The 576,716-nt window shown below is 41.8% G+C and overlaps 7 protein-coding genes and 1 non-coding gene across 18 annotated transcripts; 3 read left to right on the top strand and 5 right to left on the bottom strand.

Annotated features, from left to right (window-relative positions):
• Nucleotides 1-13,815: 13,815 nt before the first annotated feature.
• KCNK3 (potassium two pore domain channel subfamily K member 3) lies at nt 13,816-77,358 on the bottom strand. The gene is made up of 2 exons (XM_043988203.1): nt 76,962-77,358; nt 13,816-18,550 (listed from the first exon to the last, which is right to left on the bottom strand). The coding sequence occupies exons 1-2, from the start codon at nt 77,242-77,244 to the stop codon at nt 17,673-17,675; spliced, it is 1,161 nt and encodes a 386-aa protein (XP_043844138.1). The 5' UTR covers nt 77,245-77,358; the 3' UTR covers nt 13,816-17,672.
• Nucleotides 77,359-128,707: 51,349 nt separating this feature from the next.
• Nucleotides 128,708-221,905, top strand: CIB4 (calcium and integrin binding family member 4). Its single transcript, XM_043980992.1, has 8 exons — nt 128,708-128,712; nt 129,376-129,424; nt 131,481-131,515; nt 142,066-142,162; nt 209,533-209,674; nt 212,856-212,968; nt 213,989-214,077; nt 221,573-221,905. The coding sequence occupies exons 1-8, from the start codon at nt 128,708-128,710 to the stop codon at nt 221,601-221,603; spliced, it is 561 nt and encodes a 186-aa protein (XP_043836927.1). The 3' UTR covers nt 221,604-221,905.
• A 12,945-nt stretch (nt 221,906-234,850) lies between these two features.
• On the bottom strand, nt 234,851-257,911 carry FAM166C (family with sequence similarity 166 member C). 3 transcript variants are annotated; one of them, XM_043987978.1, is made up of 5 exons: nt 257,675-257,911; nt 244,379-244,652; nt 241,224-241,336; nt 237,569-237,630; nt 234,902-235,034 (listed from the first exon to the last, which is right to left on the bottom strand). In XM_043987978.1, exons 1-4 carry the CDS (start codon nt 257,746-257,748, stop codon nt 237,588-237,590), a joined length of 504 nt encoding a protein of 167 aa, XP_043843913.1. In that variant the 5' UTR covers nt 257,749-257,911; the 3' UTR covers nt 234,902-235,034; nt 237,569-237,587. The 3 variants fall into 3 exon arrangements, with proteins under 3 accessions (XP_043843910.1, XP_043843911.1, XP_043843913.1); XM_043987975.1 differs by lacking the exon at nt 237,569-237,630 and having other exon boundaries at nt 234,851-235,034; XM_043987976.1 differs by lacking the exon at nt 241,224-241,336 and having other exon boundaries at nt 234,851-235,034.
• Nucleotides 257,912-275,628: 17,717 nt separating this feature from the next.
• Nucleotides 275,629-460,643, top strand: OTOF (otoferlin). Of its 6 annotated transcripts, none has more exons than XM_043987815.1 (47): nt 275,629-275,891; nt 309,403-309,461; nt 330,483-330,571; nt 341,428-341,527; nt 345,984-346,165; nt 372,758-372,831; nt 385,761-385,887; nt 386,385-386,439; nt 394,683-394,814; nt 401,590-401,652; nt 401,998-402,082; nt 415,456-415,615; nt 416,220-416,406; nt 417,486-417,672; nt 419,275-419,498; nt 420,173-420,281; nt 420,882-421,059; nt 421,373-421,493; nt 422,135-422,235; nt 422,506-422,596; nt 423,033-423,149; nt 426,253-426,405; nt 427,382-427,571; nt 427,975-428,099; nt 428,565-428,699; nt 429,736-429,897; nt 431,167-431,286; nt 432,872-433,033; nt 433,375-433,537; nt 434,059-434,189; nt 437,976-438,005; nt 438,570-438,701; nt 442,284-442,350; nt 443,602-443,738; nt 443,966-444,100; nt 444,263-444,400; nt 445,056-445,183; nt 445,412-445,582; nt 447,051-447,211; nt 449,740-449,882; nt 450,512-450,600; nt 453,867-453,965; nt 454,262-454,503; nt 454,793-454,971; nt 456,504-456,604; nt 457,873-458,078; nt 459,363-459,500. In XM_043987815.1, the coding sequence occupies exons 1-46, from the start codon at nt 275,813-275,815 to the stop codon at nt 458,051-458,053; spliced, it is 5,994 nt and encodes a 1,997-aa protein (XP_043843750.1). In that variant the 5' UTR covers nt 275,629-275,812; the 3' UTR covers nt 458,054-458,078; nt 459,363-459,500. The 6 variants fall into 6 exon arrangements, with proteins under 6 accessions (XP_043843750.1, XP_043843748.1, XP_043843751.1 ...); XM_043987813.1 differs by having other exon boundaries at nt 443,599-443,738; XM_043987816.1 differs by lacking the exon at nt 457,873-458,078 and having other exon boundaries at nt 459,363-460,643.
• A 1,711-nt stretch (nt 460,644-462,354) lies between these two features.
• On the bottom strand, nt 462,355-514,966 carry DRC1 (dynein regulatory complex subunit 1). 4 transcript variants are annotated; one of them, XR_006354919.1, is made up of 17 exons: nt 514,748-514,966; nt 508,067-508,154; nt 502,300-502,412; nt 500,372-500,555; nt 493,476-493,613; nt 492,326-492,412; nt 491,116-491,238; nt 487,858-487,997; nt 478,765-478,899; nt 478,031-478,263; nt 475,339-475,460; nt 470,122-470,211; nt 468,522-468,608; nt 466,837-467,009; nt 465,519-465,668; nt 464,482-464,588; nt 462,355-462,573 (listed from the first exon to the last, which is right to left on the bottom strand). XR_006354919.1 is itself a non-coding variant. In XM_043986705.1 (17 exons), the coding sequence occupies exons 1-17, from the start codon at nt 514,885-514,887 to the stop codon at nt 462,517-462,519; spliced, it is 2,163 nt and encodes a 720-aa protein (XP_043842640.1). In that variant the 5' UTR covers nt 514,888-514,966; the 3' UTR covers nt 462,355-462,516. The 4 variants fall into 4 exon arrangements, 3 of the variants coding, with proteins under 3 accessions (XP_043842640.1, XP_043842643.1, XP_043842641.1); XM_043986705.1 differs by having other exon boundaries at nt 464,482-464,584; XM_043986708.1 differs by lacking the exon at nt 464,482-464,588.
• LOC122745003 lies at nt 499,626-499,731 on the bottom strand. Its single transcript, XR_006355316.1, has one exon. It is a non-coding gene; the product is annotated as a U6 spliceosomal RNA (small nuclear RNA).
• Nucleotides 514,967-522,916: 7,950 nt separating the features above from the next.
• Nucleotides 522,917-574,199, bottom strand: SELENOI (selenoprotein I). Its single transcript, XM_043982419.1, has 10 exons — nt 573,993-574,199; nt 550,583-550,651; nt 548,461-548,569; nt 546,638-546,712; nt 544,936-545,198; nt 543,453-543,561; nt 538,776-538,824; nt 533,805-533,985; nt 530,248-530,430; nt 522,917-527,446 (listed from the first exon to the last, which is right to left on the bottom strand). The coding sequence occupies exons 1-10, from the start codon at nt 574,050-574,052 to the stop codon at nt 527,381-527,383; spliced, it is 1,164 nt and encodes a 387-aa protein (XP_043838354.1). The 5' UTR covers nt 574,053-574,199; the 3' UTR covers nt 522,917-527,380.
• On the top strand, nt 554,428-554,781 carry LOC122740340 (60S ribosomal protein L34-like). The gene has a single exon (XM_043982420.1). It carries the CDS (start codon nt 554,428-554,430, stop codon nt 554,779-554,781), a length of 354 nt encoding a protein of 117 aa, XP_043838355.1.
• Nucleotides 574,200-576,716: the final 2,517 nt, after the last annotated feature.

Raw genomic sequence — 576,716 nt, 5'->3', positions numbered from 1 at the left:
GATGACAAAAGAAGAAAATGACAAATGTTGAAGGGGTTGTGGGAAAAAAGGCAAACTAGTGTACTGTTGGCTGAGTTATGAATTGGGTCATTCTGAGAAGCTATTTGGAGATATTCACAAAAAACTACTAAGCTGTGTATACTCCTTGACTCAGCTATACCATTATGAGGCCTGTACCCCCAAAGAGATAAAAAAGAAGACAAGGTCCTCAATGTACAAAACATTTATAGAAATCCTTTTCATAGTACCTCCAAATTGGAAACCAAGAGTCTGTCTCCCTGTTGGTGAATGGCTAGACAATGTAATTGTGATGGAATATTATTGTGCCACAAGAAATATCAAAATAGTTTCAGAGGAAGCTGAGAAGACTTTTATGAACTGAACTTCATGAACTCTGCAGCGAAGGGAGCAGAACTAGGAGAAAAATTTGCACAATGACAACAGCATTATAGAGAAAAAGAACTTTGAAAGGTTTTAGAATTATATCAATTCAATGATACAACATGAGTTCAGAAGACTGAGGACAGAGCATAATATTCACCCTCTTCCATAGAGATAATGAACTTAAAATGCAAAGAGAGACTTCAGGGATGACCATGTGAGGATTTGTTTTGATGGGCTAGGAATGTTTATGATTTTATTTTTCTTGTTTTGTTTGTTTGTTAGTTATTCAAAAGGAGTGACAGTTTATTAATGCATGTGAAAATAACTAATAAAAAAGAAATTAAGTTACCCAAAAGACAGCAAGCAATACCCTAATAAATCAGAAATTCGTTTTTAAAAAAATATAAATTTGGGGCAGCTAGGTGGCGCAGTGGATAGAGCACCGGCCCTGGAGTCAGGAGTACCTGAGTTCAAATCCAGCCTCAGACACTTACTAGCTGTGTGACCCTGGGCAAGTCATTTAACCCCAATTGCCACACTAAAAAAAAAAAGAATATAAATTCATTGTAAGCAGGTATTATTTCATCCTTTGTGCTTGTAAAGGAAGCTAGGTGGTGCAATGGATTGAAGGCTGGGCCTGGAGTCAGGAGAGACCCAAGTTCAAATCTGACCTCAGACTCATACTAGCAGTGTGATCCTAGATAAATCACTTACCTTTTCTGCCTCAGTTTCCACAATTGTAATATCTCTTACCTCCCAGGGTTGTTGTGAAGATCAAATGAGATATTACTCAATATGGTTACTGGCGCATAGTAGGTGCTTAATAAATGTGTTTTCTTATATTCCTTGTGCTTAGCACAGTGATGCCTAGCACATAGTAGGTGCTTGATACTATTGTTGATTCACTGAACCAAATTGATGAAAAATCACAACTCACCACAGTCACTGTTCAAATGTTCTCAGAGCCTTTGGCTCTTGGAGAAAAGAGGATGAGGGAGGTGGGTGGCTGCTAGGAAGTATAGTATATTTGTAAAAGTGCTGTTATGGGCCATTCAAGACAAGCAGAAACCTCTTTCTGTCACTCGTCCTCACTAAATTTAATTCAGTATTTGGGGTGAGAAAGTCATGATTTGAAAATCAATTTACTGAAGCTATATTCTGGGAAGCTGAGACAGTGAAGGATGGAGCTAGAAGCAGCAATGGGAGAGACCTGGGCTTGCTGTGCTGGCAAAAGATCAATAATTCAGGGCTGGGCCCTGGCCTGTCTTGTCATTTAAATCTTTTGTTACTCTATGTGCTTTTGTCAATGTGCCCGTGCTGAGAGTGGGAAATATGCCTATTCCAAGCAACCCCAGTGGGGTAAGGATCAGCTTCCAAGATTCCTGTTTCCCCTCCCTCAGCTGATAATTGGGGACCTTCTCTAAGGGCAGAGATTGGTCTGAGCCAGGTAAGAGTGAATGAATGAATGAATGAACAAATAGATGAATGAATGAAAAAAAAACCGTTCATTGTATGCCAGCACTTACTATATTCCAGATACAGAAAGAGCAACTCACATTTATATAGAGTGTAAGATAGGTGGGTTCACATCATGGTTGTCATGGATAGAAATGATCTGAGGCCTGACCAGCCTCTACAGAGGGAAGGAGAGCCAAGGACAATGATGGCTGCTGCTAGTACAGTAGGTGTAGGGGAAAGGCAGGCCACAAATGTACTTCCAGACTGGGGGAGTAGTATCAAGCTAGAATGATATCTACCTGTTACATCTCAAATATCTGTCTGGTGTAGGAGTGTGAGAAAGAAAGCCATTTTCCTGGTTACTCTTTTTTTTGGGGGGGGGGGAGGCAGTTGGGGTTAAGTGAGTTGCCCAGGGTCACACAGTTAGTAAGTGTTAAGTGTCTGAGGACGGATTTGAACTCAAGTCCTCCTGACTCCAGGGCCTGTGCTCTATCCACTGTGCCACTTAGCTGCTCCCTTTCCTGGTCACTCTTAAGTAGGGAGAGGAGTCCTTCACTTACCTCACCAGTTTAGTGTTTTCTAACCAAACACTAGTTACATAAAATATCATCACAAGTAGTAAATATTGAGTAAGTCCATTTATCTAGTCAAACAGATCATATCTCAAAGAATACACAAGTGTAAATGAGTTCTTTAGCTGAGAAGGTGTTAAGAGCTCAGTTCAAACCAGGGGAAAAAGAGCAATCTCACTGAGAAGAGGTCCACTCAGGCATCTCTAGAATTTCAAGGAAGTCCAGAGACATGATGAGGCTGGCTTCCTATGCATGCCTGCCATTCCAAAGTCTTTTTCTTTCCTCTCTGAAGCGTCTACCATCCACTTGTCTCTCTGAAGAAGCTTGGGAATTCATTCCGTAAGTCCCTTCTACAGGTAGGCAATAATGAACTCAAGCATTCCCTTTGCCAATCAGGAATCTTGTTTCTCTCCATACTCATCATCATCAACTGCTCCTCCCCTGCCTCACTTGGGTGGGAACCAAGTTACAAGTGCTTTACTGTTTGCAAAGCACTTTACATACATTACCTCAACGAAGGAGGTGCTATTGATTATCCTCATTTTGCAGATGAGAGATGTAAGTGACTTGCCCAGGGTCCCATAGCTAATACATGTCTGAGGAGGGATTTGAGCCTAGGTCTTCCTGACTCAAGTCCAGCATTCTATCCAATATGCTGTACCCCATCCTGATGCTCAATATCTTTCTTACTCTGATGATTGAGGGAACTTATTTCTGTGATCACTCTAAGAGCAAAGAGGATATGGGTTAGTGACAGATTTCATGGTTAGCAACTTCACTAGTGGGGGCAGAAATAAAATAGAAGAAGCAGGAGACCTTATTCTTGGAACAAGTTTCCCTCTGTGATTGTATCATATGGTTAAACCTCTGTTAGGTAGAGACTGAGAGAGAGGTACTGGGAATAAGCTGGGTACTTGATCCCAGGGCAGAAGAAGCACTAGGTGGGGTAAGTACCAGCTTGGCCGGGTTAACCTTGAATCAAGTCCCTTCAGCATATGATCATTTGCTTAGAGCAGTATTTCTCCCAGTGGTTCTCAAACTGTGGTCTGTTGACCCTTGGGGGTCCTTGAAATACTTTCAGAGGATTCTCAAGGTCAAAACTACTTTCTTAATCATTATTTTCCTAAATCGTAATTTGCCTATTAAAATAAATTTCCAACTCTGTGAGGCTGGCTTTTCTTCATATTTTTCAACCAAAATAACATATCACAACAGATTGAATGCAGAGGCAGATATGAAAATCCAGCAATCCTATTAATCTAGACATTAAAGAGATTTGCAAAAAAATAGGTAAAATAATGCCACTGCTCTCACTATTTTTTTCTGTTTTAGACAAGATAGCTTTTCACAAAAATATCATGTTAACATGTAATAGGTTTATTATTGTTATTTTAAATAAATGAATAAAGATTTTAATGGTTTATCGGTTTTAAGGTCAAATAGGGTAAATATTGATAGATATAACCAGAGGTATTCTGGTAAATGTTTAACAATCAGCTCTCAAAAAGTGACAATTTTCAGTTTAATTTATAATGTTAATATTTTCTCCATCACTTTCTTAAATCTGGAGATTGACCAAAAAAACAAAAACAAAAACAAAACTCCCCACGCCCTGGGTTTACCAATTTCCAAGATACAGATGCTCACACTGAAAATTTAACAATTGATCTGGCTTCAACACACACACCTGGATATAACCCAAAGACAAAAGTTCTTTGGAGTCCTAATAATTAGTAAGAATGTAAAGGGGTCCTGAGACCAAAAAGTTTGAGAACTGCTGGACTAGAGGCCCCCATTCAAGTCATATCACACCCTGGCCCATACCTTGAACATACATCCAGAATAATTTATAGCAAAACTTTTGGTTCTGGCTATCCCTTCCCCGGGTTATAAGACTGATTGGGTTGTGAATATGCTGGAAAGCATATGAAAATGGCTGTGATGAAGTAAGGACATCTGGAGAATGCTAACTTCTATCTTCATGTATCCTTCAACAAAAATCTTTGCCATAAGCCCACTAAGAATATGTTCCCCTGTACCAGAGCCCAAGAATCCTTTGATATAAGTGCTAATACACTCTCCCTGCTATAACTACATTCCCTCATGCACATCCCTCTAAGGGAGGAAGATGTTCTTTGTCCTCCTCCTTGTTGTCAGGTAATATCCTATGAGGATTTCATGAAGCAAGAGGAACAAAGGGCAGATTGGATGCTTTCTTGAATCCATTGTACCACAATTAGAACCTATTGTCCACTTATTGGCAAGAATGGATAGAGAGTGGGCATGGAGACACAGTCTCTCATATATGGACAAGATGAAGAGATGTGGGTTATATGATAGCAGCTGGGTAGTTTTGGAATGGGTTGAATGAATAAATCATTAACAGATCAATGTCAGCTTGGAGGGAAAGGCTTAGGGATCTGTTCTTGGCTCTGTGTAGTTTAATATTTTAATCAATAACTTCAATAAAAACTACGTTTCTGGCTTATCATATTAGCATATGACAAAGCTGGGAGGAATAACTAACACACTAGATGACAAGAGTCAGTATCTAAAAAGATCTCAGTAAGCTAAAATGTTGGCATGAATTGAATAAGAGGAAATTTAATATGGATAAATCACATAATCTGAGTTGGAAGAGACCTAAGAGGCCATCTAGTCTAACTGATGGCTGAACTTGAATTCTCTTTAACAACCTAGCTGATGAATTTGTGACCAGCTTTTGGAGACAATGCTTGGTGAAGGGAAGGGGAGGAGGAAATGGGATTGTGGAGATTTGGAGTGTTTTACATTGTAAAGATGGTCAAGGATGGAAATCTGGGGACCTGAAATTGGGTGGGAGGGACTAGAGGAGAAGAATATTTAGAAGCTGCCTGAACACTTACAATCATGGGAGGGAGAAGTAGAGGTACAGGGGAAGAAGAAAAGGTGAAGGAGAGGGAGTGAAAGAGATGCCGAGGCAGAGAAGAGGAGGAAGAGAAGAAAGAGAAAGGAGAGGAGGAGAAAAATAGAGGGAGACTGAGAAGGAAGGAAAGGAAAGGAGAGAGAGAGAGAGAGAGAGAGAGAGAGAGAGAGAGAGAGAGAGAGGAATAAGAATAAAAGAATGAAAACAAGATAGAGCAGAGGTGGTTGGGAGGGGGCCGACTCTCAAAAGAAGAACCAAAAGATGAGTCAGGAAAGGAGCAAGAGCCAAGTGAAGAAAAAGCCAGCCTTGCTCCATTTGCATTTCAATGAAGACCTGAGTTGGCTATTACTAATAGGCTTTTTAAAAAGAGTTCCTATAACCTTGTACCATCCTCCTGCTTGTTATTTTTAACTCTGGCCTGTTTCCCTGTATTTCCTGGCAGTAAAAAGCTGGAGAAAACTTGTAGAGGGGGATCAGTGCTCAGAAAAGACCAATGCACCGTGGTGCATCTGAACAAACCTGGGCTCTGCAATCCTGGCTTTGCTATTTACTTCTTGTGTGACTTTAGGGGAGTGTCCTTACTTCTCTGGATTTCAATTTCCTCACCTGCAAAATGGGAACATTAGACTGAATGACATTTAAAGTCCTTTTCTGACTTTAAACCCTAAACTAAAGCCTTATTGATTGTGTCATCTTCACATTCAAAGTACCAAGCCTTCTGACCTAGGCAGCTAGATGGAGCAGTGAATAGAGTTCAAATCTGGCCTTAGATACTTACTTACCAGTTGTGTGAGCCCAGGCAAATCACTCTTCACCTCAGTTTCCTTATCTGTAAAAAGGGGATAATAATAGCATCTACTTCTCAGGGTCATTGTGAGGATCAAACAAGATGATAATTGTAAAGAGCTTAGGACAGTCCCTGGCATATAGTAAGCACTATATAAATGTTAGCTATTATTGTTGTTGTTCTTGGACCCTTGTATTTTCCTCTAATCCTGGGTAACTGACTAACTTTCCTTATTCTGTCACTCTCCCTATATAGGAGAGGCAGAATGATTCAGTTGAATCAGTGTTGAATGGGAAGATATAGGAACTATTCAAATCACTGTGACAGTGGGCAAGTCACTTTATTCTTGGGGCCTCCGGTTCCTCATATGTAAAATGGAATTGAACTGGATGACCACTGAGATCCCTTACACCTTTAAATCCATTATCTTGGAACTCTTTTTTTGTGCCCCTATCTTTACCCCTTCTTGCCCATGCCATCACATGCTACAGACTATAAGAGTGCTTTCTCTAGAGTTTATTCATTCACAAATGAAAAGAAGAGGAAGCCCAAGTATTTGGGCATCAGGGAGTGAGAAGCACACATAAAGTGACTACCCAATACAAACCAGATAGTAAAAACTTTGATAAGTTTTTTCTAGCTAAGGTTCTGTAGTCAACGTTGGGCCCTTTGCGGAGAGCTTAGGACTGGAAAGTCTGTGTGAAGGACATGTGGTATCTATTGCTAGTGTTTTATTTCTGACCACAATGACAATATATTTGCTTTGTATCTATTTATTTTTGCATATATTGTCTCCCCCAGTAGAATGTAAGTTCCTTGAGGTCATGTACTGTTGTTTTTGTCTTTGTGTTCCTAGCACCTAGGACAGGGCCTGATATATTCATAAATGTAGGACTGAATTGAGTTAAACTGGCATTTGCCTGTGGGTTGATTTCTATGAAGTGATTGGGAATTTTTTCTTTAAATGGACCACCCATAGGCCTACTTTTCCATCTCTAAAAAATTTGGAAGGCAGCATGGTATTATGTGGAAATAGCAGTGAACTTGGCATTGAGGGAATTTCAGTCCAAATTCCGTCTTTGTTCCTTAATGTCTGTGTGATCTTGGGAACATCACTTCATCTCTGTCCTCAGTTTCCTCACATGTAAAATGGGGGACTTGGACTAGCTGGTCCATTCCAGCTCTAGAACTATGATCCCACTTAATTATTTGTATTCCTTTGTGGGTTTGAGTAGGTTATATAACACCTGACCAAAGATGATTTATGTGGAAGATAGAGCATAAAAGCAAACATCGACTTATATAATGGGAAAAGGAAGTGAGCACATCACGGAATGCAAGTGAAGAATAAAAATGAACAGCTCAAGTACTGCACTGCTGCCCATAGAATACTAAAATGCCAAGAAGAAAGGCATCCAGAATTTTGGAAGAATCCTCGATAGAAAGACCCAGGACAAAAAGGATGTATTATAATCTGTACTAGGAGAAAGAAGACCCACATCAATATAAAAATGTCTTAAGCATTTTTTTTGTGCATCTCTTGGTAGAGGGAGGTGACATGAGATACCTATTTAGCTAAGTCTTATGGTTTTGGTACTATAATACCAGGAGCCCACCATGCCCTAAAGCAGGGTTTCTTAGCTTGGGACCCATGAACTTGGGGTCCCAAGTGGTTCATGAACTTGAGATGGAAAAATGCATTTTTATTTCAGCATAATTGGCTTCCTCTGTAATCCTGTTTATTTTATTTTGTGCACTTAAAAACATTATTCTGCTAAGAGGTCTATACACTTCACAAGAATATGCCAAAGAGGACCATAACATTAAGAAAAGGGTTAAGAACCTTCCTCTAAGAAAACTTTATGATAAGCTGAGAATGAACCTGGGAGTGAATGAACCAGTCACCTTGGTCCAGAGTGCCCATGTATGTAAGTCTCACTTTCAATGTCAGTGAGTTCTGAAGATGCATTTCTTGGTTTGTGCCATGAGGCAAGCAGGTAGGATGCTAGGTATTCCCAGCTCAGAGGAGATCAGGCTGGCTAAGGTAGGCCTGGCTGGCAGAGGATTCAAATGCAGAATAGTTTAGGATATCTGGTTTAGAACTAATGCTATGATTGCTATGGTTGGGGTTTTTTTTGTTTGTTTTTGGTGAGTGTCTAATTCAAGTTCTGCAACCCATCTCCTGATTTAAGGTGTCACTGGTAGCATCATGAATTTCTGCCCATAGAATTAAATTTAAGTGATGACCCAAGCCCCCGAATGGGATTGAATACTTTTATTGCTTATTGAATTTTGAAATTGCTCACCAGATGAAACATTTGTATTGTGTAATATGTTGTACTAATTCCTACTTGCAATGAGACATTAGTAGTTTTCTTTGAAGTATATCATAACTACTTTTAATCTCTCAACCTGTCCATTAAAAGTTCAATTTTATTTTCTCTCTTTTGTAATTTTTGTGAGAAGTTTTACTGTGGAGCATTTGTCTTCTATTCTAAGATAACAATAGCTTTTTTCCGGGGCAATGACTTGCCCAGGGTCACACAGCTAGTATATGTCAAGTGTCTGAGGTTGGATTTAACTCAGGTCCTCCTGAATTCAGGACCAGTGCTTTATCCACTGCACCACCTAGCTGCCCTGATAACAATAGCTTATTCTAGAACCTTCTCAACAATTATGAGATCCTGAGCTGGACAGTTATGAAATCATAATGACCTTCCAAGGTGGTTGAGTGTGTGCCAAACCTGAGCTGCCCAGAAGGCCAATCAAGAATTCAGAAAGATTCTTTGTGAGCTCATTCATCTCTACCCTGGCCAAGAAGCACACTCAGAACATTTAAAACCAGATTAACTTGAGACTTTGCTGATAATCTCACTTTATATAAGAAAGAATAATCCAGTCTCAAATGGTACCATTGCTGAAAATTCACTACTGCCTGATCTTCCCAAATGTAGGAACTCAATGCTCTTATAGAGAAATGAATCACAAGCCTGAGAGGAACATTGGAGGCATTATGGCATCCTTCTACATCATCTCGGAACCTAGACAACTGTACTCTATCCTCCTATAGCCTTCAATAAACCACAAATGGAGATGTTAGTTATATATTGGTCTCTACTTTTACTGGCATGGTAAAAAAAAAAAAACTAAGTATATGACCATATATTTAGAGAGCATTTGCTACTAAATGTAGAGCAATGGTAGGGGAGGCTGATCATCCTTCTGAACTGTGAATTGTCCTTGAATCTATGATGACTAAGTAGACTTCTCTTTTAAAAATACTGATTACACTAATCTGTTGCTTTGTTTATGAACTTTTATATTTTCCTTTCCATAGTTAATAGATCCTAGGAAAAGGTACCCAAGGGTGATGGGTGGCAAAAAGTACCCAAGAATGATAGTGGCAGAGAAAAGGGGGAAAGTAATTAATCTCTGAACTCAAAAAGTCAACTTTGTTTAGGGCCAGGAAGATCCAGGTGGCTCATTTGGATTTCAGGAATCAGTTCTTCATCTAGAGCTATTTGCTTTGGATACCACTATTGCCCATTGAAGAAAGAAAAGAAGGAAATAAACATTTATTAAATGCCCACTATGTGCCAGGCACTGTGCTAAGCACTTGATAAATATTATCTCATTTGATCCTCACAACCTGTGAGGTGTTATTCTTATCCTCATTTTTACAGTTGAGGAAACAGAGGCAGATAGAGGTTAAATCACTTTCCTAGGGTCATACAGCTAGATTTGAACTTGAGTCTTTTTTATTCCAGTTTAGTTCTGAAGTCAATAACCTTGGCTATTGACTTTGACATCTGCTGTCAAGACCACTTCTGTAGGATCATAGATTTAGAGATTGAAAGGGGTCATCTAATCCAAACTCTCATTTTACAAGTAAGGAAACTGAGGGCTTGGGGGAGGAAATGATGTCCCAAGGTCACATGGATAGTAATTAGAAGAGCTGGGCTTTGGATCCAAGTCCACTGACTCCAAACCTTCTGCCGACTACACCGCTGTTTCTATGTGAAGACTCCTTTTGGATTTCAGCTACAGATATCTTCCCCACTTTTGGCTCCAATAGCAAGAGCAGTTTCTCCCTTCCCTGCTTTATACGTGGGGTCACAAAAGTCAGGATGGGACTCTCACATTTGTTGCAGTAGCAAGATAGGGAGGAAAAGGAAGCCAGGGAGAGGATTTTCTGGCAGAGTTGTATTTTGGCATGGAAATATTGTTCATAAGGTGATTAAAAAAACCAGTCAAGCTTTCCTTGATTAAATATTTTGTTACATTTCAGTAAAAAACAAACAAAAAACTAGGCAGGGGGAGAGAGGGACAGAGAGAGAGACAGAGAAACAGAGACAGACAGAGACAGAGAGACAGCCACAGAGAGAGAGAGACAGAGAGACAGCCACAGAGACAGACAGACAGAGAGACAGAGACAGAGAGACTGAGAGAGACCGACAGAGACAAAGAGACAGAGACAATCAGAGAGAGACAGACACAGAGGGAGAGGTCATTCTTGAAGACATCCTCAGACTATGTGGGCCTGGTGGGGAGAGGGAGGCCCCCTGAGGGATCTGAGGGGGTGGGGAAAAGGGCCCTTCAAAGGACCAATAGACCATATCCCATGCTCCAGGGCTTCACAATTGGTCCCTTTAAACAGGTCTTTCCAGAAGACTCTCCAAACCCAATCTTGTGTATTCCCTCTCTCCCAGGCCCATTACCTGAAGGTAGAAGGTCAGGGAGTCTTCTGCTTTCTACTGACTAGAGACCACACATGCAGCAGGCCACCTACCTTCCAGGATTGTCATGAGGACCAAATGAAATAATAATTGTAAAACACTGAGCACAGTGCCTGGCACATAGTAGGTGCTATAAATGTCAGCTATTATTATTATCAGGAATTTAGGCAAAATGAGAGGAAACAAAGGTTAGATTCCCCAGCTTCCCTAAAGCTTAACTAGGCCAGACCATCTTGTGGGAACACACACAGAACATACATAGTCTTTGGGTTCAGAAAGACACTTCAGATGGTACGGTGGAAAGAATGAGAAAACCTGGGTTCAGGTCACATCGGCCATTTCTCTGCCACTGGCTAATTTGGTGACAGTGGATAAATCATTTTCTCTCCTTGGGACTTAGTTTTATCACCCGTTTAAGTGGGGAGAATTATCCTTATACAATCTCTGTAAAGGGATGGGAATGTACCTATGATTTCATTGGTTCAGGGAATTACCGATGAGGAAACTCCCTCTGCCAGGGCCAATCAGCCAATCAGCACCTCTCTAACTTGTGTAGGCTACTAAGAAGTTAAATGACTTTCTGAGAGTCATAGAGCTATTGTGTATCAGAGACAGGACACAAACCAAAGTCTGCTTGGTTCCCACACTGGGCTCTCTAACGATTCTCCCACACTCTCTTTTCAATCTATGTTATGGGGTATGTAAAGGGATTTACCATGACAAAGGAACAGAGATAGGGATAGAAATTGGAGCTCTGATTTTTAGGGTAGAAGGAACTCCCAGGGATGAAATTCCTTCCTTCTATAGATACAATCTAGAGTCTTAGGGGTTGCTGAGAGCATTGAAATGTTGCTTTAAGTTACTATTAGAAATGCTACACAAACATGACTCATTCTTCTGGTCACGATTGTACCATCCAATGCTAGTACAGCTAGTCTTCTCCAACAGCAAGGGGGCCTGGCCGAATTACTTTACTCTAGAGTCAGTGTGCTGCAGTGAGTTGAGAACAGGAGTGGGAGTCAGGAAGACCTGGGTCCTAATCCTGACTCAGATACTTAATAGTTGTGAGACCCTGGGCAAGTCACTTAACCTCTACCTGCCTTATTTTCCTCCTCTATAAAATGGGAATAATAATAGTGCCTACCTCCCAGGGTTCTTGTGAGGATAAGATGAGACAGTATATATAAAGTGCTTTGCAAACCCTAAAGCCCTATGCTAGTTATTGTGGTTGTTATCTTATAAGGAAAAAGCTAATGGAGAGAAAAGAAAGGAATAAGGATAGAGCAGCTCATATATGGTCTTTGGCAGGGCATTAGGGGATTAATTAGCAGAATATCAGCATTACCTTTCCGGCTGAGTCCCTTAGTCACTTCCCCTAAAGCAGGGCATTGGAGCACTTCAGTGCAAGGAGAAGAGGTCCCTTGGTGGGTCACAGTGTCTTTACATTCCACAGCCCCCCTCTTGCCCTTTGGCAGTTTGTGACCAATTTGTGGCATGGAAGCTGGAGGGACTGAGTGACCTCAGTGTGGAGAGGATGGTTGGCAGTCAGACATGTGTCATCTATGTTTGGGGGCAGGGGATAGGGAGATGGATGAGGGTCATAATGTCGTGGGCTGTAATAGGCTGGGAAATTGCCCTCAGAACATTGTCATCTGGAAGAATATTTAGACCTATCCCTATCCATTCCCTTTATGTTTATTCTGGATATAGTCAGTGTCTCCCCCGATAGAATGTCAATTCCTTGAGAGTGCGGGTGTCTCTTTTCTTTTTATTTGTATCTCACAGGAGGCACTTAATAACTGTTTGCTGATTGATTGACTCCAGAAGGCAGAGCCAGGATGACGGGGGTGGAAGGTACGGGGAGGCAGACTGGCTCAGTGTAATTAGGAAATGTCTAAGTAGCGATATCTGTCAAAATACAGACCAGGCTGCTTTGTGAAGTAGTGAATTACTCATTGCTGGAAGTCTTCAGGTTGAGGTCGGCTGACCACTTACCTACCTAGAAGGCGTAGAGAGGATTCCTGTATTAGGTAAAAAGTCAATTGGCTTCTGAGGTCCTTTCTAACTATGAAATTCAATGATTTTAGTTGAGAGGCAGTGTGGTGGAAAGATCACTGATTCAAATCTCACCTCTGCTGCTTACTACTTGTAAACCTTAGGCAAGTCACATGAGCCTTGGTTTCCCCATCTGTTATGATGAGGGAGGCTGGGTTAGATGACCTATAAGATGCCTTTCGTTTCTCAGTCTTATTTATTGTCCCAGGCCACTGCCTTGTCTACCTGTTTCCTTGTCTATTAGTGGAGAGGAAGATTGTATGGTAACCATTCCAGGCATACTTATGAGGGACATTGGCATGTGGCAGAAAGAGTCAGTTGTCCTTTCTGTCAGAAGACCTGAGGTTGTGCGGTATTCTTTATGACCTATATGACTTTGGGCAAGCTAATTAACCTCTCTGGGCTTTGGCTTCCTTTATCTGTTATGGGGAAAGTACTTGTGAACCTAAAAGGTGCTATAGTAATGTGAAAGTTGACAACATCTGAGTTTCTTCTTGAGAGCTAAGCTCCTCCAGGAGGCATCATGAGGCCTGTCTGGTCTTTCTTCACAGCCTACCTGGAGGTAGTAAGACCACCTTGGGGGAGGGGGGATACCTGGAAGTCAGCAGAGGTCTACACTTGGAGTAGTTTCCCAGTTGGGTGTGGAATGAGGAGCGGGTTGAAGACCATAAGAACTGCCAAACAATTGATCGATTCCAGGTGACTAATGATGAAACAGGACATCCCCTTCCTGACACGATGCAGAATGAGACATCCACTTTTGGACATGTTAATGCAGGAATGTGTTCTGTTTGATTATGTATATTTTTGACAACGGTTCCCCCCACCCAACCCCCAATGGGAAGGAGAGGAAATTAATGCTTATTAAATGAAAGTTAAATTAAATTGAAAAAAATAGTTAGGAATAGCCTTGGGGTTTAGGAGTTGTCAGTGAAACAAGCCAGCAGCTTGATCCCTAGATCATTGTGCCTCATCCTGGCATAAAAGCAAATGGGGACAGCTGAGGAAACATGCCATCTTCCCATCTCTCCTCTATAGAGAACCTTCCTTGTTTCCCTGGTCACCCTGCTATGACTGTTTTAAATGAGGTTGGTTGCCAGACAGCTCACCTCTGCCATGAGAGTCTAGACCAGAGAGAAGAGTGGAAGATTCCAGATGGCAGGGACCTTGTCGGGTAACTCACGTGCAGGGAAGGCTGCTCAGTCAGGAGTATGCCAGTGGGTGAAACAAGCCATGAGAACACCTGGGAATCCTGAGTCCTCAGAACAAACAGACTGTCTTCCTGTGTTGGGTTAGACTTGCCCTCCCTGGTCCCATATGTTGCTTTTGTCAATGGGCCCAAGGTAGCCAGCAAGAGAGCACTGGGCCATGGGATAAGCATGGGGTCGACCCTTCCCTCTGCCAAACCTGACTGGAGGTCTAGCCTCCAGGGCAAAGGGGACAGAAGTAGCCAGAGGCTGTCCCTGGTCTGAATGTACAGAATTTATTAGTTGCCATTCTTAGTGTGAAGACGGATAGGTAGGGAGAGTTGAGAGGATGCCTCTGAGTCTCCAGCCCTCTGGAGGACAATGGTTTCAGAGGCTGAGGTGAGGGAACTAAAGGTGAGGGGTGGGGTTCCCACATGTATTGCATATTTAATTGGCAGTGTGCCCAGGGATAAGGCATCAGGGAAGCAGAGAGGCTACCTGCAAAAAGAGAGGAGTTTGAGTAGGGGTAAGCAGAAGGGACAAGGGGACAGGAGAGTGACACCATCACTTATCCATGTCTCTTTCATTCCTGGTTAAGGACCCTTGACATTCCGCAGTTGCTCCCCTTCCCCTCTTTGTCTTCTTTCCCCCATCATTTCCCTGAATTTGCCGATCCCATGTATCTGGTGCTCCCTGATGGAAAAGTGGGGTGCCCCCATGTCTGTTGTGCTTCAGGGGAGTAGGGGCAGCTTTCAAGGACTTGTGGGATAGGGCATCTCACAGGATGGACCTGTGGATTATGCACAGGATGGACGCATCCAGTCCTACAGATATACAGACGAGACAAAAGGAGAGGAAGGGGTACTTGGGAGGGAAGGGCATCTCCCCATGTAGCCCTGGGACACCCAATCCTTTCCTCACCATTTTTTTATTGCTTCTTCTGCAGGCATGTGGATAGCCAGTCTAACAGTCATGCACACAGAGACTGACCCTCTGCTCTGTGGGATGGGACAAAAGCTTTATCCTTCCCTTGGGGGCAGACTTCCTTCTACTCCTTGACTAACGTTTTCTTCCTGCCTCCCTACACACCGGGAGGCACCTGTGGGTACTGGATTGTCTGGGTTGAGGCAGGAGGTTGGGTCTCACTTTTGCCTCTTTTTCTTTCCCTGGGGCTGCAGTGCAGGCTCTGGTAGCAAGCCGACTAAAAGCCTCCTCTAACATATTTAGTCAATAACTTGAAATAAATCAATCCTCAGCCTCCAACCATGGCCACCCCTCCTGGATGTGCAACCTGGTGCAAATCCCACCTAATGTTTCCACAGCGGTGAATGCTGGTGACAGCGCATACCCAGGCCAGAGGCCTTGATCACTGGAGCCAAGAGCTGAAACATTAGGAGTGGTGGTGAGGAGACAGGTGATCCTGTTACTAAAAGGGAGGAGAAGACAAAGAAGGGGAGCACACAGCCTGCCTGAGGGTTGTCTGCAGAAGATAGGGGAGAACAAAGCCTCACTTCCAGGCAGGCCCCCAGACTTATCCCTACTGCCCTGGGGAGAGGGGAAGGTCAGCAGCTGGCAAGTGGTTACAGTCTGCGTGGATATGAGTGCCTTGGGTCATTGCTGGCACCAGCAGACTGCTCCATCTCTGTCTCCTCCTACCTGCTGGTACCCTGAGTCACCACACAGCTCTGTTGTCATTTGTTGAGATTTGTTCTATTCTAAGGGTAAGGTACTGATTGGGACAGCTCTGTCCAAAAAAGCCTGCAGTACTTGGAGGCGGCAGGGAGGCCAGCCATGCTGGGGAGGTGCGTGCCCCCTTCCTGTTTGGCAGCTCTTCTCCCTGTTTGGAGCTTGAACAATTTTTCCTACCCTGTCACTGGACAGACGGGCATCTATTGCCCATCTGAAGGGAGCAGATGTGCCTACCTAGGCAAAGGCAGAGCCGAACTTTGCCTGCCAGACAAAGGCTACATCAACAGAATGATGAATCTGCCTCCTTTTCAGGCTTCCACTGCTAGCCCTCCTGTAGTCCCAGGTCTTTGATTTCCCGAACCAGGAAATCTGGCTTGGTATCATGGCCCTGCTCAAAAGCAGCCGTGGCTACATTGATTTGGTCAGGAATTGGGGTGGCAAGTAGTGAGGAAAGGCTGAAGGACTCGGTTCCAGGAAAGAGGGCCAAGGTGGACTCCACTCTCGTTTTTCTGTTGTTACCTGCTTTCCCCTTTCCCCTGTTTCCTTGATTGTGGGTTTGGGGTTTCAGAAGTTCTGCCTCAAAAATAGTTGAAAGACACTAAGGTCCCCTCACTGAGGGCTCCCCCATCTACAGGCAGCTTCAGATGTGGAGGTCCTAAGGGTCCCATGCCTACACAAGTGCTGTTCTGATCTGGGAAAAGGCCTTGCTGACTAGCCAATAAGCTGCCTGCTCTTTGAAGGGTAGCAGTTGTAAGGCCCCAGGGCCCTGGAGCTGGATGACATCTTTGGACTTTTGCTCCAAAATTGCCTTGGTGACATGGAGATGTAGGAGGTATGCATTTGGGGCAGGAAGGCAGGCAAAGAGTTTCAGGAGAAATGGTTGGCTGAGTCAGCAAGGGCCAGGCATTGAAATGGGGATCACTACCCATCCCCACCTCCAAGGAAACACACTAAGCCCTTCCACTATGAGAATTGTGGCTGAGTTTTTCACTCAAAAACCCCAGCTTGGGTCTCAGACACAAGCACTGGAAGACACTCCCTTTGTTTTTTCTCTCTCTCTTTTTTGCCTCTGCTCCATGTTCCTTCTTTGCAAAGCCATGCAAAAACAATATAAAACAAGGACTGGGGTGGGGAGATTGTGAGGTGTAGCTTAGAGCAAGAGAGAGGAGATGGGGAGGAGATAACGGGGTTCTGGGTAAACTGGCCGGGGTGGTGGGGGGGAAGGCAGCCAAAAGTCACTGGCCCCAGACAAAGAGGGGAGGGAGAACTTCACAGATAGGACAACTGGAGGACACCAATGCTGAGAGGTATAAATAGAGATGCAAACGAACACTTAACACAGAGAAGTCCCATTCCAGGGGGGTGGTGGTAAGGGAGGGGTGGGTGGATGGGGCTTTGAGAACAGCTGAGCCTCAAGGGCCAGGCCTGTAGCTCCTCAAATTTCCAAGGCTATCAAAGGTTTTCCCTTTAGACCCCTTCTGGTCCCCATCCCCCACCAAGTTTCACATTTCTTGGAATTTTTCAGAGCATGGAGAGAGTATAGAAAGGTCTCAGGATGCAAGAAGCCCCTAGGCATAGGCCCTAGGCCCTGGGCAGGCTGGTGGGGCAGGCACAGTTGGAGGTCTTGGGAGAAGCCTCGATGCCCCCCCACTTCTACACCAACTAATGGTGGGTGAGCAAACCTCTACGTCGACACCTGCAGATCCACCCAGACTGTGGGTGCATAGAACCCCACGGCCTCTCTGCCCACATAGAGACACGGAGCTTATTTCTTTAATTGACGATTTGAAGCAAACCTTTGTGGGGTCCATCTTTCCTACTGCTCCCTTGCCCCCTCCTCCCTCCCAGGCCTGTGTGAGTGGGTCGGCTTTTTAGCCTGACCCACAACCAGCCCCCCGGTCACACTGAGCTGCGGCGTTTCATGAGGCCACGGAACGTGGACAGGCTGTGCAGACCAGTGGAGACAGAACTGATGGCGGAGCGCTGGGCCGTGCAGAGGCAACGGTGAGAAGGAGTGTCGACGTAGCGGCCACCGCCGGGGGATGACTGGCTCTGCTCCACGCAGGTGTCAGAGGTGGACAGGTCCCGGGGGATGATCATAGGGATGGAATATTGTAGCTTCTCTCGACTCTTGTACCACAGGCAGGAGCACATGGACTGGAAATGAAGCACCTCAGCATAGACGTTGCGGAAGCCCCCGCTCCCCGCGATGGTGGAGGACGCCGTGTCTGTGGTGTGGATGCTGCCTCCCGCCTGCCCGTTGCGGGTCAGTAGGGCCCGGTGCTCGGCGTCCCGCTTCTCGTCCTCCGCGTTCATCGTCATGAAACGCAGGACCACAAGGTTGAGGAAGGCGCCGATGACCGTCAGCCCCGTAAGGATGTACACGAAACTGAAGGCCACGTACTGGGGCTGAGTCTGCAGAGCCTGGTCCTTCTGCAGGGCCACATAGTCCCCAAAACCAATGGTGGTTAGGGTGATGAAGCAGTAATAATAGGCCTGGAAGAAAGTCCAGTGCTCGTAGTAGGAGAAGGCGGCCGCTCCGATACACAGGGTGCTGATGCAGGAGAAGAAGCCGATGATGACCATGTTGGCCATGGAGACGTCCGACCGCCGCATCCCCAGCCCCTTCTTGGCCCTGTGCAGCAGGTACTTCACAAAGGTGTTGATGCGCTCCCCCAGGCTCTGGAACATAACCAGCGTGAGGGGGATGCCCAACAGGGCGTAGAACATACAGAACACCTTCCCGCCATCTGTGCTGGGGGCCGCGTGACCGTAGCCTGTGGGGAAAGAGAGGACAGACTGTGGTTCCTTCCCTGCTTCTCCCAGTCTTCCTCTGCCCACCCACCTCTGAGATTCCTGCTCCCCACCAGCACAAGGGAGGGAAATGGCTTATGGATGAAAGGAAGGACCAGAGAAAGGAAAGGGTCAGTTTTATCCTATTTAGTGCTTTTTGTGGATGTGGTCTATTGCCATAAAAAAGGGAAACTGAGGCATGGAGAAACTCCTGCAGGATCTTTCTTTCTTTCTTTCTTGTGAGGCAATTGGGGTTAAATGACTTGCCCAGGGTCACACAGCAAGTAAGTGTCAAGTGTCTGAGTCTAGATTTGAACTCAGGTCCTTCTGAATCCAGGGCCGGTGCTTTATCCACTGCGCCACCTAGCTGCCCCTCAATCTAGCCCCTCATTTTATAGAGGAGATAACTGAGGCACAGAGAGTGACTGGTGGTTTGACCAAGGTCACACAGGAAGGTGGGTGAAAGAGGAAGACTTTGAACCAGTCAGTGGTCTTTCTGTTAGTGTACCACACTGCCACAACTTTCTCTTCTCATGGCTAAACGTGGCCAGACCCTCATCTGGCATGATCTCTAGTTCTTCTTACTGCGCTCGTCGTCTCCTCTGAACATGCTCCCCTGGATTTCTGGTCTACCTAAAGTGAGGCCCCCTCACCACAGCAGCCTCTCGACTTGGGGTGAGCCCAATTTCTCTGGATCTAGGATCCTTGGACAGCCTCCGGAATCTTAAACACTAAAGGGAGGTCAAGAGCAGTCACACCTATGTGGGGGGAGGCCCAAGGCAGTTGTGGGGAGGAGCCTGCTGCAGCCATCCTGCATGCCCTGTGGAACAGGTGGTTGCTGGAGCCTCCATTCTCCAGGTCTAGGCAAGCCCAGGAAAGCTCAGCACCTCAGCTCTCCTTGTCTGGCTCACCTACAGCAGGGGAGAGTGAGAACATATTGTGCCTACCAGCCCTGGGCCCTATCAGCCAAACAACAATTCACCTTGACAGCTGGGCTGCGCAAGACAGAAGCTAAATGGCTTGTTCCTGCCCTTGGCTCCGGCCTTCCCCCTTGTTCTGGGCACTAGCACAGGGAAGGTTACACATTCTCTAAGAGCTGGCAGCTAGCAATTTAGGTGTCTGAGGAAAATTCAACTGGAGGGAGAAAGGAGAACCCAGATCTCAAGAAACAAGGCTCTGGTGGGGGAAAGACCCTAGGACATCATTCAGTGATGGAAATATAGAGAACAACATCCTTGGGAGGTAGTGGCTATTATTATTCCCATTTTATACTTGAGGAAACTGAGGCAGGAAGAAGTTAAGTGACTTGCACAGAGTCACACAGCTCAAAAGTACCAAAGACCAGGGGCGGCTAGGCAGCACAGTGGATAAAGCACCAACTCTGGATTCAGGAGGACCTGAGTTCAAATCAGGCCTCAGCCACTTGACACTTACTAGCTGTGTGACCCTGGGCAAGTCACTTAACCCTCATTGCCCTGAAAAAAAAAAAAGTACTGAAGACCAGATTTGAATCCAGATTTTCCTGACTCCACACTGTTATCCACTGAAGTACCTAACTACCTCTATGCAGAAGGAACATCTTCACCAGAGGTTCCTAACTCAATAAAGTTGCAGGTCTAAGAAATTCTTGCTAAGTACAAAGCTCACTTGCTTCTGTCTGCTAAGGGAGTGTCCCTGTCATCATCTTTTTCTAATTTCATAACTCCTTGATGGGACAAAGCCTTAGTTATCCCTCCATAATTCTGGCTCTGCATTCTCACCGTTTTTGTGAAGAACCTATCTTCTTTTTTGTTTTTTTTTTTTTGTTTTTTTTTTGTTTGTTTTTTTGCAGGGCAATGGGGCTTAAGTGACTTGCCCAAGGTCACACAGCTAGTAAGTGTCAAGTGTCTGAGGCCGGATTTGAACTCAGGAACTCCTGAATCCAGGGCCAGTGCTTTATCCACTGCGCCACCTAGCCGTCCCACCTATCTTCTTTTTATTTAAAAACCCTTGTTCTATTTAAATGTGTTTTAAAAAGCTAAAATCTGGTATTGGTTTAATTCCTATAGCACTTCTGAGCCTTAGCTGATGTGACTTTGTATTGTTAGTCATCTACTTATGTGGATTTGGGCTCTTCAACTAGATGACTCCTGGGCAATCCCAAACTGCCTTAAGGCTTACAGGCCAATGGAAGCTGAACAATAACCAGAACCAGTAGTTATGCTAGCAGGCTAGCTTACAATATTCTATATACATTTGATTCTCACAACATCCAACCAAGGTGGGTAGTGCAAATATTATTATTCCTGTTTTATAGATGAGGCTGAGGCTGAGCAGTCAACTGAATAGTCTGAAGTTAATTAGTGGCAGGGCTGGACTGGAATTCAGGTCTAGTGGTCTTTCCACTAGAACAGACTGTTCCTCAATATTTTTTATGATGGAGGAAGTGCCCCCCCCCCAGCATTCCACAAGGGAACCTCCTTTATTTTTGTTGTAAAGCCATTTCAGTCATGTTTGACTTTTTCATGAGCCCATTTTTTGGTTTTTTTTTTTGAGGGGCAGTGAGGGTTAAGTGACTTGCCCAGGATCACACAGCTAGTAAGTGTCAAGTGTCTGAGGCCAGATTTGAACTCAGGTCCTCTTGACTCCAGGACTGGTGCTATATCCACTGAGCTAACTAGCTGCCTCTAGGAAACCTCCTTTTTGCCCCTTAGACGTATTCCCCATGACTTGGTTCAATGTATATGAGGGGGTGAAGAAGAAATACATTCAAGATATGTCAGGTGCTTAGAGAACAAGACCCACCAAACATTTTCCCAGAAGAGACAAGTAGAGTGAGAATAAAAGAGAAAGAGATATAATGGCCATCTTTAGACTCACTTGAGAAATTCAACTCTACCACTGAGACCTGGAGATAGGTGAGCTAAAGCTAAACCTATGGGAATGGGCCAAGCCTAGAACCAGACTGTCTCCTGGGAGCTTGCTGAGAGGCAGAGAGGGGAGACCCCCACACAGAACAAGGCCCAGGCATTGGCTGACCTGCCAGACCTGACGCCCCTGGTACAGATGTGCCAGCTACTGGGCCTTGTTGGCCCCTACAGCCTACCTGTGGTGTAGTGTCACTGTCTGTGATGCTTTGGGCTGCTTTCCTCCAGAAAGGGAATCAAAGAATTGTTCCCTTGGTCAGCAAGTCTGCAACCATCTAACAGAGATTGGCATGGGTGAGGGTAAGGGGTATAGGGGAAGAGATTCCTAGAGAAGAATTTCTGAAGGACTAGGTTTAAATTCTCTCTCTCTCTCTCTAATTCTAGCTGTTTTATTCATAAAGTCTCTTTGGCTTACCACTTACAAGGTATGTTTTTTTAAAAGATAATATTCTATATTCTCTTTTGAGAAACCAGAGGAAAATCCCCTGAAGAGAAGAGATCATAGCTTTATAAGGGCCCATTCATAAGAAGCAAGTCAATGTTTTGTTACCTTATGGATGTTAACCCAAATCTTTGTCCCTTGTGTAGGAAGTCTAAGCGGGAAATGGAGGCCTCTTCTGTAAGTTCCTGGCCATTCATTCAGCATGGATAGAGCACCGGCCCTGGAGTCAGGAGTACCTGAGTTCAAATCCGGCCTCAGACACTTAACACTTACTAGCTGTGTGACCCTGGGCAATTCACTTAATCCTAATTGCCTCGCTAAAAAAAACTAAAAAAACAAACAAACAAACAAAAGATCCTATTGTATATGGAGTATTTTCTAGGTGCTGGGAGAGATACAAGGTTTTAATAAAACGGGATCCTTGCTCTCATGACGCTTACAATCCAGTGTGTGTGTGAGAGAGACAGAGAGACAGAGAGACAGAGACAGAGACAGAGACAGAGACAGAAACAGACAGAGACAGACAGACAGACAGACACACACACACACACGGAGAGAGAGAGAGAGAGAGAGAGAGAGAGAGAGAGAGAGAGAGAGAGAGAGAAAGGTTGGGGGAGAAGTCAGACATATATACAAGATTCCAAGAGAAGTGCATTAGAAAATTGCTTCTCAGGGGCAGCTAGGTGGCACAGTGGATAGAGCACCAGCCCTGGATTCAGAAGGACCTGAGTTCAAATCTGGCTTCAGACACTTGACACTTACTAGCTGTGTGACCCTAGGCAAGTCACTTAACCCCAATTACCTCACCAAAAAAAAAACACCCCAAAACAAAACAAAAAAAGAGAAAATTGCTTCTCAGAGAACACTGGATATTGTGGGTCATCATGAGGGTTTTAACAAGTGCCTCTACCACACAATTTTTCTCTTCATTTCTGGTTGATTATGGAAAGGAAAAGATAAATAATCAATGCCTTGAATGCTTTGCTCTGTATTGCCTTGTTAATCTTTTATCAACTATAATAATCAGGATAAGAAGTAGTTGTGTGATTTATAGTAAGAACCTAGTCCTGGGTAAAACCCCCCCCCCAAAACCCTGTGTGTAACCAAACTATTTTGTAGTCCCAGGGAAATTCCTGTGCTAGTTAATCTTAGTAGTGTAACTAAATCATTATAAAGCATGCACCTTAAGCATGTGACCATAATTATCATACCTATATATTAATCTTTTTTTTTATGGGGCAATGGGGTTAAGTGACTTGCCCAGGGTCACACAGCCAGTAAGTGTCAAGTGTCTGAGGCCGGATTTGAACTCAGGAACTCCTGAATCCAGGGCCGGTGCTTTATCCACTGCGCCACCTAGCCGCCCCTCTTTTCTTTTTTTGTGGGGCAATGAGGGTTAAGTGACTTGCCCAGGGTCACACAGCTAGTAAGTGTCAAGTGTCTGAAGTCAGATTTGAACTCAAGTCCTCCTGAATCCAGGGCCAGTGCTTTATCCACTGTTCCACCTACCTGCCCCCTATATATTAATCTTTATATTAAAATGATAAAGTAAGAAAGCCCTTCGAAGAGCTAATTGAGACATCATGGAAAGAACAAAGTTAGGACATAATGACCTGCAAAATGCAATCTTGCATGAATCAGCTTCTAGAGGACTTTGTTACAACATACACGAATCAAGAGACCTATAAATAACTGTGAATTCTGGATCTGGGGTCTCAGAGCATGCTGGGTGGACTGCAGACCCCACCTTTGTTTCTCTTAATAAAGCTTGGTTTCTTTGCTCAGAAAGGCTTCACAGTTTCTTTTTTTTTTTTTACAGTCATAAGAAGAGAGCAAAACTCTTGAAAGGGCAGAGAGTGTCCTACCCAAAATATGAATTATGATAAGCTGTGAGCAGGTTAATAAAGTTTTCTCCTGCTACAGAGAAATTGAAGACTGGCCGGAACTTGCTTGCAAGAGTTCTTCAATGAAAACCTGTTTGGAAGCATATTAGAGCTCTGACCAAGACTGAAGAAGATTTATTTCTGAGTAAGGAGAGAAAAGGGGACTTAGGGCAACTCAAATCTGTGGAAAAGCAGCAGATACTGCCTGTTGAATATTCAAGAGAAAGAGACCTAACTGTGCCAAGCTCATTGGTTTTTCTTTAAGAATTTAAAATTGTGAATGTTGTTTTTCAAATAACTTTGTCTAATATCTATATTACTGTGCTTCGTAGAACCTCCTAGAAAAGATCTATAATCACTCAAAAGAGTTTGGTTGAAACATCTACAAGGGTGGGGGAAGGGTAAAAAGAAAGGAAAGGGAGTAAACATTTATTAAGTGCCTATTATGTACCAGGCACTGTGCTGAGTGTTTTACGAATGTTATCTCATTTGATCCTCACAATAACCCTAAGATACAGTTGCTATTATTATTTCCATTTTATAGATGAGGAAACTAAGGCAGACAGAGATTAAGTCACATGCTCAAGGTCACACAGTAAGTGTTTAAGGCTGGATTTGAACCGACTCCTGTGCTCTATCCATGATTATCCAAAACTCAAGTGCATAAAAATTTTCTACTGTCCAGATTCTGCCATGAAGTCAGAGAAACAATCTATAGAGTCCATCCATCAATATCTCCATCTAGGACAGACAATGCAAAGAGATGATGAGTTGGAACCAGAACAAGAAAGGAGGAAGGGAATGGTTTGGTTTGCCTTCAGGAAATGGCCTAACTCCTTTCACTTTCCCAAACTTCTCCCATAAATAAAGGTCCATGCTTTTAATACCAATATTCTGCTGGCATTGTTTTTGGCTGAAAGTCAAAAATTCTCTAAAGAATGAACAAAGTGTATCATAGAGGACAAAGGAAAGGTGAATGGTGTGGTGGGTCTGAGCAGTCTGCCATACATAACCAATAAAGACCTTCAAAGAGGAAGGATCAGAAATTAAAGGATATCATCACAGAAATAGATGATAGAAAAAAAAGATGGGATTGAGGGATATCAGGTAGGCAGCCCATGTGCTCCACTGATGTTCTAGAGCTGTCAGGAGAAACCAAGGAATGCCCACCCAACACATTGGGTGAGCCTCATGTGTCTAACTTATGGGACACACAGACAAGGGTCAAACAGGATGGGCAGGCATGGGTGGATTGCAATCTGTATCATTGAAGGGAATACCTAAATCAAGGAGATCATAGCTTTATAAGGGCCCTTTGACTACTACTGTCCTTTAGTAGTCATGCTGTGTCGATTCAGTATTTTCTATTAGAAAAAAGCATCATGGAGTATAATAGGACATTGTCTCTGTCTCAGTTAACCATAGCTTTGATGTTTGAACCTATTTGCTGTTGTTGTTCAGTTGTTTTCTAGTTGCGTCCAACTCTTTGTGACCCCATTTAGCGTTTTCTTGGTAAAGATATTAGAGTGGTTTGTTGGTTGTTTTTTTCTGCAGCTCATTTTACAGATGAGGAAACTGAGGTAAATGGGGTTGAGTGACTTGTTTAGAGTCACACAGCTAGTAAGGCCACATTTAAACTCAGGAAGATGAGTCTTCCTGACTCCAGGTCCAGTGCTCTATACTCTGCATCACCTAACTGCCCCACTATTATGGAGAAACTAATGTCCCAATGGTGGTAGCTTACCCAAATTTCAGGGGCAGTACCTAAGCTTCAATAAATTCCTATGGCTACTGGCTTTGCAAAGCCTGATTTAGTAAAGTGACAATAAAGACCTACCTATAAGGCCTTTTCTAATTTTTTCCAGGGTTAACCCAGCTCTAAAAAACTGGTCGTGTGCCTCATGGACTTTGTCTTTCCAGCTATTTCCCCCTTATGGATAGACATATTACTTCCTTGCTCCTGGACTGGGTAAACTTTAAGGCTCTTTTCAGCTCTAAGACCATGATTCAGAGACTCCAGTTCATTTCAGCAAGAACACTGAGTGGCATGGAGAAGCTATGAGATGTGTGCCCAAGATTGAACAGGCATAATGGCAGAGAGCTGGGATCTGAGCCCAGGGCCTCAGTACATTTCCAGTACAAATCCAGTACATTTCCCACTATATCACCCTACGGTCTTGCAGCTGGCTCTGGGTCCTAAGACCCCTAACCCCAGCATCAGTCAGGAAGAAGGGCAGAGGTCCTAGGGTGAGGTTTATTAACTAATGTCCTTTTAGATTCTCATCTTGTCTACTTTTCAACGTCGTGTCTCAGGCTGGTCAGAAATTGGCAAGATGGATGAAATAAACAGGAAGTGCTCAGCAGTAAAGCTAGATAGTCTATTAGCAGAGGGAGGAGGTTTGTTGCCCTTGTCCTTGGATGTCAGATAATCAAAGTGTGCCCTTAAACATCCAGTGCTGGCACCCAAGGACAACAAAAAGACATGTTTTCCTTTCTGTTTACTTCACCCTGGCTCAATAGTCCTTCCTTTTACCAGAATGATCTCTCCTCCTCTAACCCCAGCACAAATTTCTGCTGCCTTTATCCCTGCTTCCCATTCTCCTCTTGCTGCTTGTTTCCCTACATGCCATATTGATCCTTTTGACCTGCTATTGCCATTCTTAGTCCTATTTCCCTTTACCACCATCATCATCATGCAATTCCTTCAACAAACAGTTATTAAGTACTTCCTATGTACCAGCCCCTGTGCTAGGTACTTCTAATAGAGACAAAAATAATAATAGTCTCTAGGGAGATAACAAGATTAGTTAATGCACAGTCATTTCAAGGAAAAAATATTAATAAGTGGGTAGGATCAAGGAAGTCTTTTTGTAGGAGGAGGCCGCTGCATTGAGGATCTTCAGCTTCAAAGGAAGTTAGGCACTCTAAGAGGAGGAGGCAAGTGAGGAAGGAGCAGATTTCAGGCCGTAGAGGTGGGGGATAGAATAGTAAATTCAGGGGACAGCTAGTATGTCAATTTAGTTGAAATGTTGTATGTGAAGGGGAGTAATGTTTAAGAAGTTTGGAAAGGTAGATCAGAGTTATACTGGAGAATGTCTTAAATGCAAGAGTTGAAGATTTTGTACTTTATTTTAGAGGCAAGAGGGAGCCTCTAAAGACTTTTGAGCAGGGGAGTGATAGGATGCGTTATTAAGAGTATTTTGGGGGGACAGCTAGGTAGCTCAGTGGATAAAGCACTGGCCCTGGATTCAGGAGGACCTGAGTACAAATCCGGCCTCAGACACTTGACACTTAGTAGCTGTGTGACCTGAGCAAGTCACTTAACCCTCATTCCCTTGCCAAAAAAAAGTATCTTGGCAGTCATGCGGAGTATGGATTAGAGAGGGGGGAGAAAGGAAACAAGGAAAGCAATTAGGAGACACTTGAAGTAATCTAGGTGAGAGGGGATGAAGGCCTGAACTAGGGAAGTGGCTGTGAAAATAGAGAAAAGGGGGTAAAAATGCAAGAGATGCTGTGAAGGCAGAGTCTACAACAACTGGCAACTGATTGAATACAGGATGGGAAGGAGAGGGGGAGGAACCCAGGGTGACTGAGTTTGCAAATCCTGGTGATTAAAAAGATGATAGTGCTCACTTTCATTCTATAAGGAAGTTTGCAGGAGGGGCAGGTTTAGGGGGAGAAGATAATGAGAGCTATTTTGGACATTTGAATTTGAGATGACTAAGGGACATCCAGGGGAATCTGTCCATCAGGTTGATGATGACAGATAACAGGGCTGGAGTTCAGGAGATATATTAGTACAGAGGTCTATATTTACATATAGCTAGATAAATTTGTCATCTCTATAGAATCATCCATATAGAGATGATAATTAAACCCATGGGAGCTAATGAGATCACCCAGAGAGCATGGAACCCAGCATAGAATCTAGGATAGAAGTGTGGGGAACATTCATGTTTAGGGGGAAGGAAATGAATGATGATTCAACAAAGGGTGAACACAGAAAGGTCAGGTAGGTAGGAGGAAAATTGGGAGAGGACAGGGTTATGGAAATCAGGAAGGATAGAATACTTCTGAAGAGGAGGTGGTTAACAGAATCAAAAGCTAAGGTCAAGAAAGATCAAGAATGAGAAAAAGACCATTGGATTTATCAGCTAAGAGATCACTGGTAATCTAGAGAGTGGTTTCAGGAGAGAAGGAACATCAGAAACCAGTCTGAAGATAATAGAGAAATGAGTGGGTGGTCAGAAAATAGTAGGCAGTGAGGGCAGACAGCTTTCTGGAATTTGGCAATGAAAGGGAGGAAAGGTATTGGATAGTAGCTAGAACGGATGGTAGAAGGGCAGATGCATATTTTTCTCAACTAATGGACATTTATTATTTCCCCTCTTCCCTCCATCCAACCCTCACATTAAAAAATGACCAGGTGTGTTTGTGAACAGCAGGAAGGAACAAATAGAGACAGAGAGATTGAAAATAGGGGAAATAAAGAATGGATAAGATAAACTCCTGAAGGTGTTAGATGGGATCATGGACACAGGTAGAGAGGCTAGCCTTGGCAAAGAAACTGGAGGAAAGGAGGAGAGACTAGGACAGGGTATTACAGGATTTTGAGGTGTACAAAGGAGAGAAGAGGAATGCATGGCATTTGTTTTCTTAGGAGATGAGGGAAGCAGAGAGAAGATGGGGTGGGAAATTTAAGGAGAGAGGATAAGCCTTGGGGATTTCTAATACTAGGAGTATGATAGAGTTAATCTGGGTGAAGTAAAAGTAGTAGGACCCAAGGGAGATTAGACAATTTGTAGTGGACCCATTTAGATTAGTTGCATGGTTTCCTCTAGCAGTGTTAAGCAACATTGAGTAGGACTGGAAAAAGGTGGATGGTGGCAACCCAGGGCTCAGGTTTGGCAAGATATGAGCTGCAACAGGACAAAGGGGCAAGGGATTTAAGGGTAAAGGACAGAGTAGTTGAAAAGGTCAACCAAAGGGCTGAGGTTATGAAGGGAAGAAAGTGGAGTCCAAGAAGAGGTGATGGGCTAGAAGAGGAGAAAGGGTGGTGGGACTGGAGATCATGGTAAGCATAAAGAAGAGGTTGAAAAGCAATGAAAAAGGTGAAGAGATGGAAGGACAAGAATTTATTATCAGTGTGGGGATTCTTAGACTTCTGGATCACAGAGATAGAACATGTATGGTTGATAGTGAGATATAAATTGTAGTGAGTCCTGTGGGTAACTGAGGCAAAACAAAAGTATAGATCAGCAGAGTTGAGGAAGTTGATGAACTAGGCTGCCAGAGAGTTTTCAGGGGACAAACTAACCTTCATCCTAGACCCGGGCCCCCTTCCTAGAAATTACTTCTCAAATGTTTTGTATTTACTTCTACGTGAATATGTTGTTCTTTCCCAATAGGATCCAAGGTCCTTGAAGGGAAGGGTGTTTCATTTTTGTCTTTTTGTCTTCAGCTCCTAGCATACTACCTGGCACACAGCAGATGCTTAATAAATGCTTGTTGAATTGAAGTATGTGTTGAAATCTCTGAATATGAAGGCAAGAGTTATGATGGAAAGGAAGACTGAACCAGGTGCTGAACTCTTTGAGCATGCATGGAAGAAGAGCGACCTGGAAGTCAGGAGGCAACTCTACCACATTTTGATCTTGGCAGACACCAAGAGCTGAGGGGTAGAGCAAAGAACTCCTTTCAGAGCCTTCATTTAAAAAAGCTTCCCATACCAGCCATCTCTTCATTTCCCACCCACCTTAACTCCTTTGGACTGCACTCCATCACAGTGACAGGTACCTCTTTCCCTTCTTCTCAGCATCTTTTTGTGTGTGGTCTTCCTCATTAGATTGTAAGATCCTTAAGGGAAGGTACTGGCTTTTTTTTTTTTTTTTTTTGCACGTGTATCCCAAGCACTTAGCACAGTGCCTGGAACATAGTAGGCACTTAATAAATGTTTAATGAAATGACTAATTCCATCATAGCTCTCACCTTTTTATTGTGATCTGGATGGGTGACATACCGGGTTGAAGTGGATCTCAAAGGAAGAGACATTACTAAATGAAGTTCTCAGAGGAGGGGTCTGGAAATGGCAGTTTGTTGTCTGAGAGAAGTGCCTGATGTGGTACAGTGTGATCAGGGGAGCTGGGTTTGAATGAATATAATAAGGTGGAAAGAGTATGAGAAGAGATTGAGGATGAGGAGAAGTTTCTTAATAATAAAAGAGGGATTTCAGAGAGTACAGTGGATGAATATAGGGACAGGGCTATGGGTACAGTTAAAGTGGAGGGGGATGAAACATAAGAGACGGTAGCAGTAAAGGGAAGATAGTTATTTTGTGTGTGTGTGTGTGTGAGGCAGTTGGGGCAGTTGTGTGTGTGTGTGTGTGTGTGAGGCAGTTAAGTGACTTGCCCAGGGTCACCCAGCTAGTAATTGTTAAGTGTCTGAGGTTGGATTTGAACTCAGGTTCTCCTGAATCCAGGACTGGTACTCTATCCACTGCGCCACCTAGCCGCCCCGGAAGATCGTTATTGTTTTGGTGGAAACCATTGTGCTTTCAATTATTTATCAGTGTAGGATTACAAAACACTTTACATACATGACTCCATTTAATCTTCACTACAGCCCTGTGGGGCAGCTTGGTGGCACAGTGGCTAGAACACTAGGCTTAGGAAGATTCATCTTCATGAGTTCAAATCTGGCCTCAGACACTTACTAGCTGTGTGACACTGGGTAGGTCATTTAATCCTGTTTGCCTCAGTCTCCTCATCTGTTAAATGAGCTGGAGAAGGAAATGGCAAATCACTTTGGTATCTTTGAAGACAAAACCCCAAATGGGTCACAAAGAGTCATACATGACTGAAAAATAACAACAGTCCTGTGAGGTGGTTAGTGTAACCCCACTTTGCAGATGTGGACACTGAGTCTCAGAGAGATCAAATGAATTACCCAAGGTTACCCATTGATAAGTGGGGGTGCTGGACCTCAAACACACTTCTTGGGACTCCCTGTCCAATGCTTTTCCCCCTTCATCATGACACCTCCAAAGACTTTCTGTCTGCTCCTCTTATGCTACCCATGGTACCTCCCATACCTGTGCCTCACCCATTCGGTAATGAACTCCCTCTTTGGTCCACCACTTGCCCTTGCTCACTTTACCCATCCTTCTCTCCTCTTGGCAAGGCTTCTCCCAGTGTGCTGAGCACAGACCTTGGCCTTGAGCCACTCTCCAGAGAAAATAACAGCTCTGCTGTCAATGCCTCTGGGATGGCAAAGGGGAAAAAACAAAAACATCTGCCGACTCCGGGGTACCTAATCTCTCCGAAGTGAACAGATGTAGGGTTTGGGGGTACCCCAAGTAGATACAGTGGGAGTTGTAGAGTTCATACTTGTTAGCTAGCACTGCTGCAGACTTCCCAGCTTTTTGCTGAGGAGGCCTTAGTAAAGACCTCAGTTTCCCTCCAAGTGTAATTGGGAAGTTGTACCACCTAGGTTGGCTGTATGTATAGGGCAAGAGAGCTATGCAGCATTGATAACCAGTAATCATCCCTGATATTTGTACATGCTTCCACAAACTCTTCTTTCTTCTGATTGTCACAACAGCCTTGTAAGCCAGGAAAGTACTATTATCCTAGTTTTATAGCCAAGGAAAAAAGTTCAGAGGTGAATTCATTCACCCAAAGACACACAGCTGGCCAGTAACAGTAATCTAGGGCCCAGATCCTCTTCTGACCCTTAGACCAGTGCTCTTTCCATTGCATCATGCTTCATGCTGCAAGGAGAAGTCCCTCTGATCCACTCCCAGACCTTTTATCAAATGCCATGACACTTGGTTGCTAAACATTCCAAGAATCAAGTTTTCAAATGCAAGAATCCCCAGACAAGAAACTGAATCCTCAAAGTGGTTCATTCTTTCCACTCACTATCACAAATTGTGGCAGTGGCTGGGCATGAATCACAGGCTCTTTCCTTTCAGCTACCTAACTACCCACTCAGAGACCACTGTCTTTCTCTTCCCTTAAGCAGGATAGAAAGAAGTGGTGGTGACTGGATACAAAGCCCCCCCCACCCCCCCGGACATTCCACCAGCTGCCTGGGCTGGGATCTGGGTCAGGGTGAGTGTTCTACATTCCCTCCTCCTGGGCCCCTGCATGCCACTTGGGGAGAGTCCGAAGGAGGGCCTCGAGCAGTTGCTGACGTCCATTTGCTGCCTAGAATGACTCCAGCCTGGACTGAGTGGCTCCCATAGGGACTTAGGAACTTCTGGGAAGTCACTGGGAATGCGACAAATCCCACTCCACTGCCAGCAGGCCAGACGCCTCCCTGGTCTCCTGACACAGAGAACTGGGATTTATGAGCTCAAGTCAAGTGAAGAGTGTCCATGGTCTTTGCTCCTAGGACATTCCACCAGATGCTTGGGTCAGGGATCCCTCAGGGATTAGTGACTATTCCCAAGCCCCTAGTCCTTCCTTCCTGTTCCAACATTCCACTGGGTGAAAGCCCACTGGGAACCTAGCAAATCTGCCACAAGGGCTGGTTTCTGGAGCAGCTCCTCTACAGATTTCATGATCCTGTCCAAGTTCCAGGAAATGATTCTCTGCCGCCTGGTTTGTCTACCCTTCTGCCTCCTGACCTTGGTACTCATTCTTGCTTCTGATGTTTACAGTGATTTTGGTAGGTGGCACAAACATTTTTGTCCCTGATTTATAGATGAAGAAATGGAGGCTCAGAAAAATAATGTGACTATCTATCTTCACCTATTAAGTGGTGGAATGGGGATTGAACCAACATCTCCTTGACTCTAGGTCAAATATTTTTCTTCTCTTCCACTCCAGACGTATTAGTGATATACTTATTTCTATAGCGATGACAACCTTGTGAGGCCAGTGCTATTAACTCATTTTACAAAGGAGGAAATTGAGGTTCGAAAAAAGTTAAGTGATTTTTTTCTGGGCCCATTAGGAGGGCTATTAATCTATGTTCAAAGTTTTTTCCAATTGTTTCACTCTAAGTCATAGATCTTGAGCTCGAAGGGACCTCAGAGGACAAACAGTTCAACCCTTCTACCTTTTACAAATGACTTGATTCAAGGTCATACAGGTAAGGAAGTATTTGGAGTGGATTTGAACCCACAGTACCTGCTGGAAACTATGTCTATCTACAGTTGGGTCTCTGGACTGTCATCACTAGTGATGCCCACTGGTCTGCTTCAAAAATGAAGGAACAGCAGCTAACAACAACTCTAGGATTCAAAGATTTGGTTATCTGGTCCTGATTACCATTTACTACCTTGAACAAGTCTTCAATCTCTCTGGGATTCAGTTTCACATGTATGTAAATAGCTCTTTACCTTCAAGGGTTTGTGATGACTAAATGTGAACTTTAAATGCTATGAGAATATAAGATATTAGACAGCAAAAATGGGCAGGTTGTTTTATGCTTTCTGAGCCTCATTTTCTTCATCTGCAAACAGAGGCAATATTAAAGTGAAGTGGCAACATGGTACACTGGAAAGAGTTCTATAATTGGGGTCCAAAGTCCTGGGTTCAAATCCCTGGTTCTGTTACTTACTACCAGTCTGACCTTGGTCATTTTAGCCTGTGGATATCAGTGACTATATTAGGTACAAGACTTAACTTCTCAGGCCCAAAGTGTCCCCAAATGTTTTTTTTTGGATCCCAAATCTTTTTTAAAAAGGAAAGAATTGGTAATCTCTAAGGTCCTTTTCATTTCTAAATCTATGATCCTAAGCTGACTATAACCCCATCCCATCACAAGTATTCAGTGCAGAGAAAGCTACTATCTATTACTAGCTGCTATGGGATAAAAGTATGGATGGGGGAGACTTAGAAGATGGCTGGAGACAGGAAGGAAAACGTAGCACTAGACTAGGTTTGAAAGGAGTTGGCTCCTAGAGGGCAGAACTAGGAAGTTGGAGAAGGCAGATTTCAACTCAGTGAAAACAAAAACTTCCTAACAGAGTAGTCCCAAATGGGAATGGAATGCCTCAAGAAGATAAAGATTGTAAGCTCCTTGAAGGCAGGGCCTGTCTTTTGCCTCTTTTTGTATCCCCCTATGCTTAGCAAAGCTTCTGGCACTTAGTAGATGATTAATAAATGTTGATTGATTGATTGATTAATAGTGGGTCCCAACTCTGTCCCCCTCATTGGAGGTCAAGCAGAGACTGGATGATTGAGCATCCTGGTTGAAACAAGTAACTCCAGGATAATCATAGCTGACATCTACCTATCATTTTAAGGCTGACACCATCCAGAGGTTGACCACATAGTGAAGGGATTCCTCTTCAGATGAAGGTTGCACTAGGTAGTCTCTGAAATTCCTAACTCTGAAATTCTTCAATGTTGCCTGAAGGACCCCAATTCCAGCCAGCAGAGATTGAACTGGGTGACCCCTTGCCAAATTACTTTCTCTCTCTGCATCAGACACGTATATATGTATATGGGTAGCTAGGTGGTGTCATGATCAGTGTTGGACCCTGAAATCAGAAAGATCTGAATTCGAATTCCCTCTGGATCCCAGATACTTACTATGACTAGACAAGTCATTTAACCTCTCTCAGCCTCAGTTTCCTGATCTGTAAAATAGGGTTAATAATAGCACCCACCTCCTAGGGGTATTGTGAAGATAAAATGAGATGTTTGTAAAGTGTTTTGCAAACTGAAAAGTGCAATATAAGCACTAGCTGTTGTTACTTCGTATTGTGACCCCTTAACTTGTAAGACAAATTTATAAAATGTAAATGTGCACTTTAGATATGCTAATTTTTTTGTTCAAATCTGTTCAATAAACGGTTGTTAAAAAGTGGAGAGGGATTAGCAGCTACCTGAAAGTCCAGAAGCTAGCGGGCTTTTGTGGACTGGGGTGTGGAGTGTGAGACTAGATTGAGTGAAAATGGAACCTGATTAGAGTAAGTTAGGAAAGGGTGGAAGTGGGAGCAGAGATGAGGCTTAATTGTTCTAGCTTTTGAGTCTGCAGGGACAGCTGAGAAGAGGGTATCAACTGACCAGAGGTGAGAAAAGACTTGTCCCAGAGGGAAATGTATAATAATAATAATTAGCAATTATGCAGTGCCTTAAGGTTTGTCGTTGAGTTGTTTTTCATTTGTGTCCAACTCTTTGTGACCCCATTTGGAGTTTTCTTGACAGATACTGGACTGCTTTGCCATTTCCTTCTCCAGCTCATTTTACAGATGAGGAAACTGAGGCAAACAGGGTTAAATGATTTGCCCAGGGTCATATAGCTACTATGTGGCAAGAGCTGTATTTGAACTCAGGTCCTCCTGACTCTGGTTCCAGTGGTTTAATCCACTGCTAGCTGCCTAAATTCAGACTAAAATCTGAAATTTATTCCAGGAGATAGGAAGTTCTCAGGAAAGAAAGAAGCTGGTTGTGGGAGACAATAGTGTAGTTGGATGAGAAGTAGATTTGAAATCAGAACACCAGGTTTGAGTCCTTATTCTGCCACTAATGGTGAGTCATTGAATTTCCTAAGTCTCAATTTTCTTATCTATACAATGAGGATAACTGTATTTGTCACTGAAATGAAAATATTAGGGTAACTTCCATTTGTACAGCTGTGGAAGCACAGGTGAAGGTAAGAAATGAAGCTCCAGGTGATTATAAATGCCCCATCAGGGCATTCTGCCAGGACTGAGGGGACCGACATGCCCCCTCTTCCTGCCAGGTCTCATAAGGCAGCAAAATAGCTCTGCACCTTAGCTGGCCAACTGGCTCCATCTTGTCCAGGTAGACCTCCATGAATGGCATTGTGGTGTAGGGCACAGACCACTCAACTTGGCTTCCATGTTATTGTTGTTCAGTTGTGTCTGACTCCTTGTGACCCCATTTGGGGTTTTCTCAGCAAAGATATGAGAGTGGTTTGCCATTTCCTTCTCTAGCTCATTTAACAGATGAGGAAACTGAGGCAAACAAGGTTAAGTGGACTTGCCCAGGGTCACACAACTAGTAGGTGTCTGAGGCCTGATCTGACTCAGGAAGATGAGTCTTCCAGTCTCCAGCTTTCCAGCGCTCTATGCACTGGGCTCTAGCTGTTTCTATCCACTAGCTGACCCAGGTTCTAATTCCCTATTTTTCACCCTTAATATCTGTGTAGCCAAGGAAAAGGCAAGCACTGACCTTTGAAAGTTGCCTCCGAAAAATAGGGAAGATAATACCTACAGTACCTACTTGACAAGAGTTGCTGTGAGGCTCAGATGAGATTGCACGCCTCAAATCACTGTGAAACCACCAGTTGTTATCTAGCAATGAGGCAGCAGGGGCTAGAAACCTTATCATCTCACTTATGCTGAGTACTAGATTGTGAGATCCTGAGCACGTTCCCCTTGTGTCACCCCCACCCCCACCCCCACCCCCTAAGGCCATAAATTGCAGAGGATATCACCATCCTGTGCTGTTGAAGAGAACCCTGATACTGGGAGTTCCATTCACAAGTGAAATCATAGATCTGGACCCAAAAACCCCATTATATGAAACAGGACCCTTTTGAGAAGTAAAGGAGGAAAGAATTCCAAGAAGTTCTTTCCAAAGGAAGCCTTCCAAGGACATAGAATCTTTGGAAGAATTCCTTGAGCCCTGTGCTGGTTGGTAGTTATGGTGTTCCCTCATGATGAATGGGTCATCAATCAGCAAATATGCACTAAGTCCCTACTGTGTGCATCCTAGGTACCAGGGATATAAAGGCCAAATGGAAACTGAGCAGCTCTTTTTTGTTTGGGAGGTGCCACAGGACCATTCTGTCATTCTTTGTGCTCCCGAGCTAGGCCCACACACCAGTGCCTTAGCTCAACCTCCCGACGTTCTACTACTGCCTACATTCCTTCCCTGTAACCCCACCCCCTTGGCTTTTGACCCCTTCCCTCCATGCCCTGGGAAACCTTGTGCTAGTGATTGTTCTGGCTAGGAGAAAGGCCCAAGAGAACAGCCTGATATTTCTTCCCCACCCCAGCCCTCTGGGATCCCACTGTTCAAAACCAGAAACCTTCCCCTCCTCCTCCCCTTTCCCACTTAACACACGTACCCCTTGCTATGGCCTCTCTTTCGTCTTTACAATCTCATCTTTTTATCGTCCTCAGCTCCACTCCTGTCATGTTGCCCAATTTCCCCCTCCCTTCTTCCCTTGCCCCCCTTTCATTATATGATCTCTCTGGTGTCTACAGGTGTCCTGAGTCCAGGCTTCCAGGGCCTTAGGGTTTAGGCTAGCCCTTCCCCCCATCATCACCACCCTCACTGAGCCCATGTGGGGCTGCGGAGGGAGGGTGAGGGGATGGTGCTGGTGTCATGGAAAATCCGTCCAGCAGCCAAGGTCAGTGTTTGCAGACATAGCCTGGCCCTGGGCCAGGCCCAGCCTCTCTCCACCCAGCTCCTTCCAAGCCCTTTCTTTCTGCTGAGCTCAGAAAACCTCCCACTGGTCTGGGATTCACAATTTGCACTTGAGTCCTCAGGGCAATTCACAAGGCCAGCCTGCTTTGCCCAGGGAATTATGGGAAGGGATCTGAGAGTATGAAAGTCAGACTGGATAAGACCCTAGAGATAGGCTTAGCCCACTTCATGTTACAGGGAGAGAAACTGAGGCCTAGAAAAGTATTGCTCGAGGTCACCCAGGACGAGCTGAGACAAGAACTCGGCCCAGCTTTCTTTCCATTAGACCAGCCCTGCCATCTGCCTTTCCTGGTTTCAAGTAAGATTCCAGTCTCCTAACTGGCTTCTCCAGCAAATCATGCAGGCCCAGACTCTTGACAGATGAGCCCAGCTGAGTACTGTCATCTACAATTCTATTAGCCTCCTGTAGAGGCTGTCAAAGCAGGGGCAGCTGCCCCCTATTCTCTAGGACTTTTGTGCCCATCAGTACTGATAGACCATTAGGGGATACCCCTGAAGCTCAGGGGATTCCTTCACTGTCTCTGGTTTGTGGGCTGAGGCTTTCTTTGCATAATATTTTGGGGAGTCAAACACTAAAAACTATGGGACAGTTAGGTGACGGAGTGGATAGGGTGCTGGGACAGGAGTCAGAAGCCTGGGTTCAAATCTGGCCTCAGACACTTACTAGCTGTGTGATCTAGGCAAATCACTTCACTTTGCTTGCTCGGTTTCTTCATCTGTAAAATGAGCTAGAAAAGGAAATGACAAACCAGTCCAATATCTTTGCCAAGAAAACTCCCCAATGGGGTCATGAAGAGTCAGGAATTTGCCAGGGTTGACTGCAGCAAAGGTTGCATCCCAGGGCCTTCGGGTATTGAGTTAGCCTTCAGTGACTATTACTTTCAGCCTCTTATCTAAAGTCTCCTTCATACTAGCTCTTCAGCACCTGGCTCCTTCCACCTTTCAGTCTTCTTACACCTTTTCTCCCTCTGGGTATTTAGGAGCCAACTACAATGGGCTTATTGCTGTTCCTCAACACAAACCTCCACATCCAGTTGCTATACCTTTGTCCTTTAGTGTCCCCTCACCTGGAGTGCTCTCCCTCCTCTGCCTCAGAACATCCCTGGCTTTCCTTCAAGATTCAGCTCCTGGGGGCAGCTAGGTGGCGCAGTGGAGAAAGCATCGGCTCTGGATTCAGGAGGACCTGAGTTCAAATCCGCCTCAGACACTTGACACTTACTAGCTGTCTGACTCTGCGCAAGCCACTTAACCCTCATTGCCCCGCAAAAAGAAAAAAAAAAGATTCAGCACCCTTCAGCAAAAAGCCTTCCCCTTTGAGATTATCTCTTATCTCGCTCTCTCTATCTTCTACATTGCTAGTTACTATCTAGTCTCTGGCATTAGTATGTATGTTCCTTGGGGGAAGAGAGACTAGTCTTTTGCCTTTCTTTGTAGGCCCCAGCTCTTAGCACAGTACTTATACCCCCCATATAGTTTCTATATAGTGTGTGTGTGTGTGTATATATATATATATATATATGTATATATATATATAGTATGTGCATAGATAGTATATATATACTATATAAATATAGTCGTAATATATATAATATGTGTGTGTGTGTGTGTATGTGTATCCTTTAATATAAATGATTGTTTATAGACAGGATCAAGGCTGATCTGCACGATGGGAGGGAGGGGGACTAGTAAAATAGGGAAAGGAGCATAGAGAATTTGGAGGGGAGACTGGGGATGAAAGATGCCCAGGGAAAGGTGGTAAGTGATTCTGAGGTGCTAGCAGGAGGGGTGACCTGTGATGGGCCAAGAGCCCAGAAAAATAGAAAGGGATTCAGAGGCTATAAGGAAGGCCCTAGAATGGGGGGCAGCATCTCAGAGAAAGAGGGTGAACAGAGATGGGTAGAGGTGATGAAGAGGGACCTAGGATCCAAGGAGGATAGTATAGAATCCCAGAGAACTGAAAAAGGACTCAAAGGATTGGGAGGAGGCCCCAGAGAGGTAGGAAGATTAAAGAGAGTAGGAGGTGATGAAGAGAAACAAGGGGAGAAGGGGGGAACCTGACCCATAGAGGGTATGGGACAGATTTGGGAGGAGGGGTGCAATGAGCATATAAGGTTTGCTCATCTCCAGCTACCAAGCATTTGTTTGTAGTGGCACTGGTATTAAAGTAGGTTTGTGGGCATCATGGTAAGTAGATTCTGTAAATGCCCTCATGTCTGAGCAAGCTCTCTCCCTGCCACCCAACACAGATGAAATGGGACAGGCAGCTCCAGCTCATAAGGGATTCCTTCCTTCCAGCTTCTCCATCTCCAGGACTGCTTGTCCTGGGCACAGAAAATACCATCTAGGTCCCAGACTGCAATAAAAAACAGTGGGGCAGGGTGAATCCTGCTCTCCAGGGAGCTCTGCTTGGTCACTCAGTGGAAATTCACAGTCCCAGCTGCCTAGGAGGATGAGGAGCTGCTACAGCTGTCTAGAATTGAAATATTCTTCTGGACAGAAGGCGGGGCTGGGCGTCCTGAAGGCAGAAACCCTGTTCTTCAGGAGGGTCAATCAGCCCCCCGACCCCGACCAAGAGCCAGCCTCTTTGTGAGGTCACAATCCAGAACAAGGCAGGGGAGGGCTGACAGCAACCCTTCTGTCCAGGCAGGGCAGGAGCCAAGGTTAGTGTAGCTCTGTTTAATATCCCTGCATGCTATCTGGAAGTCGGCAGCATGCTAACCAACACTTCAGAGGGATGCTCACTACTAAATTGTCTCCTGTTGAAAACAGTGAGACCAAAGAGGAAGCTGACTTTAGAACAGAAAAGTGGAAGGTTAGCACAGCGCTTAGCATATTACCTGGCACATAGTGATTGCTTAATAAATGCTTTTTGATTGATCGAGGAAGATGGGTCTGGGCATCTTTGATCTGAAGATGCCCATGTGGCTGGCTTCTAGGGCCAGCTGGGGTTTCAGAGCAGCCTTAGCTATCCAGTTTGGGCCCATCCAGAGATCACCACATAGCACAGAAGACCCAGCCCCTGGGCACAGCATGACTTCTCTGAATGCTTTGGTTCAGAGCTAACCTCTCTATCCTCTCCCATTGGTCCTCATTTTCCCCAAAGAGGGGTGGATAGGCCAAGTGCTTCCCCAGTTTCTTCTTCTATAAAATGAAGGGGTAGATTATAGCTTTGGATTTTGAGGGAGTGGAGCTGCTTCAAGTTCTGACCCTGCTTGAGTGACCTTGGAGAGGTGAAGAGGAGAGGTGAAGGAGAGATGGATTTAGATGGACACTGAAGCCATTTAGATTTCTAAATCTTTAATCTTGTGACCCCAACACCTTTTTTTAGGCCTGTTTTTAAAATGGCTCCTCAATAGTATTTTTAAAAAAAGTTTCATTGATACCTTTTGTTTTTTAAACCCATTGTTGTTTTTCAAATTCACTTACCTCTCCCCATACCATCTCCTGCCCTACTAAACTTTACCCTGGGACAAAACAGTTCAGCAAAACCAACAGACACAATAGCCTTTCTTGTTCTGATACAGGACATTGATTAAGGTCTCTCTGACTGCTGTGAGCTTGCAGATCCCACACCCAATCTCTCTCCTTGGCCCCCCCCCCACTGGATTTGGGGAGCATGGATAGATTGTGCCAAGTCAGGCCCAGGATGGGAGAGAGGTCTTCTCCAGTTACCAGTTGCCCAGTGAGGTGGAGGGAGAGTGTCATGGGAATTACTTGTCTTTCAATGTATAGTGATAGATACCTTAATGAATAAAGATCTTTTTAACCAAGTGAATGTGGGAGAGGTCTGTTTTTTGGGGGGGCAGTCAGTGTCCAACATTCCCAACACTCCATATTCTCAACAGTCCTGTGGAGATTGGCAATGGCACCTGGAGGAGGGGCAGTGGTCTCATTTACAGGCCTCTTGTGGAGGCTGAGGCCAAGGCTTTTCAGCAGAGAAGGCTACATTTTTGGGGGGCCTGGAAGGTTGGTTAACCTGGGAGCAGGTTGTTCTCTGGGGGAGTCGAACTCTGCTTCCTGGAAATGGGGAATGAAGGGCCTGAGAGAAACTGTGTTGTAGCCCCACCTGTGGAGGGAAATGGAGAGATGTGTTTGGGTAAGCCTTGGGGCTGGAACCTTCTCTTTATGTTATATTAGCTCCCAAAAGGAGCACGGTGTGGGAGCAGGAGTATAGGAAGAGGGAACCTCAGCCATGAAAAAGGTCACTTTAGTTCCCTGCTCCTCATGCTTTTCCTTTCTTTGTTCTCTCATCCTCGTTGCCCTTCCCCCCATCTCCTTACCTCTTTTTTTTTTAAAGTGAGGCAATTGGGGTTAAGTGACTTGCCCAGGGTCACACAGCTAGTAAGTGTTAAGTGTCTGAGGCCGGATTTGAACTCAGGTACTCCTGACTCCAGCGCCGATGTTCTATCCACTGTGCCACCTAGCCACCCCCATCTCCTTACCTCTTCATTCCTTCATCCTCTCTCCATTGCTGCATTCTCTTTATCCTCTCATCAGTAGACACATTGCCACAATCACTCATTCCCACACCCCTTATCTTCTTTGTCCCTCCTTCCTTCATACTTCGATGCCCTCCTCCCCTCCATTCCCGCCACCCCATTTCTGTCTTTTCATCCCTGAATTACCTCAGCCCCTTACTCTCTCCTCCCCTCTTCCTGTTAGTAACATCAGGCTCCCTAGTACTGGTGAAGTTCCTTTGCTTGCTATTCTCCTCTGGCTCTCCCTTTTGGTCATGGGCAGTGGCCCAGACAGCCCTGTGTTGGCAAGGATCTGGGGAGCAGATGCCAGGAGATGTGAATGGAGGCTTTTCTTGTGATCAGTGCCCTCCCCAGGGTCCAGGAGCTCAGATGGTGTTGCCTGGCACTGTGCCTAGGATGAAAGGGACTCCGGGCAACAGGGATTCAAGCCCAGAGGCATCTGCCAGGACCTTCTCTCCCTCTGTGCCAGTAAGAAAGGTCTGATCCTCTTGTTCCTAACACACTCGAGTGCACACATACACACACAACACACACTTGTGCATATGCGCACACATTCACACACACACACACACACACACACTCACACACCCACACCCACATTTGGCACAGCCACTTAGTTCTAGGGCAGGGAGTACATGGAGACCAGATAGATGAGGGATCACCCTCAGGTTAGACTGCTGCTTTCTGGACATCTCAAACTATATGTCCTGTAGGTATTTCAATCTCAGCATGTCCCAAACAACTGGCTCTCTTTTCTCCAAAACTCTTCCCTCTTTTATTACTGTCAAGGGTCCCACCATCATTCTTGTCATCTAGGCTGGAAATCTAAGTCATCCTCAACTCCACACTCTCACTCAACCCACACCTCCAATTTGTTGCCAAATTTTGTTCTTTCTACCTTTCCTTAATCTTTCACATGCCTCTTTCTCTCCCCATTTACACAGCTACCATCTTACTTTAGGCCCTAATCATCTCTTGACTGAATTGTTGTATCAGCCTTCTAAATGGTCTCCCTGCCTCGATTCTCTCCCTAGTCTAATCCATCCTCCACTTAGCTGCCAAATTGACTTTTCTAAATTAAAGGTCTGAACATGTCATACTGCCTTTCTCCTCCCTCAATAAACTCCGGTGGCTCCCTATTACCCCCAGGATCAAATATAAAATCCTCTGCCATGTAAAGCTCTTCACAAACTGGTTCCTTCCTACCTTTCCAGGCATTTGACCCGAGTCTCCTCCATTTGTTCTTTGATCCAACTCCATTGCCTACTCTCTCTCCCTCTACCACAAGACCTGAGTATTCTATCTCCCATCTCCACATGTTTGCATTGTTTGTGCCTCATTCCTGGAATGCTCTGTCCCCTCACCTAATTCCTCTTTCCTTTTGTGGCTTCCTTCAAGATTCAGGTTAAATTCTACCCTCTGCTTGTGGCCTTTCCATGTCCTCTCATGCTATAAATGCCTTTTCTTTTGAGATTACTTTCCATTTACCCTGTATAGGTCTTGCAAGGAGACAGTTATTTACCTATCTCCCCTCAGTAGAATGTGAGCTCTTTGGAAACAGGGACAGGTTTTTGTTTTTGTTTTTGATATTTTGCTGTTCTTTGTGTCTCCAACACTTAGCACAGTGCCTGGCACATAGTAATTACTTGATAATGCTTTTGGACTGACTGATACACCAAAGGATCTGGAAAACCCTGAAGAGAAACTGCTTCCTATTCCCTACCCCACAGCTCCCCCAAGACACAGTGCCCTTTACATGGCTCAGAGGCTGGAGACTATGGGTTCACCAAGTTAACCCAAGGTCATGGTGTTCTGGAATCCAAATCACAGGAACACTGAATGGAACCTTGAAGAGTCATCTAATAACTCTTCCCCACCAGCTGCCTGGAATGTGAGACTATGACTAAATTATAGCAGTCGGAAGAGAATTTGGATTTTGAAGAATTTATACTATAGTATGGTGGAAGGAACTGAATTTGGTACTTAAGATCTAGGTGACCTTGGGTAAATTGCTAAATTTCTTTGGCCTTTGTTTCTCTATGATCTTCATCTATGAAATGAGTTCAACTCAGTGTCCTCTGGGGTTCCTTTCCCCTCTAACTCTCTCTTTTTTTTTTTTGCGGGGCAATGAGGTTTAAGTGACTTGCCCAGGGTCACACAGCTAGTAAATGTCAAGTGTCTCAGGCTGTATTTGAACTCAGGTTCTCCTGAATCCAGAGCTTGTGCTTTATCCACTGCATCACTCAGCTGCCTCCTAACTCTATACTCTTATAAGAACTCTCAGAGAGCAAAGATTTCTATAAACCTGTCTTGGCACATAGTAGGTACTTAATAAATGTTTATTGACTGACTAACTGAAACTCACTATCAGAAAACTCTTTCTCTGATGTAAATTAAAATCCCTTTGGCTTAAATCCTTCCTGTTCTGTCCTCAGTTGGGGTGGGAATTGGTTTGTCAGCAGCCTTTGTAGAACATCTCAACCCTCACAAATGGAAAGGCAAATACTTTTGACTCCTGTCAGATCCTATAGAATAATGAAAAAGAGTTAGGTGACGTGGGATTCAAATCTTCTTCCAGGCACTTGCTAGCTGTGGGATCTTACACAAATTTAATGTCTCAGAGCCTCGGTTTCCTCATTTGGGGAATGGAGATGGTAATATATACACTACCTGCTTCACAAAATTGTTGTGAAGAAAGTTCTCAGAATTGTAGGACCCGAGTTAAAAATCCACCTCTGTGGTTTACCACCGGTATGACCTTGAACAAGTCCCTTGATATCTAGGCCTCAGTTTGCTCATCTTTAATAAGGAGGTTGGACCAGATGTCCTCTAAGGTCCCTTCCAGACTTTTATCTGGTTCATGGAAAAAAAATCAGCTGCTTATTATATAAGCTTAGGTCTTAATTTCTAGCCTTTTGTGACCCTGAACTATCCATCCAAGTTCTTTGCACCACTATTGGGAGCTCAGAATTGGACTCTGGATTCACCCACCACTGGATATATTGGGAGAATGACTTCATGATTCCTATATTTATTCTACATAGCACTCCTTAACCTTGTGCTGTGCTGACTTTTTATATAATCAAGCTACTTGGGTAATACCACTGCCAACTCTTGGACTGATTTCAATCAGTCAATCGAGCATTTATTAATATGTTCAGCACCTAGTACATTTCTTGGCACATAGTAGGTACTTAATAGAGATGCTTGCTAATTGCCTGATTAACAGTCTTTCCCTTGTTGGGAATTGTGATGGATACTGGACATACAAAGAAAAATGGTCTTTACTCTCAAAGACCTTACACTCTTCTTGAGGGGAAACAATATGGATATATAAATAAATACATGATATTTCAAAGTGACTACAATTAAAAGGGGGCACTAGCCTTTGAGGGAATTAGGAAAGTTCTCTCACAGTAATTACATAGTATATGACCTGAGGTTTGAAGGAAACTAGGGATTCAAAGAGGCAGAGGTGAGGAAGGAGTGCATTCTAGGCCTGGTCACAACCAAAGGGGCAGAGATTGAAGATAGAATGTTATTTATGAGGCCCTGGCTGGAGCTTACAAGGTGTGAATGGGAGTAATGTATAAGAAGCCTGGAGAGGTAGGCTGAGGCCAAATTGTTTAGAATGGCCTAGTCAGGACATGGCATAGCTGAAGATGGGAAGAAGAAATGTGAGTAGTGGATACCATGATAATGGTGATAGCTAACATGTAATAATTTAAAGTTTACAAAGCTCTTTACATATATTATCTCATTTGGGCCTCACAACAATGCTCTGAGGTAGTTGCTATCATTAATCTCATTTTACAGATGATGAAACTGAGGTTGAGAGTGATTATATGGCTTGCTGTGGGGGGTGGGGCGGGGTCACACAGCTGGCATGTGTGAGTCAGGGACAAAGGCCTGATGGGCTGCAGTATCAACCTAAATGAAATGTCTTTTGTCATACTACATATAGTTGGAACATGTGGAAAGGAACTACTTAATTCATCGATGAGAAACAGTGGGATACCTAAATTATATTATCCCCATCCATGGAGAGGGACAATTTAACTTGTCACCGATGAGAAACGACAGGATACTTAAATTATATATTTTCTCTCCATAGTCTATTTAATAGATTTTTAATAATGGAAAAGACATCTGGGATGGGTCATAACTGAAGAATTCCTACTCTAATCCCCATACTAAATATCTTTAAAATGCAAATTACATGTTACTAATTTCTTAAATCAACATAATTAGTTTTCACAAAGAAATATCAGCTTTTGGGGGAGAAATCTGGACTTGTGATTTCATTGCTATAGGGAAAGATTGCTAATGAAATTCCTTCGACTCATGCAGAGCGATACCTGCTCTGCAACCTATAGTATGGACACTGGCTCTAAGGTGCTAAGAGGTTGTGTGACCTGGCCAGATTCACCCTACCAAGATTTGTCTGGAACTCACATTTTCTAGTGTTCAAGACTCTCTAAACCACACTGCCTCTTTTACAGCTAGCTAAAGCTGATAAAAGCTAAATGAAGGGTTGTTAAGACAAGTAATGCTATGGATGAAATGTATCTTGTTCTTAGCTAAGAATCTCAATCAATTCCAAGAGAACATTTATTAAACACATGCTAGCCATTGAGGATACAAAGAAAAGCAAACCTACCTACCCTAAAGGAGCTTCCGTTCTACTAGGGTCTTTACAGAGAAGTAAATGCAAAATAATTCACAGCTCTTTGGAGCATTAGCAATTTGGGGAATTAGAGAAGGAGAAGGCGGCACCTGATCTTCAGTTCAGGATAAACCACTGCCACCACCACCACCACACCACCACCACCACACCATCACCACCACACCATCACCACCACCACCACAGCAACCACTGCATGCTTACTAGACCTGGCTAGTTCCTATTCCTGAGCCCTGCTTCTGACTGGATTTGACCACTGGGTCTCAGATGCTGTATCAACCCTGTAGCTCTCTTCTCCTATTGGTGAGTTCCTTCCAGGGTCTCCCCTTTTAGGAGGGATCCAGGTCAGACTTCTTTCATTCCCCTCTCACTCTACTTCTGATTCTCAGGACTTTGAGAATCCCTTTCCTCCACTCCTTCCCCATCCCCTCCTCACTCCATCTATTTCAGGAACTTACAAACAAATTCTCTCTCAGGTTCAGTCAGTCCTATCTGTGAACTCTTTCATTGATGCGTAAATATGGGCTCAGATCTCTCCCATCTTTTTAAAAGTTCATTTCACCCAACTATTCAAGTCATAGCCCCATCTTTCTCTTCCTTTCACTTCTACCTCCCAGAAAGACAACATTTCTTTTTTTTTCCCCTTTTTTTGGCGGGTCTATGGGGGTTAAGTGACTTGCCCAGGGTCACACAGCTAGTAAGTGTCAAGTGGCTGAGGCTGGATTTGAACTCAGGTCCTCCTGAATCTAGGGCCGGTGCTTTATTCACTGTGCCACCTAGCTGCCCCAAGACAACATTTCTTAAGCACCTATTTGCATCTCACCCCCATGTAATGTGGCTTTTCACTCCATTATCAGATTGAAACTCTTTTTACTAAGCTTGTCATCTACCATAGCCCTTAAAATGTTTTTTTTTTAAAGGTGTAACTATGAATAGCCAATGTATCCCAAATTTACATTGGGAAAATTTGGTTTCATGGTACTGAACCTTCTTAAATTTATTGAATGTCTCTATAGCCTCTATTATGTCTCCCTCTCCCCCCCCCCCAGCTAGAAATTTCTCTGTGTTTTTGCCCCAATTTCTTTTTGAAATTAACCTCTCCTCTCCTATCTTATTCCTTTCCCATGTCTTCTGGAATCTTAGTCCATCTTCTTTATCTCTTGAATATTCCATCTCTCTCCCTTTGCTGGATCCATTCACTCTGCTTAGATCCTATTGCCCCTTGAGTTGCCAATCCTATTTTTTCCCTTCTTCAGGGGTATGACTTCAGCATCCGATATGATGGATCATTAATAGACCAAGGCTTCAAACAAACGGTCCTTTTAGGTAGAAGTATTTCTCAAGATAGTTATAAGAAGTCTAAGAAGAAAAGCAAACAAATAACAGTCATTGGCAAGGGGATTAAAAGCAGTAGGTCATGAGGTTCCCTGAGGTATCTGAAGTTTCTTGACCAAATTTCTAAAAACTGCCTTTATAACCCTCCTTGCCCAAAGGATCCATAGTGGGGTCCCAGATCAATGCACCTGGGGAAAGAGGTAATACAAACTACCGCAGGTTTTCAGCACAAGTCCTTTGCATTAAACAGTCCCAGTCAGTGTCGTGGAAGTGTATGTGTTGGAGGTTTGGGAGTGCGTTGATTCATATCTCCTCCATTATGTCAATATCTTCATCCACCATACCTTCCTTTCCCTGCCAAGCTTCTGTCCCATAAACTTGGCCTCTTATTCCCCATCATATGAGTAAGAGTTAGGTGTCTTGAAAGCATGAACTGTCTCACATTTGTATTTACAGAGCATGGGTGGGGATTGGCCCATGTGTCTGATCCTTGAAACATGCATGGTTATTTTCTACCTGATTCCAGTGAGGCAGGATTCTTCTGAGCTGGCCACTAGAACTGAGTAGGGATGGGTGGTGAGCCTGTTTCCCACACTTCCATGGCAGTTGTGAGTTCAGGGCCACCACTCTCTTTGTGTTCATTCTCTCTTCAGCTCAGGTGAAGGAATGTCTTGAGATGGAAGTGCACAGGCAACCTTGGGAGTTCTGGAGATCCAGAGGTCCCCTCAGAAGTGCCATTGGTAGGCAGACATGAATACTGATAGTAACCATAGCCACTGGAGCAGTAAATTAAATACTTGGTATTCATTTGTATTTTTTAGCTTTATATTTATGCTGTATATGTTTTTATTTTTACTTGTCTCTCATTATGGGGGAAGGGAATAAGCATGTATATAGTGCCTACTATGTTCCAGGAAATGGGTAAGCACATTTTACAAATATTATCTCATTTGATCCTCACAAGGAATCTTGTGAAAACAGTGGTATTACTACCCCCATTTAGCAACTGAAGAAGCTGAGGCAAACAGAAGTTTAATGACTTGTTTAGGGTCACACAGCTATCAGTCAGTAAACATTTACAAAATGCCTACTATGTGCCAGGCAATGTGCTTATTTCTATAAAAAAGAGGCAAAACACAGTCCCTACCCTCAAGGAACTTACAGTCAAATAGAGGAGGCTACAATCTATGTGTCTGAGGCTGGATTTGAACTCGGTACTTCCCAGGTTCAGGAACTCAGGACTCTTGGCCTAGCACTCTAGTCAGTGTACCACCAGCAGCTGCCATTCATTAGAACGTTAGTTCTTTGGGGCAGGTAGGGATTGTTTTATTCTTTGTACTCATATGTCCAGTACCTTCCTAGAGCAGTGCCTGGCACATAGTAGGAGTTTGATAAATACTTGCTTATAATTAATTGATCACCCTACTCATGTTTTTGCATTTTGCAATCTGGCTTACATTTTTACCACTTTACTAAATCTGTCTCTCCAGGGGCACCAATGACCTCTTTATCCCTGAATTAAGTGCTATTTTTGAAAAAAATTTTAATCTTCCTTGATCTTTCTGTAGCATTTAAGGCTATTAACCCAATCTTCATTTTTTTTTTTTTGCAGGGCAATGAGGGTTAAGTGACTTGCCCAGGGTCACACAGCTAGTAAGTGTCAAGTGTCTGAGGCCGGATTTGAACTTAGGTCTTCTTGAATCCAGGGCCGGTGCTTTATCCACTGCACCACTTAGCTGCCCCTGCCCCCATTCTTCACTCTTAAAAGCACTCCTCCTTTGATTTGTCTCCACTCTTCTAGCTCACCTACCTCTTTAGCCACTTGCTTTTTCCTTTACTTGTTCACTTTCCTTCATCTTCTCTCTCAATGTGGGCATACTCCATGGAACATTTCTTGGCTCTGTTCTCTTCTTAACTGACACTCTCTCCCTGGAAATCTCATCCATTTTCACAGCTTCTTCATTATTACCTTCATGCAGATGACATCCCAGTCTACACCTCCAACCTAAATGCCTCCTGAGCTGCAGTCTGCATCTCCAGCTGCCTGCTAGACATCTCTACTTGGATGTCCCACCCTCTCTTCACATACAGCATGCTTAAGTTAGTTATTATTCCCTTATAATGGGGGCAATGATGGGGGCATAAGGGAGGTGTTCCTGATTATTTCCATTACAACTTCACAATCAACCATTTTGTCCACGTCCCAGGCTCACTGGTTGGAGTGGGCAAGGTTACATTACCACTACTTCCCTCCCTTGGCCCCTACCATGAGATTTCATTGCTGTCCCAAAAGTCCCCTAGCTGAAGGAGGACTATCTAGTCCTCAATTAGGTTTAAAAGTCACATGTGCCACAAGGTCTTTGAATTTGACAAATTAAGCCCAGGCCCATTGCCTTGCTCAACATTTCATATATCTTCTGGAACAAAACTCATAAATCCTGAAACATGTACCTTGACCCCTGTTAGAGTCCTTCTTAGTCCTTGTTTTAAATTCCTAGCCTTGACCTTGCTTCCATTTTCAGCACCACCTCCCACCTCTGGCTTTTTCCAGTTTGTTTTTTGTTTACTTGGCTCCTGGCATGAACTTATATTTATTTTTTAAAGTCACTTTTATTGATGTATTTTGTTTTTATGTCTCAATCACTTTTGGATATGGCCCTCTCTTCTCATCTGATGTTCCTTCCCTTACAACAAAGAAAAAAGTTAAGCAAAACCAATCAAGTGAGTGTGACCATGACCATACCTGGCAGCATATTCAATATTCTGAATTCATGGTGCCCCACCTCTTAAAAAAAAAGAGAGAGAGAGAGAGAGATGCACTCCTTCACCACTTCTCCAGGGCCAAGATTGGTCATTAAACTTCTGGCATTGACTTCTTGCACCATATTCACGACCTCATCTGTGTTGGAAAATCTTTAATAACCTTCCTTCTCTTTTCCTGGAGGGGAGAGTACTATTTATATAATAATTCCTAACTTCTAGCTATTAGAGTTATCCAAATGGTATGTACTGCCTCTGGAGGGGATGGGTTCCTCACTGGAGGTTTTTAATCCTGGACTGAATAGGTATTTGTTGGGTAATTATAGTGGGGAGGTATCCTGGCATAAGAATAGGTCAGATGAGATGCTTCGGAGGTCCTTCCCAGACTTAGATCCATGATTCTATGATTCCATTATCTTTCATTATCTTTTCCCTTCCACTTCCACAGCTACCACCCTAATTCAGCTCTATCACCTAGAGTGATACCACCTAGAATACAGCAATTCTCTTCTAAATGGTCTCCCTGCCTCTCATCTCTCCTACTCTAATTTATCTTTTAACCAACCTAGGTAGCCCCCAATAAACACAAACTCAGCTAATAAATGTTTCCCCAAATTCCTTAGGCCTCCAGTCTTACTCCATAAATTTATAATACTTGATCAGCAGGCAGATTTCAACAGAGGGAGCTGGGGTGGGCAGAGGAGAAGAACATTATAGGAAACCTGCAGGCTATTTGTTTACCTGCTTTCCCTACCCCCCTACATGTAAGAATTCATTCAATAATTCCTGCACCCTCATCCCCTGTAGCCTGGCATTTAGCCTTTCCTTGAACAGGTCCAGTGATAAGGACCTCAATTACAAGGAAGCTAATGTTGTTGTTGTTCAGTTGTTTCAGTTATGTCTGATGCCTCATGACCCCATTTGGGGTTTTCTTGGCAAAGACACTGGGTAGCTTTAATTGCTAGAATGGTCTTCCTTAAACTGACACAAAATTTGTCTCTGTAACTCCCACCCATTGGTCCTAATTTTGGCTCTAGAAAAAGTCTAATCCTTCTTCCCCATGACAACCCTTCATATATTTAAAGACACCCACCATATCACCCCCAAAACATTCTCTTCCTCAGGCTAATCTTCTTTAGTTCCTTCAACTCCTCCTCCTTTGACTTAGTTTCCAGACTCATCTCCATCCCAGTTGCACTCTTCTCAAAACATTCCACCTTTGTAATGTCCTTAAAAGTGAAGTGTACAGGACAAGACAGGACTCAAGGTGTAGCCTGACCAGCATAGAACCCATGCGGACAATTCCTTTCCTTCTTTTCCATTCTGTGCTTCTATTGGTGTAGCCCAAGACTCTGTTAACTCCTGGGCAGGCAGGATGGTGGACTGAAAAGAGCCAGATTGGAATTTTTCCAATTCCAGCTCTCTTACTATCTCTGTAATTTTGGGCTTGATCACTTCTCTCCAGTTCTTAATTTTCTCATCTTCAAAGTGAAGGAGTTAGAAAAGACCATCTTTAAGGTCCCTTTCAGCTCTAAATCTACCACTCAATGAATCTGAGAGACCTATTGTTTCATATCAAATTAAACACCCATAACATAGTCCCAGCTCTGACACTAACTTAACATGTGATCTTTGAGCACTGGGCTTAGGGTTAAGAGACCTGGGTTCTAGTTCTTGTTCTGATACTTCCTGAGTATGTGACTATGAGCATGTTACTTAATCCCTCTAAACCATTTGTAAAAGGAAAGTGGGATGAGGAGGCAGGGTATATTAATAATTATGCTACCTACCTCATGGAATCATTATGGGGGGAAAGCATTTTATAAACTCTCTATATTCATTATTATTACTTTATATATACATTATTATAGTATTATATACATGTACTTTATTATTTGGGACAAACCATTTTCTCCTTCTGGGCCTCAGTTTCCAAATCTGTAAAGTGAGGGTGACTGGAACAAAATGGCTAATCTCCAACTCTTTTAACTCTAAAGTTAGGATCCTGTGACTCACTAGATTGTTTGGAGGGAGGGAGGTTGAAGCTAAGGTAGAACAGTGTGTGAATGGAGCAAATTCTAGGGATGGAGCAGCATTTTATATTGAGAAGATGCCAATGTAGCAAAACCCAGGAGCAAGAGGAGGAAAGCATGGTGGGAGAGCATTTGGATGAAATCTAATAGAGGCAGAACTGGAATTATAGTGTTCTAATATGCTACAGACCACCTGGACGGAAAGAAGAAATAGATGAGGAATGAAAGAAAGATTCTAACAAGTCTGGTCCTGAGATGTGATTGAGTAGTGATGGAAACTCCAATGTTCTGGACACCAATGAGGGGAACTGCTGTTCTGAACCTGATTCTGAGTAATAACAAGAAACTGGTTCTTGATATTGAAACAAGGAGAACATTGGGTCAGGAGAAGGGGGAGGGAAGAGATCATTTCACTTTAGAGAAAGAGAAAAACCAGTCATAGTCTGACAAACAGTCTATTTATCGTTGGATTGCATCAAAAGGAGGGTAGCCAGTGAGGTGAAGGTTCTTGAGATCATGCCATATGAGGAAAAGTAAAAGAACTGGGGGTGTTTAGCTTGGAGAACAGAAGCGGAGCAAGGGGATGATATTTGTCCTCAAGTGTTTGAAAGGCTGTCGGTCAGAAGAGGGATCATGCTTGTTTTCCTTGGCCCCAAAGGGCAGATCTAGGAGTGATGGATGGGAGGAAGCTGCAAAAAGGTATTAAGACTGATGAAAGGAAAACTTCCTAACAATGAGAGCTATCCCAAAGTGGAAGAGGCTGCTTCAGAAGGAAGGGAAGTTTTCTCTTGCTAAAAGGTCTCCAAACCAAGGCGGGATGACCACTTGTTGGAGATGTTTGCAGAGAATTCTTGTCCTGATATGGATTGGATAGGAACCGCAGGGTCACTTCCAACTCTGAGATAGTCATTGCACCCCTCTGTCCTTCAGAAACAATTGACTGGAAAGAGTACTGACTCAGGACTCAGATAACCTGGGTTCAAATCTTGCCTCTGTTACCCATGTGGTCATGGAAATATCACTTAATTTGCTGAGGGAGTAAAATGGGGTGGGTGGGCTGGACTAGATGAGCTCTGAGATCTCTTACAGTTGTAAATATGATCCTAATTCCAAGATGTGGCCAACATTTAGCCTGGATATCTGTAGATATAGAAAGCAGGAGTCCCTTCTGAAAAGGAGATATTGTAAGCCAAGGGTAGGACTCCAGTCCCAGGCATTCTCTTCTAGTGTCTCAGAGTGAAGGAGAGGACTAGAGGTGAGCACCCCAGGAAAAGCTCTCTTTTACTGCTGTCATTTTCTCTGTGCCTTTTGCTAAGATGCCAACTTTGGCAATTTCCCAGGCTATTGGCCTGATGCTACCAAGTAAGCTACAGATGGGTCAAACTGAAAGAAGATGGAAAATGAGGAACATAAAGCCACCTTGGAGGGTTGAAGGTGAAAGAAGGATAACTGGGAAGATGCTGAGTGTGGTACAGTGGAGAGAATATTAGCTTTGGAATTAAAGGACCTGGCTTTGAATCGTGGCTCTGCCATTCACTACCTGTGCCAACCTGACCAAGTCACAAACTCTGTGGACCACAGTTCCTCATTTGTAAAATGGGTGGGGTGGTGGCAGCAGTGACTAGCCTTCTAAGCTTCGTTTTGGTTTTAAATCTATGATCCTATGATCTTTAATTTAGAGCAGAGGACCTCCTTAGATGCTGAGCTTGGGGATATGTACACGGGGATTCCACAAGATTGGTCAGAGCGTGATGGATATGGATGTCCCCCATCGGTCCCTAATTCCTTCACTAGTCTTCTATGGGCTTGTCCCAAGATGTTGGGGGCAAGAGCATGGCGGGGGGTAGAAGAGCAGACCCTAGAAAAGGGGATCCCTTGAACTTACACATTTAAAAACAATTAGTCCAAATTGGATCTAGCACCTGTAAAGGGCAACCACTTGGCGAGTTCCTTTAAAAATAAACCAAAGGAATAGGAGGCAGCTTAAAAATAAAGCAGCGGCTGAAGGGGTTGGGGGTGGGTATGTGTGAGGAGTTAATTACTATTGCAAACCCTTTGTCAGCATCCTGGGGGCGGGGAAGGTTAGACTCTCTCTAGTTTCCCAGTGATATGGCGCCTCCTCTCATTCAGCTACCAGGTGACCCAGGTAACGAGAGTGAGGGAGCAGTAGAGCTGCTCTGCCGAGCCTCAGGGAAAATGAGAGGTAGAGATGACACTAGGTGTGTGGGCAGGGGAGGAAGTCCCAGGTGAAAGGTCACCTCCAAATGACACAGGAACTGTGAAGGGTTGGGCCAAGGAAGGACAGGCTGGTGTCATAAACCTTAACATGAATCAGAAGAACTGAGTTGGATGGATATTGCTCATCCCTATGAATAGTCTTTGATACTGATTCCTCTTTCCCTTGTAGTAAAGCTTAGCCTGGCACCAAATTGACTGTGTTGGGTTGTGTGCACAAAGGGTGTGTGTGTGTGTGTGTGTGTGTGTGTGTGTGTGTGTGTGTGAGTGTGTGGTGTGGTGAATAGGTTTCCAGCAGATAAGCCAGGAAGAGGAAGGTTGAGAAATACAAGAATACACCCCTCGAAGGGGAAAAATCCCCTTCTTTGTAATGACCTCACGGAAGGCAGCACCTTATGGTTTCAAACCACTTTTCTTGAAGCAACCTTTGATGAGGTAGGTAGTGTATGTGTCCCCATTTCACAGGTGAGAAAACTGAACCCCTACCCCCCTCACCAGAGGTTAAATAAGTGACTTGTTCGAAATCCAACACGGTAGCAAGTAGCAGAGTGAGCATTTGAATCAGGTCTCGGCACCAATTCAACACTTTTTATTTACACTGTACTGCCTCTTATTTATAATTATCAAGTTAGAATTACCTAATATGAGACAGTGAAGTGGGTAGAGAGGTGCTCATCCTGGAGAGTCAGGAAGACCTGAGTTTCAGATCCTGCCTTAGATAATTTACTAGCTGTATGACTCTGGTCAATCACTTAATCTTTCTAATTTCTGTTTCTTCATCTGTAAAATGGGGTTAATTCCAGGATTATTGTGAGGATCAAATGAAATAATAAGTCTTTTGCAGATCATGTAAATACTAGATAGTTATTCAATCAGGCATTGGTCAGCTACTTTAGGGAGTGTCCTGAGTAATGTTTATGCCCTGATAATTATATCTATCTTTTTTTTAATCTCTTCAAATCTCATGTCGGGTAGAAAAACAGTTAGAAGGGGGAACCTTCGAGAAGGAAAGAAGGAAGAAAAGAAGGGAGGGAGAAAGGAAGGAAGAGAGTGTAATGAAGGTGTGGATAGTGGACTTAGAGGCATCTGGATAATGATGTGGATTTGGGGTACATTAAATATAGACTAGTTCAGGCTTTTAGCCAGGAAGAGTGGCTGGACCCTGTGCTTCCCTGGAATTGGGTCAGGCTGGGGGATCCAGCATTCATCACAAGGAAAATCACAGGCTCACAGAATTTCAAAGGTGGAAGGGCTATTCAGTTCAATTGGTACATGAACAAGAATACACAAGTGGTCATTCAACCCTTATTTGGAGGCGGCTAGGTGCTACAATGAATAGAGGGCTAGACCTGGAGTCCAAAAGACACGAGTTCAAATCCTGCCTTGGACATTTATTTACTAGTTGTGTGATTCTAGACAAGTTATTTAACTGCTGTCTGTCTCAGGTTCCTCAATTATAAAATGGAGATAATAATAGCTACCTCCAAAATTGTTGTGAGGATCAAATAGGATAATATTTGTGAAGCACTTAGCACATAAATGCTTGCTTCCTTTTTTCCTAATTTCATTTCTTCCAGCTCTTACCCATTGTTCTTGTTGTTTCTTATAAAGGACCAAGACAGGATCTGAGCTCTAGGGCCATGCATGGAAAAGAGGCAGAGCTGCTGAGACAATACAGTGTTGGGCCTGGAGTCAGGAAGTCCTGGGTTCAAATATGTCTCAGACACTAGCTATCTATGTTACTTCATGCAAAACACTTCACCTTTTTGGGTCTCAGTTTCCCCCTCTGTAAGACGAAGGGCAAGGGGGAGGATTGGACTTTGTGGCCGATAAGATCCCTCCTTATTCTACATTTGTGATCCTGTAAGCCTCAAGTCTCTTTGGAAGGACAGCTTTTCAAATACTGGAAGCCAGGGGAACAGTTTGGGGATAGCAAGAGATGGGGTTGGGGATGGAGTTGCCAAAAGCAGTTATAGATCTCTTAATCTTTTAGCTAAAAATCTATGGCAAGTGTCCTTCATTAGCAATGCAAAAGGGCTTCTGGACCAGGTTGAGAAGAGGGTTAAAAACTGCAAAGTTGTCCTAGAGGGTGGAGAGGGCAGAGGTTAGGACTATTGGTAAAATTGGTAAGATCAAAAGATAGTTCAAAGGGAACTGAGAGCCGGGGAGGTGAGGAGAAAATGGGAGAAGAAATGAAGGGGGAAAAGGGAGAGTAGAGCTGAGGAAATAAAGAAAAGAGGAAGGGGCAGCTAGGTGGCACAGTGGATAGGCACTGGCCCTGGATTCAGGAGGACCTTAGTTCAATCCAGCCTCAGACCACTTGATACTTACTAGCTGTGTGACCTTGAGCAAGTCACTTAACCCTCATTGCCTTGCAAAAAAAAAAAAGAAAGAGAAAAGAGGAGGGCAAGGGAGATGAAAGAGAAGTACCAAAGATTTAGAGCTGGAAAGGACTTTAGAAGTCATGGAATCCCCAAGCCCCATTTTGCAGATAGGAAACTGAGGTACAGTAGGTCACATAATTAATATATGTCTGGGCAGGAGTGACCCTAGATCCTTTAATCTCTAATTCCCTAAGGAAAGAGGAAGGAAAGGAGGAGAAAGAGGAGAGAGGAGAAAGGGGCAGGAGGAGAGGAAATAAAGGGAGAGGGAGAAGGAGGCAGGGAAGGGGGAAGACAGTGAGATGGGAGAGAGAGGAAAAATTGAGGTGGTAAATGGAGGCAGAAGAATAAAGACAGAAGGTATATCAATTTTAGAAGTAGAGAACCGAAGAGTTACTTAAGAAAATGATTCCAGGAGACCTAGAAGAAAAAAGTTTTCCACTTCTTGTCTCCAGTTGCACGCTGAAAGACCGACAGGCCAGCTGGGATGCAGTGACCCAGGCCTCATAGTTATAGTTCTCTTGGGTTTCCTGGACCCCTAGCTCTTGCAAGGTTCAGGCCCAGGGGCTGCTCAGGAATGAAGATTTCCATTCTTATTTTCTCGCTGTTCTGCTAAATTAGGGTGTCAACAGAACATTGAATTCTCATCATTTAAGTGGCACAGTGGGGCTGAGAGAGGCCTGGGTTAGGGGCTGCGAGGCCCCAGGGTTTGGGTCCTAGCTCTGCCATTTTAAGACCATGGGTGGGTCATGTCATTTTCTTGGGCCTTGGTTTCTTCAAACGGAGGGGCTTGGGATGAGATGATTCCCAAGGACCTTATTGATTTCCACATTCGATGATTTACATATTTTTATTCAGCTCTTCAAACTCCAGGGTTCCAGAAAGCAACAGTCTGTGAAATCCTAGGGACAGGAGCCCAGGATGGATTCAAGATTCCTGGGTCTGCTTTTGATACACTGTGTCCTGTCCTGAATCAGTCAACTGGGGAAAAGAGCTTGGCCTCCAGCCTATTTCCGGGGAAGTTCGACAGTTAACAGATGGCCCTGGGGTCACTTGGCTCTCACTACCCTCCCCCACCCCAGCTTCTGCTTTCCCTTTCTGGAATTACCATAGGAGCCCCTCTCAGAGAGATCAGCCTTCCCGCAGGAGATCTGCTGTTGCAGAGTGGGGGACTAGAATCCCAGCTGTCCCTAGGAGGATGAGAGAGGGAGGAGTAGTTCTGCTAATTTAGTGGGACCTTGGTCATGGTTAGAAACGACTTTTTTTTTAAACAGAGGGATGACTTCTTGCAGAAGGAGGCTGAACGCTATTCTTAAGTCTGGATGCTTGGGTGGTGGTGGGGAGAGGGGGACACAAGGGAAAGTATAATAAATTTAGAGCGATGAGGGATTAATATGCAAACTCTGCTACTGTACTAGGAAGATAGCTAGCGTTCTTATAGGATTTTAAGGTTTGCAAAGCACTTTATAGGCTATCTCATTTGATAAGTCACTTAATCTCCCTGGGCCTTGGTTTCCCCAGTTGTAAAGTGAGGATGTTAAGACTGGATAGCCTCAAGTTCCCTTCAATCTTTAAATCTACGATCATATGACCTAGTTCAATCCCTTCCTTTTACGGATGAGGAAACTGAGGTGTTAAGATTTGTCCAAGGTTACACAGGCAGTAATTTGAATTCTATGCTTGGATGCAAACTGAAACCAGCACCTTTTCCACTTGTAGGGGAGATGGTGGTGGGTAGGGATGCTTTCTACTCCTGTAGGGCCTAAGTGTAGAGTTAAGGATTGAGAGAGGTGTTGGGCCTGGCCTGAGAGGGTAATAGGAATGAAGAAAGTTTCCTTAAGGGTAAATCAGAGAATTGAGTAGTTCTGGCTGGACTTGCAAAGGTTTAGAGCCCAAATCTTATTTCTGTCTTCATAACATCTCTGACATAAGTGCCCTTCTTTTCACTCACACCACCACTTATCCATGTTCAGGCTCTCATCACCTCCCACCTAAACTATTGCAACAGCCTTCTGATTGGTTTCCTTGTTTCAACTCTCTCCCTAATCCATGCTCAGGGGCAGCTAAATGGTACAGTGGATGGAGTGCTGGGCCTGGCTTCAGACACTTACTAACAGTGTGAACCTGGGCAAGTCATTTAACCCTATTTGCCTCAGTTTCCTCATATGTAGAATGAGCAGGAGAAGTAAATGGCAAATCACTCCAGCATCTTTGCCAAGAAAATCCCCCAAAATGGGGTCACAGAGAGTTGGACACAACTGAAAAAAAAAATGACCAAACAACAAAATCCTTCCTGAGGCGCCTGAGTGATTCTCCTAAAGTTTGACCATGTCATCCATCTCCCCTTCCTTCTCCAGTGGTTCCCTCTTACTTCAGGATCGAATATAACATATGCTGCCTTGTATTTAAAACTCTTTATAGCCCGACCCTTTCCTACCACAATAGCTTTCTCACATTTTCCTCTCCTCTGTGCACTCTGCGATCCAGCTACAGTGAGCAAATGACCTACTTGCAGTGTCTCGAACACAGTACCCCCATAGCCCATCTCTCTGTGCTTCTGACTGCTTGTCCTTCATCCGTGGAATGCTTTCCTTCCTCACTTCCTTAGTTTTCCTGGCTTCCTTCCAAGACCCACCTCCAGCACCACCTTCTGCAGGAGGCCTTTCCCTGTCTCCCCATCCCATCCCCATCTGCTAGTGACTTTCCCTTTGAGACTTGCTTCCATCTATTTGGTATATGTCTTGTTTGGGGGCAAGGGTTATTTTTGGCTTTCTTTGTATCCTCAGAGTTTACCTCAGTCACTGGTACATAGAAATCATTAAAAAAAAAATGTTTGCTGCCTGACTGATTGACTGGAGGGAGGGGCAGTAAGAACAGAAGGCATGCAACTCAGCTTAGACTTGTGTAGCCCAGACCTGCCCCACTCCACCCAGCCCAGCCCTGCCCAACCATAGGACCTGGCCTTGGAGAATCTGCTAGGAGAGAAAGGTATACACAGAACACCCAACATGTTAAATGTGCTCATTTTCTATATTTAAAAAAATGGAAATTTGGGCATGGACCTTGATAGATAAAAGATGAGAGGACAGGAGTAGGTGCTCAAGAGGACAGGGGGGATGCTTGGTAGTCCTCTCTAGGCCCTCTTGGGGGCACTCAGATAGGAGGCAGGTAATCAAAGCAGACTTCAAAGACCAAGCCTGAGATCGGAGGGGAACATGTAGGGCTAAAATTCTGTTGGAGGTAGGCACAACAGAGTCTAGACACATTCCACCCAAGCCTAGGTTCTCTGTGGCCCTTTCTAGGGTAGAAGTGAGGGTGGGAGGTAGGAGAAATGTTGATCAGGGCCCAACCCTTGCTTTATTACAGAGTCCTTGGAAGATCTGCTCAGGACCCTTCTTGTTTGCCCTTTATAACGGAAAATCTATGAATCAGAGCCATGGGGTGAGTGGGTCACATTGGACGCTGCCTTGCCAAGTTTCTTTCCATTTGTTATGTTCTGAGTGAACAAGTCTCATGTCTCACATTAGGGGCCAAACAGAACTTCACCCTGCCTCTCTCCTGCTTTCCTTACTCCCTTTCCCAAGCAGAAGACATAAAAGGGAGACAGGAAATACATGGAGAACTAACAAAAGAGGCATTAAGGCAGGGCTACTAGTCACTAAGAGACCTGGGATTCCAAACTAGGTCTCCTAACTCCAGATTTGATAGGCCCATAGCTCTAGAGCTGGAAGAGACCCCAGAGGCTGTGTAGGTGGTACAGTGTATAGAGTACTGGCCCAGAAGTTGGGAGGATCTGAGTTCAAATCTCACCTCAGATACTTACTAGCAGTGTGACCCTGGGCAAGTCACTTAATCCCAATTGCCTTAAAATATTTGGAGCCAACTCCAGGCATCCCGATATATATTTTGCCACTACTTACATCCAATTCACTGCAAGTCATGGCATCACCCTGATGTTATGGTCCTCTTAGAGAAGGGACAAACAACAACAACAACAATGCACCCTCCCACCCACGGGGAGATTAAGTGACTTCTTCAGGATCACTCAGCTGGTAAGCATCAGAGGCAGTATTTGAACTCAGATCCTTAGACCCTGGAGCCAGCTCTTTTCATTGTGCCACACTAACTCCAGCCTGGTCCCCTTTCCAATAAGCAGGGAAGGGAAGGGAAGGAACTTAGCTATCAACTCCCAGCTTCCTCTCTCTGAAGGGGTGAGATAAGAGCCATCTGGAAGGCTGGTTGGCATGTGCCCCTCACTTTGAGTACTGCCAGGCTCTAGGATAACAAGAGCCCAAGTGCCAGTCCTCTAAGTAGCATGTCAATTTCCCATGGGCATCCAAGAAGGGTCTCCCCAGCTCCAGGGTGCCAAGGAGCATTGTGGCAAGGGCACCAGAGAATCCTTCAGAGGTTTCCAATGTGGGAAGGGCAGCTATGGCCTGGCAACCTCTTTCCCCCGGGAGTTTAGGAGATTATATTTACATAGCTCTTTGTACTTTGCAAAGTCCTTCCCTTGATAGCAACCCTGTGAGACTGTTGTGAGGAAGTGAACAGCTAAGGAAACTGAAAATCCTGTGTCCTGTGCTTGGGCTGGGGGTGGGTGGGGGAAAGCTGCACCCTGTTCAGATCATCCTGTCACTAGAGCTAATGCAGAGATCTGACCACATCACTCCCCATGCTCAAGAAACTCCAGTGGCTCCCTGTTGCCTATAGGATCCAATGCAGACCTCTCTGTTTGTCTTGTATAACCCTTCAGTCTGGCTCCAGCCTATCTCTCTAAACAACCTCCTATTTCCTGTCTTTGTGACTTTGCCCAGCATGGGAGACAACTCCTCTCCTCACCTTCACCTTTCAGAATCTCTTTCTTCAAAGAGCTACTTCCTGCACAAAGCCTTCCCTGATCCCCACAGTTATTGGGGGTCCTTCCTCTCCCACATTATTCTATGTATGTATTTTGTATAGGTTTTATATTTATCTGTGAATGTAAGTCCCTCAAGGGCAAGGACTGTCTTTGTATACACCAACACTTAGCACACAGCACTTGGCACATGTGTAGTTGTTCAGTTGTTTTTCCCACTCTTCATGACCCCCCCCCCCCCGCCTTGGAGCTTTCTTGGCAAAGATACTGGAATGGTTTGCCATCTCCTTCTCCAGCTAATTTTACAGATGAGGAAACTGAGGCAAACAGGGTTAAGTGACTTGGCCAGGGTCACAGATTGTAAGTGTCTGAGGCTAGATTTGGACTCAGAAAGATGAGTCTTCCTGATTCTAAGCCCAGTGCTTTATCGACTGCACCACCTAGCTACCCTACTTGGAACATAGTAATTGCTTAATAAATGCTTATTGAATTCAAGGCTAAAAGTTTTGATACCTGAAACCAATAGATTCAGAAGTACCTGAATCACTCTGTTGTGTTACTAGGGAAACATTTTGGAACACCAGCTCTGTAGTTAGAGAATGTGGATTCAAATCCTATCTGCAATGCCTACAACCTGACTGACTGTGAGTAAATAACAACTTCCAAGGACCACAATTTCCTTACCTCTAAAACGAGGGGGTTAGATTAGCTGGCCTCTGAGATCCTACCAGTTCTTTTTTTTTTTTTTTAGTGAGGCAATTGGGGTTAAGTGACTTGCCCAGAGTCACACAGCTAGTAAGTGTTAAGTGTCTGAGGCCGGATTTGAACTCAGGTACTCCTGACTCCAGGGCCGGTGCTCTATCCACTGCGCCACCTAGCTGCCCCGATCCTACCAGTTCTAAGTCCATGATTCTTTTTTCTTTCTTTCTTTCTTTTTTTCTTGCAGGACAATGAGGGTTCAGTGACTTGCTCAGGGTCACACAGCTTGCAGGTCCATGATTCTATAATTTAGCGTCCTATTTTGGGGATATGGAGGGGTCATTAGTGTCCAGCAGCCATCCCTGGCTTAACTCCAACTCTGGCATTCTCAACCTTTTTCCTATGGAGTAGGTGTTCACTGTTCTTCCCTTAATAAATAGCTGTGGGTTTGAATTTGGTGTTTGTGTATGTCTGGGAGCTGCCCACCCACTCTACTACTTCACAGAAGAGACAGAATCAGTGCTTTCCTTCAAGCTGAAGCATGTCCTGTCTCCAGAAGACGGGAAGTTTAGAGACTGTAACCATTCGGCTGAGGGAAGAATCTCTTCCTCATTTTCTTTGGTTGGGCAGCTGTCTCCAGGCCTCTCCCATCTTCCAGGGGGGCAGCTGGAGCCCAGAAGCCAAATCCAGGGTGTGGGGGTGTGAAGGGAGCCCTGGAGGGACAGTCACCTAGCAGGTCACAGCCAGAATGATTTTTCCTTAACATGTCTAATCTGATTCTTTCTGAATGAGAGTTGTGATCAGGTAACAAGTACATTCCTGGGCAGGGACACTGTGTCCACAGCCAAGCCAGAGGGTTTAGAGCAGAGGTGCTCCCAAGATACTTGAGTACTCAAAATAGGGACTGGGGGACAGATAGGCCTGAGGGCAGGCAGGGGTAGAGGTGTGTCCATGGAAAAAACACATATAAATAATACTCAGAGTCTAGCCCCGTACTGTGCCTGAGCAAGGCATGCACGGCACAGACACTTACTTACTATTAAGATACATTTTTTCTGGATCTTGTTTTGGCTCCACATGGTGACCTTCCACCCCAAAGAGGAAATGCCAAGAGGCAGGGGTGGGTCAGCATGGGGAGAGGAAAGGTTTGGGGCTAGGCTGGGGAGCGAATAGGTCTTTGCTTAAGCTTGCTTCAATTCTGCTCCACATCTCTAGGATGGCCAGAAGCAGCATATGAAGAGTATGGCAGTTAGGTAGCACAGTGAATAGAATACTAGACCTGGAATGGAAGGCTTAAGTTGAAATTCTGCCTCAAATATTCCCTTACCATTGTGACTCTGAACATGTCATTAAACCTCTATCTATCTCGGTTTCCTCATCTGTAATATGGGGACAAATAACAGGGTTTTTCGATAGCTGGTGCACTTTTAAACTAATAAAGTTGAAAATTGTATTAAGACTTTTGAGATGCCCTGTAATCACATCTACCGCCATAGGATTATTATGAGGATTAAATGCAATAACACGAGAAAGCATTTTGCAAACCTCAAATTGGTATACAAATGCTTTCTGTTATTTCTATTGGCATTATAGATTTAGAGTTGGTAGGGACCTCAGAGGCCACCACATTGTGTCCAACTCTCTCAGTTTAATGATGAAGTGCCTCAAAGAGATGGGTGATGAGTCACACAACTAGTAAGTAGTGGCAGTATTTGAAGCCAAGTCTTCCTTTTTCCAAATCTAGCACTTAATTAAAAAAATTTTTTTTCATGGGGTCAATGGGAGTTAAGTGACTTGCCCAGGGTCATACAGCTAGTAAATGTCAAGTGTCTGAGGTTGGATATGAACTCAGGTCCTCTTGACTCCAGGGTCAGTGCTCTATCCACTGTACCACCTAGCTGCCTCAAATCAAGCGCTTTAACCACCTTTACTTACCCTATGCTGTCTCTCCAAGCATTGGGTCTTTTTAAAAAACCCATCTGAGGCTAGACTGTGTCTGGCTTCACTCCAAATGAAAAGTATGGGTTGATTTCAGGCAGCAGTGTGCTTGGAGTGTTTAGACTAGACCCAAGTCACGTTCAGGTCCAAGGAATAAACTGGACCCTGGAACCAAAATCAGAACCATCCTGGTGTCCCTGAGGATCCTTGGATAGGGGAACTCCGTGGAGCTTCCACAGATTAGGAGAGACAGGCTGGGGCTTTCTCTCAGGGCTAGGTTGGACTCCAGGTCTGAGTATCTAATGGTTCTCAAACGTCATAGTATCAGGACCCCAAAGAGTTTTTGTTTATGTAGGTTATAACTATTTATGTTTACCATATTAGAAATTAAAATGTCTTAGTATTATTAGGAAAATAATTTTTTACCTCTTAGACAACTTGAAAGGGTCTTGGGGACCCCCAGGAACTCCCATTGAGAAACAGTTTAAAGAAGAAAAAGGGCATGTTTCCTTCAGAGGGATATAGTAGAGAGAGCACTGATTTCTTAGTGAATATATATCACTAGATCATAGACTTAGAGCAGCAAGAGATCTCACAGCCCACCTAGGCCAACACCCCCTCATTTTATAGATTAGGAACCGAGCTACATGAGGTACAGAAAAGTTAAGGTACTCACACAGGCAGTAAGTAGCAGAGCTGAGATCTGAATCCAGGTCCTTTGACTCCAAATCCAGCCAGGGATCTGGGTTCTAATCCTGGTTCTGCCATCTTTTTTGTGAAATGGGGACCATAATATTTGTGCTACCTTCACTTCACAGGGTAGTTATAAAGATAATGCTAAGTAAACCTTAAAGAGATCTCATGAAGCTTCTCTCTCCTTAGTCAAGAAGTTAATGAAATCCCAAACCCATGATTCTAGAGGAGAAGAGGCAGAAAGCATTTCTTCTCCCCATATCTTATACCTATTTAACAGGGAGGTGACATTAATCAAAACCCAGTGATTCAGGGGCAAGAAGAATGGCCAGGGAGTCAGAAGCCCCGGATGGGGCTTCTGACTCTGCTGCTGACTCACTCTGTGACCTTGTCCTTGTCAAGTTATTTCAGTTTTCTGTACAAAGTAAAGGGATCTGATGTTCCTTTAGCTTCTTTTCATCTCTAATATTCTTCGACTCTATAGTCAGTACTGGGATATTTTCTCTTCCCTCTTTCTAGTTGGGTAACTGAGGAAAATAAAACGTGTTTGCTCTTAGCATGGTGCTTGACACACAATCTGTGTTTAATAAATGCTTACTGATTGTGCCCGAGAAAGTGGAGAATTGGATCACCATGTTATAGAATTATGAACAACAGCCAGAAGATGAACGGGGCGAGGAGAATAAGGAGAGAAAGGAGGGAGGAGACAGACAGACAGACAGACAGAGACACAGAGACAGAGACTGCCAAGAGCAGTAGCACTAAGCAGGTTGGGGAGTCCACATACTAGGCTCTGTGGCTCAGAAAATTTAGTCATATCTTCGTTTGGGATGAGGTCTCTTCCAGCTCTATATCTGTCATCCTATGAATGCTGATTTTATCTCCTTCCTTTTAATAAAAATGTTGACTTTAATATTGTGAATGTTGATAGAATATAAACTCCTTGAGGGCAAGTACTGTTTCATTTTTTTTGTCATTGTATGACCAGAGCCTAGTATGGTTCTTTTTTTTGGGGGGGGGGCAATTGGGGTTAAGTGACTTGCCCAGGGTCACACAGCTAGTAAGTGTTAAGTGTCTGAGGCTGGATTTGAACTCAGGTCCTCCTGAATCCAGGGCCGGTGCTCTATCCACTGCGCCACCTAGCTGCCCCCCTAGTATGGTTCTTGATACATAGTAGGCACTTAACAAACGATTGATTGATTTTAGTTTACAAGTAGGGAGTTAGTTTCATTATTCTGGGGGTACTTTATACATTGTCCCAGATTTCCTGGGTGGGGGCTACGAGTCAAGAGAATGAAAAAATTTCCCAGAGTATACCATGGACACTTCATGTCATGAGAGTATCTGATACAAGGATGACATTTCTGTGACCCAACCCCCCTCCCCAGCATATGCATGCACTTATTCCATACCCTCCTTCTCCTTGTTCCTTCTTCCATCCTCCCTCTCCTCCTGTGGTGTGGCCAAGCCTTCCAGATTCCCTTGAGTGACCAGATGAAGCCCCTGAAATATGGATGACTCCCCTCCTCTCCCAGCCCCACCCTTCCACTCCAGCTCCAGCTCTGGGCTCATTCTAGTTGGAGCAGCAAATCCCTAGCCAGGATGCTCTGGCTTGAGTATCAACTGGGAACCTGGCGTTTCCTCACTCTCCCGCTCCTGGCATTTTAGAACTCGCACTGTGCCTCCCCAGCCTCAGAACAACTGCTGCAGCCTCATGAAAGCAGAGCTGGCATCACAGATAGACTCTCAGCCACCCTGTCTGCTTCAGCTCTAGGAGGGTGTGAGGGGTGCCAGAGTGGGGTGGAGGCAGCAGAATGTGGTGAAAAATAACACTGACTCTGGAATCAGCAGGCATTGGTTTGAATCTTGATTTGGCTACCTCTGTGACTGTGGGAAAGTCACTTAATTTCTCTGGTTGATCTATATTTCCTCCTCCAGTTTCCTGTTTCCTCAGTTGTAAAAAGAGGGGACTGGATTTTTATGATCTCTAAGGTTCTTTCTAGCGCTAAGTCTTATGATCATATGATAGCTGGCCAGGGGTAGGTGCAGAACGGAGCCCTGGGAACAAGAGCAGCTGTGGTGGGGATGGCCATGAAACGCAAACCAGATGTCTGTGGACCCAGCACCACTGGTGACAATTAGGGGGAACTCCTTCTTTGGCTTACTCTGTTTCCCAGTAGCTCAGAGCCAGACCACTTCTCTTGCTCTGGTTTCTTAGAAACTCACACAATTCTCACTAAGGGTGCCTTCAGACGGGGGGCTGAGGGCCTAAATTCTCTCTTTATGTGTCTCCTCCCCCTGTACTGGAAGAAAGCAAGGGGTCAGCTGCAGTATGCCCCTAAATGGGAAAGGGAAAAGAAAGACCTTAGTTCAGCCAGAAAGTCTTTAGTAAAACGGGAGCAACACCAGATGGGGAAGGGGGAAGAAAGATGGGAAGGGGGGCCTGGCAGAGCTAAAGCTGCCTCTTCTGGGCACCAGAGGCAGATGCTGCATCTGGAAACAGTGAAGGATGCAGTCAGGTGGGTCCCTCCATGGGGAGATGGTGATATTGGCTAGAAAACCTGGAACAATCTCAGTGAGAGGGTGGTATCAGGTATCAACAAGACCAATTCCAATGCAGAGCTTGGCCCTCCTAGTTGGGAGGTCACAGACAGAATGGGAGACAATGGCATCAAGAAAGGCCAGAAAGGGTGGTGGGAGTTGGGGGGTAGGGGTGGAAATTAGCTCAGGAAAATGGCTGCTTCTGGTCTCTTCCTTCTCTAATGGCAGTGTAGTAGAGTGGAACTTGGGGCCAGGAGATCTGGGTTCATGCCTCAGCTCTACCTCTAACATTCTGTAAGAATTTGGACATGGACTAGAGAGTCTGTTCTATCCCTCATATTCTGTGACTGTTCTATTCCAGGGCTCTCGTTCCATAGTGTCATTGAAGCCAGGAGCCCAGCAGGCAAGAGCCACAACTGAGCCTGGGGATGGGGGTGTACATCATCTTGCTCACTGTAGCAATCATAGCACCCCAGAAGTTCCTGGTCTGGTCCCTGTTAGGGATTGACCTGGGGGTGGGTCAGAGACAGAGCTTTGGAGTTTGGGGGAATTTTTTTTTTGCTTTAAAATAAATCAACACCCAGATCTTCCATTTGAGCTGCCAGCTGAGCACCATTTTTAGTGGCAATTTACTCTATATTCATCTGCACTTGTTTATGTTTCCCTTGTGAGCATTTTAATGTCTCTGTCTGGTGTTTTGCCTGTCTCCCTTTTGGGCTGGGGGCTGCATCTACTCTGACCATGTAGTTCCTTTGTGAGTAGCAGATTGGTCTGCATATATTTGGAGTCCAAGAACCTAGACTCAAATCCCATCTCTGCCACTGACTCTCTGGGTGAACATGATCAATCCTTCCTTCACCTCTGTAGTTCCTTCATCTGTAAAATGAAGGGATGGCACTTGTTAAGTTATTTCACTTATGTCTGACTCTCCATGACCCCATTTGGGGTTTTCTTGGCAGAGATACTAGAGTGGTTTGCTATTTTCTTCTCTAGCTCATTTTTTACAGATGAGGAAACTGAAGGAAAGAGGGTTTAAGTGACTTGTCCAAGGTCACACTGCTAGTAAGTAAGTGTCTGAGGCCAGACTTGAACTCAGGTCTTTCTGAATCCAGGCCCAGTGCTCTATCTACTGTGCCACCTTGTTGTCCATAGGGATTGCACTAAATGATCCATCTCACAATCTATTAGCCTTTTTTTTTTTTTTAGTGAGGCAATTGGGGTTAAGTGACTTGCCCAGGGTCACATAGCTAGTAAGTGTTAAGTGTCTGAGGCCGGACTTGAACTCAAGTACTCCTGACTCCAGGGCCAGTGCTCTATCCACTGCACCACCTAGCTGCCCCAATCTATTTGCCTTTTAATTGGCTTCCCTGCCAAGGTTCTCTTCTTTTCAGTCCATCCTCCTCAGCTATTTGAGTGAATTTCCTAAAGCATACATCCAATCACGTCATTTTCCCAATCAATAAACTCCAGTGGCTTCTTGTTCCCTGTGGGATCAAATACAATCTCTATTTGGAAAATTCCTCAAGCCTGGCTCTAACTCATTTTCCCAGCCTCATTACACATTACTACTGCTTGTGCCCTTCCCACGAAATGGCCTTGTGTCTATTTTGTATTATTTATACACCTCTATATGTACATGTTGTATGTGAGAGAATGCAAGTTCCTTGAGGGAAGTGCTGGCTTCATTTTTGTCTTTGTCTCTCCAGCACCAAACACCACGCCTGGTACATAGTAAGTGCCTAACAGATGCTTATTCATTGGTCAATTGATCCTTTGATTCTCATACCACTCCACATGTGGACAGATTGTCTTGTTTTTCTTCTGAAAGTGACAAGTGGTGATTCTATGTACTCATCCAGAAAAAGGTCTGAACAAGGGACAATGTGATATTGGGTCAATAGTCAGGGGTCCTGGATTCAAATCCCAAATTTGCTATTTAATCACTTCATCCAGACTTCTCTGATTTTCCAATTTCCTTTTCCAACCTGAGGAGTGGCTAACACAGATCTTGCTGTCCATCAATCACACAGCAGCCCATAAAACTTCCCAGTCTGTGAAATGGGGATAATCATAAGGCTCCTTGTAGGAGCCACCTCACAGGAATGGGGATGGTGGGACTCAAATGAAATCATGGAGCACTTTGTAAAACCTAAAAGCATGCCAGCTATCTTATGATGTTGATCCCTAAGGTTCTTGCCAGCTTTAAACCCTATGATCTCATCCATGATCCATTATCCCCCAGGGCCCTCCCAGCTCAACATTGTTCTATGGTCCTGAAGGGGAGGAAATGTAAGGATAGAAACTGCACTCCAGAACCATCAATCTAGAGCTGGAAGGAAGGTTCACAGATCATCTAATCCTATACCTTTATTGTATAGAAGCAAAAGCTGAGGCCCAGAGAAATCCTATGACTTACCCAAGGGCACAGAGCTTGCACTGGGACCCAGGTCTCCTGACTCACTGCCTGGCTACATTGTCTCAGCTGCTGATCCTGGCAGGGTGGTTGTAAGGCAGGAACTTTGTAGACCTTCATGTGCTAGAGAAACGGAAGCTGTTATCTGTTGGGTGACAGACTCAGACTGGAGGATCTCTGAGATTCCTCCTTCATCTAAAACTGCTGTAACTCCGAGTAACAGATTAGCCAAATGCCCTCCTTCCCTCAGAAAAAGCACATACAAGGGGCAGCTAAGTGGAGCAGTGGATAGAGCACCGGCCCTGGAGTCAGGAGGACCTGAGTTCAAATCCGACCTCAGACACTTAACACTTACTGGCTGTGTGGCCCTGGGCAAGTCACTTAACCCCAATTGCTTCACCAAAAAACCCCGAAAAACCCAAAAATAACCACATACAAAGAAGAAATCCCCCACCCCATAACATGCCAATCCCAAGGAGTCTCTGATCTTTCCTAATGCACACATCTGACCCATATTATTCTCCTTGGTCTCCCCCACCCCGCAAGTGTCAGTGGCTCCCCAATGCCTTTAGGATAAAATAATAGTGATAGCTAACATTTTCATAACACTCTAAGATTTGCCAAGCTCTTTACATATATGTTCTCATTCAATTCTCACGACAAACCCATGAGGTATATGCTATTATTGTTATCTCCATTTTACAAATGAGGACAGTGAGGCCGAGAAAAGTTAAATGACTTGCCCAGAATTACACAGCTAATAAGCTGTCTGAAGTGGGATTTGAACTCAGGTCTTCCTGACTCCAGGTCAGGCATCCGATACACTATATCACCTCCTTTTGGTATTTAGCATACTTTAAAATCTACGACTAGATTAGTAGTGTAGTGGAAAGACATTGGGATCCCAGTTTTAGCCCCAGTTCTAGCCAGGCTGAGCTCTAAAACTTTGGTCAATCAATTTACCAGCATTTGTTAAGGGCCTATTATATGTCAGAGGATACAGAGACAAAATTGTAGTGGGTTTTGTCTTTAGCCTATCAACTTCCCCTCTCTGGGCCTCAGTTTCTTCATCTACAAAATTAGGCGGTTGGGGCATAGGATATTTCTTTTTTCTTTTCTTTTTCTTTTTCTTTTTTTTACAGAAAATCAAGAGTTTTGAGCTAATGGTTTCCACATTCTAGTTGTTGGTATATAGAGGCTACTGTCAGGGAGTTTACTAATTCAAAAGTAATACAGTTAAGGTTCCCTGAGGTAAATAATGCCCATTCCCAGTAATAAACATAGGTAACGTCAAAGGAAAAGTTTTTCCTCAGAGGTTTCTTTCTATATTAAGATGCCGTGAACAACTCAAAGAATAGCTAACCCAGATCCAGTCATCTCCACAGGTCACAAGGCAGTCCATAAACAGTTTCATCTCACAATGCATGGGCCCAGGCTCTATCTGGGTGTGGTAGCATATGGAGAAGGCTGCTGGGGCCATCCAAGGGACACTCAGAAGGGAAAAGGGAAGGATCGTTTTACATAGATCTGACTCCTGCTGTTTTAGAAAATGGCCCACCCAGGCTGTCAAAGGGACCATGAAGCAGAAGCAGCTGCTGCCTCTAAGTTTTCTATCAGTCCAAAATTGAGCTCCTGGTTAGAAATGCCTTCGTCCCACCTCCAACCCTCCCCCAAAGTGGTTAGAGGCACTTGCAGGTACTCTGTGAGAGTCTGATACAACACGGAAGCTCCTAATCAGACCCAAGATGGCAGGTGCAGTGGGCCTTGGCAACCAGAAAGGGAAAGGGGAGGAATAAGGAAGGGGCTAAAGCTGAGAACTGAAGACTGGGAGGGGGAACATGGGATAGCCATGGAGTTGGCACACTGCCCTAATGCTATTTCTTCTCTTACCCAAGGCATCATAAATTAATAATCACCAGAACCACATATTGTCTGTCTCCCTCTGGCTGCTTTTAGTCTTTTACTTCCTGGAGTACAAGGTTCTTTTTGGAAAGTAATAAGGGGGTCTGGTTTCAGGGTATGTGTGAATGCCCATTGTTGTCTCCGCCCTTCCTCCTCGTTATTATAATGTTAACCTCTTTTTTTGTCTTGAGATTACTTTTTATTTTTTAATATATGTTTTGTGTTTTTCTGAGTATATCTCTGCCCGCCCTCCCCATCCATCATGTGAGCTTCTTGAGGGCAAGGACTTTTTTTATTTTCATCTTTCTATTGCTATTGCTTAACACAGTGCCTTGTACTTAGTAGGCTATTAATAAATGCTTGCTGGATTCAATTGGAAAGTACTATATGAAAAGGCATAGGATTATAGGTTTAGAGCTAGACGGGACTTTTGCAGTCATCTAATCCAACCCTCTCATTTAATTTTATTTTTTAAAGTTTCCCTGATATCTTTTTTTGTATTATTTTTCCCCCAAAATATACTCATACCCAGTGAACTTTCCCTTAGAACAAAGATTTCTCAACAAAACTGACATATTAACCTTGGCCGTTAGCATCTGCCATATACCACACCCATGGTCAGCCACTTCTCCAGTGATAGGAAGGGGGTACATTTTCTCATTCCTGGGACAAAATATTAACTCTTTTATTTTAAAAATGAAAAAACCAGTGGTTCGAAGAATTAAAGCTACTCGTGCATGGTAACATAGGGAATAAACTGCAGGACACAATTCAAAGCTCAGGTCTTCTGTCTCTAAATCTAGCATTCTTCCCACTATACCACATAGATGACTAGGATTTGAGTGTGCTAAGAGACATGAATCTGTTTTCAAGGAACTTCTAATATGGTTGAATGAATACAACATATAAATAACAATGCCGAGTAGCATAATCTAAGGGTCAAATGTCAATACCAGCTCTGCCATCTTTTACTTGACCAGATTCCCTACCTCAGAGTCATCCTTGACAATTTCTCTTAAGTGACCAGCTTTTGTCAATTTTTCTTTCTACAAAATATCCCCTATCCATCCCATTCTCTCCATTCAGAGTCTCTACCACAGTTAGACTATTTTAATAACCTTCTAATTGCTTTTCCTACCTTCATTCCCTTTCCTTTCCAATCCTCTCCACAACCAGCTAAATGATTACTCCTAAAATACAGACCTGAACATGTTACCCCCACCAATCTTCAGTGACCCTCTACTGTCTCTAGGATAAAATACAAGGTCCTCAGCCTGGAATTTAAAGCCCTCCCCTAATATGTCTTCCACCTGTCTTTCCATTCTTGTTACATGTGATTCCCCTCCATGTACGCTCCATTCCAGGCACACTAACCTTCTAGGTGTTAGTTGTTTATCACATTCTATGTCTCACTTCCATGCCTTTGCCAAGTAGTCTCCTATGTCTGCAATGTACACCCTCTTTACCTCTCCTCCTCAAATCCCTCGCTTCCTTAAATGTCTAGCCCTGGTTCCAACCTCCTACACTCACCCTTTCTTGAATCCTTCCATTTAGTACTTTCTCTTCAAGTGAATTGGGACAGATCTTGTGATTTCATTGGCTTAAGGAAGTCACAGGGAACACCTTCTGTATCAAAACCCAGTATTTTCTCTGTACTTTATAGTAATAGAGAGTTTTCTAGGATACTGAGAGGTTAAGTGACTTGCCTAAGATCACATAACCAGCTTGTGCCAAAGGCAGGGCTTGAACCAAGATCTTCTTGAGTCAGAGGCAAGCTATATCTATAACAACAGGCTGCCTCTCCTTCCTCTTGAAATTGTTTTATACAGGGCTTCCCCAAAGTCTTAGTGATTATTTAAGCTATTAAGGCTTAAAGCTGTACCAACACTTTTGGTACATCCAGTATATACTTGGTATTGACTTACTTGCGTGAACATTGTATCTCCCTAGTAAAATGTAAGCTACTTGAGGCAAGTGTGTGTGTGTGTGTGTGTGTGTGTGTTTGACTTTCTACCCCCAGCACAGCGTCTTGTACATAGTAATTACTTAATAAATATTTGTTGAATGGAACTGAAACAATGGTTTATCTGGTACAGGCTGTAGCAGTCTGGAAGAAGAGGTGACCCCAGTGAGTTGGAGAGGAGGGTAAGAAGGCTTCCTAGAAGAAGAGTTAAAATTTGATCTGGGCCTTCAAAGTAGAATAAGAGATATGGGGAGAGGAACGAAGAGTTGGCATAGGAATCAATATGAGCTGAGAGCAGTAGACTGGGAATTTGCATGGCCAGTTGGGCAAGCATTAAGTAGACTAGAATGGAGATTTTCTGAAGCAAAGTAGGAGAAAATAACTCCACAGGATTGGCCTGGGTCAGATAGCAGAAGATCTTGAGTGCCAGGATAAGGAGTTAAAACTTTATCATCAATAGACAGTGGGAAGCTGCTGAAGGATTCTGAACAGGGGAGTGGTGCTTTAGGAAGATTAATCTGGCAGCCATATGCAGGATGGATTGGAAGGCAGAGGGAGGGATACTGGAGCCAGGGAGATCTGCTAAGAAACTACTGCTGCAGGATAGATGTAAGGGAATTTAAGGCTAGACTAGGGTGGGAATAGTGGTAATAAAAAATAGGGGGTTGAAAGGAATATGAGAGACATTTCAAAGGAAGAATGGATAGAATGTGGTAACTGATTAGATCTGGAAGTGATTCAAAGACCTTTAACTGGATCCCTATGACCATCTGGCCAGTTGGTCTCCATATGTAGGTGGGGGAAGGAGGAAAAGAATAAAAAGATGGGAGCTGAGACCAACCTGGTCACATCAGTTCTGATGGAGGTGGCCTTCTCCCCAAATAACCCCTGGTTCAGTTATCCTAACCTATCTCACAGTATTCAGCTAGAATTGTGGAATAAGATTCATTTACCATATGATTATATTGGCTCCTGATGACATACCCCTAGTCTTCAGAAAGAAACAAAATTAGGAATCTCCCCCCAAAAATCAGGACTACTGGTCTCCATTATGCAAGGGGTAAATACTGGGGCACCAGGACTTGCCCATGGTTTCTCGGTAGGCTCAGCTGAGAACAGAAAAGAGACTAGTGATCAGTCACCGGGCCCTGGTAATTACCCAGCACATTACACTACCCTTTCCCTTTAATTCCAAAGAAAATACCTCAGACCCTATCCCCCGGCCAAACCTAATGGGAAATGGGACATGGGAGTTGGTGGGAGATCAACATCTGTCAGGGGAAAAGATCTATAAGAAAAGATGAGAAAGGAGGCAATGGAAGGAGAATCAGCTTCCACAGAGCTTCGTAGCTTCTGGGCAGGAACTGGAGGATTTATGAGAAAGAAGAGGGACAGGGTTTATTTTCTCTAGCCTGGATCCCCCTGGATGTTACACCCTAGCATAAACTCTTCCTCTAAGATGTGAAGAAGGGAGCTGAAAGGCCAGCAAAAGGCAAGGCAAGCAGTGGGAAGGTGTGTGTTCCTCAGAGAGCCTCCCTGCCACAGAGAAAACTCCCTTCTCTTCCTCCACAGTCCCCTGCACTATCCTGCAGGCTTGGCCCTGTTGAAGAACATTTTCCTGGAACCAGCCTCCCCGGAGGGAACGACTGTGGGTGTGGGTCTGTCAGTTCGAACTAGCTGAGAAGGGGAGAATTCTAATTATTCCTACAAGGTGATTCTCTTCTGGGACAGTAGGAAGGAAAGGAGAGTAGAGCTGGCTTGGGAATTCCAGCTCCAGGCTGTCAGTCCCAAGAGAGATTAAAAAACATTTTTTTTACACACCCTTTTCCCCTTCACACACTGATACATGCACAGCCACACACCCTTTAGCACATAGAGTCCCACGCAGTCCCTTATTCTTCCAGATGCGCTGGGTGCCATGTCTACGATTTTAAAAGCCTTACAGGAAAACCTGTCACTTCTTTTTTAGTTACAGCTCCGACATTCACACACCTTCCGTAGCAATAAATAAATGAAACCCACTTCCACCCCCAGCGCCCAATACACACACACACACACACACACACACACACACACACACACACACACACAGTGACATATAGAGAAATAACCACACAGTCACACTCTGACACGCTCACTTTCACTCACACCCCCTAACGGTGGTACATACACTGGGATAGTGTCTTTCTCAAACACAGAGACAGTTCTCTTTCTGCAACCCCAATTTCGGGCCTCATGAACTCCCTTGCTGGGCCTGAGCCAAGTTCAGGGAGGTCGAAAAGTGAGGCTCGTGAAGTCCTCCAGCAGAGCTCAGAACCCAAGAGCAGGAGGATAGAGTCTTGCCCAGCTCCCCCCAGACAAGAGGGAGTCGTAGCTGTTTTGCTTTTTGCTCCCCCAGCAGGCAGGGCTCCCTGAGGGCAGACTGGTAAACTACGAGTGCGCTAAAGGGGAAGGGTCTTGGGCTATGCAGAGGCAGCTGTTAAAGGAGGGACTCTCAGCTCCCCTGCCTGGGACTGGAGGCTTCCTGCGTCCAGAAAGAATTGAACTACCACAGTGGCCCGGCTTTTCTGCTTCTCTCACCTCGGCACTCAGTGCCTATAGATCCTCTTGCCTTCGGCGCCACCTCTCCCCGTTCCTTATTTCTCTGTCCCTTAGCACCTATGACCCCAAGGTCCTCAGCCTAGCTCACCCTTCACGTCCTCAGGGCCCTCTCTCCTTTCCTCCCTCCACTCCCCAGAGGCTAGCTCTCGGGTCCCTCCTCCCTCCCTTCTGTGTCCCTGGCCGACCGCTCCCCTGGGGCCCCGTCCCATTCCGCCCCGTCCCCTCCCGGCTGGGTTACCGATGGTGGTGATGACGGTGATGGCGAAGTAGAAGGAGCCCGCAAAGCGCCACTGCACGCCGGCCTTGTGAGGCTTGAGCAGCAGGACCACGCGTTCCAGCTCCTCGTACCCGCCCTGGCTGAGGTTGTAGCGCGCCCGGAGCTCCCGCTGCTTTAGCTCCAGCCGCTGCCGGTCGGTGGTTTCTGGCTCCGATTCGAGCGCGTCGAACACAGCGGCGCCCACCAGCAGGTAGGTGAAGGTGCAGACTATCAGCGCCAGCGTGCGCACGTTCTGCCGCTTCATCGTCCCGCCCGAGCAGCGGACCTGGAGCCCTGGCCTCGCCGGGCTCCCCCGGCTCCAGCCACCGCCGCTGCCGCCGCCGCCACCACCGCTGCCGCTGCCGCTGCTGCTGCTGCTGCCGCTGCCCCGTAGGCGGCCTGGGGCATGGCTGCGCTAGGCTTCTCCAGCGCTGAGGGGACCAGTGGCTCCTCTGCTGCTGGGCTCGGCGATCTGTCTGTGGCTGCCGCTGCGGCCGCGTCGGAGCTGTCCCTTCAGCACCACCCACCCTCCCTGCTCGGCCCTGCCCCCCTAGCTCCCTGGCGGCCTGGCTCCCGCCAGCCCTCCCGTCCAGCCAAATAAGGACTGGGGAGACGCACAGAGGTAGGCGAGGGGGAGGGGGAAAGCAGAAGGGAGAGAGAGAGAGAGAGCGGGATAAAAGGAGAGAGAGAGAGAGAGAGAGAGAGAGAGAGAGAGAGAGAGAGAGAGAGAGAGAGAGAGAGAGAGAGAGATTGACTTCCCTTCACACACACATGCATTTATGAAAACACACATACTGGCATACATGGATGGCCCTGTGCACACAGAAGCCAGCACCCAAAGAAAACCCTGTTCCTATAAAATTATGCTTCTCCCAGAGTCAGTAAATAACCTGAAACCCATTAGTCTGACAAGCAACCCTACAAAAGAACAAGCCTTTAGACACATTCCCAGCAAATCATGCTTCTTTTTTCTACTTCAGGTCTCTTGGGCCTTTCTTGGTGAGAAGAGTACATGTTCTGGTTACCAGAATGACTGGTACAGATGGGTCTGTGGAAGATAGGACTGGTCTGGCTTCTGAGCAGAGTTAGGTTTTGAAACTGGGATAGGCTCCAAGTTAACTTTGAACAGCAGGCTTGGCAACAGGCAGGAGAAACTCATGGGCCAAGACTGTTCATCCTGCAAATGCCCCTGAAGAGTTTCATGCCCTTCTCCTTCCCCTCCCTGTGTCTCGATTTCTTCATCTGTCAGAGGGTGGTGGTGATAAAGTATGTGTTCACAAGGGGGGAGTTAGGAGAAGGGTATATAACACTATGCTCTCCCCTTTTTCATTTCCTGGGATTGTGTATTATGAGAATGACTGAGATACACAATGATGTTATGAAAAGACTCCTGGACATGCCAGTTTTAAACTTATCATATGACCTTTAGCAAACTATTCTTTGAACTCCAATTTCCTCATCTGTAAAATGGGGATATTTTGCAGATATGAAAGGGAGATGACCTGGTACAGCTGATAAAGAACTGGTTTGGAAGTCAGGAAGCTCTGGGTTTGAGTTATCCCTAGGAGGGATGCTGTCTGCTAAGTACTTTTAAAGGTAGTGGCTTATGGTGGACATTTGAAATCAAAAGGACTGATTAGGTTTGACTCATGGTTCTACTAATTTGTGTGACCATGGCTGATTTATTTTGCCCATCCCATGCCTCAGTTTCCTCATTTGTAAAACGAGGGGTCTGGAATAAGTGGTCTTTAAGAGTTTTTTTAGTTCTGAACTTTTACTACTTGGCAAGGGGAGGGGTTTGCCTACTAATTCCAGTGACTTGGGGGTGTGGTGAAACGTCTCCTTCATCAGCAATGCATCCTGTTCCTGGCTGTATCCTTTAACTGAAATTCTCAACATTTCCTTTGATACAACAAAGTGAACTTCTGTTTATAACTGTCTTCTGGGAAGAATAACAAAAAAAAATCTATCATTAACACCTTAATGTGAATTTATTTATCAGAATACTCTCACCTAGGAGGATTCTGAAGTCATGGTTAACCAAAGGAGCTAAAAAGGCATGGAAACAAAAACTTATTATCTTCACAATTTCTCCCATGTCAGCTGTGGATCTGAAAGTTTGGGGAAATTTCCTGGGAAGCTTACAGGGTAGAGGTACAGAGAGGAACTCATCTGTAACTAACTCCAAGTAGCCATGCAGGGGAAGGAAGTATTAGAGGGGAGGGGAGAAAAAGGAATAAACATTTACTTTTCAACCCTTTGAATTAGTACTCTAATTATCCTCATTTTGCAGTTGAGGAAACTGAAGCAACTGGAGCTTAAGTGACTTGCCCAAAGTCACTCAGCTAGTAAGAATCTGTGATTATAGAATATCATATCAATTATGAATTATAAACTGTTAGGCCTAGAGACCTTAGACATCATCCAGTCCACTTAGCGGGTAGGACCCTGGACTTGGAAGCAGGAGGATCTGGATTCAAATTCAGCTTCAGACACTTATGAAGCCATCTGGTCCAACCACCTAACTTTACAGATGGGCAAAATGAGGACCAGAGAGATGAAGTGACTTGCCCCAAGCCATACAACTAAATAAGTGCCAGAGCTGGCACTAGAACCTAGGCCCAACACTCACAGGACTATACTCTTGTCTCTGTACTTAACTAACCTTAACTCAGTAGAGCACAGAGACAAATGCAGGAAAGAACATCAAAGTTCTAGTTCCCTGACTGTGACCCAGTGAGATAAAGGGGAGATAAGCTTGATATCCCTTGCACAAATCTCATTACCAGGGGACATAGAAGGGAATGGCCCAGATGGAAGATTGAGAATTGAGGTCATGTGGCATGGTGGCAAAATTGGGAATCAAAAGATCTGGGTTTATATTACAAGTCTTATTGCAATCAAGGTGATCTAGGGTTAAGTTAATTCTCTCTGGAACTTGGTTCCTCATCTGTAAAAATAAGGGGTCCAACTAGATGAGATCTAGTTCTGATTGATACACAATGTTTCTGTTACTTAGGGACATTCCCATAAATGTAGGAATATCTCAGACTTTGATTTATTTGGGCTTCTGGCTCTTGCCAATAACTCAGACAGGGGACATTTTCCAACCCTCCAATATGGAGACAATGCTTGTCATCTCCCAGTGGCCAAGGCCTCTGGCCATTTCCTTCCAGGATATGAGAAGGCATGATCCTACCAAGGAGTCATAGATGTGTGCCAAACTGCACATGGAATTTTTTTGTACTCTTTCATAAAATTGGTTTCCTTACTGCAGCACTCTCCAGAGGCCAGGCTTACCTGAAACTTGCAAAGGGTAAGAAATTGGTTTATAAGAAATGGTGCAGTGTAAAAAGGCCATGAACCCATAGTTTCCATGTCATTTATGATGCACAGGGTTGCTGGGAGGAGAAAATGAGACATTATATGTAAAAGCACTTTGGCAGAGGAAAAAGCAGTATGCAAATGAAAGTGTATTATTAACTTTTATGGTAATTACATGAAGTATTAGGATAATGGCCAGGGATGGCAGCTTCAAATGCAGCTGAAGTTCTACTAGAGACCAGTGAGTGACCAACTAACTGTCCGGAATGGTCAGGGATGGTGCCCTCATTAGATGCTTAGTATTCCCCACAGTCATCCTGGAAACATAGTCTGAATCTGGACTCAGAGAGAAATTTCTTTCAGTAAACCTCTGCTCCTCTTTGGTTTTATTACCCTCAGCTCAATGTGGAACAAACAAACACCTCTAGGTTCACACCCCCACCCCATCCCATTCATTCCAATCCTCTTGGGTCCTTTTCCTCCAAAGGTAATGCAGTGGTAAAGGAAAAAGTACTCCATTGGGAGTCAGTAGAGGTGGATTACATGCTTAGTTCTGCTATCAATTAGTTGTGTGACCTAGGTCAAGTCATTTCATCTGGGATTTAGTTTATTTGGCTGTAAAGTAAGGGAACAAAACCAGATGATCTATAAGGTGTCTTCTAGCTGTAAACATTGAGAAATTTTTCTTTTTGATTGTGGCACAGGAACTGATATGGCTTCTACTGCAGACTGGTCTATATATGGCTTTTAAGATCTTTTACAATTCCAAGATTCTAGGATTTTGAAGTCTTTACTATTGTTTGCTTCCAGTGTGGACCTGAGTTTGTACATGAGAGGATCAGACCTTCCAACTCAGGCCTTGTACAGTAAAATAGACTCACTGTTTCTTCCCTTCTCAGATTATCACCTTAACCCTGCCCTTGATGGTTCAGGGCTCTCCCTTCTATTCTTTTATTGTTTTTGTTTTTGTTTTTTTTGTTTGTTTGTTTTAGTGAGGCAATTGGGGTTAAGTGTCTTGCCCAGGGTCACACAGCTAGTAAGTGTTAAGTGTCTGAGGCCGGATTTGAATTCAGGTACTCCTGACTCTAGGGTCGGTGCTCTATCCACTGTGCCATCTAGCTGCCCCCCCCTCTATTCTTTTACAATCCAAAGCCAACTCCTTTTCTTCTAAGTATCATAGGATTAGGATAGACTTGGACTTGGATTCAGAAAGACCTGAGTTCAAACCCTACCTCAGTCACTTTCTAACTGTGAGATCCTGGGCAAATTACTTAACCTTTTTCTACCTCAGGTTCCTCATTCAACAAAATAGAGATAATGAAAGCACCTACCTCTCAGGGCTACTGTGAATATAAAATATGATAATATTTGCAAAGCACTTTGCAAACCTTAAAGCACTTTATAAGTGGTAGTTATTGTTATTATCATCATAATTATTGTTATGTTACCATCACCACCACCACCACCACCATCATCATCTTACACAGAAACCACTGGGAGAAGACATTCATTTTAACTGAAGCCTCTTTCAGACCATACTCTGACCTCTGTTTCAAACTGATCCATGATTATAACTGTAATGGTGAGAGTTTCATGCTGGTGGGAAAAAATTGGGGGGAAGAAAGGACTTTCCAGACAACTGATAGTCTCTAGACCCTGTACATGAGTGTGAATGAATGAATTAAAAAGCATTGAATGAACACTGACTTTGCACCAGACCTTATGTTAAAGGCCAGGGATATAAAAAACAATACATAGCCTGCCCTCAAGGAGACTACATTTTAGCAGGGGGAGACAACACATGTAGCAGAGGGACAGCCTGCACTGCTTCCTGAACATCTCCAAAAGGAGTCTTGAAGTTCGGAAGGCACTCTTACTCCTCCTCTGCAAGAAAACACCACCATTCCAGGAAATAGCATGAGAATCCATTTCCCTATGACTCCAGTCATCATTCCTTTGACTTTCCTGACAAAACAACCTCTGTTTTGGTTGGACTCCATTTCCTTTGAATTTGACACCACTGACAGGATCATCATTGTAGTCACCACCACCACCACCTGAAACTCTTGTTTCAGAGGTGCCCTTTTAACATGAAGGGTACAGGTACACTCAAGGACTTCCAAATCCAGAGTCAAGAGACATCTCATTTAGGTGGACCACCCTCCCCAAACCTGTAGAATCCTAGTTACTTCTGTGAATGGGGCTACAGTCAGGGGGAAGGTGCTTGGCTGCTATGTGGTGTTGATTTGATTACTGTTCCCAGAACTAGAGATGAAAATGTACATGGGGGTGAGATAAAGGTGGAGGCAGGTTACATCTACCCACAATATAGCATGAAATGGCCAGGGATCCTCTCCCTTTTGGAGTATGTCCCAAATCCAATGTCTAATAAGGAACATCAAAGAGATTATCTCATGTTACCCAACCCATGGAGACAAGAAAAGTTTGATTAGAAAGCCCACCAATTTTCTATGCTTCCTAGAGAGACAGAGGTCATTTTGTGGCAGTCACTATCCCAGCTCTGTTTTTTCACCTTCCTTTCCCTCTATCCCTAAGTCTGGGGATCAATTCTAATTCCCTCAAGGCAGGGAAAAAAGGTTTTGATAGTTTGAAGATCTGGGATCTTAGGAAGAAGACATGATTAGCAAAATACATGATTTTTTTTGGTTTGTTTTGTTTTTTTGTTTTTTGCGGGGCAATGAGGGTTAAGTGACTTGCCCAGGATCACACAGCTAGTAAGTGTCAAGTGTTTGAGGCTGGATTTGAACTCAGGTCCTCCTGAATCCAGGGCCAGTGCTCTATCCACTGCACCACCTAGCTGCCCCAGCAAAATACATGATTCAGGTTAATATGATAAAAGTAATAAATTTTACATTATGCCCATTGTCTATAGGGTCAGGTTGGGTCAGTGGATAGAAAGTGAGCCTTGAAGTCCAGAAGACCTGGGTTCAAGCTCACCTCTGCCACATCCTAACTGGCATTTAATATTGCAATGCTTCTAGGCAATTCTCCAAGATTGTTATTTGTGTAAGAATTGTCCATTTGAGTTCTCGGTAGGAATTTTCTCACCAGGAATTTTCTACACCAATTAAATCATAGTTTCCCTCAAAAAAAGGTCAACTTCAAAAGACCCATGATTTCATTAGTGAGTGATAGATCAAAAGCCCTTTGCATCTTAATAGATGAATGTTTTTTATAAGTTGCAGTGGCCCGGGTCTTTTATCTCTTGGTAAATGACTTTCTGGTACAAAGCCTCCCCAGTCTTACCAAGGTTGCTTGTCAGACCACAAATGTACAACCCATTCCTCAGCCTGTACTTGAAACTTTTCCATCTTCATAGTATCTGCCATGCTTGAGCCCTGCCAGCAATAACAACAACAAGAGATAACATTTATAGAGTGCTTTAAAGTTTGCAAAGTGCTTTACATGTTATCTCATTCACTCCTCACCGTGACTCTGTTAGGTACTTGCCATTATCATTCCCACTTACAGATGAAGATATAGGGACTGAGAAAGGTAAGTGACTTACTAGTTATGAAGCTGGTAAATGTTTGAGGCAGGATTAGAACCTAGTTCTTCCTGATTACATTGGGCAGCTAGGTGGCACAGTGGATAGACTGCTGTGCCTGTAGTCAAGAAGACTCTCTGAGTTCAAATCTGGCCTCAGATACTTATTAGCTGTGTGACCCTGGGTAAGTCACTAAACTGTTTGCCTCAGTTCCCTCATCTGTAAAATGATATGGTAAATGAGATGGCAAACCATTTTGAGTATCTTGGCCAAGAAAAACCTCACATGGGGTCACAAAGAGTTGGACAGGAATGAAATGACTGAATGGCTTCCGGACTAGAACTTTGCCATTTAACTGCCTCAAGAACATAGGTCACTATTTGTTTCTTGAAATGACATTGGAGGGGGCAACTAGGTGGTGCAGTGGATAAAGCACTGACCCTGGATTCAGGAGAACCTGAGTTCAAATTTGGCCTCAGACATTTGACACTTACTAGCTGTGTGACCCCAGGCAAGTCACTTAACCCTCATTGCCCCACAAAAAAAGAGAAACACATACACACACACACAAAGAAATGACATCGGAGAGTAGGACTTTGTGGCATTTTATGATTATTAATTATAACAATGTTATTCACAACATTATTAATCATCATTATGTTATCATAAACACATTCTTTAAGAATATAATTAATAACAATCATTATTATCATCAATACTAATAATGAAAGTAACTGTCATTTATGCAGTGTTTAAATCTACCAAGTACTTTCCATACATTATCTCATTTGAGCCTCACAACAACTCTTTGATGGAGGTAATAAGGGCTATAAAATCTCCCTTTTCCTTAGCACAAGACAGCTATCCTGTGAGGACCTAGTTAGAGATCTTGTGGGATGCAGCCCAGGACAATCTGCATGGTCCCATAGCTGCTCTGGAAGAAGATGGAGGTGGAGCAGAAAAAGCAAGTGGAGGAGTAAGAGTGCCTTCCAAACTTCAAGACTCCTTTTGGAGATGTTCAGGAAGTAGTGCAGGTGCTACAGAAGTTAGGAGGTAAATGATTAGGGAATCACAAGTCAATGTGGAGGGGTTAACAGAGGCCCATTTGAACCAGACAGTAAAAAAGTGATCCTGCTGTACACCAAAGGAAACCATTTGTGTAAAGGGCGGGACCATGCGAAGTAGTGCAAAAGTAGCTTTAAAAAGGCCAGAGACAATTTATTCCCAGAGATGGAAAAAACCAGTTGGGACTCCATTATAATCTTTCCATGGTCTAGTTGCTTGAGAAGTGGCACAGTCTACTAGAGCAGGGCTTCTTAAATTTCTTCCACTCTCAACCCCTTTTCATACCCATACACCCAGGATATATAGGTATACAAAATTGGTATGCAAATCAATTATTTACTGTCAAATTTTTTCCAATCCCCACATTCAGTTATATGGCCCCATATGGGTCATGATCCACAGTTTAAGAAACTTTGTGTTAGAGGACCACCAAACACTGGGGAACAATGATCAGAGAGGAAGGACTGGATAAAGAAAACACACATAGCAGCCAAGTACCCTCCCCCTGACTTCACAGAAGTAACTAGGATTCTACAGGTTTGGGGAGGGTGGTCCACCTAAATGAGATGTCTCTTGACTGTGGATTTGGAAGTCCTTGAGTGTACCTGTACCCTTCATGTTAAAAGGGCACCTCTGAAACAAGAGTTTCAGGTGGTGGTGGTGGTGACTACAATGATGATCCTGTCAGTGGTGTCAAATTCAAAGGAAATGGAGTCCAACCAAAACTTAAATAAGGATCTCCATAGGCCATATATTGACTTAGAAAAAACACATATTCACATTATCTATGTTATATTGTATTTTTGTTTATTTTGTTAAATATTTTCCAATTACATTTTAATCTGGTTCAGGCTACACTTGGGAGTGTTGTGGTTCATATGCATCTTGCACCTAAATGTTTGAGAGCTCTGCTCTGATATTAAGGCATTAAGAATAAACTTATGATATCCCAAAGTAATATGGACTCACTCTCCTAAGAGAATAGCATGATAGCCTTCGGGAAGAGGTGGAAGAACTTTGAAATCACCTGTTACTGGTGCATATAGGCAACCTAGAGATGGGGTCAGATGCCAAAATGGCTCCGCTTTCAGTAGTATCATATTTCCAAAGATCTAAGCCATGGTTGGTTGGGAGAAGATAGGCACAATGTAGATGGTCACAATCCAGAGAACTGGCATTACTAATTAGTTTCAGTTGGTAATATCATAACCTGGTAGAGGTCAAACTAGGTCAAAGTCACCTTCTCCTCCTGGTCTGAGCCAGGAGTCTTCATTTGGTGAGGCTTGAATTGAATCTAGCTCAGGATTTCCTGGAATCCTGCTATAGGATTTGCAGCCCTTCTGGACCAGAGGACATTTATCTTTTTGTATCATGGTCTTCTTTGGCTGTCTGGTGAAGCCTATGGATACCTTTTCAGAATAACATTTTAATTACATAAAATAAACTACATTGGATTGCAAGAGAAACCAATTATATTAAAACACAGTTACCAAAACATTTTTAAAAACTAAGTTCCCTGGGGGGAAGCTAGATGGCACAGTAGATAAAGCACTGACCCTAGATTCAGGAGGACCTGAGTTCAAATCCAGCCTCAGACTCTTGACACTTACTAGCTGTGTGACCCTGGGCAGGTCACTTAGCCCTCATTGCCTGCAAACAAACAAACAACAAAACAAAACAAAAACAAAAACAACCCCCCCCCCCCAAAAAAATAAGTTCCTGGATCCAAGGTTAAGGATCCTTGATTTAGGCCAACTCCATTATTTGTTGTTCCTGAATTTTTTTTCTTTTCAGTTATATCTGACTCTTTGTGACCCCATTTGAGGATTCTTTTGGCAAAGATACTGGATTGGTTTGCCATTTCCTTCTCCAGCTCATTTTACTGATGAGGAATTGATGCAGAGTTAAGTGATTTGTCCAGGGTCACACAGCTAGGAAGTTATCTGAGGCCAGATTTGAACTCACAAAGATGAGTCTTCCTGACCCCAGGCCTGGCACTCTATCCTCTACTCCCCCCTAGCTGCCTTCCTTTCATTATAGATGAGGCTTATACAGGTGAAATAATTTTTCCCAGTGCCAGACAGATAATAAATGGCACTTCTGGGGTTTGAACCTATGTCATCTGACCCCAAATTTAGTGATCTTTCTACTACACCACATTAATTTCACCATGCATGGACTGGATTGTAAAGTTCTTGAGAGAGAAGAGACTATGCTTCTGCATCTTTGTATGTGCCATAGATTCCTGCAGAATGAATGCCTTTGTGATTTCATTTGTGTATGACTAGGCACAACTCTTGTCCCTTGGCCTCCAGGGTCGTGTAATCTGATGCTGGCTGCAGATCCCAAAGGATCAATTGCTCTCTTTTGGCTTATAATACAAATTAGGTATTAATTTGGAGCTTATGTATTGCTCTGGTTCCCCAATTGTGAATACCATGGGCCCCAGCCCCTGGACAAACACTTCACAGAGAATGTAGAAAATGAAAAGGATTAATACAATCCCATAAACAAATACTGAAAACATATCGCTCAAAAAAATCACAGGACCCCCTAAGCAGATATGGAAAACACATCTTACAAAAACTTATAATAGTTTCCATTGGGAGTAATTGATATTTTAATGAATCTCTTTCTGCCACAGAGTTCCATGTGGTTTCTAGAAAATTTGTAGTGTCCTTTTCTGGTTTAGATCCTTCTTAGGAGGCAAACACACTTTGGAACTGTTAGATAGTCAATTCCTTTCCCATAATGTCTTCAATCTCCAGACAGCTCAGTGTAAAGGTAAAGTTTCCAAAAGTTATGTGTCCCCCTTCACAACTCCTTCAGTGGTGGTGGGGTGATCCTCTTCTTTCAAGAAGCTTACTGTTCTGAAAATTTCCTACTCTCTCAAGAAAACCAGGTCTCTGAATTCTTGATTTTTGGATTGCCCTGAGGCAATCCCTCAGTCTGGTGCTATCCTGGACCAGAGGACATTTATCTTTTTGTATCATGGTCTTCTTTGGCTGTCTGGATTCTGGAATCATGCTGACTAAGAAATTGAAATCTTCCCCATTTTCTGCAGTAGGCTGGGATTCAGAAACATTTTTCAGGAATTCTATTTTTGATTCAACTGGACAAACACATGCCTGTTTCTGATATATTTGCAGGAATTCTATCATTGATTGCTCCAATTATTGCTATCTCCGGGGTTGGCAGAACCCATTCTTGGGGACTCTTCTCTTAGAACAAGCACATGTGTTTATATACACATGCTTACATCCACCATGTTTTTTTATTATTATTATAATTATAATAATAATAATATTATTATTTTGGTGAGGCAATTGGGGTTAAGTGACTTGCCCAGAGTCACACAGCTAGTAAGTGTTAAGTGTCTGAGGCCAGATTTGAACTCAGGTCCTCCTGAATCCAGGGCTGGTGCTCTATCCACTGTGCCACCTAGCTGCCCCCGCCATATGTTTTTGTTTCTCCAAAAGGATGGGAGATGATCATGGGTTGAGCATGAATGTCTGGGAGCCCAGTGGTAGCTGGAGTGAGAAGCATCTCTAAGTGGATGAGAGAAGAAATGCTTTTGACATGTAGGTAGAACAGAGCATGACTTTTTGCTGGGTAGTTGATTCTTGCTTGTAATCCAAGCTCCTTTGCCTTCTGAAATATCATATTCCAAGCCTCGTGATCCTTTAATGTTGAAGCTGCCAGTTCCTGGGCAATCCTGACTGTGGCTCCATGATATTTAAATTGTTTCTTTATGGCTGCTTGCAGTATTTTCTGCTTTCACATGATGATTCTGGAATTTGGCTACAATATTCCTTGGAGTTTTAATTTGTGATCTTTTTCAAGAGGTGAATTCAAACCATTGTATCCTCTGATTCTGCAATATCAGGGCAGTTCTCCTTGATAATTTCCTGGAATATGGTGTCTAAACTCTTTTTCTGATCATGGCTTTCAGGTAGTACAATAATTCTCAAATTATCTCTCCTGGATCTATTTTCCAGGACAGTTGTCTTTCTGATGAAGTATTTCACATTTTCTTCTATTTTTTCATTCTTTTGATTCTGTTTCATTTATTCCTGGTGTATCATGGAATCATTAGCTTCCATCTGCCCAATTCTAGTTTTTAAGGCATTGTTTTCTTCAGTGAGCTTTTACACCTCCTTTTCCATTTGACCAATTGTTTTCCCCATTTGGCCAATTGTATTTTTTAAATTATTTATTAATTTTATTTATTTATTTTTTTGTCCAATTGTATTTTTTAAGGAATTATTTTCTTCGGTCAATTTTTCTGCTTCCTTTTCCAAGCTGTTGATTCTTTTTAAATAATTTTCTTGTGTAGCTTTCATTTCTCTCATTTCTTTTCCCATTTTTCTTCTACCTCTCTCAATGATAAGGGCTCTTTTCTGTTTCTTACTCATATTGTGGCTTATATTTTTTTACCTTTAAAGTTGAGGTCTGCTCCTGGGACACAGGGGCCACTGTTGCAAGCTTCTTGTGCTAGGGGATAGGGACCCAGTCACTGGCCTTCTGCTCTGAGGCCTCTGTGGCTTGTGGATTCCTCACAGTCCTAGACCTGCTCCCTATGCTGGGATAGCTTGGCCAAGGTGCGCCTGTCCTGTGGGTAGTTCTCCAGCTGGCAATTTGGCCTCTCAGCTGGTGCTGGTAGGTCTGACAACTAGTCTGCTGCGCCATAAGCCTGTTGAGCCAGGACCAAGAGGCCTCAGCTTCTGTGCTGTGGCTAAGAACCTCTCGTTGACTTGCCCAGGCCCCCTCTGCACTGTGCTGAACTGAGCTGCACTGCCCTCCCCTTTTGCCCAAGTGAGACCGACCTTTCCTGAAGTTTTCTAAATTATCTCAAGTTGGAAGATTGTGTCTCTCTGTCTTTTTGTAGGTTCTGTTATTTCAGAATTCATTCAGAGGCTTTATTTAATAGGTTTTTTTGGTTTGGTTTGGTTTTGAAAGAAACTCTAGAGAGCTCAGGCAACTTCCTGGCTTCTCTTCGCCATCTTGACTCCACTGCCTCCTCTATTCCAGAGCACGACTTTTGACCCTGTGAGTGTCCAAGGGTCAAAAGACTGGAAGTGATAATTACAGAAACTTGGACCTTGAGTCAGGCTAGTCCGGGAAGAACTGCAGGTATTTTGTGGGTGATTGAGGTTTTACTTGACAAATCTCCTTAGGGATAAAATTAGTAGATTGGTATGGGTTCATAAAAGATAACTGTTGCTGCCTTTGAGAGTAGACATCAATTAATATCAATTAAATCAAACATAAAAGGTACAGATTATAAGAAAGGGGAATCTTTGCCCTAGAATTCCCAACACCATTCTGGAAACTAGGAGACCTAGTACACCCTCAGTTACCTAATATTGAGAAAAGGGAATTATCAGGACTTTTTGGCTTCCTTGTGGTTGAGGCTGACAGCCTGGCTTCAGCCACACAATTTGGCCACAAAATGTGTGGCTCAGACAAACAGTGTGGCAGATGTCCCAAGTTAGAGATAGGACCCTGAAGGGCTAGGAATCAATATCACTGTAGCCCCACACTCTCCAGTTGGAGGGGCTGAGGCAAAATGAGGCAAGGCTCTTTGCTGTAGCTAAGAATTCTGTCACCTGCCCTTCATTCTCTTCCCATCCTCCTCCAGATTTCTATTGGTTCCTTCCTCTTCCTTTTTGTGTGGTTGGAGGAGATTGTTAATGATGGGAAGGGAGCAGGAGGTGGAGTAGCTCAGTCAATATGACTGCCTTGGTTACTTCAAAGGCTTCTTGGTGGTGACCATGTGTGATAAGAGAAGCAGAGATAGGAAAGGACTGTATCCAGTAATGGAAAATATCATAAGAAGGACCAGGTTGGCTAGCTAACAAAAGCCCCAGATTTCTACCTCTCCACCTCCTCTCCTTTGCCATATTTACCTTCCAGATTTTTTCCTAACAGTGTTGTGTAATAAAAAGAACACTGGACTTGCTGGATTTGGAGTTAAAAGATTTGAGTTCAAGTCCTGCCTCTTATTAGAATGTGATCTTCTTGAGAGTAAGGTCTGTTTCATTCTTTGTATTCCCAGCAACCATCATGGTGCCTGGTGCTTTATAAATTCTTATTGATTGCTATTTACTATAAATTAAAATCCTTAATTGATTTATAAATTCTTATTGATTAATACTTATTTTATTATTGGGGGCTAGTCTCTCATCCTCTCTGAGCCTCAGTTTTTTTTTGTTTTTTTTTTTAGTGAGGCAATTGGGGTTAAGTGACTTGCCCAGGGTCACACAGCTAGTAAGTGTTAAGTGTCTGAGGCCAGATTTGAACTCAGGTACTCCTGACTCCAGGGCCGGTGCTCTATCCACTGTGTCACCTGCCTGCCCCTGAGCCTCAGTTTTACAATGCTGCCTCGAAAGGTTATTCTGAAGAAAGTACTTTGTAAAACTGCAAAGTGCTGAGCTGTTATTTTTATTACTTCTTTTCTTGCCTCACCACCAAATCCTACCCATTCCTTTCAAGAGGTGATATAATTATAATTTCAATAGTGTGAAAGCATATGACATGGCAGGAGAATGAACTGGAAAAACGGAGAAAGCACTACGCTGGAAACTGAAAGACCTAGGTTCTAGATCTAGCTGTGTCACAAAATAGCTCTGTGGACTTGGGCCATAATTACTAAATTTTCTTTTTATAATGGACAATTGTTAATATCATTTATTGTTTTAATATAACCTAGATTTTCTCCTATATCCTTCCCCCTTTCAGAAATTAATCTCTTATAATACAGAATTTCTTAAAAAGTAAAATTAAGAGAAATTTGGTGAAATTGATCACTACATCTAAAAATATGACATAATATGCACTCTTCCACACTCATGGGTCTTCTTCCCTCTTTTGCCCCTATCTCTGCAAAGGAGCAGGGGAGAGCATCTTCTTGTGTCTTTTTTTGGGGGGGGGCATCATGCTTATTTTTTGTTTTGTTTTTGGCAGGGCAATGAGGGAGGGATAAGTGACTTGCCCAGAGTCACACAGCTAGTAAGTGTCAAGTGTCTGAGGCCGGATTTGAACTCAGGTCCTCCTGAATCCAGGACCAGTGCTTTATCCACAGTGCCACCTGGCTACCCCCCCCATGCTTATTCTTTGTAATTTTACAACATTGATTTTCAGTTGTTGTGTGTTTTTTATTCTTTCTGTGTACACTGTTGTGGTCATTTCATATATCATTTTCTTGGCTCTGCTTATTTGAGTCTATATCAGTTCATACACGAAAAGATGTAACCTTGAAAAAGCCCCACCTAGGAGTTCCCCCATGCCCACATGGGACTGGCCAAATTATAATGGGGACAGCCCAGGGGGTATGTTGAACCAATTGGAGACAGCACGGCTAAGAACCTCCCTTACGCTGAGGGAGGCAGGAAGGAAAGGAGAGAGAGAGAGGAGGAGGAGAGAGAGAAGCGGGAGTGTGGTTAATTTTTGGACTGAGCCAGGAGACACTGTACAGTTTATTCTCCTTTGAACTACAGATTCCAGGTGGCAGTGAGTTTGTGTTGTTGAAGCAAGGCTAGCTCTTTAGGCTAGCTGAGGTGGAGGCAAGTTTAGGGTTTGAGTCGGTTTTTGTTTGAGCCAGGATGTTCTGGGTGGATGAGGAAGCAGAGCTTGTTTGGGGTACCTGGGGCCTTTTTACTCTAGAGATTTAGATTCTAATCATCTGGGAAGTGGGTCATATATTTCCCTTTCTCTATCCCCTTTCTCATTGTCCCTAGCTTTATTAACTTTACCTGTGTTGTAAGATTTGTTCCCATTAATAAAACCTGATTTGTTTGTGGAAAAGAGGCTGTTAATTTTCTTTCTTATCAGTCTTAGTGAAATAACTAAAAAAAGGCAGTTTGGAAGGGAGGAAACTCTGGACCCTGAGGTCTCTTCATTATTTTCTGAACCCCAATATTATGGTGAGCCGCCCAATTAACTCTCTTCTGCATTTGTCATGCTCATCATCTCCTGTAGCACAGTGATTATTCCATTATATTTACCACAATATGTTTACCCATTTGCCAATAGATAGACATTTATTCTTATTCCCATTCTTTGCTACCACAAAAAGTACTGTGATAAATATTGTGGTACATATGGAACCTTTCTTTTCATCAGTAACTTCCTTGGGGTATATGCCTAACAGGTAAATGTCTGGATCAAAGGATATGTACATTTGAGTCATTTTATTTGTATGATTACAAAATGCCTTCTAGAATGGTTATAATAATTTACAGCTCCACCCACAATATATCAGCATGTCTATCTTTTCACAACCCCTTCTAATATCAACTCAGTCTATCTTTTATCATCTTTGCCAACTTTATCAGGGGAAACCTCAGGGTTGTTTTTTTGAAAAAAAATTATTTCTCTTATTATTAGTGATTTGGAACATTCTTTCATGTGGTCATTAATAGTTCCAATTCTTTTTAGAACTGTTTGTTCATATCCTTTAACTAGTTTGCTCTTAGATCATGGCTTTTGCAGAGCTTTATTTAGCATGGAAATTTGCAAAGTGCTTAACATGTATTATCAGAATTGAGCACCACAACAGCCCAAGAACATAGATACCAAAGGAATTATGACCTCTGTTTCACAGATGAGGGATATGAGACTCCTTAAGACTAATTGATTTACCTATGGCCATACAGCTAGTAAAGGGTGGAGGTAAGATTTGAACTCAGCTTCAAGGGGATCTTTCAAGGGCATTAAGGAAGATGGTTTCATGTCCTTTCCAGCTCCAATATTATATGATATAAAATTAAAATGGGTGAAAATTATATCATGTTTTAAGGTCGGCAAAGTATTTTATGTGCCTTGTCTTATCTTAGTCTCAAAACAATTTTGTGAGGTAGGTATTACAGGTATTATCACCCCCATTTTACAGATGAGAAAACAAACAGAGATTAAATGACTTACTCATGGTCACACAGCTAGCACATGTCTAACATGGGGTTTGAGTCCAACTCTCTCCAGACTCTGAGGTGAATATTCCTTTCATGAGAACACACTTTTTCACTTTAAGTTTTCTGAGTTCTTTTGTACTTTAAAGGGAAAGAAAAGGACTGCTGATTTTATTGATGTAAGGAACTCCCAAGGAGGAAAATACTTTTTATTAATGCAGATCACCATCTGCTCTGCTGTTTATATATTTTTAGAGAAAGCACTGAAAAATTAGTAATGCATCCCATCTCACACAGCCAGTATGTGTCACCTGTAGGATTTGAACCTGGGTCTCTTGACTCAGAGGCTAGCTATCATTAAACTATGTTGCTTCTCAGGTTTTCTGACCCCTCTACCAGATAGTGAACCTGTTTTCTGCACATGGGGGAAAATGCCATATGCCATATATTACTCAACAGAATTTGGGGGCCCAGTCTGTCAACTGACTATCAATACACATTTATTAGGCACCTACTATGTGCTAGGCACTGTGCTAAGTGATAAGGATACAAAAAAGCAAAAAATAATCCCTGTTCTCAAGAGCTCACAGTCTAATGGGGGAGATAAGATGCTAACAACTACATACAAACCAAATCTGTACAGGATAAATTAGGGGCAGTATCAGAGAAAAGGAACTAAAATGAAGGTAGACTGAGACAGGTAGGGATGCTCTGGTAAATGTTAAAAACAGGGCTCTCTGGGGGGGGGTGTGGAAAGTATGTGCAGGACTACACTTTTAAGTTTAATATGCACTATTATTTGCTCTTCCTTAATATGCACTATTATTTACCCTTCCTCTTTCTTACCAAAAAATAGCTCAAGCTCTCATTTGAAGGGATTTCTGATTTCCAAGGAGTAAATGCTCACTCTGAAAAGAGGCTTCAGTAGGCCAGACCCTGGAACCTCCTCACCTGCTTCTGCTTTTACCCTAGCACTTGGTCACCCACCCATTTGTGTGTTCTCCATATATACCCATGCAGAGACTTGGGCACACCCATCCAAGGAAGCAACACGGAGCCCTGCCTCACCATAGGAAAACGGATCCATCTCAGGCTAATTACTGAGCACTGATTCTATTAAGCAGGTAGCTCACTCCAGACAAAGCAATTATATCCATCAACTCCATGCAGTAGTTAGAAGGGACAGACAATGCATTGTGATATATGAGGCATCTAACCAAGTGGGAGCATCAATGAGCTCTATTGGGAGTCAGCTCCCTGTCCTTAAGATTTGAGGGAGCAGAGAGAAAGTGTCTCTTTGGCTCTTATTTCTGCTTTTCTAGTGGCCACATCATCCTAGATCAAAGTGGAGAGCTGGGAGGCAATAAGTTTGGGTCCTTTCCCAAGGGGCCGCCAGGGGTTTGCTTCTGTTATACTCCCAGCCAAATACCTGCCCACTTTCCCCATCCCTCTTCCCTCACCATCCAAACGCTTTGGAACAAATACTTTTGAGTAAGATAAGGGATGCCTGACTTTTTAAAAACCTTGGCATAAGATGTGTTTGTTAGGCTGATACTTCACTTGTATCTATTTCTTTTCTTTTCTTTTTTAAAAGCTTGTAAAACATGCTTTAAAAAGCAACCATTAACATTTCTGGCCATGTCTGTTCTTAACCTCAGTGTCTCTTGGGAAAGGGTAGGCTGCAGACCAGATCACCAGCCAAATACCAACAGAGAACAAAGAACTAGACTGAACATTGGGACCGGATGCAAGATGGCTGATACTATTAACTAAGAATTATAAAGTGCTGCAAGCTTGCAAAGCATGAACAAAACAACTCTGTGAGATAGGTGCTATTATTATCCCCATTTTACAAATCAGCATACTGAACTGGTGAGTAACTAGGGGAGAATTTGAACTCTCAAATCTCTCACTCTCTTCACTAGGGCAGGTGTTGGTCAACTATGGGCAGTCTTCCTGTTTTTGTACTATATGAGACTGAAGAATGGTTTTTAACATTTTAAATAAAACTAGACTTTATTTTAAAATTAAAAAAACCTCTCAAAAACTTGCTAACTGAACAAAAATAGACAATTTAGCCTGCCAGTATATTTTACCGACCCCTTCCTTAGACACACATACACACACACTCCCCTATATTGTTTGTGTGGGCAACTAGGTGGTACAGTGGATAGAATACTAGGACTGGAATCAGGAAGACTCAACTTTATGAGTTCAAATCTGGCCTCAGACACTTATTAGCTGTGGGACCCTGGGCAAGTCACTTAACCTTGTTTGACTCATTTTCCTCATCTGTAAAATGATCTGGAGAAGGAGATGGCAAACCATTCTGAGTATCTTGGCCAAGAAAACCCCAAAATGGGGTTACAAAGAGTTGGAAACAATCAAAAGGACTCAAAGGCAATATTGTTTGTACATAGTTATTTTCATGTTGTCTTCCCTATTAGATTGTGAGAAAAGGCTTGTGGTTTGCTTTCCCTTGGTTTTCAAGGTACTTAGCACAGGGCCTAGCACATACTAGGTGGTTACTAAATGTTTACTGACTGAAGATTGGTGGATAGGAAAGTTGCCTCTTCATTTTCAGAAACACTTGGTTTCCTTGTAATCCTATGCTATTTATCTTTTTTTTTTTTTTTTGCAGGGCAATGGGGGTTAAATGACTTGCCCAGGGTCACACAGCTAGTAAGTGTCAAGTGTCTGAGGCCGGATTTGAACTCAGGTACTCCTGAATCCAGGGCCAGTGCTTTATCCACTGCGCCACCTAGCCGCCCCCTATGCTATTTATCTTAATGCATTTAAAAGCATGATTTAGAGAAGGCTTCACCAGATGAGCACAGGGTTCTGACACAAATGAAGTTAAGAATCCTTGTCCTTGGGTCCATTTTACAGAAGAGACTGAAATTAAATTCAGAGAAATGAAGTAATTTGTTCAGGGTCATACAACTAGTAAGAACCAGTAGCCAGATTTTGACCCCAAACTTCAGGACTCTCCAGGAGTCTATCATTCTATTCATTATCCCCTAGTGACCCACCTAGTGACTCTTATTTTACAGATAAGGAAATTGAGGTCCAGGAAGATGAAGTGATTAGCTCACAGCCCCATAGATAGTTACAGAACTAAAACAAAAAACTGATTTTCTTTGACTCAAATGACATTGCTGTTTCCATGATTCCACAATTGGTTCTAGTCCTGGAACTGCCACAGCTTTGTGACTGTGGGTAAGTCTCTCTCCCTCTCAGCCTCAGCTTCTTTATGGGAAAAATGAAGGGGTTGGATTGGCTCTCCAAGGCCCCTTTCTATTAAGAATCTAGGATTCTAAGTACCTTGCCTATTACTGACAAGGGGGAAGGTGTGTGGGTGTGTTCTATAAAAGGCCTAATTTGGTTTGGTCTTAAACTGCAGAAAGAGGGCTAAGATTTGCCACAATCATCTTTCTCTCCAAAGGAAGATCTCCTTAATGATAAGTCTATCAGACAGATACTGTTGGGGACCACAGGCCCCCAAGAAAGTGGGGATTCCAAGAATAAGTGAAAGTCATTTCTCCTGCTTCTAATTTTTATGATTTGAGAATCTATCAGCAAAGGTCTAGTTTAAATTCTGCCCCACTGTTTATAGCTCATGTCCATGTCTAAGTCTCAAAAAAAAAATCACACAAAGCTCCCCAACCTTGGCATTTCTTTTTTGTTTTAAACTTTCTGTTAACAAGATGAAATTATCTTCCACAGGACAAGCCACCCTTCCCTTTATTCTCTCCCTACAATTCAGAAACTGCTTGAGCAAGATTCTCAGAACCATTGGAACTCAGAATTGGAGGGACTGGGGCAGCTAGGTGGCACAGTGGATAAAGCACCAGGCCTGGATTCAGGAGGACCTGAGTTCAAATCCAGCCTCAGACACTTGACACTTACCAGCTGTGTGACCCTGGGCAAGTCACTTAACCCTCATTGCCCTGCAAAAAGACAAAAAAAAAAAAAAGAATTGGGCGGCAGCTAGGTGGTGCAGTGGATAAAGCACTGGCCCTGGATTCAGGAGTACCTGAGTTCAAATCCGACCTCAGACACTTGACACTAGCTGTGTGACCCTGGGCAAGTCACTTAAACTCCATTACCCTGCCAAAAAAAAAAATTGGAGGGACCTTAGAGGTCATTTAATCTAACACATAACTGAATAAGATCCCCCTGGACATCATACCTATCAATACCCATCCCCTTTCCATCATCCCCAAGGGGACAAGCTCGGGTAAGGGAGAACCTCTCATCTCCCTAAGTAGCCCCTTACACCTTAGGCTAGCTCTAATTGTTAGGAACTTTTTCTTAACCTTGAGTTTAAATTTGCTTTTTTCAACTTTCACCCATTTCTCTTAGTTTTGACCTCTGGGGCCAAGGGGAAGAAATCTAATCTGTTTTCTGCATGCCAGCCCTTCAAATATTTGTATGTCCTTGCAGGGGCAATTTAGAGGATCCAGATTTGGGAAGATGAAGTAGGGAGAATGTTCATCAGCTGACCACAGAGGGACTGCACCAAAAGGGTGAAGCCATCCTGCTTCCTCTCCCCACGCCTGAGGCAAAAAGGAACTATAGCTTCCCTTTGATCATGGCTTTTGGGAGCCTTGATTCCCTAGGAGGTCTACACCTCCCTCGGTTCCTTTGGGAAGATGAATATATGAACTCACCCATTAACACAGTAGCTACAGCTAGACTCCCAGAGGGGCTGATCCTGTTACCCTAGCAGTGTGATCAGTCATTTGAAAGTCTCAATATTATGTTCTGTTTCCTTTCTCTTTGGGCAATAAATGGACCAAAACTATCTTCATCAGAGTCTTTTTCCTTTTAGTCACTCAAAGCTGGTATGGAGATGAAAATCTTAATGGGGAAATGAGTTTGACAATGCACATTTATAGACTTCCTGCGAATTCCAGGATGGGGACAAAGTATTGCAATAGATTTATGAAATATTACATGCAAAAAAAATGCTAGGTTGAGCCAGACGAACCAGAGCAGGAGTAAAGGGGAGGGGGGAGTAGGAGTGGGAGCAGCTGCAGTTTGGAAAACTTCGTATCTTACTAGATGGGCGGGGCAGACTCTTTACTTCCCCTACCTATCTTTAATGATGGGAAGAGATCCTTTCTCTCAATAGGATCTATCCCCATCCCTCTATGTGGGATGGTCCTTATTACTTCTAGCAGTAAGATGGTCATAGGATACCCATCTCGTATCTCTTTTTGTCTGAATAATTGTTCTGCTTGTGGCTGGCAGTCTACCTTGTAGTCACCTAAGATAAATGTGGCTGGCTCTTTGTTCTCTGAATGTGCTGAATGGAACTGGTTTAAATACATAACATTATAATGGACATAGACTCAAACCAGCATGGCTCAGTGAGAAGATCTTTGGATGTGGAGTCAAATGGACCTGGGTTCAAATCTCAACTCTGCTACTTATTGCCTAGGTTGCCTTGAGCAAATCAATTTTCCTCTATGAACCTCAATTTCCTCATCTAGTAGGAAGGAGGAAAAACATTTATTAAACACGTACTATGTGTCAGGTGCTGTATTAAATTCTTTGCAAACATGATCGCATTTGGTCCTGGCTACAATCCTAGGAGGTAGGTCTAGTATTATTCCCATTTTATAAATGAGGAAACTGAGACAGACAGAGGTTAAGTGACTTGCCTAGGGGTACACAGCTACTAAGGATCTGAGGCAGGATTTAAATTCAGTTCAGTGCCCACCACCCTACGGACTAAACCACTTAGATGTAAAATGAGGAAATTTGATTTAGGTGATCTCTAAAGTCCTTTCCAACTGTAAAGGATTAGGTTCTAAATCCTATGATCCGAAGATTTACCTGGCAGCCTTCTGAAAGGTGGATTGGACAAGAAGAGCTGGGGGGCAGGGAGGGGAGGCCACAATGAAAAGGACAGTTTTGGAGGCTAGATCGAAAGCCCCCAAAACCTCAGATATAAAGACATGTAGACTTTCACAAGCTGTAAGGTAATAATAAAAACAGCAGCATTTATATAGTGATTTAAGGTTTGCAAAGCACTTTACAAATATAACCTAATTTTATTTTCACAACAACCCTGGGATGATCCTCATTTTACAAATAAAGAAACTGGGGCAGATGTAAAATGACTTGTTTGGGGTCACACAGCTAGTAACTGTCTGAGGCTGGATTTGAATTCAGGTCTTCCTCATTCCAGGTTCAGCATTCTATCCACCATGCCACCTACATGCTTACAGTGAAAATAGCAATTTAAAAAAAAAAGAGAGAGAAAAGGGGATAGACTGGAACAGAATAAAACAAGAAATCTTGGCAATGGGTGGGAGTGGGGGGCGGGGAGGAGACGAAGGTGGGAAAAGAACCTAAGCTCTTTCTATGTAAGTCACTAAACAATAGCAATAGTGAAAAACAATGCAGTTTGCGTCTTCACAATCTTCCCTTCTCATTTCCTTCTGCCCTGTGGCTACAGCGTGGTGTAGACACAGCTTGGCTCTGGGGTTGGGGCCCTAGGGTCTTGGGAGAAATAATCACTGTGGGCAAGCTGCAAACGGCAGGGAATGGAAAAGTGAGCTGATCACACTTGAGGCAATTAACATAAAAAAGGAAAGTAACCATGACAAAGATGGGAAAAGTGATGTCCCAGAGCAACCATGTAGGGCAGTGGAATGTGCTGTAAGGTGAAGAGTCTGAGAGAACAAAAGGAAAATTCACTGTAAGACCCTGAGGGCTATCTTCCCCCTCCCTATCTCTTGACAGGGTGCTTCATTGGGCACCTGGTTGGACCATTCCTGTGGAGGGGGTGGCAAATTATGACGTGGGCAAGATTACCTGGCTTAGGGACCCTTGGCCAGTTCACTTGATGTTCACTTTCACCTCCATAAAAAGGATATTGATTAGACTTGATAATGGGGAGGGTCCTTCCCAGCTCTGATATTCTGCAGTTGGACAACGATGCTCTTGAAACCTCTTGAAATCTACCTCTCCTTTCCTCCTACGTACACACAATTCCTTAACTTACTGTTGGATGCAGCGCTAGACTCAATGAGTCAATGAGAGTAGCTTTGTGACTGACCCTGGGCAAGTCTCTGTGCCTCAGTGTTTTTCATCTTTAAAAAGCGGATCATAACCTCACATGATATGATACATGAGATAACATATGTAAAGATAAAATGTTAGCTATAACAAGATACTTGTTGAACTGAACTGAGTCTGGAGACCACTCTTGGCACGGCATGGAACGACAAGTTTGGCATCAGGAGACCTGGTTGCCAGGGTTTCAGTTTTGGCTCTGCTGTGCCATTTTGAGCAAACGATTTAGCCTGCTAATTTCTAAAATGGGCATAATAGGGGGCAGCTAGGTGGTGCAGTGGATAAAGCACCAGGCCTGGATTCAGGAGGATCTGAGTTCAAATCCAGCCTCAGACACTTGACACTTACTAGCTGTGTGACCCTGGACAAGTCACTTAACCCTCATTGCCCCGCAAAAAAAAAAAAAGAAAAAGAAAAAGAATAAAATGGGCATAATAGCTGCCTGACCTACCTCATAGGGTTATGGTAGAAATTGAATGCAGGGATAGAAATAGAGACCTTTATAAATTATAAAGCGATAATAAATTGTTGTTGTTCAGTCATGCTTGACTCTCCATGAGCCCATTTGTGGTTTTCTTGGCAAAGATACTGGAGGGGTTTCTTTTCTAGCTCATTTGACAGATGAGGAAACTGAGGCAAGCAGGGTTAAATGACTTGCCCAGGGTCATATAGCTAGTAAGTGTCTGAAGCTGGATTTGAACTTCCCTACTCTAGACCTGACACCACCTAGACACCCTTCCTGCATACTACTGGAAAATAATTCTTCACAAAGCATATCTGATTATACTCCTGCTTGAAAACTTTCAATGACTTCTGATTGTCCACCAAAAGCAGTCTAAATTCATCAGTCTGGCATTTAAGGCCTTCTATAATCTGACTCCAGGCTAACTGCATGCTCTCACTACTCATCCCAACATGCTCTCTGTTATAGCCGATCTACACTACTCCCCAAGCTCAGAACATGTCCTCAGCTTTCCTGTCCCTGAGTCTTTGCATACCTGAAACATTCTCCTCTTCCAACCATCTCTGATTTTTGATGTTTTACTTGTCATTCGATGCCCAGCTCAAATGCTACTTTCTCCATGAAACTTGCCCTGAACACTACCCCATGCTGCTTAAACCCAGAGCATTTTGTTCATACTTACAGTAATGAAGTGGATAGAGTTCCGGGCCTGGAGTCAGGAAGACTCATTTTCCCGAGTTCAAATCTGGCTTCAGACACTTACTAGCTGTATGACCCTGGGTACATCATTTAACCCTCTTTGCCTCAGTTATCTCATCCGGTCAAATGAGCTGGAGAAGGAAATGGCAAAAACACTCCAGTATCTTTGCCAAGAAAACCCCCAATGGGGTCACAGAGAGTCAGACACGACTGAGCAACAACAATAATATTGACCTCAAGGAAAGACGTGGATGAACTGGAGCATATCCAGAGAGTGATCACCAGACTGGGGAAGGGCCTTGGGTCCTTATCCTATGGGGAATCAGTTGAAAGAGTTGGGTATATTTAGCCTGGAGAAGACGAATAGTGAATAGAATACTGAAGACTGCCTTCAGTCATTGGAAGGGCTTCGTATGGAGGAGAGATTAGGCCTGTTCTGTTTGGCCCCAAGGGAGAGAACCAGGAGCATTTGGTAGAAGCTGCAGAGATGGAAAGTTAGGCTTGAGGGAAAGGGGAAGTGGGGTGGGAGAGGAGAACAACCATTTATTAAGCACCTACTATGTGCCAGACACTGTGCTAAGTTCTTTTTTTTTTTTTTCGGGGCAATGGGGGTTAAGTGACTTGCCCAGGGTCACACAGCTAGTAAGTGTCAAGTGTCTGAGGCCGGATTTGAACTCAGGTATTCCTGAATCCAGGGCACGTGCTTTATCCACTGCGCCACCTAGCTACCCCTTAAGTTCTTTATAAACATCCCATTTAATTCTAACAATGATCCTGTGACATTAAGTTTTGTTTTGGGTGGACCCCCGCCCCCACTCCCTCTTTTTTAAGTCCAAATCTATTACACTGACAATGCCTAGTGAGGAAACCCCTCCCTCAAATACAGAACAGCAATTGATCTGTATCTCTGAGTCCTAGAGTGTTTCCTGGCTGGGATAGGTTAAAAAATTAACAGCTAGTGTCAGGGATTGGGCTTGAGTCCAGGTCTTCCTGACTCAGGCACTGGATCTCTGTCTATTACACCAGACTATCTCTTGAGGTAAGCACCTACTTATTTTTATTCCCATTTGACAGGTGGGGAAAATAGAGGTTCAAGGAAGTTATAAATGACTTGCTTGGGGTTACACAGCTAGTAAATGTCTGAGGCAGGATTCAAACCTAGGTCTATCTGACTTTTACTTGACCCAATGAGTTAGTGGCACTTTCTGTTTGAAATAAAATACCATAATATCAAACCCTTTTGATAACAAGCAAAAAATCTCTGCCTTACAACACAGCTGCCTCTCTTTGGTCTCCCGCTTACTTGTTTCTAGCAGTAGGAGTTATAAGAAGAGTATCTGGGCCGTTTTGTGGAATGGGTTGTAAGCTATGGAAGGCTGGCCAGGTACGGCGGAATGTATGAATCAGCTCGACTGTTCCTGTGAAATCTGCTAAACCACAGGGAGATCCAGCATTCACATTTGGAGCTGAATTCTAATCACCAGATCCTGGAGCAGAGATGACCCTCCCAAAGCAAAAGGTAGGAGGTAGCTCGGTGCCACAGTGGATAGGGAACTGGATTTGGCATCAGAAAAGCCTGAGCACGAATCTTGCTGAAGATAATTTAACCCCCTCGGCCTCAGCTTTCTCATCTAGAAAATGAAGATAATAACACACGTTAAGTGCTTCACAAACCTTACTGTGCTGTGTAAAATCTTGCTGTTTGATTATTTTTAAAGGGTCCTCCCCACTCTCATCTCCTTTGGTCGTCATCCTCAAAATCACCCTTCTGAGGATTGTCATTGTCCTTTTCAACCTTCTCTTCTCCAGGTAAAATCATTTTAGCTCCTTAAATTGCAAATTGTATTTTTAAATTATTATTTTGATACGAGACACTGAGAATATATTCACCACCTTGGCAAGCAACCTCACCACCACCCAAATCAGGCAGTAAGTAGGGAGGAGGAGAGAGGTTATATGGGAAGAAGCCTAGAAAACTGTTTGGAGATATCACTGCCCAGAAGGGGAAATTGAGGCTTGAAACTAGCCAGTGACTGAGCCGAGGCCAGACTCTAGATATCTCATCTCCAAGTCCCCTATAAGGGACTGAGAAGGGCCTGGATCTATAGGGGTAGACAACAGAGGGGAAAATATTCGATCTCCTCAGATTCTCAGCTGGGATTGAGAATGCCAAATCCTCTTTGAATGAAACAGAAAAGGGATTAAAAAAAGAGAGAAAGAGATCAAGATATTAACCTGCTGAAACAGGACACTTCCACATAGAGATTAAATTCTTTCCTAAGCATTTTTTCATTTTCATAAACATCTTAAAAACCCATCCTTACATCATAGACTTCCTGGATTATGAATGGATGGCCGGGTGGCCTTATTTCAGAGACATGCATGTGCACATGCGCGTGCACACACACACACACACACACACACACACACATACACACAGACTTGATAAGAGGAAGGCAGGTCTCTTGGGTGGAGGGGCTACTAAAGACAGAGAGGCCTAGAAAATCACTGATGTTTTTAGAACTGAAGGAAACATTAGAGATCATCTAGTTTCTCCCTCCCACCCCCTCCCCTTTTGTTTACAGGAAATCATCCTGGGAGACTATTTGCTGGGTATGTTACAATGGAGATTCCTTTCATATATGTGTTAGACTAGATAGAAGCTAAGGTCTCTTCCACTTCTGGGATTCTGTGAAATTGAAAAGGGGGTTGACTTTTTTGAAATCAAACAGATGTTTGCAGAGCTAGGATTACAACCCAGGGCTCCTGACTCCAGACCCAATCTTCTTTTTTTTTTTTTTTTGGTGAGGCAATTGGGGTTAAGTGACTTGCCCAGGGTCACACAGCCAGTAAGTGTTAAGTGTCTGAGGCCGGATTTGAACTCAGGTCCTCCTGAATCCAGGGCCGGTGCTTTATCCACTGCGCCACCTAGCTGCCCCTCCAATCTTCTTTTAACTGTCTCGTGCTCCAACATTCATTCATTCATCCATCCATCCATCCATCCATCCATCCATCCATCCATCCATCCATCCATCCATCCATCCATCCATCCATCCATCTATCTATCCATCCATCCAACCATCCGTTCCAATTATCACTTTCAAGCATTTGTAAAGTACTGAGCATCATGCTAGGTGTCAGAGGAGATAGAAAGATGATCAAGACTTGGTCCCAGCAATCTAGTTGTCAAGTGTCTGAGGCCCAATTTGAACTCAGATATTCCTGAATCCAAAGCTGGTGCTTTATCTACTGTACCACCTAGCTGCCCCATCATTGGCTTTCTTTAGCTCCATCCCTCCCAAGCCCTGGTCTGATGGGAAGAGTCCCTGTACCTCACTCAGGACAAGCCCTGGTGTTAACGCTGGCTGCACTGCAGTCTGACCAAGCACTCAGAACTGTTTCTCCCAACCAGAGTCACAAATCAGAGTCTGGAGCTCATTCACTTGAATTTGGAGGGCAAGATAGGGTGTCTTAAGGAATCACTCTTGGGTGCGATTAAAATAGATTGAGAAAGAGGCCATGGAAGTTGAAAGGTTGAGGCACTAGGAGGTTAGGGTGTTCTAAGATGGCAAGGATTGGGGCAGAGACCACCATGAACTAGTCATTGAACTTATTGGGGCAGGAGGGCAAATGATTTGGGCAATCTTGGATGATAGAAATGAGGATCTCTCTATCTGGAGGGGATGGAGCGACCTTGAGAGAAAGGGACTTGGTTGTGGAATGATGTAGCAGAAAGAGAATCTGGCAGGAGTGAGGAGCAAGGAGTATGCCAGCCCCTGCCTCCCCTTCTTTGTGTCCAGGGTGTGAAGGGAGCAGCCAGACCTGGAGAGTGATGAGGTGTCTTCAGGGAGAAAGCTTGGCTTTAGTGAGTACCAGAGGATGAAAGAAATGCATGAGGAAGAGCTTCAGTATCAAAGAATGAAAGTTCCCCCCGGGAAGGGAACTTGGAGATCAAATAGTCCTGCCTCCTCTTTTTACAGATAACTGAGGACCAGACAAGTGAAATGACTTGTCCAAGGCCACACAGGCAATAAGTGGCAAATGGGAATTTGAACTCAGGTCCTCTGGACTCCAATTCCAGTCACCTTATCAGTGCACTACAATAAAGCTTCCACTGGGTATAGTGGGAGGGAAAGACATAGGAGAGAGTGACTGAGGAAGGGCTAGGGCTGAATCTACTGTGAGGGAAGGGAGAAGAGGACGGTAGGTGGTCACAGAGGTCAGCACTGAGTTACATTTGCATCCTCCCAGCTGAACCCTGTCTCCTCATGTGGTGTGTGTTCCTAGACCAGGGGTGGAGGAGAGATTGTGATGGTCATAGGAACCTGGAGTCAGAAGAGAAGTGCATTTGTGTGTGTGTGTGTGTGTGTGTGTGTGTGTGTGTGTGTGTGTGTGTGTGAGTATACTGGTACTGGGTGGGGAGGGGGGGAAGGCAAAGGAGGGAAGCAGCAGTGGAGGAGGAAAGGGATAGAGTACAGGATGTCCCAATCTGGAGCCTTGTCCCAGTAGCCCATGCGAGTTCTGGCCATGTTCTCACCTCTCTGATTACTGTAGAAGAAAAGTTCATTTGCTACTATGCATTAAGGTAGAAGGCTACCATCCCATCATGGAACCCAGACCTTGAAGAGACAACAATACAGTGGAGAGAGTGCTGGTTTTGTAGTCACAGGATGATTGTGATGGCTTGGGGACTCAGGGTCAGAAAGGGTGTGGGCTAAAGGGATTGGGGTGAGTAACCTTGTACTGGGGGGGGGGCAGGGCAAAGGAGGAAAAGAGAAGGAAGGAGGACATTAGTGGGTAGAGTCACAGGAGCTGGGCTCGAACCCCAGCCCATTTTCTTCTTGTACGGAGTTGGGGTAAGTCATTTTAATCTCTCTGGGTCTCAATTTCCTCATCTATAAAATTAGAGGGTAGGATTAGCTGACCCCCTGAGTTCCCCTCTAACTCTAAATCTGTGATGCCTATGATTTGAGATGCAAATGGATTCTGACAAATTCCCAAGTAGAGGATGGTGAGTCCTTCAGGTACTCTGAAAAAAAGAAGAGTTTATTGATATTCCAGCTTGGACAACGCCCCTCACCCCCACCCCCCAGTTTCCTTGTGGAGAGTAAACAAGGTTTAGACAGTGTTCTGGCGGGCCAGGAAAGCACTGTCTAAACACACAGTGGGGCCTGCTGGTCTGGTTCTGGTTTGCTGGTTGTCACTACTTGGCCAGGTGAACCCATTGACACAGAACAGGAATTTTCCATTTGCGCAGACCCCGGAGGCTTCACACTTTACTTTCTGTCTCTGATTCAGATCCAAGGCATTTTCAGCTCTTCTTGTAAATTCTAGTTGCTAGTCTCCTCCCCCATGCTCACTCCTCCAACAGCATCACTGCTCCATCCCTACCGCTCGACTTTGCTTCAATCCAGCAAGTACTTCTCAGCTCCAACCAAGTGCAGGGCACTGGCCTAGGCACGGAAGGAGCTAGGAAGTTAAATGAGCCTTAGTACCAACTACACACAATGGATGGTCTTAAAAAACCCCCAAACAACTCCTGTATGAATCTTAGCCCTGCTACTTTATCTTCATCATCTTGGAAGAAGAAAGGGCCCACAAAAGACTAATTCATTACCAAGTGGGAGGGACCAACCTCTTCCTGTTTAGCTCAGCTAATTCTAAATAAGCAGATGCAATCTGTTGGTGCGACCATACTGGAAACCTCTCCAGCTTCATAGGACCTTCCAGAGCTTGTGCCATGCTGGTGTAGCCTTTGAGAATGTTGGGAGAGTGAGTAGAGTTCTGGGCTTGTAATCAGGAAGACCTGGGTTCAAATCCCACCTCAGATACACACTAGCTATGTGACCCTAGGCAAGTCCCTTAACCTCTCTGGGCTTAAATCTCCTCATCTGTAAATGAAGGAGTTGGACTCAATAACTTCTAAGGTCCCTTTTAACTTTAAATCTGTGATCCTATGAATCCAGAGTCAGTTCTATTCCATGATGTCAGCTTGGATAACCAATGCATAGCCTAGGTATTCCATTAGTATCTTTGCTATATTAAAAGAAATCAGGGAAGGCCTTCTAAGAAGGAGCTGAGAGTGACATCATGTTACCCTTGGACAGAAAGATTTATCTCTATACCCAGACCCAAGGGGATGTATTTACAGGAGCTCTCACATGAGAATGGACCAGAAGGGAGGGTCATTGATGGGCTGCCATCTGTGTCATTGGAGCATCTTCATCATTGACCTCATAGGTCTATTGGAATATTTGACCCCAGAGTGTCCAGTGAGAAGGAAGAACTTACAATATGAGACCTTGTGTGAGCTGTTTCACAGCTTGCAGGTGTTGTTGTTTATTCTTTGTTTCCAAAGAGGACCGGTGATATCATGGGGTGATGTCTTGACTTGTGAGTGAATTAGATTTAAGTGAGGCAGGGCTGTGCAAAGTCATCAGCCTTATTCTCTCCTCCAGACAGGGTCAATGATGAAGACCAGTGGCAGGACAAAAGTTGGGATGGCTGGTGATGTTCTGGGATGCAGCGGGTGACATCTTTGATTTCTGTCCAAACTCTAAGCACTTCATAGTCGGCTTCAGCCATCTTCATTGCCATTGGAACAACTTGTTTGCATCTGCCCATTCTACCTCAAAAAGTTTTCACATGCTTGGAGTAGCCACATTCCTAATTCACCAATGGGTTTGAGGCCCATTGGTCACCCTCAACCTGGCTTAGCTGGTCTGCTGAGACTGTTTGACTAGGGTGTGGTCACTGAGAAAGCTATAGCTTCTTGGAGCCACAGGGGAGAGCTGGGTGAAGGTAGACACCAAATGTCAATGAGCAGCCCTGAAAAGATCTTGGCAAGCCCTCACACCAGAGGGGCTAGTCCTCCCTGAACACCTTCTATATCCCCAGCTTATCTCCAGCTTCCAGGTAGATTTCCGGGGGTTCCCACTGTCCCCCTTACCCAGGAACTTGCCCTGTAAGGTCATCCTGGCCCCAGCTCCCATTGTTTTTCTTTTTTAAAAATTTTTTGGTGAGGCAATTGGGATTAAGTGACTTGCCCAGGGTCACACAGCTAGTAAGTGTTAAGTGTCTGAGGCCGGATTTGAACTCAGGTCCTCCTGACTCCAGGGCTGGTGCTCTATCCACTATGCCACCTAGCTGCCCAAAATTTTTTTCATTTTTTTTTTTTGGTGGGGCTGTAGGGGTTAAGTGACTTGCCCAGGGTCACACAGCTAGTAAGTGTCAAGTGTCTGAGGCCAGATTTGAACTCAGGTCCTCCTGAATCCAGGGTTGGTGCTTTATCCACTGTACCACCTCGCTGCCCCCTCCCATTGTTTTTCATGGAAGTCCTGGGCAGCAGTGGGGAGAATAGGCTCCCCAAGCAATTTAATCTTATATGTTGGCTCATTTCCTTTCATTTGTAGTACAGCAGTCCACATTAGCTTTTTACTGTGTGAATGGATACAGCAGGTAAGAAGGGGGGAAATCCTTCAGCTTAAGGAAAAATATTTCCCAGGTGGCACATTTACCTTAGTACTTTCATGGTCCAGGTATAAGTCTCTTGGAATGCATCTGGCTTTGCCATAAGCATTTGGAACTTGGTACAACAATGTTGCAGGCATTGGAAGCCCACAGAACAGTCTTGCCTATCAGACTACAAACATTATGAGGACAGGAACCAGGCTGGATTTATTTCAGAAGTCTTCACAGCTCCTGCAGGGCACAGTGCCAAGAACACACTAGAAATTTCATAACTATTTGTTGAATGAAACCCAGCTGACAATTACAAAGTGCTTTAACCTTTATAAAGCACTTGACATAGAAGTATGGTCTCACCTGAGTCTCATAAAGGAGGTAGGAACCATGAATAATATTATCCTATTTTACTAATTAGGAAATTGAGACTCAAGGAGGTTGAGTTGTCCGTGGTCACACAGCCAGTAAGTGTCTGAGGCAGATTTTGGACCTAGGTCTTCCTGACTTTAACCACTATGTTATGCTGTTCCTTTTTCAATTCCACACACCCAAAATGGAACTTGGAATATTTTTCTCTATACTTGTTCAGTCATTTTTCAGTTGTGTCCAACTCTTCATGACCCCATGCTGGGTTTTCCTCAGCAAAGATTTTGGAGTGGTTGCCATTTCCTTCTCCAGCTCATTTTACATATGAGGAAACTGAGGCAAAAAGGGTTAAGTGATGTGTCTAGGGTCTCATAGCTAGTAGTATTTGAAGCCAGTATTTGAACTCAAAAAGATGAATCTTACTGATTCCCAGCCTGGTGCTCTATCCGCTGTGTCACCTAGCTGCCCTACTCTACAGATAATCCTTCCTCAAATTTTCCCTAAATCTAATTCACTCCCAAATCAAGATATCACCCTCATGATGTCATTGGTCCTCTTTGAGAACAAAGGATGAAGAACAACAATGATAATTCTATCAAAGGCCTTACCATCCTCCCAGTCCCCCGGGTTCACACCCTCAGAATCATCTTAACTCTTTTCTTTCCCTCATTCACAGAGCCTGGCCTAGAATCAGGACAACCTGAGTTCAGATTTGGCCTCAGATACTAGCTGTGTTACTCTGGGCAAGTCATTTAATCTCTGATTGCCTCAGTTTGCTCATCTGTAAAATGGGGGAAATAACAGGATTGTTGTGAGGATCAAATAAGTTAATATTTGTAAAGTGCTTAACATAGTACCTGGCACATAGTAAGCACTGTATAAATGTTAGCAGTAATAATTATTATTATTATTAAATTGACAAATTCTATTGCTTCTATCTCGTCAACAACCCTCCCTCTCTTCTCACTCATACAGCCACTACCCTAGAACAGAACTTTATTTTCTTTTACCCAAACTATTCCAATAGCCTCTTACGTGGTCTCCCTCCCTCCAGTCTCTCCCTACTCTAGCTCCTCTTCTACAAAGCCCCCCAAATCGTCTTCAGTCACAGGTCTGACCATGGCACCTTCCTACTCAAAACCTCACCTTTGTAGGGGCTCCCTCATTGCCTCTGGAATAAACTTCAAGCTCCTCAGTCTGTTCTAAGTACTTCTACAATATGACTACCGTCTACCCATCTAGCCTTATTCCCTATTATTCATTCCCCTTCATGTATCCTATGATGCAACCAAACTGGACAGACTACTTGCTATTCCCTCAACATGCCACCTCCTGTCTCCAGACATTCGCACACACCTAAATGCTTAAATGACTCCCTTTCCTCATCTCTACTTTTCAGAATCATCATTTCCTTTTATGACTCAGCCCAGGTGTCACCCACTCATGGAAAGCTTCTCTGATCCCCTCCCCACCTCTCTCATTAGCATCTTCTTCCTCCTAAAATATTCTCAGGGCACTTGGATTGATTTTTCCTTTGTCCCTATAACTCCCCAGTCCTGTCAGAGTTATCAACATTCAGGTTGTATCAGCCCTGCAGAATGTAAGCTCTTTGAGGGCAAGGGTTGTTTTGTTTTGCTTTCTGTATTCTCAGTGTCTCTGGGATACAAGAGTTAAGTCTGAGACAGTAATGCTCACAGTCAGTACTTTATCAGTACTTATCGAATCCGAGACTTATTTCACATGGCTTCCTTTTGAAGACAATTCTAGTCATTCTAGGTTGTTAGCTAGTCCTGGGATGTGCCCTTCTAGCTTTGCACCTGTGCCTTTACACAATGATTCCTTGTGTCTGGATCACCGTCTGTACTAATCTGCCCTGCAGAGAATCTCTAGCTTCATTCTATGTGGTGCTTTCCTACTTCCCCTGGTTATCAGTACTCTCTAACCCTTTGCAAACTTTAAGGTTCTGTATAAAAGTGAGCTATTGTTATCCTTATCACTATTATAACTTACTGTGTATTTTGTGTTTACTTGTCTACCTTCCCTATGCCTCCCATTAGAATGTAAGCTCACTGAACTTGGGGACTGTTTTGTTTTTGTCTTTAATATCTTCAGGCCCTCACACAGTGGTTTAAGCCCTACTGTTATAGCATCTAGAGTGCTGGACTTAATGTCAGGAAGACCTGAATTCACTCCTACCTCAGATACTAACCACTTCTGTGTCATTTAAGGTTAAATCATTTAACCTCTCTGGACCTCTGTTTCCTGATCTGCAGAATGATATGTAGGATTAAGTGACTTCCACAACTACTTCCTATCAGTTCTTCTTACTAGTCCCCTTCCCCCACCCAAGAAAAAAGCAATTCTTTTGATTCCATGAACCTCCCCATTGACTGAGAGAAATTATTATTAATAATCAATGATTTGGGGGCAGCTAGGTGGTGCAGTGGATAAAGCACTGGCCCTGGATTCAGGAGGACCTGAATTCAAATCTAACCTCAGACACTTGACACTTACTAGGTGTGTGACCCTGGGCAAGTCACTTAACCCTCATTGCCCTGAAAAAAAAATTATTTTGGGAAATTCAGAGTTCCCCCTTTTTATAAAGTCCCCATTTTTAAAAGTTCAGTCTCTTGAAAAACATTGCTGATAATGAGATTGGACTAACTTTCTTGTTCAATACCCCACCATTGAGTTCTCCTCAGACTTGGGTGGGGCATACATTCTTTGGATAGATTGCTCCAAGGCTGGGGGTAGTCTGGGTATAGAAATAAATCTTTCTGTCCAGGGGTGACATGATGTCACTCTCAGCCCTTCTTAGAAGGGCATATAAACAGTGAGCCTACTGCCACAATTGTGTTTGGTTTAAGAGAGAGATGTCCAAATGTCCATCCTTTTATTAATAAACATGCTGGCATGACTAATAAAATGATTAAATTACCCAGAAACTATGTCTCTCCAACCTTTTTCATCTTTGCATTGGCCCTTTCTTTAGTAAAGTCTCAGGAAAGTGATTTCTGCTTTTCTGTGGGCCACATGTCCTCCCTCATGCACCATTGCCTCTTTGGAAGCTCTAGTTCCCTTCAAGAACTAAGGGCCCTTCCCGGATTCTCCCAGGTGTTAATGGCGTCTTCCTACTGGGATTACTTTTGTTTTTGGACTGAACTTGTAATTTCATTTGCATGGGGAACTCCTGATGAAGAAACTCTCTGTGTAAATGTAGATCATCATTTAGATCGATATCACTCCCCTCAGCGATTTATAGTCTTAAAGAGTTGTCTGGGCCCCTGAAAAATTGATTAAATTGACTTGTTACTGAGTCAGTGTTCTTCAGAGGCAGAACTTGAAATCAGGTCTTCCTGACTCCGAAGACGCTGTTCTAACCAGTGTGCATCACTACCTCTCACTTTATATTTACTTTGCATTGATTTTGCATTGACTTATTTGTGTACCTATTGAATTTCCCCATAGGATGTAAGCTTCTTGGGAGGGGGGAGAGGGAGGGGCTATTTAATTTTTTCTTTTGTATCTCTAGCATCTAGAATGATATCTTATGCACCGTGGGCACTTAGGATGGTAGGATCCTGGATTTAAAGCAGAAAGGGAACTTTGGGGTCATTTAGACCAGACCACTCATTTTATGGATGGGGAAACAGACTCAGAAAGGGTAAGTAACTTGTACGAGGATAAATGTAAAGAATGTATAAGGAGGGGCAGCTAGGTGGCACAGTGAATAAAACACTGGCCTTGGATTCAAGAGGACCTGAGTTCAAATCCAGCCTCAGACACTTGACACTTACTAGCTGTGTGACCCTGGGCAAGTCACTTAACCCTCATCGCCCTGAAAAAAAAAGAATGTATGAGGAGAAATGCTTGCTTTGCCTTTACCTTCTGCCAGTGTTTTCATCACAGTGAAAAAACTGATCATATCTTTAATCTTTCAGTGAAGAAACCTGAGAATATGGTTCACTCTGAGACTGTCTCCCCACTAGGAAAATGAGGGGCTTGGATTAAATCACAGGATGATAAGTTCCTATCAGGAAGGGATCTCAGAAATCACTTTGGGCCCTCATTTTCCCAGGGCGCTAGCTGTAGCCAGGAAAAGGGGAGTGATTTGCCCAAGGTTTCACAGGTCCTAAGTGTCAGAGCCAGCTCCCAGATCCTCCTAAAGATCTCTGAGGTCCCTTCCAGTCCTGGCCTTTTATCTGATTTTCTCATTCTCTAGCAGGGTGACTAAACCACGTGACAGCTTGCTATCACCATCAGTGGAGCTGTTACTGGAGGGTTCTAGCACAAACCCTGATTTCTGAACAGAAATAAAATTTGGCTTGTTTCTATTCATGTCCCATCGTTAGTACTGCACCTGCAGCTGGTTACCAAATCCTGCTGCTTCACGGATCCCTTCTCACTCTAAATCTTTGATCCTTTGATCTTGTGGCTTTTCCGGTGTCTACCCCTTCCTTTCTGTCCTTAGCCTTGGTTCTAGGCATCTCTCACCTGCACCCCAGTCGGCTTCTCCTTACCAATCCTTCTCCCCCATCCCACTTCTGTTAAAAAGATTTCTCCTTTGGTTTTGTCTCCATATGCTTCAAAACCTTTTTTATTTTTTATTTTTTTTACCAGCCCCCATCCTTGGCCAGCTTTTATTAGCTCCCAGTTGTTTTTTGCTATCACGTGGTTTATTCACCCTACTTAGAATGATGGAATCAGAGAAATTCTAGGGCTAGAACGGCTCTTAGAGATCATCTAGTCCAACCCCATTAGTTTCCTGGCGAGGAAACTGGGGTAGAAAGAAGTGAAATGATTTATGTATGGAAGGTCACACAGATTAGTGGCAAAGAGGGGACTAAAAGGAAGGAAGGAAGGAAAGAAGGAAGGAAAGAAAAGGAAGAAAGGAAGGAAAAGTAGAAAGGGGGAAGGGAAAGAGGCATTTATTAAGTACCTATTATGTGCCAGTCACTGTGCTAAGTGCTTTATAAGTATTATCTGATTTTATCCTCACAACAACCCAAGAAGGTAGGTGCTACTATTAACCCCATTTTACAGTTGAGGAAACTGAGGCAGATAAAGTCACTTGCCTAGGGTCACACAGCTTATAAGTGTCTGAGACTACATTTGACCTCAGGTTTCCTGATTACAATACCAGTGCTCTTTACACTGTCTTGAATAATGCTCAGCACAGCCCTCTGAATAATTCGATGGATGGTATTCCTTATGTGAGACATTTCATCTCTCCTCACCATGCCTTTGCAAAGGCTATCCCTCATTCCTAGAATACACTATCTCTTTTTCTCTTCCTCTTAGAAATCTCTACCTTCCTTCAAAGTTCAGCTTAAACACCATCTCCTATACATATTGGACTTTGCCTGATCTTCTCAATTGCTGGAACCTCTGTCCCCAAATTACCGTGTACACATTTTTTATGCATATATCTATGTACATGTTGCTTCTCCAAATAGAATGTAAGCTCCTTGAAGGCAGGGACTTTTTTTGTCTTTGTCTTCCCAATACCTAGCATAGTGCCTAACACATAGTAGGTGCTTAATAAATGGAAGAATAGATAATAGTTGATAGACTTAATGAAGTATTATGTAGTGGAAAGAATGTTAGATTTGGAGTCAAGAAGACCTGGGTTTGGACATTAGCTCTGTTACTCCATGCATGAACTTGGGTAAATCACAATGTCTCTGGGCCTCAGGTTCCACACCTGTGCAATGGGAGGTTAGAACTAGCTGACCTATAATGTCCCAACCTCTATGCTTCTATGACCCTTTGAAGAGGATGATGGTTGTGGTGGCTGGGGGGGTTGACTTGTTCCTGAGGATAATATCTCATCATTGTTAATAATAACCATGAATTTCCATGGCCCCCAAATTTATAACTTTGGGTGATGACCCAGGGTCACCTTTGTGCCATGATAAGGAGTAGGACTTTTGTCCAGAGGAAAGACTCCAGTCTGCTAGATACCAATTATGGACATTTTAATAATGTTTTGGGCAGCTATGGGGGGGTGCAGTGGATAGAGTACTGGGCTTGGAATCAGGAAGACTCATCATCCTGAGTTCAAATCTGGCTGCAGACACTTACTAGCTATGTGACCCTGGGCAAGTCACTTAACCCTGTTTGCCTCAGTTCCCCATCTGTAAAATGAGCTGGAGAAGGAAATGGCAAACCTCTCTAGTATCTTTGCTAAGAAAACCTCAAATCAGTTCATGAAGAGTCAGACATGACTGAAAAATGACTGAACAAGAGTAGTAATCACAATGAAGATGTTAAAGATCTCATAAACTAACAAAACTTAGACAGCAATCTTTTAATCTCTTTGTCAGATGGATAGAATTATCAGCCAAGGGAAATGATAGTATAGAATAAAAACTCATTTGTAAAACTCTGAAGAATGATGGCAGAATATCACAGTGAAAAGCAGTAAAAGTAAAAATAAGCCTTGAGAAAGCTTGGCATGAGACATGCCCCCACCCCCATCACATAATCCCAAGAGTTTTCAAAGAAGGAACTGGCAGGAGGACAATAAAAAGATGGGAAATCAAACTGATGTGTCAGCATTTCTATAATGATCTATTTTCATCATAAATGACAAGAGAACCACCATATTTAGATCTTAACACCTCAGTTCTCAATGTATAAGGAAATCAAAACATCATTTAAGAAGATGAAATCAGAAAGAGTAACTGGACTAAAACAAGCACACCCTATGAAAATCTATGCAGAAGGTGATGTAAGTCTTAAAACACTGAGGATTTGTTTTAGAAGATATCTCACAGTGTGGAGGAGGGTACCAAAATAATGGAAGAATTATAGATTTTAGTAGCCAAAAACAGTGATTGAAAGAGTATCAAAAACTGCTGACTCCTGGGGCAGCTAGGTGATGCAGTGGATAGAGCACCGGCCCTGGATTCAGGAGGACCTGAGTTCAAATCTGGCCTCAGACACTAAACACTTACTAGCTGTGTGACCCTGGGCAAGTCACTTAACCCCAATTGCCTCACCCCCCCCAAAAAAAAACCTGCTGACTCCTACGCCTGCTTTTTCATCTTTGTGAAACATGAAAATGGTCTATATGCATGTGGAGGGTATCCTTGATAAAGATAAGAGAAGGGAACGGGTAAGCTTTGGCAAACCATTTCCTGTAGCAGACTACATGTTCATATAATTGTCAGAAAGGTTCATGGAATGCAAGATTCCTTGTATTTATTTATTGTTTGTTGATCACAAAAAAAATGCATTTGGGATAGTGACAAGTTCAATTCAGGAAGAGTAGCATTATAGAGGACAAGTAATTCACAAGACAGAGTATCCAAGGAGAGAGCTGGAAATAAAATTGGTGGCCTAAGATGTCTATATATAAATATACAAATTATGGATAATAAGCAAGAGATTCTAATGCAAGGAAGCAAATTTAACCACATAGTTATTGCTGAGACTCATCATGACTAACAGAAAGCTGTGAAAGGGTATGCCTCTGTAGAAGGAGTGTGGTTAAGATCTACTTTTACCTCCCTCTCCCTTGGCTGCCTAGCTGGTGACTGAATGTTTCAGGTAAGCCTCAACCACAAAGCTTTGCCTGAAAGAGCCAGAGTGTGTGAGTGGCTGGGGACTAGGAGACAGGAGGGGAGAGATGACCAAGCTAGGGTTGTGGGATTTTTGAAAAGGAAAAAAAATCACAGGCAAGTAAAGAAAAGATAAGAGAATGCTAGGCACAAGAAGAGTCTTTTCTCATGCCCACTCCTATCCTTGAACCCAGCCTATAACACCACTAATGATAAGCAAGCATCAAGGAATGACTGGGGTTCCAAACAGGCTGGCTGATGAGCAAAATATACCAGAAAGCAACACTCAGAGGGTAAGTTGTTTCCAGTGATATAATCATGAGTGATAAAAGGTGGATGAGAGACAGCCTGGGTCCTTAAAGGATATTTGGCTGAGAGTGGAACAGCTTTGAGGGAAGCCTGCTTGACATCAATTACTGGCAAAATTCTATTATTGAGGAACCTGTGATCATTTAGATAGGGAAACAGAGATTATTAAGAGCCAGCATGGTTTTCTCAAATGCAGGACATGCCAGATTAATTTTTTGATATGGTTACTAGACTGTTAGGTCATTGGAATGTTATAGACACAGCATACCTGGATTTCGGCAGAGAATCTCACAGTTTTTCATGTTAAGTTTTTTGTGGACAAGATAAAAGGAGTTGGATTAGGTGATAGTATTGTTAGGTGGTTTTAGAACTGGTTAAATGACTGGACCCAAAGGGTCATTCATTGACTAATATCAAGTTAGAGGGAGGTTCTGGTACGGTGCTATAGGGATCTGTCCTTGACTCTATGCTGTTTGATAATCTTATCAGTGATTGGGACAAAAGCCTCAATGACATTCTCATCAAATATGCAGATAAGAAAGCATTTAGGAAAAGCTAATACACCACATGACTGTGAGAACCAAAAAAATTCTGAAAAGGATAAAATGATGGGTCAAATCTAATAAAATGAAACAATAAATATAAGGTGTTTCACTTGGGTTCAAAAGTCAACTTTACAAGTATGAGATGTAGAGGTATAGCTAAGCTAAACAAAAATACATGTGAAAAAGATCTAGGGGGTTTGGGGTGGACTATGGGTTCAATATGAGTCGACATGGAAGCCCCAAAGGAAAATGCAGGCTAATCTGAGGCATAGGGTCTATAACAAGGGAGTTGTACTTTTTCCTGGTCAGACCACATATGGAGTATTACACTCAATTCTTGGGACTGGGGACAATTGGAAGGATATGAATTGGCAGAAAGAATACTGACGAGACAAAACAATGTTTTGACATTGAATTACCTGGGCAATGAGGAGAATGGAAACCTGACTATATAGAACTGGCTGAAGATACTAGAAATGGTAGCCTGGAGAAGGGAAGACTTAAGGGGTAAATGACTGCTGTCTTCAAGTATCTGAAGGGATGTCATGTGTATAAGGGCTCCTAGCCTACTTGGCCCTAGAGGGCAGAATCAGGATCATTGGGTGGTAGTTGTAGGGGGATTAGTAAAAGAGGTAAGGATAAACCATCCTAACAACTTGTTCCATCATTTTTCAGTAATGTATGACTTTTTTTATGACCCCATCTGGGGGTTTCTTGGCAAAAACACTAGAGTTGACTTTCCATTTCCTTCTCCAGCTCTTCTCACCAACAAGGAAACTAAGGAAAACAGGGTTAAGTGACTTGTCCAGGATCATACAGCTAGTAAGTGTCTGAAGCTCAATTTTCACTGGGCTTCTCCTGACTCCAAGGCTAGCACTCCATCTATTAGACCACCTGGCTGCCCCATTCTAATAATTAGGACTCTTCTAAGGTGGAATGTGCTTCCTCAAGAAGGAGAGAGAGAGCAAATGGGTTCCCTCTCACGAGGTTCTTCAAGCCAAGGTTTGTCAGTGTTGCAGTAGGAATTCATGTTCACATAAGGGTTAGACAAGACAATCTCTGAGGTCACTTCCAATACTGCAGTTCTGCATATTTTCTTTCTTGCTCAACTCCCTGCTTGACTTAGGGGAAAAAGGTTTTGTCTTTCTTGCTGTTATTGACATTTTTTTATTCAAAATATCTTCTAATTCCTCCTTTCACAGGGCTGGTGGCTGCTAAGGAGAGAAAACATCACACAAAAAGCAGGCAAAGAAGCTTCTGGGATTTGCCCAATAGTCTAGGCTTACAATATGGAGGACACCAAAGCGTGGTACTTAACAATTTGGTTGGGGTGGCCTATGGACCCATGAGAGAAGGATGCAATGATTAGTGTAATGTCCATGGATTGAGTTCAATAGGAGGCCAAAGAAGGCAGAGATCAGTGTGGACTAGAGTAGTCAGGGAAGTGCCTTTAGAGGAGATGGGACTTAGACAGTGTATCCAGGGGTTGGTTGTTTGACTCTTCCTGCTATAGATTCATGTTCTCATGGAATCTCAGAGTTGGAAGGGATATCATTTTGGTCCAACCCACCACCTCCACAATAATCTTCCCAATAGCATCTGATTTCTACTTACATGTTTTCATTTTAACTCTGGTGAAGCTTTTACACTTCCTTCAGGATATGAGCCTCCTGTGCTTCAATGTCCTAGAAGGAGCACTGGACTTGTTCTGCCTTCTCCCTAATTAGCTGGATGACTTTGGGCAAATCCATTAACATCTCTCGGTCTCATCTCACCCATTCATACCAGGAAGCAGTTAGATGGTCTCTGGCTGGCTTTACAAGGGCCTAAACTGACTCTAGAAGATCTTTAGTAAGAAAACCCCAAGATGATTTCAGAGAAACTTGGAAAGACTTTTACCAACTGATACAGAGTGAAGTGAACAGAACCAGAAGAAAAATTTCTCCACTAATAACATCATAAAGACAAACAACTTTGAAAGACTTATGATGATGCAGGTTACCCATCTCCTGGCAAAAAGGTGAGGTATGCAAGGTGCAGAATGAGAGATACATTTTTGGACATGGCCAGTGTGGCAATTTGTTCACTTGCCTGTGCATTTTTGTTACCAAGGTTTTGCTTTTCTGTTTCTTTTGAGAGAGAGAGAGAGAGAGAGAGAGAGAGATTGGAGAAAAAGAAAAGTAAAAGGTATGAATGGGAGGGGAAAGTGATATGAGATAAAAGTTATTTAAAAAATTTAGAGCTGGAGGGCACCAGGACTAGTGAGAAGTTCCTGGGGGTTCTATTTCACCTCAAAAATTAGGAGGAACTTTATAACAAATACAACTGTCCAAAAATGGAGCAAGCTGCCTCACAGCATAATGAGCTCTGTATCACTAAAAGTGTTCTGACAGAGTCAGCATCACTAATCATCCAGGATGTTGTAGAAGGTATTCACGCTCTGGGTGGGAGGTTGAACTTGACAGCCACTAATTAAGCTCCCTTCTAACACAAAGATTGTGTTCTATCCTCATTTCCTTCTTGTTCTCCATCTTCTGATATTTCATCCCACGGAGGGGAAAGCTGGTATGGAGAAGCACTCAGAGAGATAGACAGTTTCAGGATCTCTCCATGCTTTTCTGGGTGTTAATGTCTCCTCCCCAACTAGACCAGGGATGAGGGTCACAAGGTGGTGTGGATTCCACACTTGATATGCTAAGTACCCCCTTTAAAGCACATTAGGAGAGGGAAGGACCTAACAAACCAAACAAGTTTTCTCATTGGTTATATCCAAAAAACGGACGTCTCATTTTGTGTGTTAGGAGCTGGGTAGTATGCTTCCTCATGGTACCCCGGAATCACAATTGGCTGTTGAGTTGATCAGCATTCTTAAATCTTTCCCAAATGGGAAGACCTGATTTTCTTTGTCTAGTCTTGTTCTTACTAACAGGTTGTTTGTTCCCCAGCCACATCCCTTCCTCCTGCCAGGTACTCCTTGTTTCTGGCCTGCCCCCTTTGTGTAATCTTCCATGTCTGTATCTTCTCTGCTGCCTGGAAACTTCCAGGGAAGAAGTTTCCCATTCCCTGCTGATTGGTGCCTCCCTGCCTATGACATGAGCCAGTCAGACCTGCCTGAGAAGGATCCCTTCTCTTCCTATTAAACATCTGAGTAGCCATGATCCACATGCGGCCACAAGCCTCTTCTTACATCTTACTCCTAGACACGTCCTCTTCGTTATGGTGCCACTGGCCTCCTGGCTCTTCCACAAATAAGACCCTCCACCTCTTGGCTCTGGGCATTTTCTATGGCTGTCCCTCATGCCTTCCTCCTCTGCTCTGACTGTTGACCTCCCTGGTTTCCTTTAAGTCCTCACTAAAGTGTCACCTTCAATAGAAAGCCTTCCCCAGCCCCTCTACTAGTGCCTTCTCTCTGTTAATTACTTTCCATTTATCCTGCATATAGCTTATTTTGTATATATGTTTGCATATTGTGTCCCTCATTAGATTGTGTGCTCCTTCAAGTATTTTTTTTTGTTTAGTTTAGTTGTGTGCTTCTTTTTGTATCCCCAGTACTTGGTACAGTGCCTGGCACATAGTAGGTGCTTAACGAATGTTTTTTTAATTGATTGTTAATCTCCAAGGTGAGTCAGCCACAACCCTGGAACTGCTTGACCTGCCTAGAATCTTAGGATCCCCAGGTAGAGAGATTATCATGCTTGAGACTCCTTGGTGACATTCTAGGTTATATGGCTTCCCTGGCCTTTCCGAGACCCACTGACGGATTAGTCTCCATGCCAGTGTAGGTCCTGGGCCCAGGGTGAGTGGGTCTCTCATGGAGCTGTCCTAGTGGTACCTTTTCCTTATTGTTCCTGCCTCCCATTCTCTTGGGTGTCTCTAATTAAGCCATGTGGCCTTCCTTTTCATGCCTTTTCTTTTACTCTCCAAATAAAAGGGCTTTCATCCCTTGACTGGCTTATCTGATTTTTCTGCAATGCCCTTTTTATTCCTAGCAACGGCTTCTGATATCAAGGGACATTAAGTAGTCCCTATTAGCCCCAAGAAGTCTATGTTCTTAGGAGAATTTAAACTAGTATAAAGTACAAAGAAGGCTGTCTCTACCATCTGAATAAAATTCATATAGCTTTAACTAATCTTAGTTTATAATTGGAGAGGGGTGGGGGAAAGAGACATACACAGAGAGACAGAGTCAGACAGAGACAGAGACAGAATGACAGAGAAGGAAGGAGGGAGAGAAGAGAGAGGGAGGGAAGGAAGGAGGGAAAGAGAGACAGAGACATAGAGTATGAGGCAGACATTTACCAGGTGGCCTCACCAGTCACTCAACCTTTCTGAGCCTCAGTTTTCTAATCTGTAAAATGAGAGCAATAATATTTGTATCACTCACCTCCCAGGGTTGTGGCTGTGGACTGGAGGACAAGAGAGAGACAGAAAAAGAGACACAAAATTAATAGTAATAGCTAACATTTGTAAAGCACTTACTATGTTCCAGGTACTTTAAAAATATTATACAATTTGATCCTCACAATAATCCTGGGAGGTAGGTGCTCTTAATATACTAATTTTCAGATGCGGAAACTAAAGCAAACAGAGATTGAAACTAGCCAAGAGTCATACAGTTAGTAAATGTCTGAATCCAGATTTGAACTCAGGTCTTTGACTCTACGCTCAGTGCTCTATCCACTGTGCCACCTAATCTCCCCAGAAAAAGAAGAAAATTAGAATGGATCACAATCTTACAGTTAGCAAGGAGCTTAATTAGAGGCTGTCAAGTTCAACCTCCCACCCAGTGCATGAATGTCGTCTACAACATCCTGGATGATTAGTGATCCTGCTTCTGTTGGAACACTTTTAGAGATGGGGATCTCATTATGCTGTGAGGCAGCTTGCTCCATTTTTGGACAGTTGTATTTGTTAAAGTTCTTCCTTATTTTTGAGGGGAAATAGAACTCCCAGTAATAGAGTTAGAGAGACAGAGACAAACAAGAACACAAGGGTAGAGACAGGGACAGTGATAGAAAGCAATAGACAGAGACAGGGATGGGGACGGAGAAAGACAAAGAGTGGAGGATAGAGACAGACAGGGACAGGGAAGGAGAGAAAGACACAGAGAGATAGAGAAGGGTGAGGAGGAAGAAGAGAAAGAGAGAGAGAGAGAGAGAGAGAGAGAGAGAGAGAGAGAACAAACACATAGTATTTTCACTTACTGCTGGAGGCATCCCAGGGCTGCCCTGGAATATAAATGAAACCACTCCATCATCTTAACCTGCCTCTAATGACTCCATCTATAATTAAAGAGGGACTTTGTAGATGGCCAGCAGGAGGGAAAGAAGGAAATACTTTGATTAGATGAGTCTTCTTCATTGAGAAGAAACAGCACAGAGGAAAGAGGACTAAATCCTGGAATCAGGAAACCTTGGTTCCAATCCTGGCTCCAACACATCCTAACTAGGTGGCCCCACCAGTCACTCAAACTTTCTGAGCCTCTAATCTGTAAAATGAGAGCAATAATATTTGTATCACCCACCTCCCAGGGTTGTGGCTGTGGACTGGAGGACTAGAGAGAGCAAACAAAAGGAAGAGAGAAAGAGAAGGGAAGGAATGAGGTGCCCATCATTACTTTCTTTTACCATAGGAATGGGACCAGACATCCTACATTAGGTCCACCTGTTCTGAATTTATACTTCTTATTTCTTCTGACAACAGCTCTCCCCAGATGCCCCACAGTGACACACATTGTTCCTCACCGTTGCCTCCTTTCCTCCTCCTTCCCATTCTTTTCTTGCTCAATGAGAGTAATATTTATAGGTTAAACTGCAGCCTTAATGTTAGTCACATTTCCATTCCTAGGATAATTTCCCAGCTGTCTTGTCTGCCTACTTTATACAGGCCCACCTTTTTTCAGGTGTCACTTCATGCCCAAGAAATGTATTTAACAACTTGGGTCCTGAACACTTGGGATGCACGGCCCAAGGCCATCCTGGCTCTGGCAGAGCTTGGTGTCTGACCCCAGGAGGAAGCCCTAATGAAGCTCAGCCCCACTTAGTTGACTAGAACCCTTTAATGTGGGGACAGACTCCCAGGGTGACACTGCATGGAAAGCCCCTGAGCCTGCTTTATAAAGGGAATTCTATTTATGCATAATATTCCCTTTCTAAGGAGAATTATTTATAAAGGGCACAACTCACCCTCCTGGAAGAGATCTCAGTTGTTGAGATCTCTAAGAACTAGGGGATAAAGAACATTCTCCTGTTAAGAGGTGGCCCAAAGGCTAAACCTCTGAAGAAGCAAAGAATCCCAAGAATCAGAGTAAGAAAGAATATTTCAGGCATTGGGCTTGGCCTTTGCAAAGACACAGGGGGGCGCAGCCAAGTGGTGCAGTTGTGAGATTTAAAATTGGATATTAGATCATAAATCTCCCCTCTTTAACCTTTCCCTTAATTTATCTCCCAGACTAGTAAATGGAAGAAGCTTCTGATTTTCTAGTTAGAGCTTTTATTGTATGGTAGTCACAAAGTGATGTTGATTAGAAGGATAGGAAAGTAGAAATACAATACAAATCGTCTTAAGTCTAAGCTTAGTCTATATTCTGTATAAAACTCACCAAAACCCGAAGGCCACCTTTGGGGAGAGAGAGAGAGACCGTGTCAAGCACGTGCTGCTGCTAACCGCAAGCTGGGCCCAGTCGAACTCTCGTCAGCATCAGCCTGTGCAGCACAGTCAGGAGACCAGCAGAGCAGGAAAAAAAACAACAAAAACAAAACAAAACTGTTCATTTAAAGTCTCTGAAAGTCTTTTCTCAGATGTCCTCTAGGTGTAGTCATGGAATGGAAGTCTTTTCAGGGTTTGATGTGGGGATGCTGGTAATCAGCCAGGAAAATTTCCTACAAAATTGAGCTTAACACAACTTTAAAATAGCTTTGTCAATAATCAAATCAAACAATGAAAGTTCTCAAAAACATGTCTAAGGGAATTCAAAATCTTGGTTGTTACACATGAAACATATAATAAAACAAAAATTGAAACATTCTTTAAAATTATAATATTACTATAGTCCCCCTTTATGGAGAGTAATTGAGAAGACAATTGCTGCGATATTAATTTTTAAAAATAATTTTTATCTTTGTTTCATCACTTTTTGTATCATCTGCCTAATTATCCTCATGCCATTATGAGAAATTAAAAAATCTAATATAATTGGTAACAGGTGTCAAGGCCAAATTCAACACTGTATTTATCATGACACCTGAGATAATTATGGGGGTTACCATAAAAGAACAGAGAAATGATGGGATATGAGCATCCCCACACTTGAGCAATATGTACTGCCCATGCAGTATGCCAGGCTTAAAATAGGTGGATGGAATATATGTCCATGCCACCGAATATATTGGAGGAAACTGAGTCAGACTTAATCAGATGCATGGGATTCAGATGTCCATGGCATCAGGCATATAGGAGGGGGCATAGAAGCCAGGTGTAGAATGAGATGGGTGGGATGAATACTTCCAGCCATCTGTACAATATTGTGGGGAAAAGAGAATAAAATATTAAACCAAGAGAATCCAACTTTAACATTTGTCAAAAGCCGTTCTCTCAGCCATACCTTGACTTCATGCATGTCTCCCCTCATGTGACAGTTCAATGTCTGCTCTTACATGTATTCCTCTTGTGATTGGATAGCATCTTGGCCAACTGGCATCTGATAACTCAGAATAAAGGCAATTAATGTCTTAAATGATAAGTCCCCATAATCCAAGTCTCATATGTATTTAAAAATTGAGGATAATAAATGATCGCAAAAAATTTGAAAACATCTTGACTCAGAATATAATATATAATTATGCAACAATTTCAAATAATACCTTTTTTTTACTTAGTATACCATTACTTTTGTGAAAAATCTGAACATATTTAAATACAAGTTAAAGCACAACACAATCTAAATTGCTTTACAATTATTATCTCATTTGATCCCTACAACAATCCTAGGAGGCAGGTGCTATTATTATCCCCATTTTACAGATGAGGAAACTGAGGCAGAAAGTGGCTGAGTGACTTGCCCCAGGTCACAGAGCAAGTAAATGTCTGAGGCTGGATTTGAACTCAGGACTTGAAACTCAGGATTTGAACTTCCTGACTCTAGGTTCAGGGCTCTATCCACTGTGCCACCAAATTGCCTACAAATATTTATGAATATAGAACACCATCCACTGAAGACCATAGGTCACAAGGTTCCACTATATTTTTAGACCAGTCACATCCAGAAGCTGTCAAAATATCAGAGCAAAAGATACCTAATTAAACAACAAGACAAATAACAAGATTCCACCCCTCCCCCTTCCACCCAGGGAATAATAATAATAATAATAATGGGCATTAATATAGTGCTTTAAGGTTTGTGAAGCACTTCTCACAGATCATCTCATTTGATCCTCGTAAGAAACTTGCAAAGATGGTATATAGGTATCATTATCTCCACTTTCCTCATGAGAAATCTAAGGGTCAGAGAGGGTAATTGACTTGCTTCTGGTCCCATTGTAAATGTTTGAGGTGGGATTCAAATCCAGGTCCCTTCTCATTCCAAGTCTAGCAGTCTTCTAAGCTGTGCTGCTTAAAAGGAAGTCTCCAACACTACTATAAGTAGGGTGCCCCCAAAGGAATCCCTTTAGGTACACCCTTTAAGTAGGAAGGAGATACAAGGGATGGGAGGGACAGATGATAACTGAGCTCAGGAGCAGATGAAAACACCAGGAAAGAATGCTTGGAGAGAAAAGAGAAGAGGACTCAAGGCAGATCCCTAGAGGACGTCCATGCTTCTACTTGTTGGAAATGTTCTGCATGGGATTCCCCTTTCAGGAACAAGTTAAACTGGGTAGCTTTATGGAGTAGCTTTCAACTGTGAATTACTTCATGTTCCAGGTAAAGAACCTCAGGCCCAAAAAGGGAAAGTGAATTGCCTCTTCATATAGGTAGAGCTTAAACTAGAATCCAGGTCTCCTGATTCCTAAGCCAGTTCTCATGAAACCAGAGCTATAACTAACATGTTTGATAACTGGGGCAATTAATTTGGGATGCGGGATGAGAGAGATGCCTGGACTCCAAAAGGCTATTGACATGGTGGTAGGGGCAGTAGAGGTAGGGGTTGGCATGGTGGTAGGGATACTAAATATGCATGTGAGGGGTGGAGTATGAACTGGTACAAGCCATGAAACTTACTAGTGATGCAGTCATGGTGCCAGAGGAAGGAGATTTTGTGTTTGGTAGCTTCCTAATTTAGGAAATTATTCTTGCTAAGCAGATTTGAACCTCTGCTGATGCTATGTTGCATCACGAGTGCTTGTGCTGTCAATACTATCCAAATTTTGGTGCACTAGATAAAGCATAGTTTTCCCTGGCCCAGTTAGAGTTCTCCTTTACACTCTCCATCATTGTCATCATCGTCATCAATCATCAGTCATCACCATCTTCTTTTCCTCCTCCTCCTCCTCCAATAACTTACAGTTCTGGGACTCACTTATCAAAGTGTCAATAGAAAGAAGCTGCCCAAAAGCAATGTTTCATACTAAAGAGGACATATTTGTGTGTGACAGCAAATGAAAAAAAAACACTCTATGATAAAACTGTGGATCCTGCAGGACTGCAAAATAATTTAACAAAGAATGAAGCTGCGTCTGAATGTTTAAATTCTACCAACACTTGAAGGTTACACTCAAATGCCACTTCTTCCATGAAGCTTTCCCTGAATACTCCCATCAAAATTCTTTCTTGTGCCTTAGAAATCTTTATCCCAGTACTTTCTTTTTTTATCTTTCATTTAATACTTTTTACATAATGTTTTGTATTGCACTTATGCACAGAGAGCCATAGACTATTAGATCTGGAAGAGACCTTAAAGATTGCCCAGTCCATATTATTTTAAGGATCATAAACTGATCAAATTATTTTTTGATCTGGACCTATGATATCATTTATGTACTAAGTTTCACCTTCACAGATCCCGATGGAACTGTAGTCTTAGAATGTTTCATGGGGTTTTTTTGTTGTTTAGTTATTTTTCAGTCATGTAAACTCTTCATGAACCCATTTGGGGTTTTCTTGGCAATGATACCAGAGACATTTGCCATTTCCCTCTTCAGCTCATTTTACAGATGAAGAAACTGAGGCAAACAGGGTGAAGTGATTTGCCTAGGATCATACAACTATAACTTGCCTAAGGCTGGATTCAAACTCAGGTCTCCTTGACTCCAGGCCAGGCGCTCTATCCAACTGCGCCACCTAGCTGCCCCCTTCATGGGGGCATTGAGAAGTGACTTTTCTGTAGCCACATAACTAGCATATCAGATGCAAGACTTGAAGCCATGCTTTCCTGACACCAAGGAGCACTATTCACTATGTCATGCTAACTCTTACTTCATAGATGAGATGAGGTGAGTTATTGACAGTTCAGGTATTGACAAAAACACAGGTGCCTTGCTTCTCCATGGAGGCTGTTGTAGAACTTTTCTTCTCTTCAGATTCTTGGAGTCCCTACCCTTTCTTAGCAGAGGACCAATGTGCTTACTTTGCTGAGAAAATCAAGGCCAAGTTTACTCCTTCTGTCTCCGTCCGTTCACATCATCTGCATCCCATGACTAAAATGCATTCCTTCCTCACCTTTAATGTTCAGAATCCTCTTGTTTTACAACTCTGCTCATCTTCCTATCCCACCCCTGTCTTCTAGTTTCAAGGGTTTTATTCTTCTTCAAATTACCTGGCATTATAATTATTATTGTATTTATCTGTGCCTACATCATATACTCCTCAGTAGAATGTAAGCTTTGAGAGGGTGATTACAATTACATTGAGTCTTCTTTGGCATATCCCTAGCACCTAGCACAATGCCTTGTACATATACAAAGTATCTGTTATTTTGTTACTTTAGGGAACTTCTGGTGTGGGAATTCCCTCTGCAAAAACATGTTGCATCTGTCTCTGACTTAGGAAGCCGGTTCAAAGGTGTTGCTTGAGGCACATTAAGGTTAAATCACTTGCCACAAATAGTCACACAAATAGTAAAGTGGGATTTAAAATCAGTTCTTTTTTACTCCTAGCCCATTGTTTTATCATCGGTTCCAGACAGCCTCTACTGCCTACTATCTGGTAGGAATTTAATGTTTGTTAAATTGAATGATAATATCTGCTAAGTGCTATATATTTCACCTCTCCCCCACTATACTATACATCCCTTGAAGACAGGGATGGAGTTTTGTTCATCTTACTCATTGCAGCTGTCCCATTTCTCTGGGCTTTGAACTGTGGAGTGCTGAATGAAATTGGGGTGGGGAGGCTGGAGTGATAAGGGTCTGGATTTGGGAAAATTATCAGCCCATTTAGATTTGTACCAAACATTAATATTTCTTTATATGCACTGACAGCTTATATGAGAAGGGAGTATAGTTTACAAAACCTTTGAACTTTCATTTTCAGTTCTAAGGGAAAAAAGGTACAAGTCTTTCTCTCAGTGCCTAGTGGTATGCTCTGTACCTCGTAGGAGCTCAAGAAATGAATGGATATGGTATTCTGGAACTTTTCCCAGAATGCAAAGGGGATGCCAGCACACATGAGAAGTATATCCCCAAAGAGATAATATGGGGATACTGAGATGGTTTATCAAGGAAGGGTGTGGAACACACTTTCTCATAAAGCTGTAAGTATATTGCTAATATCCAGTTGACTGAGATGGGTTGGGTTCAATTCAGCCTAGAGGCAGGGAAATGTACCAGATGACCCCTGGAAAGCTCTTTTAACCTCAGGAGTCTATAGCCCTAAGCTTCAAACAGGTGGCTCCATTCAGAATCTAGGGAAGGCCCACCAGCACCAATACTGCTGTGCGAGAAGGCCTGATAAACTTGGGAACCAAAAAAAATCTGGTCCTCTTCACCCTCGGTCCCTTTGTTCTTCACCCCAGATAGAATAGGCAGGAAGTGGAATGTAGTGTCACCATGGTAACCAGGCCAATCAGTGACCATACACTGGAGAGAGAAGATTCCCACTTAGGGTGTGGGGTGCTACAGTACTGACTTCAGGAGGAGAGAAAAGCCACAAGAGATAGCATGGGTCAGTGTATAAGGCACCCCATGACCTGGGAGGAATTGGAGGAATATCAGGTGGGTAGGGACCACCTCCAGTCCATATACCCAAAGTTCTAAAGAAATGCCAGTGAAGGAAAGACTAGCCTTGCCCATGCTTCTCAGAAGCTCCATCAGTGGTTTTCAGATCAGTGCTTCTTAAAGTATGGTCTGGGGACTTCCAGTCGTGCCTGAGACCCTTTTAGGGGGCCTGCAAAGACAAAACTATTTTTATAATAATACTAAGACATTTTAATTTCTAATACAGTAAATATCATTAGATATGTCTCACATAAACAAAAGCTCTTTGGAAGGTCCTCAATAATTTTTAAAAGTTTAAAAGTGAAGGGGCAGCTAGGTGGCACAGTAGATAGAGCACCAGCCCTGGAGTCAGGAGGACCTGAGTTCAAATCTGACCTCAGACACTTGACACTTACTAACTGTGTGTCCCTGGTCAAGTCACTTTAACCCTGATTGCCTCACCAAAAAGAAAGAAAGAAAGAAAGAAAGAAAGAAAGAAAGAAAGAAAGAAAGAAAGAAAGAAAGAAAGAAAGAAAGAAAGAAAGAAAGAAAGAAAGAAAGAAAGAAAGAAAGAAAGAAAGGAGGGAGGGAGGGAGGGAGGGAGGGAGGGAGGGAGGGAGGGAAGGAAGGAAGGAAGGAAGGAAGGAAGGAAGGAAGGAAGGAAAAGAAAAAAGAAAAAAGTGTAAAAGGATTTTAGTACCAAAAAGTTTTAGAACCAATCATCTAGAACAGATTAGTCTCTTCAGTCCTGCCCTTTCCCTTTCCCATCCTCTTCACCTGGTGTTTGGCCTGATCCTTGCATCCAGCCCTTGGTTCTATCTCATGTCATAGTTCACTCCCTGGACTCTCTTTTAAAAAGGGCCTGTCCCATTTCCAAGAGTCTCCTAAATGATTACGTGAGAAAAGAAGCTGATGATTGCAACTCCATTTCCTGCCCAGGGCATCATGTGCCTCAGACTCAAATGATGTTTCTGTTCTGCCCTTTTTAAAAGAGGAACCTGGTCCTCCCCTCCATGATTCTTGGCACCCCATGACTCTGAGGTTGATGGCTCTATGGTTAATTGCAGGCGCTGACCTTTCTGACCAGGAATGAGATCTTATGGTAAGTGGATTCCTTATCCATTCTCACAGTGGATGCTCAGTTTGGGAGGATGCTCCCAGCACTTAGTCCTGCTTGGCATGACTTGGGTCAATTGTCCCCATCTCCACCTTCTCTCTACTCATGTTATTGATTGAGGTCAGAGAGAATCAATAAACATTCATTAAGCACTGACTATGTGCCAGGCACTGTGCTAAGTGCTAGGGATACAGCAAAAGGCAAAAGACAGTCCCTGCCCTCAAGGAGCTCACAGTCTAATGAGGGAAAGGCAGCACATAAAAAGAAGCTGAAAAGTGGTGGGAGAAGGGGGTAGTAACCTGGTGAGGGGACATGATGAAGACTTGCATGTCAGATGGGAAATAACCCGAGGAGGCATGAGTTACAGAGCTGATTTCATCTTGTAGAATAATTCGTTTCTGGAGAACATGAAATACAAGATAGTCTGTCTAGTCTCCTGACTAACTCCCTCTCAGGTTGCCTACTTGGGTGCTGACCCTCTTGTTCCACCTGCCAACCTGGTTCCTGCGGCTTTCCTGCCTTTGACCCTCTATGTGGTTTGCCCATTGCCAGACACTTTACCCTGTTATCTGCTTGTGCCAGGGCCTTAGCCTATCCTCCTGGCTCTAGATCCCCAAAGTTCACCTTGATCCCCTGCTTCTTTCCTGGATCTGATACACACTTTCCTCTTCCAGTGTACTCCCAGGCTGGCTGTAGTATTTTTTTCATATAAATATTTTGTTATTTTCCAGTTACATGTAGAGATAGTTTTCAACATTTGTTTTTATAAGATTTCTAGTTTCAAAATTTTCTCCCTCCAGGTTTATCTGAAATCCACCTGCTCATCATTTCTTACAGCACAATAGTATTCCGTTATATTCATATACCACAACTTGTTCAGCCATTCCCCAATTGATGGACAACCCCTCAATTTCCAATTCCTTGCCACCACAAAAAGAGCAGCTATTAAATATTTTTATACATGTGGGTCCTTTTCCCTTTTTTATGATCTCTTTGGGGAAAAGACCTAATAGTGGTATGCTGGGTCAAAGGGTATGCATAGCTGTATAGCCCTTTGGCCATAGTTCCAAATTGCTCTACAGAATGGTTGGATCAGTTCACAGCTCCACCAACAATGCATTAGTGTTCCAATTTTTCCACAGCTTCTCCAACATTTATTATTTTCCTTTTTTGTCATATTAACCAATCTGATAGATGTGAGGTGGTACCTCAGAGTTGTTTTAATTTGCATTTCTCTAATCAATAGTGATTTAGGGCATTTTTTCATATGACAATAGATAGCTTTGATTTCTTTATCAGAAAACTGCCTGTTCATATCCTTTGACCATTTCTCAATTCGGAAATGACTTCGATTCTTACAAATTTTATTTAGTTCCTGATATATTTTAGAAATGAGGCCTTTATCAGAAGTACTGGCTATAAAAATTGTTTCCCAGCTTTCTGTCTCCCTTCTAATTTTGGATCTGGCTGTAGTCTTGATTCTGTAACTAGCATAGACCACCCCATATGCTAACTGCCTCTCAGTTTCCATGAGCTGAACCAAATTGTCCTTCATTATGTCTGGCCCAGCTGGTCCATGGCTTCCACTGAGGTCTACACTAGGGGTATCAAACTCAAACAGAAACAGAACCACTAAACCATACACAAGGATCCATGCTGGGTGTGTATTGACTTAGAAAACCACATAGTAACATTATCTATGTTCTATTGTACTTTTATTTGTTTTGTTAAATATTTCCTAATTACTTTTGTGCGTGTGTGTAGGGGGCAATGGGTGTTAAATGACTTGCCCAGGGTCACACAGGTAGTAAGTGTCAAGTGTCTGAGGCTGGATTTGAATTCAGGTCTTCCTGAATCCAGGGCCAGTGCTTAATCTACTGCACTACCTAGCTGCTCTTCTAATTACTTTTTAATCTGGTTCTGCTGCCCTTGCTGCCTGGTCATATGTTTGACCCTTCTGGTCTATACAATTTCTAGGTTGCTAGTCTAGGTTAAGAGGTACTAAGACATCCATTCATGATGACAACAGGTTGGGTTAGTTAATGAGCAGCCAGATAGAAGAGAAAAAATGTTGAAGTAATATTAAATTTTGTGTTTTGAGATTTCATAGAGCTAGGTGGCACAGTGGATAATGTGCCATACCTGGAGTCTAGGACCTGAGTTCAAATCTGACCTGGCACATTTAGTAGCTGTGTGATCCTGGGCACACAGGGTTAACCCTGTTAACCCCATTTGCCTCAGTTTCCTTATCTGTAAAATGAGCTGGAGAAAGAAATGACAAACCACTCCAGTATCTTTGCCAAGAAAACACCAAGTGGGGTCATGGACATGACTGAAAAAGGACAGAACAATTAAAGATAAAAGGGATCTTGGAAGTAATCTTGTTCAACCATCTCACAGTGGAGAAAAATCAGGGCCAGATAAGATAAGTGACTTTTCTAAGATCACAGAGCAAGTTAGTGTCAGAGCTGGGCTCAAATCCAGGTCTCCTAACTCCCTGTTTCTGTGTTCTTTCCATCATACCATGAGACAATGTGTATCAGCAGTTCCACGGTCTGGGGTCGGGGGGTCAATGCAACAAAGGTCCCAGAAACATCCATGGCTGAAGTCACCCTGACAGCTTCCCCAGGTATCTGCTACCCTCTAAGCTAAAGCATCTTGGGCTTCCCCGATCAGCATTGTCTATGGATCTATAGGGTTCTTGCCATCCATGTGCTTCAGAAAGGACAACGCCAAGTAGAGAGGCTGGAGGGAATCTGAACACCCTGGAGTCCTGGTACTTGGGCCTCCAGGTTCTTCCTCTTCACTGTCATTATCATCTAAAGCATGGCCTTAGAGTGTGATAGTATAGAGAGTGCTAGACTTGGAACCAGGAAGACCTGAGTTCAAAACCCATCCCTGCTACTGACTAGCTGTTGAGAGCCTGGGATATCACTTGAGCTACAATTTCCTCATTTGTAAAATGGATTAGGTAGTCTCCAAGATCCCTTCTGGCTTCAAATCTATGATCCTGAGGTCAGAGAGACACCCAGGTCCCTCAGCCTTCCTGGATTCAGTTCAAATAAATTCAATTCAACACAAGTATCTCTTAAACATACTATGCACCAGCTGCTAGGCTAAAGCTGGGAAAACAACTGAAAAAAAAGTTCTTGCTCTCAGGGAGTTTATATTGTTTGTATGCCGATTCTGTTCCCCTAGCCCAGAAGATTTTTCATTTTATCTCCATGCATTTATCCAGGAGCAGCCTTTCTGCCTTTTAGAATCCTTTTCTTCCTTCAAGGCCCAACTTAGGTATTTCCTATTCTTTGGAGTCTTCCTTGATGTCCTCTGCTGAAAGCTGTCTCTTTCTTTGCAATTTTTTTCCAGAGTACTTTGCAACTTTTCTTTGTTTCCATCTCTCCTTTCCTTGTGGTATACATACATACATACACACACCTATCTATCTATCTATCTATCTATCTATCTATCTATCTATCTATCTATCTAAGCATAAATCACATCTCCCCACACACACACACACACACACACACACACACACACGCACACATATCCTTCCCCCACCTCTATCCCATCCCGGTAACTAATAGCTGGCATTGTAAAGCACTTTGGCTATATCATTTCATTTTCTCCTGTAGCCAACACCATATAACCATATCTAACACCTAGAGTACTGCCTTACACTTAGTGGGTACTTAATAAAAACAAAATTCAGGGAATTGTCCTGTCCCTGTTTTTAAAGGTATTCCAGTGACTTGCCCATGGCATGTGACACTCAGTTAGGATTTGAACCCAGGTCTTCCCGACTCTAACAATAGCCTCTTTATACATTTTGCTATGCATGCTTCTGTAACTATATTTATTACCAGAGCAGAAAAAGATCAGAGAACACTTATACAATGTCGAAAGGGCTCTTTGTTGCAGGGAGCTGGTCCTGGGCTTAGAGCCGGAAGCTAATGGCATGTTTAGGGCTTGAGCATACCAGAGGAGATGGTGGGTAGTGAGGCTGCTGGAAGAAGTTTAGGTACTCTTGGTTATGGCCTGTTTCCCACTGTCTGAGAGCAAGATGTGGAGGAAAGCTGCCGTCTGTGGCTGCTTGATTGATAATCAGCCCGGCTGGGTGAGCTTTTAAATCGTTGGGACTTTGGAGTCCATTAGCAATGACTACAGACCTCCATTTAGAAGCCATTGATCCATATTTGGACATACGGAAGAATGTCTTATGGCAGGGAGAGATGCATGCATCGTTCCTGAGAGGCATTTCACTATCAATCCTCAAATGCAAGGGCCTTCTCAACCATCTGGCAAATCACATTGTTTGTGTCATTGTCCCATGACGTAGTAGGGTTCAGGAGACCTTGGCTAAAAGAGAACACCATGCTGCAGAAAGAACCCTGGATTTTGGATGAAAGGACCTGTGTTCTTATTTGGGCTTTGATATTTGCTTAGCTGAATGACTTTAGACAAGTCACTTAATCCCTCTAGGCCTGTTTTCTTCATCTATAAAATGAGGACGCTGGATTAGATAAATGCTAAGGTACTTGGGAGATTTATTTTTCTTCATCATTTTTTTTATTCTTAACATTCATTAAAATATTTTTTTAGTTCCAAATTTTCTTCCTCACCTACCCATTGAGAAAGTAAGCAATATGATACCTATTAAACACACAAGGCCATGCAAAGCATATTTCTATGTCCAAAAAAAAGCAAGAAAATCTGCACTCAGAATGATCAATTTTCTCTTTGGAGGTAGATAGCATTTTTCATCATGATTCCTTTGGGATTGTCTTGGATAATTATTTTGATTAGAGTAAGTTATTCACAGCTGATTATTGTTACAATATTGTTGTTACTAGGTACAATGGTCTCCTGGTTCTGCTCACTTCACTTTGTATCAGTCGATATAAGTCATTCGAGGATTTTTGGAAACCCTGCCCCTCCATCATTTCTTATAGCACAATAGTATTTCATCACTAAGATATACCAAAACAAGTTCAGCCAATTGATGGGCATTCCCTCAATTTTTAATGTTTTGCCATACTTGGCAGATCTAAAACTATGATCTCTAAGGACAGGATACCAAGGATCCCTGCTGAGATTATAACAGTCATCACCACCCAAACACTTTGGTATTCTTTATGCCCAAGATCTCAGGCAGTTTTCAGTATAGGCCAATGCATGAGACATCTCTAGTAACAAACAGGGGAACACAAATGAAAACATAGAAGCAACCCAGGAAGCACAGACCCTTTGGAACTAGCAACTTGGTCTGCTCTAAGGAGATGACAAATATGGCTCTCCTGCTCTCTCCTTCTAATGCCATTAGCTCAGAAGTCACAGAATAAAGCTGACTTTAGAAATTTCAGACTGAAGGTTTGTGGCCTCCCTGATTTGGGCCTCAGAGAGGCCCTACGGCCTTGATGGGTCTATTGGTAGCAGTGTTGTCTTCTTGCTCCCACAATTCAACTCTTCTGCCTGCTTGATCATATGGTTGCTTCAGTAAGGGCTGGAGGGGGCTTCAGGGTAGGTTTTAAAAGACCCAATAACCATGAACCTGGCTCCAGGCTAGGAGGAAAGGAAACTTGCTTGAAAAAGTGGTTGCTGATGTTTTACATCCCTTCCCTTAAATGACTTGCACAAGAAGCCCAAACTAGTAAGTGGAAAAGCTGGAACTCAGATCCAGGTTTCTTAATGCCTAGGTCATTGCCCCACCAGATGAATTGGTTTTAGGTTTGTTGAGGAGAGGTGGTGGTAGGGTAGCCACTTTGGAGAAGTCCTGTGGGGTGGGGTGGGGTGGGGTCTGGATTGTGCCAGACATAGTGCTAAGCACTTTACAATTATAATTTGATTTGATCCTCACAAGCCTAGGAGGTAGGTGCTATTATTATCTCCATTTTACAGATGAAGATACTGAGGTAGGCAGTAGTTAAGTAACTTATCCAGGGTCATATAGCTAGTAAATGCTTGAGGCTGGATTTGAATTCATATCTTCCTAGCTCCAGGACCAGCATTCTAACCATTTCATTACCTAGCTGACTCCTAGGTCCAGGAACTAGAAATATAAAATTGAAGTTTGGGAAAGAAATATGTAATAAAGTAGAAAAAGTATGGGACTTTAGAGACTTGGTTTCTAGCCCCTAGCTCTTCTGCTGTGTGACCTTGGACCTATCCCTTAAGTTCAATGAATTTATTTGTCTTCAAAGCAAGAATGCTATTTCATAGAGTTTTTATGAGGAAATCATGTTATGAGCTGGATAAATTCTATTTAAATTATCATTTATTATACATCTCATTCTTCTCCTCTTTTTCAATGGAGTTCATATAGGAAACATACTATGGGATATTTCTTTCCTGCTATTCATTTCTTTATATATAATGTCTGTTACACTACCAATGATTGGTAAGGTTAGTGAGAGTGGGATTCTAACCATCTTCCCAGTCTCTGATTGGTTGATCATACACCAATCAGTTCATAACCCGCCCTGAACTAAAATTGTTCTCCTTCACTTCGGAAACCACTGGTCTGCATAGTCACAAGAAGTCTAACACAACAAAAATTGCAAGTTGGATCAAATGTGAAACAGAAAATTTATATACCATTAATATAATAAATGATAAACAGTTATATCAAGGGAGTTGACAGAAACTCTAGCTTTTCTATGAAACTGGAAAGGAGGAGCAGATAAGATCTATAATTATTGGCTCGATAACTATTGGTTTCATAGTACCATACAAATTACTAGCAAAATATTTTAACAGCTTTTCTTAATAGACCTGACATATTTACAACTAAAAGATAAGAATTCCAGTGATCTAACTCTGAGCCAATTATTTGCTTATATACTTTATACAAAGGATTCACAACCCATGTCACTAAAAAAATCTATAAATACTTAGAAGAAAACAATATATTGACTGAAGATCAGGAAGGATGTCTCAAAAATCCTAGGGTTTCAAAAAGCAGCTTATCAGTTTGGCATATTGAATAAGCCTCAATGCATTGTCACATTTATATGGTCTTTGTTAATTATTGCAAAGCTTTTGGTTTGGTTTAGTGCTCATGGATTATCTATTCTTATTTGTTGTTGTTCAGTCATTCAGGCATATCCAACTTTTTTGCCATCACAAAGAGAGCTGCTATAAATATTTTTGTACGTGTGGGTCCTTTCCCCTTTTTTATGATCTCTTTGGGATACAGACCCAGTAGTGGTATTACTGGATCAAAGGGTATGCACAGCCCCATACTGCTTTGGCTATGTTCCAAATTGCTCTCCAGAATGGTTGGGTCAGTTCACAACTCCACCAACAATGCATTAGCATTCCAATTTTTCCACATCTTCTCCAACATTTATTCTTTTCCTTTTCTGTCATATTAACCAATCTGATAGGTGTGAGGTGGTACCTCAGAGTTATTTTAATGTGCAATTTAGAGCATTTTTTCATATGACAATAGATGGCTTTGATTTCTTCATCTGAAAACTGCCTGTTCATATACTTTGGCCAATTCTCAATGAAGAATGACTTGAATTCTTATAAATTTGATTTAGCTCTCTATATATTTTAGAAGTGAGGAAAGCATAACATTCTTAATGAATGCCAAGAAAGTTAAAGAACAAAGGTTTTGAGCTTGAATCCAGAAGTCAAATCAAATCAATGGACAAAGGTGCTATTTACTCATACTTTGTTCTCCTACAATCAAGGAACATTGAACATAAAGCTATTGAGGAGAAAATGGTGGCTATATATGTCAAGAGATACAGTTAAGGCAATGAATATTTATAGCACTATCACTCAGCATTCTCTTTTGGAACCCTAAAGTGTCCCATAACAGTTTTGGACAATGTCCTAACCAAAACCTGTATAATATTAATGTAATCACAGGGTTCATCACCCTAAGACAGCTATAGAAAGATTAATCCAGATCAATAGCTCTTCTCTGAACTATGATGAATGGGTTTTAAAAGTTCAGAAATATTTTTGGAACAGAATAATAGCAAAAGCTGACAATAGTTCTGTGTCAATGGATTTTTTTGAAAACCAAAAGTAGTTAATTATTGTTGTTGTTATTGTTATGGTTGTTTTTATTATCATAACCGCGTCATCCTCACCCTTTTTTTATAGAGTTCAGACAGAAACAGTCCCAGAACAAGTTACTTTCTTTTTATTATTTTATGTTTAATATTCTAGAGGCTATTATATAAATAGATAAAGTAACTGCTTTTTGTAACTGAGTAAGAATATTAAGATGTCAAGAAATAGTTATACACCTGCTATGAGCTAAGTTACCATGCTAAGCACAGGGGATACAAAGAAAGGGAAAAAACCAAACTTGACCCAGCCCTCAAGGAACTCATATTCTAGTGAGAGAGACAATATACAAATAATTCTACACAAATAAGATATATATAATCTATAGGCTCACCAAAGGCATCTTTATGACAATTCTAGTAGCAGATGGGGTGTCAGGGATCACATGTATGTAATTTTATTCCTGTGTGATTTTGATTTATTTTGCTCAGTCACTATATTTTAAAGACTTTTCATTTTATGGAGTTTGGAAATTGTGACTATTTGGTATGATTCTAATAGATCGTGATATCTATTGGAAACATTGTTATTTTTATCAATCTGTGTTATTTCTAGATGATTGTAAGCAACAGTTCTATCTATGAAAATGGTTCATTTCCTATATAGGTTATTTTTTTGAATTCTCAAGAATATTTTGAGGGATGTATGAGGTTTGTAGCATGGAGAATAAATTCTGGTTGGTTGGTTGGTTGGTCATCCATTAGTTTATGAAAAATAGTGAGCTTTTGATACATCATTCTAGTCATGAACTCATGTTTTGTTAGGCATTTGATAGATGCTAAATTTTCTTCCTCTAGGTCTCTCTATTTTGGAAGCTTTTCATTCAATGTAATTTGGAGAGTATAAGTATTTGGTATGACAACATCTATTAAAACATAATTTACTACATTATTAATATGCATTGTTATTATTGAAACATTGTGATTAGCTATAGCTTTGATGAGTCTCAGTTTCCTCATCTGAAAAATGGAAATAATAATCCCTTCTCTGTCTACTTCACAGGGTGAGTGTGAGGTTTCTAATGGGATTTGAAAGTACTTTGTAAATTCAACAAATGTAAGGAATTGTTATATGGAAACTAGGTGGTGCAGTAGATAGAGAGTAGGGCCTGTAGTCAGGAAGACCTGAGTTCAAATCCGGCCTCAGATACTAGCTGTGTAACCATGGGCAAGTCATCTAACCCTATTTGCCTCAGTTTCCCCATCTGTAAAATGAGCTGGAGAAGGAAATGGCAAACCACTCCAGTATCTTTACTAAGAAAACCCTAGATTGGATCATGAAGAGTTGGACATGACTGAAAAACGACTGAACAACAAAAAGAAATTGTTACTTACAAAGCTATCCTTCTTAGAATTCTTCCCCGATCCTAACATGGTGATGAATATACAGGAGACATTTGGAAAACAACCTGCTGATCAATTAACTGATCTTAGTTTGGGGGGTATAAATCTTCCCCAAGGAGTCTCTAAATTACACCGAATGTAATTTTTCTGTTCAACAGCCTTTAGTGATGTTTCATTGCTTACAAGATAAAATCGTACTCCTTACTCTCAAACTTGCAGGCCTGAACAAGTGTCCTATATATTTTTCCAGCCCTACTTCATATTCATCTCTTCTTTCATGAACTTTGCATTCCAGTCAAATGGCCTACTGGTCCCCAAACTCAGCTCTCCATCATCTTCCTTGTACCTCTGCACAAGCTGTCCCCCAGGCCTGGAATGCTCCCCTTCCTCCTTGCTACCTCTTAGAATACTTGTCTTCCTTCAAGATGCAACTGAGGTGCCACATCTTCTATGAAGGCTTCCCTGATTTCCAAAGTCATCAGTATTGTCTCCTGCCTCAATTTTTTTCTACTACACGTATCTGTATACATGTGACATATCTCTCTCTTTCCTACACTTTCTTTGTTTGTTTTTTGTTTTTGTTTTTGGTGGGGCAATGAGGGTTATGTAACTTGCCCAGAGCCACACAGCTAGTAAGTTGTCAAGTGTCTTTGGTCGGATTTGAACTCAGGTCCTCCTGAATCCAGGGCTGGTGCTTTATCCACTGCGCCACCTAGCTGCCCCCCTCCACTCTTTTTGCCCAGGTCCCACAGTGGAATGTGAGCTCCTTGAGGGCAAGATATGGTTCATTTTTCTCTCTTTCTCTGTCTTTTTCTATCTCTCACTGTCTCTTCAAAGTTAAGACCAGGGCCTTGCACTTAGCAGGGATTTATTAAATGTTTGTTGAATTAAATTTGTTGGTGGTGTTTGGACATAAATAAGCTTCTAAGGGCCTGGAAACTTGAGAGAAATCCTCCTATCCCCAATGGAAGATAGGCTGAACTTGCAGTTGAGTGATGAAGAGATAGAGGTTTTTTGGGACCTGGCTTGAAATTCCAGATTTTAAGCTTATAGCACTGCTGGTGAGGTAGGGCCTCCAGTAACTCCCCCCTTCTATTTTTTTTTCAGCATTCATGACACCTTCTGCAAGCTGTGTCCCAGAGGCAAGTACTACAAGGATGCCACCCTAACCATGGATCAAATCAGCTCCTTGCCAGCCTTGCGGGTGAGTCAGGGGACCCTTGGTCAGGTGCCTCTGACCTGCTTGGAGAAAGGCAGAGTCCCAAACAGCTCTGGAGATGATAAAACTCTCTCGGGGCAGACAAGTGTCTGCATTTACAGGGTCAGATTTTGCACAGTTAAAAGAACAAAGCCCTCTGTGTTCTCCTTAGTATGCCGCTTCTCACCTCTAAATTCAGGGGCAATTTGTTCTTTTGATAAACATTTATTGAGGTGCTTATTATGGGCAGAGCATTATCCTAAGAACAGGAGATGCAAATATAGGTTCAAGTCAGACCGTACTCTCAAGGAACTTAACTATGTTTCATTTTGGTCCAGAGAGACCTGTGATTTCAAAGTTTAGGGGACATATAGTGCAAACTTCCTCACCAATGCAGATTGGCAACTCATCTGAAATATATAATTTTAGTGATTTGTCTGTGGGCATTGAAAGGTTAAGTGCCTTGCCCTTGGGTCACACACCTTCTATATATTAGTGATAGGATTTGAACACCAGATTGCACTTTTAAATATTAAGATACCAGTTAAGCAGCAGTGTAGTGAAATAGATGGAGCACTGAGTTTGGAGTTGTAGGACCTGAATTTGAATTCCGACTCTATCACTTAAGACTTGTGTGGCCTTGGGTAAGTCATCTCCCCTCTCTGTGCCTCAGTTTCCTTATCTGTAAAATGAAGGGATTGAACTAGATGGCTCCCAAATTTCCTTCCAGCTCTAGGTTTGTGATCCTAGATTGAAATAATAAACTAAGTTTCTTGGGGGTAGGAGCCATTTCATTTTTGTCTTTGTATCCCAGGTACCTGGGGAGCTGGGTGGCACCATAGTGCACAGAGCACCTGGTCTGGAGTCAGGAAAACTCATCTTCCTAAGTTCAAATCTGGACTCAGACTATGAGGAAACTGAGGAAAACAGAGGTTAATTGACTTGTCTAGGATCACACAGCTAGTAAATATCCGAGGCTTGATTTGAATCTAACGCCAGGTCCAGATTATTGACTATTCTATTGACTAGGCCACCTAGCTGCCTCTTCATAAATGTTAGTGTAGGTTAGTGAAGGGTTGCTATGTGTGACTCTTAGGCAGGCATCTCTAACATCTTCTCTTCCAACCCTGCTCCAAGGGAGACTTTAATTCCTGCAAGGAGGGAAAGAAGGAGGTTGGGGCCAGAAGCTAGTCAGCCTCTGCTCTCCTCAGAGAGAAGGGTTACCAGGCTAAAATTACATCTATCTGTTCCCTTAAATTTTATGAGTTTAGGGCATATGAGCTTTAGGTTTAAGCTAAACTCCTGATCACCATTTAGATAAGGGGAAAGGAAGACCTCACGCTTTATATCTAAGGCTTAACTTTCTTCTCACCAAATACCAGTTCCACAGTGAACACACAAAGTAAATAGCAAAGAAACACATTTATCCAAATAGATAACAAAATAGAAATCAGAGGAAGTATACATATAACACTATATGGAAGCCAGTAGAGAGTGAAGGAGCTCTCCCATTAGGAGCAAAGTAACTCAGTTCAACCAAGAAAGAGAATCCCAAATCTCACCCAAAGGGAAATGCCCAGAAGTCTCTAGTATAGTAAATTGGAAATAGGGACATGATGGAGACTGCCAACTCCTCTCATGTCAGCTTTTTCTTACAATCTTTTTCTCCCTTCAGCAACTTGAAGAGAGAGTGACACTGAACATCTTCTCTCTCCAAGCTAGAAGCCAAATACAGTTGAAGAGACTCAAAAGCCCAAACAGACTGAAGAGACCAGATCTCTCTTCTCCCCAACTCTTGCTGACTCTACCTCACTCCTTATGCAGGAGAGAGTATTGATCTCCACTGGTGAGGAGAAAGTCCCATACCAGTGGGATTTGAGGCTTGGGTTACATTCAGATATTACACAGAGAGAGAGAGAGAGAGAGAGAGAGAGAGAGAGAGAGAGAGAGAGAGAGAGAGAGAGAGAGAGAGCTGATGGAATCAGAGTACAGATTAAAGTATATTTTCTTTTCTGCCATTTTTTTAAACATGCTTATTCATATTTGTAATAATTTTTGTTTTTCTTGACTTCTCAATGGGCAGGAAAGGATGAAGTGGTGGGAAGTTGACATTTTAAAATAAATATTAGGTTATTTTTAATGTAAAACCCTCAATCCTAATTGACACTGATAACTAACAACCCTAATTGATACAGATGACTAACAACCTTCTTTGTACCCTGATAGTGTTATCAAATGGGAACATCTTTCTGATGCATTTAATGCTCAACAAATCAAAGGAGTAAATTAAATGTAGACAAATCCTTAATCAGTTTGAGATAAGTGTTTTTGAGCTATTAGATGAAATAAAGAAATAAAGCCATAAAGGAATTTTATTGGGATTGGTTAAAAGAATTAGGGCCTGCATATATCAGAGAAAGGATTCAGGTTGGAATTTAGTCAAATTTTCGGAAACCTTTGAGAAGGCAATCTGTGTATATCTCTACCAGAGAGCAAGATTTGGACTCCCCATAAGAGGTAGTAGTGGTGTCCCAGAAAAGCAGCGAACACAAGGGCCACCTAGACACACCAAAGAAAGACAACTTAAGGGAGTGTAACCTCTTCAGGTTTGAGAGAAGTGCAACTATGAACTCTATAAAGTTACTAACATTTGGAGTCTTTCAGAGAAAGAGACCATAGAGAAACTTCATGAGGACTTCATGAAGAGAGATAGATAGGGGCAGCTAGATGGCGCAGTGGATAGAGCACCGGCCCTTGAGTCAGGAGTACCTGAGTTCAAATCCGGCCTCAGACACTTAATACTTAACTAGCTGTGTGACCCTGGGTAAGTCGCTTAACCCCAATTGCCTCACTTAAAAAAAAAAAAGAGAGAGATAGATAAATGATAGATAGATAGATAGATTAAAAAAACCATTTATTAGGTTCCAGGAACTATGCTAAGCCCTAGAGTTAAAAATACAAGCAAGCAAAAAACTCCATTCCCTCAAAGAGCTATTGTTGATCAGTTGTTTTTTTACAATGCATATAGAAGGGCTGGAATTGGCAGGGGGAAGGTATGAAGGTTATGGTATGGCCTGGAAGTGGTCTGTAGGTTTGGTTAAAGGTGAAATAAGGAAAAAAGGAAAAAAGTATTACCTAGCATAGTTGAGTATAAGGTTGCTGTGGGGAGGGGAGATGATGATGATGGCTGGAGTGCAGCTAGCATGGTGAGAAGATGACTGGGAAATCAGGAGAGAAAAAAGGACATCTCTCCAAACAGGAGATATAAGTTCCTTTTTTGTCACTAAACTTAGGTTCCCCTAGACTCTATACATATTTTGGAGAGAGTGTATCCCAGACCTTTAGGGTAAGGTTTTTGTACCAACTCTTCTTACTATACCAACATTTTTTGGTTTTGGTTTTGGTTTTTTTGTGGGGGCAATGAGGGCTGAGTGACTTGCCCAGGGTCACACAGCTAGTAAGTGTCAAGTGTCTGAGGTCAGATTTAAACTCAGGTCCTCCTGAATCCAGGGCCAGTTCTTTATCTACTGTGCCACCTAGCTGCCCTTTATACCAACATTTTAAGACCACTTTCACTAAGTTAATTATTTGGCTAGCTGATAATCAATGGCCAACACATTAGATGCGGACTCATAACCTACTACAAGAAAAACATTTCTAATCTCTCAGGGTTACCCCTAGAACCCTGAGGAGAGAAGTAATGAGTCATTTTGGGGGACTCACCTACCAGTAATAGTAGGAATTAGGGAAATAAGAGAGAGGGGTGGGGTGCTCTAAGACAGGCACTATCCCCTATGGATCTCTAGAATCTTCTTGAGTAGTTGTGATTATAGCACCATCGTGAAGCAGGAAAGGGAAGGAATATAGCAGAGTTTTGTATGTGACAAGTCCTTCAGGTATGTATTGTACCCCTGTCTCCCAAGGTGATAACTTCTGGAGCTTCTCATGCCTGGAAAGTTTTAATGGACTTGCTGGCTCTCAGTATGAGTCAGCAGTATGATGTGGACTGCCAAAAAAGCTAATGTGCTCTCAGGCTTATAATGGAAATATAATACCCAGAATGAGGGAGGCAATAGTCCTGTTGTATTTTGTCCTACTTAGACCACATCTGGGATGTTGTGTTCCATTTGAGGAAACTGACAAGTTAGAATATAGCTTGGGGGCAAACAGTATTTGGGGGGGGGGTTCTTAAAAACCATGTCACAAGAAAGATACATTGAAGACATTAGGGAATTTTAGCTTGGAGAGCCTAGAGGAAGGGAAGAGCTTGAATCATCAGAACTCTATCGTTAGTCATGGCAGAAGAATATAGTAGGTACAAAAATTCATTGCATGCATTCCCTCAACAGCTAGAAATCTCTATTGCAGGGGTCAGCAAAGCTTTTCTGTAAAGGGCCAGACAAGAAATGTTTTGGACTTTGCAGACCAAGAAGCAAAATCAAGGCTATAATGGAGGTAGTTATATAACAAGAGGAAAAACCAGATTTCCACAACATTTTTATTGATGAAATTCAAAATAGGATAATAATAATAACCATAACAACAATAATCAAGCACAACTTTTTACAACTGAGGACCGAGAAGAATGGAATTCTTTTATTTTAGAATAACATTTTGCTTAATGGAGTTAATAGTCAGTATTTCCTATGATCAAAATTGACTAAGATTGTTTATCTGTTAATGCCGATAGGTAATGAGATTTTTACGTATTTTGTTTTTGAAATTGTCTCTTTACATAGATGGGTACTGCCAGATACTGATATCAATCCATAAGCATATGATTTAACTGAGTATATTTATCCCTTGGAAGGTATTTATAGAATTCCATAATTCTATCATTCTTCTCTTGCTGTTTCCCTTTTAGCATGTCATTATATTGCAGATTAATCACTTTGAATTGATGGTTAGGTGGAAGCTGTTTATCACACAGTTAAATGGATTTTGAAATGTGGACATTTCTTTTGCACTTTTATTGAGATCTGGGAAAACTGCTGGAACTGTAGTTTGAGCTTAAAAAATATATCCACTGCAAATTTGTATGGGAATGAAGGTTTTGCTTCTTTTTTTAACTTTTGACAGCATGAGAGGTGTATAAAGCAGCTTGGCATAACCTGTATCTGACACAGTAGATATATACTGTCAGTAAAAATAAATAAAATGTTGCAGTTCAGGGATATGTGTAGCACTCAATATGCTGCTGAGTTATAATTGCATCACTGTGATTTGTAATGCACTGAGCAACACCACATATGGTCTCTTTTGCAACTACTCAGCTCTGCCATTGCAAGATGAAAGCAACACATAGACAATACATAAATGAATGCATGTGGCTGTGTTCCAATAAAACTTTATTTATGGATACAAACTAGAATTTCATGTAATTTTCATTTGTGAAATAATACTTTTCTTCTGAATTTTTTTCAACCATTTAAATATGTAAAAATCGTTCTTAGCTTGTAAGCTATACAAAAACAGGCCATGGGCTAGATTTGATCCATGGGTCATAGTTTGCCAACCTTTGTTCTATAGTAACTAGTCTCCCTCCTAAGCAACTGAATTTTTCTTTATTACTTATCATATTGAGAGGTAACTGGACATGGTAGACAGCTTGATACCCCTTGAAGTCAGGAAGACCTAGATTCAAGTCTTTTCTCTAAGGCATACTGGATATGATCCTAGGGAAATCACAATGCTTCAGCGCTCTCAATAACTCTCTGCGGCTACATCTTGTAGAGAAGGTGCTAACCTACATTAGTAAAGGAAATGTTCTCACCAGGGAACTCCCTGTACCAAGGAAATCATAGATCCAGTTCCTATTCCTGTTCCAACTTATTTTATTTTATATTTTTAAAGTAATAAACATTTTTATTTATAGTTTGGGGTTCCAATTTTTATCCCTCCTTCCCTTCCTCCTCCTCCCCTCCCCGAGGCAGCAGGCAATCATATATGGGTTATACATGTATGATTATATAAAAAATTACCATATTAGTCATTTTATACAAGAAAACTTGAATAAAAGAAAAAAATGAAAGAAAGTGAAAAATAGCATGCTTAAGTCTGTTCTATCAATATCAGTTCTTTCTTTGGAGGTGGATAGTATGTTTCATCAATAGTCCTTTGGGATTGTCTTGGATCATTGTATTGTTGAGAATAGTCAAGTCATTTACATTTCTTCATCAAACAATGTTGCTGTCTCTGTGCACAAAGTTCTCTTGGTTCTGCTCACTTCACTATACATCAGTTCATACAAGTCTTTCCAGTTCTTTCTAAAATCAGCCTGCTTGTCATTTCTTATAGCACAATAATATTCCATTACCATCATATACCACAGTTTGTTTAGTCATTCCCCAATTGATGGGCTTTCCTTTGATTTTCAATTCTTAAACACCACAAAAAAGAGCTGCTATAAATATTTTTGTACAAATAGATCTTTTTCTCTTTTTGGGGATGTCTTTGGGATAGAAACCTAGCAGTAATATTGCTGGTTCAAAGGGTATGCACAGTAATATAGCCCTTTGGGCACAGTTCCAAATTGCTCTCCAGAATGGTTGGATCTTTCCACAACTCTGCCAACAGTGGATTAGCATCCCAGATTTCCCACATCCCCTCCAACATCCAATATTTTCCATTTTTGTTATATTTGCCACTCTGATAGGTGTGAGGTGATACCTCAGAGTTGTTTTAATTTGCATTTCTCTGATCACCGACTTATTATCTCCACATAATGATTCACAATATCGATTTGATGGTCTTCCTTTTATGCAGCTTGCACCCAGGTATAGTTCATGATACTTGCCTTGGATACCAGATTCGCTAGTTACCATTCAAAGCATGATTACTATCTTCAAATATTTTAAGGTCTATCATTCAGAAGAGGTATGTGGCTTGTTTTGCTTAAATCTGAGTGGGTTGTAGGGAGAGGTATAAAGGTAGTAAATGGGTAAAAGTTACAAGGAGGAGGATTTATGCTCAACATAAGGAAAGCTCTCCTAATAGGGCTGTCCAAAAATGGAATAAACTACCTCAGTGAGTGATCAGTCCTCTGGATTACTGGAAATCTCCAACCAGAGGCTAAATGAGCAACTGGGGAATACTGTTGATGGGGTTCATCTCTTCCAATACTGTCTATGAGCCTATGACTTCTACTGACACTAAAGTCTACTTCACAGCAGCCAGCTTCATTTATTGGACTTTTTCTCCTATCCATCCTTCAACAGTCGCTCTGTCATCTCCACTACCTCACTAATCATCAGTTTCTCCCTGGCTGCTAGTTGCTTCCTGGCTGCCTAAAACAAGCCTATGTGTCTTCTATTCTTCAAAACCCCTCACTTGCTCCAACCACTCCTGCTACGTGTGGTCCTATATCTCCCTTCCTTTTCATGACTAAACTCCTTAAGAACAACATCTATAATAGGTGTCTCTACTTCCTTTCCTCTCACTTTCACCTTAACACTCGACAATCTGATTTCTGACTTCATCATTCAACTGTAATTGCTCTTGCCAAAGTTACTTCCCAAATCTGATTGCCTTTTCTCAGTCCCCATCATTTTTGACTTCTCTGCAGGCTTTGACATTATTGATCCACTTCTTAACCTTGATATGCTCTTCTTTCTAGGTTTTCATGACACTATTCTCTCCCAGTTCCTCTCCTACCTGTCTGACCACTCCTACTCAGTCTACTTTGTGGAATCTTCAAGTCATGCTTACTAATTGTAGATGTCACTCAAAGCTCTGTCCTTGGTTTCTTATCTTCTTTTACAATACTATTTCACTTGATGACCTCAATAGCTCCCATGGATTCAATTATCATCTCCATGTTAATGATCTCCAGATCTATTTATCCAGTACTAATCTCTTTCCACACCTCCAGTCTTGAACCTCCAACCTCCTATTACCCATCTCAAACTAGGTGTCCAGTGGACTCAGTATGTCTAAAATGAAACTCATTATCTTTTTCCTCCAAGTCTTTCCCTCCTCCAAATTTCCCTATTGTCATTGAGAGTACTACCATCCTCCTGGTCACCCAAGTTCAATAGGTGTTATCCTCAACTCCTCATTCTCATCTTCCACATCTAATCTTTTTCCAGGTTATGTCAATTCTACCTTCATAAGACTTCATAAGACTTCTTGTATATGCCCCTTTCTTTCCTCTGACACTACCACCACCTTAGGCCAGGGCTTGATCACCTCATGTCTGAACTATTTCAATAGCCTGATAGTCTCCCTGCCTCAAGTTTCTTCCCACTCCAGTTCATCCTACATTTAGCTGTCAAAGTGATCTTCCTAAAAAGCAGGTCTGAACATGCCACCCCATACTCAATCAACTCCACTGGTTTACCTACCACTTCCTTGATCAAATATAAAATACACTTCTAGACATGCAAAGTCCATTATAATCTGGTTCCTTGTCTTTCTTCTTCAGTCTTCTCATTCCTTACACCTCCTACGCACTCTGCAAACAGTGGCACTGGCCTCCTTGCTCTTCCTTGAGCAAGACATCTCATCTAATTCTAGCTATTTCCGCTGGCTGTCCCTCATGCCTGGTATTCTGTTCCCCCTCATCTTCATCTCCTGCCCTCCCCGGCTTCCTTCAAGTTGTAGCTAAAATCCTGCCTTCTACAAAAAAGTTTTTCCTGGTCCCCTATATCAATAGCACTTTTCCCTCCATCAATTATCTCTAATTTATCCTGTATCTAGCTTGTTTATATGTAGTTTTTTTGCACTTTGTCTCTCACTGGACTGTGAGCTCCTTGAGAGCAGGAGCTGTTTGTGCCTTTCTTTGTATTCCCAGCATTGAATGTTAAGACGCAGTGCCTAACAAATAGTAGGCGCTTAATAACTACTCATTGACTGACATACTTCATAAAGCTTTCCTGGATTCCCTCAAGCTGAAGTAATATCTCTTTTCTCAGGACTCTTATTGCCCTTTCTTTGCACCTCCCTTAAGCACTCATTTTATTTACTTTTACATTGTAATTAGGTGTGGGCTCTGGACTGAAACAAATATGTTCTTTATCTTTGCATCCCTCAGAACACCTAGCATGATGCCTAAGAGCTTGATAAAATTGAATGAAGAAAGTTGAGTCGAAATCTGCCTTTCTGTAACTGCTATCCATCGGTCCTTTCCATACCCTCTGGAGCTACGTAGAATAAGTATAATCCCTCTTACACTTGACAGGCCTTCAAATATTAGATTCAACTCATCTTTCCCTGCTGTTGAAATCTTCCTGAATCCTGATTTTATCAATAAATATATTAGCTGTCCTTCCCAGCTTGGTGACATATGAAAATTTGATAAGCATGCCATCTGCATTTTTATTCAAGTTACGAGTGAAAATGTTGACTGAAACAGGCCTTAGGACAGAAGCAAAAGACTCAAGACCTCCCGGTAACTCAGAAAGGGAAAGGATCAATGCTTTTGTCAGCAATGGCCTCCACCAAGTGAGGCCCAACTATAGTCTCTGACTTAGGCAGTAAGTTCTAGGGAGTTTCCTGAAGCAAAGAGATTAGGTGACACCCTCAGTCACACTGGTAGTAAATAGCATGCTCATCTCTTCTTACTCTGAACCTGGTGTGCCTTCCGCATCATCATCCTACTCATTCCACTAATTAAAATGCAGCTTGCTGGGGCAGTTAGGTGGCACAGTGGATAGAGCACCGGCCCTGGATTCAGGAGGACCTGAGTTCAAATCAGACACTTGATACTTACTAGCTGTGTGACCCTGAGCAAGTCACTTAACCCTCATTGCCCTACCAAAAACAAAAACAAAACCAGAAAGAAAGAAAATGAAGCTTGCTGCATTACCATCTCACCAACATTCATCTGTCTTCTCCATAAGGGTACCATGGAAGTCCAAGGATACCCAGATCCACCAGTCAAACACTATCAGGAAAAGAAACAACTGTCACGACTTGTTTGGAGTGAATCCATGCTGGCTCCGAGTGATCCCCACTTCATTTGCTTTTATGTTACCCATTTACTAGCAGCAGGAATGACATGGTAGAAAGAGTACTGGATTTGGATTCAGAGGATATAGGTGAAACCTTAGTCCTGCCATTTACTACTTATGTGACCTTTCATGAGTCACTAAGTCTCCCTGAGCCTTAAGTTCCTCATCTGTAAAATTCTGTTGTTGGAGCAAATGATCTCTAATGTCCCTTCTAGCTTCAACATTCTATAATTGTAGAATTCATCTCAGCTAGACCCTTGGCTGTCATTAGGTGAAATCTGACTATCTTCCTGGGTTTTTTAGGCTTGAATCCTTCTTACTGGTGGTTTTTTGTTTTTGTTTTTGTTTTTTTAGTGAGACAATTGGGGTTAAGTGACTTGCCCAGGGTCACACAGCTAGTAAGTGTTAAGTGTCTGAGGCCGGATTTGAACTCAGGTACTCCTGACTCCAGGGTCGGTGCTCTATCCACTGTGCCACCTAGCTGCCCCCGTACTGGTGTTTTTACTACTTAGTTCTTTCCAAGGTTCATTGTCCATAAACAAGAAGAGAGAAACCAATTAAGAGCCAAATAGCTCAGCTTCCTCTCTGTCTATTCTTCTGTTGACACAACACCATCCACTCTCTTTTGAGCTAATGTTGTATTGACATTGTATCTGCATCTATGTGGGTCCTCAATTTAAATTAGGATCTCTGGGGCAATCTTGGAAGCATTTAAAAATTTGAGTTGCTTAGACTTTTTATCTGGGGTTATCCTATCTTTTTCTTGTTCTTCATGTTACATTAACAGTCATACCTTGGATTTCACAGCGTTCCCTTCTGGATTCCAGAGGCCAGATAGACATGTGTCCTTCCTTTCTATACCTGACAGATGGGAGATAATTTTAGATTCTATGTGATTTAACACTTACAGAAAATGCAAGAGGTGAGAGGTTCCATATTTTCAAGGATCTGCATGTCTGAGTCTCTCCAGTGCTACTATAGGACTGGATAAGCTTTGGAGAATTTCTCCTTTCTCTGTCTCATCGCCCCCACTCAGACAATCGGGATAACTTCATTATGTGACACCACCAAACATGTTTTGTCACCAACTCTTCCAGCAAGCACATGGCCCCAAGCACTCAGAAAACAAATCAGTTTATTTACAGGCCAAGAGAAACAAATATAACTCACACAGAACTTGACAAAGAATGACACCTGACCATGAGTAGCCCTCCCCCCCACCCCCCAAGCCTGTAGAACTTCAGTTACTCTCAATATCACCTTGAGTCGGGCTCAGGTGCTTCCTCTTGCAATCTAATTGTCTTCACTTCTCAATCTGAGTCTCCTACTGAGGCTCACTCATCACAGTGTTCCCCTTCTCTGTTCTGTTGGAATGCTGAAGATACCCCATCACTCTGCCTGCAGTTCCCTCTGTCGCTTCCAGCAGACTGAGGCAGATGTTCTCCATATCACTGCTTCCTTTCTTCCCTCCTTCTCCATAGCATCACTTTGTCAGCAGAACTATAGCAAATGTGGTCGGTCATTCATTGTTCCCCCCGGCATCACTGTCTTTTAACCATCTCAGTAGTGAAATCTCTTCTCGGAGCCATGTCTGCTTGCTTCAGAGGAAGGGCCCCATAGCTCCTTTGTTTCTCTCCAAGACATTTGTCATCCTTGCATCCAGTTCTAACACAATGCCAAACAAAGGACTCTGGATTTCTCTCTTGTGCTATGGTTTTGTGGATTTCTTGCCTTATAGAAGTTTGCCCAACAACCAGGACCACATAGCTTCTCCCATCTTCCAAATGGGATTCCATCTCCAAGATCAGGGTAAATTTTAGTCCTATGTCTTCTTTCTCCTAGCACCCAGCCAGTGTGCTTCCCACTTATGCCAGTAGTATTTTAGGGAGCTTAAGAGCTCCCTGATACCTTCCACATTCCCCCACTAGTCCCAACTATCTTTCTGGGGTTAGCTGAAAAGGGTTATTCAGATTGCTTGGAGCTGTTTCAAGAGATGTCCAGGTAGGGGATAAGTTAAGTACCCTTCTCCTTCCCCTTCCTCTTCCCCTTCATCCCCCCATTCCCCCTCGGGGGCATGAGGAGAAAAATGTAGTCCCCATATGGCCATTCTGGCTCTGTCTGCTTGCTGAGATGAGTTTTGGGGAGTGAATATTTACATGGACTGAGAAATTACAAAAACAGTTATGGCCAGGAGTCATACCCATATAAAGTGGATAGATGTCTGGTTTAACAGGGAAGTCATGGATTGTGACTTCCTGTCTTTTAGGATCATGCAGTTTTCAAGCTGGAGGGAATTCAGAGGTCATTGAATCCAACTCATCTTTTTGTTGGTGAAGAAAATGAGGAATGAAGAAGTAAAATGGGTTTGGCCAAGTTTGTTCATATAGCTAGAGAAATATGTGGCAGAGAAAGGATCAGAGCCCCTGCCTTATAACTCCTGTACCATTATTCTTTCCACCATACCAAGTTGCCTTCCTTCTGATGCATCTCCTTCAATTTTCCTTTAGTCCCTCAATGGTCCTTACCCTCTTCGTTTTCAGGGTTAGTGTGAACAACTCTCTTGATAAGAATCATCTATGTCCATGTCCACTCCTTCTCTGGCTGCTTCCTCTTTTCCTATGCTGAATTTTATAGTCCAAACATGTCTGATACTAAGGGTGAGCACCTGGGACAACCACACACACACACACACACACACACACACACACACTTTTTGCTGTTGGTTCTACAGTTTTGGCCCCTGTGATCTGTACAGGCATTTCTGAAATCTTGTCACTTCTGGGTTAGGCCCTGAGAAGCTTCCTAGCCTGGCTCAGGGCAGTGGAAGAATTAGTGTACCAATATTTTGGTCTCTGCCATTTCTGGAAAGAGGCATAGCCCTTCCCCCAGTGCAGCCTGGAAGAGCTATGCATGACTCACTCTTTAAAATGATTGCAAGATTGCTCCTAGGATTTTAATTAAAAGTTGGGAAGTGCACAGATAAAGACACGATACCAGGTTAGCCAATCACGACACTGAAGGGCTTTCCTATTTTTCATTCCGGTCCATGCAGGAGAATGGAATTAGAGTCCTCTCCATTTCTGCCTATAGCATATGCCCTATGGGTGACACCATGGGCCCACACAAGAAGCACAGACAAGGACTGAAAGAGAATGAAGAGAGAAGTAGGCTGAGAACAGAAAGAGGCTGGGAACCAACAGCAGGAAGGGGAAGAAGTGATAACAATAGTTAACATTTATACAGCACTTTGAACACTGTGTTGTTTGGGGGGATAGAAGGTAGTATCTCCTTATTCTTCTGTTCAGTGTGAGAAGATTTGGAGCTGAGAAGGGCCTTAGAGGTCATTTAGTCCAGCTTCATTTACAGATTTTAAAAAAACAAAACAAAACAACCGAGGCTCGGAGACAGAAAGTGCCTTTTTTGTTGTTGTTTAGTCATGTCCAACTCCTGGTGACCACATTAGGGATTTTCTTGGCAGAGATACTGGAATGGTTTGCCATTTCCTTCTCTAGTTCATTTTACAAATGAGGAAACTGAGGCAAACAGGGTTAAGGGACTTGCCCAGGGTCACACAGCTAGTTAGTGTCTAAGGCTGGATTTGAACTTCCTGACTCCAGGACTGGCATTCTATCCACTGTGCCACCTAGCTGCCCAGCAAAAGTGACTTAGAATTCTAGATTTAGAGCTGGAAGGAACTTCAGAGGCCAACTAGAATAACTGCCTCATTTTTCAGATGAGGAAACTGATGCCCAAAGAGGTTATGACCTGTCCAAGGTCACACAGATAGTAAATAGTTGAGTTGGTATTCAAACCCAGGTTTGAATGGACACCATCCTAGAGAAATATAAGCTCCTTAAGGTAAGAGATGATCTCATTTTTCTTTTTGTATCCCCAGCACCTATCACAGTGCTTGTCATTCAGTAGGTGCTTAATAAATGCTTGTTGAATTGAATCTGAGCAAAAAAAATTCTGAATCCTCTAAGAGTATTTCCTCTTTTTTCATGGGATCAGAAATTTAGATTTAGAAGGGACCTTGGAGCAGCTAGTAAAAATGTTTCATTTTACAGAGGAAGAAACTGAAACCCCAAGAAGATGTATAATTAGGAGTTCAGAGGAACTCAAATTCATCAGTTTAGAAGTCATCAGGTTCAACTCTTTCATTATAGAGATGAGGAAACTGAGGACCTTGAGGTTAGGTGACTTGACCAAGATCACACAGATTGTTAAGTGACAGAGTCAGGATCCACCATGCCTCATTATCAGTCTCCTTCTAAATAGGGGCTTCTTAACTCCTTTTGTGGCATGCACCCCTTTGGCAATCTGGTGATATTTTTAAATGTATAAAATAAAATATATAAGATTGCAAGGGAAACCAATTATATTGATAGACCAATATCTATATATGTCTATATCTCTATTTCTATCTCTATATCTATCTGTCTAACTACTACTACCTATCTATTATCTATCTATCTATCTAATCATTTATATTTGTTTGTTTTGGGTTTTTTGGTGGTTTTTTTGCAGGGAAATTAGGGTTAAGTGACTTGCCCAGGGTCACACAGCTAGTAAGTGTGTCAAGTGTCTAAGGCTGGATTTGAACTCAGGTCCTCCTGAATCCAGGGCCGGTGCTTTATCCACTGTGCCACCTAACTGCCCCCTATCATTTATATATATATATATATATATATATATATATATATATATATTTTTGGTGAGGCAATGAGGGTTAAGTGACTTGCCCAGGGTCACACAGCTAGTAAGTGTCAAGTGTCTGAGTCTGGATTTGAACTCAGGTCCTCCTGAATCCAAGGCCAGTGCTTTATCCACTGTGCCACCTAGCTGCCCCCTCATTTATATTTTAAAAAACAAGTTGACAGAACCCAGACTACAAGAATCCATGAAGTGCATCATCCAATGCTCCTTCCACCTCCGAGTATGTTGTCTCCCACATGGAAAATATTTATTAGTCTCTGTTCAGTGCTATTTGGGGTGGGGAGTGGAAGGGCAGAGAGACAGCTTAGTCCATGCTCTGGGGGAGCTCAGTGTACTTATTGTGCTATAACTCGCATCATAAAATCCAACAGGATGAAGAATGTCTATTGCCCAGACTGCAAATATACAGGTAGACAGACGACCTACAGGGTTCATTTATCAGTACATATATCTTGGTCAGACTCTACAAACCAATGATGAGTTTGCCCCAGAACTGAACCCAGAGGGAGAGTTAGACTGTATTGCCCTTGAGAAACTGAGAATTCTTTTCTCCCTAAAACAAAGGTCCATCTTTTAAAGTATTTTGTATTCTCCTGGTAATGCAGTATGGCTATGAGTCATGGAACACCAATGTCACCAAAGAATCAATGTTGAGGATGACATAAGGGCAATGGAATGAGCACATAGTGGGCATGAGCAGGCTACAGTTCATTACAAATGAGGAATTACCAAGGAAATCTGGTACAAAGGATGTCACCATAGAAGGTATGTGAATGAAAGAAAAGAGACTGATATTGCAAGTTTTAACCTAGGGACAGCCCCAATAGACATCCTCACATTGTCAAGAGAATGCTTGAAGGAACCCAGCCAGGTATGTTGTTGCTGTTGTTGTTCTTTGTCCTTCATTTTCAAAGAGGACACAGGATGATGTCTTGACTTGCATGTGGATTGAATTTAAGTGAAGTAGAGTTTCACAAAGTTGTTAGCCTTAGTCTCTCTTTCAGAGTCATCAAAGTCCAGTGGCAGGACAAAAGTCAGAATGACTGGTGATGGCCCAGGATGCAGTGGGTGACCTTGGCATCTTTGATGTCTGACCAAGCTCTAAGCAATCCACAGCATCTGCTTCAGCAGCTTTCATGTGCATTCCATGGGGGGAGGTCTTCACATGCTTGGGTAGACATCCCCCTAACTCACCAATGAGTTTGAGACCTCAGTCTTCTTTAGCCCATCTGAAAAGATGGTTTTACTAGGGTATGGCTGCTGTACATGATACAACTTCTTGGAGCCATAGGCAAGAATTGGGTAAAAGGTAGATTCCCTGATAGCAAACATATGGAAAGACACAAATAAGCACATAGAACAGATACTCTTAGATGGGTTGTTGGATAGATCTGCATTGTTGGATGGAATACTAACATGAATGAAAAAGGAATAAGTGCTTACATTATCACAAGGACCTGTGCTAATCACCATGGCTATTGCAATTTGGGAGACAACACATACAGGGGAGTGATGGCCAGTAAAGAGAGTTTTAGTCTTAGTCCAGGGGATGGCAAATTGATCCATAGGAATATCTTTTGAAATACCTTTTCCTGAAGCAAAGTAGTATTGATCAGATTACTGTGCCCAAGAAGTAGAAAGTGGAGGGAGAAACGGATGACTAGATAGATGTAAAGCATGGGAAGCTGGTCTTGGAATTGCTGGATATAGTGGGCTAGGCGAGTTTGTCCTCATTCACTCAATCATCAACCAAACTACTCAGTCCCAGGGCAAGAGCTCCACAGCTGAGTGGATTAATATACCCAGGGACTGGGGACACAGCTTCTAGAGGACCTGTCTAGAGGCTGGAGTTCCAGGTTAGGAAAAGCACCACTTCTCCTATTCCTCATTTGTAATGCACTGAAGCCTGCTTATGCCCACTATGTGCCCACTCCATTGTCCTTGTGTGATCCTCAACATTGATTCTTTGGTGACATTGGTGTTCCATGACTCACAGCCACACTCCATTGCCAGAAGAATACAAAATAGTTTAAAAATGGGTCTTTGTTTTAGGGAAAAGTTTAGGGTCATTAAAAGAATTTTCAATTTCCCAAGTGCATCTGCAGCATGATGGCCTGGAGTGGATGGATATTTGTGATGTGACCACAGGTCTATTGGAAAATGGTTATATCATCATAATTCACATTCTCTCAGTTTGGGGAACTCCTTGTGTGTTGTTGTTCTTAAGTAATTTCTGACTCTTTGTGACCCCATTTGGGGTTTTCTTGGCAAAGATGCTGGAGTGGTTTGACATTTCCTTCTCTAGTTCATTTTACAAATGAGGAAACCGAGGCAAACAGGGTTAAGTGACTTGCCCAGGGTCACATAGCTAGGAAGTGTCTGAGACTGGATTTGAACTTCCTGACTCCAGGCCTGGCACTCTATCCAATGCCTTTAGATGCAAAATTCTCCACCTTAGAAAAAATGAAGGGCAGCTAGGTGGCATAGTAGATAGAACACTGGGCTTGGAATCAAGAAGATTAATTTTCTTTTCTTTTCTTTTTTTTTTTTTTGGTGAGGCAATTGGGGTTAAGTGACTTTCCCAGGGTCACACAGCTAGTAAGTGTCAAGTGTCTGAGGCTGGATTTGAACTCAGGTACTCCTGAATCCAGGGTCAGTGCTCTATCCACTGCACCACCTAGCTGCCCAAGAAGATTCATTTTCATGAGTTGTTGTTCATCCTTTGTTTTTGAAGAGGACCGGTGACATCACAGGGTGAAGATTTCATGAGTTCAAATCCAGTCTTAGATACTTATTAGCTATGTGACCCTGGACAAGTTGCTTAACCCTGTTTACCTAAGTTCCTCATTTGTAAAATGACCTGGAGAAGGAAATGGCAAACCACTCCTGTATCTTTGCCAAGAAAACCCTAAATGGGGTCACAGAGAGTCAGACAAGATAGAAAAATGACTGAAACAACAAGAACAAGAAAAAAATGGATTCTTAAATATCTTAATTGAATACAAAGAGGCCAGAAAGACAATGAATATACCTCTATGCCATAGACTGGATAAAGGCATCCAGGGATATGGCCATTCATTAGTATTCACACCTTGTCCTTAGCCAGTCTGCATAATATTCCCAAAGGAGTATGGGAGCTGAAAAATACTGATCTACCTAAGGGACATGGAATTGTTTCTGGAGAGAAGAGGCTTTTGAGTAGGAAGAATTCATTGGAAGAATTGGTACAAATCTTTACCATCTCCTACTAGGATGAGATTAATAACTCCAGTACTGAGCATCTCAGGGAATCAGAGAGAAGAATTATCTTCCCATCCTAAATGAAGGGTCATTTCTCTGCCTGAAAGAGCTTTTGCAGTATTCCAGCTGTTAAAAAAGCATAGTTCTCCTTAGCTCCATCATCATCCCATGCATTTCCTATGCATGTTTTAGTACTATTATACTTTGGCTTCCCTTATGGAATAACTTGGTCCTGGCGTTGGCTAAAATTACTTGTAATTATTAGTCTTGCTTTGCCATTTGAGTAAATGGGGACTCAACCAGCCAGTGGCAATGCAAGTTGGGTGAAAGAGTCCTGAGGGGCTACATTACATAAGTATGCAATGTGCAAATATATCTAAAATAAATATGTCATTATCAAAATCCACATATATGTGGGCTGTACAAATTTAGTTATGTAATTAATTATATTGAACTCCAATTAAAATAACTAATTGATCCAAGTTGGGGAACAAGACACCTGGTGGCAGTTAGTTTCACAGTGGGCAAGAGGCTAAAAAGCCCACCAGCCTACTAGGTCACATGTGTTAGTTCATTAGGTAAAACATTCTTTTGCTTCAATTCTCAGGGAGGCAACATAGATATTAGATGTCTGGGTCCTTGGTGACGTGATAAGTGTGTTGTGAAAGCAGAGAGGAGGAGGGAACAACTCCCAAAAGCCTCTACTTCCTCTGGAAAGTCTTACTGGTACTTATGATAGCTAATAATAGCTAACATTTATATAGTACTTACTGTGCTAAGAGATTTACAGTTATTATCTCATTTGATCTTGACAACAACCCTGGGAAGTAGGTGCTATTATTATCCCCATTTTACAGATAAGGAAACTGAGGCAAACAAGTGACTGGCCTAGGATCACTCAGCTAGTAAATATTTGAGACTGGATTTGAACTCAGGTCTTCCTGACTCCAGGGACAGTGCCATATCCACTGCACCAACTAGCAGACAGGGGCCATACCTTAGTTATCTTTGTAATGTCTCTAACTCTCTACTGTTGCACATGACTGGTAGTGATTACACACTTGTTGACTTTGTTAAACTGAGCAAGTTCTGAAAGCCTCTTCTCCATCTTTGTCTATACCCTGAATTCTCTTGTTTCTTTTTTTTATCTTTCTGCCTGCTCCCTCTTCCTTCTCTCACTCCCTGAGGCGCTATAATCTTCCTTCTGTTCTTTTAATCAATCAACAAGCATTTATTAAGTATGCACTTATGGGCTATGACACTATGTAAGACAATGGGTATACTAAGAAAGAAAAGAGATCACCACCTCCCTTTGAAAATCCTACCTCTAATAGGAAAGAATACACATATATAGTTATGTATGTATTAGGGGAAATTGTTGTCCTCCTCTTCCTCAGTGGAGATAATAACAGAAGGTAAGGACTGATATAAGGAGGTATTAATATGTTAACAAAGGACAAAGATGTGCCTTACTATTCAGGGTGTGCTGGTAAATGTTTAACAACTGGCTCTCTGAAAAAAAAGTACATACATACAACTTTTAAGTTTAATTTGCATTATGAACTTTTTCTCCAACACTTTCTTAAGTCTAGACAATCAACAAAAGAATATATGAAGCCCTACTATGCAGCAATTGCTGATTTCTAAAGTATAAATGGTCACCCTAAAAATTTAACAATTAGTTTTCAAGAACCTACTGGAGTTGGCTCTAGCACATGCCTGTTGCTATCCAATCCAAAGTGTGAGAAAGTTTTTCTAATTGAATTAAAAGAGGAGCTTGGCATTGACTGACCAAAGATTGGTCACATCTTTTCATGTCGTTAAAAAGATAAGCTGGCCAAGTCCTTAAGACAGTTGCAAAATAGTGAAACAGCATTTGTGTCAGGGAACAACTTTGTGAAGTATGGCCCCTACCAAAAGGTGTGGGGATAAGATTTACCCATACACACACACACACACACACACACACACACACACACACACACACACACACACACATACACACCATACTCAGTGTAAAATGACCTATTATGAATCGAGTCTGGAGCACACAGAGCAAGTGCAGGAAACATTTCTAAGGAGTGTGACCCACTGGCAGCATAGAAGAGAGTCAATCATAGATTAAGGGAGAATTAGCCTTGGCAATTGGGAGCTGGCTAAGGATAAGACCCAGGGAGATGAGGTGAGTGACCTGTCTAACAGAGACACTTAACCCATGGGGGAACAGCATGAGGACACCACAGAAAGACAAAAAAGTGGGAACTTCCAATGAAATCTACTGGAGGCTTGGCCACATGTGTTTCCTACATGTGTGCCTCATTACCAATGTATTGGTATTGTGTAGCCACTCCTCCCACTTATGTACTATGTACTTGTGGGAGTATGTGTCCTAGGTGTGTTTTTTTTTTTGTTAATATTGTATAATTACTGTTCCTACTATACCATCTTAGTAAATACCTTTGCTCTGAGTTAATTATGTGTACTGGCTGACTACTAAAGATGAGCTTACTGCTTGGAGTTGATGAACTATAATAGTTTTAAAAGTTTGGACCCTATAGAGCACCGGCCCTGGAGTCAGGAGTACCTGAGTTCAAATCCGGCCTCAGACACTTAACACTTACTAGCTGTGTGACCCTGGGCAAGTCACTTAACCCCAATTGCCTTACTAAAAAAAAAAAAGTTTGGACCCACAGAATAATCTTTAGATTGTGTTCACTACCTGGAAAACCAAATTATAAGCCTATGAGTACCAGGTTGGAAAAGTAATCCAGAGAGGGTATTTTATATGTAAGATTCATGCAAAATAGTTGGAAGATAACATAAGAGGGGAAGGTACTAGCAGCTGAAGAGACCAAGAAAAGCTTCCTACAGAAGATAAAGCTGGATCTGAGACTTTAAGAAAACCAGGAATCCCAAGAGGTTTTGAATGGTTCCAAATCTTAGTTTCTAGCCCCAATCTCTCCTGAGCTCCAGGCTATATTCCTGATCACTTGCTGGCTACTTCCACTCTTCCCTCCCTTATCTTCCAACTCTATATGCCAAAAAGTAGTCTATCTGTCTATCTACGTGGATATAGATATATAATAATGCAGTCATAATATATAATGCACAATATGTGTGTATACACATGTATATAACATGTACACATGTGTATATGCATAAACAAATACATATATACATGTATGTATATGTATACACACACAAACATACATACATATTTGTTGTTGTTTGTCCTTTGGTCTGGAAGAGGACCATGACATCAAGAAGTGATGTCATGACTAGCAGTGAATTGGATTTAAGTGAGGGAGGGCTGTGCAAAGTCACCAGTCTCTCTCCTCCAGAGCTATCTGGGTCTAGTGGCAAGATATATATCATGATGACTGGAGATGACCCTGGATGTTTAAGGAAATTGGAGTTAAGTGACTTGCCTAGGGTCATACAGCTAATAATCGTCTGAGGTGAGATTTGAACTCAGGTCCTCCCAACTTCAGGGCCGGTGCTCTATCCACTGCACCACCTAGCTACCATATACCATATACTTATATGCATGTGTGTGCACATATATGTGTGTATACCTATATACACAAAATACATATATGTACAGATACACTTGTGTATACATATATGTATAAGGCAGCTAGGTGGCACAATGGACAGAGCACTGGCCCTGAAGTTGGGAAGACCTGAGTTCAAATCTTACTTCAGACACATAGTAGCTGTGTGACCCTGGGCAAGTCACTTAATCCCAATTGCCTTAAACATCCAGAGCCATCTCCAGCCATCCTGATATATATCTTCCCACTGGACCTAGATGGCTCTAGAGGAGACAGTGAGGTTGGTGACCTTGCATAGCCCTCCCTCACTTAAATCCATTTTACTGCAAGTCATGACATCACCTCAATGTCATGGTCATCTTTGAGAATGAAGGACAAACAACAACAACAAGCTCATCTTTAAGAGCCCCCAGAATGCCTTTGCTTAGTTGGGTCTCCCCCCCCCAACTACTCTTTAAGCTTGTTGTAGATGCAAATGTACATACACATGCACATATATACGTACACACAAATGTACATACATATATAGGTAAATATATATGTATGTGTGTATATATGTATATGGGTATGTGTGTGTGTGTATATATATATCTTTCTCTCTAAAACAAATGAATCAATGAACTAATCAGGCTCCTCTTCTCTCTGTCTTTGAGGAACAACACTTCCCAAAGCAGGAGCTAAATCAGAACAGAGTTCATTAGTTAGTCTATCTTGACTAACATTGTCAGTTTCTAGCCAAGAGAGGCAGGCCTAAGGTTCTTTTGTCCTCACAAGTTCCTTCCTAAGAACTGGGGCTCTATAGGAGATAGTGACTCACAGTACCCATAACACGACTTTGGAAAATGCTTAGAAAATAGGACTCTGGGGAGGTCTGGGCAGTGATGTCACTTAGCTCTTAGTGACCTGTTGGTCTGGGAAGAAAGTTCCCTTTTCTTAAATTGGGTTCACTTATAAAGAAATGTCTTTATTTAACATTTAAACACTGGGAAGCTGTTTGCCTGTCAGCCTGTCAGAAGAAACTGGAGTCACAAGGACCAAAGCTATGGAGAACCTTGTGGTTTGGAATGGTCAATGAAGTGACATGATCTTCTCTCAGTACTGAGATTTGTTTTCTTTTGGATCCTTTTTCTATTTGGTCTTGTGAGGTTTTTTAATGTTTAAAAGTTAATTCACTTGTTTCTGGGTTGTTGTAAATAGTTAGCTTTATTTATATACACACTGGTGAGAAGGGAGTGTTATGGCCCTGGGGTGCCTTAAGTTTCCATGGTCAAATCTTTCCAAGCCTAGATTTGTCTGCTTGGTATGCTGATAAAAATGGGGGGGGGGGTACCACTATTCATTTGTGTCAAGGACTAGAGCAGACTGCATAATCTGGAGGAGATATACCTTATTTTGTCAGATAGTGATGGGCATCATTCTTAGATTCATGGACTAGCAGAGGTAACTGGCACCTTAGAGATCACCTAATCCACTTACCTCATTTCACAGATGAGGAAACTGAAGATGACAGAGGTGAGGTCATCAGACCAAGGTCACATAGCTTTGGGATTACTACTGTTGGGATGAGAACTCAGATCTCCAGATTCCTCCTGGTTCAGAGGGTCTTTCTACCATACTAGTTTTCTTTCCTTTCCTTTACAGGCCTGATCCCTTCTCCTTACTTTCCCACCCTCCTGACCCCGACCCATTCCCTTTCTTTTTTTTTTAACAGAATCTAAGAGTTGGAAAGGACCTCAAAGACTATCCAGTTCAACCCATTCCTCAACAAATCCCTTCCACAAAATGCCATACAAATGGCGATCTAGTCTGTGATTAAAGTTCTCCAGGCATGGGAAATTAGTTACTTTCTGAGGCAGTCTATTCATTCCACTTTGGGATAGCTCTGATCAGCAGGAATTCATTACCTCTATTTCCACAGCCCTCACTCACTTCTCAGACCTTTTCAGTGTGGTTTCTGACCCCACCACTCAACGGAAATTGTTCTCTCCAAGGTCATCAACTTCTACATCCAATGACATTATCTTGACCCTCATCTTTCTTGGCATTGCTACTTATTTCAGTCAATTGTATAATTGTAAAGATGTGGTCTACAGTTAGTGAACATCTACTTCTACTCTTCTAATCCCCTCCTCAAAGATGCTCTGGAATAAAGATTTCACATAGATGGCATGTGGGACATTAGTTATTGATATTATTTTGATTAGTTTTGTCTAATGAAAAGGGCCAAAATTTTTTCTACACTTTTTTCAGACACCTTGAGAAGGGATTCCTCAATGCCCTCAAAAGTGTTCACTCCAGCATGACCCTACTCGGTCTAGTCTCCTGCGTTTCCCATGTTTTCTTCAGTGCCATTTCTACTACATCTAGCAGCATACCTGAGACATATTAAGAGTTGAACTGCTATTGATCCATTGACCTTGATGGTTAAAAGAGTTAACTGTAAAAATCTTTACAAATCTTTTCCATTTTTCAATTGTTTATTGTTCATCCTTAGGGGCAGCTAAGTGGTGAAATGGATAGAGCAGTGGTCCTGAAGTTGGGAAGACCTGAGTTCAAATCCCATCTCAGACACTTACTAGCTGTGTGACCTTGGGCAAGTCACTTAATCCCAATTGCCTTAAACATCCAGGGCCATCTCCAGTCATCCTGATGTATATCTTGCCACTGGACCCAGATGGCTCTGGAGGAGACAGTGAGGTTGGTGACCTTGCACAGCCCTTCCTCATTTAAATCCAATTTACTACAAGTCATGACATCACCTCAATGTCAAGGTCCTCTTTGAGAATGAAGGACAAACAACAACAAGAAGAAGTTCATCTTTAAGAGCCCCCAGGTTTCCTTTGCTTAGTTGGATCTCCCACCCACTATTCTTTTTTTTGGTGTGGGGCAATGGGAGGTTAAGTGACTTGCCCAAGGTCACACAGCTAGTAAGTGTCAAGTGTCTGAGGCTGGATTTGAATTCAGGTACTCCTGAATCCAGGGCTGGTGCTTTATCCACTGCGCCACCTAGCTGCCCCATACCCACTATTCTTTAAGCTTGTTTTTTCCCCTTTGCTACTTCTCATTGAGGCTATACACTCTTAATCTTTCACCATCCTTCTTTGTAGCACTTTCCAAATGATTTTATCTCCTAGACTTCAAACCCAGATCAGACAAGATTCCTGAAACCACCCCTCCACTCCCACCCCAGCAGTGTTCTTCTCTCAATGGTAACACTTCTATCCCATGGCCTCTTCCTCTTATTGAGGAGTTCCTCCATGCACCTGTATAATTGCCTGTACCAGGTACATTCTCTTCAAATCCAGACAAGTCCATGACTCCCCCAACCATCTCTCCAGTTTACAAATGAGGAAATATAATCAGAGAAACTAGAGTGACAGGGTCACATAGTTTTAAGGGTCAGAAAAAATTGGAACCCAGGTCCCTCCTGACTACACTATACTCTTTCCATAGCCCTTAGAGAATACCTTGACCCATTATCAGCCTAGTGTCTGGGAGTTCTGGTCACCATATTCAATCCTTCCCTGGACAATCCCTATCCCATGCATCTTTTTAGGTACCACAGTCCTATGGAAGAGATAGCAAATCCCTTGAGGGAAGCAATTGTCTTCTTTTTTTGTTTTTAATTTCGTCTTTATGTATCTTAGGACTTACCACAGTCCCAGGATAGAAAGTTCTTAATAAATGCTTTTTAATTGAATTAAACAGAATGCATGAGCTCTGTAGGATGAGAACTTCCTTCCCTTTGTAATTTGGGCATCTGTGGCCCTGGGACCCCAGTGCAGTAGGTCACACAACATTTAGGACTCATCTCTAGGGATTCTTACCACCTGCCCAAACCCCAGCCTACAAGCTCATTTCATGGGAACAGCTTCTTCCTTCCTTCCTTTCTTTTTTTTTTCATCTCACCCTTTGCAACTCGAATGTCAAATGGGAAGGACACCTCATTGAGCACGCTAAAGGGACCAAGGGATCAGTGAGTGACTGCCCGGCCTCATCTCTGAAGTTCAGCCAAATCAGAGACTCCCACCCGGACACCCCAGGCCCATCCTTCACCTCCTGCTCTCCCTAAAGGCTAGAGTAAATAGCTTAGCCTTTTATTATGACCTTCAGGTCAGGGCCATTGCATCCATATCTAAGTGTGTTTGTAGTAAAGAGCTTGTGCAGGGGGGTTATTTATTAAAAGCACCATTCCTCTCCCAAATGGATAGAATGTTCAAAGCCATGAGATTCTAACTTCATATACAGACTGTTCTGTGGGGCTTAAGACAGCTGAGTTCCCAATGGATAGATACCCACCCTGCTCTAGGGCCCATTCCCCAAACCCAGAGCTCCCCTCAGAAAATGGCCAGAATGGAGGGGTGGGGGTGGGGGTGGGGCAGGCAATGTGGGAAGGAGGTGGTGGGGGAGGGGGTGTACTGTTTCCTAGCACACACAGTCCTAGAGGGTGGGGATTTAGTCAGCTGGCCCACACTCAGCATTTGTATGCCTCATTAGATCTATCCTTGACAACTTCATCTATTAGGAGGACCCAAAATATTTCAAAGATCCTTATTTAGAAATTCAGTCAAGGGTTAAGAGGCAGGAGATTTCAGTAAAGCCTGATGGTAGGGAACAGGTATTCAAAGGCTCTGGCTGAATTCTACACTGGCCCTGGGTGGCTCTGGACCTTCAGGAATTAGCAACAGGGCCCGATAGGACCTGGGCCTGAGGAGCCCAGTCAAAGGAATCTTAAGGATGTTTGTTTGTTTTTAACCCTTTGCACCAGGAAAAAATGGTGAGGGACAAGATCTGTTTAGTTAGAAGCAAAAGGGGTTGAGGAAAGGTGATGTCACTCATTATCCACAGAAATGTTAGAGAACTGAGTAGGGGCTTGGCAGAACAGTCCCTGGGAGGATGAAGGACCAAGGTGGACCCAGAGACACTGAGGCCAGATATCAGAAATGCTTCTGGCTTAAAATTAGCATCCCATAGACAGATGGAACCAACTTTGGAGTTAAGTAATCCCTTCAAGAAAACAAAGTATAAATTTTTCTATTACTGACAGGTACAATATCTCAAATAAGACTGACTCTCCTCCAATCTCAGCTCTGACCTTGCCTGAAATTCTTCACTGGGTCACAGATGTTTCCCCAAATAGAGGTTCACTTGAGTTAACAAAAACTCCTTTAAAACACATATCCTTGAGTTGCTAAAGGGGGAAGCTATCAGTCATTAATACTTTAGTGTGAAATCCCCTGAAGGAATGGAAGTTTTAGATGGTGAGGGTTGGGGAATGGAGAGAGGGAAATGCAGATAGAAAAAAACTGGGGACTTGAGCACTTTGGGATGCTAGAGAGAACCTCATAATGGAGAGACTTTGGCTAATCAGAGGACAACATGAGGGTAGTAGGTGAGTGTGGGTAAGAGTAAAGAAGGGAAGAGAGGACAAAGAAAGGGGAAGGTGAGAGGTCCCCAAAGATGAACTGATTTCTTCCATAGTTTTAGCTTTTGATGCCTCCCTCCAAGAGAGCAAATGTGAAGAATCCACACTCTTGGAGTCTTCAGAGAACTCTGGAGCAGTGTCAACCACCAAGACTTTTCTGGCCAAAGACCTTATGAGAAGGGGAACCCCAAACTCATTCCCTGTAGAGTTTGGTGTAGCCAGTGAAGTGAAGGGAGAGGTGAACACAGAAGCTGACTCCAAATAGGAACCTTGTTGGAGTTGGGGCTAAAAAGCTATGGATGGAAATATTTTACCCAGTTTGATCTAAAGTTCTGGAGACATATTCTGGGCTGAATCAGCTGCTTTAGATAGGAGAAGATAGAGTTCCTTGAACTTTCCTGGTCTGGAACCAAATTGGACTCCAGATGGGGCAGCTAGGTGGCATGGTGGATAAAGCACTGGCCCTGGATTCAGGAGGACCTGAGTTCAAATCCGACCTCAGACACTTGATGTGTACTAGCTGTGTGACCTTGGGCAAATCACTTAACCCTCATTGCCCTGCAAAAAAATGCAAATTGGACTCCAGGGGAGGCAAACTAGAACCTCAAACCAGTGGCTATTCACATCAGTACACCTTACTTTCCTCTGTCTTTAACCTAGGTGCCTGAGAAACAGCCAGCCTGGTGGTTTTCTTATTAGATGTTTTTAAGTCCTGGCTAAAACAGTCATTGCATTGCGTCATTTCTGTGAGATTTTAGGAGTCAAAGCCAGAGATGTGTTGTTAAATGTTAACAACTGGCTCTCTGAAGGAAAAAATAAATGCATCCGTGATCCACTTTTATATTTGATCCGAATGACTAACATGTTCTCCATCATTTTCTTAAAATCAACAAAACAATAAATCAAGGCCAAAATTGTAGTCTTTGCAGATTTCCAAGGAGTAACACTGAACATTTTACAATTGGCTCTCATCAGCCAATTTGAGCTGGCTCCAGCAGACTGCAGAAGCCAACCCTCTGCAAAGACAAGTGCTGACTTTCCCTGTGGTTTGTGCTCCTTTGTTAAATGATAAAGAAGGGTGCTGCCAGTTGGGGCTGGGGTGGGGGGGAGGTTATTGCTTTAAACCTCCCCTCCCCATTCCCAAATGTAACTTTAAGGCCAGTATGAGATTTGGGGAGAGGAAGGGTAGGGGGGACCTGTGTGTCTGGTACTTGAGTCAACAGGCTTTGCCTCTGGGCAGTCAACCCTTCCAAGCCTGGTGCCTGGAGGGTCAATTCCAATCATGTCTTTTCTGATCACTTCATTCATGCCCCCAGAGATCTGGATTTTAAAATAGAAAAATAAACACTGTTAAGAGAGCTCCCTGCACTCCTCACTACCCCCCTCCCCCAGACCTGCCCACAAGAAGCCTCAGTTTTCTTTTTCCAAGAGTTCTCTCAGACCTCCCTATGAAATCTGGGGCCCACTGCTGGTTCCCCAAAGGCAGTCTTTTGCAGAGAAAGGTGTTTTTCCTTTGAAATCTCTTTCGGATTGTCAGTGGTAGGATCCACAGATCCAGAGCTGGAAGGCTCTTCCAAGGCCCTCTGGCTTGACCTTGTTCATTTTTCAGAGGAAGCAAGTTCGACCTAAGAAGTTTCTGTGATTTGCCAAGTCACACCAGTACTGAGCCTCAGAGGCAGGTTTCCAATCCAGGTTCGTCATTCACGCTCCCATTCATTTCGGTGGAGCAAGCACTTATAGTTGATCCTACTATGCACAAAGCCCTGTGCCAGTACAGGCCTGGAGGGTACAAAGATGAAACTATATAATTCAGTTCAATTCAACAAGCTTTTGTTAAGTGCCTACTCCCCCCCCCCCAGGCACAGCGCTAGCTAGGCACTGGAAAATAAAGTTTAAAAAATAGCTACTGCTATTTTTATAGCACCTTTCAAAGTTTGTAAAGCACATGACAGAAACTGATTTGATCATTCATATGGTCCTTAGAGGTAATCAACCAGCCCAACAAGAGAGGCATTTGTTAAATGCCTTCTATGTGTCAGGCACTGTTTGAAGACAAAAATGAAGATGCACAAGTGTATACAGAATACTCACAGCCTAAGTCCTAGAGTTTCCATTTCACAGATGGGCAGTCAGAGCCTTGGAGATCCACAGCTGGCATGTCACCTCTTCCAACTCCCTCCTTTTCAGATGAGGAAGTGAAGCCCAGAGCAGTTAAGTGGGTTTCCCAATGTCACATATAGACAGTGGTAGAACTAAGGTTTGGGGGGCAGCTAGGTGGCACAGTGGATAGAGCACCAGCCCTGGAGTCAGGAGGACCTGAGTTCAAATCCAGCCTCAGACACTTAACACTTACTAGCTGTGTGACCCTGGGCAAGTCACTTAACCCCAGTTGCCTCACTAAAAAAAAAAAAAAGAACTAAGGTTTGGACCCAGGTTCTTTGACACCAGAACCAAAGTTCTTTCTATTGTATGATGTGACAAAATTCTCTGGGAGTCTGTAATAATGCAGAGATGGGGGGGTGGGTTGGGAACTGTAGCTTATTAGGCTGAGAGTTCACTGAACCCTCTCCAATTAGTCAGCAAGCCCCAGAATCAGTTTTATTGTTGTTTTCAGACAGTTTTAACTCTTTGTGACCCCTTTGGGGGTGGGCTTTCTTGGCAAAGATAATGGAGTAGTTTGCCATTTCCTTCTCCAGATAATTTTACAGATTAAGAAACTGAGGCAAACGGTGCTAAGTAACTTGCCCAGGGTCACAAAGCCAGTAAGTATCTAAGACCCGATTTGAACTCAGGTCTTCCTGGCTTCAGACCCAGCACTCTATCCACTGTGCCACCTAGTTGACCTTATCACAGAGTAGGTACCTAATGGTTGTTGATTGATGGAGAAAGGTTGTAGGACTTGTCTGGGCTCTCATAGCCAATAAGTGTTCAAGGTGGCCTCTGAATCCAACTCTTCCTGAACCCAAGTCCATCTTTCTATCCAATGTGCCATAGAACCTTTCTAATGGCAACTCATATTTATAGGGATGCACATTGGACCCTTCATTTCATTGGCATAAGCAACTCCCAGTGAGACAACTCTCCCTACCAATGAAGCCCCTGGACAATTTATAATCTCAGCATTGACTAGAGAATTTACAGGGGTCAATTGTCTTTCTCAGGAGCATAGAGAGAGCTTGCATCAGAGGCATCCATTCAAGGTTTTCCTGCCTCTCAGGACAGCTCCCTATCCATTCTTCCATGATGCTTCTGAACTCACACTTAGTTTAAAGATTTATGAAGGTTTTCCTAACCACACTCCTGTGATGTAGGCATTGCAAGTAGTTTTGTCCCCATTGGACAGTTGGGGAAACTGACCCTCAGACAGTTTAAGTGATTTTTCCAGGATCCCACAGATAATAAATATTATGGCACAGTGGATAGAGTGCTGAGCCTGAAGTCAGGAAGACTGAGTTCAAATCTGGTCTCTGACACTCACTAGTTGTGTAACCCAGGTCAGATCACTTACCCCTTTTTTGCCTCAGTTTCCTCATCTTAAAATGAGCTGGTGAAAGAAATGGCAAACCATTCCAGTATCTTTTCCAAGAAAACCCCAAATGGGGTCACAAAGAGTCATATACAACTAAAAAGACTGAACAGCAACAACAAAAATGGCCATGATTCAAACCCAGGTTTCTGACTCTAACACCAGTGCTCTTCCAACTTCATTATGCTCTGGCTGCCATCAAGAAGTTTAATAGGGGAGGTCCGATGACGGTTGATCTGGAGAGTACCCAGTTAATCAGTTTGAGAATCAAACAGTGAGATTCCAGGGTGTGAGCCTTCATGAGGAGGTTTCAGAGGGGTCAGCTCCTCATGGAGTATGGACATGCCCAGTGGCCCTTTTCTCATTGGCTTTCAGACACTGGGTGAGCCTGCCTCCAAGATGATTGGCTGGCTGAGAATCAGGAATCTAAGGCATTTTCATTAGGGTATACACCCATAGGATTTTATTATCATTACTTTTCAAGATAAATATTTATTAAATGCTCAACCATAATGAATTCTTTTTTCACCAAACCAAGGAAAAGAAAACTTAACTAAACATATTTTTAAATGAACATTTTACTTTACCTTAGTGTCATCCTGGATTCTTCTCTGGCACCCATTCCCCCTGGCTAATTTCTTCACTGATGGATTTTAAAAATACAAATTTGAAGAAGAGAGACAAAATATTCATTTTTTGCTGTGGTGTTAACCAGGCATATACAAAGATACAGCCAACTCTAGGACCATAGATTTAGAACTGGAGGGAACCTTAGAGGTCATTGAATCCAGTCACTCCATTTTATAGTTGAAGAAACCGTGACCCAGGAGGTGTAATAATTTGTCTAGGGTCACACATTGAGTAAGTAACTGAAGTAGGATCAGATCTTATATCTTCCTGATCTTATATCCCCTAAGCCTCCAAGCTGTCTCTCATTACATAATTGTAATTAACTGACACAGTCAATTCTTTTTTTTTTCACTTAATAGTATTTCATTTTTTCCCAATTACATGTAAAGATAGTTTTCAACATTCATTTTTGTAGGATTTTGAGTTCCAAATTTTTCTCTTTCCCTCTCCCCTCCCCAAGACAGCAAACAATCTGATATAGGTTATAGAGTACAATCATGTTAAACATATTTCCACATTAGTCATGTTGTGAGAGAAGAATCAGAACAAAAGGGAAAAACCACAAGAAAGAAGAAACAAAAAACAAAGCAAAAAAAAAATGGAAATAGTAAGCTTTGATCTGTATTCAGACTCCATAGTTCTTTCTCTGCATGTGGAGAGCATTTTCCATCATGAGTCTTTTGGAATTGACACACTCAATTCTTTTTCATTGAGTGATCATGAGTGTGTTGAGACATTTTGGAGACATTTAGTTTCTTTTGGTTTGACAAGGGTGACTCACATGAACAGTTTGTAACAGGAAAGGAAATAAGCATTTATATAGCACTTACAGTGTTCTAGTCACTAAGCTCTTTACAAATATTATCTCATTTGATCCTTACAACAACACTGTGAGATTGGTGCTGTTATTATCTCCATTTCACAGTTAAGGAGACTGAGGTAAACAGAGCTTAAGCCACTTACTCATTACGCAAGTTTTTTGTTTTGTTTTGGTTTTTGGTTTTTTGAGGGGCAATGAGGGTTAAGTGACTTGCCCAGGGTCACACAGCTAGTAACTGTCAAGTGTCTGAGGTTGGATTTGAACTCAGGTCCTCCTGAATCTAGGACCAGTGCTTTAATCCACTTTGCCACCTAGCTGCCCCCCTCAGGGTTGCAAGTTAATAAATATCAGTTCAAATTTGAACTCAGGGCTTCCTTCCAGGCCCCGTGTTCTACTCACTGTACCACCTAGCTGTTAGTAGCAGTTATAAGACTACACAGTATTAAATAGTATTATAAAAGACCTGGAAAATGGAAGACCAACCTAACTCCTTTTGCCAATTAAGCTGCTCACTGGTGGTGTAGGTTGTGTTATCTTTAGGAATGGTATAGCTAACCTTGAGTCAATTGAGCTTCAGATTCCAGGGCAGTATCAATTTGTTGGCAGTGATCCTCATATCATTCTTGCCAATATCTAAGTTCAGCATTTCCCTAGCTGAAGCAACAATTTCACAGGTCTCCTATTTAAATTGTTGGTCAATGCCGGTCCAGAAGCAGATAAAATGAAATGAGTCTCTTCTGTTTTTCTTTAAAACAAGGGGGTGCTGGGACTCAAATGTATCATCATCACTGAGTGACCTTTTTTTTCTTCTTAACTGGAGAAATTGACATATCTTTCTCTATACACATTTTGACACTGTCATTTAAAAGAGATTGAAAATATTATTCTAGGGTAGCTTCTCTCTGCAGCCAAAAAGTGACACAAGATTTTCTGCCACTGTCATTGAAGCAGCTAAGTTGAGATCTGGCCGTTGGAGAGTCCTATTCCCTTTTGCCACCATCTGGAGAACAGGATGCATCATGTGAAGAACAAACATGACCTTTAATGAGTTTAGTTCCTGGCTACGGCTCCTGGATTTTATTTTAGGGTCAGCAAGGAAAATTGTTTCCTGAATCTCTTGTAAAGCTTGTAAAATGATGGAATAGTTTTGTTTTACAGCAAGTTACTGTTTCTCTTCTGAATGCTCACCTTGTGTTTGACAGCGACTTTCAATTCTTCATCTGGGATCCTGCTTCATATGATATTTCCATTATTCTGTGTCATTCAGAGCTCTGCTCCACAAAGGCATAGTTTGAATGATAACCAAATAAATTAATGGATGCATGAATAAACAAACAAAAAATAAATAAAAGGAATTTCTGATTTGTTTACTTGAAGTGTGTATACTCGGACAAGGTTTAAATAATGTCTATAGCAGTGCACTTTGTTGTTGTTTGTCCTTCATTTTCAAAGAGGACCAATGACAACATGGGCTGATGTCTTGACTTGTGAGTGAAGTGGATTTAAGCAAGGCAGAGTTGCACAAAGTCATCAGTCTCACTCTCTTTTCTAGAGTCATCAAAATCCTAAGACAAAAGTCAAAGATAACTGGTGATGACCCAGGATTCAGGGGATGACCTTGGTGTCTTTGATGTGTGACCAAGTTCTGAGGGCTCCACAGTACCTGCTTCTGCTGCCTTCATGGCTGTTGGAACAAATTGTTCCTATCTGCCCACTTCACCAGGGAAATTCTTCACATGCTTGAGGTAGACACCCCATTAACTCATCAATGGGTTTGAGGCCTGTTGGTTACCCACAACCTGGTTTAGCCTGTCTACTGAGACAGTTTTATCAGAGTGTGGCCACTATTCATATTTCTTAAAGCTATAGCTGGGAGTTGGGTGACAGGTAGACACCAAAGTTGAATGGGTAGTCCTGACAAGGGCTCAACAAACCTTTACACCAGAGGTTCTAGTCCTTTCTGAACACCCCATATGCCCTTTCTTTACATATAATTTGAACTTTTGCAGTACTTTCAGATATAATAGGTTCGCCATCAATGTAGGCAGTTACCATTGATGATCAGTCCATTTTAAGAATACCCTGGACATCATTTAAATGATCAAAAATCAACCCAGTATCAATCGTCAATAGTATATGAGTTTACAAATTAACAAACAGACATCATTATAGAAATATGGCACCCCAATGGACAATGGTGTCTCCAGTCAGTAGTGTCAGAAGTTATTGAGAGCCTCTTTCCATTCAGGAAAGACACTATCATATGAGGCATAACATTTTGTAAGTGCAATTAAATCACTTTGAAGGTTATTGTTCAGGTAGCACCAAGAAGAGTTTGATGGACCTATTTAGTCATTATGGGATGATATTTTTGAAGCACCTTGTCAAGATTTAGACATAAACCTTTCTGGTTTGCACAAGTTCATTAGATTAAAATGTTAGTCTCTATTATGTAGAGGTCCTTATCATCTTACACTGAAAGAAAACTGTCATCTTAGATTTAGATAGATAAATATCAGCTTTTTTTTAACCATGGAAAAATGTCAATGGCTTCCTCCATTTGGTCATAGTAACATTCTTACTGTTCTTTAGACAGGTATTCCAGTTTGCCTTCATGTAATGATATAGCAACAGTTTTCCTTCATTAAAACTTGACCAAGAATAACATCAACCCATGAGAATTTGACAGTTGCTGGTTTTTAAAATGTTCATTAGCCCTATTCTAGTTTCTGAATCCCTTACCAAAATGCCAACTCAGTGTGACCATTGTTTGCAGCATCATTAGAAGAGAAGAAACATGAATAAAGCAAAATCCCAAATCCTTTCATGGGCTATACACTTGAAATTAAATGTTGCCTGGGGGCAGCTAGGTGGCACAGTGGATAAAGCACTAGCCCTGGATTCAGAAGGACCTGAGTTCAAATCCGTCCTCAGACACTTGATACTTACTAGCTGTGTGACCCTGGGCAAGTCACTTAACCCTCACTGCCCTGCAAAAAAAAAAAAAAGAAAAGAAAGAAAATTAAAAAAAATAATAAATGTTGCCTCAAACACTAAGCTGTATGATCCTGGGCAAGACACTTTCTGCTAGCCTCAGTTTCCTCATTTGTAAAATGGGGATAATAATAGCACATACCTCATTGGGTTATAGTGAGGACTAAATGATATAACATATGTAAAGGGTTATTACTTACTGAAGTACTATACAAATTCTAGTTATTATTTTTATTATTCTAACTACCTATTCTTTTCATATGAAACAAAGTTTATTTTTGTTAATTTCCTATTTTACTTATAGGAAACATGTGGGGGCAGATAGGTGGCACAGTGGATAAAGCATTGGTCCTGGATTCATGAGGACCTGAGTTCAAATCCGGCCTCAGACACTTGAAACTTACTAGCTGTGTGACCCTGGTCAAGTCACTTAATCCTCATTGCCCTGCCCCCCAAAAATAGTTTAAAAAAATAGTGACTTATAGGAAATATGCTCAATCTGAGGTGATTAAGATTTCTAGATAATAGAGAAAGGCATTCTAACTGATTTTTTAAAGAATGTCACAGGCTAGATCATCAGAGGGCTTTTAACAGCTAGATGGCAAAGTAGAAAGAACACTGGGAATAGAGTCAGGAAGACTCAAGTTCAAATCTAGCCTCAGACACTTATTGTCTGTGTGACTCTGGGCAAGTCACTTTAACCCTTGTCTGCTTAATTTTCTTCAACTATAAAATAGGGATAATACTAGCATCTACGGCTTTCCGGGAAGGCCCTGAGGATCAAATGAGATAATAATTTTAAAGTGCTTGGCACATAGTTAGGCACTTAATAAATGTTTGTTTCCTTCCTTCCTTTTAACAGGAACTACAGGGACTTGAATGGAGACAGAATTTGTTGTTGTTGTTGTTGTTGGTTGGTAGTTTATCACATACATTGGAACTGGCAGCATCGTTATCTTCATGTAAATTCTTTTTTTTTTGTTTGTTTGGGTTTTTTTTGGTTTTTTTAGTGAGGCAATTGGGGTCAAGTGACTTGCCCAGGGTCACACAGCTAGTAAGTGTTAAGTGTCTGATGACGGATTTGAACCCAGGTACTCCTGACTCCAGGGCCGGTGCTCTATCCACTGTGCCACCTAGCTGCCCCTCCCATGTAAATTCTTAATCAAGGGAGTCCAAAGTATTCACACTACTGCCAGCACATTCATTATAATTCAGTTTATCTGTTACTTTTCTTATCTTAACAAAAATGATCCACATTTAAAATTAATAGTTGATATCACAGAATTGAGATAAAATGTAATGCCATGGACTTATTATGCTATTTCAGTAAAGTACAAGGCACAAAGATTGTAAATGCTCCTCTCTGCTAGGTATTGCTGGACTTGGCCACTTTTACAGGCAAAAGAATTCTCTAGAATGGTAGTAAGAGAAGGTGGTGACAGATAATAGAGGGCTTTGAATGTCAGGCAAAGAATTTTAAATTTTATTTGTTATAGGGAGTTAGTAAAGATGTTTCAGCAAAGGCGTGGCATGCCTAGACTTATGCATGAAAAAGATGCATTGTGGTATGAATGCTGGATTTGATTGAGGAGAAAGAGGAATCAAGAAGATTTTCTAGGAAGCTAATATAGTAATCGAAGACCCCATGTTTGCTTGATTATCCCTTCTGGGACCCACAGCTCTCTGGGGTGAAGATGAGAGGTGTAATGTGTAACAAAACTAATTGATTCAAATACCTTGTAGGTACTAGAACCATTCTTTGGGTTGACTGTCTCTCAGTTTAATACTTTGGAATAGTTGAAATAGCACTGACTTTGGAATTAAGGAAACTGGGTTCAAATCTTGGCTCAATCACTTACGACCTTGTGATTTAGATAAGTCAATTCACCTCTTTGGGCCTCGATTTCCTCATCTGTAAAATTGGAGTGGTAGCAGAGAGATTCAAAGAGGTGATCTTGAAGGTCTCTTCCAGTCCTCAGTATATGATCCCATGATCTCTGAAGCTCTCACCTCTCTCTGAAGCTCCCTCACTCCTTAAGCAATAGATCGAATAATTATTGTGTTAGGGACTGAGTTGGAGAGTTGGAGGATGTCTCTTTCTTATTTTGGTTTCTGCTATCAAAAATAAAAAGAAACCTCACCTTCCAGTTCCTGAAATATTGATTAGGAGTGGGAAGGGAGAGAGAAAGAAAGGAGAAAGGTAGAAAGAAAGGGAGACAGAGAGAAAGAGTAAGGGTGGGAGAGAGGAAGAGGGAGGGAGGGAGGGAGGGAGAGAGAGAGAGAGAGAGAGAGAGAGAGAGAGAGAGAGAGAGAGAGAGAGAGAGAAGAAGAAGAAGAAGAAGAAGAAGAAGAAGAAGAAGAAGAAGAAGAAGAAGAAGAAGAAGAAGGAGGAGGAGGAGGAGGAGGAGAAGGAGGAGGAGGAGGAGGAGGAGGAGGAAGAGGAAGAGGAGGAGGAGGAGGAAGAGGAGGAGGAGGAGAAAAAGAGAAGAAAAGAAGAAGAGGAAGAGGAAGAGGAGGAAGAAGAAGTAGTAGCAGCAGGAAGAGGAGGAGGAGGAGAAGGAGGAGGAGAGATGGTCAGAGGGAGAGTAAAATAAGTAGCGTACTACCCAAGTGGTGTTAAGCTACAAAGATATACTTATGGTGTAACAAGTGTAGCATCCATGTGGTGTTAAGAAGCTATTAGCATCTCAAAGGTGGGCTTATAGTAAAAACAAGTGTACTGCCCATGCAGTGTTGAAAGGCTATTAGTACTGCAAAAATGGGCTTATGGTAAAACAAATATACCAACCATATGGTGCTGAGAAACAGTAGGCACTGCAAAGATGGGCTACAGAAGAACAAGAAGTGCACATATGTGGTGTTGGAAGGATACTACTCTTATAAGGGGGGTGCTCTTGAGCTCAGGCACAAGATGGTATCTCTTTAGGCTTGTCCTTTCCTGAGAAGAGGTGGCACAGTACAGCCCCAAAGTGATAAGCTCTAAATGTTAAGTGTTGAATATGCCCCAGACCTAGATTTTTGACCACCCGATTTGGAGAATTGAATGCAGTCTCATTTTCCCTCAACTTTCCCACAGCTCTGCCCATATTGCCCATGTGTCCCACCAGCTTCTTCATGTGTAAGAAGAAAGGGTGGGCCTGGATGATCTCTAAAATCCCTCTCAGCTCTAACATTCCATGATTTATCCTGATCCTGTGAACTCCTCTTGGGTTTGCTTGGAAGGCTGCTGTTGCCCAGCAATGAACTGTCAATCAAACTTCACTTGACGGCTTTACTGACCCAGGGTCACTTTTGTTCAACAAGCCTTTGGGGAGAGCTCCTGCCCCATTCTTTGGAGCCATTCCAAGCATTTGGCATACTGTGGCTCCTTCCCACTGGGAGAGAGCAGAGATCATCTTCTATTTTTTTTTTAAACAAGATGGCAAATGAGGCCCAGAGAAGGGGTTTGCTCAGGCTTCCAAGAGCCAGCTCTAATGCTGGAAATGAAATCTGAGGGATCTCAGTTCCCATTCCCTCTGGGTGGAACAGCTGCTCTGGGCATCTCGGGAGAGGAGTATAGAGTATACTTTTTCCCTACCCTCAGGCCCTAAGGACAATAAGAGTAACATTCCTGTCATGTCCAGTGAGATTCAGTTGGAAAGTTCTCACACAAAGGAATGGAAAAGAAACCAGCAGACGCTACTGGTCAGTAAGCAACAAAAAATCAAAGAAACAGAGAAGCATAGAATCAACGAGTGTAATATTTATTAAATTCCTACTGTGGGACAGGAGATGTAAGAATAAAAAACAAAAATAAAACAATCCCTGCTCTCAAAAAGGTTACAGTCTAGCCAAGAAAGACATTGTATGTACGTATATACACGTATGTGTATATATATGTGTGTGTGTGCGCATATGTATGTGTGTGTGTGTGTGTATATATATATATATATGTTGTGTATGTATGTATATGTGTGTATGAGGGAAGCTAAGTGGTGCAGTAAATAGAGCAATGAGGCTGGAATCAGGTAGACCTGAGTTCAAATCCAGCTTCAGACACTTACTAGCTGTGTGACCCTGGGTAAATCACTTAATTCTATTTGTCTCAGTTCCTCATCTGTAAAATGAGCTGAGGAAGGAAATGGCAAACTGCTGTAGTATCTTTGCCAGGAAAATCCCAAATGGGGTCACGAAAAATCAGATATTACTGAAATGACTGAACAACAACAACATATATGTGTGTGTGTGTATGTATATTTATAGATATATAAAATACATACAAAATAGATGCTAAGTAATTTTGAGGAGAAGTCACTAGCAAGTGAGAAGGATCTTATAGCTCAAAGGAATCTCATGAGGTCATCTAGTCCAACCCTCTGCCTTCAACCAAGGAAAGTACAATGGTCTTCCTGTGAAAATAAAAAGGGCATTGGCTCTGGACTGTCTCATTGTCTTATAAACCATCAGACCTCTCTCCACCCAGGCCTGCCCTTTCTTGTATCCCTGATGTTATTATTTGTCCTGTATGCCCTCCCCCTAATTACTTACCAGTTCCCCACCCTGTAACCTTGTACCTACATGATGTCATCCCCAAAGCAGATCAACTGGGAAGCAGTGGATTCGTAATCTGGGTTACACACAAAATATAGAATGCAGAATATGGAGCTACAGGGCCAGAGTTCAAATCCTAGTTCGGCCCTCTTACTACCTGTTCAACCTTGGGGAAGTCACCTAATCTTTCTGGACCCTTTTTCCTTATAAAGTGAATGTGTTGGACTATTTGTGGTAGCAGAGAATTGGATACAAAAGAGTTACCTATTGAGTGGGGGAATGGCTTAACGAATGATGGTATGCAAATGTAATAGCATATACTGCCCTGTGAGAAATGATGACCATGACAGATTCAGAGAAGAATATAGGAAGACATATATGAGATGATGCAGAATGGAGTAAACAGAAGCAGGAAAAACATACACACAACAATTACGACACTATAATGGGAAAGAACAACAAAATAAACTGAATATGATGTAATGATAATGACTAAGCTTGGCCCAAGAGAAGCAATAGGAAAAAACCTAAGCTCTTCCTTTCCTTGAAGAAGAGGGACATTAGGAATGTGAAATGTTGCAGATATTGTCAGTTTCAGTTGATGTGTTGGTGAATTTTGCTGGGCTGCTTTTTCCCCCTCTTAAAAAAAAATTCTTTATTCATAGGGTCATAATAGAAGCTGTTTGGGAGCATAGGTGAAGGGTTGGTGAGATGGAGCTACAGTTATTCCCTCTTGATTGCCCCCTGCCCTCTTGGGGGTCTCGTATTCCCATCTCCTCCCTTCAGGCTTTCTCTCTAGTCACCATGCTCCAATCCACTCCTTTGAGGAAGAAGTTCCCTTTAAATCTGCTGGGGAGGAACAACAGGAAGGAAGATACCTGAGGTAGCTAGCATTCGAGGAGCTAGCCCTTCCCCCACAGGGACTGTTACAGGCTCAGTTATGTCTGAGCTTCTTTTGGTTTAGATGCTGGTCTTTCTGCTTGAGGGAAGTTATAAAATATGAATGAATAATATCTCTTTTCTATCTAGCCCTCACACTGAAAATGTCCCCAGTTATGAAAATCTCTCTGTCTCTCTTTCTATCTAAACATACACACACACATACATGCATACATGCATACACGCACACTCCATATTCATCATCTTCATCATCATCACTAATGTTCCCCCTTCTCAGGGCATTCTTATACCCTCCCAGGGCATACAAACACAACAGTATTGTCACTAACAACCACAGTCTTAGAGAAACCCATTTCTTTTCAAGCAAGTGCCAAAAGAGAAAGCAAACAGATTATTAATGAACAAAGACTGAAAAAAGCAGATTCAACCCTCCCTGGAGAGAGAATTAGAAGGTGTGGGGAAAACTCAGAGGATGAGAGTGTAGCATTCACTGGCTTTGTCTCTGAAACACAATTAGATTGATTCTGCATCATTCTGTCTGGCCGATCATGCTGTCTCATTATCAGAATGCATACCTTTCCCTCCATCTCTGTCTCTTGCCTAAAGGTACTTGGGCACAGAAGCTGAGGCTAGGGCAGATGCCAGCCTTTGTCTCCCCATACCATGTAGTTCTCTCTCTCTCTCTCTCTCTCTCTCTCTCTCTCTCTCTCTCTCTCTCTCTCTCTCTCTCTCTCTCTCTCTCTCTCCATTGTGGTAGCCCTGACATTTCTCCTGAGGTACTGAAGCCCTCCCCTCATAGGGCTTTTTCACTTCTCAACTCTCAAGAGATTTCTAAACTCTCTCTTCTCCTTTGGGATAAAAGGAGGACAAGTTGTCTCTTCAGATACAATTACAACCCCTTGGTTCCTTGAGTCAAAGTTCATTGGGGATTTTTGTCCTGACCCACAGCCATCCACAAACCCAGTGTCTATTCCAATCCCTTGGTCATGGGGGCCCACTGTAATAGGATCATAGATTCAGAGATGTAAAGGACATTAGAGACCATATAATAAAACACCCTTATTTTTTCAGAAAAAGAAACAAGAAACCTAGAGGCTATGACTTGCCCAAGGTCACAAGGTAGTGACAGATCCCTGACTCCATAGCCAATGTTCTTTAAAAGAGCATGTTGTACCATATTACTTCTATAAGGGATAGATGTTTCAAGGGATGGATTAATTGGTTGGGAATAGAGAGGGATATAACCTCCTGCCCCCAATCAATAAAATTGGGGGAAAGTAAACGAAATGACCTCTAAATTCTCTTCTAGCTTAGATCCATGATCCTATCCCAGATATCTAATGGTATTTTTAAAAAATTAATAAACATTTTTATTTAAAGTTTGGGGTTCCAAATTCTATCTCTCCCTCCCTTTCTTCCTTCCTTTCCCCCTCCCTGAGGCAGTAAGCAATCAGATATAGGTTACACATGTGCAATTATGTAAAACATCATCATATTAGTCATTTTATATAAGAAGACTAGAATAAAAGAAAAAATGAAAGAAATAAAGTGGAAAATAGCATGTTTCAGTCTGTGTTCAATCAAAAGCATTTCGTTCTCTGGAGGTGGATAGTATGCTTCATTAGTCCTTTGGGATTGTCTTGGATCATTGTATTGCTGAGAATAGTTAAGTCATTCACAGTTCTTCATCAAATAATATTGCTGTCTCTGTGCACAACGTTCTCTTGGTTCTGCTCACTTCACTATACATCAGTTTACACATGTCTTTCCAAGCCTTTCTAAAAGCATCCTGCTTGTCATTTCTTATAACACAATAATATTCCATCACAATCATATACCACAGCTTGTTTAGCCATTTCCCAATTGATGGGCATCCCTTTGATTTCCAGTTCTTAGCCACCACAAAAAGAGCTGCTAGAAATCTTTTTGTACAAATAGGTCCTTTTCCCTTTTTTCGTATATCTTTTGGATATAACCCTAGCAGTAGTGTGCTAGATCAAAGGCTATGCACAGTGTTAGAGCCCTCCTAAAGGTATTTTTAAATTGACCACACTTTTTCACTTGCCCAGACCCCCAAAGATTCAACACAGCTATTGTCAACATAGTCTCCTTGCAGAGTAGCTCTGCCTAGCCGTGGAGATTAGGGCACTAGTGCCTAACTTTTCACCTCAGGGCAGGGAATATAAGAACAAGCTGATAGATCAGTCCCACTTATTGTTGTTCATCACTTCTGGATATCTGAGTGCCTCAGTCCAGGGATGGTTCCCAGTTAACAGACCCTGACTATACTATAGACTGAGCTTGAAGTGTGATTGTCTGGCAGGTTCCTTGGACTGTGATGACATACCCTCTCTGTGACTATGACCTGTTGTTTCTTCCCTCACTGTATGAGTTTCAAGTACTTTGTTTTGGATCAAAGGGCTTCATTCAGGGCTGGTTTGTAATCCATATTTCCTGGAGCTTGGGGTCCTATTGTAGGCCCCTACCAGTTTACATGTGCTGCTGGGGATCGGTGGTCCTCTGAGGATAGTTAATAGAGCCACTGGTGGTGCATGATGTCATATGGCTAATAGACATCTTGAAACTCCTGTTTGTTGTTGTGAAGGACAATGATTATAATTCAAAAGACTCAGGGCTGGAAACTTCTCTTTTGTGGCCAATCTAGTCCTAAATCTTTCTTTTGTGGATAGGAGTCTGAAGCCTAAGGAAACCAAATAACTTGCCTGAGGTAGCAGGCACCTGTGATGGGGTTTGAACCCAGAGTTTTTAAATTCAGAGCTATTGCTATTTTTAATGGACCATGCTGCCTCTACTTAATGGTAAGACTAGGCTTGTGTTAGAAAGTATTTAGACAATGGCATGGAAATGAAGGGTAGGGAGAGATTATGGAAGACCTTAAAATTCAAAGAGAGAATTTTAGGTATGATAAGTAACTAGAGAGAGTATGGCATAATGGATAAGGACAGTTTCTGGCTCAATAATATCTAAAGGATGAAACTACTTTAACAATTCTACAAAGTCCTAGAGAGAAGACAAGGCTAACAGGATAGACCCAGGGCCCCGAAGATGAAAGCTCTCAGGTTTACTTTGTACACTGCCCAGATAATTTACTTTGGATACTTCCCAGAGACATTTCCAAGGTTCTGGTGGGCCTTTGTCTGAAGCTGGGATGGGAGGGTGGGGGGACATGGTAGAAGCCTTTGACTCGGTGTCCTGATCCCCCCAAGCACCCTGAGAACATCAAGGCCCCTGTCCACATCCCTCAACAACCTGAAATAAAGCCATTAGATGTTGGCAGACCTGTGATCTGGCCTCCATTACTTTTAAAGGCTCCACTTTAGTACAGTATGTTGATGATTTACTTTTAGCCTCTCCTGATACTGAAACATGTCAGGAAGACAGCTGCCATCTATTATTAGAACTACACAAGAGAGGCCACAAGGTCTCTAAGTCAGAGGTGCAGTGGTGCTTACCTCAGGTAGAATATTTAGGCTTCACTCTGGCTGCTGGAACTTGCTCTATCTCTCCTAGCTGGTTCATCAAGCTGTAAGGGCCAAATATAGTACAGGAAGAGTTAATTGGGCAGCTCACCTTAATATTGGGTAAAAAAAGAAACAGCCTCTTTCAAAAACAAAACAGATTTGGGGGCAGCTAGGTGGTGCAGTGGATAAAGCACTGGCCCTGGATTCAGGAGTTCAAATCTGGCCTCAGACACTTGACACTTGCTAGCTGTGTGACCTTGGGCAAGTCACTTAACCCTCATTAACACCCCCCCACCTCCCCCACCCCCGCCAAAAAAATCAAACAGGTTTATTAATGGGAACAAGTTTAAAACACTATCTGAATCACACAGGTGAGATTAATAGAACTAGAAACAATGTATAAATCTCTGGGGTAAAAAGGCCCCAGGCACCTGAACCTACCTTCAGCCCTTGCCTCAAAAACACTCAAAACCACAAACTCACCAACACCTGAAGTCTGTAGCTCTAAGGAAAATTAGTTGTGTAGTCTCTTCTGTTTTTGTCTGAAGGTCAAACACCAGTAGCTCCTCTAATTGTCTGTCTTCCTTCCCCATTTCCCTCAGAACACTCTCTAACTAACTTCCTTTTTGCTGAATCTCTAACCCTTCTAATTTAAACTAACTGTATCTCCGACTTTTCTACAGGAAGGGGAGGGGGGCAATTCTTTGCCATGCTGAGTTTCTGATTGGCTCAGCACACCCACATGGGCTGTCCCCATTATAATCTAGCCAGACCCACGTGGGCGTGAGAAAGGCTAAAAGAGGAGGCATAGTTACTTAGTTTCAATAAATGTTCCCTGTGGTCAGAGTTCCTCTTGTTTGTTCAATTATCTCCCAAAGTACACATCCATCCTCTTTTAGGCTTAAGCTTACATTTTTTCAGTCTGACCATAATAAAGCAAAGATAGCATTATGAAAACCCCAAATCACAATTAATTCCTTACACTATCTTTTGCCTTTCTGGATTTTCCCCTCTAGTCTTTGAACCATTCTCAAAACCAGCCCCTTGACCTGATCCTAAATCTAAAAAATCTGATTTTTACTAACCCCTGTACTGGTTGCCTACCCTGACTCAAGCATTACCAAGGCTTTGGCTTACCTTGCTTGCCCACCTGCTCTGGTTGTGCCCTGGATCAGCAGGCTGGTTCTCTAGTTGGGTTTCCAACAAGGAGTAACATGATGAAATCAGTGTTTAAGTAAGATTACTGTGGCAGCAGGGGGATTAAAGGAAGGAGCATCTGGAGTCAGAGAAACCTGCTAGGAAGCTATTCCAATAATCCAGGTTTTAGGTGATGAGGAAATAAACTAGAATGCTGGTAGTAAGAATGTAAATTAATGGACATATATGGGACTCATGCACTTATTTATTCATTCCTTTAACAAGTGTGTGTTGAACTCCTACTATATCAATGCACTCTGCTGGGTGCTATAGAGGTTATAAGAGAGGGCTCACAGTCTAGCAGACTCATTTTATATATTTCTGTGCTAAGATATTTGCTGTTGCTTATTAGATTTTTGGGTTTGCAAAGCTAGCTCTGTAGAAACTGGTTCTTTTCTCCAAAGGGCTATGACTGCAATTTGAGTTACCACTACCAAGTGGTTCCTATCTAACCAGGTATGGATAATGAAGAAGAGTAAGAACATAGGTCAAAACCCAGGAAATTGTGTTGCTGTTTTCTCTTCATAAAAATGTAGCTCTCCATTAAATAATACAACATCAGCTAAACACTAATTGCTAACAAGATAAACCCCTAGGTATAATTGGGCAGCTCCTTAACTTTCAACTGTTATTTACCACTGATCTCTTAACAGCTAAATCTAATGGTCTTTTCTCAGTTCTAATCCTTCTTGGCTTATTTGTTGTACTTGACCTCTCCTCATGGATTCTCTCTCCTCTCTGGGTTTTTGTGATATTGCTCTTTCCTGATTCACTTCCTACCTCTCTGACCATTCCTTGTCAGTCAGTCTCCTTTGCTGGCTCATCATCTGCATCAAGCTAACTGTGGGTATTCCCAGCGGTTATGTCCTGGATCCCCTTCCCTTCCCTTTCAGAAAGGAACTGAAGATGTCCTGCCAATAATATCAGTATTTCATAGATTTAGAGCTCAAAGGACCTCAGAGGTCATCTACTCCAGTTCCTCCATCTTAGAGATGAGGAAACTGAGGTCCTGGGAGATGAGCTGACCTGCCTATGTCACTGGGGCAGGATTCAAATTCAAATCCCCTGACTCCAAATCTGGCCCTCTTACCACAGCCCACTACAACTAGCAAATGTAAATGGCTTAGCAAAACAGCCTGGTGGTTGGGTTCACTGTACCGGTGTTGCAATTGGCTATTTTGAGCAGAGCCTGGTAAACTTGGGGTTGATACCAGGAATTCAGAGCTAAGATATGAGGACAGGCAAGGACAGGTTTAGGGGCCAGGACAGGATATAGCTGGGGAAAAAAGCAGGGAGTGTCTCTTGAAAAAGGCAAATAGGATCCGACTGAGAGAAGTTGTAGGCGGAAATCAATATGGGGCAGATGGTGAAGCAAATAGAGGAGATTAAGTCAATAGGCTGGGTTAGGATCCTGAAGAAGTGATCCTGTTTCTATTAGAAAAGTCTCTTTAGTTTATCAGCTTCAGTGTCCTATGAGTGTGACAAAGGAAAGAGTATTATATCCTTGAGAAAGCCTCTGTTGGGGCCTCTGTTGGGTGCAAGTCTTTGGGATTTGGACGTGATCTGATTCATCTCTTGGGATTAAGATGAGACACCCAGTAACAGGGTGTTTTCTGAGAGTCCTAACTTGTCCAATATAAAAATCTACAACATTCAAACCAAACAGTCATCCAGCCTGTCTGAATACTTCCAATGTCAGGAAGTTCATTGTCCTATAAGGCAGCCCATTTTATTTTGAGGCAGTTTGGTGTAGTGGATACTGTGTCAAACTTGGAGTCAGGAAGACTTGGGTTCAAATCTTGCCTCTCACACTTAAGAGCTGTGTGACTTTGGACAAGTCACTAAAGCTCTCTGAATCCAAGTTTCTTCAGCTATAAAATAGAAGTAGTAATGTCTAAAGGTTGTTCTATAACCCAAATGACATCATATATGCAAAGCACTATATGAATGTAAGCTGTTAGTATGTTGAGTTGAAATCTGCTTTCCTGTAACTCTACCCATCACAATTAGTTCTACCCTCTGAGGCCAAGCTGAACAAATCTAATACCTCTCATTTACCTTCCCAGCCCTTCAAATATTTGAACACAGGAAAGGAGCCTGTGCTGGAGCCAATTTTCAGTGTGAATATTTACACCTTGGAAATTGTAAAAGCTAGAAATCAGGGCTTGACTTCATGTTTTGTTATTGTCTAGACTTAAGGAAGTGACGGAAAAATTTTTAATGATACAGATTCAACTTCAAAGTATGTGGTGTGTACATTTTTTTTGAAAAGCCAGTTGTTAAATATTTACCAGCACACTCTGGAAATAAAGGTCACCTTCCCCATCCACCCCACCCCCATTCACCAGTCTTCTCTACTTCTGGCCTAATATTTAGGAACCAATAAGATATGTGGGGTAAGGCAGGTTGAGGAGTTACAGATGACACCAGGTTTTAACTCTGTGTAACTGGAAGGATAGAGGTGCCCTTGACAGAAACAGGGAAATTCAAAAGAGAGGTGGGTTTGGGAGGGAGAGATAATGTAATAAGAAATCTGCAATGCAGATCACAGCCCATACATGCCTTGTCATCTGGTGTGACTCACTCTGTCTTATTGAAAATGGCAAAGGAGAGGTGGAGGTGGGGCTCAACACAGACCACTGCTCCCACAGAGTCCACCCAGCCAAGCCTGAGAGATGCCTGTTATAGCCCTGACAGGATCTGGTGAGCATGGTGTGTATTTTCTGAGGGTGAAAGGATGGTTAAAAACACTCTGAGGGACCTATTCCAACTAGAGAAGGAGAAAAGTCCAGAGATTGCACAGCTATGCGGTGGTGGGAACAGAAGCAGAAGGGGCCAGGGTGAGGAAATGTTGGGGGATGTGAGTTAATGGGGTGGTATATGACTCTATTGGCAACAAGCTGAGATTTGTTATTGTGGGGAGTGTGGAATGGAATCTATATTGCCAGTCTTTGATTATTGGTTAATCATGCTCCCTTTGGGCCCCCACTGCTTTAAGATGTATTATCTTCTTTAGAATTCAGTGATTAAAAAATAACATAGGGGATAGCTAGGTGGTGCAGTGGATAAAGTACCGGCTCTGGATTCAGGAGGACCTGAGTTCAAATCTGACCTCAGACACTTGACACTTACTAGCTGTGTGACCCTGGGCAAGTCACTTAACCCCCATTGCCCTGAAAAAAATAAATTAATTTAATTTTAAAAGTATTCAGTGATTTATATTGAATAATTTTTTTGTGGTAATGAAAGCAAACAACAACAACAACTTGGAAACAAAAGTCGTTGTCCATTGATTTGAGAACCTCTGAACAAAGTGCAGCACACAAATTTAATGTGATATTACATTATTAGAAACAACAAATATGGGGAATTCAAAGAAGCATGGGAAGAACTGTATGAGTTAACACAGAGTGAAATAAGTAGAAGCTGGAGGACAATTTACACAATGACTATGATAATATATAAACACTGAAAGGCAGTGAGAGAATAGATGGGAAAGTAGTTTTCCTTCTCTGTAGAAAAGTGGGGGGTTACAGATGTATAATATTATATGACTGGGTAGCTAGGTGGTGAAGTGGATAGAGTGCTGGGACTGGAGTCAGGAAGACTCATTTTTCTGAATTCCAATCTAGCCTCAGACACTTACTAGCTTTGTGACCCTGGGTAAGTCACTCAACCCTGTTTGCCTTAATGTTTTCATCTGTAAAATGAGCTGGAGAAGGAAATGGCAAACTACTGCATTATCTTTGCCAAGAAAACTCCAAATAGGGTCATGAGGAGTCAGACATGACTGAAACAACTGAACAACAATGACAACAACATGTTATATTCACTGTCAGACTTAGTTGCTGTGTTGGTTGGTTTTGTTTAACTGGTTTTTCTGTGGTTCAAAGCAAGATCCAATGGAGACATGGATGGATATGGTTAGAATATCTAGAAATGGCTAGGGAATAAATCAAAAGGCATCAATAAAATCTTCTTAAAAACTAAGTGTTTAAATTGAAGTACCCTGCTATTTGGCAGATGCCTGAATAAGCCTTCTCCATTATATCTCAATTGCTCAGTGTATGTACTCTAAACCAGACACCTAGCAGCCTGGAGTAAAGCCAGATCTTGGAAATATCTCATTTGCTCAACAACAGGAAAAGAAAATATTAGAATCAGGAAAGGAGTTAGATTAAGAATTTGCTGGGCAGAGATTAGAATTAGTCCCCAGTCAGTCAGCAGTCATTTATTATGTTCAGGTACCATGTTGTGTTGGAGATACCAAAAAAAAAAAAAAAAAAAAAGACAAAAAACAGCCCCTGCCCTCAGGGAGCTCATGTTCCAAGACAGAGTGCAGATAGATCATGTCTCCAGCTACCAGGCTTGGGCAAGTCACTTAGGAATCTCTTGGCTTCAGTTCCCCAATCTATAAAATGAGGGAGCTAGAATAGATTATTTATTTCTAAGGTCTCTTCCTGAATGCTCTGATCCTCAAAACTGTTAGACTTCCATCTGGCCCGGAAGGTAACCTTTCCTGGGACACTCACAGCTTCTGGCTTTGATGTTGGCTTGTTAAGTACACCAAGTCCCCAGCCAGAGTGTTCCAGAGTGTTTGTAAGTCAGTTGTTTGGTCTTCAGAACACATTTTTTCCATAGAAGCAATGTTCAAAGGATGGTGAAGCTCCCCAGGCTGCTTAGAAGCCACTTCATCCATAATGTAGCTGAGAAAGTGTACATTTACAAGGAAGAACTGGAGAAAATAGTATTATGGCAATACTAGTAACTGAATAGAATAGAAAAACAATCTCGAATATGAAGTTCATATTCGCTGATGGTACTTGAAAAAATACAGGCTTAATAGGGGGAGAATGGATTAAGCGATAAGGTGGAGATGCTAAAATTACCTTCCTTTTCTTTTTTGTTATTTTGTTCAATTCGATATACATTAAAAACAATAAATAATTCAGAGTTTATGGTCATATGTACTGTATTAGCTTATCTGATGCTTTTGTTGATGGTTTTACTAAGTTCAGAAATTTTTAAAAATTAATATGTCCCTATACCTCCCCTCCTCCACTGAGTATATAAAAAGAACAAGCCCCCGAAATAGATCCCTGTATTTATATAGCTGCTTACTAGGCCTCTTTCTGCACATCACCTCTCTGTCAGGAGGTAAGTGGAGTATTTCATCATCATTCTTTTGGACTTATGCTTTATTAGAATTCTAAAGTCTCCACAGCTGTTTTTCTCTATAACGTTATCAATGTATACCAAGGGTGTCAAACTTAAATAGAAAGGGTAGGGACAGGGCATTGAACACTACAAAAGGATCCCTATAGATGACATATTGACAATTTAAAAAATGTTCTTGTTCAGTCATTTTCAGTCATATCCAACTCTTTGACCCCATTTGGGATTTTCTTGGCAAAGATGTTGGAGTGGTTTACCATTTCCTTCTCCAGCTCATTTTCCAGAGGAGGAAACTGAGGCAAACAGGGTTAAGTGACTTGCCCAGGGTCACACAACTGGTAAAGTGTCTGAGGCTGGATTTGAGCTCAGGAATCTGAGTCTTCCTGACTCCAGTATCGATGCTTTAATGACTGCACCACCTAATTGCCCTTTAAAAGTAATGTTAACTATGTTTTGCAGAATTTTTATTTATTTTGTTAAATATTTGCCAGTTACATTTTAATCTAGTCCTGCACTTGAGAGTGTTCAAGGGGGCATGTGCCCTCAGGGACTATGTTGACACCTCCTGTGTATACAATATATTGCTCTCTTCCTTCTGCATAAGTTCATAGTAATTCTCCCAGACTCCATGTCTATCAGGAGAGTTCGGTGCAATGCTTGAGGACAATAGAGAAACTCAATGAAAATGGCATATTTCTGGATACTTAAATACTTCAGGGAACTATAATTTTGCTAGCATGACATTCCTTCCAGCAATACAGAGGGCGACCCCTCTGAGCTTTAAGAGACTGTTTTCCAGAGTTGCCCTAGATGGAAAATTCATTACCTTGTGGCCAGCCTGGTGACAAGCCTCTACATGCTCCACCAGTTTGGTTGTCAGACAGCTGACATACAGCATGATGCGGCTCCTGCTCCTGCGTGTAACCAATTTCATTTATATATTTAGGGTTTTCTTTTAATTCTAGTGCTTTCCTTCTTCTGATTATTTCCAATTTATCCCATTCATAGTTGTTTGTATATTGTCTCTCCTTTTAGATCACAAGCTCTTTGAGAGCCACGACTGTCTTTTGCCTTTCTTTGCCTTTTCAGTGCTTAGCACCATGTCTGGCATATAGTAGGCGCTTAACAAGTGTTTATTGACTTACTGGTTGATTTTAACGCTGCTGTATTGTTGCTAGAACTGCTTTTCAGTTATTAGTCATGGTTAAAATAATGCTTTCCTTAAAAATCACAAATGAAGGGGCAGTGGATTGAGCACTGGCCTTGGAGTCAAAAGGACATGAGTTCAAATTTCACCTCAGATACTTACTAGCTGTGTGACCCTGGGCAAGTCACTTAACCCCAATTGCCTTAAAAATAAAAAATAACAAAAATTTTAAAATCACAAATGAAATGAAGATTGGGTTAGAGAGAATGGGGAGTGGGAAGAGAGATTTGTTTTTCCCTGAGGGAAAATGTAGGTGTTAGAAAAGAAAGGGGAAAGAAGGAAGTGAGAATGTATAAACATATGAGAAAGGTGGCTTGAGATAGGACAAACTAAGTAGGGTAAATAGTTAAGGGAACAATATATACATAGTTCCTCTAAGAAGGAAAAAGGAAGATGCTGACTTTGAGTTAGACAGTAACCCAAATCAGCCACCAAGAGGCAAAATTGGTTTAGGACCCTCTCCTCTTCCCCCCTTCCCCCATCCATCTCACTCCATTTCATTTGTGATTTTTTTTTTTTTTGCTGGGCAATTGGGGTTAAGTGACTTGCCCATGGTCACACAGCTAGTAAGTGTCAAGTGTCTGACGCCGGATTTGAACTCAGGTACTCCTGAATCCAGGGCTGGTGCTTTATCCACTGCGCCACCTAGCTGCCCCCATTTGTGATTTTTAAGGAAAAAAATTATTCTAACAATGACTGATAATTGAAAAGTAGTTCTAGCCATGATAAACAGTATCGAAGTCAACTGGTCAGTCAATAAATATGTATTAAGCACCTACTATGTGTCAGACATGGTGCTAAGCACTGAAAATGCAAAGAAAGCAAAAGACAGTGGTGGCTCTCAAAGAGTTGGTGATCTAACAGGAGAGGCTAACATGCAAACAACTATGGATGGGATAAATTGGAAATGATCAGCAGAAGGAAAGTGCTAGAATTAAAAGGAAACCCTAAATTTATAAATGAAATTGGTTACACGCAGGAGCAGTAGCAGCATCATGCTGTATGTCAGCTGTCTGACAACCAAACTGGTGGAGCATGTAGAGGCTTGTCACCAGGCTGGCCACAAAGGTGGTTTGGTCATGGTACATAATAAGCTGGTGAGGAGTAGGAAGAAGGGTGCATGCAAATGGCTGGACATATGTGTAAGATGCCCATTGGTTGGCTATTTATAATTTTGAAGTGTTTATCCTATGCTTTCTTATTGTTAAAATGAAATAATAGACCCACTGGAAACCAATTTCTTTAATTCATAGTTGATTTTAGGGGCCTACTATAGAATTAGAAATAATGTGGGGGGGGCAGCTAGGTGGCGCAGTGGATAAGGTCCTGGCCCTGGATTCAGTAGTACCTGAGTTCAAATCCAGCCTCAGACACTTGACACTTACTAGCTGTGTGACCCTGAGCAAGTCACTTAACCCTCATTGTCCCCCCCCAAAAAAAAAGAAAGAAAAAGAAAGAATGTGGTCCCCAGAACAATCAATAAACATTAATTAAGCACTAACTATATGCTAGGCACTGTCCTAAGTGCTAAAGATACAAAGAAAGGGGGAGCTAGATGGCTCAATGGATAAAGCACTGGCCCTGGATTCAGGAGGACCTGAGTTCAAATCCAACCTCAGACACCTGATACTTACTAGCTGTGTGACTCTGGGCAAGTCACTTAACCCCTATTGCCCCCCCCTCACACACACACACACACACACACACACACACACACAAAAGGATACAAAGAAAAACCAAAAGTAGCCCCTGTGCTCAAAGACCTTACATTCTAAGGGAGCAATAGCAAATACACAGGTAGGTATGTACAAGGTTCATATAGAGTGTATAGAAGGTAACTTCATGGGGGAAGACATGAGTAGTTGAGGTGAGGGTGAAGAGGAGGATGGGAAAGATCTGCAGAAAGGGATATTTGAGTTGAGTTTTGCAGAAGTAATTTATTCTAAGAATTGGAAATGAGAAGAAAGCATCGAGGTCTCATCTCTATTAGGAAATAGCAAAGACTGGTACTAACAGACTTTCAGATTCCTAGAGCTCAAAGGAATCTTAGAAAACATTTTTTCCAATCTTCTCCTTTTATTTCTATCTTGAAGCATCAGGCCAGCTGTGCTAAGCTGCTGGTGCGATAGACAGAGCTATTAACACTCACCATATGTCTTCAAAGAGGCAAGGCAGGGTGAGGAGCCCAGCTCCATGTCGGTTATGAGCAACATTTTGACATGGGAGTTTCAAACTTCTAGTTTCACCAGTGCCTTGGAAAGCTGGAGGAGAGGGAGGAAAAGGGAGGAATACCAGATTTCTGTCGACAGGAAAAGCCTCCTAACCTGAGATCCCAAGCTCTTCACTTTATTCATCTTTGACAGTTACCTCTCCCTTGATTCCCTCAACCCCTCTCCAGTTTCCAATTCTTGTTGAAGACTCTCAATTATCCACTCTCCCCCCACCCAATTTCACCCTTGTTTATATTCTCCTTAACTTTCAACTGGAGAGAATAGACTCCTAACAGTTTTGCCTTTCTCTAGTGCCTCATCCCTTCCATACTAACCTGCACCGTACCACAAGATTTATCTTCCTAATATACACATCTGAACATGGCATTTACTTGCTTGGAAAATTTCAGTGGCTTCCTCGTCTATCAGAGGAAGTCCAAACTTCTTAGCCCAACCCCTACCAATGAACAAGCATTCAGTGAGGACCTACTATGTTCCAAGCACTATTCTAGGCACTGGAGATACAAAAGCTTTAAAAACAAAGCAGTCCCTGTTCCCAAGGAGCCCACATTCTGTCCGAAGAGACAATATGTGTACACACACACACACACACACACACACACAAACACATATAGTTGTTCAGGAGGAGAACCAATGACATCATGAAGGTGATGTCTTGCACTTGAATTGGATTTAAATGAAGCAGAGTTGCACTCAGTTGTCAACTTCACTTTGCCTCCAAAGTCATTAAGTCCACTTGCAAGATATGTCAAGATGACTGGTGATAGCCCAGGATGCAGAGGGTGACCTTGGCCTTTTGAAATGAAGGTCTTTCCCAGGTCCCAGTTTGTCTGAAGAAATGCCCACTCGATGACTAAGGCCAAAAGAGACAAAAGATGGCCTAACATACACACAAAATATAAACAAAATAAGGGTCAGTCATTTTATTGGGGGAGGCGAATGGACCTCCAGTCTCTGCTGGATCTCCAGGAAGGAGGAACCCCAAACCTTTAGAGGCAATCCATCCCACTTGGGGACAGCTCTAATTGTTAGGAAGCTTTTTCTTGAAATTAAGTCTAATTCTGACCCTCTGGACTCCTACTTGCTGCTCCTAGTTCTGTCTTCTGGGGCCAATCAGAACAAGTGTGATCTCACTTCCATGAAATGTCATGGATGAACCCCATGTGCCCTAGGAATAAGTGGCTGCCATGATGGTACAGAGGAAAGGACCTTCACAGATCAGCAGTCAGAGCTTATAAACCAGCCAACGTGAGTTCCAAGTGCCGACGCTTCTTGAATCTTTTTGAGGCATCATGGATTTTAAGTCAGAGTCTCAGGGCTCAGGTCCCAGCACTGCTACTCCGAGTACCTGGGGCAAGTCACTCAATCTCTCTGGGCCTCAGTTTCCTTATCTGTAAAATTAAGACGTTGGAATAAATGACCCCACGAGCCCCTTCTACCTCTAAATCCTATGAATGTTCCATAGCAAAATATCAGGGCTTCTGAGAAGTTGGTTTTCTTTAAGCTCAGAGTCTGGAAGAGATGCTTTTCTAAGCCAGGCTCTGGGCCCCATTATTCCTTGGCTGTTTAATAATATTTAGCATTTTTACTGCTTTCCTCCACTCTTTGTTCCATTAGTGACGCCTCGGAAGGACTCCAGGCAGGACACATCCTTAGATGGTCCCCGCCAGCCCATCTGTCACATAGGAGACAGTTCCAGTGTAGCCTTTCTGTTTTTAGACTCCAGGAAGGTTGAACATTTAAAATACATAGTCTGTCTATTTTTTATAAACAGTTGGCAGGAAGGACTCCTCTGGGGGCTTAGCCAACAGAGATAGTGCATTAACTTAAACGGATTTGATTTCTTTTGATTAAAATTTCAGGGCCCTCTCTGCCCTGGGAAGGACGTAGGAAGGCTTGCATAGAAGCTTTCCTAGGGGATTTAAAATCATAAACGAATGGAATGCTGGAGATGGAAGGGGCCTCAGAGATCATCGAGGCTGATGTCCTCAATTCTCAAGGCTCCAAGGAGCTGAGTTGAAGAGAAAGCAGGTGACTCAGGTAGGGAGGTAGTAGCAGGCCTGGAACTAGAACCCAGCTTTCTTTTTTTTTTTTGGTAGGGCAATGAGGGTTAAGTGACTTGTCCAGGGTCACACAGCTAGTACGTGTCAAGTGTCTGAGGCTGGATTTGAACTCAGGTCCCCCTGAATCTAGGCCAGTGTTTCTTCCACTGCGCCATCTAGCTGCCTCTAGAACCCAGGTTTCTTCACTCCCAGACAGATGTTCTTTCTTAGGCCATCCTAGGAGTTTCAGGGCCTACATCGAGATCAAGCCATAAGCTGCCTTTCTAACCTCCATTTTCTTTCCCGTCATCACTCCCTCATCCCATCACATTTTTATATAGGGAAAGCCAGATTAAAATGAGAACAGAAGGACTGGACCTTGGAGGGGAGGAATTGTCACAAAAGGGAGGTGGACACAGGAAGGAGAGGAATAGTCCTGCTTCTTTTGTCACCTTCTTTGCTTGGTGACCACCTGGGTGATGTTATAGGTTGTTTGCATATACCCTTGGGTTTTTTACAGCACCAACTCCAGGGCCTAGAGCTGGAATGGACCTTAAAAGTCCTCTAGTTTGGGGGTTCTTCACTTTTTTGTATTGTGGACCCTTCAGACAGTCTGATGAAGCCTATGGATGCCTTCTCAGAATCATGTTTTTAAATGCATAGGAATATGCATAAATTTATAGGATTGCAAAGGAAATCAATTAAGTTGAAATATAAAGATGCAATTTCCTCCCTATCCAGATCCAGGATTGAGTACCCCTGCTCTAGTTCAGCCCATTCATTTCACAAACAAGAAAAGCATCAGGATGAAGTAAAAGCATGCCACAGTGGAGAGAACAAAGGGAACTGGATTTGGAGGGAGGAGAGGCCTGGGTTTGAATCCCTCTCCTACTCCAGCAGTGATTCTGGACAAGTCACTCAGCTGTGCTTCAGCATCCAATAAGGGATATTCAGCATTGTAAGGAATGGAATGACGCCACCTGCTGGAGATTTACTGTAGAAAAGCTATGCCATGAGGTGAAGGTCTCTGAGGGCAAGACCATGTGTCTTTCCTTTGGCGTCAGGAAGTGACGTTTGCTTGTGGGAAGAAGAAGGGGGAGCCTGGGGCTCTGACTCGCTCTCTTTCCTGTGGACTCTGGCGGAGAGTGGAGCTGGGAATGCTCTCTCCCTTTAATAGATAGAGGAATCTAGGCCTTCCTCTCTCTCTTTACAAAATTCTTATTCTCCTTAATAAATGCTTAAAAGTCTAACTCTTGCTAAAGCTTATAATTTATTGGCGACCACTCATTAGATATTTTAGACAGACTAGCTAGAATTTTAGCCCCTTACAGCATGACATAATTTTTTTGAATTATCCACGTCCATGGTGTCCAATTCAAATAGAAACAGGGGCTACTATACCACATACAAGGATCCCTGTGGGTACATATTGCTTAGAAAACCACATCTCAACATTATCTATGCTTTTGTGTATTTTTATTTAAATATTTTCCCACTACATTTTTAAAAAATATTAAATTTTATTATTATTATTTTTATTTTTTGCAGGGCAACAAGGGTTAAGTGACTTGCTCAGGGTCACACAGCTACTAAGTGTCAAGTGTCTGAGGTTGGATTTGAACTCAGGTCCTCCTGAATCCAAGGCCGGTGCTTTATCCACTGTGCCACCTAGCTGCCCCTCCCCACTACATTTTAATCTGATTCTGGACTCACTGAGGAGTGTTGTGAGTCAAGTATTATGTCACCTAAGGTCTGAGCCAAGATTCAAATCCAGGGTTCTTTCTAGTGCACCAATTAATTCATCCCAAGTGTGGCTGTCACTTAGCATCAGCATAGTATACAGCCAAGGACAGAAATTTTCAGTACCCCAAGACCATATAGAGCCCAGTTTATTTTTTAATTCTGTATTAAATCTTGTTTCTGAAGAGGAACTGTCGTTGGTGATTTCAGTCCTCCACTGCCACCTTCTGGCAGAGCGGACCTATGCTCAAACTCTCTTGGCTTTGTTGGCTCAGAGGGTGGAAGGATTTCTCTTTCTTTGTCTGTAAAGCTGGGATTGGCTCTGTTCTGGGACTTGATCCCTTCTTTGGGAGAGGTTGCTGTTATGCCTGAGAAAAGCTTTGCCATGACTTCTGAAACCACAGTAGGATATTTGGATGGCTCATCTATATATTGCCTAGGGAGGCAGTGTGGTTGTGGACAAATCACTGGCTCTAGAGTCAAATGTTTTGTTGCTGTTGTTCAGTTGTTTTTCAGTCATGTCCAACTCTATGTGACCCCCTCCCTTTTGGGGTTTTCTTGACAGATCCTGGAGTTGTTTGCCATTTCCTTCTCCAGCTCATTTTACAGGTGAGGAAACTGAGGCAAGCAGGGTTAAGTGACCTGCCCAGGGTCACATTGCTAGTAAGTGTCTGAGGCTGGATTTGAACTCAGGTCCTCCTGACTCCAGTCATGGAACTCTATCCATTGTGTCACCTAGATGCCCTAGAGTCAGATGATATGGGTTCAAATTCTGCATCTGACACAACTGGCATTATAATTTTAAGGAAGTCATTGATCTCCCTGGGTTTCAGTTTCTTCATCTGTAAAATGAAGAGATTGGATTCTCTGAGCACTTCTAGGTTTAGTTCATTATCTCCACCTACATGGATTTCCTTCTCCAGTTCATTTTACAGATGAGAAAATTGAGGCAAACAGGGTTAACACCTGCCAAAGGTCACACAGCTAGTTAGTGTCTGAGCACAGATTTGAACTCAGCGAGATGAGTCCAGGCCCAGCACTCTATCCACTGCACCACCCATCTACCCCCCCCCAAATGTTATATTAATCCCCATTAAGTCCCATCTTGTTAGATTTGGTTCAACATTCTAACTTGTCAAGATCTTTTTGGATCCAGTCATCCAATGTGTTAGCTAGACCTTCCAGCTTTGTGTCATCTGCAAACTTGACAGCATGTCATCTATTCCTGTGTCCATGTCCCTGATCAAATGTTAACTAGAACGGGTTAGGCACAGATCTGTGGGATGCTGCGCTACAGACTTCTGCCCAAGCTGACATAGAACTGTTAACAACAGCTCTTCAGGCTTGTCCACTTAACCAGTCCAAATCCAAGTAACTGTCCTATAATATATTCCTTATGTCCCCATCATTTCCAAAGAATAGCATAAGAGATTTTAAAAGACTTGGCTCCAATCTAGTTAAACTATACAGCACTCCTTGGATTTACCAGTCTAGTGACCTTGTGAAGAAAGGAATTGAGATTTCATTATTTAACAAAAACTGATGGGGGGCAGCTAGGTGGCGCAGTGGATAAAGCACTGACCCTGGATTCAGGAGTACCTGAGTTCAAATCCAGCCTCAGACACTTGACATTTACTAGCTGTGTGACCCTGGGCAAGTCACTTAACCTTCATTGCCCCCCAAAAAACCCAAAACAAACAAACAAAAAAACAAAAACCACCACTTAAGGGGGCAGCTAGGTGGCACAGTGGATAAAGCACCAGCCCTGGATTCAGGAGTACCTGAGTTCAAATCCGGCCTCAGACACAACACTTACTAGCTGTGTGACCCTGGGCAAGTCACTTAACCCCAATTGCCCTGCCCCCCCAAAAAAAACTGCTGAGCAAAGTAGAAAACAGTATGGCAGAAATTAATTATATATCAACATCTCACACCATATATTAAAATAAGGTCAAAATGGGTACATGATTTACAAATAAAGGATGATACCATAAAAAAATTAAAGGAGTATGGAATTGTCTATCTGTCAGATTTATGAACAGGGGAAGAATTTAGGACCAAAGAAGATATAGAGAATAAAATTAAATGTAAACTAGGTCATTTTGATTATATAAAATTTAAAAGCTTTTGCAAAAACTAATTGTAACCAAGATTACAAGGCAAGTAGAAAACTGGGAAAGAATTTTTGAAACAAATACCTCTGATAAAGGCCTAATTTCTCAAATATATAAAGAACTGCATCAAATTTTAAAAAATATAAGTCATTCCCCAATTGATAGTCAAAGGATATGAACAGGCAGTTTTCAAACAAAGAAATCAATAATCATATGAAAAAATGCTCTAGATCATTATTGATCAGAGAAATGCAAATTAAAACAACTCTGAGATATCACCTAACACCTATTAGAATGGCAAATATAACAAGAACAGAAAATATTGGTTGTTGGAGGGATAAGTGGGAAAACTGGGATGTGAATCCACTGTTGGTGGAGTTGTGAAAAGTTTCAACCATTCTGGAGAACAATTTGGAACTATGCTCAAAGGGCTATAGAATTGTGCATAGCCTTTGATCCAGCAATACCACTACTTGGTTTATATCCCAAAGACATCCCCAAAAAGAGAAAAAGACCTATTTGTATAAAAATATTTATAGCATGAGGCAGCTAGGTGGTGCAGTAGATAAAGCACCAGGCCTGGATTCAGGAGGATCTGAGTTCAAATATGACCTCAGACACGTGACACTTTCTAGCTGTGTGACCCTAGGCAAGTCACTTAACCCTCATTGCCCTGCAAAACAACAACAACAACAAATACAAATATTTATAGCAGCTCTTTTTATGGTGGCTAAAAATTGGAAATCAAAGGAATGCCTATCAATTGGGGAATGGCTAAACAAACTGTGGTATATGATGGTAATGGAATAATACTGTGCAGTAAGAAATGACAAACAGGATGACTTACAAAAAGCTTGGAAAGACATGTATGAAATTATGTATTGGGAAGTGAACAGAACCAAGAGAACACTACACAGAGACAGCAATATTGTTTGACAAGGAACTGTGAATGACTTGACTATTCTCAACAATACAATAATCCAAGACAATCCCAAAAGAATATTGCTTAGTCTGGCTCTCCTTGATGAAGCCAGACTGGCTCTCTGTGACCACCTAGTACTTCCTTTTCTAAATGTTCATTGCCGCACTTTAATATTTTGTCCTTGATTTTTTCTAGATACTAGTCTATAGCCTTATTTTTCTTTTTGTCTCACTTAATTGAACTCACCTGTGGCCTAGCACAATCACTGGCTGTCTTGGAACCATAAGATATGGTATGATAACCTTTCCATAACATTTTCAGGTGTCATGAACACATACTAAATTTGGCTTTGATCCAGACACATGGTGGTAAAAAGTGTTATTGATTGCATAACTACCTCAACCCTCTATTAGAAGTCTAAGGATATAAAGGAGGGAATGTAATGGAATTTATTAATTTGATCATTGACAATGCTATGCTAAGGTTTAGTAAAAATGCAGCAATTCAAACAGTTAAAGAAGAGAATCCAGCATTCCAGACCAGAATCCGGTTTCCTCCTGATGACATCTTACCACTTCAAGAAGACAAGAGAACTCAGAGACTTTATATGAACTGTTTTGTTTTGTTAGTTTTTACTATTTCCTTTCTGTTATAATATACACCATCTGTAACATGTTATTACTGCAGAGGCCCTCCCTTTGCAAGACTAATGTCAAAGCGTCGGTTCATGAGGACAAAAAATCGCCCCTCTGGACAAAACTTTCCTCTCTTCCTTTTCTATATTGTTGTTAACATATTATTAGTTAGCAATAGTTATTATATTCTGTTATTTTTTACTGCTCCATCAAGGAAACGTTCCGTTTCTTGAGGAAGCAAAGGGGGGAATGTGGTAAAAAGTACACCAGTTTTTGAAGGACCACCCTCTAGGGGAGGAGACCGTGACGAAAGGCCGTGCATCTGCTAAGTTTTCCAGTCCATCTGCTAAGCACTCCACTTCCGGGGTGCGAGCTTAAAAGGCAAAGAGAGAACGGAAGTGAAGTCTTTTTTTCCGCTCTCCTCGTCCGCTGGTTGCGCTGCACACACAGACGTTGACTCAGGTTCGACTCGGCCCGGTTCTCCGTAACAGCACATGCTTGATGTGGTTCTCAACCTCAGAGGTGGCCTTGGGTTTTTAGTGAGTCCTATACGGGTTTTGGTGAGTTCTATACGGAATATAGACTAAGCTTAGATCTAAGACTACTTATTTCTATTTCTACTTTCCTATGTCTCTAATCAACATCATCTTGTAATTTCCAAACAATAAAAGCTCTAACTAGAGATCAGAGGCTTTTTCCACTTACTGGTCTGGGAGATAAGTAAGGGAAAGGTTAAAAGGGAGTTTAATGCTCTTGTATCCAATTTTAAATCTCACAATCTGGCTCTCCTTGATGAAGCCAGACTGGCTCTCCGTGACCACCTAGTACTTCCTTTTCTAAATGTTCATTGCCGGACTTTATTTTGTCCTTGATTTTGTTTTAGATACTAGTCTATAGCCTGTTGTTTTCAGACTCCATTCTCTTCCCTCTTTCAATAAATGGCATATGGCATTTGTCCTTCTCTAGTCCCGTGGTACCACTATCATTTTCCACATGGCTCAGCACTTCTATCCCCCAGTTCTTTAAGGACCCAAGGATGTAGCTCAGTCCTGAGGATTTGAACTTGTCAAGGACAGCCTGGTATTCTCTTATTATCTCCTTATTTGTCTTATAAACATCAACTTCCTATTACTCTCTTTTGTTCTATCTTTTCCAGCCCAAAGATAATTTTTCTTGGCATAGAATATAGAAGCAGAACAAGGGTGGTGCCGCTCAGCCTTCTCCGCATGGTGCATTGATTCCCTTCTTTGATTCTTATTTCCCCCTTCACAAAATGGCTTTTTAAAATTCCCCTTTTGTTGTTTTTCTCCCCTTTCTGTGCCAATCTCAGCTCCTTCTGTGTTTCAGTGCTTCTAACGCTGCTCTTAAATGATAGTGTCACACCAAACATTTGTGTTCATTTTCTGTTACCTGTCCTTGGTTGGTTAGTTCTTTGTGCAGCCAAATTGGTCTTTTTAAACAGTTGCCCCTTTCTTTCTCATCAGAATTGTTTCTATTTGTGCCTTCAGAATGTAATTTCTGGGAGCTTCCATACTTCCTGGGCTGATTTCCCCTAGAATATTTTCATCAGTGGGACTACCCATCCTTTCTCTGAAACCTTTGAAATCTGCTCTCCCAAAGTCTAGCCTGTGTGTCAGACCATGGTTATCTTCCCTTTCCTTATTTATCATAAATCTGGAGATGGAACAGTTGCTTCTACTCTAGCAGTTAGTTCTCTGTTTGTCCAGGGAGAGTTTGGTGTTGGTCAAAATGTCTGCTAGATATACATAATAAAGACAGAAACATAAAGCAAAGGCAGAGATCAATTGTCCTGTTAGCTTCTCCTAGCCCATGAGAATCACATTCGTAGTAGACATTCTCTTCATTGGTTCCTCCAAATTTTTAAGTTGACATTATTATTAATAAATCAGGAAATTTTAGCTGTTCTGAACTGGTCAGAGAAAGGGCTCTTGCAAATGCTAAGGTAATTGAAGTCCTCTATCACCATTACAAGAGGCAGTTTTGTATAGAGGATAGGTACCAATCTTGGAGCCAAGAAGACCTGGATTCATGTTTCACCTCTGACAGGCTAAGACATCCTGTCTGCATGACTCTAGGTGAATCATTTAGTTGATCTGCACTCTAGGCAATTCGCAAAAAAGGTGCTGATCTGCGATGGTAGAAATAATTTTCTTATCCGGGAGAGCCTTATACCAGTGAAATCCCAGGTCTGGCTTCTCTCTCTATCCTTAGTATGACAAGTTCCCAGGCCAGAATGATGATGTTTCCCAAATTCTTCATCTCTTTCCTTTTTCTGTGCAGATGGTCTACAATGCACTCTGATAACAAGATTGTTTTTCTTTCTGCCTCTGTTGACCCTTACCCCAATGCTCTTTATCATGCTTCCTCCTTCTGGTTTCTGGATTTCCTCATTTGAATATTTCCTTAATCTAACCCCTCTAATTCCCCTTAAATATCCTGTTCCTTTTTAATATGTTATACTCTTCCACAGTTGTGATCCAGTCTTCACATCTCAGGAATACTTGTGAGATAGCTTTGTGTTAGGATCTACAAGTCCACTAACCCACTTGTCCTCCTAACTTCCCATCTTCAGGTTTGCAATGTCAGAGTCATCCTCCATTTTTCACTCTACTTTGCTTCCACCATATCCAATCCATTGCCAAGTTTTGGGTATCCTATTGCTACCATACCTCTCATAGCCCTCTCCTCTCACCTCTTTCCACAATAATTCTTTCATAAAGGGAGGATTATAGGTATTTCTTTAAACTTTTAACACATTAACACCTTTTTTACCTTCTCATTGTCCAAGGTCATCAATTGGACTCTTTGTATCCTAATTGAATTGATTCTGTTTGTTCAAAAGTCTTTTAATTTGGGGTAGCTGGGTGGTGCAGTGGATAGAGCACCAGCCCTGGAGTCAGGAGGACCTGAGTTCAAATCCGACCTTAGACACTTAACACTTACTGGCTGTGTGACCCTGGGCAAGTCACTTAACCCCAATTGCCTCACCAAAAAAAAAAAAAGTCTTTTAATTTTATGGAATCACAACATGCTATGATTACCTCTATGCCTTGTTTGAAAAATCTCCCTTTAGCCGTAGCTGCAAAAGATTCTTCCTTCCATTCTCCACTAATAGTTTTTGTGCCATGTTCTTTTATATTTAAGTTGTATAACCCCTTACTAAGTTGCATCCATTTAGAGATTATTATGATATGTATATAGTGTAAGTAAGATGTTGATCTAAACTTAATTCTACCAAACTGGTTTCCAAGTATCCTAGAAATTCTTGTTGAAAAGGGAGTCCTTGTGCTAATCGGTTGTTTTCTTGGTCTAATCAAACACTAAACTACAGTGTTTGACAGTAGGGGGTGTCCTGACTAGCTCCTTGAGCTGCCTCTCTTCTACCATGTCTATTTCTAAACATTTGTGAGTATCTTGCATTTTTTCCCTTTCTCTAATAGAACATAATTGCTTATAGAACAGGGACAACCTCTCTTATGTCACTGTATCCCCAGTACTAGTACAGAGACTAGCACATAGGAAAGATGCTTAATACATGTTTATTTGTTGATTAAGTTATAGAATTAATGCCATATCAATCAAACCATGATAAAATTACTTTGTAGAAATAGAAAAAGCAATAAACTTCATTATAATGAAAAGAAAGATAAAGATTCTCAATGGGTATAAAGAAAAATGTAGAAATAAAGGGCATCTTTTATTACTATATTTTAAATTATAGCATAAAGCAGAAATCATCAAAATTACTTGCTACTGGTTAAAAAATAGAAATGCTGTTCAGTGGAGCAGACTAGGAAAGCAAAATTCACAAGCAATCAAACATAATAGTCTAGTCCTCAATAAGCCCAAGAACATAAACTGCTAGGACAAAGACATTCTTTTCAACAGAAATACTGGGGAAATTGGAAACCAGTTTGGCAGAAATACAATAATCTACAATACTACAATAATCTCTTAATGGATATGCAATTTGAATATAAAAGGACATGTCATCAAAACAATTAAAGAAGAATGAAAGAACATACTTTTCATAACTATGGCTAAGGGGAAATTTCTCAAAAAAGTTAAAGAGGTGATCTAAAACATAAAATTGAATGTTTTGATCACATACAATTAAGACTTTTGCATAAACAAAATAAATGCAGCTAGCATAGGAAGAGAAGCTATTGATTGAAAAAGGAAAGTCTTCACAACAAATATATATGACAAGTCTGATATCCAAAGTACAAATATATGATAGCAAGAGCCATACCTCAATAGACAAATTGCCAAACAATACAAACAGGCAGTTTCCTAAAGAAGAAATGCAACCTATCAATGATTCTATAAAAACTGTTCCAAATCACTAATAATAAGAGATACAAATTTAAGCAACTGAGATTTTACTTCACATCCATCATCTGATGATGAACAGACTAGGAAAGCAAAATTCACAAGCAGTCAAACATAATAGTCTAGTCCTCAATAAGCCCAAGAACATAAACTGCTAGGACAAGGACATTCTTTTCAACAGAAATACTGGGGAAATTGGAAACCAGTTTGGCAGAAATACAATAATCTACAATACTACAATAATCTCTTAATGGATATTCAATTTAAATATAAAAGGACATGTCATCAAAACAATTAAGGAAGAATTAAAGAACATACTTGTCATAACTACGGCTAAGGGTAAATTTCTCAGTGAACAAAAAACAACAACAAAAACCCCCAGTTGTTCAAGGGACTGTGGAAAGGAAAAAACACTAATACATTATTAGTGAAACTGTGGTTTGTTTCAAACATTCTGGAGCAGATAGATGGCACAATGGATAGAGCACTGGCTCTGAAGTTGGGAGGACCTAAATTCAAATCTGACCTTAGACACTTACTAGCTGTGTGACTCTGGGCAAGTCACTTAACCCCAATTACCTTAAACATCTGGGGCTATCTCCAGTCATCCTGATATTTATCTTGCCACTGGACCCAGATGGCTCTAAAAGAGAGTGAGATTGGTGACTTTGCACAGTGCTACATCTCTTAAATCCAATTCACTGCAAGTCATGACATCACCCAGATGTCATGATCTTCTTCGAGAATGAAGGACAAACAACAACCATTCTGAAATATAATTTGGAATTATCCTAGACAAGTACTAAATGGTTCATAACTTTTGACACAATGATATCACTACTGAGCATATGCCTCAGGGAGGTCAAGAACAGAGGGAAAAGTAACATAAATACAAAAATATTTATAGCTGCCACTGACAAGGTTGGTGCCTGATACTTAGAGAATTACTGAATAAGTTATATGATATTTGTAATTATATTATATATAACATCATATAAATTAATATATACAATTTAATTATATGTTATATAGAATTATATATAATATAATTCTATGTTATAGAGAATACATTAAAGCTATGTTGTATATTCTTTATGTAATTTAGAATACAAATATATTGTATTATTCTATCATGTTATTATGTCTATTCTATATATAAAATAGAATTATATGTATAGAGAGAATATAATTACGTATAATATAGAATTATAGAATATATAATATAATTACATATAATATAGAATTGTATATTACCTAGATAATTTTATTGTAATATAGAATTATAGAGACTGATAAGCATTCATTAAGTTCCTGCTACATGCTAAGCACTTTACAAATAGTATCCCATCTGATCCTTACAATTTTTTAAGGTAGGTGCTATTATTATCCCCAACTGTTATTATATAAAATATTGTGCATAAGAAATGATGAATATGAAGATTTCTTAGGAAGATGGGGGAATTTACATAAATTGATGCAGAATGAAGTAAGCAGGACCAGGTGAACAAACTGACAATAGGGAAAATGAAAGTACAGTAACAAGAAGGCAATTCTGAGTGGTTCTTTTCTTTTCCTTTTTTTTGGGGGGGGGCAGGGCAATGAGGGTTAAGTGACTTACCCAGGGTCACACCGCTAGTAAGTGTCAAGTGTCTGAGGCTGGATTTGAACTCAGGTCCTCCTGAATCCAGGGCTGGTGCTTTATTCACTCACTGCACCACCTAGCTGCCCCCTCTGAATGGTTCTTAGGACCAATCCTGATCTTGGAGAACAGATAATGAAATATATGGATAATCTGGAAATGGCTATGATACAAAAACAGTACCTGTTCTTAAGGAGCTAATGATCTAGTGTGGAAAACAACATGCAAACAGTTATGTACAAACAGATGTAATGGCTATCAAATTTATTTTTCAGGGAGCTCAAATCATGAACACAGCCAGTGAACATGAGAGTGTGTACAGTGCACATAACCTTCTTCCTCCTTGCTCAGCAGGTTAACCCCTTCAGAGACAGAATCTGCAGAGTGTTCTCCCACGATGATGTCTTCTCATTTGAAGATGTCTTGGGAATGGCTTCTGTATTTAGTGCGCAGGCCTGCCCCAGCCTGAAGATTGAGTATGCCTTCCGCATCTATGGTAAGCTATGTTGAGGACCACAGTACTCAGGGAATAAAAATGGGAGTTGGAGGGATGATCATATGCTTCTCTCCTCTTGCTTCTCTATACTTCCTCCCCTGGCAATCTCACTCCCACAGTTTTGGCTAGGAGTGTGCTAGAGCTAGTTTGAACTGGCTCCTTGATAAAGGTTATTGTTAAATTTTCATGAGCACTTATACTTTGGAAATTGGCAGATACTACAAGTCAGGGCTTGATTTGTTTTGTTGATTATCTAGACTTAAGGAAGTGATGGGGGGCAGCTAGGTGGCACAGTGGGTAAAGCACTGACCCTGGATTCAGGAGGACCTGAGTTCAAATCCGGCCTCAGAATATGATACTTACAAGCTGTGTGACCCTGGACAAGTCACATAACCCTCATTGCCCCACAAAAAAAAGTGATGGAGAAAATTATAATAATGCATATTAAACTTAAAAGTGTATGACACATACTTTTTTTGGAAAGCCAGATGTTAAACATCCCTGGCCATAAGGGAACAGATGGACACATCCTATCCAGAAAAAAAGACAGAGATGATATGATTTGTGACCAGTTCATGGTTCCAAAATTGTAGAAGAGGTAGTGATAAGGAAAGGTCACATGGTCTCTAGTGGGGGTGACCAATCATTTGTGGAGGAGGTAGCTGGAGGTAGGGAAGGAATAGGGCACTTTACTGTTTCCTTAAGATGCTGAAAAGGGACCCAAATCTGAACTTGTAGGAAAAGAGGTTAAATAAGAAAGGAGGGGCAGCTAGGTGGTGCAGTGGATAGAGCACCAGCCCTGGAGTCAGGAGTACCTGACTTCAAATCCGGCCTCAGACACTTAACACTTAGTAGCTGTGTGACCCTGGGCAAGTCACTTAATCCCAATTGCCTCACTAAAAAATAAAAAACAAAAAAAAAATAAGAAAGGAGATTCACCAAAGAAGGGTGGAAGGGCAACCTAGCAGGAGGAATGAGGTCTGGAATTCATTGCCTGAATCCAAGAAAGGGAGAAACTGACTATGGTGCTTTTTGAACAAAATAAGGCAAGAGAAACCCAACAAATTCCAAGAGGAAATATATTTCCCAGGGGGTAATTTTTTCTTTTGATAATAATCCCTTATGATTATCTAAGCATAATGACACCACATGAAATCTTTTCCTTGCAAATAAAAAGAAAAACGGAGACTGATTAGGAAACTTACACCTTATGATTTGGGGAACAGGGGTGGAGCAGGGGGAGGATCTGTGCCTGTATTACCGATGCAGATCTCTGTCTCTTCTATAAATTATAAGAGCCTAAGACAGTAAGTAGCCTGGGGCATTTATTAAGCACCTATGGTATGTCAGGCTCTGTGCTAAGTAAGGGATAATAAGAAAGGGAAAAAACAGTCCCTGCTCTCAAGGAACTCAGTCTAATGGGGAAACAACATACAAACAACCATGTACAAGCAAGACGTAAGCAGGATAAATTGGCAATAATCTTAGAAGGGAGTCATGGGGGCAGCTAGGTGGCACAGTGGATAGAACACTGGCCCTGGAGTCAGGAGTACCTGAGTTCGAATCTAGCCTCGGACACTTAACACTTACTAGCTGTGTGACCCTGGGCACTTAACCCCAATTGCCTCCCTTAAAAAAAAAAAAAAGAAGAAGGGAGGCACGATGCCTAAGAAGCCTTCTTGCAGAAGGTGGGGTTTTAGTTGGAATTTGAAAGAAGCCAGGAGATAAAGATGAGGAGAGAGAGAATTTCAGGCATGGCAGGACAGCCAGTGGAAACCCTTAAAAGTGGGTTATGATGTGTCTTGTATAAGGAACAGCAAGGAGGAAGAGATTAAGTGACTTGCTCAGAATCACTCAACCAGTAGGGGTCGGAGGAAGAACTTAAATCCAAGGTCTCGCTAACTTTGAGGTCAGCTTTCTATCTTCAAGGCCAACCCTCCATCTAATGCAGAAGAAAAGAGCTATAACTTTTTCTGGGAGCTGTGAAGCAAGTCTAGAAGGAGGAAACTGACCACTCCCTGGTAGGTGAAGTGAAGGAAAAAAGCTTCCTCCCAGTGGTGGTTGGATGTTCCAGGGTGAGGAAGCCCCCAGTATTGAGGGAAGTTCCAGATGAGACAGCATGTTTTGGAAGTCTGGAAGTGAGGAACAGGGCTGGAAAGTGAAGGGGGTGGGCATTATTGCTGGAAGGAGGAGATGCTGCCATTTCATTCTGGTTCCTATGGCTGGGGAAAGCTAGTTCTAGAGCTGGTCTTCACCATTCTGTGTGTGTCTGGGAGATTGCTGAGGATCCTTTGGGAAGGGATCAAGAAATAGTCTTCAGCCTTTTGTAGACCTTGTACCAAGTCAGTCCAAGTTCAAAACCCATCAAGTTGAATATTGTACTTCTCCTGGAACTCCTGGGTTGTTCTTTGATCCTGGATTGCCCCGGACTCTCAATTTCCCAGAACTGTGATATCCTCCTTCTATTTTTCTTCATAGTGTGGTCTCAACAGAAATAGAAAACATCTGGTTGGAGTTCAAATCCGGCCTCGGACACTTAACACTTACTAGCTGTGTGACCCTGGGCAAGTCACTTAACCCCAGCTGCCTCACTTTAAAAAAAAAAAAAGAAAAAAAAGAAAACATCTGGTTGGTGTTCATCATATGAATGAACCTCTCATGAATGTCCTTGATTCTCTTCTCTCCCTTCTTCTGCAGCATAGTAAAGTGGAAAAAGTGCTGAGGACCTGGGTTCAAATTCAAGCCTTGAAAATTACAGCCATGTGACCCTGAGTATATCACTTCGTTTGGCTGGGCCACCATTTCCTCATCTCTACAGTGGGGATAATAATACTTATATTACGTACAAGAGAGGCAGCTTGGTATCATGGTTAGAGAACTAACCTGGGAATCAAGAAGTAGAGATGGGGTTGGTGAGGGGAGGTAGGATTCAAGCACCACATCTAACACCTGTGAAGTGACTTACCCAGGGTCACACAGCTACTAAGTGTCTGAGGCTAGATTTGAACTCAGGGAGGTAAGTCTTCCTGACTCCAGGTCTGGCACTCTGTGCACTATGTGCCACCTAGCTGCCTAGGCTGGTGTAACTGCCCTGTGATGGTCTGAGGTAAAGAGGAAGATCTTCCCCTGGCCCCTATTCCTCTCAACCTCTTCATTATATTCAGGAATTGACTCTTCTCAGCAGATATTAATGAGAATGGTTTCATTGATGAAGATGACCTCCAGTGCATCATCCAGCGATTGCTAAACACTACTGATGTGGGTGACGACTTGCTAAAGAATCTGACTAAACATGTATGTACCTGATGGGAGGGGGTCAAGGGAGGAAGGGTAAAATCTGACCTTCCTTTCCCCACTGGTGGGCCCACAGGACCTAAGAGAGATGTGGCAAGTGCAACCTTTACTGATCTGGTCCCTCAAGTAAGTAGCTAGGAAGGTAGTAGAGAGAGGGATCATTTCATCATCCAAACTCTCTCTCATGGCAGCCAAGGGTATACCCCTATTTGACCATACTCTAAATGAACTTTTCTCCCTTATTTCTTTTCTCCCTCCTTGGAAAAATCTTGGGGTCTCTGCTGCTGTTCCCTTTCCCCCCATCCAACTCCCTAGAATTAAAGTTACATTTTGTATTTATTATTCTGTGTATAGAAATTGCTAGTTACAACTCTACAGCTGTCATATCATGCCCTTCCTCCGCCCACCAATGGCAGAATCTGTTCCATGGCAGGAAATGTGTGCCTCTGTGTGTTGGGGGCATGAAGGGTAGTTAATGTAGGGAAACACACATGGGGAAAGAGTACAGGTATACCCTGACCCCGAGCTGTCTCCATGAAGCTATCTGGGTGCTTTCCCAGCCAAAGAAAGAGGGTCTAACTGGAATAACAAAAACCAGACGACATCAGATCCTTGTGTGGTATAGGAATAGAGAGCTCACTACTTGGTAGAAATGCTTACTTTGGAAAAAACCCAATAAAAAAACAACCAACAATAATCAAATCCTACCAACCTCTCCCATTTCCAAATGGCACTGCACCTTCTAGGAACAATTAGTATAAGGCTCCCTGGGGCCTCCAGCCCAGGTTGGCTGTTGGAATAGTATCGGGTTGCCAAAGGTCACACTCAAGGTGAGCAGGCAAGGGCCAGGGCTTCCCAGCAGATGTTTCCTCTAAAATAGGTTATACTGGATGACCCTGGGGAATTCCTGAGCAAAGGGCCTAAGCCATGAGGTACCTCAGTGCCTTTTCCCCTGCCCCTTCTCTGTCTGACTGACTGTTCTGTCTCTTAAATTCCTCATTTCTTCTTTCTCCATTGCAGATATTGGGAGAATCAGACCTGGACAATGATCACATGCTGTCTTTTGCAGAGTTTGAACATGCCATGTCCAAGTCCCCAGATTTCATGAAGTAAGGAACTTTCCCCAGCAGCAACTATAAAAGCGGGGAAGAGGAGAGGGAACCAGAAAGTTGGGGACCTTTAGTCTCTCCTTGGCCAAGAGAAAGAGCTATCTAAGTCTCTTGAAAACAGTACTTAGTCTAGATTGTTGAGTAGATTCTGTCAGTGTCACAAAGACCGGTCCTTTCCTGGAATTAGAAAAATATTGAATTATTGAATCTTATAAAGGTATAGAAAGAGAGGACAAGAAAATAGTGCATCCCTGATTGGAAGAGAATGGAAACTGGACCCCTCAAGATGAACTCCACTTTGTTCCATCAATGGAACATATATCATCCAAGCAGAGATCATGAAACACAGTTAATGCATCTGTCCAGCCTCTCATCTGGCTCTTGTCTCACTAGGTCTTTCCCCTTCATTGTTATCCCTTACCACCATCCAATGAGATCAGTTCATCCACCTCCATCCAATAGGAAAGGGACCTAAGGTTCAGAGAAAGTCACTTGGTCTATCAATAAGCGCTTACTATGTGCTAGGACCTGTGCTAAGGGACACAGTTTGGGGGATACAAAGAAAGGTAATTACCTACTTTCTGCCCTCAAGGAGTTCACATTCTAATGGAGGAAACACTAGGCAAAAACATCATCCATACAAGATATGTATGGTGTAAATGGAAAGCAGTCACAGAGGGAACGCACTAGCAGTAAGAGGAGGTAGGAAAGGCCTCCTGAAGTGAGTGAAATTTGAGTTAGACCCTAAAGGAAGCCTGGGAAGGTAGGAGTTGGAGGTAAGGAGGGACAACATTCCAAGCAAAGGAGCAGTCAGAGAAAGGCCCAGAGTCAGAATATGGACTGTTATGTTCAAGGAACAGCAAGAAGTCCAATGTGGCTGCATCATGAAGTACGTAGAGGCAGGTAAAAATGTTAGATCATTGGAAAGGCAGGAAGGAAGTTGGTTTTAAAGGGCTTTAAAAGCCAAACAGGGGTTTATATTTTATCCTGCAGGTCCTAGGGAATTATTGACTGGAGGGAGCAGTGACAGTCAGATCTGAGCTGTAGGAAAATCACTTTGCCAGTTAAATGGAGAATGGAATGGAATGAGGACAGACTTGGGGCATGGATATGACCTGGAAGGCTATGACAATAGTAAGGCATGAGATGATGAGGGCCTGCGTCAGAGTGGAGTGGAGTTGTCCAGGCCTCATACTGGATTATAGAGACAGAAGTTATATTATAGAGACAGGGGAGAATTTAGAAGTTGTAGGATCATAGAGTCAGAGATATCTAATTCGACCTCCTTTACAAAGGGGCAAATTGAGGCCCTGATTGCTTAAATGACTTGCCTAGGGTCACACAGGCAGTATGTGGAAGAACAATAATTTAGCCCCTGATCCTCTGATTGCATATCTAGTTCTCTTTCAACTATGCCATGTTGACTTCCAACTGGGCCTAGAAAGATGTGACACAGTGAAGAAAACAGCTTTCTAGCCATGTGGCCTGGAGCAAATCACATAACTTTGCTGGGCCTTACTTTCCTTATCTGTAAAATAGGAAAGGTTGGACTTTTTCTGAAAAGTCTCTCTCTGCCCAAACATCCTAGGATCCAGGTGTATACTTGTCCCACCAGCAGCCTGGTATAGTAGAAAGGACCCTGGATGGAGAGTCTAAGGACCTGAGTTTGGATCCTAGCCCTGCTATTAACCATGCTACTCTCTACAGCAGTTGTTCCAAACCTTGTCTTTCCTCAAGCTTCCCACAGCACTCGCTTTCCTGACCATCTCAGGTGAGGACCTTGATACTTCACAGAAAAAAAAAACCACACCAACAAACTGGAGCCATTTGATGAAAGTTCCCTCTTCCCCCCTCTTTCTCATCTCACATCCCTCAGGCATCTTTACCCACTATCTATTCCTTCACTCCTGTCTCAGGTGAAGAGGTAAACTTTCTCCTTGAGAAGAACAGTGCCTTCCCCCTCCCCTGTGCCACATAAACCTTCATCCCATCTCCCTCATCTGCTCTCACTATCATGCCCACTATATCTCCTATCTTTTTTGGGGGGTGAGGTAATTGGGGTTAAGTGACTTGCCCAGGGTCACACAGCTAGTAAGTGTTAAGTGTCTGAGGCCGGATTTGAACTCAGATCCTCCTGACTCCAGGGTCGGTGCTCTATCTACTGTGCCACCTAGCTGCCCCAGATATCCAATCTTTAATATCTCCCTGTCTACTGACTCTTCCTGTTACCTATAAACACACTCATGTCTCCTTCATTCTTTAAAAAAAAATCCTCACTTGATCATAATCTCTCTGGTAGCTCTTGTCCTATAATTCTTCTCCCCTTCTCAGCTAAACTCCTTGAGAAAACCATCCACACAAGGTGCCTCCATTACTTTATTCCAAACTCTGTGCAATATGACTTCTGATTTCCTCATTCAACTGAAGCTGCCCTTTCCAAAGCTACCAGTGATCCCTTAATTACCAAATGGAATGATCCTTTCTCAGTTTTGATCATTCTTTGTTGGTCCCTCTACAGTATTTGACATTGTTGATGACCTTCCCCTAGATGCTCTCTCCTAAGTTTTTTCTTTTTTTTTTTGTGGTTCCCCCTTAACAATCTAAATGCTCCTTTTCAATATCTTTCAATTGTTCTTCATCCATGTCACACTCACTAACTGCAGCAGCCAGATGGCACAGTGGATAGAGCACTGGCCCTGAAGTTGGAAGGACAAGAAGTTGAAGTTCAAGTCTCACCTCAGACACTAACCAGCTGTGTGATCCTGGGCAAGTTCCTTAACCCCAATTGCCTTAAACATCTGGGGCTATCTCCAGTTGTCCTGATGTATATCTTGTCCCTGGACCCAGATGACTCTGGAGGAGAGAGTGAGGCTGGTGACCTTGCACAGCCTTCCCTCACTTAAATCTAATTCAATGCAAATCATAACATCACCCCAATATCATGATTCTCTTCAAGAATGAAGGACAGAAGATGGTGGAGGAAAGACATAAAATGCACAGAGCTCCTGATACAATTACCCCCCAAAACAGCAAGAAAAGAACCCCTGGAGCAGAAAAACTCACAAAAATACAGGCTGAGGTTATTTTCCAGCCATAGACAGATTGAAGGGAGCCGTACTGAGCTACCGGTAAAGTCCAATCCCACAATCACGCTGACAGAGACCCCAGGCATACTGCACCCCCAAATCAGCTGCAACACCAGCATCTTCCAGAAATGAGTTTGCAGTTGAGTGAAAGGGCTGAACAGATGACCAGGGGGGAAAGTGCAGGGGTGTCAGTGGGACCTAGGGAGGAATTCGGGTGTCCTTCCCCAGAGGGGAACCAGGAAGAAATCCTGAGCAGTGGGAGGCCCAGGTGGGAGAGGGATGCAGGCTTGTCAAAGCTAAGAACCACACCACAGAAAGATTTGCTTAGTAAGTAGGCTTGAGGTTATCTTCAGACCAGAGAACAGGACAGGTGAGAGAAAAACCTACCTTCCCTCAAACCAAAACACCTGGGACCCTCTGAAGCTGGGGACAGTAGTGTAGCCTAGAAGCAGGGCCCCCTAGTAAAAAGTAAAAAGTCAAGTAAAAGACAGCAAGATGAGCAAGCAAAGAAAGTTCAGAATTATAGAAAGTTTCTTCAGTGACAAGGAAGATCAAGGTGCACCCTCAGAAGAGGACAACAAAGTCAGGGCCCCTACATCCAAAGCTTCCAAGAAAAATATGAACTGGTCTCAGACCATGGAAGCTCTCAAAAGGGACTTTGAAGAGAAAGTAAGAGAGATAGAAGGAAGATTTAGAGAGAGAGAGAGAGAGAGAGGAAAGAATGGAAAGAGAAATGAGAGCGATGCAGGAAAGTCATGAGAAAAAAGTCAACAGCTTGAAAAGTCAAATGCAAAAGGAGATAAAAAAAAAGCTGTCTAAAGAAAATAATTGCCTAAGAATTAGGATTGAACAAATGGAAGCTAGTGACCTTATGAGAAATCAAGACACAGTAAAGCAAATCCAACTGAATGGAAAAATAGAGGGCAATGTGAAATATCTCCTTGGAAAAACAGCTGACCTGGAAAATAAATCCAGGAGAGATAATTTGAAAATCAATGGACTACCTGAAAACCAGGACCAAAATAAGAGCCTAGTCATCATCTTCCAAGAAATTGTAAGGGAAAATTGCCCTGATATTCTAGAAGCAGAAGGTAAAATAGAAATTGAAAGAATTCACTGATCACCTCCTGAAAGAGATCCCAAAAGAAAAACCTCCAGGAATATTATAGTCAAATTCCAGAGCTCCCAGGCCAAGGAGAAAATATTGCAAGCAGCTAGAAAAAAGGAAGTAAAATACTATGGAGCTCCAATAAGGATAAAACAAGATCTAGTAGCATCTACGTTAAAGGACCGGAGAGCATGGAATATGATATTCCAGAGGGCAAAGGAACTGAGACTATAGCCAAGAATCACGTACCCAGCAAAACTGAGTATAATCTTTCAGAGGAAAAAATGGGATTTCAATGAAAAAGAGTATTTTTCAGGCATTTATGATGAAAAGACATGAACTGAATAGAAAATTTGACTTTGAAATACAAGACCCTGGAGAAGCATAAAAAGGTAAACAGGAAAAAAACCATGAGGGACATTAAAAGGTTAAACTATGTACATTCTTACATGAGAAGATAAAACTTCCAACTCATAAGAAATTTCTCAGTAAAAAATACACAGAGGACACAGGTCTGAACTGAATATGAAGGGATGATATCTGTAAAGCATCCATTTTTTGTTTATCCTTGTTCTTTGTGGGGCAAACAGGGTGGGGTGTCTTATGTTTAGGGCTTGATTTGGGTTCTGGGCCTCCTGGGTCCAGGGCTGATGCTTTGTCCACTGAGCCACCTAGCTAACCCATGATGAAATCTTTAAAATAGGGTTGAGGGGAAGGAGGAATAGACTGGGGGAGGGGAAAGGGGAGAGGTGGAATAGGGAGAGGTAGCTTACATGAAGGAAACAAGAAAAAAGGCTTATGGAGGGGAAGAGGGGGAAGGAATAGGACAGTGATTGAACCTTACTATCATCAGAATTGGCTCAAAGAGGGAATAACATGCACACTCAAGTGGGTATGGTAATAGATTTTGCCCTGTGGCAAAGAGAGGGAGAAGAGGGGAAGGAGGAAGGGAAGTTTGGGGGAGGGTGCTGTAAAAAGCAAAACACTTTTGAGGAAGGTGAAGATGTTCTGCATAACAGCACATGTATAACATATATTGAATTGCTTGATTTCATAGGGAGAGTTGAGGAGGGAGGGAAGAAGAAAAATTTAAGAAAACAGAATTAGCTCAAAGACCTTAACCTCATCAGAATGGGCTCAAGGAGGGAATAACATACACAACCAATTGGGAGGAGTAATCTATTTAACCCTACAGGAAAGTAGGAGGGGAAGAGGATAAGAAGGGAAGGGTGAATGAAGGGAGGGTAGAACGGGGGAGGGGACAGTTAGTAGCAAAACACTTTTGAGGAGGAATAGGGCAAATAAGACAGAAAATGGAGTAAATATAATTGGAAGGGTACAGGATGGAGGAAAATAGTTATGATGATTGAGTACAATGACAAAATGTATGGTACCTACTCTGCTGGGCTATTGTGAAGAAAATTCTTTATCAAGTTTAAGGTACTATATAAAAGTAATGATGAACAGGATGCTATCAGAAAAACCTGGAAAGACCCACATGAACTGAGGCAGAGAGAAATGTACTGTATTCAAAATAACAGCAATAGTGTAAAGATGATCTGCCTGAAAGCACGTGGTTATTTTCAGCAAGGCAATGATCCAATATAACTCTGAAGAACTTATGAAAATTGCAATACACCTACAGAGAAAGAACTGATGGTATCTGAAAACAGACTGAAACACATTTTTTTTTGACAAATCCTTAATCTGAAGTCTTGTTTTTAATCTGTTTTCCCTTACAACCTAGCTAATGTAGAGATGTTTTCCATGACTACTCATGTATAACTTACATTGAATTGCTTGAGTTCTTGGGGTGGGGGTGGGAAGGGAGGGAGGAAGAGAAGTTGGAACACAAAGTTTTAAAAAAATTGATGTAAAAATTTGCTTTTACATGTAATTTGGAAAATAAAATTCTTAATGGGAAAAAAAAAGGATGAAGTACAAACACAGAGACAACCCACAAGGTTCTATCCTGGGTATCTTTTTTTCCTCTATATTATCTCATTTGGTGATCTCATCATGTCCCATGGATTTTATTATCACCTTTATGCAGATGACTCACAGATTTTTATAGCCAGCCCTAATCACTCTCCTGAGCTCCAGTCTCACATTGCCTATTGCCCTATGAACATCTTGAGCTATCTGTCCCATTAACATTTCAAATTCAATTGTCCAAGCGCAAATGTCCAAAAAAGAACTCATTATATTGTCCTAAAACCCTTTCCTCTCTTCTGAACCTTTCTTTACTGTTGAGGGTCAACACCATCCTTTCAAATAGCCCAGGCTTGAAACCTTGGTGTCATCCTTAACTCCCCTTACTCTCCCCCTACACCCAATCCATTAGCAAATCTTGTCATTTCTACTTTCAAATGATCTCTCATATACATCCCCTTCTGTCAACCTCACACATCCACCACACTAGTTTACGTTCCCATCACCTTTCACCTGGAATATTGCAGTAGCTTTCTAATTGGTCTCCCCACCTCAATGAGTCTCTCTCCACACTGATCCATTCTTTACTCAGCTGCCACAATTATTTTCCCAAAGCATGGGTCTGACCATATTACTCCCCTCTCTCACTCAATAAACTTCAGCTACTCCCTATTATTTCTAAGATCAATGATCCTAATCAAAGTTTTCTGTGATTTAAAGGTCTTCATAACGCAACCCCTTCCTACCTTTCTAATCCCCTTATACAGTACTTCCCTCTTCTCTCTTTGATTCAGCTATCATGGCCTAATAGATGTTCCTCAAACATAACACTCCATCTCTCATTTCTCTGCCTTCGTATGGGCTACCATCTATGCTCGGGACAATCCTTCTCCTCAATTCTGCTTCTCAGTATTCAAGACTTACCTTAAATCCCACCTTCAGCAGGCCTTTCTGGGTTCCCCCAGCTGCCAACATCTTTCCCTCTGAGAGGACCTTCCATATATCCTGGAAACAGTTTGTATATACCTTGAGGGCAAGGATTGTTTTTGCCTTTCTTTGCATCCCTGGTGCTTAGCACAGGGCTTCATAAATGCTCATTGACTGACTGACTGACTACTAATTAGCTTGTGACTGAAAAAATAACCTCATCTTTCTGGGCCTCATTTTCCTCATCTGTAAAATGAGGGGAAGGATTATCCATATCAGTGATGACTATGCTCCTATAAAAGGGAGTTGGGGCTTCCAGAGGCAAATATCATGATCAGAGAGAATTCAAAGCTACAGATTCTATAGTACTCCAACCCCACTGGAACAAGCAGACTTTCTTGTAGCATCCAGGCACCTCCTGAATATTCCATTTTTCTTTCAGCTCGTTCCGGATTCATTCCTGGGGCCTCTGATGGTGAAGCTGCCCTGCTGAGAACATACTAATGAAAAGGTCTTTTGACTGCCATGTGGGAGATCTCTACCATCCTGTCCACTTCCCTCTCATCTCTGGAGGTTAAGGGAGGGATATGGTTACAAGTGTATCTCTGTTTCTTTTAAGAGAATAAAGCCACAGATGGCATTTTCCTTACCCTTCTGGTTCAGTATTCCTTAAACCCAAGCAGTGTACCATGTTGGGATATAAAAAAGGGTTGAACAAAATGAGTGGACACAGTAAAGTTTTATGTAGCATCCCTCTTGTCTATATCATCCATCAAGTTTGCAGACTGAACTAAGGTTGCCAATGCTTGGGAGAACATTTTACAAAATGATATTCAAGTAGTGGTCATGATCTAGTGAAATGTTCAATAAGAAGAAATGCTAAGCTGTATGTAGCATCCCTCTTATGTATAGTCAGGTCCAATAGGCTGTTTCAGAACCTATTCCTTTAAGTCACAGATGAGTTTTTGCTAATGTGGAGACATATAAATCCAATAAAAAAGTATTTATTTAAAACATGAAAAAACATTCTCTACAAATGTTATTATCTGATTCTCCTTCAGTCTCTTTAAATTCTGAACATGGTGGAAGGACAAAGTCAGTTTGTGCTGATAGGTCGAGGTGGGTACTTCCATGTACTAGTTCTGTTTCTTCAAGTCTTTCCTATAGGGTTGACCAAAGAAGAGCTAGAAGCTTGCTTTTATGGTCCAGATGGATATGTAGGGATGCCAGTAGGCAAGCCAACTACCTTTTACCCCAACCCTACATTATTCTTTGAGACTCTTATTGCTTTTCACAGATTCTTCTGCTTTTCTTTGAGGCAATTGGGGTTAAGTGACCTGCCCAGGGTCACACAGCTAGGAAGTATTAAGTGTCTGAGGTCGGATTTGAACTCAGGTACTCCTGAATCCAGGGCCGGTGCTCTATCCATTGCGCCATCTAGCTGCCTCCTTCTTCTGCTTTTCAACCTACAAAACTCTCTCTCTAAAGGCTCCCAAGGGTCTTCACGATAGTTTCCATGGGTAGAGGCAGGAGGAGCAGGAGGTCTTTGTGTCTATCTTGTGTTTGGTGCTTATAAGTAGGGAATGTTTGGCCCTAAAAAGCCCAGGGTTGCAAGGCACCTCAGATGGAAAGGGTGAAGATCTAAGTGGGCAAAATGTGAGCTTAAAGATTGGATATCTGGGGCAGCTAGGTGGCACAATGGATAGAGCACCGGCCCTGGAGTCAGGAGGACCTGAGTTCAAATCCGGCCTCAGACACTTAACACTTACTAGCTGTGTGACCCTGGGCAAGTCACTTAACCCCAATTGCCTCACAAAAAGAAACAAACCAAAAAAATATTGGATATCTGAAAAACATAAGGCAAAAACATATAAGGTATAACTGCATTGGTTCGAAAAAGCTTGCCTTGGGAGGAAAAAAAGACTACAGAAGTAGAGAGGAGAGAGGGAAATAGAGAGAAAGAGGAGGAAAGCAGAGAGAGAGGTGGTATATTAGTATAGCCATTTCATTGCTCTAAACTAGGAAAAAAAAGTGCCATGATCCAGAGAAAATACTGTAGGGATGTGGGGATGGGGAATGATTCCTTCCCTTCACGGGGTCTGCACTCTCTCCTCTTGAAAATGAGGAAGTCAGGAAACTGAACTCTGTATAATTATAAAACAACCAAGCTTGTCGTTAAATGATAAATGGTCCTCTTTTCCTTCTTTGCAAAGCTGGAGAACTATAAGAAAAATAAACTAAGAAAAAGTGGAGCACTGTCAATACTGTCAGATTAAGTTGATGTGTTGGTTAGTTTTCTAAATTGCCTTTTTCCTCTTAATTTTTGTTGTTGTTAGAAGACATAGCTCTCTGAATGGGGGAGGGAAGAGGAAAATTTAGAAATGAGTATTAATGCACTGTTGGTAGAGTTCTGAATTGGTCCAGCCATCATGGGAGGCAATTTTGGAATTATGGCCCCAAAATAACTAAACTGTGCATGTCATTTGACCAAGTGATGCCAATACTAGGCCTATATCCTAAAGAGAAGAAAAAGAGGAAAAAGACCCAAATGTACAAAAATACTTAGAGCAGCTATTTTTGTAGTAGCAAAGAAATGAAAACTAAGAGGGGTATGCCAATCAATTTGGGAATGACTGAAAAAATTATGATATAATAATGTGATAAATTATTATTTCTCCAAAATAAATGACAAAAGGGACTGTTTCAGTGAAATCTTGGGAAGACTTGTATGAACTGATACAGAATGAAGTCAGCAGAATCAGAAACACAGTTTACATAGTAACAGCTTCATTGTATAGTATTTGGGGCTACTTTTCCAATCCCTGCTTGCACTGACAAGGCAGGTACTCAGAGGGAAGATACTATATCCCCTTAGGGCTTTCTAGGATTAGCACCAAAAGGTTGGGGGTTGTCTTTTCTAGTAAACAACTCACAAGTCCCAAAGTAGTATCCTTCTCACAATGATTGTCAAGTGATTATTAATTATTCTGCAAGGCAGTTCCTTTTTAGAAAAAGAGTATAAGGTGTTATAGTTGTTCAGTTGATATAAACACTGCCCCCCAAACACCTTTCCATCAATGTGTGTGTGTGTGTGTGTGAGAGAGAGAGAGAGAGAGAGAGAGAGAGAGAGAGAGAGACTGAGTGAAAATAGGCTATTGCTTAGAGCAGTATAGCAAAAAGGGTGACAGTTCTTAGAAGTCCTTTACTGCTATCTTCAAGTTGTTCTTAGGTATGGGGTGACTTTTCTGCTGTAGTCTTGGTAGAATCTTTAATCTGCATCCAGTCTATCCTTTGCTTCCAATTGTGAGAAAATAATGGGATTTGGCAGATACTCAAAGGCTCACCTGGGTTTTAATCTAAACTGATTGAATCAAGTGAGAGTGATTGACTTTGTTGATTAGCCTACTTCAAGTTAATTAGATTGTAACCACACCTGGCTGGCCCTCAAGAAGGTATTGTTCTCAGAAGCGAAGGACTTTGAACTCAACATGAGACCACCTTCAAGTCCAGAGAGCCAATGGATTTGGATGACACTAACCAATCAGGTTGAAGCAGTATGTAAGGACTGCCTCTTCTCCAGACCTATGAAAAGCTTCCACACTCAGTTTACTGGGGCAGTTCATGGTTGAAGCAGTCTCATGGTGGAGGATTTGAGGAAGAACCCGACCATGCTGGAACTCTAGGCTACATAGGCCTTTTCTTAACTTTCTGAATTCCGTGTGAATTCCTGGTATGCTTTAATAAATGCCTAATGCCCAAAGACAGGTGCTAAAGCTTCTAATTTAAGGCAACCACATTTAGAAGCCCCTGCCATCCACTGAAATGGGGGTGCTGGATGCTCATGGAAAGGTGGGAATTCCTCATGAGCTTCAAACTTTATATGAACTTACTCTGGTAGGGAGTTTGGGGTGGGGAGGGAGACTGAGGCTAAAGCTTGCGAATTTTCCTCCCTTCCTGTAATTTATTCCTTTTTGAAGGTTTAGCTGTAATAACCTTTCCTTTCCAATTTCTCCATTCTCTCAGTCCAGAAATGGCTCAGTATTTTACAGATGACTCAGAGTATAACCATATTTCCTCAGTCAATTCAATCATACTTCCGATGCAACTTTACTCTTAGATGATAAAGGACTTTTCCTTAGTCAAAAACTATGAATGATTAATTTCTTTTTTAAAAAAACTTGTAATAGAAACTTTTATTATTTTCTTTTATTTTTTCTATTTAATATTTTATTTTCCCCAATTACATGTAAAAACAATTTTTTACATTTTTTAAAAATTTGAGTTCCAAATTCTCTCTCTCCCTCCTCACCTGCTTCATTGAGAAGGCAAATGATTTGATATAGGTTATACATGTAGAGTCATGCAAAACATATTTCCATATTAGTCATGTTGTAAAAGAAAAGACAAACAAAAAAAACAGGAAAAATAAGGGGGAAAGAGTGTGCTTCAATTTGTACTTGGAGTCCATCAGTTCTTTCTCTGGAGATAGATAAAATTTTTCATCATAAGTCCTTCAGAATTGTCTTGGATCATTGTATTGCTAAGAATAGCTAAGTCATTCACAGTTGATCATTGTGTAATATTGCTGTTAATGCAAATAATAATCTCCTGTTTCTGCTCACTTCACTCTATATCAGTTCATGTAAATCTTTCCAGATTTTCTGAGTATCTTGCTCATCGTTTCTTAAAGTAAAATAATAATCCATCACAATCATATGCCACAAGTTATTTAACCAGTTCCCCAATGATGAGCATCCTCCTAATTTCCAATTCTTCACCACCATAAAAAAAAAGTTTTTATATTTTTGTAGAGGGTGGACCCAAAAGTCAAGAAGGGGGTCTGATGTTTTTGAAAATTATTTTCAATTAATTTATGCCATTTACAAGATTTGATTTTTCAGACACAATGTAAATTCATTTCCTATATATACAGTATATGATGGTATGGTATTGTTAATAAAAAATAAAGGAAGTATTAAATATTGAAATCCCTTCATGACTTTTGGCCCACCCTGTACATATAGGTTCTTTTCCTTTTTGTTTTTTATCTCTTTGGGATACAGATCTAGTAGTGGTATTTCTGGGTCAAAGCGTATGCATGGCTTTATAGTGCTGGGCATATATCCAAATTGTTCTAAGGTTGAATCAGTTCCCAACTCCTCTTACAATGCATTAGTGTCTCAATTTTCCCATATCTCCTCCAACATTTCTCATTTTCCTTTTCTGTCATATTAACCAATCTGATAGGTGTAGGGTGGTACCTCAAAGTCGCTTTAATTTGCATTTTTCTAATCAATAGTGATTTAGACTATTTTAAAAATATGATTATAGAGGGGCAGCTAGGTGGTGCAGTGGATAGAGTACTGGCCCTGGATTCAGGAGGACCTGAGTTCAAATCCAGCCTCAGACACTTGATACTTACTAGCTGTGTGACCCTGGGCAAGTCACTTAACCCCAATTGCCTCACCAATATGTGTGTGTGTGTGTGTGTGTGTGTGTGTGTGTGTGTGTATACACACACACATATATATGATAGCTTTGATTACTTTATCTCAAAACTGTCTGTTCTTATCCTTTAACCATTTCTCAATTGAGGAATGACTTGTATTCTTAAAGATTTTACTTGGTTCTCTACATATTTGAGAAATGAGGCCTTTATCAGAGAAATTTGCTGTGATTTTTTCAGTTATGATTACTGCGCATTTCCCTTCATCCTATTTTTGTCTGTCCTATTCTCTCTCTCCTTTCACCCTGTCTATCCTCAAAAGTGTTTTGGTTCTGACTAGAAGTCCCCCAATCCACTGTCCCTTCTATTAGCCACCCTCCTTCTTCTTCCCTACCCCTCCTACTTACTTCTAGGGTAAGATAGATTTCCATTCCCAACTCACTGTGTATGTTCCTTTCCTCACCTCCTCCATCTTTCCCTCCACTGTAAAAGCTCTTTTGTGCTTCTTTTATGTGAGATAATTTACCCTATTCTACCTCTTCCTTCCCCCTTTTCCCAGTGCATTTCTGTTTCTCACCCTTTATTTTTTTAGAAATCATCCATTATATTTAACTCACACCTGTGCTTTCTGTCTATATATACTCCTTCTAACTTCCCTAAATAATGATAAAGTTCTTAAGAGTTACAAGTATCATCTTGCCATGTAAGAATGCAAACAGTTTCATCTTATTGAATCCCTTATGATTTCTCTTTCTTGTTTACCTTTTGATGAGGGACAACTAGGTGGCAGAGTAGATAGAGTGCTGGCTCTGAAGTTGGGAGAACCCGAGTTAAATTCTCACCTCAGACACTTACTAGCTGTGTGACCCTGGGCAAGTCACTTAACCCCAATTGCCTTGAAACATCCAGGACCACCTCCAGTTGTTCTGATGTATATCTTGCCACTGGACCCAGGTGGCTCTGGAGGAGAGAGTGAGGCTAGTGACTTTACACAGCCCTCCCTTACTTAAATCCAATTCACTGCAAGTCATGACATTACTCCTGATGTCAATGATCTTCAAAAATGAAAGACAAAGGCAGCTAAGTGGTACAGTAAAGTTCTGGCCCTGGAATCAGGAGGACCTGAGTTCAAATATGACCTCAGACACTTGACACTTACTAGTTGTGTGACCTTGGGCAAGTCACTTAATCCTCATTGCCCCACCAAGAAAAAAAAAAAGAATGAAGGACAATGACCTTCTTATGTGTTTCTTGAATCTTGTATTTGAAAGACAAATTTTCTATTGTGAGAAATTATTTTTTGTAATTAATATCTTGAAGATATAATCCCGACTTTCCCCCATTCCAAAGACCTTCTTGATAAAATAAAATCAATTCTCCTTGGTCCTGGTCAGGCTATAAAACTATAAGATAAGATACTCTCCTTGGCCCTAATCATGGCTATAAACTTTTAGGAATCTTGATAAGAATGACCCTTCTAAATTCTTGTTAGGACAATAAACATTTGGTCTGGGATGAAGATTAATAGTTAACCCTAGGTTGGGTGAGGGGATTCTGCTATCAGCCTTCCTATAATATAATATAATATAATATAACACAATACAATATAATACAATATAATATAGCCTACCTCCAAACTGAGTTGACCAATCAGAAGTGATTAGGCATCCCTCAGGAATACTGCACCCCTGCCTTCAAAAGGCAAATAACCTGTTACCCTACTTCCATTAGTAATCTTTGGTCTGAGAGAGACAGCCAATAGATTGTCCTTTTATTAATAATCTTCTGACCTATTAATAAAATGATTAAATTATCTGGAAACTATGCCTCTCATATTTTTAATTGTCACACTATTCAGCTCTGGTCTATTCCTCAGGAATGCTTGAAAGTCCTCTAATTCATTGAATACCCATTTTTCCCCCCTGAAGACTCTTACTTGGTTTTTCTGGGTAGGTGATTCTTGGTAATAATCCTAGCTCCTCCTAGCTTCTGGAATATCACACTTGTAACGATTGGAATGATGCCACTTGCTGGGGAGTTACTGTAGGAAAGCTTGGCCATGAGGAGAAGGTGTCTGAGGGCAAGCCATGTGGTCAGGTTCTTGGCATCAGGAAGTTACATTTGCTCACGGGTGCTGTCTATCAAAGCTGCCAGCCAATTAGTTTGGAGCTATGTGTGTGCCTGTTTGGGGATGTTCCTAGCTTCACAGGAGGCATTGGGTCCTTTTTGTTCCTGACCTCACCATGGCAGGTCAGATGCTGGGGTCTCTTAGAAATAGTTAGATTTTAACCTTTCTCTCTGATCATTAGATCCTAATGCTCTTTAATAAACATTTAAATACTCTTGCTAAAGCTTATAAGTTATTGGCAACCACTCATTAGATTTTAAATAGTATAGCTAAAATTTTAGCCCTTATGCACTGTAAGCTTTTTAATTCTTTAATGTAGAAGCTGCTAAATGTTATATAGTGCTGACTGTGGCACTGTGGTATTTTAATTGTTTCTTTCTGGCTGCTTGCAATATTTTCTCCTTAACCTGGGAGCTCTGGAATTTGGCTACTTTCCTAGGAGTTTTCATTTTGAGATCTCTTTCAGGAGGGGATTGGTAAATTCTTTAAATTTCTATTTTACCCTCTGGTTCTAGAATATCATGGCAGCTTTTAAATTCTTTTCAAAGAGAAGGATTCTTACTGGATAAATTTTAAAAGGGCTTAGCATCTCATCCAGAAAGGATTATAGACAAGTTTGACAGTTTTGAAAGTTAGATGTTTAATATTTTATATTCTTAACTAGAAAAGCAGGATATATATAATAAGAAATTCACAGTCCCCCTTTTCTGTTCTAATTTGCATTTGGAAATGCTCTTCTTATTTTTTTTAGAATAAAAATTCTTTTAGACAAAAGAGATAACCAACTACATGAAACTAAAAAGCTTCTGCACAGAAAAATTTAATGCACCTAGAGTGAAAAGGGAAGTGGTCAAATAGGGAAAAAAAAATTTTGTATCAAATTTCTTTGATAAGGGTGTGGTATCCAAGATATCTAAATAATTAGCATGTATATTATATGTATATATATATATACACACATACATACACATATACACACATATGTATGTGTGTATGACTAAAGCTATTCCCCAATGAATAAGTGGTCAAAGAGTTCTCAAAAGAATTACAAACTATTAATAGCCATATGAAAGAATGCTCCAAATCACTAATAGTAAGATAAATGCAAATAAAAACAACCCTCAAGTCTCAGTTCATACACTACAAGTTGGCAAAGATACCAAAAGCTGAGAATAGTCAAGTATTGAAGGGATTATGGGAAGATGGACACACTTGTACATTGCCATAAAGGGGATCAATGAAGCATTTTTTTTTCTTTCAAGTAAAGAGAACAAACAGAAATCCAGAAGGAAAACTGTGAATTAGTACAACCACTTTGGAAAATAATTTCAAATTATACAAATAAAGTAATTAAAATGCACATACCCTTTGATCCAGAGGTTCCACTACTAGGTTTATACCAAGGAGGCTATTGACAAAAAGAAAGTTCCCGTATGCACCATTTTTTGTGATAGCAGAATTAGAAACAAAGTAGATTCCTACTGAATGGAGAATGGCCAAACAAATGGTGGTACAAGAATTTATTGGAATATTACTATGCTATAAGAAATTTTGAATATGATGAATATAGAGAAGCATGGAAAAATCTGTATGAACTGATGGTAAGTAAAGTAAGCAGAGCCAAGGGAACAATACACACAGTGACAACAATGTAAGCAGATAGAATAACCAAACCAAAAAAAAATTTTTTTTAGGAATGTTGCAAAATTATAAAGAATGAGCACAGCTCAAAAGAGGATATAAGAAGACATCCCCACCCCTTCACAGAGGTGGGAGTTCCACAAGTCTTGTACATTGCACATATTTTCAGACTTTTTTCAATGCATTACTCAGTTATGCTGATTTTTTTTCCTTTTTTATCTTAACAAAATGCCATATATTATTTGAGAAAGCAGGGAAGGGGGGTGCTGGGGGAAATTATGGTTATGTAAAATATCAATACAATTTTATTTCCAAAATGAAATTAATGTGATATAAAAGAAAGATATCTTTTTTAAAAAAAAAGAAGAAAATGCTACTATGACTTAGGGGGAAATGCATATGTGGATGGTGGAGGAAGGAAGATAGCAGAATGATTCCTCCATAAAATGACATGTTAGGCTAGACCAGGGATTCTTAAACTTTTTCCACTCGTGACCCCTTTTCACCCAAGAAATTTTTATGCCATCCTGGGTATATAGGTATATAAAACAGGTATACATAACCTTTTACTGTTGCCAAATTTTTTGCAACCCCAGCATTCAGTTATGTGACCCCACATAGGATCATGACCCACAGTTTAAGACACTAGGGGCTAGACAACCTTTAAGATGGATGACTTGTCAATTTCTATCTTTCTTTGAGTATATTTAAGATGGCTCTTGAACAAAACACTGGGGCCACATCAGGAACAATTTAGAGTCAATCTTTCCTATCCCTTCAGCAAAAACTGTCTTTGGCTCACTCATAGTTGTTAGGTAATAGAAGAAAAGCTTTCAGGTTAAATTAATTCATGCAGTTTGTGTGAATGACTGACAGTCCCTTAACCTTCCCAGAGGCAGGCTTCAAGAGCCAGGACAAAGGCCAGGGAGGGCAACTGGAACTTCACCACTAGATGACAAGTTATGAGGGGTTTCCCCAGGGCAGTCCTTCATTTGATAGTCCCATACAGCAACTCAAAGTCCCCATGATCAATGCTTCTTGCCACCCTGGCTGCATCTCTGAAAGGGAATTGGGTCAGGGTGTGAAAATCATTGAGCAGCGTTGCATATCTAACTGAATGTGGGGGTCCTGAAAAATTTGGCATATATATATATATATATATATATATATATATATATATATATATATATATATATATATATATATATATATATAGTAGGCCTCCACCAGTCGCAGACGACCACGGATCAGCACCTTGAAGAGCCACAGGCCACAGTGTGGCTGTGCAGACGGATACGGGAGCCGCAGCTCCTGAGTGACTTATAACCGGTAACTGCCGCATCCCGTGTTGTATCTGCCCCATGAGGAGTAGCTGGAGTGTCCTCTCCAGGGCACTGGCCTGGGTGGATCAATATGGAAAACAAGCTGTTGCCCATGCAGCAGGTTTTCCCTCTCCGTGACATTGGTAGATCCAAAGGAGAGGCAGAGCCAATACAGTTTGGCACCAGTGCTGCCGCAGGAGTTGCCAGGGGGATGTGATGTCCAAGGGACTCCGACTCCTGATTTTTCCTTGGGATTAACTCCTGAAGCCTTTCCCATATATAGGTATAGCCGCAAGGCAGCAGAGTGTGTATATATATATTTGTTGTATGACCTTGGGTAAATCACATAATATCTTTAAAGTTCAGTTTCCTGATCAGTAAAATGGAAATAATTGCACCTACTAACAGTACCTACTGCACAGGATTTCAGTGAGAATCAAATGAGATGACATAAGTAAAGCATTTTGCAAACCTTAAAGCTCTGTGTAAATAGTAAAGCATCATTAAAACCCAAGCTGTTTAGAGATTCTATAGTTCTAGTCTTGCAGGTCCAAAAATCCAGTGTTACCTCTATCCCAGAGACATATATGCCCTAGTATGATGGATTCATAATAAATAAATTCATAAGAGACTAGTAAAGCAGGGCACCAGTTTATTTATGTATTAGGGAAAACACACTCAGTCTGATAAGTAACAACAGCTTTTTCTTCCCTAGTTTTTCTTTTCCCATTTACAGTCATGCCTAGCATGGAACTGGTATCTCTTTTTCTATTGTGAGATTAAAATTGGATATTAGATCATAAATCTCCCCCACTTAACCTTTCCCTTAATTTATCTCCCAGACTAGTAAATGGAAGAAGCTTCTGGTTTTCTAGTTAGAGCTTTTATTGTATGGTAGTCACAAGGTGATGTTGATTAGAAGGATAGGAAAGTAGAAATACAATACAAATCATCTTAAGTCTAGGCTTAGTCTATATTCCGTATAAAACTCACCAAAACCCAAGGCCACCTTTGGGGAGAGAGACCGAGTCAAGCGCGTGCTGTTAACCGAGAGCCGGGCCGAGTCAAACTCCAGTCAGCGTCTGTCTGTGCAGTGCAGCCAGGAGACCAGAGGAGCAGGAAAAAAGGCCCCACTTCCGTTCTCTCCTTGCCTTTTAAGCTCACACCCCGCAAGTTGAGTGCTCAGCAGGCAATCTGGCGTGTGTCTCAGGTGGACTGGTGTGCATAGCTCATGCTGTTGGTCTCCTCCCCAAAAGGGTGGTCCTAAAAAAAACTGGCATCTCTCCATTATCTAACCGACTGTTAAAACTTTTTACCACACTATACAAGGTGGAAAATCAGCAGTTCATGGGAAGGTTTTGTTCACCAGGTTGTTGGGGTGCTCTTAAGTAGGCATTTCCAAGCTCTAAACTACCAAGGGCATCCTGGGGATAAGATGGGTCCCTAACCAAGATGGCCCCAGACCTCTCTTGGGAGGTAAACACTGATCCCAGGAAGAGTTCCAAGGAAAAAGCATTCTTCAGTATGCAAATAGGTTCTAGGATATTTAGAACTGTAACAATTTTGCCCCAATGTCCCCATCATACACCCTAACCCCTGAAGCAAGTAGCATGAAAGGCACCAGGATGCACAATACAAGATGTCTCTCATGGTCAGCATTGTAATTCATCGTTTGTAAATTACACAAGAAACAATTAAAACTAAGTTGAGTGGGAGGGTTGAGTTACTAATGTCCTTTAATTGCAGAAGACCCACATGTGTTGGTTTTGAACCCTATAAATTTTGGCACCCAGGGTCAAAACACCATTCACCCCACAGTGGTTCTGGTTCTGGGGAAGTATATGTCTTTTCCCTGCCCATTGTGATTGATTTAGACAAGGTCTTACATACTAGATGCCTGATGGACTATATAATGACAGGCTGGTTAAATACAGATTCTTCTTTCAATTCTTCACACTTTCCATCTCCCTTTCCACTCCACACACACTTATCTCTAGGCAATGACTTAGTCCTTTCATTTGCCCTGGGAAACTATGAACATTTCCCTAATTTTATCATCTTGTTGTTCTATATTTAACATATAAATAATGGCTAAGAAAGCTTCCCTACTAGTCTCCTTCCACTCTTCAATTCACTTATCTAATTCTAGAGTATCTGTTTGATCTGAAGCAAATGGAAGGGCTCTTTTGGGTGTGAGCCATCTGTCAATAGAAGTTTAGAATCCTAGCCCTCCCAGGGATTCTGCTCTGCCCCACACAAGCTGAATGGAGAAAGCCCAGGGAATCAGGAGAAGATCCATTGCATTTCTTTATTTGTACTGTAACTTCCTAGAACATTAAAGACAGAAGGGACCTCAGAACCTATCTAGTCCTAGTCTCACCCCTCCTTTCTTCCTATAGATGAGGAAACTGAGGTCTAAAGCAGTTAAGTGACTTGCCCAAGGTCAAACAATAGTCAGAGGCAGGATTTGAACCCAGGTCATCCAATGCCAGAGCCAGTGTTCTTTTCACTGCAGCCACTGCCTTGATTCTCTATCTCGTGTGTTTTCTGCCATACCATGCTTTGTTAACAGTAAAACAGAAATGAGACCATAAAAGTCAGTGCAGAAATTCCATTCTATGAAATCCCTGTCAATTAGTCATATAGCCTTTGTGTAAATAATTCCAGTGATGTGGAATTCACTATCCAATAAGGCAGCTCATTTCATTCCTGCTCTGCTCTCAGCATTAGAATGGCCTTCCTAATCTAACTTTCACCAGTTGGTCCCATTTCTGCCTTTTGGAACCACATAGAATAAGTCTAATCTCTCTTCTGCAAGACAACCCTTGATATAGATGAAGGTGGGGAGCATGTGTGTCTCTCCAACACTCATAGTCTCTTCTTCTTCAAGCTAAAAAACCCCCAGTTCCTTCAACTGATCGTCATATGACCCAGCTTCCAGACCCTTCAGCATCCTAATCACTATTGTCTAGACTTGCTTGCCCCTGTCCCCAACCAAATATAACACTCCAGATAGGATGTGATGAGGGCATCCTTGAACTCTGCTACAAGCAGTTCAGGTCATACCCAGATTGTGCATGGCTAAGAGCCCCGTGCTGATCCTGACAAGAAATTCCCTCCCATTGAAGAAAGGAAGGAGAAACTTAGAATTAAACATTTTATTAAGAACCAGAATATCCGGGTCCCTGGCACCAAGATCCTGCTGGCTTCAATGATCTGGCTTTAAGCTCTGTACTCAAAGTAACAATCTCTCACATATCTCTCCTGTGTGGAGACCCTTTTCCCAGATGGGAATGTTTGGTGTGTCTTCAGGTTCTCAGGGGCCATTCTAAACAGGTGCCACTTTTTTTTCGGGGACAACGGTGGTCTGTGGAAAAAAGGAGAAGAAGGGAAATGAGGACAGGTCTGGGCAGTATGTTAAGTGAAAAGCCATTCATCAAAATGGGGGAAGGTAAGAGGAGGGGGGAGAAGGAGAGGAGAGAGAAAAGAGAAGAGAAGAGAGGAGGGAGGGAGAGAGGGAGGGAGAGAGAGAGAGAGAGAGAGAGAGAGAGAGAGAGAGAGAGAGAGAGAGAGAGAGAGAGACTTTGCCATGAAACTACCAAGTGAGAAGGACCCATTCTTCAGATAGTGTGGATGCCAGACTCATGGTTACACTATCTTTTTAGATGAATCTGAGTCTGACCAATTAGACCCAGGATCTGATGCACTAACACTCTAAATTGACATGACACTTTGTACTTAAAATCACAGTATTTTAGAGCTGGAAGGGACCTCAGAAAGCTAAACCAAGCCTTCACTTAACAGATGAGTGAACTGGGGTAAGGTGATTTGTCCAAGGTCACACAACTAGTTATTGACAGAACAAGGACTAGAGAAGTTACAGCTCCTGAATGTGAGGTGCCTCTCCTCTGCCCCTCCATGCCCCTGTTCCTTGTAGTTCTGGCAGGCAGGGGGTGTATCCAGGAGCTGTGAGACTCCCTTCTGGTGGAAAAAGCAGGTTGAGTGAAGGTCCAATGCTCCTCATTCCATTGGAGGACTCCTGTCTGGTGATCTGGACTTCATTTGGGAGCTGATTTCAGAGTGATTTCTTGCAAACCCTCGAGGAGACCCCACAGTTTTCCAAATGTACACTCATTCACACTCACTGCTCCACAGAGTCTCTTCCAAAACACACACAGTCAGAAAAAGAAATAAACAACAAAAGAGGCTGACAACAGCACACTGAGTGCAATGAGCTAGGAATGGAGTAGGCTGGTAGATACTTAACAACCAACTCTCCAGGAGGGAAAAATGTATAAAACCCTTTTAAGTTTTATCAAAATAATTAACATTTTCTCCATCACTTTCTTAAATCTTGACAATCAAAAAAACAAAAAACAAGAAAATAAGCTCTGATTTGTAGCATTTGCCAATTTCTGAAGTGTCAGTGCTTACATTGAAATTTTAACAATCAGCTTTCAGGAGCTAGTAAAAGTTCTCTCCAGCACCCCACTGGCTAGGGTTGAGGAGACCTGGATCATTGTCAAGGTTCCTGGATCACTTCTTTACTGTGTGATCTTGGGTAACTCATTTTGTTTTCCTAATCTGATTTTATTTACTCATCAGTAAAATGGTAATAATTATAATAATATGTATACTATCTACCTCACAAAGTTGTAAGAATCAAATGAGACAGCACCTGTATTGGGCTTTGAAAACTAAAGACCCAAACAAATGGAAGGTGGTATCATGTAGGCAGCTAGTGGCTCAGTGGATAGAGCACTGGACCTGGAGTCAGGAAGACCTGAGTTCAGATTTGGTTTCACATACTTATTAGCTGTGTGTCCCTGGGCAAATCATTTAGCAGCCATTTGCCTCACTTTCCTCAATTGTGAAATGGGGATAATAGTATCTACCTTATAGGATTGTTGTAAGAATCACATAATAGGTACTATATAAATAAATGCTCATGATCTTCTCCTCCCCTCCCCCGCCCCCCCCCCAGGCTTTATTGTCATATGCTCTTTAATCATTATCCTCAAAACCACAGGTCCCTGGGAGGCAAGATATTTTCAATGTGGCCAGCAGGAGACAGCTCTGTGGATTGCTTCTCATCCTCCCATGCCTGCCTACCAGTCAGAGTCCATTGGGCACAAACTTCCTACAATTGAGTGTTTTGAATAAATATACATATCTGCATTATACACATACATATGTGTATATATATATATGTATATGTATGTATGCATATGTTTGCTTAATGAAGCAAAAACTCTCCATGAGTAATAAGTTACAATAGATCCCACTTCCCAGCACTCAGCACTACCTTCCTGTGTGTCTTATTCTTTCTTTAATCTTGTTAATTAATTGTTTCCGGTCCTCTTTCTTATAAAAGATTTTTGGCTATACCAAGTGTCTAGCTGACTATCACCACTAGGGGGCACCCAGTATATGAAAATTCAGCGGTTTTCTGAGGTTGAGTGGAATAAAGTGTCATCTCCCCCACCCCACCCCACCCCCCACCTGCATTATCCCCATTCTCTCCTGGAGGGGAGCAGCATTGACCTAAAGCTCAAACTTCCAGAAGGGGAGGGACAAGGGAGTAAACACAATGGGACTTTTTCCATTGGGATGTTCTAAGCAATGTTACCTCCCACTTCCCTGTCCCTTCCCTCTACCCACCCATCCACCCATTATCCCACCCAAATCCTCCCTCACCTGGAAAAGTGGGGAAGATGTGACACACAACAGGAGAGGGAATTTAGGGTATGTTGGCCACGGCCGCACCTTCTACGGGAGCAGATGACATTGCTCAGCCTTCAGGAATGATCCCTATAGGCCTCTGGCTCAGTGGACCCTTTGGGGGATGATTGAGGAGTACTGTTCTGGGTAGTTGGTTTATTTAGGTAAGGACCAACAAACCTCTTTAAGGCCTTGGAGATTAGTTTAAATTCTGCACCATTTCCGGGTTCTGAGTGCTGCTCCTAAAATCCAGAAAAGTAGATACAGTTGTCAGCAGATCAAGGACAAAAGCTGGGGGCAACCCCACCTGAGGTGAGCATGGTGCATATACAGAGACATACTGTGCCCAGGGTCCGTAGGGACTGAGCCTAGGAGGATGGACAATGATTCAGGGAAAGCAGCATGGGGTGGGGGTGGGGAAGTAGGCAGCAGGGAGGAGAAAGGAATGTGCCAGAAGCTTCTAGAAATAGACATTCAGCCCATAAATCCCTGCGCCGTTACCCAGCTACAGTCAGGATAGTAATTCTGTTTGGCCACCCTTTCAAGACTCCTTTATTTCCTGTTTCTGTCTCTTAAGATTCCCAGCTTTATTCAAGACCCCGCTCAAGAATGAGACTTTTCCTGATTCCCACAACTGTCAGTGCTTCCTGACCCCTGAAATTAGTTTGTATCTGCTTTATGTATGTTTTGTGCTTAATAATTCGTGCATGTGTTGTCTTATCCTAGTAGAGTGTAAGTTCCTTGAGGGCAGGGACTTTCATTTTTCTATTTGAGTCCCTTTTATCTAGCTCAATACCTTTTGCAGAATAGGTATTTACATAAATATTGAATGGAACAGGAATGAGGATGGATTAGAATTCCTCAAGGCCCTTAATAATCACTCTATTCTGATTTCATCCCATTACTCATGTTGGGGGAGATTTGTTAGGCTGTGAGGGAGTCATCAAGAGTAGGGCATGACAAAGGACTGACCTAACAACAAGACCACAGCCTAATGGAAAGGTCCCTGCATTTGGAGTCAGAAGATCTGGATTCAAATGATGAATAATCTTAATCAATCATTCTCTCTCTCTAGGCCTCATCCCCTCACCTGTAAAATTGGAAATGGAACAGGGCAAGGGTCGAACTAGCTATAAACATTGTTTGTTTCTTTTTTAACCTGGGGCAGCCTCACCCTATTCACATCTCACCATCTTGGCCTTAAGAGAAACAAAGAGGAGAAACATTAAAAAAAAAAAAACCCTGTTCCTAGGACAGGACTTAGACCATTGGATGAGGTGATTTCATCTCCTTGGCCTGTGTATCTGACCACTGCCATTGCCTGATTCCTTGGGAGTGGGGGAGGGAAGTTGGGGATGGGAGAATTCTGTGGGAGAATTAGAGAGCCATGGGCTCATTGTTTTCCAGCTGGGAAGGATCTTAAAGGAAGTTGAGGCCCAATGAGGGAAAGTAATTTGTCCAATGTCACAGAGTTGATGGAAGAGCTCATGCAGACCCAACTGTTTTGACTCCAAGAACAGGGCTCCTTCCCCTATATATGTCAAGAAAGTCCAAGAGAGTGCAATGCTGTGGAAAGAGACAGGGTCCCAGGTTAAAAACCCTGGATCCTGACCACAACCCATCTTGACCCAGGTTAACTAAACTATTCCCAGACCTCAGTGGAGTACTCAGACCAGGGAGACACGTCTTCATTCACTTTCACTCGAAATCAATCTCCTTCTCTCTTAAATTCCAACCTATCCTTTCTAGCCCAACTCTATTAAGCCTTCACTGACTCTCATTTCCACCATCACCTTCCTGCCTCCCCAGCCAAGGACTCGCCCCAACTAAGCAGAAATGTGGATATCTTTTGGGCCTCATCGAATCTCATTTTGTATTGTCATTACCCATCTGGGTATCATGGTCAATCAAGCATTAGTTTGGCACCCTTAGTCGCTACATGGCTCTTCCCAGTTGAGTTGAACTTGACAGGGGGACAAAGGAGACACCTCCCAGCCATAGAGCAAGGCATAGAAAGAGAGTCCTTGGAAGGCTATGGATTGGGAAAGTGGAGATAGGAGAGAAGCTCCATGAAGAAGGAGGTGTTCTGAAGACAAAATAGAGAAGCCAGACCAACCCAGGCCAGAAGACAGGCAAAGGCTTCCCTCCCCATAGTCCAAAGCTCAGGATCAGTTTGTCTCAGTTGTCTCCAAAGGCAAGTAAAAGCAGAATCAGAAATAGTAGGAGGTATGAGAAAGAGAGGTAACCCAGGACAGTGGGTAGGCAAGACCTTCCCCTGACACAGCATCAGAGGCTTGGACACTATACTCTGACTGGCTGTCCCTGGGCTTGTTACTCAAACCTTTAGGGCCCCCAGGCAACTCGCTAAAACTGTAAACTATCTGGAAGGTGTCATCTGCATTGGTAGAGGGAATTTCTTGCAGGAGAACTCACCATAAGTATGAAATTATAGGTCTGAATCATTGGGTCTGCAGAGGAAGCTTTGCTTTACAGCAAAGCTCTCAACACATTCCTCAGGGGTCTAAGAGCAGTAGGGCAATTGGGATACTGTATTCATTAGAGTATAAACTTGGTGAGGTCAGGGATCTGTTTCATGTAAATGCTACATCTCCCCCAGCACCTCAGTACAATGCAAACTGCAGGTGTTTAATAAATGTTTTTGGCTATGAAGCTTGCCTCCATCCCCTAAACAGCAGAGAAGTGGCTGCTTGTAGGTAAGAAATGAGGCAGATGCTGTCAGATATAGCCAGTTTGTTCATTATGAGAGTGTTCCATAGGGGTGTGTCTATATGTGTTTCTGTGTGTGTGTGTGTGTGTGTGTGTGTGTGTAGACATTCAGAAGTGGCAAGGATGTTTTTAAAAGCATCAAAAAGTATATGTGTTTGTGTGTGTGTGTGTGTGTGTGTGTGTATACACACACACACAAATACTGTGAGAAAATAATGGGATTTGGCAGATACTCAAAGGCCCACCTGGAGATTAATCTAAACTGATTGAATTAAGTGAGAGTGATTGACTTTGCTGATTAACCTACTTAAAGTTAATTATACTGTAACCACATCTGGCTGGCCCTTAAGATGGCATTGTTCTCAGGAGCTAAGGACTTTGAACTCAATTGGAGACCACCTTCAAGTCCAGTGAACCAATGGATTTGGATGACACTAACCAATCAGCTTGAAGCAGTGTGTAAAGACCGCCTCTGCTCCAGACCTATAAAAAGCTTCCAAGCTCAGTTTAAGGGGAGTTCCTGGTTGAAGCAGGCTCATGGCGGAGGACTTGAGGAAAAACCCCACCAGACTGGAACTCTAGGCTAGATAGGCCTTTTCTTAACTCCATGTGTTCTCTTTTTTCTAATACCTAGTATGCTTTAATAAATGCTTAATGCCCAAAGACTGGTGCTAAAGCTCCTAATTTAAGGCGACCACACATTAGATTTTTTAGACATCACAGTTAGATTTTACATGTCACATATACACATTTTTATATTTTTTTAAAGAGGAGAAAAATGCTGGACACTACCCTGTGTGCAGACTTCCTCTGGATGCTGCCCTCCACCAGCACTAGTTGGTAAGATCTCTGACCTAGAATACTTTTAGAGGGACAGAAACATAGACTCCTTGCCCCATGACATCAGGGAAACTCAGGAAGCCTGAACTCTTCTCTTGGTGTTATAGCCTCTTAGCTTGAAGGAATAAAACCTCCTGCCTTTATCCTGAACCTCCTCCATTCCTCAGCTTCATTTCCTCTTCCTAAGAATTGTGGGATAGAGTATTCCTGAGAAGCATCCCAGATGCAATGACTAAGGTGGGGTAGACCAGAGAGGAGTGGTACTCACAGATCAGTAGGCAGAGGGTAACGATCCTTCTCCTTCACAGGCAGCACAAAGTAAGGAACCCGGTTGATGGTGCCCGTCTTGTCTCGGTAATGTTCTCGGTGCATCTGTACCAGCTATAGCTCAAACCAAGGAAGGCGGTGGCAGAGGGGTCAGTCAGAGGGCAGGCATGGCCTACAGGCACTCAATCTCTGTGCCCCTGTGCCTGGGGGAACCTCACCCAGAGGTACCACCAAACATACTCCTTGATGTCCCCAGGTGGCATGTGTCCAGGGAGAGGGTCACAGAATTCTGCCCATATGAACAGAGAATAGTAGGGTACCAGCATCTTTCTCAACTTGGGTCTTTCCCAATCATCTGAACCTGAGGCTGGGGAGAAGCAAGGTCTTTTCCAAGGGAGCTTCCTTTCTGGTCACCCTCATCCTATTTCAGGTCCATTCTGTTTTGGGAAATTTCTGATAGTAATGGCCTCATTTGACAATTACACCCAATTAATTCAGGTGGACATCCAATCCCCTTGAACTCAGAAAATACTATTCTCCAGGGAATAGGGGAGATACAAATGTATACATTATTGTCACCTTGCATTATGGGTTGAGAGGGCTAGTCTATGGGGAGGGAAGAAAGGACAGGAGTTTCTGAAGTCCTTCCCCTAGGGTAGCACTAGCTCTCTCCCTGAGAGAGTATGCTAGCTATATTTCTCCCAACTAGGGCCTTTTTTAAATAAGAGTATTTTATTATTTTCTAGTTACATGCAAAGATAGTTTTCAACATTTGTTTTCATAGGATTTTTAGTTCCAAATTTTTCTCCCACCTTCCCTCCCTCCTCCCCACAACAGAAAGCAATCTGATATAGGTTATATATGGACAATCACATTAAACAAATTTCTGCATCAGTCATATTGTGAAAAAAGAATCAGAGCACAAAGGAAAAACCTCAAAAAAGAAGGAAAAAACCCCAGCCCAGGGCCTTCTTGTTTACAGTGATGGACTGATTGGTCCTTCCCACAGGATCCACATTAACAATGATATGGGGGCAGCTAGGTGGTGCAGTGGAGAGAGCACTGGCCCTGGAGTCAGGAAGACCTGAGTTCAAATCTGACCTCAGACACTTAACACTTACTAGCTGTGTGACCCCGGACAAGTCACTTAACCCAAATTGCCTCAAAAAAAAAAAAAAAGATATGTAGTGGGGGCAGCTAGGTGGCACAGTGGATAAAGCACCAGCCCTGGATTCAGGGCCTCAGACACTAGACACTTACTAGCTGCGTGACCCTGGGCAAGTCACTTAACCCTCATTGCCCCGCAAAAAAAAGAAAGAAAGAAAGAAGGAAAACAATGATATGTGGGGGCAAGGAGACATATTGGAGGCCCTTAACCAATGGGAACTTAGGGTAAGGACTTAAGAACAAGGAAAGTAACAAAGAAGAGGAAGAAAATGTGTAGGTTGTCATAGCTGAATTCCAGAGTTCAGCCATCCCTAATTTAGAGGGTCTCAGATAGATCAGGATGGTACCTGAAGGGAACTCAGGGGTCTTGGTTCATATCTGAGCCCTAAATCCCATCTATATGAGTATGAACTTCCAAATGCTATTCTGGAACTAGGTGAGCTTATTGGGTGAGAATGCAGATGATGAACACCCTCAGTGTGGTTCCCATGGAAAACAATTCAATTCTAGTCTACTCCACTCTGGGGCCTTGGTCAGGCCAGACCCAGGAAACCTTATCCAGATAGTCCTCAGGAAATCCAGACTGTCCTTAGGCCTTCCAAGTATGCAAGAAGGTCAAGTTAGTTCCATGGTCATGCTGGGAGTTCAGGCCTATTTAATGGTAGATCTAGGGTTCTGGTTTGGACCAGGATTCTAGAGGTCACTTCAATATGTAGTCTGTTATCAAGGATTCTCTAAATTAGAGATAATGGAGGGTAGGGATCCACTTCCCAGGCCATATGTGGGATTGGATCAGAATTAAACTAGAGTTTGAGTAAGGCAGAATTCACCTGGATATCTTTAAGTTGAATTTCTACTTGTAAGAATGCTGGGGGGCAGCTAGGTGGCACAGTGGATAGAGCACCAGCCCTGGAGTCAGGAGTACCTGAGTTCAAATCCAGCCTCAGAAACTTAACACTTACTAGCTGTGTGACCCTGGGCAAGTCACTTAACCCCAGTTGCCTTACTAAAAAAATAAAAGAATACTGGGAATTTGAGTCTTCTTGGCATAACACTGAACATAAGGCCTGAGGAATGCAGAGGGTTTGTGGAAGCAGGTCCAGGCCACTTAATCGAGGCCTGCATGAACTGCCCAGCCCTTGGAATATGCCAAGTATATGACTCCAGTAGAGAAAATAACTCTGTAGGGTGAATTCCACCTGGGCAGAGCTGAAGTCAAGACACTTCACATGTGATCCTTTGCCACTTCCCACCCACCTGACGGGATGGGCTCTTCTACTATAAGAGGAGCCCTGATTTGATTATGGCAAGTATTATGTTCTTTAAGGTCAAGACATACCTGAAGCCAAGGGGGTTAGTTCTGATTGCTTAGGTCCAGATATTGACTTAAATAGCTTTCTCTGTCTCCATGAATCCTTCAATAAAGCCTGTCAGCAAACTCACCAAGAGTTGGTCCTATTTTGTCCAGTTTGGAGACAAGATGATAGGTAAAAAGTATGGACACTCAGGGGTTGTTTCCTGATTCCAGAATGGCCCCATCCATACCTTATCATGGCATCAGAGGGAATATAACATTCAACAGGCCACTATAGAGACCTGAGGCCCCCAAGAAAGTTCCCTCGGACTTTGGGAAACTATTGAATGAGACTATGAAGGAAGATAGAGAAGATAAATTCTTCAACCCTCTTCCCATTGGTCCCTCTCATCCTGCCAGGTTTATGGATCTAGCCTGGGCCTGCAGACTCAGAAACATCTGGAACCCCAAAAGATAACTCTGAGGAAATGAGTTCCTTCTCCCAACCACCACAATGTGCAGCAGAATTCACTGCGGCCAGAGTAGAAGTACATAGGGTCATAAACTGAGAGCTGGAAGGGACCTTGAATGAAGTCACACTCAGAGCCAGGATTCAAACCTAAGTCTTCTATCTCCAAACCCAGCGCTCTTTTGGAGTGGCCACACCTTTCTCCCAAAGTGAATTCCCAGCTCACCTGATAGAATTGCTTGAGCTCTGTAGATCTGTTGCAGTCAAGGTTATAGCGCGTATAGGTAGGTGTATGTAGCCAGCGGTCCCAGGCATGGGAGCGGTAACCCAATACTAGGTTGGGATTTGGAGAGCAAAGCGTTGGGAACTGGCCCCCTTTGCTGTAGGGACTATAGCTTGTATCCAGGGCTGAATTTCTGCAATCTTGGAAGTACTTATAGGTGGCATTGCCGTAGGTATCCCCAAAGGAGAAGGCCACATTTGGAACATGACCCTGATACCTAAAGAAGACATGAAGGCAATGAGGTAATTCATGGGGCAACAGAGGCAGTGCAGTGTTGTGGAAAGAATTCTGGATTTAAAGTAAAAGGATCTGAGTTTCAGTCCTGGTTCTACTACTTTAATAACTGCAATTAACAACTTAACTTTTAGTTTGCTCGTCTGTATGGGGCTGGGAGATTAGACTAGATGACCTCTAAAGTCTCCTTCATATCTAGATCTATGAGTCAATGAGAAGGAAGGATCCTGTGACTTCTGGATGGAGGTAGACCGGAGGTCTGAACCAGATTAAAATGTAATTGAGGGGGCAGCTAGATGATGCAGTGGATAAAGCACTGGCCCTGGATTTAGGAGGACCTAAGTTCAAATCCAGCCTCAGACACTTGACACTTACTAGCTGTGTGACCCTGGGCAAGTCGCTTAACCCTTATTGCCCCACCAAAAAAAAATGTAATTAAGAAATATTTATCAAAAAGAAATAAAAATATAAATAATGTTAATATGTGGTTTTCTATGTCAATCTGTAGCATGTAGGGATCCTTGTATACAACTTAGTGACTCTCATTACTATTTGAGTTTGATACCAGTGATGTAGACAACTGGCTAGGTCAGCTTAGGGAGTACTTTAGAGGCTTTCTAGGGTGGCCTAAACAGCTGTTCTTTTAGGTAGGAGGGAAAGCAGAAGGAACCTTGGAGTTTATTCTTAGCAGGAGGTCTTACCTCTACTCCTCCAGGGAAATACTCCAGAAACCCTACATTGATCCATTAATTGATCAAAAAGCATTAAGTAAGCACCTATTGTAGCATGTGCCAAACACTATAGGAGGCACTGAGAATATCTAGAGTCAAAAATCAAACAGTCTTTGGTCTTGAGGAGTTTTTTCCCTATAAAGAGAGCTAACACGTACAAATATCTAAAACATGTGCAGAGCAAACACAAGATAGGTAGAGTGAGGAAGCACCAGCCATAAGGGGAATCAGAAAGGGTCTCATGTGGGGGGTGGTACTTGAGCTGAGCTTCAAAAGAAACTAGGCATTCTAAGAGATGGAGATGGGGAGGGGGTGCATTTTAGGCATAGGGGACAGCTAGAACAAAGGCATGGAGACAAGAGATAAAGTGTCACATATGGGAAACAGCAAGAAAGTCAATATGGCAGAACAGATGAGTATGTGAAGTGGAGTAATGTTTAAGGTAGGTTACAGCTGGATCAACAAGGACTTTAAAATTCAAAGGAGTGTATACTTGATCCTAGTGCTAATAATATGGAGCCACCAGAGTTTATTGATCAGGGGAGTGACACGGTCAAACCTGTGCTTTAGGAATACCATTTTGGCAGTTTTGTGGAGGATGGATTGGAAAGAGGACCAAAGAAGAGGCCATTGCACTAATCCAGGCAAAAGGTGAAGAATCCCTGAGCCAGAGTAGTGGTTTTCTGAATAAAGAGAAGGAAACAGATACAAGAAATATAGAGGTAGAATCAACAAGACTTGGCAAATGATTAGACATATAGGGTGAGGCACAGTAAGCAATGGAGGATCACTCCATAACTGTGTACTTGGGTGACTGGAAGCATGGTGGTGCCTTCATTGGAAATGGTTAAGTTTGGAAGAATGGTAGGTTTGGGGGGGAAGGAGCAAAGGAGGGAATAAACATTTATATAGTACCTACTATGTGCCAAGCACTTTACAAATGTTTTCTCACTTGATCATGACAATAACCCTGTAAGGTAAGTGTTATTCTTATCCTCATTTTACAATGGAAGAAACTGAACAAACAGATGTGAAGTGACTTGCCCAGGGTCACATAACTAGTAAGTGTCTGAGAGGCTGGATTTGAACTCAGATCTTCCTGACTTTAGACCCATCACTTTATCCATTGTATCCACCTTGCTGCTTCCCTAAAAGATAATGAATTTTGTTTCAGGTTTGAGATGTCTATAGGATATATGATTCAGAATGTCCAACAGGCAGTTGGATATATGGGAATGGAACACAGGACAGAGAATAATATGCATGAAAATAATCATAGAATCCATGGAAGATGAAGGAGGTCACCAGGTAATAAAGTATAGGAAAACTGACAAATTGCATAATTTCTCTGAATCTCAGTTTTTTAATCTATAAAATGTAATGATAGCAGCACATCAAATGAGAAAATGTGTATAAAGTACTTTACTATAGCACAATATAAATGTGAGCTAGTATTATTTACTATCTTGGAAGCCAATCCAAAATTGTTATAGGTACTAGTAGATTTTCCCTATAAAGCTTTATATAATGTCATTCAGTCTTCACATTCCCATCCAATACCTTCTGTAGTAAATCCTGCTCAAGTCTACTGCATAACATGGTTTATACACTTTAGACTTTTCAATTGCTTCTTGTCCTAGTTCATCCCAGATAAGCCCATTTTCCTTTCTGTAATTCAGTATCGTATCACTCCTACATTTGTGAGTGCCTAATAAGGTGAAAGCCAGGCTTTATCAGCAGTACTTACTGGAGTCATTTTTGTACAAAGTACAAATCTCTGAGAGATCTTCTGAGGTCAGGTGGCATTTCCTAAGAGTTTTATTTCATTTCTTTGACTCCTTTTAGAGGTCAGAATTCTGGTGTGGAAAACCATTTACCTCAACCCACAGAAAGTTACAGGAGCAGAAACTCCTGACTCCCTGCCTCCTACATCTCCTGACTTCCTTAAAATCTGAGCTAAAATCCCATGTTCTACAGGAAGCCCTTCTTGATCCCCCTTCATTCTAGTGCCTTCCCTCTTTTAGTTCTTTCTAATTTATCCCATCTATAGCTTGTTTGTACATGGCTGTCTGCATTTTGTCTCTCCCATTAGACTGTGAGTTCCTTGAGAGCAGGGATTGTCTTTTGCTTTTCTTAGTTTCCCCAGAGTTTGGCACAGTGCCTGACTATACTAGGTGCTTAATAAATCTTCATTCAGTGAATTTGTTTTATAAGTACTTATTAAGTAATTGTATTAAACAATTTCCAAACATAAAAATAATAAATTGTTAAAATATGGATTTCATTTATTAAAGTATAATCTTATTTTAAGGAAAAATAGAGCATAGTGAGAAGGTAGAGAAGAGGATCTAGGACGGAGCCTCAGGACCTACCCCAGTTAAGATCTTCCTCTTCCTCCCTTTTATTAATGTGAAGAATAAGTAATAATGATGTTATCTAACATTTACATAGTGCTTTTAGGCTTGAAAGTACTTCAAAAATATTATCTTATTTTATCCTCACAAAAATTTGGGAAGTAGATAACTATTATTATCCCCATTTTATAGGTGAAGAGATTGAGGCAAACAGGTTAAATGACTTGCCCATAGTCATATACCTAGTAAAGTGTCTGAGGCTGAACTTGAATGTAGATCCTCCTGATTCCAGGTCCAATGCTCTATCTACTGCACTACCCAGTGGTAGACACCTGGTAGTGTATGGCCATACCACCTACAATGTACCTATTCTTGTCTGATCTCAGAAGCTAAGTAGCGTTGGAACTCCTTAGTTCAGTATGGCATAAGAGAAAGAGTACTGAACTTGGAGTAAGGACATCTGGATTTATATCCTACCCTTGACGCTCACTATCCATAACACCATAAGGAAGTCATTTCATCTCTCTGAGCCCTCAGTTTCCTCATCTGTAAAATGGGAGAAATAATAGCACCTATTTCACAAGGCTGTTTTGAGGATCAAATGAGATAACATCCAGAAAGTGCTTTACAAACCTCAAAGTGCTATTTATTATTTTTATATAAATGCTATAGGAGATAGGGACTAGAGCTGTGATTTCTTGGCATTTTATACTTAATAAGGAACTTCTGAGTGAAGAAACTTCCTTTATCAGCACAGATTGACATCTTTTCTACTGAGACAGTTGCTTAGAGCACTGAGGAATTAAGTGACTTGCCCAGGATCACACGGGCAGTATTTGTCAAAGGGGAGACTGGAACCTAGATCTTCTTGGCTTTCTATTCATTATACATGCTGCCTCTTGCATAAATATAACTTGGAGTTATAGTCAATGGTTTCCATTTAATGGCTTGAGAACACATGGGGGGTTGAGGAAGAAAAGTCCAAAGGGTTCTGTGATGTTTAAAATCTAAATGTGTGGTCGCCTTAAATTAGAAGCTTTATCACCAGTCTTTGGGCATTAAGCATTTACTAGAGCATACTAGGTATTAGTAAAAGGAGAACACGTGGAGTTCAGAAAGTTAAGAAAAGGCCTATCTAGCCTAGAGTTCCAGCCTGGTCGGGTTCTTCCTCAAGTGCTCTACTGTGAGCCTGCTTCAACCATGAACTCCCCTCAAACTGAGTATGGAAGCTTTTTATAGGTCTGGAGCAGAGGCGGTCCTTACACACTGCTTCAAGCTGATTGGTAGGCATCATCCAAATCCATTGGTTCACTGGATTTGAAGGTGGTCTCCAGTTGAGTTCAAAGTCCTTAGCTTCTGAGAACAATACCTCCTTAAGGGCCAGCCAGGTGTGGTTACAGTATAATTAACTTTAAGTAGGTTAATCAGCAAAGTCAATCACTCTCACTTAATTCAATCAGTTTAGATTACTCTCCAGGTGGGCCTTTGAGTATCTGCCAAAACCCATTATTTTCTCACAGTTCACAGTAAATAATTCTTTAATGGCATCCTCAATTACCCAATTACATTATAAACATATATTTTTTCTCTGACAAACAAGCATGTGCACATTCAAAGCATTGTAGATTTGTTTCTGCAGCAAAATCATCATGACCATATACACAATGAATTTGAGATTTTGGTATTTGTGTAGTGATTCATTTTAGACTAAGCTAAAAGTGTATGCGTTCTAGCAGTTTCTCAACCTGTCATCAAATTATTTCCAAATTGTCACAGGCATTTGACTTTCTACTGCAAACCAATTCCCAAAAGATGCTTATTTACTTTTATAATATCATTTCTATTATGTACACTAAACCAGAGTAGTTCCTTTGTTCCCCACTGGTAGCCAGTAATCATACTTCATCAGCTTTATAATCACATAATCAAGATGTTAATAATGTTTGCATTCTTGTAGCACAAAGACAGACTCTTTGAAAATGATGATTACTGGACATATACATTATAAGCCATCCTAAAACCATCATAGACCATTCCATTCTGCAGAAACAGACATTATATTGCTTCTCATTACAGTATTGTCTGTTTTCTGATTTAAACTTATTCTTCCCTTATGCTACTATTCTTCTATCTGGCAGATTTTTCAATTGAACTGGTTGGCAACATTGGTCAGTTGTTAGTAGAGTTTCTATGAGAGTGTAGCTGGCGTGCTGGTGATGGAAGAGAAGAAAGGTGTGAATAAAAAGAGTCTTTTTTCTTTTTCTTTTTTTCTTTCTTTCTTTTTTTTTTTTTTTGCAGGGCAATGAGGGTTAAGTGACTTGCCCAGGGTCACACAGTTAGTAAGTGTCAGGTATCTGAGGTTGGATTTGAACTCAGGTCCTTCTGAATCCAGAGCCAGTTGCTTTATCCACTGCACCACCTAGCTGCCCCCATAGAGTCTTTCTTTACAAATATTATCTTCTATGTCAACATTGTTTAAAATGAAGCAATATGTGCAACTGAACCTTAAGTATCCAGTTCTAGGTTCCACATCTTAGCAAGTATAACCCTGCTTTTAGGGCAGCTCAGTAGCACAGTAGATAGTGTGCCAGGTCTGAAATCAGGATGACTTATCTTCCAGAGTTCAAATCTGGTTTCATACACTTACAAGCTATGTGACCCTAAGCAAGCCATTTGACCTATTTACATCAATTTCTTCATCTGTAAAATGAACTGGAGAAGGAAATGGCAAACCACTCTAATATCTTTGTCAAGAAAACCACAAATGAAATCATGAAGAGTCAGATATGACTGAAAAAGGAGTGAACAACAACTTTGTTTTTGAGCATGCATAGTTTGCCTTAACACTCAGTATGTCTTTAAAACTGGTTTTAGAGAGAAGAGTTATCTGGAGGCATGGAGAGATTAAATGACTTGCCCAGTGCCACACAGATACAGCTAAAATAAGAAGAGAAGCAGGTAAATGGGAAGAAATATTTACAGAAAGGGGGTTTTTTTTGACATCTCATTTCTAAGATATCTAGGAAACGGATTAAAATTTATAAGAATAAGAGCTATTCTCCCATTGATAGCTCCTGAAGCAGCCCACTTACACTTTGGGACAGATCTGATTGCTAGGAAGTTTTTCTTATACTGAGCTGAAATCTTCCTCTTGGCAGCTTTCATCCTTTGCTACTAAACTCTATCCTCAGAGGCCAAACAGACCAAGTCTAATCCTTCTTCCCAGTGACAGCCCTCTCAAATACCAGAAGATAGCTATCATGTCTCTTCTCCATGTCTTCATCAGGCTAAACAATCTCCTCTTTAAACTAACTGATCCTCAAATATCACAAGGTCCTAATCCAAAGGCCCTTTTCTCATTTTCTCTTGTCTCCCTGATGCTTTTGACCACTGTTGACCTGGCTGTTTTAAGCCTCCACTTTTTCCTCAAATATCCCCTTCCCTTTTCCTCGCTCCTGGCAGATGATTTCATTTCCTATTTTGAAGAAAATGATTGAAGTTATCCAGCATGAACTATTGATTCACCCTCTTGTCTACCTCAGTAAATCCTTATGTCTATACACTAACCTTCATCCTTCCCTCCAGTGGCTAGTGTTTGGCTCTCATCCCTTCTAATCTTTGAACACGTTCCTTCCCCACTCCCCCATGGAAAATGTTCATTTCCCAATTATCTCAATTTCTCTATTTCCACTGGCTCCAGTGTATCCATCTACAGACACACAGAAATTCTGTCTTGACAAACAAAACCCACCCTCTAGAGTCCTTTCTAGCTACCAACCTATTTTCTCCTTTCCTGGCCAAATATCTTCATTAAATAGTCAAAACCCACTGCCTCTGTTTCCTCCAAACTTCAGAATTTCCTGGAAACTTTTACTGCCTCTATAATTACAAAAACACTCTTTCTTGAATGTCATCATATATTTCCTCACTGCCAGGTTTCAATGTCTCTCCTCATTCTTTAATCTTTTTGACTTTACAAGATCACACCTTCCTTTTCATAAACTAGTTAGAGGCTTGATTTAAACACGGGTTTTCATTTCTCACACTCTCATTATTATGAAACAAAAGGCAGACCATGGAAGTTGACCAGGCTAAGAAGGCTAGATTCCAGGGTATTAGGAGGGCTGAGGGATTGGGGTGCTGGTGATGACTATGAGCCATTATTGGATTTATTAAAAGAGGCAGGAGAGTGGCCTGGGTATCCATAGATGACATCAACAAAGATCTGGAAAGTGGAAAGGGCAAGTAAAAAAGGACAAGACCTGGGAGGGACCATAGCTGAGAGAAACTTCGTAAGAGTATGGTGAGAGACGTAAGGGGAAAAGCACTTTCAAGGCAGAAAGAATACAGACAAGCAGGCCCTAGGTGAGACAGACTACCCATAGATTCAGTCATGGGGGGAACAGGGGTGACCCATCTTATCTCCCTTCTCCCCTGGCCTTTTCTTTTTTTATGATTCTTTAAAGCTTAAATACATGTAAATACATTATTTTATTTGAACCTCATAACTGTCCTATAAGATCAGTACTACAGGTATTTTTACCCCAATTTGTAGATAAGGAAGCTGAGTTCCCTGACCTTTTCTGACAGCGACCTCCATCCATTTCCAAGGGCCTGCTTTCCCCACCTACCCCAACCCCAGTTAGTTAGGAGTATGGCTGGCAGAAGACGAGAAGACAAGAAGCATAAGAACAACAGTCTCTGGACCACAAAAGGAAGTGGGACACCTTACTCTTCAATGTCAACACCTGGGTTTAAGCCCTGACTTCCCCATCCTGGGTACTTTTCTGCCGGGAACTCTCCCTATGTCTGCCCCAGACTGTAGGCGAGGCCTGAATTCTCTTCTGCTTCTGATTAGGTTAATGCTACCACAAAGGGCTAGAGAACCAGAAATAGACATTTAATCTAAAGAACCAATTCTTTCTCTGCCTCCACAAGGGAGTGGGGTGATGTCAGTTGGGGGTTTCGGGGGTGAACAACGTCAGCAGAAACGTAGGAAGACCAGCCAGAAGTTATCTCACTCGTCCTAGGTCTTCTATGAGTGGTGAGTTTTTCCTCATTTATCCCAAAGCTCCTCTGGTAATTCATCATTGTCCCCAGAGAAAGGTGCAATAGAAATTGGAGGTGCTCTTGTTATTCTTCCTGTAACCACCCCCAAACTCTCGGTTCTGTTCCTCCTCTGCACATTGCTTTCCCACACATCGAATGGCAGAACATTTGCATCCAAATTGAAGCCTTCTCTCCTCCACACTCCTCCCAGGATGCTCTCTGGCTTCCCTCCTGGGGTTGCTGGGAGAGCATCTCTATAGCTCCTCACACATGCCAGTGTGCTCCCTTAGAGAAGTGTGCTTGAGCCCCTGCTGCTTGCTCAGCCTAGAGGGGATGTAGAACCTTCCAGGAAGCTATTCCCCAATGTGCACCTGAGGATGGTTTGACCCTTCTGAAGACAAATTTTGGCTAGGCTTGTTGATTGATTGCTAATTTTACCGAGTAGAGATGCAGCTCCTGGGATTATAGATGTGTCAGAGGTCATTGGTCCCAACCCACTCATTTTACAAATGAGGAAACTATGGCTCAGAGAGGGGAAGTGATTGACCCAAAATGATGTAGTTAGTGACAGAGTAGATTTGAACCCAAGTCCTCTGACCCCCCAATATAGCACCCTTTCCATTCTACTGCAATGGAGTATGATGCCTCATAGAGCAGGACCGAAAACGTTCTATAGGCATTTGTATGCAGCTCTCAGTTACACCCTCCTCCCTACCCGCCATGGCAAGGCACCAGAGAGGAATAATCTTTTTGCTGGTGGTGGTTCCGCAGACTAGGACTGGGTTGTTGCAACCCCGCCCCCCTTCCTTCTTAATAGCGCCAGCTCCTCGCTGAGCTAACATCTAACGTTAATTACTGTGACCACGAGCCATCGGGGACACTGGTTGTAGCTTTATTAACTAATTAACTTGTTCATCTTCAGCAGTTCCCTCCCCTCCTCCCCTCCTCAACAGCCCACCCTTCTCGTTCCTATACTTACTGCTGAGAGCAAATGGAAAAGTAATTTTTCGGCAGTCTTTAAGATAAAATGGCGAGGTTGGAATGGGCACCGGCACCGGGGGCGGGGGCGGGGGGGGGGGGAGAATGGAGGAACTGAGCCTGAGAATCTTCGAGTTGGAAGGCATCTGAGCACTCCCATCAAGTGTGCCCTTCCAGTCATTCCATTCCATTCCTTTAAACCCCTAGAGAGCTGGTGCCGGGATCAGGAATATCTAGAGTCAAGTCATGCCTCTGACTCATGCTGCCTGGGAGGCCCTCAGCACGTCCCTTCACCCATCGGTGCGATAGAAGACAATTCCCTAAGACTATATACATGCCAGAGAAAGCACCAACCTGCATAGGGAGAGGAGGGTGCAGTTCCTTATATCAGTGCAATGTTAAACCAAATCCCTATTCTAGAACAGGATACTGTTCTAGGTACTGGGATACAAAGACAAAAACCAAAGGAATCCCTATCTTCAAAAAACGTACTTTCTACTGGAGGAAAACAATATGTACGTGGGCAAGTTTGGGCAAAAAAATACATATTTTTTTGGATTAGACCTCTGATTTCAGCAGGAGGCAGTGTTGCACAATGCAAAGAATGCTGTCTCTAGAATGGGAGAATCTGGGTTCAAATACAAAATCCATAGAAAATAAAATCCAAAGTAACTTTGGGGGAGGGAGAGGCTCTGACAACTGGGGGACTCCTTGGATGTCAGAGCACTTGAGTTAAACCTTAAAAGGAGCTCTGTATGGATTCAAAGCATCAGAGGGAAGGAGGGAGCATGACAGGTTTGAGTCGCAGTCTCTGCAAAGACACGAAGATGGGAATGAATAAATGAAAAGCATTTGTTAAGCATTTACTAGGTGCCAGACATTTTGCTGGCACATAGGTATGGAAGATGGGATATGGGAGATGGAAGGTTGTGTATGGGGATAAGCGAATGGTCAGTATGACAGGAGCAGAAATGCATAAGCAGCTTGGGAAGATGGTCTGCAGCCAGGCATCAAAAGGCTTTAACTGCCAAACAGAAAAGTGTATATTTGATCCTAAAGGTAATGGGGAATTACTGAAGTTTCTTTAGCAGAGGAAGAGGATGGACAGAACTGGGCTTTGGAAATAGCAGTATGCCAGCTGTTTGGAGGATGGATGACAAAGGAGAGGAAATGGAAGTGGGGAAGCCAATCAGAAAGCTATTGCAATAGTCTACGAGAGAGGTAATGAGGGCTTAAAGCACAGAAGGGACTATATTCACACCTAGTATAGCAGTATCCTGCACAATCCATGCAATTCCTCCAGAAGATACTGGAGGATGTGCATTTTTGTCTTGGCATCTCCATTGCCTGGGTAGCATGGTATCTGGCACACTGATGGACTAGATTCAAGTGGAGTTGCTCCCCAAGTCCAGAATGCAGTTAAGAGGTGCTGTCAATTACACAAATTGTCTAAGGCTAGTGATAGGGCAGTGGTGAAAGTGACTTGAGAAATGCACAAAGGCCTCTTAAGGTGAGTTTGAGAACTGCACTATCCCACTATCTTTTTAGAAGAAATAGGAGAGGAAAAAGCACTCTTTATGCTGCCCCCCATAATTCTAGCCTGCTTTGATCTTTAAGCCTGGAAGTCAGCACTCCTGAAAAGACCAAAAGCCAGTGTGTGTCTGTGTGAGTTAAGAGGTGGTTGCTGGGCACCCAACAATGGGTAAAATTGCAAAAAGCAATGACTTTGGGCAAGTCACTTGACCTGCCTTAAACTAGATCAAACCATTAGTTATAGCTTCATGGCTAGACCATTTCAAAAACCTCCTACTAATACCTCTATGTGCTTTCCCTTCCAATCTATCCTTCATATTTAGAGTAGATTGATATTTTCCTAAAACAATATTTTTATCATGTCACTCCTTGTTCAAAAACCTACAATGGCTCCCCATCACACACAAGTTCAAGTCCAAACTCCAAAAGAGTATAGTGAATTTGGAGCCAGAAGACCTGGTTCAAATCCTTGATTCTGCCACCTACTGCCTTTGTGACCTTGGGCAAATCATTCACCTCTCTGTGAGTTTCAGTCTCTTCACTGTAAAATGTAGGGTTGGGCTAGATGGTCTCTGAGGACCCTTAGATTTTAAGTTTATGATATTAGGAGACTCTAAATGGACATTCATTGGACTGTGGATTTAGAGCTGGGAGGGACCTTAGAGGTTATTTCAAATCTCTTTACAGAGGAGGAGACTCTGACTCAGAGATTTCCCCAAGATTACAGCTAGTAAGAGTCAGAGTAAGGACCTGAACCCGGTCCTCTGATTCCAAACCCTGCATTCTTTCTTTCTTTCTCTCTTTTTTTTAGTGAGGCAATTGGGGTTAAGTGACTTGCCCAGGGTCACACAGCTAGTAAGTGTTAAGTGTCTGAGGCCGGATTTGAACTCAAGTACTCCTGAATCCAGGGCTGGTGCTCTATCCACTGCGCCACTTAGCTGCCTCATCTGCATTCTTTCTTTAAGTCTACTCTCCCCCCTTTTAATAAAATCAGATTTTAATCTAATTGCTAGTGTGCCAGGCCTACATCGGGCTGGAGATCACAATGATGCCCTTGGACAAGGCCTCACAAAGAGGTCCCTGGATCTCTGTCACTGGCTGCACATACAGGCTGGTGATATGAAGTGCTGAGCTAAAGGAATAGGAGGGGACAGCAGTGGGGACCCTGGGTAGAACAGGAGGAGTACATGGAAGCAAGTAGGAGGAAGGTGGGAGGAGAATCGGGCAAGTGTTTGAACTGAAGCCCTGCCTGGGTGAAAATGGAAAAGAGAGAAAAGATAGGTAGATCCTTTAAAAAAAAATTCTAATACATAAACAGAATTCTGGCTGCTTGTCTCTAAAAAGGCCTATAAAGTCTTGTAAGACTCTTAGGGAAGACTGAGTCCAATTCTGTAAAGGGGTTCAGACTAAGGTAAAGGTACCCAAAGACCGCATACTTCTCACTCTGCACCCTACCACAGTGTCTACTTGTTTACTCCCAGGGCCTCAGTTTCCTCATATGTAAAATATGTGATTTTGGATGAGGCAGCTTCTGAGGCAGCTTCTAACACGCTCTCCCCACGGCTTTAACATTTTGGGCTTTTCTATGATTCTTTCTTTCCAGGATGTAAATGTGACCAGGTTTGTTATGTCAGGGCCCCTCCTCTCCTAGGAGATCTCAAGGGTCCATGTATAACTGTAACAAACCAAAATTTTAAAGTATGGGAAAGCCGGGACTGGAGGAAAGAATGATCTGTCCTCTGAAGAATGGATCTAGTTAGCTCCTTTTCCATCTGCGGACAAGGAAGCGTTTTTTGTTTTTGTTTTTGTTTTTGTCTATTTCCATGCATTTCACCGCTTTTTGGTTGAAACTGATTTCTCGCAATCGCGCTCCCCCGCCCCCAGGCGTTAGCTAATGCCAGTCGCAGGAACCCTATTTGTTTTCTACCTCCTGGCTCCAGCTCTTGGAGCAGCCTGGGAGAATCAGTCCGCTCTGTGACCTGAGTAGTAAATATGAACAACCACTGACGTTAATAGGGTACTTAGCAAAGAGTACATAGTACAACATCTCAGTAGAATCTCACAACAACTCCGAGAGGTAGGTACTGGGGCAGGTGTAACTATCTCCGTTTTACAGCTGAAGAAACTGAAGCTCAGAGATGTTAAAGGCCTGCCCTTGGTTGCACAGCAAGCACCAGGGGCAGGATTTGAACTCTGGTATCCCTGGCATGCAGCATTCTGTCGGGTATCACCCCGAGACTTCTGATGTTCTGCGTACACCTGTTCCTTTCACTCTGGCCCTAGACCCATCCTCGGTCCCGCCCCAGGATTTCGCTACGGGGAGGTATGCGTCTGGAGAAGCGCAGACCCCCTAGGCTTACCCAGGCATTAAGCAGGGCGGCACGTAGGCCGTATTGTTGCCAGTAAGCAGGGTGCCCGCGCCGCGGGAGGCCATGGCCTAGAGGAGAAGGCGAAGGTCGTTCGCAGGGACGGCTGGCAAGCAGAGGGCTGCTAGGTAGAGGAAAGGCCACTAGGAGACCTGGCGGGCTCGCGCTCCAGGTTCCTGCGCGAGGCTGAGACTCGGAGGAAGCAGCGTCCCTTGCTCCCTCCCGGTCTCCTGCCCCAGCGATCTAAGCGACCAAGTAAACAGCGCACCCGTCACCGGGCAACGGCGCTCGGGACCCTAGCAACCCAAGCCAGCAACAGGCGTCTAGCCCTAAGGCGACCAGCAAATTGCATGCCTCCCCGGGGAGGAGGTGGTCTTGTACCCCAGCTCCTGCTGCCTCCCGGGCTCGTCCTAGCCTTGATGTGCTTTGCGCTCGAAGGTCCAGAACCATCTTTCGTGGGAAAAGTGTTGCATTTTGGAATGAGAACCTGGGTTCTAAATCTGAGTTTCTGTATAGATGGCACGCTCATCAGATCTGCAAATGCTTCAAAGCTGGCCAGAATACCTAACATACTGTATGACCAAATCAGGATCTGAAAGCATCTCGACCCACTAGCAAATTGTGTTGAATCTAATAAGATGAAATACACTGACGAGAAATGTAAACGTGTTTTCTGCATCACAAATATAAGATGAGGGAGCCATGGGTAGATGGCGGTTCTGAAAATGGTCTTAGAGTTTTAGTGGATTCCAAGTTCAGTGTGAATCATTAGTGTAACGTGAGAACAGAAAAAAGGTAAAGGGAACTTGGGTGGCATTAAGCGAAGTGTAGTTTCCAGGAATAGACAGGTGATAGTCCCATTGAACCCTGTCTTAATAAGACTGCGTTAGCATATTGTGCTCACTTCTGGCATCAAGGGTTTAAGAAAAGCATTGATGAGCTGAAGAAATCTTACAAACTGGTCCAGTGTCTTTAGTGCGTGATAAACGAGAATTGCTTGAAAGAACTGGGAGGTTTTTGTTTTTGTTTTGCGGGGCAATGAGGATTAAGTGACTTGCCCAAGGTCACACAGGTAGTAAGGGTCAAGTGTCTGAGACCGGAGTCGAACTCAGGTGTTCCTGAATCCAGGGCCGGTGCTTTATCCACTGTACTACCTAGCTGCCCCCTCAGAGGTTTTAAGAGAAAAGACTGGGGAGGTAAAAGTACTTGAGCTCGTCATAGGCGGGGCAGACTCACTTGTTCTGTTTGGCCCCTGAGGGCAGAACCCAAAGTGAGGTGTAAAAGTTATTAAGAAGGAAATTTAGATTTGTTGTCGGGGAAAGTTCCCCTAACAATCGGAGTGTCCCCAAAGTGGCATGGGCTGCCTTGAGCGACAGCTGGTGGGGTCCCCCTTCTTAGAGGCCTTCAAGAAGAGACTAGACAGCCACTTGTAGGGCATGTTATAGTGGGGATTCCTTTGGGGTATGTTTGGATTAGATAGCTACTGAGGTAGATCCCTTTCAGTTCAAATGCTGTGATTCTGTGATACTTCAGGATGGTTTTGAGGAAAGCACTATGTATAAAATTTAAAGCAATGGGAAGATGTGAATGATTATTGTAATTACAATAGTCCCAATAAATGCTTAGGAGGGCGGGGCTTCATCTATTCCTTTCTCAGAATGTACTCAGTAAGAGAAACTGGGCCAGTATTTCTCCAGTCCAGTGTCCATGTACAATATGGCTGAGTTGGAAATCATGAGTTGGCCTGGAGAGAACATCTAGTCTAAGCCCTTCTCTTAGACAAGACAACATTTAACTGAGGAAGACAGATATGCCTCCCAAGCCTGAATATTTACAATTAAAATATAGGATCTTAGCTAAACTTTAAAAGGATCCTACATGCCATCTAGCCCATCAGTTCTCAAAGTGTGGTCTGCGGACCCCTGGGGGTCTCTTAGACCCTTTGGGAGTCTGTGAGGTCAAAACTATGTTCATAATAATACTAGGGTGTTTAAATTTCTAATAGGATAAATATCCATAAACAAAAATTCTTTGGCAAGCTCCTTTTTGTTTGTTTGTTTGTTTTTGTTTTTTGGGGTTTTTTTGCAGGGCAATGGGGGTTAAGTGACTTGCCCAGGGTCACACAGCTAGTAAGTGTCAAGTGTCTGAGGCCGCATTTGAACTCAGGTACTCCTGAATCCAGGGCCGGTGCTTTATCCATTGCGCCACCTAGCCGCCCCCTGGCAAGGTCCTTAATAATATTTAAGAAATTAAAGGGGTACTGAGACCAAAAAGGTTGAGACTTCTAATCTAGGCAAACCCCTTCTTTTATAGCTGAGGGAACTGAAGCCTAGAGTGGTTGAGTGACTAGCCCAAAGTCACATAGACAGTCAAAGGGCTGGGATTTGAACCCAGGGTCTCTGACTCCAAATCCAGGTGTCCTTCCTTTTGTTAGTGGGAGGAGAGGTTATATTGTGTCCTTAATAAATCCGTTAAGGATGATGCACTTAACTTTTTCTCTTCCTCTCCAATCAAGCATCCTTCTGTTCTCTAGATCGTCTATCTTTCCCCTTCTTCTCTTTCCCTCTTCCTTTTCACCTGTGCTGTAACTACTTAGCAATGTCTTGGAGTCTTGCTTCCTGTAGGGATTCTTGATGGTTGTGTTCAAGTATTTGGAGGGCTGTCATGTGAAAGAGACTTTTAGTTTTGCTCTCTTAGTTTGGCCCTAGAGGACAGAACCAGGAGTGATGGGTAGCAATAGCAAAGAAACAAATTAGGCTTAATGTCTGGAAAAGCTCGTGAATTATTTGAGCCATACCAAAGAAGAACACAGCTTAGTGGTGCATTGAGCACTGAGCCTGAAAGCAGGTAAGACTCATCTTCCTGAGTTTAAATCCAACCTCAGACACTAGCTGGGTGACACTGGGTAAGTCACTTAATTCTGTTTACCTCCACTTCCCCATGTATTAAGATGAGCTGTAGAAGGAAATGGCAAACCACTCCAGTATCTTTGCCAAGAAAACCCCAAATAGGCTCAGGAAGAGTCAGTCATGACTGAAATTACTAAACAGCAACAATAAAAAGAAGAACACAGTGTGGCACATTGAAAGAATAAAGACTTCAGAGTCAAAGGATCTGGGTTCAGATCCCACTTTTGACACTTACTAGACATGTGTAAGTTACTTAATCCATTTAGGCTTCAATTCCCTCATCTGTAAAATGAAGGGGTTGGCCTAAGTGGCCTCTGGGGTCCCTTTAACTCTTGATCTATGATCCAGGGAATGTGCTCCCTTGAGAAGTTGTGGGTTTCCAATATTTGAAGGTTTTTAAGCACAGGATAGATGCTATATTGGGGTATATTTTAGGGGGGATTACTCTTTAGGTAGAGTTTGGACTTAGATGGCCATAGCATTTTGGCTACGAGATTCTACATCTCTGTGACTTCGATTTCCAACCTGACATGTTCCATCCACTGCCAGTTATCAACATTTTTTGTTGCTCCTATGCTGAAGCTAGCGATTCTGATGACTTTAGTAGACAAGATAATATGTACCTTAGGACAAGCTTCACCAAAGCCACCTAGAAATCAACTTTTTAAGATGAATTTAGTTGAAATTGGAGGAAGACCTCAGGGAAAGTCCTCAGAACACATGGTCCTTTGGGAAGAGAGATAGCAACCCCATGGGGGCTTATGCTCCTGAAGCTGTTCAGCAAAAGGAAGCAAGGTAGGGTGAAATTGAAGAGCTATCTATTCACCTTCAGGTGGGTGAGGGGTGAGGAGGGGCTAACCCTTTTAAACTACATATTCTTGCTTTATATAGTAAGCTCAGTTGTTTCTACTTTCAGAGTAGTATAAGTACTGTTAGAATCCTCTAAGTTTCAGCAACATGGGGGCAAACCCCCTGCTATTCCATCTTAGTTTTAACTCCTATGTGGCCCATGGTTATGCCTTGGGTTCCATTAATACAAAAGTTCCTGCAGAAGGCCCCAATTTTCATTCTCTCAGGTGCAATAATTTCACTATTCTCTCCACTATTTATCTCCAATAACCTCCTTCTCCTGTCTCCCAGACCTTCAACTTCTATACAAAAGGGAGTGGAGAGTGGAGGGTGGGGTTTGGGGCAGAAGCCTTTGTAAACCAAGGCAAACTCTCTCTTGATAGAATTTAGATATCTCTTTCCCCAAAGGGGAAGACTGGAGAACACTAAGGCCAGTTCTAGAGATTTAAATCCCCTTCTTCCTAAAAAGGAAGGAAACCAGAGAAAGATAATACTTTAAGCATGAGAAGAAAAGAAAAATTTAACATGCTTCTTGGGTACTATCCCACCTATGCTGAATAGGACACCAGGTAATAGATTGTAGGGGTTTATATACATTTTAAACAAAGGCAGGTAACATGTGCAGAAAAGGCCAAGTTTGTCCCCAGATTCATCTTATGACAGGTAAACCCTCAAAACACACCTCCACAGAAAAAGTTACCCACCTTGGGGGTTGGCCTAGGACCCCAGGAACTCCAAATTAGGATAAGCCCTCCCCTGTACCTCCCTAAGGTAGAGATTATTATAATGAAACTGATAATCAATTTACCCATACTGTAAATATAACTGTCTTTCCTTTTCCTATTGGACAGACACCTTCATGGTGGTCTCCCTGTGTTCACTCACAGTATTTCAATAAAACTTGGGAAACTGAGTCACTGAGTCTTGTAATTCTTTTGGGACAACTCATGATCAATCTGATCAATTAACCCCACCCAACATCATGATGTTCTGCTCACAGTGGGTGCCACTAAATATGAGTTGCTAACAGTGGTGATTATAATGAAGAAAAGTTTGTTTTTGCATAGAGAACTATCCAGCAAATATTTCTTAGGCATGACAACCATGAAATTGGGAAACTGGGAACAATCAGAGAATGGTTTCTGAATGAAACAGAAAAGCAAAAAAGGAATACAGACACATAATGTGGTGTAAAGGAAGGTGTGCCTTCAAATTCCACCCCAATCACTTCCTAACTGCATATATAATCCAAAGCAATCATTTACCCTCTCTGTAAATAAGTTTGCTTATCTATAAAATGAAAGAATTGAACCCAATATTGTCTAAGGTCCCTTCCATCTGTGATCCATCCTTGTTCTTAGGAAATTTTCCCAGACATCAAGCCTAAATTTGTCCCCTTTTTCCTAATCCATCTTGATTCTAACACTTCTCCTCTTTTGGTTATTTCTTGTTTATCTTGTATATAGTTGCTTGTACATAGTTGTTTACATTCTTTCTCCTCTGTTAGATTGTGAGCTCCCAAAGAACAGGGTCTGTCTTTTGCCGTTTATTTTTTGTTTTGTTTTGTTTTGTGTATCCCCATCACTAAACATGGTGCCTGGAACATAGTAAGTGCTTAATAAATGTTTATTAAGCAATTGACTTTGCAACTTTCCACCCCTTAATGGTTTCTGGTCCAGTCCTATCAGACCAAAGAAAACACATCTAAACCCTCTTCCATGAGAAAACCCTTCAAATACTTGAACAGAACAATCAGGAATGGTTAAATGAGGCAATGCTCTTATTTGTTAACTGAGTGGTTAGCAAAAGTGGGAGGAGAAAGGGGAGAAGGGACAAGGTAAGGTTGATGTGGGATGGAATTTGGGGTCAAATTGATTGTGAGTTGTCCCAAAAGAATTACAAGACTCAGTGACTTCGTTTCCCAAGTTTTATTGCAATACTGTGAGTGACCACAGGGAGAGACCAGAATAGTGGAAAGGTATCTCTCAAATAGTGAAAGAAAAGAGTTATATTTATAGTATAGATAAATTGATTATCAGTCTCATTATAATAATCTCCACCTTGGGGAGGTACAGGGGAGGGCTTATCCTAATTTGGAGTTCCTGGGGTCCTAAGCCAACCCCTGAGGCAGGTACCTTTTTCAGTGGAGGTTGTTTTGGGGGTTTAAAAGTCATAAGATGAATCTGGGGACAAATTTGGCCTTTTTTGCGCATGTCTTTCTGATTCCCATGGCTAGTTTCAAAATATCTCCATTTTTCATGAGAATTTCTATAGCTCTGTTTTATGTTTTATTGTTATTTGACCTGACCCTTTATGGATACTGATTTCCGTAGGTATGATAGCCTAGCATAAGTTATCCATTAACTGGGGTCTCACTCCTTTTTGGAGCTTATATTTGAATTAAAGCTTGGGTCTTAGGTTTTTCTGTTAACCCCTTTTTGCCTCCTACATCAAGGTGAGCTAGAGAACTGAGAGAGGAAAAGTTAAATGCATGATCCATGATGTGGTTAAGTGTAAGCCTTTGATATTAGAGTCAGTGGACCTGGGTTCCAATCCTACCTCAGCTCTTTCCTGTTTGTGTGACTTTGGGGAAGTCATTAAACTTCCCCGGGGCCTCCTTGGGTTTCCTTGTCTAGAAGTTAATGTGGGTACTTTAAAGAGACATAATAGGCCCAGATATCTCAGTTGAATCAATCAATCAATAAAGCATTTACTATGTACAAAGCACTGTGAGAAGTGCTACAGATACATATAGAAAAGCAAAACAGTTCTTATCTCAAAGAGTTCACATTCTAATGGTAGAGACAACACATAAAAAAGGCTTCAGCTTCAGATGGAAAACTCCCATAATCCTTAGGGTTCAGTGACAAAGCAGACATGAATGCTTCTTTATTTCATATTCCCTGATAAAGTGATAGCAGTTTCTGTTAGTGAGACGTTGACTGTGCCAAGAACTTGGGTAACAAGAACTGTATCTTCAGTAGATGTGGCTGTAGCAAATGCAGGGACAGTTGTCAGACTACATCTCCATGTCTACAGTATAAACTAGGTAGAAATTCCTTAATCAGTTTTGGAGGAATAAAGTTCTTTGATCATTAGATGACTCCACACAGGAAATATCTCATGATTTATTGAAAGAATCAGACACACTTCTGAGTCTGTGGATAACAACAGTCCAGTTGTAAAGTTCACATTCCAGTAGAAATGAGTCAAGTGGGTGGTTGAAAACCCATGTGCAGATAGGAAGTGATTGGGGTGGAATTTGAAGCCACACCTTCCTTTACACTACATTATGTGTGAGAGAGAATTGCCTTTGGTTGGGGTTGGGTGGGGGAGGATTGGATTTCTTTCCTTTCCCCCTTCTCTCACTCCCACCATTGACAAGGTAATAACCTTGAGAACTTTGAAAAGTTGGAAACTCTGGAGTTACCATGAGCAGGTTCCATTACAGTGATGCCTGGAGCAGCAGTAACCAAAGTGAATATATTGGGAAATCAGAATCATACTAAGGACAAAGAAGACACAGTGAGGAAAAGTAGCTTCAGACTTATACAAAAACAACAACCCTTAGAGCACAGCAGAGGGCTACACCTAAGGGATACTTCATAAGGACTCCTCAAAGGGAGAAATAGATTTTCAGTAAACACACTGCGAATTTCACCTTTGGTGGCATATGTGCTCTGTAAGTTTGAGCCCACTGTTTTCAGGGACCCAATTGTGCAAGGGGAAAGTATAACCCCCATGTGAGGGGAATTTTCTGTGATCACTATTCTTGCTGTTTTTTCTTAATAAATAAATACCCTTTCTAAAAGCTATGTAGTTGAACATCAGTGCAGAAAAAACACTGATTAAGGCTTATGACTAACCACATTAGAAACATTCTCAACCTCTTAGAGTTACTTCCTAAGACCTTGAGGGGTGTAAGTAACAGTAAGTAAGTAAGTAAGTAAGAGTAAGTAAGTAACAGTTACTCCTCTGGGGTAATCTTCCACATTGAATGGAACCTGGGGGAGTAGTTAGAAGGTGCATTACACTTATGCAGAGTTAAAATCTGTACTTTTAATTCATTTCTCCTAATCCTACCCCCTCTTAATTTGTCCTTGATAGAGAAAATGTTTTTTAAAAGTAAGTTAAAAAGTTGAATAAATTTCCCTTTTCTCTGTTGTCATTATTATTGTCCCATGAACCCCAGTCAGGGGTCTTATATGTTCACTAATCTTCTAATTAACCCAACTTCATTTTTAAAAGTCTTTTACATCATATTTTAAAAAAACATACTTTAATTGGTTTTGTTAAATAGTTCCAAATTACATGTAAAAAATTTTAACTTTCATTTTAAAAAATTTTGAGTTTCAAATTCTCTTTCTGTTGTTCTTCCCTCACCCCTTGAGAAGGCAAGCAATATGATACCAATTATACATGTGAAATTATGCAAATCATTTTCCATATTAGCCATGTTGTAAAAGAAAACACAGAGCAGCTAGTGGGTATAGTAGATAGAACTCTGAGACTGGAGTCAAAAAGACTCATCTTTGTGAATTTAAATCTGGCCTCTGACATTTATTAGCTGTGTGACCCTGGACAAGTCATTTAACCTCATTTGCCTCAGTGTTGTTTTGTTTTGTTGTTTTGTTTTCATTTGTAAAATAAGGTAGAGAAAGAAATGGCAAGCCACTCCAGTATCTTCGTCATGAAGAGTCAGGCACAACTGAAATGATTGAATAACAACAAAAAGAAAATATAAACACAAAAACAAGAAAAATAAAGTACGAAAAGTATGCTTCAATTTGCACTCAGAGTTCACCAGCTCTCTCTCTGGAGGTCACAGCATTTTTCATTATGGGACCTTTGGAATTATTTTGGATCACAGTCTTCATCAGAATGAATAAGCTTTTCACAGTTGATCATCCCTAATTTTAACCAGAAAATAAATCACAAGTCCATGAGACTTGCATTGCAACTAGATTTGTTACAAGAGAAATGAACATGCGTGTAGAACTCCAGGTCCAATGAGTTCAGTGGTGTGGGGAAAGCCTTTTCTATTTAAGGTACAGGGGAAAGGGGAAATCATAGGGGAGAGGAAAAACTCTCATCCCCTACTAAAGGGGAGAAGGAAGGTGACAGCAAAAGCAGCATCCTTTTCCTTTGGGAATTGCTGGATCATAAAGATAGGATGGCCTGCTTATCTACAAGGGTCCTAGCTGCACAAAGAGTTTCTCAGTCTTATGCAGACTGACTGACTCCTGTCTTGACTCCCAAGGACACACAGAGAGTTGAGCTGGGGGTGCAAACAGCAAATTATGTCATCTCAGGGGGATCTTTGTCCTTGATATGTTCAGGGCCCCCTGCATACTCCAGGTCTAGTGTTTCTGGAAAATATGGCAACTCAAGAAGACAAATTCAGGGGGCCCCTTAACACTTCCTCACCACCCCCCACCCTGCATTGGTCAAAAGTGCACTTGGTAAAACATCCCATTAGATACTACCCAGAAAGGGTCTCTGAAGGCTAAGTGAAGGAAACACTTCACAAGGATAAAGGTCAACAGACAGAAAGCTAACAAGGGACCTTGTGCACTTTACATCTCAGGAGTGATACAGGATAGTTCCAATTTCAAAGTGAGATCAGAACCATTAACCAAGCACGGTACAGGCCATAGTAAGAATGTTCAAAATCAGGGACTAATCCAAAGGGGAAAATCATACAATGTCAAGGTAACTGAAAGAACTTAGTATACAGATACAGAAAATAAAAGCAAAAAGGATATATAAGGTACATCAATATTAACATTAAGCCTCCTTGCATGTTAGTAATCCTTCCCAATGTCCATTCAATCACCACATTTCATCTTGGATCTCAGATGTCCCATGTAGTCATCCAGTTCCTGGCACATCTTTTCTTGGGACAGTCTAGAAAATATTATGTCCTCAGGGGCACCACTTCAGTGGATTTTCTTTCTGGTTCCAACTTACTTGCTGCTAAAATCTCTTACAAAGCAGATCTCAATACAAGATTCAAATACTAATTACAAAGTTTACTTCTGTAACAAGTAGTTGAGGTGGTGAAAACCAGTTGAAACCTTATGGTTCTGATCTAATCAATGACAGAGCTCTAAGGGGAACATCTCTGACCTGAAAGGTCAGAGAATTTAGCTTATAAATACCCATGCTGTTTCTATCTTTATCTAAACTCTGTACCTGACATAACAAGCTAAAGAGTTAATGTTACATTGATATATGTAAGACATTAAAATAAGAACTAAATATTTTAAATATCACAGAAGGCAGAACTCTTAAAACCTTCCACAATTTTGCTATTACTGTGTACAATGTTCTATTGGTTCTGCTCACTTCACTTTGAATCAGTTCATACAAGTCTTCCCAGGTTTTTCTGAAACCATCCTGCTTGTCATTTCTTAGAGCACAATAGTATTCCATTACAATCATATAACACAACTTATTCAGCTATTCCCTAATTGACAGGTATACTCCCAATTTCCAATTCTTTGCCACCACAAAAAGAGCAGCTATAAATATTTTTGTACAAGCAGGTGCTTTTTCTCTTTTCTTTGATCTATTTAGGATATAGACCTAGTAGAGGTATTGTTGCATCAAAAGGATATGCACAGTTTTTCTGTCCTTTCGGTGTAGTTCAAAATTATTCTCCAGAATCTTTGGACCAGTTCACAACTCTGTGACAGTGCATTAGTATCTCAATTTTTCCATAACCCCTACAGCATTTGTCATTTTCCTTTTCTGTCATATTAGCCAAACCACTAAGTGTGAAATGGTATCTGAGAGTTGCTTTAATCTGTATTTCTCTAATTAACAGTGATTTAGAACATTTTTTCATGTAAATATTGATAGTTTTGATTTCTCCTTCTGAAAACTGCCTGTTCATGCCCTTTCAACATATGTCAATTAAGGAAATTCTTGTATTTATTCTTTTTAGAAATTTGGCCCAGTCCCTGTATGTTTGAGAAATGAAAGCTTTGTCAGAAAAATGCTGTAAAATTTCCCCCCATTTCCTGATTTCCTTCTAATTTTGGCTGTATTTATTTTGTTTGTGCAAAAAAAAAAATTAATGTCATATAATCCGAATTATCCATTTACCTCCTGTGTTTCCTCTCTATTTTTTGTTTGGTCATACACTCTACCCTATCCATAGATCTGACAGGCAAATTTTTCCATACTCCCCTAACTTACTCATGATATCACCCCTTTTGTCTAAATCATTTATCCATTCTGACTTCATCTTGGTATACAGTATGAGATGCTAGTCTATGCCTAGTTTCTGACAAACTGCTTTCTAGTTTTCCCAGCAATTTTTGTCAAACAGTGAGTTCCTTCTTTACCTATTTTTGGAATAGTTTATATATTATTGGGATTAATTGTTCCCTAAGTGTTTGGTAGAATTCAATCATAAATCCATCTTACCCCAAAAGCTTGGATCTTTGGGTTTATCAAGCACTAAATTATTCTGGTCATTTACTACTGTGTAGTATATAACTAATCTAGTTCACCAATCCACCACTCTATTTCTTAGCCAGTACAAGATTGTTTTCATGATTAGTGCTTTGTAATATAGTTTGAAATCTGGTGCTACTAGCCTGCCTTCCTTCACAGTTGTTTCACTGATTCCCTTGATATTCTTGACCTTTGGTTCTTCCAGATCAATTTTGTTATTTTTTTCTAGCTTGATAAAATAAATCTTTAATAGTTTGATTGGTATGGCACTGAATTAGCTTAGGTAGAATTGTCATTTTTATTATATTATATTGTAAGGTTCTCTAAGTATACCATCATACCATCTGCAAAGAATGATAGTTTTGTTTCCTCATTACCTTTTTTTCTTCCTTCAATTTCTTTTTCTTCTCTTATTGCTATAGTTATCATTTCTAGTACAATATTGAATAATAGTTAATGAACATCCTTGTTTCACCCCTGACCTTACTGGGAAGGCTTCAAGTTCATCTTCCATTTGTCCCTATGCTTTCTAATGTTTGAGTAGGAATGGGCATTACATTTTATCAAGAGCTTTTTCTACATCTTTTGCTATAATCATATGATTATTGTTTTTGTTATTGATGTGGTCAATTTTGCTTATAGTTTTCCTAATATTGAACCAGACCTGAATTCCTGAAATAAATCCTACCTGGACATAGCATATGATCTTTGTGATATATTGCTTTAATCTATTTCTAGTAATTTACTTTAAATGTTTGCATTGATATTAATTAGGAAAATTGGCACTTAATTTTCTTTTTTCTGTTTTTGCTCTCCCAGGTTTGGGGAGAGCATATGTGTGCCAACAAAGGAATCTGGTAGAAATTCTTCTTTACCTCTTTTTCAAATAGTGTATATAGTATTAGGATTAATTGTTCCTTAAATGTTTAGTAGAATTCAATTGTAAACCCATGTGGTCATTGGGATTTTTTTCTTGGACAGCTTATTTAGGGCTTGTTCAATTTTTTTTTCCTAAGATAGGGTTGTTTAAATCTGGATAATTTATATTTTTATAAATATCCATCCATTTCACTTAGATTGTCAGTTTTACTGGCATATGAGTATTTTATGTCATCATTAATATTTATGTCCAACCTCTGCTCACTCTGAGCTTCAGCACTTCTGACAGGATTGTGGCCCCTCTTTTGTATTCTTCTTCAGTTAACTGCCCTTGCAGGCATATCTCTATACACATCTTTTAAAAATAAAAGATGGTCGATGAGTACCCTATTCATTCACCCAGTCTCCTTAGACAGTTTCCCCCTTTCTTCCTCTATAGAATTGTCTGTATTTCTATTGTCAGAATTGCATTGCTGAAGGCATCCCACTGAACTCCCCTATATGATTTTAGACCATGGGATCCTACCTTCCTTTGAATTCTAAAATCTATCCTCCCAAAATTGAATAAAACCTCCATCTCCTCTCTCAACATCCCCTGTGCCTTTCAGATTATGCCCAACTTTTCACCTCTATCAATCATGAACCCTAAGACAGAGTGGGCTCTTTCTCCCAAGGTTCTTTACTTTGGGAATTAATTTCTACTTTTTGGTTAGAATCAGTCTATAATAGCAGTCCCTTTAATCACCTTTTGGTTAGGGATATTTCCTAAGGAGGTGTAATAAGAATAAAATATCCCCCTAAAAGTCTGTGGCATACTCTCCCACAAATATATATAAAAGCCAGGGGAAAGTGGGTTCAGCTATTGAGCACATGTAGCACCTGGAAGTCACTTTTCTGGATATCTCAAAATGTTCTCCTTGGGTATACTATAATTTTCTGCTGGTCTTCTTATAGAGTCCTGAAGCTGCCTTTCATCAGTGTAATTTTTCCTCAGTTCCTAATGTAGACATTGCCATCAACTGAGAAGCAAGACTTATCAGCATAAAACAGATTAAAAGGGAATCCAGGATGGCTGAGGACAAAGCCACAGTAAATCTAGTTTGGAGCTGTGGGAATGAATCACTGCCAAAATGAATTGTCCAGTAATAAGATATGCAGGCTATTTTTTTTACAAGGAATGCTGATGGTCAATCAATCAATAGGCATTAGTTATGCACCTACTCTGTGCTGGACACTATGTTAAGTGCTTGGAATACAAGTCTAAGGAGTAAAACAATCACTATTGAAGGGAGACTGCATTCTAATGGATGACAAGTGTGTATGTATATATACATATACATATATATGCATGTATATATGTGTGCATGTATGTATATAACATAAGTATAAAGTGATTAAGTACAAATATTTACAAAATAACAATATGATATGCTTATACCTCATCAGTACCCTCTGCCCTTCTGATTGTCCATTTAGGGAGGGAGTCCAGACTATCCATCTCTTTATTTTCCAATGAGCTATACTCCTTTGACTTCTTCATCATACCCTGAACTAGGTACCTTCTCTTCTCTGCTCTGTTCACTTTCTTTTTGCATTGTCTTCCCTCAGTAAATTGTAAGCTCCTTGAAGGCAGGGACTATCTTCTTTTTGTGTTTGAGGCAATTGGAGTTAAGTGACTTGCCCAGGATCACACAGCTAGTAAGTATCAAGTGTCTGAGGCTGAATTTGAACTCGGGTCTTCCTGAATCCAGGGCCAGTGCTCTATCCACTGCACCACCTAGCTGCCCCGGATGATTTTTTTTTTAATGTGCTCTAGCATCTGGCACATAGTAAACACTTAATAAATCTTTGTTGAAATATCCACTGAAGGTAGTGAGAGGCAGCTGGGTGACACAAGGAGTAAGAGCTCTAGACTTAGATTCAGATAGATCTGAGTTCAAATCCTGCCTAAGACACTTACTAGCAGTGTGATCCCAGAGCCATCACTTAACTTCTCTCAGTCTTAGTTCACTCATATATAAAATAGCACCCACATCACAGGTTTTTGTGAGATTCCACTGAGATAGCATATGTTCACTGCTAAAGATATAAATTATAATATATTATATGATGTTATATAGATACATACTACCAATTGTCGTGAAGGTAGTTTGGGAGCAAGGACACTAGCAGTTGAAGAAGGATCAGGAAAGTTTTCATGCAGAAGTTGGTGTTTGAGCTTCTTGAAAAAGTCTAAAGAACCCACAACTCTTCAAACCTGGATTCTGTCTCCACCAAGATCAAATCAGATATTTCCTGTTAGACTGAAAAACATAAAGCATCAGCTAAAGAAAGATTGCCATTATCATTATTCCCCTTACGTAATTGGCTATATAAGGGAAGATACTTGTGGAATCCACAAGAGGCTTCCCTGAAACAATTCTATTCAATTCAGCAAATGGTTATTAAGTATCTTCAATGTACAAGGCAGCCTCTTAAGGAGATACAAAGATAGAGAAGACAGGATAAGATAAGTCAAGTATACAGATCACTATAGAAAAATGAGAACAAGTCTGAGCACCACTTCAGGAAAGGCCAAAGAATAAGATCATGTCCCATTGAAGCAGGGGGGATCAGGGAAGGAATCTTGGAGGGTAAGTGGGCATGAGTCGAATAATCAATTAAAAATAATTTGTTGGGGCAGCTAGGTGGCACAGTGGATAGAGCACTGGCCCTGGATTCAGGAGGACCTGAGTTCAAATCCAGCCTCAGACACTTGATACTTACTAGCTGTGTGACCCTGGGCAAGTCACTTAACCCCAATTGCCTCACCAAAAAAAAAAAAGAAAGAATTTGTTAATTAACAACTGTGTGCCAGTGTCCATGCCAAAGTCTGTGCTAGGTCCTAGGGACAGAGAAAGCAAAAAACTCAACCTTCAAGGAGCCTACACTGGATCAGGAGAAACAATGTATGCAAATATAATTAAATACAAAATATATACAATGTAAATATGAAGTGTATCCCCTCTCCCCACCTCCCTCCCACACCAAAGAATGAACAAAGGTGAAGGAGGTGAGTGGGTGAGAAGATTAAGATCCATATGGAGGGGGGTTAACACTCCAGCCCATGATCCAATAAGTTCCTATTTTAACTAATTATTCTTGTTAACCAGACACTTAGATCTGTGCTTCCATACATAGAAAGGAAGGGAAGAAGAAATGGAGGGAAGAGGAAAGGGATACCCTCTGAATTTGGCACCTTGAGACAAAGCCCCAGTCACTCTGCTCCTCCACAGTTACCAACACCTGGTTATAATATATCTTTTGCTTGTGTTCTTCACATTGTATGGGAAAGAAGCCCCCAACATTTCTGGGAGAAAGTCTTTCTCACTTTGACCCTAACCTACCTTGCCAGCCTTCTCTCTCTCTCTTCTCTCTCTCTCTCTCTCTCTCTCTCTCTCTCTCTCTCTCTCTCTCTCTCTCTTCTCTCTCTCTCTCTCTCTCTCTCTCTCTCTCTCTCTCTCTCTCCCTCCCTCCCTCTCTCTCTCTCTCTCTCTCTCTCTCTCTTCTCTCTCTCTCTCTCTCTCTCTCTCTCTCTCTCTCTCTCTCCCTCCCTCCCTCTCTCTCTCTCTCTCTCTCTCTCTCTCTCTCTCTCTCTCTCTCTCTCTCTCTTCTCTCTCTCTCTCTCTCTCTCTCTCTCTCTCTCTCTCTCCCTCTCTCTCTCTCTCTCTCTCTCTCTCTCTCTCTCTCTCTCTCTCTCTCTCTTCTCTCTCTCTCTCTCTCTCTCTCTCTCTCTCTCTCTCTCTCTCTCTCTCTCTCTCTCTCTCTCTCTCTCTCTCTCTCTCCCTTCCCCCAGAGAAACTGGACCATCCTGTGTTCACTGAATATAGCCCAATCTTCCCCACCCCTGTACCTGGACTCCTGCTGCTGTTCTTTCCTATCTGTCAAATTGAAGATTATCCTTCAAGGCTCATCTTTTTGTTGTTTAATCATTTCAGTTGTGTCTGACTCTTTGTGACCCCATTGAGCGTTTTCTTGGCAAAGATACAGGAGTAGTTTGCCATTTCCTTCTCCAACTCATTGTACAGGTAAGGAAACTGAAGCAAACAGTGTTAAGTGATTTACCCAGGGTCAGATAGCTAGTAAGTGTCTGAGGCTGGATTTGAATTCAGGTCTTCCTGCCTCCAGGCCAGCACTCAATGTACCACACCACCTAGCCCCCCCACCCCAAGACTCATCTTAAATGCTACCTTACCCATTAAGCCTTCCCTGGACTCCCTCAGTTTTGACCTCTACATTCCTATCCTTTGTGCCTCTATTATTGCTCTAATACATTCCTTCTACTAAATTGTAAAGGTCCATGAGGGCAAGACAAGACTGTCTTATTTTTCTTGGCATGCTCCACAGTATCTAGCATAATGCATTCTATGTGGAAGGATGGGAGGGAAGGAGAGAGGGAGGGAGGAAAGGCAGGAGGGAAGGAGGAAGAAAGGAAAGAAGGAAGAAGGGAAGGAGGGAGGGAAGGAAGGAAGGAAGAAAGGAAAGGAAGGAGGGAGGGAGGGAGGTGGGAAGGAGGGGTATTTGTTGTGAATGTATCTGGGAAGAGGTAATTAAGGAGAGAGAGAGAGAGAGAGAGAGAGAGAGAGAGAGAGAGAGAGAGAGAGATCTAACAGAACAGTAAGGTATTTTGCTAAATATCTGTATCTAGCTGGGGTTCAAGGATATAAAAAATATATTTAGAATTACAGATCCTGTAATACAACTTTCCTGAGAAGAGAAGCATTATGCTGGGAAACCCATTTAAGTAATGAGTCAGTAGTAGAGAGATGGAGGGACAAATAGGAATAGTCCAAACAACACTTCTCACCACACTGCTGTTATTAAGTGTTGAATATATACATATCAATGGATTGATTGTTCACTTCCATGTAATGTAGTAGTATTTCCAGGATAGGAATGTATGTCCCTACATTCACAAGCCATTTGAGTCTGTGCAGAGCAGAACTGACTAGTTCCTGGCTAGACATGGGTCACAGCATATCCATCCTTCATTCTCGATGAGGACCAATGACATCATGGGGGTAAATTCTTCCCTTGCTTGTGAATTGGATTTAAGAGAGGCATTAATCCTGCCTCTCAAAGCCTTCACCGAAGGGTAAGAAGCAGAGCATCGAGATCATCTGCTTGATCCTTAGTTATTTGTTGGGGATCCTTGGAATGGAGGGAAGTATTCTAGAGTAGGTGAAGAATCTTCCTGACTAAAGTCTGACACACCCTGGTACCATCTGTTAAGGCCCGGTGGGCCTCATATTAGCACCAGGAATGGGTGTGAGATACCAGTATGTGTCCTGAACACCGCTGAGCACAGATGTGATGAGAATTACTTTGAAAACACAATTCTGACAGCTTAGCCCTATGTAAACCTACATGCCTGCTTTTCACAGAGCAAGAGAACTGGATTCAGCTCAGTTCTCCTTTTCATTGGTGTTAGCAACTTGCTCTTTGGGCACAGAATGATTTGTGCTGTCTTCTTCCAGCCCCACCTTTTTAATTTCACCCCTTGCTCCTGACTGATACCTCTCCTGACAGATAAGAAGAAGAAGGCTTCCTTAAAAGCAGTGGAAGGGTCAGCAGCTGCAGGATCCACAAGATTCTGAGAGAAGACACCTGAAGCTGAGCAGCGCTTTATCTGGGAGAAGGCAGCTCGTGAAAAATTCATTCACAGACTCTGTGCTAGCTGCACAATCCTCCCATGCATGCAGGCACACATGTACACTTGCATGAGCACACACACACACACACACAGAGCCCACTCTAGGAACAGTGGCTCTGGATTGACAACTCAGAGCTGGAGAGGGGGAGGAGGCTTCTCTGCTGATGAGTAGCAGCGAAGAACAGCAGTCTGTGTTTCCTGGGTCTCTGTGGGCAACATCTAGGGTGAAGGAGGAGGAGGCAGAGGGAAGAAGCAGAGTGTGAGAGGTAGGCTGCTGAAGCGCATCAGTGGCACCGGCCTATTGCCTGCCCACCCTAGACCTGACCCTGATTGTCCAGAATGGCTCTCTTAGTTCATCTGAAGACCATCACAGAACTGAAAGGCAAGGGTGACCGCATCGCCAAAGTGACTTTCCGAGGTATGGACCAGTTCTACTTGCTTTCTGTGAGATGGGTTTGTAGAGGATCCCTCCCTCACTTTGAAAGAGTAGCCAAGCCAAAGGATGTCTGTATGGGCACCTGCAGGACTCAGAAGGGTGATTGAGGATGGGGGTGGTGAGAAGAGAAAAAGTTCTCTGCAGAGCCCTAGGAGATGGGGCTTTGAAATTGTAAGACCCTTGACCCTAGCTAGGCTGGTCCTTTGGATTTCTTGGGCAATGAGGGTTCTCCCTTTTTCTATGTCTCTTTGTCTGGGTTGTTTTTACCCCGTTATGTTTCTGCCCCCCCCCTTTTGTCTACCTCTTCTTATATTTGTGATTCTGCATGTGCTCATTCCAGAGTTGGTTGAGAATTCATCTGGTTGCAGGGGGCTTCTGGGGAAGGCAGCAGTTGGGAGGAGGGTAGAATAGTCTTCCAGCAGACCAATACTGAATAGAGCTGGCCACAGGGAGCCCCTCCTTGGGAGATTCCAGCCCCTGAGGTCCAGAGTCTAGTTTTAGTACCAGCTGCTTCTCCCTCCCCCACTTCCCCTTTACTCACACACAGGTTTGAGGATCTGATCCCAAACAGGCACAGACCAAGTCGTACCCAAGACCATGCCCAGACAGAAGAACCTCAAGGAGGCCAGGGGTGAACCTGTGCTCAGGCTCAGTGTTCAGACACAGAGCATCTTGACCAGCCTTCAGATCTGCTATGGTACCTGGTGCATATGTCTATGTGTTTCCTTTAGCCCTGTTCATGAGTCTCACCCTTGCTCCCTCTCCACATCTCCCTTTGGATACTGCTTTCCTTCTGACCCCCCCCCCCCTTCTAACCATGTTCATCTCAGCTTCTCTTGTCCCTGCCCACTGCCGATCCTTTTACCTCAGGACACACCATGGTGCCATTTGTCCAAAGCCCAGATGCCATATCTGTTAACTAAGTGGATAGGGTGTTGGACTTAGAATCAGTAAACCCTGAATTCCAATCCTGTCTTAAATATTTACTTAGCTGTGTGACCCTGGGAAAGCCACTTAACCTTTGTTTTCCTCCATTTTCTTATCTGTGAAATGGGGATAATAATAGCACCCACCTCACAGGGTTGTTGTGAGGATCAAAGGAGATAACACTTGTAAAACATTTTGAAAACCTTTAAGTGCTATAGAAATGCTAGCTGTTGTTGTTGTTGTTAGGTTGTTGATGGAAAACCACCTATACTAAGTGGGGATTGGAGCAGATGTATGTGAAGAAATGTAGGGAGAAAACATTTACCCTACTCTGATTCCAGACAGAAGAATCTTATATGACAGAAATATTTTGTAATCCAAAAATGTTTCCAAAACCTGTTTTCTGCACCTGTCCTGTATCAAGGAAGGAGGGAGGAGCTGAGTTTCCTTGCTCCTCCTTTGTAACACATCAGTAGGAACCCCATGAGCTACTTGTAGGAATAGAGATTGTAACAGAGTGCTTTGCCTCAGGCTTTTAATACTAAATATTAGAGACAGATATTCACTCTCCCCACCCCCTCCCAAAGGTCTAGAACTCTTATGGCTCACCAGCTCCTGGTCACAGCTCTGCACATTGTTTTTATTTCTACTGCCACTGCCACTGCCACTGCCACTGCCACTGCCACTGCCGCTGCTGCTGCTGCTGCTGCTGCTGCTGCTGCTGGTGGGGTGTGTGTGTGTGTGTGTGTGTGTGTGTGTGTGTGTGTGTGTGTGTGTGTGTGGTCCCTGCATGCCTGTAGTTTGTCTCTCCCACCTCTTTCTAGGAGTTGGGGGACAAGGGTCATCAACTGCACCAAGAGTACAAGCACTGTCTCTGGAGGACAGTCTCTTTCTTGGCACAACTGCACTAGATTCCCCCCCCCCCCCAATGGTTCAAACTAAAGTTAGCTATGGTACCATGAAAATGAAGTCAGGTCAAGTGCTAGAAGTAACCTTCTGAGTCCTTCCCTCACTGCAGGTAAGCCCCACCCCGAACTGGCCTCTCTCTGCTCCATCCCCTGGTGGCCTCCCCAGGAATGACTTTTTGGCCTTCCCCATGAGGTCTCCTCCCCTATCCTTCCCCACATTTGCAATAGGATTCCTAGGTATGTCTGATCAGCAGCTGAGTCATTAGCAAAATGATGATTAGCAAGAAGAGTCCAGGCTAGTAGAATAAGAGACACCAGATGGGTATATTGTTGGCCTTTTTGGAACAGTCCAGGGTGTACCTTTCCCCTGCAGCATTCTCTCCATGCAGAAACTGACAAAAAAAAAAAAAAACAACCAAATTTTCCTATCTTTATCAAACTGAATTCTGTGCTAACAAATATCACAGTATTTGGATGCTGTAGCACTTTTAGCCAAAATAATAAAAAAATATTCACATTTCTTCTTATAGTTCAGATATAAAGTTCATAAAACTCTTTATTCAAAATGACCTTTAAAAGATGATGATGCAAGTATTTTTACTCTCATTTTACAGACAATGAAACTGAAGTTGAAAGGTAGGGTAGTGGTGTGTGTCAGAGGTGTTGTTAGACACACAGCCTTCAAGCCTCATGCTGCCCACAACAGTCCCAAGTGAGATCTGAAACAGACTAAAATATAATTGGAAAATAAATAACAAAATAAATAAAAATGCAACAAAACATAGATAGTATTAATGTGTGCTTTTCTAAGTCAATATGTGGCCCTTGGGCATCCTTTATGTATAATTTAGTGGCCCCATTTCTATTTGAATCGACACCACTGGTGTGTTCATCTCATCCAGAATCATGTATTTCATACTGTCAAAGGCAGGATTCCAACTCAGACCTCTCCTGATTACAAAAGTCCACTGTGTCACACAGCCTTTAATTGGGGGGGGGGGGGTGCTTAGATGACATCATGGAGACTACATAAATCAATTCCATTTTGCAGGCCAGATAGTTTAAGGCAAAGTGAGAAAATGACTATTTGGGTTGACCCTGAATAAACTGGATAAAAGGAATGTAAACCCTTTGAGAGCAAGGACTGCTTCCTATTTGTTGTTGTATCATTAGGCCTAGGACAATGCCTAACTGTTTAATAAAGGTCTGTTGAATTGAATTAATGAAAGGAGGAGAATTGATCCTTGAATCCAGTCCCCTCTCTGTGAGCGAGTTCTAGCCATTTTCCTTCCACATGATGTATTGGGTCTTGGTTTTCCCCACATGCCCCACCTCCTTGATACCTTTTCTTTAGTCTGAGACTCAAAACTCTATAAGAACAGATGAGGGAGGGGCAGCTAGGTGGCGCAGTGAATAAAGCACTGGCCCTGGATTCAGGAGTACCTGAGTTCAAATCCGGCCTCAGACACTTGACACTTAGTAGCTGTGTGACCCTGGGCAAATCACTTAACCCCCGTTGCCCTGCAAAAAAAAAAAAAAAAAAGAACAGATGAGGGAAGGGGTAGCTAGGTGGCTCAGTGGATAAAGCACTGGCCCTGGATTCAGGAGGACCTGAGTTCAAATCTAGCCTCAGACACTTGACACTTACTAGCCGTGTGACCCTGGGCAAGTCATTTAACTCTCATTGCCCTGAAAAAACAAACAAACAAAAAAACAGTTGAGGCAGACAGCTAGAGCTGGTTGCAGAGTGAGCAACCAGTTAAATAACAACAACAGTTAATATTGATATATCACTTTAAGGTTTACAAAGCATTTACAACTACTTCATTTTTATCCTTATAATTACTCTGGGAGGTAGGAGGCTTATATTCTATAACCTCTTTTTATAGATGATGAAATTGAGGGAGTTAGGTTCACACAGCTAAGTAAATGTCTGAAGCTGGATTTGAACTCAGATCTAGTGGTTTATCCACTGCTGCTGCCTCTAGCCCAGCCATGGTGGATAGAAAACAAATGTCAGCATCAAAACCCCAGAAAGACTGAGGTGTATTTGATCAGAGGTCCTGGGAGTAAAAGAGAGCTAACTCTTTCCTTTGGGTCACTCACTACACGTGCTCATATTACAGCAGAAGGGAAAAGACAGGAGTGACAAATCCATTGCCAGATGTTTGTTTGGCTTCACCCAGACCCTTGGAGGCCAGACTAATCCCAGGTCGGTTTAGGGGTCTCCTGGCCAATTTCTCCCTTTGCAGCAGTGGTTCTCATCCAATCCAAACCTGGATTGGGACCACTGTTTGATGTGTGACATTAGACCAGATTCTGTGAAGATTCTTCTGCTCCATTGTGGGTGGGAAGGTGGGTGGATCTTCCCTCTGTCACCAGATGTCCTGTGATCCAGTGACTGGCTTCAGCCTGACTTACTTCTTCCTTCAGCCAGAAGAGTGAAGGGTAAGGACTTCTTGTAGCTTTGAGAAACCACACTGGGAGCCACTCAAAGCAATAAAGTTGGCACATTTTTTGCCTGCTAATAATGGATCACGTTTTTATAGCTCATTGTTTCCTGTGTTTTCCTACCTCTGGGTCTTTCTTCACTCTGCTCCCAGTTCCTGAACTTCCCATCCCCTCTTTGCTGAATTCCTGCCCATCCTCTAAAACCCAAGTCAAATGCTACTTCTTTGTGGAAGCCTTCCCTTACATTCCCTGCTTTGATAATCATATTCTCCTTTCAGACATCCCATAGTATTTTCTATGTGTTCCTGTAATGCAGATATCATGGAATGAATGAATAAAATGAATTTAAGGAGGCAGCTAGGTAGCACAATGGATAAAGTGCCAGGTCTGGAGTCAAGAAGACTCCTCTTTGGGAGTTCAAATCCAACCTCAGATATTTACTAGCTGTGTGACCCTGGGCAAGTCATTTAATCCTGTTTTTGCCTCAGTTTTCCTCATCTGTAAAATGAGGTGGAGAAGGAAATGGCAAACCACTCCAATATCTTTGCCAAGAAAATCTGAAATGAGGTCACAAAGAATTGGACTCAACTGAAATCACTGAACAATAAAAACAAAAATTAAATAAAAGCTAGGGAGGGAGTGCATTAGAGTGGAAGGCATCAGGAATAGCTTCACATAGAAGGTGGTGTGTCTTGAAGGAATTAAGGGATTCTATGAGGCAGAGATGAGGAGGGATGAGATTCCAGGCATAAGAGATAGCCAATGTCAAAGCCGAAAAGATGAGACATGGACACCATGTGTAAGGAATAGAGAAAAGACCAGTTTTTCTGGACAGTAGGGTAAAGGAAGAGGAGGTCTATATAATGAGGTTGTAAAGATAGGCTGGAGTCAAGTTGTGAAGGGTATTAAAAGACAAATAGAGGGGCAGCTAGGTGGCGCAGTGGATAGAGCACCAGCCCTGGAGTCAGGAGGACCTGAGTTCAAATCCGGCCTCAGACACTTGACACTTACTAGCTGTGTGACCCTGGGCAAGTCACTTAACCCCAACTGCCTCACCAAAAAAAAAAAAAAAAAGACAAATAGAATAGTTACCATTTTATCATGACCTGCCTACAGGCAATAAGGCTAGTGGCTAAGAAGAAGTTGAGGCTCAGAGAGGATAAAGTGACTTTGCCCAATATTACCCAGCTAGTGAATATCAGACCATGGACTTGAACCTGTGTCTCTGAACTCTAAGAACATTTCCACTATGTTGTGCTGCAAGGTCTAGGAAATTGTACTATGAAACAGATCAGTAACGTTGCCATAAGACAAATGGATAAACCTACTTGGATACTTGGATGAATCTCTGATCTCATTGGTAGTAGTGTTCCCTCCACTGGTACAGACTGAAGCCCACTCCCCCACCCTCTCTTCTCCTGCTGCTCAAACAGCAGCACGAAGACAGAACTATAGCAAAAATACCAGCTCAACCTATGTACCATTTTCTTTCCCATAATCCCCCAGATGGCCAATGCATCATGTTCACCCTGTGATATCTTTGTTCTCTCATATTTCACTCTGCACTGCCTTTTGTTCTTCCCCATTCTTCCCTAACCCACCAACCAGAACTGTGACTAGGAATTCTGTCTCCTTGGAGGAAAAATAATTGGGGGGGGGGGGAAGGAGACATTTACATTGGGAAGGACTGTGAGGTGAATCAGGATTTTGAGGTACAGGGATGGCTGCTGCCCCAGGAAGGAAGCACACTTTCCCTAGATGTTAGTGCCCTGGAACAAAGCTCCATTAGCCCTATGAGAGTTAGTATACTGTCTCCATTTTTCTTGATGCCCATTAAGATTCTATGTCCCCTTTTGACTTCTTCAGTTATCTCCAGCATCAGTCTCTGGATACATTTGTAGTTTAGGGAGAAAATATTCAAATGTCTGAAGCTAACAAAAATCTCCTTCTCTACTTCACTTTTCCATTCTAGCCCTGTGGAGTACCAGGAAGATAAAGGAAAATCTTATATGCTCAAGCCAACTAGGCTTTAGAAAGCAATAATAATAACAACAACAACAACAACAACAACATACACGTTGGCTTAAAATGCATGAAGTACATTATATGCATTATGTCATTTTAGCCTTACCACAACCCTGTGAGGTAGGTAAGGTTAATTCCCATTTTACAGATGAGGAAAGGAAAGACCTCAAAGACATCAAGGCACTTGCCCATGTGAATAGAGTACTGGATTCAAAAGTCAGGAAGAGCTGAGTTCAAGTACTACCTCACATGTTCACTAGCTGTGTGACCCTGAGCAAGACACTCAATCTCTCTGGGCCTCAGTGTTCTCATCTGTAAAATGAGGTGGCTGATTATGATAACCTCTAGGGTCCCTCCTAGCTTTAAACCCATGATCCTAGTGTCAGAGGCAAGATTTGAAGTCTTCTTGATCCAGCTGCTAGTACCCTACCCATTCATTCTGCTATGTTTCTATAAAGGTAGACCATGACATACCAAAGCCTCTTAATACAAGTTGAAATAATTCTGCATAATTCAACATGCATTACTAAGCCCTTTCTTAAGAACTAGAAGGGACAGCTAGGGGATGCAGTGTATAAAGCACCGGCCCTGGATTCAGGAGGACCTGAGTTCAAATTTGCTTCAGACACTTGACACTTACTAGCTGTGTGACCCTAAACAAGTCACTTAACCTTCATTGCCCCGCAAGAAAAAAAATAGTAATAGCAAGCATTTATATAGTGATTTAAAGCTGTCAGAGTGTTTTATATATGCCAACTGATTTGATCTTTATGATAACCCTGTAAGGAAGATATAAGGCTTATTACCCCCATTTTAATTTTTTTTTAATTTTTAATTTTGTTGAATTTTGTTGAGGCAATTGGGGTTAAGTGACTTGCCCAGGGTCACACAGCTAGTAAGTATTAAGTGTCTGAGGCTGGATTTGAACTCAGGTCCTCCTGAATCCAGGGCCGGTGCTCTATCCACTGCGCCACCTAGCTGCCCCCCTTATACCCCATTTTACAGGCAAGGAAACCGAGGATAAAATCAGTTAAGTGGAATATTTAATAAGGGAGATAATACTGGTTGAATAAGATGACCCTTAAGGTCCTTCCAACTCCAAGTCTGTGGCTCTATGACCTTCCTTGCTATGAGGACCCTACATTAGCTGCTATAGCCTGAAGATTTGAAAGGAGCCCCACCATACCGGGCAGTCAACTAAGATGCCCAATGTCTTTTTCACATAAACTATCATGTCTCATCATCTGAGTCCTTTACTTGTGCAGTTGACTTTTTAAACCTAAGTGCTCTTGCTACACTATCACTCTAAGACAGCCAGCACCTGAACCATAGAAAGCCATACTTGAACATGGCCTCAACTAGATATCAGAACTACTGGCAGAGTGGAAAGAGAGCTAGACTCTCTTTCAGTTGTGTTGCAGTTCTGGTTCCAACACTTCCTAGTTGTGTAGCTGTGGGGAAGTTGCTTCATAGGTGCCAAACCTCAATTTCTTCATCTGTAAAATTGGAATAACACCTTAAAAGGTGTCTGGGAAGAAAGCATTTTGGAAACCTCAAAGGACAATTAAATTTTCAGTTGTCAGTACTTGTATCCGTGATTCCTATCACAAGGTGGAACATGTGTCCTCAGTTTCCTCCCATATACCTATTTTTGATGTGGTAGGAACTTTCAGAGGATTAGGAGTACCTGCAGGCCTAAGAGCTTCAGCAGGGATTAGAATCATGGATTTTCTGCCCTGGGAGACAACTTGGAGATCATCTAATCTAATCCCCTCATTTTACAAGTGAGGCTTGGAGGCATTAAGTGATTTAGGGTTGATCACTGGATCAAATTGGAAGCTGGAATGGGCCTTCTACGTCAAAGAATTCTAGATTCAGAGTCAGTAGAGAACTAAACTCAACGCTTGCTTCTGTTACTTGCTTTATGGCCATAGCCAAATTGCTTAACTGTTGAAAATCCCAGCATCCCTCAACATGAGAGTTGAAAGGGACATCTAGTCCAGCAGCTCTGTGATCTCACTGAAGTAGGGAGCATCCATTGAAGGTGCCCTACCTCTACTAATAATCACAATGAAAACAACAATAATAACATTTCTATAACACTTCAAGGTTTGCAAAACAATACAATAATGATAACTATAGTGCCGTAAGGTTTGCAAAGTGCTTTACAAATATTATATCAATCTATCCTTATAACAAGTCTGAGAGAAGGTGCTAGTATTATCCTCATTTTACATATGAGGAAACTGAGGATAATAAAGGTTAAGTGACTTGTCTAGGGTCACACATCTAGTAAGTATCTGAGGCAGGATTCAAACTCAGGTCTTTCCTACTTGAAGTCCAGCACTCTATCTACTGTTTTACTTAGCTCTCTCTCCATACATATATACATATATGCATACGTATGTACATACATATATGTACACAATACACATATATGTATATAGAGAGAGAGAGAGAGAGAGAGAGAGATAGATAAGAATACCAGGGTTGTGTCAACATTACTCTGGGTTCCAGAAAGGCTGAGTTCACTTTCTTTGCTAACATGACAGAGGAGAAGCCCCCCACTGTTGCAGCCTGGCAGGGTCCAGACAGGCTATCTAGATCTCTCTAGATCTCTCTAGATCTCTAACCCAGCCAGAGTTAGCCCCTCTCCCCGCTGGTTTCTGCTGGCAGACGAGGAGAGAAAAGGCGGTGCTCTTGCCCAGCAGGGCCAAGGGAGAAGCAGCAGTTAATGTTGCATTGATTAAAAGAGTCTCTGATGAGGTCTCGCTCCCCTGCGGAGCTGGTTTGCCCCACTGTTGGCTGCCAGCCCGTTCATCCTCTGTGTAGCAATTGGAGCATCGACAAGTAACCGTACTTTCCTCCTCCTTTGTGCCCCCAATCAGAAACTCCCCCACTCAGGGACCACTTCCAGCCCCAAAGCTCGCCTTCCTTTTCAGCTTCCACATTCTTCTATGTCTCCATCCACACCCCCAACCCCAGAACTCACAGGCTCTCTCTCTCTCTCTCTCTCTCTCTCTCTCTCTCTCTCTCTCTCTCTCTCACACACACACACACACACACACACACACACACACACACACCAAGGATGCATACAAATCCTTCTCTATACCAGCAGTCAGGGAGACTCAGGGGTGTGTTCAGCCTGGAACAAACCAAGGGGAACAAAGCATGGAGGGAAGACAGAGCACTGACAATCCCCTAAGATCCCGCTTTGACGAAGGCCAATTATAAGGATGTGAGAATGGCTCTTAAATGCACCCTAGACTACACATGCTCTCAGAGCAAAGTAATTGCTGGAAGAGCACTAAATACAGCTATGTAAATAATCTCCAAACGTCAAAACCCAGGGCACATTTCCCAATAACGCAAATACTGTTTTGGAAAGTGCTTGGCTCTGCTATGGGTTCTGTAACCTATTGTTAAGGACAGCTTAGTGCAGTGGAAAGATGTCTGACTCTAGGCCAGGGGTCCTTAACTTGGGGTCCACAGTCCCAGATCAATTTCAGTGGGTCTGTGAATTTGGATGTGGAAAAAGAAATTACATCATTAATTTCACTAACCTTTGGTTTCCTTGGTAATCCTGTGTATTTGGTTTTATGCTTTTAAAAACATTTGGAGAAGGCATCCATAGGCTTTGCAAATAGCCAAAGGGGTGCTTCACACACACACACACACACACACACACACACACACACACACACAGAAGTTAAGGAAACCCTGAAATTTAATCAGAAGACTTGGGTTCAAATCTCACTTCTGACACTACCTGTGAAACCTTAGGCAAATATCTTAACCTTCCTGGGTTTCAGTTTCCTCAACTGTAAAATGAAGATTGGACCAACTGCCTCTGAGTCCCCTTCCTGAGCTATGAGCCTTGAACTAAAAGTCAGAGGTCTTAGGTCCAATTTAATTCAACAAGCATTTATTAAGTGCCTACTACACTAGCATTACATGCTGGGGAAATGAAGACAAAAAACAAAAGAGTCCCAAAAAAGAAAAGAAAAAAAAAGAGCTCCTGCCCTCAAGAAGCTTATATTCTAGTGTGTGTGTTGGGCGAGGAGTAAGTGTGCAGATACAACATGTGCATAGATAAGTATATGTATATAACAGCCTACCTGAGAGGGTGGTTACATTCACAACATGTACCACAAATTTTAAAAGGAAAAGGATGCTAAAATTGTGGGGGAAGGAGGGTCCTTTTGCAGGAGGTGGCACCTGAGCTGTGCTTTGGAGGAAACAGGATTCTAAGACTTAGAAGGTAAATTGGAAAATCATATAAATTGGGGAGGGGAGAATCAACAAAGGGGGACTGGGAAAGATTTCTTATAGAAAGTGGGATTTTAGCTAGGTCTTAAAAGTAGCCTCCTGGGAAACCAGGACACCATGAGGAGGAGGGAGAACATTCTGGCATGGTGTGCAGAGAATATGCCCACAGCCAAGAGATTGAGTGTTTGTTGAACAGCAAGGTGGCTACAATCACTGCATCAGTGAATACCTTGGAGTGGTGGGGTGGGAGGTATAAGGTGTAAAAAGACAAGAAAGATGGCGGTGTTAGTTTATGAAGGTCTTTGAACACCAAACAGTGGATTTTGTATTTAATCCTAGAGGTGATAGGGAGCCACTGAAGTTTATTAAGTAGAGGGTATGACATGGGAAAACTTGTGCTTTAAGTAAATTTCTTTGGTTCCTGAATGGAAAATGGATTGGAGTGGGGAGAGACTTAGGGCAGGCAGATCAACCTGCAAGCGATTAAGATGGTCCAACTGTGCAGTGATCAGGCTTATACCAAGGCATATTCAAGAGATGTTGCAAAAGTGAAATAGACTGGTTTTTGCAACAGATTGGATCGAGGGGAGTGAGAGATAGAGAGGAGTACAGGTTGACACCTAGGATGACACCTGGAGGGATGGTACCATAGGGACTAATAGTAATATTTGGAAGTGGGGACTATTGGGGAGAAAGATAAACATGTTGGGTTTAAGATTTCTACTGTACATCCAGTTTGAGATATCTGAAAGATTGTGAGATTGGAGGTCAGCAGAGAGGTTAGGGCAGGATATATAGATATGAGAATCATCAGAATGGTGGTGATGAGAGCTGATGAAGGGAGCTGATGATCACTAAATAAGGCAGCATAGTGGGAGAAGAGAAGACACAGTTAGGGGTCATGACTTGGATGAGCATTCAGCAAAGGAAACTGAGGAATGTGAGACAGGAGGAGAATGAGAGAGTGGTGTCCTAAAAACCTAGAAAGAAGGGAGTATCAAGGAGGCTATAGGGAAGTCAAGAAGAATGGGGGGGGGGAATCATTAGATTTGGCCATTAGGAGATCATTAGTAACGTTGAAGAGAGTTTCAGTTGAATAATGAAGTAGTAAGTAAGATCATAGGGAGTAAAGAAGAAAAAGAGAGGAGAGGAAATAGCCTGTCGTAGCTGTCTCAATGAGTTTAGCCACAAAGGCAGAAGAAATATAGGACAATAGTGGGGATGGAAGGATCAGGTGAGGGTTTTTGAGGATAGGGGAGACATGGGAATGTTTGTAGGCATTAGGGAAGGTGCCAGTAGATAAAGAGAAGTAGAAGATCTGTGTGTGTGTGTGTGTGTGTGTGTGTGTGTGTGTGTGTGTGTGTGTGAGAGAGAGAGAGAGAGAGAGAGAGAGAGAGAGAGAGAGAGAGAGGATGAAAGAGGAAGCAATCTGTTGGAAAAGATGGGATGTGGATCTGAAGGAAACATGTATTATAGAGGAAATATGAGTTATCTTTTGAATATGTTGGGTTCTCAAACTAAATGCCCAGCAGGCATTTGGTATAGACCTATAGGTCAAAAATAAAACTGGCAAGATAAATAGATCTGAGAATCATCTATATAGAGATAATAACAACCCATGGGAGCTGATGAGATCACCAAATGAGAGAATGTAAGGTATGTACTATCCATGAAAGATATCTAGGTCCATACAGTTTGTCTAGATGTGACTTTCAGGAGGCATTGATAGATATCTCTAGAATCTTGCTTATTCCTCTCCAGGGCCTCCTGGCTCCAGGGTTGGTGCTCTATCCACTGGACTGTCTCACTATAGGTGACTCCTTTTTTTTTTTTTAGTGAGGCAATTGGGGAATTGGGGTTAAGTGACTTGCCCAGTGTCACACAGCTAGTAAGTGTTAAGTGTCTGAGGCAGGATTTGAACTCAGGTACTCCTGACTCCAGGGCCGGTGCTCTATCCACTGCGCCACCTAGCTGCCCCATATAGGTGACTCTTGAAGAAGAGTAAATGTCTCTTTTTTTCCCCTCAAGAGCTCACACCAGTTCGAACTCTCATTCAGAAATGGAGCACCAATTCAACCACCTCTCCACAAATCCAGAGTCACATCCAAACATACAAAATGGCCCAGTCTTAGTTAGAGATCTAGTACCAGGACAGAACCTTGGGGGACACCCACAGTTAATGGGCAAGGGGAGGAAGATCCAAGAAAGAAGACTAAAAAGGAGTGATCAGACAAGCAGAAGGAGCATAGGATCCTAGATCTTGAGCCTAAAGGGACCTGAGAGACCCTCTAGTCCAACCTTCCCATATTACAGATGAGGGAATTGAAGCCCTGGGAAATAACTTGCCTAAGAAGCAAGAAAGGGCAGTTTCACAAGAAGCCAAGCGAGGAGAGAGTGTCTTCAAGCTTACCAACAAACTCTCAATGATAGCATTTTCTCACCTCTCATGTTTTCTGATCTCTTTGTGGCTTTTGGCACCATGACCACCTAGACACCCTCTTCTTTCTTTTCGTGTTTGAGATTCTCATTCATTTTTTCCTGGTGGGGAGTTGATTTATATTCCATTCAATTTAACAAACATTGATTAAATGACTATCACAGGTAGGGCACCATGTCAGGTATTTGAGGATACAGAAACAAAAGGAAACATAACCTGCCCTCAAGGAGCTTATGTTCCTGAAAGGCTATAAAATGCATATATAAGTAAATAAAAAATATATTAAAACACCAGGAGGTGGCAACAACTACTCACAGGAGAGCTAGCTCCATGGTCACTGGTGATTTGCACATGCCCTACTAGGGCAGAACTGCTGAGTGAGTGGAATGTTCTCTATTGTCACAAAAAAAGTGTTGGGGGCAGCTAGGTGGTACAATGGATAAAGCACTGGGCCTGGATTCAGGAGTATCTGAGTTCAAATCCGGCCTCGTACACTTGACACTGGCTGTGTGACCCTGGGCAAGTCACTTAACCCCCATTGCCCTGCAAAAAAACATAATGAAAAAGTATAATGAATGTGTGAATTTATGCTCCAGATCTTCAACTACCAACTAACCCACCTCCATTTACAGGTATTATATTTCAGTGAGCACTAGTCATGTGACCTTGATAAAATGAAGCTGGTTCCCCAAGGAGGGGAACCCATGGAAGAATGCTGCATGCACTGGTTTTATGATTAATGTAGAATCAATAAGTTGGCAGTATTTCATAACAAGGAGGCAATTCATAATAATAAGCATTAAACATGTGCCAAAGAACTGCAAAACTGTTGCTCTCCTAAACCCTGGAAATCCCCCAGGTATAGGATTGACACAGACCCATGAGTTTTAGAACTTGGACAGCTTAAGTCTTTCCTTGAGCTGACAAAGGTATGCACGGTACAACTCTCATAGGATGTTATATTTAGACGTTCCTCAGTACTGGTAAAGATGCAGAAAATGCTGGAGTCACAACCTTGGCTCACACATGAGCATGAGACATTGGATCCAGGGCAAAGGGGACTGCTAGAGGGTCACTGCTTCCCAGTTATCTGACCAAGCCCTTTGATCAATTGCAATTAACCCATTATAGAATCCCAGAATTTCAGAGCTGAGGGTGACCTCTGGAACCATCTCATCCAACCCATACATGAAAGGACTCACCACTATAACACACTTTAAAAGGTAATCATTCATCCTCTCCTTGAAGACTTCTAAGGGGTGAGAACCCATTGCCTCTCAGGGAAGCCAAGTCAATGAATAGGGGAGGTGGAATGGGGCCTCCATCACATATCCCCATAATTCTTTCCTTTGACCATGTCTGCCACTCTTTGTTGTTACAGTGCCACATATTTCCTCTCTTATTCACCCATCCCACCGCTCTTGATGCTCCTTTGGGAGGGGGAATGAGGGAGGAACAGCTACAGAATGAGAGAGTAATTACACACACACACACACACACACACACACACACACACACCATACTAAGCACATTCACAAGTCAGAGAGCACTAACTACAAGAAGTATTTATTAAGCACATATTATGTGCCATTCACTAAGGAAAGAAGGGAACAATCACTGCTTGCAATGAGTTTACATTCTAGGATCAGAAAAGTCCTTATGCACAAGGCATGCACTTGAAGAAAGTCAGGCATTCGTTCTAAGGAGCAAGGGTGAGGAGAGATTGTATCAACAAGTTGGATAACCTATGCATGGAAACTCTTATGACAAATATGCATATTCAAGAAAAACAAATTCCTTCATTGACCCTGTCCCAAAATGCTGTTTATGTTGCATTCTACACTTTGAGTCCATCACTTCATTGTTCAGGAGGTGAGAAGCATGCTTCAGATAAAAACATTTCCAATAGAATGCCATGACAAATAATAAAAAGGGTGCTGGAATTGGAATGAGATGACATGGGTGGGGAGATATGTCATCTATGGGAAACAGCCAGGAATATGTGGTAAAATGTTTACAAAAAGGCTCTCTGAAGAAGAAGAAACACCCTTTTAAAGTTTAATCTATATTATTAGCCTTCTTCATTGCTTTCTTAAGTCTAGACAACCAAGAAAACAATAGATCAAGTCCTGAATTACAGTGTTTTCTGTGGCTCCCAGCATACCCCTAGAAACAGCTAGAGAGCTGGTATGATTCAAATGGAGAATCCATAAAGGGGAATCATGTGGAAGCTAAATTATGTATGACTTTAACCGCCAGGTTGAGAATTGTGTTTTTTATCCTCTAGGAAATAGTAAACCTCTGAAGATTTTCCGAGTATAGGAGTGTCATGGCCAGATCTATGTTTTAGGAGTATCACATTGGGAGCTGCGTGGAGGATGGGCTAGGCATGAGAGAGATTGGAAGCAGAGAGACCAATTCAAAGGGTATTGCAAAAAACAACAACAAACAAAAACAAAAAATGGAGGCAGCTAGGCGGCACAGTGGATAAAGCACCAGCCCTGGATTCAAGAGTACCTGAGTTCAAATCTGGCCTCAGATACTTGACACTTACTAGCTGTGTGACCCTGGGCAAGTCACTTAACCTCCATTGCCCTGCACCAAAAAAAAAAAAAAAAAAGGTTTGGAAAGGATATCTCCAGATGAGAGGTGATAAGATTCTGCATTAGGGTGATACCTATGTGAATGAAGAGACAGAGCCAGATGTTGTAAAGGAGAAAAGACCTGACCACTACTCAGCTACAGGGGATGCAGGAGGGGGAAAGTGGGGGGTGACTGAGAACTTAGGTCACTGGAAAAATAGTGGAAAATGTGCTGGATATGGAGTCTGCAAACCTGGGTTCAAACCCAGGCTATGAAATTAGATTAATTTATTAGTTGCCTTATCTGTAAAATGGCAAAAATAATATTTATGCTACTTACCTCACAGGGCTGTGGTGGGGAAAGTGCTTTGTGAATTATTAAACACTAGATATGTATGAGTTATTGTTCTAACCCAACATGCTGGAAGCCTTCTCTTGCTCTCAGGATCTGAGGGCACCAAATTCCACAAGACAGAGAACTGGATGAGATCCAGTCAAGGATAACTAAAGTCAACCAGATTAATTTGAAGACAGTTTAACAACCAGATGAAACGCAGTTTGGATTCAGTCCCTGAGGAAAATCGAACCAGCTATTTAGCTAAAACCCGTAGTTTCTCTCTCTCCTTCCAACAGTTAGATCATGACCTCTCAGAGCAGAAAAATTGATTCCAACAGTTTTTTCACCTCTTTTCTGTCTCCAGCCTGGATGAGTCCACCCTTAAAAGATGTTTAAACTCTTTCTGTTTTGATTGGGTTGGTGGGTTTTTGTTTTTTTTTAAGCAGAAAGGCTCCCTTGCTCTGTTTTAGGTTTTAAGAAACCATTTTTCCTACCTTTGACTTTTAAAAGGTAAAGTTTTCAAGAAGACAAAAAAATTCTAAATTCAGGCACATAGTAAGTGCTTAATAAATACTTGTTACCTTAAATGATTACAGACTTCTTGAGAAGATAAATGAGGTTATTTGCAAAGCCATGGTTCATTGCAGCCACAAAACTCTGAAGCTATGCCTCATTTTAGGAAATAGATGTGTTCCTTTTTTAAAAAACATGTATTTTCTTTCCCCTCTTGCTTCCTTCCCTCCCCAAATTGTCAATGAAAAAGAAAAGAAGAATAAAACTCTTTTGAGAAACATGCACATTCAGGAAAAACAGGTTCCTTTATTGGCCTTGCCCAAAAATGTTATGTTGAATTCTATAGCTTTGAGTCCATCACTTCATTGTTAGGAGATGAGAAGCAAGCTTCAGATTTATGCATGTCCAATGGAATGCCACAATGGATGGGGAAAAGTGTGCTGGAATTAGAATGAAATGACATGAGTTCAAATCTTGCCTCTCTTATTTACGATCTGCATGACTTTGGGTAAGCCACTTTCCTTCTCTGGGTCTGTTTATTCATCTGCTAAATGAGAAGGCTAAACTCAAAAACCACTAGGGTCCCTTCCAGCTCAAAATCATGATCTCATGATCCTTAAAAGCCGGGATCACTTTGTTATGTTCTTTATATTTTCTTTTCTTTTTTTTTTATATTTTCTAGAATCTAACATATTACTTGCATATAGCCAGTGATTAATAAATGCTTAGTAAATTGAATAAGATTTCCTTTAAAGTTGCCTTTAAAATAAGTTTTTGTATTATAAACCCTACTTTGCCATTAACTTTCACTGTAAGATTCAAGTAGGGTTCCTTTGAGGGAAGACATTTAGCCTAAGATATAATCAAATCACACTTAAGAATGTGAAAGACATTTTAAACAGGTGTAAAAGAAAATTATAATTTTCCAATCAACTACTAAAAATAATGCTCAAGGTAAATTTACAGAATGTGAATGCAAAGTAGCTTGGTCGTGTCTACCAAGGAAGAACAATGACTGTCACTGAACAGAGCTTAGAAAACTAAAAAGTCCCTCAGCTTCTAGCAACCCAAATGCTAATGCTGGAAAAAAAATGGGACAGCTCCCAACTCCTGATTGTTGCTTAGGTGCTGCCATTTCCTAGGGCTTTGTGGGGGCTGTTGGCTTTCAGACATGAACAATGTGATCTGGGTTGGAGGAGACACAATGATATAGCAGAGACTGCTATTCCAAAAGGCAGAGGCATTTGAACAAGTAACCATGGAACAGAGTGATCTTGGGAAAATCTCAACTTCAGGTCACCCAGAAACAAAGGGAAAGCCACAGTATGTATAAACAGGCTGCAGGATGTTACCAAAGATAATGCATTCGATGATTGGTATAAAAGACACCTTAAAGGACATGTCTAACCAAAAAAAAAAAAAAAAAGATGGGCCAGTCAGTCAATCAATAAGTATTTACTAAGCACCTACTATTTGCCTGGGCTAAGTTTGGGAGATATAGAAAAAAGCAAAAAAAACAGTCCTGCCCTCAAGGAGCTTACAATCTAATGGGGGAGACTATAGGTAAACAGTGTGCAAAAAAACAACAACCCATACACAGGAAGATAGCCAAATGTAAGCTCTTTGAAAACAAGGTCAGTTTTTAAAGTTTTTGTCTTTATATGCCTGGCACCCAGCACAATGCTTGGTACCTACTAGGGCTAGTAAACAGACAATCCAAATGCTGCTCTGGCACCCTTAAGACAAAAAAAAAACCCATTCCCTCTCTCTATTCTCTGACATTGCAGTCTGAAGAACTAGGAGCATTAGGGTCATAGACTAAGGGACTCAGAAAAAAAAAATCATTTTTTTAAACCAGGAGGGTTCCTCCCCCTCCCTCACCTTAGGAAATTAAGATGTTATTCTCCAAAAGGCTGTTAATGTTGTCAGCCACACAGATGTTATTTTTTTCATATAAATATTTTATTATTTTCCAGTTACATTTAGAGATAGTTTTCAACATTTGTTTTTATAAGATTTCTAGTTTCAAATTTTTCTCCCTCCCCCCTCCCCAAGACAGCAAGTAATCTGATATAGGTTATATATGTACAATCACATTAAACATACTTCTGCATTAGTCATGTTATGAGAGAATAATCAGAGCAAAAAGGAAAAACCTCAATCAAAAAAGAAAAACAACAACAACAAAAGCAATAGAAATAGTATGGTTCAATCTGCATTCGGATTCAACAGTTCTTTTTTTCTGGATTTGGAGAGCATTTACCATCATGAGTCCTTTGGAACTATCTTGGACCATTGTATTGCTGAGAAGAGTCAAGTCTATCACAGTTGATCAACACCTAATGTTGTTGATATGGTGTACAATGTTCTCCTGGTTCTGCTCCTCTCACTCATCATCAGTTCATGCAAGTCCTTCCAGGTTTCTCTGAAATCTGTCTGCTCATCATTTCTTACAGCACAATAGAATTCCATTATATTCCTATACCACAACTTGTTCAGCCATTCCCCAATTGATGGGCAACCCCTCAATTTCCAATTCCTTGCCACCACAAAAAGAGCAGCTATAAATATTTTTGTACATGTGGGTCCTTTTCCCCTTTTTATGATCTCTTTGGGGAAAAGACCTAATAGTGGTATTGCTGGGACAGATGTTACTTTAATTATTTAACTATTTGCATTCTTTAACCTCTTGCTTGTGTAGGTGGATATTTTCATGTATAATTTTGAAAATGTATTACAAATATTCTATGACTTTCCAGTAACATTTGGTTAGAGACTCCTAACTGAAGGTTTAAAGGGATTTCCGATCAACTCAAAACCAGAAAATGCCTGGGAACCCATAGTACTTCCATCACTCAAAGAACCTGTCCAGTCCCTTCATTGTGTTAATTAGAAGACTTGACTGTAATTTTAATGTTAAAGTTTTACATGCACAAAAAGCAGGATATAAAGTAGCCACAGTGCACAATATTAATTCTGATGACCTAATTAGCATGAGATCCTTCAGGCTCTTGATAGCAAATAGAGTAATCCTGCTTTTCTCCAGCCAATTAGTTCTCAGAAAAACAATGCCTTTCTCCCAATTAGCACAGCACCCAGCAAAATAGCCACAAAGCCTGTCTGACAGATTTGAACAACTCCCATCAACTTCTGTAGTCTGTCTTCTTTCATCAACTCCTTTCATTACCACCTGTTGCTTCTTTTCCCAACCCCTCCTGTTCTCAGCTTTCTCTCCATCTTCAACCAATCATCTCCTACCCATCCATCCCATGCCTCAAATCAAGTGAAACCATCATAGACAATTCTTCACCTCTAATTTACAATAATAAGAAACTCAAAAAATCCATCTTTTTTGTTGAAGTCACCTAGGACCCCAACATTCTTTTTTATAATCTTCCCATAGTCCCCAGGCCATTATTTGATTTATAGTTTATCAGTTATATCCTTCAAAATTTTGAAGACAGTAATACGTAAATGAGCTGATGGACCACAATGCATTGTAGCCATCTTCAATTCAGTATTCTTTCTTCAGGCAGGTTCCCTCAGTCTATTTATCTGAGAGACAGTTTGCTTTCTGGTCCTCAAAACAGTCTGTGGCTCTCCACAAAAGTTTTATCTGAGAGACTGTATTTTTTTCTTAAGCTGATTTTATCAATGTTCCTAATACAACTTTTTTTTCTTCTCTATCAGGAACTAATATTACAAAAGGGGCAGTACCTTACACACCCATTATTTCATCACATCTTCATCTACCCTCTGAGGTAGAAGCTACAGATATTTTTATTCATATTTTATAGGTGAAGAACTGGGAAAAAAAGAGAGTTATCAAGTCACTTGGCCAGGGTCACACAAGTAGTAAGGTTCTGAGGTGTGATATGAACCCAAACTTTTCTGACCCCAGGACCAGCACTCTCTCCACTATATCCTGCTGTCTCTGTCATCAGTGCAGTAATAGATCTAGCCAGGTATCTAAGCATGTGAACTAATGAGAAGCATGTTTTCTTGAACAAACAAAACAATCGATGGAGATACTTTGCTGAAATACAAGACTTATGGGTCATAGATCACAGGATTTAGAGCTGGAAGGGCACTTAGAGAAGTTTTAGTCATAGAATTCCAGAATGTCAGAGTTGGGAGGGACCTCAGTACTTAGCCAGGCAAACTAGCACCTCACTAGAAGTCTCTCATATACCAGCCCTGGCATGTGGTCATCCCTTTGCCACTTATAGACTTCTAAAAATGGGACATCTACAATAACCAACTTGTCTATCTCCAGAATTGCTTGCCCCTTCCTGGGCTTGGATTCAAGAGACCCAGGTTCAAATCCTGCCTAGGATGTTTATTATGGAGTGACACTGGGAAAGTCACAGCCACTCTCTGAGCCTCAATTTCCTCCCCTATAATGAGGGATAATATTTGCACTATACACTTCACAGAGATATCATGAGGGAAGTGCTTTGTAAACCCCAAATTATTATGTGGGTTCTTTTTATTGGGCATTCAAATACCTTCTTCAAGGATTCCAACCCCTCATTTTACAGATGAGGAAACTGAGGCTCAGAGAGAGAAAGTGACTTACCCCAAACCAAGACCTGAAGCCAAGTCTTCTGACTCTAAATACTAAATACTCTGGAAGGAGTATTTAAGCCATACTAATTTAAAGTAAATCAAGGGGAAAGTAAGTACCAACTAATGAAAAGTTCAAATTACATACTTTAAAAGTAAAGGCGGTACCAAACCTGGAGCTTTACTATAAAGCAGCAGTCATCAAAACTATCTGGTACTGGCTAAGAAATAGAGTGGAGGATCAATGGAATAGGCTAGGCACAGGAAACACGGTAGTAAATGACACTAGTAATGTAGTGTTTGATAAATCCAAAGACCCCAGCTACTGGAATAGGAACTCAGTATTTGACAAAAACTGCTGGGAAAACTGGAAGATAGTATGGCAGAAATTAGGCATAGACCAACATTTTATACCTTATACTAAAATAAGGTCAAAATGGATACATGATTTAGACATCAGAGGTGATACCATAGGAAAATTAGGAGAGAAAAGAATAGTCTACCTTTCAGATCTTTGGAAAGGAAAACAGTTTATGACCAAACAAGAGATAGAGAATACTATAAAATGAAAAATGGATGATCTTGATTACATTAAATTAAAAAGTTTTTGCAAACAGAAGCAATACATCCAAAATTAGAAGGGAGGCAGAAAGATGGGAAACAATTTTTATGGCCAGTACTTCTTCTTTTTTTAATTTTTAGTGAGGCAATTGGGTTTAAGTGACTTGCCCAGGGTCACACAGCTAGTAAGTGTTAAGTGTCTGAGGCCGGATTTGAACTCAGGTACTCCTGAATCCAGGGTCAGTGCTCTATCCACTGCACCACCTAGCTGCCCCCTGGCCAGTACTTCTGATAAAGGCCTCATTTCTAAAATATATAGGGAACTAAATCAAATTTATAAGAATCCAAGTCATTCCCCAATTGAGAAATGGTCAAAGGATATGAACAGGCAGTTTTCTGATGAAGAAATCAAAGCTATCTATTCCCATATGAAAAAATGCTCTAAATCACTAATGATTAGAGAGATGCAAATTAAAACAACTTTGAGGTACCACCTGACACCTATTAGATTGGCTAAAATGACAAAAAAGGAAAATAATAAATGTTGGAGAAGCTGAGGAAAAATTGGAACACTAAAGCATTGTTGGTGGAGCTGTGAACTGATCCAACATTCTGGAGAGCAATTTGGAATTATGCCCAAAGGGCTGTGAAGCTGTGCATACCCTTTGACCCAGCAATACCACTTTTGGGTCTTTTTCCCAAAGAGATCATGGAAAGGGAAGAAGGACCCACATGTACAAAGATATTTATAGCTGCTCTTTATGTTGCAGCAAGGAATTGGAAGTTGAGGAGATGCCCATCAATTGGGAAATGGCTGGACAAGCTGTGGTATATGAATGTAATGGAATACTATTGTGCTGTAAGAAACAATGAACAGGAGGAGTTCAGAGAAACTTGGAGGGTCTTGCGAGGACTGATGATGAGTGAGATGAGCAGAACCAGAAGAACATTGTACACAGTATCATCAACATTGTGTGTTGACCTACTGTGATGGACTATATTCTACTCACCAATGCAAGGATACAGAAGGGATCCAGGGAACTCATGATGGAGGAGGATCTCCAAATCCAGGGGGAAAAAAAGATCTGTGGAGGATAGATGCTCAATGAACCTTACTATTTCTTTTGTTTTTGGTGCTGTTGTTTTTCTATTTTGAGGTTTTTCCTCATTGCTCTGATTTTTCTCTTATAACATGACTAATGCAGAAATATGTTTAATGTTTTATATATATATATATATATATATATATATATATATATATATATATATATATCAGATTACCTGCTGTCTAGGGGAGGGAGGAGGAAGGGGAGGGAGGGAGAAAAATCTGAAATTGGAAAGCTTGTATAAACAAAAGTTGAGAACTATCTTTACATGTAATGGAAAAACTAAAAAAATAAAATAAATAAATAAATGAATAAATTAAAAAGTAAAGGCAGTTTTCATCATTTATTTTATAGAGGCAGGCAGATAGATGCATGCATGCATGAATGCATGGGTGGATAGAGATAGATAAATAGATGATAGATAATAATGAGAAAGCAATTATTAAGCATTTAATATGTCCCAGGATTGGGTCAATGGAGGTTTTGCATTATCCTTTTTAAATGTTTTCCTCAGTCCCTTGTACTAACAAGTATCAGGAAAGGTTAATGTGGCACAGTTCATCAAATCCAGTAATTAACAGTCTTCCCTCTCTAGGAAATGGTAACTCTTGTGGGACAAAACAAAACTGTCCTCCAGTTCTGATCCAGAGATATAGCTTCTTCTTTTCCCAAGTTGGGAAAAATATAATTTCCAGGGTCTTCAGTAACTTGGGCCCCCACTTGAAAGGCAGCCAGTTCAAGTCTTGCTGGAATTAATATAGCATTCAGAATATTACATTCATTGTTAATATGCAGAATGATAGTTAACACTTTGGGCAGCTAGTCAAGGAGACAGATTCCTGGAAGAAATTGTGAAGCAAGAAGCAAGTGCCTTCAGTGAGCCCTTCTCTCTCTCTCTCTCTCTCTCTCTCTCTCTCTCTCTCTCTCTCTCTCTCTCTCTCTCTCTCTCTCTCTCTCTCAATCTCTCTCTCTCTCTCTCTCTCTCTCTCAATCTCTCAATCTCTCTCTCTCTCTCAATCTCTCTCTCTCTTCTCCTTTGGAAGGAAGAAAGCAAGTATCTACTATGTTCCAGGCATTGCACTAAGTACTGGGAATACAGAGAGAGGTAAAAGGCAGTCCCTGTTCACCACACCATTTTCATTCCCTTTGAGTACAAAGGGCTGTGTGGCATACTTCAAGTCATCATGTGCGGGGAATGCTGGATTTGGACTTAGAACACCTGGGCCCAAGCCCTGGTTCCCTCACCTACTAACCAAAAACAAGTCACTCAGTCTCTCTGGGCTTCTGTTTACTCAGTCATAAAATGCGAATAATATTTTTGCTACTTTCCTCAGAGTATTGTGAGAAAAGTGCTTTGTAAGGGAGGTAGCATAGGATTGTGGGAAAAGGATTAGAATCAGAGTTACCTGAGCTGGAATCCAGACTTGACGAAGTAAGGGAGAGAGGGAGGGAGGAGGTAAAGAGGGAGGGAGGGAAGGAGATAGGGAGGAAGGAAGGAAAGAAGGAGAAGGAAGGAGGGAGGGAGGAAGGAACAAAGGAGGGAAGGAGGGAGGGAAGAGAGAGGGAAGAAAGGAGAGAAAGAAGGAGGGGGAAGGGAGGGAAGGAGGGAGGGAGGAAACAAGGATTTAAGCACCTATTATGTACTAGGCACTGTTAGGCACTTTACAAATATTATCTCATTGGACCCTCACAATAACCCTGGTAGAGATAGATAAATAGGTAGGTAAGTATTATCATTATCCCCATTTTCAAATTGAGGAAGCTGAGGCAGAGGGATGTTAAGTGACTGATCTTTGCCCATTCCAAAATAAGACAGTGAAGCATTTCTACATGAATTCCCTCTATCTGTTTTTCTGTCTGTCTCTGGCTGCAAATTGACATCAAGGCACCAGCCAGCATGTCCTCCCAAATCAGTGCTTTTCTTCCCTCTTTTTTTGTGTGTGTGGAAGAAGGGATAAACTGCTTTTTGTTGTTGTTGTTTTTTGTTTTTGGTTTGGTTTTGGTTTTGTTGGGGGGGGGGGGTTGGGGGGTTTTGTTTTTTTGTTTTTTGCGGGGCAATGGGGGTTAAGTGACTTGCCCAGGGTCACACAGCTAGTGTCAAGTGTCTGAGGCCGGAATTGAACTCAGGTACTGCTGAATCCAGGGCCGGTGCTTTATCCACTGTGCCACCTAGCCGCCCCTAAACTGCTTTTTATTCAGCTAGACATGCCTGGGCAGGGGAGCAAATAGCTTCCTGAGCCCTTTAGAACCCTTAGAGTCAGAGCATGTTCAAGCTGCAAGGGACAGTAGAAATCATCTAGTCCAACACTCTTTTTTAACAAATAAGGAAACTGAGGCCCAGAGGGGGGAATTAACTCACACAAGGTCATGTAGCAAGTGAAATATTCAAGAGAAATCTTCATACACACTTTAAGATGCCACAGAAATAGGTCTCTTGTTTATACTGTCATAAATCTGCCAGACTCTTCAGGAAAAAGCCCTGGAGTTAGAATCTGAGAACCTGAGTTTGAATCTCAGCTCTGCCAAGTCATTTCACCTCTATGTACCTTAGTTTCCCCATCTGTAAAATTAAATTTAAAAGTATGCCCTGTTTACATCTTTTTTTGGAGTGCCAGTTGTTACACATTTACCAGCTTTACCAGCACATCACTGCCTCTAAGGTACTCAGTACTCTGTCCTGGTTAGACCAAATCTTCAACAATGTGCTCAGTTCTTGAAGTCAGAGTCTAGGAAGGAAATAGTCAAGCTGGAGAGCATCCAGAGGAAAGTAACCAGGATGTCATAAGCCTTGAGTCTATCTCATATCAAGATTGGTTGATGGACTTGGCAATGGTTAACATGGAGAAGATGGGGGAAAGTGAGGGGAGGAGACAGGGACACCATGGCTATCTTCAGGTACTTAAAGGGCTGGCATATGGAAGATAAATTCAATTTGTTCTCTTTGGCTCCAGAGGGTAGAACCATCCATTGTTCGATGGATGACAGTTGTTGTTCTTCAGTCGTTTCAGTTGTGTCAACTCTTTATGACCCCATTTGGGGTTTTCTTGGTAAAGATACTGAAGTAGTTTGCCATTTCCTTCTCCAGCTCATTTTACTGATGAAAAAACTGAAATAAACAGGATTAAGTGACTTGTCCAGGGTCACACAGTATCTGAGGCCAGATTTGAACTTGGGTCTTCCTGACTCTATCCACTGTGCCATCTAGCTACCTAGAAGACAGTTACAAAGAAGGGAATTTAGGCTTAATGTCAGGAAAACCTTCCTAACAAAAGTAGAATGGGTCACATTGGGAGGTCATGAGACCTCCAGTAGAAGCTGGACCAAAACTTGTCCAGTATTTTATAGCTGGGGCTCCTGAGATGTAGGGCTAGGTGGGTGCTGAGGTCCCTTCTAAGTCTCCAATCCTGGATTCTAGTTATCTTTTCCTAAGTCTATGAAATAAAAAGAGGGCCCAGGTCCTTGCAGTCCTCAAAAAAGAACGATTATAGGAAAGGACTCAACCCTAGAGCCTACTCCACCTTCTCCACCCTGCCCTTTATTCTCATAGGACCAAACTAGTATGGGGTGGGGGAATGACTAGGACTCTGGGAAGATGTAGAAGGGAATTGAGAGATTTTGTATATTATAGCAGGCTCAAGTCTACACGAGGAAAGGAAGGAAGTCAAATATTTGCTCTTGATGGGCCGGGCCCCAAAGCTCTCAAATAATCTGCAACAGGTTATTCAAATGATGATTATTTAGCCTTGTGACCATGAGCAAATGACTTTAACCTTTCTGAGTTTCAGTTTTTTCATCTGTAAAATGGGAATAATGGCTATTATGCTCACCTCACAGAGCTGTTGTGAAGCTCAAATAAAATAATATACTATATGTAACATACTTTACAAACCTTAAGGGGCCACATGAATGTCATCATAATCATCATTAACAGCACAGAGCTGGTGATTTCTGTGTGAAAATGTTGTAAAGACAGGGAAGAAAGGAGTCAGGGAAATAGGTACCTTACACTGTACAGAGACCTTCTTCACCTAGCAAGAGTGGAGCCAGATTTGTCAAGACTCACCTCACCAAGACATGGAAACCCTATCAGGGAGGGAGAGATGCTACCTCTAATGAGACTGGAAGAGAAAAGGTTGAGGGTACAAACCAGCTAGACTTGAAGCCCGTCCTTCACCCCCACCCCACCCCACCTCATCCACCCAGAAGGGTGTTCTTTAACCTTCTGCCTGGGAATGAACAAGATTTACCAAGTGACCAGGGGGAAGCTGGGTAGTACAGTGCATAAAGCCTTGGATTCAGGAGGACCTGAGTACAAATCCAACTTCAGGCACTTGACACTTAATAGCTGTGTGACCCTGGGCAAGTCACTTAATGCTCATTGCCCCATCCAAAAAAAAAAAAAAAAAGATTTACCAAGTGACTAACCTTAGAGGAAGAATGTAAATTCCATTTAATTCAATACTTATTAATCACCAGCTGCATACAAGATGCTATATGAGGCTCTGGGGAACCAGAGACAAATAATGAAGAGTCCCTACCTTCAAGGAGTTTATAGGGGAAATAATATGTAGTCCAGTAAATAGAAGCAAAATAATTTTAAGAGGGAAAGAATGTTAGTCAGTGGAGGGAATAAGAAAGGCCTCATTTAAGAGGAAGCTTCTGAGGTGTGCTTGGAAAGAATCTAGGCATTATTTGAAGCAGAAGAAAGGAGAGAATGCATGCCAGAATTGGGGGACAGCCTGTGCTTGAAGATGGGAATGGTATTTATGGGGAATAGCTAAAAGGTCAGTCCAACTAGAATAGAGAGTGCATGGAGGGAAATAAGGGGAAATAAGAGAGGGAGGGGAGGGGGTAATCTGTGAAGAGCTGCAAAAATTAAACAGAGGAGTTTGTATTTTATAGTAGAGGCAATAAGATGCTACTAAAGGGTTAGGAGGGAAGGTAAGGAGGAAAAGCATTTATATAGTACCTCCTATTATGTGACAGGTACTGTATTTGTGCTAAGGTTTTAAGGTTTCTTGTTTGTTTTGTTTGCTTGGGGTTTTTCTGTTTTTTTGTTTTGAAGGACAATGAGGATTAAGTGACCTACCCAGGGTCACACAGCTAGTAAGTGTCAGGTGTCTGAGGCTGGATTTGAACTCAGGTACTCCCGAATCCTGGACCGGTGCTTTATCCACTGTGCCACCTAGCTGCCCACTTGTTTGCTTGTTTTACAAATTTCTCATTTGATCCTCATAACAATGCTCTTATCCCCATTTTATAGTTGAGGAAAATGAGGCAAGCAAAGGATAAGTGACTTGCCAGTGTCACACAGCTAATAAAGGTCTGAGATGGCATTTGAACTCAGGTCTTCCTGAATCCAGGCCCAACACTCTATCCACTGCACCACTCAGCCACTAGGAGGAAGAGAAGTGACAAGGTCAAACCTGTCTTTTAAGTATATCAGTTCAGCAGCTGTATGGAGACTAGGTTACACAGGAAAGAGACTGGAGGCAGACAAAACGATTAGGGCACAACTTCAATCATACAGTGGAAAGGTGGTAAGGTCTTGAATTAGGGTGGAAAGCTACGTGAGTGAAGAGAAAGGGACCTATGGAAGTCACCATTGGGAGAGTATCAAGAATTCAGAACTGATTAGATATGAGTGTTATGGGAGGCAGAAAGTCCAGAATGACCCCAAGTCAAAGATGAACCTGGGGGATGGAAGGGTGGTGATGCCATTAAAAGAAATGTAGACGTTTGGAGGGATGGTTTTGCCAACCCAGTTCTCTTTACTCCCTCTAACAAAGACCTGTTATCCTTCTAATGCTCATACCCAACCTTTCCTGCCCACTGCAGTCTCCTCCTCTCATCTGGGCCCAATGTCACAGATTCTGACTCTAATTCATTTTGTAACCTTATATGAGTCATTTTGTATGAAGGGATTGAATTTGTACAATTGCTAACGTCTCTTATAGCTTTAAAGCCTTACCTTTCTACCTTCATCACTAAAATCTTAACTTAAAAAACATTGATCATCATCACTAAAAGCATTCATGAAGTATCTTGTGCATTTGGCATAGGTCAATCATAAATAGGTGCTTAGTAGGTGCTAAGCAAAGAGAATTTCTCATACCTTTCAGGAGTTTCTGATTCCCATATGATTTTAGGAGTTTATAATCCAAGATCATTAAACTAACATAATATAGAAAGTATAAGTGGCAGGTTGAAAACACAAACCTTAGACCATAATATTATACCATTTGGATGTTTTCATCATCTACAATCCAGAGGGAAGAGTGAGCTCTAACATTCTGTAGCCTATGATGCTATGACTTTTTGTTGTTGATATCCCTTCATTTGTAAAAGGAAGTTTAGCACCTCCATGTTTGACACATAGTAGGTATTTAATTGTATAAAATGGAATTGATCAGAAAGAAAAGCTTGAGGAGCTCCATGACCAATAGGCAGTATGAAAGGATAGTCAGTCACCTATTATTCTGTGGTCAGTGGAGGAAGACATCATGAATGTGGTGGGATTTTAAGAGCTGTTTGATGATGCTTCAAGAGAGGTTGCTTGGTAGGCTAGAATATGGAAAGAAGTGAAAGGTGATCTAGAATATGGTGTTGACTTGGAGACCCCAAGGCGGGAGCAAGCTGAGGGAGTGAAGGGGAACTAAAGACGATATGCAGCCACTGGAAGTTTTTTTGAACATAGAAGTTACACATCATGGGAATATACTACAGACCACCTGGACAGAAGAGAGAGTTTGATAAGGAGTTCTGAAAACAGGTAAAAAATCTGGCATGAAAGCACAGATTGCAATGATGGATTGCATCAACTTTACAAACATCTGCTAAAGTTCTCTCTGCCAAAAGCAAAACAAAAGAGAAGTTGGGTGAAGACATACACAGGTTTGGGATGTGGAGAAGAGGAAATGAGGACACTTAAGACACATGACCTCAGTTTTCTTAGTAAACTAGGAGCAAAAATCATATGCTGAGAGTTTGGGGAGGGGGGCCAAAGTTATTGTCTTGACAATAGAGGACAAGGTTTGGAATAGCTGTTGTAGGAAGTAGGATAGAGAGTCCATCGGGGCCTAATAAAGAGGATTACAAATAGCAGTGTGGAGATAGGTGAAGTTGCTCAGATCTCAGAGTTGGAAGGGACCCCATAACTCTTTAGACTAGTTTGTATCTGAATAGGAATCCTTTTTACAATATCACAGCAGCTAGGTGGCAAAATGGATAGAAAGCTGGGCCTGGAGTCAAGAAGACTCCTCTTCCTGAGTTCAAATCTAACCTCAAACCCTTAGTAGCTGTGTGATCCTGGGCAGGTCACTTAATCCTGTTTGCCAATGCTTTAAATCACTAGTGATTAAAGAAACGCAAATTAAAACAATTCTGAGGTGCCACCTCATACCTATCAGATTGGCTAATATGACAAAAAAGGAAAATAATAAATGTTGGAGAAGCTGTGGAAAAATTGGAACACTAGTGCATTGTTGGTGGAGGTGTGAACTGATCCAATCATTCTGGATAGCAATTTGAACTATGCTCAAAGGGCTATGGGGCTGTGCATACGCTTTGACCTAGCAATGCTACTACTAGGTCTGTATCCCAAGGAGATCATAAAAAAGGGAAAAGGACCCACATGTACAAAAATATTTATAGCAGCCCTCTTTGTGGTGGCAAAGAATTGGAGATCAAGGGGATGCCCATCAATTTGGGAATGGCTGAGCAAGTTGTGGTATATGAATGTCAGAGATTACTATTGTACTATAAGAAATGATGAGCAGGCAGATTTCAGAAAAACCTGTAAAGACTTATGTGGACTGATGTTGAGTGAAGTGAGTAGAACCAGGAGAACATTGTACACAGTAACAGCAACATTGTGTGATGATCAACTGTGATAGACTTAGCTCTTCTCAGCAATGCAATGGTCCAAGACAACGCCAAAGGACTCATGATGGAAAATGCTTCCCACATCCAAAAAAAAGAAATGTGGAGTCTGAATGCATATTAACCAATACTTTTTCTACATTTTTTTGAGATTTTTCCCTTTTGTTCTGATTCTTCTTTCGCAATATGACTAATGCAGAAATATGCTTAATGTGATTGTACATATATAAACTATATCAGATTGCTTTCTGTCTTGGGGAGGGGGGAGGGAAGAGAGGGAGGGAGAAAAATTTGGAACCCAAAATCTTATAAAAACAAATTTTGAAAACTATCTTTACATGTAACTGGAAAATAATAAAATACTTTTATGATTTAAAAAAAGAAAAGAAAAAAAGAAAATTACTTGTTCAGTGCTTAACGTGATTGTACATGTATAATGTATATCAAATTGCTTGATGTCTTGGGGAGGCAGGAGGGGAGGGACGGAGGGAGACAAATTTGGAACTCAAAATCTTATAAAAATGAATGATGAAAACTATATTTACATGTAATTGAAAAAAGGAAAATACTTTTAAGGGGGGAAAAGGAAAAAAAAAACTTGTTTGCTTCAGTTTTCTCATCTGTAAAATGGGCTAGAAAAGGAAATGGCAAACCACTCTAGTATCTCTGCCAAGAAAACCCCAAAAGGGATCTTGAAGAATCGGGCATGACTGAAAAATGACTAAAACCAAATAGAGTATTCCTGACAAGTGGTCACTGAGCCACCTTTTGAATACCTCTAGGGAGAATGAACAACACCAATAGCTAGCATTTATAAAGCACTTCAAGATTTGCAAAGCTCTTTACAAATAGCATCTCATTTGATCCTCATAAAAACCCTGGGAGGTAAATGCTTTTATTTCCCCATTTTACAGATGAGGAAATAGAGGCAGACAGCAGCTAAGATACTTGTCTAAGGTCACACAGTAAGTATCTGAGGCTCAATTTGAACTCAGGTCTTCTTCACTCCAGGCCCAGTGTTCTATCCACTTCAAAATCCAGCAGCTTCATGAGATGCCCAAAGCAGCCTATCCTGCCTTTGGCTAGTTTTCATTGTTGGGAAGTCTTGTTTTTTTCTTACATTGAACCTAAATCTGTATTTCTACAATGTCTGTCCATGTTTTGCTCTTTATTACCAAGGAGAACAAATCTAATCCCCCTCCCATGTGACAGCCCTCCAGATATGTGAAGGAAGCTCTCATAGTCCCTCTCTCTTCTCCAGGTTGAACATTCCCAGTTCTTTCCATTGATCGCCACATCCCATGATCTCTTCTCCCTTTTCCATTCTTATTGTTCTCCTCTATATATACTCTGCTTTGTTGATGTCATCCCTAAAATGGGATGCCCAGAACTGAACACAATCTTCCAGATGTGGTCCAATGAAGACAGAGTACCATGCCTCTCTTAATGCAGCCCAAGGTCACATTAGTTTTTTTCACTGACAAGTCCTACTAGTGAAACTTCTGAGAGAGATTATGGGGTACAGTAGTTAAGGGGCAGAGCTTGAAGGTAAAAAAGACCCAAGTTCCAATCTTACTTTCAACACTTAATACTTGATAATGGACAAGTCACATAGCATCCCTGAGTTATGTTCTTCATCTGTAAAATGAAGATGAAAATACTTATAGTGATGACCTCGGTTTGAGATCTTACTGTAGGGCTCAAATGAGATAAAGTATTGAAAGCATTCTGCAAGCTTTCAAAATGGTAGACAGTTTAATTATTATTTACCCATACTAAGTTTGCAGTCCACTAAACCCTGCCCCCACTTTTCATCTGAACCATGGTCTAGCCAAATGTCTCTGTTGCTCTTAATTCTGTAGCTGATTTTTTTTTTTTGGAAAAAATGGATTTGTTGCGGACTCAGTCCAAATGAGGTTGTAATTTCCTCTGTTCTTTAATGGCGTGGGAGTGGATACATAGAAAGCAGATGGACCCTGGGAAAGATCAAAGGTTATCAGAGTATGGACAGCACAAAAACAAGGAGACAAGGAATTCAAGGGTAATGGAAAGTGACTTTTTGAGTGGATTAACGATGGGATCAAGACTTTGGAGAAAACTTGACCACTTCAAAGTCAGAAAAAATGGTGCTAGTTTAGAAGAACAGAGAGGGGGTTAAAGGACCAGAGGCCACAATGTCAATGAAGAGAATCAGAAGTAAGGTTATTGGGAAAAGGGGAAGGACAGGAGATTGTTACCAGAGAGGAGAACTACAACATTTTTTAAAATGTTTCAATTCATAAATTGAGTGTAGTGACATTACATGATCATATCACAGTCTATTTTACAAATGTATCAAGACATATGAAACAATAAAAACAAAACATCGCAATGGAAAATGAACTCTAAATCCGGGGGTCAATAAAGAAGTGAAGTTGATGGGGACTGAGGAGGGCAGGGGAGGGAGGATGATATTTACAAAGGGCTTCCTGGTCAGTGTCATTCAACTGTATTTACAATGAGACAGGGGTCCCAGAGCCTCTCCTTGCCCTGTTCTGGGGTTGGGGAGTTTGGGCTGGTCAGAGAAGGCTGCTCAGCTGGCTGTCTGCATAGAGCTGGTCACCCGGTGGAGACAGGTATTTTTTGCCAGAGGATGTTAGAGGTGGTGGTGCTAATAAAAGGGGGTGTGGAGGAAAGTAAAAGAGCTCTCTTCCCCCCACCCCAGAAAAACAAAACCCAAATCCTGGAAATACATACACATCCTTCACAGTGATCCTGGATCTCAGGACTTTGGAATATATGCCAAACATATTATAAACATTTTGTACTTGTACATTTTAAATGTCAGTGATAACTAATGGCCCTTGTTCAAATGATAGGGAGCTCACACATCTGCCTAGATGTAAAGTGGTTCTGACTCTCATGCCTCCTCTTTTTCTCCCCCTCAGGACACCCCTTCTACTCAAGGGTACTGGAGAACTGTGAGGATGAAGCTGAATTTGATGAGGTAAAACACCCCTCTCCTGACTCCCTGACTGGTTGATGCCTCAGTCCTCAAAGAGGTCCCTTTTTGGTGGTTCAACAGGAAAATACCATCTGGCTAGCATGAATACATTGACTCCGAGCTCCTTTATGCCTGATTTTAGAAACACTGAGCACACAGGGTGTAAAATCAAGTTTCTCTGGGAGGCAGCCATAGAGGGAAGGCAGAGAACTCCAGAGTTCTACACCCCCTCCACCCCACCCCCCCACCTCCCACCTCCACAGGAGACAGCCTGCAGTTTCTAAGTTATTTTTCTCTTCCACCTGATGCATAGAGCAACATGGTGTCCTTTTCAGGAGACAGGACAGAAAGATCAGAGCTTTTTTCTCTCCTCCTACCAAAACTCCACAAACCTTGGCCCAAGTAACAGCCACGGCCAGCCCAGGCCAGTACAGAATGTCCAATGAAAATGATATGACTCATGCCAACATAGTTAATTTCCAGCCTTCTCTTGGTCTCAGTTTACCTGCTCACAAAAGTGGAATCACAGAGAAGTGTCTGTAAGTGGTCACTCAGCATACAACAATCCCCTCCTCATCCCTACTCTCTAAAAACACTATTTTTATTACCTCATTATAAATTCAACAGTATCTATTTTCTAGTAATAAGTAGGAAGAAATTACTTTCCACTAGTTTTCCTTCTCTTTAAAAAAAATGTTTTATCAAGCATAGAATGATAAATTTAGAGCTAGGAGGGACCATAGAAGCCATCAACTCCAACCCCCTCATTCTACAGATAAGGAAACTGAGGCACAAAGCGAGTAAGTGACTTGCCCAAGTTCACACAGGTGGTAAATGCTTAAGGCACAATTCAAACTCAGATCTTCCTGTGTCCAAGTCCAATATTCTATCCCCTATCCTACCTAGCTGCTTTTTTTCTTTTTATAACACTCTCATTTCCCAATGACTTTCTTCAATCCCCACAAAAGAACTCTTCCCCTATTTCAAATAAGAAAAGTCAAAACAAACCAATATATAGACTAAATCTGAAAAATGTATGCCTCATTCCACACCGATAGCCTATTGCCTTTCTGCTGACAAGTGAGAGGTCCGCATCACCATCAATCCTCCGAAATAATGACTGGCCATGGAATTGATCCGCATTATGAAGTCTTTGGATGTGGTTTTCCTTTACATTAATTTGACCAGTGCATAAATTATTCTACTGGTACAGTTGATTCCATTGCCAACCCCCATTTTCTAGTGTCCCTACGCCCACCTCATCAAGGATGACCTGGCCATCTTGCATGGTATTTCCAATTAAATCAAACATCTCATGAGAACCTAGTCCTTCTCATCTTTGAGTTGGGCAAATGTCCACTTATACCTCAGATAAAGAACATGGGACATGACGGAGTTCTGAGTTCAGTTCTGAATGGTTCACTTTAGGAAATGAGCAGGGTCTTCTGTATCCAAAAGACAGTAATCAGCAAGGTGAGACTAGACACCGTGTTATGTGAAGACCAGTTAAGGAAAATGTGGATGTACAAGCTGAAGAAGAAAAGACTTAAAGAGAACATATAGACCTTCTTCAAGTATCCGAAAGGCTATCTTGTAGAAGGGGTTTTTCCCAATCAGTAAGTGCCTACTATGTGCCAGGCTCCCTACTACTCTACACAATTGTCAACCTGGAATTTAAAGCATTTATTAAGCACCTACTGTGTGCTAGGCAAAAGAAAAGAGAGAGACAAAAGATAGTCCCTGCCCTCAAGGAGCTCTAAGTGTACATAGATATACTTTAAAAATAAGTAATATTCACATGTTGAAAGTACGTGCTCAATTTTTAAAAATTGATAGCAGTACAAAATCTAAAGTTTTAGACCACTGGTCTAATGGATAAAGAGGTTGCTTTCGATTAAAGAAAACCTGAGTTCAAGTCCCACCCCTGATGCATACTGGTTATGTGACCCTGGGCAAGTCAGCTCTCAATGCCCAGACAACTAGGCAATCTGCCCCCCAAAAAAAAAAGAAAGAAAAAAAGAAAAAGCTGTTCAGTTTGAACTGTCTAAAAGTTGAACTACTTGTCAGGAATGTTGCAGAGGAATTCTCTCTCCCCAAGTATAGGTTAGGTTAGAGAAGTAGTTGGTCTCTGAAGTCTTTTTTTAGCTCAGACTCTTTGCTTCTGGGAATGGAGGCTATACCGCCCCCATCTCCAAGTGTCCCTTTGTTCTAGTAAGGGAAAATGGTAAAGAAACTCATGGAGTTATGTGATTTTGGGAGAGGAAGTTTTTTGGTTTGGGGTTTTGGTTTTTTTGAGGGGGGTGGTTTTTACAGGGGAAAGATCTTTAGTTCTGGGGGTAGCTAGGTGGTGCAGTGGATAAAGCACCAACTCTGGAGGACCTGAGTTCAAATCCGACCTCAGACATTTGACACTTACTAGCTGTGTGACCCTGGGCAAGTCACTTAACCCTTATTGCCCCACCAAAAATATATATATATATATATATATATATATATATATATATATATATATATATATATATATATATATATATATAGTGCTAGAGACAGAGCATCAAGGTTCAAATCCTGCCTCAGACTTATTATCTTTAAGACTTTGGGCAATTTGCTTAACTTCTCTGGGACTTAATTTCCTTATCTGTAAAAAGACAGAGTTGGGGGGCAGCTAGGTGGTACAGTGGATAGAGCACCAGCCCTGGATTCAGGAGGACCTGAGTTCAAATCCAGCCTCAGACCCTTAACACTTATAAGCTGTGTGACCCCAATTGCCTCACACACAAAAAAGACAGGGTTGGACTAAATGGCTTCTATGGTCTCTTCTAGCTTTAAATCTATGGTCCTAGGTTCACCTCTCTGGGCCTTGGTTTCCCAATCTGTAAAATGTAAAGGTTACAGATGATCTGTGAGGGTCTCTTTCAGTATGAACAAATCTATTCAATTTAACTGCCTGTCACCGCATTCAGAGCTCAACTGAGAATTGCCAGGGGTTTCTGGGGGGGTTCAGAGCCAATTGAATCAAGTTACATAAAAATGTATGTATAGGAAGCAATAAGTAGGATTCAAATGATGTAAATGCTAAGCATCATTTCTCCTCTCCCCAATTCTGAGGCTGTGTATGCATCACTGCTCTGCTCTGTCTGGGTCCAGAGCTAGGGAATGACAGCAAAATGAAAGAACAGACTGCAGTCCATGCTTTTGACATATAGGACCTATCTTCATCCTTCTCCTGACTCTCTCTGGTGTAGCCCCACTTCCTGTCACTAAGAGTTCTGCCCTGGGAGCCATCTGTCCTAGGCAGGTAAAGTGAAAAGCATACCCCTCACATCCTCAGGCTGCCCTGGTCCTCTAGTGCATTGTGACAGAGAGATCTCAGGCATGGAGGGATAAGTGCCCACAGTTGCATAGCTAAGAAGGGTCAGAGCTGGGATTCAAACTCGGGTGTAGTTATTTCTATTCTGCCATGTAGTCTTCTTCTTTTTTTGTTTTGTTTTGTTTTATGTAATTTTTTTTGTTTTGGGGGTTTGTTTGTTCGTTTGTTTGTTTTTTCAGGGCAAGGAGGGTTAAGTGACTTGCCCAGGGTCACACAACTAGTAAGTGTCAAGTGTCTGAGGCTGAATTTTAACTCAGGTCCTTCCGAATCCAGGGCCAGTGCTTTATCCACTGTGCCACCTAGCTACCCCCTACCATCCAGTCTTCCTAAGGAGTGCACATCATGAATGAGATGGAATCAGATCTGGGATTTTGTCCAACTTTGAACCAAGAATTGGCTTTGCTAGTCTATATACAACTAGGTGGAATGGTATATAGAGTGTTGGACTTGGAGTAAGGAAGACCCAAGTTCAAATCTGGCCTCAGGTACTTATTAGCTTTTTGACCCTGGTCAAGTCATTTAACCTCTGTCTGCTTCACTTTCCTCTTCTGTAACAATAGCACCTACCTTATGGGGTTGTTGTGAAGATCAAATGAGATAGCATGCAAATCTTGGGGTTTTATTATTTTTATTTATTTTGTTAAATAGTTCCCAAATACACATAAAATTTTTTAACAATCATTTTTTTAAAATGTTGAGTTCCAAATTCTCTCCCTCCCTTCTGTCCCTCCTTCCTCCTTGAGAAGGCAAGCAGTTTGATATCAATTATATATGAGGACATGCAAAACAGATCTGCACATTAACCAGGTCGGAAAAGAAAACACAAACAAAATAAAACAATAAAGATAAAGAGAGAAAATAGTCTGCTTCAGTTTGCACTCTGAGTTCATCAGTTCTCTCTCTGGAGGTGGAAGGCATTTTTATTCTTTGGATCTTGGATCAGAGTAGCTAAGTCTTTCACAGTTGATCATCCTTAAAATATGTCATAACATGTAAATCTTAAGGTCCCGTATAAATCCTAGCTAGTTATACATTACTACTTTTCTTCTTTCATTCCTTCATTCAAAAAGCACTTATTTAGTACCTACTGTATGTCTGGCACTGTGCTAGATATTGGACATACAGTGACAAAAACTTATCCTTCATTAATGTGAATACAGTCCCTTCCAGAGGAACAGATCCCAATTCATCCATGCCTTCTCATCCTTTACATCTCTTGTCTATGTCTTCTCATATGTCCTCCATAGAGAGTTCACTCAATTACCAGGAGGCCTTCCTCTTTGTCATTTGGTATTATGTCAGTACTGGTGATATTCTTGGACTGATTGTCCATTATCCTCACTTTCATTACAACTGACCCATATCATTTTCTTATGATATATCCCCTAGATAATATATTCTTATTTCACTTTTTCCATCCAAGTCATCATTGGCATTACACTGTAGTCTATTTACACATCACCATCCATCTCTCCATTGCCCCTTGGGTCAGCTACAATTTCCATTCTTCAGAGAATGTGGTATTCCATGATTCATAGTCATATAGGCATTGCCCCAAAAAATAATATTTAAAGGATTGATTTTTGTTTCCAGGAGTACCTTGGGATTACTGAAAACACTCTGCAATTTACCAAATGCAGTCTAGTCCTCTTCCTGTTGAATTCTGGGTGCAGCTCATTATCTGAAGTATCTGTCCAAGATATGTAGGCTTACCACCTAACTCAATGGACTACCCATTCCATTGCCTATCACAGTCTGGACAAAAGGTGATTTTTAAAATCCACCTAATTTTTCCAGTGTGGGTTGTTAGTACAAACTCTTTTCAGTGATCATGGACCTCAGTTAGTAGTTTTTGTAGTACTCCAGGGTTTGGTGCAAATAGTACAAGTCTGTCCACCAATAGGAGCAATTGAAAGACTCCAGTATATTTGTACTCTGTACTGGCTATCATCCATAATGGTAGCAGACACCTTTAGCAAGTGTCCTTTTTCCATGCCTTGATGAGTATTGATAATAATAGGATTGAACAAAGTCAACTCTATAGTTGCATCTATCAAGGAATCTTACATGATCTTAACACATTTATGGGGACTACTTTGTTGAGGGGAATCTTTTAAGAAAGCCTTTTGTTCTGCTGAATCGGATGCTGTTAAATTTTTTCTTTTATTTATTTTCATTTTTTATTGAATTATCTGTGCCTTTCATTTAATTATGTGACTGTGAAAGTGTGATCTTCTGTGGAAATTGTTTTTTGTGTAAAAACCTGCCTGTTCTCCTATTTTCATCAAGCATACCACCAACAGATGTGTACATTCTCCTGAAGATTTTATAGGGCTGAGTTATTAAGTTATTAATATTCTCATGATCACTTTTTTCACTATATAAACTTGGTCTAGTCCAGCTGCTTTTCCCATCTTCCTTGGCTTTTGTGCCACTTTCTCTTCATCATTTGGCACACCAGGGGATGAGATTATGAGAGTCCAGATGTGCTGTTTCTTCTGTCATTGATAAAGAAAATAATCTGTTACAGAAATGCTGACAGAGCTATTGCATTTCTTATCTGTGTATTTTCTTCCTTCCTTTTCATCCTTAGATGCTCTTGGGATGGTTTAATTTAATTGGGTCTCACATAAAGGTTTTTGCAAACTTGTTTTTCCCTCCAACACTCCTCACTGTTTTATGAGAAAATAATGCTTATAAATTATACATCATCTGTCTCTGTAAAGTTTTACAGATTAGTTTATATTCTGAGTTAGAATACAAACTAATTTGTAAAACTTTACAGGTTTTTGATTGGCATGTCATCTCTTTTCTTGGCAAGGGGAAGGAAACAAGTATCTACTATGTGCCAGACACTATGCTAAGCTTTTACAAATATGATTTCATCTGATGCTCACAACAACCCTGTGAGGTTGGTGCTGTTATGCCCATTTTACAGTTGAAGAAACTGAGGGCAGACAGAGGTTAAAAAACTCACCCAGGGTCACACAGCTGTTAAGTGTTTGAGGCAGATTTGAAATCAGATCTCCCTGACTCTAAGCCCAGGGTTCTACCCACTGAGTCACCAAACTTCCTCTAGGTAAGGAAATCATGTTTGTTGGTTAAAGAAGTTTCTGGACTCCTTTAGTTTTTCTCATTGTAGTGATTGTTTTACACCAGTTAAATTTCCACAGAACATGGTGATAATCCATTGTACTATCATTTCCTTTGCTCTTTTTCCATTTGGTGGATACCAATAGTTGTTTAAATTGCTTGTTAGATCTCTTATAATTGGATGACAGCACTTCTCTTTGTCTTTATCCTTCTAATTTGCTGTTGATTTTGATCTTTTTGTAAAAAATCTACAGTCTGACTATACACAGCTGACTTGAAAAAGACTCCTCCATCAGGAACCATTCGTGTCCTGCATGTTAAGATATAGTCAATTTCGTTTCCTATGATGTTTTTCAGGGCTTGTTATGTCTACCATCTTTCATCTCGAAAAATATATTCATGAGAGAGAGACTTCTGTATAGCCCAAGTCTTTGGGCACTTTCATTTCTTAAACCTGAGCCATATTTTCCAACATAAATATGTGTGTGTGTGTGTGTGTGTGTGTGTGTGTGTGTGTGTGTGTGATAGAGAAAGACAGAGAGACAGAGAAAGGGAGGGAGGGAGGGGGGGGGAGGGAGGGAGGGAGATTGAGAGAGAGAGAGAGAGAGAGAGAGACCGAGTCTCCTTATGCTTTGCTTTGCTCAGAGGTTTAGACTTAGGTGGAAGGTTCTTATTGAATTCTTTGTAGAATTTCTCCCCCTCTTCATCTTCTATAATAGATGCTGATAAATAAACCTCAATTATTTTCATGTTAGTCTTTTAATTCATGCGCATCATGAGCACTCCAAGACAAGATGACCAGGAATCCTTTGAAATGATTTTTTTCTTGCCTTTTTGGTCATCCAAGGAAACCCACTGTGCCAACTTCTTTCTTTGCCCTATGAACCATCCTCAGTAGAATGTAAGCTCTTTTTTGTCCTCCTAGTCCCTAACATGGTACTTGACACATGGTAGGTGTTTAATAAATACTTGTTTATTTGGTTGGCTGATCGATTAATTAATTTATTCTCTTTTGCTACAACTTTTTGTCTGATCGTTTGGGTACAAACTAAAATGTATTAACATATCAGTACAATTACTTCCCTAGAATGGCACCTTACTAGTCATTAGACAAGGGTCTTATATTTAAGGTACCACTTGTTAAATTAGTTATTGTAGACTGTCTAAAAACTCTATTATTGTTAGCACCCATTGCCCCCTTTTCTATCACTGCCACCATCTCTACAAAAGCAGAAGGGGCAGCATAGGACTAAGGACCATTTTGTAATTTTCCTAATTTCATGGGTTGTCATGACTAAAGAATTCATCACCTGCTAAGCAGCCTACTGCTATTGATCTTCTGGCTATTTAGCTAGATTGGTCCTCACACAACATACTTGGACCTATACTTGAAGACTTCCCAAAATGGAAGAAACAGCTAGAGCTTGTGTTCCAGTGGCATAGACTTCACTAACGGAGGGTCACCTCAGCTCTAAGATGAGGCATGAGGGTAGGAATTTTGCCAAATCCTATATGGATTTGATCTGATTTCATTGGTAAAGGGAATTATTGACCATTAAACTAGCTCCCTCTGCCAATACTTTATAGCCTTATGCATCAATTAATTATTCACTCATTTGACATTTAAATGCCTACCATGTTCAAGAGCCAAGGGGAGATATAAAGATAGATAAGATAGAGGTCCTCAAGCAATTCACAATCTACACATCCTCTCTCCCTTCTCCTTAGCTGACCATATCACTTCACTAGAAGATGATTGGTAATAACCATTTAGAGGCATCATCATTGTCAGTCATGGCTGTCGCATTCTTTTATTCTCTATTCTCTCTTTTTTTTTTTTTTTTTTTTGGTGAGGCAATTGGGGTTAAGTGACTTCCCCAGGGTCACACAGCTAGTAAGTGTGTAAAGTGTCTGAGGCCAGATTTGAACTCAGGTACTCCTGAATCCAGGGCCAGTGCTCTATCCACTGCCACCTAGCTGCTCCTTATTCTCTTATTTTTATTCTCTATTATTTTATTAAAATAGGAGAATGTTCTCCTAGTCTAAAATTCTTTGAGCATTCACAAGAGAGGGCCTCTGGCTTCATGCCCAGCTAATACTCCCAAAAGGTTTTGCTGGTAATAGGCTTCTGTTCCTTGTACTGTCAGATATCATGGCTGACTCCCTCCCCTCTTCCCCAGCCTACAGCTCAGCATGTAGATCTCTAGGGGCTGTCTGAGAAAGAGCTAAGACGTCCCCTCAGTGCATGACAGCACCTATCATCTGTGGTCATGCCTTGGTCATGTGTACAACATGATGCTGAGTCTAGATGGGTAGGGACAGAGCTGCTGTGGCTCCTTCTTATTAGTTACACTTTGAGACACATGAGCCATAGGTATGAGTATCTATTGAGCTTAATTACTGTGCACATGTCTCTCCCTAACATTGCCAGCATATGGATGGAGTTGGGAGGATGGCCTCTCACACTACAGAGACCTGTCCTCAAGCAGTGTCTTCATGATCATCCAGCACAGTAGAAAGGGAGTTAGCTAGTCAACTTCAGAGGTATAACAACAACAACAACAACAACAACAATGTGCATTCACACAGTGCTTTTAGGCTTACAAAGCACTTTCCTCACAATAGTCTATGACATAGGTAATGGAAAGATTTTTCTCCCCATCTTACTGGAAGGAATAGAATGTAAGTTCCTTGAGGGCAGGGACTGTCTCATTTTTGTGAATGAATGAATGAGGAAACGGAATCTGAGCAACATTAGGTGACCTGCTCAGGATTACCCAGCCCACAAAGTATCAGAACTGGGACACAAACTACAAATTCAATGGTCTTTCCACCACAGTATATAGTACATGACATATGGAAGGATTAGAGGTGACAGAGGGAAAAAGAGGAAGATAATGCCCATGTTCTCCCTACATTCAGGCATATGGAGGCAATAGGATGTAGTGGTTAGAGGGTTGGGGTCTGGGGGAGTTGGGTGCCAGTCTTGGCTATGTCACTGACTTGGTGTATACTCTTGGGCAAGTCATTTAACCAATCTCAGTTTCCTAATCTGTAAAATGAAGTATTTGAACAGGCAATCTCTGGGGTCCCTTTCAGCTTTTAAATGCTGGTGTGTGTGTGTGTGTGTGTGTGTGTGTGTGTGTGTGTGTGTGTGTGTGTGTGTACTTTCCTTTGAGATCTCAGGGATAGCTCAAGCATAGCTCAAACAAAAGAAGAAGAAAAAGGGAGGAGAGGGGGAAGAAGAAATGAGAAGAAGAAGGAAAAGAGGGAGAGAAGGAGGAGGAGGAAGAGGAGGAGAAGGAAAAGGAGGAAGAGGAGGATAGCACAGTGCTTGGAAGCCTGTTCTCTGTCTTATCCACCCTAGCCACTCTCACAATGTCAGGTTTTCCATGAAACACAAGAATCAAAGAAGCACATCTCCCTGAGGCTGCCTGCACAGCCCCATTAGGAGAGAAGCAAAAATGGTCTAGTGTTCTGCTCTAAGCACCACATTTTAAGAAAGTGTTTGATACCAGTCATAATAAAGCACACCTGTGGGAGGATTGTTGGTACCGTAGAGGCTAGTGGATCACTTGAGCTCAGGAGTTCTGAACGGCAGTGGGCTAAGCCAATCAGATGTCCACATTAAATCTGGCACCAATATTGTGAACCCCTGGGGGGATAATCTAGTGTCATTCAACATACCCTTTTACAGGTCTCATAGTACCATATTTGCAGTCCTTGAAGCCTATTGCTGGACATTGCTGGGCATCAGGAGCCCTGAGCTCTAGTATGGCTTCAAAGACTCAGGAATCACTCACCATAGATCTGGGTTGGAACAAGAGCAAGCCTGGGAAGCTCACTAATATTCCTATCGAGATCCCAATTATCTCAGCTAAGATGTTAGTTCAAGAGACTTCTGGGGAAGAGGAGAGATAAATTGGGGAGGGGGGGGTGTTGGTCATTTGTAGGGCTCATTGGGAAACTTTAATTGCCTTCAGGAAGAGCATTCAACATATATATACATACAAACACATATACATATACATACACATATACGTATATATATATATATACATATACATATACGTGTGTGTATGTATATATATATATTCATTCCACCGCCCCTACGATTTGTAAGAGAACCTTACCTTTCCTCACCAATCCCCATCTAGTCTAACCCCATATTTTCCAAATAAGGAAACTGAATCTGAGAGAGAGACAAAATGACTTGCCCAAAGTCAGAGGGTAGTAAAGTAGTGGAGAAGCAATCTGAACCCTGGTCTTCCTGCTCTAAATCCAGTGCTCTTTCCACTACCCCCACACTGCCTCTCCTGGTCTTCTTCAGGTCTTCTAACCTGTACTGCTCCTTCTCCACTATGTGCTGGCCCTCGAAATATTGTGAGATTGGGGCAGCTAGATGGCACAGTGGATAAAACATTGGTCCTAGATTCAGGAGGACCTGAGTTCAAATCTGGTCTCAAACACTTGACACTTACTAGCTGTGTGACCCTGGGCAAGTCACTTAACCCTCATCGCCCCACAAATATGTGTGTGTGTGTGTGTGTGTGTGTGTGTGTGTGTGTGTAATGAGATCTAGTGATATTGTAAAGAGCAACAAGAATGCCTGCTGTTCAGAGAGGGGAAGGGAAAGATGGTTGGAATAGTAGAAAGCCAGGGATGAGGATATGAGTCTTATACCTCAACAACTTACCAAGCTCCCTGACTTCAAAAGGATAAGAAAAGGATGGTAAAGTTTCCCTCCAAAGCTGACAGTGGTGGGAATGCATCCTGGGCCACTAGCTGCCTACAACTCTAGTACTCCCTGCTCCATACCAGAAAAACCAAGTTTATGAAGAATGGTTGAAGAGAGTATGTTATAGTTGAAAGACCATTGGACTTGGCATTAGGAGACCTAGAATTTAATCTGAGTGCTAGGATTTACTGGCTATAGAACCATGGGCAAGTCTTTTAACTTCTCCAGGTCTCAGTTTCCTCATATCTAAAATAGGGGCAATAATATTTGCCCTGCTTACTTCAGAGGTTATGATAAGGAGAGCGTTTTGTAAACTTCAACATATTATAAAATTGTGGGTTATTATTGTCAGAAAATTGTCTGACTATGCCTGGGTCTTTTTAATCTAGAGAAATTTAGCTATACAAGTAGGTCCAACCACCATGATTCTATGTCTCCAGCTCCTACTCACTTGAAGTGATAACCACAAAATAGCATCATTTGCAATGACAAATGTGTGTGCCTCCATGTGTGTCCTCAATCCTCAGCTGTGGCCATCATACCCCAAAGTAAACCTGAAACACCTCAACTTCCAGGAGATGTGGCCTTGATAGAATTGGCAGAAAGATCAATGGTCTGGGAGCCACAAAGCTCCAGTGGGTTTAAGTTTTGGATCTTTTATTAACCATCTGTGTGATCTTGGACAAGTCACTTCATACAACTGGCTCTAATAGTATGACTTTTTTGGGGAGGGGGGGCAGGGGCAATGAGGGTTAAGTGACTTGCCCGGGGTCACACAGCTAGAGAATGTCAAGTGTCTGAGGTCAGATTTGAACTCAGGTCTTCCTGAATCCAGGGCTGGTACTTTATCCACTGTGCCACCTAGCTGCCCCCATGACTTTTTTTTTAAAGTTCCAACTCTCCATGTCCTTTATGTACCTGGGAAGACAGCACTTTACCTTCAACGTCATGAGGTCTCCTCAGTTCCAGGTCTCCTTCTTAGGTATTTAGGTTTCCTCTGGAGAGAGTTTAGAACCTAAGCCCTAGGGTGGCCCTGGAGTTGAACTGTCCTCTAAGAAGTCCTTTGGATAAGAAGAAATTAGTACTTCATCTACTCAGATTTATTTAAGAAAATCTAGGTTTGAATTTCACCTCAGATGCCTATTGGCTTTTTAACTCTTTTTAAGAATCCTTTAGTTTTCTCATCTGGAAAACAAAAATAGGGATAACAGTAAGACCTCAGGGATGTCATGAGGATCAAATGAGGCCTGTTTGTAAAGGGCTTTGTAAACTTTAATGTGCTGTATGAATATGAGCTACTGTTGTCTCAAGTTGGGGAGAAAATTTTTTGCCTTATTTTAATAAGACTAGAAAAGAAACTTGTTTCCCTTATTTTTATTCTAAGGCCATTTAAACCTTCCAGAAATAGTCTATCCTGAGAATTTTGCCCAGCCTGAGAACTTTGTAAAGGTTGGGAGAAGGTGGGATTCTTTTCTCCAAGGGTGGAGTCCAGGGATGCTGGGGGCCAGGGTTGGGAACCTGAGTGGGGAAGGACCAGATGGGGTGGAAAGAGTGCTGGGTGAATAATGGGGAAACCAGAGCCCCTAGCTTGGTGTTGCCTTTCAGAGACGCTGAAACCCAAGATCCATAGTTTGACCTATGCCCTCTAATTCAAGCTATGACACTGGAGGAAGGGGTGGGGGTGGGGATGGGAAGTGTGTATGTGTGTGTGTATGTATATATGTATGTACTTATGTGTGTTTGAATATATGTGCACATGTACTTGAATCTGCTCCACCATCCCACCTCCCCTAATCATCAAATGAAGGCTACTTAAGGGTGGGAGATAGTTCTCAGTGTTTAACAAATGCTTGATGGTTAGATGGTTGGTCAGCTGATAATGACAAAGGAGATCTTTCAGATGCCACCACAGAAAGTTCTGGGCTGCAGATGGAAGGGATACTGCCCCCACTAAACCACATAGGTCACCATTTAATATCATCCTGCATTGACAATGAGGCAAGTGACTTCATCACTTAAGTCCCTTCAATCTACTCTGTATATATTTGGTTATTTATGTATTGCCCTCCTCATTTAAATGAAAGCTCCTTAAGAGCAGGAACTGTTTTTCCTTTTGCTTGGTATTGCCAGTGTTTAACATGGTGTCTAGCACATAGCAAGTACTTAATAGATGTCTGTTGATTCATTGATTGCCAGAAAGTAGAGAAGAACCCATTAATGTTAGCGGTCCAACATCATCTTTAGACTTCTGTATAAAAGACATGGCCAGCTCACTTAGAGTTGCCTAGTCCCCACACTCTTCAATACAGACTAACATTGGATTCCAATGGGTTTTGTTCTTACCATGTAGTTTACATATATGGAACTTCATATTTCAGTCTATTCTAAGAATCTTTAAGATCACAAAATCACAGATTGAGATCTGGAAGAGATCTGAGGCCACTGGGTTCAAGCCCCTCATTTTACAATTAAGGAAACTGAGGCCCAGGGAAGTCAAATGACTTTCCCAAGGTCACATAGGTAGTTTCAGAGGTAAGATTTTACCTAGGTCCCTTGATCTTAGAGCTGGTGCTCCTTCCATTGTATCATACTCCTTCCACCCATCCATTCATTCAACAAACATTTATTAAGCAAGCACCAGTTATGTTCAAGGTACTGAGACAAAGCAAAAGACAGTCACTGCCTTCAAGGTTCTCACTTCCAACTGGAGGAAGACAACATGTGCACAGATAAGTAAGGGCCACTTAAAGAACATAAGACCTGCCATGCTGATCCAGGTCCACAATGAGTGCATTCAGTCCAATGTTCTGTCTCTGGCATGATCCCCAAAGGGTGTGTTGTAGGAGTGGTTACTTGTCCTCCCTATTGGCCCCCTCAACTGGTTAAGCTTGTCCCCCTCACTGTTCCTTTTCTCTTCTTCAGAAGACCTGGAGACAGTCATTTAGAGACTAGTCCAAGTGGCACCAGTGCCCTAGGAACACACAGAGGTCCACACACAACACAACACTGCTTTGCTGTCCTGCACAAAGCCAGTCTTGCCATCTGGCTTCAGACTATCCAGGTCAGGCACCCGTCCTGCCCCAGGGAAACCTTACAGGAAGTCAGAGATCATCCTGGCAGATAAGGAACGGAACTCTGCTACCTTGAACAACATCAAGGGATTCTGTGATAAATGAGGACCTGGCAAACTGGGTCATGGCTTCCTGCTTCCTGCTGCTCATCTGATCCTCCATGTGCCCTAGAGCTGAATGTCTCATGATGCCATGTGTTTTCTAGTCACATCTCAAAAGATATGCTGCCTTGCCTTGATCCAGTTTCTGGGTTCTCACTTACCAGCACTTCCCTGGAAATGGAAACTATAACCCTGTACTCAGAAAACAAATTGTACCTATGAAAGTATGACCAGGCACCAGTCCAGAACTAACATGACTGTGTCTCTGTGCTTCTATTCACTTGAAGTGACAACTACAATAGCATCATTTGCAAGGATAAATGTGTGTGTGTGTGTGTGTGTGTGTGTGTGAGAGAGAGAGAGAGTGAGAGAGAGAGAGAGAGAGAGAGAGAGAGAGAGAGAGAGAGAGAGAGAGAGAGAGGGGGGGGGGGAAAGGTGGTGATAATGAAGTGGGTGGCCTTGCTCTGGTCCCTGACAACAGTCAGGTGAAGTCATTCCTGAGAATGAGCTGAGGTGTAGCTCTACTCACCCTTATTCCCTTGCTCCTCTTCCTCTCCCCTCTGCTGCTCTATTTTCTCCTCCATTCCTAGCCCCAGGACAAAAAAAAAAGGAGATGAGGGTTCAAAAGGAGTTTACCTTTTAATCAACCAATAAGCATTATTAAATACCTACGAGGTACATATTGCACTATGCTAAGCACTGGGAGTACAAAGAGAAGAAGCACATTTTTTTAAAGGCCCTGCCCTCAAGGAGATTACATTCTATTGGGGAAGACAACGGGCACATAGTCATATACAAGATACATACAGCATAGTTGGAAAGTAGTCTCTGAGGCTCCTGGGAGAGGTCTACTGGGAGACATAGCATCTGAGATGTGTCTTGAAGAAAGCCAGAGATTCTAAGATTCCAAGGGATCTAACTTGCATGCTGGAGCAAAGAAGTCATTATTAGGAGAGGGGAGGGTGGGTGGGGTGGGGGTGGGGAAGAATAGACTAATGACTCATAAGCAAAGCACTATTATTCAAAGAACGGAGGAATGAAGGAATTCCTGGGTTTGTTTTAAAACTTCAACAGAGATGGAAGAGCTCCCAGGAGGGTATGTTGTCTAGTGCAGCCAGTATCTGAACAGGAATTCCCTGTAAAATATTGGTGGTCATCTAGTCTCTACTTGAAGATTTCCAGGGAAGCTATCCTCTCCTGGAACAGACAGCTCATGCTACTTTAGAACAACATTCATTCTTATGAAGTTTTTCCTTATACAAGCTGAAATCAGTGTCCCTGCAATTAATATCCATCACTCTGTTTTTTACCCTCTGGGATAAACAGAGCGGGTGAAATCCTTATTCCAAATGACAGCCCTTACATACTTGAAGAAAGAGATCATATCTTTCCTACTTTTTTCCCTCCAGGCTAAAAATCTTCAATTCATTCAACTGATCCTCATATGTCATCATCTCCAGGTTGACCAATTTTGCTTGTTACCCTCCCCTGATTACTCTCCAGATTGTCAATAACCTTCCTAAAATGTGATAACTCAGAGATGAGAACAGCACTCCTGAGGTGATGTGACCAGGGAGAGGTAAAATCAGACTGCTCTTTCCTCTGGACCTAATGAAAGTCAAAACCACATTGTATTGTTTAAGCTGCAATATCATGCTATTGATAGAAATTATTCTTCTAGCAATGCTCCCATCACCCTCTATCTATATAGTTGCTTATTTGATTCCAATTGGAATTTCAATATTTTATATTTACTAAATTTCACCTCCTTCAATTCAGTCTATTGTTCTAGCCTATCAATGTGGGGGTTTTTTTTGTTGTTGTTGTTTTTTAGTGAGGCAATTGGGGTTAAATGACTTGCCCAGGGTCACACAGCTAGTAAGTGTTAAGTGTCTGAGGCAAGATTTGAACTCAGGTCCTCCTGACTCCAGGGCTGGTGCTCTATCCACTGCGCCATCTAGCTGCCCCCTATCAATGTGTTTTTACAGACTGATTTTGTCATTCAAAGTGTTATCTTTCTCATCACTTGGTCATCTGAAAATCTTAAAAGTATGTTACCCATGTCTCTATAAAAATTAGTATAGTATAATATAGTATAACATTTTATACTATAGCATATCATACTGTAATATCACATCACATCTCATTAAATCACATCATATCACATATCCTATTATATCACATTATATCATATCACAGTATAGCATAGCAGAGTATATAGTAGAGTATAACAATACTATAAAATAATAGTATGATATATAATAATGCTATAATATGGCATGGCATGCTATATGCTATGCTATATGCTATGCTATATGCTATGCTATATGCTATGCTATATGCTATGCTATATGCTATGCTATGCTATGCTATAAATTTTATAAATGTAGGAGAAACAAGACAAAGGACACTGAACCCTGGCACACAAATTCCTTCCAAGTTGATATTGGCCAGTTCATGAAGACAACTTTGGAATCCAGGCATTCATTCTACCTTGTTCAGATGGAGTTCATAAGAAGTTAGATTAAACATCTTTCTAAAATCCAGGTCTACTGTTTCTTTGGAATTGCATTGAAAGAGACTGAACGAGGGGCAGCTCAGTGGATAGAGCACTGGCCTTGGATTCAGGAGGACCTGAGTTCAAATCTGGCCTCGGACACTTGACACTTACTTGTGTGACCCTGGGCAAGTCACTTAACCCCAATTGCCTCACTAAAAAAAAAAAAAAAGATACTGGAGTGATTTGCCATTTCCTTCTCCAGCTCATTTTACAGATGAGGAAACTGAAGCAAAGAGGGTCAAATGACTTTTCCAGGGTCACACAACCAGTCAGGATCTGAGGCCAGATTTGAACTCTTCCTGTTCTGGCGTCCTATCCACAATGCCACCTAGCTGTTGGAGTTGTGTCTGATACATAGTAAACACAATAAATGAATGTTTGTTGGATGTATATAGAAAGATTAAATGTGTTCTACTTGTCACCAAAATGAGGACTAAGGACCAATGGGTTAAAGAGCAAATTTGTACCCTCAACATGATAGTGGAATGGGCTGTCTCCTTACGTAATGAGATGTCCATAGTCTGAGGGGTTTAAGCAGGAGGTGGGTGACCACTTTTTATGAATATTATAGAGGAATTCCTACACCAGGCATGGGGTTGAAGCTTCATTTCGAAAAGTATTTGTTAAGGACCTTCCATGTTTCAGTCACTGTGTCAAATGCTTGGGATACAAAGACAAAATTGAAAAAGTCCCTGACCTCAAGGAGCTTAGGTTCTGGAGGGAGGGGAAGATACAATTTGTACACAAGCAAGTAAATGCAAAGTTTAAATGAAATAATATGCCTTTTTTTCAAATAAAGAGTATTTATTTTCTCTTTACTATGTCTCCTAATTGAAAGAAAAAGAAAAACAAATTTCAAGTGGGAAAGAGTGCTAACAACTAGAGGGAGGAAAGAGAGAGGAAATGCCTTAGATAATCTTTGAGTTGTTATCTAGGGAAAAGAAAAGTGAAGAATTGCTTCTTTCCTAAATCTCTAGAGATATTCCTATTTTATATACATTCCCCACCCCCACCTCCGTGTAGTGCCTAAGGCAAGCTCCCTACTCTAGATTCTGCATTTTTACAGAAGATAAAATCCTCTCAAAATGTCCTTAGAAGTCGCCTTCCTATTTATTCAATTAAATGAAATAACCGAAATCCCTCAAGCCTTTATGGATTTCACTGAACCATTTTCTCAATCTACTAATCCAACCTAAGCCTCTCCCTTTTCCCTAGCTGGGATTTCCAGCTGCATCCTCTCCTCCATGCTTTTCAGTTGAAGTAAATATGTAAGCTGCAGTTATCATTCTGCACTTCTTTATGACTGTAAAGGTCTAATATTTTTAAAAAAAAAAACTGGTTTCCCTCCCAAACTCTGAATTCATGAGTACACAGGATTTTTTTCTTTTCTTTTTTTGTTAGCTTTTTTTTTTTTTTCACTGAGGCAGCTGGCTTAGCATTTCCTGAGGTATGTCTTATTTCCCCATCGAACAATAAAACCAGCTTCATTAAGAAAACTGCAGATTCTGTAGATGGGAGCCTTACCTTAGGAATATAAGGAGCAGGACTAGAAGAAGCTGCTTAATGAAGCCTGACCCATTGGGGAAAGGCCTGTTTCCAAATCGTCCAGGTTTGAATTTTCTTAATCAGATCCCAGCCTTTTTCTTCCCAAATTCATAATGCATCTCCCTACTTGCCAAAAAGTCATCACAACTACCTTCACTGAACTATCTTCATTTGGGGAATTTCTTGTTTTTTCATTTCTTACTGCTTTCTAACCTGGCTACTCTGGGTGGATGATGGGAAGTGCAGGAGGCCCACCGCTAACACATGGTTTAGCTCTGGGTTTTGGTCCATGTTCTGTCACCAATTAGTTGTGTGATTTGGGGGAAGTCATTTAACCTCAAGAGGTATCATGATACAGAAAAAAAAGAGTTCTGGTTCCAAATTTCCTTGACCTAGGTTCAAATTCTACTATTTATTACTTATATGATATTGAGTAAGCTAGGTGACACAGTGGATAGAGTGCTAGGTCTGGAGTCAGGAAGACTCAGCTTCCTGAATTAAAATCTGTCCTTAGACAGTTACTAGCTGTGGACAAGTCACTTCACCCTGTTTACCTCAGTTTCCTCATTTGTAAAATGAGCTGGAGAAGGAGATGGCAAAAACACTCCAGTATCTTTGCCAAAAAACAAAACAAACAAACAAAAAAAAGTGGTGTCATTAAGAGTTGGATATGACTGAACAAAATAAGTCACTCAAACTCCCTCAGTGTCAATTTTCCCAACTATAAAATGAGGAGGAGGGAGGGAACCCGGTGACCTCCAGGTGTCTTCCAGATCTATAATCCTACCTGTGTGATTCAGGGCAAGTCACTGAATGGGGAGCACAGTATGGTGGTAAGAACACTAGATTCAGAGGACCTGGGTTCAAATCCCACCTCTAAGATTTAGTACTTGTATGACCTTGTTCGTAGCTGTTGTTGACCTCGAGTAAGTCATAACCTACCTGGTCTCAGTTTTCTCTTTTATAAAACAGGAAAAATGAAAAAAGAAATTTTAATGAAAAAATAGAGAAATAGTACAGTATATTCTCTTTAATTCCCTTCTAGTCTTAACCTTCTTAATTCTATTAGTCTACAAGCTTGTTTGAGGGCCTCAAGTGGTCAGAGCATGCCCCAGAAGAGTTATCAGTTTTGTCTACTGCAAGGAATGACTCTGGATAAGGATGGGCCAAATGGTCCATCCACAAAACTTGCCTCTACCTAGTGACTCCAAATCAGGAGGAACATTCACATCCTGGGATACTCAAGACAATTCCCCCTAAAAGACCAGGCACTCTAGAAGTGCATAATCCCTCCATGGGATACTCCATTCATTTCCAAACCCATCCCTGAACAGACATCCTTCCTCAACCCTAAAGAAATTACTGTTTCATGTTTTGGTTTACTGATCAACCTGATAAATTTATAAGTAGGTGGACTTCTGTTTGGGATTTTTATTGCATCTCCTTATGAAGGATGTGAGCATGTTCATTTGTCCCATTCTCAATTCACTTTTGATCAATTAGAAATTAATTGGGGGCAGGTGTTTTTCACTTAACTTCACATTTTCTAGACAGATCCTGAGGGAGTAGTGCTAATACTAGACCTGAGGGTAGGCAAGAAGCCTGTGTATATGGATAACCTCACTCTCACATGCTTCAAGAGCTGCTAATATTTCAATGTATTCTTACCCACATAACCAGAGAGGAGAGACCCTGACATCTAAATTCTAGAATCTAATCTTCAAAAGAAAGATGGGAGAATTCTTGGGCAGTATTGAATTCTTAAGGAAAAGAGGATTACACATGTGGTCCCCAGAACTGAAAGAGTAGCAAAAGATTAAGCCAAATATGGAATAGTAATAGTTCTAGACTTTGCCCTCTGATACTACCATAAGTCATTTGGAGAGTATCGGTCCCATAGGAAGAAAAATTGCCTCTCTATTATACTCCAGCTCATTTTCCTTCCAGGGGATTCAAAGCCTTCTAAGTAGTACCATAAGGCCACATGCTTGTTTGGGTCTCTGAGGCAAAATGATCCAACTGTTAAGGTGGGGCTCCAGACTAGCAAGCCCAGGTTTGCATATCTTCTGAAGAAAATTCAAGCCATAGGATAGCACTGAGTCTATAAGCCTATATAGGCCTGAAGGTAAAGGTAAGATTTTCAGAGAGGAGGGGAAATTGTTTTGATTGTTACGAGCTACTGGGAATCCTTTATGTGTTGTCTAGATTTTCCATGGGATGAAATAAAAGTTGTCCTAGACACAATATACAGTCTTACCCTGGGTGCTTATTAAGAAACTAAAGACCCTTCTACTTTGGAGACAAATACATGAGCTATATTCTGAGATTTCCCAGAGTAAGCTTGTAATGGGAGGGTTGCAAAAAGAATAGAAGAAATAACAATGCTTTGAGGCAGCTGCCCCCAAGATAAGACTTCATCCGTGTAAGCTTAAGAGATGGGTTATAGACATACATACCATAGATTCTCTAGGACATGCTCCTTTTCATCTTTCCAAGACACTCATCTTTATAATTGCTGTTCTGGGTGACTTTCTCTCTTCTTTTAGACCTTCCGATGGCCAGTTGGCAGCAACATCGATGGCAATGAGATGCTAGAGATCCAGGTATTCAACTACAGCAAAGTCTTCAGCAATAAGTAAGTGCATTCAGTTGAGTATGAGAAAGCCAGGACCTCTACCAGAATGGCAACCGTGGGGGAAATGATCAAAACTCTACCTTCTCTGGTCTCTACTATCCACTGGGGTTTAGAATTAGGATGCCGAATCCCTGGGTCAATAGCTTTCTTTTCTAACAGTGATTGCCCTCAACAAAATTATCAAGTAGTTGTTTCCTCATATGATTTCTCAGACTTAACTACAACTTGGTTCTGTTATAATTGGGGTATGCTGCTAAATATTTAAGAACCCCCATTGGGAGGGAAGATATATGCAGGACACACTTTTAATTTTAACTTATTAAACATTTTCTCCATTACTTTCTTAAGTCTAGATAATCAATGAAACAATCAAATCTAAATTTATAGTGTTTCTCAATTTCCAAGGTATAGATGCTCACTCTCAAAATTTAACAATAGGGGGCAGCTAGGTGGCACAGTGGATAGAACACCGGCCCTGGAGTCAGGAGTACCTGAGTTCAAATCTGGCCTCAGACACTTAACACTTACTAGCTGTGTGACCCTGGGCAAGTCACTTAACCTCAATTGTCTCACTAAAAAAAAAAAAAACAATAGGGGGCAGCTAGGTGGTACAGTGGATAAAGCCCGGGCCCCGGATTCAGGAGGACCCAAGTTCAAATCTGGTTTCAGACCCTTGACACTTACTAGCTGTGTGACCCTGGGCAAGTCATTTAACCCTCATTGCCCCACAAAACAAAAACAAAAAACAAACAAATTTAACAATAGGCTCTTGCAAGCTAGTCCCCAGAACGCCTCTGGAATGATATCCACAGCTTGCATTCTCCTTTTCTTTGTGAGAGGTATTTTCTGTCTTTACCAAGACTCCCTCCCCACCACACACACACACACACACACACACACACACACACACCAACAAGGCTTCCCTTTATGGAATTAGGGGAAAAATTCAGAGATATCCTTTCTCTGAGTAGCTTCATAATGCTTATCAGCAATAAATGATCAGCTGATAGATTAACCTTGGCTCATTCACTTCAGAGATCCCCTTTCAGAGCACCTTAATTAAAATAAAGGCACACCTTTAACCATTGGTCATGACTAGGTCATGACTGGAATGCTCTGTGTGTGTGTGTGTGTGTGTGTGTGTGAGAGAGAGAGAGAGAGAGAGAGAGAGAGAGAGAGAGAGAGAGAGAGAGAGAGAGAGAGATACCAAATGACTTCCTCAAAGATGTTTGGTGGCTAAAAAGGAAAGAGCCTGGGTTGTGTTGGTAGAGGAATTGGATTCAAATCCAGATTCTAGCATTTATCTGCACAATCTTTTTGTTTGTTTGTTTGTTTGTTTTATCAGCACAATCTTGAGAAATCAATTCACTTGCCTAGACCTCAGTTTCTTCATCTGTAAAAAGAGGGTGTGGGATTAGATGGCTTTTCAAGGTGCCTTCCTCCTCTGATTCTCTGATCTTAAAAAAAGTTAACATTTTAATGACAACTAAACTTGTCATACAAATAAAACGCTATAAGATCTAAGGTAGTATGGCATAATGGAAAGAGCAGGGGATTATCAGAATGTTAAAGGAAAAGTAGTAAAGAAGGAAATGGAGGGTATGAGAGCATAGATTGTTCCACTATTTATATTCCAAAGTCCATGAGATTTATAGGACCATGGGTACAGAACTAGAAGGGAACTTAGGGACCATCTAGTCTAACCCCTCACTTTATAACTATAGAAAATAATGTTCAGAAAGATTAAGTGACTTGCCCAGGATCAAACAGTTAGTGTGTGTCACAAGCAGGATATGAACTCATGTCATCCTAACTTCCTGACCTGAATTCAAATCCTGCCTCAGACACTTACTAGTTGTATGACCCTGGGCAAGTCACTTAACCTCACTCAATCTCAGTTTCCTCATCTGTAAAATGGGGCTAAACTAGTACCTACCTCTAATTTCAAGGCTCAAATGAGATCATCTTGTAGAACCCTTTACAAATTTTTAATGGCTATGTAAATGTTGACAAGTCTTATTAACTACTGCTACCAGTAGGTACTCTATCCACTACCCCACTATCCATTTTTAAACCCTATTTATAAAAACAATGGCTAAGTCTTTGAAAGTAAAGCTAGCAGCCATGAAAGCTTAAATAATTGAATATGGAACTTCATCATTCATTCTAAAATGTCAACACGATGAAAGAGCTACAGGGACAAAGAAGTAGGCATCCTCCTTCATCAGGACACTTCATGCTCCAAACCTTCTCTCCCTCTTCCCCTCCACTGGGACTGACTAAAGGAGGCTGTGGGCGGTAAGAGAATCACAGAGAGCCCAAGGAGAGAGGCTTCACAGGACAAAGGGCTGTCCATGAACATCATAGGATTAGTTTGGTAAATAAATAACTAAGGGGCGAATTCTCCAGTTTGCTGTGGGGAAGCAGGGGAACAGGAGGGAAAGAAGAGAGGAACTGGTCCCTAGTAAGAAAGGAGGAGGTGCTGCCCCACCTCACACTCTCAGGGCTCCATTGAGGGCATGGTGTCTGGTCCAACATAGTCCAGGTCTGTGGCAGGAGGGTGGAGGAAAGGTGGTAGATACAAGAGAAGTAACTATACAAGGACAGCTAGGTGGCACAGTGGATAGAGTGCCAGGTCTGAAGTCAGGAAGACTCATCTTCCTGAGTTCAAATCTTGCCTCAGACACTTACTAGCTGTGTGACTCTTGGCAAGTCAATTAACCCTTTTGCCTCAGTTTCCTCATCTGTAAAATGATCTGGAGAAGGAAATGACAAACCACTTGGCCAAAAAACCCCAAACCACACAAAACCCAAATGGGGTCATGAAAACCTGAGTTCAAATCCAGACTCAGACACTTACTAGCTATGTTACCCTGGTCAAGTCATTTAATCCTGTTTGCCTCAGTTTCTTCATCTGTAAAATGAGCTGGAGAAGGAAACCACTTCAGTATCTTTACTAAGAAAAACCCAAATGGGGTCACAAAGAGTCAGACACAACTGAACAAAAACAACAAAACTACATGATGGCTAGGTGTACCCTAAAGAGTCCTGCTTGCCTTCAGGCCTGTGGTTTGGCATAAGGGGCTGGGAAATAGGACACAGATCCTCCCATGTGTTCCCTCAAACTCTCATCTCCAATGCCCAAACTCAACTCATGAGCCAGCTGAGTTAGGAGACTCGTCCCTACTCTAACCCTGAGTGTAACAATGAGCAAAAACACCCAGAACCACTTATTGGGACGAGGAAAGAGTAGAGTCTTAGGGTCAAACTCAAATAGAAATGGATCCCAATCAGCCCCATATTGACTAAGAAAACCACAAATTAACATTATCTATGTTGTATTGTTTTTACCTATTTTGTTAAACATTTCTCGGTTATATTTTAATCTGGTTCAGCCTCTTTCTGGAGTTTTGCAGGCACTCCCCCCCCTCCCTTTGCCACCACCCTCTTCCCCCCCACCCCACTGCTTTTCTCAAGTTTGATACCTCTGGAGTAGATGATATGGGATTGGGGCAGGCTGAGGAGTAAGTAGAGGGCAGAAGCCTCTCCAGGATGTATGTCTGGCCCTGCTGGTCACATATGGAGAAATTGAGGCAACCTCAACAAAAAGACACTTGAGTCCCTGATTTCAGAGAAGTGAGGAGAGAAGCAGAGCAGGGTAATGGCCATACAGTGAACAGGACAGAGTTTCTTGGAGGTCCTGCTTCAGTGCAGATTCCATGTAAACCACTTTATCAAGGAGAAAGGCATTGTGGGGCAGGAGAACAGGTGCCAGATTTGGAGTCTAGGCCAGACAAGTTTGAATCCTGTTTCTGCTTAATAACAGAAGCAGGCAGGGCAGCTAGGTGGCACACTGGTAAAGCACCAGCCCTGAATTCAGGAGGACCTGAGTTCAAATCCAACCTCAGCCACTTGACACTTACTAGCTGTGTGACCCTGGGCAAAGTCATTTAACCCTCATTGCCCCACAAACAAACAAACAAAACAGTAGCAGAAGCAGGCATTTATGTAGTGTTTTGAAGCTTGCCAAGAACTTTATGAATATAACTAGTCTTTGGAGCTCTGACTGCAGAGAAGATGCCCAGCATGCCCTTGGCCTTGGGGATTGAAGGCATTTGTGGGAAGAGGACCAGAAAAAAACACCAAAGAGAAGCCATTACAAGCTGGGAGTGTGTGGGGAGGTTGAGGTTGAACCGGCATATAGTAGGGTGATATCAGGAGGAGGGAGTGTCCAGTTCTTGGACTCCAGGATGACAGATTCCTGGCTCTGCTCCCCTCTGTTCCTCTTGGTTGGCATCTGGTGGCACATGGCTTCACTCTCATCCCTGTAGCCTGACTGCTGCATGCCTCCTTCTTCTCTGCCTCATCCTGGCTGTACCCCATAACGGCTTCTCACAAAGCCACATTTAAGCTTCAAGATCAAAAGCATTCTGGGTAGTCAGTCCTAGGGCAAGTTCAAGGCCACCAGAACTTAGGGAATGTTGGGTGAGTCACCCACCACCAGGTATCTCCCCGACTCCTACTCCATGTCTAAGCTTCAGTGAGCAGAAGCAAAAGGATGGTTGCACATAAATTATTGTCTCAACTGAGCCTCTTTCCTCAGCTGCAAAATGAGGAGGGGGCAAGGGGAAGATTGGAAAGGGGAGAGAAAGAGGATGGACTAGATGATCTCTGAAGGCCCTTCCAGCTCTTGGCCCAGGATCCTCAAGTCTAGCATTCTAGCCACCGCATACGCTATGAGTTCACCTTCCTATGGGAGCCTCTGTTTCCTCATCTGTAAAATGGGGAAAGTAATAATACCTGTAGTGTCTCTCAGTGTAAGACTTAAATGACATAAGGCATGTAAAGTGACTTTTAAACCTTAGAACACCATAAATGTCTGTATAATTCATCACTGTACATAGGGCACATGATGGGCTCACAAGGAAATACAGGTTAGCTAATTCATGGCCCCTGTCCTCTTGGAGTTTACAATCTAGTATAGGAGGAAACCCAAATACCAGATAATTTACAATGTACATGATAAGTGCATTCTAAGAGTTCCAAGAACAAAATGCTTTGGAGATGTCCAAGAGGTTCCAAGATCCCTCCTCCCCACTCCAGGCTCCCCACTGTGGCTTCCAATGGCCCCTGAATAATGCAAGGGCTCTGGGAGTTTGGCGATCATACCCAACCTGGCCCAAGATACCTGATGCCCTCTCCCAGGGGAAAGTGCTTGAATTATTCAAGGCTGTCACAGTGCCTGCTAGGGGCTTCTTTGTGGCTGCTTTGCCCTCCCACCTGCTGCCTCAGGCTTCACTTATTCCAGGGCTAATTAGCTGGGAATCCAATCTGGGGTACACAGACTGTCCAACCCTCCCTCCAGAGAGGGAGCTCCATGGAGGGGATTATGGTCCAGCCTCTGGCCTCCAGACTAAAGTAAGGGTAGGTTGGGTTTGGGGGACACTAATGGCAGAGTGTCCCCCACTTTGCAGCAGCCTCACTACAAAATATGGGGTTGCTGGAGTAAAGGCATCAAGTGTGGGCACTAGAAAGGTATCCTAAGATAACAAGATAATTCTGGATTTCAAGAATAATAATAACATTTACATAGTACTGCAAGTTTTAAAGGAACTTTATATATACTATCTTAATTATTCCATCTTCCAATCCCTCCTGTTATCTTTCTTACTGGTATATTTGTCTTTCACTTCTTCCTACTGCCTTTTCTTCCTCTTTCCTTTTCTCTTGGAATCTGAAGAAGCCAGTTCTAGTCCCAACTTTGCCACTTACTAGCTAAATGACATTAAAGAAGTCACTTAATCTGAGTTTCAGTATTCTCATCTGTAAAATGGGAATAAGACCTGCTCCAACAGCTCACATGATTGTTGTAATGATTAAATGAGGTAATACATAACAAAGTTCTTTATAAATTGGCAAGTACAGTGCTAGTCATTCTTTCTTAGCAAACATTCTTCTTACATGTTTAAATAGTCAGAATCTTAGAATAGCAGAACTAATTATCTTAGAAATCACCTGGACTAGTCCCTTCATTTAATGGAGGAAATTAAGCTCTTTGGCCAAAGACCAAAAAGTAGCAGAATGGGCTCAAACCCAAGTCCTCAGATTTTTCTTTATGCCACATTGCCTCAATAATCCTTGTATTACCACTTTGCAGGTGGCATTTTCCATATATTCAATTTTCCAAAGAATACATGTCCTCGGGCCAGCTAGGTGGCACAGTAGATAAAGCACTGGCCCTGGATTAAGGAGGACCTGAGTTCAAAACCGACCTCAGACACTAGCTGTGTGACCCTAGGCAAGTCACTTAACCCTCATTGCCCCCACCAAAAAAAGAAGAAGAAGAAGAAGAATGTATGTCCTCTCTTTGCCCATACATACACCCACCTTTCCTAGGCTTCCCCCATGACCACACCATACACTTAATTCTTATTAACTAACCCACAACTCCAACAAGTGAATAGCAAGTTTCCCATAGCCTTTCTTTCGGTAGTTATTTCAGTTTATGGGAGGAAAAAAAATCTGTATTTACAAGGAGTGCTTATTAAAACAGAACCTGAAATGAAAGGGAGAGGGAAAGAGTCTAGAATAACATTTTCTAGAGGCCAATTTCCCTCAGACCATTGTGATAGACCATTTATAGATCTGTAACTCTTTCTCAGACCTAGCCTTTTGAGTGTTACAAAGTATTTTCTTCCTAATAACATAGTGGGACAAGTAGTCCAAATTGTATCAGCCCCATTTTGCAGATGAAGGCAATTTCAGCAACTTTTTGTTGTTCAGTCATTTCAGTTGTGTCAGACTCTTTGTAACCCTATTTGGAGTTTTCTTGGCAAAGATACTGGACTGCTTTGCCATTTCCTTCTCCAGCTCATTTTACAGATGAGGAAATTGGGGCAAATAGGGTTTGTGACTTGCCTAGGGTCACACAGCTATTCAGTGTCAAATTTGAACTCAGGAAGATGAGTCTTCCTGACTCCAGGTCTACCACTCTATTCACTGTGCCACCTAGCTTCAGTGACTTACCTAGAGTTATCAAGAGCTAGAAAGTGGTAGGTAGCATTTAAACCCAGGTTTTCTGACTACAAGATGTCAGTGCTCTTTCCAACACACCATTTTGCTTTTAATTATAAACAGACACACTTAGTTTTATGTCTATACTAGTCCCTACTGGCTTTGTAGGGCAGTAACTGAATCCTTGGGAGTCTTATCAACTAGAATGCTTTCGTTTGTTCTCTCTCAACCTCCTGATTTGATAGACATGTACCAGGTACCCTGGGGACATGTTACCTTAGTCAAGTTGCTTTACCTAGAGGGATAGGTAGATAAGCATCCTTATCTGTAAAATGAGAAGATTAGATTAGACGGCCTCCTGGGGCCCTCCCAACCCTCAATCTAGGACTCCATGACAGATACACAGCCCAGGGGCAACTCTCCCAGAGTATATACTCAAGTAGAAGGTGAGCTGGCACATACAACATAATCCAACACAATTTATAATACAGATGAATGTGTGGTCAAACCCAACTCCTCTGACTTTCTTTACTCCACGTTGCCTCAATAGTCCCTACATTACCACTTTTCAGTTGGCATTTTCCAGATAGTTCGTTTTCCGGGTGATATGTGTCTTTCTCTCTTTGCCCATACATCCATCCACCTTTCCTAGGTTTCCCCAATGCCCACACCATACTCCTACCTCTGTTAATTCAATCTCAGTCCCAACAAAGATGAATTGAATTTGATGCTCTTCAATATCTCCTCCCATTCAAAATTCTATGATCCTTTGAGCTTGGGGCTTTATAAGATTGTAATTCTCAAAAAGAAAGAGGGAGCACCTCTGAGCATGTGCAGGGAAACAGCTCTATGCTGCCCCCTGCTGGTGTCCTGCCACATCTCACCATCCCTGCCCTGCCCACCTCCAGCAACTACCTATATTTTCACTTTCCTTCAGGGAAGGGTCTTTCCAATAGATGATGCTCTGAGGCAAGTTTAGACCCTACTCTTCAGCAGTTATATGTTGTTTTATTCGCAGTATGAGCCAGTATTCTGCACTAGGAGGTTACTCTTCGGACCCAGTGACTACTCAATTATGGCAATTACCAGGTTTTCAATAGTGAAAAGTCTACATTTTAAAAAATCTCTTCATATCAAAACTCCATATCAATTTATTCCTTTTACTATAAGAAGTCTCATTTCTGCAGCACATAGTCATTTACAAAGCACTTCGGTCAGAGCAGCCCTGTCTTATTGAGGCATAAGTCTTATTATCTCCATTTTTTCAGATGGAAAAATCTGAGACTAAGAGAGGTTGTGATTTGCCTGAGGCCACATAGTGGTAGGGGCAGTATAAAAACCAAGGTCTTCCTGATTCTGAGTTCAGTTCTCTGACCACCATGCCACACTCTCTTTTTTATCTTCCTTTTACACATGAGGAAAACAAAGTAGAAACAGATGAGCCAACTTTTCTGTAGTCACATCATTAGTGGCAAGGCCTGGCCAGGCCTCAAACCCAGGCCTTCTGATTTCAAATCCAGGACTCATTTTTGTGGTCACCGCTCCTTCCTAAAATGAAGTCTTCAAATCCAAGAATGATCTCCTGTGAGGTGGTAGTGAAGGTACGGAGAGTGATCTGGAAACTATCCCTCCAAAATGGATCATGCCCACACTCCTTCACTCCCAGGAACTTTTTAATATAGCTGAAATCACTTTAAAGAAATGTTAAATGCAGCCTTGAAGGTGATGTCAATACTTATTGTACTGAATTGAATTGAATGAAACTGAATATCCCTTCGGCACTGTGTTTACATGTCAGAGGCAGCTGGTGACACAAAGGAGAGAGTGCTGGGCCCAGATTATAGAAGTTCTGGGTTCAGATCTGACCTCAAACACATTAGCTGTGTGACCCTGGGAAAGTCACTTAACCTGTTTGCCTCTGTTTCCTCAACTGTAAAATGGAGATAATAATAGCACCTACCTCCCAGAGTTGTTGTGAGGGTCAAATCAGATATTTGTAAAGCACTTTGCACAGTATAGACCCTAAATGTTTATCCCCTCCCTTTCTCATTCCAATGGATAGAACACTGGACTCAGAGTCAGGCAGACCAGTGTTTGAATCCCACCTCTTTTTTTAAATTGCCCCAATTTTTAAAATAATAAATATTTTCATTTATAGTTTTGAGTTCCAAATTTTATCCCTCCTTCCCTCCCTCCCTGAGGTGGTAAGAAATCAAATATGGGTCATACATGTAGAATTATGTAAAACATTACCATATTGGTCATTTTGTATAAGAAAATTTGAATAAAAGAAAAACTGAAAGAAATTGAAAATAGCATGCTTCAGTCTGTGTTCAATCAATTTTTGGAAGTGGATAGTATGTTTCATCATTAGTCCTTTGGGATTGTCTTGGAGTCCCACCTCTTATGGTAACTAGTTATAGATCATGGCAATGAGAAAAAATATCTCAGACTTCTTGTGTGACTCAAATGAGGTCATCAATTTAGAGTAGAAAGATCATCCAGTCCAATGCTTTTCTTTAAAGACAAGGAAACCACTATTAGGTCTTTTTCCCAAAGAGATCATAAAAAAGGGAAAAGGACCCACATGTACAAAAATATTTATAGCTGCTCTTTTTGTGGTGGCAAGGAATTGGAAATTGAGGGGATGTCCATCAATTGGGAAATGGCTGAACAAGTTGTGATATATGAATGTAACGGAACACTATTGTGCTGTAAAAAATGATGAGCAGGTGGATTTCAGAGAAACCTGGAAGGACTTACATGAACTGATGCTAGGACAGCATTGCAAACATTATCAAGAACATTGTGTGTTGATCAACTGTGATAGACTTGAGTCTTCTCATCAATACAATGGTCCAAGATAGTACCAAAGGACTCATGATAGAAAATGCTCTCCAAATCCAGAAGAAAAAAAACACAACTATGAAATCTAGATGCAGATTGAACCATACTGTTTCTATTTTTTTCTTTTTTGAGTTTTTTCCTTTTTGCTCTGATTCTTCTTTCACAGCATGACTAATGCAAAAATATGTTTAATGTGATTGTACAAATATAATCTATATCGGATTGCTTGCTGTCTTGGGGAGGGGAAAATTTGAAACTAGAAATCTTATAAAAACAAATGTTGAAAACTAAAAAGTAAATGAAGATGAAGAAACCAAGTCCTATGGCTAAATAGGGGTGATTACATTGCCCTGGACATAAATCCACTGGTATTTCTGTCCCCCACTATTCAGCCAGGATAGGATCATAGAGAACACAAAATCCATCTAGTTCAACCTCTTCATTGGAGAACTGAAGCTCAGAGAAATGAAGTGACTTACTCAAAACCTCACAGGTTTCAGAAATTGGATTTGAATCCAAGTCTTCTGACTCTAGAATCAGTGCACCAAACTGTGCCTCAATGCTTCCTTTACATTTATTTCCAGAATTTTCTCCACCAAAAACTCACTTCTACATTGGATATACACATTCCACCACCCTCCCACCCCATTACCACTATCAAGATGTGCTGGATTTAGGGAGGGGCAAAATTTTTTGTCATTCACCTGTCACATCATCTCTAGCCATCCCTTTCCAGTAGATCTGGCTGTCCCTCAGGACACTGACTACTCCTCTCCTTTTGATCTCTCCTCTTAGTTCATTTCATTCCAACCAGATGCAACTACTTTGAAATCATCAAGGGTGTCCAGAGCCCCTTTCCTCCAGGAAAGAGTAATTCTTCTCACCCATTCTCTTCACAAGCCTAAGAGAAGACCCAGAACTAACAAGGCTCTGGTAGCCCCTAGGCCATGTATCTATGACTCTTGCTCACTATTCAATTCCTTTGCTGTCTCTAGGATCATTGGGACCTTTCGCATGGTACTGCAGCAGGTGGTAGAGGAGGGCTACCTAGAAGTGACAGATACTCTGATAGATGACAACAATGCCACCATCAAGGTACGTGCCTTTCTACTGGCTGCCCTCCTTTTTTCATTTACAGGTCATGGCTAGATAAAAGAAAAGCCATCAGGGGAGTTTCCTGGTCTATGTTTGTTATATCAGCAAGAAAATGAGGGTATTGGACTCAATCAATCAACATGCATTTACCTGTGACAATCAAGATGGCAAGCCATCCCTGTCTTCTCATCCTGTTCAGTTCCAGGTGGTCCAGTGGATAGAGCATTAGGACTGAACTAGAGTCAGGAAGACCTGAGTCCAAATAACTACAAGCTATGGGACCCTGAACAAGTGACTTAACCCTGTTTGCCTCAGTTTCCTTATCTCTAAAATGGAGATAATAATAGCACCTACCTCCCAGGATTGTGGTGAAGATCAAATGAGATGACTTGACTGTAAACTGTGTATATAGCATGCAGTAAGCACTGTATCAAAGTTATTATTGTTGTTGTTATTTTTATTGTTGTTACTATTATTGTATCTTCCCATAAATCTTCCACAAAGGTTCTACCCAATGCCCTGGAATTTATCCTCCAAAACAGAGGTCTTAACTTTCTTTATGTTATAGACCCCTTGGGCAGTCTGGCAAAGCCTATAGAACCCTTCTCAGAAAAATATTTTTAAATGCACACAACAGATAAGATGACAAAGGAAATAATTCATGCAGGAATAAAGAAGTCATTTTTTCCTTTGTTCCACTTTATAGACTCTCTGAAATCCATTTGAGGATCCTAAGTTAAGGACCACTGTTCTAGGTCTTTTAGGATCATCATAGACTTAGAGCCAGAAGACACCTTTGAGGCATATAGTCCATCCCCTTCACTTTTTTAGATGAGCCTCCAGAGAGGTTAAGGTCTACACCTATGATTAATCAAGTAGTAAGTGGCAGGTATGTATCAGGCTACTGGATCATAGAAGTAAAGCATTGAAAGGGTCATTAGCAGCCATATGGACCAATCCAAACACAAGAAAAGAAGGTCTCTGGCTCCCAATGTAGCCCTCTATCCACTGTAATGGCTAGTACAGTCTTTGGACTGTCTACTTCTGTTGTCCCTTGCTCTAAAATCATCCTACCTTACTTTCTAGTCATTGATTTCATTGGTGGTGTTATTTACCCACTTCTTGACTGCATTAAGTGTGGGAGTATTATTAACCAATAATGTAGCAGAAATCTATGAAACAGATAAAATTCCATTAAATTCAAAAGGCATTTTAAGTGCCTAGCCTGTGCCTACCAAAGGGCAGCCTGGTGAGAGAGAGAGAGAGAGAGAGAGAGAGAGGAGAACTTTGGAGTTAAGAAAACCGGGTCTGAAGTTCTGACTTTGACATGTAGTGGTTGTGGGTCAAGTCACTTGACCGCTTGGCACAATCAGATAATTCTCTAAGATTAAGTTGTGAAGGAGATACAATCTCTTCATTGGTAGTTCCTTATACTGGTGAAATCAGTAATGTTCATCTCTCAGTCTACATATGGCTGTCTCAGAATAACTACTCATTCACCTAAGATCAGGAAAGAACAGATACAAAAGAGACAGCCAGAAACCTTGGCTCAGACTTGCCTAGGCAGAAAATGTACTTTAGCTGTCATCCAGCTATATGGCATGGAGAAGAAGGGTACTTGGAGAGGGAAGGGTGCACCTTCCTCACAGGCAATATCAGGGCCATTTGGTACCACTTGGAGGGTTGAAGGAAGAGAGACAGAAGAGACCTTTCTTTTTTTTTTTTTTTTGTGGTGAGGCAATTGGGGTTAAGTGACTTGCCCAGGGTCACACAGCTAGTAAGTATAAAGTGTCTGAGGCCAGATTTGAACTCAGGTCCTCTTGAATCCAGGGCTCGTGCTCTATCCACTGCACCATCTAGCTGCCCCTGCTAAGGTGTTTTAAAAAGAAAGGTCATTGGGGCAGCTAGATGGTGCAGTGGATAGAACACCAGCCCTGGATTCAGGAGGACCTGAGTTCAAATCTGGCCTCAGACACTTTATACTTACTAGCTGTGTGACCCCGGGCAAGTCACTTAGCCCCCATTGCCCCCCCCCAAAACAAAACAAAAAAACAAACAAAAAAACAAACAAAAAAACACCTTAGCATCCCACTCCCGCGCTGTTATCAAAGGGTTGGGGAAAGACCGAGGGACCACTTAGTGTTTGCTGCATTGTACCAGAGTCAAGTTCTTTTTAGCACTGAATTCCACATGTCCCTTGAATCCTAAGAAGCTCCCTTGAGCTCCAAGCACACACTTCTAGGGATGACCCCTATAGACTCAATCAACAACCTCTGCAACACTAGGGTGCCAACCAACTCTTCTGGAAGATAGATAGGCCTACTCCTTGCTCCTCACTGCCACTTTTAGGCACTCTTCCTCATGGTGTCATTCAATATACTCTCTTCCTTGAAGGTTCCATCCAGATGGGTCACCCTATTCAGATTTGGGTACAGTTACCTACTGTCCCCTATGTCACTTTCTTTTCTCTCTCAAGGAGTTCAGTACCTGATACAGTCTCCCTCTACACCCTAAATCCTGTAGTCATACTTTAGGTCTTGCATTATATATACTGGTGTCCCCTCAGGCACCCTGATTTCCCAGTTCACTTCATTTTCACAGCTCCCATAACATACATCTTCACTCCAATTCAACCATACCTTTGGGGGTTTTTTTGTTGTTTTTTGTTTTGGTTTTTTTTTTGGTTTTGTGGGGCAATGAGGGTTAAGTGACTTGCCCAGGGTCACACAGCTAGTAAGTGTCAAGTGTCTGAGGCTGGATTTGAACTCAGGACCTCCTGAATCCAGGGCCGGTGCTTTATCCACTGCACCACCTAGCTGCCCCCCATACCTTTGCTTTTGTAATCACCCTGGTTGTCTCCTACCTATCTTAACACTGCTCAGTCTCCTTTGCTGGGTCATCATTGACATCCTGCCCTTTAACCATAGTTGTCCCCACAAAGCTCCATCCTTTCTCTCCCCTTCCCTTCCCTTTCTTTCCTTTGGATGGATGGATGGATGGGTGGGTGGATGAATGAAAGAATGAATTTGAAAAAATCAAATCTGAGACTCGCTTTTTCAATGGCCATCATTCTTCTCTGCAGACTGAAGGGTTAACACAGAGAAAAAGGATTAAATTTGTCCTTTTCAGCTGCCAAAGGCAGCAGGACCAGGACCAATGGGTAGTAGCTACAAGGAAGCAGATTTGGGCCCAATAAAAAGGAGGACTTCTTTTTCTTTTTTTCTTTTTTTTCTTTGGGTTTTTTTTTTGTGAGGCAATTGGGGTTAAGTGACTTGCCCAGGGTCACACAGCTAGTAAGTGTTAAGTGTCTGAGGTCGGATTTGAACTCAGGTACTCCTGAATCCAGGGCCGGTGCTCTATCCATTGCGCCACCTAGCTGCCCCGAGGACTTCTTTTTCAATGATAGGACATGTGCAAGCTGAGACTGGATGCTGTTGGAGAAAGAACCATAGAATCATAGATTTAGAGTTAGAAAGGGACCCTACAAACCACAGTGTCCAAGCTCTACATTTTAAAGATGAGAAAACTGAGGCAGAGAGGCTAAGTGACTTGCTAACCAAGCAAGTGAATGTCTGAGGTAGAATATAAACTTGAACCTCCCTGAATCTAAGTCCAACACTCTACCCATTGCTTAGCTGTCTTCCATTGTCCCCCAAACCACCCAATTCTACCCACCCCAGTTTACTGAGAGGTGACCTCTAAGGTTCTATGGTGCTAAGATCCATGAAGCTTTCCTGCCTTTTCCCCCTTCAGAGCCAACATGGAGCAATAGTTAGAGAGATCGACTTTGAATCAGGAAGACATGACTTTGAATTCTGATTTGGGCACTTACTGGTTATGTGACTCTGGGCAAGTATCAGACAGCTTCTCTAGGATTTACTTAATAAGTGAGAGGCAGCTAGATAAAGTCTTGGACCTAGAGTCAAGACACCCTGAGTTCAAATCTAGCCTCAGATATTTTTAGTTGTGTGACTCTGGGCAAGTCATTTAATCTCTATTTGCCTCAGTTTCCTCATCTGTAAAATGGAGATAATAATAGCATCTATCTCCCAAGGTTGTTGTGAGGACAAAGTAATATAATACTTATGAAATATTTTATGAAACTTAAGGCATTATATAATGCTGGGTTTTATTATTAGTGAGACATAGGAAGTTACAATCTGATGGAAGAAGTTCCTACACCCAAGATCCTTCCCAGATTGCTTTTCAGATGGTGTGTTGGTAAGTTTCTAATACTTACTTTCAAGGTTGGCCTAAGGGGATTCATACAGTCATGAACCAGAATGTGTAGGGAGCTGAGTTGTAATCTGAGCAATGGAGTGGACATCCAATTCAGCTCCCAAGATGCCTCAGCCCTCGGAGGCATATCATGAAGTGACCACAGGTTCTGCCTCTTCCACTGCTGGTTTCTCAGCTTCCAGGTATTCATATCCTGCCTCTACCCTCTTATTTATAGACCAGCATATGTGTGGAGGTCCGGTACCAGGCAGCTGATGGCACTGTGGGCTCCTGGAATGATGGTGAATTCCTAGGGGATGACTCTCTACAAGGGGAAGAGAAGGACAGCCAGGAGACAGATGGCCTGCTCCCAGGTTCCCACCGTGGTTCCCGTCAGCCTGGAGAGAAGAGTTTTCGGAGGTAATAAGATGGCAGCTATGCTATACTGGGAACTTTCCAATATGTGCAGGGCGTGGCTCTATCATGGTCACCTGAATGGTGCCAAGAATTGGGTCCACACCACTGATCACCTCCCCTGGAGGAGACACATGCTGGTCTCTGTGCTTCCATAAGTAGCATCTCTGCTCCAAACCTTTCTGCCTTATGGTTAGGAGAAAACCTGGGTTGTGAATGTCCTCAGATTCCCCAAGGCTCTTGTATAGTTTATAGGTTTATGGGCAGCAAGCACAGGACGTGGGATTCAAATACTTCCCTTAGAGTCCTGGCTGTTGCCTTTTTAAGCTGTATGACCTTGGGTGAATCACTGTCTCTGAACCTCAGTAGCCATATTCATAAAATGGGAATATTAATAACCACCTTAACTATTGCCCCAGGGCTGTTGCAAGTGATTCAGATGAGATAATGTAAGCAAAGTGTTTTGCAAGCCCTAAACACCTACATAAATATTGGTTGTTATTAGAGGCACTTGAGAAGAGATGAACAAGAAGAGAAAGGGCAGTTCTTTGTGGATCTACCCCCACCCCTACTCCTTGTCCTACCCCTAGCAATTTTCATTTCCAGAAGTCAACTGAGAATCATGTGCCTCATATAAAGTGAATTGACCTAGAGAGGGCAGGGGTCTCATGAGAGAGAGTCAACTTTCTCCCCTACCTTGAGTTAAGAGATTCTAGATGTGAGTGTCCAATAAGAAAGGTTGGGCACTAGGTCCTAAGTGATCCCACTAGCCACAACAGGAACAGGTGAGCTGGACAGGAAGAAATAACTTATGGTTTCCAGAATTAGGATAAGCCTTTGAGAGACCATTGCTTCAGGCTCCTTCCTGGGCAAGACAATCCCCCAGACATCTCCTTTCCATTTAGGATTGGGAAGCTCAGCCATACATACCATAGGAACAAAACAATGAAGCCTGCTTATGCCAGGAGACTCCCTTCTATGGCTATGAAAGTGCTGGGGCAACCTTGTTAAGGCTTGCAAAAATCATTCACCTTATAAAAAAATCCTCCTCTCCCTGGGCATATCTACAGATCCCATTTCCTAGTCATCTTATTTCCTTCTGCTCTCCTCACACCACCAGACTAAGATCCAGTCTGATCCCACAAGCATTTATTACAATGCCTACTATATGCCAGGCATTTTGCTAAGCTCTACGGATACAAAGATAAAACAAAAAACAGGACCTGCCTTCAAGGAACTTACATCCTAAGAGAAGGAAGGCTTCTGCCTATAGTTAATAACCAGTGATTTCCCAGAAGAAGAAAAAACTTCTATAAAATTAAATTTTTTTAATTGACTAAAGAGAGAGTGACCACACAAAACTCTTCATTAGGAACTGACCTGATGTCTATTAGGACCAGCCCTAGGCATGTTGTGTACTCTCTATCATGAAACTAACCTGGGGCTCTACTTTCCCCTTTACTGACATTAAGAATTTCCTTCTTTTAAAAGCAATACAGAAATTGAGAGAAGAATGGTTGCTAGGATGGGAATGATGGAGGAGAGAATGCTAGCATTGGGTGAGGACCCAGTGTTTTAATTGTAACACTACTCCTGCTCAAATCTAGAGTGGTTTTCCCTAAAGGACAGTCCTTTGGTCTATGGAATGTATATGAAGAAGATAAGACTCCTGACTGGCTGAGAGACCACTGAGCTGAAGACATTGTGAACCTAAATAGATAGGCAAAGACTTTGGAGAGACTACTGGATGACACTTCAGAAGAGAAGTTTGTGTCTCTCTCTCAAACTACTTCTCTGAAATCTCTCCAAACTCTGCTCATTTATGAAGATGCTGAGTACCTTTGGTTCAGAGGCCTCTTAGCAAACTGGGAGCCACATCTCCCTCTTCACATACAGTCCACGGGGCACAGGGTTGTCCTTCAAGGAAAATTGCTTCAGACTTGAATGGGAGCAGAGTTACCAACTTTGGTTGGTAGCAACCTCTTCCAGCAAAGTTAGTCCATTAGCTCATCACTTGCTTGAAAGGCAGTTCCAAACTGGGCTAGTTGGAAGGCAAAGAGCAAGCTCAAAGGTCAGAAGTATCTGAGGAGACCCCCAAGGAATCACAGTTGTCTGGTAACCAGAGTAGCCCCATGTAACTTGCTAAAGCCCCAACTGGCCTCAACTTTTCTTCAGGGAAAGAAAGAACCTACCTGCATAATTTTCTTCTTTAAAACAAAGTTTTCATAAACCAGCACTTAGAAAGGGAAAGAAATCTCAGGATTCTGCCCTGAGAGCTGGGATAAGAGAAGAAAAAACCCAAAGCTACCTTAGTCCACTCTCTGAGGTAATGAGATAGGAAGGAAAAGTATGTTGCATCTTTTGAGCCTCAGCTCCTACATATGAAAACTGGCTGCCTGTGTACCCATGAAGTATACTGTGAAACTCCCTGGGCCTCAGTTTCCTTAGCTGTAAAATGATGGTATTTAAGGTCTCTTTCAGGTCTAGACCTCCAATCCTTGATCTTAAGGCAGCTTCATGGCATCTCTAAGGAGGCACCAAAAGAATATCTTGTTCTTTAAATCCTATGAATAGATCAACCAACCAATTAGCACCAGGCATAATTGAAGGCATAATCATCTGAAGTATAAAGGTAAAAATCCAGAGTAATCAGGTACAAGTAAATCCCCAGGCCAATGTATAGTAGGAGGCCACATGACAGAAAGAGCCAGTATTTGGACCTGGGTTAAAAAATGGACTCCATTCTTTACTACCTATATGACTTAAGGCAAGTCTCTTAACCCCCATGGGCTTCAGTTTATTATCTATAAAATGAGAATATTAGAGCATATGGACTCTGAGGACCTACTGAGCTCTAAATCTATGATCCTAGGACTCTCTGTTATATTTTTCAGCAAAGAAAGTCCTCCCTCACACTAACTAGGCAGTACGTTGGACCAAGCATGATTGATGCCTAACACCATTTAATTTTATTCAAAAAGCAACCATTCTTATAAGGATCTCTCCTTATAAATTGGCCAAATGGGTTCAAATCTTGGCTTTAATACTTATACCATGTATACCCTTGGATAAGTCACCTGCCTTATCTGGGTCTCAGTTTCCACAGTTGTAAAATGGATACAAATGGAATAGATGATCTCTAAGGTTCCTTCTAGTTCTAAATGCTATGATCCTGAGTGTTACCTAAAACATCCTTGGGGGGAAATGGTCTTAGTGAATAATTAAGGATGATTTGTAATGAGCATAGGGAATGACAATAAGTAAGCAGGTATTTCTAAAATTTTCTCAGGCCTTAAAGTTTGAAAACAGGTTTGAATTCATTTTAAACATCCTCCTTAGGATCAGGTCCGTACTAACTTATTTAGCCAACCTTTGTCTTATAGACTAAATCATTTGAAAGAAATTCTAACTTATCAACGTCAAGAAGAGATCATGTGATTATACCCCATGGCCATGCTCTTCTTCCTCTGCTTCCTTCCTTCCCATTCCACCCAAGCTCCGAGAGAATAAGGGGTCTAGAACAGGGAGATGATGAATGATGCTAATTGTTGCTACAGCAGAAGCAGCAAAGACTATTACAATGAAGCTAAGGATGGAGATGGAAGCAACATGAATCCAAGTACATTTTTTACTATGCTTCACGCTCTTCTTGGACCCCAATCATCTTTTGATCCATTGTAGACCAAAGAGGAGAGATCACTTATATGGCTAGAGGTCCAAGAAGGGAACGGTAACATGGTACAGTGAGAAGAGCACTGGATTTGTAGTCAAGGGGCCTGAGCTCAAAACATGTTTCTGCAACCTGCCCCACCTGTGACTCTGGTCAAGTCATTTCATTTCTCTGGGCTTCTGTTTCCTCATCTATAAAATGATGCAGCTGGACCAGACAACCTCTCGGGTCTTTTCCAGTTCTAAATCTATGCTCTCAGGAAATAGGCTGAGAAAAGTTCACTTGATTTAATGACCATCCACATATTTAGAAATAATAATTCCCCAAAGATATCTATCTCCACAAAGGGGAAAACATGAACTGTAGTTTCAGACTGGGTACAAGGACTTCTGGAAGGTAGGATGGCATGGTAGAATGAGACACTCAGGAAATAAGAGCTGAGTTCTAGTCCTTGCTCTGCCATGAAATGCTCTGTCACATTAGACAAGTCATGGAACTGTTCTTGGCCTTAGTTTCTTGACCTGTGAATGGAGATTTGGGAAAGTGACCTCTAAGGTTCTTCTAACATCTCTTGATTTTAGGGGTCCCAGGAAAACTAAAGAATCCACCAATGGGCTTACAAAAACCCTCCTCTGAGAGGCCTTTAAAAATAAGACAAGGGGCAGCTAGGTGGCGCAGTGGATAGAGCACCAGCCCTGGAGTCAAGAGTACCTGAGTTCAAATCCAGCCTCAGACACTTAACACTTACTAGCTGTGTGACCCTGGGCAAGTCACTTAACTCCAATTGCCTCACAAAAAAAAAATAATAATAATAAGACAAAAGCATTCACTCTGGGACCATTTTAATGTCATCCTATTTAAGAAAAAGGAGAGGGGCGGCTAGGTGGCGCAGTGGATAGAGCACCGGCCCTGGAGTCAGGAGTACCTGAGTTCCAATCCGGCCTCAGACACTTAACACTTACTAGCCGTGTGACCCTGGGCAAGTCACTTAACCCCAATTGCCTCACTAAAAAAAAAAAAAAAAAAAAAGGAGAGTGAACTCTGAACCAATTCCTCCCTTGGTCTTTTGGGAGAGGAGCGGAGGAGAAGGTGGTAGGGAAAGTATCTAGGTTGGATATGAAAAGCAAGGTTCCCCATGTACCTCAACAGAATTCTCTGAAGGGATAAGAGTGGGTGGTCTAGGGTGGGGGAAAGGGAAAAGGGCCTCTGACCCTCATAGATAAGTCAAAGGCAAAGCTCCAACCTGTCCCCCTCCCATCTTCATGTGGCCACTCCCAGGGCAGAAGAAGAGGAGGAGGAGGAGGAGGACTTTTATCACAGTGACAACGATCTGGGACAGGGTGACAACAACAGCCAGTGCTCCCTGACCTTCAGGTATCACCACCATAGCCTCAGGATGTGTGTGTGTGTGTGTGTGTGTGTGTGTGTGTTTCTGTATATGTGTGTGAGGGTGTATGTGTGTGTACACACCTGTTGGGGAAGTTAGTACTGGGTTTGGAGTGGAAGGACCTGAGCCCAAATCTTGGCTTTTCAATTACCAGCTGTGTGATTTGGGGCACTTCACTTACCCATTCTGGACCTTGGCTGCTTATCTGTAAAATGAGGGAATTGGATCAGATGACCTCTAAGTCCCTTCCAGCTCCAAACTGAGGATGCTATGGCCCGATGCCTTCTAAGGTCCCTTGCAGTTCTCCATCTTTGTTCCTATGATCTACCTTAGGGTAATAATTACTACTTACCTATGCCAATCATTTCCCCTCTCGAAAGCTTCCATTTATTCATCTGTAAAATGAATAGTTTTGGGGCAGCTAGGTGGCACAGTGGATAAAGCGCCGGCCCTGGATTCAGGAGGACCTGAGTTCAAATCTGACCTCAGACACTTGACACTTACTAGCTGTGTGACCCTGGGCAAGTCACTTAACCCTCATTGCCCCCTAAAAAAATAATAATAAAAAAATGAAGAGTTTGGACAAGATGGCTTGCCAGATCCCTTCCAGCTTTAAATCTATGGTCTGTTCTTGATTTGGCAGTGCTACAAAGGGACTTAGCACTGACACCATTCTCCTCCTCCATGCCCCTACATCCCAGTCCCAACACCCTGAGAAACCCCTTTCCATGGAAGTGACGAGGAGACCCAGGCAGGCTCCTCCCAGCATTCTCCTGATGACCAATTCCCCAAAGACCTTGCTTTGGGACCTGGAGAGATGTCATCTTCAAGGTGACCTCTGAACTGGGATTAAAGGTCATGGGGAAGTAGAGCCGAAGGAATCAGGGGTGAGCAATGAGTGAAATAACCCTGTTTTGGCAAGAAGAACTGGGAGAGTCGAATTGCCCTGGTAAGATTTTCCCAGAGTCTAGTTTATGTTCTCCTATTGGGACAGGGAGGGAATGAGCCAAAGAGGACTGAGGCTACTGACCAACAAGCTCCTGGCAAAGTGAACTAGGCAGAGCTGGAGATTACTAGCTCTATGGCTTCCACTAAGGTACTGGGAAGAAACTGGAGAATGCATGCCAATTCAATAAACAGTGATTAAGTACCTATTATATATCAGGCAGCCTGATATGGCATATAGAACCAGGGGGACCTGGGTTCAAGTCTTACCTCAGAAACACTCTGATTAAGTGACTCTGGCAAGTCATTTATGATCTCAGACACCCCCCCCCCCCCCCGCCCTGTGACTCCCTGAGACCATAAATAGCAGAATAATTGCTGATCTACATTGATAGAGGGATTTTCTTTCCTGGGAGTTCCTTATACCAATAATACCACAGGTCAGGTTCTACACACACACACACACACACACACACACACACACACACACCCATAAAAAGTGTCAGATACTGTGCTTGGGATTTAAAGGCAGAAACGAGATAATATCTGTCCTCAAGGAATTTATATTCTACTTGGGGAAAACAATGAATACATAGAAAAACAAATCCACAATGTGTAAAAATTAATTGGGGTGGGGGTGGGGTGGGATGAGGGCTAAAAATTAGGGGAAATTAGGGGAAAGCAAAAAAAACAAACAAACAAAAAGGACTTGTGTAGGAGAAACCAGGCTCTTTAAAGTTCTGGGGTCTTGAGGGAATAAAATAGTTTCTGCATCCACAAAGGGCTCTATGTGGACACAGGAAGTTCTAGAGTTTGGCAAGGGCAAAGAAGGGATTGATTCAAATTAATATGAGGAAACTGAGACTCTGGAGAAGCATTTGTAGTCAAGGGTCTAGTCCAAGGAATGGGAGAAATGAGGACACATCTGATCCTTAGGATAGGTGCTCTTGAAACACTGCAATCTTGATTCTAAGATCCTCCCTGGCTTTCTATATCTTTGTCCCTTTCCTTCTTTCATGAAAAAACTGTTGGTGAGGAGGAATGATTTGTACCAGTCCTCCTTGGTTTATCTTTGGGAATCCAAAGGCCCTTATAGCTTTTCTTTTTTTTTTTTTTAATAGTATTTTTTTTTTTTTAGTGAGGCAATTGGGGTTAAGTGACTTGCCTAGGGTCACACAGCTAGTAAGTGTTAAGTGTCTGAGGCCGGATTTGAACTCAGGTACTCCTGACTCCAGGGCCGGTGCTCTATCCACTGTGCCATCTAGTTGCCCCTATAGCTTTTCTTAAAAACCATTCTTTAAAATGAGATAAGAAGAGCTGAGTTCAAATCCTGATTCTGATATTTACTATCCACGTGACATTAAGCAAATCATTCTATTTCTCTGTCCTTCAATTTCTCCTCTTAATGTAGATGTGATGGAGGCACACATTCTTACAGGGGGGAGTCGGTGAGACCTAGGGGGAAAGGTGGAAGAGAATCATCAAGGGGGGGGGGGGCGGGGGAAATCTGTGTCTTCAGCAGCGTAATAGATCTCATTGCTGTCTTACCTTCTTTTAGCTTGGACAGTGAAACAAGACTAATATGGTGAGTTCCTGCGGGGGCATCTCTTTACCACCCCATCTGCCGTCCAAGGTTATGCAGATGGAACAGATCACTAGCCAGAGTCACTAAAGTCCTTTTTGAACTTGGGGTCCCATTGAGAGAAGTCTGGGAAAATCTTTCTGTCTCTGTCATCCTAAACAACCTTGAGGGCTTCATCAGCCCTGCTGTTTGGTTATCCAGAGCCTGTCCCTGGAATTCTTCAGCCAAACCTTACCAAAGGCCAAATCATAGAATCAGAAGATCACAGAATTTATAGTTGCAGAGACAGGGTGGATTCGGGCACCAATTTTCTTAGTCCCTGGAAATCCTCTAGAAACCCTACTCGTTCTCTCTCCCCAACCCACTTCAAGCTGACCCAATCCAACCAAGCTAGGTGCTGGGGATCCAAAGGTAATTTACGAAATTGTCTCTGCCACCAAGCAGCTTACTTTTACTAGGGGCATATGATTGGTAAAGAGATAAACACAGAAGGCAGCCTGGAATAGTGGATTGAGGGCTGGCCTTAGAATCAGGAAGACCTGGGTTCAAGTCCCACCTATAATACATTCTAAATGACCCTGGATAAGTCACAACCTCTCCCAGACAATTCTGCATTGCTAGGGACTTCATTGGGACTACAAGGTCCCAATACCATTCCTATCCCTATACCAATTAAGTCAGAAATCTGATTCAACCACCCCACCCCACCCCCAAAAGGAGAAACACTTTTACAAGAAACCTCAATACTATCTGCTCTTGACCCCACTTTGCCCAAGCTCTGGGCCTAGGTTTTTCCTCAATCTCTCTTCTCTTTGGTAGTTATCTAGTGCCAGTAAATATTACTGGAGTTCTCCTCCTGGGTACCACAGGCTCACTCACTAGCTAGTCCTCAAAGCCTATTTTGCCTCATTCATTTATTTAATAGACATTAATGCTTGTACACCCTAACTTTCCTCTGAATGGCTCTTTTTCTATCTCTAGTCCTTTCCCTAAAACCAGGGGATGCCTTATTCTTCCTATTTCCTTCTGAAATCCTCACATCCAATGAATTGATGGTTCTCCAAACCTTGGGAAATACCCAATATCCAGGCCATGAATCTGTCCCTGAAATTGCCTCTCCCCATCATCTACCTTATCCTCTTAATCTCATCACCAACAGCTCTTCTAACACTAACAGGGTGAAGAGCTTTTTCAGCTTCCTTATGGGGGTGGAAGGTCATGCCCTACATATTGTTCACCTTTACTCAGATGCTTTTGGAAATGTCCCCAAATATATCTGTGATGATTCTATTGAACAAAAGCATATACACTCTGGTACAAAGATCTGATGATTGTCAAGAGAAGGTTCTGAAAACTGGACCTTTCAACTTCTCCCCACAAAATCTTAACAAATCTGAGATCCTATCAAATTCTTCCTGCATAAAGCTTGCTCATTTACACACGTTCACATATATAAACACACATACACTCAAGATGCCCAGCACTGCCTGGCTCTAGGTGTTGTTAATTTCTGTGTCAATTACAAATACTCATATGTCAGCCGGTGCTTAAGTCCAATCACTCCTATATCAAACAAGGAACTGGTCAGGATCCCAAACTTTAGTCTTGGGTGCGAGTTCTAGAATACTGAAGTCTTGAATTTCTTCTTCCTTATATCCTATCACTCCTATGTCTGTTCATCTTGGTCTTCCCACTCTTTCTTGACTTATTCTGTTGCTACTTTTACCTTCTTTTCCCTGGATGCCAGAGGCCAAAGGGACTTCTGTTATGCAAATGGCAACAGCATTGGGCTCCTTGGCCGGGGGTAGGGAGATGAAAAGGGGGATGTTTTGTCCTTGACTACCTGGCCTTCTTACTAATGATCCTTCTATTCCAGTGGGGACCCTGCAGAAGTCAGGTACCTCGCTCCTCTTCCTGGGACCCTGGGGAGGTTGGGTATAACTGCATGGGGGTGGAGGAGGAGTGGGGAGTGTGCTCACAGAGGGGGTGTGTGCAGTGGTGATGTGCCTAAGCATGAGTGCACAGGCATGTGTGCAAAATAAGTTTTGAAAATATAGCGGGGCTGGGGGGGCAGCTAGGTAGCACAGTGGATAAAGCACGGGCCCTGAATTCAGTAGGGCCTGAGTTCAAATCTAGGCTCAGACATTTGACATACTAGCTGTGTGACCCTGGGCAAGTCACTTAACCCTCATTACTGCACCAAAATTTATATATATATATATATATGTATATATATGTGTATATATATATATATATATATCAGGAGGTATGGGAATCCCCACCATTAGAAGGGAATGTGTTGTTTTTTCCCCCTCAACTTCCACCCTGACTTCCCAACACCATCCACTTTGCTCTGTGCTGAAACTTCCAGAAGGAGATGAGGGCTTCCAGAGTTATGCCCTAACTCTGAGGGAATTTGTCATTCCCTCTAATCTAATAACCCCAGGCACTTCTAAAATAGGGTAGTTTCACAGCCAAATGCACTTTGACCCCAATTTTCAGCTGAGACTAAGGATTGTCCAAATTCATACTTGAACCTAGAGGAAAACAATCCAAGAGAAGCAGAAGCAGAAAGATAGAAGTCACCTGTTTGGGGGCGGGGGGGGGGAGGTGTGGCCTCCAGATCAAAGGATCTAGGTTCAAATGCCACCTCTGACATTGCTACCCATGTGACCTTGGAAAAGTCACTTTTAAAAGTTTGAAGGGGGAGGGCAGGGAGTGGTCTCTAGACCACCTGGGTAGATCCCTGTCAGTTTGGGATCTATGATACTAATTGTATGATCTTGGGAAAGTCATTTAACTTTCCAGGGCCTCAATTTCTTATGTGTAATATGAGGGGTTTGAACCAGATGATCTCCGAGTCCTCTACATCCTATGAATAACACAGAGGGAAAGAAGCCAGAGAGACTAAGCAGCAGAGATAGAGAGGGCTCAGGCTAGATTGGATAGCTTTCCAAAGCACATCCAGCAAGCCTCTTATTTGTCTTGTCCCTGGGACACAAACTTCCTCTGGGTGAAGGGGGCAACTCTAAGAGGTGGTCCCCAGCTCCAGTCTCCAAATAGCTCAAAGAGTGTGAAGAAGATGACAATGGGGTAAGGGTCAGCCCCATCTCAAGACACCAAAGTCTCATCTGAAAATAACCAGGCCAACTTGGCATGTGGGGAAGGAGACATAAAACAAGCAAAAGTTATAGGGAGGGAAGGGTCTGAATTTGAGTTCAGTTTGTCCCAGTGTCTCCCTGAATAAACCAGGGCTCATTGATCAACCATCCTTGATGGCTTCCTGGCTCCAAGACCTCATTCTTCCTCCCCATCTACTACCACACTCTAAAAGTGTTTCTGTTTCTTTCTGTTTGGGTGTACTTGATTTGCCAGCTATGAAGCTTTGTGTGCATATATGTGGGGAAGGGGGAAACTATGTGTTAGGAGGAAATAGGGAGAAGGGTTGTTTGTGGTGTTCCCAGGTTTGGTATGAACTGTATGTCTTGGGGCATTCCGTGTGACTGAAGACCAATATTTGTACTTTCGTTCTTACTTGGTACTAGCCTCATATTTCTCTGATTTCAGAGCAAAAGCCAAAGGGAAAGAGAAAAAGCATCATATTCTATCATTCAGGTATACTAACCCCAACTTCCTGCCCCTACTTTGACCTCTCCATGAGGGGACCCCATTTGCCATTTGTGGTTCCTTTGTTGGTACATCTGGGAGATGTTCACCACTTTCAGGGGCCCTTTTTACTCAAACTGGGTCTTTCATGCCCAAGACTGTGCCCACAGAGGTTATAGGACCAGATGAACATTTCTCTTCTGTGATCTCACCAGGCATTACTGAGCTGGGCCAAAAGAATATATGGAGAGTTTTGACCTGATTAGTGCTGACAGCAACCATCCAATCCAACATTAATCAGAAGCCTGCTTAATGTCCAGTAGTTTAAAGACAAAACAAATTCACCCTGTTAATGTAAATGTTAGCCACCTAATGATGACATTGGCCAGAGTTTGACCTTCAGCGATATCATAAACACAGAGTCTGAAATGGAGGAAAGGGGAACAATAATGAACCCGTCTTTCTTCCTTCTCCCCTCCCCACTGCCTTAACTTCCCTTCTCTCAGAGCACCAAAGCAATATGGCTGATGTCCAGAAACTTTTTCTGGCTTGAAAGCCAGACCCCTATAGACAAACTGGAATATCCCCTTGCTCTGAAACTGGCATGTTCTGGGCATTTGAATAAAAGCCACCCCTACTCCTTTCTCCAGCAGAGACTTCCTCTGTGGGTCTGTGGCTGAGCTCCCACTCCAGTTGAGCTCCTGTAGGACAGAACTAAAGGGAAGGTTCAGTCTTCCATTCATTTGTGTGGAGCAATACACATGTAAGAATGTGAAGGTGACTCACAGAGGTCAGAGAGGGAAATTGAAGGAAGGGCAGTGTTGGTAAGGAATCCAAGCAGTAACGGACATAGCCCCAGGTCCACCATTAACTGCACTGCTTCCTTACATGAAGATCTGGGACTACTGCAGTCTGATCCCTAGTACTACATATTGGGGAAATCTAGCTCTCAGATCACCTGCAAACCAGGAGTTTCTCTCCACCAGAGGTGGTGAGAAGATGTGGCATAGCCACCAAGAACCCCAGACACTTAGGAAAAGTCACTTAACTTCTCTGTGCCTCAGTTTCCTTAGCTGTAAAATAAATGGGATTGGACTCCAGGGACTCCAAGGCCCCTTCGAGCTCCAAGTCTATGACCCTTTGACCTGGAAGGATGTTCCGGCTGCTTCAGGAAGTCTTATCTCAGAGAAATACCACTAGGTCCTACCCACAGAAACTTCCTGGTTCTCCAAGGAGTATCATTTGGGCAGCTGCACCCCACTCCTCTCTCTTCCCAAATCCCATTTATTTGAGCTATGTTGAGGTTGATGATCCCTTCATCCTCTATTTCCAAGGATGTCCCTGGGGTAACTGTCTCTCTGTTCCCCTAGTAAAGATGACTATGTATCAATCCTGACTGTAAGTTAATCCTTCCGGGAATGTGGAAGTAGGAAAAGGAATGAAGCATTTCAGAGACAGGAGATCCCTGGGAAAAGCTGGGCTCGGGGCAAGACCATGGGCTATGGTTCCTACCAGTCTCTAATTTGTATGTTGGTATATTGTGTCTATGAGTGCATGTGTTGGTGCACATATGCATATTCATCTCCTTGTTTCTTCCTGGCTCAGCAAAGGCAAAGAGAAGACCAAGGAAGGAAAAGATGGAGAGCACAAGTAGGTGACCTTGACATGTGGCAGAGCCCATTGGGTACCACACTATACAGCACCTCTGCTCCATAGACGTTTCTCTATGAGAAGGGGAGCTAGGGTTTAGAGCAGGGCTTCCATATGCTGCTTGCTTATGAGGGGCACTTTCCTGTTCTCCTCATTCGAAATGGGTTAATAAGCTGGCATATCCAAGTAGAAGGGCAATGGGGGAGGGGAACAGGTCTTCATACATATACACATCTGCTGGCACATGCGAGGAAGAGGTATTATGATCAAAGATGACTCAGGACATTGAGATGGAGATGCCAAGTGCTAGAATAGACCAACGTGGCAAGGACATCTATATTCCACTCTCAGCTCTTCTATGAATGATCTTGCCTCTTTCCCTACATCCTTGACTTTCCCTTTGGATGAATGATTGTCATGTGTGGAGAGGGGGTTAGACTTCTGTTTGGTCCTAAAAAGCAGAGCTAGGAGCAAGGGATAGAAGTTTTAGAGAGGTAGATTTAAATGCACGCATGAATGAATGAATGAATAAATGAATGAATGATGAGATGAATGGATGGAAGAATGAATGAACCAATAAATGAAAAAGCATATCTTTTTTTTTGAAAAAGCATTTCTTAAGTGTTTACTATGAGCTAGGGACTGTGTTATGTGACAAAGATACCAATTCAGAACACAAGACAGCCTCTGTTCTCATGGAACTTACTTTCTAATAGAGGGAGATAGTACATGGATTGTGGTGGCCAGGGGAAAGGAATTTTGTCCTGAGCAATCACAAGGGATGGTGAGTGGAAGGATAGACCAGTCAATCCTAATACCCTTTCCAGAAGCAATGGTACTATTGAGTGGATTACTGTATTCCCAGAGCAAGGAATGAAGGAAAAGGATGGCAGCATGAATGCTGTGGCAGAAGGCCTGGGTGGATGGTTCATCATAGTGTCTGGTTTAGGGCTGGGGTACTGGTTCAGGTGGGAAGGCATGGGGTACAAAGAGAAATTGAAGACAGTTCTTGCTACAGAGGAGCTTATATATTAATGGTGGGAAAAAACACATAGGTAATTAGGTATATACATAATACATATACATATATACAAAGTAACCTTAGAAGAGAAGGTTATTTTCCTTTCCATCAGCAACTTGGAAAATCAGGAAAATCCTCCTACACAGGTGGCCTCTGAACTAAGTTTCAAAGGTTACACTTTTTCAAGTGTTTGAACAATGTGGCATACAGAGATGCAATGAAGTCACATTCTTACTCGTCTGAAGTTACTGCATGGCAAACAATGCCTGGCTACCTTTTTATCTTATAAAACAATCTCCACTAAGGATGAAGAAGAGGAAGTGGGTTAAAATCACAGCAAAGGAGGCAGATTAGGCACAATTTCTCATCTGGCTGCACTCATTTTGGACTCCCTTGGTTTCTCCACGTGCTCCTAGTTAACTTGTTATTGGGAAATTTCCTCATCCTGCAAGATCCAATCAGCCTTGTTACTCACACCTCATCCAGTTTCTGCACTGCCTCGGATTGGAAGGTGAAGCCATAAAGTTCTCCACTGGGACAGAGGAACAGGACTGACATCTCCTCAGACATCTCATGGCCCACCCCCCACTCCACCTTTCCCCACTCACCCACTTCATCTTTCCTCTGTGTATTGTCTTCTCCCTTTGCCCTCCTTGAGGGCAGGGAATATCTTTTCTCTTTTCACTTGTTTTCCCAGCCCTTAGTACAGTGCCTGGTACCACAGTGGGGGTTTATTGATTGTTGACACAAGAAAGGCCATGCTCATTCTAAATCAGTTCCTTAGCTCTTTATGCTAAGGAACCTTTTGTTGTTGTTTGTCCTTCATTATCAAAGAGGACCATGACAGATGTCATGACTTCATGACTTTCAATGAATTGTATTTAAGTGAGGGAGGACTGTGCAAGGTCAGCAACCTCATTCTCTCCTCCAGAACCATCTGGGTCCAGTGGCAAGATAGACATCAGGAAGACTGGAGATGGCCCTGAATGTTTAATGCAATTGGGGTTAAGTGAGTTGCCCAGGGTCACACAGCTAGTAAGTGTCTGAGGTCAAATTTGAACTCAGGTACTCATGACTCCAGCGCCAGTGCTGCCCCCATGGGACCTTTGGGCAGTCTGGTAAACCCTATGAATTCCTTCTCAGAAAAATGTAGGGCTTTTCAATTTATAATTGAAGGAAATGCTACATGCATTTAGGGGCTAATGAAAATATTTTTATTTATGCAATTTTCCCCCTTCTAAGTTCATGGACCCCCTCTCATTTATCCACATATTGCCTGAGGGGAAAGGGTCCATGAATCCCAGGTGAACTCCTGCTTTAAGCATTGTGAAAACCTAAGGTGTGAACACTAGGAACTCTTTCTTTGGAACTTCTTGAATAACAGTCATAGAATTTTGAGCTCAAAGGTACCTAATAAAGAGTAATATGATCAGCTCTCCTAGTGACCTTGAAGGGATTAACCATCAATTAATTAAAAAACATTTATTAAGCACTTACTCTCTGCCAGGCACTATACTAAGAACTAGGGACAGGAGGATAAAAGTGAAACAGTCCCTGTCCTCAGGAAGTCTACAGTCTAGCCCGTGAAGATGACATGTACATGTATAGTTACATATGACTACTAGATACAAAGTGATAGGAGGGGTAGGTTAGGCTATTTCCATGGATTCCAGATTGTACTACACATGTTCAACGAAGATGGATACGTGGTGTATCTGTTAAAGCATATCTGATTCAACTCCACATGCACTAAATAAGCACCCACTCTGTGCAACACTGGGGATTCAAAAGACCAAAGTGAAGCAATCCTTTCCCATAAAGTCTTCAAAACTTGAAAGTGAGTTTTTGCTCCTTTCTCTCCTTCAGTCTCCAACAAAATACAACCAATAACCAAGTTCTGTCAATGGCACAGTAGATGAAGAGTCAGGAAACTCTAAGTTCAAATCCTACCTCAGAGAGTTACTTAGTTTTGTGATCTTGGGCAAATCATTCAACTTCTCTGTGCATCAGTTTCCTTATCTGTAAAATGGGGATAATAATAGCATCTACCTCACTTTATTCTTGTAAGGATAAAATGAGCTTACATCTATAAAGTGCTTTTGCAAACCTTAGAGTACTATATGCATAATAGCTATTACTACTTCCATAAAAGCTCTTGTTCATCCCTCCCATTTTTTTTATTCTCACTACATCGAACCCAAGTTCTTAACCTATTGGTACAGTAGGAAAAACACTGACTCTAGAGAGTCAACAGATGAGTTCAAATCCCAACACTGATGCTTACCTAAGCAGGTTGCTTAAACTCTCTGGGCCCTAGTTTCTTCATCTGTAAATTGAGGGGAGCAAAGGGAGGTGAAACAGATCTTGAAGTCTTGCTGAGCTCTAGACATATGATCTCAGCCTGTCCTATTGTTATTGCCTCCTGATGAATCTCTTTACCTTTGGTTTATTCTTTTTCTATTCCTTTATGTCTCTGTTAATTTTCCAAAGGTATTAGCATGATCATGACACTCTTCTTATCCTAAACTTTTATTTGTTCTTCATTCATTTTAGGAAATAATATAGACTTAGCCTGTCCTTTATACCAGTCTGACCACAGAGCTTGAGAAAGAAGCTCAGAGACTGTTTTAAGTCCTCCACAATTTGACCCAGACCATACTTGAGCTTATCCAGAAGCCTGACACATGATCTAACTGACCTTTCCAGACTTAATGTCATGCTACAAGGCTTGAATGTCAAGAAAAGCTTCTGAAAAATTAGATCTCTCCAAAACTTGGGTGGTTTCCCTCGGGAAGTAGGGAGTTCCCCATCAATAGATGTATTTAAGCAAATGCAGGTTGACCCCTTTGGGGGAAGTTGTAGAGGAGATTCTTGTTCTGGGATGAGTGTTAGATTGTATGGACTCTGAAGTCCCTTGCAATCCAAAAATTCTGGAATTTTCCTAATTTGCATTCTAGATTGGCTTTTTTTCAAACAGTCCCATCTGTGAATGGTGCAGTCAATTTTGGCCAAATGAGGTGGGGAAAAGTTGATGAAAATTCATTAAACTTTGAAAAGGGGTTATTAATGATACATCAGTAAAGTCATTTGCACCTGTGGCTAGACAAACAAGGACGGACTCCACAAAGTACTGATAGGGTACCTAAGCTTTGAAAAGTTGGCTATATTAAGAAATTAAGACAAAGTTTACTGCTGGGGCTGCTAGGTGGTTCAGTAGATAAGAGTACCAGACCTGCAGTCAGAAAAACCTGAGTTCAAATCCAGACTCCTGAGTTTTGTGACTCCGAACAGGTCATTTAACCTCTGTGTGCCTCAGTTTCCTCATCTGCAAAATGATCACAATAGCACTTACCTCCCAGAGCTGTCATGAGGATCAAATGAGGTAATAATTGTAAAGCACTTAGCATATGCCTGGAACATAGTAGGTGCTATAGAATTGTTCGCTATTATTATTAGATTTATGTTCTCATCAATATGGGAGTTCTTTCCAAAGATGCAAATCCCAATCCATACATGCCTGCCACAGCTTCAAACAATATAAACCACTTTCTACGATAATATATGTGTGTATATGTATATGTGTAAATACATATATACTCATATACACATACACACAAATGTATACATATACATAAATGTGTATGTGTGTGGATGTGTCTATCTGCTTCAGTAACCCAAGTTTGGGCAGCTAGATGGTCAAGAGGATAGAGCTCCAGGCCTGGAGTCAGGATTGGGCTGTCATTCCTTCTTACAACATTACATTTCCCACATGTGCTTTTGTCTAGATTTGTCCTGTGTCTGTATTGCTCTCCTGCCTGACCTCTGCCCCTTAGAATTCCTAGCTCATGTCAAGGCTCAGCTCACAAGCTACTTTCTCCTCAAGGCCTTTGCCAAGGCCCTGAGTTGTTAGTGCTCTGCCTACCCATATACTGACTTCCCCTTCCCCCATCCCAGTTACTTTACATTCACTTTGTATACACTTTGTGTTTACTTATCTGTATATATTCTGTTATCTCCCTAGTAGATGGTATGCACCTTAAGGGAAGGAACTACTTTTTGACTTTGTATCCCCAGTATGGAAGCAGCTAGATGACTCAGTGGATAGAGCCCTGGGCCTGGAGTCAGGAATACCTTAAACCCTGACTCAGACACTCTCTAGCTGTATGACCCTGAACAAGTCACTTAACCTCTGTTTACCTTAATCCACTGGAGAAGAAAATGACAAAGCACTCCACTATCCTTTCCAGGAAAACCCCACAGACCATATGAGTCAGACAAGACTGAATAACCATGAACAATCCTCAGTATATCCCCTAAAGAAGAACAGTTCCTTGCACATAGAGGGCATTTAAATCTTTGTAGAATTGAATTGAATTGTAGCACTTTGTAGACCCAAATTATTCCAGAATATATTCAGCATATATACATTTATGAACATGTAAAATAATTAGGTATATTAAATTCTATACCACAGACTATGGAATCGAAAGAGCCCAAGATCATTAAAAGAAAATTATAGTTACATTCAAAAAGCATATTTTTCCTTTTTTTCATTTCTCTCTCTCTCTCTCTCTCTCTCTCTCTCTCTCTCTCTCTCTCTCTCTGTCTCTGTCTCTCTCTGTCTCTGTCTCTCTATCTCCCTCTACCTATCTCTCTTCCCTCTGCCTCTCTCCCTCCCTCCCTCCCTCCCTCTCTCTCTGTCTCTCTGTATCCCTCTTTCTCTCTCTCTCTCTCTCTCTGTCTCTTTCTCTGTCTCTGTCTCTCTCTGTCTCTCTCTCTGTGTCTCTCTGTCTCTGTCCCTCTGTCTCCCTCTCCCTATCTCTCTTCCCTCTGCCTCCCTCCCTCCTTCCCTCTCCCTCTCTTTCTCCCAGACCAGAAATCTATTGACTATGCATAGCCCGATCCAACTCATTATGGTGTGGAAGGCAGCCTGGTTCTTTCTTCAACCTGTCCCACTTCCCTTTGCCATATTGGTACTAGATTTAGTGTGGATGTCCAGTCAGCTCTTAACCCTCCTGCATTTCAGCTCTCTGAGGCTCCAGCAAGCTACCAGTCTCAACCTCCCCCAAGAATAAGAATTACATGCCTGTACCCCCATACTTGAAAGCAAACATAATTTTGATTTCTTTCCCTGCCGAGAAATGCACATCTAAGTTCTAATAACAGATTCTGTTTATATAGTTCTTTATACTTTTAAGAGCATTTTCACATATATTGTCTCATTCTCTATCAACATACCTGTGAAGTCAGGGGCAAAGATTAACTTATGAATTTAACCTAATTATTCATTTAACTTTGTGGCCCTGAAGGCCAAGAGCAACTTATTGCCATCCCTTTCCTCCCTACCACCCTTCCTCCCTATCCTGAGTGAGAGTAGCCTTATGAAATATCAATTTACTATACTAGTAAATAGTAGATAGTTTCTGATCTCTTTGGGTCAAATAAGAGTAGAAGAAGATATGTGAACAAATAATCCATTTATTCCTGAAGAACTCTACCCCCCCCCCGCCTCTATTTTTCATTTCCTGGTTTCCCTATTATTGAGTATGTCCACCAGGAAAAACTAAATTAAAAAATAGCAATATTTTGTTTGGATATTTTTTCAGATGCAGAACAATTAAATAAACATTGGTCCTAAATGTAGCCATCTGGCACTTCAAAATGCAACAGTGATGAAAATTAACAAAATAAATTCCAATACTCAAAGCCATCCCTTTAAGAATAAATAAAATAAATAAAATAAAAAATAAACCTTTATTTCTAGAAACAGGGGAATTGTTAAGAGCAGAAACAGAAGACCCAGTGACTGGAGATGGTCCTAAGATAGTACAAAAAGGAAAGTTTCTATAAGAGTGAACAGGGGGAGTATTCACCAGAATTACAAAGGGCAGAGGTAATACATATAGCCTAGTTATGACATGTGCCCCTTATGTAAAACTAACACACATCAGAGCCTACTCTAGGTTTTTCTAAAACTTGTTTTTATTTCCATCTAAGAGAAAACCTGATTATTTTCAGGTCTTCAGGTGGGCTCAAAGGTATGCATTGATATTGTCTCAGAAACAAAGAAAGGTCACTTTGAACCTTGCTGCTGGGAGAGCTGACTACAGGGGAAGAAGGGGGACAATCCAGTCATTGTGGGATTGAATTCCAAATCTTCGTTCATCTAGTTTTCTCCCATATTTATGTATACATTCTTAAGAATAAGCACATAGACTTAGAGATTGGAAAGATCTTTAGACATCAGTTAGTTCAAGCCCCTCATTTTGCAGATGAGGAAACTGAGGCCCAGAGCAGGAAAGTGACTTGCCCAAGGTCACACAGATAGTAAGTGAGATCAGGATTTTAATCCAAATCCTCTGAGTCTGGATAAAGGGCTGTTTCCACTGCTGCTTTGTGGTGTGGCCAGTGATGCTACAGGAGAAAGGAGGTAGCAAAGTGTTTTTATTTCCCTTGCTGCCACCCACCTGTGTGGAACTAGCTTCCCTAAGCTGTGATCCTAACAGGAGTGCCAACATCATGTACTTGTGTATCATGGACCTGACTAACTGTACTCACTGGTGATCTTCCCTCCCACCTGGGATCTGGCAGCAGCAAGTACTGAGCCACCCACAAGGCCCAGGCCAGTCATTCCCTTTGAACAGAGGGATTTGGCCATCTACATCTGAGATTGGGATTTTTCCAGCTCATTTCTATATGGCTTTCCAATCTGATGGACTTTCATACTGGAAAACGGTGGCTGGGAAAAGGGGTTGTGGTAGGATTGGCAGACACGGACTGGAGAATTGGGATATGTTGCTATCTGCTTCTCTGCTCTGGAGTCCACAGTGCTTGGATGGGAGGTAGGAGGAGGGTCAGTGTTCCTCCTAAAACTCTGAACCATTAAGGAAGATGCAATTCCCAGCATTAGACAAAAAGCGGTGCAGTAGCCACACACAGCTACCCATTCCCAGTGTACCTAGGGATGAGGAGTCCACTAGGAATCCTGGAAGGCTCCCAGCAAATTCAGAAGGATTCTATGCAATGAATTCCATAGGTTAATTGTTCATAGGATTGTAGATTTATAGCTAGAAGCATCCTTGGAGTTAATCTAGTTCCCCCTCCTTCATTTCACAGATGAGGAAACTAAGACCCTGGGTGAAGTGACTTGCTAAAGATTAAAGGTAGTAAGTGGCAGAGGTTCTCTGTCTATAAGCCCAGCTCTTTCCACTGCACCTTCTGTTTCTGTGTGTTGGAGGCAAGCACCTTTGGAAAACACATATCTCCCAGTTTTATGACTCCATTGCCAGTGAGAGTCAGAGGGTTTGGGTTTTGTTTTTAAATAAAATGTCTCTATGGGTACATCTGTCAAAGAAACTTCTAATGGCATGACATTTGCTAGTCAGAAAAGAGGCCATTTCCCCCATAGAGCTGAGTGGAAGGTGGTCCAAAAAGGAGAAATCTTGAAGGCGTTCATTAAAGGAGATTATTTAGTGCTGGGCAGCCTGGAGTCTGTCCTGTGGAAGCCCTATGGACACAGACTCTCTCCCTTCACTGCCTTCACTCCTCACCATTAGCACCAGTACTGCTGGGCTAACCCAAGCCTCAGTAATCACTAGAGAAAGAGCTGTGGAATCCATCCTGGCTTCTTTCCAAGTCCTGAGGGCCCAATGTGGCTTAAGAAGAAGCCTGGCATTAGCAGGGTTTGAAATCCTGGTGGATCCATTTTCTGGAGGAAGCCATCTTCTTCCCTTTCAAAGGAGTTCATGTAAAAGCATTATATAAAACCATTTATTTTTTTATTGGACTACAGAACCCAAGGCAAATCCTTTGGCCTTTCCAGGAACTAAATCCAACTGGTTGGGCCAGTTTATTTTTTATACTAGTAAAATAGAGTACAGTTTCTTTCTTTTCTTTCTTTTTCTTTTCTTTTTTGTGGGGCAATGAGGGTTAAGTGACTTGCCCAGGGTAACACAGCTAGTAAGTGTCAAGTGTCTGAGGTCAGATTTGAACTCAGATCCTCCTGAATCCAGGGCCAGTGCTTTATCCACTGTGCCACCTAGCTGCACCTAGAGTACATTTTCAATCCCTCTGTTGGTAGAGATGTGTAAATTGCAGGTGTGCCTATCGCAGCTGAAGACCAAAAGTCCATACAAGGAATGACTGCTAACAGATTCAACAATTAGGATCTTGTTTACGCTTCTTGAGGTGGCATTACATAGGGGGTAGAGTACTGGATTTGGAATCAGAAAAGATCTGGCTTTAAATTCCACCTCTGTCACTTACTACATGTGTGACCCTGGGGAAGTGACTTAACTTCTCTGCGTCTCACCTTTAAAATGAAGAGTTTAGAATCAATGTTCTCTAAGGTCCTTTCCAGTTCTACATCTATGATCTTACCATTCATTATCCAATACATCCATTTTCCTATTTGAAGTGAGGTTTCCTTAATTTATTTTAGTTATTAGTGGAGAAAACAGGTTTGATTTTCCAAGTCTCTAGAGATTCCATTGATCTTATATTTTCTACAAAGGCTCAACCTAACATGGATTTTCAAAATTTGAACCCCAAAAAGGCATGGTATGCTATTTAATCTAACAAATGTTTATCCTTTTAATTATTGTTGTTTGTTCTTCATTCTCAAAGAGGAGCATGACTTTGGGGTGATGTCATGACTTGCACTGAATTGGATTTAAGTAAAGGAGGGCTGTGCAAGGTCCCCAACAGCACTCTCTTCCAGAACCATCTAGGTCAGTGGCAAGACATATATCAGGATGATTGGAGATGGCTCCAGATGTTTTAAGGCAATTGGGATTAAGTGACTTGCCCAGGGTCACACAACTAGTAAGTGTCTGAGGTGAGATTTGAATTCAGGTCCTCTTGGCTCCAGGGCCAATGTTCTATCCATTTCACCACCTAGCAGCCCCCTTAAAATGGAATGATAAACAGGACCCAAATTAACCCAAGTTGTATACTTAGATCTTTCTGTCTTTAGATAAACACATACCTATATTGCTAGAAATAAATTCATGTGAGAAATCTATAGGAGTTCTAAGGAACTGCATATATGATGAGTCAGCAGAGTGATATGGTAGCCAAGAAAAAGAATGCAATCATAGCTTGCATTTATAAAGGAATAATATTCAGAACATCAGGGGAGGTGATAGTCCTGTAATATTCTGCCCTGGTCTGACCACATCTAGATTATGGTACTCAATTTGGGACCAGATTTTAGACAGTGCCCTGATATATGAGCATGCCAGACAAGGGGAAATTTGAGGCCAAGTTACATGAGAATGACTTGAAGAAACTAAGGGTATGTAGCCTGGAGAAGAGGGGGTCTTATGCTAGTTGGTGTTTTTTAATACTTGAAGGGCTGTTATGGGAAAGAGAGGTTGACCTTTATTACTTAGCTCTGTAAGGAAGAACTAGGAGCAATGGGTAGAAGTAAGAGAAAGGAAAATTTTGTTCGATATTAGTGGGAAAACTTCCTAACCATTAAAGCTGTCCAAAAATGGAAAGGAGATATTGAGCTCCCTGTCACCGGAAGTGTTCAAGCAGTAGCAGGTTGATTACTTGTTGGAGATAGGTCAGACTGGATGACCTCTCAGATCTGTCCCAATTCTGTTCTAAGAGCCCATGATTCGATGTTTGAAAAAGAAAAAGAAAAAAACCCCTTCCCATTTGCAAAGAATTTGGGGGTCTTTAAATCCTATTGTGATCTTTAGCTCTGACCTAAGCTAAAAAGAATCCACAAACCCCTGCCTAAGTGGCCATTCCAAGAGTTCTGATACCTTTCCAAATCATGAGTTCTCAGAGCACTTCTTTGGAGGGCATGGACCATTTCTTGGCTATCTCTGTCTCTGCCTCCACTTCATGTAGTTGGTGAACATCAAGTTTTTTTGTTGAATATCGAATATTTCTTCTTAGGGGTTCTATTTATTCTACTTTTTAGGAGAGCCAAGGTCATTTAACTTTTGCATTACTAAGAATCTCTTTAGATTTGGAAGGCTCTAATTCTTCAGACTTAGGCAAACACTGCCGAAAAATTCAGAGTGGCAGACATAGTTTAGCATATGGGCTAAAAGCACACCCCTAACTATATTTGCATGAGCTCAGGCTTGGAGACTTCCCCCTTGCATGTTAATGATCAGGATTGTTGGGATGGGACCTCAACTTTTTAAGATCTATAGACCAGTGCAATTAAGTTAAAATGCCAAAGGCCATTCAAGCATTTATTAAGCACTGCTTTGTGACACTCACCGTCTTGCTAGGAGCTGAGCATATGAAAACTAAAAAGAGATCCTGCTCTTAAGCATCTTATTTTATATTGGGAGAATCATTGTGTACATAAAGTAAACAGTTTCCTTAGAGGTGGTACTTCTCCCTGTGGAGAAAAAAAAAGTTTAAAATGAACATCAAGTCCACCAGGTTTTATTTTCCTAAGCTTCTGTCTTCATCCTTCTCACTGGTTCTTTCCTTCTTCTTTTCCCAGATGTCAAGATGGCAGGATGTAGTGAGAATAGTAACATTAAATAAAGAATTGAAAGAGGGGAACAACTAGGTGGCACAGTGGATGAAACACCGGTCCTGAATTCAGGAGGACCTGAGTTCAAATTTGGACTAAGACACTTACTAGCTGTGTGACCCTGGGCAAGTCACTTAACCCTCATTGGCCCACAAAAACAAACAAACAAACAAAAAACAAATTAATTAATTAACAAATGAATGAATAAATGAAAAATAGATAAATGAATGAATGAAATTTGAAGAAAAAAATAATTGAAAGAAAAAACCTTTCAAGTCTATCTAATCAGGACTCTGTCCAGGGTCTCCCTTCCTAGCGCCAAGTGCTTCAACCTACCTGCACTAATTGCCCCTTTCCCTGATTAGGTCCATTTTTAATTTATATTTGGTAACCATAGCAATGTCTCACTTTCCTGTTGTCTAAGGATCAACTTGGGAGGGAGGGATGGGGTAACTGACTGGGTTCTGCTTCATTGCTTTTGTATATGAAGGTTTAATTCCTTTAGTTTCCAAAACCCTTTGAAAGCAGTTAAAAGGAAGCTTGACACAGCACCTTGCACATAGTAAAGGCTCAATGAATGTTTGTTGGAGAATAGATGGATGGTGGATGAGTTAATGTACTTATACTTCCAGGGGGCAGCTAGGTGGCGCAGTGGGTAGAGTGCCAAGCCTGGAGTCAGGAAGACTCTTCTTCCTGAGTTCAAATCTGGCCTCAGACACATACTAGCTGTGTAACCCAGGGCAAGTCACTTCACTCTGTTTGCCTCCGTCTCCTTATCTATAAAATGAGCCAGAGAAGGAAATGGCAAAACTACTCCAGTATCTTTGCCAAGAAAACCCCAAAGAGTCACAAAGTGTTAGACATGACTGAAACAACTCAACAACAACAACAAAAATGCTCCCACTTATAAGGAAATTCTCTCTCCTCTTCTCCCCAATCACCTTCCCATTCCCACTCCCAGACACATACATACGTACAAATAAACACACACAAACATACACAAATTAGTCAACAAGGAAAGCGCAGAGTGGTGGAAAGGGAACTCCACTGGAGAGACAGCAAAACACTTCCTCTGTCCCAAAGGAAGGTGAGCACCACCTTTCTGGGCGGAGTCATGTGAGTTGAGTGCCCTTCCCTCTTGGTATCCCAAGATTCCTACCTGAAGATGACTCCATGGAAGCCTGGCCAGTCAGTCTCCTAACCTATCCCCATCTGGAACTTGCAGAATGATAGGATAGACCAAACCCTATCCAGCCTCCTGGGGGGAAAGTAGAAGGGAGAATGGGAAGTGGAGGCAGCTCAGGTATCTTTCTCATTCAGTATTGATGGTGTAATGGAATACTGCACTTTGCCTCTCCTGCCTCCCATTCCTCCTCCTGGCGCCGGGAGCAGAGAGTTGGCTGCTAGCAACAAGGGGACATCAGAACCTGTACCCACAGTCCAGGGAATTCAGCCCCCTTCACTTGAGGGAGCAAAGCCCAATCAAGCAGCAAGACGAGGTAGGAAGCGCAAGTCCCTTAGTGTTCCCATCCTATCACTTCTTCCCCAACATAGGTAAGGAGAAGACTGGGGGCAAAGGGATTAGCGAAGGGTGCATAGAGCTAGACCTCCATGAGCCAAGGCTGACTGTGGACTGAATGCATGTTTCTCCTAGCTGTGCTCTATCTCAACCCCTCTGTCATTCCAAGGGACTTTGCCATTCTCAATTCTTTTGTTCTATCTTCTTCCTTCCTTTCCCTTCCCTCTAGTTGAGGGCTGCAGGGATGGAGGTTGGGGACACTGGTGACTCAGAGCTCAGAGAAATGATGGGGCAGAGGAAGGAGGGTTCTTAGGCTGCTTCGTGTAGGGCCAGTCAGCATAGAGAGCTTAGTTTCAAGTTTGGCTCCAGGTAAAAGGTTGGTATTTGGTGATGGGCTAGGTTCTCTCTTTGCTGGAATCCTTGCAAGGACACACCTCCATCCTAGGAGATGTAAGGAGGGACTGAAGGTGACAGTCATCCCAATGGCTTAGCTGGGTGAATTCTCAGTGAGGGACAATTAGCCCCAAATTTCTGTAGACTCAGGCCCTCTTGAATGAAGAGGCTTTGGGGAGGAAAGGGAAGAAGACAGGAAGGGATAAGCGTACAAGAGGGGCTAGGAGAATGACCTAAGCATTTGTTTTCTCTCATGTGTTTCTGCTTGTCTCTTCTTTTCCATCTCCAACTCCATCTGTGCCTGGGGCCTCCTCTCAGAGCTGGAAAAAGTGTATTCTCTGCCATGAAACTTGGCAAGAGTCGACCCCACAAGGAAGAGCAACAGAGACAAGGTAAGGATGGCTACCCCTACTCTCCTTTCCTTCTAGGCCCAATCCCTCAGACCCCATCCCACCAGGCTGGGCACAACTCTACCCAAAAGCCAAGTCTCATCCTCCAGGGCCACCCAGCAGGAGAGAATCATTATCCTCATTGGCTGAGGTTTTTCTTAAGCCTCCTGAGAGATATAGTCCTCTAGGAATAGGGCAGATAATACTGAAGTGGGGAACTGGGACTGAATTTCCTCAGAATGGAAGAACATGCTTACTCTCTTAAAATTAAACAGACAGATCAATCCCTTTCACTGTCACTGCCCGATTTGCCAGTTTTTGCAATACAGATCTTTTCTTCCTGCCCCACCACCAATTTCACCGAGATGCTAAAAGCATTAAATTTGGGCAGCAAAAAAAAAGCAATATTGAAAAGCTGGATTTGTTTTTCCCTTTAAGTATTTGATTAAATGTTTCGATGTTATCATGTTTGTATCTTGTGTTCCCAATAGACTATGAGCTTCTTAAGAGGAGGGAGCATTTTTCTTTCTTTATCTCCAATGCTTGGTGCATAATGAGTGCTTAATAAATATTTTTTCACTCATTTATTTCCTATTAGCCTGTGAGATTTATTAGGGAGAATGGGAAGAAGCATACGTGGTGCAAACACTAAATGCCTTCATTCATTCTTTTATTCATTTATAGCAGGGGTTATATCTGACTCTTTGGCAGTAGGGGGTCTACAATGCTTGCTTATTTTTTTAAATTGAATCCTCTATGTGAAATTCATAAGGAGTAGAATGACTTAAAATGAGGGCAGGAAATGTTTTCATTTTTGTCTTTGTACCCCCAGAAGAATCTAAGATCCCCAAGGTCAGGAACTGCTTGGTTTTTGCATTTTGTATTCTTAGAGCCTAGCAGTGCCTAGCTCATAGTAAGTACTTAATGAATGATTATTGATTTGAATTTTTGTGAAAACCCACAGAGTTGGGGGTTCTTCTTCAGAGCCTCCCACACACTTATTATGCTTAGCTCCATAGGAAAGAACTAGGAGCAATGGTTGGAAATTGTCAGATATATTACAGTGGGGATTTTTTTGGAATATGGGTAGGAATATGGCTGGTCCTAAAGATTTAGGTTCAATGTTGGGAAAAAAAAAAACCCTTCCTCCTAAGAGTCAGAATCATACAAAGGTAGAATGAATGGGCTATCCAAGTGAAGGCTAGATGACAACTTGTCAAAAATATTGTAGAAGATTGTTAAGTACAGATTTAATTAGATGGCCTCCAAGGTCCTTGTTGACTCTGAAAGTCTGTGATTCTATTAATCTTCCCAGTGCAGCAGGTCTATACACAGTATCCCCTGTTTGTTACACACTTATGCTCCCTGCTCTGAGTTACAGTTGTAAGGAAATCTCCCAGGAGCAGCAGTAAGAGGAACAATAATGAACATTTCTTGGGAATGTAAAATTATATAAATTAAAAATTATTTACTAACATAATTCATGAATATAAATTAATATTTCCTGTGAATATAAAAACACAGTGTGGTATAGCCAATAAGAGAAATTACTTTAGAGCCAGAAAGACCTGAGTTCAAATCTCACCTCTGATAAATGGCTATATAACTCTGAACAAGTCATTTAACCTGTATACTGAGCAATTCTTTAAGATTCTATGTGGGGGTGGGGCAGCTAGGTGGCACAGTGGATAGAGCACTGGCCCTAGAGTCAGGAGGACCTGAGTTCAAATCTGACCTCAGACACTTAACACTTACTAGCTGTGTGACCCTGGGCAAGTCACTTAACCCCAATTGACTCACCAAAAAAAAAAAATTCTATGTGGGGGCAGCTAGGTGGCACAGTGGATAAAGCACTGGCCTTGGATTCAGGAGGACCTGAGTTCAAATCTGGCCTCAGACACTTGACACTTACTAGCTGTGTGACCCTGGGCAAGTCACTTAACCCTCATCGCCCCTAAAAAAAATAAATTTAAAAAAATTAAAAGATTCTATGTGACCAAGAAGGTGTCATCCTGCATTGGTGGAAGGAGTTTCCTCCTCTGGGCATTCTCTGTACCAATAAAATCACAGTTCTAGTCCTTGTCTCCTATAAAGGCAAAAAGATTGGGGAAGACAAAGAAAGAGTTCAAGAACTGGAGTGGTTTGTGGCTAATAAAAAAGCAAGGGAAGAAAAGTTGTGAACTCCAGAAACTAGAAGTACTAGAAGGTTTGGGAAGGAGGAAATGGAAGCACTACATATGACTGAAGACTAGAAGAGACAGGAATGAGCAAAGTAGGGATAGAGGGTGTGGCTATTGTTGGGAGACTGACTCTAGGTCCAAAGTTAGCTCCTGCACTTCCACCCTTCCCAGGCAGAGCCAATCCAATCCCTCCTAAATATAAGTGGCAGTAATCTTCTTAAAATCCATATCTGTTCATGTCAGTCCCCTACTCAATAAACTCTAATAAACCTTTATTACCTCTAGAATCAAATATAAATTACTTTGACATCTTTGGAAGCTCCTGGGCAGGATGTAAGGATAATCCTCACCTGGAGTAGGGAAAGTGAGGCCCAAGTTAGAAGGAGAGCAGACATGATCCAAGCCAGGTCAATAATTAGAATTCGGATACACAAGAATCTGCCAAAGATCAGGATTCAAAATGCAGAGAGCCAGAGAGCTGATTTGTCAAACTCAAGCTGCTTCTCCAAAGCTGAAATATTTTTATTAGACTTGCAGACCTCATATCTAGCTAGCACTGGTAATCTATATGGTAATTAAGAAGTGCCCACTGTACCCTTTCTTGACCCAGTCAACCCCCTACTAGACCACAGGACCAAACCCTGGCCCTCTCAACAACACACTACCTTGGGGAGGCATAGGTGTTTACCAGTTCTGTGATGGGCCCACTGGATGGTAGCTCCTGTGTCCTCTCCATATTAGGATATATGTATATATATATATATATATATATATATATATATCCATAAGCCAAGGATATCCTGCACAACATAATCTTCTTGCCTATCAATCAATGAATCAACAAGCATTTACTAAGCACTTACTTCTGTAGGTGCTAGTCAGTGTACTATGTGCTAGGGATGTGAAGAAAGAAACACAAACAGTCCCTACCCACAAAAAGCTTACATTATTCTAATGGAGGAACCAACATATACAATACATTGGTATATACAATACATTGGTACATACAAGCTAAATTCAGAGTATAAGTAAGGTAGCCTTCAAGGAGAAGGCACTAGAATCTGAGCAATCAGACAAGACCCCCTAAGGGATGTAGGGCCCAAATTTAATATATGGAGTGTTAATTCGGTGACTCGCCAAAATATTGGGGTCCTGGAAATAATGAGGGACCTCTAGGTTCAAAGCTCTCTCCCCTCCGAACTGCCCTTTTAGATATTTCTCCCAGGCCAATAAGAAAGGAGCCTTATAGCTTCTTTTCCACAAAAGGATCAGATTTTATTACTTGGGAATTAATTAAACAACAAAGGTGAAATTAATTAAAATCAAAGATAAGGAAATAGGGAAAAAGAAATACAGATAAATTCTCCTAACTCTAACCTAAGTCTATACAATCCCCAGATTATTTCCAATTAAGCTAATTCAAAGGAATGCAAGGCTTTTGTGTTCACTCACCACGCCTGGGACATCTGCTAGTTTCTCGAGCCACCACCACTAGGGAAAACCTAGGAGAGAGAGCCGGAGCATTCCAGAAGTTCCACCTCCCCTCAGTGAGCATTCAATCTTCCTCTCCCAAAAGGGGAGGTCCTTCAAAAACTGCCTATGGAAAGGTTTCTCCTTCTGACCTCAGTAGCATACTAACTTCAGAGTGGGCCAGGTGTGGCCCCTCCCAAATGAGTCAACTAAACTCCAATAATCTTTACCACAGTGAGATGAATCTTGAACTAAGTTATAAAAGATGCCAGAGGCCCTGAGAGAAGGGAGTTAGGAGACATGGAGGACAGCTATTACAAAGACAGAGAAATGGGAAGTGGAATATCATGTGTGAAGAGCAGAAAGAAGGCCAATATGATTGGACCATAGAATTGGTTTTGTTGTTGTTGTTTTTGTTTTTGTTTTTTTGCAGGGAATGGGGGTTAAGTGACTTGCCCAGGGTCACACAGCTAGTAAGTGTCAAGTGTCTTAGTCCAAATTTGAACTCAGGTCCTCCTGAATCCAGGGCTGGTGCTTTATCTACTGCACCACCTAGCTGCCCCCTCATAAAATTGTTGAAGTTTATTAATTAAGGTAGTAACATGATCAATCCTAAGATTGAGTAAAATTGTTTTAGCAGGATGGATTGAACTGGGGAGAGACTTGAGTCAGGGAAACCCATTAGGAAGCTATTGCAATTGTCCAGGCCTGAGGTGATGAGTGCCTAAGGTGGCAGTTGTGTGGGTAGAAAGAAGGGGGCATATGCAAAAGATATTGTAGAGAAAGAAATTATAAGATTTGGCAACTAATTAAATATGTGAGGTGAATGAGAGTGATAAACCTAGTGTGACACTGAGGTTGTAAACCTGGGTGACTGGAAGAACAGTGGTGCATTCAACAATAATAAGGGAGTTTGGAAGAGAGGAAGGTTTAGCAGGGAGAGACAATGAATTACGATTTAGACAAGTGGAGCTTGAGATGCCTGGGAAACATCCAGAAGAGAAACTAGGGCTGTTTATATAGATAGGGGAATCGTGTGTAGAGATAATTGAAAACACAAGCTGATAATGGTCAGTGGGTGAGAAGGTATAGGAAGAAAAGAGAAGAGGGCCCAAGACAAAGGCTTGGGCAAGGCATGGATGAAGATCCAGCAAAAAGAGATTGAGAAAGAACAGTGAGAAAGGTAGGAGGAGAACCAGGAGTGAGCAGAGCCATAAAAACCTAGGTAAGAAAGAGTATCCCATAGAAGAAAGTTGTCTGCAGTATCAAAGGCTGATGCAGAATGTTTAAGAGTGAGAGTAGACAAAGGGGAGACACAGTGCAGACAGCTTTTGAAAGGAGTATAGTTGAGAAGGGAAAGAGAAATAAAGAATGACCAATAGCAGGGATGTTAGAGTCTAATGAGGGGTGTTTTTTAGGGATGGGAGTGACGTAGCAGCAGGGAAGGAGTCAAAAGATAAAGACCAATTGGAGATTAGAAAGAGGGGGGATGATAATGGGAGCAGTCTGCTGGAGAAAAAAGGAGGGAATTACCTAAAGGGTTCTTGTAAAGAGATTGGCCTCTACAGGGAAAAAGGCCACCTCTTTGTCAGATACTAGAGTGAAGGAAGAGATATTAGAGAAAGACATTTGAATGATGTAAGATGAAGAGGAGGGAAGAAAAGGGAGTTTTGGGCAAATGATCCCAATTTTTTGGTGAAATATAAGACAAGATGCTCACCTGAGAAGGTGAGTGTGGAGGGAATGTCTTGGAGATTTGAGAAGGGAAGAGAATCAGAGAAAAATAGAAAAATTATCTGGCTGCAAAATGGACTCAGTTGAGATTAGATAGCTAGATTCCTAGTGAACTCATTACAGTTTCATATTTTCCTCTAGGACAAGTAGATTACATAGTTATAACAGAATTCTATGCAATAGGGGCAGCTAGGTTGCACAGTGGATAGAGCACTGGCCCTGGAGTCAGGAGGACCTGAGTTCAAATCTGACCTCAGAGACTTGACACTTACTATCTGTGTGACCCTGGGCAAGTCACTTAACCCCAAATGCTTCACCAAAAAAAAAAAAGGTAGAATTCTATGTAATAGAATGCTGTGGAAAGGTGAATCTTTGCTTGAAAGGCTGTGAATTAAATGGTCCAGAAATGTGAGAAGAGCTGGGTGCTGCAATTAGAGAGCTGTAACAAGAAAAGCCATAGAGGCTGAAAACTTCTTTCAAGCACAGGCTTTGCCTATAATGGGAGTCTTAGCTCAAAGGGACCTCAGTGACCATGTAGTACAATCCATCATCTTCAACAACATAATACCCAATGAGTAGCTGACTTCACAGAAAATGAATGCAAGTTAGAGATGGGCCATGCAAATCTGTAATAAAACAACAAACTGACCATGTGTTGAGTATATTTTAGAACTGAATAATCTTGGTTAGGATGTCTAAGGCCGCAAGGATGGCATTGTGATCCTGCAATAGGGCCAAGTCTATGACAAGATCTGATTTTATGGCAACCCAGAGTCTTTGGCCCAGTTATAGACTGAATGTGACTGAATATTCCAGCAGTAGCAGCCACCAGAAGTACTTGTGATGGGGAATCTTCAACAGGCCCCCAGTGACCCAGGATCAAGCTGTTACTCCACAGATGGGAGAGCACTACCCATCGGATCTAACCTGGAAGGATGGACATGTGCAAGTAGAGGTCTAGGACTCTGCCCAAGACCAACTTGAGTGTCAGTGCCAAGGTTGCTCAGAGGACAGATCATTAGGCTTGAGTACAGATGTCCCATTAACTAATAGAGCCAGTCAAATTCTATGATTGAAAGCTTTGTAGAAGGGCTAGTCAGGGTGGCTGATCTATCTATCACGTGGCCAAATATAAGTTTCCACGATAGCCCATTTGCCCACAAACTGTTATATCTGGAAATCCAATCAATAAGCATTTACTAAGTACTTCCTATGTCCCAGGTACTGGGAATACAAAGGAATACAAAGAAAAAAGTGAGACAGCTATTACTTCCGAGAACCTTATGTTTTGTTGGGGGAGACAAAATATATACGCCTATACAAAATATTTACAAGGCAATTTGGAGTTGGGGCCTGGCACTAGCATCTGAGGGAACTGGGAAGGCTTCCTGGTTATGGTGGTGCTTGTGCTGAGTGTTGAAGAAGACTAAGAAATGGAGTGAGACTAAAGGAGAAAGGAGTGCATTCCAGATATGGGGAAAGCCAGTGAAGTAGGAAAAGGAGAGTCAGGTTTGAAAAGCAAAATAAAGCCCAACTTGGCTGGTGCATAGAGTACATGAGAGGGAGTAATGAGTAATAGGGCTAGAAAGGTAAGCTGAGGCCAAAAAGAAGAGTTTATATTTCATTTAAAGGCAATAAAGAGATATAGGAGTTTAGGGATCAGGTGAGTGAAAGGAATGCAGGTGATGGCAAATCCAAACCACTAAAAAAAAATCTCTTGGATCTGAGTTGATTTATTTGTAAGTTGGTCTGGAGGTTCTCTGTGATCAGTGTGGATAATGATGGGGTACTGGGTCCCAGTGGGTTGGTGCCATCATGTTTCATATGTGCCTTTGGTTTGTAAGCATCTCCTATACCTGGAGAGCAAAATTATTTTCTGCTCAGGTTACCTTGAGGAAGAAGTACATGCAAGGACAGGGCATGGAGGAGATGACTCTGTAGTATGTGAGATGATAGTGTATGTGTGTATATGTGTACACATACACACACATACACTATCATCTATATATATACACAGACATACAGACATATATACATGCCAGTATATATACCATATATACTCTGTGTGTATATGTACACACATACACACACACATACACACACACACACACACACACACCAGTCTCCATGGTGAACTGTTTCAGCAGGTCTGAATCTATCCAGATAGGGGATAAAGTAAGTCATTTTTTCTGGAAAGGACTCTCCTTCTCAGGCTTCCCCTGGGAAACACTGGCACTTTGTAGTAAGACAAATGAAAAACAACACCCAGAGGAAAAGCCTAGGGATGAAACAGCAGCTGTGTTCAAAAAGCTAACAGATTGCTGCTGGTCTCTCATGGGACCCTCCAGGGTAACAGAGCCTCCATTTTGCATGGATCCATTCCTATCATCCCTACATTATCATGCATCTCAGGTACTCCATGTACCCTTAAGATAGGATTTCTCCAACATGGCAAATAGACCATCCTTGATCCCTCTGTAGGCCCCAGAGGGCAGCTTGGACCAGTTTGGCCAAGTTGGATAGGATTCTAGGATTAACTAAGGATAACATCAAGTTAAACTACCACCACTCTATTCTAGTAAAAATATGGGATTAATTCATCAGCCTCTGGAAGACTGAAAGGGTCATGGAATAACCTGAATGCCATATGTCATACTGTATCTATACTATATCTAGAAAGCTATCTTCTATAGATCACTGGATCATTATAGATCCAGACCAGACTGCATGAATTACAGAGTTACTATTTGTACATATCCCTATCTCTGACCAATAATTCATCAGATAGGCTAGTAAGAGAGGCAGTGAGAAGAGCAGCAGATTTAGATACAAGGGATCTGGATTCTAATCATGTCTTTGCCTCTTAGAACCTGTGTGACCTTGAGCAATGTCATGGATAGCGCAGTAGGCTTAAAGTAAAAAAGACCTGGGTTTAAATCAGGCCTCAGATATTTACTAGTTGTGTGGCCCTGGGAAAGCCAGTTAACTTTTCTGTGCTTTTGGTAAAGTTATCTCATATTATTCTCATTAAAAAGATAGATACGTATTAGACCAGAATATAATCAAAAGGATTCAGAATTGGTTTGATGGACAGATTCAAAGAGTAGTTGTTAATGGTTCCATGTCAATATGGTGGGAAGTCTCTGGAGGAGTAGCCTAGGGATTTGTGCTTGATTTGGATCAAAGTGGAGGTGGTATGTTCATCATGGCTGTGGATAATACAAAGCTAGGATTCAAAAGGATTTTAAAAGATTCGAACAGTGGTGTCAAACTCAAATAGAAATGAGGGTCACTAAAGTATACATTAGAATCCTAAGGGCTGCATATTGACTTAGAAAATGACATATTAATATTATCTATCTTCTATTGTATTTTTATTTACTTTGCTAAATATTTCCCAATTAATTTTAATCTGGCTCTGGTGCAATCTGGAGCACTATGGAGTTATGGGCCACATGTGGCCTGTGAGACCATATGTTTCACACCTCTGTGTTAGAGCATCAACTTCCCAAGCATAAGATGGGGAAGGCATAGTCAGCAGTTGTTTTGGAAAAGATATGGGGGGTCTTAGTGGACTGCAAGTTCAATATGAGTCAGCAGTTTATGTGGAAGTCAAAAAAAGCTAACGTTATCTTGGTCTGCATTAAGAAGGATATAGCTTGGGAGCAGCTAGGTGGCACAGTGGATAAAGCACTGGCCCTGGATTCAGGAGTACCTGAGTTCAAATCCAGCCTCAGACACTTGACACTTACTAGCTGTGTGACCCTGGGCAAGTCACTTAACCCCCATTGCCAGAAGAAGAAGAAGAAGAAGAAGAAGAAGAAGAAGAAGAAGAAGAAGAAGAAGAAGAAGAAGAAGAAGAAGAAGAAGGATATAGCTTACACGAAGACAGAGATGATAGATAGTACCACTGTATTCTGCTCTCATCAATCCTCATCTGGAGTGTTTGGTTCAGTTCTGGTTTTCATGGTTTAGGAATGACTGATAAGTTGAAGAGTATCTAGAGATAGGGAACCAGGATAATGAAGGTCCATGAGTCCATGACATTGGTTCAAGGAAGTGGGTATGTTGAACCTGGAGAAGGCAAGACTCAGAGGAAACACGAGAACTAGCTTCATATGTTTGAAAGGCTCTCATGGGGACAAGGGCTCAGACTTGTTTAGTTTGGCTCCAGAAGGCAGAACTAGGAGCCTTTTGAGAAAGAGAGAAATTGTTAGGAAGAGTTCTCCCAAAGTGGAAAGGGCTGCCCAGAGTAGGGCTGGGTTTCTCCCCTCCTTGGAGGCTGGATCACCACTTGTCAAGTATTTGACAATGGGAATTCTTTAGTTGTATGTACATTGGACTGGATGGCCATTGACTCTCAAATGCTGTGATTCTGTCATTGCTAGTCTGGTGAATGAGTAGCTCAGGCTGACTTGTAATGAGGTTCCCACAAACTGAATAGCCTACATGGGGGCCACATCTCTGCCTCTACTATACTAAATCAATTATTTATCAACAAACATTTATTAAACCCATCCCAATCATCCTGATGTTGGACAAGAAAACTCCCATGTGACATATGGATGGCTGGGTGCTGGAGGTAGAGTCAAGAGTATAATAGAGTTGACCTTCCCCAAGTCCTAAGTCCCATGTCATAGTTTTTCTGTGTTTTTCTAAGTTCATTGAACTCATAATTTCTTAAAGCACTGTAGTATTCCATCTCAATCATTTACCACAACTTGTTCATTTCCCAATTAATGGGCATCCCTGCAATTTCCAGTCTTTGCCATCACAAAGAGAGCTGCTAGGGGCAGCTAGGTGGTGCAGTGGATAAAGCACCAGCCCTGGATTCAGGAAGACCTGAGCTCAAATCCGGCCTCAGACACTTGACACTTACTAGCTGTGTGACTCTGGGCAAGTCACTTAACCCCAATTGCCTCACCAAAAAACAAAGAAAAAAATCACCCAACAAACAGAGAGCTGCTATAAACATTTTTGAATATATAGGTTCTTTTCCTTTTTTCCCTAATCATCTTTGGAAATACTGGAAAGACTTGCATGAAATAATGAAGAGTGAAATGAGAAAAACCAAGAGAACATTGCATACAGTAACAGCAATATTGTTTTAAGAATGAGCAAATAAGTAATTTTTGACTATTATAAATACCCAAATTAACTATAAAGGAGGTATTAAGAAAGACACTATCTGCATCCAAAGAACAAACTGATAAGTAGAAGTATGTATAGAATAATTTTACACATATATACATATGTATATATATGTATATATTATATATGTGTATGTGTTATTTATAGATACACACACACACATATATACCTATTGTGTCTAATAGTAGCCATCTCTAGGGCAGAGAGGGGGAGAGAGAAAGAAAAAAAAGAAATGTACATGATAAATTTATTATATATTTAAAAGGAATAGCAAGTTGTACATAATAGATTTGCAGTTTCATGTGCAATCATCCTTTTTATTATACTATGTTATGGAAGGGAAGGAGTAAAATAAAATTGATAGAACAACAAAAAACATCTTATGTGGTAGCCAGATAGTTCTCTGCCAGAAAACCAATTGTGGATGTTGTTAGAATCAATAAGAACAGCTAGGTGGCGTAGTGGATAGAGCACCGGCCCTGGAGTCAGGAGGACCTGAGTTCGAATCCGGCCTCAGACACTTGACACTTACTACCTGTGTGACCCTGGGCAAGTCACTTAACCCCAATTGCCTCACCAAAAAAAAAAAAAAAAACACCAAAAAAACAAACAAAAAACCAGATTCAGTCTAGGCTAAGCACTTTACAGGATTTCCCTATTTAGACCACAAAGGCTTGTTCTGGATTTTTGGTGCAGATTAGAGAGAGTGCTTGCCCTTTGTTTTAATTACCAAAGTGGTAGCATACAATCATACTGTATATTTAAAGCTAGAAGGGACCTTAGAGACAAATCAGTCCAAACCCATTATTTTATAGAAGATGAAACAGGGATTCAGGAAGGTGCCATTTTAGGTGATGCCTAAAGTCACACAAGTAAGGCAAAGCGAGAACTTGCACTCAACTCCTCTGACTCTTTCACCTGTACCACCCTGAGTCCCTGCCCTCTCTCTGGATTAGCACTGTCTTGATAACATTTAGGGTGATTCCTTAATTTATAATAGCTTGGGCCCTAACAACCCTCAAAAGTCAAAAAGAGATGGGTCATGCAGAAAATGATGAGGCTGGGTCAGACTAGGGATGGAGGCCAAGTGAGGGACCACTTGGACCCCTTCCTCTTGGTGGCAGGAAGGTTTTCTCTCTGATAGTTCCCTACCTGGGTAGAATTGCATGATGATGTGGGGGCAAGGGAGAGGGAGCAGATACAGTACTCCCAAATTGCACTGGTTCCCCACTATACCATCAGTCAAACAGCTCCCAATGGATGGATTTTTCTTAGGCATTTTTCTAACTGGCAATGGCAAATGATCACTGGATTTAAGATAAAACAAAAATTTTAAATGTAGGAGAATAATGGAGGAAATGCCACAAGGCTGGCCATGACCTGACTCAGATATGTGCATATTGCTGTATGGGTGCAGTCAGGTCAACTAATTTATCCCTGATGGGAATGGCCACATACTCCAAATATTGGTTCAATTAATTCAGTTTAATTCAACAAACAAAGGGCCATAAAATTGTGCATACCCTTTGGTCCAGCAATATCACCACTAGACGGCAAGAAGGCATAAGGAAGTACAAAATGTAGTCAGCCTAGAAACGGGTCCAGGAGTCAGATTGTAAAGGACTTTAAATGCCAAGGAAGGGAGTTTGTATTTTATCCTAGAGACAACAAGGAGTTTAGATATTTTTATATATACCTATTTCCACCATTAGGATGTAAGTTCATTTGAGTAGAGAATGCTTCATTTTTTGAACTTGTATCCGTAGTATCACTGATAGACCCCAGAAGGCTCTTAATAAATTTTGTTGTTGTCTTTTTTCAGTTGTGGCCAACTCTCTGTGACCTTATTGGGGATTTTCCTAGCAGAGATAATGGTGTGATTTGCCATTTCCTTCTACAGCTCATTTTACAGATAAGAAAACTGAAGCAAGCAGGGTTAGCCCAAAGTCTTGCCCAAGGTCACACAGCTAGTGAGTGTCTGAGGCTGAATTTGAACTCAGGTCTTCCTGATTCCAGGCAAGGAGCTCTATCCATTGTACCACCTAGCTGCCCTCTTAATAAATACTTGTTGAGGGGCAGCTGAGTGGCGCAGTGGATAAAGCACTGTCCCTAGATTCAGGAGGACCTGAGTTCAAATATGACCTCAGACACTTGACACTTACTAGCTGTGTGACCCTGGGCACTTAACCCCTATTGCCCCGCAAAACAAAACAAAAACTTGTTGATTAATTGATAGATTTGGGGGAAGCTGATGTTGTTTGTAATAAAATACCTCTTTGCCAATTGGCTCTTCAGAATCAATCCTTTCTTCATTTCACTTGGAAAGTAGTGACTTCTGAAAAAAGCCCCAGGAATCCTATCTTTCCTGCCTCTTAACCATCCTTGTTCTTCTACCAGATGAACCAGCTGTACTTGAGATGGAGGACCTTGACCGCCTGGCTATTCGTCTTGGGGATAGCCTGGACCCCGACTCTATCTCCTTGGCCTCTGTCACTGCACTTACCACCAATGTCTCCAATAAGAGGTGAGAGGAGGATCACCCCTCTGCCCCAGGCACCTCAATCACCAGCAGGCAATAGACCCTCCATAGGCTTTACCAAGACTTAAGGTGGTGGGGAGCTGAGTACTTGGGTCCTGCTGCCCATTTCTCACACTGCTCATCATAGTTCGGTGGAAAGAGTGTTGGGGTGGAGACAAATCCTGCTTAAATCCTAGCTCTGCCATTTGATATCTGTGCCCTTGCTAAAGTTATTCCATATCTCTAGACCTCAGTTTCCACATCTAGAAAATCTGGGGGTTGTACTAAATGGCTTCTAAGATCCCATCTAGCTCTGAATCTATCATCATGTATTTATTTTCAACCCCACCACCATGCACAACCTATTGTCTATGGGAGGGCAGAATGAAGTTGGCTGCGGAGCTCATATCCCAGAGCCTGGGAGCCTCCAGAGCTTTCATGGGGCTCCCTCCCCTCTGCATACAAAATCAGACCACTGAAGACTGTGCATTTCTCTGCCTCAGGTCCAAGCCTGACATTAAGATGGAGCCCAGTGCTGGACGGCCCATGGATTACCAGGTAGGTTGGGACTTGAACTCCAATCCTTCTCAGACCCGACTTCTCTTGAGTCCATCCAGCTTCTCACAGGCTACATACAGGTGTGGATTTCAGGGCCATAGTAGTTGTATCCTTATGATCTGGCAGTCAGAGGAAGAGTGGGGCAGATGTAAAAACAGAGGCTTTGGTCAATATAAATTTAAAATATTCTTCCATCCAAGTCATGACTGTTTGATATTTTTTGAATCTGCTCCAACTTCCTAGATGCATGCAGGTAAAATTGGTCCTGTCACATGCTGATCTAGAAGAGGACTGGGGGTAGGGGGGCAGCTAGGTGGCACAGTGGATAGAGCACTGGCCCTGGATTCAGGAGGACCTGAGTTCAAATCCAACCTTGGACACTTGACACTTAACTAGCTGTGTGATCCTGGGCAAGTCACTTAACCCCCATTGCCCTGTAAAAATTAAAAAAAAAATAGAAGAGGACTGGAAATATTTGATTAATGTATGTTAGATTTGTTGTTTAGTCATTTTTCAGTCATATCCAACTCTTTTCATGATTTGGGGTCTTCTTGGCAAAGATGCTGGAGTGGTTTGTCATTTCCTTCTCCAGTTCATTTTACAGATGAGGAAACTGAAGCAAACGGGATGAAGTGACTTACCCAGGGTCACACAGCTAGTAAGTGTCTGAGGCCAGATTTGAACTCAGGAAGATGAGTCTTCCTAACTCCAGGCATAGCACTCTATCCACTGTGCTACCTAGCAGCCAGATAAGGTAGACATTTACCACAATTGTAGTGATCTTAGGCAAGTTAGCATTCCAGCCCTCGGTTTCCTCATCTGTAAAATGAAAGGGTTAAACTAAATGATCCCTCAGGTCCCCACTAATTGTAACATTCTGTGACTTAAAAGAGGTAGCATAGAGTAATGGGCTGGATGTTGGACATGGAATCAGAAGATCTGGGTTTGAATCCTACCTCAGACATTTGCTGAGAGCCTCAGCCCCTTCCTCTTTAAATGGGGCTAAGGATATTTGTACTCCCTACTTCATAGCATCGTTGTGAGGAGAGTGCTTTGGAAACCTTAAAGGACTCTGTAAAGAAGGGTTGTTATGATTGTTATAAGGAAGAGCCAGGCATCTCCTAGGCTTGATACAATACTAAAAATAGTGAGGAGTTTGCTCTAAAATCATAGGATTTCCTAGAATGGATGCTCCTTGAAGGCAGGCCTTGTTCCATATTTGTCTTTGTTTCCTTAGGCCCTATCACAATGCCTTACATATAGTGAGCACTTAATAAGTGCTTGCGGCAGTGGCATTGAATCATAATATAAGCCTCACAGGCTCTGTGATCCAAGCCATACTTGAACAGGGATCCTTTCTATATCATCCCTGACAAGCGTTCAATCAGCCGCCACTTAAAAATCTCTAGGCACCCACTCAATAGTCACCCAAGGGAGGTTATTTCCAGTTCCTCCCTCAGGGGCCAAGCAGCACAAATTTTATGCCTCGTGCCTGTGGAGGGCCCTTCAAATACTTGAAGACAGAAATCAAGTACGCCCTCCGGCTAGCCTTCTCCAGGTCTTCCATCTGATCTGAGTGAGGCATGCACCAAGGACTGTCCTAGTGACTTTCCTAGTCACACTCCTCTGAAAGTATCATGGGCTGGAAAGTCAGTTTCCCAGCTCAGCTGCACACACCAGACTCCCTTCTCTAAGCTTCCCCCAAACAATTGCTTTACCCCCTGGCTACCAGAGTATTGTGGCCCCTGCCCCAGGACATTTTAGAATTCTGAAGGCCTTTACAGCCATCAGCTTTGAGGGAAGCCAGTGAAAGGAACAGGAGAACTCTAGAAAACTTTCACAGTACTGCTGTGTGCGCTAACAGAAAATATTTTGTCTGAACCCAGTTATTGTAATAACTATTCACTGAAATAAAATATCTGATCACACCCCCATAAAAGGAGAGGAAAACTGGGATTATTTGAACTATTCATGGTTCTAGCAACCCTCCCTTAAGAAATGAGTGTCCTGGGACAGCTAGGTGGTGGAGTGAATAAAGCACCAGCCCTGGATTCAGGAGGACCTGACTTCAAATCCAACCTTAGATACTTGACACTTACTAGTTGTGTGACCATGGGCAAGTCACTTAACCCTCCTCAGTGCCCTGCCAAAAAAAAAAAAAACAAGTGTCCTCTCCATAGGAGAATTCTGAATCACTCTAGCAGGAAAAACAAAGCAATGAAGTTTCCAAACCACCACCCAACTGTGTTGTTTAAAATCTAAATTGGGGGTTCTAATCTGCTCCCCCCTCCCCCCCGTCTTGGGGGGAAGCTGGCTAAAATCATTGATAAATTCAGCAAGAGTTTAGGCTTTTAAAGATTTATTAAAATATACATATATTATAAGTTGGTGAAAAGAGAAATTTAGAACAGATTCCTTATGGCATGGAAATCCTAGCTCAGATCTAATTTGGTATAGCCAGAAAGAAAGAAAGCAATTTCTTTTCCTAGCGGCCCATGTGAAATATCTCACCACCAAGCTAGTGTCCAAACGACTAAGAGCCCCCCGCCCCATTCTCCATCTGCCACCAAGCTCGTTTCCTGGACAAAAAGAGGCCTATCCTCAAAGGCTTCTCCCAGAAGCCCTCTGTGAAACAGGAAGCAGGGCTGTCCACATACACAGCTCCAAGCTAATTGGCAGGTAGCTTTGATTGACATGACTACAGGCGATTCTATAGACGAAACTTCCAGATGCCAAGTCATGTGCTTTCTCCTCAGTGCAGAGCTCTGATTCTCACACAACAAAATGTTGAAACATGGAAAAAGAAGTGACTAGGCATTGTGGAAAAGGCTAGGGTGAAATTTCCCCTAAGGCAGCATGGTGAAATACTGCAAATACTGTGACTTATGTCACAAGGAGATCTGGGTTCTGGAGTTGGCTCTGCTATTAATTAGCTATGTGACCTTGGGAAAGTCTTCCCACCACTCTGGGCCTCAGTTTACCCATCTGCAAAATGAAGAGGTTGGGTCCAAGGAATTCCAAAGTCTCTTCCAGCTCTAAAATTCTATGCTTCTGTGATTTAGGCCTATTTCTTCATCTGTAATATGGGGAGAATAATACTTAGCAATATCTGTCTCATACTGATTTTGTAGGGATCAAAGGAGATGTTGCTGTCTTTGAAATAACTACATGGGGTGGGTAGTAGTTGCTATATTATCATCTCCATGATATGGAAAAGGGAACTGAGGCTCAGTTCATTTCTAGAACCAAGAGAATCCATGCTCAAGGAACTTGACTAATATTTATTGATAACAAAAGTGAGGATCCAGTGAGGACATGTGCACTTCAGTGGAACAGCCACCCTGGTTCCATTTGTCCTGATTCTGGGACTTGCCTCAAACCAAGCACACACCAAGTCCAACCAGGAGTAACCCAGGCCTGCCAGGATAGCAAACTGACCATGAGGATTGAATTCTGTTCACCTCGCTTCAGGAGAACTTGGGGAGGGAAGAGTTAGATTTATTCAATTCCTTAGGTCAAACCTGTGCTTTCATTGGTGTTAAGAATGTCAGGTGAGTAACCCCCCCCCCATGAGAAAATCAGTAATTATTTGGCAACTTAGGGAGTTATCTGAGGCACTGAGATAGGCAGCAACCTTCCCAGGGTCACACGAGCCAGCATTTGGCTTGTCAGAGAATGGACTTGAATCCAGGTCATTCTGACTCCAGGGCTGACTCTGTATCTACTACTCCATCCACCTCTATTTTTTTATGCTTGAGACTCAATAAGCTACCTAAGCAAGCTTTACAAATGGACCCAACCTGATGGAATATTATTGTGCTATAAGAAATGACAAGCAAGATGACTTCAGAAAGGCCTGGAAAAACATGTATGAACTGATGTACAGTGAAGTGAGCAGAACCAGGAGAACACTGTGCACAGAGAGAGCAATATTGTTTGATGAAGATCTGTGAAAGACTTAACTATTTTCAGCAATACAATGATCCAAGAAAATAGCAAAGGACTATTGATGAAGCATACTATCTACCTCCAAAGAAAGAACAGATATTGATGGAACAGACTGAAGCATGCTATTTTTCACTTTCTTTCATTTTTTTTCCTTTTAATAAAGTTTTCCTGTATAAAATAACAAATACGGTAATGTTTTGCATAATCATACATGTATAACCCATATCTTATTGCTTGCTGCCTCAGGAAGGGAGAGGGAGGGTGAGAAGGAGGGATAAAAATTGGAACTCCAAACTATAAATAAAAATGAGTATTACATTTAGAAAAAAAACAAATGTACCTAACTAATCCAGAGTAAGAACACCCCATGTACCTATGACGGCACCGATCTAAAGTCAGCCTATGCCCAAGCTGGTAGCTAATGGTTATACCCTATGGATTCACTGTAATTCCAGCTGTCGATGTGGCATTTCCCCTACCTCACCTCTATTTGGGGAAAGAGCCAACTATCGGCCTGCTTCAGAAGCAAAGCAGCTTGCCTGAGTCTACCTATCACAGAGAAAGCCTAACCTCATTGTTACCTTTGTCTGGTACCAACTTTATAATGACTTTTATTATCTGTTCAAATATGGCTCCTGCAGTTCAAGGTCTTGGCACTTTACTGGGGGAGAAAAGAGATGTAAGATTTGCTTGTGACCACTTTCAGGCTACTTTGGGAACTATACAAAAGAACTGTCACAAGAGGTGAACTTAGAGAAAACCACATTTTATTCCTCTTTTAGTTCTTCCAAAGTTGAAAATATCAAGTCTTATTGCTAAGGAAAAAAAAACCAACCCCCTTTTCTCTCTCCCCCCTCCCCTAAAGTCCCACAGTGCAGAGGACTCAGAGGGGAGATGACAAAAACCCACCCCAAATACTTAAAAACAAACAAACAAACAAACAAACAAAATAACCTGTTCAACAAAAGCTATGAAATCCAGAACAGTGCATGACAATTAAAAATGAAGAACAGAGGGGCAGCTAGGTGGTGCAGTGGATAAAGCACCAGCCCTGGATTCAAGGAAGACCTGAGTTCAAATTCGGCCTCAGACACTTGGGACTTACTAGCTATGTGACTCTGGGCAAGTCACTCAACTCCTATTGCCCTGCAAAAAAAAAATTTTTTTTTAAATGAAGAAGAGTAAGGGAGTGGGGGCCTGGGATAGCAAAGTAGCTTGCTCATGTTCATGGTCATGCAGCTAATAATAAGACTAACACCAAATATCCTGCCATCTATCAGAGTCGTTGCAAGACAACTAATTTGTTATTTTAATCCAATTCATCAAATGCCAACCATGTCCAAGGCACAGAGATAAAAAATAACAAAGTGCCTGCCCTCAAGCTGTTTATAATCTGATGGGTTGGATAAGATACAAAAAAAATGAATTGGTTTGATACAACTCATGATAGAAAATAGCAATCAACAAATATTTAATAAATGCATGTTATGTTCCAGATACTGCTGGGGGTGACAGTAATAATGCTTTATGGTTTGTAAAGGGCTTTAGAAATATTATCAACCCTGCGAGGTAGGTGCTATTATTATCCCCATTTTATATTTGAAAAAACTGAGGTAGGCAGAGGTTTTGTGACTTGCCCAGGGTCAAACAGTTTTTCCTGACTCCCCAGGTTTTCCTGACTCCAGGCCCAGCACTCTAGCCACTGAATTACCAAATTGCCTCCCCTTGCAAGGGAAAGTACAAGCTGCTGGGGTGGCTGAGCTTTGAAGGAAACTAGGGGTTCTTTTTTTTTGCAGGGCAATGAGGGGTAAGTGACTTGCCCAGGGTCACACAGCTAGTAAGTGTCAAGTGTCTGATGCTAGATTTGAACTCAGGTCCTTCTGAATCCAGGATTGGTGCTTTATTCACTGTGCCACCTAGCTGCCCTGAAACTAGGGATTCTAAGAAGTGGAGGGATAGAGGAAGGCATGGGGATGGCCAGTAGCAGGGAATGGAAGTAGTAGATGGATTAGACCAAGGCACATCTAGAAGTCCAATTTGGATGAACCAAAGTATGGTTAAAGAGATATATAATAGGCTTGAGAAGATGGGTTTTAGTCAGGTTGTGAAAGGTTTTATGTGCAGAAAAGTTTGTAATAGTGAGCCAACTGAGCAGAGGAGTTGGGGTTTGAGGAGATATTGAAGAAAATCACTTTGGCAGATACAGATAGATGATAGATAGAAGATAGATAGATAGATATAGGATAGATTAGAAATAGGAGAGACCTGAGGCAGGAAGATCAATAGGAGTAAAGGGAAGAAGACAAATAAAAGAAACCTTATGAGGGTGGGATCAACAATTTAGCAATTTATTGGATATATGGGACAAGAAAAAATGAGGAGTCAGGAATAGAATGTAATAAGGGGAAAGAAAGGATACTGACAGCATCCTGTAAGAAAATTTGAGGTGTAAGTGGTCACTTTTGTCAACCAGACTTTTCCAGAACAGGTCTCTAACCTATGCATGGCTGGAGCTGCACAGACTAGGCCAGAGACAGGTGAGTCAGGAATTAGAAAGTTTATTTTCTAGGTGAGGAAAAAAGCTTGCAAGCAAGGAGGAGCTATAGACACATGTGCCAGGATCCCACCCCTAGTGTGTGGAGATCTCAATACTTACACTAGTGACTGTCCAGTGAGCTCTAGCCCTGGCAATGAGGAAGCAGCAAGCTTGTGACAAGTTTGATTCATTACAGGATGTTCCGACTTTTTCCAGTGTTTGTCTTTCATCAGAGAACACCTGGTGAATTGTGTGACTAGCCCAGAGGGTGAGATCATCCAGAGGGTGAGATCATCCAGAGGGTGATCACAAAGAATTGTTGTCCTGCCAAGTTCAGGGTTTAGCTTGCTTGCTGGGTCTTAGCTCTGGAAAACAGGGGATCTGAGTTTGTCACTTTCAATTAGGGGAATCAGGAAATGTTTCATAATGGAGTTGGTATCTGCACTGGACCTTAAAAAAACAGAGGACTCTTAGCAATCAGAGATGTCAAGGGCATGTGCTCTAGGCGTGGGGAACAGTCTGGATAAACATATAGAGGTAGGAGAGGATAACAAGAGATTCTGAAATGGCTAATAGTCCAGTTTGACTGGAACACAGAGTGCATTAAATGGAGTGATTTTTTGGAGAGACTCAACTGATAGTATTTTATCCTTTGGGAAACAGGGAGCCACAAGCTAACATGGAATAGTGAACAGGACAGCCTTGGAGTCAGGAAGGGCCAGAGTTCAAGTCCTGGTTAACACATATATACTGTGTAATTCTCTAACATGGGAGATCTCAATCTGGACTCCATGAACAATTTCAATATATTTGATATTTCAGTATAACTGGCTCCGTTGCAATCTTATACATTTCATTTTGTGCATTTAAGAACATTATTCTAAGAAAGGGTTCATAGGCTTAACCAGACTGTGTCAAAGGGGTCCATGACACACAAAAAGTTAGAATACATTGCCTAAGTCTATAAGTTGCCAAGAAGCATTAGAAGAAAGAATTTCCTCACCAGGGAACTCCCTATACTGATGAAATCTCAAATCTGGACTTAAAAAAAAATGTGATTGGGGACAGCTAGGTGGCACAGTGGATAGAGCTCTGGCCCTGGAGTCAGGAGGACCTGAGTTCTAATCTGGCCTCAGACACTTGACATTTACTTAGCTGTGTGACCCTGGGCAAGTCACTTATCCCCAATTGCCTCACCACAAAAAAAAAAAAGGTTAAAAAAAATGTGATTGGATCTGGAGATATAAATGGGGCTTACATTGAGAAATGGAATGTACATCATTTTTTTGTAGCTTAATAAGAGGCTGGAGCTCAGAGCTCAGTTCTGTGGGTCATATAACCTACTATGCATTTATAGCAACTAGGTGTTTAGTAGGGCAGCTAGGTGGCACAGTGTATAGAGCACTGGGCCTGGAGTTAGAAAGACTCATCTTCCTGAGTTCAACTCTGGTCTCAGACACTCACTAGCAGTGTGACGCTGGGTAAGTCACTTAACCCTGTTTCCTTCAGTTTCCTCACCTGAAAAATGAGCTGGAGAAAGAAATGGCAAACCACTCCAGCAACTTTGCCAAGAAAGCCCCAGAGTCACAAAGAGTCAGACAAAACTGAAAATGACTGAACAACAACAAAATGATTATGATTAGTTGCATTAAATTGAATTGGATTCTTGACACTCCCTAGTGCCAAGAGAACATTTCATATACTGTACCCTCACCTTCACAATCGGCCCCTTTTCAATGCCTTTCCGGTCTTCCTCCAGGTCAGCATCACTGTCATTGAAGCTCGGCAGCTGGTGGGGCTGAACATGGACCCTGTAGTATGTGTGGAAGTGGGAGATGACAAGAAGTACACATCCATGAAAGAGTCAACCAACTGCCCCTATTACAATGAGGTCAGTGACCCTGTGGCCCCAAGATATTGGAGGGATGCTAGAAGAGGGGCCTGTTCTGCCTTACAGAAGTCTTGACTCTGCTCCCAGGAGGGGCTCCCTTACCAATCCTATTTACAAAGAACCTTATGAGATAGACATGACCAAAGGACCTTAGGATACTGCCTAGCAGAGTCCTTCATAGAGTGCATTGTAGATATTGACAGATTATAGATATTGATATATTAACATAGATATTGAGATCTATTCATGATCCATAGTCCTACACAACCCCTAGGTCTTCTTACACAGCTCACTGCAGTCACTGCCATCCAATTGCTCTGTGACAGCTTAGCTTAAAAGTCAGTTGCTCTACCCTCCAGCCTCTTCCAGGCTCTCCATTGGTCCCAGGTCCACAGCCTTTGCTCTGTTGGGGTAGGGTACAGAGCCTAAAGACCTGTGCACCATGTTTGTTCCTCCTTTCTAAGACATAACTACATGGGTTGATTCTCAAAGATGTTTTCTGCAGTTGTCTGAACCTCTTTTCAATTCTTCTGGGAAATTGGAATCTTATGTGCTAGGGTGGGGAAGATCCTATTCCCTCTGGCCATTTGGATTCCTTGCAGGCAACTAGCCTCCAAATTGGGCCTTAAGAATTAAAGGAAGAAAGAGAGGGATATTGCTTTTTTGTGGGTTTTTTGTTTGTTTTCTTTTTAAATTTTTTTTTATTGTTTAGAATTTTATTTTCCAAATTACATGTAAAAGCAAATTTTAACATCAATTTTTTAAAACTTTGTGTTTCAACTTCTCTTCCTCCCTCCCTTCCCACCCCCCACCCCAAGAATTCAAGCAATTCAATGTAAGTTATACATGAGTAGTCATGGAAAACATCTCTACATTAGCTAGGTTGTGAGAGAAAACAGATAAAAACAAGACTTCAGATTAAGGAGTTGTCCAAAAAAAAAAGTGTTTCAGTCTGTTTTCAGATACCATCAGTTATTTCTCTGTAGATGGATTGCAATTTTCATAAGTCGTTCAGGGTTATATAGGATCAATGCCTTACTGAAAATAACCACGTGCTTTCAAGATCATCTTTACACTATTGCTGTTACTTTGTATACAATATATTTATCTCTGCCTCAGTTCATGTGGGTCTTTCCAGGTTTTTCTGATAGCATCCTGTTTATCATACCTATTATATAGTACCTTAAACTTGATAAAGAATTTTCTTCACAATAGCCCAGCAGAGTAGGTACCATACATTTTGCCATTGTAGTCAATCATCATAACTATTTCCTTCCATCCTATTCCCTTCCAATGATATTTACTCTATTTTCTATCTTATTTTGCCCTATTCCTCCTCAAAAGTGTTTTGCTACTAACTGTCCCCTCCCCCACTCTACCCTCCCTTCATTCACCCTTCCCTCCTTATCCTCTTCCCCTACACTTTCCTGTAGGGTTAAATAGATTACTCCTCCCAACTGGGTGAGTATGTTATTCCCTCCTTGAGCCCACTCTGATGAGGTTAAAGTCTTTGAGCTAATTCTGTTTTCTTAATTTTTTCTTCCTCCCTCCCTCCTCAACTCCCCCTATGAAATCAAGCAATTCAATATATGTCATGCATGTGCTATTATGCAGAACATCTTCACCTTCCTCAAAAGTGTTTTGTTAGGGGGCGGCTAGGTGGCGCAGTGGATAAAGCACCGGCCCTGGATTCAGGAGGACCTGAGTTCAAATCCGGCCTCAGACACTTGACACTTACTAGCTGTGTGACCCTGGGCAAGTCACTTAACCCCCATTGCCCCGCAAAAAAAAAAAAAAGGTGTTTTGTTTTTTACAGATCCCTTCCCCAAATTTCCCTTCCCTCCTTCCCCTCTTCTCCCACCCACCTTATCTCCCTCCCCACCCACTATTCCACAGGGCAAAAATATATTACCATACCCACTTGAGTATTTTTGTTATTCCCTCTTTGAGCCAATTCTAATGGTAGTAAGATTCACTCACTGCCCTATTCTTTCCCCCTCTTCCCCTCCCCATCATAAGCTTTTTTCTTGTTTCCTTCATGTGAGCTACCTCTCCCCATTTTACCTCTCCCCTTCTCCCTCCCCCAGTTTATTCCTCCTACCCCTCAGCCCTATTTTAAATATGTCATCATGGGTTAGCTAGGTGGCACAGTGAACAAAGAACCAGCTGTGGACCCAGGAGGCCCTGAGCCCAAATCCAGCCCCAGACATAAGACACCCCACCCTGTTTGCCCCACAAAGAACAAGGATAAACAAAAATGAATGCTTTACAGATATCATCCCTTCATATTTAGTTCAGACATGTGTCCTCTGTGTATTCCTTACTGAGAAAGTTCTTATGAGTTGGAAGAATTATCTTCTCATGTAAGAATATAAACAGTTTAACCTTTTAATGTCCCTCATCATTTTTTTCCTGTTTACCTTTTTATGCTTCTCCAGGGTCTTGTATTTGAAAGTCAAATTTTCTATTCAGTTCATGTCTTTTCATCACAAATGCCTGAAAATACTCTTTTTTTCATTGAAATCCCATTTTTTCCTCTGAAAGATTATACTCAGTTTTGCTGGGTACATGATTCTTGGCTATAGTCTCAGTTCCTTTGCCCTCTGGAATATCATATTCCATGCTCTCCGGTCCTTTAACGTAGATGCTGCTAGATCTTGTTTTATCCTTATTGGAGCTCCATAGTATTTTAATTCCTTTTTTCTAGCTGCTTGCAATATTTTCTCCTTGACCTGGGAGCTCTGGAATTTGACTATAATATTCCTGGAGGTTTTTCTTTTGGGATCTCTTTCAGGAGGTGATCAGTGAATTCTTTCAATTTCTATTTTACCTTCTGCTTCTAGAATATCAGGGCAATTTTCCCTTACAATTTCTTGGAAGATGATGTCTAGGCTCTTATTTTGGTCCTGGTTTTCAGGTAGTCCAATGATTTTCAAATTATCCCTCCTGGATTTATTTTCCAGGTCAGCTGTTTTTCCAAGGAGATATTTCACATTGCCCTCTATTTTTTCATTCAGTTGGATTTGCTTTACTGTGTCTTGATTTCTCATAAGGTCACTTACTTCCATTTGTTCAATCCTAATTCTTATGCAATTATTTTCTTCAGACAGCTTTTTTATCTCCTTTTGCATTTGACTTTTCAAGCTATTGACTTTTTTCTCATGACTTTCCTGCATCGCTCTCATTTCTCTTTCCATTCTTTCCTCCCTTTCTCTAAATCTTCCTTCTATCTTTCCTACTTTCTCTTCAAAGTCCCTTTTGAGAGCTTCCATGGCCCAAGACCAGTTTATATTTTTCTTGGAAGCTTTGGATGTAGGGGCCCCGAGTTTGTTGTCCTCTTCTAAGGGTGCACCTTGATCTTCCTTGTCATTGAAGAAACTTTCTATAATTCTAAACTTTCTTTACTTGCTCATCTTACAGTCTTTTACTTGACTTTTAACTCCCCACGGGGGGGGGGCTGCTTCTAGGCTACACTGCTGTCCCCAGCTTTAGAGGGTCCCAGGTGTTTTGGTTTGAGGGAAGGCAGGTTTTTCTCTCACCTGTCCTGTTCTCTGGTCTGAAGATAACATCAAGCATACTTACTAAACAACCAACCAGCAAAGCTTTCTGTGGTGTGGTTCTTAGCTTTGATGAGCCTGTGCCCCTCCCCCACCTGGGCCTCCCACTACTCAGGATTTCTTCCTGGTTCCCTGCTGGGGAGGGACAACTGAATTCCTCCCTAGGTCCCTCTGACCCCCCTGTACTTTCTTTCCTGGCCAGCCATTCAGCCCTCTCACTCGAACACAAGCTCAGTTCCCAAAGATGCTGGTGCTGCAGCTGATTCAGAGGCTCAGGGTTAAGTTCCTCTGGTGGGGCGTGCCTGGGGTCTTTGTCAGCACAATTGCGGGGTTGGACTTTACCGGTAGATCAGCATGGCTCCCTTTAATCTGTCTATGGCTGGAAAATAATCTCAGCCCATACTTTTGTGGGTTTTTCTGTTCCAGGGGCTCTTTTATTGCTGTTTTTGGGGTAATTGTCTCAGGAGCTCTGTGTGTTTAATGTCTTTCCTCCACCATCTTGGCTCTGCCCCAAGAGAGGGATATTGTTAATGGAATTCATGCTTCAATCAATCAATAAGCATGTATTAAGTGAATACTATGTACCAAGCAATTTCCTAGATGGGAGGGGAGCAGGGGGCAAGAATCCCTTTCCCTCAGGGACCTTCTATGGGGGAGATAAGATGTACATATCTAAGTATAGATAGAATGTTTTTAAAGTTTTTGTTTTATTTCATTTTTCAATTCCAAAGTATTTTCTCCCTATTCCACCCCTTCCCCAATTTAAAGGGGAAAAAATCTCTTGTAACAATGGCTGTTTATCCATGTTTCTTTCATCTTGTACTTGTAAAGCTGATCTTTTGAACCCAAGTATAAAATTTAATATTTATTTCTATTAAATTTCATCTTACCAGGTTCAGCCCAATATTCTAAACTGTCAAGAATTTTGGGGGGGATGTTAACTATGCAATCCAGTATTAGCTTTCTCTCCCAGCCTCATTTCATTTGCAAATATGATGAGCAACCCATGTATAGCTTTATTTTTGTTTTTGTCAATTAGTAAGCTTTTATTTTCTCTCCCTCCCATATAACCCCTCTCAAATTGAAAGAAGGGGAAAATCTTGTACCAAATATACACAGCCAAGCAAAAACAAATCCCTGCACTGACCATATCCCAAACTATATGACTCATTCTGCATCTTATGTCCTTCAGATCTCCATCAGGAGATGGATGAAGCAGGAGCTTCATCATTAGCCCTCGGGAATCCTGATTAGTTATTGCAATGATCAGTGCTTTAAATCACTCAAAGTTCCTTGTCTTTAGAGTGTTGCTATTATAATATAAATTGTCCTCCTGTTTCTACTCATTTCACTATGTACCAGTTCATACAAAGGTTCCAAGATTTCTCTGAAGATTTCCCTATCGTCATTACTTACAGCATGACAATATTCCATTATATTCTCACACTATAATTTGTTCTACCATTTCCCAATTTATGAGCATCTCCTTCATTTCTACTTCTTTGCCACTTCAAAAATAACGAACTGCTATAAATACTTTTGCACTTGTGGGTCCTTTTCTTCTTTCTTTGAAGTACAGGTCTACTATTAATATAATTTAGTTAAAATGTCACAATTTTGTGACTTTGAGGACATATTTCCAAGTTGTCTTCCAGAATGGCTTGGAATAATTCACAATGCCACCAACAGTGCCTCGACATGCCTATTCTATCTACACCTTTATCAAGTCATTGATACAGAGACCAAATAGCAGAATAGGGATTTGAACCCAAGTCCTTTGACCATAAATCTAGAGTACTCTATACTATACTAGTGAAATCCAATGTCAAAGGCATGTTGAATAGATTAAAACACTACAGAAATGCAAGTTGTCAGTAATAGGAGGAGGAGGAAGAGGAGCAATGGATACATCCTTTTTAGTGGAAAAGTCCCTGACCAATATAAGGATCCAGTTTTCCTTAAGAAATTCCAAAACAGAAATATACAATGGTCTACTGGTGCTGAAGGAACACCTCCCCCCATATATGGAAACAAAATGCAAAGGTTTACCTTCACCAGGTAAACATCTGTAACAAGTGCTTTATTATCTCATTTGACTTCCATAGCAACCCTGTGAGGCAAGTGCTATTAATAACTCCATTTTAGAGATGAGAAAGTGGGTATAGGAAATCAAAGCCTTTCTTAGTCTTGTTGTGTTATACAAATCACAATCACATATCCATTGTCATGATCAGGAGCCCAACATCAACCCAGGGAAATATGGTTTGGGGCTTATTCAATCAACAAACAAATTAACCACTTCCTGTGAGCAAAGCAGGATCTAGTTGCTAAGTACTAGGAATACAAAGACAGAAGCAGAGATAGTCTCTACCCTTAAGAAGTTCATATTACAAAGGGGGAGATAAAGGGCATACAGGTATCTGTTAAGTGCCAACTATGAACCAGGTACTGTGAAAGGTTCTGGGTCCATAAAAATGAAAATGAGACAGGGGCTTCACTCAAGGAGCTTATAGTCTACCCTGTGTCTGTATCTCTCAAACTTCTCTCTCCCTGCAGTTATTTCTCTGTCCCCAAGTCTCTGTCTCTGTGTCTCTGTGTCTCTGTTACTGAGTGGATCATCATGGATATTAAGTATAATTGTGTTGTTGTTATCAACCCTTCCTCCTCTTCATGCCCCCAACTTACACAAAGTCTAGTCCCTCCCTGTAGCAAGTGGAGCCACACACCCCCTCCCACTCTAGGCACTGCCTGCCCCTGCCCCCAGGCCCAGAGATAAGGAATAAGTTCTACAGGTACTGGTAGATATCCTCTAGGCCTCTGGAGCTGTTGGCACAAGGTGGCAATGAATCCTGATTGCTTTTGATTGTCATCAATGAAGTGGCTGGTTCTGACACATCTATCTCTCAAGGTTGCAAATCAGGCTTCTAGTATGTCCTGGTTTTCACAATATCCTGCTCCTATCAGCACGGGCTTAGCCCTAGTGATATGGTACCAGGGATCCTTTCCAATTAGTGGCTCCTGTCAAGCAAGGGGTCCCCCTCCCCAGGGAGAAACGAGACTGTCCTCTTCTTTATCCTAACTCCATGGCTAAGGGAAAATAGCAGCATCTCCTGCCATCACCCAGAGCCATGCTGGGGGGTGCAGACAGGCACTGCCAGGAGGAAGGGTCTGGGTGCTGCCAGCTGGGTGACATGTAGGCCTGGATCCTTCCCCCCCAGTACTTTGTCTTCGACTTCCACGTCTCTCCTGATGTCATGTTCGACAAGATCATCAAGATCTCGGTGAGTGTGGGCAACAACCCTGAGTGGGTGTAGCTGACAGAGGAGGGGGCTCAGAGCAGGAGAGGCTGAGAGCAGGGGATGCCAGCAAGGCCTCTGAGGGTGGCCCCTGCTCTGCCAATGCCCCTCCCACCTCATGGCCCCTTCCACCCTCCCCAGATTCATTTAGACAGCTCCCAATGACTCATGGCACTGCGGCTGGAGAGCCAAGTTGGCCACTCAATTTCCCAAATCCCCAGAAAACACTGATACTCTCACTGCCCCAATCCCAGTTAACCCAACCCCATCCCCTGCGGATGGACAGCCCTATGCCTAGTCTGACTGGTGGCTGCTGATTCTGCCCGGAAGGTGATTCACTCCAAGAACCTTCTACGCAGTGGCACCCTCGTGGGGTCCTTCAAGATGGACGTTGGAACTGTGTACTCGCAGCCAGGTGAGTAGAGTGGTCACCAAATTCCCCAGTGTCTAAACTGGGAGCCTGGTAAGTAATTAGATACAATACAGTGTGATGTAATTCACCAAACCTAAAATGAGCACCTATGGGTGGGGGCGGGGTGGGGGAGGTGGTTGGGGGGGAGAGGTTATTAGGTGAGAGGGATTCAAAGAGGAAAAGCAACACAGCCCCTGCCTTCACTGAGATTATTGTTGAAGACTTGGACTGAAACAGTTCTCGAGCCAAAAAGGACCTTAAAGGTCATCTAGGCTCATTTTACAGAGAAGCAAACTGAGGACCAGTGATCAGAGAAGTCACTTGCCCAATGTCTTACAGCTAGCACAGAGCAGAAGCAGGATATGAACCCAGGTCCTCTGACTCCAGAATCAGTGCTCTTTACACCAAAGAACACTGCTCCCCCAAAGCTGGGGCTCATCTAGTCCGACTCCCTCCCATTTTACAGAGGAGAAAACAAAGGCTCAGAGAGGTTAGTTGATTTGCCTAAGATCACAAAAGAACATTAAGATTCCAACCCAAGTTGGCCAACTCCAAGCCCAGAAGCCTTTCTGGTACATCACTGCCCCTTAGGCACACTTCCATAGAGTACAAGGCCGAGGGGTATTAGATGCAGAGAAGAAATCCAGATAAATTCCTATGTGAAATTCAAGGCAGAAGAAATCATTTTCATCTGCGGTAAACAGGGAAGGCCTCCTGGAAGAGCTGCTGCCAACTAAACTAGGCCTCTAAGGAAGAAAAGGATTTGAACAGACTGTGATATGGAAGGAGCTGACCCCAGACTTTCAGAGGCAGCTGCACACAGAGCCACATGGGGATAGCAAGGGTGGACTGAGAGGCACTTCTTAGGAAAGCAGAATGAGAGGCAATGATAGTGTTTTTCATTCCTTTATCAGCATAGAAATGCCCAATCTCAGAGCCTGGTCAGCAAGAACCATTAGTTAAAATAGGAAGCAACCAAATGGCACTTAATTGGGGGGGGTATGCAATTAACAAGCATTTGTTAATGTATTGCAGATCAGATGCCCATGATAGAGTTTCCTCAATGGGTCTTCCCTATACCAGCGAAATCAAAACACAAAAGACTCTGAGGTAGTACAGCTAGATGGCACAGTGGATAAAGCACTGGCTCTGGATTCAGGAGGACCTGAGTTCAAATCCAGCCTTAGACACTTGACACTTACTAGCTGTGTGACCCTGGGCAAGTCACTTAATCCTCATTGCCCCACAAAAACAAAAATAAAAACAACAAAAACAAAAACAAAAAAAGCCCCAAAAGTCTTTTGGGCCTAAAGAGGCCTCTGAGGCCTAAAGAAGATAGAACTGAATGAAATCACAGGCCGGGTCCTTATCTCTATTCTCTATGTATGAAGTCCTGGGGATAGGGGATGGGGACCACACCTGTCATTTTAGTGGTATTTAGGTCATTTAGGGAAGAACTCCCAAATAAGGAAACTAAACAGATCAGCACCTTCTCTGATATTCACAGTTTCAGAGAGTTTCCTGTAGATCTGAGGGGTTATGACATTTGTTCAGTTACACAGTCTGTATTTCAGAGGTAAGTCTTCCTGGCCCTGAGGCCAGAACTCTATCCACTATGCAACAGGGACCAACAGGCACTAGTAATACAAAGACTAGAATGACTTGGTCCCTGCACTCCAGAAGCTCTCCTTCCAGACCCACCTTGTCTGCCCCCAGCCCTGAAGAGACGACCTCCCCAATGGCATCATTAGGGGCAGCTAGATGGTGCAGTGGATAGAGCGCTGGGCCTGGAGTCAGGAAGACTCATCTTCCTGAGTTCAAATCTGGCCTAAGACACTTATTAGCTGTGTGACCCTGGGTAAGTCACTTCACCCTGTTTGCCTCAGTTAACCCATCTGTAAAATGAACTGGAGAAGAAGATGGCAAAAACACTCCAGTATCTTTGCCAAGAAAACCTCAAATGGGGTCACAAAGAGTCAGACACAACTGAAACAATTGAACAACCAACCAAAATAGCATCCTTGAAGTAATAAAGGGTTTCTCTCTTTCCCACCATGCCACATCCCTACTCAACTGAATTTGTCTTTAAAATTGATTTGAGGGGCAGCTAGGTGGTGCAGTGGATAGAGCACCGACCCTGGATTCAGGAGTACCTGAGTTCAAATCCGGCCTCAGACACTTAACACTTACTAGCTGTGTGACCCTGGGCAAGTCACTTAACCCCAATTGCCTCACTTAAAAAAAAAAAAAAAAGAAGGGGGCAGCTCCTCCACAGAGACCTCTCTTAGGGGCAGCTAGGTGGCGCAGTGGATAGAGCACCGGCCCTGGAGTCAGGAGGACCTGAGTTCAAATCCGACCTCAGACACTTAACACTTACTAGCTGTGTGACCCTGGGCAAGTCACTTAACCCCAATTGCCTCACTAAAAAAAAAAATTTGATTTGAGGGCATCTTTCAGCTTCTCATTTTGTGGTCCTTGCCCTAAGGGTGCAGGCACATTTTGTGACTTTTCCCTAGGGTGTCAAAATTGCCCATTAAAACTCTTTGCACAATCTGTACCATAAGTGACTAACTATACAAAGCCTCCACCACAACAAAGTACTTTCACCTTACATATAGCACAACTAGAGAAATAATAGTGTGTCTCAGGATGCATAATAGCTAGTAAAAATATTAACAGCTATCATGTAACTAGAGCATTAGGACAGCTGGGTGGCACAGTGGATAGAGTGCCAGGCCTGGAATCGAGAAGAAATTAATTCAAATACAGCTTCAGACACTTAGTACCCATGTGACCCTGGGTAAGTCACTTAACTCTGTTTGCCTCAGTTTCCTCATCTGTAAAATGAGCTGGAAAAAGAAATGACAAACCACTCCAGTATCTTTGCCAAGAAAACTCCAAATGGGGTCTCAAATAATTGGATACAACATAAAAAGTTTTAAGGTTTGCAAACCACTTTACATGAATATCCTCTCATTTTTTCCTTACAACAACCCTAGGAGGTAGGTGCTATTATTATTCCCATTTTATATATGAGGAAACTGAGCCAAGCAGAGCTTAAGTGACTTTCCCTGGGCTCTACAACCAGAAGGTGTCTAAGACTGGAAGTGCTCTATCCACTGAGTCACCTAGCTGCCTTCTAACTGCATGGAGTTCCTAGTCCCATTTGTGCACAGCAAATGTAGACCAACTGACAAGTAACCAGATACTCACAGCTTGATTAATAACTGTTTGCCTACACTCTGATGAGGGACTACAGAGACACAAGGAGGAAAAGACCTATTTCCATAACACTGCAATGCTTAAGGTGGCTCACAACAGGCCAGTGAGTAGACACCCCCTGGTGAAAGGTACCACCTGGTGATCAGCAAGACAGAAGCATCCCAGTAAATGTATCAGTTGGGAAGAAGGAATAGAATGCTCATGATACACTCAAACTAATAAGTAGCCACTGACACAGCTCAGTGAACAAGCACCAACAAAGCGGCCAAGCTTGGCAAATGGCCACATACTGGTACACGTGTCACAATAATTAATCATGCATCCTTAGCTCGTGATGTAGCAGGCAGTACAATGGACTTGCAGTCAGAGGATCTAGGTTTGGATCATGTGATGCTGCTGTATGAACTTGAACAAATCACTTGGCCCCTCTGAGAGCCTTATTTTTCTACTCTATAAAATGAGATTGGACTAAATGACACCTAAGATTCTTTCTAGATCCAAATCTATATTATCCTGTATGTTCAGTGAGCAAATATGAAGTCTCACATTTGGATGAAAAAAATAAGCCTTACAAAGATCTAAAGTGGATAAGATAAATGAAGGAGTCTTAACACAAATTGGATTTTTTTTTTAGTCCATGTCTACATAATCCCAAAGCAACCAACCAACAAATCAATTAAACAATAAATTAATTAGTCAAACCAATTGTTTGATTAAATTAATCCAGAAGTATGGACACTGATTAAGGCTTCCATTTGTGTATACTTTTAATAATGTGTATCATGGGGCAGCTAGGTGGCGCAGTGGATAGAGCACTGGCCCTGGAGTCCGGAGGACCTGAGTTCAAAGCCAGCCTCAGACACTTAACACTTACTAGCTGTGTGACCTTGGGCAAGTCACTTAACCCCAATTGCCTCACCAAAAAAAAAAAAAATAATGTGTATCATGGCTTCAACAAACATGCACCTTTTTTTAAATGTAAGCACTGTAAATAAAACACACACAACATACACAATCAGGTTCACAAGCATGAGATAGAAAAAAGGATGGCTGGTAACAATTATTCATATGAAAAAGACCTGAGAGTCATAGTGGACCACACTTTCAATATAACTCAGAGGATTATGGTATCATAGATACAGTTGGGATTGAAAAGAACACTATAAATCATCTAGTCTAATACCTTCATTCACAAATTAGGAAACTGAGACCCAAAGAGTTGGGTAAGTGATTTACCCAAGTGAAATGATTCTCATTTCAGATATGGATAGCTATCAAATGCTATCCAAAGTCACACAGGTGGTAAATGACAGAGCCAGAATCTGAACCCAGGTCCTTGGACTCCAAATCCAGTATTCTTTCCATTGTATGAGTTAACATTATGTAATGGCAGTTTAAAAAAAAGACTAATATTATTTTAGGCTGCTTTAGAAAAGGCAAAGCATACAGGCCTAGGGAAGTCACAGTCCCACTATACTCCACCCTGGTTAGATAACATTGTGTTCCACTCAGGGTATCATATTTTAAGAAAAAAATTGTTAAGCTAGAGAATGTCCAGAAATTAATAACAGAAGTCAATCAACGACATTTACTGAGTGCTTCTTTGTCCCAGAAGATATATAGAGTTGTTATTGTTCAGTCATTTCAGTCATATCTGACTCTTCTTGGCAAAGATACTGGAGTGGTTTGCCATTTCCTTCTCCAGTTCATTTTACAGATAAGGAAACTGAGGCACATAGGGCGAAGTGACTTGCCCAGAGTCACACAGCTTGTAAGTGTCTGAGGCCAGATTTGAACTCAGGAAGTTGAGTCTTCTTGACTTCAGGCCTGGCACTGTATCTGCTGAGCCACCTCGCTGTCACATACACAGAGTAGATGAAGGTAATCTAGAAGAGCAAGGCCTCCTGCAGAAGGGGGATTTGAGCAGTCTGAAAAATGCTAATGAGGGGGGCAGCTAGGTGGCGCAGTGGATGGAGCACCAGCCCTGGATTCAGGAGGACCTGAGTTCAAATCCGGTCTCGGACACTTGATGCTAGCTGTGTGACCCTGGGCAAGTCACTTCACCCCAATTGCCTCACCAAAAACAAAAAACAAAACAAAACAAAATACCAATGAAGCCAGAAGGCAGATCTGAGAGGGCAGAGCATTTCCAGGCATGGAGAACACCCAGTGCAGGGGCACAAAGACAGGCTTCCAAGTGCTATGTTCTAAGGACTGCATGGAGACCAGTGTAACTAGGTTGCAGAAGGGCATGAAGCATGAGGAAATTGTAAAGGGAGGAAAGGACCAGGTGATGAAGAGCTTTGAATGCCAAAAGAGGGGCTTCTACTGGATCCTGGAGGTAATGGGGAGCCACTGAAGCTCACTGAAGAAGGCAGTAATTTTGTCGTGCCTATTCTTTCCAAAGAAAACAACACTCTGGCTGCTAAGTAGGGGATTGATCAGGATGAGGAGAAAGTAGAGGTGGGGAGACCAGTTAGAAGACTATTGCAGGGGCAGCTAGATGGCGCAGTGGATAGAGCACCGGCCCTGGAGTCAGGAGGACCTAAGTTCAAATCCAGCCTCAGACACTTACTTACTGGCTGTGTGACCCTGGGCAAGTCACTTAACCCCAATTGCCTCACCTAAAAAAAAAAAAAGACTATTGCAATAGTCCAGACAAGAAGCTATGAGGGCTTGCTAGGCTTGTGTCAATGAGTGAAGAGAAGATAATGTAAACAAGATATGCTGTGAAAGTAGAAATGACAAGACAGGATGGACAATGGATTAGATATATGGGGTGAGTGAAAGTGAGGAATCAAGGGTGACACTGAGGTTGGAGCCAAAGTGACTGAGCATGGTGGTTTCTTTGACAGTAATAAATGGTTCAGAAGGGCAAGAGCCTGAGGGAAATAATAAGTTGTGTTCTGGACATGTTGAGTTTGAACTGCCTATAAGACATCCAGTTTAAACTGTATGAAAAGTATGGCTTAGCACAACACCTAGGTTAGTACTAGATTGATCAATCTGGGAATCAGTTCCATAGAGGTGGCACTTGAACCCATGGGAGCTGACAAAGTCACCAAATGAACTGGTATAGAGTGAAAAGAGAAGGGAGCCCAGGAAAGAGTCCTGAGGGACACCCACAGTTAGACATGGGTGAAGAACAAGCCAAGGCAACTCAGAAGGAGCAGTGTGACTGATAGAAAACCAGGAGTGAGCAGTGTTATGAAAACCTAGAGAGAAGAGGGTATTCAGAAGGAGAACATGGTCAACAGTATCCATGCTGCCAAAAGGATTTAGGATTGGAAAAATGCCACTAGATGTAGCAATGAAAATGCCATTGGTAAATTGGGAAAAAGCAATTTCATCTGAAGGATAAGATCAGAAGCCAGATTGCAGCAGAGTGTTTAGAAGATGATGAAAGATGAGGAGGTGGAACCAAAGATGGGATCTAGAGCCCATGTAGGGAGGCTTGCCTTGGCAAGGAGAAGAGCCAACTCTTCATCTGATACCAGAATGAGGGAGAATGATGAAAGACCTTCAGAAAGTGCTAGATGAGATAGGATCAATAGGTGGAACTAGGCAATTTAGCCTACAGAGAAGATTGACCACAGGGCCCAAGAAATGTCTCAGGCATTCTGAACGGCAGTCATGAGGAAGAGGGACGGCCTATTCTGTTTAGTCTCAGAGGGCAAAGCTCACAGCAAGGGGAGGAAGTTGAAAAGAGACAATTATAGGCTTAGTGTCAGGAAGAACTTCCTAAAAAGTTGAATGGGCCAGAGGACTACTTGTTGGGTATATTGTAGAAGAGATTCTCATTGCAGGTATGGGTTAAGTTCATCCAAAGCCTAGAGGATTAATGTCCTTTGAGACACCTTCCAACCCTGTGACCTCGTGCTGCCTGGGGAAACAGAATTCATTAGCAGCTTTTAACAGCATGACCAATGAAGATTCTGGACTCTAGCCCCAATGGAGATTAATACTATGACCTTGATTTTTTAGACTTAGTGTAAGTTGATAACATCAAGCTTGCACTGGTCAGCCTCATGTGCATCCACAATGGAATCCCTCTATTCAGACAGTTTTGGTGGTTCCAGGAAGTTCAGCTCTTTACAGGGTTGGGCTGGTGAATGTTTGATAACCAACTCACTGAAAAAAAATTAGTGTAGCCCCAAACACTTTTAGGTTTAATCCATATTAGGAACGTTTTCTCCATTGCTTTTTTTTAAGTCTAGGAATCAGCAAAACAATAAATCAAGCCCTGATATGTAGCACTTGTCGATTTCTGAAATTTAAATGCTCAGACTGAAAATTTAACAATCACTTCTCATGAGACAACTCCAGCTAACACAAGCACACACCTGACTCTAAGGCTTTCCGATTTTAAGAAGTCTACTGCCTTCCCTCCAGGGTTTAGCATCCTTACCAAATCCTGCAGTGAAATCTCTCATAGTGGCTAACAACCCGTTTGGCCTTAGATAATGAGCTGCCTGATAAAACCTGTCTGTCCTGGTTTGAGGGAAGGGAAGAATGGAGGTGGTGGTCCCTGGTGACAGTGACAGTGACAGGATACAGTTCAGTTTGAGGGATGCATACAAAGTCCATAAAACTGCCTCTAGTTCCTCTGGCTAGGACACATGAAAGCAAATACTGAGATATCATTCAAAGCCCACCATAGAAATAGAAGCTTAGATTTATTTATAGTTGAAGGAGACTCTGAAACATCAAGCCCAATCCCTTTATTTTATATCTGAAGTTAAGTGACATGCTGGGGGGCAGCTAGGTGGCTCAGTGGATAGAGCACCGGCCCTGGATTCAGGAGGACCTGAGTTCAAATCCGACCTCAGACACTTAACACTTACTAGCTGTGTGACCCTGGGCAAGTCACTTAACCCCAATTGCCTAACCAAAAGAAAATAAAAGAATGAAAAGATGTCCTGGGGGTAGCTAGGTGGCACAGTGGATAAAGCACCAACCCTGGATTCAGGAGGACCTGAGTTCAAGTCTGGCCTTAGACACTTGACACGTACTAGTTGTGTGACCCTGGACAAGTCACTTAACCCTCATTGCCCTGCCCAAAACAAACAAAAGACAAGAAGAAGAAGAAAAGGAGTCCCACTGACTCCTCTCAGCCTAAATCATTCAAATCTGGGATCAATCTTTGGTTCTCATAAAAATGCCAACATCCTAGAGGAATAGAAAGCAGCATGCTACAGTGGAAATAACACCCAACTTGGAGTCAGAAAGCTTGGGTGTGAATCCTAGCTTTGCCATTTACTTCCTGTGTGACCTTGGGCAAGTCACATAACATCTCTAGTTTCTCTATCTGTAAAATAACTGGGTTGGACTACATGTTTCTCTAAAGTTCCTTTATTAAGTGTGTGATCCTTAACTTCTCTGAGACTCAGTTTTCTTAGCCTATTTTAGAACAATGAGGCATCTCTTTATGCAGAGTCTACCACTGCAGCTTCCTTTCCTAGACATCCCCTTTACTCCTAATTTCTCACTGCATCCCAAGCTCCCATGAGACAAAAGTTAACTTTCCTTGTAATATGTAGTTTCACATTTATTTTCACCACAAAGTAAAACTCATTAAATCAGAGACTGTGGGCTTTGAATAAAAAAGCTAAGTGTAAGGTGACTTTAGTTAGTTAAGCAATCAATTACTAGAGCCTTAAGTAGGGGAGTGGAGCTAGGGTTTTTCCCTAACACATACTACACCTGTAGTCAGCAATAGCATAGAAACAGCTGAGCTTAACACCTAGTTTGTTGTTGTTGAGTTGTATCCACTCTTCATGACTCCATTTGGAGTTTTCTTTATAAAGATACTGGCGTGATTCGCCATTTTCTTCTCTAGCTCATTTTACAGATGAGGAAACTGAGGCAAACACAGTTAAGTGACTTGCACAGGATCACAGCTATTAAGTTGTCTGAGGCCAGATTTGAACTCAGGAGTCTTTCTAACATCAGGCTCGCACTCTATCCGGGCCCAGCGCCTAGCTGCCCTAGCACCTAGTTAGCAAAAATAATTAGTTAAAATAGGAAGCTATACAGGTACCAACCCAGGTAAACTCCTCCCTGACCCAGCTCTATCTGGACACACCCAAGCCTCCAGTTTATGGTGTCCCAGAGTCTTCAACCAGGAAGAGTTAGGAGGGATGTGGGGCAGAGCTTTCCCAAGGTCTCTATCCACCTATCATACAGGGTGGTATTTAATGCCCTGTCTTTCATCTTTCCTGCTCCTACCCCCAGGGCTGGTTTATGTCAATTGGCAAACTACTTCACAACTGCTGCCTGCTATAGAGCCTTCTGCCATTCACCTCTTCTGATATTATATCCTCTGAGCTGGTATTGGCAAAACCCCTTCCATTTGCAGAAGGATCAGGAAGCAAGGAATGACCGACGGCACATAGATCCCTGTTTTCATGTGTCAGGTTAAGGTTCTTAACCTGGGATCCATGGATCATACCATCCCTCAAGGGATCTGTACACTTATTTAAGGGGGTGTATTAACTTGAGCAGAAAAAAAAATTACATCCTTATTTTCACTAACTACTAACTGAAGTTTTCAGCATTTCCTTTAATTATGAATTGTTTAAAAATTTTATTCTGAGGGGCAGCTAGAGGGCGCAGTGGATAAAGGACCAGCTCTGGATTCAGGACGACCTGAGCTCAAATCCAGACTCAAATACTTGACACTTAATAGCTGTGTGACCCTGGGCAAGTCACTTAACCCCTATTGCCCCATTTAAAAATAAAAATAAAATTATTCTGAGAAAGGGTCCATAGGTTTCACCAACTGCCAAAAGTGGAATGGCAGGAGGGAGGTGAGAAAACACTGATAAAGAGGGTGGAAGGAAATTGTGAGGGCCAGGTTATACAAAAGCATGCTTCCTTTGGCATGTGGACCATGGAATACCAACACCTGTAATAGACATAAACCTGTGTGAATCATTTGGCAAGTGTCAGAGCTCAAGGAGAAACAGACCTCTCAGTGTCCATTTTAAGTTCCGTGTGAAAGTCAGACCTCCCCAAGTGCAGAGAAAAGTTTGATACCAGATTTTTAAATGTAATAAAGTTAATTTACAAAGTACTTTTGTTGAGAATTCAAAACAGTGAATTAAAGTAAGCTAATGCTAAATATGTATGTATGCATGTATATGTATATATATATTTGTAATGGGTTTTCTTTTTTCTTTATCGATGGGTAGGAGAGGGCAAGAAAAAGAATTAGAAATTGAAAGTAAAATTTACTTTTAAAAGATTTTTCATTTTCATTTTTCAATTTTAAATTTATTTTTATTTTTAATTAAAATGGACATTTTTAATTTTTTTAATTAAAAAAGGTCAAAGTAAGCCAATGAAAAGACTAACCCTTTAAATAAATCCCCCAAAATATTTATCTATAGGGAAACAGTTTTATTAATTTAATTGTCTTGGATAGCACTGATTTCCTTATATATGGGGTATCCCAAAAGTCTTAGTGCAGTTTTAAGCTTTAATAGCTCATATTATGCTATAGTCATTTTATATTTAATTGTTATTGTCAAATTAGTACATTCATATATACTAATATAATACTACTGAATTATTTCCATCACTTGAAGGCACATAAGGGAGTTCCCTCCACCAATGCAGAGAATTAGTCACAAAGCTAGCATGTGTCACTGGGTCTTCTTGACTCCCAGTCCAGCAGTCTACTAATCCAGCTTATCTCTCATTAAACTCTATTTATTTGTTTTGTCAGGACCTATGATTTTGTCATGAGGACGACCAATGTAAAACTGTCCCCTACCGATGTAAATTTAATGGGCAGCTCTTCTGTAAATTACAGTTTCAGAGAGATTCCTGAGATACTAAAAAGTCCATGAAGACACAGATCATATGTGTCACAGGCAAAACTTAAATGGGAGCCTTCTTAACTCCAAGGCAAATCTCACACTGAGCTACCTCTCTTAGAGAGCAATATAGTGAGTTAAAATTATTCATTTCCAAAATAACATTAATAGGGGGCATCTAGGTGGCACAGTAGATAAAGCACTTGCCTTGGATTCAGGAGGACCTGAGTTCAAATCCAGCCTCAGACACTTGACACTTACTAGCTGTGTGACCCTGGGCAAGTCACTTAACCCTCATTGCCCCGCAAAAAGAAAGAAAGGAAGGAAGGAAGGAAGGAAGGAAGGAAGGAAGGAAGGAAGGAAGGAAGGAAGGAAGGAAGGAAGGAAGGAAGGAAGGAAGAGAAAGAAAGAAAGAAGGAGAAAGAAAGAAAGAAAGAGGAAGAAAGAAAGAACGTTAATAAAACAATCTCACTTTATGAGGTTTTTAAGCCTTGAACCATGTTTTTCTGTGCACCCGGACAGGTGTTGTTGTTATCTAGCCGATCACTCATGTCTGACTCTTTGTGACTCCATTTGGGGTTTTCTTGGCAAAGACACTGCAGGGGTTTGTCATTTCCTTCTCCAGCTCATTTTACACATAAGGAACTGAGGCAATCAGTGCTAAGTGACTTGCACAGGGTCACATAGCTCCTAAGTGTCTGAGGCCAGATTTGAACTCAGGAAGAATGACTCCAGGCCCAGTGTGCCACCCACTGTGTCTCCTAGCTGCCCCTTCCAGACAGGTTATTATCCGCCAATGAGGAGACTAGCTACCCTCTTCGGATTTGGGCTTGTTTCTGTATATGTACCTTAACATAGACCTATAGACATATATTGGGTAGGTGTGGATGAAGGAAGACAATTAGACCACAACAGAGTCAAGTCAACAAACATTTATTAAATATCTACTCTGTGCCAAGCACTCTGCTGAACACTAGCTATAAAAAGAAAGGCAAAACCAGTCTCTGACTTTTTTTTTTTTGGTGGGGCAATGAGGGTTAAGTGACTTGCCCAGGGTCACATGGCTAGTAAGTGTCAAGTTTCTGAGTCCAGATTTGAATTCAGGTCCTCCTGAATCCAGGGCCAGTGCTTTATCTACTGCACCACCTAGATGCCCCCACCAGTCTCTGACTTTGAGAAGCTCACAAACTAACAATATTTGTCACATGCAAACAATTGCATACCAAAAAAAATGTCCAGGTAATATTGGAAATAATTTCAGAAGGACTAAGAAAGTATTGGAAGCACTGGTCTTCAGGGCCTTTGAGACACTCAAGGGGTATAGGATGATTCTAGAGGGACCAATGACAGCTCACAGCAATACTGAAGAGATGGTCTCCAGATGCACAGAGAAGATTATGTGATGTTGGGGTGGTGAGGGAGGTGGTGAGGTAAGTTTTCTGACACCCAGGGAATAGCTACATAGATATGAAGTGTGGCAATAAAATGATGAAACGAATTTTCCTCTGTGGCTCATGAATTGGCCCTGGAGGCAGTTCCCAAAAAAGTAATTCCAAAGAAGCTTTAAGCAATGGTAGCCTGAAAGCATTTATGCAGTACTGTGGATAGTGTGCTGGGTGTAGATTCAGGAAGACTTGAGTTCAAACCCACCCTCAGATGCTTACTAGCTGTGTGACCCTGGGCAAGTCACTTAAGCTCTGTATGCCTCGGTTTCCCCAACTGTAAAATTGGAATAGTAATAGCGCCTACTTTCCAGGATTGTTGTGAGGATATAGTGAGATATTTGCAGTGTTTTGGAGGCTTTAAAATGCTATATAAATGCTAGCTATTATTAAGGGGGCAACAATTCTTCAAATGTTTGGATTCTTCTGTGTTTGATTATTTTAAAAATCAATCCCAAGGGGGTGGCTAGGTGGCGCAGTGGATAGAGCACCGGCCCTGGAGTCAGGAGGCCCTGAGTTCAAATCCAGCCTCAGACACTTAACACTTACTAGCTGTGTGACCCTGGGCAAGTCACTTAACCCCCATTGCCTCACTAAAAAAAAAAAAAATCAATCCCTTTACTTTTCAGTCACAATTCTTCCATCCTGATAAATTAACTGACATGCCCAACTCTGAATGAACTCAACTTGAATTATGGCCAAGAGACAGACAGGACTTAGGAGTGTGAACCAGTAACCACCCCTAAGCTAATAACTTCTGCTTGCTTCAGGAGCCAACAGTGTTTTACCTAAGCAGGCTTTGCCTTCCACCCCTCTCCCCCAGTCAGAAGAAGGGTAAGTTGAAATTCTGAGAAATGGGTGCAACATCAAGACCCCTTACATCCTCCTGCAGAACACCAGTTCCATCACAAGTGGGCTATCCTGTCAGACCCAGATGACATCTCAGCTGGGCTGAAGGGCTATGTCAAGTGTGACATTGCTGTGGTGGGCAAGGGAGACAACATCAAGACCCCCCACAAGGCCAATGAAACTGAAGAGGATGACATTGAGGGGTGAGGATTCCCCATCTCATCCCAATCCCAAGGGTTCCCTGATCCCAGTCCTTCCTTCCCTACTGCCTCTGATCCAGCAGAAATATACTTGCCCCCAGAGTGGCAGCCCATTTGGTCCCAGGTGTCTTGCCTCCCCTGATATCCCATCTACTTCAGCAGTCCCAGATAGCCATTGCTCTTCCTGGGTTCCACAGGAATACAAGTCTTTTTTTCAGGAGCCTCAAGCAATCTCCCAGAGGTGGTCTGTGGCATATACTCCCTCTCCTCCTCATTCTAGGCTTTCTTTTCTGCTTGAGTTGGTATAGAAGAGGGAGAAAGGGAGGAACATACAGGCCCCCAGGATTTTTACCCCATCTTCCCATAGACAAAGGGCAGAAATCTGAAGGCAAACAGAAGTACAGAGGGCAGCTATTTGGTGTACGCATGTCCAAATCTTAGAACCACAAAGGAAACTAGTAGGGAAGACAAGGGCTAAAACACATTTGGGTCCTGGGTCCAGCGGGTCAAAGAATCTGGAACAAAGAAGGCAGCGTAAAGAAATGGGCCCTGGGTGAGGGGAAAAGGGGAGCTTGGCTGCAATACCCCAGGCTGGATGTGCCGGTAGGAACTTGCTGCTTCCCGAGGGGGTGCCCGCCGAGCGCCAATGGGCCCGATTCTATGTGAAGATATACCGGGCGGAGGGACTGCCCCGCATGAACACAAGCCTTATGGCCAACATGAAAAAGGCATTCATTGGTGAGAACAAGGACCTCGTTGACCCCTACGTGCAAGTCTTCTTTGCTGGCCAAAAGGTACCTATGGGGCACTCAGCAGGTCAGTAGGTTAGTCAGTTAACAAACATTTATTAAGCACTTACCATGTGCCAAGTGCTATGCTAAAGTCTGGGAATACAAAGAAAGGCAAAAATAGTCCCTGCCCTCAAGAAACCCTTGTCTAGTGGGCAGACAGGATGCAAACAGCTACAAATGCACAAGCTCCATACAGCATAATTGAGAGGCAACCTCAGAAAGGAAAACACTAAGAGTTGGGGGAGAAGAGGGGAGATGGGAAACAGAAGTTTGAGGCTCAGATGATAGATCTCGCAAGGAACCTAGTGGTTAGAGCAGGACATATGGGAAGCAGGCTCTTATCTTTCATCCCTTGGACTTGGAACCTCTATCTAGAGTACAGGTTCTTAACCCAGGGTCTTTGACCTTGATATATTGGTATATGTGTGTGTGTGTGTGTGTGTGTACACACACACACACACACACACACATACACACATATGGGTTTGGGTGGGTGGTATGTATGTGTGTGGGTGGGTGTGGGTGGGTGTTTTGATGACCATATTTCAATATAATTCATTTCCTCTATAATCCTATACATTTTATGTTATGCATTTAAAAACAAGGAGTCCATAGTCTTCATCAGTCTGCCAAAAGGGGCCATGACATGCAAAAAAAGGTTAAAAAATTCCTGCTCTAGAGTTGGGAATGAGAAGCAATAAAACCAAGAGTTTGAGAGACAAGGGGCATGAGACCACCAAGAGGGGGGGAGATTAGAAGAGTGGGGGCCTGAGAATACAAAAAACCCACAAGGCAGATTATGAACTCCCTGGACCCTTGACATATGATTCAATTCAAGAAGAATTTATTAAGTTCCTGCTCTGTCAGACACTGTGCTAGGCACTAGGGATACAAGGACAACAAACAGCAACAACATGGCAAAGACCTCAAAATACCCCAGGCAGTCATCCCCTAACTTCAAAGAGTGGGGAGACCACAGTGGCCAGAGAAGGGAGAATTAGGATAAAAATGGGGGTAGGGGGTTATATAAGGTATATTCTTTCTCCTTTCCCCAACCTATCATCATTCCTCCATCTGGACAGGGCAAGACATCTGTGCAGAAGAGCAGCTATGAGCCCCTGTGGAATGAACAAATCGTCTTCACAGACCTATTCCCTCCACTCTGTAAACGCATGAAGGTGCAGATCCGGGACTCAGACAAGGTCAATGACGTAGCCATTGGCACCCATTTCATTGACCTGCGAAAGATTTCCAACGATGGAGACAAAGGTCAGGATCGAGGACTGGGAGAGGTTGGTGGCAGATAAGGAGGAGGGAGGAGGAAAATAGATGGAACCCTTGAGGTAGATGTGTAGTCACATCCAAGAGTTCCCAAGGCAGAGATAGCAGGGTGGATCCCTTATGGTAAAAAGGTTTTTCCAGAAGAACCTGATTCACTAAAAAAGAAAGAATGGATGGATGGATGGATGGATAGATAGATAGATAGATAGATAGATAGATAGATAGATAGATAGATAGATAGATAGATGGGTGGGTGGGTGGATGGATGGATGGATGGATGGATGGATGGATGGATGGATGGATGGATGGATGGATGGATGGATGGATGGATGGATGAACGAATAATTTTTAAAATAATAAAGAAGATAAAAACCAATATTAATACATCAAGGAATACAGTGTTTCTCAAGGTCCTCCAAGAGGCTGGAGCCCACCTAACCACCTCCAATTCCTACCCCCCTGCAATCCAGATAACAGGGATGGCCGGGAGAACTCTCTTGGAAGACAAATTAGACTAGATGGTTCTCAGGTCTCTCCCAATTCTAAGATTCTTTTGTTCTATGAGGATACCTTAAAAAACACAGTCCCAACCCATGCCACTCCCAGTTTGTCTTTATCTTATAGGTTTGTAGGGCGTCTGGGGATCCAGACCAGTGATTTCTTTGGTATAGGGAATTTTCTATGAGGAAACTATGATCTTAGAAACTCCTTCTACAAATGCAAATTGGGCAACTTTTGTAGCATAATTTTACAGAGTTGCCTGGAGGCGCTGAGAGGTTAAATGGCTTGAGGAAGGTCCATCAGCAAGTAAGTATGTGTCAGAGGAAGGACCAGAACCCAGGTCCTTCTTGACTCTGAAAGTATTAGATTTTACTTACTATGAGGCCTGCTCTATACCACACTTCCTCTCATCTAATAGCTTATTCCTCAGAATGGCCAGGGCTCAGATTTCATTAACTTGCAGGCCACTCCTCCTCCAGGTGCCATAAAACAGAGAGCTTTACTGAACACTCAGCTTGAATCCCCCTGCCTAGTCTCCCAAAGAGAGTAGTAGATAGGCCCAAGAAAGTCTTTTCACATATGAAAACTCCAAATCCTGCCCCCTCTAAGTCAGCCAATCAATAAACCATGTCAACCAATCAGCAATTCTCTAAGTACCTACTGGGCTCTTTCTACCATAAGATTATGTATCCCGAGCTGAAAGGGACCATAGGATCATAGATTTAGGGCTAGAAGGGACCTCAGAGGCTTCCTAGTTCAACCCCCTCATTCTACAGAAGAGCTAAGACCCAGGAAAGTCGAGTGATTTGCTCCAAGTAGTAAGTGGCAAGACTGGGATTTGAACCTAGGTCCTCAGACTCCACAAGCAGTGCTCTTCCCATTATACCACTCTGTCTCCAAAAGAAATAACCTCCCCCTTTCTAGGTGAACTCTTCTTTGCACATAGGCCAGAGAAGGCTAGGGAGTTGGAAGAATGAAGTGATGAGGAGAACAGCAAGCCCCACCCTAGATTGTGCCTCCTTCCCAATTGGGCTTTATGGAAGGTTTCCCTTCCTACTCGTCTCCAAACCCTTGCTTCCCCTCTTTCAGGCTTCCTGCCCACTCTGGGCCCAGCGTGGGTGAATATGTATGGTTCCACTAGAAACTACACCCTGCTAGATGAGCACCAGGACCTGAACGAGGGGCTGGGTGAAGGTGTCTCCTTCAGAGCCCGCCTGATGCTGGGTCTAGCTGTGGAAATACTGGACACCTCCAACCCTGAGCTCACCAGCTCCACCGAGGTGCAGGTGGAACAAGCCACACCTGTTTCTGATGTGAGTCTCATTGCTTGGCCATGACTCTAGGTTAGAACCCTACTGTATCCTAAAGTCTTATCCCATTTAGCCCCATCCCAACCAAATTTCTTATTCCTTTCATGTCCTAGAGATGCACTCAGCATCCCAAGCTCTACTTGTACATCTTAGCCTAACAGGGTCACACGTTAACCACCTACTGGGTCTTAGGGTATGTCTAGGTCAGAGTTGCATGCCATTATTTCCAAGGTTAGTATAGTGTCAGTCCCCTCCTGGAGCCCCAGTGCCAGTGCCCTGAATTAGGCCAAGGCCTCCAGATGGAGAACTGCCATCCCTTTGTATATCCTGAGCTTTATCTGTCTTCTGCCCAGAGGCCATTGAGAATATGGCTTATCTCAATAAGGTGGTGGTTAGATGCTGACAAATCCAAGTGGGAGTTTCTCACCAGAACCCTTGAACCCTACCTTGCCATATGTCTCTGTTGTTCTGGAGAAAGAACTCAGCCCCAAAAATTCTGTAAACCTTGGAGATCAAGGTAGGAACCTCAGAATCCCATCTGCCAAGTTTTAGAGGTCAAAGGAAAATACCCCAGTGCAAAGATTCTGCCCAAGAGAGATTAGAGGAAGATGACCTGGTCTTAGAACCTCTCTGCCCAGTCTGTGACTAAGAGCTCCCTTGCCCTACCTCCTCACCAGAGCTGCACAGGGAAAATGGAAGAATTCTTTCTCTTTGGGGCCTTCCTGGAGGCCTCCATGATCGACCGGAAGAATGGAGACAAGCCTATCACCTTTGAAGTCACCATAGGTCAGTGCAGCATCCATGATCTCAGAACCCTACACATCAATACAAACCCTATGGTCTTTCTGTCTTCTTCCCTTCCCTTCACATACATACATACATACATGCCCAAAAGGTGAAGGAGTCTGGTTCTCCAGGTGAACAAGACAGTTGAGTCATCAATAGAACACCAGGAAGGGAAAGGATTTCTCTTTTTAAAAAGGTTGAGGTCCCAGTCAAGGGTGGGTAAGTGAGTGCAGAAAAATAGGGATGTCTCAGACTGGAATTGAATTTTGGCCTTTAGGATGGGCTTCTGGGGAGAATCTGACATTATATCAGTATTTGGGAGTGAAAGAGAGAGTAAGGGAAGGAGGTAAAGGAAGAAAAAAAGAGGAGAGCAAGTAGGAAAGAAAAGGAAAAACAGACTCAGATTCTCATCCAACACTGCTCTGCTACTTCCAAACTGATAAACCCACTCATCTAGCTTCCCTTCTTCCCTCTTCTTCTCTCTCTCTCTCTTTTTCTTTCCTAAATCCCAAAGTAATAGACAGCTGGGAGGGTGGGGATCGATAATAGCTATTTATAGAACAATTTCAGTACCTTCTCTTCCCCTCATTCTGCTCCCAGGGAACTATGGTAACCAGGTAGATGGGATGTCTCGACCTCAACGTCCAAAGAAGAAGGAGGGTGGGGATGAGGAAGAAGTAGACCTGATCCAAAACTCCAGCGATGATGAAGGAGATGAGGGTGGAGATCTGGTGTCTGTCTCCTCCTCACCTCCAATGCGGCCCCAAATCACAGACAGGTAAGGCCTAGAACAGGGAAGTAGAAAGGAGAGGAAGAGTTAAGTAGGGGACTAGATGTTAGTTGTGGGAGAGGACACTGTGCAGAGGCTTCTTACCAGCCACTAGCCAACTCCCTGCCCCCCTTCCCCCCCCCCTCTCTCTCTCTCTCTATATATATATATATGCATATATGTCTACCTATCCCACACCAGTGCTACCCTGCCTCCACTCTGCTTCTTACTGGCATAGCAGACTGAAGCATCCTACCTCCTTTCCATCCTTCCTCTCAGCCTCCTCCTCAACTTATCCCTTTACTCCTGCTCCATCCCCCAGGAACTACTTCCATCTGCCCTATTTGGACCGCAAGCCCTGTATCTACATCAAGAGCTGGTGGCAGGACCAGCGTCGCCGCCTCTACAATGCCAATATCATGGATCGGATTGCAGACAAGCTGGTCAGTGCCTTTGATGGGGGACAGGGGGTGAAGCTGGAAGGGAAGTGGAAAGAAGACCAATTTGGTAGTCAGGAGACCTAAGTTCTAGTCCTAACTGTGATCAATTCACTAAGTGACCTTGGGCAAGTCACCTCTACTTTTCATCTATAAAATGAGGGGATTGGACTAGATGGTTTCTAAGGTCCTTTTCAGCTCTGAGATTCTTTGACCTTCTTTCTGAAGTACCCTTTCTAAATAAAATACTGCCTAATTACAACATCCTAATGCTGCCATTCCATGTCAGGCATGGCGGGTCATTGGATTCCCAGAAAAGCCTCTAGTTCCATCCTATTCTTCCATTCCTCAAAGCAAAAAGAAAATACTAGATGGGAGTGGAATATGGGACTGGTAGGGAGAGACTGTCCTATTTTGGTACCCTCAGATATCAGAATAATGGAAAGTCTCAACAGAGAGGGAAGGTCAATCAACACTACCATGGAACACAAATATGGGGTCCTTATTTTGATTCATTCACTTGAAAAAACACATCCCAATTTATCTTGCCATCCAGTTCCTCCCCTGAAAAATTGGGAAGATGTGAAAGGTATAAAGACTATAACAAGTCTCTTGTCCTTCTTTTTCTCCTAAACCCTCACATCCAGGAAGAGGGTCTGAATGATGTACAAGAGATGATCAAGACAGAGAAGTCTTACCCAGAGCGTCGGCTCCGAGGTGTTCTGGAGGAACTCAGCTGTGGCTGCTAGTGAGACAAGGAATAGGGGGAATGGGAAATACATTTAGGGGTGAGGGAATCAAAGGAAGGGGAATGGGTAATGGGGGTGAACTAGAGAAGTCAAGGGAAGGGGAACGGGGAAGAGGCTGGTAGGGGACACAGAGGACAAGGATGGGCAACATGTAGCCGGAATGAGGCATGGAAAGACAGTAAGAAATGCATATAGATCCAAGACAGACAGAGTGGAATGAGTTCCAAGAAAGTTTGCTCAGACCCAGGTTCTGACTTTGTCTCTTGCAGTCGATTTCTCTCACTAGCTGACAAGGACCAGAGCCAATCCTCCCGAACAAGGCTTGACCGGGAGAGACTCAAGTCCTGCATGAGGGAGCTGGTGAGGACAGGAAGCTGTCCAAGGTCTGGGGAAGTGAAGGGGTGGAATGGGGCATAAGCAACTAATGAAAAAGGTCTGTGGGAGGGGGATATGGGGAGCCATGGGAGAAAAGCTAAGAAGGAACTGAACATGACCTCTGGGCAGGATGTACAAAGAAGAAACTCTGAGGGGATTAGACCCAGGAGAGAGAGAGAACTTAATGAAATGGGAAAAGTGGCTGCAGTTGTAAGGGTGTCAGGCCCCAGCCAGGGCCAAGCAGACTCAGAGAAGGATTCTGTCCATCTCTGGGATACCTGCCCCTTCCCAGGATCAGTCCCGCAGGTCTCCACCTGAACTCCCACTCAGGATTGTTCCCGAGTCCTTTCCCATTGTGCCTATTCCCCTCTCTGGCCTCTGGGCCCCCTCCTGTCCTCTGCCCATCTTTTGCCATACACAGGAGAGCATGGGGCAGCAGGCAAAGGCTCTGCGGGCTCAGGTGAAGAGGCACACTGTGCGAGACAAGCTGAAGCTGGTACAGAACTTCCTCCAGAAGCTGCGATTTCTGGCAGATGAGGTAAAGGATCTCGGGAGTCCACTAGACAAGTATTGAAGTGCCAAGCCCAGCACCGCACTAGGTCCTGGACAAGGTGTGGGGGGAAGACCCAACAAATGGCATTCCCACCTTCTAGGAAGGATCACAATGGGAGTAAAGAACAGACCTGGCATTCAAATACCAGGACCTTGGGGTGACACAGCAGATAAAGCAGATAAAATACTGGCCCTGGATTCAGGAGAACCTGAGTTCAAATCCAGCCTCAGACACTTGACACTTACTAGCTGTGTGAACCGGGGCAAGTCACTTAACCCTCATTGCCCCCCCCCTCCAAAAAAACCCCTAATACCAGGACCTTGGGCAAGATAACTTAATCTCCCTGAACATTAGTTTCCTCATCTGAGGAAATGAGACTAAATGACCTCTAAGGTCCCTTCCAGCTCTAAAAGTATGATCCTATGAATCCAGAGTCAAGTTGGAAAGATAAGACATACATGGTGCCAGAAATAACAAAACTAATATTTCTTCACCAAACATACCAGAATTTATACGTATATGTGAATATTATTGCTTTCAAAGTAGTCATCTTAGGAAACAGATTCTGGGCAGAAAGAGAGCTCTGGCCTTCATTCCCTAGCCCTCCCCTAACCTGGGCTATTTATTCTTTTTCTACTCTTTTTACTTGACTGTGTCATTTAGCCTTCACTGGCCAGTTTGCCCAAAGTGTTGAATGGAAGCCCTTTCTTTTTTCTTCTTTTCCCTTTTCCTTTTCTGTACTACAAATTTATATCATTTTCAATTCATGGAAAAAAAAAACAAGCATTTCCCTAATACAGCACAATAAAAAAGAAAGATGATTGCATATGAAACTACAAATCTACCATGTGCAACTTGCTATTCCCTCCAAATATACCACACAGCTATCATCTAAATTTCTTTTTTTCTTTCCTCCCATCCCCCACTATAGAGATGGCTACCATTAGACACAAATAGGAATGTATGCATGCATGCATGTACACATTATGTATGTATGTATGTGTAAAATTATTCTATACATAGTTCTATTTATCAGTCCTTTCTCTAGATGTCAGTCCTTTCTAACCCCTCTCCTAATGCCAAAAGTCCATGCTCAGTCTTGGCAGAGACACCTCCCGCCTTTATTCTCCATAGTATACCTTTAACTAAGAGATTGGACTTTTGAAGAGGATTTACCAGTATTTAAACACTATTTGACCTCAGATGGTAGAATGAAAAGCAGTGGGCAGAAGTTACAAAAAGATCAATTTGGGCTTGACATCAGGAAGAGCTTCCTCATGATTAGAATGATCTCAAAGTGCAACTGGCTGCCTTGAGAAGTGGTGGCTGGTCACCATCATTAGAAGTCTTTGAGCAGAGACTAGAGATAAACTTGTCATGGATGTAGTAAAGAGGATTCTTTTTTCAAATATGGTTTGGAATAGATGGATCCTTTCCAACTCAGATTCTACAGTTCTGTGAAATAAGACAAGACTCTGAGTTCCTTGAAGTCAGGGATTGTTTCCTTCCTTTGTACACTCACAGTGCTTAGCACAGTACCTGGCACATAGTAGGTACTAATAAATCCTTATTAATTTGACTTAAAATTAAAACACACTTATGGAGAACTGAATTGCCATGTTATAAAGTAGGGGAATTACATTCTGAAACATCCCTAAACTATCAATTCTTAGAATAATATAGGTTCATCTATTTAGAGCTAACCACAAGAACCACTGAAGCTGCCTAGTGTAACTATCCCTCATCTTAGAGATGGAGAAATTAAGAGCCAAGGAGGTCAAGTGCCTTGCCTGAAGCTAGGTATGTAGCAAGTGGCAGGACTGGGATTAATCAATTGACATTCCTGAACTAATTGGCATTGCTCCCTTCAACCTTGCTGGAGCACATACCTCCAATATCACAATATTATTCTTAATTAATCTTTTCAGTTTCAAAGCTGGTCCCCTCCCACCAATTTTCAGGGTCAGCCTCCCATGAGGCATCAATCCTTTGCATTAGTAAAGCTCCACCCACTAACTGCAAGGAAGCGGATCCTTTGTCCATATACCATAGGTTCGGTCTATTCATTCTGCTAGCCCTCAAAACATTTGTGCAGCCCCATTTTGAGAAGTGTCCAGTTCCCAAAAGAGGAACTTTTGCTTAGCTTATGTACAAATGCTACAAGAAAACTGGGTGTGTTGTTTTAAAGCAGGGGTTCTTAAACTTGGGCTGTGTAGACTTGGATTTTTTAAAAAATATTGTGATAACTATTTTAATATAATTGGTTTTCTTTATGATTCGATGCATTTTATTTTATACATTTAAACACATTGTCATTAGAAGGGATCCAGATGTTTTACCAGACTGACAAAGGTGTACATAACACAAAAAAGGTCAAAGACCCCAGCTTTAGAGTCAGTCGAACCTCATTTCCCACCAAAGAAAAATGTTAATTCTCCAATTCCCTTACCTACCTTATTCATCAGAGTGGAATTTTTTCAGCCCTGATATTCTAGGACTCTGGAATCCTCCCACAGACAGTCCCTGGGTTTTCTTTTTTCTTTAAATTTTTATTTTTTGGTGGGGCAATGAGGGTTAAGTGACTTGCCCAGGGTGACACAGCTAGTAAGTGTCAAGTGTCTGAGGCCGGATTTTAATTCAGGTCCTCCTGAATCCAGGGCTGGTGCTTTATCCACTGTGCCACCTAGTTGTCCCCAGTCCCTGGGTTTTCTTGATCCAAGCTTAGGTCAAGTATTTTATTCATCAGCTAGTCAATTAACAAGCCATTGTTAATTAATTAATGAACATTAATTAAGCCATTTTCCATACCAGGCACTGTGCTAAATGCTAGAGATACAAATCAGTCCTGTTCTTAAGGAGTTTATGTTCTTATGGGAAGAGACAATGCATACATACACACGTACAAGAGAGCAGACAGGACTCATCTAGCTTCCTTCCAATTCCCATAGGCCCAAGAAATTGCTTTTTTCCTTCTTCCTGTCTGTCCTCATTCCAGCCCTAACTTGCTCCCTACTCATTTCCCCCACTCCAAGCAAGCCCAGCTTCCTCTGTTCTATCTCATAATTTCCCACTTCCTCTCTCAATACAGCCCCAGCACAGCATCCCAGACGTCTTCATCTGGATGATGAGCAATAACAAGCGAATTGCCTATGCTCGGGTACCCTCCAAAGACGTGCTCTTCTCAATTGTGGAGGAGGAAGCTGGGAAAGACTGCGCCAAAGTCAAGACCCTATTCCTCAAGGTGCTTGATAGGATTGAGGGGAGATGGAAAGGAGTGGGGCTGAACCAAAACTCTAGTCTCTCCTAAGTAGTTATGCATGGCTAACCACCACCACCATCCCATTCCCACTCCACCAATCATTCAATCAACCAATCACCATTTACTATGTGCCAGTCACAGTGCTAGGCCTTGGGAATATAAATATTGAGACAGACTCAAGAAACTTACATTCTAAGCTCATGCACACACATTCTCTGTGGGACCTCAGTTCTGACAGAAACCATAAAGAAGTTGATATTAAGGAAAGGGTGAGCAATTGAAAACCTGAAATCTTTTAGAAATCTGGAAATCTTCTAGTCTTTGCTAGAAGAGTCAAAGAATGGAAACAGAAAGGTTGGGAGATGTGGAAAGGATGGAGCATACTGGAGCATGACTGCATTAAATGAATTGGGTTCCATAATGCTTGGGCCCTGCCCTCCCTGCTCCTGGCCCATTCCCTTCCACCGTGACTCTGTAGTGAGGTAGCTAAGTATATTGGGTAGAGGACTGAACTTAGAGTCAGGAAGACCTAAGTTCAAATCCCACCTCAGGCACATAGTAGCTGGTGAATCTGGGCAACTGACTTAACCTCTCCTAACCTCAGTTTCTTCACTTGTAAAAGGGAGATAATAATATTATCTGCCTCATACAGTTGTTGAGGTTTGAATAAGATAATATAAATTTTAAGGCCCTCTGTCAAATATGATGATGTCATCTCCAGTCTACCTAAGCTATGAGGGATGTAAAGTTATGGGGATGTAAAATAAAAGGGAAAGTTAGGGGATGGATTACAGGAAAGGATTTTGTCTCTTCCCATTTTCTGTCCTCCTTCTCCTCCTAATTTCCACCCCATCTGATGTCTTCTGGGAGTCCTAGCTACAGGGCACTGGACAGGGAAAGGATATGGGTGGCCAGGCCCTTGGTTTTCCCTCAGTCACATGTTGCTCATTACCCTCAGCTGCCAGGAAAGCGGGGCTTTGGCTCGGCTGGCTGGACAGTACAAGCCAAACTGGAGCTATACCTATGGCTGGGTCTCAATAAGCAGCGGAAAGACTTCCTGTGTGGCCTGCCCTGTGGCTTTGAGGAGGTCAAGGCTGCCCAGGGTTTGGGCCTGCAATCCTTCCCCCCCATCAGCCTCTGCTATACCAGTAAGTGCATCCCCTGAAGGGCCCCTGTGAGTGGCTTCCCCCCACTCTCCCCCCTCCAGTTCATCAGGCCTCCTACACCTGCTGATAGAAGATTCCCAAGAACAGTTCAGCTCATTTTCCTATAGATACATTGGACAGATCCCTGTCCAGCTCAGCCTTTTCTCCCAGAGCAAGTGAAGTCTTGTACCCCCATGCCTTCCTCCCACCCCCCACTATAATTCATCCAAACTCACCAAAAGGAGGGTGGTGACCAGATCTTTGGAGTTGGGGATAGCTATACCAATGGGAAGGGGAAGAAAAAGACCAGTGCCAGAGTCCTGGACATTCCCGTGGGGAGGGGAAAAACATTTGGGACCCTGTGAGTCTGAGGGCCTTGCTTCTCTGTCCCTCCATCCCCATCTAGAGAAGCAGGCGTTCCAGCTCAGGGCCCACATGTATCAGGCTCGAAGCCTCTTTGCTGCGGACAGTAGTGGCCTCTCAGACCCTTTCGCCAGGGTCTTCTTCATCACTCAGAGTCAGTGTACAGAGGTGAGAACTCTGAGACTGGACTCTCCGTGGGAGGATAAAGGAGACAGGGAGTCAGCTCCAAAAGAGGATTACACAGATTCGAGATCCATAGGCAGGATGTAACATGTTGGGCCTAGGGATCTAAGTGCAAACATCATTTAAATCATTGCAGGAGGTGGGGTGGGGGAGGGGCAGGAAGAGAAGAGCCTTGCAGATAGCTATAAGACCAGCTGCCCATGCTAATAACTGCTATCAAAGGCTTTTCATTTTCATTCTATTTAAATTCAATACAGTACATATTGGGCAAACATTTCTTTGTACTGACTAGTATATTCCTCAAGATTGCTGAAGGCTTGAGGAAGGAAACTAAAATTCAGCTTTGAATCTTCACAGAACCTGAAATTCAAGAGCCTATGGTTTTCTTCCAAGTAGGTCCCCATTGATTACCTGCCCATCTTTTCCCCTACTTTTACCCCTGTGTTTCAGGTTTTAAATGAGACCCTGTGCCCGACCTGGGACCAGATGTTGGTATTTGATAACCTGGAGCTATATGGGGAGGCTCATGAGCTTCGGGATGACCCCCCCATCATTGTCATTGAAATATATGACCAGGACACTATGGTATATCCTATGGAAGGAGGGAGAGAGGATTGGGGCCCCTTTGGCATCACCCCTTCATATCCCTGCCTTGTTCCCTACTACAGCCATCACTGACCACCAGATATCCTGGTATGGCCCCTACCACACCCCTGGAGTTGGATTGTGGGTTCATTCCAAAGTTTGCGCTTTGGTATTTGTTCAGTGCCCCAGTTCTCAAGACAGCTTGGCAACCTCAACTCCCAACACCACAATCATTGACATTCTTGCATACCCACACTGAGAGAGGGAAGCCCATTTCCTGTCCCTGCTTCTCCATGCCCTGCCACCACCACTGAGATCCCTTTGAGGAAGATGGAGTACCATTGTCCCTAAGGGTCTTTCCTAGTCCAGGTCAGAGATTCCCTCTGTTTTCTCCTATGAAAAGTTAAGGGATTGAACTAGATTACATCTAAAGTCCCTTTTCAGCTCTAAATCTGTGATCCCATGATTTTCAATCTCACTCCACCTCTCTGAATATGGAGACATATCTAACTTGGACTGGACAAATCCAGGAACCTTCAAGGATGCTGTAGTATAAAGAACATAAGAATTGGCCCCTGGTTCCAATTCCAGTTCTGTCTCTTTGACCTTGGGCAAGTCATTTAACCTCAGATTCAGTTCCCTTATCTGTAAAATGGGAATGGTACCATCCCTGACAACCCCACAATTCATTGGAAGAATCCAATGAGATCATTTATAAAGTGCTTTATAAACCTTAAAGCATCATGTACTTTTCAGCTATTCAGGGATCACAGAGCTGGGCATCCTGCTAAGAACATCCCCCAGTGCCTCCCTTCATTATCCATACATGTAGCTGCTCATAAGCCTTAGACACGTTGCACCAAATCTGACCCTTAGCCCACAGGGGTCTCTGAGAAAGGCAGTTGGCTTAGGAGTTGGCACAATAGGGAAGGAAACCTTAGAAGTAGCCCTCTGGGAGTTGGGGGCAACCAAAGGCAAACCTTCCTTCAAGCGCAGGCCCTCTCACAACATCCCCTTCACTCTCTCCTTTACCCAGGGGAAGGCAGACTTCATGGGCCGGACTTTTGCCAAGCCAGTGGTGAAGATGGCAGATGAGGATTACTGCCCACCCCGATTCCCTCCCCAGCTTGAGTATTACCAGATCTACCGAGGGAATGCCACAGCTGGGGATCTGCTGGCCGCCTTTGAGCTGCTGCAGGTGAGGAAGAGCCCAGGCAAAGAAAGAAGGGGCCTTTTCAGCTGTGTTTATTCGAAAACCAAGGCAGGTCTCATAGAGAAAGGTCCTCCTCTTGTCCTGGGTTCCCTCCAGGGAGTCCAGAACTGAGTGCCTGCAGTTTTGTCCCAGCACACAGAATGCAGAAGAGTACTTACTGCACTTGGGCCTTCAGTAGCCTTCAAATACCAGCCTCAGCACGAGGGAGAGAATGATTAGTGAAAAGGGGAGGCTGCCTCCTCCCACCAAAATGGCCTCATTCTAAGGGAACTTTGCCCTGGCCAGCCTCACCCTGTCTCCACCACTGCTAGCAATAGCCTTCCCTGAAGCAGCCTCAAGGCACTCCAGGGTCACCACATATACACATGCACGAGTACATGTGATACATGCATGCAAATGTATGTATGCACACAACAGGCTGCTGTGTACATGTATGGGCATGCAATTACATGTATGTGTGTGCCCATATGTGCACATGCACACCTAGGTACAGGTGTATAGGTATAGGGACATGTATGCTCCTACTATATGTATACACAGCAATGCATGTGTATGAACCCACAACACATATACATGCTGTGCACATACAACTATTGTACTGTGTACACCTATATAATTGTATATACACATGTGTTGACATATCTATACATGCACACTTGTGAACACATGCATATGGGCACATGCAAATTACACAGGAACTCATGCACAGTACTCACTTGTACACATATATATACCTGTAAATAAAAACATATACATATCATTTGCATATGTTGCATTATACATGTACCTATTTGTGTACATGTGAAATGTGCACATGTACACATGTACTATACAATACACACATACCCATATACATTCACAACCCCCACATTGATATACATATACAACCCACAAATTCTCATACATGTAAATTATTCATATATACACAATGCATATGCATGTTTATCTATCAACATGTATAATGCATGCATACCCATACCTACAAGTGCACATGTATGTATACCTTGCAATATGTCTATATATAGACACATGGACACATTCATATGCACATATGCATTGTACATATGTGCATGTATGTACACACATATATCTATTCACACACATGTACACCCTCCAACTTCTAGCTTACTTGAGGACTTATTTATTTTTTATTGCTACAGGGGCATTTTATCCTTCTCAACCCAGATATATACATCACTAGCTACTGCTCTGGCCTAATCTGTGTGCCTGTGGTCCATATCTCTGTGTCTGTAGATTGGACCAGCAGGGAAGGCTGACCTACCTCCCATCAATGGCCCTGTGGACACAGATCGGGGCCCCATCATGCCTGTGCCCCTTGGCATTCGACCTGTGCTCAGCAAATATCGGATTGAGGTAACAAGTGCCCCTTTCTCATTCCTGGCAGAATCAGGCATCCTGAATTTTAACTGCCCAGTCCTCCTGACAGCAGCTCTCCCCAAATGGCTTTCACTGACACTTGATGTGCTTCACTGAGCCTCACTGCCTCCCTTCTTCCCTTCCTTATCCTTGTAGCTCACTAGTGGTTATATCCAACCATAGCCCTTATATTCCTTACCATTCTGGTTTCCAAAGTCCCAATTTCTCCCTATGCGTCTCCCTAACTTTATTGTGGACCTTAGAGACAATTTCTCCCAACAGCACAAATGTAAGGCTCACAAAACCTGGGGTCACAAAGCCCTTCAGAACCTGAACTTACTTTACCTCTCAAGCTTTATCAGATATGACTGATAGCCCTGCACACCCACACTCTGTGGTTCAGTTAAACCGGCCTTATTACTGCTCCTCATATATAGCACTCTATCTCCCACCACCATGCTTTTGTATGGACAGTCCCTAATGTCTGGAATGAACTCCCTCCTCACCTCTAGCTCTTAGAATTCCTAGTTTCTCTTAACGTTCAATTCTGACACCATTTTTCCTACATGAAGCCTAATGTCAACTAACATAATGTCAGAAGTGGGATACAAACCCAGGTCTTCTGGCTCATATCAATGCCTTTCACTCTGTACCATCCCATCCATTTTTTTTCTATTCCATTATATGCATGAAAGAATTGGACTAGCTGGTCTGTAAGGCCTGTGAAGGCCCAACAAGTTTGGGGTCTGTGGCTTCCTCTTCCTTGCACCCAAATACAAGTCCATGTATAACACAAGTGTGTCAAACATAAGTCCAGTAATATTCCAGAGTATGACCTGAAGCAGATAAAAATCTATTTCTATTTGAATTTGACACCACTCTTCTAATTAAAGTCTAGAGAAAATCCAAGTGGAAGGAAAGAGACCAAGGGAAGTTAGTGTCTATATACATATTATCTCTCCTGGATAGATTATAAGAACCTTGAAGGCAGAGACAGTCCCAATTTGGTCTTTGAATCCCCTGTGCCTTGGATCCAGTACAGAGTACAGTCCCTGTGGCACAGAGTAGGTGCTTAATAATAGGTTTGTTCATTAATGGATTCATTCATTTCATTAGGCTCCAGCATTAGTGCATCTGAAATCATTCCATCATAATACCCCTTCACATTGGCTCATTTCCCTTGGCCTCTTTCCCTCAACTTGGATTTTCTCCAGATTCTCATCAGACACCTACTGGCATTTGGGTAGGTAGGTGCAAGAAAGAGAAATCCAGAGAATCACAGAGACCACAGTATGTCAGGTTACAGTATGTGTGTGACCATAAGGAGTATCTAGTCTAATCGCTTATTTTATAGATAACGAAACAGGTGCAGAGAAGAGGAGCACATGTGTCCAGTGTCACTCAAAATAGAGACTCAAATCTAGGTTTTCTTGCTCCGAATCCAGTGTTGTTTTCACTTGAGCCGTGCTTCCCAAGCAACTGCCTCTCTGTCCCTACCCAAGGCCTCCCTCCATTTGCTCCAGATGCTACCTCCATTTCCCCTGTATCCTTTCCTCTCCCAGTGAGTTTTCTCCCTTCCTAGGTACTCTTCTGGGGTCTCCGGGACCTGAAACGAGTGAACCTGGCCCAGGTAGACCGGCCTCGAGTGGATATTGAATGTGCAGGTCGAGGGGTGCAGTCATCCTTGATCCACAACTATAAGAAGAATCCCAACTTCAACACCCTTGTCAAGTGGTTTGAAGTAGTAAGTCAGGGCTCGGGGCTATTGGTCAGGGGAAAAGGAGGAGCAGAAGAATGTGGAATAGAGAAAGAGATCCAACTGTAATTGAATCATAATTGAGAGCTGGAAGGGACCTTAGAAGTCAGTCCAACCCCCTAATTTTACAGATGAGGAAACTGAGGCCCAGAGAGGGTAATGTGATTGCCCAAAGTTGCACAGGAAGTAAAGTGTCAGAGGCAGGATTTGAATGCTGGTCTTCCTGTCTCCACTGTGCCACCTAGACCCTAGATAGGACCAGGGGGTGAAGAGGGGATTGTCCCTTGCTTCCTTATCCAGGCTCTCAGCTCCTCCTCATTCCCACCCAGGACCTTCCAGAGAATGAGCTGCTGCACCCTCCACTCAATATCCGGGTAGTAGACTGCCGAGCCTTTGGCCGATACACCCTGGTGGGTTCCCATGCTGTCAGCTCCCTTCGTCGATTCATCTATAGGCCCCCAGATCGCTCTTCCCCCAACTGGAACACCACAGGTACCAACCCTCCTTGATCCCAATCCTATCTAATCTACCACCTAAATAGAATATTTCCTCAAGGCCAGACCTCCTTCTATCCCTCTTTCTCTCCAGCCAATTGACCACCCTAACTCCAGATTCCTAACTACTGAGATCTGTGGCCTAGGAATTGAGGGGGTGTGGGGAGGGGGTGGAGGATGGAAGGGAGAGGATTGAACTCTGGGGACATAGGATGATGAACACAGGATAACCAACTAACCCCATGGAGTCCTGCATCTAGAGAACCTATGCCTAGCTCTGTCCTGACCTTTTCTCCTCTTTGAACCTTAGTCCTTGGCACCTCCTTTACTCCTACAATGGGCTGTTGGCCCAACTCTCCAACTTCTGTTCCCTGGCACTTTGACATCTCCTCTCCCCACTTGGAGCACCTGGTCAGGTAGCTCTAGAATCCTTGTCCATCCCTCCTCCTGCCTTTTGTTGCTATCACCATCTCTTCTCTTCTCTTTTCTGTCTGTCTGTCTGTCTGTTTCCTACTCCAGTTGGGCGGTACAGGGGGGCCCGGGGACTGTCCAATGGGGGTCCCTGCTACTGTCCCACAGGGGAGATCGTAGTCAACATGGAACCTGAGGCTCCAGTCAAGAAACTGGAGACCATGGTGAAGCTAGATGCGGTAAGACCCTCTGCCTCAGTAGCACCCCCGACTTGGCTCTGTGGAGGTCTGTTAGTGCGTGTGTATGTGCATGTGCATGTGTGTATGTGCACTGTGTATATGCTTATGTATGTGTATATATGCATGTGTATGTGCATGTGTGTATGTGTGTGCATTGTACATGTGTATATGTATGTGCATTGTATTATATGTGTGTGCATGTGTTTGTGTGTTTGTGTATTGTGCATGTATATGTGTGCGTGTTTATTTGTATGTGTATGTGTGTATGTGTATTGTGTGTGTATAGGTGTATATGTATAGGTGTATTGTGCACATGTATTGTGCATGTGTATGTGTGCGTGTTTGTGTGTATGTGTATATGCATATCTGTATGCTTATTTATATGCATATGTGTATGTGCATATGTATATTATAAGTCTATATGTGTATGTATTGTATGTGTATGTATGTGTGTATATGTTTATATTTATGTGTATATATGTGTGTATGTGTGTATTTTCCAATAATTACTATATTTGTCCAAACAAAGACTATACTTCACATACTCACACACACACACACACACACACACACACACAATCTGACTTATAAACAACCTAGCTACAACCTATAATTGTAATTCCTTTCCAGTGTTTCACCTATACCTATTCTTTCCTTTAAATAAATCATGTTAGGACTATAGCCTATATTCAAGGGCAATGCATGTTCAGACAATAGGGTTTACCATAAGCCTTCCAATGATACTTTCTTTCATTTTGTGCAACAATAAGACACTAAACAGTATCATATGGACTATATTTGGTGAAGGATTACATGGTAATAGTCCAAAAATAATCATCCTAAACCACCTACTGTGTGTACAGGAGCTCATGGGGGTGAGGACAATTTTATCCTAATACCCAGATGCTAGAATTCAAAAGCACTGGGAAACTAGGAGAAGAGGCATTGTTCTATCTGAGGATACCCATCCAGACCCCAGCTGTATGTCACCAACTCTCTTCCCACATACACATCTCTTGATTCCTACCAGTCACTCACAAGGTAGCAAGAGGAGGGAGTCTAAGGATATGTTAGCATCTGTTTGTGCTCCAGGATTACTGGAGTATCATCACATACTCGATATCCTAATAGTGCTGCCTGGAAATTTCTTCTACTATAGAGCAGGGCTTCTTAAATTTTTTCAACTCACAACCCCTTTTCACCTGAGAAATTTTTATGCAACCCCTGGTATATCGGTACATAAAATACATAACCTCTAACCATAGCCAAATTTTTCATGACTCCCACATTCAATTAAGTGACCCCATTTAGGGTTGTGACCCACAATTTAAGAAGCTTTGCCATAGAGTAAGCAGAGAGGAAGAAGAACTTTCTTGCATCATCAGACCAACTAGTAATGGTATAACAACCAACTGAACCCATCACTAGCTGGCCTCGTGTTGACTGACAACGCAGCTTGCCAGCTGTTTAGTTCAGTAATTTTCCAGTCATGTCCGGCTCTTCATGACCACATATGGGGTTTTCTTGGCAAAGATACTGGAGTGGTTTACCATTTCTCTCTCCAACTCATTTTACAGATGAGGAAACTAAGGCAAACAGGGTTAAGTGACTTGCCCAGGGTCACACATAGCTAGCAAGTGTCTAAGGCCATATCTGAACTCAGGAAGATGAGTCTTCTTGACTTTCAGTCTGGCACTCTATGCACTCACTGCATCACCTAGCTGCCCCTACTAAGCACCTATATGCCCACTATGTTCAAGGTACTACAGAAAATATAAAATGAAAAAGTATATAATCTGTGACCTCAAGGTATTTATATTCTGTTAATCTGATGTGGCCAGGTGGCAAAGTGAATAGAGTATAAACCCTGAAGTCAGGAAGACCAGGGTTCAAATGCAGCCTCAGACACTTACTAGCTGTGTGACCCTGGGCAAGTCACTTAACCCTGTTTGCCTTAGTTTCCTCATCTGTCAAATGAACTGGAAAAGAAAATGGCAAAATACTCCAGTACCTTTGCCAAGAAAACCCCAAATGAAGTTATGAAGAATCAGACATGACTGAGATGTCTGAACAACAATAGCGACAAGTCTGATGCATCTGGCAGATTATTTAAGTTACAGGCTATAGAGAAGGAGATTTTGATTCAATATATGGAAGAACTTCCCAACAATTAGAACTGTCCATAGAATGAGCTGACTCAGAACCTCTCTGTGGACAAACCCCAATGTCTTCATATTCTTCTCTTCTCCATCCCTTCACAAACTTCAGTTGCCGCAACAAAGTAACTGTCTTTGCTAGGGTTTTCAGAACAAATTTATTAAAAAGTAAAGTGGGGGGGGGTTGGCTAGGTGGCACAGTGGATAAAGTACCGGCCTTGGATTCAGGAGGACCTGAGTTCAAATCCAGCCTCAGACACTTGACACTTACTAGCTGTGTGACCCTGGGCAAGTCACTTAATGCTCATTGCCCCGAATCTCCCCACCAAAAAAATAAGTAAAGAGAGATGGGAAATAACGGAAACCTAAATTCCAGAATTGTCACATCAAGGAACATGGGAATCTAAGCCTAAAGTGTTCCTAGTCTCATAAATGGCTGGTCCAACTTCTGAGATTAACTAGCCCATTTGCCATCTAGCAAGTCTCAGTACAGGGCCAGACCAGTAGCCAAGCTGCCTGGAGAAAAGATACTCTCTATAGCCACACTTCCACCAAAGATATTCATTTTCATTTCAAAGTTGATAACCCCTCTAGCAAATTTCCTGGGTAACCTTTTTCATTCAGCATCCTTTCTCCACAGTAGCAAGGCCCTACCCATATTGTCAAGTCATAATTTACATTACACTCCTCCCCCCCCCCCACTCCCACACTGCTTCCCCACCAGGGACTAGTGCAAAGGATTCTAGATAAAGAATTGGAAGAGACCTCAAAGCCATTGTGTCCCCCTTCATTTTACAAACAAGGACCACAGATTTTAGAGCTGGAAGAGACCTGAGGCCATTTAGCTCAACCCCCTCCTTTTACAAAGGAGGAAACTGAGTCCCAGGGAATTGATTTCCCAGATGTCAAATAGGTTGAGAGTGTCATGGGGATGTACATGGGAATCCCTATGCAGAATCCCAATATCCTATATAGATCATGAGATCATTCCTTAGTTTACTTCAGAAATAAGCCACCACTTATACATCTTCTGATTTAACTGTATATATACATGTGTAAATATGGCAAGTTCTGGACAGTCCCTGGTAAGGAAGTAGAGAGAGCATAAGGATAATTTAAAAAAAAACCTCCCTTAAAAATTTAAAAATTTTAAAAAACAACCTTCCTATTCTGTTTACTTTGGGGTTGTTGGGATTTTTAAATTTCTATTTCCTATTCTGAAATCTCTCTTTCCCTCCAGTCTCTCCCCCACTCATTGAGAAGGCAAGAAATGCAATACCCATAATACAGATGAAGTCAGAGCACATAGAGAATTGAAACCTACTGATAGTCACCCACAGTCCACCTCCATTTAATCATTCATTTCAGGGTTTTTTGCCTACCAAACCAGGTCAGGTGAAACTCAATTTAGAAACAGTCAAAGAAGAAACCATTTCCAGGTCCCTAAAATAATGCAACGTTGTTGATACAAAATGTGTCACCTCTGCAACTGTTTGCAAAGCAGCATCCCTGTGTGTAGTCACCCCACAAGAACTCTGTATGAACACACTCACCTCCCTTGTCCACTTTCTCACAGTCTAGTGTCCCAAATGGGTAACTTTGTCTTTATTTCCTGTGACATGCCTCCCAGAGTTCTGATGCTGTTGTCAAGGTGGATGTGGTGAGTTTGGGCCCTGGAGGGTTTCAGAGGGAAGTGCCTGAGGACTAAAGTCTGTGGGATGAAGGATCTGGGAGACATGGGAGCATAGAATGGGAGAAATAGCTCTTATGCTGGTATCTGGGCGTCTCAGCCTGAGGGGCTGGGATTGGATACAATGGTCCCCAATCCTCTAAACACCATAGCCCCTAGGGAGTCCTAATGTTACTACATAGACTCAGTGTCCTCCTCCTTCTGGAATGATCCAGTAAATAAGATGATAGAGGATGTGTGTCAGCTAAAGATACTACAGTAAGAGAACACTTGGGAGCTTGGGCTCTGAGCTTGGGAGTCAGAAAGGCCTGAATTCAAATCCCACCTTAGACATTTACCAGCTGTGTGGTCCCAAACAAGTCTCTTAACCTCTCTGGGCTCAGTTTCCTCATCTGTAAAAAGGGGGTTGGCCTCAACAGCCTCTAAGTTTCCTTCTTGCACAGTGCCTGGCACATAGCAGATGCTTAATTGATGCTGGTTGGATGACTAAATTGACTAAATCTAGGATCCTATAACTTTCCTCATCACCTGCAGACAGAGGAGGAGAAGGACAAAAAGAAGAAGAAGAAGAAAGGAACAGCAGAGGAGCCAGAGGAGGAGGAGCCAGACGAAAGCATGTTGGACTGGTGGTCTAAATACTTTGCCTCCATTGACACTATGAAAGAGGTGAGAGGCTCCAGGAATGGGGCTGGGGCAAGAAGAGCAGGGGTGAGATGGTGGGGAGGGGGGGGCTGGGGGGCGGATGAAACTGACCTCAACTGCTTCCCCTAGGTCAATGACCTCCTTGCTAGTCCCAGAGTGGTTTTGGATTATTTCACATCTATTGTCTCACTGCATGATGCGAGTTTAACTTGAGTGAAGACTTCAGTGTCTGCCTCTATTTGCTTAATGTCCCTCCATACAGCTTAGTAATAGGCCCTCAATCACCATATGTTATCTTACATATGTGTTTCCCTTGGTGGCAATCAAGGCAGTCATCCTCAATCTACCTTTTGTGACCAAGTGTGTGTTACTTTATAGTTTAGGAGTTTGCAATACTAATACCCATTAAATGATTTACATTCCTCCTGAGTTCTTGACCTGAGTTCATATCTGCTCTCAGACACTTACTAGCTGGATCCCTGGGCAAGTCATTTAACACTGTTTGCACCAGTTTCCTCATCTGTAATAAATGAGCTGAAGGAAATGACAAACCACTCCAATATCTTTGTCCAAAAAAAAGGAAGGTCCCCCAAATAGGATCACAGAGAGTTGGACACAACTGAAACAACTCAACAGCAGGATCTTGCTGCCACCAGATGGATGATGATGCCTTGGTCATGGCCTTAGGTTAGCTCTTGTAATTCAGACTTAAAGGCTTCTCATAGAAAAAAGACTGATTAAAATACAAAAACTGGGGGCAGCTAGGTGGCGCAGTGGATAAAGCACCGGCCCTGGATTCAGGAGTACCTGAGTTCAAATCTGGCCTTAGACACTTGACTAGCTGTGTGACCCTGGGCAAGTCACTTAACCCCCATAGCCCCGCAAAAAAAGCAAAAACAAAAACAAAAACAAAAAAAAACCCTTTTTTTACTCAATTATGCTTTTTCTGAAATCTGTAAAATGACACTGTCCATGTTGGGGACTCTCCTCTCAGGCCCAGTGACCATATACATATTTGCTTCTGCAGGAAATCTCTCATTCCCCTAAATGCTCCCAACTTTTGAACTAAGAAAATCCACTCTTGGGCTCTCCCCTCTGACTCCAAGTGCAAGCACATAAAACTTCCATTCAACTATGCCTCAAAGCAGTTGTTTCCTGCTCCTGTGCATGGGCACTGGTTCCCCTCTCCCCCAGAATGAACATCTACTCTGTTGAGTTTTGCTCTATCTTCAGAAGAGGGAAAAATGAAGATGAATTCCAAGAGCATGGGTTAATCTCTCAGCTCACTTTTATAAACTATTTAGAGGGTCAAGCATTCTATAAAAAAAGTCTATCCTCCTGAATCCCTGTAAATCAATCACCTCTCATTTCCTCCCATCTTCTCCAACAGATTGCTGCTTCTATCACTCCTACTCTCTAACTGATCTATAATCTCTCCCTACTTGGTTGTTTCCCTAGTATATACAAAGATCCATGTCTCCCTGATCTTCAAAAAAGTCATTTGATTTACTCATCCATCACCACTAGCTATTGGCCCATATCTCTCCTCCCTTTTGTGGCTAAACTCCTTGAGAAGATCCTCAAAAACTGGTCCCTCCTTTTCATTTCCTCTCACTCTCTTAACTCTGCAGTCTGACTTTGAACCTCATCAATCAATTGAAACTACTCTCTCTAAAATTACTAAATTTCTCTTAATTGCTTAATCTATTAGCCTTCTCTAATCTCTATCCTTCTTGATCTCTCTGCAGTCTGACACAATCGTCCTCTTTTCCTTAATACTCTCTTCTGTGTTTTCATCACTCCTCAATCTTTTTTCCTGAATCTTCTTTATCCAGGTCACACCACTCACTATGGGGATCTCCCAAGGTTCTATCCTAGGCCCTCTTTTCTTGTCCTTCTATGCTATTTCCTTCCATGATCTTTTTTTTCTTTTTTGGGGGGGAGGCAATGAGGGTTAAGTGACTTGCCCGGGGTCACACAGCTAGTAAGTGTCAAGTGTCTGAGGCCAGATTTGAACTCAGGTCCTCCTGAATCCAGGGCTGGTGCTTTATCCACTGTGCCACCCAGCTGCCCCTTCCTTCCATGATCTTATCAGCTCCCATCGATTTAGCTATCATCTCTATGCTGATGATTCCCGAATCTACTTATCCTGCCCTAACCTTTTTCTTGACCTCCAGTCTCACATCCAAGCCACCCATTAAACAAGATCTTCCATAGCTATCTTAAACTTAGTATGTCCAAAACTGATCCCATTATCTTTACCACCCCCCTTCCCCAAGACCTTCCCTTTCCTAACTTCTTTGTTACTAAGGTACCACAATCCTCCCAGTCACCCAGATTCACGAGGTGTCATCCTAGACTCCTCACCTTCTCTTCCCCACTATTATATATCCAATATGTTGCCAAGTCCTTTCATTTCCATCTTTGTGACATCTCTATTATATATGCACCCTTTTCCCTCTGACATTATCGCCACCTGGGTACAGACTCTCATCACCTTACTTCTGGACTATTGCAATCACCTACTCATTGGTTCCTCACTCCAATCTATCCTCCACTCAGGTTTTGATCTTCCTAAAGAACTAGTTTGACCATGTCATTTCCCTATTAAACAAACTCCAGTGATTCCTTATCACTTTCAGAATCAAATATACAATCTTCTATTTGGCATTCAATGCCCTTCCTAACTTGGTCCTCTCCTCCTTTTCCAGTCTTCTTACACCTTCCTCACCTGTACCTCCATGTATTCTTCAATCCACTGACAGAGACCTCCTCATTGTTCTCCCTAACACTCCATCCTCCCCATTCTGCAGCTTTTCATGGACTGTCCCCCATGTTTATATCCCCTGTCTTGCTTCTAGTCCCAGCCAAAATTCCACCTTCTATATGAAGTCTTTCCTGATTCCCTTTAATGCCTTCCTTCTGTTGATTCACTCTCATTTGTCCTGTAATTATCTTACTTGTAATTGTTTGTCTATTGTCTCTCCCATTAGATTGTTAGTTCCTTAAGAGTAGGTACTAATTTTTTGTCCTTCTTTCTATTCCCACCTCTTAGGATAGTTCATGGCACATAGTAAGTGTTTAGTAGATGTTTATTGATTGATTGACCAACCATGCAGAGGCCACTCTCTGGAATCATGTCCATCCATTTCCATGTCCTTCTCTCCATTTTTCTTTCCTACTTCCCTCTCTCTTTTGCTGTCCCAGAGAGTATAGCCTCCTCTTAGAGATCAAGCCCAAAGACATAGCTGAGCTGTCTGAACTAGCTACGAATTTATCAGTGACAAAACAAAATCCTCATCGATGGGTAGCAGAGACTCCAAATAAGGGGAATTCATACTATGCATAGTAAATTCATATTTTGTCAAGGAGACAAATGTTAGACATGCTCTTATGGCATGCTTGGGCACACTGAATACAAATGCTTATAAAATGGATTGGGATGACAGGATTAAACCTGTGAGTTTGGTCTTAGTCTCCACATGTGAACTAACAGATAATAAATGCATTCAACTGACTAGAAGAGACTTCAGTGGATCCAGGAGAAAGTACCACCAGAGAATTTCCCTCCTCTATTCTCGCTCATATCTGTCTCATCTTTTGCAGCAAATTAAACAGCAAGATGTGGCAGCAGTTGATGCTGAGGACAAGGAGGAAATGGACACCACTGAGGGTGAGGCCTCTGTGATCCGAAACCTCATCCTCCCCAGATTAACTACACTTACAGAATACTTTGATTCCATCTCCAGCTATGACCAATTACTTCCTTCCAATTCCCCAATCTGTGTCTTAAGGGGTCTTACAGGCATGCACACACATGCACACACACACACACACACACACACACACGCACACACACGCGCGCACACACACACAACCCTTCAGTGTCCAGAAGGGCATCAGTAACAGTGAAATTCATTAATTAGATGTCCCCAGTCACATGTTAAGCATACCTGGTCATACCCAAGGAACAAGTCAACAGCCTCAGATAGTCAACAATGATGCTGAGGGAAATCCAGATATTAGAACCAGAAGAGACCTTGGAGATCATATACTCCAGTCCCATCATTTTACAGATGGGGAAGATAAGGACAAAAGAGATGAATGATGTGTCCGAGGTCATACAGAGAGGTATTAGCAGAGATGTAACTAGAATTCAGATTTCCAGGCTCAATTAATTCAACAATCATTTATTAAGCACCTATTATGTTCATGGCACTGTGCTGCCTGTTGTATATACAAAGATTTTAAAAAACACTCCCCGAAGAGGCATCCAGGTGGCACAATGGATAGAGCACCAGAATACCTGAGTTCAAATCAGGCCTCAAACAAGTAATAGCTGTGTGACTGCTTCCTGCCTCTGGGAACTTATACTCCACTAAAGTCCCAGCCAACTCTTTAATCAATTAGTTCATTAATTTTTGGATGCAATCTATTATTTTAGTGTTATTGAGAACTTCCATCAAGGACACTCCCTTTATGAATACAGATCAACATCTGCAGTTTATTAAAGAGTTTCCTGGGGCTACAAGAGGTAAAGTAACTTGCCCAGAGTCACACAGCCAGGATATGCCAAAAGTAAAACTTGAACCAAGGTCCTTCTGACTCTGAAGTCAGTTCTCTATCTATTATTTATTAATTAATTAATGCCTTACATTTGGATAGTACTTTGTACAGTTGTTCAGATAATGTTCTATTTGATCCTCTTAACAACCCCCTTGATAGCAAGGCAAGTATTAATTATCAGCATAACACACATAGAAAAACTGAGACTCAAAGTTGTAAAGCAACTTGTCACACAGTGATAAGTGGGCGGGGGCACTAGAACCTACGTCTCCTGAGCCCTGGCACTGGGTTGTATCTATTCTGCCAAGCTGATGGGTACAATCCTCATTGAATCACTTTTCCTTCTCTTTCCTAGCAGGCCCAAAGGGAAACATGAAGGGCAAGGAGAAGGCAAAGGCAGTCAAGGAAGAGAAGAAAAAGAAAGTTCAGAACCAAGGACAGGGCCAGGGTTCAGAGGTCCCAGAGAAAAAGAAGCCCAAGATTGATGAACTCAAGGTGAAAGCTCCTTGTAACCAAAGAGAGAAGGGTGGGGCAGAGTGGTAAAGGGGTAGTTCTGGGCAGATCCAGGACAAGTTACCTGGCCCTCTGTGGCTGTGATCTAGCAACCACTCCCTTTCCTGAAGCATGGTGGGTCCTTTTGCCCAGGGGCTGCTGCTGAAAGGTGGGGATTTATATGAGGAGGGAAGGCAGTTTCCCCTTCATGATATGCCTTGGGGCTCCAGGTGTACCCCAAGGAGCTGGAGTCCGAGTTTGACAACTTTGAGGACTGGCTGCACACTTTTAACCTGCTTCGAGGCAAGATTGGTGATGATGAGGACAGTTCCACAGAGGAAGAGCGCATTGTGGGCAGATTCAAGGTCAGAGAATGAGGGCTCCAGGTTCTGTTCCCCAAAGTAGAACCTCACCCAAGATACCTTTCCAGTCTAGTCATTGGCACACATTCATACCCCAAACCCCAGCCCCTAGGTGCTTCCCCTAATCTTCATCTCTAATGCATTTCCCTCTGTCTTCTCTCCCAGGGATCACTCTGTGTATACAAGGTGCCTCTCCCAGAAGACATATCCCGGGAAGCTGGTTATGACCCCACCTATGGCATGTTCCAGGGTATTCCAAGCAATGACCCCATCAATGTCTTGGTCCGGGTTTATGTGGTTCGGGTAAGTCTTTTCCTGACCTCTTATCTGGTCCCTGCACTGGAGGGGGATCAGAGCAATAACAGAGTTAACCTGACCCTATATAATAATATACTTCCATAGCTAAGAAGAACCTTAGAATATATCTGATACAGCCCCTTCGCTTAAGAAATGTGGGAGCTGAGTCAGAGAGGATGAGGCAATATGAGTAGTCTGTCAGAGTTAAGATTAGAACCCAGTTCTCTTGACTCCCAGTCCTGGACTCTGCACACTTTGGGCCTATCCAAGTGACCACCTGAATCTTTATTGGCCTTTCTGAAATTAGACATGAGAACAGTAATTGGGGTCAGCCAATTACCTGTGGGGATAGCTGGGTCCTTCTCAGTATTGCCTACCAGCCTCTTCTGGAAGGGATGAAAAGAATGGAAACTTCATGAGGTCTGCTTTGGGGAGAAAGCTGAGAACCTATTTCCTGGAACCTTATCTCCTCCCCAACTTGGGAAGTTCCTTACTGTTCCTAGAGAGCAGTGAGGGGAAAGGATACAAAAGGAAGAGGGAATGTTTTAGGGAATTGGACCATGGAACAAGAGAGATAGAATGGGGAGTGGGGGGATAACAGGGGGTTATATTGTCTTGGACCCAGCTGATCGTCGAGATCAATCACCACCCCTCCCCATAGGCCACAGACCTGCACCCTGCTGACATCAATGGCAAAGCTGACCCCTATATTGCCATCCGCCTGGGGAAGACAGACATCCGGGATAAAGAGAACTATATCTCCAAGCAACTTAATCCTGTCTTTGGAAAGTAAGGCCTCGAGTGCTCACTTTTCCCCTATCCCTGATCCCCTCTGCCCAGTGAGGTCTTCAGCTATGACCTCCCCCAGCCCAGTGACCTTTGCCACCATACTAATACCCCAGGACATGACGCTTCCAGACCTTTCTCAGCCCAGTGACCTCCCCCAGTTTATAGCCCAATCCCCAGGGGTTCTTGCATCCTCTCATCATTGCATTTGCTCCCTGGATCCACCCACAGGTCCTTTGACATTGAAGCCTCTTTCCCAATGGAGTCCATGTTGACTGTGGCTGTGTATGACTGGGATCTGGTGGGCACCGATGACCTCATTGGAGAGACCAAGATCGATTTGGAGAATCGATACTACAGCAAGCACCGGGCCACCTGTGGCATTGCCCAGACCTATTCCATGTATGCCCTAGGGTGTGGTTTGGGGAGGAGATAATTCATCTGGAGAAGGGAGGAGAATATGGACTTAGAGTGATGGGAGGACAGAGAAGGATCAGGCTTGGGGCAGGGAGCAAGATGCGCCAGCAGCACCAAAATGATGGTTGGAGATTTGGGCTCAGTGATCTATACATTTTTTGCTCTTGGTCCAGCCTTGGCCCAAACCTGCTCCCAGGGTGCTTTTAGGGTCTACAGCAGGGGTCCTTAACCTTTTTAGTGTTATAGACCCCTCTGGCAGTCTGATGAGACCTATAAGCCCCATCTCAGAGTAATGCTCTTAAATGCAAAAAAAAAAAAAAAAACAACCCAAAATACACAGGATTACAAATGAAAGCAACTCTACCAATATACAGTTATCAAAATATTTTTTTGCAGGGCAATGAGTGTTAAGTGACTTGCCTAGGGTCACACAGCTAGTAAGTGTTGTGCTGTGTCTGAGGCTGGATTTGAACTCAGGTCCTCCTGAATCCAGGGCCAATTCTCTATCCACTGTGCCACCTAGCTGCCCCCACAAAATACTTTTAAAAATAAGTTCATAGGGGCAGCTAGGTGGCACAATGGATAGAGAATGGACTCTGGAGTCAGGAGGACCTGAGTTCAAATACAGCCTCAGACATTTGACCATAACTGTGTGACCTTGGGCAAGTCACTTAACCCCAACTGCCTTAAAAAAAAAGTTCATGGATTCTAAATTAAGAATATGTGGTCGGGGCAGCTAGGTGGCGCAGTGGTTAGAGCACCGGCCCTGGATTCAGGAAGACCTGAGTTCAAATCTGGCCTCAGACATTTAACACTTACTAGCTGTGTGACCCTGGGCAAGTCACTTAACCCCAATTGCCTCACTAAAAAATATATATATATATATATATGTGGTCTATGGGCTCCTCGTTAAATGCTCCATCTTGGATCCTAGCCCTTCAAGGAAATGACTCGTTGCAGGTGTGCAGGCTACATGACTAGGAGGGAACAGAAAATTTGGAAGAAGTTGGAAGAAGAGGAGTCTTAAAGGGGATAGAAAAGTTGGACAGGAGTAGGATGGAATGGGGGTAGGGAGAGGAAAACAGAGGGAGTGGGAAACTGGTGTCAAAAGGCAGTGAAAGTAGATGGAGAGGAGGTCTAGAAAGAAAGATAATGAAATTTGGGCACATGCCAACAGGGCTCAGTGAAAGGTCAGCCTCCAGCAAACATGGCATCCTCAATTGTTCTTTCTCCCAAGCAATCCCTGGGCCAGAGCTGAAGAACACTTCCTCAGCAAGTGATAAGGGTTTATTTGAGTTTAACTGCTCTAGGAAATAAGACTTGAACCACCTGTGGTCCCAGTCCTGCTATTAATTCAGCCTCACAGTCCTCATGCCTCCCTCAACCCTGTGCACAATCCTACAGCATCCCTCCATCATTTTATCATGGAGCCCCTGTGTATTGTCCCCTGCAGACATGGCTACAACATTTGGCGGGATCCCATGAAGCCAACACAGATCCTATCCCGCCTCTGCAAGGAAGGAAAAGTGGATGGGCCTCACTTTGGGCCTCCTGGGCGTGTCAAAGTGGCCAACCGAGTCTTTACCGGCCCTTCTGAAATTGAGGATGAGAATGGTAATTGGGGTCAGCCTGAAGAAATCATGGGACAGGGGCCCTTTCCAGAATTACCTGCTAGCTTCCCTTGGAAAGGATGGAAAGGAAAAAGAAAGGAAGGGAAGATAGAAATCCAGGGGTTCACTTTTCCATGGGAAAGTTCCATGAGATCTCCTAAGTCCACTTCATGCCACTTTCTCACGTCCCTGACTTAGATGTGCTTCATTATTTCCAAACTTCAAGCACCCATGTTTTCGGTGCCATATTAACTCTTTTCACCAAAGTTAATAGCAATTCCTTCCTTCCTTCCTTCCTTCCTTCCTTCCTTCATTCATTCATTTGTCCCAGTGAGCCTTTGTTAAGTGCTTACTATGTGCTGAACACTGTCCTAAGTGCTGGGGACACAAAGACAGAAACAAAACAGCCTCTGCCCTCAAGGTGCTTACCTTCTCCTGGGGATAGTTGGGAAGAGAAGAATAAGTACCAAAATAAATATATGGAGTGAGGAAAACATGAACTTGGAGAAACAGGAAAGGCCTCTTCATCTCACTATATGTGAGGAATAACAAGGACATTACTTTCTATTGATAGAACTCTTGGAATTTATCTAGTCTGGGTACACCATGATGATACATCAAAGGAAGAATTTAATGGAGAGACTTTGACATAACCCTTTGATAAATCCCAACCTGGGGCATTAGTTAACCATTCCAGGATATTACCTGTAAGAGTACCCCACAACTTTTATCTGGTATCCTCCTCAACCCACTCCCCAGAGTCAGGGGATCTCCCAAGGTGGTCTACACCAAAAGGGTGAGCATGATAGACTTAGACAGTCATGGCTACAAACACCATCTCATTATGACCATCCTGGCCCAGTGAGGACTGGGAAGGAAGAAGCAGGAGGGAAAGCAGCTATGTGGTGGGGGGATAGAATTCTGGCTCTGGAGTCAGGAAGATCTGAGTTCAGCTCCAACTTCAGACACTTACTAGCTGTGTCAACCTGGGTAAGTCACTTCACCTCTGTCTGCTTCAGTTCCCTCATATATAAAATATAGATAATATTATCCAGAGTTGTTGTATCAAATGAGATAATATTTTAAAAGCACTTACCTCAGTGCCTGGCACATAGTAGGTACCACATAAATGCTAGCTGCTAGTAGTAGCAGCAGCAGCAACAGTAGTTTGGCTACTATCAAAAGTAGCAGTAGCTACTATGGCGACAGACAAACCCTGTCCTCTTCTTCCACAGAACATCCTCTTGGGCATTTCTACTCTTCTTGATGGAAGGTGTCTTGTCAGGCTACTCTGTCATTCACAGGAAGAATAGGGATGCCAAAAGTGTAGGAATTGCTAGTCCCGGACCTACCTTCCTAGCAGAGATATATAACCACATTGAGAGTACGGGAGAAGGGGCAACAGACACAAGATGGGCAGTGGAGTTGGGAGAGTCTCAGTTGCCTTCTGAACTTGAGCCAAATGATACTTCTTTACACACCAGAAAGTCTCCAGAGCATAGGAGGCCCCCTGATTGCAACCCTGGCAACTGGAAAGATGATTGTATCCTCAACAGAAATATAGAAGTTCAGAAGAGGGGCATTTTGGGGGAAGGGGGAAGATAGTTTATTCTGTTTTGGACATACAATTCAAGATATCTGAGAGGTCATTGGTGATAAGGTTCTGAAACTCAGGAAAGAGCCTAGGGCTGGATATATAGATCTGAGAGTCATCTGCATAAAGATAATTAAGCCCATAGGAATTGACAAGGTCACCAAGAGAGGGGGTCTAGAGAAAGAAGAAAAGAAGGCCTAGGGCATAATTTTGGGAAATACCCACAGTTAGGGGATGGGATATGGATAATGAAAGAGGACTGAGTGGTCAGCCAGACAGGCTTTCCCCTCAAAAAACATTCTGTATCTATTATGTGCGGATACAAATATATACATAAGTGTATAGACTGTTTCACTTTTGTTCTTGTATCCCCAGCACAGTGCCTACACATAGTAGGCTTGTTAACTGATGTGGATTCACTGAAACATCAAGAACACTCTTTTCTCAGTCCCATGCCCCAGGCTCTCCCACTTAAGTTAAATACACTCCCTGACCTCTATCCCTAAAGATCCCTTCCTTATGTCTTATATTACCATGGCTTATGTCTCATATTAATAGTAGCTTCTCAGCTCAGTACCCCCTGTCCCCACATTTAGAGAAAATTCTAGTAGATTCCTATATGTCTGAGTCCTCGTCTCTCGAATCTGTTTTATACATCACCTCTCTGTTCTCTAACATCCTCCTCCAGCTATTTCATGACTCCCAGGCCTGCACACCTGTTAAATACTCACTCATGCCTAGAGGCAGAGTGGAAACAGAATATGGAGTCAGAGGACCTAGGCTCAAAGGCTGGCTTTGCCACTTACTCCCTGTGTAACCTTGAAAACATCACTTAGCTCCTCTGGGTCTCGATCTCCTTGTCTGTAAAATGAGAGGTTTGGAAAAGATGGCTGTTAGGGTCCCTTCCAGACCTAAAGCTATGAGCTCTTCCCTTCCAGGTCAGAGGAAAACCACTGATGAGCATGTGGCATTGGCTGCCTTACGGCACTGGGAGGACATCCCCCGTGTAGGCTGCCCCCTGGTACCGGAGCATGTGGAAACACGACCTCTACTCAACCCTGACAAGCCAGGCATTGAGCAGGTAAGGAGAGTAAGGCCAGGGGGAGGGGGATGAAATTTAAAGGGATAAGAGGAGAATCTTCAGAAGCTTGGATAGGGAAAAGGAGCATAGAGATGAGGAGGCCCCTGTGGAAAAGGGTTAGAGATGGGAGTGGGGGGAATGGATAGGAATAGGGGATATATTTCCTTCATCCCATCCACCCATCAATCTTCTTTGTGCCTGGGTTGTGGAGCCCTAAGCTTTCTGAAGCTCATACAGAACTGTAGCTAGGACAGGATATCTGGGGTTTTGTCTCAAGAAGGGGTGCACTCCATACCCTCTATCTCTGCCTTTGGGGCCCCTCCAGCCTACAACAAGAGGATTGATTCCATTCCACTGCCCTCCCCCAGGATGCTACCCTCAGCCTCTGAACCTGCTATGACCATCAGACACAACTTCACACAGCTTTTGCCTTTCCATCCCACAACTTTTTGCCTGGTGTTAAATGAGTCTAGTTACAGTTCTGCAGGACAGAGAGAAGGAAGGGCTGAGGGAAGAAATGAGGGGTAGAATACCTGGTTCTATGGGTATAGAAGTGGGGGCAGGTTCTGAAAGAAGTTTAGGCTCTGTCAAAGCAAAAGCAGAGGCCACAACATCTGTCTCTCTTCCAGGGCCGCCTGGAGCTGTGGGTGGATATGTTCCCCATGGATATGCCTGCTCCTGGGACACCTTTGGACATCTCACCCCGAAAGCCCAAGAAGTGAGCTTGCTAGGGCCCTCTGGCTCTTCTTTCTTTCTTCCAGACTCAGTAATGTTGGCCTTTCCTACCTCAATGGTCCTCATATATCCACCAGAAAGTCCTAGCCTGGTGTCAGTGAGCCAGCACCTGCTGAGCTCCCAGTCTGCACTGATGTGTGGGGGCCTCAAAAGGAGATACACATTTATCAGTCAACAGATATCTATTCAACACCAACTGCTCTACAAAGCCCTAGGCAAATGACAAAGAAGGCACAGTCTTTGCCCTGAAGGAGCTTGAAATTGCAGTAGGAGATATTGGCTGGACATCATTTTACATGCACAGAAACACCCAAGACAGAAACTTGACCATATTTACCTCTAATTTCACCACGAGCGTGGGGGTGGATGTCTGGTACAGCAGAAAGAAAAACAAAGGGCAGGCAATTTCCTGAACCAGTGAAAGCCAGGTTAGGCTAATTTAGGGTAATTTTCTGGAAAGGATGAGTCTTTAGCAATGTTCAAGAAGGAGAGGATGGAGACAATTAGCCAGACCGTAAGGGAAAGTATTTTAGATGAAAGGAAATGACATTTATAATCTTGGAGACATGAAAGAGATAAACATGTACAGGGGATATTTATCTGGCTGAAATGGAAAGAATGACTTATCAGAAATTTATTTATTAGATTTATTTATCAGTCCCCCAGATCCTGAAAGAATTCCATCAAATTGAGTAATAGACTTAAAGACCATCCTGGGTAAAAGGAATTCAGTCTAACCTCTTCATTTTTAATGAGAAGAAACCAATTCTCAGAGAGGTCTGCTGCTGTTTCCAAATCTCAGGGAAGGGGTTGGGTTAAAAAGACTATTAAAAGGGGCAGCTAGGTGGTACAATGGATAAAGCACTGGCCCTGGATTCAGGAGGACCTGAGTTCAAATCCAGCCTCAGACACTTGACACTTATTAGCTGTGTGACCTTGGGCAAGTCACTTAACCGTCATTGCCCCCCCCCAAATAATAAAAAATAAAATTTTAATTTAAAAAAAGACTATTAACAGGTATGAACTTCTTAAGAAAGAAAGGAGAATGACCTGGGGGCTGATAGATAACTGCCACATAGATCTGACTAATGTGACATAGAGTAGGGGAGAAAACCTCAAAGGAAAGAAAAGCTACCTATTGATGGCAGAAGAGGAAGAGTCTGGATATGGTCATGAGAAGCAAGGAGGGATGAGACAAGGAGCAACCAGTACTGAAAACATTGACCAGGGATGTAGGATCTTCTGTAGGAAAGGGGTAGGGGGTTTTATTGGGGGGTAGAGACCAGGTTTTGTGAGTTCAAGAAGATGCAAGAAGTATAAGATAAAGAGATCAAAAACTGTCTCTATTTCCCTTTATATCTTCCCAGAACACCTATCACATACTAACTCACCTATCAAACATGGGGTTGCTTCTGTGTATAGGTCCTGCTTCTCTATCCAGTCCCACTCTGTCCTAACAGTTTTCCTTTCCATAGGCTTCTCCCTCAATCTTAATATGACTTCTCACCTCTGTTTTCCCACTTCCTCCTCTCAAACCTGTCTATAATCCCCTAATTTTGGAATATCAGATTTTTATTCTCATATTAACTTCTTTATTGAGAAAAAGCGCCATACTGGGAAAGAGGAGACCAGTTCTAGTCTCCTCTAGTCTAGACACCACCACTTACTAACACTATGACCTTGAGCAAAAAGTTAGCTTCCCTGAGCCTCAGTTTACCTATCTATACAATGAGAATAATAATCTCTGCCATTACAAGGTTGTTGTAAAGATTTGTAAGATAATGGACATGTAAACCATAGAGCACTTTATATGGGATTATTACTACTAGTATTATTATTACCTCATTTCAGCTTCTTCAGTAGAGTTTAGATAGAAACAGTTCTTAGACATCTCTATCCTATTGTTCTTTCATATTGAATAGTCTATGACTTTTGTACAGATGACTGTACAAAATTACTGCTTTTTTGAATAAAAATATTGGGATGTAAGCTCATTCTCTGCAGGCTCCCCAAAAGCATCCTTGGTACCACTCCAAAGCAGACAGAACAACAGAGATCATATAGACATACCCTATCTTCTTCCAACACGATTTTAATCTCCTCTGTTAGGTGTCTATTTTGAAAGCTACTATGTAGCTGGGAGATTATGAGTATTTCTTGTGTCAACGTCTATTTAAAACTTTGTTCTCTAGTTTTTATGTATGTTGTGTATGTTGTGACCAGACACAACAGTTCAGTAGTCTGTGGTAATGGTCCAGTTACAGTAGTTTAGTTATTCAGGATATCTTGAGATCTATCTATACATGTAGCACAAGGACTTGCTGAATTTCAGCCCTTGGAAGGTAGTGAGCTTCTGGTGCATATCTTTAGCCCTTGGATCATGTCTTGTTAAGTATTTAGTAGCCACTAAGTTTCTGCAAACTGCAGCAATGATGCACAATTTCTACCATTTCTTTGCGTAATCTACATTGGTCACTAAACACATATTCCTCAAGGATAACCCTTTTATAATTTCTAGAGGCAGTGACCTGCTCCTGAATTATCATAAAACCCCCTCCAGCTCTGTAATCAAGTCTGCATGAATCAGTCATTTATTCAATATCCTTGATAACATATTGTTGGCTAAATTCATGTGAATGTTGCCCCTTGAGGGCCTTGTGATTCCATTCTTAAATCTTAACCACTTCATAGACCTCATGTTGAGATTAACCACACACAGACATATATATGCGTGTATAAGTATATATATATATATATGTGTGTGTGTGTGTATGTATATACAAATATATAATATATATGATAAATTCAATGGCCTATATATTTGACCAATCCAAAGGTCTATACTTGATATTAAGTTTTTACCCTTACTTGAAGTGATGCCTGTTTATTCCAGCAGTATTCCTATAGATGTGTGAACTGTTTATCACGTATGTATTTAGTAGTAGCAGTAGTAGAAGGAAAAAAAACAAGAAGAAAAAGTAGTAGTAGCAGTAGTAGTAGTAGTAGTAGTAGTTATTGAGAGACACAGCTTGACATCATGTAATAGATAATTGGCCTTGGAGCCAGGAAGACCTGAGTTCGAGTCATACCTATGACACACAGACAAGCTGGGTGACCCTGGGTAAATGACTTAAACTCTAGATTCCCATAACAACTCTCTAAGAAAAATGAAATTACCCTTTATCACTACTGCTGCCCTTGTTCTTGCTGCTACTGTTATTATTTATTGTTGTTAATATGATTACTCAGGTATGAGCTTCGAGTCATTGTGTGGAACACAGATGAAGTGGTGCTAGAGGATGATGACTTTTTTACAGGGGAAAAATCCAGTGACATCTTTGTGCGGGGGTGAGCAGGGGCACAGTGAGTTTTGAAGGAGAAAGCCTCTTGTGTGGTTAGCTGGGGTAGGGAAGGGAGGACAGAAGGGTCAGGACATCCCTTTGGTGGGGGGGGGGGTGAACAGAAGGCACAATATGTGCACTTTGGTTCCAGAGGAACCTTAGGAGCACCGATCGACCTCCAATGGCTAAGGGAGCATGCCAGGGAAGTGAAGGCCAGGGTAGCTAAAAGGCTGGGCAGAGGTGAGGCCAGGATGGGTTGATGGGTTCCAGGCTCTAAGAGCTTCCATTGCAACCTCTCCACAGGTGGCTGAAGGGGCAGCAAGAAGACAAACAAGATACTGATGTTCACTATCATTCCCTGACTGGTGAGGGGAACTTTAACTGGCGCTACCTGTTCCCCTTTGACTACCTAGCAGCAGAGGAGAAGATCGTCATCTCCAAGAAGGAGTCCATGTTCTCTTGGGACGAGACAGAGTACAAGATTCCTGCTCGGCTCACTTTGCAAATCTGGGATGCGGACCACTTCTCTGCCGACGACTTCTTGGGTGCGACCAGAGAGGAGCAAGAGAGAAGGGAACCACGCATAGAAGAGGAAAACTAGGGGATACAGGAAAAGGCAGGGGGAAGGGGATAGACAAAAAGAGGTGGAGGCCAGAGAGAAAAAAAGGAGACTGAGATCCTGTGAGAGATACAAAAAGGATGTGGTGACCCAGAGCAGAGGAACTGGGATGAAAAGGGAGCTCGAATTCTCTGGATAGTTTCCACCCTAGCAAATTGGAGTGGGGTACTTGGCAGAAAGATACACTGAACACCTCAATGCTCTCTTTGCAACAGGTGCCATTGAGCTGGACCTGAACAGATTCCCTCGAGGCGCCAAGACAGCCAAGCAGTGCTCCATGGAGATGGCCACTGGGGAGGTGGAAGTACCTTTGGTCTCCATCTTCAAACAGAAGCGTGTCAAAGGCTGGTGGCCCTTGTTGGCCCGCAATGAGAATGATGAGTTTGAGCTTACGGTGAGCATGACATCTTTAGGCATAATAAGGATAGGAGTAGAAAATGAACAGGGAAAGCAGTTGATCAATCAACATTTATTAATTGCCAATATAAAGAATTAATTGTTATTTGAGGTTTTTATGTTTCCACACGCACTGGCCTGGGGCTTCCCAAACCGCACGGTGCTCCACCCACTGGTTGTAGCGTTGCAATGGCACTGGCACCTCACGTCATCACCACTCACCAACGCCTACATGGGCCTGGCAAAATTATGATTGGAAGCCTAGTGAGGGAAGTCATGTGACTGTCAGAGCGGCCATCCAATTGGCTGGGAGCTGGGGGGGGGGGGTTCTGGGATTGGGGGAGGAGAATTCACCATTCTAGCTGGACACTGGAAGGCAATAGGAGTTCTGCTATGTATTCTCAGTTGATTCCTGGGCGGTGGTATTTCTTCAGGTTGTATAATTTCCCTTTCCCCATTTTATATCATTTCCCTTGATCCTACTGATCCTGTTTGTGTTGTTTTTTTTTTAAGTTTGTTCTTGTTAAAATAAATCCTATTCTGTTTTGAGGGAGGTTTCCGGTCTCCTTCCTTGCCCCAATATTGCGGTGAGCCGCTTAGCTAACACTCACCAGTTAAAAATTGGTCCCCACACCTATTATGTGCCAGGCATTTTACTAAGCATTGGGGATACAACAAGAAGCAAAAGATAGGCCCTGCCTTCAAGGAGCTTACAATCTAATATGGGAAACAACATGCAAATATTTACAAAGCAAGTTGCATATAGGATAAATAGTAAATAATTAACAGGGGGAAAGGCACTGGAACTAAAAGGGATTAAAGAGGCTTCTTGTAGAAAGTGAGATTTTGAGGGCAGCTAGGTGGCGCAGTAGATGAACTGACCCTGGATTCAGGAGGAGGACCCAAGTTCAAATCCAACCTCAGACACTTGACACTTACTAGCTGTGTAACCCTAGGCAAGTCATTTAACCCTCACTGCCCCGGAAAAAAAAAAAAGAAAGAAAGAAAGAAAAAAGTGGGATTTTAGGGGCATCTAGGTGGCACAGTAGATAAAGCACCAGCCTTGGATTCAGGAGAACCTGAGTTCAAATCCAAACTCAGACACTCGACACTTGACTGTGTGACCCTAGGCAAGTCACTTAACCCTCATTGCCCTGCCTCCCCCCAAAAAAGTGGGATTTTAGTTGGGACTTAAAGAAGCCCAAGAGCTCATTAGGCAGAGCAGAGGAACAGTTCCGGACATGGGAAACATCCAGAGAAAATGCCAGGAGCCAAGAGATGGAGTGTCTTATTTGTGGAACTGCCCGGAGACCACTAGAGGGAAGAACTATAGAACTGGGGGATTGGGTAAGTCCCGATGAATTGGGATTTCATGGTGCTGAGACCTGGGTACATGTAGCAGATTGCAAGGATCGAGGCAAGCTCCCTCTTCCTAGGAAGAAGTGGGGACCAAGAAAGCTCAGTGAATAGTGGTGAGCATGACTACTTGACTGAATTTGGCAGTGATTATGAAACTGTATATCTCTCTAGGGGAAAGTGGAGGCAGAGTTGCATCTATTAACTGCTGAGGAGGCAGAGAAGAACCCTGTGGGCTTAGCCCGCAATGAACCAGACCCTCTGGAGAAACCTAAGTAAGTTGCTCTTCTCTTCCCTTTCAGCCCTTCCCAACCCTTCATTCCTTTCTCCCACTTACAGTAAAGAACTTCTGAGTATACTACCTTCTTCCCCCAGAACACTGCGGTCTGGCCCATTTCCTAGATGTTTCAATTCTGTTAATATTTTGAGACTTCAAAATGCCCCAGGCTTGGGGGCAGCTAGGTGGCGCAGTGGATAAAGCACCAGCCCTGGATTCAGGAGGACCTGAGTTCAAATCCGGCCTCAGACACTTGACACTTACTAGCTGTGTGACCCTGGGCAAGTCATTGCCCCGCCAAAAAAAAAATTACCTAGGCCTGAGAAATTGGGGGGAGGGGGGTATGGGGGAGTTGTCTGGGACATTGGAAAAGGTTCTAGATCTCGAATTGGGGAACCTAAATTTGAATCCCAGCTCTTGAATCCCTCTCACTTATGTGACCTTGACCACATCACCAAGTGCCTCTTGGCCTCAGTTTCCTTCTCTGTAAAATGAAGATGAAATGCTAAAATCTCTTCCAGCTCTAATCTATGATCTCATGATCTTAAGACCAGATAGTCTGAGGACCCATTCCTAGAAGAGAGTGACCAGACCAGAAACAGTCACTAGGACCGAGAAAGTTCTAGAAGGAAGTTCTTCCCCAGTCCTCATCTTCCTATTTGTTCCTCTCCTATCTGCAGGACTGACGCTGCACAAAACTCCCATCCTCCCCTCTCTTCTTCCAGTCCAGGTGCCCTACTCAGGTGTTCAGTGTCTTTATCTTCTCTTTCTGCCTCCTCCCACTTCTCTAACCCTGATCTCAGGAAAGAAGTTAAAAAACTCCTATTCAGATAAAAAATGGTTGACAGAGCTACAATCTGTTGCTTTTTTCCAGGAAGATATACATTACCAGATATAAAGGCCAAAATGACACTCTGCAGAATTTGGGCCATCACCCACAATAACCAGAGGAGATATTTTGAGAGTTGGGGATTCCTCTGGGGTCTGCCTTTCCTGTATCTTTAGTCTCTCTCTGCACCCTCCTACTCCTGCCTTCCCTTTTCCTGCATTTTTTTCTCTCCAATATTGCCCTTCGTTGTTTTTTTTCTTTTTTTGTGGGGCAATGAAGGTTAAGTGACTTGCCCAGGGTCACACAGCTAGTAAATGTCAAGTATCTGAGGCCAGATTTGAACTCAGGTCCTCCTGAATCCAGGGCTGGTGCTTTATCCACTGAGCCACCAAGCTGCCCCCTGCCCTTCATCTTCTGTTTCCTCTCATCACCCCCAGCCGGCCTGACACGAGCTTCATCTGGTTTTTGAATCCTCTCAAGTCTGCTCGTTACTTCCTGTGGCACACGTATCGCTGGTTTCTGCTCAAGATCCTGCTGCTGGTGCTGCTGCTTCTCCTCATTGGCCTCTTTCTCTACTCTGTGCCTGGCTACCTGGTCAAGAAAATCATTGGTGCCTAAGCGACCTTTAGTCCTCAGTGGTCTGGTACTTCTCTTTGCCTTCTTCTCCAAGGACTCCGCTGCTGGAAAGAGCAGGCCATCCCTCCTTTCCTTTCCTTCTTCTCTTCCCTTCCCCTATCTTTCCCTTCCTTGTGGATATAGGGGGAATTCTCCAAAGGAATTATGAACCCAGTCTTTACAGCAGACTAAAACACAGAGAGAAAAGCACTACCCCGGGGACCAAATAGAACCTAAGAACTCAGGCTCCCTCGGTGATAGTTTCGATGAAATTCAGTCTAAACATTTGCTATGTTTCTGGTATCTTTAACTTCAGCAAACTTTAACTCAGGTTTATTAAGTGCCTATCATGTACAGGGTGCTTAAATTACCAAAAAAAAAAAAATTGTCCCTGCCTTCAAGGAGCTTACAGCCTACTGTACTGTGTACAACAAGCCCACAGATATGTAAATACAAAATAATTTCAAGACGGGGAAAGCATCAACCACTGGGGAGACCAGGAGAGAATTCATCCAGCGGGTAGCACCTTAACTGTGCTTGGAAGGAAGCTAGGGATTCTACAAGGCCGAGGTGAAGAGGGAGTGTATTCCAGACACATGAGACCACCTGTGCAAAGGCAGAGGTGGGAGATGGGAGATGGAACGTCTTATGTAGGGTGCCAGGTGCTGGCAGTACAAATGTGAAAAACCAAATGGTTCCTCCCTAGGAGGATAAGACATGTACACAAAAAATCATACAAGTTAGAATATAATTCAATGCCTAGAAGGAGTCAGGCATCAGAAGACTGAGAGAGGAAGGAAGGGAATCACTTCTAGTTAGGGTTTATGGAGACAGTGTCAATTGACCTGTGACTTTGAGGATGAAAATTTTTGCAGCCCGTGATGCGGAGGAATAATTTTGTTTCCAACATGCAGGATAGCCTACAGCGGCAGGAGAGGGCAGGCCAGGATTGGATAATGTCAGCTAGTGCCGTCTGGAGTGATAAAAACAGTAGCCTGAATTTATAGCATGCTTTAAGACAAGGGCAGTGCTTAGCATACATTATCTAATTTGGACTTTGCAACAACCTTGTGAGATAAGTGCTATCATTACATGCTCTTGGAAAAGACTCAGTACCTTCCAAAGCCAGTCACACAACCATCTGAAGCAAGATTTGAACTCCTATCTTCCTGCCTCCAAGCCCAGTGCTCCACACACAGTCTGTCTACAGATGCAGAGACCAATGGCCAAGTGATCCCAGCCGCTGGCTGAGTAAGGATGAGCTGGGTACTCTGTAAAACGTCCCAACACTTATTCTTTTTCCTCTCCCTAGCCGGCCCGATACTGCCTTCGTCTGGTTCCTCAACCCCCTGAAGTCCATCAAGTACCTCATCTGCACCCGGTACAAGTGGCTCATTATCAAGATTGTGCTGGCCTTGCTGGGGCTGCTCATGCTCGCCCTCTTTCTCTACAGCCTCCCCGGCTACATGGTCAAGAAGCTCCTAGGGGCCTGAGTGCCCCCCTCCCCCTCCCCTGGGCCCGGCTGTGTCTGTGTTTGGAATTTCTGCGTTTTGAACTGTTTGTCTTCTCCCTCGGGGGCCCACGGAGTGACCCAATAGCAAAGTGAGCTCTGTGGGCTCCCTGGGAGACCCGAGGTTTCAGAGGCCTCCCCTCCCTCTTGTTTGGTCCCTACATTATTCATTCTGACTCCAGGGCTGCTGCTCCCATCAGCCCAGATCCAAGCGGTGAGGCTGCCAGAGCAAGGAATGGGTGTAAACTAGATGACACCCCCTTCCCTCACACACACACTTTGTCAAGGTCTAGACTTGGTGATGGAAATCCACAATTTGGTTGCAACCTCGTAACCCTTCCCAGAGTCACTGCAGGGCCCTGAACAGTAGTTTGCATAATTATCACCAACCAAAAATCTCTGTGAGCCCCAGGCTTCCAGGGGATGATGTCACAGGAAGATGCAAACCAAGATACACAGGCCCACACTAAACCCTCCCCTTCTCCCTCCCCCTCCCCCTCCATGCTGAATCACCCCATTCCAGGAATACCTTTGCTACAGTAAAAGCACAGGGGACCTTTGTCCTCCAGAAGTGGGACAGAGATCTCTGCCCTTCTCCCAATGCCCTCCAATTCCTACTTTCGCCCTGGTTCCTCTTTGTCAGGCATGGCTGGTTCTCCCCCAAAGGAAAAAATAAAAGGGATCTCCCTATTTCCCTTGTGATATGCCCGGTTTTGCCAATGTGGATCATAGGACCCTGTTCTCCCTGAGATTTTTAACCTTCCTCATGTGAGTCCCTGTGCCTGCACACCCTTCTCCAAGGCACTGACCTCAGCCCCTCCTGAAGCTCCCGCTGCCCAGCCCAGTCCCCTGACAGCCCTGGACTTGGAGTATGCTGAGAATGACTTCAGCCCCATGGTTCCCAACCTCTCTCCAGGCCCGCCCTCCCCCCTCCGCTGTCTGTCTGACTGCTGCTTGCTCTTCCTAAGTCATGTTCTCCCTGCTTGGAGATGGTGCAGAAAGCACTTCTCCGTTCATGTTTGGGTTGTGTTCCTATTGGGTTTTTCATCTTTGGATGTTTTTTTTTCCTCTCTGAATAAAAGAAACCAAATATCTGAGCTGTCTGCTCCCAAGGAGATAAGATCTCATGAAATACATAAAGTGTGGGGGGGGGCGGGGAGAGGGGGCTGAGGGACAGAGGGAGGGTAAGCATTTACTAAGTGTTTTTACAAATAACTCATCTGATCCTCTCAACAACCCTGGGAAGTAGGTGCCCATTTTACAATTGAAGAAACCCTGCAGCCAGAGGTGAAATGACTTGCCCAGAGTCACATAGCTAGTGTCTGAGGCTAGGCTTGAACTCAGGTCTTCCTGACTCCAGACCCAGGGCCCTATTCTCTGTGCCCAACTAGTTGCCTCTACATCAGGTGCAGTGTGGATTTTGTAAGCTAGGCACACAATAGGCAACTATAGCTGTTGCTCCTTGTGAAACACCTCTCCCTCAATATCTCCCAGTCCCCCTTGCTGTTAATTATTGCTGAGTCCAGAAGATTTTCCCTTTCTTTTTCTCTCCTGGCCTGGTGGAACTCTGACTTGCCCCCTCCTTCTCTAGCCAGGTAAGCAGACCTTCCTCTGTTTCAGATGAGACAAGATCAGGGTTAAAAAAAACAACAGCAACAAAAACAAAAACATACTATAGAATTAAAGGGGAAACATCAAAAGAAAGCATAGGGGCAGCAAGGTGGCGCAGTGGATAGAGCAACAGCCCTGGAGTCAGGAGGACCCGAGTTCAAATCCGGCCTCAGACACAACACTTACTAGCTGTGTGACCCTAGGCAAGTCACTTAACCCCAATTGCCTCACCAAAAAAACAAAGTATAAAACTTTCAAGAAGAGAGTTACATGCTCATGAAAATGGACTTCTATAGATCTCTTGGGGGGCCTTCCTCAAGCCCCTCTTATCTACATCACTCCCCTGCTCTTCCCTCATACCTCCCGCCTTGGTAAGGGAGAGGGTAACCGGCCTGAGAAAGTTGGCAGCTCACCCCATTTATAAGAACAGTCAGAGGCAGTAGAGGAGTAGACAAGGCCAGAAACCTGGGGAGAGATGTTCTTGCTTCTGACATTGGTTTCCTTCCGGGGTGGTAGACAGAAATAGAAAAGAAATAAACTATCTAAACACCCACCCTGGCACCAAAACCTTTAGGCCCCAGGGTCTTTTGACATGATCACCCTGCACACCAAGAGCCCTTAGCTCATGACGGGTCACCCCTGGGAGGACTAGAACGGTTAGAAAAATCACTTGAGTCTCACTTAGGTAGGAGTTATCAACCTTGAGACATAGCTAACAGTGTGGACCCTGACGTGAAGGTAGAAAGGTCTGGGGGTGGTGAGGAATAAACTAGTCCCAAATTATCCTTAATCTAAAGGATTTTAGTTTCCAGGGTCAATATGAACAAGATCTTAAGGACCTGAACTACTCCAGAACCACCCCCCCCCAAATCATACAAATAGCCTAAATTCCCAGAGTTCCCTGCACCAGATGTCCAGGGTTCTGCCACAAATGTATCTATGGGTCTGTGTTAGAACTGGGCTGGTTTCCAAGGGTAGGGAAAATGCCAAGGGTCAAGGCTGCTTTTGTTCAGGGGCAACTGGCATTTGTTCTGTCCCCACAGAAGATTCCAGGATTTGATTCTCCTGCATGGACACAGGAAGAGTCTATGGTGCAGGGTACAAATCAATTTATGAAACTGGAGTTTGCTTCTTTAAAGAGAGTCAGCCATAGTTTTTAAAGACTTTTATTGCAACTGCAAGCTATTAATTCCCTATGCACAGTGACTTGCATCAACATGCAACAAGACACAAAGAAGAGCTTCAGAAAGTTTAAACAAACAGTTCTGTAATGGTCCCCAGAGAAGCAGGGCCCCATCACCAGCCTGGGATCCATCCACCATACCCACCTGAGGCCCTGGATTTCCTATTTCATGGGTGCTTGAAATACCTGGGTGGGAGGGACTTGTAACTCAACGTTTATCTGGGGAAAAAAGAGAAAGAGAAACAAAGGCTGTACTATTTATCCTTGTTTTGGTTTGTTTTTTTGTGGTTGTTTTTGGTGGGGTTTTTGGGTGGGGCAACGAGGGTTAAGTGACTTGCCCAAGGTCACACAGCTAGTACTTGTCAAGTGTCTGAGGCCGGATTTTGAACTCATGTCCTCCTGACTCCAGGGCTGGTGCTTTATCCACTGAGCCACCTAGCTGCCCCCATGTGCTATTTATCCTTAAGTGACTCCTCTCGGATCTTCTTACCATTCCCATCTTGGGACCAGGTGGTACACATCAGTTGGACCTGGCATTGCTTGGGCTGCCCATTTCTAGGACATGCCCCAACTCCTTTGGCCTTCACTTCTGTTGTCTGGACATTAGAATGCCAAGGGCATGATCATGTACTCTGCCAAGGCTTTCTTTTTGTAAGATCACACTCCTCCTTTAGCTTTAGTTACATCCACCTGTAGATTCGGCCTCCATCAAAGTTGTGAACCTTTCTTTCTGGGGTGCTTGTTCCCCTTCCTCCCTCCTCTGCTCCCAATCCTTATAGGACACGTTGGTGGAAAAATAACTCATACAGACCGGCAAATGTCTGACCAAGTGTGGCTGGATTAATTTAAAGCTATTATAACACTCCCACGCCAGCAGCACCACTGCCACAGATGAAAAGAGGGAATATGAAGTAAAATTCTGTTGTGAGTGGGAGAGGTTTCCTTTTGAGGAGTTCAGGGCTCGGAAAGAGATTTCTGCAGCTTATTGGTTCAGGCACTGCCTGAACAATGAGAGCTGCCCAAGAATGTGCTCCCCTCACTGAACATCCTCAAAGGGCAGCTAGGTGGCACAGTGGATAGAGCACAGGCCTTGGAGTCAGGAAGACCTGAGTTCAAATCCAGCCTGACACTAGCTGTGCAACCCTGGGCAAGTCACTAAACCCTGTTTGCCTCAGTTTCCTTGTCTGTAAAGTGAGCTGGAGAAGGGAATGGCAAACTACTCCAGTATCTTTGCCAAGATCCAAATGGGGTCCGGAAGACGTTTCCTGACTGAAACGACTAAACAACAAGAGATCCTCAAACAGAGACCTCTTCTTAGGGATGTTGTGGATAGGATTCATGCTCTAGAGAGGGGTTGGATGAGATGACCTCTGAGATCTCTGCCCAGATCTGAGGGTCTTATGATTCTACGTTGGTTTGGACAGCCTGGTAACCCTGGATTGATGATTCTTCCAACCAGTTCCTAAGTGAACTAAACTACTGGCAAGAAGGATTTCCCTCTGATGAAAAGAATCAAAACACACCTACATCAAGGGGGACGTCATCACCCTCATCATTATATCTAGCATTAATACAGAGCTTTAAGGCTTGCAAAGCATTTTCCATACATGAGCTCATTTTATCTAACAGAATCTATTTTAAGAGGGAGAGAGGGAAGTCAATCAACTATACATTAGTCAACTGCAAAAGTCAGGCACCTTGCTCCTTCCTGCCCTCAAGGAATTTGAAGAAAAGGAAAAAAAAGTCCCTGCCCTCAAGGAATTTACATTGTATCTGGAGAAGCAAAATGTTCAGGAATAAATAAGTATATCCAAAACAAATACAGGGAGGAGGAGACCAGGAAAGGAGTGCTGTGGGAGGCTGGGCTTGAGTTGAGCATCCAAGGGAGCCAGGGAGAGTAAGAGGCTCCATGAGGAGAGAGTCATGCAGTGTTCATTCCACCGCTTTCCCAAGACAGAGATGATATTGTGTGGCTTTGCCAGCCCTCCAAGCTCCCATCCCTCAAGGGCTTCCTCCTCCTCGGGTCCCACCGCCCACCCATTTCCTGTCTCCCTCCTCTGGCATCATTGGACCAGTCTTCTCCCCTCTCCTCCCCCCTCCCCATTTGGTCCCCATGGTCCAGCTTACCCTGGAATCAATATACTGCTGCAGCAGCATCTGCAGCTCTGTGTTCTGCTGCTCAAGGAACTCGTTGTCATTCAGCAGCTTGGCCCGCTGGGTGAGGATGTTGCTTTCTCGACAAAAAGGGAAAGCCGGTTAATGGTCTGTTTGGCAACTACGTGGTGCAGTGGATAAAACACTGGATTCGGATCCAGGAAGATCTGAGTTCACATCCAGCTTCAAACACTTATTAGATGTGTGACCCTAGACAAGTTGCTCTGCCTCAGTTTCCTCATCTGTAAAATGGGGATTCTAATAATAGCACCTTCTCAGAATTGTTGAGAGGATCAAATGGGGGGCGGGTAGGTGGCGCAGTGGATAGAGCACCGGCCCTGGATTCAGGAGTACCTGAGATCAAATCCGGCCTCAGACACTTGACACTAGCTGTGTGACCCTGGGCAAGTCACTTAACCCCCATTGCCCCTCAAAAAAAAAAAAAGGATCAAATGAGATAATATCTGTAAGGCACTTTGCAAAATTCAAAGCACTTTCTAAAAACTATTATTATTATTATTATTAAATTACTTCCAAGCGCCTCTCTCCTCCAACACTGAGTCTGGTAGGCTTTCATTGTCATTGGATAGCTTTCAGATCATTGCGGGGGAAGGAATGTTCTACCTAGAGGTAAGATTCCATGTATTGGGAACATAGGACCATGCTTTTAGGGCTGCACTTGCTCCTGATCACCCAGCCACCACCAGTGTAGCTTCCCTAAACCAGCAAAATTCAAAGGCAAGTGACTCCGCCACTTGCAAGGAATCTGAACGAAGGACTAAGAGAACTGAACGTGAAGCCATGACTGGGCGAGTGCCATCTTCCATTGTACCACCAGAGGCTCCCCTTTCCACTTAAATGCAGCATTTTCATCTAAAACTTCCTTCAGACTAAGGAGCCCGTGGATGTGGTGATTGGACTCTCCAGCTCCAGGTCTTAATTCCATTTTCTTCAGAGCTGGACAGTGCTAAGGAAGGGGGAGGAGGATCCCCCAGGGTACATGTACTCACTGGTACTTCTGGAAGGCGTCAATCAGCGCATCCCACAGCTTCTGTCTCTGGAGAGGGATGATGTAACATAGGGCCTCCCAGTATTCTGAGTCCTTGGAGTCATCCCGTATCTCTCTGCGTGTCACGATTTTTAATGGCATTGGAGATTCCCTAAAGGATAAACAGCACTAGTTCCCAGATATGCCTACCTCATAGCACCAAGCCCCTGGCCCTGTACGATAGGAAGTCTTTTGCTTCTTGCCACCCACAGCCTCCTCATTCAAGTGCATTACTATATAAGAAAGAAATGATGGGAGACAATGGGCATCTCTTGTAGTAAAGTGAGTCTAATTTTTCCTGGGGGGTTAACATACTTTTTCTTTCTACAAATGTATCGTCGGCATTCAGTTCACTAACTTGTTATTTTATTTAACCAGTTTTGCTGCTTATAGCCAAGGGGACTGGACTGATCACTAGAGCATCTTAGAGCTATGGGCCACTGGCTTCCAGTCTTCCCAAAGGTTCCTTAGTGCTACAATCGGATGCTTATAGCTAGCAAAAGGAAAAAGCAAGGAAGGTATCGTTGGGATACCGGAAACCAGCTGTAGCAATAGAACTCCTCTCTCTTCTTTGCAACGCTTATCTAGGGGCTCTGTTGGCCACAAAGGGTGCAGACATCCCGAGATTCCCTTTCACCCTTCATTTCCCCTCTCCTTCTTAAAGCACTGCTCATGTTCTGACTCCCAAGACAATACATTCTTCCTCTATTCTACAGGACACGTTTCCAGGCATTAAAACCACCGTTCCACCCAATGCTCTTTAAAAAAAAAAAAAAAAAAAGGTTTCTATAAGAATTGCTCTGAGGGGCAGCTAGGTGGCACAGTGGATAGAGCACCAGCCCTGGAGTCAGGAGTACCTGAGTTCAAATCTGGCCTCAGACACTTAACACTTACTAGCTGTGTGACCCTGGGCAAGTCACTTAACCCCAACTGCCTCACTAAAAAAAAAAAAAAAAAAGAATTGCTCTGGCCCTACTTTTGAATCCTTTATTCCCCCATATGTATAGCTAGGTGCTAATTAGTACAAACAATACATCCCATAAAGCAGTCTTAGAATTTTCATCACCTATTTCCATTGAGATGTAACCAATTTCTGCATTTTATATGTAACTTTGAATAATACAAGTTCAAATATACAGATTTGAATAATGCAACAGGATTCATTATTCCTACTAATCAGGAACTGGCCATAGCCAGATTCTTTTACTCCAGGCACCCACTTGAACTTTCACCCACAACTCAGGCTGCTTTTCACCCCATTTCAAGACACCTAAGCCCACCTGAGTTTCTGCTGACTAATAACATAAGCCTCCAGGGCCTTGAGAACATCATTAGGATGAATGAGCGCAGAATGGAGAAGGTGTTGTGGGTCTCGGCAGTCCTCCGGGACATTGTTTTCCTTTTTGATGGTGGTCTTTTCAGTCTCCAGACCTGGAGGCAGACCCTCTAGGTTCTGTAGAGAATGGGACACAAAGGACCAAAGAAAAGGTGGGATGTTATCACAATTTTGGGAAGGAAGAAGGAGAGGAGATAGAAATGATGAGATCAGTAGATAAGCAGAGGAAAGTGACTATAGAAAGGAAGAAATAACCAGAGTGGAAGAAGAGAGGAGGGCTGGGAGAGAGGGGAGAGGAGGTGGCAGGAGCGAAGGATGTGCCTGTTAAATGTCAACTAGATAAACAAGCTGTGTAAAGCCACACTTCAGTGAGTATCAGCTATTTTTACAGCATCAGTGAAGGTGGCTTAAGCCATCCATTCAATCATATACCTGCCCACAAGTGATATTCATCCAGAGCTAGTTCCACCCTGGCCTTCCACATATATTTTTATGGCTTACATCCATCCAGAAAAATTCAAGCACCTGAAGCAACTACTTATAGATCCTTGTCCCAAATCTACTTTTACAAATGCCCCCAGGGCCCTTCCTCTGAACCCCTGGAAACCCCACAAGTTGCCAAAGCAACACTTCATCTTTCAGTTGATGAAGGCCATGCCAAACTTACCCAGATTCCAGTCTTGTCAGCTAAAAGACATGCAGTCTCATCGGCTGAGTGAAAAAAGGATAACTGATCTTGGCTCCCATCCCCTACAGACACTAATGGACTTTTTTTTCCTTCTTTTTACCAAGGCTAGTAATGACTAATAGGGTCTACTCAGAGTTAAGAGGCAGCCTAACACCTCTAGACTGTCCTGCCTTTCCTATCTACTACTGGCTATGAAGAGGCCCATCTAGCAATTAGTTGGCCCAACAATGTTTTGAGGCACAACCAGTTTCTTACATGTGGGCCCTTTAACATTCAATCCCTTTAAAAAAAAGGGGGGGGGGATTGAAAGGATTTTCAACACAACATCTCTTTGAAACTTCAGGTTGGGAGGTTTAATTATATGTGTGTATATATGAATTTATATGTCTACATATGTATGTATATATGTAGACATGTATGCAGATTGCATTGCCTCCCCTCCAAAGAATGGCTATGGAACAAATGAGATTGAGAATTAAGAAGAGGACAAGGAACTCAATAGAGCAAGATGAAACTGAGTCTTAAACCAAGTTCTGCCACTCACTACTAGCAGCAGTGTATTTTAGCTTGGATTTGTCCTCCTGTAGAATGAGGATAACACCTGTAGACATTAATCACTAAAGAAGAGCTAACTCCTTCGCAAAAAGAAAGCGAGAGGGGAATGACTACATTTTCCACTAAGCTTACAATCTATTGGGGGCGGCTAGGTGGCGCAGTGGATAAAGCACCGGGCCTGAATTCAGGAGTACCTGAGTTCAAATCTGGCCTCAGACACTTGACACTTACTAGCTGTGTGACCCTAGGCAAGTCACTTAACCCCCATTGCCCTGAAAAAAAACAAAAAACAAAAACCAATCTATTGATGGAATACAGACCTGACCAAATCCACATCCTCTCAGCAAAGACCACAAAACCATTCCCCTTGTTCAGTTTCATCTTACCTGGAAAGCGGACATCCTCCTGGCTTGAAAGTCAAGGAAGAATTGCACCAGTGCATAAACATCATCTTCATTTTCGATCCCAAGGGCCTAAAGGGAAATAAAGCCAAAGAGCTGCTTAAGTGTCCTGTCTAGATGCCAAGGAATATTGGCCTACCGCCCCAGAGCAGAGTTGAAATATTCCTTGCAGAAGCTACTAAGCTCTACCTAAAACCCCACAGTACTAAACAGCACAAAGAGAAGACATCATCTCTTTTTTCAAGGGTTATACTTGGCTAGTTGGGATTGATTGCAATAACGTTAATATGACATAAAAATCTTAATGAAAAACATTAAGACCTATGAAATCAACATTAGCACTTCAAAAATCGAGTGAGTTTGGAAAGGATAAAGGATGAAGTGAGAAAAAAAGAAGGAAGTGGCTGGGGACCATATAGTATAATGGAAAGAATACCAAGGAGCAGCTAGGTGGCACAGTGGATAAAGCACCAGCCCTGGATTCAGGAGTACCTGAGTTCAAATGCTGCCTCAGACACTTGACACTAGCTGTGTGACCCTGAGCAAGTCACTTAACCCTCATTGCCCCACAAAGAAAGAAAGAAAGAAAGAAAGAAAGAAAGAAAGAAAGAAAGAAAGAAAGAAAGAAAGAAAGAAAGAAAGAAAGAAAGAAAGAAAGAAAGAATACTGGACTCTGGATCAGGAGACCTAGGATCAAGTCCTGTTCCACTACTAAGGTGCTGTACAACCCTAGGTCTCACCTCTGCACCTTAGTTGCTCATTTGTGAAGAGGAGGAGGGGGTCCCTTCCAGATTTAACACTTTATGAAGCTCATTAATTCTGGAGTAACTAGAGATGGGCAAAGCTATTCTGGCAGTCTAGGGGAGAAGCAAATCTAGAACAGAATTTCAGAGGATATCACATGGTGGCCATTCTTGCCTCTTCAAGGATCACAGTACTGGCCTCTGGACCTCTGTCCTAGTGGGGGCCTGCCCTCCTAGGCTCTTACTTTATGGATGCCAAGGGCAACATGGATCCAGTCCCTAATGGATGGAGACAGCTAGCTGGGCTGGACCAGCAGGATATTCCTGAAGGACTAGAGTGGTTAAGAAAAACAGAAGATACAATGTGCAACTCTGAGATAGGAGGAAAGTCCAAAGAAATGTATTTGAGGTAGGGAGAAGCAGCTATGGTCACAGAAGGAATCAGAAATCCCTTGAAGAGTATTAGAGATTGGGGAAGTTTTAGGGTTCCTTGGGTCATTTAGTTGAGTACAGGGCAATAAAGGAGAAAGATAAGTTGGGGAACACTAGGAAGTCTCTGTACCCAGCCCTACCTCCTTCTAGGGGCTAACAGGAGTGTCAAAAAGGATGTTCCTTGGGGGCAGCTAGGTGGCGCAGTGGATAAAGCACTGGCCCTGGATTCAAGAGTACCTGAGTTCAAATCCAGTCTCAGACACTTGACACTTACTAGCTGTGTGACCCTGGGCAAGTCACTTAATCCCCATTGCCCCACAAAAACAAAAACAAAAACAAGTTGTTCCTTTCCCTCTGATTTAAGCTTCTAGCTATTTTCATTAAATTCCCAAAAGTGCCTCAGAACTCACAGCAAAGATGGAGTCTAGCTTCAGGAGACAGCTTTCGTTCCTCTCGAGGGGATAGAGAAGGCTCAGCAATTTACTCTCTATCAGAAAACCCTATGGGGGAAGAAAGATATGAACATCTGAGGTCAGTTTTGTTGTGGAAAGACCAGGCTCTGGTCACCTCCACCTAACAGGTGAGAAAAGTTTCCAAGAAGTAGGACCCCTTGGGAAAGAACTTGGGGAAGTGGAATAGCCGAGAGTAACCCAATGCCCTTAGTCTGTCTACCAAGTGTTATACTCAGGGAGGGGACCCCCCCATTTCCTCTATCAGGGTACATGGGTGCCCATATCTGAGCAGCACAATCAAGGCCACACAGTCAGCTTACAGAGGCAGGGTTGGGAAAGAGTGCTCTGTGGAAGGTGACCTAGAAGAGGAGTCAAGATATTTTTAGGATACACCCTGTTTTCCAGAGATGAGGCCCAGCAATCAAACTGGGCCCTTAACTTGACATAACAACAATTCTTTGCGCTCACCCTCTTGCAAAAGCGCACAATTATCGTATTGCTTTGACCAGCATCTGGTAGTCTCTGAGCTTGGACAAGCTCAGACAAGTACCCATGTTCCGGCCATGAAGCCCTGCTATAATCAAACTTGTTTCATTGTTTCTATTGCCCATCATTGTCAGGACTACATTTCACCGCATGGCTATTGGTGTAAGTATTGAGATCTCCCCACACTGCCTCAGGTACTCCCACTAGGTGCAGGGGGCACGTGTGTCTATAGCCTCTCCTTGCTTGCAGCCATTTCCCTCGAACTTCTGTTTGATTCCTGATTTTTCTGTCTCTAGGCTGCTCTGTTTGGCTCCAGGCATCCACACTTTAGAGACTGGTTCAGTCCAGTTGACAGGAGTAAGAAGAAGATCCTGTGTCAGCTCCTCACTCTCATGCCCTGGCAGTAGTGAGGGGTTAAAATGATAGCAGCTGGCCCTCAATCAAAAGAAAATCAACTCACATGCTTTTCTGGGCTGGGGAAATGAAGGCTCTTGACCCTTACTCCAATTCTTGAAGCCAACTTTGTTCTTTGAATAGTCAATACTCAAAACCACATGTGCCAAGCAAGAAAAACTCCTTGCTGTGTAGTAGCCCTGCTGAACTTCAGATCTGATTAAACCCAGTGTTTCCTTTACTCCATTACTTACTCTATGGCATAAACACACTTATTCCACTCCTTAGGTTCCTTTCCTGGCTCACCCTCTATATCACACCATCTAACTATAGGTTTTGCCAAGCCTTTGTCCTGGGCTATCTCCTCTTTTCTCTCTATACTCTCTCACTTGGTGATCTCATAAACTCCCATGCATGGGCTTAGGTATCACCTCTAAGGATCTTTATATCCAACTCGAATCCCTGCCCATTGCTGTTTCCGGGCCTTCTCTCTACTACTATCACTCAGAAACCTCTCTTCCTTTGAGGTTCATTCAATCCATGTTTATCATCCAATCGTGGTTCCGGGAGCTGTTGGCTACAGACCTCCAGGACACTTCTTTCTTCCTCACTGAGTTTTGTGCAGTTTTTCTCTCCTCCACAATGCCTGCCCTCATACTAGGGAATTTCAACATATGTATTGATGATACTCGCTCAAACACTCTACTCAACCAGTTCCTCAACTTAATCATTTCCCATGACCTAGTCCTCCACCCCACCACAGCTACACACAGAGATATGGTCACATCCTTGACTTTCTCATCACTCACATGTTCCAAATCCATGTTCATGAACTCTGAAATTCCATTATCTAGGCATAATCTGCTGGTCCTTCCACCTCTCCCTCTACCTTGCAAGGTAAGAACCCTGCCTCATATTTCACTAACAGAATCGAGGCCATTGGCAGAGAACTCCTTCTCCCCTGTTCCTCATCTCACATTACTCATATGCCTTCTGCCACTATCTTCTCCTTCACTGATTTCACACGAAGAGGTAGCCCTCCTCCTTGCCAAACTCATCTATATATGCCCTTGATCCCATTCCATCCTGTCTTCTCCAGATTACCCCCTCCATCATCCCTACTCTCTAATTTTCAATCATTTCTTATCTGCTGGTACTTCTCTACTGACTGGAAACATGGGACAGCTAAGTGGCATGGTGGATAAAGCACTGGTCTTGAAGTTGGGAAGATCTGATTTCAAACCTCACCTCAGACACTTACTAGCTGTGTGACCTTGGGCAAGTCACTTAACCCCAATTGCCTTAAAAACATTCAGGGTCAAAAAAACCCCAAAAAACAAAAAAACAATTGGAGTCATCTCCAGTCATCCTGATATGTATCTTGTCACTGGACCCAGATGGCTCTGGAGGAGAGAGTGAGGTTGGTGACCTTACACAGTCCTCCCTCCCTTAAATTCAATTCATTGCAATTCAGGACATCACCTCCTGATGTCATGGTCCTCTTTGAGAACAAAGGACCAACAACAAAACATTCTCATGTCTCTCCATCCCCCCAAAACCTTCACTTGATCTGTCCATTCTTGTTAGCTATTGCACCATATCTCTCCTCCCTTTTGCATTTAACCTCCTTGAAGTTTTCTACAATAGGTGCCTCTACTTCATCTCCTCTTATTTAATTCTTTTTCTGAACTCTGTACAGTCTGACTCCTGACCTCATCATTCAACTGAAATTGCTCTCTCCAAAATTACTAATGATTTCATTGCCAAATCTAATGGCCTTTTCTCAATCCTCATGCTTTAAGACTTTTCTGAGGGCAGCTAGGTGGAGCAGTGAATAAAGCCCCAGCCCTGTATTCAGGAGAACCTGAGTTCAAATCCAACTTCAGACACTTGACATTTACTAGCTGTGTGACCCTGGACAAGTCACTTAACCCTCATTGCCCTGCCCCCCCCCCAAAGACTTCTCTGAAACCTTTAGCACTGTTGATCACCCTCTTCTTTTTGATATTTTTTTCCCTCTAGGTTTTCAAAACACTTCCCTTTACTGCTTCTCCTCCTGACTGCTCCTTCTTTTTGTCCTTTGTTGGACCTTCATCCCTGCCACACAGTGCCTGACACATAGTGGGTACTTAATAAATCCTGGTTATCTGACTCCCTTGAGCTTCAATCTCTCAACACCAGTTTCCCACTGGAAATTTCAAACCGTTGCCATATGGCATCTCCAACTCAACAGGTCCAAAACAGAATTCATGATTGTTCCCCCAAAATCCACCCTTCTAAACGTCCCTGTTTCTATCATGAAGAATCATCAGTCTTTGGAGATTAATATTAACCTCACTGCCATCCTTGATTCCTCACTCACTCTCTCAACCCACATAACCAATCAATTGCCAAATCATTTTGTTTTGACATCCACAACTCCTCTCCTATCCATCCCCTTACACTCCAACTACCATCACCTTAGTCCTGGTTCTCTCCTCCCTTTTTCTTGCCTTTACTATTGCATGAGCATTCTATTAGGGATCAGATCACGGCACTCCCCTAATTCCATACACTCCAGCGCCTCTCCATTGCCGAGAGGAGCAAATAGAAACTTTTCTGTTTGGCTTTTAAAACCTTTCACAGCCTGGCCTCAATCTCCGGCTCCATCCTCTTCATACACATTACTCCCCTTTACACATTCTACACCCCAGCCAAACTGGCCTTCTCTCTCCACACACAGGACTCCATCCTCCAGCTCTATGACTTTACACTAAACATTCTTCATGCCTAGAATACCTTCCCTCCTTGCCTCTCTTCTTCATTCCTCTCCAGGTTGCTTACCTGCCTTTCTCTCCTCTCTGTGCAGGGGCATTCTTTATTTCCACTTACTCCCTTTCCAGCTTCCTTTTATGTGTTGTATTCATTCCTCCTTTAGAATTGATATGAGTTTGGGTCCTATCTAGGAATTTGGGACTATTAAAGTTTAAACTAAACTTTAAGCTAAACTAAAGGATGGACACACCTTGAGAAGGGAGAAGATAATCCCAATGGGTATAGCGGATGTCTGATCAGTGCCAGGGGACAGAGATAACTCCAGAAGTCAGGACCACCATCTCTCATTCAAACCTTCCCCACTCCCAAAGGGAACTTTCCACAGTCAGATGGTCACCCCATCTACCATCTATAAAAGCTTTGAAAAAAAAATTTTAATTTAAATTAAAAAAAAAACTTTGGCCTTTCTTTTGTTCGTGGAGATAGGTATCTCAGAGAATCACGTCTCTGAACTATTTCCCCTTGAGGGAAGTCTTTGACTTCTCTCCGGATCCTTTTCTCTAGGGCCCAAATAAAAGACTATTTTATTCTAATTGAATTGTGTGTGGGAGGGTGTAATTCTTTAAAGAGGAATACCTAAGGACCCCCACCACCTATTTCTCCCGTGACAGAATGCAAGCTTCTTGGGGGCTTTTTATATTTGTATTTCCAGTGCTTAGTGCAAAGCATGGCACATAATACTTGACTTGTAGAGCTCTGCTTCCCAGAATCCTCCTTCTTTAAAGTACACCTCTAGCACCTTCTACACCTTCTAAATGAAGCATTTCCTGATCATCCAGCTGCTAATTTCCTCCCTCCCATCCTCCCTTTATTTAACAATGATTTTGTATTTATTCTGCATATGCTCATATCTGTAACATGTTGTGTTATTTCCACCTCCCATCTTCTGCACCCCCACAAAATGCAAGCTCCTAGAAGGCAGTGTCTGTTTCCTTTTTTTTTTTTTTTTGTCTTTGTATCCTTAGCACTTAGCACGGTGCCCAGCACGTGGTCAATGCATAAAAAATGCTTGCTGACCAACTGACTCCGTGAAGCCCAAGTACAACCCAACCAACACAACCTACAAAGCTCAGAAACATCCAACAGTGGCACATAGTTCTGCAGCAGTTAAGAGACATGGTGATTCGTGTTGCTGTTTGAAGAACTGACTCCAGACCTCGATGGTACCTCTACAGGTCACTAAGCAAAGTAGTATTTGCCAGCTGGCCTGTAGATGACCCAGAGCCTTTCCATAAACTTGCTTTGCAAGCCGGGGAGAGAGGGGGATTTCTCATAAGTAGTCCTTACAGCCCCATTAGGCTTGGCTGGTTGGCCGGGGGTGCTCCAGATGCCCCTGCCAGACCATTTCAGGTCTAGGAAGAGATGGGGAAAAGTCACAAACAGAGAGAAAAACACAAAACTCCTGCTCCTTTCTAAGCAGGTCTTCATTCCTCCTTTGTGTCTATCATACCCTCAGGACAAATTCCCCAAGGCTAAACTCACCGATTCATCACACATAATCTCCAGGATTAGTTTGACCGTCTTCGCAGACAAATGTTTTGGCAGGGACAGTCTGGGCTTTTGTTCTTTCAAGCTTGATTTTCGGCTTTCGTCTCCTTCCTCCTCTTCATTAGCAAAAGAGAGTTAAGAGTAGATGAGGACAAGAGAAAGAGAGGGGAAAGGGAAATAATTTTACCTTTTTTGTGGGGGCAAATTGACTTTTGGAAAGTGTGAGAAAGCACCATCATCTTCTTATACTAAAGATGGTAGTGGTGGTGGTGAGGATGATGACTGACACTTATGTAGCACTTTAAGGTCTGAAGAATACTCTACACTCAGGAGTATGCTGGTGCCAGCTCATAGAGCCAATTGTTAAATTTTCAGTGTGAACATGTATACCTCAGAAATCAGCAAATGCTAGAAATCAGGGCTTGATCTGTTGTTTTGTCGATTGTCTGGACTTAAGAAAGTATAGAGAAAACATTAATGATGTGGATTAAACTTCAAAATGTGTCAAATCTGGCCTCCAACACTTGACACTTACTAGCTGTGTGACCCTGGTCAAGTCACTTAACCCTCATTGCCTGGCCAAAACAAAAAACAAAAAAACTTTTAAATGTATCAGGAATACATTTTTTCACCAGCGTTGGGGTTATTAAACCAGAACACTCGTACTTATGTCCATTATCCTGTCTGAACCTCACAACAGCCCAATGAGGTAGAATAACTATTGATGTTAGTTCTCCCATTTTACAGATGGGGAAACCGAGGCTTTGAAGACTTAGTGACTTGTTCTGGAGTCAGAGGAATTGGGGTTCAAATACCTCCTCTGACACATCAGTCAGTTAATAAACATTTTCCATTTATTATTTGCCAGGCACTATGCTAAGTGTGGGGTATACCGAATATATGTGTGACCTAGGTGAATTATTGAGCCTCTCTGGGCCTCAGTTTCCCCATCTGTAAAATGAGAGGGTTTAACTGCATGGTCTCTGAAGTCCCTTCTGGGTCTAAATCTATGGTTCCCTGATCCTTGGTTACACAGCTCAAATTTGAACTCAAAGGGGCAGCTAGATGGCGCAGTGGATAGAGCACTGGCCCTGGAGTCAGGAGTATCTGAGTTCAAATCCAGCCTCAGACACTTAACACTTACTAGTTGTGTGACCCTGGGCAAGTCACTTAACCCCAATTGCCCCACTAAAAAAAATGAAGAAAAAAAAATTTGAACTCAAATCTTCCTGACTAGGATTAGCTCTCCATCTTGCTCTACCTCACCGCTTCAGCTGGAGGAAGGGGTCCTGGGATGTTGATTTAAAAGAGAAAGAGAAACTGATGATGAGTGAGATGAGGAGAACCAGAAGAACACTGTACACAGTATCATCAACATTATGTGTTGATCAACTGTGATAGACTAGATTCTTCTCACCAATACAACGGTACAAGAAAGTTCCAAAGGACTCATGATGGAAAAGGCTCTCCAAATCCAGAAAAAAAAAAAAAAGGAACTGTGGAATATGGATGCTGATTGGACCATACCATTTCTTTTGGTTTTGGTGCTGTTGTTTTTTTTTTTTTTTTTGAGGTTTTTCCTTTTTGCTCTGATTTTTGTCATATAACATGACTAATGCAGAAATGTATTTGATGTTATTGTGTGTATATATATATATGTATATATATATATACATAAACCTATATCAGATTACCTGCTGTCTAGGGGAGGGGGAGAGGGAGAGGAGGGAGGGAGAAAAATTTGAAATTGGAAATCTTATATAAACAAATGTTGAAAAGTATCACTGCATGTAACTGGAAAATAATAAAATACTTTTATTTTTAAAAAATTAAAAATAAAAGAGATAGGGAGAGAAAGAGGAAGTCATCAAAGTACTTTTTTTTTTTGTGAAACAATTGGGGTGACTTGCCCAGGGTCACACAGCTAGTAAGTGTCAAGTGTCTGAGGCTGGATTTGAACTCAGGTCCTCCTGAATCCAGAGCCAGTGCTCTATCCACTGAGCCACCTAGCTGCCCCCAAAGTACTTTTTTTTTTTTTTTGCGGGGCAATGGGGGTTAAGTGACTTGCCCAGGGTCACACAGCTAGTAAGTGTCAAGTGTTTGAGGCCGGATTTGAACTCAGGAACTCCTGAATCCAGGGCCAGTGCTTTATCCACTGCGCCACCTAGCTGCCCCTAAAGTACTTTTTTTAAAAAAAATACATGGAACTGGGAAAATTCAATGGGAAACACAATCTGGACAGCTTTGAAATTGTGGTGAATTTATTATGAACTTTTAAAAAATTAAAAGCTATATGTAATAGAAATGTATGGTTTCACATATGATCCTCTATTTCTTTGTATATGGAACTGTTCATGTTTGTTGGTATGTAAAGTTCAGAACAATAAAAAATTAAAATATACATGTTTAAAAAATACACTACAGAGAAAGGATTTTTTTTGGGGGGGCAGGTTTCAGAACTTTGATTTTCACTAGAGAATTCCACATGAGGAAACATTCTCTTACCAACAGACAGGTACCTGCTCTGTGACTTATGGTTCCAAAGCATTGGCCAGGGAACTAAGAAGTTAAGTGACTGAACCAGGATCATACAGCAAGATTGAACTTCCTACCCCTGGGGGCTAGCTCTTCATCCTGCCATGCCTCACACAGCAAGAGGAGCTGATTAATACAGTTTCTTACTTACCTACCATCAACATCAGCTCATGGACTAACTCAGTAGCTGACTTCTTCTTGACCTGAGAAATAGGTCCCACATTCTTCATGAACCAGTAGTCAGGTCTGATCCAGGGAAGCCCCAGCTGCTGTAACTGGATGATTTTGTCTGCGTCAAGGGCTTTTTCCATTAAAACCTTTGCTTCCTCCTCATTTATGATCCAAACCTCCTGAAACTGCTTGTCATTGATAAGTGCAAAATGCCTATGAAGGGAGAGTGGTGGAACATGTCACGCTGACTCCAGTGCAGAGGTATTCCAGTAAATATTTAACAATGGGCTCTCCAAGGGGAAAAAAAATGCATGAAACACACACTTTTAGGTTTCATCTACCTTATTAATGTCATCTCAATGACTTTCTTAAGTCTAGACAACAAACAAAACAATAAGCCAAGCCTTGACTTTTCTTTTGCTCATTGCTCGCACTGAAAATTTAACAATTGGTTCTCTCTGAATCTGGAGCATCCCTGCATACCCCGTAGTGGCTATAGTCAGGGAACCACAGCAATTCCCAAATCAGTCAACTCTTTACTTGTTCAATGCTAAACTGCTCACTAGGAAGGAGACAGGACCCACCAAAGGAAAAACAGGGGGCTCTGAATTCTTGCCTGGTCCCCCTGAAATCTAGTGCGTCCTGAGACTGCTGATTTGAAGACTGAAAGACTTGCAACCCACCCCACCCCCCCAGCCCAAATTCCTGAAGTACCTCATGGTTTTCTGCAAATCCCTGAACTGCATCACAATGCGTTTGTAGTCTGCAGTCAGGGTTACATTGTCCTCGTGATACTGCTTTATCTGCTTTGCCATTTTCATCCTCAGGTTGTTCAACACATCATGCAGTCTGCCCAAGAAGAGAAAGAAAGATTTGGAAGACATGCAGAGACAATTCAAATGATTGGCCTGCATGAGCAGGAAGTGGGAAGGAAGTGGCAGAGGAAGGATTTGAACACAGATCTTCTCTGAAAGCATCTCCTGGGGATTAAAAAAAAAGTCTTGTCGGCTATTTTCAGCCTAAATTATTCAAATCTAGGATTGAGCCTTGACTCTAATAAAAATGAAACCATCCTTGTCCTCAAAGAGTTTACCTCCTACTGGAGGGAAGGGAAGCAGCAAAGTGTGGAGGAAACTGCACTGAATTTGGAGTCACAAAGACCTGGGTTTGAATCCTGGCTTTGTCATTTCCTACCTTTCCAAAACTGGATGAGTCACACTCCCCACAGTGGCTATTCCAAATCTCCTCTTGCCTCTTCAAGCCCCCTAGCCCAAACCCATCCCAACCTTCACAGCTGAGGACCTCCCCTCATACGCCACTGAAAAAATAGAGGCCACTCACTGTTAAATTCATATCACCCAGGGCAGCTAGGTGGTGCAGTGGATAAAGTACCAGCCATGGATTCAGGAGGACCTGAGTTCAAATCTGACCTCAGAAACTAGACACTTACTAGCTGTGTGACCCTGGGCTAGTCACTTAACCCTCATTGCCCCACAAAAACAAATTAATTCATATCACCCTATGAGCTCCCTCTCCATCTTTACATCTTGTCATCCCTGGACATATTTCCTTACCCCAACAGCTGATGAAAAAATGACCCTTCTCCTCACCAAGGCCAATCCCTTCTTCATGTCCTTCCCCTCATACCCTGTCCAGCAAATTACCCCCTTAATCATTCTCCCCTCTGTGATCTTCAGTCTTAGATTCTCACCACAAACACCCCAATATATTTCTCTTCCCTTCTCACTCCATTCTTTTTAAAAAATGAGTTTTTATTGATGTCTTTGCTTTTTACATCACCACAGCTTCCACCAGTATCCCTCCTCTCCCACAGCTCCATCCCATATAACAAATAGTACTTTTAAAGACAAAAAAAGAAAAAGGAATGGAAAAGGGGATATGATTGATACATGGAGAAAACTCCAAAAAATATGTGCAATGCACAACACTTGTAGACCTCCCACCTCTGCAAAGGAGTGGAGTCAAGGTGTCTGTATATGAAAATATCACTTCTTTTCCAGCTATGTTTATCCTTTATAATTTTCCAACATTGACTTTTAATCCTTTTTTGTGGTTATTCTTTCCATGCACATCGTTGTAGTCATTGTATATATGTTTTCTGGGTTCTTCTTACTTTACCCTGTATCAGTTCAAGGAGATCTTCCTATAGTTGTCTGTTTCCTTCACATTTATCATTTCTTAAAACATAGTAATACCATCTTCTTTTAGGATCATCAGAACAAAACAGAACCACATGTAGGACATCTGTCTAATCTGACTTCCTCTGTGACCCTAGATGAATATAGGGTTCTGAGAGGACATATCTTGTATCATCTCCCCATATTAGAGTATACACATTTTGTGTTTACCTTCTTAAGTTCCCCTTGACTCCTGTGCATGCACTTTGAAGTTTCTATGCAGTTCTGGAAGTCCACTGTTCCTCAGAAGGAACTCATTTGGTTTTCTAAGTTACTTCTAGTCCTAAGACCTTATCTTTTGCCTTTTGGAATATCATATTCTAAACTCTCAGCTCCTTTCATAGTGGTGGCTGCTAAATCATGTGTGATCCTGACTGTGACTCCTTGGAACTTGAACCTTCTTCTTTCTGGAAGCTTGCAGCATGTTTTCTTTGACCTGGAAGCTCTGGATTTTGTCTATAATGTTCCTTGGTGTTTTTGTTTTCAAGCTTCTTTCGGGTAGTAACTGGTGGGTTCCTTCTATTTCCATTTTGTCTTCTAAGAGATCTAAGCAGTTTTCTTTTACAATTTCATGAAATATGATGTCTAAATTCTTTTGTTTGTGTTTTTCAGATAGTCCAATAATTCTTAACTTATCTTTCCTCAATCTGATTTCAAGATCAATTATTTTTGCTATGAGATACCTTACATTTTCTTTTCTTGTCTTATCTTTTGTCTTTGTTTAAACATTTCTTGTTATCTCATGTAGTCATTATCTTCTGTTTGTACCATCCTGACTTTCAGGGAGTTTGTTGCTTGAGCAAGTTTTTATACCTTTTTGTGCCAAACTATTAAATTCCCTTTCCAGTTCTTTTTGTCCATTAACTCTTAAGCACTTACTTTTTTTTAGTGAGGCAATTGGGGTTAAGTGACTTGCCCAGGGTCACACAGCTAGTAAGTGTTAAGTGTCTGAGGCCGGATTTGAACTCAGGTACTCCTGACTCCAGGGTCGATGCTCTATCCACTGCACCATCTAGCTGCCCCTTTCCATTAACTCTTAACTTCTTTTCCAATTATTTTCCTTTAGTGTTGTCATTTCATTTATAAAAACATTATAACTCCTTTTTAAATTCTTCATTTCTTCCAGGGAATTCTCACTGAACTTGTGCCCAAACTGTGTTGTGTTTTTCCTTAAGGTTTTGCTTAGAAATGTTTTGGAGTCATTTTCTTCTTCTGGGTATGAGTGTCCTTGTCACCATGATAACTTTTTATGTTGGGATTCTTTTTTGTTTGCTTGTTCTTCCAGTCTACTTCCTGACTTCAGAATTGATTGTTAACTTTGGGCCCTGTGAACTTCTGTGCTAACTTTGTGTCTTCTAAATTCCTCTTTCTGCTTTTCTGTGGGTATCGAGTGTTATGTAATTTCAGGGCCTCTGGGACAGGTCAGAAAAACTTTCAGTGCTCCCAAAATAGTCTCACCAAGAGCAAAACCTAATTGCTGCCCTCCTAGTCTAAGTCCTTGCAAGTTCCCAAACAGGGTTAGGGACTAAGCAACATACCCACAGCCCTACCCTGACTGCTCCAATAGACCACTGCTGGGTTGAACCACCATCATTAGTCAACTGGAAAACTGTTGGTTTCTCTAAAGTTCTTGTCCACCTTATTGCACTGCAGGCTTTAGATTGGTCTGGGGCTAGAACTGAGACCCCTCACTCTGCTCCTGGGGTCAGAGTCATACTACTACTGCTTCTGCTGCTTCCTTCTGAACTTGCTTCTTGCTTAGTACAACACCCAGAGCCCACAATCCCTTCTAATCCAGGAAGACCAACCCTAGAAGCAAGTATCCTCCTCAGCCAACATTGTATGTGACCTAGAACTGAGTAGTAAGCAAGAAAGCTGCCAATTGGCACCTATTTCCACACACTGAACAAGTTTAGGCCAATCTGAGTCACATTTAGGTAGGGCCTCTCCCTGCCCTGGTATATAATCTATCCCTCCAGTGGAATGATGTACACGATCATTACTGGCCAGAACCTGATCCCAGTATCCACAGATTCCCTATGCTGACTTAGGCTAGAAAAAAGACTCCAGATGGTGTTTTTTTCTTGGATTTTCCCATCAGGACTTGGTCTGGTATATTCTCTAGATCTATAATTGTATTACAATACCTACAACTGGAGGAACTGTAGGGTGGAGCTCAGCTATAATATTTTCCATTATACTGCCATCTTGGCTCTACCTCCTCCCACAGACATATCAAACTCAACTTGTCTAAAACAGAACTCTATCTTTTCCCCAAAACCCACACCTCTTCTGAACTCCCTTATCACTTTTGACAGCACCACCACCCTTCCAGGCACCTGGATTCCCAATCTTGGTGTCATAGCTATGACTCCTCACTCTAACCCCACATATGCAATCTGTTCCCAAATTTTGCTATGTTGATCTCCACATCTCCTCCATATATGTCCTCTTCTCTCCACTCACACACCTACCACTCTAAATACCTTTGCCATTTTCCCCTGGACTATTGCAAGAGCCTGCTAATTAGTTTCTCTGCTTAAATCTTTCCCTGTTGAAATAAATCTTGGGCAGCTAGATGGCGCAGTGATAAAGCACCGGCCCTGGAGTCAGGAGTACCTGAGTTCAAATCCGGCCTCAGACACTTAACACTTACTAGCTGTGTGACCCTGGGCAAGTCACTTAACCCCAACTGCCTCACTAAAAAAAAAAAATGAAAAGAAAAGAAATAAATCTTCTACTCAGCTGCCAAAATAAATTTCCTATAAAGTACAGGCCTAACTCCCTCACTTAATAAACTCTAGTGGCTACCTGTTACTTCAAGGATTATATGTAGACTCCTCTGTTTGGCATTTAAAGCTCTTCATAACCTGGCCTTATTGTACATTCCTCCCTTTCACATAAACTACACTCCAGTCAAAATGCCCTTGCTATTCTCCTGTGCAATCCTCTAGTTCTAATCTCTGCTCCATTGTATTGGCTTTCTTCCATGTCTATAATCCACTTCCTCCATGCCTCTGTCCCTTAGACTCCCCAGTTTCCTTCAAGGCTCAGTTTAAATACAATGAAGACTTTCCTGATACCCATCCCATACTTGCTTATGCTTTCTCCCCTCCCCCCAAATAATCTCATTATCTATTTAAAAAGGTTACAATTTAAGGGGCTGCTAGGTGGCGCAGTGGATAGAGCATCGGCCCTGGAGTCAGGAATACCTGAGTTTAAATCCGGCCTCAGACACTTAACACTTATTAGCTGTGTGACCCTGGGCAAGTCACTTAACCCCAATTGCCTCACTAAAAAAGAAAGAAAGAAAGAAGGTTACAATTTAGCTAATAGAGACAATGTGTAGCTTGGTAGATGAGAGAGAAAGAGGGAGAAAGAAGAGGAGGAGGAAAGAGAGAGAGAATATGTACTGTCTTCCTTGGTTAGATGGTAAACTCCATGAGGGCAGAGACATTCACTTTTGTCTTTTATCCATTTGCAGTCCCTAGCAAAGTGTTTGACACATAGTAAGTATTTAATAAATACTTATGGTTGATTGACTCTTTCCATCTAAAAACTTGCCTGGAAGACACGGAATACCAGACCTGGAAGAAAGGAGGGGCATCCTCCTGACTCCTCACTGCCTTGGCTAGACCCTCCCTCTGCCACAATCATTCAGGGTCCCTGGCTCTGAGAGGTGAACTTTCACCTTATCTTGACCATAACAAGATCACCATATTACTTCCTTGCTATACCTCCAATATGTATGTATACTCAGTCCCTTTTCCTTTACCCTTTCTGGTCCTAGCTCCCAGGATGTGCTGTCTTCTCCTATGAAAATACAAGCTCTTGAGGGCAGGGGTTGTCTCACTTTTGTATCTGTATCCTCAGTGCTTGGCCCATAGTAAACACTTAATAAATGCTTTTTCAATCATTTATTCTTCACCAAAACCTTCAGTCTCTCCATCTCTCCTTTTTTCAATTCACTACCTCCACTCTGAATTGACTCTCCTCTCTTCAATGTCTTGTTACTATGGATAATTAGCTCAATTAAGCTGCCCTTCACCCTTGATTCCCTTACCCCTTGTTTTTTATACCCTGCCAATTTTCAAATCTGGATCACCCACACGATTCACCTTCTCCAACCACACGAGTTGCTGAGTGTTGCTGACAGTTGTGCTACCATGCCAATTGGGTCACTGCAAATTCATTTCATTAAATATTAACTAGGCTCAACAGCAAAACTTTTGTGTTTCCTTCACTGAACTTCTATCTCATATTGAATATATAGATTTAGCAGTTGTCTGTGTAGAGATATTTTAATTCACTAAAATTGATAGGATATCCAAACCTTTTCTTCCCTAACATTGAAAACCTCACCCATCATTTTCTCTCTCAAGAAATGTCCTGAGGTTTGTACTTTACCAAGAAGGTAGAGGCCACCAGCCGTAAGCACCTTGTCCCCTACTCCACATTTCAAAACCTTTCTATGTATTCCCCCACCCTCAATTTTACTCCTGTCATTTTGTCATGGCTGCCCTCTTTTCTTATGCCCAACCTCTCCCCTTCCTTCCAACATCCTGCTCCATTCATCTTCAATTTCTCCCTTTCTACCACTACCTGTCTTGCTATTGTCTGTAGATCAGATCTACTCCTCTCCTTTAAAAACCTTCGCTTCACCTTGACATACACTCAAGCTATGTATCCTATAGCTCTTCTTCCTTCACCTCCAAATTCCTAGAAAGAAGTTATCCCGTGATCAACTGGGATAGACTTCTTAGCAGTGCAATGATCCAAGACAATTCCAAATGACTCATGATGGAAAATGTTCTCCACATCCAGAAAAAAGAACTGTGGAATCTGAATGCAGATTGAACCATATGATTTCTATTTTTTTTTGAGGTTTTTCCCTTTTGTTCTGATTCTTCTTTCACAGCATGACTAATGTGGAAATATGTTTAATTTTACAAATATAACCTATATCAGATTGCTTTCTGTCTTGGAGAAGAAGGAGAAGGGGAGAGAAAAATGTATAACTCGAAATCTTATAAAAACAAATGTTGAAAACTATCTTTACACGTAACTGGGAAAAAATAATATTGATTGAAAAAAAAGAATATATCCTGGCTACTGTCCCTTCCTTGTGACCTAATTACTTCTCCATACCTTGTAAACTGGCTTCCAACTCCACTACTCACCTAAAGTTTCTCTCTCAGAGCTACCAAAGATCTTTTAATCACTAAATTCAATAGTCTTTTTTTAGTCCTCACCAATTTTGACCTCTTAGCAGTATTTGGTACTGTTGACCATCCCCTCCCCCTGGACACTTTCTCCTTCCCCCTCAACTTCTAAGACACTGCCCCTTCCTCAATCTCCTACCTGTCTGACAGCTCCTCAGGCACTTTCCTTCTATTACCTCCTTAGCATAGGGAGTCCCCAGGACTGTCCTGGGCTCTCTTCTCTTCCCTTTCTATACTCTTTCCCTTGGATATCCTATCAATTCTAGTGTATTCAAATATCTCTATACAGACAACTCCTAAATCTATATATCCAGTCTTAATCGCTTTCCTAAGTTAAAGTCATGCATGGCTAACTGCCTGCTAGGTTGTCTCCTTTAAGATCTCCCAGAGGCATTGCAAATTCAACATCTCTAAAAGGAAGGAATGAAGGAAAGAAACATCATCAATTAAATTCCTACTCTGTGCTGAGTATTATGCTAATCACTTTATAAATGATATCTCATTTGACTCTGGGAGGTGGGTGCTATTGTTATCTGTGTTTACAGTTGAGGAAACTGAAGCAGAGGTTAAGTGACTTGCCCAGGGTCACACAGCTAGAAAGTATCTGGGACTAGATTTGAACTCAGGTTTTCATGACTCCAGGTCCATCACCCTATCCACTGTACTACTTGGCTTAAGATAATAGAACTTATTACCTTTCTAGCCAAATTGATTTTTCTTAGGACACCAGGGAAACAGGCACATTGATGTACTGTTGGTGGAACTGTGAATTGATCCAATCATTCTGGAAAGCAATTTGGAACTATGCCCCCCCAAACCACTAAACTATACATATCTTTTAATATCACTACTAAGCCTATACTCCAAAGAGATCAAAGAAAAAGGAAAAGGGCACATTAATACAAAAATATTTATAGTAGTGCTATATTATAGCAAAGAACTGGAAATTACAGGAGTGCCCATCAACTGGGGAATGGCTAAACAAATTCTGTTATGTGAATGTAATTGAATAATATTGGACCATAACAAAAGATGGAAGCATCCTGCTTTCAGGGAAATCTGGGAAGACTTATATGGAGAAGATGACTCTAAGAGAAGAATTATCATTAGGAACTTCAATGAATTTTATTTTTATTCTGTGGGAATTTATTTTATTCTATAGGAAATATTTTATTCTGTAGAAAATGGGAAGTCATGAAAGGTTTTTGAGCAAGAGATTAATCAGACATTTACTTTAAGAAAATTAACTCAGAGTCACTGAGGTGGCTAGAACAGTGAAGCTGGTGTCTAGAAGACCTGAGTTCAAATCCAGCCTTGAACATTTACTACCTGTATGATCCTGGGCTAGTCACTTTAACCCCTATCTGACTCAATTTTTTCAATTGTAAAATGAAGATAGTAATAGCATCCACCTCCTAGGATCATTATGAGGCTCAAATGAGACAATATTTGTAAAACACTTTACAAATCTTAAAGTGCTATTATTATTATTATTGTTGTTGTTATTATTATTATTAATCTGGCAGCAGCATATTAGATAGATTGACATGAGAAAAGACTAGAGGCAGAGGCATCATTTAGGAAACTAATGCTGTAGTCCAGGCAAGAAGTAATGAGCATCTGGAATAGAGAAGCAATTGTGGGAAGAAGGGGTGGATTTGAGATATACTGTAACAGGCAAATAAACAAAGCTTGGCAACCGGGTCATGTATGGCCAAGGGAAAAAAGTGACCAGAATGGCTCTGGAGTATCACAACCAATAAGAGAGAATGATGGTGTCATTCACAGAAAAAGGGAAGTAAATTGGAGGGCCTGGCGTAGGCTGAGGCAGGGAGAAGAGATAATGACCTGATTTGTTCAAGTTCAGTTTAAGATACCAGTGGGAAATGCAGCTGAAGCTGCAAATACAGGTCTGAAAAGAAATTGGAGCTATAGTCTGGGAAGTAATTTGTGTATCAGTGACAAATGAAGCCCTAAGTGTGGAGGAGACAACTCTGACGGAGACAATGTAGAGAGAGAAGAAAAAAGAGAGTTGGCTGAAAGTAGAACCTTGAGGAATGTTTCTACCTATGGAGCAGAAGGAGTGAAAAAGACAGAGAAGGAACATTCAGAGAGAGGAGGAGAGCCGTGTTAGTGAAGGGTCAAAGGAGAGGAAGGAAAAGAAGGGAGGGAGGAAGGGAGGAGGGGAGAAAGAAAGGAAGGAAGGAAGGAAGGAAGGAAGGAAGGAAGGAAGGAAGGAAGGAAGGAAGGAAGGAAAGAATGAACAGAGGGAGGGAAAGAGGAAGGGAGGAAGGGAGGGAAGAATTGGATGGGGGGAGGTCAAAATGTCAAACATGGTAGAAAAGTAAAGGAGGAAAGATCGCCTAAGATGTGTTGCTCTATCTTACCGGTTGATCCTTCTTTTCTGCTGGGACTTAATGATTGTGTTCTCTTCATCTCTTTTCTTAAGCACTTGGAAATTGTACTCTAGTTTTTCCTGGTTTAGCTGATAAGTTGCTTTCATCTGCTGGAGCTGTTGCTCTAGTATCTGTTAAAGAATAAAAAATATTCTAGGGCATTTGTAGAAGGGGGCTGGGGGAGAGAGGAGAAGTAACCTGTAGGCTCTAGGGTGGGATGTGCGTATACACACACACACACACACACACACACACACACACACACACACTGTACCAGAGGGATGCTTTCAGCTATGAACAGCCGCCTGCAGATTCTCAGAAAAGCTGGTACTACAGGCAAGAAACCAATGACCTCATTAAGCTTCACATCATGTTAATATTTTTCATTAATATGTAACAGAGAAACCTATGATCAAAGCACAATTCACTCTGATACACAATAACAGACTGCTCAGAGATACTACCAGCCCTGCCAGAAATGCCCACTGTCATTCAGAAAAGGGGTTAACCTTGCAAACAAGAACTCATGACATTTCCCCATCCTGAGGTTTCAGAATACGGAGCTTTCTGTGACATCCTGGCAACTTTGGCCTCTATCAAACCTCATACTCTTTAAATATAAGACCAAATCAAGGCAACAGCCTTTACAACGTTTTAAGGGCCCAACTGGACTGACTGGTTCCTTCCCACCTCCTCAGAGGAGGTTAAGGAGAGCAGGGGTATCACAAAGTTCTGGGAAATGCAGAGGCAGCACCTACGTGCACCTTGTTGAAGGGAAAAGAACACTTGGCCCAGGAGTCCCAGTCTGCTACCCTGGAGTGCCAACCTCCCCTGAGCTTCCTTCTCTTCCTGTTTCTTAGGGAGAGCAAGTCAGCAGAGATGGGACAGGCACAAGAAGGGTGCAAAGGAAAGCCACACTCATGTTCTGGCCAGCCCTGATAGATTATTAGCTTGTAGTAAATGCAGAGCCAACTGTATTAACAAGTCAGAAAAATAAAGGGCAGCTAGGCAGCGCAGTGGATAAAGCACCGGCCCTGGATTCAGGAGGACCTGAGTTCAAATGTGGCCTCAGACACTTGACACTTACTAGCTGTGTGACCCTGGACAAGTCACTTAACCCTCATTGCCTCACCAAAAATCATCATCATCATCATCATTACAAGCTGGTTGTTAAATTTTCAATGTGCACATTTACACCTCGAAAGTCAGCAAATGCTATAAATCAGGGCTTGATTTGTTGTTTTGATGATTGTCTAGCATCTAAATGTAAGCAAGTGATGAGAGAAAAATGTGAATACGGCAGATGAAACTTAAAAGCATGTTGTGCTTTTGAGAGAGCCTGTTGTTAAGCATTTACCAGCATATCCCAGATACGTACAAAATACAAAGCAAATACAAGATGACGTCAGAAGTAAAAGCACCTACAATCAGGGAAGAGAAGGAAAGGCCTCATGGAGAAGGTGGAATATTGAACCATCTTAAAGAAAACAAGAGGGGGTGGCTAGGTGGCTCAGTGGATAAAGCACTGGGCCTGGATTCAGGAGTTCCTGAGTTCAAATCCGGTCTCAGACACTTAACACTTACTAGCTGTGTGACCCTGGGCAAGTCACTTAACCCCCATTGCCCCGCAAAACAAACAAACAAAAAAAAACAAGAGGCAGCTAGGTAGGATAGAGTACAGAGGACTGGATTTAGAGGACTCAGGAAGACCCGAGTTTGAAGCCTACCCCTACACACTTATTAACTGTATGACCGTAGACAAGTCACTTACTGCCCGAGTTTCCCTCTTCTATAGAATGGGGATAATACCAGCATCTACTTCCCAGGATTGTTGTGAGGATCAGCTGAGTAAAGTATTTTTGTAAATCTCAAAGAGTTACATAAATGCTAGCTTTTATTAAGACCTTTATTTTATTAAGCTTATAGAAACAGTAAAATTAGCTGCCTTATTTCCTCAGACCCGTGTTTATTATAATGCTTATATTACTAGCTCACAGATGAAGAATGACTATGGATGTACATTCTAATTCAGACCTCTCCTTTCTCCCAGAGTCAGCCAAGGCAGAGAACTGGGCTACAGGTACCCAAGCAGGTCTCACAGCCATGATCTTTCCCCCAAAAAAGGAATATGACCGAACAAGTTGCAGCTTCACAGGTGGTTTGAGAAGACAAAGAATAAATCTAAACTGGGTCAGATTTGAAAGATGTAGGGGGGAGAGGAAACTACTGACCTAAGAAATTGATAAAGTTGTAGTTATTATCAGGACACAGTGACCAAGCTGTGACTGGGACATTCTGGGAACAATTACTGCAAGCTAAGCAGGTGATTGCCATTATCCTGCCTAATGACTGCATTTTTTCCCATGAGAACCTGTGATTTCTTCAGATGAGCAATAGCGAGTCTACCCAAGTGGCAACACTGTCTCTAGAAGCACAACAAAATAAACCAGACTTTTGGTTCTGATTTCCCATGGGCAGCACTACTACAATCACCATGGAGAGATAGAATCCACAGCAGTCAAAGTGGCAGGACACTTCATTTATGTGGCCTCTGTTAGGTACTCATCATTATCTGCACCAATTCCCACACATTTGGTTAAAAAAATCACAACTTTCTGCATCAATAACCCAGTCTTAAATTGCCATACCTCTTTGGTCTCACCAAGAATCCTACAAATAAGCCACAAAGTAGATTTAGATAAGAGTTTTATCAAGAGAGATTTAGTTTTTAAAAAGAGAGAGATTTAGTTGACCTAATTTCTAAGTCTGCATTTGCCATTTCATCATCTGTAGAGTTTTTTGTTGGTTTCTTTTTGCTGGGTTGTATTTTATGTTCATGGGTTTTCATATGAATTTATGTCAAATCAGGCATCCCTCCCTTCCTGTACTCATGCAATTACTTTTTCTCAAATTCAGGACTCATTTATCCCTATTGAATTTCATCTTACTGGTTTCAGCTGTTTCAGTTCATGTTTTTTGAGGGTTGATGCTGTCACCCTAGGCATGAGCTAGCTTTGGGCCACCTGCAGGTTGAATAAGCATGCCTTCCTGGTCCAGTTCTTTAGAAGAGGATGTGGGCCCTGTTGTTAAGACTTGCTGAATTGACCTCCAGCATCCCCCATCCCCCCTTGCCTGGCCCATCACAGGCAGTCAGTAGACAATAAGCAATCGGTCACTGTTATTCCCTCTCTTAACTCCTCTAGGGAGAAAGGCTGAATGGACTATGGCTTCTCTCCCCTCTGGTCTAACCTGCACATCCAGTTCCAGCTTGATCTTGATGGAGTTGTACTCTTCTGAGTCCCGCACCCTCTGCTGATTTAACTGCTTCTCATAATCCTCTACCCTCTTCATGTGGGTCATCAAATACTCCAGCTGAGGTCAAAAGGAGGCAACAATAAGAGTGTAACAATGGTAACTTCCCAATACTTCACTATGAGTGACCTAAACGAAGCCCAAAGAGAATTTAATATTTCATACATTTTTTCAGGAAATTATAAGTAGGATCAGAGGCACCTTCAACCCCCCTCCCCCTGCCACTTTGGAACTGGAGAGGCCGTCCTGCAAAAAGCAGCAGATGTGATGTGAGGGCACCCAGGTTCAAATCCCAATGCTGATTTCCTGGCTGTGCTCTTCACTTTTCTGAATCTGCTTAATTCTCTGAAAAGTGGGGATTATAATTCTTGCATTAGCCACTTTATGGAGTTGTGAGAAAAATGCTTTATAAACCTCGAGTGCATTTGAGTTATACTGTGGGCTCAATGGGGCTGCATTCATTCCATTAGTTTTTACTCCCTGAACTCAAGGGAACATTGTCATAAGCTCAGATGTCTAATTTTGGCCCTGGACAGTGTGCCTATGTGGTTGTCACACCATCTCCTCTTCCTGTGAAATAAAAAAGAAAATGCTGACCTGGGCCTCTCAGAAATTCCTATGACTTCTCACCATCATTCATGGCCAGAGTGGAGAGCTGGGTGTTGGGTGAAACAATGGCAGAAAGCAGCCACACAGCGGGAGGGTGATATCAGAGGGTAATAGAGCAGCACTAGGAAATCCTCACCACTGGTGAGCAGGCAGTAATGCCCAACCTCACAGGCAAGAGAACAAAGGGTGGATCACAATAAAAATTAGTTAATCAATCCAAAAAATGTTCTTAAAATTAAAAAATTTTAAATTTTTTTAAAAAAAATTAGTCAATCAAGTAGCAAGCATTTCTTAAGTACTTATTGTGAGCCAGATACTGCACTAACCAACCACCAGGGAGACAAAGAAAAGCAAAAACACTGGTCTCTGCACTCAAACAGTGTACACTTTTATTATGGGGAAAGATAACATGCAAACCACCACGAACAACTTGGCCATCCTACCCAAGAGTCTAAAGAATTCAGGAGATTCAAAGAGCATCCCTACTACTCAAAAGACCACCAGCTTCTCTTGGTCATTCACCCCCTTCCTCCTTTACCTCCTTGGAATTGTGAATGTGCATCTCGCGCTCCCATTTCTTCTTATTACTGATCAGTAGCTCTTGGCGCTCCTGCTCAAATGCTTTCTGTAACCAAAAGAGGGCCAGAGTCTTGGGTTGGGCATGAGCTCCATCACTTGGGAAATTCTAGGTGATAACTGATCTTGCCCCTTACAAAGACCAGCACTCTTCCTCTACACAAAGTGCAAAGCCCTAAGTTGGCAGCCCCTGTGGTCAAATTTTAAGGAGTTGGCTATTTATTAAAGAAGTCAAAAGGACAAAGGTAAGCTATCCCTCAGGAAAGGTAAGTGACCTCATTCCTGAGGCTCAGCACCGGCAGCAGTTGAAAGAGTAGTTAGGGAGCAAAGGAACCCAACCTCTGGGGACTAAAGAGAAGCCAGTCATGTAGCCCAGGGACCACATCCACACTTGAGGGCACGATGAACACACAAACCAGAGGGAAATGGCCTCTGTGCCCTTGGCAGAGGCAGAGCTCAGTGGATACCCCTAGAGGAGAAGCCTACAAATGAAAAACCGAGAAGGCCTGGATGTAGGAGTGAGATTCTATCCGCTTCAAGGCACTCTTCCCCAGAGAAAAGGCTGTGGAGCCATACTGTGCACCCAGGACACTGGCCACATTCTTATTCTTCCACATTTTAGTCAGATTACTAGCTGTGTGACCCTGGGCAAGTCACTTAACTACTGTCTGCCTCAGTCTGTCTGTTTCACTGTCTCCTCATCTGTAAAATGGGGATAATAATAGTACCTACCTCCCAGTGTTGTTGTGAGGATGAAACGAGATAGTCTTTATAAAGCATTTAGCACAGTGCCTGGCACATAGTGAGCATTACATAAATGTTAACTATTATTATTATCATTATTAGATTCACCCAAAGTACTAAAAACCTCGTGCTACTTTCCTTCTTTTTTCTCCCATAATGAAATCTGTTGGTTTATATATCTCTGATGAGAAGGAAATTATATAAAAGGAACAAAGATCAGAACACCAAGATGTTTGGGATGCCTCCCTAGCACATTAGGACAGCCCCACAGTCCTCCTCAGAGAAGCCTCCCAAAGGGAGAACCTACACCACCTTCACAATGAGGACAAGAGCTGGTCTCTGCACCCTCTTCCCCCTGTCTTTGCTACCTCAATGTGATTGAGCTCCTGACGAAAGGTCTTTATTAAATTCTTGACTTGTTCTTCCATCCTCTCTAGCAGCAGAGTAATGTCATCCCCCTGTCTCTTCAGATCCTTCACATACTGGTCATCTTTTCCTTTTAACTCCTGGAAGAGAAGATGAAAGGTGTCAGCCTCAAGGACCAGTGGTGCCATCTAGTACATCTCTTCAAAACCACCTAAAAATGACAATCTCTGAATGAGAATGAGGCTTCAAAATCATCAGCCAAGAGTCATGGCCAAACCTCAGTCTGAGAGAACATCCATCCCTGGAGGGTGTTAGAAAGGCACTAACTTCCTCCGTGGAATTTGTTGGTCAAATCCTGCTTTATCTGAGCAAGGACTGGAGCCCTTTAAGTAAATACATCTCCCTCCACACCCCATTTCAATAATAATAATAATAATAATAATAAAGGTTAACTGAGAAAATTGCTTATGTGCCAACAGAGATATATGATATTTCTGTATAGCACACTTGTTGCTGAATTTTGAATGTTCTATTCCTAACATTAGAGAGAATAAGTCTAACTCAAAATTCATTGACTGTGGCTTTATCCTTTCTCACCAGGTGGCCTACAAAGCTAATCTTGATGGAAGGGCATTTTAAAAAAATTTTATTAAAGGCATAATTTACATGCTTTCTAATAAGGGGGAACCCTTTCTCATAAAACCAAAGAACTTATTTAATTAGGAAGAAACTTAAGAGTTCATATAATCCTGGGGTTCTTAACCTAGGGTGCATGAACTTGTGTTTTTAATGTTTCAATAATTTTATTTCAATACAACTGGTTTCCTCTGTAATCCCATGTGTTTCATTTTCTACATTTAAAAATTGTATTTGCAGAAGGAAGGAGTCCATAGGTGTCACTAGACTGCCAAAGGTTTTGGTTTATTACACAAAAGTGGTTAAGAACTACCCCTTTCCCCCCTCTCCCCCCTGCCCCATTCTAGTCTAACCTCCCATGTAATGCATAAGTTCCTTCCAAAGCCTCTCTAACAGATCTGAGCTCTACTTGAATACCTAATGTAACAGGGAACTGACTACTTTCCTCTAATGTGGACGTTGCTCTTTCTTAGGTTAAGAAAAAAAAGCTTAAGAAGTCTAAATATATGAAATAACAACAACAACAACAATAATAATAATAATAATAACATAATACAGGGGCAACTAGGTGGCACAGTGGATAAATAAAGCACCAGCCCTAGATTCAGGAGGACTTGAGTTCAAATCCGGCCACAGACACTTGACACTTATTAGCTGTGTGACCCTGGGCAAGTCACTTAACCCTCATTGTCCCGCCAAAAAAAAAAAAAGGTAAAGCATGTCAAACTATTGCAGAACTGAAAAACAAACAAATAATAATATAATACAGATAATTGTGTTTAGTACTAGAGAATATAAAAAGTTTATATAAGGGGCAGCTAGATGGCGCAGTGGATAGAGCACCGGCCCTGGAGTCAGGAGTACCTGAGTTCAAATCCGGCCTCAGACACTTAACACTTACTAGCTGTGTGACCCTGGGCAAGTCACTTAACCCCAATTGCCTCACTAAAAAAAAAAAAAAAAGTTTATATAAGGCATGGCCTCTGTGTCATTGAACTTTCAGTCCAGGAGAAAGAACAGTTTTTTTGTGTTTTTTTTTTTATCAATTACATACATAGCTATAAAATACAAGATTATACAATAAATGCCTTAGAGGGTTTATAAAACAATGCATGATGTCAGATCCGAGGAGGGAGATCATTATCAAATGGGGGCTTCAGGAAAGTCTTCCTAAAAGTAACATTTGAGTTGAAGAAGTATGGGGATTTGATAGGCAAAGAGGGAAAGAGAGGGCATTATAGGCATAGGCAGAAGCAAGAACCAAGGTAGGAAAATACAATACACATACAATAGGAGCAAAGGGTAGACCAATATGCCTGAAACGTTGTGGATGGAAGGGAGTAATGTGAAATGAGTTGAAAGGCAGGGTACTACAAGATTAAAGGTCTTGATGTCAAGTGGGAAAATGTGAATATTTAATAGGCAGACAATAGGAAATTACTGAAGATTTTTGAGCAGAGGCACATGATGCCCAGACTAATGTATGGGGAAATCTAGAAGGGAGAAAGGGCAGAAAAAAACCAAGAAGGGGCTATTGTAATAGTCCAGGGCAGTGATATTAAGGTGGTACCTGTGGGAATAGAGTGGGAAGGATGTAGATGGGAGATGTTGTGGAGGTGGCAGTTGATTGGCTATGAGAGGGATGGTGATAGAGGGGGAAGAGTCAAAAATAACCCTAAGGTTGCAAACACAGGAGATCCATCTTGTGGTGGTACCACAGAGAGAAACACTGAAGTCAGAAGGAAGGAGCAGATACAAGTAAAATAGACTGTTAGCTTGAGGTACCATTGGGACAATATAGGAAGGATGAAAATGAGAGACAAGGGTCTAGAGTCCAAAAGAAAAATAAGATAGATAATAGTAACAGGCAAGTTATAAATTCTACTTAGACCTCTATTCTTGTGCATCAGTGATAAAGTCAAGTAAAAAAACACTTACTAATAGTATTTACTATGGCCCAGGCGCTATGCTAAGCTCTGACTGAAGATGCAAAGAAAAGAAAAATAGCCCCTGACCTCAAGGAGCTTCAAGTCTAATGGGGCAGACAAACTGCAAACAACTATGTATATATGAAATTTATATAGTGGTCAAGTTATCTCTACTCCTGAAAGGCAGTTTTCATCATTTTAAAATTAAAATGGGGCAATGGTATACTTAGTCAGTGTCTAAATATGGCAGAGTGAATTTCCACATAGAAAATATTGGCCCCTGAAGAAAAATATTCTGCAGAATTAGCAGGCATAGAAGCACAGAACTATGGGTATGGAATACTGCAGATGTCAGACTTTTTCAATGGGTTGGTTAGTTTTGCTGCACTGAGATTTTTTCCTCTTTTTAGGGCTGCATTGGGAAATGTAGATGATACAAAAAACTAAGGACATCAATATGTATGATTTTTTTTAAAGAAAAGAATTAGCAAACAGAAGTATGGATTCCACATACTTCTTGGCCTTTTTAATGAAATTAAACTAACAAGACTGAATGTTAAGCACCCAGCAATCTAACCTGTGGTAGCTAAGCAGCACAGAGGATAGAGTTCTGGACCTGGGGCCAGGAAACCCAAGCTCAAACCCATGCTCATCTTGCCTCAGATAGATAGTAGCTATGTGACTCTGGGCAAATAACGTCAACTTAGTCTCAATATCCTTATCTGAAAAATGGAGATAATAATAGGACCCTCTTGGCAGGGTTATTGTGAGGATCAAATGAGATAACAGCTATAAAATACTTTCCAAACCTTAAAGCATTATATAATACTATCTATTGCATAAATGATATCTATTATTAAGAACTTAAGGTGGGGGGGGGCAGCTAGGTAGTGTAGTGGATAAAGCACCGGCCCTGGATTCAGGAGTACCTGAGTTCAAATCCGGCCTTAGACACTTGACACTTACTAGCTGTGTGACCCTGGGCAAGTCACTTAACCCCCATTGTCCAGCAAAAAAAAGAACTTAAGGGGACTTCTGCGGGCATAGTCAAGATGTCTCAGAGTAGAAAAAGCATTCAGCTTAGCTCTCCCAATATTCCCCTCCAAACCACTTTAAGAAAATGCCTCAAATTGAATTCTGGAGTGCCAGTGCCAACAAAAAGTCAGGGTAAAACATTTTTCTAGCCCAAGACAATATAGGAGATTGGAAAGAGAGGTCTATAATATGGGGGAGGAGGATAGCCCAGAGCCCACAAGGATGAAACACCAGTGGTGGGAGCAGGAGGCAGTGACAGAAGCAGCAGCAGCTTTGGGAACTCTCAAGCCAGAAATGGTAAAAGGACCTGGCAAATGGTCAGAAAGTTTATAAGATGCCCTTGTGCTAGCACTAGATTCAGAACCAGATACTGCTGGTAACTCTATTGTTTATTCCCACTTCTGGGTCATAGTTCAAGGGCAGACAAGAGCACTTTCAGTCAAGAAGGAGTGGAAACCCTGAGGGGGCAGTATCACTTTCAATCCCAAGAGATCAGTGACCTTGAGGAATAGCATCATTTCAGGTCCCAAGGGAAGAAAAGTCCTTCTGGTATGAGGTAGTGGTCATACCTCTCCCCAGATCACACCACCTTAGAAGCACTGTAAACTTCCAACCCCCCAGAAGTAACTCTGAAAACAGCAGTGCAAAAAATCCTAAATCCTGAGGGGGCTCAAACCCCTCCCATACAAGGGATAGAGCCCAACATTAACATAAAATTCCAGATCAAGAAATAGGGTGGAAAAAATAAGCAAACAACAAAAAATAACCTGACCACAAAAAGCTACTATGGTGACAGGAAAGATAAAAAAACAAACTCAGAAGAAGACAATGAAGCCAAAACTGCTACAAGCAAAGCCTCAAAGAAAAAATGAATTGAATACAAACCCAATGAAATTCCTGGAAAAGCTAAGAAATTGATTTCCAAAATCAAATAAGGGGAGAAGAGGAAAAATTAAGTAAATAAATGAAAGTAATGGAAGAAAATTATGAAAAGACAATTAACAGCTTAGTAAAAGAGGCACCAAAAATAGTGAAGAAAATAACACCTTAAAAAAAGAATTCACCAAATGGGAAAAGAAGCACAAAAGCTCACTGAAGAAAATAATTTAAATATTTAATTAAATAATTGAAATAATTAAAAATTAAAATTGGGTAAGTGGCAGCTAATTACTCCATAAGACATCAAGAAACAATGAAACAAAGTCAAGAGAATGAAAAAATGCAAGAAAATGTTAAATATCTCATAGGAAAAACAACAGACCTAGAAAATAGATCAAGGAAAGATATTTATATTGTCTTTTTGCTGTTACCATTGTGATGTTTAAAATCTAAGATCATTATCAAATGGGGGCTTTAATGGTTCCTTTAATCAGGAACACACTAGCAGGCTCATGGAGGAAGACTTCTGGAAGAACCCAACCAGGCTGGAACTCTAGACTAGACTGGAGCTGAAGCTTCTGATTTAAGGCGACCACAATTTAGATTTTAAACATCACACCATATACACTGTTCTCCTGGTTCTGCTCATTTCACTTTGCACCATGTATGAGATGATTATGGATTTGAGTCAAATTAAACTCTGAGGATGGGGTCTGGAAGGTACCCAGCCCTGCCCCAGTATAGTTCATTTAGAAGTTTATTGCTTGTCAAATTCTCACTGTCTCCTTTAAGTTTTATTGCCAATTAACAGTATTTTTACTTCTGCTCAGTCTCCCCACTTGTCAGCTACATATTAGTTTTGTCTGCAATCCATCATGTGTCAGAACCCCAGTCCCTGTTGAGTGGGTCAGGGAGTTTGCCCACCAATTCAATACTTGGGACTCAAGAAGAAAGGACAGGGCTCAGCACAGGATGCAGCAATTAAGTTGAGACCAGATGTTAAGTGACATGTCTCTTTTTCTCAGAGCAGAATCCCCTTGGCCCTGGGGTCCCAACAATGGATTATTCTTTTCTTCCCAACATAGCCAAAGATAAATTTTAACCCTGTCGTCCTTCTAGAATTAACACGACTACAGAACAATGCTGAAGCACCTGAGTGACTCTTCCTGTTATTCAGGTTGAATATCTTTAGAGACAGGGGCGTGGAGAGGGAAGTAAGTGGGAACTGTAAGATCTGAAACATCTGTCACTCCCCTGTTTCCTCTTCCTTTGGTTTGACCTTGTTCCCCCTCCCCTTTTCCCCTTTGTTCCTGGAACACGTATGCATGTCTCCATACATTGATCACGAGCTAAACATGCACCCTGGGTGAGACAGGATTGGATGTTAGATTGTGAGCTCGCCCTAGTGTGCGTGGGGACTTCCCCTATAAAAGGTCAAGGCATGTATTAGCTGGCACGGCTCAGGCATATTATATTCCCATGGGAATATAATAAATCTGTCTCTGCTTGACTTGGTGGTCTCCTCGAGGTATTTGGGTAAACTGAGGCAGTTTGCCCCATACAACCAGTTCATGTAAGTCTTTCCAGGTTTTTCTGAAACATCCTGCTCATTATTTCTTATAGCACATTAATATTCCATTACAATCATATATTACAACTTGTTCAATCATTCTAAAAAATATAGAATGCTTCAAGAATTTGTGTTTTATCCTTGCACAGGGGCCACACTAATTTTCGCCATATCATTTCTATTTCAGTATGTGTTGCCAAAGTGAGCATCTACTTAATTTTGGGATAGGGTTGGTCTGTATTTTCTTTCACAGCATGACTAATATGGAAATATGTTCTACATGACTGCACACATATAACCTTTATCAAATTGTATTCCTTCTCAATGAGGAGGAGGGGAAAGAAGGAAGGAGAGAATTTGAACTTAAAATTTTTTTCAAAAGAATGTTGAAAATTTAAAGAATGAGCAGGTCAAAGAACAAATAATAAAAACAATAATTTCATTAAAGAAAAAGATAATAACAAGACAACATTCCAAAATTTGTGGGATGCAGCCAAAGCAGTATGTAGGGAGAAAATTATATCTCTAAAATGTGACTTCAATGAAAGAAAGAAAGAAGATCAATGAGTTGGGTATGGAACTAAAAAAGAAAACATAAACATAGTTAATATGAAATATGTATAACTGATATCTAATTGCTTGCTTCCTCAAGGAGAGGGGTAATGGTGGGAGGGAGAAAGAGAATTTGGAACTTGAAAATTTTTTAAATAATTGTTACATTTTTTTTTACATTCAAGTAGAAAATATTTACTGAAATAAGTATTTTTTAAAGAATAATGATTTTCCTCTTCCAAGTCAGCACCATGCCCCACCCTGATTCCACCCCGGTTTTGCAATATTAAATTCTTGCCTGTTGTAAATCACTAATAAGCTTGTTCTTCTCCTCTATCAGCATGGCACAATGTTGCTGCTGCCCGTTGAGTAAGTCCCACAGTTCTTGGGGAATCCTCTTGAATTTACTCTCTTTCCACTTTGCAGTGATGTCATAAAACTTGTCCTGACTGGTCTTGACTTCATTCTCCAGCTTTTCCACTCTGCAAACACAAATGATGCAATCCAAGGCACTGCCTAGATATTCTGATAAACTAGTTGGGGGGTGCTTTAGAGTTTTGCTTGGATTTGTTGGATCAGTGAAGGAAAGAGATAGGGAGAAGGTCTTGATTATTCGGGGAACAATACAAATTAGGTGTGGATACTGGAGTGTGCATGATATAGTTGAGAGATATGAAAGGATCCCAGGATCCTTATGCTATTCATGGAAACATTTGTCTTTTCTTCTCAATAAGACTGTCAGCTTCTAATTCTCACCAACAAAAATTAAACAGTTTCAGAAATAGAAATGATGGTAACCATGAAGGAAAGTAGTCACTGTCTCAGAATTTTGATAGAGAGTAACTAGTTGCCTTTCATGAGCTCAAGACACCAGACCATATGAATTATAGTCCCTGAGGTTCTTTAAGAAATGGAAGATGTGATTGCTGAGCAATCAATGGTATCTGAAATGTGGAGAACAGAAGAGATGTCACAGGAATGGAGAAGGGCAAATATCCTGATGTTTAAAGGGGCCAAGGGGCAGGTGGCTCAGTGGATAAAGCACTAGCCTTGGATTCAGGAGGACCTGAGTTCAAATGTGGCCTCAGACACTTGACACTTACTAGTTGTGTGACCTTGGACAAGTTACTTAACCCTCATTGCCCCGCAAAAAATAAATAAATAAATTGTAGGCCAATGAGTTTTACTTGGATTCCTGGTAGAATTGTTATAAAAGGGATGATTGATGAGTATCTAAAAAAAGAAGCATTAATCACAAAGGGTCAACTTGGCTTCATCAAGGATAAGTTATGCCAAACCAATCGTATATAGAGTTACTATACTGGTAGAATAGGGGTATGCTATAGAGTTAAAGAAGACCAATAAAAGCATTTGACAAAGTCTCTTCTACTTTCCTTTTGTAAAAGATGGAAAAATATGGCCTACACAATGGTGCAGTTAGAAGAATTCAGAATTAATTCAATGTCTGAACCCAAAAAGTATTTGTCAATGGTTTAATATCAACTTGAAGAGAGATCCCCAGTGGAATGTCTCAAGGATCAGTCCTTGAGTCCTTGGTCTTATGTTACTTAATATTTTTATCAATGACTTGGATGAAGGCATAAGTGAAATACTTATCAAACTGAAGATAACTCAAAGTGAGGAAGGATAATTAACATGACAAAGTCAAGTTCTAAGAAGACCCTAAGAGGTTAGAATGGTAGGCCAAATTTAATAAGATGAAATTTGAAAGTATCCCTTCCTGAACTATTTCAAAAAATCATCTTCACAAGCAGGTCTGACTAGACAGCAGTAAATCTGTAAAGGATCTGGAAGTTTTAGTAGACCACAAGCTCAATGAATCAAAATTGCAATATGCCAGCCAACAGGTCTTTATATTTGATCTGCAAAGTCAATGGTAAAATAGCTAATAGGTGTTAAGAGGCAACATTTGAACTCACATCATCCTAATTCTAAGATCAGTCTTCTATCCACTATAGCATGCTACCTCTCAGTCAAGCATATAACATGTGCCTAATAAATACTTTTTAAATTTGTTCTCTTCTAAAAATATGAAACTACTACCAGATCTAGTGGTAATTCCTAAAAAACTAACATCAGACAGGAGTGGGGAGACTAATACATTGGGTGAAGTCCTGACAATAACAATTTTAAAGAATTTGGCAACCTTTAGAAGAGAGAAATATGTTTGTGCCCTCAAGGCACCAGGGCAGTGGAGTTCCTTACCTCTGACGCTTTACTTCATCTTCATCTACCCTCCTGTGAGTCTCCCTGATGTCAGCAGCAACTTGGATGTTTGTCACCAGCTCAGTGCCACAGAGCAGCAGCTTAGACAACCTCTGGAAACAGAAAACAGAAGAGATAAAACCAGACTTCTAGAATATGATTCACACACGAGCCACAGGTGCCTCAAGAGGGCAGATTTCAGCTTGAATGACTAAGGATAGATGCTGTGCAAAAATGGAATGAGCTACTTCTGAAAGTAATAAAGTCATTTTCCCCCTGTCCCCAATAGAAATGCTCAAGAAGAGGCTAGATGAACATCTTCAGGGGCTGTTTGAGAAGGTAAGAGCTGGTCTAGACAATCTCTGAGGATTTTCTCAGCTCTGAAATGTTGTGGTTCTAGATTCAGTAGAGAATGGAAAAAGGCTCCTTCTCTATTTCCTCAAGAGATGAAAAGCAACTGTGAGGCTTTTATGACTAACCTTTATTTAGTAGAGGCAGCAGGGCATAGTGGAGAGAGAGCCAGCCTTGAAGCCCAGGAGACCTGGGTTCAAGTCTTGTCTTTGATACACACTGGCTGGGTGACCCTGGGCAAGTCAGTGTTCTAGGCAACTCTCTAAGACTACAAATTACAGAAGAGTAGTAATCTGCCATGTTAGAGGGCTTTCCTCACCCAGGAGTCCCTTGTGCCAAGGAAATCACCACTTTAGTCCATTTCCCTCTTTCTATTTAGTATAAATCTCTCCAAACCAGTAAAAAGAGATCAAAGGATCATAGATTTAGAGTTAGATGGGGCTATAGACACCATTGAGGTCAATCTCCTTGTCTTATTGATGAAATCTAAAGCTCAGAGATATTAATCGACTTGCCCAAGGTCACACAACCAGTAGGTGTTAGAGAGAGGACTTTAGTTCAGTACACACTTCACTACAGGGAAGAGAAGGAAGAGCAACGACAGCACAGTACTTCTAAACACTCCAACTCAGGCCTCCTATGGCAGGATTTCCTTACCTCCAGACAAACTGTTTTCACATACATGAAAAAGAAGTAGCCTAGTCCCTATAGACATAATATTCATTTATTAAATCTTTCTTAAATACCATGATTTTTTTTGCCAACGTTCTATTTCACACTCAAATGATTTAAGTTCCATAGTTCCTAGAACAACAACATAGCTCAAAGCTATGGTGCCTCTAGGCACCAATACTTCACCATTGAGGCAAATCTTTGGCACACCTCCCTACACTAACAAAAGCCTTGTATAATTAGAATCATGAACTAAGAGGAAAAGGACACAATTCTGTGGGCCACAGACTCTGTCAAAGAGCAATTACCATTCTATATTAGTATTAACAGCATTTGTCCTGAGTCCTATTTTTACCTCTCTGACAACTCTTTTATCCCACACTACACCTGGAATTTCACCCTTTATTGCCCATCTAAAAACTTTCACTGTGGAACAACATAATGATATCATCCACCATTCCCTCCTCCTTTGACAAAAATGTGACCCTTTTTCTTGCCAAGGGTAACCTACACCTCTATGTGTATTTTTTTCACTCCTTTTCTTTAGTTTATGTATTTATTTTTAAAATAATGAACATTTTTATTTAAAGTTTTGAGTTTCAAATTTTATCCCTCCTTCCCTCCCTTCCCTCCACGCCCCCCAGGCAGTAAGCAATCAGATATAGGTTATACATGTGCAATTATGTAAAACATTACCATATTAGTCATTTTGTAGAAGAAAACTTGAATAAAAGAACAAAAATGAAAGAAAGTGAAAAACAGCACGCTTTAGTCTGCGTTCAATCAATGTCAGTTCTTTCTTTGGAGGTGGACAATATGCTTCATCATTAGTCCTTTGGGATTGTCTTGGATCATTGTATTACTAAGAATATTTAAGTCATTCAAGTTCTTCATCAAACAATATTGCTGTCTCTGTGCACAGCGTTCTCTTGGTTCTGCTCACTTCACGATACATCAGTTCATACAAATCTTTCCAGGCCTTTCCAAAATCATCCTGTTATTTCTTATAGCACAATAATAATCTATCACCATCATATACCACAGCTTATTTAGCCATTCCCAAATTGATGGTCATTCCTTTGATTTCAAATTCTTAACCACTACAAAAAGAGCTGCTATAAATATTTTTGTACAAATAGATCTTTTTTCTCTTTTGGGGGGATGTCTTTGGGATATAAACTTAGTGGTTATGTGTATTCTTTTTAAATCATAAATGTATTTTATTATTTTCTACTTACATGTAGAGATACTTTTCAACATTTGTTTTTATAAGATTTTTAGTTCCAAATTTTTCTCCCTCCACCCTCCCCAAGACAGCAAGCAATCTGATATAGGTTATATATGTACATTAAACATATTTCTGCATTAGTCATGCTGTGAAAGAAGAATCAGAACAAAAGGGAAAACTTCAAAAGAGAAAAACAAAAAAAAGTAGAAACAGTATGATTCAATCTGCTTCTAGATTCCAGAGTTCTTTTTTTCCGGATTTGGGGAGCTTTGGAACTATCTTGGACCATTCATTGTATTGCTGAGAAGAGTCAAATCTATCACGGTTGATCAACACACAATGATGCTGATACTGTGGTTACATGTATTCTTGATCCTATCCTCTCCAGGCTCTTCCAACAGATTGCCCACATTGTCATCCCCACTTCTAATTTTTAATCTCTCCCTATTTACTGGTTCTTTTCCTACTACCTACAAACACTCCCATGTCTTTCCCATCCTTGAAAAACCCTCACTCAATCCATCCATTCTTGCTATCTATCTTTATATCTCTTCCCGTTTGTGGCTTATTTCCTTGAAAAAGCCATCTACATTCAGTGCCTTCCCTTTCTTTCCTCTTACTCTCTTCTAAATTCCAGGCAATCTAGCTTCCAAACTCATCTTTTTTTTTTTTTTGGTAGTATTGTATTTTATTTTCCAATTATATGCAAAGATCATTTTCAACATTCATTTTTGTAAGATTTTGAGTTCCAAATTTTTCTCTCTCCTTCCCTTCCCCAGGATGGCAAGCAAATATAGGTATATATATATACACACACACATATATACATATACACATATACATATGTATATATGTGTATATACACATACATATATGTATATACACATACATATATACATGCATGTTATACATATTTCCATATTTGTAAAATAAAGTGAAAATAGTATACTCCAAACTGATCTTTCAACAGAAATTGCCCAAGTCAAAGTTACCAGTGATCTCTTAATTGCCAGATCTATGGCCTTTTCTCAGCCTTCATCCTTTCTGACCTCTTCAGCGCTCAACATCATTGACCACCTCTTCTTGCATATTTTTTCTTCTAGGGGTTTTTATGACACTGTTCTCTCTCCCAATTCTCCTGTCTGACTGCTCCTCAATTTGTTCTGCTTGATTTTCATCCATATCCCACCCCCCTAAATCTAGGTATTCCCTCATGCTCTCCTTAGGTATTCTTCTCTTTTCTCTCTATAATCTCTCACTTGGTGCTATCATCAGCTTCTATGGGTTTAATTATCATTTCTAGGGGCAGCTAGGTAGCACAGTGAATAAAGCACAGGCCCTGGATCCAGGAGGACCTGAGTTCAAATTGGCCGCAGACACTTGACACTTACTAGCTGTGTGACCCTGGGCAAGTCACTTAACCCTCATTTCCCTGCCCCCCCCAAATATCATTTCTACACTAGTGACTCTTGGATCTATGTGTCCAGCCCCATTCTGAGCTCCAGTCCTGCATCACCAGTTGTCTATTAGATATTCCAAACTGGATGCCCCATACACAACATATACTCACCATATCCAAAATAGAACTCAATATTCTACTCCCCTGGAGGAAAAGAACTACCCTTCTTCTAAACTTTCCTATTACTGTAGGGGGGCCACCACTCATGTTCAAACCTCAGTATCATCCCCAATTCTCACTCTCCCCCACCCCACGTATTTAATCAATTGCCAAACCTTAAAATTTCTATTTCTGCAACATCTTTCCTTCTCCCCATATACCCCTACTTCAGGCCCTCATCATCCTTCACCTGGATAATTGCCTCCTTTTAATCGGCCTCCCTATCTCAAGTATCACCAACTCCAGTCTATTTTCCACCAACTGTCAAAGTGATTTTCCTAGAATGTAGGTCTGACCATGTTACCCTCCCTAACTCGATAAAGTCCAATGGTTCCATTGTACCTCTAGGATCAAATTTCTCTTCTGTTTGGCTTTTAAAGCCCTTCCCAACATGACCCCAACTTACTTGTCTTATTGAAAATTACTTCCTGTTACATACTCTGTAGCCTAGTTAAAATGATCTTACTGTTGTTCCTTATGCAAAACATCTTCTGACTCCGACCTTTGAACTGACCATTTCTGTAAAATGTCCTCCCTCCATTTCTTATCCCCTCATGTACTTCTCCCACTTCTTAGGATCTTCAACTTCCTTCAAGACTTTGCTCATATGTTACCTTCTACATGAAGACTTTTTCAATCCCCACCCCGCCACCCTCTATTGCCATCTCTGCCCAAATCACCCATCTATTTTGTGTGATTTTGTGTGTGATTATATGTGGGTGTGTATACTCATATATGCCTACATAGATACCTGTTGCCTCCCCTAATAGCATATAAGCTTTTTGAGGACAGGGACTGTTTTACTTTTGACTTTGTATCTCCAGAACCTAGCACAGTGCCTTACATATAGCAGATGCTTAATAAATGCTTCCTGATTGATTGCCAGGGAAAGTTAATCAATCAACAACAACAACAAAAAATGACGATGTCTAACAACAAGCTATGTTAGGTATTACTGAAGATAAAAAGAAGTACCTGCCTTCAAAGGACTTACAATCTTACTGAGAGACAAGACACACACATACCACATCAAAAGTGAAATGATAAGTGGTGTGTAAGTCCCAAATGGGTGGTACTGACAAATGGTACTGATTAGTAGGAAAGGAATTCAGGAGAGCGAGAATGGATAGAAAGCTGAGACTTGAAATAGGATCTAATGTAATGGATAGGATTTGGAAGGACAAAGATAGGGGAAAGAACATTCCAGGCAAGGTACATGGCATGAGCAAAGACTCAGAAACAGACATAAAGGAGCAGCTAGGTGGCACAGTGGATAAAGCACTGACCCTGGATTCAGGAGGACCTGAGTTAAAATCTGGCCTCAGACTCTTGACATTTACTAGCTGTGTGACCCTGGGCAAGTCACTCAACCCTCATTGCCCCACAAAAAAATAAAATTCAAAAAAAAAGAAAGAAAAGAAAAAAGAAAATACTGTATTGAGAGATGATGGAAATTCTTTCAACTTAAGAGCTCTCAGACCAGGAAAGCTCTAGTCTAGTACCAATTTAAGACAGAGAAATGGACCAGTTTGTCTATAGAGATCCCTTTCAGTATTATAGTTAAAATTTAAAAACAGCTATTAAGAATCCAAGAAGAGGGGCAGCTAGGTGGCCCAGTGGATAAAGCACCAGCCTTGGCTGGATTCAGGAGGACCTGAGTTCAAATCTAGCCTCAGACACTTGGAACTTGCTAGCTGTGTGACCCTAAACAAGTCACTTAACCCTCATTACCCTGCCAAAAAAAAAAAAGGTAAAAAACTAACTAAATAAATAAATGAAAGAATAGCCTCTTTAAAAAAAAAAAAAAAAAGAAAAAAAAAAGAAATCCAAGAAGAGGTTAGGCTTGGTGGCTTTACAGAACTATCATAAATCACATTCTTTTGCTACCCAGTCCTCACCAGTCTGCTTTCTTCCTTCTGTTTGAAGCTCTTGGACTGGTCTTCCTCACTCTCCTTCTTTCGATCTAGAGACTCTCCAAGTGCTTCCCTAGAATGAAAAAAAAAAAATGGAGAAACAAAATCATTGTTCTGCAACAGTGAGGAACTCAATTTCAAAGGAGAACGTGAAAATTCTACAGCCTTTGACAAATGCAAGGATAGGTATTTGCCTTCTAAATTTGGGGAAATTGGCATCATTTCATGTGCCGGTTTCTTCTTCTTTCACTGAAAAAGACCTAGGTTCAAATCCCACCTCTGACACTTACTGTGTGACTAGTGACCAAGTCATTAAGACTCCATTTCTTCAACTGGAAATTGGGGAGAATAATGCATTTAGTACCTACTTTATAAGGTTGTTGTAAACCATGCTCAATGCCATTTCTATTAGGGAGCTGGCCCATTCTTGCTTGAATGTATAAATAAAGGCCTTTGATACTTCTCTAACACTGAGTTCCAGAAATTTTTAAATGGGGTTTACCACAATTTTGTTTCTCACAGATTCATTTTAAGTTACCTGCCCTTTAATATCAATTTTATTAAAATCTAAGTTAGTTTCCATATATTTATGTCAGTCTCTAAATACTGTTTCCCATTTTATTCCTTATCAGAACCATTTGCATTGTCACAACTTTGTCTTGAGAGCATTCAATCATCATTTTGGGGCCAGCTTCCCAGTCATTATTTTAAAGCTTTGGGTCTTACCTAAAGCTCTCTTTGAATTCTTAAAAAAACCAAAAAACAAAAAACAACCCTCTCTGTCAAAGTACTTGATTTACAAAAGGCAGATAACCAGGAAGACCTGGATCACTCTATATTCATGTTTAGGCTCCATTTAGATGTCATTGCTCCTTGACTCTTTCTCCTCTATTTCCTCTATTTTCAAATAAGCTCAGGCCTCCCTCATGGAAAAATCTTTGTTTCACCCTATTACTCCCTCTAACTACTATCCTATTCTTTCTTCCACTGCAGGATGACTCTGGTGGGTGGGTCTATACCTTCAGCCTCTATTCCCTTATCTCCTGTTTTAACCTTAATCCATTATAATCTGGTTGCTATCTCCAGAACTTCTAAAACTACTCTCTTGAATGACCTTCTCATTTTCAAGTCCAACATCTTTTTTCTCTTTATTATCATGGATCTAGCTAAAATATTTGGTATTGTTGATAACTCTTGTGTGCTCTCCTACCACCTCTCCGACTGAATTACCTCAGTTCCTTCTTTTTCCTACTGCCTCCCCAACTGTGAGCATTCCCATCCTCTTGTTTATCTGCTCTTTGACACAAAAAGAATTTATGTATTCTCATAGCTTCAATTGTCTTTTCTAAACCTATGACTCAAATATCTCCACTCTTAAGTATTTAACTGTATACTGGACATTTCCACTTGAACATGTCCTATTATATCAAACTCAGCATGTCTAAAACTGCAAATAGGTTTAGTTATTCCCTTTCCAATGTCCTAGCTCTGTTGTCAGTGGCAAAATCATCTAATTCAACTTATCACCTAGAGTTAGAGACCTAAATTAGAGTCATCTTTTTTTTTCTCTTTTTTTAGAGTCTCTTTTTAAAAAATTTTCCTAAATCTAGTGACTAGACAGTTATCAAGTCCTTACTCTTCCTTTGAAATGTTTCTTGAGGGGACAGCTAGGTAGTGCAGTGGATAAAGCACTGGCCCTGAATTCAGGAGGACCTGAGTTCAAATCCAACCTCAGACACTTGACACTTACTAGCTGTGTGACCCTGGGCAAGTCACTTAGCCCTCACTGCCCTGCCCTCTCAAAAAAAAAAAAAATGTTTCTTGAAAGTCAAGTCAGCAAGCACTTACTATGCATCAGGCATTGTACAAATTCAAAAAAAAAAAAGGACAAAAAACAATTCCTGACCTGAACATGCAAACAACTAGGTACAAACAAGATGAATACAGGATACATTGGAGATAATCACAGAGGGAAAATATTAGAATTAAAGAGGGCTGAGTGGGGCAGATAGGTGGCACAGTAGATAAAGCACCTACCCTGGATTCAGGAAGACCTGAGTTCAAATCTGGCCTCACACACTTGACACTAGCTGTGTGACCCTAGGCAAGTCATTTAACCCTAATTGTCCCCCCCCCCCCAAAAAAAAGAGGACTGAGAAAGATTTCTTGCAAAAGGTGAGATTTTAGCTGAGACTTGAAGGAAGCCAAGGGATACAGGAAGCAGAGTTGACCAGGGAGTGCATTGCAGGTATGGGGGGGATTCTAGCATTCCTGGAGAAATGTAGAGTTGGGAAATGAAGTGTCACTTGAGAGAAACAGCAAGGACACCAGAGTTACTGGAAAAAATGTATAATGCCCCTGTCCCAGAGGGGCTCTGGCAGTTCCCTAGAAAGCCACAGGACTCTGATACATGACTTCTGATTGAGAGACCTTTGACATTGTGAAGAGTGGTCATGAAGGAAATGTGATTCCTGATTGGCTAAGAGACCTCCGATTCCATTGCATACAGTTTATTTGAAGGAGAAGTGAGTTTGAGACAGGAGAAGAGGCAAGGTATAAATTGTGAATGGTGGACAGGAAACTTCCCTGAAGCCCTAAGTGAAGAAAGCTACCCTACCCTGGGCATGTCCCATGATCCCCTGCACCTGACCCCAGAGATTGCTAAGAAAGGATTTCTTGGGTGAAATTCTCTCCTTGCATGAACTGGGATTTCATTTTGCTCCTGAGTTGAAAAATCTATTCACTTTTATGTATTTTATCATCTCAACTAATATGTATAGTTTCCCCCAATTTGTTTTATGATTGTTTGATTAAATCTGTTTATTCACTATTTATGATTGTCTTTTGTATAACAAGCATTTGGTTGAAGAGAGTTAAGATGAACAAGAATATTCTAACTGCCTCCTTACCTTTTGAAGTGACCGAGGAAATTGGTTTTTATCCTGAACCTCTAAAGACTACAACTATCTGGTGTGTAAAAGACATAACTCTAGGCCACTGAGCACCCAGCCACAGCCCTTCTCCAGCTCTACCCAAAGGTGAATATCACAGTATCCATGGATACTCTTAGTCATGACATAATGAAAACAGCACTGGACTTGGAATCCAAAGATCTGGGTTTGAATGCTGACTCTGTTACTTACTGTCAACATGGCTAGAAACAAGTGAGTTAATCTCTTAGTTTCCTCCTCTATCAAATGGGAATCCTTTGTTATACAGATTAATAGTACAGATAATAGAAAACCCAAGAGTAAATGAGCTCTTCCTCTCAGAATCAAAAATTTGAATTAGCCACCCCCCAGGATTGTTGAGAAAAACATACAAATCTAAATCAAATTGCTGGCCTTCTCAAGGAAGGGGAAGTGGTGGGAGGAAGGAGGAGAATTTGGAATTCAAAAATTTTTAAATATTGTTTAAAAAATTTTTACATGTAAGTGAGAAATACTTAACAAAATAAATAAAAAGAATTTAAAAATAAAAATAGCATATATAATGACAATATAAATGAATTAATAAAAGACAGTTGAACCCTAAGTAACAGATCAATGAAAGTCCTACAGAAAAAATAATGAAATACATATCCTTCTTGTATTGGGCAGTTAGGTGATACAGTAGATAGAGTGGTAGGACTGGAGTCAAGAAGACTCACCTTCATGAATTCAAATATGACCTCAGACACTTACTAGTTCTGCAACCCTGAGCAAATTATTTAATCCTGTTTGCCTCAGTTTCCTCATTTGTAAAATGTGATGGATGATTAATTGAATACATATTTTATTCCAATCAGTAGTAATCAGTTTGATATGATTCCATAAGGAGTCATATCACTTGTTTAATCATAGGAAACTAACTAGAGGAACTCCACCTTTGTCTTTGCCTTGTTATGGTGACCAAGTGTGGCAGAGGGGACTCAATGACATGGAAAGTCCCCCAGCTATTTTTTTGCCCCACCATCCCTCATCATCCTTCTATTGCCTAACATGGGGAGATGACCATGAGCACTTGACCAACAAGTGGACCTGTTTGCTGGCCTGTGGCCTGACTGTCTACCCACACATTGGCTCATGTAGATGTTTCAACATGTTTATCACCACAGTCCATGGGTCTGCTCGTCAGCTTAGTAGGACCTCCTGAAAAGTCAAGACAGCTCTGTCAAGGTCTGTTCATCAGCTTGTTTGTCAACCAGTGAGATTCTGTCTCCAATATCAGATATTTTTATAGATGTCATTATTGGTCGGTTATAGATTGGAGTGGAACACACAGGGACCAAATAATTCAAGCATACAACCACTGCAGGAATCCTGTCTACAACATATCAGATACCTGGTCACCCAGTCTTCCTTGAAAGACCGTCAGTGAGCTGAAACCTGCTATTTTCTAATGAAGCCCATTCCCCTCTTTAGTTTTGGGTTCATTGTAAAGAAAGCTATCTGACTCTTTGCCTCTTACATCCATTTCTTCTAGTTCTGCCTTGTATTGCTTAAAGAGAACAAGTCTATTTCCTTTCCCACATGACAGTTTATTATTGATTATTATGTTCCCCTATCCTCTTAAGACAATCTTCTTCTCTCCTCTATGATTAAGAATCCTCAATTCCTTCATCATTTCTAGGACCTTTATCTAGGTCGATTTTCTCTAAATGCTGTCCAGGTTATCAAATTATTCTTCATATTGTCTTCTTGAACTAAATATCATGCCCCAAATGACATGGCAGAGTGCCATGGAGACTATCACAGCCTAAGGACTGGACACCATAGCTCTCCTAATGCAACCAAAGATTGAAATTCTCTTTCTTTCTTTCTTTTTTGGTGAGGCAATTGGGGTTAAGTGACATGCCCAGGGTCACACAGCTAGTAAGTGTCAAATGTCTGAGGCCGGATTTGAACTCAGGTACTCCTGACTCCAGGGCCGGTGCTCTATCCACTGTGCCACCTAGCTGCCCCTCACTTTCTTTACACTGAACTTGCCCTGTACTGTAAGAGTAGTACTGAGTCCATCTAATAGGAGCTTGATAAGCCATATAATAATAGACAATGATTATATATTTTATGATTTGCAAAGAACCTTAAATATATCCTTTTATTTGATCCTCACAATCATTATTATTCCCAGGTCCCATGAGGAACCTGAATTGAGAAGATCACATGGCTAGTTAAATACATGAAGTAGGATTTGAACTCAGATTTTCATGCCTCCAAGCCAGTATGCTATTGACTATACCAGATAGCTGTCTTCAAATAAGAACATGTTTTGAATTCTCTAATACACTGACAAAGAGGCAATGAGATCACCAGGGCAGCAAATTCACCATCAGCAATACATCTAGGAAGCAAAGGTGCAAATTCTAGGCACAATCAAAGACCATACATAATCCTACATACCAAGCACTCCGGAGGTAAAGTTCTATGATGTGACCCCTCCTAAATAGGACATCTTTTCTCAGTGTTGCTCCAGTCAGAAACAAGGGAGGGCATAAACCTGCCTGCTTTAAGTTTTCCCTAAAAACAACCAGATTCCGGTTACATCTTGGCTGATGCAACAATTCCTGAGGGAACAATTTCTGAGGAAGGATTTGTTTTTTAATTTTCCCCAGGTTTGTTAGAGAACTGCAGTTTCTTCAACCATCTAGTTAGTACAAAGCCATTGAGTATTCCTTCCTTAATCATTAAGTGCCAATAGTTCAAAGTAGACCGGAATGTGCCCTTAGGGGAATATAAAAACAAACGAGACAGTTTTTGCCCTCAAGAAATTTATAACACAATATATAGAAAAAATCCATAGATTTTTATATCGATACATAGATAATACAAATTAGAATATGTGCAGAAGAATAACAAAATTCATGAAATTAAATGACCAAGGGGAAGCTAGGTGGCGCAGTGGATAGAGCACCAGCCCTGGATTCAGGAGCACCTGAGTTCAAATCCGACCTCAGACACTTGACACTTACTGTGTGACCTTGGGCAAATCACTTAACCCCAATTGTCTCACCAGAGAGAGAGAGAGAGAGAGAGAGAGAGAGAGAGAGAGAGAGAGAGAGAGAGAGAGAGAGAGAGAAGAGAATAATTGACCAAGAAATTCTGGAAGAGGGGAGGGGCATCAGGGAGGCTTCTCGGATATGGGGAATTTAAATTTGGCTTTCTTGGATGTCAGAACACCCCAACCCCAGGCACATTTGGAAATGGGGAGGGAGAACGGAGACAGGCATTTCAGTCTGAGCAAAAGCATGGCCAGGAATGCTTTCATTTACTGGAACTGAAAGTTAAGAACAAATCCTTTTCCTTAATCAGACCCATGGCACCTGTTAAAAAGTTAGGTGTAGTAATTAATCACTTGGGATTTAGAATGCCTGCCTAACTCCCTTTGTTAATTTTCCTTTCCATCTCTTGGATGTGTATTGCAGCGCCAGGCCTGGGAAGCATGAGAATTTAATTCAAATCCCGCCTCTGACATAATCTGGCTGTGCGACTCTCAGCAAGGCACTTTAACTGCAGAGCAGACTTTGATCTGCATTGGTGGAGGGCTTTTCAGCACTAGAACGCCCTACAGTGACGAAATCACAGAACCATTCCAATCCTTTTGTTTTCCGCCCTGGTCTCTCCCAGGATCCCCTTTCTGCCCCAAACTGGCCCTATCTATGCCCGCCACATCCCGCTGTTCCCTCACCGCCTCCGTGCTTCCTGGCGTGCCGCGATGCGGAGGCGCCGAGCCTGGATCCGCTCCTGAGGGTCATCCGAGTTCACGGATGGCTCCTTAATACGAGGGGCTAAAGTCTCCTCTTCTTCCTCTTCCACGAGCAAGTTCATGGCTACAGCTCCTAACTTCTTGCCTCCTCAATCGGGTCTCAGCTCCAGCAATCCAGCCCTCGTTGCTAGGAACGCGTAACCAGGGCGATGGGTCTGGCTGCGCGCGCAACTGCTCACCAGGCTCCACCCCCTTGCTCAAAACTCGAGGACCTTGTTTAAGCATCCTTCTGTCTTAACCTGTCCACATCACGCTACCCCTATATTCTAGTGTGATTCTCTGCAGAGTTCCTGTTACATTATGATTAGTAGTGGTGTTAGTAGTGGTAGTAATACCACCACCACCACTACTACTATTCCAGACCTGGAATTTCATCCTTGTAGAGAACTCCAGTTGGGGAAATTCCCTCCACTGATGGAGCTCAGCAACTTAATCTGCTAAGGACAGGTGGTTTATCACAATTACACCGTTGGTATGTGTCAGAGGCAAGATGTAGATCTTTCCTGATTCTAGAACCAACTCCTCTACACTTCCTGTACACTTCCTCTGACTAGTAGAGTTTTGAGGTTTGGAAAGCAATGGTTCATATGAGTGAATGAGCAATTTGCTATGTTCTTGGCACTGTGTTATATACTGAGGATACAAATACAAAAATGAAACAGTCCCTGCCCTCAAGAAGCTTACATTCTACTACAGTGCCTGGCACTTAGTAAGCATTTAATAATTGTTTTATCTATCTAATGGGGAAAACATCACTCACAGTGGAGTGGTTGTCAGGGAGAAGAGTTTTGATCTGGGAAGTCACAGGAATCATGAAGAGTCATACGATAATTTACTGTACTATCCTTTCCAAAAGTGGTGTTAATTTTACTACTGTTCCCAGAGAAAGAAGCAAAAGGGGAAGGGGTGGTATGTACAGAGGCAGGGCAGATGGCAAGATGTCTCAGTAGATATCTGTGAAACATAGTCTAGGTTGGTTAGATAAAATGGATTCGGTGAATATGCATTCATTCACCAATCAGGGCAGCTCAGCCAATGGGTGCAGTTTCAGGTTAAGTGACTAGACTAGACAGCCTAAATCACACAGTTTTTGTGTCCAAGGTGGGATTTGAACTCAGATTATTTTGTTGCAAGTTCAATACCCACTAATTTTGTGACCTCGAATTTACCAGTGTGGCTACTAGAATGCAGAATCCTTATAAGGAAGTAGGGAGTGTTGTCTTTAGTTTTGTCTTCCACACAGAAGACACTTAAATGTTTAATTGAATCTCTTTATTACCAAATCTGATAGCCTTTTTTCAATCCTTATCCTCTTTGACCTTTCTACAGTATTCTACACTTTGGACCACTGTGTTCTCCTGGATGCTTCTTCTCTCTCCTGGCTCTCCTACCTGTCTGATTGTTCCTTCTCAGTCTCAATATCCATATCCTTCATTCCTTTTACTAGAAGTGTATCACCAGGTCACCTAGCCCCAATTGCCTCACCAAAAAAACAAACAAACAAACAAAAAAGAAGTGTATCACAATGGCATCCTAGAGCCTCTTCTTTCTCTAGTCTGTTCTCTCTCCAGTTGAATCAGTTCACATGAATATAATTATCATCTCTCTGCTGATTACTCTCAGGTCATTATGTTCCAGAGCTAGCCTTTTTCCTGAGTTCTTCCTGAATCACCAAATACATACTGAAAATTTCCAACTAGATTATCCTGTAGACATCTCAAACTCAAAATACCCCAAAAGAACTAGTTCTCTTTCTCCAGAAACTTACCACTATTCTTAATTTCCTATTTCTGTCAATCCTTCCAATCACCCATGTTCACAAACTAAAAGTCTTCTTCAACTGCTTAGTCTCGTCCACCTTACATATCCACTTAGTTGCCAAAATCTTGTTATTTCTACCTCCTTAACATCTCTCTTACACTTCTCCCCTCACACAGCTACCACAGGAGTTCAGGCCCTCCTCAGCTCTCACCTGGTCTATTGGTGTCCTAATTGCTTTCCCTGCTTCACCTTTCTCTAATCCAATATTCACACAGCTACCAAACTGATTTTCCTAAAGTGCCAAGCTAACCACGTAAGTCCCCTATTGAATAAACTCTAATGTATCCTCATTACCTTTGGAATTAAATAGAAATTCTGCCATTTGGCAGAAATTCTGCCATAATCTGGCTCCAATCTACTTTTCTATTCATGAACACTGAAACCTAGTTCTAGTTATTCTGGCCTACTTGATCTTCCTCATATACAAACAATCCACCCCCTCCCCCTGTCTTTACATTGGTTACCCATCACTCATGCCTGGAATGTACTCCCCCTCATGTCCATCTGTTAAAATCTCTAGTATCCTTCAAGGCTCAGCTCAAGTGCCACCTTTTGCATGAGGTATTACCTGCCCAACTACTAGTGCCTTTCCCCCAAAATCACTACATAAATATTTAGATACGCACATATATATAGTTGTTTTCAGTTATCTGACTCTTAGTGACCCCATTTAGGGTTTTCTTGGCAAAGACACTAGAGTTTCCTTCTCTACCTCATTTTACAAATGTGGAAATTGAGGCAAACAAGGTTAAGTGACTTGTCCAGAGTCACACAGTTAGTAAGAGTCTAAGGCCAGATTTGAACCCATGAAGATGAGTCTTCCTGATTCCAAGCTCAGTGCTCTATCCACTGTGCTATCTAGGTGCCCATTAGACACTTACTAGCTGTGTGATCCTGTGCAAGTCACTTAACTCTGCCTTAGTTCCTCATCTATAAAATGAGCTAGAGAAAGCAATGGCAAACCACTCCAGTATCTTTACCAAGGAAAGTCCCAAAGAGTCAGACACAAGTGAACAACATACAAATAAACACACACATATATTAGTCTACATACACAAGTCTGTGTGTGTACATATAAACTATACACAGACATACAAATCTATATAGTACTGATTCTATAAATGTTATTCCCCATCTAGACTATACGCTCCTTAGGGGCAGGGACCACCATTTATTTTCCTTGCATAACCAGCACCAAGCACAGTACCTAACACATAGTAGGTGCTTGATGATTTTTAAAATTTAATAGCCTGTTTTCCTCATTATAAAATGAAGTTGACCTAGAGGACCTTTAAGGTTCCTTCCGGCCTTATATGCTATGCTATATGATCCAAAGCAACTAACTATAGCACCTCCCCACCCCCATTTTACCCCTTAATCTGCCCTCTGGACTTTGGAAAAAAGGAAAAAGAGGAAGACCAGAGAGGAAGAAGAGAAGCAGGTAGGAAAAACCGTTTTCAGGGGTATGGTATTGGAAAGTGTGTTACAGAGGGCTGCCTAGTCCCGCATAAAGCTCGGTTATCTGACAGTGGGAGCAGAATTAAAAGCAATCCGTAAAAATGGCAAAAAAGTAAATTTGACTTGATGTGAGGAACTTCTTAACAATTAGAACTATACAAAAGAAAAATGGACTGCCTTGAAGGATAGTGGGTTCCCTTTTACTTGAAGCCCATAGAAAGGGGAAATCTAAGATCACTTTGTCAGATATATGGTAGAGGGGATTCTTATTCAACTATGGACTAGACTAAATGGTCTATAGTGTCCCTTCCAATTCTGAGACTCTGGGAATCAGTAAATCAGACTGCTTGTCGCTAACATCCATGTCTCTCTGTTTTGGGGGGGGCGGGGCAATGGGGGTTATGTGACTTGCCCAGGGTCACACAGCTAGTAAGTGTCAAATGTCTAAGGCCGCATTTGAACTCAGGTACTCCTGAATCCAGGGCCGGTGCTTTGTCCACTGCACCACCTAGCTGCCCCCTTGACACTAACATCCAACCTATTAAAAAAACAAAAAAATCCAACTGTATATAAACATGGTTGTCAATGGCTCATCCATTGCTGGAAACCCTGTAGTTAGTTGGTAACTGGGCAAAGCCTGCCATTTTTACCCAGCATCTTGAATCCCCCCACCATGACCTTGTTTCTCAGTGAATACATATTTACTAAGCCCCATGTGCCAAGCATTGTGCTAAACTCTGGGGACCTAAAAACAGACAGAAGATGGTCTCTGCTCTCAAGGATCTCACAGTCTAACGGGAGAGACAACAAGCAAAAAACTATATATGAGCACACTATGTACAGGACAGATTGGAGAAAACAAAGGGAAGGGACGAGAATTAAGGGGGATCAGGAAAAGTTTATTGTAGAAGGTGGAATCTTAGCATGGAGTTGAAGGAAGTTTCAGGGAAGCCAGGGGGCAGAGCTGAGGAAAGAGAGAATCCCATGCATGGGAAGAGCCAGTAAAAATGCCCAGTTGGGAGATGAAATTTCTTGTTCAAGGAACAACAAGGAGGCCAGTGTCAATGAATTGCAGAGTATATGGGAAGTATAGCATATAAGACTGGAAAGGCAGGGTAAGGCACCAGCTTATAAATGGCTATAAATGCCAGAGGATTTTGTATTTGATCCTGGAGGTGATAGAGAGCCAATGGAGTTTACTGCGTAAAGGGTGGGAGGGAGGAGGGGAGGAGGTAGGTAACCCTGTCACACCTGCATTTTAGGAAGATCACTTGGGCAGTTGAGCAAAGGATTAATTAGAATGGGAAAACTTGAGGCAGGGAGACCAATCAACAGGCTATTCCCATGATTCAGGCATGAAGTGTCGAGGGCCTGTACCAGGGTAGAGGCAATGTAAGAGACAAGAAGAAGTATACAAAATTTGTTATGAAGGTAAAATTGACAGGCCTTGGTAAGAGATTGGATAAGGGGAGTGTGAGGAGTGGAGAATAACACCTAGGTTTCAAGCCTGGATGACTGGGAGGATGGTAGGATCTTTAACACTAATGGGGAAGTTAGAAGGAGGGAAACATTTATAAGAAAAGATAAGAAATTCAGTTTTGGACATGTTGAGTTGAAGATGTTTCCATAACATCCAGTCTGAGACCTTTTGCTGCCAGGAAATTGTTATACTAGCCCTCAACGTAGGAAACTCTCATGTCTTCCAACTCCTGACTACTGGTGCCCTGAAACAACTGGGAAAAATGGGGAAATAGAGGGTTTCCCAAGTTAAATTCTGAATACAACTGACTATAGAATATGTCAAAAATACTGGCTAGTTTTTATAGTACTATAGTTCATCCATGTTGTGGATTAAAGAAGCTTTTGTAAGAAAGAAGGAAATAAGCATTTATTAAGCACCTACTATGTGCCAGGTATTGTACATTACAAATTCCTCATTTGATCGTCACAACTTTGGGAGATAGGTTATATTATTATCCCCATTTTACAGTTGAGAAAACTGAAGCAGGCAGAGGTTAAGTGATTTGCCCAGGGTCACATCGCTACTAAGTGTCTGAAGTGGGATTTGAACTCAGATCTTTCGGACACCAGGTCCAGTGCCACATCAGAGGTATGACATAGGAACCTAATTATTATCATTTAAAATACTTTCTAAGGGAAAATATTCTTCAAATGCTAAACAATGGATTTATTATTTTAAAATCCCTTTTGTAAAATAAGGGCCTCTTTTACAACACATACAGCATTGGTAGAACCAGTAATGAGATTCTGAAGTTCTGTAAAGCTCCCTAATGCTCTGTCTTCTCTTATAAAGCTACAAGATTATGAACCTTCACTCTAGAAATGTAACAGGTTGAGTTTTTAGCCTTATTCTCCTCCACCAACCTTTCCTCCCCCACAAAAACAAAAAGACAGTCTGGGAACAATTAAAAGGATTCAAAAATTTATTCTTCACTTCTTTTTACAATAAATATTTACCAGTAAATAATAGCGCTCAATAGTTCTGAATTAAAACCTACCAAATAGTGAGTTCCCAACATAGCAGCAAAAATTAACATGAATCTTGATGCAAAGGCAGGAATCTCATAATCTAGTGACAGAGTATGAATACAGTCAATTCCTGATTATCTGAGTTAATTAAGAGCAGTGATAGAGATAATCCAAAAATCACTTTATGTTTAGCTTTAGGGTATATTTTCAAATATAGGTTGTCAGGCATTTCAAAAATTCATAACATTTTGAACTATATAATTAGTCACACTGAGAAACCCTGTCTCAGAAAGAGCTATTGTCATCCTTTCTCTGACCAATTCTTCCCTGTTCCTTACATCATAATGACAATGGATACCATCAACATTCCGATACAGGTCCAAGCTTTGCCTTGACAAAGTAACTTTCTTTATTTCTTGGTTAGCTATCATACCCACACATATAAAAACGGACGGAGAGTTCTAACTTGTTTTAAAAATGCGACTGAGATGAACTGAATTAAAGGTGATAGAAACTGTGGCTCCAGATCACAAGTTTTCTTAGTGTTACAAGCAGATTATGAACAAGGGAAGAGAGATTCTAATATGGGTTAAAGCTCTTATTAATAATCAAGAGCTGATTCTATGTGTGTATACATACACATATATACAAATATACACACATGTGTATATACACATATACATATACACACACATACGTGTATGTATATACATATCACATATATACAGTGTATATATTTAACTGTTTGCATATACATATATTTAATTGTTAAATACACACACTTCACATAAAACTAGATATTTTTAATGCTACAATATTTACTTAGGATATAGTGGTTTTGGCCAAAGCAAATTAAATAACATGCCCCCCCAAAAAATAATCTTTTATTTCAGAGGAAGAAAACATCCATTTCCATTTATTTGAATTTCACTTCCTTCTCTAATACATTCCAGTTATTTTTAAACCTATTAATTCTTCACAGTATGTATTTTTCCAGGCATAGTTTTTTTTTAAAAAAAGACAGAAAGACTTATGAATTGGGACTGCTGCAGAAAGTCCCTGGTACCTGAATCAACTGATTCAGAAAGATTAGAAAGATTAATCTAGTTGATCATCATTCCAGCCCATTTTTGTTTCCACAGCACAAAACTTCACTAAAAATTTATCCAAAATTCTTTATATATATGCATAATGCATTTATTCTTTATTCCTACAAACTGAAAGGAAGTTTACTTCTTGGCAATTATTCACATCTTTGGCTAAATCAGTGAATACAAAAATTTTAAACCCAGGTTTGAAATCGGGGGTCTAGCACCAAATCCCAATTTCTTGGCACATTTCCAAATGAACAAGATCTTTATCTCATGAAATGCCATCTTTGAAGGGCATTTTGCACAAACAATCTTAAATAAGCATAAAATGTCAGTGTGTTAGGTTATATTATTAAAAGTCAGAGATTATGGTATTGGTTGGAAGGAATAAATGAAACAGACTTAATTGTCACAATTAAATGCTCTCCTCTAAAAACCTAGTGAGTTGTATCAAGTTACCAACTAAACCTGTTTTAGGCCAAGCATTACTATTTATTTAAAAGTGCGTGGCAAGAAATTGAAAAACCATAATCATAGACATTTAAGTTCTAGAGCAAACAACTTTTCCCCCTCTTAACTGATAACTAAAATTTGATAGATTGTCCCCACCCAGATTAGCTACCATGGTTTAAAAACTAAAGCCCAAGTGTCATCCACTGAAATGACTTTACTGCTGCCTAATTTTAATTAGGTATTTTGTAATTATGCAGGCATGGCTCAATCTGCGCCTGAAAAATAGATCTGGTTTATCATGTATTAAAAACAGTTCTGTGAGTCACAGCATCATGTAGGGGAGCCCTAGCCAGAAGTGAATCTTTCATTTCTGTTCAATTTGGCTTTAATGTGACCCTACTTTTATCTCCCTCCTATTAACATGCAGGCCAGACAAAGTAAAAAACTAAAAAGTAGGGAGAAATCACATTTAAACTTTCTAAAAAAAACCCAGAATTGTTCACATTTAATTGTGACACAGATTGATTAACACTGTTTTTATTTTTTAAAGGGTCTACTTGAACTGTATATGTCAGAGTGTTTCAAATGCAACACTCAGATCAAAATTCATCCTTTAGGATGCAGGATCTTGTCTGGTAGTTAATGAAGTGAAACTGTTCATTTGCGGGATGCTTTAATAAAGGTCAACTGCCATACATGATGGAACTAAACTACTTATCAAATGTAGAAATTTCCCACATAATGATATTAATAATGATGACAATAACAATAGCAAGCATTTATATAACACTTTAAGGTACGCAGAGCACTTTACTCATCATCACATTCGATCCTCGCAACAACCCTGTGAGGTAGGTGCTATTATTATCCCCATTTTACAGATGAGGAGACTCAGAGGGGAAGAGACTTACCCAAGGTCATACAGCTTAGTCGGCACCTGCCTAGCTTCCCCTTACAGTGCTGGAGCCTAGAACCAAAATCAAGTTAAAAGTTGGTTTAAAGCCCTATCTCAGAGTGATTCAAGACTTCTGCATAAGTTTTTTGTTTGATTGTATACCCAAAGTCCAAACAAATTCCAATCTATCAGGCTTCCTTCATTGCCCCTGTAACCATTATGACAATCACTATAAAGGACTAAAGACAGTCTTTTTGTCACCAATTGGTCAGAGGTGGCAAAGCAATATCATAGGTAGAATGTTCAGCTCTCCCAGCTGTGGCCTCACTAAGAGGAAGCACAGGTTAGGTAACAGAAAAAGGAATAATGAGGTTTTTGGTTTAAATATTTAGAAGGGTCTTTGGTTCACAAAGCCTAAGTTGCTTTTCTGATTTTCCTCAAAATACATTAACTCTATGTCTGTTTTGAAAGCAAGAGGTGGGATCCCTGATGTTATGATTTTAAAAAGTATTCTTTTAGAACCAAAGGAACTTTCAGATGTAGATGGCAATATGCTGGTACTATGTCCCCTTCCGAGGTAGCATGACTATTATTTCTTCTTCATTTCACCTCATTAAATGACAGCATAGGGCTCTCTGTATATGGCAGAAATTAAAATGTTGACAGTAGTTAACAAAGAAAACTCTGACTATTCATTGAAGTTCTGGAAAATATGGTTCACAGAAAAATAATTTAAACCAACCATAAGAATACATATAAAGGCATAAAATTAAAAAGAAAATTAAGATCTCCTCTCAATGATATCCAAAACCATTCAAAAGAGATCAGCCCACCAATTCATATAGTAAAACCCAAGTTGATAAAGAAATTATTTTGCCCATATTATGGCCTTCAGTTGGGACAGGCAGTTCACTGAATTAGTCCATCAGAAAGTTTCTCTTGGAAGAAACAATGCATTGAGCCTAGAGTTGAACAGAAAGAGGAAAGACAGAATGGATTGTATTTGGCAAACTATGCAGCATTTTAACTTATCCCAAACTTTTCAACATCAGTATTCTCCCTGTGATACAACATGCCTGCAAATCATGAAACACTATAATTTCCAAAGAATCAAAATTGCAGGTAACTCAAAATACAATGGAAAGATACATGGTGGGTTTAAGTAGGCTATTGCACAAAATAATTTTAATTATATGCCAAAGAAAAATATTTTTTAATTTGGGAGTTTTCTATTCAGCTATCCATAAGACATTAATATTTTGTACCCACCAGCACATTAGTATTAGCATCTATTTCTTTTAGTAAAACCCTGAAAGTTTAACAGTATAAATGGACAAAAAAACAGTTAGAACATTTTACCTCTCTATTATGTTAAAGGGGTAATAAATTAAAAGTAGCACTAGAGTAATGTACTGTGCAAAACAAGTATGGAAGCAAAGTAATCCAATTTTTCCTCATCTTTCCACAATATTCCCCTTGATATACATATTAAAATTTCAAGTACAGGGGATTGTTTCTTCCAAACATTATTTTCCACAAGTCCAAAAGGACTTGTATGAAAAAAAGTACAAGTATGAAAAAAAATTTCCAACAGGTCAACATGTCCTTAGTTAGTAAAAACAAAATAAATTCTGACTCAAAATTTCTGGTTGGGCTAAGGCACTCTACTCTGAAATGTCCAGAAAATATGCAAAAATACACCACTGGTTCAATAAAAGGCAGCTCAGTTTAAAATTTAGGGAAAGGAAGTTTGAGCTTACCCAATACTACCTACAAACCTGAAAATACCTCTTACATACTGGGAGTGTTCAGATGGTTGATCTGAAATAAGCACAAGATTCTATTTGAAGGTAAATTCTGTCTCAGTTGTCTTAATAGATAGGGCTTCTGAGATGTAGTTCCTGCCAAAGGGAATGTCTGACTCAAGCAAAGAAAAGAAGTCATGGTATTGGGAATCTACAAATTCATTCTCCTCCCCGAAGTCAAATTGCTCCAGTCTCTCTTTCATCTTATAACTTCTTTCACCTCACAAATTCCAATGAAACCACTTGTGAAATAACTCCTTTAAGTACTATAGGAGAAAACATTAAAGCAAATGCACAAAACAATTTTCACACTTGGTACAAAAGAAATGTATGTCACACACTGGAAGTAAAACATTCAAAACATCCCATGACCCTTAAATAAAAAAAAGGAAAAGAACTCAACTGCTAATCTGTACAATGTATTCTGAATAATGGGAGGAGGCTTCTGGCCCAAATTATCACATTAAAAAAATACACACCAGCTCTGCTTCATACGGTAAATGTATTATTTTGTTTAACTTCAAGCAACATTTCCCCAACAATGCTGATATGAAGCTAACAAGGTTAAATGTTCTATTTCCACTTCCTCTGTACAAAGTCAACAAAATAAAATGACTAAAGTAATAAATGCAGAATGGTGTCCCCTCCTTTCCACCTTACATATTCATACCATATCCAGTTCAATTTCACAGATGACACAGAACAAAATAAAACAAAAAAATGTTAAAAGTTACATTCACTTAATTGGCACTTCCTCTAATTCACATGATAGCCTTTTAAAAAACACAGAAGCAACATTTTCCTGCATCAATTTTTCTGTTTGTGATGTACATTTACTTTTTTTTGACTCAGAGAAAGTCACAGAATACACAATACATAAATCCCACAAACACATTTTTTTAAAATTTAAGGGAACCATCAGCTGGCTCCTGGACTTCACATTTCTAATAATCTGTGTGACAATGATTAGAATTTACAAATTTAAAAAATTAAATATTGGTTATTTTTTCAAAGTAACAGATTTTAAACCTCAAAAGGAAGACAGTGCAACTAAGCTAATGGTCAAACATTCATTGATAAATAATGGTTTCTCAAATTTAAATACATATGAACATGGTTGTGCTTATTCTCTCCAAGTGCAGCCTGTCCATAAAAAGGGTTTAAGACACACTCTTCATTCAAGCACAAACTGCATTCAGTAGAAAAATCAAAGAAAATTAGCATGTAACTCTCACCACCACCAAACTAAAATATGATTAAATTAAAGGATAAAAAAGTAAAAAATGATCACACCTGTGAAAAAGATGTGACCTATGAAACAGTTATGATAAAGGTGAAGGAATTTTTTTATTTTCAAAAGTGAACTGCAAACTATTGTAAGGAGAATGCGTGCTCAATAAGGCAAACGTGTCATGTTTTTTTCCAAACTGGGGAAATAGGAAAAATGAAAAAACTGTATTCACTGTCATCTTCTCCCAGACTCTTCCCCAAACCCACTCCCCAACTCCCAACCCCGACCCTGCAAAAAAGGGAGAAAAAAATTCAAGAATGGCCTAGAATTTACATGACATGTCTCAGAAAAATAATCACATCCTAAAATTGATAAGCTTCCCAATCCCAAAATGACTGTGTCTTAAAAGATATTTTATCTACATTCCTCACAAAAAGTAATTTTATCACCAGGCTGAGAATGTCAAATGCATTCTTATAATTGTGGTTGACAAGAACTCATCCTGTAAAACTATTTGAACAACTTGTAACTGGAGGGGGAAAATTCAAAATTAGTAATACTAATGAATTATAACTAAAACCCTATTCACTTCTGAGCCCCCGCAGAATAATATAAAACAAAAACAGTAAAACCATTTGCCAAGATCTATTCCAGAATAAAGAGTGGTAGAATATTAGGCAATCAGATTCATGTCAGATCTCTCAGCATGTGAAGACAAAGGCATTTCAATGGAAAAGAGAAACCAGTATTTGGCAGTTATATAAGTGACTTATGGGTTAGATTCTTTTGTGGTAATTTGGCATCTCCTGCTGAAGGTGACTTGCTTTTGTGGCTTCTCTCCCTGGCTAGGTAGAAATAGAATATTGATAGTTTCCACAAATAGGTAAGACCTATTAACAAATCACCAAATATGAAAACACATTGTGTTCTTATGAATGTTGTCAGTGTTCCTAAACCAGCTTCTCTATTTTAAAATCAATCCAAAACAAAAATGAACCTGTATGAACCAAAAAAACATGGACTTGTTGAAATCACTAAGAACATTATGCTGGTCTAATGTACACTAACCAAAAAGGTAACCTCCCCCACAAAATACATATATAATGACAAATGGGAGTGAGATGAACAGGAATTAGAGGAGTCCAGATTATATATGCTTCATCCCTGTCATCCATGTTCCACATATATTTAGTCCCCATTTCTGTCAAGTAGATAAGTTTAGTTCTATGGTGATGGTTGGAGTATTTACAAGCATCTTATTTACAGTACTTCTGTAGATTGCAGGCCAATTTTCTCTTCTTCCACTTCTAGTCAATCTGAGCTTGGTTTTCTTAATGAAAAGGGCAGAATCTTAAAGTGGTTGCTCAACTGGTTTACCTGTGGGGGGAAAAAACATGATATGAGCAATGACAACTAAGTACTTTATTTCTAAAAAGTTACAAAGAATCTGTTCTCTGAAGATATGAGTTGCACTTCTTGAGACTTGGTCTCTGTCAATAAGAGACTTGAATCTAGTTTTAAGTTACACAATTATTCCCTTAGGTCCTACATTGCATACTGCCCCACCTTCTTTCAGTAGAAATTAGAAGAGGTGATAAGAGCCAAACTACTAACTGATCAAGTAGGAATACAATGATGAGGTTGTTAAAGGGTTTCTATGGCATTACAGTAGTAAATACAGTCAGATACCCCTTCTGGAGTCCTAGAATTATTTCGTTTGCTCCAAAGTCCGTAAGACCAGAGAAGATCCCAGGCTAAAATTCATTCACTAAAACCCCCTAACCTAAATTAAAGGAGTAGACTCTCCTATGAAAAATAGAGAATACTCTTATTTCCTTTAACACTTCTAAGTGACCATCCCTGACCCTTAAAAAAATGTCTAGTGCCAGTTCCAAGAATTTTTAAAGACAAACAGACAAGATTACTTTAGGAACCACTGATAAGGAGGTAACAATTTATTTCCATGCCAATCATTAAATAATAGAACTGAAGCTTTAGATAATAAGTATTTATACTGGATCTTATAATAACAAGCAGCATCAAAGGTCACCCAAAAAAAGGCTATGTATTAATGGCCTGAAGCTGGTTTGGGAATGAAGTAGGAGTCCCACTGGCTAGAATTAGTAGTAGTAGTAGTAGTAGCAACAGTGAAAATGGGCTTGAAAATTAAGATATGTTAAAAATAAATTGAGAATCTATGGTTTCTGGGGCAGCTAGGTGGCACAGTGGATAGAGCACTGGCCCTGGATTTAGGAGGACCTGAGTTCAAATCCAGTCTCAGACACTTAACACTTACTAGCTGTGTCACCCTGGGCAAGTCACTTAACTCCAATTGCCTCACCAAAAAAAAAAAAAAAAAGAAAGAAAGAAAGAAAAAAGAAAAAAAAGAGAATCTATGATTTCTGATGATATATTATATATAAAAACTTCTTGGGCACTGCCGTTCTTTGTGCAGTAATAACAATAATATCAAATATTTATAAATGTATTAGGCACTATGATACTTGTTTTATAAATATTATCTCATTTAATTCTCATAATAACTTTAGGAGTTAGGTGCTTTTTTTTGGGGGGGGGGCAATGAGGGGTAAGTGACTTGCCCATGGTCACACACCTAGTAAGTGTCAAGTGTCTGAGGCCAGATCTGAACTCAGGTCCTCCTGAATCCAGGGCCGGTGCTTCATTCACTGTGCCACCTAGCTGCCCCCAGGTACTATTTTTATCCACATTTTACAGTTGAAGAAATTGAGGAAAACAAAAGTAAATCAACTTGCCCTAGGTCACAGAGCTAGTAAGTGTCTGAGGCCAGATTTTTTAACTCAGTCTTCCTTACTACTGGCCCAGTGCACTATCTACTGTACTACCTACTTGTTACCTATTTGTCTAATCTACTTGAAAATATATTTTAAAATTCATTTACTGTAAAAATTTAGGCTATGTTTTAGTCAGTTTTATGGTAGTTTCTTATAAAAACACTTTTATGTATTTGTGCTACTCCAAGTAAAAGCTATTTTCAAAAGGCTAATTAGGATTACTATGGTGTGAACATAACCATTCCCTAATTATTATTTTGTTATGAAAAATCAGTTTTTAAACTGAAGTTCTAAATTAAATATTTTTTAGTATCTCAATGACTCCAGTGAAATGATACTTCACCAGAAATCTTGAAATGGTAGTCAATCAGTCAACAAGAATTTATTAAGCACTTACTGTGAGCCTGGCTCTTTGCTGGACAGAAGAGATATGAAGAAAAGCAATAGCAGGGTCCCTACCTTCAAGGAGCTCACATTTTAATGGGAGAAATAATATGAAAAATATCTTCACACTTCTAAGTTACATATGTACTGTAACAGGGGTAATCTCCAAGAAAAGGCATGGGGGTAGGGGTGGGAAATGCCTGTAGCAGAAGGTGCTAAAGGGCAATAAGAATGGCCAAAAGGCAAAAGATCATTGGAAGAGCTAACCTAATACTTATGATCCAGAGGATCATCAGGAATCCCAAATAATTAAAAGATAATATAGCCCCCAGAAAATGTACTCATTAGCTTGAAATCCCACTCAAAGAGGAGTAAGACTGGTAGTATTTTTGTTCTAACGCTTGTAGCAGAGCTTGAAAAGAGCAAAGGCAGGGGAAACATTTTCCAATAATATTTTTACTGACAATCAGAATTACTATTTCCTCATAAGAATTTTTGATCTAGCTAAAAAATCAGTTCCAGTTACTATGACAACTAAATACTTCAAGTATTGATGATTTTGTCAGTGTCAGTGCCACAAGTCAACTACTACATATGCTTTAGCAGATGGTGTTGGAGAGTGATTATGGCTTAAACATCAATCATCCTGTTGCCAAGAGAGTGAGGAGCTGCTCTGACCTTCACTGGGCTGAATAAATCTATGGTTGATGGACATACATTCTGACAACAAGACCATCCTCGAAGTTAATTCAGGCTGGCAGGGCTGCATGTAAACGAAAGGCATAGCTTTCAGTGGTCATTTCCATATGACAAAGTAGAGTGTTAATGGAAGATAAAGCTAAATGGCCTAAGACACTTAAAGAATTTCAGACAAGGCATTACTGTACCTCTCTATTACTCATATGCACCTCTATGTAAGTCTTCTCTTTTTCTAAATAATTTTTTGAAAAGTATAACCAAATCTTCCCAAAGATCACTCACCACCTGTATTCCATAATGGACATGTGCCAATGTAATAATAATGCTCAGTAAGTACAGAAGAATGGGTTCCACATGAGGAGATAATTCTAAGTACACCAAAAGAACAACGAGGGCCAGTGGTACAAGCAACATATTCAAAGTTTGGCATCTTGTGTTGCTCATCTGACATACAATAAGGCGACACTTAAAAGAGAGGAGAAAAACAATTCAATTAGGCATGCATTTCCAATGTTAATCACTAAAATATGCAATATCACTTAAACATACACTTTTATATTATCTAGGATCTATAAAGGGGAAAATGTATTTCCTTCAGAACACAGCCTGATTTTCACTAGTTTTATGATTGCTTTGTTTTGTTATTTGTTATTCCTTCATCTAACCCTTCACCATTGAAACTTTCCTTGAAAAAAAAAATCACAGAAAACATTTCATTTCATTTCATATCCATAATTCTCACCTCTCTCCTGAGAGGAAGGAGTTACAGTGGATGAATTCTATAGACATATTCCAAATGCTTAAGAGTTTGGGGAAATGGAGCTAGGATCAAGCCAACCTTTTCCAGAGGATCATGGAGTTAGAATTAGAGAGGACCACAGAGATCACTTAGTCTAATTCCTTCATTTTCTTTGGAAGGGGAAACTAATGACCAGAGGAGGTAAGTGACTTGCTCAAGGATACATAAGTTAAGTGGCAGAGAATTCAAATCTACCTCTATTCCCACAGTACTATGCTACTTTCATTCTCTTACAGGACATCTAATTTTGTGGAATGTTTCAAATCATTACTAATGAAAAGATGTGATTACTGTAAACCTTGCAGATTCTAGTCTTATTATTATTATTTTGCAGGGCAATGAAGGTTAAGTGACTTGCCCAGGGTCACACAGTTAGTAAGTGTCAAGTGTTTGAGGCCAGATTTGAACTCAGGTCCTCCTGAATCCAGGGCTGGTACTTTATCCACTGTGCCACCTAGCTGCCTTATTATTATTATTATTAACAATAATAATAAAATTTTTTAGTGAGGCAATTGGGGTTAAGTGACTTGCCCAGGGTCACACAGCTAGTAAGTGTTAAGTGTCTGAGGCCAGATTTGAACTCAGGCACTCCTGACTCCAGGGCCGGTGCTCTATCCACTGCGCCACCTAGCTGCCCCCCTAATATTATTATTATTTTGTTTTGTTTTAAGTGAGGCAATTGGGGTTAAGTGACTTGCCCAGGGTCACACAGCTAGTAAGTGTTAAGTGTCTGAGGCCGGATTTGAACTCAGGTACTCCTGAATCCAGGGCCGGTGCTTTATCCACTGCGCCACCTAGCCGCCCCCCTAATATTATTTTTAATACAGAAATTAGAGGTTTTAAAAAACCACAAGTTACACTCCCCAATAGCCATTGTTTCATATTCTAAATATCACTGTGTTGTTATAGGCAGAGAAGTCCAAAGATCATGAGACTCTTTTTGCTAATCACCAGAACTCTAATCTAGAAATTGAGTTGCTCTATTGTGACTGGGGAAAAAAAGATCAAGGAAAAAATGATATATAGATATAGCTATTGAATTTAAGACTTAAATTGGAAATCCTATAATGCAAGGAAGTTTCTCCTGTAAGAGAAAAAACAATGGGGAGAACTATAGAAGAGAGCACCACTTAACAGCTATGAGATCTCAGGCAAGTAAACTCCTCTCTTGTTCCTCATTGGTAAAAATTATTAAGTCATATTAAATGATCTCTAAGCTTCCTTCTAGTTCTAATATGCTATGGCTTAGTCTGTGTTCCTCCAGAAGGTAAAATCAAGTGGCAGCTATAAGGAGATAGATTTCAGCTCAAAATATCAAAGAACTTTCCTGTAGATATTTACCCATTTACTTTAATTTTCATATTTTTAACAAATATATTTATAACAACCCCATAATTTTCTTAAATTCTTTGACATTCATTGTGATCTACCCTTTCTCATTCCTAATTGTAGCATTTGGTTTTCCCAGAACCTTTAAAAACAGGATTTGTTAATGGCTTACCAATGTTATTGTCCTTTAAAAACAAAACAGTCCTCTCTTTTATTTATGAATTCATTGTTCTTATATTTAATTTGTTAATTTCTGATTTGGTTGTGATTACTTCCCTTGTTCTGTTTTTCTTTACTGTATTACTTTGTTCCTTTTCTAATCACTTTAAACGCTGATTCTCTTTTTCTCTCACTGATATAAATCAGGGCTATCTATGTACCTTTGAAAACTGCTTTGGCTACATCTCAAATAATTTTGCAGTATTTGTTATGTTTTTGCTCTTTGCTAGATAACATTACTTTAGTAATTTCTTCTAAACAAATAATTTTTAGTTTTCATATAATTATATGCTTCAAATACATTTTATTATTTATAATTGTATTGCATTGTTATCTAATGATATAAAATTTGTCTTTTAAAAATTTATCTAGAGTTTCTTTGTAACCAAGTACATGCTGAGTTTTTGTAAATATTCAATTTTTATTCCCTGGTTTTTTCCATTAAGTTGGGGAAAGTTTTCTGGTAGGAAAAGGGAGGCAGAACAGTGGTCTTAGAGAAATATATTTTCAAGAAGATAGTAACAAAGAAAAGTGGAAGGTCGGTAAAAAACTCAACTCATTTCCCTTTCCTCTTCCTCACCATATACAACTCAAACAGCATAATATGATGTACTTTATTTTAAGGCTTATCTGTTAACATATAAGGCAACCAGAGAAAGCATTTGTTGCAACTTGGTCAATAAACTAATACAACTGTATCTGCTGAAATACTTATCTGTAATCATGTATGTTAAAAATGAGTTTTTCACTTGTAACTAGCATAGGTTATAAACACGAATTCAAATATAATTCTACCATAACAGTCACTGGTTGTGTGACAACTTCAACCCAAAACCTTCATAATTTTGGCAGCATTAACAGATTAGTTATCAATTCATCAACTATTCATCATTGGTTATCATATCATGACAGCATTAACTGATTAGTTATTGTTCAATAACATTAACTAGTAGTTAATATTATTGTTTCAAGGTCTGTAAAACATTTTATACAATATCTCATTTGACACTCACAACAACCCTATTGAGGTAGTGGCTATTATCTCCTTTTTATAGATTTGGGTGATTTATCTGACAGGTCATACAGTCACTATGTATCTGAAGCAGGATTTGAACTAGGGTCTTTCTAACTCTAAGCCAGCAGTCTTTCCTTTACACCAACTAGGTGCCTTTGGGATGTTGGACCACAGCATTAATAATGTTAACCTAGCAAGAAGGACTTGAACATTGCTCTGTAAATGGTTAAGGAGATATACCAAAAGAAAAACCCTCAAATTTTTGTTCTAGTCCCCACTGAATTTAACTCTCTTGGTTTCAACTGCCAGTATAAATGAGGAAATTCTCATTTTGTTCTTGCTGACCAAGAAATTGTAAAATCAAAAGTTTTTTTCTTAAAGACCTATTTACTCTTATACTGCTTCTTTCTATAGTTGATATCAAATCCAAATATTCCTCTTATATTATCATGATTTAGATGAAGAATAAATTCTCACTGTGATGTTGGCAAAAGCTGTTCCAACCATGTAGTAGAAGAGTCTAGGATGTGTCTCTAAAATATCTGATGGTGACCAGAGGACCCAACTTGTACTCAGAATGAAAAGCAAACATGGAGAAATAAAGGGCAGCATTGTTTCATAAATAGAACTGTGCTTCAAGGTGTTACTTCTGTAGGCCCTGGAAATCAAAAAACATTATTACAAATTTATCCATTCATTGAATACCATCCATTACCTTGTATTTGTATAGCACTTGATAGTTTTCCAAGTGCTTTCACAAACATTTTACTTCATCCACAACAACCCTTATCTCCACTTTTCAACTGAGAAGAGGGGCAGAGAGTTTTAAGTGCTTTGCCTATCTATGGCCAGAGAGCTAGTAAGTAGCAGCCCAAGATAAGCCCATAAGGCTTCTGACTCCTAGTTCAATGTTCTTTCTACTGTATTAGTGAAAAAATCTATTCAATTCCTATTATATAGAAAGCACTATACTAGGAGACGTACGAGATGCAAAGATAAATATAGGAATCTCTGAATTCAATAATTTGGTAGAGAAAATAAGAGATGTATACAAAGAAATCTGACAAGTACTGTTAAAGAGATGACAGCATGGTACAACGAATACAGGCATGGCCCTCGATGAAGAAGATAAGATTTTCAATCCTTGCCTCTGACACAAAATAGCTGTTTGACCATGGGACCGATAATTTTCCCTTTCATTATCCCTAGGCAATTCTCCACACCTATAAAATGTATAAATTGCTCATCTGTATCTGTGGAGGGAATGAGTTTCCACAATAAGAATTTCTTACACAGATGAACTCAATGGTCCAGCTTTTTTTTTTTTTTAATTGAAGAGCTACAAAGTGTTTCTAGGACTTAGAGGAGAAATCATTCTAAGTTAGAATGACAAGGAAAGACTTCATGAAGGAGGCAGCATTTGAGCTTAAGGAATACGTGGAGATTTGGACCACATAGTCTATACATTCCCTTCCAGCCCTATTTTCTATGATTATCCTATGATCTTGAAAAGTTGGGGCAAGGGCTTTCCAGACAAAGAAAACAGAAGAAACCAGGGCACAGAGGGAGAAAGGGGCAAAGTCTATTCAAGGAACTACAAGCTATCCAGTTTGGCTAGAGTGTAGCATAGATTTAATGCTATAGTGAGAAATAAAGTTAGAAGAAGAGATCTGGACCACATTGGGGAGGGCTTTGAATGCCAGGCTAATGAGTCTGAACTTTGACAGGCAATGGTGACTACTAGAGGTTTTTTAAAAAGTGAGTAACATAGACAGAACTGTGCTTTAACAGAATTTGTAGTCACTTAACAGTAGGAAAGGTGACTAGCTGGGAAGAAGAGGCTTAGACTGAAGACTGAAAGCAAGAAGACCAGTTAGCACGGCACTGGGAACGAACGAAACCATCTAGGAGAGAGAAAAACTAAATCAATGGTGGAGGTATCAGGAATGGAAGTGTTACAGTAACAGTAATCTTTTTTAAAAGGGTTGTAAATAAAGTAATTTTAAATATTTTTATCCAAACATTCAGTAAGAATAAGGCTGTACCAAACATTACAGTAAGAACACTTCCAAGGGAGCCAATCTCCACCTTTATACTCCTCCCCCCAGAACTTCTGATTTCTACTGCACTTGGAGAATGCCTCAGCCAAGCAAGGGCTAGTGGACAAGCTGGGAACTCCTTTGACCTCAGCAGATCTCTAACAGATCAAAGTAGGCATTTCCTCCACAACCTCATCCTGCACAATTTTTGTCCATGTCTTTCCGTATTTTCTCCAGAGAACCCAAACATGCTGAAGGCCTTTCTCCAATTTTCATAATAACTCAGAAACATCAATGATCATACTCAAACCTGTCCATATGTTTTCTCTCATTACTGCTCTCTGCCTGGCCCGCTTCATTTTTCAGTCACATATGTGTTTGATAAGGTTTCATGCCACTTCTCCTGTACAAATCATGACTAGTAGCAGGCTACAACCTCTCCACCCCACTAAGCATCTTTCCATTATTTATCATTCTGATGGTTGTAACATTGAACTGTCCCATGAATTGTGATTGTATAACACTTGAAGAAATATCAATGTTAAAAAGATGGATTTGGGGGGCAGCTAGGTTGCTCAGTGGATAGAGCACTGGCCCTGGATTCAGGAGGACCTGAGTTCAAATCCGGCCTCAGACACTTTACACTTACTAGCTGTATGACCCTAGGCAAGTCACTTAACCCCAACTGCCTCACCAAAAAAAAAAAAAAAGACAACTATAGTATTCCTAGGAGCTTTTGGGAAAATCTCACCATTGCTTGTGAATCGCTATTTTGGACTTTATAAAGGACATCTTCCAAGAGACTAGAAAATACTGATTAGCAAATAAGTATATCTATTTTAGACTTAATTTGTTGTTAATACTCAAAGGATTTTTGAACAAAGTTATTCCCTTGGCCATAACTGTCACAGGGTTTTATGTAATTTTAATGTATTCAAGAGAAGCACCTTTTTCAAATAAAGCCTTCATCTTATTCTACCAAATCAAATGCTTAAAACAAAATTCAACAAATACAGCAGAATCTTATATTCTTTTATCCCTTTAAGAAAAGGTCTGCTATGAAAAAAAAAAACTATGGGTCTACTCAAATTTCCACTAAAGGAAAATTCTTGCATACAACTCAAAAAAGATTTTAGAAATGAGAAAAAAGGCATGACGATAGTTAACATTTGACAGATCAATGCAAAGGAAATACAATACCCAAAACTTTAAGGAGTTCTACAAACATTCATTTTCCACATACAGAATATTGCATAAGGGAAGCACACTATATAGTGGATACAGTGCTAGAAGACCTGCATTCCAATCCTTGCTATGTGACTCTGGACAAGCTGCTTTAGCTTTTCTGAGAGCCTCAGTTTCCTTTTATAAAATGGGGAAAGTAATTGCACCTATCTCATAGGTTTGCTCTGGGGATCAGATATGATACTGTGTCTGTATGTGTGTAATCACCAACTTTAAAGTGTCATACAAATCTCAGGCTTTTTTTTTTTTTTTGGTGGGGCAATGGGGGTTAAGTGACTTGCCCAGGGTCACACAGCTAGTAAGTGTCAAGTGTCTGAGGTCAGATTTGAACTCAGGTACTCCTGAATCCAGGGCTGGTGCTTTATCCACTATGCCACCTAGATGCCCTCAGGCATTTTTTATGAAAAATAGGAAATAAAGGTTATGGTTATTAACCAACTCCGAGGAGATGGAATTCAAAAACTGTTCCATTTTACTAACCTGTTGATCTTCTGCTACCAAAGATAGTAAAGTGTCTTTATGAGTGACCCTCTAAAGTAATTTACTAATGTGACAACATTGTGTGAAGTTCAAGACCAAGGAAAAAAAAATGTTTCACATCAAGAAAGCCTGGTTCCATAGAGGTAAAGTGTCAATATCTGATATGAAGATATTTGAGGGCATTTCTTCAGCTCTAAGTCTTAAAGTTCTAAAATTTGTCACAATAGTACAAAGAATATAGAGTAGAAGAAGCAATGGACTGACAACCAAAAGACCTGGATTTCAGTCCTGCCTGTGGCACTAATATCCTTGGGTAACAATCCTGGGGAATACAACACCCTTAGGGAAATCATATTACCTTTCAGGATCTTGGAAATCCATCTGGGAGGTAGACTAGATGATTTCTAAAGTTGCATGCAGCTCTAAGGCATATATTTCTACCTCTCCACTATCTAAACTATAAAGGAAGAGCCAGAAGGTAATCTTTGTCTTGAATCTTTGAGGTCTATACCCTCAGCATCTCCTAACTAGTAGGAAGATATCAATACCTCACAAAAACTTAACTGGTATGACAAAAACTTAGTACCTTTTATTCTTTCCCACTTTCCCCTTCCTTACCCTTTTATCACCCTCCCCCCAGTAAACTGAATCACAGGATTTAAAGCAGGGAGATATCATTTAGTCTAACCTTCTTCATTTTACAAATAAGGACACCCAAAGCCCAGAGAAGTTAAATGACTTGTCCATTGTCACAAAATAGTGAGCATCAGAAAAGGATTTGGATCTAGAGCATATTCCAAATACACACATCCTTCTTTCTCTACAGAAAAAAGCTCTACTGGAGGGGCTCAAGACTAGCACTGTTCCATTTTCAATCTATCATGGTAATAAGATATTTCCAAAACCTGCTTTATTAAACAAATTTTCCAAGAAAAATCAAAACAGGTCAAAGCAATGTTGTAAATGATTCCTCTTTAAAGCTGTCGTTTGATCAAAGACTAATAATGAGAATACCAACAAATAAAAAACAATTTTGGATAAAAGGCAAACATTGACTCTAGGCAAGCGACATAATCTCTCTTGGCTTCAGTGCCACTCTCAAGTGTTAAGACTGGACTAAATGACCTCTAAGGTTCACCCCAGTTGTGTGATTCTATGAAAAAAAAAAAAGCCTCTTAATAAGCACTTGGGTAAGATTTGTGAAAAGTTAGGGGGAAATCATGTCCTCTTTCTTTTTTCTCAGGCTATTTTTAGGGCTTCAATCAAAATATAGTTCTCATGTGCTTTTCATAACGGTCACAAGTCCCATGAAGAAAAAACATTTTTTTTGGACTAAATCTGTGATTTAATTTTTAGAAGGTGTTCCTGGTGAGGAACTTATTTTACCAATGCACATCAGCACCTTCTCTATACTTTATAGCTTTATACTACTTACTCCCCTACACCAAGAGTGTTACCTGGGCCTCTGAGAGGTTAAGTTACTTGCTCTAGGTCATTTAGCAAGTAGGTATCAGAATCAGTACTTGAACCTAGGTCTTCCTGACTCCAAGGTCAGCCTTCTATTCATTGCATCAAGCTTCTTCTCAAAGAAAAGGATAATAAATATGAACTTATTTAAGTAGATCTATGGCAATAATCTTAAAATTCCTTTCCCCTCAATTTATATAATTTTTTAAAAACTTACTTGAAAAAGTTATATAAACTCATTGGCAGAGTCACACATGCTGCACATCCTAAAAGGGAAAGATATTTTAAGTTATAAATTTTCATTCAAGTCTGACAAAGGGAGCAGCTGAAAAAATTTTACATCATTAATTTCAAATAAATAAATCTTTTTACATTACTATTATATACAAAGCACTAAGCCAGGAACTGAAAAAAGGTACAAAGTTAAATAGAACATGATTCCTGCTTACAATTTACTTACTTCAAGGAACTCTGATTTCATTTGATTTCCTTCCACTGACAAAGGATATAACCATCTCTGGGTCTTAGTAAATTGTTTCATGAGTTACTATGACCAAAATAAGTTCATCACTCAGTGTTTAACCTCTAACTTTGGCTAGGCTGACTCTTGCAGGTACATCATTCCTTTATTCAACCCTTACTCAAAACCTTTCCACCATGTCAGGATCTATAAGAGTTTGTACTCTCTAGCCATAATCTTCAAAAACCCAAAGTCCTCTCCATGACATGATGAAGAAAACACTTCTGAACAACAGTTTAGAAATGAGAAAAAAGAAAAAAGTTTTCTAAATAGGATTCTTCTCTATTTACAAGCATGCCTGGGTGTCACCTTCCTTGAAAAAACTTCCCCCAACCCCAATTCCTCTTCTAGCTCTACTCCAATTTCTCTCCTTCCTTTACTGTCAAACTTTATAAAAGTACTGTATACACTTATCTCCAATACCTCCTCAAACATTCCCAGTCTTATTTATAATATAAAACTTAAGTTGGCAAGACGCACCATTCAAGAAAGAAGGTGGTATGTTAGTGCACGTTGCCCATCAAGGCACAGTTCTGCAACCAACAACCACTGCTTGTCAGTGTGTCTGCCTTAAAACAAATATTCTTTCATACTACCCATGCTCTTCTTCCCACCACTCCTACCACAAATCGGTGGCAAAAGTACTATAAAAGGCCAAAGAGCTGGGAAGGTAAGGAGTGAGCAGAGACAAAGCTTGGCTACTTTGTAGGCACCTTTTAGTCTGGGATTATATCTTACGCCAACTTCTTTTAATGGCCCCACAGTGCTAGGCACAGAGCAGGTATTTGTTAAGTGCTTTAAAAATTATTTTTATATTGAGAACTTGAAGAGCCACTGCCTACTTAGCCAGCAATTTCCCTTTACTTCTTTCACATGATACATAACAAAGTGAAAACATTAACAATGTTATTTTTTAAAAAAACTACTGTCTGATACAGAATGTATATAGAGGTGACTGCATTTTTGGAAGGGACAAAAAATTCTTAATAAACAAAGCACCAAGAAAAAGAGAATCCAAAACTAACATCCTAAGATCACAGGCTCATAGATCTAAAGCTGGAAAGGAATTTCTTCAGAAGTCATCTAGTCCTACTCCCTCATTTAACAGATGGAAAAATTGAGTTCCAGGACAGCTGAGTGACATGCCCATGATGACAGAGCTACAAGGAAGCTGAGCAAACTTAGTCCTGTGACTTCAAATCCTGATTTCTTTTCATTAGACTGTGTTCCTTCTCGAAACTTTTTAGTTTGGAAGTCAAATATTTCAAAAGGTCATGATGAAAAATGCTACTCACTTTCTAAAAATCATGTAGATACAAATCATCATCCATATAAGCATGCCTTATGTTCTCTCAAAAGTGCTGGCATTCTCTAATACAGTTCAAGGGGGCAGCTAGATGGCTCAGTGGATAGAGCACTGGCCCTGGATTCAGGAGGACCTGAGTTCAAATCCAGCCTCAGACACTTGACACTTACTAGCTGTGTGACCCTGGGCAAGTCACTTAACCCCAACTGCCTCACCAAAAAAAAAAAAAATACAGTTCAAGGAATATTACTAGACAAATCAAAAAGTTTCAGTTCTGTGGCAAATGAGGTTTTTTTTTCCTCCCAAAGGTCCATAACTTAGAAAAGTATCCATTGAAAACCATGTAAGTAAAAAGTAACCTACATTAATTTTTAAAGTAAAAATGTTATTCCATTAATCTGCCTTTAAAATTAAAAAGGTTTTAATTTTAATTAAATTAAAAATAGGTAACATAAAACCATTCAACAGGTAGTAAAAAAAATATGGTCTTTTAAAGAGGAGCAGAGAGGTAGAAGTCAGGAATAAAACTGAAGACAGAGAGAATATACTAAAATATATCTCAAACAACACTGCTAAACAGATTCCCATCTTATAGCTCTTAGGACACCACAGCTAAAGACATTAAAGTACTTTTGAATTTTCATCAATATAAATGTAGTGGTCCTACCATTTCATGGGGATTCTCTCAAGGTTTTAAGAAATATGTCAAAATTCTAGTGATAATATATCTAGAAGCATGGAGAATAGGGACCATGATATGGTGAAGCACCAGCATATAACAGATCAGAATAGTAACAAAATACCACAAATGTGTTTCAAAATGGGGCCACAAATAAGTAATTTGTTCTTCCTGGCCAGCTAAAAGAATGTATGGAACTCAACTAATAGAAATTTTATCAAAAAGACATATGGCGGGGGCGGCTAGGTGGCACAGTGGATAAAGCACCGGCCCTGCATTCAGGAGTACCTGAGTTCAAATCCAGCCTCAGACACTTGACACTTACTAGCTGTGTGACCATGGGCAAGTCACTTAACCCCCATTGCCCCGCAAAAAAAAAAAAAAAAAGACATATGGCATCTAAAGAACTACCAATTATGTTAATATTTGAGTGTTTTGTAGTTATATTTCCTAAACTAAAATTTGGAACACATCCTCTGCAATAGATTCTATTTTTGCTTTATTTGTAAATATGGTGTTCATAAGCCTAGAAATATCATAACCAACTTTTACTATTGCTATACAATCCATATCCAATATGCACAAATGAACAAACATAATATGGTCTAGCATGTACACATTTTTAGGATAAACATAAAGTTTCTTTATGTAAGTGAATTCCAATCCAGTGATTTATATTTTTACTCTAATATTTATTTGACTTGATTCATTCAGTTACTATTTGCCAAAATGTTTCCAAAACATTTTGATGATTTATAGGCATGACTAGATAGAATAACTGAAATTGCATATTTATATATAACATCCTTTCTAGTCGCATATTGGCACTACCCATACTAAGAGAAAAGGTTCACTCTTCAGTACTTCTAATTATAAAATGGGCCGATGAAATGATAGGACCATTATGTTTACACTGATGACTGATACTCTAAATTGCTATTGATAGAAGGAGAAGTGTATAGGAATGGATGCCAGGGAGGTGAGGGGAGGTAAGCAAAAAAGAGGCAAAAGGTTGATGAACAGCCCCTAGAGGGCCAAATGCAGTCTTCACTATGAGGATATAAAGGCTAAGATTTGCCTTACTCCTCCTAACCTATACTTTGCTACCCTCCACTAACCTTCAAGCTACTTCTTTCCATTATTAAGCCACTGAGGAGGAGGATCTGGCCCATGAATCATGTGGTATACAAACAACTAGCTATCCAGGGATGTGTTGGTTAAGGGTGAAGGCAGGGGCTTAAAATTAACCTATATTAAGTTACTCATAAAGATAACATGACTACAGGCTTCCCCTTGGATGGTACCTATGGAGCTAATATTCTGCAATGTGGTTCACAGGCAAATGGTCTTATATTATTAACTTTAAAATTTAATACATATTGGGGCAGCTAGGTAGCGCAATGGATAGAGCACCAGTCCTGGAGTCAGGAGTAGCTGAGTTCAAATCCGGCCTCAGACACTTAACACTTACTAGCTGTGTGACCCTGGGCAAGTCACTTAACCCCAATTGCCTCACTAAAAAAAAAAAAAAAATTTAATACATATCTCCAATAAGACAAACTGCTTAACTCACACTGATTTAGCTCATGGAAAAAAAGACAAACAATTGGAATGTCATCTAGTTAAGATTATCCAATCACCAGGAGCACCCAAAAATGTTTTGTCAAAGAGTAGATTATAGAAATAGTTATATTTTCAAGGGTAGCCAGCCCTACATTTTAAAGAAAATCTTTTTTCTCAGAATGTGTTTTGGCTATTTTTGAGGCAGAGAACCAAGAAAGTACTCAAAATACATGTCTTTCTGCCTCTCAAGTATTCCAAGTGCAGTTTTCGGTAGCATAAGAGGCACTCAAGATTCAGGAGGGTAGAGAAGAAAAAAGAAAAAAAAAACATGGGTGGGGTACTTAATAAGAAAGGAACAGGCAGTTGAATTTTGGAAGAGATACATACAATAAAAAAAAATCTCTAAATTATCTTTAGAATTAGTAGTGCAGCTAAGTGTGGCCTTAAAATTCAATCCCAGAACAAATCTATCCCCCACCTAAATCCTTTTCCAGCAATAAAAACTAGGATAAAAAAAATAGATTAACTACTTTCAAACTAATCTAGTCTTAGTCAAGGATTTAAATTAATCTGGTTTTGAACTTTAAATACAAAGATTCTGTTGTTTTTGTGTTGGTGGTGGTGGTTGTTTTAAATAATGAGGCTAAGATTCTGTGAAAACTCTGTCCAAAATCTGTATGATACATTTTTCTAAGACATTTTGCTAATTTGTGTCTTTAATAACAACAATTGTAGTAATATGGGAATTTAGGGAAGTACAATAAAAAACATTGGCTTTTCACAAAGAGGTAGTGGTTAAGATAGGCTTTAACATGGAACTTCTTACCAATAATCATTGCAGTGAATAGGTCTCTATATAAGAAATTAAACAGGAAAGGTTCATACCAGGCCTCAACTCCTACAATCGCAGTCACTATGTAGACAACAGAAATAGTCTGAAAGGAAAACACACACAAAAGCATCAAGGAAAATTAATAGCTGAAAAGCTTGCAAGTCAGTTTTGTTTTCTGTAGTATAAATCTAATTAAAAAGCTTTATTAAAAGTACAGAGCTGCGCTATAAATCTTAAAATGTTCCAAGTTTTTTTTTCCTTTTAAGATGAAAACCATTCTTAAATCCAACATGGCATAAAGTCTTTAATTTCCATATAATGCAACAACTGACAGTTATCTAAGAAAGCTCCATAATATCATAAATGGTTACATTACAAGATGATAATTCCTATTTCCAATTCTCCCCACTTCCAATACCCCTACTTCTTTAGTGGAGTTTTATGTGGGGATAGGAAGAGAAAGACAGGGATAGACAGAAGTAGGATAGATAAAAAATCTGGAATTTAAAAGGCAGAGTGAATTTAAAACAAGCTTATGATAAAAAGAAGAAAGCTTTCTGCTCAGTGAAAGCATAAGGGACAGAGTAAAAAAGACAATATAGATACATTTGTTACAGGATAGGAAAAAAACAACTTGAATCACTTCATTCACACAGTAAAAGGAATGACAAGGGCTTAAAAATGTTTAGCAGCAAATATGGTAATGTATTTTGCATCATTGACCATGTACAACCTATACTGAATTGCTTACTGTCTCAGGAGGGAGGAGGAGGGAAGGAGAGAGAAAATTTGGAACTCAAAATTCTTTAAAAATTAATGTTAATTTTTTTTAAAGTGAGGCAATTGGGGTTAAGTGACTTGCCCAGGGTCACACAGCTAATAAGTGTTAAGTGTCTGAGGCCGGATTTGAACTCAGGTACTCCTGACTCCAGAGCCAGTGCTCTATCCACTTCGCCACCTAGCTGCCCCATGTTAATTTTATATAATTGCATGTGTATAACCTATATCTGATTGATTGCCACCTCAGGGAAAGGGGAGGGGAGGGAAGGAGAGAGGGACAGAACTTGGAATTCAAAATGTTAAATAAAAATTTTCATTAAAAATTTTTTAAAAACCTTTCTGTCAGGGGCAGCTAGGTGGCACAGTAGATAGAGCACAGGCCCTGGAGTGAGGAGTACCTGAGTTCAAATCCGGCCTCAGACACTTGGCACTTACCAGTTGTGTGACCCTGGGCAAGTCACTTAACCCCCATTGCCCCACCCCAGAAAAAAAACAACAAAACCCTTTCTGTCTGGTAGAAGTCATAATCCACATCTCCAAAGGCTAGAATACTTAATCATAAGTATGTAGGGGGAGGGGGCGGGGGGGGGGGGAGATTAATGTTAAAAATTGTCTTTCCATGTAACTGGGGGAAAAGAAAATATTTTTAAAATGTCTAGCAGCAACATTAAAGAAATGAAGGCAAACATCAACTTACCACCTGGCTAATGTCATATCCCCATGGCAAGAAGAGAATTCCTGTATTATACTTTTCCCAATGGGACAGGATGAAAGAAAACAAGACTACCCATAAGAGGATATATAAAACAACAACACTGACACCAGTTGTTCCCCGTCCAAAGATGGAATATACAGTCACTACAAAGTAAACACATGACCAACTATCTAGTCCATGATCAAATAATTCTCCTAAAGGGGTGCTGGAGTTGGTTCTACGAGCTTGCTTTCCATCAACCCCATCTGGAACAGAAACAGAAATAAATCAAAATTTTCATAAGCAGATAGAAATCTTTCATTGAGTCATGAAGAAAATTAGAAACATTAATAAGAAGTTAATAATTTAGAGTAAAAAATCTAACCATTAATTTTATAATCACATATATTTAATATAACAATATATTATATACAATATTTCTAATAACATTATCTTTCTATAATTATATTTATAATATATTTGTGTGTGTAATAATATTTATAATAATAAATTATAGTATTTAACTCCAAAATAAAATTTGTTACCTAAAAGTTTAATCTAAAATTAAATAAATATATTAACAACTAGATCTGAAGAGCAATCTTCCACAAAAAAATGTTGCCTAGTACTCAGACACTACCAGTTTAGCCAGAAATTTTCACAAGGGTATCAGTACCCTTGTAATCAGAATTAAATTGCAGAATGCATTATTTAGCCCTCTATGCATATATGAAAACCATGAATTTGTCTTAAAGCGTCCAATTTTATGACTTCAAATTCATACTGTCCCTAGGCTAAACCTTCTTGCCACTCCTCATACACAGCACATCTTCCACCAGTGGCTTTGTATTAGTTATATCCCATGTCTAGAATGCACTCTCTCCTCACTTTATCTCAAAATTCCTAGTTTCTTTCAAGGTTCAGCACAAGTGCCATCTTCTCTCCAAAAGGCCTTTCCCTCCAAAATCACTGTGAGCACATTTTGTATATACACACCCAATCTCTAAGTTTCTTGGGTGCATGGACTGTTTTTATTTTTGTCTTTGGATCCCCACTGGATGGCACACAGAAGGCACTTAACTAGAGTTTTGGCTTTAATGAAGAGAAAAAAATTCTTTCCCATTAGCCTGCCAAATTACCAGCCCAAAGAGCAGAAGAACTTCAAAGGACTATGTTACAACTCTGACTTCACGTTTTTTTAACTGTAACGGATGTTCTTACAATACTAAAAAGGCAGTTTATTCTCTTTCAGCAAATCTTCTCTTGGCAATCATTCTATTTTCAGCCCAACCCTTATCCAAAGCACTACAAATGCAGAACTAGTGAAGCATGCAATAACAAGGTTTTCTAAACTTTCTTGCTATATTCATCCATTGGCTATTAACAGGTAGACAGATATCTCAAAAGGCATCATAATTCCTTTAGAAACATTTAGTTCTCACTAACTAAGCATTAAATAAATGTCATTACTGCTGGGAGTCAGAGCTACAATTTTCCTTATTCTTCAATGGTCTAAATTCTGGTTAGTAATAAGCTATGTGGGCAAGATCTGGGGCCCTGTTTACTACTAACATTTAAGTACTGAATTAAGTGTGATTAATAAGGTGGGATAGTTAATTCACTGAAGGAAAAAAATGTGGCGTCCTTTAATAAAAGAGAATAATTGTCCTTTCCCTGATTAGACTACAGAGACCCACCACCTTACCTAGAGTGTAAGCAACGAAGTTAAGGATGCCCACCACAATCCAAACCCAGCCAGGTACATGCTTCTGACCTGGTGCTGAAAAGCAAAAGACATGCTCTTTAAGACATAACAACTCTTACCACAGTAGATACTCAAAATAAGAATTGCTTCTAGTAGTGAAATAAAGTAAAAATAATGTCAAGATCATGTAATGAATATCTATCTATTGCAATGACAAAATGAAATGAATATTAAAATATTTGTCATTAGAATTTCCTGAGGGACTGAGAGATTATGGTCTTCTTGACTCTGAATCCAGTTCTCTATCCACTATGTCACACTGCATTTATTACCCAAAACCACTAATTCCATTTTGTCCTAAAAACTGCTTATTTGGGAATGAAGGAAAACCTAAGATCCACATGGAATGTAAAGATTATCTAAAGTTCATCTAAATCCACTCTATTTGGGAATGAGGTTTTATTGCTTATATGAAAATGGCAAATGTTTACTGACTATTCTCTTTTCAATAATACTTTATTAATATAGTAAACCAAAAATATTTTCACTTTGAATATAACTGAAGCTTCCCAAGTTAAGGCAAACAGAAATGTTCTGGATTAACCTTTTTTTTAAGTAAAATGGAAAGAGCACTAGACTTAATTCTAGTCCTACATCTCTCATAAGTAAAGCATTTTGGGAGAACAGAAAATGAGGTATACCTCCCTACTCTTGGCAAAAAAGCAGAGTGTTACAACCACTATCATATTCAGTCACTATTTCTCATTTTTTGCTTAGTTGGTTTTTGATACAAGGAGGTTCAATGCTTGAGGGAAGGAAGATATGGAAATTTCCCCAAATGGCTGTAATATACACCCAAAAGGCACTAATTTTAAAAATGTTAAATAATAGCATAGAGTAGATATAATATAAGTAGATAGAATAGATGACACCACCTTACATTTGTATAGAAATGTTAATCGTTTTTCAAAGCACATAAATCATTACATCTCACCTTCACAACTACTCTGGGTTAGCCAAGACTACTAGTATTATTTTCTCCATTTTACAAATGAGCAGTCTCCTAAAGTGCTAATGACTTGCCCAAGTTCACAGCCTAAGAAAATAGATTTTGAATCCTAGTCCAACAATCTTTCCATTATGCCGTGATGCTGCCTTAAATGATCTATAAGGGTCCTTCTAGCTTTGAGATTCTATGAAATAGAAAAACTAAATCCCTTCTTAAACATAAATTACAATTAAGTTATATAGGTGTAGTTTAGGAATAATCAATTCTAGCTACCAAAGTATTCTGGTTGCCAAAGAGATAGCCACGGATTATCAATTTTCAAAGAAATGAGAATAAAATACATCCAATACTAAAACTATGAACTGATTTTCATCGGTTTTTTCTGATTACTCAGGTAACATGTTGGGATGTTATAATAGTACTTCAAAGTCATATTATTGATATAAATTATCATTCTATTACATATTGCAAAAGTGATTACTAGTAGAATTCCAAATATTAACCAATAATTTTAAATGTTTTTAGTCATCTGAATTTCTGCTATTCAATTAACTGTTTAAGTGTTTGTGACCACTGATTCTACACTCCAATGAACAGTCATTACAGAATAATAATTTCATAATAACATAATATCTGCATTAAACTCCAGCACATAATTTATCATTAAAAATAAAAGGCTACATCTTAAATAGAACCAGAAAATGAACAAATTTTTGGAGATCTGGGGAGGATGAAGGATTTTTCAGGTGGGAATTCTTACTGGTTTCTATTTTTAAGACAGGTAATTTAAATTTAGACTCCAAGACAGTCTTACCTGATGCTAAAAAGTCAGGATCAAAGTAGGCCATAAGTAAGAAATTGAATATAAGCAACAGAAAGCCTGATAGGGTTATCAAATTCGGAGCCAGCCACGTAGGGAAAATCTATTTTAATTAAAAAAAAAAAAGTCAACATAAAAAGTTGTGCAATGTATACATATGATATGTTAATTAGAGATTATAATTAACACTAACTTAAAAGGTAATTTAGAAATTTCCTTCAATTTATGTGAATTTTCTATGTTTTAATACAATTAGAATTTTAATTATGAATAATATTGTTATTTCAATCTTCCTTTCCTATCACTCTTCTCAATATTTATTTACTCACTGAGTAAATAAAAAATGATTATGACCCCAAGAGATATAGTTAAGAGGTGGGGCACAAGAAGGGGAGTAAAAATTATCCTCATTTTACATTTATGTAAAACTTTCCATTGGACTCCAAGTACTTTGGTAAATATAATCACTACTCTACTGAATACCTACAGAGATAGGTAGAATATTTTTCCTCTCAATGGAAGAAATATTTACAAGTTCTAAAATGAAGCACAAAAAACATGTCCTGCAATTATGTAAAGTATATTTGTTTTCTTAATTGTATATGAAACTCCTCAATCAAAAAACTATGGAAATATTGAAAAATATATGAAAATACAACCTTACAGGTCCCCCCTCCCCCTGCCAAGCACAAATCCCAAGAAAATTATGTAACAAAGCACAATTCCAAAGGATTTTGGCTTATAGGAAAATTAACTCCTGTACATCATTTGGATTTGAGGTATCTCTCTTCAAGCAAATATTGCAGAGAAATTCTGAAGTGAACAGGCAAAAAAACAATTATTAATGTCATATAAGCATAAGGCAGAATAGTACTGCTTGTTTGTGCATCTACACACAGGTTAGTATTTTCAGCCATACTTTCATTCTAAAATTGGGAATATAGATTATGTGAATATCTGGATCCTCAGAATACTGAAGTATCTAAAGACCTAAAAGGTGGGGAAAGGGGGCTTTAAAGGAAGAAATACCAATGTTATTTATAAGGAGAAAATTGAAATGGTAGAAATGAAAGCCAAAGCAATTTGTAAAATAATTGAAAAATACAGTCAAATCAAGCAAACAAGAATGACAGTGTCCTCAGCTACCATTTCCCAGGACTGGCTGAACTTTTTTATTCATACCCCACAAATCACTAGTCATATTAGAGGAGTCACAATACTCCCTGCTCCTTACTGCCACTTCAGACTAGCTTGGCAAATGAAATTAGTCCTTGACAATGAGCATTAAAATTATTGATTATCTAAACTTTATCATTGATAATCTTTAATATATAGAAACAAATATGAAGACAGGTTGTCAGAAGCCTTTAAATTTTTTACAGCATGATTCTCATCATCCCACTTTAGAAAAGAAAAGAAAAGAAAAAAGAATCTATCACCCAAACCCCCTTTGGCATTTGTCTTGTAGTCACTGTCACCAATGAAATGATCCAGTCTTGTTCGAGCACTATGGTAATTCTTTAAAAGCTGGTTATTAGAGAATTTTTGTTGTAAAGTCATTTTTCAGTCATGTCCAACTCTTCATGATCCCATTTGGGGTTTTCTTGGCAAAGATATTGAAGTGGTTTGTCACTTCTTTCTCCAGCTCATTTTACAGATGAGGAAACTGAAGCAAAAACGATTAAGTGATTTGCCCAGGGTCACAGAGCTGGTGAGTATCTGAAGCCAGATTTGAATTCAGGTCTTCCTGACTTCAGGACTAGTAGTCTATTCGCTGCACTACCTAGCAGCCCAAATACAGCAAGATAAATCAGGATGTGGAGATCAACTCATTGCAGCATCCTCTTTACAACTGCCAATAAACTCAGAACTTTGCAATCTGTTTCCCTTAGGGATCCCAATGCTTAGTTTTTTTTAAAATGAGATACTAAATGTTAAAGCCGATTAACAATTTAATAAGCAAAACAAAAGCAGCTGAGATATAGCAATACATACATTTTTCTATCATCTTACAAGTAATCAAATTTTTAAACCCCGCAAATATCATCTCTTTTGCTGGAACAGAAGTAGTCTAGTAAAAGCTACAGCACAGATTAGAAACATAAGATAGTCTTACCTTTACTATAGTATTCCAAAATGGGTGCATAACATACAAAGACAGCGGATTGTTGTCCACAGCCTTGTACTGTAAGAGAAAAATGATTAAAACTTTCAGGTTATCCCTCTGCCTAATTTGAATGTTAGGTTGAATAATTCAACTCTAATATTACCCCCAAAATTGAGTAGCATTTTTGTAAATTAAAAAAAAAATAGAATAAAATAAGCAAGAGAATGGCTTTATGTTTATTATTAATGATTTATTATTCTTTTCTCTACATGAAAAAGACTGGTAGAGGAGGGCATTGAGGTTACTAACAAAGAAAATGGCCAACTAGGCTAGGTTAATATGATTTGGTTCTACCAAATCATCTCTGATGCCAATACTTCTGCTTTCTATATCACCTCCTATGACACCCTAGATCTTAACCAGAAGTCTTGGCTTGCAACCCTCCATTTCAACCAGGGCCAGAATTGGGGATAAAGGGGGTGGGGTACAACAGACTGAGAAAGAGGCAGAAAATTATTTCCACTAATGTCACAAATACCAATACTCTAAACTTCCTGCACAGTCACTAGATGCACAGTCCTGCACACATCAATGGATGTTCTTTCACTTAACTTTCATACTTGTGTATATAATAATTAAAGATTTGATGTTTGTTATATATTTAATTATATATTTTCTCACCTATTTTAAGCTGAAAGTTTGAGGTGAGAGTCCATGTCAATTCTTTATATGTAACTCAATTATTTAGTAAAATTGAACCCGTACACTTTAAAAGTGTCCTAAGTCCATGCACCGAAAAAAACCCAACATGTATAATATAATTAAAATTAGAAGGAAAACAATAAAGTAGGGGCAAAACTTTTACAGGAACATTCTCTAATGGCAGTCTGATGAACAAAACACTCAAAGAATTTATTTAAATATATAAGAACAACAACCATTCCAAAAAATACAAATGGTAAATATATATACAATATACATCCAACAGATGTTCAAACACAGTTTTCAAAAGTATCAACCGCTATCAGAAAACGACCAACTATCAAACTATCAACAGCTATCAGGGAAAAAAAAACCCAAAAGGCTCAAAATCACTAAGAACTAAACAAGTAAAAAATTAAAACAACTCCTAGGTGCTACCATAAGATTGACGAAGATGACAAAACAGGAAAATGGCAATAGTTCAACAGGTTGTAGGAAGATGCATACACTGGTATGCCAATGGTGGAATTGTGAATTAGTCCAGCCAATCTGGAAAGCAATTTGGAAATATGCCCCCAAAGTCACTCTTTCCTTTGACCCAGAAATACTATTATTAGGCTTGTGTCCCAAAACAGATATAGGCGTATTTTTTGTTGTAGCAAAGAACTAGAAACTAAGGAGGTGACCATCAGTCAGAGAATGGCTGGACAAATTATACCTTATGAAGGTAACAGAATTCTGTATAGACATTTCTTATTTTATGCGAGTGAACCATTCTGTAGACCTCCACATAAGTGATTTTTATGTAATTTGAATTTGCCCATGGACAGGAAGGGAGGGAGAAAAGAAAGAGGTCCACACCCATGAAGAGGGCTGGCTCACAGCTCGAAGACACATGGGGTCAGGAACAGAGAAGAGAGGGAGGAAGAACATGCAAGGGTCAGGGTCAACCACATGGGGACCTAGCCAGAAGCAAAAGGAAGAAGACAGCAGGGAGACAGATGGGGGCTGGACATAGACATGGACTGGAGAGGCCAGGTGACACATAGAAACTAAGGGTGGGGAGGTTGGGAGGTTGGAGGGAGAGAAGAGAACTGTACTATACAGTAAAGTTAACATAGGTGTTTTGGGTGGTGTTGGGTTTTTTTGGGGGGAATGCAGATTTCTTTCAGAATTCTTTATGTATAGTCAAATTTGCGCAGTGCAAATTTATATAAAGTCAGAACTGTCTGTTTTGCTGTAAGAAATGTGGAAAAGAACCATTTCACAGAAATCTAGGCAGACTTGTAAGAACCAATGCAGAGTAAAGTGAGTAGAACCAAGCAAATAATTTATACAGTGACCGCAATACTGTAAAGAAAACCAACTTTGAAAGGCTTAAGAATTCTGATCAATGTAATAATTATGAACAACTCAAGAGGAATGAGGAGGAAGTCAGGATCCATCTCCTGACAGAGAGACTATAAGGGAAAGAGGAGCTACCAACAGGGTAGGGAAAAAATAGAAGTAGGGTGACTGACATTTTTTAAATGCACATAAAAGAACAAAAAGTCCAAAAGTAAACATGGTCAAGCAGGACAGCTTTGAAAGTACCATCTTAAATGTATTATATGCTTTTTTAAAAAAGCAATCAGTACACAATAGAAATTCATGTTTTCCACATATTGTCCTCTTTTTCTGTTCTACTCTGCATATGAAACAATTTCATCTTGTCAGCTATTTCTTAGTAGATGAATCAATAAGTTTACATGGGTGATCTGGCAATATAACAAAGGAGAAAAAATGACTGAGGATTAATGCCTAATAGAGTATAGAAAGACTTGGAGTCAGGAGAGGTTGGTTCTTTTCTCTCCCCCTCTGCCCTTTACTAGCAGTGTGAACTGAGGCAAATCATTAAACTTCTTAGAGCCTCAACTTTCCTTAACTGTAAAATAAAGATAAACAAAACTTAAACTACCCATCTCTCACAGGGTTACTGTGATAAAAAGTATTTATTAACTGCCCACTGTAAAGAATTAATAGTTATTTGAAGTTTTTATGACCCCATCTTTTGGCTACAATTTTTTTAAAAAACCTTGGCGCGTTCACTGGCCTGGGCTCTGCAAACCACAAGGTGCTCCACCCACTGGTTGTAGTCATTGCCATGGCGCTGGCATCTCATGTCATCATCACTCGCAGATACCTACATGGGCCTGGCAAAATTATAATGATTGGAAGCCCAGTGAGGGCAGTCATGTGACTGTCAGAGCAGCCAGCCAATTGGCTGGGGGCTGTGTGTGGTCAGCCTGGGGTCTGCTGGGAAGAAGGGAGGTTTTTCGCCATTCTAGCTGGTAGCTGGAAGGCGACAGGACACTGCTGTGTGTTCTCAGCTGATTCCTGGGAGGTGGTGTTGTTCAGGTTGTATAATTTCCCTTTCCCCATTTTATTTCCTTTCCCTTAATCCTACTGATCCTGTTTGTGGTTTTTTAAGTTTGTTCTTGTTAAATAAATCCTGCTCTGTTTTGAGGGAGGCTGTTGGTCTCCTTTCTTGCCCCAATACTGCGGCAAGCCACCTAGCTAACACTCCCCAATTAAAAATTGGTCCCTACACCACCAAGTACAAGCCACAGTACTATACCTCCAGGAATACAAAGATCAAAATTAAGAAAACTGCAGGCACTGGGAGGAAACAGTATAGCATATGAGACATAAGTACACATATTAAAAGTTCATTTTAAAAGGGAGAACACACTGACCACTTGAGGAAATCACAAAAGGCTTGGGAATAAGCACCTGTGTAGGAGGATGTTGGGAAGTGAGAGATTTTAAAAGGCACAGCAGAGGGAATTTTGTTGAATAGCTAGGTCTTTAATGTATAGTGTACAAAGGTACACTATTGAGAAAAGATTAAGAAAAATAGATCTAGCAATTAAGAGATTGCTAGTAACTTTAAAGAAAGCAGTTTCAGTTGAATGAGGTCAGAAGCCAGAGTACAGAGAATTGAAGAAAAGGAGAGGGAAGGGATAAAAAGAAAAAGGGAGAGGAAAGGAGAAGGGAAAAAAGGGGGTGGGTTGTGGAGGTACTAAATAAAGACAAGTTTTTAAAGGACCTTATTTAAGAAGGAAAGGCAAGCTTCTTCCCTCTTCCAGTGACAGACCTGACAGAAATTTAAAATGGTTCAGCGTCTGACATATCGCCATAGGTCATCCTACAATACAGGTTCCAACAAAACTCGGCTGTCACAAACCCCAGGTAACAGAATTGTTTACCTTTATACTAAGAAAGTTGGAAAAGCACCAGAATCAGCCTGTGGTGTGTGCTCAGAAAGACTTCGAGGTGTTCGTGCAGTGAGACCTAAAGTTCTTATGAGGCTATCAAAGACCAAAAAGCATGTCAGCAGGGTTTATGTTGGCTCCATGTGTGCTAAATGTGTCCGTGACAGGATCAAGAGTGCTTTCCTGATTGAGAAGCAGAAAACTGTTGTGAAGGTGTTAAAGGCACAGGCACAGAGTCAAAAAAGTAAATAAAAAGGATTTCTTTTTAATAATAAAGAAAATTAAAACATGGGAATAAAAAACGGAAAGGCCAAGACTGGTAGAAGACAACAGCCAGAGGGAAGAGGAGAGAGGTTGAGGACCAAAGAGTGAACAGAGATAATAGTAGAGACAATCTCTAGAAAAGAGGAACAAGGATGATATATAGGATACAAGAAGAGGGTTTGGCAAGCAGAAGGGCTCCTCTTCATCAGACACAGCAGTTAAGGAAATAGTAGAGACTGAACTAAACTGAACTATAACGCTTTATATATGTGTGATATTGTTTACACATTATAAATGTGTGACATTCTTTCAAATATACCCACATTGCCACTGAAAGCTTGAAGAGTTTAGTTTACAGATAGCTGAATTACTATAAGGTATAAATGAGCTCTGATGGTTCATCATGGAGTTGAGGCAAAACTGAGTGCTAAAAAACTACTATCATCAGTGTGTATGCTCATTATCATCATCATCATTATTTGGTATAGACCTGTGTTTTCTTTGATGTAAAGAACTCCGAGAGAAAACTTCCACTACCCACAAAGATCTAAAACTCTTACACAACTTACAGCTTAGTGAGTTGCCTGAGGAACTGAGCTGTTGACTTGCTTACAGTCACACTTTTTTTTCCACCAATAAAAATGTCTCTTCCAACAAAAAATAGTATTACTACTACCACCTCACCACTCAAAAAATGTCATCAGCTTATAACAAGCATTGGGAACCAGTGATCCTATCAAAGTTAGATTTTGTCCAGTGTCACTGACACTGTGACCGCAAAAAAAAAAAAAAAATCATGTTATTCTGCTATTTAAAAACCTTCGGTGGCTCTCCATTGCTTTCTTCAAAGTTACTAAATGATCTCTTAATTACTAAATCCAGTGGTCTTTTCTCAATCCTCATTCTCCTCTACCTCTCTGCAGCTTCTGACTCTGTCAATTACTCCCTTCTTGAAATTCTCTCCTTCTAGGTTTTTGTAAAACTGCTCTCTCCTGGTTCTCACACCTGTCTGTTCCTTCTCTGTCTCCTCCACATCTGTTAACTGTGGAGGTCTCCCAAAACTCTGTTCTGGACCCCCAAACCCTCCCCTTTTCCTAACTTCCTTATTACCAGAGAAGGTATCACCATTCATCTTCCCAAGTCACAAAGGCTCACTCAACCTTGCAATCATCCTCCGCTCTTCATTCTCTTTCATCCCTCATATCCAATCACTGGTCAAGTCCTGCGGATGTCACACCTTCATAATATTGCTTGCACACTCCCACTTCTCTCTCCTCTGACACTGCAACCACCTTGGTGCAGGCAGGCTCTCATCACCTCATAGCTGGAGTATTGCAACAGCTACTGATTAGTCTTACTACCTCAAGTCTCTCTCTACTCCAATCCATCTTTCCACTCAGCTGCCAAACAGATCTTGCAAAAGTACAGGTCTGACCATATCACCTGCCTCCCCTCCATCAGTTATAGTGTCTCCTTACTTCCCCTTAGGACAAAGGATAAAATCCTTTGTTTGTCTTTCAAAGCCATTCATCACCTGGCCCCCTTCTTACTTTTTGACATCTTACTCTTCTCCACATACTCTGGGGTTTTTGTTTTGTTTTGTTTTGTTTGTGAGGCAATTGGAGTTAAATGACTTCCCTAGGGTCCCACAACTAGTAATTGTTTAAGTGTCTGAGGCCAAATTTGAACTCAGGTCCTCCCGAATCCAGGGCCGGTGCTCTATCCATTGGGCCACCTAGCTGCCCCACTCCACATACTCTGTGATACAGTGACACTGGCCTCAAACACAATGCTCCATCTTCTTACTCAAACAAACCATTTTTACTTGCTGATTGACCTGCCTAGTAGAGATAGGGTCAAGAACTGGACTTGTGATTTCATTAGTAAAAAGAATTTCCCAATGAGGAAACTCCCCCTAGTAACAAAGTTGTCTCCAGCACTGAGGTTAAGTAGCTTGCTTGTGATCGTGGCCCAGATGAGTCAAAGCCTAAATTTAAATGAGTCTTCCTCATTCAAAGCTGGCTATCCACTTGTGATGAAATAATGAGATTTAGCAGATCCTCAAAGACCCACCTGGAGATTAATCTAGACTGATTGAATCGAGTGAGAGTGATTAACTGCTGATTAGCCTACTTCAAGTTAACTGGATTGTAACCACACCTTGAGAACACCTTCAGAACCAATGGATTTGGATGATGCCAACCAATCAGCTTGAAGCAGTGGATAAGGACCGCCTCTGCTCTGGACCTATAAAAAGCTTCCACAATCAGTTTGCTGGAGAGAGTTCCTGATTAAAGCAGGCTCGTGGAGGAGGACTTGAGGAAGAACCCGACCAGGCTGGAACTCTAGGCTAAATAGGCTTTTTTCTTAACTTTCTGAATTCCTTGTAAATATCTGTATGCTTTAATAAATGTTTAATGCCCAAAGACTGGTGCTGAAGCTTCCAATTTAAGGCGACCACAATATAGATTTTAAACATCACACATTACACTATCCACTTCTCACACAGCATATATTTAACAAGTCTGGCATATAGTAAGCACTTAACAAATGCTTTTTCATTCATTCATACATAACCTAAAGGAATATACATATTATATATGCCACGTGTATATTGTATTTATGTCACACATATAATATATATGTATACATATGTACATATGTGCATAGATAGATAGAGATTTAGAGATATAGATATATAAAGGATATCCCCAAATCTTAAACTATTAAATCCTAAAACTGCACTAAGATTTTAGTTGCCTTCCCAAAAGAATGTAAGCTCCTTATGTGAGTTGTAAGGCAGCTAGCTGTGGATTGAGTGCTGGGTCTGGAATCAGGAAGACCTGGGTTCAAATTCAGCTTCAGACATTTACTAGCTTTGTAACCCTGGGCAACTACCTCACCTCTGTCTGCCTCAGTTTCCTCAAATGTAAAATAAGAATAATAACAGCACCTGCCATACAAGGCTGTTGTGAGGCTCTAGAGAGATATTTGTAAAGTGCTTAGCATAGTGCCTAACACAAAGCAGGTGTTTAATAAATGCTTGTTCCCTCCCTTTCCCTTTATTCCTCCCTTGAGTGTAGTGATTTTTTTTCATTTCTGTTTTTGTATCTCCCCATGTCTAGCACAGCACTGGGTGCACATAATACTTTAAAAATGCTGATGGACTGAGGTGAAGGAAAGTCATATCAAGCATACAAAATATTATAAATCTTTGAATAGGGATAGCTTGTGGGGAAAAGGGAAGCCAGAAGAGGGAAATAAAAATCAGGCTGGGAACTCTCAAGCAGACCATGTCTTTGGATAGAAAAATCCTCTGTAACACAAAACATCAGAGAGAGGCATTTGCCCAGACTGATCCCCATATTCAGGAGTCACTCCCTCCGAGGCATACAGTCAGATTAACTGAAAAGAAAAAAGGAAAAACAAGGCCTTCATCCTGTCATCAAAAGCACTGGATATGTTCATTATATTATAAACTGAAAAGAAGTACTGCATAAGTCTAAGCAGTAAGTTTACTGTTAGCCTACATTCTACTGGACTTCTCTATTAGCCAACAATCCTGAAATATTTTTTTTAATCAGATCATAAAATGTGGGAGTTGGAAGGGACCTCAGTGGCCATCTAGTCCAATCTATTCACCAAAGAATGCCCGTGCTGACATACCTATTCCAAGTGGTCACATAGTCTCTGCTTGAAAATCTCCAAGGAGAGAGATCCCATCACTTCTCAAGATATTGAATCAAATAAATATTAAATCATGGTCAAAATATTAATGTTCTGAATATTTTATTATATTTTAATCCATTTATGGCATGTCATTAACTTCATTTTAGCACACTCACACAAAAAGATTACAAATGAATGAGAACTAGATGAGCCAAGAAAGAAAAGATGCCAAAAGATAAAACACCTTTTAAACAATTCCATAATTTCATGCCTATGCCCATATGTCTTAATATCACCTTTGAAAATAGAAATCCTGGGGCGGCTAGGTGTCGCAGTGGATAGAGCACTGGCCCTGGAGTCAGGAGGACCTGAGTTCAAATCCGACCTCAGACACTTAACGCTTACTAGCTGTGTGACCCTGGGCAAGTCACTTAACCCCAATTGCCTCACCAAAAAAAAAAAAAAAAGAAAGAAAGAAAAGAAAAATCCTTCACATAAGCCAGAATATACTATTCTTCCAATATACAAAAGGATTTATTGTTATACTGTAAGATATCTTACTTGCTATACAGTTGCTTTCTCATAATGTCCCCTGTTATTTTCTCTTCTCAAATTGTAGAGGAAATACTCAGTTTTTCCTCTCCAAATACTTCTGGAGCCATGAAGTGCTAAAACCCCAAGATGTAAAGACACTGGAGCCTACAGCAACAAGGAAGCCTCAAGAGCATTACCATTAAATGCTCAGCATTTCTGAGCACTTAATATTTGATTCTGTACTTCAGAAATAATTGCCCTTATTTTAGTGTCTCCTTGAATAACAAATAACACACTTCCAATTCCTTAGTTAAGCAACAAGTTAATGTATTCTTTCTATCAGTAGTAGTGGCTTCAACTATCTTCTATGCTTGGAAATGTTACTACTCTCCAAGTCTTGATTTCTTTCCAGATTCCAGATATGAATTTCCAATAGTACTATATTTCAAACTCAATATATTCAAAACCAAAACTAATCTTCCCCATCAAACTCCTTTCCATGACTTCCCTATTTTTGTTAATACCACTACTTATCCTCCTAATCACCCAAGCTAGCAATCTGTCATTTTTGATTGCCTCCTTTCCCATCAATATTAAATCAGTCCCTAAATCCTAGTTTCTACTTCTATACTATCTCTTTCCAGAATTTGTTGGAATTATCCTCTACTTTCCATCCCTAATGCCAGTATTCTAATTCAAGGCTTCATTACTGCTCACTTGGAATAAATTAGTATCAGCTACCTCCATCCTCCTCCCACAGCCAAATACAACCTACGCATTATTGCCAAATAAATCCTCCTACGGTTTTGATCATGTGATTCCTTTGCTCAACATTCCTCAATGTCTCTCTCATATCTACCAAAGTCTCTGCTCCTTCATCTAACATCCAAGATCCTCTATCACTTGGTCCCATTTATCTTTACTGACTTATTATCTTCCCTTCCCCTAGGTGGCACAGTGGATAGAGCACTGAACCTGGAAGGTCAGGAAGACCTGTGTTCAAATCCTACCTCAGAAACTTGCCAGCTATGACCCTGGACAAGTTACTTAACTTCTGCCTGCCTCAATTGTAAAATGGGGATAATAATAGAAATTACCTCCCAGGGGTGTTGAGGCTCAAATGAGATAATATTTCTAATGCCCTTAGCCCAGTGATGATATACAGTATGTGCTTAAATGCTTGTTCCCTTCCCTTTATTTTGTCCCCCTTCTCCATAACTGTCTTTTCATACCCTATGAACCAAGATGGTTTTCCAACACACCCAACTCTTTCCAATCTTCATTTATATTATTATTACCTCTGCCTAGAATATCCTTCCACTTCCAGTTCTGCTTATTCAAATCCTATCTTCCTTCAAGGTTCAGCTTGAAGACCAACTCCTCCATGAAACCTTCCTTCAGTCTCTCAAAAGTAATCTCTCCCTCCTCTGAAAAAGCCACACCACCTTGTACCTCAAATAAAGTATAATAGTTTGTGTCTTCTCTCTCCTACTAGACTGTAAGTTCCATGAGAGCAGGAAATACATCATATTCTTCTTCTTTGTATGCTTTATAAGCCCTAGCTTTACACACAGCAGAATAAATGATTGAAATGGTCACTGTCTAACCTACTCTTTTTGTTGGGGCATTTGAAGGATGGACTATTTTACAAGTTGGTTTTTCATTTTCCATGGAGAGGAAGAATATAAGAAAATTCACCTAGAGCTTTCAACCAACATTCCCTGAGTACCTGCTATGTGAAAAGTACTATGCCAAGAATTGATAACACAAAAACCAAAAAAAAAAAAAAAAAAATCCCATCGTCTCTGAACTAAAGGCACAGAATAATGGCATCATATTAGAGATTAGAAATGAGAATTTGACCTCAAAACATCAAAGACCTTTATGGACTGCACCCAAAGAGAGCAAAGACAGCATGAGTCAGAAAGCAACATGTTTCTTATCAGTGCAGAGTGAATCAAATCCCTCTGCCAGCAAGGCAATGTCAGGGGCAAAGGTACAGACACAGTCAGGAGACAGTACTCTCCACCCAGGAGATTCTTCTCCCTTCTCCTCTGACCAATTACCTTCTTATCCTTGATTCTACCCCTAAGACATACTTACTCCTGGTCCAGTATCCAAAGTATATTATATATTAATCAGAGAAGGGGATCCAAAGACAAAAATGAAACAGCCCTTGCACTCAATAATCTCGGTCTATTGGGAGGAAACAACATGTACTTAAGTAAATACAAAAGATAAACAAAGTAATTGCAGGGCTCAGGAAAAAGCCTCAAGTAGGAAGTGGCTCTTGAGTTGGGCTCTGAAAGGAACAAGGGGGTCTAGAGGCATAGGTGAGGATGGAGGGTCTACCTATGCAAAAGAGTGGGAGGTGAAATGCTGTTACAGATATAGTAGCAATCCAACTTAACTAAGATGTAGTGAGTAAAGGACAATCAAGAGCAATTAGCCTGAAAAGGTGGAAGAAGGCTGGACAGTAAAGGGCTTTCAAAGCTAGACAGTTTGTACTCCATTCTAAAGGTCATAAATAGTGATAGGCAGAGAGCTTCCTGAGCAAGAGGGAAACACATAGTCACACCTTTCTTTATGATAGGTTCATTAGAAAGGGAAGAGTCTTGAGGCAAGGAAACCTAGTAGAAAATGAGTACAACAACCCTGGTGAGAGATGTTAAGATGGTGTCCATGAGGGAAAAGAAGAGATCATCTGTAAGAAATGCTGGAAAGGAAGAATCTACAAGACTGGGCAACTATCCGGGTAGGGGGGATGTAATAGAAAGAGGAAAGATGATAGTCATATGAAAAAATGCTCTAAATCTCTATTGATTAGAGAAATTAAAGTTAAAACAGCCATGAGGTACCACTGCACACCTATCAGAAATGACAAATGCTGAAAGTGATCAGGGAAAAATAGGTACCCACTAGTCCAATCATCCTGGAGAACAACTTGGAACTAGACCTAAAAGGCTATAAACTGTGTATATCCTGTGACCCAGAAATACCACTACTAGGTCTATATCCCAAAAATATTTATAACACCTCTTTCTATGGTGGCAAAGAATGGAAATCAAGGGGATGCTCATCAATTGGGGGATGGCTGAACAAATTCTGGCATATGATTATGATGGAGTCCTATTGTGCTATAAGAAATAATGAAGAGAATGGTTTCAGAAAAACATGGCAAGAACTGATGAAAAGTAAAATGAGAAGAACTGGGAGATCACTATGCACAGTAACAGTGATGCTGTAATGATCATCAACTGTAAAAGACTTGGCTATTTTCATCAATACAATGATCCAAGACAATTCCAAAGGGCTCATGATGAAAAAATGCTCTCCACTTCTAGAGAGACAATTGATGAACTCTGAGTGAAAAATGAATTATAATTTTCTCATTTTATTTTTCTTGCTTGTTTTTTAAATATGGCTAATATGGAATTCCAATTTGCATGTTTTCACATTTATAATTGATATCCTATTGCTTGCCTTCTCAGTGGGTGGGAGAGGAGTGGGAAGTAGGGAAAGAATTTGGAACTCAAAATTTAAAAAGAAAATAGCACTAAAAATAATTAAAATATTGGAAGAAAAATTAAAAATAATAGTTTTTTTTAAAGAAAGTACAGGACAGCTAGGTGGCACAGTGGATAAAGCACTGGCCCTGGATTCAGGAGGTCCTGAATTCAAATCTGGCCTCAGACACTTGAAACTTACTAGCTGTGTGACCTTGGGCAAGTCACTTAACCCTCACTGTCCCACCCCAAAAAAAAAAAGTGCAGAGATGAGCCAAGAATGACTTCAAAGTTGACAATCTGATTCATTGGTAGGATGGTGTACTCAACAAACACAGGAAAGATAAGGCAAGCAGGAGATATGGGGAGGAAGATAATGAATTTTCTGTTCTGTGCCTAGCACAGAGTAGGTACTTAATAAATGCTTGATTTTGAGAATGTGAAGCTTAAGGTGCCCACGAACAACTGAAAATGTCCAATAAGCAGTCAGTAATGCAGAAGCACAGGGTTGGATATACTGCTCTGAGAGTCATCTGCAAAAAGACAACTGAACCCACAGAAGTTGAGTTTATAGGGAAAGAGAACATGGATAAATGAAGAGAGCCCAGGACAGAGCCTTGAGGAACACCTGTAGTTATGGGATAGAAAGTAAATGATGATCCATAAAAGGAAACTGAAAGAAAAGGCAGTCAGGAAAAGAAACAAGAGAATAGTGTCACATACAAAAAAAATCAAAGGAAGAATAAGAAGGTAGTCAATAATGTCAAATACCACCAAAAGGTCAAGAAGAATGAGGAATGAAAGAAAAAAGTTATTTTGGAATTGGTAATTAAACATTATTATTAACTTTATTCCTACTCCAACTCCTATGGCTTCAATGATTCTCAATTCTACTTATTCAACTCTAACCTCTCTACTGACCCCCAATCTTGCATCTCCAACTGACTACTGAACCAAACTGACTTCCCACAAATATCTTAAACTCAACATGTCCAAAACTGAACACACTATCTTTTCCCCAAAACCCTCCCCTCTTCCTAATGTCCCTATTATGGAGATGGTACCACCATCCTCCCAAGTCACCTAAGCTCACCATCTAGCAGTCATCCTCCACACTTCACTCTCACCCCCTATATCCAATTTGTCAAGTCCTGATAATTTTACTGTCATAACATCTCTCATATACTACCCCTTCTCCCAAGCATGGACGATTGCAATAGCCTGCTGGTTGGTCTCCCTAGCTCAAGTCTCTCCCCATTCCAGTTCATCTTTCCACTAAGCTCTCAAACTAATCTTCCTAAAGTGCAGGTCTGACCATGTCTCTGTCTGTCTCTCTGCATATCTCTCTCTCTCTCTCTCTCTCTCTCTCACACACACACACACACACACACACACACACACACTCAATACACTCCAATGACTCCCTATCACCTCCAGGTTCAAATATAAAATTTTCTATTTGGCTTTTGAAGCCATTCGTAATCTGGCTACACCCACTATCTTTTCAGTCCTATTACCTCTTACACTACCAACACCACCAATGCACTCTGCAATTCAGCGACATCACTGGCCTCCTTGCTGTTTCTCAAACAAAAAATTCCATCTCCCAACTCCAAACATATTCACTTGCTGTCCACCAGAATGCTCTTCTTCCTTATCTCTGTTTCCTACCTTCCCTGGCTTCCTTCAAGTCCCAGCTAAAATCTCATCTTCTACAGGAAGTCTTTCCCAATTCTTCCCTCTGTTGATTATTTCCAATTTATCTTGTATATAAAGGATATCTATATCTTTCTATATTCATCTATAGCTACAGAGGAAGCTGGTGGCACAGTGGATAGAGCACAGAGCCTGAGTTCAAATCTAGCTTCAGACACTGTGTGATCCTGGGGAAATCACTTAACTCTAATTGCCTCAGTTTCCTCAATTCTAAAATGGGGATAATAAAAGCACCTACCTCATAAGGCTATTGTGAGGATTAAACAAGATATTTGTAAAAGCTAATTCCCCTTCCCCATATAGTCTGTTGAATATCGTTTGCATCTTGTCTCTTCCATTAGACTGTGATCTCCTAAAGGACTCAGTCTTTTTGCCTTGTATTCCCAGAGCTTAGCACAGTGTCTAGAGCACACAGTGGGTAGTTAATCAAAGTTTATTGAGAGTGAATTCTCCTATTTATAAATGATAGTGTAACTAGTTGCATCAAACCCAAGAACACTATAAAATTTCTTCAATGAAACTGATAGTAATGTAAAAGAGATCAGTCACATGGGAAAAATTGAATGTCCAGACCACATCATGTAACTAGAAAAGCAGCCCAGTTTATTAGTCTTTTAATGTTTCCATGTTTCCATGAACATAAGAGGCAGCATAGTGTACTAAAGATGTCTCAAACATTAATCCACAGGCTACAACACTCCTAAACGCAGCCAGAAACAGATATCAAAATAAATAAATACATAATAGGATCTAGATAATGGTAAGATGTAACTCTCAATCACTATGCAGCCAGCAGGAATCTGTATGTGTGGAGGTTCTATCTGAGTTTGGTGCAGGGATAGAGGCCTGACCTTAAAATCAGGAAGATCTGGGTTTAATTCCTATTTAGAATAATATAGATCAGCTCTTCCACCAACAGGTCTATATCAAAAGGGAGTTTTTGTACTAGGAGTTCCCAAACACTGATTAAAAAAAATAACTGATGCAGACAAGGCAGTTATATATTTTTATACCTAGGAATGTATAAATGCATACATGCAATTATACATACACATGTGTGTAGATACAAGCAAAAGCTACAGGTGGACAATCACCCAGGAGTAAGTTCAAAGACTGAGTGGGATCACATTAGGGAAATGCTTCCAATTATTGCAAACTATTTGCTGCTACAAAAATATCCACTTTTTTAACACCAATATTTTTCTAGTAATGCTAAATGGCTATGAACTGTGAAACACTATTACCCTGGAGGAATCAAAATTACAAGTAACTCAAAGATCAAAGAATAGCATATTGTAGATACAAGCAGGTAGTATCATATTACCAAGGAGGACTCAAACACAAGTGGCTGGAAATACCTTTCAACAAAACGTATTGAAACAGCCAGACCCCTCCCCCTATTCATGATAAGCTTTGGTGGTCACACCACAACATGAACCCAAAAGCTTCTGACAAAGACCAACAGGATAGCTGCTGAGGAGATATTCTTTTCCATCAACAATGCAGCCTCTTAGTCTAGCTGACTAGTATTCTACTTTGGACCCACAAAACTAAGAACATGGCCACTTTCACCTGAAACAATTGAATAACAGTGAAAGGATGTTACTGTGTGAATCCTGAAAATGGTGACTAGAATGAAATCCACCAAAAGACCAGTGTCTCTTCCAATTTGAGGTCTCTAAAGCTATCCAAGTGTTTGCTCTAGCTCAACTGAAAGGCAGCAGGAGAAAGATCAAAGACTGAGTATACTTCAGCCTAAATGTAAAATGAAGTTCCTTCTAAAATACTCATCAAGCAGTTAAAACACACACACCAACAATAGAGAAGATAAAGGAAATAGCTCTGGCAGCTACAAAGTAGACCACAGCAGACACCAAGAAGAAACAGCAGCAACATTATGTTTAAAAGCAGCGATCTTGCCACTTTCCCCCACACCAGGATCCTATTGCCCTCCTCTAACCTTTAGGCAAGGCTTGCCACCAAGACCCAGAGCTAAATATCAGCAAAAAGCAATTCCAAGGGCAATCCAATCCAGCTTTAGTACCATTATTCAGTCTATAACCAAATTAATATTTATCATCAAAAAATTTTGCTTAAAAAAAAAAAAAGATGTGTATATAGAGAGAGACAGAAGGTGGAAAAGTGATATGTGATACACGTACCACAAATGAGACAACCAATAGACAACAGAATGACACACTGATACTCCCCTCCCCAAGATATTAAAATAACCAAAGGAAAGAGCAAAAGGGGTGGGATAATCCTATATGGAGACACAGGACAAGAATCACAATGGAAGAGAATGTATGGAGGGGAACCAATCTGCACTATGAGATCACCAATCCATCTAAGTACCTAAGGGAAAAAATGAAAACTTACATCAGTTTGCTTTTTACACATGATGACTGACTTGAGTTTTTCTGTGGGTTAATGACCATTCATCCATTCAATAAGAATTTAATGAATTTTTTTTTATGTGCAAGACAGGAGGGTAGAATATCCCTGCCCTCAAAGAGCTTAAATCTACTAGGAGGAGAAACTACCTACAGAGATAAATCAAGACAAAATAAATACAAAGTACTTTTGGGGACAAAGGCTATGGGGGAGATCACTAACAACTGGGACAGAGGTGGTTTTTCCTATTTAAACACATACATCCCACTCTCAGGGCCAGGCAATAGTACCCTATTTGTTTGAGTCCCATTGCTACTACCCTAGTTCAGAAACATAACTCTTCCCAAAGTCTTTCCCCTTCTAGTCAATCCTGCACATCTAGTGGAAGGAAGGAAGGTGGAGAGGCAGAGAGGGAATGATGGTATAACACCACACCACACCAAAGATACCTGAAGATAGGAATGATTGTGGTATAGGGGGAAACAAAGTTCTTTACTAAAACAAAAGGGAAAACAAGATAGGTAAGATTGAATCTTATTATGGAAGATTTTGAAAACCAGGACATGAACCCTACTCTTTACTCCTCTCTTCTGAATATGCCTTATTCATTCATGCTCACCTCTTTAAGCTTTGTTCATATTGTTCCCTCCAACCTGAATTCCATCTCCCCACCTTTTAAACTCCTAAAAATAAGTCCTATCTTATGAAGACAAACTCAATTCCCAACTTCTCTATAAGGAACTACTCCCATCTTTTCACTATTTTGTATTCCAATGGACTATTCATTCAATACTAGCTAAATGTTTGGCCTAGCCCAACTGAAAGGTAACATGACTAAAACCAAAGTACATCAGGGCAGCTAGGTGGCGCAGTGGATAGAGCACCGGCCCTGGAGTCAGGAGGACCTGAGTTCAAACCTGGCCTCAGACACTTGACACTTACTAGCTGTGTGACCCTGGGCAAGTCACTTAACCCCCAAATGCCTCATAAAAAAAAATATATATATATATAAAGTACATCTCAGCCTAACCACAAAGTGAAGCTCCTTCCAAAATACATGTTAAACACTAATAGTTACTTTTTACTTGGGTCTTTCCCTACTCAAGGAGGTCTTCCAAAGGGACAAATAAGCCCAAGAAGAAAAAACACACACTATTTCCCCCATATTGACACATGTCCACCATCTAGTGGAAAAAAGAGGTAAATGCAGGCTTCTGCCACAAAAAAAAACTTGGAAATTATGAAAAGCCAGTGGTGAGCTCTGGAGACACAAACTCTGGAATGGAACTGGGGTGGCAGTCTCTGTCCTCAAAGAGCTTACACTGTACTGAAAAAAATACAACATTTAAATAAATAAGTAAATACAACGTATCCTTGAGGAGGAAGAAAGCACTAACAACTAGAAAAACCTTCTAGAAGGGTGCTGCTATTAAATTCCTTAAGCACATACTAAGCAGTTAACAAACAAAAAACAATCCTACCTTTCTACAGAGAAGTAAAATGAGGTAGGAAGTGATGGGCCACAGGAGAAATCCATACAGTGCTTTAGGAAAATACAAAGTAGAGTACACTTAAAGCTCTGGAAAGGTGCATTCCAGGCACTGGAGAAGTCCTGTGCAAATGCATGAAAGCACTGAACATGGCCTGATTGGGGGGGGGATGTTTTGTTTGGCGGAGGGGAGTAGGTGTTCTCTACCTTGGCTAGAAGGTAACACGTAGTATGCCTAATGTGAAATAAGACTGGAATGGTAAGATAAGTCTGAGTGTTGAAAGTTTTATTCTAGAAGCAATAGAAAACCACTGAAGGTTTCGAAGCAGGGTAGTGACACTATGTCTACAACTACAACTATAACATATGACTATGCCTTGAGAAGATTATTTAATAAAAGAAAGATATGAGTAGCAAGAACAATTAAAGAGAATAAAATAGTCATGTGAATTACAGGATGTTGCAAAGACATTAAAGTCTAATATTTTTGTATTTCCCATAACAACTAACACAGTGGGAAGTCAATAAATATCTGTTCATTAATATCCAAGTACATGCAATGGCATCATTTAACATTTCTGGACACCAAGCCAAACAGACAAATCACCTACCTTCATGGGTCCTGCTGAAAACCAAAAGTTTAATATACAATTAAGCATATGGTACCTGACATTTTTCTCATATAATCAGGAATGGAAAATGTTCCTAAGAGGACCATTACTCTGTCATTAGGCATGTGTTTATGATAGAGTAAGGTTAAATCACAACCTAAATAGCAAGTTACATCTCCACCTAACCTTTTAAGAATATACTTCTGACCAAGAATCAAGAGAATTAGTAAATTGTAATCCTAGTCTCATTGAATGTTGGAAAACAACTTTGTGATATAATAGAAAAAACAATGAAATTAAGAGTCAGAAAAATTAGATTTTAATCTTGTCCCTTGTTTTCTCTAAGCCTTATTTTTCTCATCTGTAAGATGAAAATAACAACATGATGCAGAAGACAGAGCACTGGCCATGGAGAAAAATGTGGCTTAAATCCTGTCTTAGTCACTTACTAGCTATGTGATCCTGTGACCTTCAGTTTCTCATTTAAAATGGGAGAGGATTAGAGAGAAGCCAGGAAGAGAAGCCAGGAAGTTGCCTGAGCTCTCCCAAATTTCCCTTGGAAACAATGTTAAATTAAACCTCTAAATGGATTCTAGAGCTACAGAACCTACAAAAAGAAAGAGTGAAATAATCTACTGGCTTAAGATAACCTAGAAGGACTTTAGGCAAGGTTTGTCTCACTTGGATAAAAGGGGAGCACAGTGCAGAGGGTATCTGGGCAAGCCAGCAGAAGGCTCTTAGCCAGAGCATAGATCAGCAGCTGAGGGACCCTCCATCCTAGCTAAGCAGGCTAGGGGTACAGCAAGCCAGTTATGAGGCCATCAGCCCCAACACAGAAGGCAATCTGCCAGCTGGAGTATCCACTAGGCCAGAACACCCCAATGCAGTGAACAAGCCTCTAGTCACTGAGGGCTCAGAGCAGAAAGTCAGTGATCAGGCCCCTGGCCCCCAGCAAAAGAAGCTTAGAACAGTGCCCCTGTACCCCAAGAGAGGAGCTCAAATTTAAATGACATGAAATAGGCTAAAATATAAGAAACAGAAAAGAATCCTTACCATAGAAAGCTACTATGGCAACAGGGAAGACCAAACAGATTCTACTAATTATAGATAGTGGCACTGGCAAAAGACAAGAACTCCTTTAACCAAGAACTCCTTATGCCAATGTAACATATATATTCTCTGTTTCCTTATTCAATGTTAACTCAGGAAGGCAAAGACTTGAAGTTTATTGAAGTTTTCCCTTCACACAGTGCTAGATTTGTCTCATCCTTCTCTTTATTAGTAGTACTAATAGTTTCAACCATCTGTTTATTCTACCCCCCTTTCCACCTGGTCCCATGAAATATGCCAACAGGGTCCTCAGCTGAGATGGGAATATTGTTTCTCAGGGAATACTGAGATCTACTATCAATGAATCACCTCCTTTGTTCATTATCTAAATGGGTCCAAAGCCATTGACCAGAATGGGTCAACAATATATGAACTGGGGTATTCCAAAGGCAAAGAAATGACTTTTGATTTTCTATTCTGAATTATCCAGTCTTCTTCCATTTGCAAAATTAAACTGAGAATTGAACATACCAAGTTTTTAGTGCTCTACCCAAACACAAACCAAAGAAATTACCATGTTCTTGATAAACTTAACCTGCTGAAAGGCATCATCTTTTTAAAAAATTACCCCCAACATCCACTGAAGTCCTATTCCTATGGCTCATCATGACATGGGGAAGATAGTCCTGGGTTCTCAAAGGCATTAACCAATGGTATGTAAATTCTGCAAAATCCTACCAAACTGGAAACTATTTTTATAACCCGAGGGCCAGCCTAATAATTCAGAAAGGCTCATGACAGACTGGTTCTAAGACAATCAAAAGGTTGTCTACAAAATGAAGAAGATATACTAACACTGATCAGCATCAGGGGAGGGAGCATCCAGGTCAACAAAATCACAGATTCTTGATGCATTCAAATATGTTGACTAGTATTTTAAATAACATTCTAAAAGTCAAATATACTCTTGGAATTAAAATACTGCTTCTGATCGCCAAGTATTAAATTGTTTGATTACTAAACCCTGTAACAGCAGAAGATAGTATAGCATAAGAAATAATACTAAAGAAATACAAGCCGGGGCAGCTAGGTGGTGCAGTGGATAAGAGCACCAGCCCTGGAGTCAGGAGTACCTGAGTTCAAATCTGGCCTCAGATACTTAACACTTACTAGCTGTGTGACCCTGGGCAAGTCATTAAAGTCACTAAAAAAAAAAAAAGAAAGAAATACAAGCCTTCTCCACAGAATAGACTTCCTCTCTTTCTTTGAAACAGAATGATACAAAGTAGAAATGGTTCACAATCAACTGAAACTATGTCATTCCTAAGTTAAAGCTGCTATACTATAAAAAGAAAAATTCATCCTCAATAGGTAGAAAAACTCAACTATTCAGATCAAAAAAGAATGTCTTCATAGTTGTGTATTCCTAGTTAACTATAAGAAGTCAGGAGACCAGTATGGTAATTGTACATGTATAACCTATATCTGATTGCTTACCACCTCAGGGAGGGGAGAGGGAAGGGAGGGAAGGAGGGATAAAATTTGGAACTCAAAATTTTAACTTTAAATAAAATATTTCTTATTTTAAAAAAAGAAAGAAAGAATTGTTAGGTGCAATATTAAAAAAAAAAAGTATTGAAATACCTGAATCTCCTACTCGAATCCTTGAAGTTACATTGAAATCCCATATACAACTGCTATACAAAACAGTTTCTGAACAAAACAGATTGGATCCAGTGAAGTTCAACTTCTCTCTTTCTCTATACTTTTTTTTTTAGTACTTCAATATTTCAAGGCTCCATGGTATTATTACATGGGTACCCCCTCCAACATTGAGTGCAACCCCTTTTTGCCTCAACAATATTCATGAATAGGCTATGACTGAAAAACATTCACCACCTAGAGGCCAACCTTGGTGTGACGCCTCAGAGTACCTGGTGGCTAAGATCATGTTTTAGCTATAAACAATAAATTAGTAAACAATACAGTTCATTATTCTGCCTATACATTTTAACACCACTGGAACAATCTTAGAGAATCCAGCATCTGCCCAATACCATTGAGAAAATACTAAACTAGTACTTTAGTGAAGGTCACTTTTATTTATAGTTTATCAAAAACACTAATATTTGTGTAGTCACCAGATGTTTCCTTCAGTTTTGAAAGTTCATTTACATTAAAATTTCTTATTATAGAAAGCTAATCACGACTCTCTTCATTAGGTATGCTCTTTTTATTAGTCATTATGTGTGGTTGTTATGCTTCAATAGCTGATGTCTGACTGAAAATAGAAAAATTATAAAACCCAATCTTTTTCTGTGTTAGTATAATCAGGTCAGACCATAGTAACAGGCACTTCAATGCTGTTTCTAATAGCACATATATTCCTCATGATGGTCCCCCTACTCCTATGTAGAAATATCTTAATAGTGTAATCCTTAGAAAGACAATTGCAGATATTTTCCTCTTCTATATCACTTAACTAATGAATGCTCTCTCACACAGATCCTGTGAGACCCTGGATAAGCCACTTAACCTCTCAATGTCACAAGCAACTCTTAAGAAGTCTACAATTTACAAAGCAGGTATACCAATCTGTACCATTAGAAGAAATTTACTCATCAGGTGTTCCCTATACCAGGGGTTTCCCCCCAAATTAAATAATATATGTAACATACATGCAGATTGTATATTTACATATATACACATATGTAACACATACACTTTTGCTTTATTGAACTCACTGTAACAAGAACATAGAAATGCCACCAAGAAGAACATTGACCTATTGCTGAATTGACCTTTGCTTGCCAGGTTGGATATCAGTTAGGAAACTAAAGAGGGGGAGGTTAACAGAAAAAAATCACATCAAAATTTCTGGTGAATGCAGGAAACTCAGTGAAGTTTGTTTTTAAGTAAACAACAGATAATGCATCTATGGTAAGGAAATGAAATGTATATCTTGCTAAAAATTTGTATGTAAAAAATAAAATGAGGAGGGGGAAGGGAGGAATTTTTCTGTCAGTCAACAACACACATGGTTTGCCAGCTTTGTGCCAGAACAGAGGTCAGCAAAGAGGTGGAGATTAAGCTAAACACAAGAGACCTGGATTAAGACTTTCCTGCCAATGAAAGTTTTTAAACACTGGCACAGGTTTCCAAAGAGACTGTGGAATCTGTTTCCCCAGATGTGTCCTAAAAACAAACTCGATTCTCAGGTTTCTAATACAGGTTAGGTTCAGCCCTGATCAAAACAGAGGAGTGAACTCCTCCCATGGTCCTTCTAGTGCTCCGAAGTAACATAATCTTGCTTCTATCTGCCCTTTTCAGCGAACCCTTATAGAAGAGAAAGCTTCCAGAGAAATCGGGGAGCTGGGGGCGGGGGGGGGGGGGTAGGTGCGGTAAGTAGCAAAACCTAAGCTCCTTAATATTGATATTAGGTCTGCCGCCATGAATTTTTTAGTTCTTGTCAGAACACAACTTTACTTTCAGAAAATCAAAATTTCAGAAAATTAATTCTAAAAGCAGGGGTACTAGCACTTGTACTCTAGTTCAGTTGAGCTGCACTACACCAGCAAAGAAAGTTGGGGCTATCTAGGAGAAATGTGTGAATCTCTGAAGCTGACTGCTATGGAACAGGGGTGAAGGGAAAGGAAGCAACCCCCTCCCCATTTCCCCCCTCCCCACACACACCTCCCTGCCACCCCAGGAGCGAGTGTCCTCGAATGCAGTGTGGGAGGTTTAGGTTGGGCTAAACCCGAGGTCTCTTCTAGCTCTATATTTAGGGTCCTACAATAGTGGGGCAGGGAATTCCCACCTATGTCACGCACCAGCTCAGAGAAGGGGGCAAAGCGGAGCCAAAGCTAGTAAGGGACAGCTCCTTTCACGACCCTCCAACCCAATTCTTTCATGTGAGAGATGAGGAAACTGAGGTCCCCAGAGGGGAATGATTCGCCCAAGGCGACGGAGGGTGCACGGGAAGCCAGGACCTCGCTGTCCACACCCAGCGCTCTTTCCACCGCCACACGGAGGGACAAGTGGAGGGAGGTGTCAGTGTCCGCCGCTACCCTCCGGGCCAGGGTCCCATGCGCCCCGTTGGAGCGCAGGCTCCGAGCTGTTAGGAACAGACTTGCACTGAACCCCTCGGGGGCGGCCGCCAACCCTGTCCCGGGGCCGGGTGGCGCGAGGATGGAGGGAAGATGAAGGGAAGGAGGATGAAGTCCCCGCTACCTTGTATTTATCGAAGCCGGCCAGCTGCTCGGGAGTCACGTACTCGTAACTGAAGGCCATGATGAAAGTGAGGAGGAAGCAGAGGAGAAAGAGGCACCGACGGCCGCCTGGCTGCCTCAGAAGCAAGGAGGACCCGGCACCAGCCCGGGTTCGACGTGAGTGCTAAAGGCTGAGGGAATGTGGAAGCTCGGAGCTCCACCCCCTACCCTCCCCCCGCCCCGACTCTACTCCACTCCAGCGCAGGCGCGGCCAGCCCCGGGGCGCACGCGCGACCGGCCCCAGGCCGTGATACGTCAGCACGCAAATGGACGTCGACCGGCCCCTACTACAACCTCAGTCCACCTGGTTCACAGGAACAAAGGAAGGACGAATCGGAGGAGACCGAACCACGCGAAATCCCGCCCTTCGCCTCTTCTCTGCCGCTTCATTTGTGGAAAAACTTGATTGGAGGAAAGAAAGAAGGGGAAGGAGAGTGGGAAAATAGGAGGAGACGAAAGTTCACGTTGGATCAGTTTAGTTCAGTTCCCGGCAAGCTCTAGTGCTGCGCAGGTCGCTCTCCTGGGGGCCGACAGCTGGGGTGGGGAGGGAGGGGACCTGGAGCGGCTCGGAGGCCTGGCTGTCTTTGTGACGTAGCACCAGAGGCAGTCCGCGAACCGCACGTGTCGCGATTCGGTGCACGTGGTTCCTGCCTTTAGGGGCGGGGAGGAACGTAGCCAGTTAGTGGAGACACAGATGGACGGGACAAGGCACTGGCTTTGGGCACCGATTCCTACTGACCTTGCTAGTCCTGGCTCTTGGAGCAGTTACAGTCTTTGAAATTCTAACTCCATACCTCTTGCATCTGTCTTCTTCTCTTCATTCACAGGGCATTCGCCCTAGTTCATCTAATTCGTAGCCTCTTACCTAGACTCAACTTGTAATATCCTCTCACCTAGACTAATAATACCTTCCTACTTCCAGACACAACCCTCTCCATTCCATCCTGCACATAGCTGCCAAAATCATCAAAGACTTTTCAAACTGCAAAATACACGGCTAGCATTGTCATGCTTTGTTAGGGGTGAATATAGAATAGAATATAGAACTCTTCTGTGTTGTAGCATATCACAAGCAATGTAGCCTGTTTGGCCTCATAAACATTTGTTTCTTCTTTACACAGACCGAGTGAGGTACCTGCTTAAATGATGATTGAAGAGCACTTCGGTGTAGTCTTTAAAGATTAAGAGCATAAGGCAAGGGTGAGGAGAAGACTGTAAGAATGCTGTAGACATGGTTTTGCTTAAGTTTGGGACTAAGATTTATAGCCTGACCTTGCAGTGTGTTTTTTTTTCTTGTTATTTTAATCATGGGTGAAATTTGGCTACAAAAGTCTCAATTCCTGCATTAGGTCTTTTATGCTAACAGAGGTGTAGTATCAAAAGTATGATCAACCAAGAAGAGGCCATAGAGTCTACTACCAGCTTTGTGAGTTCACTATGCTTCTAATTATTCCTATGTCTCCACCTGAGAAAGCTTCAAAACTAAGACATAACAATTGATCCATTCTTATGGCTTCAATATGTCTTATCCAGTTGCTCCAGCAAACCCCATGTTAACACTGTATTAAGAAACAAAGCCAAGGTGGCAGTGGATGGAGCACGGGCTGGGTCTCAGACCTTAACACTTGCTAGCTATGTGACCCTAGGCAAGTCACTTAACCCCAGTTGCCTCACTAAAAAAAAAGAAAAGAAAAGAAACAATGCCAAACCAGCTGAATATCAGGAAGAGTACAATAAGCTCCTCCCCTCAAATTCTTCCAAACAGATCTAGAAAATGAACCAGACCAATCTAGAGCACTGAAATCTTAAGAAAAAAGGAACAGTGAGTCATTTTCCTAGCCCAGGGTAACATAGGGAAACAAGCATGAGAGAGGTCTGTGAATACTGGGAAGTCTGGGAAAGAGTTCGAGGTCTGGAGGCTTCAGTACCAGAACAAAAAGATATATAAGGGCACCATAATCTTGTGCAGGCTGCAGGAACAGATGCCAGCTGGCTCTATCACTACCCAGGTTCAGATCCTGGGGTTACAGAGGAGGGGACCTGAGCCCAAGGGTGGCTTTCTTATTCCCTTCCCTAGTGCACTCATATACAAGCATGCACGCGCGCGTGCACACACACACCATTTTTTTAAAGTGTTCAAATCCTGCCTTCTTCAAGACAGCTATCCTGGTTCATCTCCCCACTTTTCCTGGTTAGTCTCCCTCTGTATGCCCTCCACCTCTGCTAAGGCCTTATTTCTGTGATTACCTCCAAATTATCCTGTATATATCTTGTATATATATAGTAGTTGGCATATTGTCTCCCCCATTCAAATGTGAGCTCCTTGAATGTGTGGACTGTGTTTTTCCCTTTTATGCCTAGCACTTAGGACAGTACCTGGCACATAGGTACCAATTAACAAATGCTTGTTGATTGACTGACCTCATATCAGTCATCATCTCTAATATTTTTTTAGACTGCTACCAGTTTCAGCATTGCATTTACTAACACCTCTAGTTTAGAATATAGTCAATGAAAGTTAATGCTGAGCCAAGAACAAGCAGAGGCAGCACTCTGGTCCCCTTTGATAAGTGATAAGAATAAGGTCAAAGGTATAGTAGCTTGTATGGACACTGTATTCATGTTTGAAAATGACTGTGATTATTATCTCTGTAGTGATCACTATCTCTGTATGTGGGTGTTATTG

Source organism: Dromiciops gliroides, chromosome 2 (assembly GCF_019393635.1).
Source record: "Dromiciops gliroides isolate mDroGli1 chromosome 2, mDroGli1.pri, whole genome shotgun sequence".
Classification (NCBI taxonomy): domain Eukaryota; kingdom Metazoa; phylum Chordata; class Mammalia; order Microbiotheria; family Microbiotheriidae; genus Dromiciops; species Dromiciops gliroides.
This window is presented reverse-complemented; position numbering and strand designations above follow the sequence as displayed.

Coding starts and splice junctions, on each gene's coding strand:
- KCNK3 (XM_043988203.1), bottom strand. CDS start 77,244: ATGAAGCGGCAGAACGTGCGCACGCTGGCGCTGATAGTCTGCACCTTC. Junction 18,551..76,961: donor CACCGTCATCACCACCATCG/GTAACCCAGCCG, acceptor CTTTCCCCACAG/GCTACGGTCACGCGGCCCCC.
- CIB4 (XM_043980992.1), top strand. Junction 129,425..131,480: donor CCTCTACTGCCTACTATCTG/GTAGGAATTTAA, acceptor GGTTAATTGCAG/GCGCTGACCTTTCTGACCAG. Junction 209,675..212,855: donor GTATGCCTTCCGCATCTATG/GTAAGCTATGTT, acceptor GACTCTTCTCAG/CAGATATTAATGAGAATGGT.
- FAM166C (XM_043987975.1), bottom strand. CDS start 257,748: ATGGCCTCCCGCGGCGCGGGCACCCTGCTTACTGGCAACAATACGGCC. Junction 244,653..257,674: donor CCGCCCTGCTTAATGCCTGG/GTAAGCCTAGGG, acceptor TGTCTTCTTTAG/GTATCAGGGTCATGTTCCAA. Junction 241,337..244,378: donor AGCTCAAGCAATTCTATCAG/GTGAGCTGGGAA, acceptor TTTGAGCTATAG/CTGGTACAGATGCACCGAGA.
- OTOF (XM_043987814.1), top strand. CDS start 275,813: ATGGCTCTCTTAGTTCATCTGAAGACCATCACAGAACTGAAAGGCAAG. Junction 394,815..401,589: donor ACTGCCCCTATTACAATGAG/GTCAGTGACCCT, acceptor CTTCCCCCCCAG/TACTTTGTCTTCGACTTCCA. Junction 415,616..416,219: donor GAAGAGGATGACATTGAGGG/GTGAGGATTCCC, acceptor ATGTGCCGGTAG/GAACTTGCTGCTTCCCGAGG.
- DRC1 (XM_043986705.1), bottom strand. CDS start 514,887: ATGAACTTGCTCGTGGAAGAGGAAGAAGAGGAGACTTTAGCCCCTCGT. Junction 470,212..475,338: donor AGATTATGTGTGATGAATCG/GTGAGTTTAGCC, acceptor CTTCCCCCATAG/GGTTTTCTGATAGAGAGTAA. Junction 467,010..468,521: donor GGAGGATGTCCGCTTTCCAG/GTAAGATGAAAC, acceptor CATTCTCTACAG/AACCTAGAGGGTCTGCCTCC.
- LOC122740340 (XM_043982420.1), top strand. CDS start 554,428: ATGGTTCAGCGTCTGACATATCGCCATAGGTCATCCTACAATACAGGT.
- SELENOI (XM_043982419.1), bottom strand. CDS start 574,052: ATGGCCTTCAGTTACGAGTACGTGACTCCCGAGCAGCTGGCCGGCTTC. Junction 546,713..548,460: donor TCCTGACTTTTTAGCATCAG/GTAAGACTGTCT, acceptor TTTGCTTTTCAG/CACCAGGTCAGAAGCATGTA. Junction 545,199..546,637: donor CTTCGTTGCTTACACTCTAG/GTAAGGTGGTGG, acceptor TTTCTGTTCCAG/ATGGGGTTGATGGAAAGCAA.